Source organism: Melospiza georgiana, chromosome 2 (assembly GCF_028018845.1).
Source record: "Melospiza georgiana isolate bMelGeo1 chromosome 2, bMelGeo1.pri, whole genome shotgun sequence".
NCBI lineage: Eukaryota > Metazoa > Chordata > Aves > Passeriformes > Passerellidae > Melospiza > Melospiza georgiana.
In genome coordinates, this window is record NC_080431.1 from 93,127,285 (window position 1) to 93,704,000 (window position 576,716).

A 576,716-nucleotide genomic window follows, 5' to 3' on the forward strand; every position below is an offset into this window, starting at 1 on the left:
CTATGCTTTATCCTTCTTACACATTTCACTTAATAGAAAAACAGTCAGCCCAGACAAAGTCCAGCCTTATAAACACAAGGACACACAAGGGTTCAGTTGTGTAAACATAAGCAATCCAAGCTTGATACTGCTCCCAGCTAAGTGACTTGAGGGGTGAGAAACCAAACGAACAGAGGATCCAACTCAGAATGCAGAGCAGTAGCTGGTGCCCAGTCCTGTGCCTAGTGCTCTCATCATGCAAAACAAAATGCAGTTACATGGGATGCCATTAAATGAGACATCCTTTTGACCTGCTTTTTGTGAACGAGAATACATAAGCTTTATACTTGAAAAAAAAGAATGGTGGTGTCATCTAGGTAGCTTGTTGACCTTTATGCATGATCTGTTTATGACATGTCTGTACTTTCCCATCCTCCCTTGACTTTCCTTCTTCTATCACTGTGAAAAGCTTTTGTTCATTTATTTATTTGCTTTCATCCATTTGTGGTATATATTGTTTTTCAGAAGTACACTGAAAAATAAAAGCTAAGAAAAAATTGTATCTACAACCCTCTTATGCAAAAGGTAGACTTCTTCAAGGATTTGCTTCCATACAGCCTTTTAGTTTTGTCTGAAAGTCTCTTTCCCATTTATTCATGCCAGTAACCTATGAAGAAAAATTCATGACCTGATTTCTGTTTTTAAAACCACGCATATTCTGGTCTAATGCTGAAGATTAAATAGAGTGGGGACAGATCTAAATTTTTGCTGTAATCTGTTGACCTACATCATGACAAATCACCTTGCAGATATTGGACTATGAGCTGATATACATGTGTGCATGTGGAGTGTGGCAAGAATTTGCAAAGTTTTAATGAAGTTAATGGATGGATTTACTACAAGTTTTGCACCTTTAATTCCACAGGGCAATTTTTTTTCTAATGTTTTATGTATTTTTCTGTATGAAGTGTTTCTTATTTCTGGATGCAAGCTCAAGGTCATCAAATCCCCAGAGGTAGCAACGGAGCAAAAAGCAAACACAAAGCCCTTTGTCATTCTTAAAACCACTTCTTTCTAGGTAGAGGAAACACAAGTTTAATTGTTCACACTCAACCTATTTTAGGACGACGGGAATTATCTGTGTGCTGCTTCTGCCTGTATATTGTGGAAAGATATCCAAGTACCAGGAACAGATTTCTGGGAAGCTGCAGATTCAACTTTGCTGTATCCTGATAGAAAAAAGCCACCTTTCTGATACAGGGGCTTGAGATAATGTCTTCATTTCCAATCTGGATTTTCCCAGCTCTTCTGTATTGCATCCACATAAAACTAAACTCTGGGGCATTCTTGAGGCAGGATGGTATCCTCTAAGAAAAGTGGTATGGCAGGTTCAAATCTGCAGCCTGTAAGCCCCTTTATTTTACCAGTTATGAAACCTGCTCCTCTGGGATGTTTTGTACCCCTTCACTCGTGCCAAAAGAAAAGGGGTTAATACTCTTTCCTTCAAACTTAGCATTGACTCAGTTGAAAGACTAATCTCTGAACAGAAATTGTGCTCGCAGCCTCTATCGCAAGGGGAAAACTTCAAATGAATAAAAACATATGAAATGAGAGGTTTTGAGAAAATCTATAACCAGAGGAACATCTCTAATAACCTGTTTTGGCTCCTAAGGAATCTCTGGAGAGCTGGTTTAGACCAAGACCTTTGGAAATACAAGGAAACTATTTCCCACAGGAAAAAGTAATGAAGAGAAATAGAGTTGCTATTCCATTCTTTAGCTTGCAGAATAAAAAGTTTCAGATAAACAGACTTTTTCACATCCCCAAGGAAAGAAGAAGTCACAGATGCAGGCATGATGAGGTTTGTACTTGTAAAAGCAAAAAATTTCAACTTGGTAACATTCTGAGCAACAGGCTTATGCAGTCATATGCTGGAGCACATTAACATGCAGAAAGCATTGAAGAAAATATAAGCCTGTTTCCTCTGCTGACATATATACAAGTGTAAAAGGGTGCCATGCACAATCTTCACAAGATACATGCCCTCAGAGCTTAGCCAAGAACACAGATCAAGCATAGCCTCAGAATAATAAATGGTGGCAAAAGGTGAATATAATTTTATTCCTTACAAATGAAAACCAGTGATTTACAGTGTTATGCTTTGGATATGGAGCTAAGACATCTCCTATCAATCATTCAGACTAAAACTGTCACTTTGGAGTGGCTGGAGACAGACAGACCTGCTGGAAACATTGGCAAAGTTTCCTACATGAGAAGTTAGAAATTCAGGAGCACGAAAAGCCCTGAGTCTATACAACAGAATGACTGGTTATGAAGCCACCAGACAAACATTTGGCACCCAGAGGTCAAAATTTTTGTCCAGTGTAGTAGAGGAGCTACACTGATTAGGTCCTCAGCTGCCCAATAAAGTCCATTTTTTAATAATATAAAAAACCGCGTGGTATCTTTTTATGTTTATTTACTGTCCAACATGATTTTACAAAATTTTAAACAGTGTAGAAACAATATGGGCCAAAATGACTTACTAAGCTAGATTCAAGTTTATAAGTTCATAAATATGTTCCAAAAACTACATCAAATGAACCTAAATCGCAACATTTTAATAGTTGAATTTTAACGTAGTTTGAAAAATTTGCTGATTGCTTCACTTCCTACTTTTAATCCCTTAACTAGGTGCTGGTGATAAGCACTATGTGATGCAAACAGAGGTGTAGAGCTGTGAAAAGCTGAGCTTTATTTAACCAAATACAAGGCCAATATTATATACTTGAAGTGCATAGAAGAGTTACAGCGAGTAAAGCTAGTCTGATGAGATGCTGAGCTGAGCTTGGAAAGCAAATTGCACTGAGGGATGCTCTTACTGAATGAAAAATTCAAGGTATTCCAAGGCAGCTTACCCCTCACTGAAGGAGAGATAAATAATAATTTTTTTAACAAAAATCCTACAAGCTTAGATTCCTCTAAAGCTGCTCCACTTCAAGACAGCTTTCAGGAGAGGAAAAACCAGGACTTGGAAACCATTTAAGTCACCTTCCTGCCAGGGGCTCACAACTCCATCAGCTTCCATGCTAGCCAAGGATGAGGCTTACTTGGGAGTATACAATGTGCACTTGTATACTTGGGAGTATACAAGATGCACTACCCACACCTTCCCTTCTGCCTCATAAGATGCAATAGGCTAGCCATAAATAGATATGCTTTATCCAAATGTGTGCACAGCTTTGAAGTGTAAACTACATTTCATTTTGGGGGTGGGGGTAGGAGAAGCATCAAATATGTTAGCTTGCCAACTGTAAATTAAAACAAAAGAAAAAAAACCATCCGTTGCCCCTCATGCACTTTCCCCAGAACTGTGAGATTTAGTACACCAAGACTTTAACATCTCAGTTAGAAAAATGAGAGAGATACAGCAGAACATATGGCGTGAAGAAGGTTTTAAACGGCAGAATTTGAAAATGGTTTGCAAGATGCTCCATAAATATTCCAACCCCAAACACAAGCTGTTTTGCAGCAGACTCTTGATGGAAGTTTATGCACACAATAAAGCGCTACTTTTCTTAGCTCACAAATGGCCTGCTCTGGTGACATTGAATGGTGTGATGCAGAGTTAACCAGCCTGAGGAGAAGCTCAGAATCAGGCAGGTTTGGCCAGGCAGTGTCATTGTTATTGTTCCTACTGGAAATAGGGGTCAATATTCAGTGGAGAATATTCAGTGACAACAAGGCCTCTCATTGCATCTATCCGCCCTAAGGATAAGCTCCCAGGAAGAACAAAATCAATGCATTTTACAGCCTATATTTCTCCAGCATTCAGAGATGTACTGCTGGCCATAAAATTCTGGACCTATTTCAGCAGAAGCCACAACACATATTTTCAAATTAAGTCAATGAGAGACATGAAAATCAACCTCCAAGACTTCTACTTAGGGTAGCAAATTATTTGCGTGTAGCTACATTTAAGTTGACATCAGTGAACTGGAGTTTCCTACTAGGTATTTTAATAATATATTCACAAACACTTAACAACAACAAGAAGGAGACAGGAATATACATAAAATCTAGGACTATTCAAGCTCTTAGTGCTGAATGCCACTAAGAAAGTTTGCTGATGTATGAAGTACTTCAGAATACTAGCACGAAAGGAAACTTAGAGTCCTTTGGGGCACACTGTAAATTTTCTTGTGAGTTACCACAAATGCACCTACTGTTAACAAATGAGATTTTCAATAAATTTTCATCTATTGATCCAAACCAAATCCACTTTCTTTGAACGAATTGAAAATGCAAGTGTGTGGCTGAAAGCTTCACAAACTGAAATCTCAAAACCATATTTTTCAGTCAGGCCAGGATTGTGATTCAAGAGAACATTTTCTCACTGACTTCCCTCATTTGGATCTGCTTTTGGGTGGTACTCAACACACAGCTCATAAAATTCAACACAGTAGGTTACATACTGTTTTATTGTGAATGTTTTGTTTCACCTGCAAGGCATCTCTTAAATGCTAGTCTGTGAGGGACTCATTTGCTTTCATCTGTACAAGCCTCCAGCTGGTAGCCCTGCAGTAAAGCCACAACCTTCCTATTTCGTGATTCTTACTTCAAATCTGTTTGTGCATTGGAGAGATGCTGGCAGGAAAAAACAGTTGGAGAAAGGTGCCTTGACAAGGACTCAGAAAACCAAGGCTGTGATGTGCCTCTGAACTTCTTCTCCTTAAGGCCCTGTAAAGCATGGATGCTTCTTCCTAGGAAAAAATAATACAGTACACTGGGATAATCTCTTTTAAGCTGCTGATATAACTTAGGTCTAAAATATATAACATAGACTCTTACTTCTTTTAAAAGAGACGACGCCAATGCCTTTACAGATGGCCATCCTGCCTAGAGGCAATGGGCCATATTGACTGTTATTCACTTGCAATATTGTAAAGGTGGTTGGAAGCCCTAGAGAAAATAATCCATTTGTGGGGGCTGGGAGGAAAATGAATTAATGTAGATGGCAGAACAGGTAAAATGGGGGAAGAGGGGAAGTGGAGAGCAATTGTGGACAAAGATGCAGTCAAAATTTACTTTCATAAAACCAAATGCTTATGCATAAATACTCATATTGCAGAGTGCTGTCTCTGCCAACAAACATAATTCCTTACAGGAAGTGTGGGTGCTGCAGGATAAATACAGAGCCCACCAGGTCCTCCTTGCATAATCAGAATCACCCATCTTCCAGAGGGTTCAACTGGTAGGTTGCATCAGGGTTGTGGACCAATGTGAAGGTGGACAGCCATGGAGACACACTGTCCTGGGTTTCAGACTCAATCCTTCTCTGTACTAGCATCCCAAAAATCTTTCCACAAGCCACCTGAGGCCTATCTAGAGATCAGGTGGAAACTTTACATCTCCCATTCCTATTTAAAGACTGTTTAAGGACTTGCTACACTAGGGTTAGATAACTCCTATTCACTTTTAACCTTAATGCAATTACACGTGATTTATACGTCCTTCTTCTCCCTGCCTCATGTAGTTCTGTATTTACTTAGGGTAATCAATCTCCTCTCATCCTTCATTAGATTAGCCAAGTCAATACTTATAGATTTCCATTACCCATATTATTCAGGTAGCTTCCACTTGGTCAAGGTTTATTTAATCTTACCCGGCCATGCAGAGCACTGCACACAATATTTTAGATGATGCCTCAGCTGAGTCTCACAGAATTTAATAAATTTTTCCTCTCTGTTCACAGTAGTTTGAAATTGCCCCTGCTTTCACCCTTTTTTCTGCTCTCTCATGCTTGTGGTACATAGTCATCCTGTGATCAAGCAGGCTTGTTTCTCCCTCATCATGCTGGTTTGAACTCAGCTGATGGCAACCCTGTTGACAGCTGAGGGTTTTGCTCTGAATCTAAATGTGTCTAGCCTTACACACTATCCTGGACTGACTATTCATCTTCATTCTATTTCTTTTCTTGTCCTCAAGGTCGTCCAACTCTCAGAGTATAACACTCCGGTCCTACACTTCATTGACGGCCCCTCCTTGGGCTGTGTCATCACTACAGTCTATTTGCTCCTTCCTCATTTTGTGACAGGTTTATTGGTGAAAATACTAAGTAGCATTGGTTTAGAAACCTATCTTTAAAAAACACTACTAATAGCATCCTTCCAGCTTAAATGTTTCCTTAATAAACTGTGTAATCTCTGCACTAGAGCAGATACTTTAGCAGTGTACATTTCTTAAAAAAATCCACATCTTCCTCACTGGAATATTTAATTTCATGTTCTGTAATCTGTCAAATTCTCTCCTATGGGTTAAGTAATACTCTCTGAATTTCCTTTGCCTAAAATTCAGGCACATTACTGTAAAAAAAAAAACCAACAAAACATAAACATATGTTATTAGTCTGTGTTTGTCCTTTAATGTATTTGGGTTGCATTTGATACTGTTTTCCTTTATGTGTATGTACTCTATTATTCTTTCCTTCAAAATGAGTACAAAGCCAATATATACAAATGCACTTAGGTCTGCATCTTTTTAGATTGCTTTTTCCATTTATGTCAATCCCTAATACTGGCAATACTTTTGCTGTTCTCTCTTTATAGAAGCCCACTATGACTTTGTTCCACAGTAGAAGATCCTTGTGCTGGATATCCGTTTTTCCTATGCCAGTGCCTTCTAAGGTGAAAAGTCCTTGTAATCTGGAGTGAACTAAGACCACAAAATTAGGTTTTCATGTCTTAGTTGTGGACATTTCCATATCTTTCTTTCCATTAGCCATCTTCTCTATCATTCATTCTCTTTCCCCAAAATTCAACTTCAAAGGAAATGAAGAAAAATATTTAACATGGGAAGTTATATCCTCTTTAATTCTATCCCCATCCTCATTTCACAGTGCTTCCATTTATTTTCTTGTTCTTTTTATTTTCATGGTTGAAAAAACTTTCACAATTTGCCTAAATTTCCTGTCTCAGCTTGACTTTTGGCAGTTATCATTTTACCCCTGCTCTTTCTGACCTCTCAAATGCAGCTTTAGCACTAGTTCTGACATATGTTCTCACTATGCTCTTACATATGGGTGATTTCTCTCTTCATCTAAATTCCTTACTCAATAAACACTAAAACTGATTGAATTCTAAAACTGCAGAGAAGTCATGAATATTTTCATAAATAAACCCACCACATACTATTTATGAAATTGTGGTATTTGATAGTGAGAAACATATGCTGATCAATAAATAAGAATGGCAGTCTTTCTTAAAAGATCAAGAAGTAAAAATATTTTGAATGAGAAATTATATAAACCTTTTTCTTCCCTGAAAATTAAAACTCTATTTTCCAAAGTATGGTTACAATACCTTAAAGTAAAAAAAAAACCAAAAAACCAAAATCCAACAAAAACCCCCAACACACAGCTGCATGTAATAAAGACTTTCAATCAGGCATTGCACGGTCAGTTTTAAAAAGCAAAGCTTCCAAATTTGAAGTCAGGAAATGGAGCATATCTGAACTGCTTACAAAATACATAGTTGAATTAAACCCTTAAATGATAAAATGAGTGAGGAAAGAGTATAAATAAATTTTTAAAAATATATTAGTGAGCATGCTGAGTAGATTAGGCAAAGGATTAACATGGTAACCTATGACATTTTCTATTATGTTTTCTTCAGAAAGTGGTACAGTGCCTGGTCTATGAAGATCTACTTTTTCTCATTGTCACCATCTATGCTTCAAAAATAGCCAGGGGAATGAGCCATGACCAACCTTATACTTTTTTTCCTCTGCATGGCAACTGTACCTTCAGGTTGCTTTCCATTAAGAGTGGCAGTCATTCCTGTGTGAGGCAGGGGCTGGTGGTGTGCAGTCACTGATGGATTGGAACCAGGGCTACAAATCACAGAATCTTTGCCCCAGACCTGCACCTTGGCTGCTCACTGAGCAACGTGATCCAACAGTTACAGGGAAGCTGGAAAATAGATGTTGGCAAGGGGTTGTGCTTATCATGAAACATGGTAAGAGTGAGTGGTGCAACAACAGCTTAGGGGATTAATTTGAAACAGAAGCTGCTCCCTTCAATGAGGGAATGATTAAGCATTAAACAAACAGTTGCCTTAGTAACTAATGTATTTCCCTTTCACTTTGAACATAACCATCTCTGAACTCAGTTTTTCATCACCTTTTTTGTTTGCTTAACCGGTCCTCTTCAAGTGTCAGACAGCCAAATAGCTTGCAGTGAAATATAAGTCTATTTCCTTTTTATGAACTGCCCTAAAATGCAAAAAGTATTCTAGGATCTTCTCCTCAGTTTACCAGGCTTTGAGTACTAAAGAGCGATATTTCATATCTAAGCTGACAAGTCTATTTCTGATAGAAACAGGAATACTGGATGCCATGTATTCATCAGACCGATATGTCTCCAGCAGTCTTTCTGAATATCACTTCTTAAGAAATGCGCCATCCAGGATGAATAAACTGTAGTGTTTCTCTTGATGTTTACCTGTTCCTATGTAGAAGGTCAAACATACTGCCAATGAGAACCAAACAACTTTAAAAAGAAGGAAGAAGGGACTCACTGTACATGTTTAAAGTCTGTATCATCTATATGACTTCTATAGCAGAGTTTGATGCACAGTTGAGGAAAATAAAGGGATTAATCTGTCTCTTAAATCTTGGCATAAATTTTAGATGGAGCTAGAACAATGATATTTACTCAGAGTCAGAAAGGATTCTTGTATATCCAGTTTAGATATAACCAGAGAGAATAAACTTGCAAGTATCTCCAGAGTTAGTTCAGCCTCTTCTGGAGACGGCATAATAAAGCAAAAATCTATAAAGTAACCATTACATAAATAATGTATCTATTTACTTATAAGTTCCAGGAGGAAATAATATCCATACTTCTCCAAAACTGCTCCATCTTCTGTAGGATGGATAGAATTTAGGTGTAGTTTATATGGTTTTCTCAGGTCCTGGAAAAACAAAAAATGTGGATATCATTGTTCTGAGTATCCCAAAATCCCAACACACATTTTTTGCCTTGACTTTCATGAAGCAAGCTAAGAGCAGCTAAGTATTGAGCTTCTCCCCACACGGGGTGCTGTCACTAGTGATGATCATGGGACTCCTTCAGGTTCAGCCACATGAGAAATCCAGAACAGGCAAAACGCTTCCTGGTATCCAGCCTGTGGTCCTTGCTCCCATTTCCCATAGAAATGAGTCTGTCTTTTTCTGAATGAGATTTAAGCCTGAATTTGCCTGGAATTATGTACTGAGCAATCCCATGAGATCTGTCTATTCTGTCCCAATTACAAACTTATGAATTTATACAGAAAGCAGGTGCACATTTTCTGGGATGTATTAGGCTTTTCTGCAGCCTTGGAACATGCACCATCCCTAATAGAGAGATATAGTGTGAAATCTCAAAACAAACCCTACTATTTCCGTGATTTTAACTGCTATTATTGTAGTCAGTGAAATATGCCCAGTGACATGGAGCAAAAAGATAGAAAGCTGAAAGAAAAAACTCACAATTTGAGAAAAGAAACTTTCCCCATGCCTGGATACAAGGGATAGTTGATGCCTTGGGTTGGAGGAGAAGGAGGCTGGGTCAGGTGTCTGAGTGAGAAGTAGGGCACTGAAGTTACAGTCCAATGATCTTTTCCATGTGGAAAATCTAGTGCTGTTAAATTGATGTTCTATGGACAGAAATTGATTCATTAGATTTTTCTGATGTTTCAGTAAGACTATACTCATCAATCTTTCAAACCATTTATAACCCCAGAGATATACAGTCAAATTTATCATGTTCTGGCATTGGAGACGCTTGTGTACAAGCTGCAACCTTTAAGAGGGGAAATTACCATTAAGAAATTGCTCCATCTAAAACTGCCAATATTTTTACTATAACCAGTGGTGATGGAAAAGCAGATCAAGCAGATCTGTGTCAGATTCTGTAGAAGGAGCATGAGAGATATTAAAAATTAGTCTGCATCTGATTTTCTTACCGTTTTTTCCCTCACTGTAATCTCAATGTGTTTGATACACTTTAATGTTAGACACTTATTTGGGAAAAAGAATACAAACAGGAAATAAATCACTGATTACACTCTGACATGAGGGTAAAATGACACACAACACTACACAGTCACGGTGGAGAGGTTAAGACTCAATTATTTAAGCAGAGAGCTTGTAAAAAGACACTACTACTGAAAAATGCCTTTTTATTTCTTACATGAATTGAGATTAATTATAATGCCCAGCTGACAGAATATTAGAATGAGTTGAAAAAAAAGATCAGATTCATTTCTTATGTGTTGAAGCTATTAGCTTAAAATAGTCTGTAATTGATTTTGGTCTGATGGTGAAAGCAGGGCTGCCATTTTTTAAAATGGATTGTGTAAATTTGGCCAGACAGTATTAAGATGAGACCAGACTCTGAGAGGGTCAATCAGGTCAATCAAGGTAAGTTTCTCTGCTAGACAGTTACTCAGCCATTTTGGACAGATTCATGCATGGAATTCCATCCCTCAATTACCTAAAATCTATTACAGTTAAAACTGTGATCATGAGAAACAAAATCAGAACAGTTGCAGCTTGACATAAAATCAGTACTGGAAAAGAAGACTGCTCCAGTACTAGTAAATGGGCTTGGTGGCTTTCAACTAATGTGTCTTGCAAAGAAGGGTATGAAGCAGTTCCACACACCATGAAAATTAATTTTTCTTACGTGGCTGGTGGGCAAAGTTTCATATTATGAATCAGTGGCATTTTACCCATCTGTTTGTACTTAATGAGAACGTGACATCTTGGATTTCATGTGAGCTCGCTGAAATTAAGGGAGTATAGCTTTAACTAAACCCACAGGATCAGGATTTATTAACAAGAAGAGGTTTTGAGGGGATTTTTCATGAAAGATTTTGCTATTTTGTTACCTCACTGCTTCCAGGACAGGAATGAAGATGAAGTATTTCAAAATTCTCAAAGGAAAACGTTCAATGACTAAAATATTTAGAGTCAATTGACTTCTATATTATTGTACTGTAGTATGATACAGAAATAAAATACAAATTAATTTTTGGAGAAAATCTAAACAGAGATTCTGTTATGAGAAGACTGCATTACAGTGATGTGTACCCAACTCAACAAATGTATTCATTTTCATTAGAAGTTGCATTTTTGATGGAATTTTGTCCCAGTGGCTTTTTTTTGAGCCAACTTTTGTTATATCATATTTACAGAGAGACAACAAATGAAGATTGAATATTTTTTTAAGTGTTGAAATGCCAGTGATTTTGACAGATATGCAAGCACTGGAAGAGATATTTGGAACAGCTATTAATATATGATTAACAAATAACTAGAATTAACAGCTGAGCTAATATGAATGCATATTCAGATGCATTTATTTTTACACATTCATGGGATGTATTTGTGCAAGAGACAGAATAACAGCAAGTTAAAGGGTATTGGTAGGAACAGACTGTGAGCGAAGTAAGAGGCACTGCAGAGTAACCCTCCCCATCACGAGGAGGAGGTTAAGAAGAAACAACTTTTATTCCCTGTCACTCATAATGATTAAAGCTCTTTTCTCTAAAGCAGGCAATGCTGGCTGCCCTCACACAGACTCCTGGAATGAGAACAGCTGCTGTGAATAAGACAGGGTAAGGTTTTTAGACCCTCAGGGAGGCATGTGCTAGGAAGCAGCAGTATTATACAGGGTGTATAAATATAAATGAAAAAGCTCTGGTAGGGTGGAGTGCTGCCAAGCAGGAGCAAGAAAGAGATTACTGGCAATGGGGTGGGGCAGGAACCCAGGCTATCAATAGAAATGGGGATGAGATATTAGAGGCCTGGAGAACTGGCTGGAGTTTCTCCAGACCTAACCCAGCATGTTTCACTGTCCTTACATCTTCTGTACTTGCTGGGGCAGTAAACATGCCAGATGGAAAGGCAGAAAGGACTGAAGGCAAACACAGATATTGATTTAAAGGAGGTTTTATAGCCATTTTCTTGGAAAGCAGCTGTTCAGCTACCTTCCTGTGTCATTTGAGAAAGCTTGCAGAGTCAGTCCCTATGACAGCAAACTGTGCTTCTGCTTTGGTTTGTGTTGAAAAAAACACCAGCTCTGCCTGCAATGTTTAGGAGTCCAACAGTTGTGTACTTCTGCAGCTCTTTAAAAGGATGGGTCGTTCCAGTGTGCTGTTATTGGTTATTTTTATTCATCAAATATAAGTACAGCTCTGAGGGAGCACCTGTATTTTGCATACAAAATAATGTGAAGTGTAATCTACTAATATAACCACCACAACTCTCCTATTCATACAATTTCTGCTTTGAACAGTCTAAGGAGATAAAGAAAAGTAAGGCTTCACAAGACTCATCATTTAACCAATGCTCCATCTCTTTATTTCATCTTATCTCTTTCCTATTTAAAAATGAAGTTCACATGTTCTGTCTAAACACAAAAAAAAGGAGGTTAGAATTCCTAATTATCAGTAGCGATACACAATCTAAAATAAGACCTGTATCTCTGATATGCTGTGTAAGGTGAATGCAGGTAATTGAACAACAAAAGGGAAAGAGGGATAAAGAAGTCTAAGGAGAAAAAAGAACCAAAACCAGTAGTGGCAGCATAACTTTGTATTCAGTTACAAACCAGGATCATATAAGAAGCAATTATTTTCACTACACTCAAAATCCTCATGTTGAAGATTACTTCAGTACAGGCTACAGAGTATTTAATAAAGGAAGGCTTGAAAGCCCACAGGGTATAAAAGCTTTTGTATGATTTGAAGAGACATGACAAACACGCTCATCAGGATTATTTTCTCAAAACCCAAATTTTTTAAGCATATATGATGTGCCAAGTAAAAGCCTCTAATATCTTCCACCTTTCTTAGAAAATCTGGCTGATGTTCATGTCCTCTGTATATTCATTAATCCAGAGCTTTAGGATCGGAGGCAAAGGATATTGTGGCCATCTTCAAAGCTACAAGTCTGTGTAGTTGTAATGGATGGCAGCGTTAGAGCTCAGACCTGCTCAAACATGATAAGCAGAACAACCAAAATACTGAACACAGCAAACAATTGTGCCTCTATTGACTGAAGACTATTAACTGTTTTTATAATTTTGTAAATTAGGCTTCTTAAACATATAAATCTGGACAAAAATAAATTTTATTACCAGCAACTGTAGACATGACATCACGTATACCAATATTTAAATGCGAGCCCTTTGATTCTCAGGAAGGGTCTTTCTACAGCTTGATTTAAGCTTCAGATTGTAACTCTAACCCACCCACACAGCCTTGAGAGAGCAAACTGAAAGATACTATGCCAAGTAGAACAGAGCCACCCTGTTGAGGGGCAGTCATGAATTCTATCTCCTGGTATCAAAAACAAGGCAAAAGCTCAAGGTCAGACAAGATGGGCCAGGCTGGGGCACACCAGGAGAAACTCGGTGCCGTTCAGGACAGTTGGGTTTCCCTGTGCCATCAGCTGGCTCCTCAGATATGAATTCCTACTGTTTTCTTGAGAGCTTGGGCTTGCTCTACACAGGTGGCCAGAGAAAGTGCTCCAGCCCTTCATGGGCCTGGCAAGCATTAAAGAGGCTTGTAAATAACAGGTGTTTTGAGATATATCAGACTGCCCAATACACCTCTGTGCTGTCACCTGGGTCCAAACACACCTATGCCAGTCCTGAAAGTTATTGTTCCAACAGAAGAACCCATACTGGACATTGAACACAGGCATCCAATGCAGGGACAAACAACCTCCCCTCCTGTCATAAGTCTTTCTCTGGCAGCCTTTCCTGTTGTAGGGCAAAATTTGTTAGCAGCTGGCTTCTGTGGATGAGCACTACTGAGAAACTGATTGTTATGATGCTTTTTCATAACATTCAACATATCCAAGATATTTTAAAAATGGTGAGGATGCATTTTATTATGTTTCCAGCGTTTCTTCTGCTGCCATGACGGTCAGAAACTCTTGCACTTCCTAAAAGCAAGCAGAAGGAAATTTAGTATATTTGCAAGAGTACCTGCTCACATGATTCCCTCTCCTGTATTTTGCCTTTTACAAGTAGTATATTACTTCAGTACAAGAACAAGACAAAACCAAATCAGACATCATTTCAACATATGCCAGCAGTATGTTCAACTAAAGCAAAGAACATTACTGCTGTTTCAATAAGAAATTAATGAAGGCCCTCAGTTATTTTTGTGAAAACTAGGCACCAGAAAAACAATTGCCAGAGTTGTTTTCCTTCTTTAAAACAAATTAAATATACTATTTTCTCCTGAATATCCTGCCAGCTTCTTGGTCAGGAAAATAAAAATCCAGCCCCACAGAAATTAGGCAGCATTTCATATTGTGAGAGAAGAACAAGTGAATTAATCACTGAATGTGAACCAATGTGTATGTAATCACTTCTGGTGGTCCACTGGTCTGCCTGTACAGCTTTGGATGATGACCTTGCTACTTAGCCCATTCAGGTACTGCTCTCTCCTGTGCAAGCTAAAAGCCAGTCACTGCTGAGACAAAAACAGTCCTGTGGATTTTGAATTGAAACATACACACCAAAGAGTGCAAAACGAGTTCTTATACTGAGGCAGCCACTCCTTGCATGATCAGGTGAAAACCTAGGTGTGGTTCAACAACTTGTGTGTGCCTTTCCTGCCAGTAGCAGGAAACATTGCTAATGCAAAAGGAAAACATGGAAGATGTCAGGTTCTGGAAAATCCTCCATCTGCCTTTTCAAATGCTTCCAGCCTCTCTTTCATATTAAACATAATCCTGAGCTGTGTTTCAAAAGCATTGTTTAAACAAATTGTCTTAGGGAGTAGACATCCACTTTCCCAACCTCTGATTGATGCCCTGCAGAGAAAATAGTGCAGTGCTACTGCCAGTTCAGAAGAAGCAATGCCATAAAGGAAATAATGCACACTTTTAATCTCCCAAGCATCCTATTTTTCTGCAACTATTTCAAATTTTAATATAAACTGCCGAAAATGCCCTGCATGTGTGGCTTGCTTTCCTGTGATCTCACCAGGACCCTCTCATTATAATCACAGAAAAAGCAGTTTAACTACATTCAGTGAATTTCAGTTTCTCAGCCCCCACAGAGGAATCTATATTAATATGCAGCAGCAAAAATGACAAAGCACAGAATTCTATTTATCCAGGGGTGTTTGGCTGGAAGAAGGAGCTAAGTTTGCTAATGAACTCCTGAGCCTGGCTCTTTACAGGGTGCACACTACATGCTAGGCTCAATACATGACTAAAACTAAACTGAAAAATTCAGTCCATTTGCCCTCTGTACTGCAACCAGAGATGACTAACAATATCACTGAATGAAAAATGCAGTGCTGATGCAGTCACACCAAAAAACCTGTGCCCTGTGTTGAGCCCAGACTGGTGGGTACTCAGGAAAAAGGGAAAAGATCATTAAAGAGATGGCACAATTGTCTTAGAAAGACTGGGAAAGCTAAGTGGCACTTGGTTAGGCTAGCATGGAACAGGGGCAAGGTTATTGAAAGCCCTCACTTGAACTTTCCATTGTAAAAGGCCTTTGCTGGGAGGGTGTCTCAGGGCAGCAATGCTCCAGAGGCAGTTCCAGTCAGAGTATGTGTGGATCTTATTTCACAGACACCAGCAGATTTACCAGCAACAGTGTAAACTGATTTCTTCAGTAGTACTGTGAGAAAGAAAAAGTACCTAAGGAAAATGCTGAGGGTCTGAAATTTAATGACTTCTTTAAATTACTCAGGTCCAATTGATGAAATCTGAAAGAGCTCGCTCAAACATCCGAGACATTGTTTGGTGGTGTGACTGAAACACTTACAGAAAAATGAAATTCACTTTCATGGATCCTCCAATGCCAAATGTAAATAGTATTGGAGTTACCCAAAGTTTTTCATGCTTCTGAAGAGGCTGCTATTTGCTGTTTTGCACAGAAGAGGATAAGGCAGATGGCATCCAGTACAAGTGCTGTAGCCAAATACTGGAGTATTTAGGGAAAAAAGGGAACAATTTACAAGTAACTGACAGAAGTTCAACTCCAGCTACCTTGTGGTAACAAGCACAAAGGAGAAGAGATCAATTCTACATAAGGGAAGTCAAGAGGCTAATTTATAACAGTAATTAGGTCTGAGAACAAGTGGAATACACCTGAACTCCAAACAAGGAGCAGCCCTACTCAAGATACCTTCAGGTAAGGTTTCACTGGCTGCTGAACTGTGAACGGAGCAAGAGGTGCCAAGTTCATGTTCTAGTCAGTCTCTAGAAGACTCAGCCTGGCTTTGACCACATCATTAAAGAAAAAAAAACAAACCAAAACCATGGGTTCAGCTGGACATCCATCTGAGCATCACCTTGTTTCTGAGCTGTAGCAATAGGGTTGGCCAATACCAGAATTTAATAATTGCCTTTTTCTTTCAGCATCTAGTCACAAGCATAAATGTCTAAAACAATTCAGGAACAAAATTTCTCTTAACAAGGCAGTATTTATCCCTTCAGTACCATCATTAAATACAAAGTACATAGCATGCAGGGCTCAAAGTAGTCATAGTTGCCAAAATAGAAAAAAGCTCATGGGAAGGGGCTTTACCCTGGGTTTTACACAATCCTTATCTGTCAGGCCACATCATCTGATGCTAGTGGTATGTCTGCTACATTCATCAATATATATATACCATTCTGTAAGGGCCAGCTGTCAACATGGGGAAGATAAAATGGGACAGCAGGATGCATAACACCCTGAGGCAGAATTTGAGGCAGGGCTTGTGGCACTGTGCAAGAGAGTGGCTACTACCCTCCCTTCAAAATCTGAGAAAAAATGACTTTTCAAAGGTTATATGGTGGCAAGACAGCACTTGTGTTTAAGGACTGTCTCTCTGATCACATTTGGATTTTTTTCCCCCTCCTTCTATCTCTACACTTTTACAAGTTCTCTCACCTGATTGTTCTTCCAAGTGCAATAAATGAGGCTTCCTTGTGTGCCTTTTTTTTGTGCCACTCAGCTCTGACTAGAAGATGTAATTTCCCCTCCTTTTGCCAACTTCATGTCCCTCTTTCTCAGCTATGGTGCCTTTATACACAATGTCCTATTTGTAAGTTTTCATTGTCAACATCTCACCAGAAGACAAAGAAATTTCTCACTTAATTTCTATTTTGACAGTTCTTTCCCATCTTTCACTACAAGATCTTCACCTTTATCACTGTTGCAATTCCTGTTTGTTTGCCACTGGAAAGATTCCTGCATTCAATCAGTTAATATTGACTGACATCTGCAGAGCAGATAATCTTTATTTTTGAAGTGTGTATATATTATGCATAACTCATTCCACATAATTATACAGAGTGCTCTCATTTCTGGAAATGATTGCTCTTTGTGTTCTGTGTGGAAGTAATGATACATTACAACAGGTTTCACTGACTGCACAAACAACACACTATACAATGTACTGATAAACTTACAAGAAATCCTTCTCAAGTGATTTCTCATTTAAGTTACTGGGAAACAAGTTATGCAGACAGGAGAGGCTGTTTCAGCACACTGCCCCCTGATGCTGCTCCATTAAGAATGGAGGATTTTGCACCGTCTAGATCTCTCATGTCCTTTTTCCTGTATTTCTTAGCCTGCCCCTTCCAGTTGCCTGTCCAGCTTTGACCATTCAGCCACCATACTCTTATCTCATATACCATTTTCCATGTTCCTATATAAGGGAACAACCTCTAAAATGTAATCCATAAGAATAATCCCTAGTTTTTCTCTGGTAAAAAAGTCTCCAGGAAGAATTACGTTAGAAATTAGCCAGCTGGTGAGCTACTGTTTTCCTTTGATGTTTTTAAAAAATAAATCGCAGAATTAAAATGAGCTGTGGGTTATGTCCTCCACAGGCAGGCTGCCTGCCAGAGGAAGGTTCAGCAGAAAGGTGTTGGGGCATCTTTGTTTTGTGGGCTCAGGGGCAGACTGGGAGCTGTGCACACCCACACCCGGCTGGGCACAGACACAGCAGGAGCCATGTGGCTGTAGATGTGCTCATGCCATGCTGGCATGTCCCCAGGCCTTCTCATGCCACTGGAGCAGCTCACAGCTCCAAGCTTCTGGCTGGTTGCACGCCTGGCTCTCAGCTTGGCCACCCTCTGCCAACAGCCTTGCCTTTCTCTTCCAGAGGAAAGTTCTGGGATGCCTCAATTCCCCAACAGTAATGCTCCTGTCCAGAGGGGACGATGTTGACAATTTGAAATTGTGACAGCTCCATTCTCTCTCACTGCTGAAATTGTTTTGATCCTGCATCTATTTGGGGCTCTTACTGGCAGCACACTTACCCTGCCAGACATTTTGCAGTGTCCAAACAAGCATGAAGTCCAGAAGCATTACTAAGCAAATTCTACAAAACATGGAAATCCTTCCTTTCACCCCATGCCAGGAGCTTTCTTCTGGCTGACCCCAGCTTTGCACCAGATAACCCAAAGATTAGTTCACAGAGACATCCAAATGATTTTTATTATCAATCTCTAGTCTGCTTTGGGACTACAACTGCTGTAAATCCTCAAACCTAACTCAGCCGTAAGAATATATTGTCACCCATTGCTTCTATTCTCTTGCAGCCTTGACCTGCAAATATGATGATATTATCTTTTCCTCTAATGCCACTGCCATCCCTAAAGTGCTCATGACTCCTCACTCTTTATGCATGCAGCCCAGGCATATTTACAAACAAATCAAATACAAAGGTACTTTGTTTTGAAAGCTGTATTCTGCAAACTGTAGTTTTTCAAGTGAGCACACCATAGAGTTCAGCCTCTGTCAGAATCAAGACCCATAATGCCTCAGCACAAAACACAACATCACTGCTCTTGCAGCTTGATGCAACACCTTAATCAGCCAAGAAATCATGTGGTAAAGTTTGAAAAAGTCTTTGCTGAAGACAACTCAGTTGACATCCATGTCTTAATGAAACAAATTCACCAAACTGCAGTTAAATACATCCTCAATCTTTCTGCTCTCCTCAGCAATTCCACAATTTATTACCTATGACAATTCACCTTAACCTACCCTTAACTACATGACCCCAAGGTCATATAGTTTCATGTTTCATATACATTTTTACTTGAGCAAGGCTTGGCCTCTCATCTCTCAATCAGTTTCTCTAGATCCGACCAACATAAAAATAAAGGAAATGCATAACAGAGAACCCTCACACAGCATTCTGCAGAGAAGGCACGAAAGTGTCAAAAGAAAGACCAATACATTTGCCTAGAACACCATTTAGGGAATGACATATTGATGTATTTCGATAGCAATGAATATCACACTCCATATAACTTCATCCTTACTATTCCCAGGAAATGAACAGATTTTCTGCAGTATTTGTAGTGGTATAAAATAAACCATTTTTCATGCAGTAATCAAAGATCTGATAGGAGAAGGAATGTGAAGACAAATATCTCCAAGAACTGACTTGTACCTGAAACCACTAGTAGAAACTATGAGAGTTACTCGATAAGCTTCTTGGTCAACAAGACTTATCTTTCAAAGTATCTTCTAAGCATTGCTTTCTTCATTCTTACTCGGCACAGATACCACAGATCCCTAATAAGCAGCAGAAACAAATCAGAAATCTTTCAGGTTTTTTTTTCTTTTGTTTAGAAAGGTCCCACCCCAGCCAGCTGTGTCCTCTTCCACAGAACAGCTCCTTTGCTCCCATTTCTCTCCAGACACCTCCATGGACTCAAGCCAAAGCACAGATCCTCCTCTACCTTCTCCTCCCCCAGCACAGAGAAAGCTAATTGACATTTTCAGCCTTGTTTCTCTTTCTGCTCCACTGCCTTACCAGAATGCATTGGCTATTAGCCCATTTCCTGTTAGCCACAGCTTTATCTAGTGAACCTGCTGTGTTTGAATGCTTCAGGCATCCATTTACTGTGAGACCTCGGGACATCCCTTCAGTCCAGACTCCGACTGCTACACACTGCCTCCGAGTTAGTAGCAGCTGAAATGTGCCGTTTGTAGCTCTAAACTACATCACCATGAAGTGCACTGCTAAATTGTAGCCCTAAATGAATATGGTGTCCAGTCACAGGTTTTGGGGCTAAATATCAGAGATTATGTTATTTGATGACCTCCTGCAAAGTCATGCATCTCTGCTAGATGCTATCAGAGAATGTGTTCACTCCAAGCAAGAAGGACTGGAAACTCATCACTTTTTACATGGGAATCTCCACTCGTTCAGTGACAGGAGGGTTGGTTGGTCCAGACGTTATGGTTCTGGCTGGCAGGGTGTTAGGAATCACCCTAAGAAGCCCTGGGTAAGTCAGTGGTGTGAACATGTCTGATATCCCTGAGTCTAAATGGGGTAAGATGCCTTCCTCATAGCTGGGACATGAATTGGAGCTGGGTTCATTCTCTTCAATTTACTAATCAAAAAGTGCAAGAAATAGCAGCTTAGCTGTGGTCTATAAATATCCTGATATTTACACTGTGTGCTCAGAATTTTTTGTATTAAAAAATTCACACGCACCTAGTACCAGAGGGGAGGAATTTGTGTTCTGTGTTTACACAATGCTTAACACACCCGCCAAAACCTAAATGCAAATAAATTAAATGGATGAATGAAAATTAATACTCTAGAGAAAGATAAAAAACTTAGTTTTATGCCACAGGAGACCACTGAAGACCTTTCCCTAATGACCTCCTTCCCAGAGATGATAATTCTGTTAATTTTTTTTTATAAAAAGAGAAAGAAACAGAGATAGAAGTCAAATCTAAATATAGCAGAACTCTTTGCAAGTCACACATATTTGGCTATTTCCTCCAATAAAAAGCATCTCAAGTTTCTCTTTAAATGGGTCAGGAATGTGTTGGCAGCACCTGAAAGTTTCAGCAACTATGAAGGCTTTAAAATCTGTAGTTAATCCTTAAAGAGAACTCATGCAAACTTAATTCGTACTCTTGAATCGTTGTGTCTAAATTATTACTTAGTATTAAATATTTGAAGTGAAAGATTTTCAAGGACTGTTGCAACTTTGGAGGAGTATTAGGCTGAATTCACTTGAAACCTTGCTGGGAACAAATAATCTGCTTTCTGATTATGAACAAAGTATTCTTTTTTTTTCTGTCAGCAGTTTTGTATTTTGCTGTTATCTCCAGTTAGGCACACACAATTACCCACACATGGAACAACACTGAAATTAAGGAAAGGAAGTTAACTCAAGTATGTCTGACAAACCCAAACACAATAGCTCAGTGTACAAAAAAGTATAAAATTAAGCTATCTTTCCAAGTCTGAATAAGTGTAATTTAATGAAATTTACAGGAAGCCAAGAAAACAGTGTTTTCCAACAGTCAACGTAAAACCATAAAAAAGCCAGTTTCAGATCAACACAACATTCCTTTTGGGCTCTACCAAAAATCTATTTTTCATATGAACATTATCAAAGGCTGAACAAGTAAGGGCACATACATTTATTACTAAATCAAAGAAGAAACAACCTTCCAGGATTTATTTTATTAAATGCAGGAGAATGTGCTGAAAAGATTCTAACCAATATCCCTACTTTTCCTAAATTTTCCATTTATTTAAGGATACAGTATTAAAAAAAAAATCTATGTAGTGTTTTACACTTGTCAAACATGAAGTTCTTCATTTTATGCAATAAAATATTTATTCTAGAAGCCCTTTCAGCGAGATGTTAAACACAGTTGCTGTTCTCATTCTGGTAAACTTGAATTTCAGAAATAATTGAAATCTGAAATGAGTCCTTGAAATAAAAGGTATTTGTATAAATAAAAGGATGCAATTACTGAGATAAGTAGAAATGCAAGAAATTTATGTACATAATGAATCTCCTGAAGGAAACATGATTTTCTTCTTCTTTCTCTCCCCAGCTCCACAGCACTGAAATACACAGTTCTTTCTTGCAAGTGACTCTCTCTAGTTCAAGTTTTAAGAGAATTTAAAGGTCTAAGGAGAAAGCTAAAAATTGTAAAGTTATTTCCCAAGCTGTTCCACCATAGCTAGCAGTTTGTCAGGCAGTCACTCACAGGTGCTCCTGACTAGAATCATGTAGACCACTCTACCTTAGTATAATGGGGTTGAAATCAATAGACCCACAAATTACCTAGAAAACAGGTAAAAATAACTTGCCTAGAGGCACCTGGCCAGGAAGAACTCTTGAAGGGGTAGTATGAGCTTTCCCTGAAGTGCTGCACTGAAGTCCATGAAGGGGCACACCATCTTTTGTAAAGGGATTTAAGTAACACTGCTAACACTGCCCAAAAGGTTTAGTTTTTCTCTGAGGCCTAGGGATTAAAACAAGTTAAGGCATGATTTCAAGTTCACAGCTTGTTTGCTATCTCCTGTGCCTTTTCTGTATCAGCTCATTTCCACTCAAGTAGCACGTCAGAACATCCCTCTTATTTTGACAAAATACTCGGGCAGGTACAGGAGGGGCTGTTGCTGTCAGGGCAAATTGCTAAGCAGCTCATCTCATCAGTGGCACTGAACTTGCCTACAAGGCAATGCTGCTCCTTGTCCATGGCGTTATTGTAGGTGCCTCAGGTACTGCTGGTTATCATTTTCCCTTGACATTCCTTGCCTCATCATCAGATAAAGGATCCTCCTTCTTTGACGAAGCCTTTTGTCAATTCTGCTTTCTCAGGTTGACTCCACCTTCCTTCACTTGTGCTACAACTGACTGTGAGTTGCACTCAGGCAGTTCCTCATGCTTGGTGCAGAAGGTCAGCCCTTGGCACGTGGTCTGCTTAAGAAATTGGCAGTGCAGAGATACAGATAGCTGGCACTGCTTTTCTGCACAGTAGCTGAATTTCACTTGGGTAGAAGCCATTCTCTTCCTTTGCAAAAAGCCTGTTTGAGGGCTTTAAATGAATATTTCCAGTTTGTATGCCCAGAGGTTGTAATAACTATGCTCTTCGTTATTATGGAAAATGAGCTTTCTCTGTTGGAGAACCATGCTCTTTACTAAGGTCAGAACCCACCTGGATGGCAAAACGTACATAAAAAGGACGTCATAAGCATTCATGAGAGAGCAGCAATAGCAATGCAGAAGCTGCTCTTTTATCCTAGGTGGTAATGTGTTATTTCAGAAGGCATTAGTACCTCACAATAACTCTACTTTTATTGTGTATAATGATTAATGGTAATTGCTTTTGTACTTCAGTATTTTTCAGAGACCACTTTGGCTTCCAATGAATACATTAGTACCTCATTGCTGTAAACACCCTCCTCACAACTTGGCCTATAACACAGAATTAGATTACAAAGCAGTCAAGATGGATATTTTTTTCTGTGTTTTGATTTTTCTGGGAGATAAGTTTTTTGCTCTGATGTGAAGGAGAAAATTGTTCAAGAGCTTCCACTTTAATCTAACCATGAGTGGCATTCTAACTCTTCCTAATGCGTCTACAATTCTAATTCTCTCTTAGATTGGCTTAGTGTTAGGACCGTGATCAAAGAATACATTTTCTTCTGCATTCCTAGACTTTCCAATAATGTAAAATGCCAGTTTGTGGGATGGAAAAATAAGAAAGATACCTTTTCTGGTTTTCACAGGAACCATTTTATCCCTAGATACTACATCATCTCACTGTCCTCAAATATCCTTTATGGGATGACCCACATTAAAAAATCTTGCTTTTAGAAACTTCAGTTGGAGGGGCTTATAACTCTCACTCTTACTCTCCCTTTCGCTTCCTCAATTCTCCTTTATTTTTAAATACTCTTTTGCCCCCACTGTAAACTTAGTTTAAGGATAGGGAATTACAGCAAAAGATTGCCTAGGGAGATTTTGGGGTCTCCCTCATTACGGTTCTTTAAAAAGAGATTAGACAGTATCTGTCAGAAATAATTTATGTACTGCTTATCCTGCCTTAAGGCAGAAGGACACGTTATGACTGTCAACAGGATTTCTGTACCTACACCTAAGGATTTGTGAAAAGAGCAATCTCATATTTCTTTAGGTAAAAGAATTATGTTTTTAGTCTCTAAGTCATTGCAGCAGTTCACATTACTGTGCTACAGATAGCACTAAAATCTTGGATAAAACAGTAAAGCAATTGTTTTTAAGAATTAACTTTGATAGCAACAACTGCATAAATTTGAAATGCTCCTATGATCAAAGGAGATGTTCAAAGTTAATGAACTATCCTAGTCTTATTTAAGACCACCTCAGACCTTATTTAATGTTCTACTAAAGGACTAAAATGGGATTATATGGGTCTCAAGGTCTTCCTTTGATGATGTGGTTTCCTTCTGTGTTAGCAGCCCACCAAGCCTCCTTCAAAATACTGCCATGGGACTGATGGCATATAACTGCTGTGGTGATCATGTGCAAAGTAAGAATTTCATATGCAACACACTGGAGAACAATTACTGCTCTATAATGTCAGCTTGATGCTATAGCATAGACACAATTTGTGTCAAATTAAATTCTAATCTTTCCATAGCAACTATATTATCAGAACCAGTTCTTGCTATTAAAAAATATTGACTCCATGGTCCTTGATAAACAAAACCAGTCTTAAATTCAGGAGTGAAAAGCTGAGTTTCCATCTTCAAATTCCCTACTTGCTTCAAATCAAGACATTAACTGAGGGATGTGACCCAGTGAAGCTGTTGGCTCATTACACAAGAAATTTTTTATTGCTGCTGCTTTACCAAGAACAAGTCACACTGTAAAACTTGATGCAAGGCAAGTAAATAGACCTTGGTTTAGATAGCAAAATTCCTTACCTGAAATTTCTACTGAAGGCAGCAATAGACTCAGGCATTCGTGCTACACACACATGCACTTTTATAGAAGGGATCTCCAGTTTGGGCCTCTAAGAACTACGTAGAGGGTTGGAGTTTTCCACAACCCTGTGGAAAGCTTCTCTGTAACTCTCTCCAGATGGAAAAACATCCCCATACAGCAAAGAAACAAGACCCTAACAATGGCATTTCAATCATAGTGCCTAAAGTTATTAAGAGACTGAGATCTTGAAATTCTCAATGTTATGCGAGGCTGCTAGTAATAATTTATGCATTTACTTACTATTTGTCTGATAATAGTAATTTGCTGAAGCAGAGACTCAGAATTAGGCACAAGTGATTTGCAATAATGATATCTTCAAAGCTTGTGTCTGGACTTTCAGTGGAGACTGAAGATTGAAATCAGAGATTTGTGCTGCTTTCTCCAGTTTGCACCTAAATGATAGCAAATTTGTTCTGTACTAACCCATGTTTCTTAATCTTCAACTTTTACGTATTTCTTCTCTCTTGTCATTACTTTTCATGTAAATAAATTCAGGAGGTCTCCCTTTGATTCTGTCTCAGGAGGCAAAGAGCAACACACTGACATTTTTTGTGAAAAAGAATTCTTCTTGTCATGAACTCAAGGCAGTTGCAGAGTTAAATTTAGGACCATATTAATGAATATTCCCCAGTATTTCCAGTCATCCATGCATTTTCAATACCCACTTGCATTTTATTTTTTCAGATCCAAAGCTAGATAGAGTATATGGAATCCAATGTATCATGTTTGAAAGGTTGAAGGGCAGCTGGGATTTATTCCACAACAGCTAATTGGGATCTCTGCTTTTGGATTTCACCTGCATCATTCTGCCAATATAATTCTTTATGTCATACTGGTAAAGTCATCAGAATGTCAGGACAGAATAATTTGCTTCCCCAAGATTAAAGCAGTGAACACATCAATTTAATCCAGAATTTTGGGAGACAGTCTATTAATCATCAACAAGGAAAAAGAGTTATGCACTAATAAGAGTTTTCTAATTACTAAGCAAAAGATGGCGGGGGGGGAATGACTATTCCAGTTTGGCAGGTTTGCAAATAACTCCTGGTAAGAGCAAACAAAATGTTTCTGCTGCTCCTATTATTACTTCACTTCAACACATCAACCTTGCATTGTCAACAGGAATAATTCAGCTGAGCCTTAGAAATGGGACTCTGAATCCAAACAGCTACCAGGAAACCCTCTCCCTGTGCTTTATGAGAGTAACCACATTGCTCTGGTGCTTTATCAGGGAAATATATGTGGTATCAGAGCCTTGAACTTTGAATCAAACAGGGTTTTAGTGCTGTCTACCCTGGAGCTGATGGCACCTTGCATTAGCATAGCTGGTTGGGAAATGCAAGTCGCCAGGTCTGGTGGCTCACAGGAATTCCTCTGACTGTTCCTCACGGCTGTTTTGTAGCAATAACAAATGGCCTACAATACAGGAATGCTCAGTATTGTAACAGGGTTGATCTGTGTAGTAGTGACTTCCAAAATTCTCAGAATTTTGGAAGTTCCAATAAGACTATTTTTTATCAATCTATACTGCTAAGATTACACTTCCTTTCGTTATTAATATTGCTCACAGAAATCCTTCCCTCCCTCAGCCTCACTCCACTCTTTCACCCCACTGACAGATCTGCACCAGCAGAGTAAAAACCTCTCTCTCTGCACAATAACATGCTAATGCCTGACAGATCCTCTTTCTGCTCACTCAAAGCATAGTCTTCACAACAGCCTGAGTAGCCTTTGATGAGAAAAAAAATGACTGGCCTTCGATTGTTTTCTGAGCCATTGTGTATTCCAAATTATTTATTGACAGACATTTTTGTACCTGAGGATCCCATATTACTTAGCTTATTCAACCATAAATTACAGTGAATTTTTTTTCCCCTTGAAGGGCTTCCTTGATGTAGCAGAAGAGAGGACTTCTAGAACTAGGAGCCAGCCTAGTGCTCATGAAAGTTACAAATCAATGGAGGTGGTGTGAAACAGCCTGGCACTGTACAAAAGCACCAGCTTGCTCTGCTGCTGCATCTCAATTATGCTGCGTGACACACCTGCTGTCCTAGCCCTGCTTTTCCCTTGAGGCAAGCCTGCTAATGTGCTAATTTATATGGTGTGTAACAGGGGTTTTGGAACAGAGGCCTAAGAGACTCCTTTTCACCTGGTGCCTTATTAAGGATTTGAGCCCACTTTGCTAGAGATGAAAAGCCAGTGGGTATAAGGCATTTGTGTAATTTAGTTCTCAATAGGCAGTCAGTTAGTGAATAATGGTCTTGCAATGACTTTGTTCAGGTCATTTCCTTTAACAGATGTTCCTTTGTGAAGCTGCTATCCCATAACAGTTTTTGTGTGTTTTGTTTGTGTATTAACTATACACATTGAGGAGCTATTTATTCCTTTGTCATTAAACAAAATCAAATTAATTACATGTTAATAATAAGAAAGCAACAAGTACATATTTTGCATTTCTACAATATTTCTGTGGATTTCATTTTCTCCTACTTTCAGAAGTAAACTGTCTGCAGAAGAGAGAGCTCTTACTGTTTTGTTAATGATAAGAGAGACAAAGAAAGGTTTGGCTGCAATTCTGAAAACTCCTAAACCTCTCCACAATCACAGACTCACAGAACAGCTGAAGCTGGCAGGCACCTAAAGAGATTGTCTAGTCTAACTCTCCTGCTGAAAAAAGGGTAAGGTGGAAAATGTCATTCAGGACCATTTCCAGGTGAGTTTTGACTATCTCCAAGATTGGAGACTCCACAAACTCTCTGGAGAATTTGTTCCAGTGTACAATACCAATGTAAAAGCCTTTTTCTAATGTTTAAATGAAATTCCTTGTATTTAAATTTGTGGCCATTGCTTTTTTACCCTTTGACTGAGCACCACTGAGAAGAGTTTAGCTCCGATTTCATTTTTCCCCCCCTCCCAACAGGCATTCAAGCACATTGATTAAAATAAACATAAGGTTAAATAATCTCAACTTTTACAGGTTTTCCTCACATAAAAGGTACAAACATCACCTCCTTCAACCTGCTTGTGACACTCTTCCTCATGCAGGCACTCCTGGCTCACATTCACCTTGGTGCTCCATGTATTTTTCTGAAAAGCTTCTTTAACACATCTCCAGCACACACACACGTGATTGTTACACTGACGTGGGGTATTACTCCCAAGGTGCAAAACTGAACATCCTTTGCTTTAACTCAATGAGGTTCTTCTCTTCCCATTTCCCTAGCTTGTTGGGGTCCATCTGATTGGGAGACAATTATCTCATGTACCAACACCTCCTCCTGGCTTTGTATTGTCAGCAGACTTGCTGAGATTACACTCTGCCCCATTATTGGGGTGGTCAATGAAGTCATTGAGAAGCACTGGTCCCTGGGGCACAACACTAGTGATTGGTCTCTGGCTGTACTTCAAGCCACTGATCACAACCCTTTGAACCTCATTCTTCAACTAGATTTAGGAAGGATGGTCAGACATCACTCCTCACTTCATATGTCTGAGAACTCCAAAGGCCTCTGTTCTTTTTATGTTTGGAAATGGTTTCCAGGACTATTTGCTATCTTATTATAAACTTTCAGGGCAGAGATGAGGCTGGATCCTCATTCTTGTAATTCATGAAGACTCAAGGGATATCTGCATTCTTCAACCTTCAGGAATCTCAACAAATTGCCATAACCTTTCAAAGACTTTTGAAAGAGTAAGTGTGGCCTCACAATGACATTGGACCAAACTCTCAACACTCACAGGCACATTCTCTCAGCTCCTATCGGCTTATGTATGTCCAAATTGTTTAAATGTTCCCTATCCTGATCCTCCTTTAGCAGGTAGTAGTCTTCCTTGCTCCAGACTTCCTTAATGATTTCAACAACTTGGGATTCCTGAAGACAAGATAAACAAAATATTTAGCACCTCAGTCTTTTAATATTCTTTGTCAAAAGGCCCTTACCCATTTAACACTGGGTTCTCTCCAGTTTTTATTTCACTGCTGATCTGATCTACTGGTAGAAGTCTTTCTTGTTGCCCTTCCTGTCCTTCATCAGATTCAATTCTGGGTGGACTTTAACATTCCTTATCCAAGTCCTGCATATTTGGACACTGTCTCTGTATTGTTGTCAAGGCCTCTTGTACCTGCTTATACTTTATACACTCTGGAATGCTGCATACCATCATATCTTAAGGAATGTTGACAAGAACTAAAGGTATTTAGACAACTTCATTGGGCAATTTCCTTAGCCACTTGGTATGGGATTCACTCCATCCAGTTTTAATGACCAGAAAGACACATCCAGTCTTAAGTAATCATCCCCTGATTAAACTTCAAGTGATGAATAATCTCCTGGATGTGACCATCTCTCTCAACTGAGTATAGAAGCCCTGACTATTTATATAAAGTTTAGACTATGTGTCTAATTTTCAGATTACTAAAACAAATTCCATGCCTCAAACTCTACCATCCCTTACTGAGCAGTCAGTAAAACAATAAGTAGATGCATGTTTATATTTAAGTGTGTGTGCACTAACATGTACAAGAGCTGGAAAACCAAATTCCAAGGTCCTTCTTTCTATAAACTTTGGAAAAGTAAGACTGCAACGACAGTATACTGCTGCGCTAGAGATGGAGCCATATACGGAGTTCTTCTGTTTCTTCTTAAACAGAAAAACATGACATTTCATAAAACTGCAACCTTCCACTGTTCAGGAGTAATTTTTGCTTAGTAGTGGTGAAGAATACAGAATATTGAAGCCAGTGAAAACAACAATGCCAGACAGGCTTGCTGTCAATGCATTATATGGACTTAGATTTTTCAAACTTCTTGGAAGTAAGGTTGCTATATCTGCAGCATTCACCTGGCTTAACATTTAATATTCTTGCAACATAAAAAAGCTGAGTGGTGTGTCTCTAGTTTTGTTTGCCCTTCATTTGCAACCTACTTTCCTAGGTCAAGAAAATCTCTGATAGAAATGCAGCTACACAGTTACACGAGAATGTTGCAGGCAAAGCTGGTTTAACTCTGGGAACAGGTGTAAGAGTCTTTAGCAAACACGATTGGAATAGGCAGAATTTGCTGACAGCTCCATGGCTTTCAGAAGCTGTGCCACAGTGACTTCAGAAGGTCGTGTGCTGAATCAGATGCAGAGCTCACACTATCATATCGGGGTTTCAGCATCCACACCCCTCTGCTTCATCTCTGGCGCAGACAAATACTTCTTTGCTTGTATCAGAAGGTCAGGGAACCACTTTTCACAGGGCTTCAGAAATAACATTTAAATATTTTCGGATTAGTTATGTAAAAATCGGCAAGAGACTGGGAAAAAGCCCCATCACTGGACATTGCACTGGACTGGAAGAGCTCAACATTTTGAATCCAATATTATACTGTTGAAGATTTGCTTTAACAGCTCCTCCAGGGATAAGACATTTTTTATTGTTAAAAGAAATTGTCATATTTCTTTCTTTGATATAAAATTTGAATAACATGTAGTTGAAACAAAAATTTTATCAGTAGTGATTAAGTTATAATGAAACCACAGTGAATAAAACATTTAAGTTATTCAGAATTCAAATGTGTCTGTCAGGATGTGAGAGGTAAGATGCTTTCAAAATCCCAAGGCTTAGCATGAGTACAAGTGATCTGCATAGAAAATGAAGTATTTTCATTAGCTATTGATTTTTGTTCTCTAAGGGCCATTAATGCTGTACATTTCGACAGTACAAGATGGTGCCTATAGTTTAAACAACCCAAGAACTTTCCTGAATAATCTCAATTTATCCAATTTGCTCTCTCTCGGTTTGAACCCTGGGTATAACAACAGGCTTCAAAGCCCGCTGTTAAGTGCTAACATAAAGCCTTGAAGCTTGAGATTGTCTCTTCCAGATATTTTACATGTGTGAGCTTGACAAAGATCTTAATGGAACTGGGATTTTGCATTTGCCACATTCTCCTGTCTGGGAAGGCAGATAACACAGAAGTACAGCTTGAGCACCAGGCAGGGGCACAGCCGATTTCAGAGGAAATTGTAATAAATGATGGCTGTGGCTTATCATTCCCCACAGGCTGTTGTGCTTAGCTGCTGCTCTTCAGGTCTCAAGGTCTGTGAAAGCATGACGCTGCTGTGGTGACAGCCCATCACCTTGGTGCCTGTCATCATGGTGTGGGTGTTGGGCAGCAGCAGAACCTCACACGGAACCTGCTGTGGTGATGCCTCTCCTGAGCTGAACCCAGGGCCCAGAGCAGCAGCTGCAGCCCAGTGCTGCTCTCAGCCTCCATTGGGCAGGCCAGGGCTGAGCAGGGGCTGGCAGCTGCCCCAGGACAGAGCTGTGAGGTCAGCACAGGGACCAGGCCTGCCACAAGGCCGTGCCACCCTCACTTCAGGCCCTAGGGAAGAGTGGTCAATAAGGAATGCTGGGATCAGCTTAGGCTCTAAAGTGAAGTGACCAGAGCGGCAGCTGCAGCCCAGTGCTGCTCTCAGCCTCCATCGGGCAGGCCTGGGCCGAGCAGAGGCTGGCAGCTGCCCCGGGACAGAGCTGTGAGGTCAGCCCAGGCACCAGCCCTGCCACAAGGCCGTGCCACCCTCACTTCAGGCCCTGGGGAACACTAAGGAATGCTGGGATCCAGCTTAGGCTCTAAAGTGAAGTGACCATCCTCCCCAGCCTTCTGTGCCATGAGAGGAGGGAGGCAGGCTCCTGTGGGAGAGCTGGGGCAGGAGCATCACTGAGTGCCCAAGGAGAAGTCTTTCCTCCTCACCCACATCACAGTGCTCACACAGACTGGGTTGCTGGCAGAGCACCTTGGCATGGTGAGCACAATTAAGCTCACACCCCATTCAAGACCTTGGGCAGGTCTGCAGAGCAATTCATTCACCCAGTCAAGTTTCAGAAAAGCATTTGGAAACTTCTGTTGTCATATGTTTTAGCAAGACAAGAAAAAAGAGTTGAATTTTCAGGGATTTTGCATAAAAGGACACAGAACTGAGGCACTGAAAGTGATACTTAGACAAAATGCCAAGCAGGCATGTAACCCTGAGAGCTGCTTTTCTTCATCTCTAACTGGGTGTTAATGCTCAAATCCACATTTGTGTTTTACAGACACTCTTTCATGCAATTGCTCTTTTTACATAGGACCACAGAATGAAAGGTGGAGCACTCCAGTACCCCCACATTTCTGTACACTGCACATCTCCAACAGCTTTCAAACCAGCAGTAGTTTTGGATCTGATCTGGGGGTTTTGCTGCTCCCAAGGGAGGTAGCAGGGCTTGACCTACAATTGGGAATTTATGCCCACAATTTGGCCTTTGAAAATTAGAGACTGCAAAGTTGAGCTCCTCCCATCTCGTTTTATAAACTCTCTCTTTTCAATTCCCACTCAGTGAGCTCACCACTTTCTCAAAACTAAGATGTGATAAATATCCGGTAGCACAAAAGTTGAATTTTTAAATATCAGGCAGTCCAGATACTTGGAAACAAATCCTATATATAATATTGACTAAAATACATTAATTCTGATGCTAGGTAACACCTTTTAGTGATCCCAGAGCATCTACCCATCACTATGCCTATGCTTACAGCAGATCAGGGAGGCCATTTAATAGGTCAGGCAGATCATGTGTTCTGAAATATGTTCTCTGGAATACAACAGTAAAAATTATGTAGGCACACAAGTTTATACCCAAAAAGGGAAGGACATCAAAGATGGCAGCTAAAAGCAGCAAGATAAAACTGTCACTCATGTACACACTACCTACTATTTTACACTGTCCTGCTCACTACTTGTAATTTCTGCCCTTTTTATTTCACACCGTGAAAATTATGGCTCCTTACACTAGATTTCTAATGAATTAAAGTGGGATTCAGATTATAAGCAGTATCTAATACACATTGTTGCTGATGTTGACCTCCACAGTCCTGGCACTCTCTTAATGCACTACCCCTAGTGTAACTGAAATCTGCTCTAAATTAAGCTGGCTGGGGAAGTTGGGGAAAAAAGTAATTCCCTACAGTAGACAAAACCAAAACATTGCTGCTGGCCAAACCACCCACATACCGTTTTTTCAAAGAAACTGTTTGCCCTGATGTCTTCTCCAAGAGACCAAGAAACAATTTACTTAAATTTCCTAACTGTGTTTCCTTTGGGAGCATCACGGTACCTTATGTTGTACATAAGCACCTTCTGCACTAGGATATAATTCAGCCCTTGCATTCTCCCCACTTCTCTCATCCATGCTGCAGGGCAATCGTGGTGCTGGGACCCAGCTTTGGCAGGTGGCATTGCACCTCTGAGCTCTGCAAGCTGAGGTCACAGAATTCACAGTCACTAGGTTGGAAGAGACATTAAAGATCATCGAGTCCAAGCCAGCCCTAACAACTGAACTAGACCATGGCACTGAGTGCCACATTCAGTCTTTTCACAAACACATCCAGGGATGGTGACTCCACCACCTCCCTGGGTGGTGTAAGGTCCCTTTCTTACACTTGCCCACAGTTACATTTCCATCAGTGCTGACATGTACATCTGCAAATGAAGAAAGGGAAAACTTTTCATTCTTGAGTTTTGCTGCATATCTGCCTTAAAGTGATCTAAAGGAGTGGACATCATATCCTTTATAAGAATTAAAATAAAGTTACATTCTTCTACTTGTTGCTTTTGTCTTTGCTTTTTTCTTTTTTCCCCCTGTTTGATAATCCAGGAGTATCAGTATTTATCTTCTTTATGCTTCCACAGTTCCCCTTAGATTGTCAGTTCCTCCATCATTGCATTAAAGGTCAGGATGGAAATCATTTTCTCTAAGGTATTTCTTCTTCGAGAGGTTAATTAAAAAGAATGATGGGCCAGATACTCCACTGCCTTCTGTTTTGCACAGTCATTTGCAGACATGCATCCATTCACAACTCAGACAGGGATTCACAGCTCCTCAGACATCCTCCAGTGTGGGCCATCAGGCTGTATAAATATATGGGGCAGGACAGAGGAGACAACTACTGAGGCAATGCTTAAGCACTTAAAGATCACCTGTAGTTGCCTGACTGACACAACGGCATTGGCAGGCAGCCTGATCACTGAAACAGCTCAGAGGAGGAGGGCATATGAGCTCGGCAGGGGATTTCAGCTTTTGGGATTCTTAGCTCCTGTAAATTCATTTCACTGAGGAAAGGGACCGTGACTTTAAAATGTTCCGCCACAAAGACACAACCTACTTCATCTAAATCTGCCCCTCAGATTACTAGGTAGAGCAAGAAAACACTACCAGCTCAGAATCCCTGCCTCATTTGATATCAGTACTAGCATATTATGAAAGTTTAAATGGCCATACAGTTGATTGGCAATGGAGAATCAAAATAAAATCAATTTTACCACTCATATTAATTTGGTTTCACTTGCATGCTTTCTCTGTCATCCTTCCACTTCTCCAGTCGTCCAAAAATTTTCAGGTGAAACAAGACCTGAATTTTAAATGCAAGGTTCATGTAGGATAAAAACCAAAACAAAGCGAAATAGCAAATCACTGTTTTAAAGGAGGAACATAAAGGAAGCATGGGCCTGGGCTGGACAACATTTTCCACAAAGTGTCTTTGTTAGAAAAGCTGTTTTTCACCTAACTTAAATATTTCCCCAGTCAAGAGCCTTAAAGGCAAAATATTTTTCTTTAAAAATGTTTTCTGATATATCAGCCATATTGTAGTTGTTAGTTCATATCCTCATTTTTCTGAATTACCTGTACGCTCTAATTCTCATAATTACTAATGTGAAAATCACCCTGGAAGCTGTAGACTGGCCAGGCAATCTAGTTTAGAGAAGGCAAAGAAAGAAGAAATACCCAGGAATTCAGCACCCAAGGTGTTCTGACACCTTTTTCAAATAGCGATGAAGAAAAACCAGTCAAACCACAAAGGTCTAGGACATGAATGTTCCCTTTCTCCTGTGGGATTCTGTTCTCCCATTGCCTCAGAAGCACTCTGTGTTCCTCAGCAGTGCTCTGTAGAAAGCTCTTTAGAAATCCTACTGATTTAGCAGGAGCTGCAACCAGTAATGGCACATTTTTCCATCTTCATGGATGAGCAATGGGCAGCAGTGGAAGTGGGGATGTGATTCCATTCTCAGTGTTGTTCTCACTGGCTCATCACTTTACACCTGCCAGAAATCTCAGGGAATTTCTCAAAGGGGAAATGCAAGGATTGGTTATTTTTATAAACTGCTTTATGACCACCATTACCTAGATGCTACAGAAACTGCACATAAAAGAGCTCAACCTTGAATGAGAGGTGAGGTAAAAGGATAAAATAAGAGTGCTACAAGAGGAAAAGCTATTAATAGAATGAATCTGATAATCACACCTGTCACCACACACTTATTCATATTCTTAATTTCTCTGGGTGAGATTCTGTATCTCTTACTTCTGTGGGACAGCAAACACAGCTACACTGGGAAGCATAACTTCCTGAGAGAGCTGCAGCTCTCTGTGAGGGTATCAAGAGCCAGGCCCCCAACAAGAGGATTGCTTGTCATGATGAAAGTGTACCTTTTTTTCTGTGAGAGCAAGATGCATTCTAGAGTAGAGTAGAAGCCAAATCCTGAGTAAATATAACCAGAGTTCAGCAAAATATGGTGCCAAGAGCACTCTCCAGAACAGGATCAAAGAAAATATGAAAAATAAAATGCAATCACTAATACCACCTCACTCTTTATTATTTAAAAACTTTCAGCACCTGCAAGAAAAGAGATGAAATGGCAACGTTGCCACACTTACTGTTCCCAAGGAATTACAGAACCATGGTTTCCGGGTAAAAATTGCTTTTTGTGAAGTCTGATATATTTTAAAACACTTTGTAACAATTCATTGCATAATTCAAATGGCTCCTACACTACAAACAGCTAACATATTTATGCTGGCAGGACTGTCAGTGCATTTTTGTTGTAAGAAGCTTGGAGGTCTGCTACAAATAATCTCCAAAGAGTAACTCTAATTAGCGGCTAAAGTTGGCATATTTCCTGCTATCTGAAATTAGATCAGAGAGTTAGGCTGAGATAAAAAGCCCTATTAACTCCCTAGGCTTCCAGTTTCTGTTTATTGGTGGAAATTAATGTTTTGAACTTTATCAACCATTATCTAAAGAAGTCTGGAGTCAGTGGTAACAGAGTGATTCAGGAGAGACTTTACTGCCAGCTTCTATTCAAGTACCATAGGCACTCTACATAAATATCCACATGAAAACTTTATTTAATGGTTACATGAAGCTGAACAATAGTCAGGAAAGATGGTCGAGTGGCCAGCATGCCAGGCTGGCAATTATAAGGAGTGGGAGACATTCCTTGCTCCAAGGTACTATTTAATCATTTCTGCATGACCTAGAAAAATTCTCTTTGGGGGAGGGTGAAAGTAAGGTTGACTATAGTTAAGCAAATCTTTGTTTTCCTACATCTTGTGGATGCTTTTTGGTGTTCAGTGACTGGAGTTAGCCTTTGAAGAGATGCATTTGTCATCTGTGAAGCAGGAATAGCACTGCCCCACCTCATGGGGACATTAGACAGATGGATACTTTGCTTACCAGAGACCTCAGCCCGCCCTGGACAGGCACATCAGAAGCAAACACCATAACTCTCTCCACATGGCTCTGCAGCTTCCCTGGGGCCTTTGGTGCTGAGACAGGGCTTTGCAATTCACTTTGCCTTCCACGCAACTTCAGCAACTCTAACGCTTGCCACGGCTACATGTTCCTCTCCTCCTGCACAGCTTGGAAAATATTAAAATGTATAAGCTCCTTTTAAACACTGGGACAGGGAAGGGACAGGTAAAAAGACAGCAGAAAGGATGGCACAAGGAATCATCCTCTTGGAAGTATATTTGAACCTCAGTTCTTAGAACTTCTAAACAAGAAAGATATTTTTCAAGTTGTATTTTGCTCTGCCAAACACATGGGAAAGGAAACAATTTTTACATCCTGAGGCTAAGCACCAAAAGCCAATGTAATTCTAGAGTTAATATGTAGACAAAGGAGGAAATATTATTAGGTCAGGCTACTTTTGTTCAGACAGAGCAATAGAGAATTTAGGCTATCTCTTATTTCTGGTAATCAGCCTGAGCAGAGAAATCAATGTCTTAAGCTCTTAGCAGCTACAGAAACAAATACTAAAGTTAAGCTTATGTTTCAAAAGAAAGCTGTGGTTTAAAGCAATCCATTATCCTACCCAGTATGTGGAAATTTTCTGCAAAATCCAAAAAAATTTTACAATTTAAAATCTGCAGTGAAACAGAATCTTCACAGACAGATTTATGAGGGTACCTTCACCCCCTCCTCCAAACCACAAATTGTACCACCCAAACCCTTGCATTTACAAGTTGAGATTACCCTTCTCCATCTTTGCTTTCTAGTACGAGTGGTTTTTTACACTCTTTGAAGTGTAAAAAGAGGATATTTTCCTCCTAAGAGAACAGACAGGATTTGTCTAAAAACATTTTAAGGGAAACAGGAAGAATCTACCTCCTTAGGGCTGTGCTCACAGCAAAACCAACATAAGTGAACTGCTGTCTCAGGAATGGATCCTATCCAAAGAGCCCTTTGCTTAAAGCCTGACAATGGTTAAAAGCCAAGTTGGGGGCAGCCAAGAAGCCAGGGGTCAAAATTCAGCTGAGTGCAATTTATTCTCCTGGCCACCCAAGCACCATACTGGAGGGAGGGCAGCAAAACCCAGTTGAATACAACCAGAGTTGCAGTATTCCCCCAAAGGTTCATTCCCAGGAAATTTAAGCAATTTCAGAAAATTTCTCTTAGTCCCTTCCAGCAAACAGCAGTGTATCACAGCAGGGGAAGCAGCAGGTGCATCTCTGAAGTCTTGTGATTGAATAGAGATATGTGCAGGGTGAACAAGGCAACAGGGCCGAGTTCCAAGGCAGAAGTCTGCAGAAGCAGGCTCACTTCTTTCACCATAACATTATGAAACTAAAGCAGACCTACTCTATACTGCCAGCAGAGCAATGAGTGAATCAAATGAGCCTCCAGCAACTAACTGCCATAGGAATTTTACTTGCAGAGTGCAGTACTTTGGAGAAAAGAGTTTATACAGTTGCTATGAATTTCTCGTGTCTCTGTGGATGCTATCTGTACCCTGTATTTTTGGGGAACTAAATAATCCATTGGGTAAGAAGACCTAGACACTGGCAGGGTTGCCCAGAAATGTGAGATCAAGCAATCAAGAATTCCTTCCCTGGTCTGTTGAGGGAAGCAATGGGCCTTCAGCCAACAGAATGTGTTTGTCTTTGGACATGCTCTGCAAAAATGCACTAAAGGTGAGGGCTTAAATATCTAGGTTGAAATAGTGTCAGTTAAAGCAATATTCTCCACTCCACCAAACAGTGATGGGAACTGTTTAACAAAGGAGAATTCTTCAGCAAAAAGGAGTAATTTCTTGCTAGAGGGCAACATGGAGAGGCTCAGTCTCCCCTGAAAATTTAAACTAAACCTGGGGACAAAACCAGAGTCATTGGGTGCTTAATATAGATTTGTAATATTTTGCATTTTAACCCTGTGATTGTTTATTTTGCTAAACCTCTTCCTTTAGTATACAGTTCTGTTGTCCCCAAAGTGTGTAATGAGGTGAGACCCACCAGCAAACTGGGGACAGTTTGGGAGACCCAAGAAACGACCTCAAGTTGAACAGAAGGCCTGCAAGTTTCAGTGCCATGGGGATGTGTGATAAGGAGACCTAGAACTATTAAAAAGATGTGTCTTTATGTAGAAACAGGAAATTAATGCCTACAGAATAATGTACTTTGAACTAATCACAACAGCCTGGAGAAGATTAAAGAAAAACAATGAAACCTGTCTTTAACACAGATGATATATGCTTTTACTAGAGGGCATGTTACTATTTTGAACTAGTTTTCCAGCTGCAGTTAATAAGTTCTGGGTTCAGCTCCATTTGTGAGAATACAAAGCAGCTCTTTATGATATCCCCACCCTAGAAATTGCCTCACTTTGGTCTGTTCCCCACGACAGCAGTAGCCCCAAGAGAATCTTCAGCTTACTGGACAATAACAATTTTTGTTATTGACCTCTAAGATTTAGTAGAGTGATATAGAGGAGATGTGACATCTCTGAGACGTTACCTCAGTATTTCCAGAACCAGGGTAAATGAATCAGGCCAGCCTGTACTCTCTGTGCTGGGAAGGCTGCTCCACAATGCTCCAAGATCTTTTCCTTTGCTGAGCATTTCCTGGTGTCCTTGACAAAAAACATGTCTACAGCTCCAGCACAGTGGAAAAGTTCCCAACAGCTTGTGGGCACTGCATGCTCCATGTCCTGCCCATATTGCCCAGCCTGTGCAGGTGGAGCCTCCAGAGGAGCTCATGCACACTTGGGCACCTCCTCTCTTGGGTGTGCTCCAGTCCTTCTTGCACTCAACTGTGCCAGTGAAGGGAGTCCTGAGACCTCAGAGCTGCCCTAAAAATCAGTATAGCCACAGCAGGCATGCCAATTTCTAAACTTTCCATGATGAGTTTGCTGGATTCTCTAACATGAAATGCACAATAGCCACCAATTCCAAACCAAAGTGAGTGAGTGGCAGAGCCCCTTTGGCAAACAGGTGTAGCTTCTTCTCCGTTTACACACGCCGCCTTTCCATTAGTATATTCAGCTAAATAACATGTTTATTCTGTTTTATAAATGGTTAGCTCTTCCCTAGCTCTAGAGAGGATAGCTGTGTGTAGTGCTGTTGTTTTTTAAATGTATACATTGTTATTTACTTATGATGCGAGCATTAGGAAATACACCTTGTGTGTGCAGGAGAAGAGACTGAATCTCATGGTGGTTTTAAAGGAATGTTGTTCCCTGCCTCTGGCAGCTGCACCAAGTATTCCTGAACCTGGCTCTTCCTTGAAGCTTATCTGAAAAGAGATAGCACAGGTCTGGATCTAAAATTGTCTTGAAACATGCAGAACAAAATTTTAGAGCACAGTGAAAGCACGAATTAAGAAATTTTGTTGAAAATGCAACAAAACAGTTCAACAGATTTCAAGTCCAGTATATACCTCTGCATGCTGCCATCTTAAATCCCATTGTAGTATTTGAATTGGGTGTGAATGTTGCTTCCAGCATGCAAGCTGTTATCTATGCCTCTCTGAGTCTCCTGTTACTGAAGAGGGAGCACAGTGCATGCATGAACCTAGTTTGCCATCCTTCACCCATCACTACAGTAATTACACAACTCTCTTACAGTGCTGTCCTGGCACTTTATTCTGTGCAATATAAAGAAAGAAGCTAAGTCCAAGTTATTATAGACTGCATTGAATAAAGATTCAGAGTACCTGAGACAAATTGAAGGAATAATGTGTAAGGATTACAGAATATTGAAGTTATTCTCTAAGGCTCTCAAGACTTTGGACTCAAGGGAAAGAAGAGATAGGGGAGCCTTTTTATGGAGGGTGATAATGAGAAATCACACATTAAGTTATGGAAAGCTGTCCATTTTTTCTGTACAAAGATGTGGTGGCCAGGTTCTGGAGAGTACTAAGGAGTCACTAGAGACCAAAGAATAGCAGAGCTAGAGATGTGATATTGCCAGCACCAGTGTTTATGCAAAAAGCTTCATAGTCATGGATTGATGCAAGAGACACAATTGGATGATTTTTTTAAATTTAATTTTTTAAAATGTAGAGAGTATTGCTCTTCATAAAAGCATTTTTCTCCATATTTCATTGCAGTGCTACAGATGAATAGAAGTGAGGTACATCATCTCCTGCTGGATCTGTTTTTTTGCAAAAGACTTTTAAGAATCAATTCTCTGCCTGTAACACAGGTAAAATTAAATTTCTCAGTTATTTATTTAAATAATGTAAACATCTGAAGAAAGGCATTGCCAAAAGTGGTTTCCATTTCTGTGCACTAAATATTTTGACTATTCTTAAGCTTAGCAGCAAATCCAAGGTCAAGATCAGCACTCGCAAATTCCACAGAGCAACACAAGCAGAAATTATGAACCATACCTTGTTGAAACTGCTGGAGGTCAGGTCTGAATGAGGCATTTGCATTTGGCAAGAGATGTTTGTCACTGACTTTGTAAAGGTTTGTTTCAGCAGAATTTTCCATGCTGTTTTCATGATGGGATAGCCCCATTAACATAATCATTCAGTATCACTTTATCTGATCCATTCTTTACTATGGTCTTTATATCCCTGTATGATCCAAATGTTTATATGTAGCCAATCTCATTGACTTCTACATTTCATGAGATTCTGCATAAAACTATGTCTCATATTGACATGGCCTTGAACAAATAAAGTGCAAGGAAAAAATGGATATTTTCTCTATGGTTTAATACCACCCAGATGAGTGCAGCAGGTGGATTTATGGCTACCCCCAGACACACACATCATAAGAAAGCACAGCAGTAAACTTTCCAGTGTTAATGTAAAGCTTGTGGAATGTGCTTAACAGACTGGTTTGGCCAGATGTTGAAACAACTTCATCGGCTTCTTTGCCTCAGTGCTAATGCACTTCTGATAAAAACCAGCACAAACGTAGAGTATGACTTACCCAAGTTCGCCTAAGGTATGCTCTCCAGTTGACTTAACTCCTCCTTGAAAGGTAAATGGTGTACATTAATCTCACTCCAAAATTGCAACACAGGATTCTAAGTTTGGTGCTGTAATGGCTGTCAGAGGACATCAGGTCACTGCAGAGTCAGTGAAGACTAGAAGTGGTTTGTCTGTACATTTGAGAGAAAACAAAGTGGGCAAAGAGAATGCTAATAAATTTCTGTGGGTGCCTAAGAACCCTAACTCAGCTATAACCATTGTCTCTGGTTCAAGGATCCACTGTTGCAATCAATTATCTTTTCGTTTTGTAGTGCAAATGTTAGGAGAGTAAATATTAAGAGCTGTTAGGGACTCTGTCCAACTGTATGGATGCTTCTATGGGGAAAAATCCAACTTTTGTCGGATAGTCTACTTTTGTTTCTGCTCAATGGCACAAATGTCATATGAGACAAATGGAAAAAGGTCCAAGGACTGGACTGAATCTTTCTGACTGCCAAAGTACTTGCAACACACTGCAACATCTGTACTTTTCCTGGATCAAACCTCACCAATATTACAGAATCTGCTTCTGGAACTGGCTGAAAAGCACAGCTGATGTAGCCAGACCAGAACTCCAGATCACACTCCCAGATCGGCATGTTGGCTCAGCTTTTTGAAAGCAGTGCAGGAAACTGGTGATTATTTTTGTCATTAAAGGAAATGCAGATGGTATATAACTGGAACACTGCTACCAAGTTCCAGCCTATGGCGCTTCTAACCTGGCAGCCAGGAACCACCATATCCCCACAGCACTCAAAAGTAAATAGTTGTTTATATTATCACAAGTCACATTCTGTCCCTTAAAAATTTCTGTTCAAGGACTCTACAACTAATACAGCTAGGAAAATGCTAACTTTAGTGTAGTAAGTAAACAGAGGTCTGATTCAGCTCTCCTCAATACTGGATGCAGAACAGGATTTTGCCATCAGAAAGATGAAAGAATACAACAAACACTGCACTGGCCTCCACTGGGAAAAATTGGAGGGTAAGGAACCGGCCTGACCAGAGAGCCTGGCTGAGCATCTTGGAATATCTTGCTGGCTGTTTCTTATGTAGAGGAGAATTAAAAAGTTTTTACCCCAGTGGATTGACACTGGCCAGGAGCCAAGCAATCACACAGCCTCTAACTCACCCCACCGTGTTCATTGGGATGGGGGACAAAATAGGAAGAACAAAAGCCAGTAAATTCATAGGTCAAGTTCAAGACAGTAAAATAGCTGAAGCAAAGAAGAAATTAAGCAGCAATAACTCACCAATTCCCACAAGCAAAGTGATGGCCCAGCCAGTCCCTGAGCAATGGCCACCTGGGAAGAGAAAGCTCTCACCTCCTTCTTGCTCTACCCCAGCTTTTATTGCTGAACATGTTGTTATATGGTCAAGGTTATCCCTCTGGTCAATTCAGGTTGCTGTCCTGCTGTGTCCTGCTTCCCAACCATCAGCCTACTGCTTGGTGGAGCAGGAGAATGCAAGCTGTGAAACTGTGCAAACATTGATTAGCCATAGCCAAAACACTAGTGGGTTATCAACATTGTTTTAGCCACAAATTCTAAATGCAGAACTATAGAGCCTGATATGAAGAAAGTTATCTCCTGCCCAGCCAGACCCAATGCATCAACTTAGGCAAAACCAATTCCCCAGGACTCCTCTTAACTTTTACCTTGAATTAAAAAAAAGGAAGAAAATCAATGTCCTCCTTGGTAACACAGTGACTAAAGTTGTTTTCCAAATAAATGGGCAATTTGGGAATGATATTACCTCACAATTCATCAGATTGGCATGCCATATCAAAGTGCTAATCCATCATTTCCTGATTGCATTAAGATATGCAGGAATTTGGGATCAAGCAGGAGTATGTTGTATACAATAATTGAGGATGTTTGGAACTGTACCCTCAACAAAATATCACTCACTCTAACTGGGATACAATTGAGGACTATTGATTTATTCCTAACCAATATACTTTTTATACATGGCTGTGTAAGATACATTATCTAGAGTACAGGATGTCTGGTTTGGCATCCAGGCCTCTGGACTATGTCTTTTTTGGGACAAAGCAGTGTTACTTGCTGCATGATACAGTGCTGTATTATCATAGCTACTCCTACATTAAATTGCACAGCATTATATAATGAAAATTGGCCTTCAGGCTTTACACAAGTTGTCACTTATTAATCAAATAATTTGAAATGCCAGTGTAAAACCTGCTAAAATCAAGTAGTTATGGTTGTGGGATTAAAGCTCTTGATACCAGGAATCCAGGACATCCAAAGGGAAAGAAGGGTGCTGCATAAAATAATGGTGACTATAGTCAAGGGTATGTGTGGGAGAGATAATTAAATAATGGGGGTCCTGTTTCATCAGGTGGGATAATTAAAAACAAAGTCAAGGAATTCGGGTTCTGTAGATTGCTCAATGGTGCAAGATCACAGCCATAGGTAGAAGATATAAAAATACAAAATTTCCACCAGAGGAGATACAATTTCTGATTGATACATATCTTAAAGTCATCAGAGTACCAAGAAGCTGAAAACAGACCTTAAAACTGGACTTCACAGCAAACCACTTCTACAACAAGCTTTTTGATAAGAAAGTCCTTTTTTTTGTTTTTGACCACGAAAACATTTCTTTTCTAGTGCAGCCAACTCAGGGCAAAACAAAGGCATTACAGCTGTCCCAAGAGAAAATATTGAGGTCCTCCTACATTGCCTGGTGAGAACTCAGGTACTCATTTTTTCTAATTTCAGATCTGTTACAGTTTTACAGGGTAATCCTGTCAATATCATTGCAGAGCAAACTGAAGTGACAGACCCCTTCCCAGATCATCGTGGGGAATTTTGGAATCTGCAAATAATTTGGAACATACAAAAGCAATGGCATTCATCCCCAGCATGAATGATCTGCTTCATGGTGGCAATTTTTGCCCTTCTCCTGAGGGCAAAAAGGAAGGAGGGTATCAACACAGCTACTCTTGACACAACATTTTATAATGGAGTCCATTGCTCTTCTTGATTCTGGAGTAAGATTCACTGAAGAACCTGGGTACTGAGGTATGCCCAGAATCATCTGGAGAACATTTAAATCTTCTCTGTGCATGGCACATAAGAGAAGGGCTGGTGCCACAGATCCTGGGTGGATCCAGGGAACACAATCTTTTACACTGGGAAAACTACAGGACCAGTTGTTTTTCTTAAAGTGGTGGTGACACTGATTAGAGAAGGAGAAGGCTGGTTCAGTGCACAGTCTGTGGGCTTGCAAGCCTGTTCTTTCCACTTATCCCTGTCCCAGGAAGGCAGACTCCAAGGAGGAAATAGAGAATGCCTGGAAGAAAAAGAGAAAAACTTTCACTCCCCTTGTATACAGTATTAAAAACATTGTGAAGTATTAATTCTGCTAGTCTTAAACTCAACAAGTATTATAAAGATTAAGAAAAGCATTTTTGGTTGAAAGAAAGCAACAATGCATTCTTCAGTTCTTTATTCAAAGTCAATGTTGAAGGCAAAACCTGGAAATGTAAGCAGGGCATCTCACCAGCTCAATTGAATAAAAGATCAGTAGAGGAAAAACTGTGTAAAGTAATTCTCCACCAGAACTCAATCTGCATTCAAACTCAATTTATAGATGAATGAATGATGGAAACCAGCTTAGGGCAGGCAGGCTCCAATCACCATCATTATTACTAGATGAGAAAATATGACCACAGCATTTAAAATACTCACTAAAAATAACACCTTGGGCCCAATTCTTCCTTTACAATAATTTTGTGTTTATGCAATTTCGGTTTGTGAAAGATGCATTGAATTCCATGACCACCTAACGAAAACAGTATCTTATTTGAAGGACATGCTCGAATTTTAAGATCCAGGAGTTCCAATGCTGACCCAGCACAAGACAACTGATTTGCTCTTGAAAACATATTTAAACAAAGGGAAGTATCCTTTGTCTACTCTCTATCCTGTTATTAGATTTTAAAAGGCTATGCCTAGTCTCTAGCAAAATCATAATCATGTACATGCATTTTTTAATTATAATTAATCTGTTATTTTGGATCTAAGAGGATCCAGAAACACATATGGGGCTGTCTCAAGCTGGAGAGGTTAAAACATAATATAGAACGCAGATGACAGATGCAAAATATTTAATGCAAGGGAAGTTTTGGTGATAGAAAAGTCAGGTCTGCCACAACTTGTAACAGACATGGCAGAACAGAATGGGTTCCAAATTTGAGGCAGCATTTATCAGGGAAAACTGAACTTCTGGTCCCTGGGATTGGAACATGGGACAAGCCAGCTATTGAAATGGCCAGAATAATCTAGCACTGTTCTCATTAAATACTGATCAAAGCATTTTTTTTTTCCCTTGTATATCTAGAACATGTACCACATAGTTCTTAACAAAAATTCCACACGTGGAGTTTGCTATATTGCAGCATCTGACTTAACTGGCACCTGCCTGAATATTCAGAGCACGTTTGCCTTTGCATATCAATGGTAGAACTGATGTAATGAAACAGTGCAACTTACAGATGCAGGCATACTGAAAAACTCATTTGTATAGACATACTTCTCCCCCAGACTGCACAACATATTCAGTGTTTATGATGAGCATTGCTCAGACAGCATTCCTGAGTGGCCCCAGTCACTCTCATCGTGTGCTCGGAGCTGCCACAGAGCCATCTGCTTCCTGACCGAATGCTTCCCAGGCCACAGGCAGCTCCCCATGCTCTGATTCAAACGTAGAAATATTCACACCAGCATTCACAGATGGAAATATGTTGGCAGGAGTACTATAACACTTCCCTTCCTCAGAACTAAAGCTTTTTAGGAAATAAATCTGTTGTGGTAAGAGAAAAGGGGTCAGGCATTCTGTAAAGCAATTTATGTGAGTGTATACTTGAAAACCTTCCCTTTATAAAAATGATACTCACCCACCTTTAATCACAGTCATTCCACTTAAAAGAGGGGAAAAATTGTCACAGTAAAATCTTCTTTTCACATACCTCTCTGTCACATTTGTCACTCCCAGGGCTTTTCCACCTAATAACTCTCAAACCGTGCCATCCTCAAACACATCATAAAACCTAAACAAACAGATTTAATCTATTGAAATTTTAAAAGGCTGTAATATCATAACAGGCCTGTACAGATCTAATACCATAGTGATGTTAAAAGCTGAGTTCATGCAAGGCCCCCAAGCCTGTTTATTTGTAACAGTTCTCCATTGCATTTCACAACCCTTTGGTTCTTCCTTTATTTGTGTGTCAAATGCCTTTGATGAAAGAGGTAATTAAATATTTCCAAAGCTACTTGTGGTTAGTATTATGGTTTTACTAAAGTCAATAATGCAATAACAAAGCTCAACTGTCGGACTACCCCCCACCTGAATTTTCTCTCTCTTTTTCCTTTTAATTGAAAAATAAAGCAGGGAGAGGACCTAGTTTCAGCTTTGCCCTTGAAAATCAGGTGCACAGTGTGCTTTGAATTCAGTTTGCACTCACAGCACACATGCACACAGCTGTCATCCCACTTCCATAGCAAAAGCAGACTAAGCTCAGAACAGCAAGTGCCCCTGACCTTGAGAATTATCAGTACTGATACAACACTGAGTGTGCAGACACATGCAGGAAGTTAAATCATTAGAGTCTGCTCCTCACAGTTATTGTTGTACCTTCTGGAAGACCCAATGAACACTATTTTTAAAACTGTATAGGTTCAGGGTCAAAATGTACTTGCACAAAACTCTTAACTAATGGCTCTACTCTCTTGCAGGTACTTAATACTTTGGTGGGTTTCTTTTACTGAGAAAAGACTTGGAAAGGACAGGAGAAGACTTGGAAATTATATAATTTATGATCTCTGCATAAAACCATAATCAGATATACAATGCAGAGTATGGCGGTTAATATATACACTAAAACAAATTTAAGTTATAGCTCCCAGGCAGGTCTGTACTCAGTAATAAGTTCCTTAGAAAAGGAGCTAATAGCTGGTGTAGAGAAATTCAAGGAAGCCTTTTTCAAATTTTCATGCTTCCCTTTCAGAAACATTTCTATATGCTTGGGGCCAAAGAATATTTTAAAAATTAAATCTTAACAAGTAAAAGCACTCTTGCCTTCGAGAAGACAGTGAAGGGAAAGGAAGATACACATTCCTATGAAGCACAGGGGTGTGTCCAGCCAAAGTTCAGGACAGGTCTTGGTTCCCTCTAAACTTCAGCTTCTCCTGGCTTCTTTGTGTTTATTACTAGCCCCACATCTAGCTGTTAATAAGGCAGAGAATATCCTTGAAATAAATGAGCTACAGGACTGTAGCTTTTCCAGTTTTCTCACAGAATTGTAAATTAAATGTTTCTCTTTAGGCTGCACATCCTGAGAGGATAAGGGAATGATAAGGCAAAGTTTTCCATTTCCATTAGAAATCACTTCTTTTTATCATCTGTGGTTTCAGAGAAAATGGTCTCACAAATGTATTTCAAAAGCACCCTATTGATTGAGAAACTGGGGAGGAAGGAAATCCAAAGTGTTTTATTGTGTATAACCCCACAGTATGGGGCTGGTAGCAGGGAGGGGAAGAGAAGCATCTCACAGTGTGACAAGGGATGGAACTGGCAGTGTGACCTGACTTTGAAGATTGCCTGCAAACAACAACCTTCATTTCATGTGCTGCTATTTCAGATGCAAAGGATGATAGTTCAGGTGACAACACTGCTTATGATGCCACTCAGGCAGAAAAGAGAGGACTGCTCACATGAGCTAGATTTACAAGAGGCATGGTTTGTATCATTCAAACTACCTGTACATCATTCATGGTGGTTCAGGCTACCAAAGGGGAACTCGAAAAGCTAAAATTTAAAACACCAAACCTTTTGTGCTATGCAGCAGGGTTAAAGCAATGTGTAATTCCTTCTATTTGGAGAGAGAACTCGACTTTGATAAGTCTTGGAAACCAATAAAGCAGAAATGTTCCAAATAGATGTTACAGAAAAATGCTCAAAGACAGTGCAGAAAAGAGACAAAGAAGGGGCAGATGGCTGTGATGGGCAATTCAGTCCCTCTGTATACAGAGGTGTTATTTGCTAGCAATAGCTTTATTAATGGCACTATCAATCTCTCATTCAACATAACAGAGTATTTTTTGCCACAATTTCCCACTCTCTCTGCTGAGATGTATCAGGGGAAGCTGTATCAGTGACTGGCATGCTAAATTGGGCTGTCACACTGACATGCTTGGCACAGGATGAAATGTCTGTGCTAGAAGCTGCAGAAGCTGCAAGTGGAGCTGTGTTCACATCACCAACAGATAAAGCACGCTAGAGCTGAGAGCAAGGCACCAAATCAAGCTGAACCTGCTCTGCTGGGCTTGCTCACTGGTCAGGGCCAGCAGAGGTGTAAGAAAGCACTGGTAGCATTATGAAGAGGCATGGTGTGTGGGAGGGAAAGGACCAGGGCAGACCGGAAGGCAGCAGGAGCCATTTCAGACAGCAGGAGTGGGACACTGGCTTGGAGACAGCAAGCATGAACAGAGCAGAAAGTTGAGGCAGTCACAACTGTGGATGTTGCTCTGAGGGTTTGGGAAGCTGCTGTCAGTTCATTTATCCCATCAGCTGCTATTGCTGTGAGAGCCACACCAAGGGTGGCCACTATGGAGAGTTTGGGCAGGAGTTTGCTGGTATGGACACAGCCCACAGCTCTGTCATATCTCTCTATAATGAAGCATTTCATGGATGCCAAGACAGTTCAAAGAGCACATACTCTGAAACCAGGGTTCCTAGCTGTGTTTCCCAGCAAACTGTCCCATGAACAAGACTCACTCACAATTAGTTATGGTGGCAGCCAGCATTGCATTGCACCTGGTGAGATACGTGCAGTAACTGAATGTGACATGCCACCATAACAACAGATCCAACCAGGGCATTACAGAAGAAAAAGTGCTCCAATATAAGGGGCTTAAAGAGGCACTAAAGAATTTATGGAGGATGAAATGTAACTTCAGGGAAGGTAATGAAATTATCAGCCACACCAAGAGCAAACACAGAGTCAAATGGCAGGATCATACAATCCATTCGTCTTCTTCATTGAAGCTGAACTGATGTGATTTGATCAAATTAGTACTGCCAGACAAAAAAAAAAAAAAAAAAAAAAAAATTTAACAAATTATTGGTAATTGAAATTAGTAAATAGAAGCTGGTTAAAGTTTTTAATCAGAACTTCTTTTTATATTTTTTTGTATAGATATACATTTTTAAAATATGTTTAGCTTCCTTTAAATGTTTTCAAATTTTTACACACACATAATCAAAAAATTTAGAGAGGAAAAAAAAGTGCTCTTTCCTTCACAAACCCTCAGCTGTGTTCTCAGTAAAAGGCCGAAAATGGTTTCTGGATTAAATACAACATCTCTGCCCTTCCTTCCTCACCATCCCATACTGCCTTACTTCAAGTTACCCTGCTACTTGAAGGACTAAGAGTCTGATTTGTTGATGGTTGACTTGACTTTAAGGAGAGCTGAAAGCACTCAGCTCTCTGTGGAAATGAGTCAATGCCTCACAGTGTAAGTGGAGTGGAGCCATGCCTTTATTTCAGCTTGCTACCTGCAGGGAGGAGGATGCATGGGCAGCAGCACTGGGCAACTGCTGTTCATTTTCTGCATGAGGAGCAGTAGCATTACAGAGTCTCTGGCTTGAACTGGACAACAGAGTAGTTTTTTCTGATGTAAGATTGGCCTGGTAGGACTCAGCCACCAACCAAATGAATCCCCTGCCAGGCTCCTTGGCTCAGTGCTGGCAAATGCACCCCGTGCTTTTGGCACACGTAAATGTTCCCCTGCAACTCAGCAGAATCAGGTTCTGTTCCTCCCCTACAGAAGGCTTCCTTGGAGTCCCTGAGACAGTCACGTAAGGACAGAGTTTTAAATGTACTTAAATTTTTACAATTGTAATGCTTTTCTATATGATACCGACTGCGCTTGGACGGATCAAAGCACTAAGATAGAGCTTACAGCAGCAATGCAAGGAAGGGCAAAATGTGTGACCAGACAAATGCATACAAGTTATGAGGAGTTCAAATAATACACAACACAGACATAGAAAGTACAGCAGGTTCTGATCTCTAATTCAGGCCCGTGCTATAGAGCAACGACAGTATTTTCATTTAAAAAAAAAAAAAAATCTCTTCAGTATGTAAATATCTTTACCTACTTCCTATAGGTTTGCACCTTCTGTTTGGGATTCCTTCTCCTCCACTGCAATAACCTGAGCCTCACACATAATACCTGCCAGGAAAGAAATGCCATATGCTGTGGGTTATCTGTAAATACAGGAATGCATATTGGCAGAGCAGTGTGTTTGTGCTAAATGATTAGTAAGCTTATGCAATTGCCAAATTTTCCTCCCATTTCCCATACTCCAGGAAGCATTTGGATGGATTTTCTCTTGCTGATGCCAGTTTATAAGGACTTAATTATCTTTAAGACAATTTCAAATTTGCCTCAAATGGGGAGAGGTGGCTCTAAACCACAACCCTCTGGGCCTAAATCATCTAACAAGGGGCACTAGATATTACCCATTGGTATGTCTGATATACAAATGCACTGCATTACATTTTGAGAGCTATGCAGACCAGAAAAGAGGAAAGGAAAGCCACCATCACATTCCAAACCATAGTCCATGGAAGTGCTAGCTTTTGGCTGTCAAAATGTCTCAAGAAAATTTTCCTCTTCAACATGAAATGTCACAGCACAATCAGTATACATACAAGAATAGAACAGTGTGTTTATATAGAAACCCGAGATATTATTGGAGACAAACTGAGCCTCCCTTTTTAGTCTCAGTGTCACAGGTGCTTCTAAACAACTTAATTAATTTAGGGGGGAGATATGTACATTGGGACTGCACAGACTCTCCTCTCTCACATAATATGGAGTGAACAGCAATAACGTGGGAGAAGAGGGGCAGAAGAGCACAAAGAAAAACTGTTTCGTCCTTCCATTCAGTATCTTCTGGAAGTTACTGAGAGCCTGAACCCAGCCTTGGCCCTGTCAGCAAATGGAAGGCATCAAGGGAGATTATATACAAAAAGGAGAATTACTGGGTAGTGCAGCAGTAGCAGGTACTCAGAAAGCATATGGAGTACAAGGATGTTCTTCTCTCATTAAGCAAATCACATGTTTGAAAGAAGTCTAAGGAGGACACTATCAATTTTGAGTTGGCACAGGCAATCTCTCTCAAAAGGAGGATTGCTTCAGCTCTCACAGAAGCACAGAACTTGGCATTAAATGAATGCTTCCATTCTCCTCCTGACTCGGAGCAGGGATGTGCTCTCTTGGAGGCCAAATCCCTGAAGCTTCCTCAGTGCTCACCTGGATCCTTGAGCTTATACAGGCCTCCTGGACAGTAACACCATCCATTTAATTCAGCTGTAGCATGTAAGGCTCCCACTGGGGGCAGGGCCACTCAGTGCATTGCAGGAAGCGTCAGGAGCTTCCCCAGCCCAGCTTCCATTCCAGGCTGACAATAAAAATCCAACTGCTCAGGCACAGCTGCAGCAGCAGGGTCCCTTTCACTGAGCTTGCCTCTGCTATGCCAAGCCCTGCTGAGCCTGTGGAAATCAGGTTTACAATAGCAACAGCAGCCATTAGCTTCTTCTTTTGTGACTCCCAGCATTATTATGCTGTTTGCGAACTTCAGCTCCAATGACCAGACTATAGGCTGGGAGAGATGAGACTTAGCAGAAAAGCACATGCACACACTGACACACAAAGTGTGACAAACCCCAGTGGCAAGGTTGTGCTAATAGCTTGTTATTTAGTGACATAAAATCACTGCTAAAATAATACAGGCAGCCTAAACCTCTAGCAGCCTTTTGACAGAGATGACAGACACACTTTAAAAAAAAGCCTCTTTCACAACATTCCACAGGGCAGCTAAACACACATGGGAAACAAAACTAACTAAGAAAACAAGTACCTTTCTGCCATAAAAAATAGGCCTCTTTTGCTCGTGTATGATGCACAGGGAGGGGGTAAAGCACTCTTCTCACAGAAGAAAAAGGACTGAAGTGGGCTTTGGAAAAGTTTTGCTTTAAATTGGAATTCTAAAAGCGGCTTTTGGAAGAAGTTGTTCTTTATACTCTGCCCTATGCCTCAAAGGAGAGCCTACTACTTTCAGCCCAAGTCTTTACCAAGACATAGGAAGCACAGCAGCAAAAATGAAACTGAATACATGTATCTCAAAATCTTGTTCCACATTTGAAAACTGAGCAGACCATGCCCATGTAATGTTAACTGGCATGATTGCACTTTTATTGTTTTCTAGTGTGGACACAGGTTTAGTGCTCCAAAGGCATGTAGCAGACCTTTGTGCATATGGAAATAGAGCCTGTGTGGAGGATGCAAATCCTGCTGAGGCTGTTAATGTCCAGACTGGCTTATTATTTTAGGCACCTAATTGTGTTTATGTGGCCCTAACTGCATGCAGAGCTGGTGCAGATGTGGGAACAGTTTGGTAATGTCCATATGAAAAGGCACCTCAGAACACATGGAGCACAGTGCAGACATTCTGTGCTGCTCTGTGTGGAGCCAGCTCAGGCTCAGAGCTGGTCCTGGCTGACTCCATGCAGTCTCCATACAGTGCTCTCCAGCATGCACAGGGTGGATTACCACATGTGCAGCCCCATCTCTGCATCACTACCCTTTACAAGGACAAAAGCTGCCTCCAGGCATTAGTGCCTGTAACCCTTACAGATGGCAGCACACTGAGTAGCACAGAGACACCAGAGCTGATTTGCATGAGTCCCCCTTCATTCAGAAACAAAAGTACCGAAGATTCCATGATCTGGGATGTTTTTGCTCCCCATTGCTGCGTACGATGACAGCCATGCAGGAGACACGAAGATGCCATTAATCCATACACATCCATGCTAACAGCACAGCTGCTGAAGAGACACAAGCAATGCTGTCAGAGGAGCTGAGTTAATTTACATCTTCCCAGGTTCATTATCCGAGGGAATACACTAGAGAGGGGTGGCAGGGATGATTGCAGTCACAACCAATCTGTTCCTACGGAGCCAAAGTACAATTTCTGATTTGGCAGGGCCAATAACCAACTGACCCCCTAACACCCCTGTTTAAAAGAGTTTGGCTTTGTAAGCAAGGGAGAGAGACAGACCAGCATAAACCACACTTCACTTTATGGCTGCTAATTGTCTTGGATGACTATTTATTTATATAAATGATTTACTTGTGTATCCCACCAGGAAGACACCTGAGCCCCACATCATCTGCTAATGCTGGCCTTAATGATCCACATCCAGCACATGGGTACCACCATTCCCATCCTGCTCCCCCAGCCCTCCAGCAAGGCTCTCACCCATCTGTGCAGGGGAGATTAAACGATCAAGGACTAACAATGGCAACCTATCAGTCTGAAAACAGTTCTTGTGGGATCTGACAGGCTTCCTCAGGGCAAGCACTGCAGGTGAGGCCTCACTGGAGAGACCTGCAGTCCTTGGCTGCTAATGCAGGTGGCTGAATTTATTTGTAGTTAAACTCTTGGTCTAGTCAACTTAGACTCTTGCAATTGTTTGAATAATAGACTCATGAATGATAGACTCATTCTCAAACATAACCCTAGACATTTTACTTTTCAAGGATTGAAAGACTTCAGTAGGCAACAAACCTATTTTGATTCATGAAGCTAAGGGGATGTTTTACTGAGGCTTTAGAGCTCATTCCTGTAAACTTAACCACAATCATGTGTCCTTTTAAAGGGATGAGCCTAAGCCTCAGTAAAAACCTCAACTTTGAAAGCTTTAAAAAATTCCAAATTAGGCTGAAATCTAACCTTGTAAAGATGCGTATTTAGACCAGGTACTTTTTAATGCACCACAAGGAACAGATGTTTTTGACTGATGTGTTTCTATCTTCTCTTAGTACCAGGACAGGCACCATGAGCTCTGAATACAAAAGTAGAGATTTTATTTCATCGGGAATATGACAGCTGCTTCATACACATTGCCTAACATATAATTTTAAAGAAAAACTATGAAAATTGAAATACTTAATGTTTGTCAAAATGTAGTTTGACTCCATCTGAAAAGCATATGTTTGTTGCCACTGCATGTCCCAGAAATTCTGTATCACACAGCCCAGTACTCCAGGAATGGCATTTTAATTTTCATAACACATTACCATCTACTAGTGAGAAATTTGTGCTACACCATACATTATTATCTCAGACTCTAAATACTACATCATTCTCTAAGGGCCTGTTTCTTCAGCTGTGCCTGCTGACACCCTTTCCTCACACATTTTGTTCCATTAAGGCCTGTGGGTTTAATTTTACGGATAAAAGTTTGCAAGATGAACCTAGATTACTACAGTGATGACTACTCACACATGGAGAGCTCAGAGTATTTACAAAATAGTCCAAGCTGAACATAATGGCAGTCAAATGTTTGTCACTGCTGGAACAGAGGAGTGCACTGCAATTGCGAATTCTCCCTTTTCTACAGCTAAACAATTTTGCACTCCAGGACAGAGAGTGAAGAAATATTTACCAGCACAACATGCATGCAGCCTGTGTATACAGCAGAGCAGCAAACACACCACATGCAAAGATACTAAATGTCAACATTTCAGCCTTAAGCAGGTGCTTGTCTTCAAAACCAAATATATTGGTAACCTTTCTGCCAGATGTATTTGGCAGAAAGCTCTGTGTTCAAATATAGGCTCCTCTGGAGCCTCAAGAGTGGCTCCTCTAAATATTAACTAACATCAGGAATGTAGAAAAATGTAAACAGCTTCCTTAGCCACTTTAGGCAGCCCTTTGGAAATAGTAAGTGTGGATGTAAAGGAAAAAAATGTGAAGGCAGAGGAAAGAAAGTACTACCTGATGGTAGAAAACTAAAAAACCCCAGTATCTTCATTTTTATGTGTTAATATCAATGAACAGTAAATACCTGCTTTTCAAGTATTCCTGACTGTATTCCCTACCTTTGTTTTCCTCATAAGTCTTTGGTTGCTTCACAAATGTAAACACCTTTTTATTTGCTAGTGCTGCCCCTTCTCTGTATCCCAGATTTGCCTACCACCTCACAGTTTGTTGGCAAACACTAGCAACAATCATTCAAGTCAGGTCTATGCCCACCTTCTCAGAAAAGCTCTTGTCCTGAATTTCTGGAATATTTTATTACATCATGACATTTTTGCCACATGCCCTATCAGTCAGAAGATAGGAATCAGTTCTGTCTGTAGTAGCTGAGAGGATGTGTCCTCCTTTGAATTCTTTCATCTCTTCCTACCTTGCTACTCTCACGAATGCTGCCTTCACACAGTCCTTCAGTAAACTTTTTAAAATATGCTTCTGTACCTCTCATGATCCTTAACAGCAGTAGAGCCAGGTTTTAATTCTCCTGATCAAAAAACTTCTTGTAGCACAGATAAAGAAGAAAGATTAATCAGATTCATATCAAACATCAGCTCTATTGTGGTCAACAGGGAGGTTCATTAGCATTCACAATCCTGGTGTACAAGTCACACCACAGTTAATAATCAGTGCTACATGTGGCTTGCCCTTGACGCCTTACAAGAGAAAATTGAGATAACCTGATGCAACATCTTCACTCACAATGCTCTCTGTGCATTACCTCTAATATCACACAACAAAATTACTATTAGTCACAGCTTATTCACCCATATGTCTGAAATGTCTGGGAGGTGCCATTTCAGCTAAAAATCACTCATAAGCTCTTTTCCCTATGCTTCACCAACAGGTGGGGGAAGAAAACTCCTTATTGGTGGGGTCCAGAACACAGGCATACATGTGGGCATGACTGGAAAATCCAGTACCAGTTTAGCAGAAAGAATGTGAAATAGCAATGCAGCCTTCTCCTTAGAATGTGTATCAATAAACACTGCTTCAGATGCTCCATGGGGGTATCTGACTTCACTGTGTGTGAGACAAGGCATCAATACTCAATTTACAGCAAGGAGGTAGAAGCTCAGAAAATTTTCTGGTGGAGCAAGAAATCCTCTACTTCCCCACTATGTGACCTACTGGTGCTGCCAGTACCTGCAGAAGAAAATTTAAGAAATATATTAGAGAAGCAGATCCTTAACCTAGACACACATTCACAGAGTGAAGAGCTCAGATTTCAGTGCTTAAACTGACTGTCCTGAAGACATCACCAAGTCAGAAATCCCTCTAGACTTGGAATAAAATGGGGCCTTTTCAGCTAGTGACAGACAGGGTTGTACAGCTGTGTGTGCTAGGTATGTGCTTCTGTCCTGAACCCTCTGTACAGTTTAGAACAAGAAGAAGACCTCTTTCAATACTGATATTTGTATCAGCTCATTCTAGAAGTTAAAAAAGTCCTGAGGGCCTTGGGCAGCTGAAGTAATAATACATTATACTGAGCATTAATATTCCAGGAAAATAAAAAAGATTCAGAAATGTGGTTACCTTTTTGTTTCCAGTTTTCAACAAAGAACAATAGGCTATTTCTCACTTGGCAGTCATGAGTTATAACTCCTTAGTCATGGAGGAAAACCCAGTCCATCAATTTTTTTGATGATTCAGGCAGACCTCCATATATTTTTTTCACTTAAACATTTTGACAGATGATCAGATTAATTTCATTTTATATCTTCTTCCTCCCCATCAAGGCTCTAAAACCAATGTTAAGGCAAAAAAGCATGACACTTCACAAATCCTGCTTTTTACTGTTTGGTAAATAACTCCTATATGACTGCTTTTGCTTTTCTAGAGAGTCCTCATCTTTCACAGCTTTTGCATCCAACAAGGAGCTGTAGTTCTGTAGTTCACCTAACCATTTTTCTGTATGCTGCAGTCTCTGGTATTTTGTCATCCCTCCAATACATAAAATATGCTAGTCTCCACTTTTTCCTACAAGTGCCTAGGGACCCAGCACATGTGTTTAGTTTGTGGTTTTAATAAAAATTATTTCCCCAGAATAAGGGATATTCAGAAGATGCTACAGATGAGGGAACTAAAAATATAAAGTCAAAATAATGGGAATGCATTTCACCAGGATTTTAAAATGCACACGGAAAAAAAAAAAAAGCTGTAGCTCAGCAGAGCTTCCATTGCCACTCACTGGTGTGGAACTTCTGGAGGCTGCAGAGCACTATGCTCTAGGACACGAGGAAAGAGAAGGTTGGTGTGCCAAGCTCAGGTGACCAGCAACTACCCAGGGTGTCAGGAAACCAGATCTTCTCTTTTCAGCCTGCCATGAACTTTCTTTCCAGCCCCACAGCCACTCAACTTGTTTGTTACAGCACACACTTTTTTTTGCAAAGCAAGTAAAGCAGTACCTTTTTGAAATGCTTTGGGTAGGAAATGTTAGATATGTCTTGTCTATAGGCCATACAACTAATCTGACATCCCTATCAGGTTGTACCCTTTGGAGTGCAAAGTCACTGGTCTACATAAACACTGCAGACCTACACCTGCATTGGGCAGCTCTTATTGGTGACGCGCAGGAAGGGGTGGTTTTGCTCTGCAAATATAGCAGCAATCAGATCTATACACACAGTTTGAGAAAAGGTCAGGGCTCAAACTTCCTTTAGGAGTTTCTACTGTTTCCAGAGGTTCTCATAAATTACTCATAAATTTGTCTTGATTTGTTGGGGGAAAGCAGAAGGCTCATGTTTTTTGGTGAATTCAGAGAGCAAATGTATTTTTAATTCCAGAAGAGAGAACACAGTCATCTGTCCCATTAACTATTCCCCCCTGAATTCACTTAATGTCAAGATTTTTTCACTCCCCAAATCCACTCTTTTCATTTTTATCTGTTCTTCCCTCAAGCACAACCCTCCACAAGAGCAGCATAATGGACTCCTGGTTAGTGTGGTAGATGCAATCTCATTTTTGCCCACGATGGTACTAATGAAACTCACCAGAGTGATTAATTTATCTTCTTCTTGATATATTTGCTCATGTCAACTCCAGGAAAGATTCTGTCACTCAGGTTAAGGTTAACACTAGAGTATCAACTCTTCAAAGCTTTAACTACATCAGATATGATATAGACATGACATGGGCATGATTTTCATCTGTCTGACTCAAGGAAAGTGAAAATCAGGCGTGGGAGGTTGATTTTCTTCCCCTGTGCTTGTGTCTCTGTTCAGTCTTTCTCACATACTTTCAGATAATCTGGGGTTATGCTGTGACAACTGAGAATGCATGTGTTTCTCAGATCCTCTTTAAATTGCCAATGAGAAAGTTTTTTGTCCCAGCACACCCCTTGATCTCAGAATGAAGAAACATTAGAACGGTTGAAGTGTGAAGAGTGACATAAATGATTTACAATGTTTTGCAGGCATACCCAATGCAAGAGCTACCAATCTCTTTAAAAGTGAATAAACTTCCCACTTTAAAGTGGCAGGATTTGTACAACTAAGAGAAAAAATATTAACAACAATATTAAAAATATATACCTCTGCTTTCCCCAGGCATAAACATCCTCTATCTTCTTATCTGTGTTTCAAACCTTTGGCTTCAGCTCGTTAAGACTCCCAACATTGAAATAGTTGGAGGTGATGTATAGAGGAGAGAGGAGGAACAGCAGAGGCAGAATTCTCAAACACCTTCTGGGCCTGATTTAAAGTAGGTGGCAATCATGGGGGCATCAGCTAGGAAAAGCTGCTACTTCAGCTGCTGCAGACACAAGGGTCAGGAAGATGAAGAGGCAAGCTTCAAGACAAGGCACATGGGAGATGGAACACTTCTTGAGTGCAAGACAGAGATCATGGAAAAACACCCTCACAAATAAAGCTATACTTTTCCACAAATCCCATCTCTGTCTCCCCCTCAGCAGCTCTTATCTCCTGTCTCACACAAATCAAGCTGGGCTCTGGAGACCGCAGATATTTGGTCACCCTTCAGACAGCAACACTAAAAAACGTGTCTTCTCTTACCCAGTATTTCCAATTTGTTTTTACCTGCTGCTGGAAACCACTCCTTCAAAGTTACAAAGTGTGTGTCACAAGCACACACTGTTCTGCTGGAAGACCTGCTTCACAGGAACTTCTCCTAATCTGCCTCAGAAAAAACCAGCAAGTTAGCTTAAAATGTTAACTGGGTGGTTCACCAAACTTAGCTAATGTTCTCTGACTGTTTGGTTTAGGGAGTGCTCACACTAATCACTGGGCTAGAGGCAGTAATTTCACATTTTGTGGGTAATGATGAGAAGCCTGAGGCAAATACCCAGATAGTTGGGATGGGACTGAAAGGAAGTATGTTTTTATTTTTGTCTTCATGTAGAGATAAGGTTTAACATCTTTGAGATATATTTAACAGGCCATGGTCAGCTACTCAACAGATTCTAATGTAAAAACGTCAAACCACATCTGAGATTAACACAAAAATGCTGTCTAAAAATCATTGACTAAAATGTATTTGTTACATTTGTTAATTATAGTTAACACACCACTTTCTTTATTTTAACAGAGGCCAAGAGTGTCTTCTTCACTACATCCCAGGGTCCCACACAGCCTCCCCAGCTGAATCTTGCATCACCATCTGCCATCATTCCTCACACTACTTTGGCTAAACATATAATGCATTAATCACATTAAAGGTACAGCTTAACTCAGTCTTATCGTGGTACCTTCACTCTCACAAAGTTTGTCCCTTTCTGGGAGATGACAGTAGAGACAAAATTTTGGAATGGATTGTTAGAAATCCAGAGTTAGAAGGAAAACAAAGATCTCAAATTCAGAACGACACTAGAAGAACCTTGAAAACCACATTTTATAGACACATTTCATCAACCATGAAGGAATAAGACATAATTCTCTTTGCCAAAGATAGCGCATTGCAGAACAAAAAGAGAAGACTATAAAGATCCTCTCTTGGATCACTTCGACACTGTCCTCACCACTACAAGCAGTGAAAAATACAGATGTATCTGCAATTACTGAAAAATTCAACAAGAACAAACTTAGTAAAACTAGAATTTTAACCACAGTAACACATATTGAAACTGTCTCCCCCATCACCTCTGTTGATAAAAGTGGTCAAACTTTATGTATGTCTCAAAAGAAGTCAGTAGCACCTCACCATCTTCTGGGTCACCAGCACCATGCCCAGCATGGTGTAAAATAGCTATTCTTTCTATATTAAGACAGAACTAGAGTTGGTTTACTGGCTGGTGAAGGCTGCTAAGACTTCTGATTATGCTGCCCTAGAGAGCACAGGAGGTTTTGCGGGAAGTAGAGACTGATTCTATTTCAGTTTCCTGCATAACAAGACACCACAGCTGCACTGTCATTATGCAGGGTAGGGTCCCAGCTCTAAATAATGCTTTGAGTTAAATCATGGGGCTTTTCTTGGGTTTTTTTTGTTTGTTTTTTTTTCATCTGTATGATCTTGTATAGGCAATTTCAAGGAAAGAAAGACCTGATTTAAAAATGTTTTTTCTATTTTGGAAATTGTGAGGTCAAAGCATTTCTTCAAACATGCAAAAGAGGGATTATTCTTCCCCCCCCTCAGGAACAGTGGCCACTGAAACATGTATTATAAAAATCAAAATATCGACAGTACTGAGAACTGGAACAGAATTTTCAGGTTTGAGTCTCAACTAAGCTCTCAACTGAAAACCAAAATAATTGTAGATAAAATAGAAAATTAAAACTTTTAAGAAAAATGTTTAACTAGAAATAAGGTTGGTTTTGTTTGTTTGCTGAGAAAATAACTTTTGAATGAAGAGACAGGTTTGGGCGGCCCTCACTCATGTCAGTAGTAAGCTGAGGGCATTCCTCATTTGACTCTACCACCTCTCTCTGCAGCATCTGGAGCTTTGCCCATGCAGGACATGGTGTTGACTGGCTGTGGGTTTTTATTTGTTTTTATTTAAGGGTTTGGTTTTTTTTCAATGTGGTACTTAAAAATGCAATTAGACATATTGGATGAAAATCCAATATGTGTCCAGGATTTTGGTGAGGTTTTTTCTGTCTAACAGAAATCTTAGCTGAAGTCTCCTTGTCAGTTAATTATTTCCAGGTAACTGTTTCAAATCTGAGCTATCCCAAATGTCACACCAGAGCTGTCAGTTCTCATTAGAATATTATTAATAAAGAACCAAATGGCAAAAATAGAAGGTGAGATCAGCACAAGTCACCGCTTCAAATGACTCAGGGAACACTTGACCTTGAGACTAATTCCCTCTGTGTGTCACACGGATATGTAATTTCTTCCCTCCCGAGCACAGATAAGTGCGTGGTTTGTTCTGGCGTGGGGAATTGGTGCTGCCGTGTGCCAGGGGCTCCTGGAGCCGCGTCCTGCTGGGCAGAGCAGCTCAGGGACAGCAGCAGCTATGGCTCCATGGCCTCTTGATGGGTGCCTCCCCATAGCTCTGCTACTCACCTTGCCTTGGTCCAGACACGCTCTCGGCATGCCCGGGCTCAGGCTACGCCCGCAGGTGTGTGCGGATCCTGGGAGCCTGAGCAGCGATAACACCTGGAGGTGCTCGCAGGGCAGGAACCTGACTGGGGCAGGGCAGCCAGTCCACACCATGGCCTGCGTCCACACCATGCTGCAGAGAGGGGTCGTGGAGTCGAATGAGGAATGCCCTCAGCTTACACGAGTGAGGGCTGCCCCAAACCTGCCTCTTCATTCAGAAGTTATTTTCTCAATCCTTTGTTAAGATACGACAACTTTAAAACTATTTTTAAAAATAAATAAATAAAGTACACAGATGGTGAGACCTCAGCAAACCAGGGATCAGGTTCAAGTAACGCTAGTATGCACTGGTGCTTTCAGTGGGAAATTCACAACTAATCACTTTGCCCAGCCTGAACAATTGTAGGCAAAGACTGGCTATTTAAATTACCTTATTGATTATTTCCCTAACCTGTCATTCTGAAATCTCAAAATGAAACACAACAAATTGGAGGAAAAATTGAAGTTTGTTCTTTGCAAACATAATTGTATGAAAAATGACTCCCTGAATATCACAGCTCTAACAAGCACAGCTAGATGCGCATTTGTGTGGCTATTCACAAGTTTTCATTAACCTGCAATCTTCTGCACATGTGTATTGTACAAAAATACTAAGTACAATGAAAAGCTAGTACCGTGGGTTTATGAAACTTCTAGAAGAGCATACAAGCAGACTTGATATGCAGCTCAAGTAATGCAGTCCCTGACCCAGGAAAGCACTCCAACACATGCTTTATGTTAAGTCTGTGAATATTGGTACTGAAAGCAAATGAGACCACTTGGTGTTGGAAGTGTTTTGCTGGATTAAAGCCTAAAGGAAGAGGGGAACTGCACAAAAGACTTTTTATGACAAATAAGAGGGAGAACTCTCAGCAGTACTGTCGGAAACAAAAAATGACTGGACACCTTCTCCACTGGTTACTAGGATATCTAACTTCCATTTACCCATGCCACATAAACTGCTAATTCCAAGGAGTAAAAAAAAAAAAGGAAAAAAGAATGAAAGAAAAAAAAAAAAGACATAAAACCCAAAACAGTTAAGGGGAAAATTGGGAAGCTATTTTCCTTTAAGTCATGATAAATACTCTGTAACTTCAAGACAAAAACTTATTTTTGCAATGTATCAGTACAATCTTAGATTATAATTATAGATGCCTGGAAAACTATGTTTGTAAAGGAAATACCCTCACCAGTTATAGAAAGCATTATAACAGGGAAGGGCTTATCAAATAAAAGGGATTAAGACATGATTTTTCTAAAGCAAATTATCTTGTATATTACCTTCATACTATATTGGCATCTTGGGAAAAATGAAAATTTGTCCAAAGTCACACAGTGGTAGGTTCATGCAAAAACCATGAGTGAGGGGTAAATCGCTAGAATACTGAGCAGCTAAACCAGGGAGAGGAGGTCACAGGGCTGTAGCAAAAGAGCGTGATATTAGTGCACCTCAGAGCAGCAAAATGGTTCTGGTGCCCTGAAATGCAATATCCTATCTCTTTTCTTCAAAGATAAGTAGATCTGCACTGTCCCTCCCACCCCGAGACAGAGGTAGATGTCAGCAGTCAAGGAAAACAACATATCAACATGGCTATTCAAAAATGAAGAGGGAAGTGTGAAAAAAGATCACTCTTCATGTACTTGGCTTCACTCTTACTCTGCCATTTCGATCACCATGAGTGAATTGACAGCATGACTACAACATTGATATACCCCAGGAAATGATTCTGCAAACAGTGGCCTTGTGTCAACAGTTTTTAGATTTTCTGTGCTGAATCACAAAGGCTTGGTGTGCATACATGGTGTGGAAAGTAGCAAAGATATTTTGACCAATTTGATGGTTAACCCCAGTAAAAGTTGCTCATCCTAAATAGAATCTTGCTAGAAACACTCATGCCTTGTTCTGTCAAAGTGTTCATTCACTGGACTACTAAATGTTTGCAGGTTTTGTGTAACTTTGCATAGATACATTCAATATTTTATTTCCCTGCTCTGATCCCCTGAAATATAGTTGTGTCTTGTCATTTCACTCCAAGGTAAAAGCCCCAGGCTGCTGTCAGAGTACCTCAGAGATGTAAGTCTTTGACCTGGATGGAAGCAGTAGACAGTGTAGTGGCAGCCCACCTTAATAGCATGTCATCTGGGAAAAAAAATTCAGCCTTATCAAGAATAAAGAAAACTTCTATTTGAATTTGGAAAAGTGAAAACTGCATTTTCTTAAGCTAGTTTGGGAGGTTTCTCTCCTCACCTCATTTCCAGAGCCTAGCAGCAAGATTACTTTCATTGAGAGGATTTATTCAATTCTGCATCAGAGTGTATTATGGTTTCCAGTTGGTCATTTTCAGAATATAAAGGAACTTTGGCAGCGAGTGGTTTCCAGTAGCTTGGATGTGTGTTTGTACAACCTGTACACTTCTGACGTATCTTTCACCAGCTGAGGGGAGTATCCTGTGCCCAGCAATACCCACCCCTCGTGAGAAACCCAACCACAGAACATCTTAACACACGCACTTGGGACTCTCTTAGCCTCAGATACTAGTCTCAGAATAATCACACTGAAAATTATAACTTTATGAGTGTCAAAGATTACTTCCCTTGAGGCTTCTCAGTTCCTTCCTCTCAGACTATTTTCCTTCCTTCATGCTCATGTCTTTCTCACCTACCTCTCCCCTTCCTCTTTTTTCAACTCTCCTGGCTAATTTATTTTTTCACATTTTTCTGTTCTTCTCTTCCATTTTACATAATCCTTCAGTAAAGAAGGATTATCAATCCCTGCCATTTGTGTATATGTCCCCAATATGTCTGAGATTTGATTAAGGGATGTCTCTCTTAAAATTTATACTGGCACATAAAAAGAGCAAAGAGGTTACAGACTTACAAGAAATTATTAAATCTTATTTGAAGATCCTTCTCACAGACTCATCATCACTTTTTTAACAGTTAGGACACCAATTAATCAAAACATCTTAATTCCTATGATTTTGGGGAAAAAACCAAAATATCTTAATGCAATTATTCTTGGGAGCAAAAGTGATCAATTTGAGCAAGGGTGGATAAACATAATGGGTTGGGCTTTGTTTTTTGTGTATAATTTAGTACATAAAATTGGTTCTCTAATCTCAGAACCGTTCTCTTACTGTCCATCTTTTCCATGTGTTGTGTGAACAACTGTATTTTGAGAACTTTTTCACATCAGTTTTGCTTGAAGAAAGAAATCAGACATACTTTACTGCTTAGCTATCCTGTTGAGTCCAAACAAACAGTCCTATTAGGTGACATCACCCTTACTAACCTTTAAGTAATTCCACCTACACAATACTCCTTCAGCAGCACTTGCACACAGTGAAATGGAACATTAAAAAAAACAAAATCAGAAAATGTTGCCAGTTGGATTGAGTCATCTGTACTTGTGAACATCTCATGAACTGTAATGCAACTCTAAGCTGAAATGAAGCATGCTAACCTGCACAAGTGTAAAATGGCACAAGCACTTAAATCTCTTTGTATAGATATGTGCTTGCCCTCCCAAAACCACTTACATGACTGCAGTCACATTATGACTACATCATACAAAAACTGAACAAGTAATGAAACAGCAGTGGTCCACTTACACAGAAAAATTGTAAGAGAAGGCAGATAAGGTCACATTTTTGCAAAGTGAGTTACCTAGACACCAAGCCACAGATGCAATATTAAAACTAAGATAAGTATGCCACATTGGTTCCTCACATCACAGCTGCTGGATGTTGGCATCTCCATCTCTGCTGCCTGGAAGCTGTCTGCTGGTTAGTGTCAAACTACTCATGTGTGCAAGAAGAGGTGTGTATGCTCACCAAAAAATGAGATGGAAAGTTTATCTTTCTTTTGCCATTGACTTAGTGGAAGATGTCTGTGGAAGACTCTTAAGATGCCTCTCCCACTGCTGCAGCCACTACCTTTTGGGCAAACTCTTCTTTTATAGAACTTAATGAACATATTCTTAGCTAATGAATTGTAAATGAGACTTCACTATTCCTTCAGCTTTGAAATACAGTACAAACATGAAAGGATATGTTCTAACATAAGAATACAAACATTTATATTCCTGCTCTTATGTTGGCTTCTTGCACAAGAAAAAAATCAAACAGCAAAATCCCCAAATGTGGTAACTTTACTTACTTTAAATAAATAACTTACTTTAAATAAATTAAAATACAGGCAGTTTTCTCAAATTCTGTAGTGGGCTGGATTTTTTCACACAAGATGATATGTGCTAACTTTAGAATCCTAGAACACTATTAAAGAAAAACAACACATAGATGAGAAATCAGTGGTTTCTTCATTGGAGAAATGTCAGAGTGTTGAAAATGTAGCTCTCTCAATTGGACCGGGGAGGGGGGAAGCAGGAGGAGGAGAGAAAAGTGTTTTCAGGAGGTTTTTTTAATCTTTTTTCTCTTCTGTGTTTTGTTTTGCGCACAGAAGATTTTAATGTTTTCATGACAGCTCTCAGAGCCCAATGTCTTTTGTCATTGACAGCCTGACAGGACACCATAAAGATGTTCTTTCTACACCACTGGCTGGTGAAGAAGAGCACATCAATGATAGAAATTCACAATTACAATTTCACTATTGGGCTATCTTGAGCTTTTCCCAACTCTCCAATCTTCACTGACCTAGCAACCTGTCAGTTTGCAGGACATTTATACAGCTCGTATTTCTGGAATATCTGGTGGCCCAGATATACAGAGACAGTTAAACTTCAAAGATGGACATAGGGTCCTTGTGGGTTGGATTTTTTTGCAATGTTATGAATATCTAAAGAAGTTTATATTTGCACCTTTAGGAAATTCAGTGTGTTCCTATTCCTAAATATTTTATTGATTAGCTACTTGAATACATAGCTACTGATCTTAAGTTACTCTTAATCAGACTAACCTCAACTTAAACACATCCTTCACATACCACACTCTTCCTGTCAATGACTTTGTAAGTATTTAGCCAGTATTTGTTAAGACTTGTATTTGAAGTTGGTACAAGTTTCTGCAGTTTCTGAAGCCATTCTGAGCATGGATTGCTGTTTCTCAAAATGCCTCTGAATGTATGTTTACACTGCAAGTCAAGCCAAGTTTGAAGTGGTTTTCCAGGTCAAACTTGTTCACTCTGTTGTTTATACATACACCAGGGTACAGACTGAGGACAAGCAGTCTCAGGAACTCCTTGAGGTGGAGCCTGAAAACTGACAGCGGGGTCATACAGGATGACCTTTTTGTTCCTGGTGATGTGGGTAAATCATCCCAGGACCAAGCAGGCTCATCCTATTCCATCCCAAGCTCTTCCCAAGCACAGTCTTAACATTCTGTGTCCAAGCTACAGCCAGTCAGCAGAGCTGAAATAAGAGCCAGCAATGCAGAATTGCTGCCACAGAAGTCACCACAATTAACCTCCTCTAAGTATGCTCTTATTCTCCCAACTCATTTAAAACTAAACAACTTAAAGGGAACAATAAATCAAGGCAAAAGTCCTTCAACCTTCTCATCAGAGTTTTAAAGTTATAAGAACAAAATTCAGACAGAAGAGATCATATTTAGGAGGAGTTCCACATAGAAAATTACCTTGCTAAAACTAAATCCACAGTATGTGCTCCTTTTAGACAAGCTGCCTTAACTCTTCTGCACACATACACACTGAGCAGAGAGCAGAACTTTCCCCTTCCCCTGTTTTAATACAAGCCCCTTAAATTTGGTTTTTAAATGTCCTTTGCATCAGTCCTCCTTGTTAGCTGCTGGTAAAAAATATAAAACACAAGGATAGAGTGAGTGTTCAGTGTTCTCCAGGAATCCCTGTTTCCACTTACTCTTGTCAGACATGAATGTGCAGCAGCAGTATGGGACATTCCAGCTACTGCCAGCTGTGTGAGCTGTACCAAGCAGCTCAGGGAAGAGGGAAGAGCTCATGGAGACAAACAAGGATGGGTATATTAACCCCCTCACACACCCTAGCATGAAATTCAATAAACAGAGCTCGAGGCACAGTGCTGTAAACACCACATCTTTAAAAGCAAAGGGAAAAATCCAAGAACATTTTTTGGAGAACAAGGAAAATCAGGCATGTGCCCGCTCTGTGGGGGTAGCCAGATGCCTGATGGTAATTACTGCAGACTCTTTCATCTAAATACACTGCAGGAAAGGAAAAGATTAAAACGATTTTACTTCATCTCTATTATTTCAAAAACATATGTGCAAGGGGCATGGGATGAAGTGCAAAATATAAATAATGAAGTCCCCACTCAGACTGTTCACAAGACATTAAAAATCCCACAAAATAAAACAAACCAACCGAACAAAACACCCCAGACTCTTCTCACCTGCCCCTTTGATGAATATGTTTGGCACTATTTTCCAGCCAGGATCCTTGACAATTCCTACAAAATTATTTAGGAATTTAAGTCTTCAAATTGAGCACTGCACGGTAGGTGCCACCTCACCCCATCCCCCTGAAAAAAGACAAAGACAAACAGAAAGACAGGGCAAAGAAAGAAACTGTCCTAATCTGATTTTAGCCTCCTCTCTCTCATCTATCACATTTTTTTTCATCTCACAGGTTTCCTTTTATAAATTCTCTCCTTATTACAGTGCTGCAGATCAGAGCTGTCTACCACAGCTTGATTTTAAACACCATAATCCCAGCAAGGTTAAGCATGTTTTAGGAAGACTCTCATTTTAGGCAGGATGGGTTAATTATGAGGATGTTTACAGTGTTATTTATTCATTTTAAGAACATCCAGTACACAGAGTTTTCTCCTGGAGGGAGAAAGTCTGCAAGAGAAAATCCAGATAATGCAGCACTTTTTGGCTGTTGAGAAAGGCTTAAGGCCACGTGCAGCTCTATTACTTCCATACAGATACTGTTTTCAATTGGAACAAACACACAAACATCCACAGAATTTAACTCTTCACTCTTCTGTTGACAGATTCTCTCCAGACTTGTGTGACTGATGTTAGCCAGACAGAGTCCTAGAGGTAATGCTCCTGCTGCTAAAGTTTTATGTTTTAACTTTTAAACAACTGTGTTAACAGAATCCACAAAATACAGATACAGATACAGAAACACGTGCTTTCTGAAAAGCATCAAAAAAATGCTGATCTGTTAGCATGAATCATTCCAACAGCAGGGTTTCCCAAAAAGTGTTTTAGGAATGGGGGGAAAAGAAAGTACACCTCTCCTAATCTCATTGGTTTTTAAACAGGAAAATGAGGTAAGCAGCACCAGATATTATAAGCGTACAAAAGACAAAAATATGTCTCATTCCTTGTTTGTTGGGCACATAATCTCCTTATCACAACTTGACATGAACAGCAACAATTTTGTATTAGACTTCTGTACAGCTGTTCACGTGGTTTGTAAATTACCTGTAGCTTTGCAGCAGACTGAAATTCAGAAAGGCTGAAAAGAGTAAGTATGGACATTGCTAGACTGGCAATATCCCTAGGTACTAGAACAAAGGCAAAAGGTACTAGAAGGTATGGTAATTGTCAATAGTTACACACAAAATCACAGTGTTGTATGACCTGCATAGATTGAAAACAACTGTTGGACAAGACTAAATAGAGAGCGGGTACCCATCATGTTCTTTGGATTGATATTACTCTTACCTCTTTTCCTATGACTTAGATATTCTGAATATTCGATTACCTCGGAAAGATGAATTGGCTGCATATACTCAAAAGAATTTAAAAAATCAGAAAGAAAATTTTTAAAACTTGCAAATTCTATCATAGGAGCTGCTCACTGGAGAGAAGTCCATGTGGCACAAACCTAGCCCTGGAATTTAAGACTGGTTCATTCACTGACCGATGGATTCAGATGTATGAAAACCTGCCAACTTTGTCTGTTCATTGAAATGAGATGGAAAGTAAATACAGCTGGAAATCATTATGCTTTTGGATTTTATTTTTAACTTCTTTTTGTTTGCTGAGTGTGTTTGGCATAAATATTACCATTTAGAAATGGAACAAGTCTTAATAAACATTCTAATATATCCTTCTACAGTTTCCTAATTGACCCCTGTGGAGCATTCACTGGCACACTAGAATGTCTGTGTTTCATGGAGTTTCCACCATTTTCTTTGAAAATCATCCTATATCTAATACCTAAAATATACAACCTGGAACAGGCTGGGTCACAACCTGTCTGCCCTTCTTATTTAGCCTGTTTTCTTTTTCCATCCTGCTCCTCCCAGGAGAGGAGACTGAGATTCTAGAAATTCCCGTTATGAAAAAGGTCGGGACTTGCTGATCACCTAAATCTTTCTCCTCATAATGCTGGCTGCTATTCAGCCAAAATGCTTCCTACCTCCGGATTTGTCTCATATCACATGCCCACTCTGATTCCTCTCATTTGTCTTCATCTGGCACTTGAGCCAGCTGCTTCTTAGCCAAGTTAGGTGCATTACACATTTTCAACTTTCTTTGTAGGCAATCATGTCAGCCCTCTAATCATCTGTGTTGCTGTGTGCTGAATTTCCTCTGATGTACCTGTATCTGAGCATCAGGAGCTTCCAGGAACAGTATCTGAAACTGCATCGTAATCTTGTGCAGGTTTTGAATGGCACTTGGGCAAAGTATGGAACAGGGAAAGATGCAATTTAAATTTCAAGCAGCAAGTTACCCCAGCAGCTGCATTCAAGGTGCTCACAATTCCATGCCACAACGTGTGCATCTGAACCCAAAATACCCTCTGAGAGAGGACCTGGGGATGGAATTGATCAATGCAAGAGAGCACCTTAGGCTCAGGGAATAACAGGGGGTAAGAGGTCTTGTTAAAGATCAATGAAGGAATATCTGTAAGCTCTGACACACACAAACAGATCTCAGCTATTGCAGTACCATCAGCCTTTGATCTGGGCTTCTAAAGGAACCTGAACTTAATCCAGATATGAGGGTCTCCACCATCTTCACCCTGTAATAGACTCAATGCAGCAGGTAGGCTGCCTTCTCTCCTCTAAGTGATGCTTCCAGTAAGTCTTAGGCAGAAGGTGATGGGGGTATGTCTCCAATTTCAGCAAGGCAGCGTGTACACAATATGGCTCATGCTTTAAAGTCCACAGTTCAGAAAGAAAAGACTGAATTTACTCCCATCAAACCCTATTTTCAGCCTCTTCTTTAGATTTCATTAGAAGACAAATACTTTGTTTGGTTAACAACAGTGAAATTATGTCATTGAATTACTGAGAATAAAAGACCATCTTAGCTGGTGTATGATGAAGAGCACATACATGCACTGAGATTATTTTCTCTGCCCCAAGACTAAAAAAAAATTTTTTTAAACCAGATTAATTTGAACACAAAAGCAAAGGAATCTTGTATTTTGGAGCATGCATATGCTGGCCTCGGGAAATTCTCATCTCAAATAATGTCACTGCAACTCAGACATGACAATAAAACAAGAATTGGTATATAAATCTTGTTGGTTTATGATAATAGCAGCTTTCTTGCCAAAAGGTGACTCTTAATTTTCTCTACCATTCTGCTTGTGAATGTGCTCAATTCTCCAAACAAGAAAACTAAACCAACATGGGTGTCAGAGTGTTTCCTGAGAGGAACCACACCCCACATCCTTGGTGATTTTCAGCTGGCTTATGCTAGTGTAAATATGGGATAAGAGTGCCACACCAGGTCTCACAGCCAGATCCCCAGTGAATATAAACTAAGACTTCAACCAACTGCTGTGACTGAGAATAGACCTCAGTCAGCAAATAACTTTTTATTATGCTTTACAGAGCTCTGCCACAGAGCCCCACTAAGCCCTGGTGAATATGGGACTTTATTTTCCCTACCTGTGGAAAAAGCCACTCAGCATGAAACACAGTAAGCATATGAACAGATGTCAACCATTCAGTGCTTATTATTCAATGGCATGACAAGGAAGACCAGGTTTATACAGCTCTGGCTGGAATTGCTAGATAAGCCAGACTGAAACTAATCTGACAGTACCATTACTAACATCATGTTGTGTTAATTGGTTGCATGAGCACATGAATTTCACAGTCAACACCAATTCTGGTCTATTTTGAGTTATCTTTATCCCAGATCTAATTTGTTCCAAAATATTCTGATATTAGACCATTTTTTCATAGCACTGTAATGCCATTTATTGCATTTTTCTTGCAAAAAAGAAAAAGAATATGACCTTCACACAGGAGCTGCTAAACTGTCACAGTAGTTCTGGGACACTGCCCAATGGAAACATTTCCTATCAGTGGAAAAATAGCAGAGCAAAGCTGACACACCTCACCAGCTCTTTCAGAGAACTGTGACGTCTCCAGCACACACATCCACAAGACCTTTAACACAGACTTCCTGATGTGAGCTCTGTCAGCCTCTTACCTTGTCCTTTGTCCCTCCACAACAAGACTGGCTGTCCTGACTGTCCTCTGTATGCTCCACACTTCTTTAAGGCAAAATGATATCCCTAGGTTTCATACCCCTCGGAGGGAGGTGAGGGTATTGCAGATATTGGAGGCAGACAAGGCACCTCTTCCAGTCTCTGCTCCACAGGGGCTTCCAAGGAGAAGATAACTGCCAAGGACTCCAACACTTTCTCCACTGATAGCTTTTTCCTGCCTGGTTGCCCCTGAATAGAGGAGATAAGCTTCCCTAGGACCCATGGCAGTTGTGTTAAGGGACCTGGGCTCCACAGCTCTGTGAAACCCCCAGGGACATCTTAGGGAATGTAGAAGGGGAAATCTCCTTTGCCATTCAGTGGGTAAGCAGGCACAAATCCCTAGGGCTGTGATTTATATAGACACACCTCCCAACCTGTGGGAAACCACAGATTGTCCTTCACCACTTGGCTGATTCCTTGTGTCCTCCCTTCTCTTTCCACATTAGCTGACAACAAGCTTTGATCAATAACTTGGGGTGCCTCAGATGATACAGGAGAGCTTTGTGATTTATTGCTCTCCATTGCTCTCTGTTTCCCCAGCACTATTTTGATTTCTACTCTTCTAGGTACTTACCTTTCACCCATTTTTCTCCCTATTTACAGGACAGCCAGATTAGAGCAAATTACCAGCTTTTCACAGATTGTATTATTTGGGTCACATAAATACTGGAAGAATTACTTTAATGGCAGAAAATATGGTTTATGTTGTCTTTCTATGAGTGTTTTAGAGTTTTCTAGAGATTTTACTGTTTTTAAGGGGGCGAGATAGGGGTAGACAACAAGCAATTTCAGATTAGTGGTGATTTTTACACTGAAAATCTGTTTTATATGGTTCAGTAGGACCTGTCTGACATCTAATGAGTAGACTTGGAGAAGTGGAAGGACCGTCTGAGGAACTACAGCATCCTTCTGTGGCCTCTGAGGGCAGGCCAGATCCAGAGACTTAATATCTGATGTGGATGGTCTGTGTTCAAGGATCACACACCTGGAAACTCTCTTCTGCCCTGTCAACCACAGGCAGGCACACAATTAATTTATGAGTTGTCACTCCTGCTTCCAAGATAGAGGGTACCTCTATTTTCCTTCACTTCTTCCTGCTGCTGAACAATATCTAAGACTCTCTGTCTTTTACCCGAGGCCCATGTTAGCAGCTTTCTGCCAAAGTTCTCCTCTCCTTTTCTACTGAGTGTCAGTTCAACACTGCTCTGGAGCCTCTTCAGTCTTCAAAAAAAGGCTCAATATTTTTGTTTGCCAAAGGCTTTGTGAGTCATAGAGAACATGACTCCTGTGGTATAAACAAAGTTCAAGACTGAGGTTACTCAGTCTATAAGAGGAAAGCTCTCGGGCAGTGGAAACAATAGTATGCCCAGATGCCAGACCTCCCTCAGCAGACACTGTCCCAAAACCCCTGCATGCAAAACAGGTCACATTTCAGCCTCCTGGTCTGAAGACAGCATGGTTCAATTTAGAGGCAATATTTATGGCTATACAGCTCTTCTCTCAGAACGAAGAAGTTAGCTAAGAAGTTAATCAAGAGTGAAATTTTTTGCTTTACCACACATTGCTATAGGTTCAAGGCATGTCAGGGTTGCATGAGTTGTTCTTGGGAGGCAGTGGAAGTCCAGGGAAATATCAATAGGAATATCAAGGGAGGCATTTATTTTGTTACACAAACACATGTGATAAGATCACTCCAGCTGTTTACTGTCAGGATCACTTGCAGCATGGGGCCCTGGCTGCAGCAATCATGAGACATGGTTGTTCCTTACAGAAATTTCAAGACAAAAAAGTGCAGTAGTATATTTTGCTACCAGAAATACCAAAATACAGTTTTTTCTTCCCATTTTCCCAGTCTGGTTTCCTGAACATCAACAGGAAAATATTAGCTGAAGCACTAAGTACTAAGTAGGACATTGGGTTGGTTATGATGCATTGTACATATTTTAGTGAAAATAGTTTTCTATGGACACATTAATTTTGCAACCAAGAGATTATGCTTACTTAGGCATAAACCAAAATTAAAGAAAAGAGATCAGCTCTTTTCCAGTAAGCTTTAAACTGGTTTCCTCTATGATATAATTTTAACATCTTCCTGGATTAAATGCCAATGAGACTTGCAGAGAAAGCTTTAAAGGCAAAGGAGCAAAAAGTCACTGCTGAATATTCTACATTTAAAAGCATGTATTTTAGCAACGTGTATTAAAAAGAAGAATAATGAGAACTTTTCAGAGGGGCGAGATCCCACAAGTGCCAAAGACCCCCACAACCCTATTGCAAAATACCCCATGAGCAAAGTGGATCAAGGCTAAATGGCTTTATTCTGAACTTCCCTTGTATTTGCATGGACGTGGCTGTAGCAGCAACATGGCAATTCCACCTACATAAAGCCCCTTCTGGAAATTGTAGAAGCTGTGATAATTGTGGTCTCCAGGCCTGTTTGTGGATCTGCCAGGGCAGATGGGACCTGAAAGGCACAAGTTAAATCTTATTTTGGATTACCTTTGTGATCAAAAATTAAGGATCCTTGTGGCATCTCCTGTGGACACAACGTACCTGTTTCCTTCTGGACAGTTTGTGATGGGGCAAAGCTCTGCCTTTGCCTTTTGTTCTGTTGCTGCTATGGAATGGATCTGCAAGCTGGGAAGATTGTTTGGGTTTGTGGTGCTGGTAGTGTTTTTCCCTCCTGTAATTTAAGGGGAAAGCCAGACAACATGCAAGTTTTCTCTAAATTGGAACCATGGGCTTAGCACATTACAGGCTCTGTTCTCTTCCCCTCCAATATGCCACTCTGCTCCTCTCCCTACTCCCACAAACATATCTGTGTTTTTTTTAATTATTTAGTAAATAGCATTGATTAGATTAAGATAGTGTCTCTCACAATAATTTTTTTAACTGCTGTTATGGTCCTTTAATGTAAGAAAAAAGTTCCTTTTTATACTCTTCTTGTCGTGCTAAGCAACAAGCCAAGTGCTGAAAGTGATTTGAAGACAACTAATCAGTCCCAAGCTCGCCTCAACTTCTTTTTTTTCTAATTTTTGTCTGACCTGTTTTTAAAAACTTCTGACAGAGACTTCATAACCTTTGCAGCTGATCTATTCTAGGAAGTCACTTCTAATAAGAAGTTGTTTTTCTCAACAATGCAATTGAATATTTTTTTCTCTCAATGCAATTGAAGCCCATTTTTTTCCTGCTCTACCTAGGCTAGACTGCATGAAAAAAATATTCCTTTTCTCTTTACAGCAGCATATATGTAAATTGACTTTGCCCCCATCCTTTCTGACACCGCACTTCACTGTCTAGACTGAGTCACTCCACTCTTTCAAACCCTTTGCATGCATCATTTCTCCAAGAGAACAAGATGTTAGTAAGTATCAGTTGTTGGCCATCCGACAGTTGGAAATGTTTTAGTTAAACACCTCTCTAGCTAGCAAGTATAATTGCCATCAACAAAATTAGCAAATGACTGGAACAAGCAGCAAGACTTTCCCACATGGGAATATAAAGCCTCTATTGACATGGTTGAATTGGTTACTCTATGTCTTTGTTCAGTAAAGACAGCTTCAGAACCCACTCTTATCTACTGATTTTTTGCACTTATCAGTAATTCTGTTTTCAAAACAAAATCAAGACAAAGATACAGCTTTTAGACTTGCTGAGCCTGTTAGATTTGGCATCTTTGTATCCCAGGGTCTGTAACTAAGCTGTGTTCCTGCTTGACTTGGATTACATATCAGATAGCAGTAGCTCTACAGTATGAAAAATCCACAAGTTTTTAGAGCCCTACAGCACAAGCACAGCAATACCAGATCAATCTCTAGCTTAGAAGTAGTCCTGGATTCTTCAGAAAACAGTAAGTTTGATCTTGGCAGCATCCATGTACTGTGATCTCCAGTTGGCAAGAGACTCAATCCCATCTGGACAAATGCTGATCTGGCTTTCTCTCTTCTTATCAAAACTCCAGCACAGTGACCTGGCATGAAGCCACAGTCCTTGAGAAACTCCAGCTACGAGGAGAATCCCCTGGGCCTCTCCAGCAAGGCAGCCACCAGGAATGCATTAAAACTTCAACACACTGCCATGGGGAAATAAGCCAGGTTCAAAGATTCCTTCACTGTCTTCAGAGTGGTTCACAGCCTGGAGTGGCACTGACAACTGCCTTGGCAGTTTCAGATGAAAGATAGAGGAGAACAATAGGTAAGGATAACTGGACATCATTGTGTATTTGTGCATACAGGCACACTGTGCCTTCAATAGGCTATAGTCACCCTGAGGAGAAAAAACCCACCACTCTTCCCAGCTTATATCAGTCAGCAACATTGAGAGTGAATAATTTCCTCTGCATGTGTTTCCACCAGCCTCCTAGCAAGTGCATTTCTGATCTCCTCTGCTCCAGGATGTCTCCATTTATAATTGCAATATTTTAGAGTAGTAGTGGGATAATCGTGCACCCTCACCTTCCCATGGCAATCATGAGAAACACCTTTTCACTCCTTGTCTCCAGCAGAGTCATATCAGGTGACAGCTGTATGCTTTCTCCTTTTGGAAACTAACATCCCATAATATTTTGATGCACAAATCACACAAGTTGAGTGTCTAGCTAGGAAGTTTCAAAATAGCATGGTTTTTAACAAGGTGCAGACAGATTCTGGTTGTGTCTGTTTTAAGGGCTATCTTATACTTCTGAAAAAAGGACACAGGCAAGTAAGAAAAAACATTTATTTCACTTACTTTCCTTCTGCAGGGAGCTCCCACTTTGCTACTGAAATCCTTCAGAGGCGAGTGCTTATGACAAAATAACCTGCCCAATGAAGCAATCTGGGTGAAGAATACTAGAAAATAATCTAAAAGAAAATAAATAAAAGATATGTTCTGGCTCATCTTAATTTTTGGACAACAGCCTCAATAAAACTGCAATCTCACAATGAAGCACATTCCAAAGTGTTCTGCTAAGACTGAGTATGCCTCAAAAGATACTAATGTCTCTTGGAAAATATTCTGGTTTAGAGAAATTACAGTTCTACTATATTTTTCTTGAGTTTCTCTTCTTTTTCTTCTCTTCCATGAAAAATTCCAAGGTTTGTCTTGAATGAAATCATCTGCTCCTGTGGTTTAAAGAATAACTGAAATTAAAATGCTTGGATTATGAAAAAGCTGTCAGTCCTGTAGCTGGGATTTGCTCTTAAAAGCACTGTCTGGGCTCTTTAACAGTCAGCAAGATCCAGAAGTGGAAGAGATTCATGGTCAATGAAGTGATTTTCAGCGTGGTAAAAACACTTCTACTTCCCATCATATGGAATTTGGGGTGGACAGTGTCTGCATGAGAAGAAAAAACCCAGCATAACCAAACAGTTTATACATCTACCATTCCATCTTCTAAAGGTCCACTGGGAACAGGAAAAGAAATGCTCCTAGCACCTCCTCTTCCTCCCTGGCAAGTCTTTTGTGGATCACAGTGCTATTGGCAAATTTTGGTGAGACAGCTCCACGTTTTACCCTTTGGGGTCATTATTCCCTCACAATGGTAAATCAGCCTCTGACTCTGTGCTCTCTCTGGAGGCCCATGTGGGAAAAAGCTTGCCTTCTCCTGTGACAGAAGGCTACAGAAGAAAGAGGGGTTTGTTTGTTAAAGGGTTGCTTTTGCAATTTGTCTTTTTCATGAAAAGAAACAAAATTAGAGTTTGGCAATCAATTAGAACACTCTGTCAGCATGCAAAGCACTTCACAACAGACCAAGACTCCTATTCCTAGGATTACCAGCATGGCTAGGGTAATGGAAAAATGTGGTTATGGAGGTGAGATTAGTACAAGTAAATATCTGATGCACAGGAATATTTTTAATATATATATTTTAAGGTCTTTTGTATTAATAAAACTTATTGAAATGCTTATAAATTATGCTTCATATTATTTTAAATGTCCCTTTTCTTTATGGGTTTAAGAGCTTAAAAAGAATCAAAACAGGGCACAACAGATGATCATGTTTCTGCCTTCACAGGAACATGCTGTCTTAGAACTGTAAGACCTCAGAGATCCCACTTACTTGTATTCTAAATGAAATCAGCTTGCAATGAGCCTTGTTTCTCCACATCACAGCTATTAGAATTTGTAACCAGATGGACAAAACTTGCTTAATAAATTCTTTATTACAAATCCTCTGGGCAAGTTTTCTCAGGGTGAGCCTGCACTTCAGTGGCTGCAGTAACACAGTGTTGCTGACTTTACAGTAATTAGCTCAGAATCTTACCACAGTAGCCGTGGCAGACTGAGCCAAGGGTCTAAAACCCAGGTTCAATTAACCCATGCAGTGTTCCATGCTACTGCATTGAACAAGTAGTGTGGCAACAGAAAGCTATTGTGAGTAGGTCTGTGGTGATTCCAAACCTAGCAGGATAGTCTGGAACATATTCTGGACTAGACTTCATTGTTCCCAAAGACAGTCCTTAAAGAAGACTGGAGAGCACACCATTTATAATTTAATTACACATCCATGGAGGTCATGCAAACTCTTTTAGTTACCATCAATGAGAAATCTCAGTTAATAATTTATTGGGGGGGGGGGGAATTCAGACTTTTCTCCATACATAAAGACCTTTCTTGATCTTTTTTAGAGAGTGGAACTACCAAATGTGACCCAAATATCTCTCCACATGTCTCCTCTGACAGCTTTCAAGTGCTGGCAAGGAAATGTAAGCTCATCTTCTTGCTCCCTGGGACAATGTTATATTGTCACAGCAGGAAGCAGATGGGATCTCTAGTGAATATTTTAGGGGTCAGTGCATAGAAATGCAGCTCCTGAGCAAACTCTTTAGCATAACAACATGTGGCATTCAGGCCAGAGTCTGCTGTTTGCAAGGGTGGAACCTAACTGTAAAGTTAAACTAGGCTTTGATTGTTTCTGTAGGTCCTTAAAATGACATGCTTTGGCAGCTAACACTTAACCTGGGAAAGTTCTGAAGGAAAGGGTCTCTCACCTTGTTTGTCTTGCTCTCTCCAGGCAAGCCCTTACCTAGTTGTGGTTCTATATGAAAGTGATTTCCAAGGTTGTGGGGCTCTGCAGAATTACCTGAAAAAATTCACAATGAAAAAATGGTTCAGGCAAACACTAATTGAAACATTCAGAAACAGATTAAGGCATGAGGAACCAATTGCCTGAATCCTGAGCTTTTGCAGCCTCTAGTAAATATCCCAGTTAAAAAGACCTTGGACAAAGACACTTTATGCATAGCCAAAGGACCATGCCAGCCATCAAGCAAACCCTTAAGGCACAGCCATTATCTGTTTCGATTATCATTCTTTTAATCGAGAAAAAGAAATCTATAAAGTTACAATAATCAAATGAAGAACGTACTAAAGTTTATGAAGAGGGACAGAAGTCTATACTTGCATACATCATTGATTTCTGTGCACCCCTGAAAGGTTGAGGCATCTACTACAGCTTATAACCACACCCTAAGGGTCAAACCCTTACCCCACACTCTTTCTCCTCTGTATTACTGCTGTGTCCTATCACAAGGGAAGGGTTTTCCTGCCACAAAAGCAGTATAAAAGTACTCCTCAAGCAATATAAAAGTAATAAGGTTCCTACCTAAGAACAGCTGCAGTGGCTGTGGTAGGAGATGGAGAAGAGTTTGAATATGGAATATTTGAGAACAGAGTACAGGGCTGATGTTTCATCTGATGTGAGATAAGCAGAGCTTCTTGAATGCTCTAAAATATGCCAAGAACTGATGCAATTTCTATGCTGTCCCAGGAAGAGGAGAACAAAAAGATTATTCCTCCTCTGAAGCACATTGTCTCCTGCACTGTGATTCATAAACTCCGGGATTTGGCTTCAAGTCTTAAGCTGCACCAGGGGAAGTTTAGGCTAGATATTAGAAAAAATTCTTTACAGAAACAGTGATTGGGCCTTGGAATGAGCTGCCCAGGGTGGAGGTGGAGTGGTGGAGTCACCATCCCTGGTGATGTTTAAGACTGGACGTGGCACTCAATGTTAATGTCATGCTTTAGTTGATGAGGTGGTGTTTGGTCATAGGTTGGGCTTGACTATCTCCAAAGTCTTTTCTGACCTAATTGATCCTGTGATTCTTTGGGGTCTGTGTGGGACATTCTAGACTGACATGCAGGTTTGTCCTGAGGTATCTGACTGCTAAAATTGGGAAATAATCCATTCAACAGATAGTGTCTCTTAAGATGGATTGGTGATTTGCAGCCATAGGGATCCCAAAGCTTTTGTGAGATACAAAGCCTTGAACAGTGATTCCTGTGGTGATGCTTTCTTCAAGGGCCAAAGTCTCGAAAGCTCAATTGATCCTTAAAATAGAAATTATAATACCATAAAATGAAGAACCTTTTGCCATAACTGAGCCAATTCAAATGAAATGACAGTATCTTTAAACATTTCTTTTAGACTTTAAACTTTTTGTATCGTAGGGCCAAAAAAATCTCTTTGTGAGAAAATGAGAAAATGCTTTTGTCTGTGATGCCTCTGATGGTTGCATTCAAAGCCTCTAAAGATCAATAGCAAAGATGATTAAGGAGATGGCTGCTGTGTTTGATTTTTTTTTTCTGAGGAAAGGGAAATCTTGCAGACTGGAATGGGCATTTCTGCCACTATTTAACAAAGAAATCTTGCCAAAGTTGACTTCAGCATGCCTCAAGCACAGATGACAGTTGTACCTTATGGCTGAGGACAGAATTCAACCCCGCAAAAATAACTATTCTAAGAACAATATGCAGCCCTCCCCCAGGTTTTTCTCCTCCTTCTTTTCTGGTAGATTCTTCAAAATACAGTGCTTTAAAAAACCACTGAGGTGGTCTTGTTGGGTAAAAGTCTAGTCAGCCTTCTTACAGCTTGTCAGGCTCTTCATAGAGGATGAACAGAGGAGACTATGGGGGAGAGAATTGCTGAGAATGAGGATTTTCCCCAAATTTCAAAGTAACTTGGGTAGGTAGTGGTGTTGTCCAACTGCATTTTCTTCTAGAATTTCATCATGGGAAAAATCAAAACACCAATATACAGTATATCAATATATAAACATCAAGTTGTTGCAAAGTGTGACAAATCTAGAAGGGATGAATTTTACATTAGTTGAACGCACCTGCAATCAGAAAACTGAGACAGCACCAGCAGCTGGTGATGGAAATGTATGTCCTTGAAATAAAAACAGCAAAACAGCAGGTCAGATATCCCCACTGTGCCCTTGGAAAGGTGAGCATGGGTTGAAGGACAGCTTTCCAGATCCCTGAAGCCTTAGCTGACACCTAGAAGCTCTTCAAATCATACAGGCACACACTCATCCCCAGTTAACCTGGGAAATTCACCCTCTCATTTGATTTAATGATCTATCAGATTTCTCAATATAATTTTTTCCCTTCTGATTTTTGTTGCATCTGCTTTCTCTGGGTGAACAAACCTTGTTGAGCCTGCTATCCCACAGAACAGGCTGTAACAAAGCTCCCCAAGAGTCTCACCTCTCATTTAAGGCTGCTCCCACTGTGTTCATGGAGCCATCACACAATCTATAAGGGCCGCCGCAGAGACAAAGCCGTACATGAGTCACAAAAGAGGGCAGAAAGTAAAACAGGAAATCACCAAAGGAGCAGAGAACTGAGCAGCAGAAAGCCATAGAGTACTACATGATTTACATGATGGAGTAAGAAAGATGCAGCTCCTGTACCCATTTCTCAATCCCCACCATTACTTCTACAGCAGCAGCAGCACAGTCTGATCCAAACCATGACTCTCTGGTCCCCATGAAGATAGCCAGCACACTCTCAGGAAATGTGGCCCCAAGGAAATCCTATGGGGAAAAAAACCCAAAAGGCTCTCTGATAAGGGCTGGCTAGAAAATAAGATTGAATTATGGACAAGGCCATAATGAATATTCATTGTAACTAAGTGGGATTACATGCAAGGAAATGCCTGATTCTAACATTAATCTTTCATCTTACCCCAGATTGCTGTGGATTTTGACAAACTGCCTAGTAAAAACGGATTAGATAATTTCTCTTTTTATTACAGGAATTCCCTATGCTTCTTGAACTGTATATCCACAGAGATCTACATTTTTACGCTTTCAAACTTCCCAGAAAATAACCCACTTCACCTAATTTATATGCAATTTCTGTCTCACCAATATGCCACCCAGCACTCTCATCTCACTGCAGAGCATACTCTTGATGATCCTTTTCCAAAAGCAAGCAGGAGCAGCAATTTTTGGCACATGAGCTTTTACTCAGACCCATCTGTACCACTCTACCTACCAACTGGATGGTGACAAAAGGTAAACATTGGAAAGAAATGAGATAGCTGGCAAAAAAGCCATAGGCAATAGCTGAGAAAGATCTTTTTCATTTGCATGCATCTGACCTCACTGCTGTTCACAACTGATTTACATCAACTGCCATGGTCAACACTTAATTCACAGCAAAAGCCGCTGGTAGTTTCACTTCATTAATATTGACATCTGAACTCTGTAGCTACAGTGGATTACTACTAATAATTATTTATGACCAGCAACTTGCACAGAGCATGCTGCCCAGTGCTGGGAGTCAGATGATGAATCTCCAGCACCAATTCCCAGGCTGTCCACCCCTGTAGCCATGCAATGGCTGCATTACCTCACCCCTCTCACACCACCAGCGACACTTGTCCTACCATCAGTGCAGTGTGTTTTCACATGTAGAACTCACACTTCCTTCATGCTTCTGGGTAGGGTAGGAAGCTATAGCATATTAGTAATATTCCTTCTTTGATGAAAAATAGCAGGGGAGGTGAAAAAAGCTAGATGGTAACAGTGAAGGTCAAGGCAGTAAATATGCAGGTGTGAAATATTTTATTAGTCTAGGTTTCTGGTTCAGAAAGACATGTAGAAGTCCAGCTCAGATGTCTAACTAGCAGAATTCCACTTTTCCTCTGTATTTATGGGTCTACTGAAGTTTTATGTAGGGTACAAGGTCCTTAACCTTCCCCTCCAGCAGCGAGCAGTGTTGAAACTAAATTCATACACATACTGATGTGTTAGGCTAAATTAAGAGCACAACACTCAATTCCTTTCAGGGTCAAGTCAATGTGCACCATGAAGCACCTCCAATCTACCAGTGCACAAGAACCCCATGAGCAATCCAGCCCTGTGTGACTAATAAAGTAATGGAGTGGCAGCGCAGGCGGGTGTGGGGTTGGTACCAAATCAGATCTCACAGTTTCCAGGTATTTTTACTCAGGTCAGACCAGACTGGCAGTGTCCCACACAACCCTCCACAGCTCACAGGTGGAAAAAGTGAACCAGCTCCCTTCATACCCACAGCACAAACTGGCTCTCCTCTGCCAGTGACTGCTGCTGCACTTTGCCAGACTACACTTGTGCCACTGACTTGGTAATTTCTAAATGACTGCAGTTAAGTGCATGGAATTACTGCCTAGTCTTATCACCTTCTTGCTTTATTTTAGCTTGATTTCTCCCCCAAAACTGGGTAACCCAGAGATGCTGACAGGAATGGCCTAGTAAAACAGAAAGGAAAAAAAAATCAGAGCCTCTGGAACTAATGTGATGCCTAGGAGAACGAAATCCCCAGGACACTTTACAGTTCCACAGGTTATTATTTTTCTCGTTCTATTCTTACACTTTCTTCCAGATGGAGAAAATCCTCAACCACAGGGTCGCAAAACAATAAGCTTCCACTTGGTTTTAACATACTTTCTTACATAAACTTTAGGCAATTATAGGATTATTTCCCTGTAACAGCACACATTTTCTTCCTTCAGTGCTACATACATTGAATAGAGCTTAACCATTTTCTGTGGAAAAGTATCCTTTCCTAGGAGAGAAGTGCAGCACATCTTGATTATTTCAGTTTTCACATGACCCTACAAAAGCTGAGGAAGTTGGTATCATTGCACCTGGCTTCTAAAGCTTCAAGACAGAGTAATCCCTTTATTTGAAAGTGCTTGATTTTTAGAAGATTACAGAGGCTTGCAGTGCCACCATCACTACTTTGTGATACATACACAAACTCAAAAGAAAGAAAACTTCACCCTGTTCATGATTTTGCAATTTTAAAATAGTTTTTAGTGCAGACTTAGGAATTGTTGCTTCTGCCATCAAAATTTTCAAAATGCAACTAAAAGAAAGAAAAATAATTTTAAAATGCGTGTCAATGTTTTTGGTCTCTTACTCTATTCATAAGAATTCCTCACTGTTACAACTCTGTTAAGAAAATCTAAAGGAAGACAATGATGTATTTGTACAGAAACATTCTTTGAATTCTACTGAGAAATAAAATCCTGGTAAGAGTGATATTATTAGCAAAGCAAATGTTTAATTTATAAGAATAAAAGAGAAATTTTAAAAAATTTACTAGTCATCCTATACTTGAGTCCATGGCTGCATTTAGCAATATGTACACTTATGCACATTACTTTCCCCCTTAGCATATATTTTTGAGCTATGGAAACAGCCTTCGGTGGCATGAGAAAACACACAAACATAGAGAAAAAAACAATCATGTTAGTCTTTAGTCTAGAAAGTTTGCTAGAACTCCATCATTAAATTCATTAAATACAAGATATAAATTATTTAGATAGAATTAGACATGTTTCTTGATAGAGTGCTCAGGAAGGAATCTCCTTAGAGTCATAATGTTTGATAGTGGTTGGAATTAGAAACTGAAATTCTAGCCTAGCAGAAATTAGAGCTTTCTGAATTTTATTTTTCTTCTGAATGTGAAAGAAAAACCTCATTTTTTCTAAATTTAACCTAACTTGATCCCCTTTGGGCTTTTCCAAAAGTTTTGCTTTGATTAAATTTAGAAGTTTTTCCTGTATGTTTTTCTTACTGTATAATACAATGCAAAATAGATTGCAAAGAAAAGAAAAATGCGGAAGCAAAAAAGGCACAGACTTACTGACATTTGCTTTACAATTTCTTGACATCCAATTGCACTGAAAATGGCACATGTTTCAGTTAAATAGCATGTTCCAACGGGAAAATGTCTTTTCAGCTAATTTTTCCAGAGCCTCAGCTCCTTTCATGAACACATTTTGGATGACAAGGAAAGTAATTTACTGGAAGTTTAAAAAAGTGGAGGCTGAATTCTGTCTCCTTGCCTCTCTGCTTTTTCACAGGAGGAGAGCTGCTTCAAAATCACTGAGTTTTTAAAAGCCAGAATTAACTCTCACTCCACCATACCTCAAGCAATGAAATCTGGTTTCCTATCACTCTTTGTCCTGTGATTGGATTCTCTCATGTGTAAGGAGGTGAAAACTGACTGATGAGTTTCCTATTGTTTACCTGTCTGTAGCATGTACAGAGAGAAAAACTCTCTGGCATCCCATGGAAAACAGGAAACAATGCAGGCTTTCCCTCAGTGGAAATAGTAATTGAGTCTCTTCCCTGAATTTAGTCTTCTATTTCCCTAAAATATTTGGGAAATGTGAATGTTTTGGACCTCTAGTGCTCTGTCATATTTGGCTGAAAGTGCTCTGACATTATGAGGCATGCACACAGAGTTGTTTGGTGTGTGGTGTAAAAGCATCACCTCTTTAGAGCACAAAATGAAAATTGTAATAGCTGCCTGTATGTGACATTGTTGAAAGATCCTTGCACTCTTTTGCAGCCATATTCAGACAAGGAACTGTCTATGTTGAGACAATTAGCAATCTGATGAGCAATTTACATATGAAAAGTGCTACATAAATCCCAACATCCTTATCGTTAAGAGCAGAGTAATAATTACAACTAAGATTGCCTGCATAGTTTCATTCCCAATTTGGAGGAATTATTTTTTTTTCCCCCAACACCCTGAAGTCTACCTAGTCTGATCCTACCCTCTTTCCTCTGGTGAAGTCCACTTTTGTGAGATTGATTTAATGTATTTTTCCCCTACTGTCTGCTTGGTTCTGATCTTGTGAAAGGCTCAATTAAAAGAATTCAGCTGCTGTTGGAAGAGTTTGCTGTGGTGAGTGCAGCAGAGAGCTGCACACATTGGGGTTTAAGAAGAGCTTTCACTGACAAAAAATGAGAACAGAAAATACATAGAACAGAACAGAACAAAAATATACCTGCAGCCTGCCCTTCCAAAATAATATCTTCTAGCCTTTTTTCAAAGGGCAGAGTATTCTTCCCTATACAAAGGTAATTTGCATTGCAAGCATAACAGGAAATGAAATAACCTCAAAATACAAATCAGGACTATATCGAGTATGCAAATCAACATCTTTATGAGGTGCAATAATGAGGAACAAGCAAATTAGTGTCATTTCAAACTACCTTTTAATTCTTTCTCCATTCTCTTAGCATCAACAGATAAACAGAGTTAAAGATCTTCCTAATTGCCACATACAGCACCACAGTCAGTATATACATGTGACTTTCATGACTGAAAAATAGCAAATAGTCACTACATACACCATTTAAAACACAGAGTCTACCTGATTCTGACTTCACTCCAGTGTAAACTGGAATTTAACCTAGCCATGTACAGGTAATTTTCCTCACAGAGATGTAAAGCAGGTGAAAACAACATGCTCACCAAACCCACACCACTAGTAAATGGAACTCACAATTTAAAAATGAAGTTATCAAAACTCAGTAATTTTTATAAATCAAACAGAGTGGTCATGAACCATCTTTTAATTCTTTAATCAGGCACTTGAGCCTTTTGCATTATGACACAAAATTCAGGCTACAGGTTCATTCGATTTCTGCCATGTGCATGAGGTACCATGCACCAACAGCTGGTTATCATCTGATCACATGGAGTTTCTAGTTGTAGCAAAGTCAAGTCTACGCCAGCTTCTGCCCAGGTAGGGCCAGACTGCTCCAGCTTTCTTTCAGTTTGTTGTTGAGAATCAGATTTTTTCCATGGAGTAGATGACAAGGTCTTACCCTGTGCCCACCAAGTTGTGTGTCCCAGTGCTTAGCTAATGCCACTGCCAGCTGTCGGTATGAAGGGTGTTCCTGTTGGGAAAACACAGGAAAAGCTGCTATGTTGCTGCTCACCTATGCTCTTTGAAACTTTCCCCAGAAACAGTGGATGTTAGAGATGAAGGTTTGCAAGCTGCTTGAGAATTAAATTCCTCTCTAAATTCAGAGTTTAGAGTCAGTTCTTGAACCAGACTCACTCCCTATGAACAATTTCGAGCTCATGTTACTGCAAAAGTGTTTGCATTTTTTTGTGATCACTCTTTTAACAGGAACATCCCCTTAGTACACATTCAAAAAACACGTTACTACCTCTCAGACTCTCCCTTGCTGGTTTTGTCCATCCTTAGGAAGCCAGCTCAGAGTTCTGGCATTGCTTAGCACACAGACAAAGTGCTACCAGAAAGGACAACAGTGTCACATTTAGGGCACTTCAGTATAATGGGTCGTGTAAGAGGGGCACTGGGCATCCCTCAGGCAGACAGCCTGTCAGATCTATTCTTGGTTCTTGAGAAGTTCCTGGATGGTGGCTGAGATTCAGCTGCAAAATCATGCTGAGGCATTAAGGCTGGCCAATAGAGCAGCTTTCCATCAGCACGGAAATAAAATCATACTTTGTAAAGCCCCATCTACGAAGTTCAGTGCAAGTGTAGAGGTTAGCAAAATAAATATAGTGTTTTGAGAGTTGCAAATTGGCTAAAAAGCACACAATGTGTTTAGGAAGGGTGGTGTTTGATACTCAGTTTTAAAGCCAGTTTTAGACATCTTGAGGAAACCTTGTACTCGTTCTTAGAATTTAGGTAGAGGTAGATTGAGAAGGACTGACAACTGTATTTCTCTTTTTATGGAAAGGCTGCATAGAGCTGCTATTCCATCCTTTCACCTACTCTATGGTAATATGCAGGAAAAGAAAAAAAAAAAGAAAAGGCAAGGCAAAAGGCAAAAGGCAAAAGGCAAGGGCAACGGCAAGGCAAGGGAAGGGAAGGGAAGGCAAGGGAAGGGAAGGCAAGGCAAGGGAAGGCAAGGCAAGGGAAGGCAAGGCAAGGGAAGGCAAGGGAAGGCAAGGCAAGGGAAGGCAAGGCAAGGGAAGGCAAGGGAAGGGAAGGGAAGGGAAGGGAAGGGAAGGGAAGGGAAGGGAAGGGAAGGGAAGGGAAGGGAAGGGAAGGGAAGGGAAGGGAAGGGAAGGGAAGGGAAGGGAAGGGAAGGGAAGGGAAGGGAAGGGAAGGGAAGGGAAGGGAAGGGAAGGGAAGGGAAGGGAAGGGAAGGGAAGGGAAGGGAAGGGAAGGGAAGGGAAGGGAAGGGAAGGGAAGGCAAGGCAAGGGAAGGCAAGGCAAGGGAAGGCAAGGCAAGGGAAGGGAAGGGAAGGGAAGGGAAGGGAAGGGAAGGGAAGGGAAGGGAAGGGAAGGGAAGGGAAGGGAAGGGAAGGGAAGGGAAGGGAAGGGAAGGGAAGGGAAGGGAAGGCAAGGCAAGGCAAGGCAAGGCAAGGCAAGGCAAGGCAAGGCAAGGCAAGGCAAGGCAAGGCAAGGCAAGGCAAGGCAAGGCAAGGCAAGGAAAAAGGAAAAAGGAAAAAGGAAAAAGGAAAAAGGAAAAAGGAAAAAAGAAATGAAGCCTACTCAGCCCTGATCCTGCAAGCATCTGACCACATGCAGAATGTGTCACCTGGCTTTCCCAAAGCAAAACATGCCACTTCTGTTAAGTACTGACACAAAGGCCACGGTCCTTGTGTGCTTTGCAAACCTGTAACACATCGATAGAAAGCATTGCTCAAGTCAACTACTCTCAAGAAAAAGGTATAAAAATTCAGTAGCATCATGCAGTGTGAGATGTCTGCATGTGGGTATTTCAGATTTACAGCACATTATTTGGCCATAGGCCCAATAGAATGAGCCAGTTATCCCCTTGCCTAAAAAGCCATACTTTCCCTATCATGGGAAAATTAAAGGAAGAGAGAATTTTGAGACAATGGTAAACTTTAATTATGAGTCTCCGAGGTTATAATTATTACTATTCTACTGCTCGTTTTAAATTATTTTGAGTAAACCTGTTAATTTTAATCTTTTCCATATCAGAACTTTTCAATCCAGGTTATAATGTGAAGTAATATATGTCAACCTGAATATCTAACACCAAGGATAGATAAAGCAACACTGGCACTGCTAATTTTAAGTGTCTTAAGTGGTTTACAAGGTTTAATATAGAGAAGACTGTGAAAGTACTAGGTTTAAACACCCAAGGGACCTCGGGGAAGAACCAAGAACTGTGACCTTTTGGATGTCTGACTTTGCAGACACAATTATTTGAGCGGTTTTCTTTCTCTTTCATGCCTTTGGGTTTTGTGTGTTTGGGGTTTTGGGGGTTTTTTGTCTGCTTCTGTCTCAAATTTGAATTAAGACAAGCTTCCCAAACACTACTGCTTGGAGTTTGTGGCAGACACTCCCAAGAACTCCTCTGATATCTCAGCAATAGTTTCACATTTAGTTTGAAAACTTGTCAACTGCAGCTATTAAAGACTCCTTCATAGACATGATGACCATCAGTAACCTTATATTCTACTGCTTGGTGTCAGTGCTTTTCTCAGACCTGACAGGAAGTATTGTTCAGCAGTTCTGGGCAAGTCAGTTTTGCTTCTCTCTTATTATGCTTTTTCCCGATGCATCTAAGCTCTGGCCCAAGGCTAGCTGCCTGACACCCCCACAGATTTTTATTGCCTCCTTTCACAGTTCACATGTTTTTAAGAACTTCTTATTTTATCTCCTTAATTAGAAAACACATCTGAAAACATCATAGTTAACCCAGAAAAGCTAAAGAAAAGAGAGCAGTGAAGTTATGGATTAACTATTGAAATCAATTGGTTTCTTGACCTGTTTTCCCAGGTGCCTCCAACCTCCTTTTAATTAACAGGATGTTCTTTCTGAGCAGTGCCTGCACTGAAAACCCCTCAGCCACCTGGGAAGTGCAGCCAGCCACTACAACAGCTGCAGGTAAAGCTCCTAAGGCTGGCCTCTGCACTCCACAAACAAAATGCCAACCAGGAACCTTGTCACACATCTCCTCTTACTCAGGCCAAACACTTGAAAGTCAGGGTTGCACAAATGCTCTGGCTGCTTCCAGAGATGACACCTCTAATGGACTAATCTTGATATATGCTTGTCAAGGCAAGAATGAAGCTCCTAGCAAGTTTGGGGGATATAAATACACAAACACAGGCCATTGGGAACAAATCTCATAGGTATCAACTCAGAAACTTTAGCTTTTTCTACCTGAAAGAGGAAATTAAAATGCCAATAAGGATATGAGACAACGTGGAATAGAGCAACTCTCAATACATTTATTTCTCACTGATAAATTGGATAGTCTTCATGTAATTGTCATTTTGGTGCATTTTATTGAAAAGTGGGTTCCACAGAGTGCTAAGGAACTATGCCTATTGCTTTTCTGTACCTGAGCTTCTCTGAAACCCACTAGCTTGAGCACAATTTTAAGTGCTTTACTACCCAGAACAAGAATGTTTAGCACTCCTTTCTTTTATAGATGCACATTTAAACTTGTCTGCTATTTATGGATCATCTCTCTCAGCTTGGCAATGACTGACAAGAAAGTGATAAAATGAGGAAATGTAACTTGACATTTATTCAGTGTAAATACTTTTCAAAGGTACAGCCTCACTGTTTTCTTTCTTTGTGTAAATAATTTGAACTACTGTAAGCAATGATAGTGGATGACTGGAGACAGAATCCCTCAAAGTCCAGTAGACTGAAAGATACCACAAGTAATGAAGAATTTTCTTTTCAATTGCCTCCATCTATTTTCATGCTGGTTCTGTTCATGCTGGCCTAATGGCAGCTTACTAAAAAGCAATGAGGTATATACAACATTTGTGCAAGAAATACAGCTTCCACACAGGCTAAAATACTGGTACTGCTGTATACCTACACATTAAACCAAGCCAAATTTTTGTGCAGATTGGCCTCTGATCTATGGAGGTTTGTGAGGTTTAAATTTTAATGATACATGCTCACACGTAAGATCTGAAGAACAAGAGATTTTAAATTTCTAGCAGAGTGGGTTGCAGTGCAACAAGAGCTGCCTTTCACAAAGTATGGCTCTCCATAGAAATGTTTGGATTCATGAGGCAAGGCTTGTGTCTTAATAGTTCCAGATAGAGCTGAGGGTTTTCCCCAAAATGCTGGATATTGAGGAAGATCAGACCATACTCAAAGAACCTTGATTTCTGTTCTATTTTGAATTTTTGTAAAATGCTGTATCCCTTTTGCTGAACTCCTGTAGGTGGTAGTGTTGGTATAATACCTTATGAAAAATTATTGAGGCCTCTTGGGACACTGCCCAACCCTCCAGAAGACTCCATTCCAAGCCATGCTGACTTAGTGCCAGGTTATACTTCCTCTAAGGATCGTACTCCTTGTTCTTAAGATATATAAACAAATAATTAAATTAGTTTAAAATCCATATTTTGCAGATATTACAGTGACATACAGTGACACCTGTAGTGTCAGATTGAGTACAGAGGAAAATACAGACTCTAAAACTAGGAGAGTCCCCACTAAACTGTTTTTCTTGAAGTTTAGCTTACATTTCTTAAAATAATGAACAAATAATGTTGCTTCTTTTTCTACCCCAATCCTCTACCTTTGGCTGAACAAGCAAAACCCCACAAGAAGCAGTTTCACCTAGATTTGCCACAGTTTTTTGATATAAATTTTAAAAAATCCCAAAACTTTAACTTACAAAAATTTTTTTTGAAGCACAGAAAAACAAAAGTTGGGGCTTTACTCAAAAGCAGATACAATGCATCTTGATGGAAAAGATAATTTACAAATTGATAGTTTTGTTCTTTGCTCATACAACTCCAGATACTAGATGTTGAATCAAACACACAGACAAAGCCTTCCTGTAGAAATGCAAAGTTTCTATTTTTTATTCTGCCATAAAACTCCTTGGTAATAATTGTACATATGTCAAATATAAATAAGCTTCCAGTCTGGGTCATGGAAACAATAAAAGAGGTTCTTCCAGAGGGTAGGTAACAACTGGTGATTCAAACAACTGCCCTCCAGATGGAAAAGGGCTTTAAAATTCCTTATCCACTTACCAAGAGAGGGCTAACAAGAAACCATCTCTGGTAATAAACCAGCCTCAAAAAGCCCTCTTGAAACTTTGACAGGGTTGGTCAGAGACACAGAGACACATGTGAACAAACGAAACCGTGGCTGAGGAAGTGCTTGGCAGGCAGCAGTCCAGCAGACTGTGCATCAGCACCTCAGCTGACAGGCGGCTTTGCTGCGAGGATTTCAGCTCAGCTCAGGTCCCTCTCCTGCTCTTGTCATGCCCACTTACTCTCCAGGGCAGCAGCACTAAAACAAATGCCACTTCAGGCCCGCTCAGGATTTGTCTATCTTCAGTGAGCCCCTCAAGGGCTGCAGACCACTCTTCCTTTACCTGAATGATAGTGGCTGCTCGCTCTTCTTACCAGTGCAAGCAATAGTGGCTCCTGCATCTTGACAATGACTTGTTTCTGCTAAATTTTATTTGCATTTAGCAGGAAAGTAGATTTCAGTTGCCCCCCTCCCCCATCCACCTTCATCTCCCCCCCTTCCCCATCGTTTTGGGCAAATTCTCTTAAATGTCAAACACAGTAAAGATAAGGCAGTTCCACTGAGTGGCAGAATTAATCAAATGTCTTAGTTTCACAAGATTAGGCTGGCAAGTCTCTGTTAAAAAGCCCACACAGTAAATTTAGAGCTTCTCTTTCCTTCTACCAATGAAATCATCTGTTTGACAACATGGTATCTCTGCCAGAATAATCCAAGAATGAAGAACTGCCCTCAGATAGATCTCCTCCCGATCCGAAGATACACAGTACAAAAATGAAGACAAAGATGAATGACTACAGGAAGGTAAAAAATATTATTATATAAATCATTATTTTGAGAAGTATTAAGCAACTGCTAGACTCCCAAAATTGTGCATCAAACAGAAAAAGACTGCAGAGTCCATCCCTTGTAGCTCATCTATGGTTTTGACAAATCTAGTCCTTGCATGTTACTTGACAGAGTGAAGTACAAAGACTACAAATCTGGAAGCAAAGTGAGCTTAAGTGTTAGAATTAGGCACATATCTCTGCTTGCCTGCCTCTCCAAATTGAGTTCAGTATTGAGGTTTTTTGCAACTTTGCATACATTTTCAGAAGCAAGGCTAGCACTCCTCCGGCTTTGAAGTGACACATTCCTCCTTTTAATATAAGGTTATGGCATATGAAACTTTACCCTTTTTAACCAATAGTTCAGACCTGATTGGTGGTGATTCAAAATTATCTTTTCTGACAGAGGGTTTCACAGAGAGTGTAAAATAACTTGGTCTAGTGCTCAGAGACCTGACACGGACATCACAAATGGTTCTCGCTGGCTGAGCCATCTGAGCCATGGGGTCCTCACTACCCTCCTGCATTACTGGCAGAGCTTCCCCACCACAAGCAGAAAAGAGCATTAAGAGAAATGTTATTCTGTGCCTACCTTGAAGGTTATTGATATAGAAAACCCTAACTTCAAATCTACAAGACGGAGTCTCCTGAGGTGAATTGCTGTTAAGTAAATACTGCCAAGCCTCTGCTGGAAAAGTGAGACTTGGATGACCATTCCTTGAGATACTTGTAATGAATTCCTTTCACCCTGGATTGATGTACTGCCAAGGAAAGGTTATAAAACACATGGTTGTCGCTATTAGTACTGAACTCCTGTGCTTCCAAGTCTTTATGGGAAGATTTAGACTACCCATTATGAAAAAAACCAACCCATTCAGCAATACCTCTTTCATAACCTTAGTCTTCTAAGGAAACAAATTAAGTTATAGTTCAAATATAAGCCAAACAAATCACTTGAAATCTGAATTAAAGAATATCATGCTTCTATCACCAAAGCTGTTAGACATTTGCCATTATCCTTCTGTCACACTGAGTTTGTCCCTGTCTTAAAAAGTGTAAGACGGTGTGAAATAAAAGGAATGGCAGAATAGCAGGAAAATGATATCCACAGATATAGTCATGCATTCCCAGTTGTAATTTGTTCTGGCCTCCTTCATTCCCCTCTTGCTATTTTTCCAGGAACTTGAAGATGAGTGTTTACTATGCATGGAAACACTGAGCTTCTGTTATTTGCAGGAATGCTCACAGACTGTGTGCAGAAAGAAGTTATGCCCCTTCAAGGAAGGCAATATGCTAAAAATCTCAAAAAATATACATCCAGGTAAGGAAGAGGCTCAGACTAATGTTAGGCAAAATACTAGTAGAGTTTGTTAGGTTAAACTACAGAGTAGATGACTACGAGATTTATTGAACAAACAATCCATCCTTTTTGATTTTCATGTACAATAAACAAATTTTACAAATTGAGTGCACACCTATTAGTAGGATCACTTACTCAGAATTAAACTGGGGAGGGAATGCAAGTTAAAAACAACAAAACACAGCATAAGCAGAGCCACCTAGGTAGAAAATGTTTCCAGCAGGCAATTTTCATAACCAATTCTCAGTTGCTAAACAAGTGGCGCATACTTCATGCATATTCATGCAGCCACCAATGTGTTGCATGACAAATATAATCAAGTCTAGGAAAGAGAGAATGCAAGAGTTGAAAGGATTAAGGGAACTAGTAAAGGAAAGCAAATCACTTTTTTCTCTGGTCTACTGGTTTGAAACCAATCTGTATTAGTAGGCATGAAGTTGTAAACTTCCAGCATCTGACTGTGAACTGGTCCAGAGGAAATCAGCTGGCAGACTTCTTCCTGTCCTAATAAATGCCAAGGCCTGTGAATGCCTGCACAGAACTGACTCCTGAGCTCATAGAAGCCATGGATGCAATAATTAGAATCAGCACAGCAAAATATGAGCATCCACAACTATTGTCTATTTTACTCAAGGATGTAATGAGCTCCTTTCTGCAGAGTTTACTTGTCTGGTCGAACCATAATTTTCTTGTTATTACAGAATTGCTGTCATATTTTCAATGTTAATGTCTAGCCACTTTCTTATTAGGGATCCAAAATAATATTAATCTCTCTATTTCAGAAACATTAAGGCTAAAATCCTGAACTAGAAAAAGATGTTATCCTCTTCCACATGTCAGAATGAAAAAATGTTATAAGGTCTAACTTCAGAAATTCTTACAACTTTTCCAACAAAAAGAATGTTTAAATTTTGCACTAAAATATTGAATTTTTACTCTCATGCAAGTAAAGTATTAACTGGATACATTCTTCATAAACTTTGTGAACATATTTGAGGGGCTTGGATCCAGTTTCGAAATAGCTATAAATTACTATAACTTGGCACCAATCTTTCATAAAGACAGATGATATATACAATTTTTTTTTCTGCAATAATCATTAAAAAAATATTTTATTTTAAAAGCAACCACAATCCAAAGGTTGTAGTTTCAATGTTAAAGACACTTCCCAAGCTGGGTCTGAGTTTGACTTTGTGTGCAGTGAGTCAGGGAAGCTCTACGTGAGCACAAGTTATGGCCCAGTTTTGATGTCCTTCGACCACTAAAGAGCAGATTACACTAAATGCTACCAGTTCTCATCATTTCAGCCTTGACTAATAATTTCTCAGAGGAAGTAAACCACAGCTTCACTATAACTCAGTATTTCATGACACTTTGGAACAAATTTCCAAGACCTGCTTTCAATGAGAAAAGATGAGGATTTAGAATTAGCAACAGCCACTTACAAAACCAAGTTTCCCAGCTTCCTGATACAATAAAAGAACAGGAACGATAAATTGCACTTACATTTTAGCTAGTCCTTACTGCAAAAGCCTTCTTGGCATGTTGAGAGGAAAAACAGAAAAACCTCACTCTTCCAGCACCAGCTGAATTGAATTCATTGAGCTCAACACAAAGTTATTTTTCCTTGCTCTGTCTGCTGGCAGCATCCTCCTTTCTGTGAAGGAAAAGACCCAAACAAATCAGTGGTGTATCTACAGACTATAGGCTTGTAAACTTGCCAAAAAGCTGAAATAGAAAGTCTTGATAATTGGGAAAGCAATTCAGCCCCAAAGCATTTGGATTAAGTTCCACAAAATATTACTTGGTAGCAAGACTCACCTGGCTGAAGAGCAGTGGTTCATGTAGCAGAGGCACAGTTATTCCATGGTGGTCTTGAGTTTTGTGATTTTGAGTTTTTTCATGGAAATTGTTAGTCTATTTTGAGATTCACTCTGCTTCAGATGCCTGAGTCCCAGTGAGGTTTAGGGCTGCCAGAAAGATCAAAGTCATTCTGACCTCCAAATCCTGCTGCTGCTAAGCACAGGTGGCAGCACCAACAGCTTCCTGTCCTCCCACCTTTTTTTCCTGGAGAGGGAATGCAGACACATGCTGCAAACCAAAGAGTTGATTGCAGAATGATTTTGTCTACAACAGCAATATTTGACCAGCTCATGGAGACCAAGTCAGTACAGGCCCCTTCTGTGGAGCTCTCAGAATCAATTTAAAGTGTTGCACAGTTGATGATAGCTGAAGCTGAGACGCCAGCATCTTTGTGATTAAAAGTAGTATTGCAAGTACTCTCATGCACCAGTAGTCTCTAAACTAATTCTAATTTAGCCACATCAGTAGCATTTTCATATTGGAAGTGGCTGGTGATATTTGCAGACTTATTTCCAAGGTAACAGCTGAATTCAACAGCTATTAAGCCTTCCTAAAAACTTTTCATGGCATAGGTGTGCAGGACTCAGAGGTTAGAATTAGGAAGAAGCTTCCATCTGTCTTTAATCCTCCCAGTGTGGTCGCTCTTTGGAGAATTAAATCTTTACACACGAATACACAGAACAACCCCTCGGTGCTACCTTACTCGTATTGCTATGTCTCTGCTCAGAGAGGGCTGTAAGAGGAGCATATATTGTATCAAGATACAAATACATTAAAATGATTGCTCCATAACCCAACATCACAGGAAATAGTCTATCTAATTGTATAGATTAAAGTGCTTTGAGATGAGCCACCAGGGGCTGTGAGCCTAAAGAGAATCTGTGTGCCAAGCCATTTGAGTTTGTGTTTTGTTTGATTTTTCCATCCTTTTACCTTTAATATACTTACCTTTAGCTCCTTGAGTCTGTGTGGTGCAGGAAGTGTCTGAAGCAGGGTGAAACCTCACCAGCTGAGTAAGACTGAAAGCCTCTGTGTAGAAAGGGAAGATGAGCTGTAAAGGCATCAAATTTGTGCCTAGATTTGAACATTCTAATCAGAAGATGGCGGGCTTGGTGGGGACCACTGAAAAGCCTGACTGTCACACTGCCATCATAGTGAGTGAGGAGACATTTTTCTATTAACTGAGGTGCCGGAGATCTTGAAAATAGTCTCAGCATTTGAAATATATGGGACAATGCTGACATAGGCTGAGTTTAGTACTGTATTAAAATTTATTTTAGCACATCTTCCAAAGAATGCAGTAAGGGCAGTTGGAGGATTGGCAACCTCTGCCAGTACAGCTCTGTTGGAAGAGCTGAGGAACTTCCTGAGTACTTTTGTCTAAAACAAACAAGAGGCTTTCCAGGAAGTTCTGAGTAATCATCTGACCTTGTGCGCAACTTAACAGATACAGAGAGGAAAAACTACCCTGAGATGGAGAGACAAGGATTTAAGTAAACAAAAAAATGCACCAGCCTGCTTGAGGGAAATAAGACAGAGCAGATTGGAACGTGCTGCAGGAATTTTAGCAGAGAGCGACCAATCCAGTGAGGCTTGTGAGAGAGCCGCAAAGAGTGAAATGTCATAAAGACAGCCTGCTGACTCTGCACAGGGGATTTCCTCTGGAGCCCTCCTTCATCTCCAGAGTTTAAGGTTCTCTCTGTCTTTGTGCAGGCCTCTTACTGCTTTCCCCAGCTAAACAGCTTCTGTCTTTAGAGATGATGGGGCATAAATATTCTCTACATGAGACCACAAGTGCCCTCATAATACAGAAAAATGAAGAGCCCCTGCAACCTTCATGCTTTATTCAGGGATCCCATCCACAGAAATCAAGTCAACTACTGATAGCAGTACTACTCTGTGGGCAGCTTTTCTACTTGAGCCAAATTAATCAAAACAATGGTAGGGCTTTTCCAGTTAGGCAATCCTGCTTTTTAGGCTGTGATTCTCCTGCACTAGGAAGCTTCAAACAGACTGAAAATTAAGAACAAGTCAAGAGAAAAAAGGAGATGAGAAGTTGCATAGAAAACAAACTTTTTCATGCCTGTGAACAGATGCTGTGGGAATCTTAACACTGAATACCTCTCCAATTCAATTACAAGTACAATGTCAATTTTTGTTTGTTTTATGTATGTGCATGAACATAAATACATTCCAACAAGTGTCTATTCATGTGCTACAGTTCTTAATACTTTAAATGTTTTTGCAGTTGTGCAAATATGTCTATACACCAGAGGAAATAGAATTAACTCCTTGGAAATTTAAGGGGGGCGGCACACAAACACACACAGAGTTGTTGCTCTATCATTACATAAATCACAATAGCAACTTTGTAGGTTAGCAATAGTTTTATGGCCATAGATAGCACAGCATCCAGTCTTTTCTGAAGCCATCTCTACCACTGTCCCTAAACCATCAATATTTCATTGTAGACATCATGGTTGAAGCCTTCTCTTATGCAATATACATACCACAGCTCACTGGGTTATTCTGCAAAAGATTTTTCATGTTTTAAGCTAAATTTGCCTTGTGTGCAAAACATCTGAGCACACACCCTGTCTCTGAGATAACCTTCCTTAACCTTTCATATAGCACAGCAGTATTTTAGTGGCTCCTCATATCCAACACAATCCACTGAAGGATAAGGACAAGAGATGAAAGAAAGAGTGGATTACAAAGAGGAATTTAAATAGTAGTGTCCTGGCCTTGTTAGAAGTATTTGTGTTGGTGCAGATGTCTAAAAACACTTTTTTTTACTTTTAAGTGGTAAACACCATCACTGTTTTCTTTTCCAGTCTGTACAATTTTTGAGATAAACTCAAGTATATTCCGAAGTATACATTGTCCCTGGTTCTAACTGCCCATGAACACAGTTTTTGGGTGGACTATGGGGCCTGTTTACTTTTAGACTTTTAAAACTAAGATTGAAAACACATGGATGGATGATTTTCCCAGCCACCTCTTTTTCTGCAGAAGAAAAAATAAACAACGAAGGTTGATGATTTCTTGATTTCTTTAGAGCAAACACCAAAACACTTGAGACAAAAGAAGTTTTATTTCAGACTCCTCACGAGGACCAAGCTTATAATCTGCAAAACATTCAGTCTTGATGTGCTGAGGAGGAGGAAGGGACAGCTGTGTGTCAGCATCAATCTTCTCTGTGAAAACACAAACCTAATTCTGTGCCCTTTGATTTGGATGGTGATAAACAGCAGAATGACTCAAGACACCACTTTTTTCCACAACAGCTTAAAAAAAAATAGCAGCAGAAAATAGTTTCAACTTGTAAGAAAACTAACACCTCAGCAGACACAAGCATTTGCTAAATGTAACACTGGTCTTTCTGTTCCTTCAGTTTCCACTGATGTGTTTCCAGTTGTATTTGGGTTTCTGCTCACACAAATATCCTCCTTTTACACAAGTCAGATTCTAGTCACATGCATTATCCTGGGGAGGATAAACTTCATGGTAAGCTTGATTTTAATCTTATGAATTCTGGTGTAAGAGAACAATCAAGTGCAGTGATGTAGCTCCACTGCAAAAGAAGAGAAAGATGTCCGGTCAGACTCTGGCTCCTAAGTCCTCTGGCTATAACTAGAATTTTTCTAATTTGAAAAATTAACAGCTAGCCAGGTACTCAAGACTATACCAAAGTTACAAGCAAAGGAAAAAGATTTTTAAGTTTTTTTTTTACAGAATCTAAACAAATATAGTAAGTTTTTATTATTAATACATTTCTGTACAATGCATTCACCATTGATAGGTCAAGCTGGAGAAATTCCATTGAAACAGACTGAAAAACAATGATAAGATAATTATTCTTCTCCTTTTTAACTCTGGAGTTGGAATACCAACACGTGTGACATCGCAGTAGGAGCAGATTATGATCCCACAGCAAATACCTTCACCCACCAGAAGCAAACACCTCCCTCGATGCACACAGGAAACAGGAGCTCATGGCATTGACCCAGCATTAGGGGGACTTAAAGCCACACTTGGTGTCAGGGCAGAGCAAGAACTACAGTTCACAATGTGGCCCTGTGAGCCCCCAGCTTCCACTGCATCCCTACACGGCAATGGACATGAGCCAGGGCTACTGTCCTGGTCTGAGCACCACTGATACATGCACACCTTTCCTCAGAAAAGTCTGCTGCATCATTGTTCTAGAGAATGGAGGCTGGACCAATCTCTGAAGAACAAATGCATCAAAGCTATTGAGAGTGCAAAAACCTTGAATTTCATCTGGGAATTTCATCATTCAAGGATCGTGAAGCATTCCTGTACACTAATCATACACTGCAATAGCTGTGCAAAGTACAAGGCATGGCTATGTTCATTGTACAGGATGAAACCAGACCCACAGAAGATAAAGGCAACATTCTCAAAAATGGCTACTAATTTTGGAAATCATGGGGATTTGGAGTACTCTAACTGAAAATCTCTTCCTAAGTAACGTACAATCTGCTTTGATACCTTTTGTTCCAACAGCATTTTTAAAAGTTCACAGCACTTCCAAGAAAAAATAAAAAGATTTTCCAGATGTTGAGACCTTCAAAACTTTGAAGTGTTAACCTTGTGACTGCACTAAGAACATGTGCTGAGCCACTGACAGAGTGGGAAATGAAATTTCTGGATACTCACTGCTTAGGAAACTAAATAGTTGTGCTTTCCCCTCTTGCCCCCTTCGGGAGGCATATGGATTTTATCTGCCATCTAAGCTACCAACCCTATAACCCAGCAGCTGACCTCCAGCCACCAGGCAAACTTTGAGGCTGCATTAGAAATTGGGTGCATAGTTTTGTCACTCTGATTTAGTGTGGTAGTATAGAATATAGATAACAGACACTACATTGTTTTTCTTCTCAAAAGGTAGTCTCTCAAATATACTTTCAAAAAGTCTGTGCATAAGCAGTGCATGTCTGCAACATAGGCCATGCCCAAAGTCTGCCTTGGCCTTTTCACTCCTATTGCTTTAGACATCTATTTCTATATGAGCAGGCTATGAATAGGGAAGAAATGCACAGGCTGGTAAACAATCCCTCGTAGCCCAAGGAAATATCTGCTGTTAAGTAAAATGCTGCTACAGACTGCACAAGACAAAGCTATTAATTCCTAAAAAATGAGCTTGCAGGTCTTACATTTAATGGACACTTTTACCAGAGCATGAACTGCAAACACAACCCATAGCAATAACTGTTCACAGGCCATTAGGAAAGAATGGCCAAAGTTCATTTTTTTCAGCATATGTTCGGATTTCTTTTAACTATGCTCACTGTTAGGGCCAAATTTATTAGGACAATGTGAGAATTTTGTACAATGAGTAAGTTCCCCACAGATTAAACCTTCACATAAATGAGTTCAACACTGATGAAAATGAACCTTGACAACTTTTATGTATCCTCTGAAAAAATGGCCTAAGACAAAGCTGTATGAAGAAAAATAAGACACCTGATAAGCCAAGTACAAGCAATGACTTTGCCTTGGCACAATCTGAGTACACACTGGAAAAGCAAGAGCATGCAAACTAATGCTACCTAAGGGATCACTCCATCACATGCTGGCCATTTACACAGGGACAGCTCCTGAAAAATGGCTACCATTTTATATTTACCCTGAAAATCAGAATAGAACACAGCTGCACACGAAGACTTTCAATGAAAAACAGCTTGTAAAGAGCCTACCTCTCTAATTATTTGAAAAGCAAAAAAGCACAGCTTCTGTCTTTTGCCTCTTCTTCATTTCCATTGAGCCTCGGGCCTCAATGGTTCAAAGGCACAGAGTGGTTTCTCCAGGGGCAGTAAATGCCACTCTCCTAGGGCAAAGCTTTTAGCTAGTGATGAGGGAGGTTTACCTAGTGGAAATCCCATGTGCAGAACTACTTTCATCACCGGTGGTTCTGCTGGAGGTGAATGCTTATTGGAGAAGCATCTGGCCAACTGGCATAAGCAGCAGATGGAAAATTCCTTTATAGGGATGGGAGGAAAGACAATTAGGTGAAAGTTGTAGCAGACAGCCCTGTCTCTGCTATAATGGTCCTGGGTGTAACATATGGCATGGGAAGGGATTTGCCTTCTCCAGAACACCCTGCAGGCTATTGGGAATACAAGGAGCAGAGCTGAGAGCCCTGGTTGCTCTCTTCATCTACACAGATGCCCACCTCTGCAGTCAGAGCTCACACACAGCTCACCTGCCATGCCAGGCCCATGATTTGTGTTAAGCAGCCTTTGTCACTAATGTCACCAAGCTGTCAATTCTGAAAGAGATGAACATTTCCCACCAGTGGCTCATAACTGTCTTCACTGTGAGTTTCCCTGGGTGACCCCTCATCCAAAACAGATGAATTTAAATTCAGTTTAACAGCTGACAAAAATCACAGCCTGCAGTGGTAAGGCTGCAATGACACTAATTGAATAGCAGGATAACATGGTACGATCACATCCTCACATTTCTTGTTTTTCCTGTGCTGCAAAACTAAAATCTCACCCTACACTTCAAATATGAAACATTGCTCCCACTGTCCTGCATGTCCTTCTTATTTCCACAAAGCTGGAGACAAAATCTCACTAAAATATCAGAATTTGCTAATTAATTGAAATCTGTTAGCATTTTCTATCTTCTCTGTGTAAACATCAACAACTATACATAGTTGCAGAAAATGAAGATACTCCTACCTCCTACTGATCATTTAGATCACAAGCTCTTTCAGAGATAGCACAGCTTTTGTACAAAGTGCAGCACTCAGCTCAACAGGGCTCAAATCCAGACATAGACCTCCTGCAAGTGTAAATGAGACTTCATGTAGAATTAAACAAAAGCTGTAAAGAGGAACAGGAGCAGGCAACATTTCATCTTCCTAATAAGCAATATCCTAGCATAAAAGTGCTGCAGTATAACCAAATATATCCTGTTCCATTAAGACAGGCACTTAAAAACCACCAATTGTCAAAGATTTCCAGACAACTGAGTTTCCATAATTCTGAGGTTCATTTTACAGATTTTTTTTTCCATGATCCTGACCGTTTTGCTGTTGGCTTACAATCCACCATCTGCTTCTCAAGTGGTAAATTGAATTTCAAAAGCAAAACAAATCAAGAGATGGTAGATTTTGGAGTCTGCACCTGTACTGGATCACTGACCAAACTATTTTCTCTTCCTATAGCACTACACCTTTAGGACATGCTTCATCTCATTAAAAGCATAAAGTCAACTCTTTAACTAAAACATGCTTGAGGAAGGCAGTTGAAGGGTGAGAAAGATTCAAACATTCTAGGTTCTGTCATTTTGAATCTCATACAATGCAGAAGAAGAAGCTGAGATACATCATATATATATTTTCCACTCTCAGTACTGTGAATAAAGTCATTGTAGGTCATTGCACACAAAACTGCACAACTCAATTTTGCTGTTTTAAGTATGGAGTTGCAAAGAAGTGTTAAATCAGTTCTAAGAGTAGGGCATTTACAAGTTCTATCAATTTTGAATGAAATTTCTTACTTAGCATCAGATCAGGTCATTTTACTAAGCATGTTTTGACTCCCTTTCCCAAAACTAGATGTGCAGTGTAAATCTGACAGATCATCTCAAAACGTCAGAAGCATTTAGAGTTATCATCAACATTGAAATAATGGATCATATCCAGAAACTTAAGCAGCAGTTTTAGTGATGTGTGCAGCAATCTTCATTTCCCATTACTGGAAGCAGAGATGCAATGACGTTAAGCCCCTCAGTGAAGGTCACCCAGCACATTTTCTGCATCCCCTCCTACTCATCTTTTTGATCACTCCGAAGCACAGATAAACAACAGTCTAGGTCATGGTGCTTGGCCCACTTGAAAACTTGCCTACTACAGTGCTCACTTCAGCTGAGGCATCTGGGACCTGAGCCCTTGGTGAGAAGCAAACTCTCCAAACAGGAAGCCCCAGGGAGGGGGAGCGAAGCAACCCAGGCTCCGGTCCAAACTTCTCAGCCTGGTGCTCACTGATTCATTTAACATCCTGTCACTGCCAGCACCCTTCAAAACCCACAGAAGGGCCTTCTGTGGGCCCTTCCTCTGTCACACACAGGCATTGGTACTTTGGGTCACCACATAACGCCTTCAAACTGCAGCACAGAGTGCCAGCTACTAATAACTCGGCACAAACAAATGGAATTGTTTCAGCTAGGTGGAAAAGACAATAATCTATACCAACATGGGTGGCATAAGCCCATTTCCCTGACACAGCTCCCACCTGGAACTCTTAGCAATAGCTAAGTTAGTCTTTTTTCACAGTTGTGTGCTTTTCACTTTGAATTTCTGTGACAACAATATTTTAAATTCCCAGCCAGGTAGACTATAATGGAGTGATAACTTGCTGAAATAATTTATTTTTGCTCTCTTAGCTAGCTATAGTATTATCAACTTTCATTGCTTCCTTGGTGATGCTCAGATTGTTAGATAAGGCAGCACCAATCCTTTTTATATGTGGTTTTCTACCCAGAATGGGCCATACTTGATTGTTATCTAGCCAAGCATGCTTGGAAATTGTAATATCAGTTGTCCAAAGTGGCAAAGTGAAAGTAGAGGAGTACACAAACTGGTCATTTAGATCAAGGAATACAGAGATGACAATCCAACTGGCTTTGATTTGTTTTTCTGACTTGAAAAATTTATAACAAGGGTTAGATGCTCTGCAAAGGATACAGTTATTGTCAACATCTGAAGATCTGACTCAGCAGAATTAACTTAATAAAGCAGGTTTAAAGCCAATACATCACAGGTGCCATTGGTTCACAGAAACAGAGTCATGCAATGACCCTGCTATTATCTGTACACTGAGAACTATTAACATGAAAGAGTGACAGAAGAACATAGTAGGAATAATGTAGCCATCTGCTGGGTTTTGTCAATACTAAAATTATTTTCTGGCTATTTGCTTGTCCTCCTTACATGCAAAAACCATGGAAATATGAACATTTTGGCTTTTGAATTCTGTGTGTGTGTTTTTGAAACTGAAAAACTAAATTCTCAGGGTATTATGCCTCTAGATCCTTGTAAAGACAGTATTTTTTTTACAGGCTAAGTATTGGACTGATGCTGAGAAAATACAGATGTGAACATTAAGCACTTCTTCCTGTCATAACTGCCCAACGAATGAGTTTTGCTACAGAGGAGAGAGATGAAACCTTCAAAAATACAACTCAAAAGAGGCTACTTCAAGATATATTCCAAAGGCCTTTAGTGCAATTAGAACCATACACAAGCCACTTTCATCACCATGTTCTCCTTTCCAAGGAAAGCCATCAGGAAGTCCTTGCATTCATTAGGAATCCCCTAGCACTTCACAGTATTTGTTTGTTAACCTCTCATCATGTTCCAGGAAGAGATTATCATTATGCATGGTCTGGTTATGGTCATTCTAAATCTGGCAAATGAATAAAAAATGATACAGGGTAGCTGGCTGACTGCTACCGTTGAGGACCTTTTTGCTTTGGTCAAAAGGTACAAAATAGATGAACCAGTGAAAGAGGGAAGGGGAAGAATATTTCTGATAAATTCAGCCACTGAATCTGAAATTAAGGAAGCTCAGCTTCACATCTGTCCTCATTTCTATGCACAAATGCCTTTCTGATGCAAACAAGTTCTCTGTCTCTCCCAGCTCACCCAAACTCTTCTCACTATAGTACGGTCTTTGATGGACACAGGCTTATTTGGTCCCTGGATTTTCTAATCCAATAGGATCTTCTTCATACCTGCTGTGCTGCCCTACACCTGTACTTGCCTTCTGCAAATTTATAATTCCCAAGATACTTCTTTCTACTTAAACACACTCAAAACATTTTTAAGAATGTTTCCTTTTATTTTGGTAAGGATGAGGGCTTTTTGTTTGTTTGCTTGTTTTGATTTTGATTATTTTTAAAACCTAAAGCTGAAATAAAGAAGGGGCCATCACTCCAGGCCAGCCCAACCAGGAACATTTGGTGCTCTGGAATCCCAGGGTATCCCATAGGTGAGACATGAGGCACTGACTCATGAGCCCTGCTCTGAGCTGTGCTGCTTTCCAGCTTCCATCAGGCAGAGCTCCACTGGGGGGCTTCAGCCTCCTCGGTTTTGTCATCCATAGCCCCTGTTTAAAGTGAACACCTTCACGCCCACAGGCTGAGACCCCTAGGCTTGAGGAAAATTGCCAGCACTCCTGGAAGGCAAGTTTTACTGCCTGACACTTCAGCAGACAGCTTTGAAGGGCAAACCTCTACAAATTGCTGTAAGAGAATCCTCAGCTCTTCTGTGTCCCTGTGATTTATCGGTCAGCAGAGGAAGCCTGAGAGACACACTGTCTTCTGAGGGGTCTCCCTTTTCCTTACTGATGATCCTGTCTTTGCAGTGTGTCTGCAGCAAGTTTGTGTGTGGAAATTGTGCAGACATGACATAAATCACTTCAGATTTTCTGGCAATTATGTGACCCCAAGGCAACATATTCAGTAAATTAAAAATAAATTACGTGATGGCCTGATGTGACTTCAGCAGACCTCATATCAAACCCAGCCTGAGGGAGGAATGTGCCTTCTGGCCTTTTCATAACAACTGTCCTGCAACAATGAGTCAATTATCTGCAGATACTCTGTGTTTAGAAGACATAAAGCAAGACCAGCTGATTTAGAAAACTTTAAAACAGACTTGAAAATGCACCTCTAGGGCCTCACTTACGTCAGAGTGCAGTACCCAAGTCTGGGTGACACCACTGCTTTACAGCAGCTCTGAGGGGACACAAAGGATGGTACGGTAAAATCTCTCAGGAGTTTGGGGATGGCCATATTACCTATGTGAGATCCCACAGATGAAGACTGACAGTCCAGAACACTTCCAGTCACACTCTCAAATGTGAATGCTCAGTTCATCTCCATATCTGGTTTCTCAAACTAAGTGAGAGCTTCTTAAAAAGTAGAGGACAGCTGTAGAACAGATGTGATGACTGAGTTCTGGAACTGAGATTTGCATGCAAAGTCTGCCCATAGCACTATTCCTCTTCTCATGCTTGCATCTGGGCAGAAAAAAAAATCCACAAATCTGCATCATACACCTACTCATCTTTAGTATGCATATATAAACATACAGCTGTATTTTGATTTCACAGAAAATCCAGAAAACAAAGGATTATAAATTCATATGCTTACTTTTTTTTTTTTTTTTTTTTTTTTTTTTTTTTCTCAAGATAGCTGAAAGAGCCCCAGAATAATATGGCTGCATCTTCTAATAACTTTTGGCTGGTGGGGTAGTTTATACAAAGCTGAAAATAAATACGGTTCAGCTTCCTCTGAATATAGATAGATGTCAGCTCCAATTCTTGTTTATTTATGAAACCTCTCTTAAAAATTATTATGGAGACTTTTTCAAATGTGCTACTTCTCTCTATTTCTAGGCTTTTAGAGAGGTAGCTAACTTTAAAGGAATTAGAGTCAAAATACATGCTTTATTTTCTAAGTGTCTAGCTGATGCACACATGAAAGAGTAATTTTATTTTCTTGATGACAGGTATAACATATCTTCATACACATGGCAAACTCAACACTATTACTTTAAAGTATATCTCACTTTAACTCTGAAAAAGCTCTATTATTTCTCCCCATTATCTCTATACACAAGTTGCCACCATAAGTGTCAATTAGTAACTTATACTGTTTCCCTCTTTTCTTTTGTTTTTTGAAATGTCAATCATTTTTTATCTCATTAAACCTTAGAGAACAGTGGGTTTGAAGCCTTTCCTGGGTCATACTCTGGGAGCATACTCTTCTAGCTGAACTAGAACTCTCCTTTTAGCCCAAGCTCCATGTAATTTGAAATTTCTTTTCAGAAAATGGAGACCAAAAATGAGCAGACAAAACTTGATAAGGTCCCTTCAGTACAGTGAAAAGTGGAAAAAATAACCTCTTTCCCCTGGAAGAACTTGCTTTTAATCTCTACCCTACAATACAGTCAGTATTCAATATTATTGAACTGAAAATTCATTCAGTTTAAACAGTAGTTGTCCCCTTTCTTTTCTTTCAGGCTAGTCCACAGAGAAGTCTCTGATTCACTTGCATTTTATATTTGCACCCTTCATCACAGCACCTAATTTAATTTTGTCCTGTGTTCTCTATATCCGGGGTCTTCAACCTCTCTAGTCCTATCACAGGGCTTTCTTTAAAGGCCATCATCTCCCACTAAACCCACTGACACAAACCAAGCAAATATTCTCATCTTCTCCTGTGCCCTGTGGTGAAACTCAGCCCTGTTCTGGGAAGCAGTAGGTATTGAATCCCTCAAAGAAACATTATGACACAGTAGAGAAGATTATGAGAAGCAGTACTTTGGAATGAGGTGGCTTTAGAAGATGGCTTTTTAGAAGATGGCTTGCAGTCAGCGAGAGTCGTGCTCACACCAGGTTAAGTCACTAGGTTTGGCCACCACCTCATGATGAGGATATTATTGCAATTGGTAACAGCTTAAGATGTAAATTCCCTGCAAAAAATATGGAGAAAACTGCCAAATTGTTTCACCTCACATTTGGAGAATCCCTCTCGCTTTTGCCCAGTGTTTTAAGTGCAGTGGTATTAGGAGTACCTAAAAATAGGCCTTGCACAAGTTCTGCCCAGGAAGATCACAAAAGTTTCCTGTAAGAGGACATGGAAAATTCCTACCCACAGGACACATGCAAAAAACTTATATTAGCAATCAAGTCTATGAATCAATTCAATTCAAATGCTTCTGAGTGGAGGAATCCTTCAAGCCCACATGTATAAAGCTTTGAAGTAAAACCTACAAATAAAAGTTACAGCAACCAAACAGCTAACAGCTCTATGGTGTCTCCAATAAGCATGAACTCATATTATTTTTTTTTTCCAGATGGTGTAGTTCTTAGTCTTTGCTAGGAGCAAAAAGCAATTTTCCACCAGCTGGCCAAGGCGGGAGAAAAATCAAGATGGGTAAATTTGACTTTCTACACAAGTGGGCTCAAATCAATTCTTACCTTCCCTATCAACAGTTTTCACAAGTCTTTGAAGGAGGTGAGGGAATGGAGGCCATGAAACCAGTAAGAGGGAGGAAATGGTTTCACAACTTGCAAACTTTACAGAGAACTTAAACTACTAAGCAAGTTCTCATTTTCATGTTGACAAATTTAGCTTACAGTTAGTAAATTTACATTTTAAAAAAAAGGCTATACTTGTTGAAGGGATGAGAGGAGTGTTTTGCTGCCTTAGATGTTTAAAGTTTCTTAGAACAAGCAGGCATTAAATTCATCAGAACAATACCCAGCCCTGGTCTTCCTCTCAAGAATGGGTTAGTGAAACACCAATACTTCACAGCGACTTCAGCTTTCTCCTGGATGCAACAATGCCTGACACTACATTGTACCAGAAGGCAGTTCTGCAGTGAACATTTTTAAGTGAAACTGGTTTTGATCAACACTCTTTTTTTTTGTTTCAAAATCCCTTCCTCACAAGCCATGACCCTTTATTTTCTTCCTGGCTACATGCCTCAGCATCTACCTGTCTCTCATTCCTTCTCTCCAACTTCCCTTAAAAAAGAAAATATTTTTTCCCTCTGTATTACTATGTCAATGTCTTGGTATTGGAATTAGAATCTGTTATTTTAAGTGCTGGGCAAAGAAACATTTGCCCAGACTTGCTCAGGAGAGCCATGTCCACAGAAAGTTAGTACAGCTTGAGAGTTCCACCAGAAACTGGACTTCAGGCTGTCAAACCTCCTGCTCAGACCCCTCTCCAATTCAGCAAAAGGATACAAGCATCCCATCTGAAAACCCTCTCCCTGAAAGCTCAGAAACATGGATGGCAGTGAGGCAGAATTAAGCATAGCAGAGCAATGGAAGAAAACAGTGAAATGTCTGGAGAAGTGGAAAATTCTCAGCCACACCAAAGTCCCTCTGAAATCTGGGCAAGCTGCGAAGACATAAGGAGCTGGTTAGTTTGCCTGCTCTTTCTACAAGTTAGCGAACTTAAAGGACAAGGCTAATTTAGATCAGTAGAGTAAGTGTCCTGATGGGGTCTGATGCCTTCAGGAAGCTGCCTGTGCAGGGTGTTGTTCCACCTGAAGAGACAGGGAGGAAAGGTTAAGAGTGAACCAGCTGGCCGTGACCCCTCCCTCAGCCACACAGCAACAGGAATTTTCCATCTCTAAGAAAACCAGTTCTCCGCCTCAAACCTTTCTCTCCAAGTGGACCAAAGTGGAGGAAAACTCCACCTGCAAGAGAAAGAAAGAAAAAGAGGAAGAGGGGAGGAAGGGAGGAGAAAAGGGAGTCTGGGACAGCAAAACTGCTCTGCTTCTGTGGTTCTGCAGAACTGGCAGAATGTAACACTGATGTGTGTGCACCCTACCACAGCTGAACCAGAGCCACACACCTCTACAGCAGCCTTGGTGCTGATGGATTATTGTCACTTGGCACTGGTGTCATTATTGTCAGATTGGTGTCTCCCTTGTGCCAATTAAGATCATTGTGATATTAATTTATGCAAATATGAACCCAGCTTATCTGTACTTATAGCTCTGTACTAGCATGTCTCGTGTCTTTATGAACAGGGGCTGTGCAGGGCAGAGATTAACTTAACAGACCCCAGCACAGTAAATCCCTTACCCCTGGCCGTTATCACCACTAAATATCAGAAAAATAGATTATACTTTCTTTCCTGCACAGACTTCCTACCTACTGCCTGAGGCAAAAGAGAGGCTGATCTTTCTGTTCAGTTGTAATAGGAGACCTCAGCAATTTTCATTTTAAGAGCCTGCAGCTTGAAGAAATCTCTTTCAGGCAACCTTGATCCCACTAAATTCAGAGGACTATCAGAGGACTCTCTTCTCATGCAAAGGACAGGGAAGTCAGCTGTAAATTGCAATATTAAGGAGGCAGCAGATCTATTCTCAAGCAAACTACTGCTTGTTCTCAGAGCAATCAGCCTCTGAGAATGTTTTTTTTTCTATCTGGACTGATCTAAGAGCAGATGCTTTCTTCAGGAAAAATAAAAAATCCACAGCAACAATATGCACACTGCAAGACTAACAGCTCTTTCCACTCCCTGAGATTTCTTTCAAGGATACTCCAATTAATTGAGATTAAAATCAGCTTGACTCTTCATAATGCAAGAAGTCAAACAGAACACACCCTCCAGTTTAAAGTTGTGTACAAGTATATTGCTCATTGCACCAGACCCCTTCTAGACAAGGCACAGCCCATCCTTGTGGCACACAAAATGTATGGGGGCTCTTTACACAGCGCTCAACAAGAAGCCTTACAGAAAGTAGAAAGAGGAATTCCCTGTATTCAGATGTAATCAGTCATCTCCCTGTAAGACTTTTTCAATATTGCCAAAACTCAAACACTCAAGTTATACCACTGGAGTTCTAAATCATGACTTTCACAGTCTTGTTTTCCTTTTAGCTTTTGGATGCTGGAGAATGGGAGAAACTTTTGTCTCTGCTTCACCTGTGGACTGGAATATCAATTTCTCAAAAGTGGAACAGATTGTCAGATTACGAAAACAGTTTTGAGACCTAAGGCTTCATTCAAACCAGCACAAAAATCCAAAGATCTGACAATATTGCTGCTTCACATGCCTAATGGTGCTTGACAATAGCTGTGTTAGTATTCCGCAGACTCACTGGTATCTTCCACAAAGACACATTCATGAAGCTTGCAAAGGTCTACTCTTCTATGCCCAAGACAGATTTTTGGGTGGGTTTTTATTTGCTTTTAAGCTATTTCAGAAGCAGAAGAGATAAATAAATAAAAAACTGTGGATGTCTCAAGTGTTGCTGCTGCAAGAATTGAAGTCAGCGCATCACATTTCACCCTCTAAATCCTCTGGTTGAGGAGAGAACAGAGCTTAGCATTTTTCTAAATTCCCTCTCCCTTTCTGTTTCATATATTAGATGAAGCCTATTTCTTCATGTATATCCCCTTAGCGTGTCACTGACATACATTTTGGTCTTAGCTGAGCTGGGGGGAGCACTGGTCAGTAGAAGTTCCTACATGCATTCATTTGACTGGAAGGGCTTCCATTCCAGCCCAGTTTCTCCTGGACCAGGCTGTTGGGTGCTGTAGCACACTCAGGCTGGTTTTCAGCCCTGGCTTGCCTACAGCCTGCCACAGGACATTGGGCAGCCTCTCTTTTCTGGAGTGAGCTATTCGGAGATTTACCAGGCCCAAGACCCCATTGCACAACCAACATAGGATGGAGAAACTGGGTTTCACCTCAGAAATGACAGGACTATAATTTAACAACTGTATATTGTTGTTGATCACTTAATTTTTTTGGTGTGATCATAAAATTCTGAATACGTAAATACTTGTTATAGTAAAGGTTAATCAGAGATATATCAATAATTGGAACTGTTTGAAAATAGGTTGTCTGCATCCCTACTTCCAATAGTAATATAAGAATTAAAAGGAGGAGAAAATTTAGAGACTTTCTGCAGCTGTTTGTCCTTAGCTTTAACTCACAGTTCTCCATATAACTTAACAGATAACTTATACAGATAACTTATACAGATTCCTTGAAGTGACTTATAAATACCATTGCAAAAACTACAGTTCTATAGTACTACAGTTCTAATTCCCATAAAACTTCCCAAATTTCCACATCCTAAAAGTTAAGTTACATCCATTACCTGGGCCTCTACCTATAATTTTGTCCATCTTTAAATTCTTCACGGCAAGAATTCCCCATTACTTCGGTCATTTACAGAAGGATAAACACTAGGGAAGCAGCTATTTATTCTCTTGGCAAAGCCACAGATGAGTTTAAGGGTTTCACCAGAGACAGTGTGATACACTCCAAGGTGAAATCAAGAAAATCAAGACTCCTGGGTTCAGTTCTCTGCTCTGGTATTGACTGGCTAAGATGGAGCATGCCATAGCTCATCTATGTGTTATGACATGCCCCATCTCTAAGACTATTCCATTTATTCATACTCATTTTTTTACAGTGCTTCCAAAGCTGTAGAGGTAAAAAATACTCAAGAAACCACAGGGCGAAAAAAAATCAGGGTCCTTCTATCATTTTAGTGAAAGTAATGGTCAAAACTCCTTTGAATCCTGAGAAAAATATTTTCTTATTTTTGGCTTAAATTTACTTCTGCTATCTTCATGACAATAAAGGTAAGCATTCAGCATACGCCTCACCTTTTTGGCTGATCCAGACCTTTGTAAAGATTGCCCAGTAAAAAGTACAGACAAATGTATATATAAAATTAGGGGTTTTGGGTTTTTTTTTCTGTGTTAGAAAGATAACTTTATGTGGAGAGCATTTTTTTTTTCTCCTTAAACAGTTTTTCCACTTATTTCCCAAAATTACAGCATATCTTTCTGGTGAACTTTTTTGTTTGTTATGCAAGTGCACACAGTGTGTAAGAAGGTCTCAGCTCAGCCTGGGTAACCAAGGAAGGAAAGAAACATGAAGGAAAGCAATAACTTGCCTTCAGTAACTATCAACTCTCCCCACTGGTCCTCTTCCTTGTCACAAATCAAAAATTACTGCTTCTTTCAAGATATTAAAATCCAGGATCTGCAATTATTTGACTGAATTCAACATGGATATAAGACCACTTTGCTTCCCCTGGAAAAGAATTTTTGATTCTATTTACTTTGAACTGGAAAAATCTTAAAAGAGCACATCATGATTAATCACATGCACTGTCTAGAAATCCTTTGAGCAGTTTTGCTGTTATTCACTAAGTAAGACTTGGGATCCAGTCCAGTTGCTTTGTGGCTCTCTGAGTTACTTAGCAATTGCTCCTCAGATGCTGCCTCACTGCCATGCTGAGGAGAAGATGAAGCTGCCCTGGAAGGCACATGGCATTATCAGCAGGCTGTGTCCTCAAGGGGAGTTTGTGACACATCCCTGCTCGCTCACACCTGCAGCACAGAGCAACAGCTGGCAGAGCTGATCTCTGTACATTACTGACAGGTCTGACACTGGCAGAGATGATCTCTGTACATTACAAACAGCTGGCAGAGCTGATCTCTGTACATTACTGACAGGTCTGACACAGCCCCATTTCAGCCCCACACCAGGGCAGGTGTGGGCCCAAACCCATGGAAGTCACTGTCCGCAAGGAATAGCGGACTGAGCTTAAATAACAACAGTATATTTTGGAAGACAAGGGAAAAACCAAAGCAAGCCAATCCAAACAACAAGCCCAAAACAAAAGCCCCTACCAAAATCAAACTCAACACACAGACAAAGAAAAATGCTCTTGATTTTACTTACAGCCTCGGTCCCGACATTCCTAGTGATAGAGGCGTTCACCTAATTTACAAGCAAGATCAGACGTCGAACTGATGAAATAAACTGCGGTCTGTCGCAGACATCTTTTCATTAAAATCCTTTCATTAGGATTTTTCTTGATGAAGCTGAGAAGTTTCAGCAACAAAGTGTAAACAATGGTTATCTGCTGCTGTGGAATGCAACAGGTGGATCTGTGATTGGTCTCCTGTGGATGTTTGGATTTACTGACCACTCACGGCGGAGCTGGGTCTTGCTCTCTGCCGAGAGACAGATCTTTGTTATCATTCTTATTATTCTATTCTTAGCTTAGCTAGCCTTCTGAGAACTTTTCTTTCTATTCTTTTTAGTATAGTTCTAATGTAGTATATATATCATAAAATAATAAATCAAGCCTTCTGATCTCGTCTCTTGCTTCACCTGCAAGCCCCTGTGACCACGGTCACAGTGGTCCAGCTTTATGAGCCTCAGTTGTGGACTGAGACATGGCCATGCTTCCATGGCCTTTGCTTATACAAAACACCAAACTTGTGGGTGCTGTGCCACCAAGAACAGTCTGTGCATGAGGCAATGTAAACTGCTGGGGTAATGAGATTTTCTCCCTCCACCACCATTTTAACAGCTTCACCATGCCATCCTCAAGGGGAGAGAAGGAATTCTTGCTCTCTCTTTCACCTCTTTTATTTATTTCTTGTGATATCCTCTATTACAAGAGGTTCTTTATCTTTGTGGCAGTAAAATGAAGCATTGCCTGTATGGCTGAAAGCTTTAATCTGCCAATACCTTTGTGAATTACAGAAAATGATAGTATTCTGCTTTTAATGTTGTTGAAAGCAGAACATGCCATAAAGGTGGAACAAGGTAATCACAAACTGCACAAGCCAGGGAAAATTTTCAACTCTTTGGAGACCAAAATGGGTAACCTTACAAAATGGATCAAGCAAATGGAGAATCTGATGATAGGTTCTCTTTTTCACATGAAAAAGAGTAAAAGCCTGCAAACATTTTGTTGCTATAGGAAAATATTGAACATATTGTCATTTTGCTTGTAGAGTGAAAAAGCTAAAGATTTGGATTTCTGAAACTAGCCAAAGAATTCAATCAATCCATCTAGGGTTCATAAACAATAGTAAGAAAATATCTCTCTTAAAGTAGGGAGCTGAGACTTGCTGGTTTCTGAGACAAATGACAGAGTGGCAACCCTGATTCAATCACAGATTCATCCATTCAAATTCTAAAACGTGTAAAAACTGCAATATTTTCCAGCAGCTATAAGGTGAGCTGTCAGTTGACAGTCATCAAGCAACCAACAATATTCAGATACATCACAGGTCTGTATTATTCTTCACTCTATGCTAAGGCATCATTAACATGATCTGGTACTTATGCAAACAGAAAAACAACATGTAAGACGAGGAGTTAAAAAGGGTGAGCTCTTATTTTCTACTATATTTTATCTTAGAATTCTTTCTTTGTCTTTCTGGCCATCTGGACACAAGTAAGAAAACTGAGCAGAAATACAAACATTAATGACAGAAGAAATGTTGGTGATGCCAGTTAGTCTAAGCCCATTTAAAAGTTCCTCTAGCTCTTTACAAGCTGTTAAAATGCTATATTATTGCCACCAGGAGTGAGTCAAAGCAGTAAAGTGCTCCACCAGTACTCAGTACATACATCATTCACTAGAAACATAACGCAAAAAGAAGCCACTCTGTCATAGAAAAGAATACTGCATTAGGAAACCTACTTAAAAAGCATGAATCCTTTCCACTAGTATCTGCCAATCTGTCTAAGATGTATAGATCTGAAGCAATTCAGTACATTTATCCAGGACCAAATCTCAGGAACAAAAGCTTTTCCAAAAAGCACATATGGTTATCTGTGATGGAAGTAGGCCACTGCACCAGACAGCCTTCTCCTGACACCTTTCAAAATGAACTATTGTGACTCTGTTGACAAGGAATCTCTGTACTTGTACAGAATAGTATGCTTATTTCTATTTTGCTTTGGAAAAGAAAATTCTCTCTAATTTTGGTTTCATTCCAAATTCAAAGCCTCTCTTGAAACAACCCTTCAGACATTTCTGACAGCAAGCACTATAGAACAGCATTTGCACACTGCAGTTTCATTTTTCCTGTGCCTGCTGTCTTTATGCTACTGAGTGCCTGCAGTCCTTTTCTTCTCTGACTACTGAAGGCTTAAAACCACGTGTTCAAATGACTTGCTGAAATAAGGCCAGAGAGAATGAGTAATTATGATTCTCTTCTTCCCTCCCATTTTGCCACTGTACTATTAACATGTAATTAGGAGTCTAATTTTTAGTTAGGTGTTTAAAAAACCCTGAAGCAAAGGGTTTTAAATTATTAATGAGCCATTTTTAAAAAGGCAAACTGAAATAAGTGTACCCTCCTCTTCATATATTTAATGACCATAATGGTTTAACACATTATTCTTCAATTACTAAGGACAGGCTTGCAGAGAAAGGCAGTATTTTCTCTAATTAGAGGTACTAAATTTCCCTTATAGCCATGGTGGTCCACAGCTATGAAAACTGCCTTCACTAAGTGCCAGTCTTAAACTGCACACAGGAGGACATTTTTCAAATGAAGGAATGTATCCTCATGCCTCTACTTGTGCTTTTCCACTGTATGTGCCAGAGTTGCTTCTTCTTAGAAAGATCTTCATATCAAATACTTATTTGTTAAGGCACTTATTAAATATAAATGTGATAGAAAAACAGGTCAATTTTAAAAAAATGCATGCAATCATAAGAGGCTGTTGTTTGTTTGATATCCTGTAACGATTTTGGCAGCTAAATCATCTTTAGAGTCTAGTGGCAACGAGGAATTTCATCATCAAGAGGAGGCCTGCAAAGTCAACTGAGTCTGGCTTAGCAGGACTTGGGGCCCACTGAAGACAATGATCCATGAAGTGCAAAATACTTGAGCCTGTGAGCACAGCTGTTGTGGGCTGCGTGACTTCACATGCTCAGAAGGTTTGCTCTTTGTTTCAAGCACCCCACAATTCTCTCAATCCATCCAAACCTATGCAAGGCTTCTTGCAAAGTCCTACCAGCTTGGATGAGGTTAATAGAACCTCTCTTCTTCTTAAGGACACCACTTGCAGATAGAAAGCAGATAAAAATTCTCATTAATAGGGGATGCAGAACTTCTAATAAAATGCAGAATTAGCACCCTTTTGTGTGTTTTGAGTGTGAGACTGGAACGTGGCTGAATCCACACACAGAGCTCGTTCTGCACCCTGATGCCATACTCAAAAATAAAGACAAAACAAAATCTTTGCTTTTTCAGCCTCTCTTCAGATTTGTGCTTAAGACAACACCCAGGGTACCAAATGTGTAAGTGTGCCAAAATATCAGCTTTCAGTTAAGCAGCGAGGTAAACTTTGAAGCCTGCCTTTGGCTGAACTGATGGAACAGTGTCAGCATGTATGAGGAAGGGTATGCTACTGATTACGGAGAAGCCAGAGCAGTGTGGACTACTCTGGAAACGCAGAAAACGGAAAAATGAATAAAGTACCATGTACACACCTAGAGTGGTTGGAAAAAACCAGCCTAAGTCCAGGTATTATTGACAGTCACATGGCACCAAGCCCAGCTTAACAGACAAAATTTTCAGTGCTCCTTTCAGGCCCTAACCAGTGACCGCTTATGGCACAGTAGTGGGTGAACTTACTGTATCAGATGTCCTCTATCTGTAAGAATATGGTCTGCCTCCTTTTACAGCATCTGCACAACTTCTGGTGACCAATAACATGGCCCTTGCATGGGTTCTGCAAGGCAACTATTTTCATACCTCTGAGGCCCTGACAACACATTCCCTTGAGTTTCTCTACACACAGCAATTAAAAAATAGCATCTATTTTTAGCCATAACAACTACTGGAACTTACTGAAGAAAACACATTAGCATTAAACCCCTGCTAAGGTACAAGGAAGATCCCTCTGTTTATCAGCTGTTCCAAGTTCAGACCACAAATAAGCTATCCAAGAAGGGTCAGGAAGATTTTTATCATGCTCAGCCAATGGAACCAGGTGCATAAATCAATGTAATTTTTTTACCCTCTGGATTGCAGCATGTATAACTGCAGATATTAGAGGACTTTCTGATTTCATTGTCACTCTTGCATCTAGCAGCATGTTTCTTCAAGCCTGCCCTTCACTTACATTTCCCTATGACCAAAAGGGCCTTGCAATCACTCTTACAGCTGGTTGTGTTCTTAGAAGAAATAAAAACCCAAGTCAACTTCTTCAGTCAAGCAAACTCAAGAACTAATTGTTAAGGTAATACACTATGCCACAAAATTTATGAGGAAACCACACATTAGAGCTCCCAAAGCAATATAAAAAGTAATTTTAAAAGGTTTATTAGCCAATATGTATAGTTCATTATGGGAACTGATTCTGAAACCATCTTTGGCATACCCGCCACAAGATTCCACAGGGGCCTATCCTAAGTACAGGACTACTTGATGCTTTCCTTAATAAACTGGCTGATGAAAAGACAGTAAGATTATTAATTTTGCAGGTACATCAAGCTGGGAGTGATTGCCAGTGTGCTGGAGGATACAAATGGAATTCAAAATTATCCTGGAAAAAAAAGCGAAAGAGAAGTCTGAAAAAAAAGGAGAATGAAATTCAACTGAAAAAATGCAGGTTAGCATGCTGAGGCAAAGAAAAACAACTAGACAAATGCTCAGTGAGAATAAATGGGGTAAAAAGGCACTGGTCTAAGTTTCTGAGCAAAAGGATCTCCAGCTCCAGATGGCTCAGAACACCTAGCACCCTCCCCCATAAATCCCTAAATTGGCAGAAGCAAACTAAACCTCAAGTAATGCAAGGTAGATCAGCAGTCATTCCTACCTGCTCAATTACACTTGAAAACACTAGGCTGTCAACAAGATCAGGCAAGGGAAACGCCTCAAGTTACAGTCTTTGGTTGTGAAAGATTCCGAGGTTAAAATACAGTTGTTCTCATTTTCCTTAGAAACATATTGGAAAGCCTGCCATTTTTAAAAACATTCACCTAGAGACCAAGACTTCAAAGAGCACTTAATAGCTAATCCCCACAGGTCTCCCACAGAGAAAATTCTAAGTTATGTAGCAGGAATAAAGAAACAATGGCCAGCATAGACAAATTCTCTTCTGGATCTTAATATACGAAGAGAGTTATGCATGTGATAAAAAGATGAGGTGTCACTCAAGGACAGTGGGTTTCCATTTTTATTTTCTTCCTACTATGTTTAAATTATATTAAAACCACGATGATTTTAGCTTTTTGCCTTTTTGTATTAAAAAAGAGTACCATAAGTAAAGCAACCTGGCTTGCATACTGATTTATTCTGCATGGTGACACAATTCCAGAAAAGAACTGGGATTCCTAGTAAACAGGAATTAAGGATGGAGTGATGATCTATTCCTCTCATTGCGTGGGTGTTTGAGATCAGCACCAGATGTCATTTCTCTTCCCTACTCCCATACCTCAGCACCACATAACACACAAAGGAGTAACTTAACCCCTCCCTCTCTCCCTCCCTGCTCCCAAAAAAGCAGCTCATCCCACATGCACCTCCTAAATCTTGTTCTTGGAAAAATGAGCTGGGAAAATATTAAGCATTAACCATGAGACATTTTAATTCTCTCTCTCCTTTTATTTACAGTTGCCAGCGATTTACAAGGAGACTCTATGGCACACACCTCCAGCAGAGCACTATCTGGCTCATGTAATGAGGAATGGATAAGATGTCCCCACCTCAGGCCCAGACCCACCCTCCTCCCCCATTACTGATGTACTGCTATCCTGCTCTCTTTACTTTCAATTCATTCTAATGTAAAATACCCTCAGTAACACTATTTTCCCCCTTAATCAAACGACAGGAAATAAAGTCACTAATTTTTCAGAAGTCTGGAAAATCACACTTTTCATCTTCTCACAAAGAATTATTTTTCCTGAAATCAATGCCAAGTAATTCCTGGGCACATAAGAACAGAAGCTTATTGGGATTCAAATGTGAAAGTAATATGATGTTTAATAATTTAGTTAGAGAACACTGTCATTTCTGTAAATTTTTCCTGAAGTCCTTGATTATCAACATTTATGTTGATGCAATTAAGGATAAACATTCTTGAGGGTTTTGCTGACAGAAATATGAGCTGTTTAAGCAAATTACTTCCCAAAAGCACAGATTTCAGTGGTGGGTTTTTATCCTACAGTTGTTTTATTTTGGCACCAGTAAACCACTCACCATTTTCTGCCAGCTTCACTGATCCAGAATGTCTGCTCTCAGGTTTTGGCACAGCAAAAAAATGTGTAACACTATTCACTGGAAATCACAAAACTGTGTTGTCAGCTTTGAAAGGTTACTATTGTATTAACAGTTGAAGGAATTGCACTATTTTAGGATGTTGCTTTGGCCTCAGTTGAACAAAATTTTCATTCCAAGCAACAGCTGCTTCTTCATTTCCTTAAATGAAGAGCACATCTTTCTGAATATATTCAGCAAAATCTTAAAAGTGAGCAAAGACATAAATCTTTTCAAGGCCACATCGTCCATACAATATTGATCCAAGCTCAGGTTCCTGGCTAAAGGACAGGAAGTCTAACCTATATATATATAATGTACACCTGGGGGCACAAAAAGTGGGAGGCTCATTACAGTGGTTACTAAAGTTCATCATTCTTCTACAAACCATGAGTCATGCTTGAAGCTGAATTTTATTACAGACAGTAGTCTAGTCAAATAGTAAAAGGTATGATGCAAGCCAGCTATTTGACTTCTACCAATTCTAATCTTACAAAGTAGAGGGGGAAAACCTGATTTCTCCAAAGCACTGGTACTTAATGACATAACAGGCATCACTAGAAATTCTTTAAGTAATGTCCCAGGCCTGTGCTCCCTTTCAATTTCCTAGCACAATTTTAACAAAGGATGCAGCAGACACAACATTTGGACACAAGTAGATTTTCTGGGAAATGGACACTCTCCTTATTCTGCTGATTGACACATGCAAATAAAACATTAGTTGGACTTTCAGTGCTCCAAAAATGTTAACATTTGCCTCTAATCAGATGTATTCTGGTAGTTTACTCCAGTCAAGAAATGTGCATCTACAGTAAATTCGTAGCAATGTGGCGCTTAGTCACACAAACGTGGAAGTGAGGTCACTAAAAGACCTAAACGCTTTCCCAATGTTAGGCTGACAAGTCAACCATCCTTTTTATATTTTATAACAAGCAACCAAAACAAAAACTCAGCCTTTTTTATAGAAAAAGGAGTGCATCTACAAATATAACCTAGAATACTTTAAGAAACCGTCTTGTTCAAGCACTTCCCTAGTTTGTCATCTCACAGACTCAGCATCTCAGTTCTTCAGACTGTGTTATAAAGAAAGCCAGGGGGTTGTAATTAAAATGAAACTAAGGATGGATTTAAGAGCTGAACTCTAGGAAATAATGCTGTTGCAATTTATAACATTATTTTACTGAGTAGTCATCCTTGGAGAACAACAGGAAAAAATACATTAATATATATTCAATGGTGTCATCTCATGCTTTGGCATCCAACCTTGAGCACCTCATTTTTAAGTTGTCTGAGTTATGCATGCGAACATTGTGCTGAGCACACTGGGGGGTTGGCAGTCTCCCACAGAGGGCTGGTGTAAGCACCTGAAGCTAAAACCTCCCAGTAACCTCTTCCAGAACACTACACCAAAACCTGCATTAAAGCTCTAAAGCAACTTCAGCTCCTTTTGAGTTACAGTTCACAATTTTGTACATCACAACCCTTCAAAGGGCAAGCATTGCCTTAATATGTTACATATTTTTTGTTTCACAGCAGAGTTTAACTACTGTAGTCAATGAATTTTCTAAGAAAGTTCTTTATATTTCTCTGAATATTTAAATTTGTGACTTCCATTGCAGCTCAACACAGTGGAGTATAAGAATTCAGTATTTCGACACTGTTTGGAGTTCAGTTTTGTCAGAAATCAATTTGGAATTGCATACACTGTAGTCCAATAGCTGTGTTATTTAAACTCCATTGGTCATGATGCTCTTTTAGCAATATGCAATTCCTAGGTGGCCACTGCAGAGCCTGGGGCTTGGATCCCAGTAACTGTGATGCAGTTTAACAATGCAATGCATCCTGCTGCTAATGTGCTCAGCTTGATGTTCAAAATACAAGCAAATGTGTGGAGGAAAAATGGGCAAAAAACCACTTAGGTAAAATAGAGAAACAAGGCAGGGTTCTGTGTTTGGCCTTAGATAGGAGCCAAACCTTGGAGCTTCAACTGCAATTTTGTTGCTCATTTCTGTCCCAGTATTCATGGTTTACTTTCATGGATCTCTTTACCTTCTGATTCAATTGCAGAAAGGAAACGAGGTCTTCAAATGAGAGGACACATATGGAATTATATCCTGGTTACCTCTCTGCCAGCTTTGTTTCTTTCCAGTGGTTCCATGCTCTTTACCAAAGCCAGGATATTTGTTACCACAGAGCTGCAATATCTACCTTAATATTCCAAGAGATCACAACTAAGACTTTTACTGAAGTACTTTACTTTAAGGAGAGGGCCTAAACACAAAGATCTAGTCATCAGAAAACGAGTTAATAGCGTAGGGACTGTGTCTCTACGACAGAGGAGGCAAGCTCTGGTAAAATGAGTGTGACACACTGTACAAACAACATTATGCTCACTTGTTAGTCACATTTGTAAGATTCCTTGTGTTAGTAGGAAATTTTGTGGCTTGCCAACAGTAGATATTTCCAAAAGGTCTCTCCTCCCAAGTCCTAGATGCACACAGAAACACACACTCAGAACTGAGTAATTCGTCCAGTGATGTTTTTCATTAATTTCATCTTTAAAAAGGCTCATGACAAATGGTACTGGAGCAGAATGTAAGAGTTACAGCTGTGAGGAACATTCTGATAAATTCATACACTATATTCACAACGTGACAATGGGCAGTAAACAAAAGTTTTTAAGGAAAGGGAAGGAAGACAAGACAGTCACATACTGAGTGCATATTTATTTTTTGAAATGTTAAAAATAAAAAGTGAGAAATTGACAGAAGTGCTCAGGCAATTACATAGTACCATTAAAGTGGTTGTGTGTGTAAAGGGTGGATGAGAAGGCAACATCAGTTAAATTAACAAAGAACTGGTGTAAATGCTGGGAGGCTCTAGTCATCAATGTTTTATGCTAGCTGAGAATCCAAAATGTCCTTTAAGATTCAGAATCCAAAAAAAAAATACTACAGGTACTTAGGGGTAACTATATAGGCACCAGAGCTGTAACTCAATGTGTGAATCCAAAGCATTTTGCCTACTCAAACACTTGTGAAACAGCTGGAGGTAAAACTTGTAGACAGTCATTGCTCTTGTCCTATAAGAAATTCTGAGGGGTTTTTGATGGATTAGAGCAGAAACTTGAAAGAGAAAAGGTGGAAATACAGAATATGTCTGGAAACACACAAATAAAAATATTCTAGCATTTCAAAATTGACTAAACTGTTTTTTTAAAATCAAACAGAAAATATATTATTTCAGTTAACTGGACACAAACCCCCTTCACCAAATCTACTGCACGAGGTCTGAAATTATAGTTTGATGATATTTGCCCATTCCTTCTGCCTGAGTGAGTAGATAGGGCTTCTGCATATACATGAAGGGACAGATGAGGGCAAGGCTGAGGTAGAAACCAAGTGTCATGCCTACTGCAGTTCAGAGAGAAAGCCCAAACCAAGCTTATCAGGACTTTCAAGATAACATAACTCTTTCTATGTGCTAATGCTGGAGACCAGTTTGGTACCAAACTCCACTTTTCTGTGATTTGTGAAACCACATGTTCAGATTTCAGTCAGACCAAAATATTTCCCTCCATCTTTCACAGCACAGAGTGAGTTTCTTAAATGCAGGATTTGAGAAAATTATTGCTAAATATTTTCTCCAACTTCAAATTTTCAGTGTGCAAAAACCCTCAGAAATTTTCCAGCCAGCTATAAATTGAAGTTACAGTATCTAATCCCAAAATAACTTAAAAATATGGTAGCTTCAATGAAGCACAATTCATAAAAACCTAATGTTTTGTCATTCCAAATTGTCCTTTTATTCTCAAAGTAACAGTTGTAAGCATATTAAAGTTTAAATTATAATTAATGTTCCAAGAAATATAGTCACTTGTGTAGCTCATCTAAACTTTATCAGATCTTTTACAATGAGTTAATGTGCTGTTAGTGAATCTCTTCAACGTAAATTTGATCATAAAAATGATGGTTTTTACAAGATCTGAAGCTACTCTAGCTTATTCTAATTAACATAAGATCTGCTTAAAGTTTCTGCCACAGAAAACCCTTTACAGTTTATTGTGGTTCATGTTGTTTGAAATGCAGTGACTGAAGACTAGAAAAGGAGAACATGAACAAAGTTTTAATCACAAATCATTGAATGTCCATTTATCACAGAACTGAGATATTTGTGTGCCTTGGCCTAGCCACTGCATTGCTGTGGACTTCCAGAATTCTTCTCTATCTACATGCATTTATCTTATCCATTGAAACTCTACAGATCAAGGATATGACCAATAGTCATGATGTGATTGTATGGCAGCCCCGGCAAGGTTGTGCATTCCTGACTCTTTCCATTTGGATTTACTCCATGACAATCTTGCTTGCTCTTTCCTCACCTTCATTGCGCTTTAAATTCCCAAGAAACTGTGTACTAACAGGAGTATCTCTTCAAACAGTCAAGAATTTAACCATTGACTGAAGGGGTCATAGCTCCAATTTCCTCTCTCATGGCCTGCTGCATCCCATGTACAGTATATTGAGATCTGTCCCTAACTTTAAAGTTAAAGTGATCTGGGTTATTCATATCCTTGAACTGTTCCTTTTCCTCATTGACAGTTTCCTTGCAAAGTGATGGACAGGCTAAGTCAGGGCCTCAATGCACTGCTGCAATGCTCCATATCCAGGGATCCAATGCTGATCCAAACTCTCACTCACCCTGCTCTTTCTGACAGTATTCCCCCACAAACTATTAAGCTTGAGTTTTGATTCCTGCGTATGTTTGTCGTGACTGTAATCACAACTCATTAAAGTGAGATGTTTGTTGAGACTGTGTGAAGATTAAACCATAAAACAGCAAACAAAGCCAGATGACCAATAGTAAGCATTTCAATAAGGATCTGAATTCCCACTATGAATAGCTCAATCAGGCACTGTTTGTGTAAAGTACTGCTTGTAGGCTTCCAAATTACTAATATTTTTGAAGCTATCCCAAAAATGGACTCAGATCTGCTGTATCATTTTCAGTTAAAAGCTTCTCTTTTTTTTAAATATAAAGTTCAAAATTTTTGCTCTTTATTCAAGAATTCCACTGATGAAAATCATATGTTGTGATGTACCAACTTCAGTAAAAAATTTGTGAAGGTCCTCAATGGAGGAATAGTATGAAGAAGGAAAAAAAAGATTAAATACTACAAACACATTTTAGATATAATCCAACACTGATTAAAAACTGCAGAAAGATCAACCTTATGGGCACCTTTTCCTTTTGATCTCAGATAGAACAAATTTATTCCATTTAATTATGCAACTGAAAGCTTACTATCTCAAAGTACTTGGTTTATAGCCCAAATTCCCAAGCAACAGATTTGTGAAGTATTATCAAGCCTTGGCTACAGTTTCTATCCATTCATTAGTTTGTTTGCTGTGGTAATTTGTATGCAGCTACTAAGAAAAAGCAATAGATGCTCTTGAAGTGGCATTCAGACACAAACAGAGGTCAGAAATAATTGGTAAATATGAAGGCTGGGCAGAAAGCATCACTAGGAGAGAAAGTGTGAAATGATAGAAAACCACCCATTTACAACATTCATCAAAGCAGTACCCTAAAAAGTACAAAGAAAGTAATTCATCTTGGTAAGAACATGAAGTGAGAAGAATGCAAAGTAAATATCAATAAGCTAAACTGTGATTACAAAATTTGGACCTTGCAAAATAGCCTGTTTGAGAAATAATGTATATCAGAGCATGACTTCTGCTGAAATCTAGAATAAAGATTTACAAATCAGTCACATAAATCAGTCAGTTTTTATTAATAAAATAGATATTTACATCCAACATATAAAGTATTGTGTTTCAAACCATCTGTATGACAGTAATGCTACTTATAAATCAGGCACATGAACAATCCATTATTTTCTACACTTATAAATCAGTCTTACTTGCAAAGCACTTGCCTGACTGGAAAATCACTTTCTTGATTCATAGATCAGGTGCCACCAGACAAATATATTACTGAAATGAATCATATATCTTCTGACCACTGGGCCCATTTCATAAATCAAAAACTCTGTATATATCAAGTGTTCATAAATGCTCAATTATGAACAATTTAGCAACCCAATACCAACACAAAATTTCATAACACACACATCAGCACACACACACACACTCTCAAAACTTTAAAGCCATAGAGACAAAATTTTCTTGGTTGGGTCTTTTTTTAAAGCTAAAACTTCACTGCATTCCCTGTTCTAATTGCCACTGTGTAATCCATCAGGATTTCATTTATTTAAAACTAGAAATCAATTTAAGGTTTTGAGGTTTGCGAAGTAGGGGGAGGCAGAGAAAGGAGGGAGATACTAAGAAAAGTTCTTGTTTCTGCTTTTTTATACATCACACAAAACTGGAAGTAAAAATCTCTGCTACCTCATTCTAAAGACACTTGTGGATTTTCTTTGCCAATGTCCCTCACCTTTCTCTGAACTTTTGTATGAAATATATTTACATATTTTTTAAATTGTCATTTCGAATGTGTTACATCATTTAAAGAACTTATTTAGCAACCACTGCATTACAAAACATTTAATTTCATACAAATTAAATATAAGGGGCATCAATTTCTCTCAGGTTAAGAGAGGATGTGGTATTACAAACTTTACTTCTGTGAGATTCTCAGCAGAAAGGTGAAAAGCAGTTCTTAAATTGAAAGGAGTCTCATTTAAATTGCATCCATTTAGTAGAATGCAGCTGCTATTGAGTCCAAGTAATTTCTAACTAGTTCATAAATACTGGCTGGGATGATGATTACAGAAATATTTACAATAAGACAGGATGATAAAACCAAGCAAATGCTTTTATCATGTATTATGGAAATAAGTATGGAAATAAGTAAAAGTGTCATTTGTAGATGTCTATTTGAAGTTTATCATAGCAATTCCACAGAGAATTCCACCAGAAAATATATATATATAAATCAAAACATTGTGCTTTAAAAACACAAATAAAATTTATAATTAGAAAGAAACTGATCTTATGAATCTAGAAGAAACAGCAAAACATTTTAGCTTGAGGTAAATGGTATGCTTTGGATCCTGTGAAATTATTTTTTTCCAACCCAACTTGGCCATTAAACTGGATAACTTATTACTCATACCAGCTATTTATCACACTGATCCCCTTCAGAAGGAAGGCATGGATGTTGTTATGGTTATTGAAATAGGTAAATAAGGTCTCCTATGTGATAGAGGTAAAGCTAAGAATCAGGTTTTGCCTTTTCAGCATTTAGTGCTGCAATGAATGTATTGGAGACTGTAAAATGGAGATGTTCCTATAGGGGCCACCTCTGCAGGAGCATGAAACAACAACTGCTGCCTGTGTTGTGCAGTCTGTAGGGACTGGAAGGCAGGCACAGAATGGAGCACTAAGTTCACAGACAGTGGGAGAATGGGTAGGTAACAGGAAACATGAGAAATATAGCTGAGAAATAAGGATTCACAAAAGAACCTCCCTTTAAAAACAACCAGCGTGTTTACCTATATACAGAGTTTCTCAGATTTAAGGAAAACATCTGTGTACCATGGAACAGAAGAATTATTCCACAGCAGGCTGTAGTAAAATAAACTTAACCAGGTACCAGCTGGCAGTAATAATAGTTAGTAATTAACTAGTGCATTTCTCTGAAGTGCTCAAGAGTAAGAGCTGAGGTTCTGCATGCAGTTTCTGCTGTTATTACAATGGCTTGGGAAGAAGCCTTTTCCAGGCTAATAGTTAAGGTAAGGACTAGTGCAAGCTTTTGACCATATTATAGACAAAATTGTATTTTACTTCTCAGAGGTAAGCAAAACCACGGCCCCACTCTGCATTTGGCTCTGCCAGCTGGAAGTGAGAGGGGTCATAACCAGTGGATAAAAAGCAGCCATATATTCCCTCAGATTTTTTTCTTGACCAACATCATTACCTCATTTCAGTAGTCATTGAGAGGGTACAGGGTGGAGACACAGCAAGGACAGAGCCACAGAAAATATCTAGTATCTGTCTATGCTGGTGTAAAAAAATAGGCCTGGCTAACCTTACAAGCAGTGGGTTGGAAGATTTTTATTTTAAAAAACTCTGGCTGACAAATTTGAGGGAAATGCTCATTAGTATGTGAATAGTTAAATGACTAAATTTTGCTTTTTCCTACAACACCTATTTACTTATAATCCAATGTAAGCAATATTCTCTTGACAATTTTGCATAAGTTTGTAAAGCTTACATAAAAGTACATATTAAATTATTAATAGTTTTGGAAGAATACATAATAAACATTAAATGGTGGGCCACTGTGGGTTCAGATTTAGCTAGAATATTTTATTACAATATATTTGGCATTATATAATAAACTTTTATCTAATAAAGGTGCATATTCAGGAAAGATTAGGAGAATGTGATGCTTGCCACTGGTTCTTGATAGATATTTAATTCTACATGACAGTTTTGGAGGGCAATGCATTCTAGTCCAAAATCAAACATCTCTGTGTTTCATAACACTTTCAACTTGCTGTAGACAGGATGCAAGTTTTTACCAAATGTATAACTGGAGCTACATTCGCTTACAGAGGTGCTGCAGCTCTAATTCATTAATTCACAGCCCTCTGCAGTACCTTGAATACAAAAGACAATTCAAAGAAAAAAACTTGACCCAGTTAAGTACATCACAGGAATTCTAAGTCTGAACAAATGACCTTTTTCCTCCTGGCAGGTGTATTTCCATTGCATCTTGTAAGCTAGTCTAGTCCTATCCAGGCACAAATCCAATTTCCTTCTATCTTCAGCACTTTGAAGTTTTTGTTCACACTCTGCTGACAAGAGGGGTCAGGATTTTGAGACCTTAGGAAGATTGATCTATAATGATTTTCTGTACAGATATTTGAATAGTGCAAAGTACTGAAGATGGTCTATGACCCTCCCAAAGTCCTCTTGGGAAGCAAGAATTTACTGAATCTCCAGACCTCCACACAAAGCAGCTCTCACTGTTGCTGTCCAACAGGCAGGAAGCAGCAGCCCAGCACAGGTTGCCTGAGAAGCTGCCCATGAATTCAACATTTGCAGTGTAGTCTGTCAGCAGGAGACCTGCACCTAAAGGCCACAGGTCAACAGACCTCAGGTGTGAAAAGCACGACCGTCCATTGCCATGGTGTTTCCTGCAAGTGCCGTTCAAAACTGGTCCATGGTATGTCTGTAAGCCAAAATGTACTCAACACCTACCACCAATCAGAATGTTATTTAGAGTGGTAAGTGCAGAAAGCTCAAGAGGAACATTCACTTTAAAAAAAAAAATTCTTTTCCCCTTAGAGCCATCATACAGCTACTGCCTTTCGTAAACTCCCCTGCCCCAACAAATTAATGAAACACAGTGGTTCACCAGAGGACTGCATAGTTTGCCTGCACAGGAATGATTTTCACATTTATGAAAAAGTCTACAAATATTGACAGATGAAAAGTCTGAAACAAAAGTGATATTTTACTATTATTAGTCTGAAATTTGATTGTACATGCCAGTTATTGTAGCAAGAACCACCCTAAATGATAGTTCTTCTCCAAGTAAGGAGAACAAATGTTAAAAATGTGAAGGTCTTGAAAGGTTGGAAATTTGCTCAGGGAAGTATGGAGAAAAAAAAGTAAAGCAGAGGGAATACATAATGTGAAAATTCAGACTGGGATATTTCAGTATGGGTTGTCTATAAAAAGACATTTCAATCTGGGCTACCCAGGGATGGGGTGGAGTCACCATCCCTGGAGGTGTTTAAGGAAAATCTGGATGTGGTACTCAGTGCCATGATGTAGCTAACAAGGTGGTGTTTGGTCATGGGCTGGACTTGAGGCTCTCAAAGGTCTTTTCCAGCCTATGATTCTGTGATGTCCAGTTGCAGAGTAAGTAAGATGGGTTTCAGATGGTTCAAGTGCTCGGCTGAACACATTTTGTATTAAAAAACCCAAAATGTACTTAAGTGTATTTATCAAATTGTTCACTAGAATGACACCATAAAACAGAAAAAATAATTAGAAATTGCATCTGATTTCCCAGAGAATAACGGTGAGACATTAGCAATATGAGTATGATTCCAGAGTTTTCCTTAAAAGTGAAAGATGGCAATGGCAGCAACCACTGTCAACTTTCTGTATCAGTGCTGTGATAGAGCCAATTAGGCCCCCTGTTCTTAGAATGCAGCTTCTAAAGACCCACCATTGTGTCGATGATGATTTAGGACCAGAGGAGCATGAAATGCATCAGATTTCACAAACATCTAATTCCCTTGGTCAGAACAAGATGCTAACAAGGCAAGGAACAGATTCTATGCAAATGTTTGTGCAGAAATTCAGCATTGTATGCACAGAAAATAAGACAGCAATGAGAGTTAATTCCTCCAGAGCTCATTTCATTGTATGTAACAAGTTTCCAGCTAGGAAGAGATCACTCTGTTTTCAACCAACAAAAGATAATAGTGATTTTATATGAACAGCAAAATTCAATGAGAGGCCTTGTTTCAGGATTCAGCCATACTGTACCATCAGTGTGGCTATGCTATTCTCCAGCAGTAGAGGGACAAACCAGATTCCTATAAATATACCCTATGTTAATGCTTCCACAAAGGTAAAATTAGACAGTGAAAAGCACAGGTTAGTCCTGGAACATGTAAATTCCAGAGGGATTTAAAGAGAAAATGATACAAATTTGCTAAGCAGGTATACTTTAAAAAGATTGTGAAATATCTGAAAAAAGCTGCAAATTTTAACTTGTACTGGTCTTCCCTCTTGTGTTTTGGGTCAGAAAAAAAGACCACTTATTCTCCAAAACCAGCAGTTCCCTAAGAGAAAACACTACAGATATCTACCCCTAAAAAGACACAAGCAATCAACTCTAAGAACATTAACAATATTAATCTGTAATGCATCAGCCCACCACTGTGAAGGGTGGTTTTTCTGACCAAGATACCATAGGACCTGGAATGATTAAAGCTTGATTTTTTTCCAACAAATTAATAAAGAGATTTGCTGTTGTATTCAAGAGAAGAAGCAAAGCTTTAGACAAATGACAGAAAGATAATCATACCACCTGTGGCTTTTGGGAGCCTCATATATACTTGTTTGGCTATTGGGAGCATCATATACACTTGTTTCTTTTGATCTGTTTCTTTTCCAACTTAACTGTGTCCAAATCCACTTTATCTTCCTTTGTCCACATCCTTTGTTTCCTAAAGCGATTGTGCAATTCCACTTTTCCTTGAGACTGTAAATTTTCCTCCCTAAACTTGTATCAGTTAAAGCAAATTAAGGCCTTTAAGCTAAAGAAGGTTCAAACCAATGAGGAACAGTTAAAGCACTGTCTGATACTTTTGAATTTTAAAATCAATGCCAGATGACCAAGCATATTGAATTCTTCACACAAGTCTTAAGAGGCTGTATAAAATTTTTAAAAGCCTAAATTAATGGTCTGATAAACCTCATTTGTTGATGCAAGAAAGATTGGAGTTTCAGGGTGATTTACTGAACATGTGGGTTTTTAAAGAACATAAAACATTGTGCAGAATGATTCAGCAATTTCAGTAAGAATCATTCACAGCCAGTGTTGGAAACCTTGTCAAACAATCTGTGCTTCTTTCTTATGATTTAGAAGTGGTAGATGTTTCTTGGAACTAATAATGGGAGATGTATTTTCACCTCTTATTCATTAGCTCAAACTTCTCTTAGATCGTTAATAAGAGGGGGAAAAAATAATCTGAAGTATCTTTTGATGAGCTAGAGTGCTTTAAAATTATTAGCCCATTAATTTTCACAATAAACCTAAGAGATTCGGTAACCATTATCATCCTTTGCAGATTGTAAGTAGAGAAAAGAGAAGTGGAAGGACTTATCGAAGGTCACACACTAACTGAGCAAGACAATGAGAGACTTCTCTGACCACATCTTCAACAGACCAAAGATCCAACAGCCAATTTTAGGTATTAATCCAATTGCTCTCTAATTCATCAGAAATATTGACATTAAACCAAATCCAAAGTGCTCATTCTCAACTGCAGGGTGAGAAAAAGGCTCAGGTCTATCTATTCCAACTACCCAAATGGTACATTTGGTGTCACCAAATAAAGAAATACTTGAGGCCCTATAGCATTAAATGATGTGAACTGTCACAGCTATGAAGTCATGAAGAGGCAGTCTGAATCTGAGCTTTCTTAATCTGCATTTTACTTTAAAAAACAAAATTCAAAAGCTCAAAGGTTTAGACAATATATGAGAAATTCTATTATATTCTATTAAAAATATGACTGAGAATATGGGGGAACTGGAGAGTAAGTTCATTAGGGAAAGCATACCTAATGTTAATAGAATTTTGGACTGAATTTTCTGTCAAACATTGTTATTGCAAAAATAGTGTGGGAATTTTGCTAACCACAACTGGTCAGAGGGATTCTGGTTCACACTTCATACAAAGACAATTTGTCATCATCAGGAATTTCTTTAACAGTCAGGAAGAAAAAATCCAAAAAGCCAATAAAACTTTTAGAAAGGCAGGATCTTCTAATTAACTGACACAATTGGTGACATTCCATGGAAAAATGGTACTTCCCGTAAGTTCTCAGTCATTTTCTTGTTTGTGGAAATTTAACCTAGGCTACAGAAGAGTCTCCTCAATGGTTTTATTCTGAAATTATTCAAATTTCAAATACTCCCAGAATTTTGTATCTCTGCTTCAGATAAGAGAAAATAATTTCCAAATCAAACAAAAATCCCCACAAATTTTAAAAATTATATATTCTTTGGAAAGGTATTCTAGAAAACCTATTTCACAATTTTCCTTGGAAAGCAATTTTTGCAAACTTACTTCAAAATTGCTATCATCACTGAGAACTCTAGTGAATCTTGCTGAACATCTCCCTCAAGTTCAACTTATCAAAATACACCACAAGTGTTTTCAAACATGGAGACTAGGCTTTAATAGAACAATACACTCAAAACATGAAATAGATATATGTAAAAAAATCTCAATGTAGACATAATCTAACCAGATATGCCTGTCTTCTGGTAGGAAGAATCCCTTGTTTTCAGGAGTGCTCCCTTTCAAGCCATCAGTTCATTGGGGGTTTTGTGCTGTAAAGTCCTCTTGGGGACTCTGAAATATATTTTTCCCCATCTCTGAGGCCTGGTTTTCACTCCCCTTGATTTTATTCCACCAGCCTCCCTGCTCCTGACACCTGCTCTGATCTGGGCACCTACACCTTTGCACAGTACAGGAACATCTTTCCTTCCTTGGCTTTTTCCTCTTGCCTGAAAGGGGCATTTCTGTGCCAAGGAGGCTTACTGAACTCCAGGGAAGGAGACATCTCCCTTCCTCACAGCCCTTGGTAACTGAGTAATCTGCAAATGTGTTCTTGTGTGATCTTAAAAATACTTTCTTTTCTCCTACCACTATAATTTGAAGCAAAACAGTACTAGCATTTATGCACTCATGCTTTGTCCATGGGTTTTTGAGAGCGTTATGGAAAAGTGGATATGTGTCATTACCAGACTATTGCCACGTTATGAATCAAGCTTAAATATAACAGGAGCCTGGCTGCCAAACCACATTTGGTTTATCCAGGGTATTTGGATAAAACTGAGCTCAAATGATCAGCAGTCAAGAGAAGATGGAATTACAGACATTGTTTATAAATGGACTTTTGGATAGCTGGGAATTTCCTATATGAAACCATGCATTAGTCACTCAGTGTTACTAAATATCTACATTGACTCTTATGTAGCAGTTCTCTAAAACGGGATGTGGAAAGAATAGGTGCTCCCCTCAGACTTGAAGACGTGTTTTGTCGTTCCAGCTGATCAGACTTGCCAGAACAAAAAAATAACAAGAATCAAACAAATCAATAGCCAGATGAGCTGGTAACAAGCAAAACTAACTTTGCATTAATATTAAAGTTTGATGAAATTTCCTAGAGCCAAAGCACTGGGGACAGTGGTGGAGACAAGAACTTTTCCCATGACATGAGATGTCCACATTCATTTCCTCTTTTTACCTTACACCTATAGAAGGTTTCAAATTAGGACAATGTACAGGAAGGGAATGTAAGAAGAGATCGTATTTGTGAGAGGTGGAAAATGCAAAGCTGAAAGTCTGCAGCAGAAGAATCCAAATATGAGTGCCTTAAATTTATTAGTGCATACTCTCACCTATCTAAAGCCTATTCCAAAACACAGATATTACCATTATTATTTCCAGATGTTTAAAAATAAAAGAAAAGCCCAGTAAGCCCTGTCTGGATACACAGAAGAGCCCCACATTAAAAGGAACCAGACAATAAAAGAGTCACATTTTGATTCTTCTCTTTGCAGTCAATGTTTTCATGGAGTCATACAGAAGAGGTTTGGCTACAACACCACTTCTTTTCCCCATCTCAGCCCCCGTAGATGCAGAAATATCTCTGTCCACATATGGCTGTTTATCTAAAACCTAGCAATACAGGCTAGCTGCCCAAGTAACCATTTCCTATCTCCCATACGGGAAACTCTGCACACAACAAAGAGTCCCAAAGACTAGACCCCAAACAAGCATCACCAGTTTGACCATGTAGACTGAAATGTTAGCATGTCAGTGGATATCAGAATGTCATTTCCATTTCAAACTGTTCTACATTTATGACATGCACATTGAAAAAAAAATCAACATTTTAAAAGTTAGCCTGCTGTGCTATACATTGTTTTAACCTTTTTTTTAAACTTCTCTTACTATCTTGAATGAGCACATAATAAGAATTTCTATCTTGTAGCTACAAGCTAGATGAGAAGAAAAATCCCTGAAGTAGGTAGGATGGCTCTGATGGGGTGGGATTTCTTATCCCTTGGCCTCAAAGAATGTGCAGTGCTGCCAACTCTGTAAACTATTCAGTCCACTCATTGGGACTCAGCAATTGAAAGAAAAATCAGGACACCTGTTCATTATTAAAAGTAAAGAAAACACATTGCTTGGTTGTATTTATAATTTTATCCTCAAATGCTACAATTTAGCATAATTTTCATGAGACCTCAATGGGATTCTGGTTCCTACAGTGGTCATATTTCAATTTATTTGACTTTGACAAAAAAAAAAAAAAAAAAAAAAAAAAAAAAAAAAAAAGCAGAGTAAACTCGGTTAAGTTTGAAAGTTTGATAAGATGAAGTCTAACTGGACACAGGACATCTCCAAGGATGCAGACTCCACACACTGCTGGGAACTAAGCCAGTGGAAAGCCATTCTGTCAAAAAACAAGCTGGGTTATTTCTGCTGGGCTCAAATGGAATTGCCTGTATTACAACTCACACCCTCTTGGCCTTCCACAGGACGCCACTGTGAAGAATCTGTCTCCACCTTCTTTGCTCCCTCCAAGAGCTATTATTAATGCACAATGATAAGATATAAACAAAGTTAAATAATCCCAAATTTTGCATCTTCTCCTTAAATGACTGATGCCCTTGTCCCTTAATCAGCATTGGGGACCTTCAGGAGACTCACTGCTGTATGCCCATGTCTCCCTTTTACTGGGGAGCACAGAAATAGACACAGCACTCCAATGGTGGTCTCACAAGGGCTGGCTAGAGGAAAAGCATCACCTCCTTCAACACTGCTTGTGACACTGCTCCTAATGCAACCCACAATGCTGTTTGCCTTGCTCAGCCTGTCAAGATTTCTCTGAAAAGAAACACAATTATCTTGTCTATCAACAATTCCTCCCAGTTTTGTATGATCTGTGACTTCCTGAGTGTACACTCTGCCCCATCAAGATATTAAACAGTATTGACCTTTAGGGTACACCACCAGTGACTGACCTCCAGCTGGAACTTTATGCCTTTGACCACAAGTCTCTGAGCCTTACAATTCAAGCAGGTTTTATCTCCCTATTCACTCACTTATCTGGTTCATCCTTCATCAGTTTGCGTATGAGGATGTTTTGTAAGACAGTGTTGAAAGCATTACTGAAGTGAAGATAAGCATCCACTGATCATCTGCTTGCGTCACACCCTCACCAACCACAACCACTCATTTCATGCAGAAGGCTATAACACAATTCAGGGAAAATCTTCCCTTCATAAATCCATGTTGACTAATCCAATCCTCTACTTATTCTTGCTGTGTTTCCAGAATTATTCACTCCATACCATCCCAGGTAAAGTAGACTGGCCTTTAGCTTCCCAGCTGTTCCTTCATTCTCTTCTTGAAGACAGGTGCATCTTGTACTCATTTCCAGTCCTCAGGAACCTTCTCCTACCAGCACAGCCTTCCAAGATGAAAAGTGGCTGTACAATTATATCAGCCAATTTCCTCAGCATACAGGGCTGTATCCCAACCAGACACCTGGATTTGTGCCTGACAAGGGTCCTTTAAAATTCCTTAACCTGATTCTCATCCCCTAAGCTAAGTCTTCTAGACTTTCCAACTGTTCTCAAGGGCCTTTGTGCAGACAGGTCTTACTAGCAGAGATCAGAGCAAAGAAGGCATTGAGCATGTCAGTCTTTCCCATGCCATTTGTCATCAAGCCTCCTTCCCCATTCAGTGCTGAGCCCATGTTTTTCTTGGTCTCTCCTGTGCTGCTCATAGACCTGTAGGAAGCTCTTTTTATTTTTAAGTCCCTTACTAGATAGAATGCTCCATTGGTTCTGGCATTCCTAACCCTGTCCCTGTATATTTGGTTATACTCCTCCTGGGTCACTTGACCTTTTGAATCCTATGTATGCTTTTTTCTTATATCTAATTTAATCAGAATATCATTGTTCATGCACACAAGTCTCCTACCACCTTTGCTTCAATTTCCTGCATGTTTGGTTGAACTACTCTTGGACTTGGAGGACGCAACCCTTAAGAGGAAAACAAAAACAAACCACCCAAGCAGCTCTCTTGGACTGTACCCCATAGCATCCTTCCAGGAGACTCCTAAAGGAGACAAAATCTGTTCTTCTAAAGTCCAGGGATTGCATCCTACTATATGCCTTGTTCTATTTTCTCAGGAGCCTAAAATCCTGTGTTCAGTGTGGCCAAGGTTGCCCCTACCTTCATAGTTTTTGAAAGTTCTTCCTCACTTGTGTCAGGCCAAGCAAAGAGCGACCCTTTGTCTCAGCAGCTGCAGCAGGAAGTTACCAAGGATCCGCTCCAGAAACCTTCTCTGCTTGTGCCTTTCTTCATTCACCTCTCAGCAGATGAGGCTGGTTAAAGTTCCCATGAAGATCAAGGCCTGGAACATGAGGCTTATTTCAGTGGTTACTTCCTACTTTTAGACTGCTTGTCCAGATAAAAAATGCAAACATTTTCATTGACAGGCAAACAGGGTATTATTCAGTATTGAAAGGTTTTTTTCTTTACATCTTCGGCACCTTTTATCTGTGGTTCACACAACACTCTCCATGCCTTAAGGCATGCCTAAGTAAACAGACATTTCCAAGTATTTCTACTCAGGCTTCAGACAGAGCACAGAGTGTAATGTTTTACCTCCAAGTATTGCACAAAACATGGAGGTGGGCATGGTGGGCACTTAGTGGGAAGCAATTATTAAAATAGCCCAGCTGAGGAATTACCTTTCAAAGAGCACACTACTCAAAAAAAGTATGTGACTTTCAGATGTGAAAAATGAACTAGGTGTCAGGCATATCAAATGTCTCTTCCATTTCACTTGCCACTCTCACTTTCATTTTCTAAGCAGCAGAGACTGTAGCAGTGAGGGTGGGGAAAATAACTGAATAAAGAATATACCAGATCTCTCATAAGGAATCTTTAACTTGAGTTATGGGCACAGACATGCTCATAGGTTGTTTGGAAAGTTTATTCTAGTCAGCCTTCATGAGCACCCGAAGACACCAATTGCTTTGGAGCAGATGGAAGACTGGCTGTCACACTCTCCTGCCAGATGAATAGATGTGAGTGCATCACTAGAGCTAAGGCTTCCCCTGCCTTAGCAGTATTTCACTCCTGAAGCAGTTGGGTGACTGTCATTTAATAATTTTGTCTAAAAAGATATGACAGGACAAGGAAGTGTGAAGATCATGAGGGACAAGACTGACCCATTGTCCACAAAACACAGCAAGTCCTCCTTCCTCCACCCACCCTCTCTTAGTCCCCTTAGCCTTCCAAGGCTTTAGTATTAGAAACAAGTACCTATAACAGAGGTTGTATCAACACCTCCCCAAACTTCTGTACTAATTTCTTTCTATCACTTGTCTCTACTTCACCCTGCTCTAAGCCACGAAGCATTCACTTTCTGTCTCTACTTTGGTCCTTTTTTGCCAGGGCAACTGCAGGACAATCATCACCTTTGAGTACCTTGAAGCCTTCTTGTTCAGACAGTTTTCTGTGGGCAGGACCCTTCATTCAAGGCCTCTTCAGAACCAAACACAGTAAGATGGGATATCAAGCCTTGCACAGCACAAAAGTCTGAATATAATCTGAAAATCATTATTTCAATCAAGAGATTAAAATTGAGTTTCATTCACTTTGTTGTCTCAGAGAAAAAGCTTTTCACACTTCTGCTGCCTGCTTTCTATCTTTGATCTGAATAATGTAGGTGGGTTGCACCCTTTGTTGCACTTCTTAAGCTCTCAGGTTCTCCTCTGTGTCCCAGTAATGGACAGTGAAGATTTCAGAAGTATTATCTAATTGCACACATGCACTGCCATGAGGAACTTCACTGGTGCATGAAGCAGGTAAGTGAAGATTACTCTTGCCAAACAGTGCCAATATCAAAAGTGTTACAGCAAAGAGAACTTTTTTTAAATTTCCAAAGTTATAACTCTGAAAAAGGAAAGAAACAAAGGGAGCAGAATGTTCCCCCAAACCACTCCCCACCACTTACAAATCTGCTGTACCAAAAACTGATTATTAAGCCCCTGGGCTGTTATATGGTTTATATATTCTCTCTTACTGCTGAGAGCAAAGATCTGCTCTAAAATAAAAATGTACTTTCTTCTCCAAAGTTATGTTTGCTCTAAGGTACGAGGGAGGCACCCATAGTTTTATTCTAGCACTCTTCAGCATTCATATCTTGTGCTAGCTCATCTGTCATACCCTGTGTCACATATGTACACAGGGACAGCAATAAATAATAGCAAGAATTTTAATGCCCTGATGCCTAAAGTTTGGCTATTACATGCATTTAGGGTACCTGACTTGGGGACTAACTTTGGCGATTCTATTTCTTATAGTCTCAGTATCTTGTAATTGTCAGAATCTTGGCAGAAGAGGCTATGGATAGGACCAAGAGAACTGGTGAGAGGCCACATATCAGGAATCAAACACAAATTTGTGTCATTCTAGTATACTTACAAGTTCAAACTCATAAATTACAGAGGGGGAAAATAAATAAACAAACAAATTAAAGATTTACCAAGACATAGAGAAATCCAGAGCTATTTACTGCCCCAGTATGGTTGGATTGGATTTAAATCCATAGCTAGATCTACCAATTGGACAACTGCCTTTAAGCCAAGAGAAGTGGTGCCATGTCTTTGTGTGGTGCATTAGGTTAAAACAGAATGACCTTTTGAGCAGTTAGGAGCTGATTTCAAAACCTACAGTTATTTGGCAGTGGTGGCTCATTGCATTATTTTTATGTTTTTGTTAGATGATGCAGTTGCATCCTTAAGTAGATGCAAATGCAGCAGGGCAGGCATGTTGTATGCACAGGCATATGACTTAGGCCTGCAGTTCCAAAGGAGTTCTTACTTTTGTGTAGCTGAGCAAAGCATGTGTTGAGTACCACCTCCCTTGGATGGTGATTTTTCTCCAAAATCTTCAATAAGCATATTTGTCCTCCTTCTTCCCCCCAGGCTTTCTCCCTCTGTTTCTTCTGCTGTTACAAGAAGAAAAGAAAGAAAATTTCATTTTCTTTCCTCTCTCATCCTGTCATAAGCCTTGTTAAGAACTCTGCCAGGGCTCTTAAAGCACCATGCAAATGAGACAGCAGGGTGAGAAACAGGAGCAAGTCCTCGGAAATCTTTGGACATATCCATTATTTCTCTCCTCAACATACAGAAAGGTGATAAGAATGGTCTGGTATTGCAACCCTTGGTCAACTGTGTCAGTGACACCATTCCACCAACACAGTGCTGCACCAGGACCTTCCCCATTCCAGTTTTCATTGTCAAAACTGCTGATGCCCAAATTTAAGCTGCACATGAGCAATACCCATAGAGCCAGTAGTGCCACTGTTCTGCCCAGAGCCAGCTTGGTGCACATCCTCATTTTCCTGATTTCTTGAATAATACAGTGCTGATGGAAAAAGAAAATAAAATTTCTCTCTTGATATTCAAAATGTCAAAGTCTAGCGGGCACATTTCTCTTCCATCAAATTTTTCCGTACATAAATTTCTCTTCCATCAAATTTTCCCGTACGTTCCAATGAGAGTCCAGAAAACAACAAAAAATTTACTTTCATTACCTCCACTTAGGAGGGCAACCCTCTGTTAATATGGAGAACAGCAATGGCAGGCACAAACAGCTACTATGTGAGAGAACCAGCACTATTTTTGCTTATGATTAAATTCATGACTGCCATAACTCCATGTGGCCTAAGACTTCCAAGTGTTGCTTTTGCGGGGATTATACTCTTTGGTTTTTTGCTTTTTTTTTTTTTTTAATATGCGGCTGTTTTATTAGTTTGGGCTTTTTTTCTTTTTGCAGGAGGGTATGACTGCCAGTTTGTCTTACAAGAAGGATTTCAGAAGGTAGGGATCCTGAAGCTAACGATGCAAGTGTTTGTTGTTTTGGGTTTTTTTTTCCCATTCTGTCTCCTCTGCATAAACCAGGACTACCCACATACTTCCCACCCACTTTTAAAGAAAGGGACATAGTCTGGCAGCTTGGAAACACTTCCCACACTAATGTGCAACCAGAAAAAGAGCAGCTCCAATAGGAGACAAGGTGTCAAAAGCCAGAAAATGCAACTGAAATAATTATACGTGTCTTTGGAAAAAAAATTTAAAAACCAAAACACTTAGCAAATATATTGATGTAGACAAGGCTTATCACACTTCATTTTTTTTGCTTCATGTATACCTTCCTGCTCAACCTGCTTCAGTTTGTTCCCCTGTTCCTCCTTGAGGCTTTCATGTCACCGCCTCCCTAGACTTGTTGCCTAAAGCTGAATCACCACAGAGATTCAGCAGCAACCAAACTCAAAGCCCTGTAATGAGCTACTTGCAGCTGTTCCTAAATCCCCCATATTTGCTGCTCCTTGCTGCCCACTCCCCCACCCCCCTGCTTTGCCTTAGTAAAAACAATTTCAGATTCTGTAAGGTATTAAATGCTTGACTGCAGTATGTTGAGTTAGAAGAATCAAAGACAGCAATAGCCAGTGGCTCTACAAAGAAATAAAACTGTCAAGTCAAGCGAGGAAATACAGACTTATCAAAATGATTTCTGAATCTTTTTGAAAAGATTCTTTTTCCATCTTCCACTCATGCTGCCTCAGGCACCTCACTGGAGTCTAAAGATGGAACAGAAATCTCGACCCACTTTGGCTGTCAAAAACATACACAATAATCCTCCTTACCACCTAAAGTCCTTTCCTTTAAAAATTGCAGACAGCTGAGAAAAGATACAAATTAAAAAAAAATGTGGGGGGTTGTGTTAGTTTTTGCTTATTGTTTTATTAAATATCTACTTTATGGCACTATGGAAATCAGGAGTAATTTACTCTTTTATCCATATATATAGCTCAGCATTAATGCCAATAATAAAGAGATGGTCATTAAATTTTATCCAGTAGAGAGAAGTTAAGGGGGTTTTGAAATCAATAGGGCCAAATTCTGCTCTCTGATACACCATTGAAAATACATTATACATTACTCCATCTATAGATACACCTAATTTCCATTTGTACAAAGGATGAAATTTGACCATATATCTTTAAGAATCTCTGAAATATTAGAAAGCCAAAATAAAAAAAATTAAAATATAGTTTGCTTCATGAAAAAATGCACAGTTGGTAGTGTTGTGAAAATGACCTTAAAAATGATACATTTAATGCTATGCTTTTAATTTTGAGCAGTTAGAACATTATTATAGAATAGTATGGTGCCTTTGTTCCACTCCTACCTGTATAAGCTATTTATTACATGGCCTCAGGCAAGATGCTCACAATATCCAATTTACTCTGAAAGCAGTACAGAACCTTCCCATTTGCTTTAGTAGAGCTAGTTTGGGCTTTTTCCCTCTTTTAGCTTCAGTTTATGGATCAATAAAATAGGTATTTACTGATTTCATGCATGTTCGAACTGCAAAATAAAGGCCTAGGTAAAATTACCACTGATCATTACAGCTACATGGAGTATTTTACAGTGTTCTGAAAATGATAAAGGAGAGTGCTGTTTGTACAGCACAGTGTTACTAACTCTCTCTAATTTCAGTTTGTGATTGCACATGTGTTCATAAAAGCAGTACAGATGCCTACGGGTCCTGTAGATTTATTACAGGTAATAGAAGCCAGTGGTCTCCTCTTACATATCTCAGGTAGAAAGAAGGGGTCATGAAAAAGATGTGTATTGTTCTATCCCATCAGTGTTATTATCTTAAAAGGGTATCTGTTTTGAAAATTTATTCTTTAAAAAGATGAAAGTTTTTTCCAAGTGTAAAGACGTGGACAGTGCTAAGTATCTTCACCTAGTGTCTCTTGTTGGTGCACAGAGACTCCAGGAAAGACCTTGAAAACAGATCCTCTAGCTCTCTTGGTTTCACCAAGGCTGTCAGAAATGGGCAAAATGGAAAAGGGCTGCAGGCAATTAAGGATGACCCAAAAATACCTGAAAAGCACATGGGCATTCATTCAAACAAAAAGGATTATTTGTGCCACTGGCAGTTGTTTGGGGGCATTTCTCAGGAGTTTATCAGCTCAGTAATGGCTGTTTCAAACTTTACATCACCATCAGACATACCCAAGAAATGGATGGCTAAAGTGCCATTGCTCTCACCAATGATTTGTTGTGGGATTGATGCCACAGAGCAAAGTGCCAGTACCTCCTTACAGGTACATCTCTGATTCACTGACCCTGTACACTGCCTATACTCTTCCTCATGATAATTTTTTGGGGAGGTGTCTTTTAACACCAAAGATAAGCATACAATAAAGAAATCCTTTTCTTTTGGTGGCAGCTGGCAGAGAGAGGAGAAGAAAGCAGTGACTAACCTTCCCTGCAGCAGGTAAATCTACACTGCAATTGGCAGGCAGCTTTAGAGAGGGTGTTCTCCTGCAGTGCAAAGTCCTAATAATGCACTTGATTTCCTACAGGTGCTACCACAACATGACTCATAAGAGCAAGCAGGATAAAAGTTCAAAAGATACTAAATGAATTTTTAATTGAAGGAATAAGTATCAGGGCACACTGGATTTTCTAACCTTTATTGGAAGTAACACAGTATTCAGCAAAAATTCACCTAACTAAATATTTTTGTATACTTATAAAGTAGAAGAAATTAGAGGTTCTCTGGAGAAAAGGTTGAAAGTATGAATGCAAAAAATTAAAGACATAGTAAAAACACATAGATTTTTCCCAATCTGGACATAGATTGGACTCTTTATTTCTTAATCTAGATTTTGTGAATTTGTGAAGTTATAATTACAGCAGAGTTTAAAGCTGTGATCTATCCTTTATAGTTATTGCAGTGGAGCTTTTGTTGTTGTTTATTAAAATAAGTTAAATTTTGTGTAAGCGTACCATTTGTGATGTGCCATTTTTAAGTAACTGTTCCTTTCACAGGATATAAATCAAAATCCCCTAAATTACTAGAAGTTACAGTTTCAAGAAGATGACTTTAAAGAAATAGTTTCAGTTTTTAATGTATCAGCCAGTCAGCTGCATTTAGAAACAGTTTCACTTCAACAGCATACACTGACCAAGAAAAAGTGGCTAATATGGATGGAGATGTATTTGCTTGTACAAGTCATTTCAAACCTGAATGACTAAGGTTAAAATTCGGCATAGCCAGGTTTTCCTTGAAGTCTAGGAAGCCTAGGAGTTTTACCACTGACTTTCCTAGTGGCAAGTTAAGAGGAATTCCAAGTGATCTTTGCAAGCCCACTCTGCATTCAGAACACTACGCTATTCCTACTCAGACATTAATCTGTCCAAAGTTCGAGGTGCTTTGATTTCTATCATTGTTCATCCTTACATTTCATGAGGCTGACTACAGAAGGAAACAGTGGGAAGACCTCTGTAAAGGAAATAAACCAGTCATTTAATGAATAATCGTGCCATGAAATGTTCCCATCAGAATACATTTCCCTACAGCACAGATGAGACTGGAGAGAAAAAATGGGCACCTTAAACATTCATTAGTAGAACCAGCTGCTCTTTTGTCAAAGCCAGCAGAAACAATGGTAGTGTGAATAACAGCCCTCCCACTCCTTCTGCAACACGAATACACACACATATATATGTGAACATCCAAAAATAATGTCCCCTTGAGTTTTATGCCAAACCCACAGACATGTATCTAGTGCTAGGTAACAGTTCAGTTTTAAAGAGGATGAGGGAATTTCCTATGGGAGAATAATCTCCAGATAGTCATTCACAAAATCAGTCATTAGCTCTAGAGAAAGTTCACCTTCCAGGTTTAAAATTAATGTGGCAATGAGAAACCAAAAGACAATGATTGGAAATGACATCTAATTAGTCTAGAAATTATGGTTCCACCTGGTATTTCACCATCAGATCTGCACACTCTGAGCCCTCTTGTCAATATATAGTTCATGACTGAGCCTGAAAGTACGTGCTCAGCACCAAAGACAAAATGCAGTGAACAGGTCTGGGAGTGGGAAAGTACCATGTCAGTACAGGAGCAAGTATGCAACTGTATTTTTGACATCCATTATTATAATCTAATGGGAAAGCTATGCTGCTAAGTTCTGTATTCAGGTGTGGGTTTTTTGGTGGTTTTTTTTTTTTTTTTTTTTTTTTTTTTTTTGGGATTTATTTCCTTCTCTTAATTAAAAAAAAAAAAAGGCTTACTAGAGAGACATCTCATTGATTGGTATTTAAAACACTGAAAACATGTTTTTTGATCAAAAATTTAACTCTGCAGACTACAATCACTACCAGTGGCAAAAGCAAAGACTACTTAACCTGAATTTTAACAAGTTGGAACAAAATAATATGGATCTACTACTCAACCAGAGTAGCATTTCTTGACAGAACAGCAATGGTAGGAAGCAGAAGCTACTGAAGGTTTTTAAGGGATAGTTGATGTACCTATCACAGTCTTAAGAAGCTGGTTCTATTCAGCTGCCTCAGGCACAGCCCTTGTAAGTGTCCAGGCACAGATTCCAAATTCTCTTCCTGCCACTAGCTGTAATTATACCAATGCATCACCTCACTATGTCTATTTAATGGTTTGGAACGTGGTATCCTGGGCCTAATGCACCTATTTGCTCTAAGTACAGAATAGCATATCCCAGTACCTGCTACTGGTCTGCAACTCTGCTTGAATTTACAATTGTCAGTTCTCCCAGGCTTAACAAAAAGTGTTTTAAAGGATGCACATCCAAAATTATTCCCTCTCCTTAGGACCTAACATCTGCTTCTGCTGTGATCAATCACAGCAAAACCAACTAATCAAAATAGGTTGCAGCTGATGTCCAGCATATCAAGCAGCTACTTATCATAAGATATGCATTACCAGTGGGGAGGATGATTATTCCCACATTATAGATATGGAAACGAGACTCCATGCTCACCACTTTATGTAGATGACAACATCCACACAGTTCCAGAATCTTCCCTTGTTATCCCAGTGCATGAACTTGTATTGCTGTAGCAGCATTAGCCTTGGGCAACCAAGACAAGCTTCTGAGTAGAGTTTTCTTTGTGCACACGTTGCTAGCAAGTAATTTATAAAGCATTTATTTGTAGTGATACAACCAGGTCATTTTATTTTTCTGCAAAATGGCACCTTTCTTCCAAGACTCCTGCCTCTCCTTCTGCCTGACATGACTCTTAGGGTAAGGCAAGAACTGAAAATCTTTGCTAAGGCCACACACCCACAGCTGCACAGAAACTTGTTACTGAAGTTTATCCCAGAGAAAGGAAAATTAAACAAATTACAAGAAAAAATTCATTTTTACTTTCAAGGATTTCCATGTACACATTGATTTCTAAGGACTACTTTAAAAATTAACCACAAATTCTTTATGCATCAGCACTCCTTGAGATCAAGTACTCTACAAAATAAAGGAATTTTAAAAAGAAGCACTTCAATGTCTTGAATACACTCTGACACAATAGATCAAGCTAAACATAAAAGACATAGATTATTACCCTTTAAATTATGTTAATCAAAAAATACTCCCTCTAACTAATGCTCTTTGTTACAGTCTGATAAAACCACAATCCTTTTCCTCATTCATTCAAATGGAAGAAGGAATTTGTCACTGGAACCCTTGGAAATCAGTCATTTTTAGGCTACTGAAGTTACAATCCTTCCCCTAATTTTTTAATGACAGCTTTTTTTTTTAAATGGCGACTTTTTTTTAATGTTATACAAACTGAAAGCAATGTAAATAAAGGCTGGATCCTCTATAAGAACTAAGCAGCTATGTGAAAGTCACCTACTGCTCCAGAAGCATTGCCACTCACAGCTCACAACACAGTTGGTGAGGCCCTTGCTTGCATTTAAGTTATTTAAGCATGCTGTATCCCCATAACCCCAAATCTTTGAAAACAGCTTATATAGAGACAATGAAACCAGTTTGTCTGCTAATGAAATAACTGTTGTGGTCCAAGAAGTTCATGTTTATGTATAAACATACAATTATCTGATACTTTGAAAAGGATAAATTCGAGCATGCTCACTATTCCACATTCTATTAATTTTTTTTTAATGGTAAAAGCATCAACAACAGTGATCATGACTTTTTTCTTTCCAAAACAAAATAATTCTTGTTCAAATTTTAAAAAAAGCTTTTGAAAATATCAAGATTTATCACTTCCAATCAGCATGTTCCAAAATTAGCAAGATGCAAGGAATTGGATAGAGCAATACTTTAATCCTAGATGCTTTAGGAATGAAGGTGTTTCAAAATAAAATTCTTCTAAATTACTCATCTCATATATTTTTCAAGGTCTCACATATTTTTCAAGGTCTAACTTCAACCAGTCACTTTTGGTTTTGACTATATGTTCTAAACTTCCTTTACCATGTCAAAGAAGAATCATTTATAATTGATAAAACCAAAAAGAAAATGTGATAATCCTCCTTGGTGTTGTTAAAAAAAAAATCAGTGCTTCATAGGTCTGAAATATTAGATATATAATGAGAGAAAGGCAAAGCAAAATTATATGTAAGAATTTTCACCCTACAGGGAGAGTAGTTCAATGACACAATAAAGTCCCTTAACCACTTAGTTCAGAAAAACAATTGCAAAGAACACAACAAAATGTCAGCATTTTGTAAACTTGAGTTTGCTCTACACTTTCCCCCACTCACTTTAGTATGGGGAAAGAATAAACCACCCTGAGTCCATTTCACCATGGAAGGAAACCCAGAATACAACCACCTTAAGCCTCAAATTCCAGTGGAGTTAACAATCCCTACGCTTTCACATTTCCTAGGACCCTTCCAGGTGTCAAAGCTCAGACAGCTCAGCCCCAGTGGATTCCACTGAACAAGGGTGGGGCTGGGATGCCTTGTGGAATAGGCTCCTCCACTTGGCTTCAGTGCAACCAAGCTTGACCAATCAACTCTTGCCACCAAAATAAATTACCCTGAAAAGAGTCTTAGTGGTTAAAGTTGACATAAATAAATAGCTACAAAAAGGAAGCCAGAAGTCATATCTCTGCTAGTCATTCTCATAATGAAAATTTGCCTTGAGCCTAAACTCAGACTCTGGTAAATAAGAGCCCTTAAAAGCAAAATTATACGCATGGATTTTTCTTTGTCTAGTAATAACAGAAAAAGAAAACACCAATAAGAATTATTTTTTCTGACATTTCATTTAGATTTGCTTTTCTGAGATCAATGCTCTGGGACTAGGAATACTCTTGGCATTCATATACAGCAGAACTAGAGATCTACTTAGAGAAAAATAAAAGAAACAGCAAGGAACAACATGAAGTTAGTAGGAAAAATATTTCACTAAAGTTAGAAACAAGAAAAAAATTTTGCAAGATCAAATAGCCAGTCTGTAGAAATAGGATACTGATCTATTTATATAAATTTCTAAAGCTGAGCTTGGTAGATTCAGCTGAGGAAAACAGGAGCAGGTGGCAGATTACTGCAAACATGGTACATTCTAGGCCAATTGTGAAAAAAAAAATTAAAAACTGACTCTCACCTAAACATAGTGCCCTGTTTAGGTGTTTTACAGTTCTTCTGATGTGGGGAGTATATCACAAAATATACTAAAATTCACTTAGACGCTGAAGTGCATAAAAGACAGTAGTTTGAATATGCCTTCATTAGAATAACATCAGCAAGAGGTGGAACTGCAGGGTGATCTAAAGCACCTCTAAAACAAAATGTGCTTGCCTGCACCCTAATCAAACTTTTGTTTGGATTTTCTCCCAAGAGAATGATCAATATTTGCATGAGTTTGACAAGCACCCATACCACTTCTGGACTATTTCAATATAAGAAACAGTAAGAATTTATAGCTAGGAGGAGGGACTTAAAGAAATTCTTTTGGTCTGCTCTCTCTGAAAGTCTTCCTTTCTACCTTCCCACTAGAACCCACACAATAACTTCCTTGTTGCTCTATTACATTATCTGAAACAGCTCAGAGAGTGATTAGTTTGCCTGTGTATCTCACCTAGAATGTACCTTCCAGAGCAGAGCAAAAAAGGAATAAGACTGCAGTCAGACTCTCTGCCTTCTGCAGTGGCCCCAGATGGAAGTCATCATTCAAGCTACAGTGATGGCCTCTGTTGTTTTGTGGCCTCTGGGCAACTCTCAGTGCTAGAAAAGCTCTGGTGCCTGTAACAAGCTGGCAGAGTATGTACAAAAATGGGCTGTGATATGGGACATAGTGTCTGGTTTGGAAAGGAGAGGTCAGGTCCTCAGCTTACACATCAATTGTACAGGCTGCATTCACTGGTGTTGGATTTTGGATGGTTTTACAAATTTTTAAACAAGATGTAGGACATGGGAAAATGCAGTATCAGTATTACCCAAGAAATCAAACCAAGAGGGGTGGTTTATATGATACAAAAACTCTATATATGTAATTTTATTTTGTTTCAGAGAAGAACATCAAGGAAGTTAAAAATGGCACAAAGGTCTAAAGCTGAACCAAATTTGTAACTCTTTTGCATAATAATGAACAAAGGCATCTGCAGTTTCATTTTTCTCAGTGACGCAGCAACTACTTAGAGAAAAAATATAAGTTTTAACTTTCTTGGCTTTTGCCTTTAATGCAGCTAGCCTAAAAATGAACAGCTCTGCAAACAAAAAGCAGGTAGCTTTGATTTTGTCAAGGGAGAGAATTTTTTTTTTTTGTGAGCCTTACATAAATCACGGACATACTAGCTCTGGTTTGGTTCATTTAATACTTCTCACTGTGAAGTATTCTACTTTACATTTCTAAATGTATGAATTCAAATATTTTCTAATTCCTTTCTGAAATCAGCTTACATTTTTTGTTACTATTTTATGTACTGACCACCAATGCTGCATTTCCCAATACACAGCTCTTGGCCCTACATCAGCATTCCAAATCAAGCTTCTCTACTTTATGCTACCCTAAATCTTTTTTTTAAACTGGTGTTTAAAGGTGATGTTGAGCATCTCAGTGGTATCTGTGCATTACTTTCCAAATTAGATGATCAAAAAGAGATGACATGGTACCAGAGACCTTTCAAAATCTGACTCCATGACCTCCAGCCACAGTATTTATTTAGGTTGCATATCAATTATACATATATAAACTTTTAAACTTCCAGGTGCTGAACCACCCATTATTCAGGCCAAGAGCCTGTATCAAAGTTATGGTTTTTATTTGCTTATGTGCTTGCATTTTTGATTTGTCAGGCCATGTGAATTTTGGCTGGCTTGGGAGCACCCCACTCTTAGACTGCAGCTGAAATCCTTGTATTTCATCTGGATTTAGAAGCTGAGGTGGTCAGTATCCAAGTACAGATACAGTTTAAAATTTTCTGCCCCTACTCATTTTCATTTTCCTGAAATTATCTGCTCTTTTGCCATCTCTTCAGATACATCTCTGTCATGTTTCTTCATTGGTAAACCATGAAGATAAATCAAAGACCCTTTCCTCAAATCCATGAGTCTCCTACATTTGATTTGAGTGAAAAGTACAGACCCTATTAACTTGAGGTAAGCAGTTTTCCTTTGTATAGTATAATTTCATTTCCCTTTTAAAGCTCTACAAGGAAGTAATCAAAAAGGTACCTGAGGTATGGGATACTTTGAGCCTGGAGCATACTATAGGTACGAAGTCATAATTTAGAACAAATATAATAACATAATGGGAAATCAGAATCAGTAAGATTGGAAAAGATCTTCAAGATCATCAAGTCCAATCTTTGACTGAACACCACCTTGTCAACAAAACCATGGCACTAAGTGTCATGTCTGGTTGTTTCTCAAACACTTCCAGGAATGGTCATTCCCCCCTGTCCTGCACAACTCTTTCCAATGCCTTTCAGGAAAGAAATTCTCCCTCGTGTCTAAACTGAACCTCCCTTGGTGCACTTTTAGTACATTTCCAGTTGTCCTGTCACTAGTTGCCTGGGAGAAGAGGCCAACCCTCACCTGGCAACAACATTCCAGGAAGTTGTAGAGAGTGTTAAGGTCCCCTGTGAGCCTCCTTTTCTCCAGGCTAAACACCCCCAGCTCCCTCAGGACTTGTGCTCCTGACCCTTCATCAGCTCCATTGCCCAAAATCTTTAAACTACTTTAAAAAGCTTTAACTTGCAAGAAAGTTAGTTGGTGTAAACTCGTGTTGCATCACTGAATCAGTGACAGTGACATGGACTGGCGCCATTTCAGGGCATCAGTCACGGTTTTTGTTGGCACTGTCTCCGGCTCCACAAGCGTGAAAGAGAGAAGCGCATCTTTCTGCTTTGTTTGTGGTTTAGGGCAGTGAATGTTGCTGAAAAGAATTTTTTCCTTTTGGCTGTTACTCCTGGATGGCACTACTCCAGCACAAGGCAAAATAGCTTTGTGTGCCTTTGTGGGTGTGGAGGAGTTGTGCTAACACAAGCGACACACAGGGCAGCCCTAGGTACAGGCTTTTTTGCTGCATTCACAGCAAGGAGTAGGAAGAGAGCTTTTGTAACACAATAATTTATCTTATGAGTTTCCTTAAAAAATATTTTTATGTTTTTGTCTTTCAAATGATCAAATCTTTCTTGTCTGTTAGGCCTCCACAGATACACAAGCACAAACACCCACCTTGAATTCAGCAGCTGCAAGTTCTGCCCATCTCAAAAAAGAGCTTTCTGAAAATCTGGCAGACCTGGAAGAGAAGGCATGTTATGTTAATGAGAAATTGCATCTAGCTGGCTTTTGTTATTACCACGCTTGTTTTGTTGAGAATATTAGTGTCTATTTTTATCCTAATCTCAAGGACAGCTTTGGCATATGCAGGCATTTCTCTATAAGTAACACAGGGCTCAGGAAGACATTGCTCATAACATTTTGCATCTTTCACCCCAGTTACAGTAAAATAGAAGGTTTCATCCCAGTTACAGTAAAGTAACTGTGAAACCTCAGTCCAGTCCTACTAAGGACAACTTGAACTCTTTCACTAGTTCTAGTTTGAAGAATTTGGTTGCAAACTAACAGTAACTTCAGCTTTTGAGACTATAAAAACAGTATGGATGCACCCTCACCTTAGTGCACTTGTTTACTGAGGGGATGGAGGGGGGGAGTCAATGGAAAAGAGAAGGAAAAAAACAAAAATAAAAGCAAGTTCCTGGTTCTTCCTGCACCAGAATTTGCAGATTATTAGTGCCTTACTTCCTTAGTTCATTCACTTACCTCTTTATCTAAGGACATCTATGTCCCTGTTTATTTTGCCTCCTCTGTCGGCATGGAAAAGTTCCCTTGTCTCTAATAAAAATAGCCCTAAATCACAGCAGGGAAAAGCCAGAGCTTAAGCTCTTTCCCGTAATTTCCCACTACAGGTCCTTTTATTCTTTATGAGTCATAATCACTTATTACTTCAGTTGCCCTCCAGCTCCTGGAAGTCATGTAAAAAACTTCCCAAAGTTACACTTAGGTCATTTGCTGATATCATAGAGACTTTAACAACCATTTCAAGCAGCCATTTGCTTGATCCAATGTGCATATCAACATAAAAAGGACTGCCGGTGGATTTACAAAAAATAAGTTTAAATTAAAAAGTTGTGTGTTCTATTTGGACATTTCAGCAAATAAGTAACATTTAGTAGCAACCAGACTGCAAAAGAAAGGCAAGACAAAATGGCCCATGACATTAGCATGGCTTTCATTTTATTTATATTATCAAGGGGACAATTGAGGACCCACATTCTGCAACAATTTAAATGCTTGGCACTACTCACCTCATTTTGTGACAATAAAATGGGATTCTCATACTATTTATGGGGAACACAGTCACACTCAAAACACAACAGCCTGTGGTACAGCACTGAATGCTGAAATTCTTATGATCAGGTAGCACTGAATTCAGCTGAGAAGGGAGAAGAACGAGCATCCTTGGATAATTGTGTATCACATCTGGCTATACAAGGATCCCTCCCCTGGGCTCCTTCAAGAAAGGAAAGTCAGGTTTTAGCCTGAAGCAACTGTTTATAGAGACAGGCTGGGAACAAGTTCTTTTTAACCCAGAGTCCATTTAAACTCTAAATGGACTTTTCTTTAAAGCTAAAGAAATCTTTGGTTGTTCTGCTGAATTACATTCCATGAGGAAAAAAACATTGTTCATATCAAAATAGAAAGGATGTAAAACATGAGTAAATAAAAACCTACAAACTTTATTATATCTCCTTTTTATGGAGAAAGGGAGTGAGAGATACAAGGGCAAGATAACTTCCAAAAATTCATTGAATTGCTACAGAACTACTTTATATAGGGTATTCCTGTCACAGCAAACTGTTTGGAGCCACCACAAACCAGACATGCAGAGTTATGAAGCACACAAGTTGACATTTAGCATGCTTCTGCAGGCTTCTAGTGTGGTGAGCCAGCCATGCTGAGAGCAGAGTTTGAGACTCAGGATGTGATGAGCCTCACAAAATTTCTGCCCTGTAAGGCACCTTGTTCAGGAAATGTGGGCTATGTATCCACCTGACTCTCAACCTCTCTGCTGGGTTCAATTTCTTTGTTTCAGATCAGACATTCCTAGGCAGCACCAGGCAACTCAGCTACCACAGAGTTTTGGTTGAAGCTGCCATTTTTAATAATCAGTTTCAAGAACGAACTGGCTTCCCAGACCACAGGTGACTACATTGGGCAGTAAAAAAACATGTAATAAAATCAGGAGAGAAAATGCTGCTCCTTGTACAAATAGGCAAGAATCTACTTTGTCTTTTCCCAAGTCACACACAGAGGATTCTGTACTCTGAGAAGATGTTGTATGACTCCTAAGTAAGACAGAATGCTTCATAGGTTGCTATTTCCTTCCTCTTACCCCACAAATTAGCCACTTACTACTGAAAGTGCAGTAGTGTCCTTTGTAGTGGACAGAATGATGTGGTCCTTAGTAGTTTTTAAATGGGGAATACCAAAACCACGGAGTCACTCTCTGACAAAAGATGATTCAGGGGGATTTTTTAAAATCTTTTAAATCTATTTTTAAAAATCCTTTGAGTTTAGGGCAAAAAAGACATATTAAAAGGGTTGAGAGAGAAAAAGGATTTCAGAACCTATCCAGAATGAAATATAGTTGCAGGGATGTTGCTCAAAACCTGCTGTACTAAAGAATGGCATGGCATTTCAGTAAAAGAAATCTTTAATATATTCTTTTAATTACCTTGATGGAATGGATTCTGACAGAAAAGTTTAATTTTCAAGGGGTTTTTTTTATCAATACTGCTTGATATAAATTTTAAAAACAAAGTCAAACTTGAAAAACTTGAATTAGAATTGAATATAAAATGTATCTATGCAAGTTTTGTAAATAACTACTGATAAATAAGTGGCAATATAAGTCACTAGGTTCTTTCACTAATTAAAACCTAACACAGCTTAGAAATGAGCCTTTGAAACTCCATCATGGCTTGAATGTTTTGTTTTATAGAGGCGATGATAAAATATTCTTTCTGTTTGATTTGTTTTCTATTCTGTTACAGATGCAGCTTGATCAATAAATTTTCAGATTAGGAGCAGCCTAACATCTCTAGATACACAGAAGTGCAATGAAAAACATATAAAGTTGTTAAACTTGAATGTTCCAGGAGATACGAATAACAGTCCCTATTAGCAAAAACTTGTTGCTCAACAAGAAAGAACTAATTTCCTTATAGGGTTCTGCAAGTAACTACTTTTTCAAGGAGGTAAAGCTTTTCAAAGTGCCAAATGACATACTTGCTCCCAAGGCTAGGAACTCTGCCTGGAACAAAGCAAAAATCCAGGCTCAGAGTACTAATAGCATTATTGCTTCCTGTTCCTGTAAATGTCACAGAGGAACCAAAGCACACTCATTGACCAAAAAAAGGGAATAGAAATATACACCACATGGAAATTAACCACACTACTGGACAATTCCAAACCCTTAAGAGTTTCAGAAATTACTCAGTTGTCTATACAAATGGAAGTTTTATTTTTTTATGCTCAGAATGAGTCATTAAGAGCTGGAATACATACAAGGATACTTCCGACAGACTAATATAGATAATAATGACAGAGCTCAAGAAGGGAACAGGATTACTGAAAAACCTCAATTTCTCCTTTCTTTACCTATCATTCCCCAGGAACTCTTGAATTCATAAACATTGGTAAAATGGGTTATACTGCATTTCTTATTAAATAAATGAAATATTTGCATAGTACCATAAGCATAAATATGGTACTATCTGTTCACGATCTATTTAAGTCCAAAATTTAAGAACCTGCATTTAAATAAAAGTGAAATAATTAGGTCTAAAGTGTATAAAAATATGCTTATATGTATACCAATATTTAAATGTCTCCCAGTCCTCAGCAGCTTACACTCAAAGTGACTGCACATAGATAGGTACTTGGTGACTTGTTTATGCTGTAGCTTCATTCACAAGCACTAGAGACTTGTACAGTGTCACCACATATTTAAGAGGATTAATCTATTTTTGACTTGTTTGTTACAATTCAAAAAACGAATTTAATGAGCCCAACTCCCACCCTTACTTGGGAGAAATAGGCACCTAACTCCACTGTCAAAATTAAGTATGACATTACCTCCCAGGACTGCCACCAACAATTATATTCTAATAAAATTAGCTTTTAGCGCATCAATACTTGCATACAAAGCATTCCTACCCACAGCCACTACTTCCAATCTGAAAGAAAAAGTTGCTGTATGTAAAATTGGTGGTCAGTGTTCAATTTCAAGTGAGCAGTGGCTGCTATGACAATGCAGTCAGAATATTTTGCATAACCTTAGAAAATAGTCCAAGGATTGTGTCAATACTGACACCAACTTCTCCACATGCCTCAGTAAGTGGTCTCCAAAGGGAGAAGTATAGCTTCTGGAACACTCTCAAGAAAATGCAACTGCAGCTGTTATATCTGCTCTGTGAATAACCAGAGGTTGAATTTCAGCAACTAGGTCTGTCAGCAGCATTAAAATTAAACTGCAGCAAAACAAAAAGAAGCCCTTTGTTAGCAGCTTCACGAAGAGTGCTAAGGACTGCTCACAGATTCTAAATTGTCCTGATATTTTTCTTGCTAACATACAAAGGACATGCACCAATGCCTTAAATTCCCATTCTCTTTTTGTGAGTATATAGAAATATGAGTTTGTTCCTGCTGTCATTTTGATGCCAACTGCAGAGTTAAAAAAACAAAGGGAGGGAAGAGAGGAAAGGAAGGTTTGCGGTTAATTCCATCCTTGTATACAAACTTGTACTTCTCTTCCTGCTTAAATATGGAAGTTCTTTTATACACAGAATACTTCCTTACAACACTCCCAAAGAAGAGACAAAGAGACATTTTTATAATAGAAAAGGATCCATTATGGTTTCCAGGCCCTATTATCTTTAAGATGACACTGGGGAGGCATGTCCTTGAAAGAAGGAAAGACTTTAACATTGGAAATTACTTTCCATGTTGCAGTTTTAGGTTTGGTGGTATGGGATACCAAGTTTTTTTCTCGCTCCTGTCATGCAGACACTCATATGCCTTGTTTTCCTGGATGACCAGGAGAGATTGGCAACACTCAATTCACAGTAAATCACATTGACATATTAATCTTTAACAAGAACAATCTAGCAAAATGCTAGGGCTATGCTTACCACATGTTCCTAATTTTCTTGTTTCCTCTAGATGTCAATCCTGCAAACACATCAGTGATTTCCTGTGTCAAAGTTGCCTAGTCTAAGCTTATGTACCTAGTTGGACTATATAACATAAAATTGTTTTATAAGTTTTAGCTTATAACATCCATCCATGACTTTCTATAAACAACCTAACAGAAAGGATGCAATAGGGGCTTCTAACTCCTACTTGGACAGGGATCATGAGGCCCTCTTAAAGCTTACCAAAGGCATCTTTCAAAATAAGTCAAGAGCCTCATGAAGCCACATTGCCAGACTGATGAATTTTTTTAGAACATGAGTATACACTGACTATAATCTTTACGAGCAATACTGACCAACATATGTGGTCAAAGAAACCGTAAGATTTCCACTGTCAGATATTTTAAGGTTTTCAGTTTCCAAATAACCACATGTATATTATTTATAAATGTTTTAAGATATGAGCTACACTTATTTTCAGTAGATTACTGTTACCAATTTCTATCATTCAATATCATAACTCACATTTGCAGAGAACAGATTTCGAAAAGCAATTAAGAGCTTTTAAATATGTTAAATATTTGCTTGCAAAACTGTAAATACCTATCCTGAAAATTATGAATCCATGATGAAATAGCTTGCGGCAGGTAGCAGTTTGACCCAAGTACTTGGTGGCTCAATTCATGGAGAAAACCAGGCACATTTCAAAAGCACATAAATAAATTACAGAAATCAAAATACAAAGAGAGGAACATGCTTGGGCATTGAAAGCATGCTTTGAATCTCTAGAAGAGTAAAAATATGTTCCTATGCAGTTGCTACCATTTCCTGCTTCTGAAAAGAATCCTCTATTCATTAGGGTCTATGTAATGTGGACTGCAGATCCTGGAAGGCTTATTTGAAAGTAGACTGGCCAGAAGGCAGTCCAAAACCTTTATCTGAGATGCTTACCAAACCTAAAATTTATAGTGCTAAATGTCCAAAAAGGAGAAAAGAGAGAAGGGGTTATTAATCCCACTCCTGCTGCTGGTTGATGCAGATTCTCACTCAGTGTAACAGGGGGTAAGAACTCAGGTGTAAAGACAGTCATTAACAATACAAACAGCAATAGCATAGAAGACAAACTTGTACAAATAGGTCACTAAAGGAAAATAAGGTCCTAAATTAATATGTTTATGAATACCCAAGTAAAACGTATGCTTTAATACAATATACCTCCTTTTAACTGAACCATGTTCATGGGTTATGCTGCACTTAGCACATCTCTTGCAAACTCATTACTCACTTGACAGAAAAAGTTCTTTAGAAGTGTATAGGTGAGAATGATTTGATACTTGGGGGTTGGGGGTTGACCCAGGCCGGATGCCATGAAAGCTGCTCACTCACCTCCTCTGCAGCTGGGCAGAGGAGGGAAAATTTAACAAAGGGTCCACGGGTTGAGATAAGGACCAAGAGACATCACTCATTAAATACCATCATACATCACTCAAAAAATACAAAACAGGCTCAGCTTAGAGATGTAAAGTGAATTTGTTACTCACAAAATCAAAGCAGGATAATAAGAAGTAAAACAAGCCCTTAAAAATGCCTTCCCTCCACCCCTCCCTCCTTCCCAGCTCTACCTCCTGCCCCAGCAGAAGACAGGGAATGGGGTTTATGGTCAGTTCATCACCTGAAGCTTCTCCTGCTGCTCAGAGAGAGGAGTTGTTCCTCTGCTGGTTCAGGGGATCCCTCCCATGGGAGACAGTTCTCCATGAACTTCTCTGATGTGGCTCAATCTCACAAGCAATAGCCCTCCCAAAACTGCTGCAACCAGAGTCCTTCCCATGGGCAACATTCCTCCCAAAACTGCTGTGGGGTGGGTCACTCTTCCATGGGGTGCAGTTCCTCAAGGACAGGCTGCTCCAGCCTGGGAGCCAGGGCTTCTCTCTCCAGGGGTCACAGGGTCACCCCCCCAGGTTCACCCCCACAGGGTCATAGCCTCCTCCAGGCATCCACACAGCCTGGCCTGAGGCTCCTCCAGGGGCTGTGGGTGGATCTCTGCATCCCTGTGGATCCCCAGGGTCTGCAGGGACACAGCTGCTTCACTGTGTCCTGCAGGGGAATCTCGGCTCTAGCACCTGGATTGCTCCTGCCCCTCCTCCTTCACTGACATTGCTGTCTGCACAGTTCTTTGTCTCACATACTCTCATCTGCTCTTCTCTGACTGGAATTAAAACTGCACCCCAAACTTTGCTTTGATTTCTTCTTAAATCTGTTCTCACAGAGGCATTGCCATCATCTCTAACTGGCCCAGCCTTGGTCAGCAGCATGTCCATCTTCAGAGCCATCAAGGATTGGCTCTACCAGTCATGGTGGAAGCTTCCGGAACCTTCTCACAGAAGCCACCTCTGTGGCCATCCCTGGTACCAAAAACCAAGCCATGCAAACCCAAAAGAGTGCAAATGAATTTCGTGTCAATTGCCCTCAGTATTTCCACCTACACTTGGAGATTCTGTATGCTAGCCTTCAAATTAAATCCAAGATGAAAATAAACCCCCAAACAAAATACAAAAAAACACAAGATAAAAATAATATAATGACCATTCTGTTTCTTCCTCCAAGTCCAGTTCTATTTCACACTTTTTGAGTCATTGTCCTAGCAGATTTTCATGCCTTATACAAAAAAGAAGAAAAAAAAAGAACAAGAAAAAACAAAACAAACCAAAGCACTTTGAACTGTAGGTAAGACTAGGTGCTTAAGAAAAGATTTTCTGCAAATGCCAGTAGTCTCTCAGAAATGCCCATTTTGATGTAACTGGAGACAGCCAGCATCATCCAAAGTAAATTCACAAAAAATGCACACACATGCACAAAATAAATACAAAAGTGAGTCTCACATCCTAAAAGAGGAAATTAGACAAATATCTGGTAGAGGATTTAAACAGAGCAAAGATTAAAATTCTGCCCCATGATGGAAATACAGCAAACTACACATAACAGAGGCTACTGACCAATGCATTTTTCTTACTGCAGTGCACAAATACTACACTGAAAGCCTCTTAACATTAGGAAAATGCTGATCTTTTGTTAGTAATCAGATTAAGAGGCTTTTTTGAAAGCTTTCATTAAATGTCATACAGCTGTGACTTGTATCCACTGACAGAGCACTTCACAAGTAGACCTTGTGTTGTATTACAGAAGCTACTTTTGCTCCAGAATCCCTAAATATTCTGGTCCTTCTGCCTTAAAAACTTGGTAGCTTTGCTCTGTTTCTCTTGAGCACCTCCAGAGTGGGTCATTGGTGAGTGGGCTGTAATTACTTGCTGCAAAATTTCTTGCATGCTGATGATGATGCCAAGTAAGCAAAGACTCTATCAACTGCTCAGGAAGGCATGTTTTTGGAGGGGAGGAGACCTGAATAGGGACCTAATCCAGGCAGACTGTCTCTCCACCTAAGCAGAACACCCCAAAGGACTGTTTGCTGAGCAATGCAAAGATTTTCAACACACTACTTGGAGTTAAAAAACCAAAGTTGCAGCTTCTTTTGCTACATGCTTGCAGAGATGCTCCAACTGGTTAGAAAGATAAAGAGTGGTTCTAAATAGTTCTATAGAATTCACAATTCTATGTAGTAAATTCACAAAATTAAACAGGACATTTTTGTGTGCAAAAGTTAATGTGCAATGAAATGCCCACATGGTGTTAAAGCCCTGGTATGTGGGGTAAAGTGGAAATAATGATTCTGCTTATCAAATTACAAATACACCATTTAATATGAAAAATATGCCACAGATGCACTCTCTTAATCTGTATTTTCAACAACAGCAAAACTCAGAGCTGAAACAGGATCAGAGGTGTTTCAGATCTGCTGGGGCCAAGCTGTTAGACTGTAATTTTTAGATTTTGGGTCAAATGATAAAATCAATGAGTTTTTGTTTTTATAAGCTTTCTGCTCTCTTCATCGGACTCAAAATCAGATCCATAAGATACTCCTCTTTTAGTCTGGTTTCACCTCAAATTTAACTGTCTGTGTATAGCTTGGACTCCAAACCATGTTGAATTCTAAGGAATCAAAACTTGCCTAAAATTTTCTGATTCTGTCCCACTATTCTCATAAAGCAAAAGGTGCTTAGCATTTTAACAGTTATTTCTTGTTCCAGTATTCCCCAGACTGATGCAGGTTGTGCTTAATAATAGGACAGCAAAAGACAACTTCTGCACAAGGTTTGCTAGTTACGTTACATATGCTGTATTTTATTACAGAATATTTTAAATGAAAATTTAAATCTGTAAGAAGTTTCTGGGGCTGTACTTTTGAACATTTAGTCTGACTGTCCTTGCTCAAGCAGAACAGTCTTTCATATTTTCTTTTTGTGAGCAGAGCAATTGCAGGACTGGAATAAAAACTGGCAAAGGAGAATGATTAGTGGTGGATGCTCCTGCTGCTGTTGCTTAGGGGTTGTCCCCGTCACATCTGAATAAGCCCTCTAAAACTTGATGGTTGCCTTTTGCAGCAAAGGAAGTGATCGAATTAACCACAGACCATTTGTTTCTCTTGCTGTTAACTCATTTCATTTCTTACTGATGTCTAAATATATTGTAGGGTGGACTTTTTTTTTTTTTTCACTTATTAGAGGTTATTGTCTGCATGTCTAATTAGGTATTCTACCATTATAATAATCAATGCAAAGATGTAATTTTTCTTCTGCAATTATCTCTCATGTCAGTTATGCAACCTGAAATATCTCTGCAAAATAGGAAATTCAGCACTTGTTTTGGATCCTTCAGAGGATCTAAGACAGACAACCAAAAAAGAAAAGAATCAAAATCATTGGCTCATTTGAAAATAATAAGCTGAGTGTCAGTTCTTTTAAGAGGACATTAAAAATCAAGAGCAAATTATGTTCTGAAAAGTAAAACTGCAATGCAACAACAGAGGCCCCATGAAGAACACAACTGTCTGTGAAACCAGAGGAAAGAAACCTAATTTAAATAAACCACATTACTATCCTTTAGCAAAGCAGCTTGTGTAAGAATCTCCACTGCATTTAATAAACATCATGACCTTTGATTTTCTTCAGTCCAGTTCCTGTTTATGTAGCTTATGACTTGGTTACTTATCAGTTCGGAGAAAAAGAGGGTCTTTTTATAATTTGTCTAACCAAGTGTTGTCCTCAAGCACAGAGGAACAGAGTAATTTTCTGACTGGTTGCCCTTTTTTCAGAGTAGATGGGTTGGAAGAAGACAGTAAGAGACAGCTTAGTTTCACTTCTGCTGCCTGCTGACATCAAGAGAGACAGTGCAGAGGTTGAGAACAGCAGTAAAGGTTACAGGTGAAGTAAGAGGCAAATCACCAGGCTGCAGGAAGGAAGCTACAGGAATTCTGACTCACAGGTGTGTCTGACTCAGTGTTTCTTGTGACAGCAGCTGAGAGAGGTGGTTAAACTATGCATTTCCCTTTGTTTGGGCTATGATTTCAGAACACAACCAGTTGTGGACATCAGCATTATGATGTCTCTCTTCCAGCTGCAGCAGGACAACTTGCAAGCACCAGAACTGCATTTTAAACCCTTAAAAAACCTCTCTCTTGGAAAAAAACCCAAAAAACCTCTCTCCTCCAAGCCTGAGAGTTATAATTCAAAATTTAGTGAAAGGAATACTTGATGTTAATAGTATTTGTGAACAACCCATGGTTATACTTTCCAGTTGTATAAAGACCCATCCTATTTTCACTGATTTTGCATTCCAAATGGCTTCCTGACTATTACTTCACACCTAACATTGCTCTTAAATACTAAATTTCATTCACAAGACCGTGTGCTTCTTTCACAGAGATAATTACCACATGCATTGCAGTGTCATTCCCTCTGAAGTGAACCATCAATACACTTGGGAACTTGTTGAACTGAGTCATTTCCACTTTTGCTATGCACTACATATAGCACAACCTTATTTTCTGGCTGTAGCTGAAAGCAGATTTTTACATGTTACTGTGTGGGATTCTTGTAATCTTTCCTAAAGGACAGGATGGCAAGAACTACAACCTTCATCTTAGAAGCTGCAAACTAACAATAGGGCTCTCCTAGAACAATGAAAGCCAAATGATTACAAACATTATACTCCATTTCCTACACACAAGACAGAGTTAAATTGTTCACATTACAAAAGAAATGCTCTGTGTTTCAAACCATAGGATCCTTCTTTTTTTTGTTTCCATGGACCTCCACTTAGCTCAAAACTGAACCAGAGCTATTACACATATAAATATTCAAAACCCTTTATGGCTTCATCTAAAACCTAACATGAGAGAAGAAAAATGTTGGGCCATTCATTACAAAGGACTTTTTTCATCAAAGGGGCATGAGTCCACCTTGAACAACAAATCCACCTTTAACTGACAGACAGGTAGACAAGAACACTTTCAAATATTTAGTGACAATCAAGCATAATAACTTTGTCCTCCCCCTTTTCCTCTGTATGTTAATGTACCAGACAGTATAAGTATTCTCATGCTCTCTCAAAGCAGGGAACTGCCTCTTAAATGTTACTGGAGGAAAAGCCTTTTTTTCAAATTAGGAATTGTTTGCTGCATATTTATTTTGTTTTTTTAGGAGAGCCATGCGAACACACAGGAAATACATCTGCACCAAATGAAAATATCCTCTCCTGGACCTGGGCTTGATGCCAAAACAAAGCACCAGAACTTGGACTGAGAATCTGAAACCAAAGCAGAAGCAGAGATGCCCACTAACACTGGTATTGCACGTCCTGTAACGAACAGCACTCCACTCTTAAATGTAATGCTACTTGCATACTGAAGAATGAGAATTAATCAAAATTTTGCCCTGCTATATGTCAGGCAGTCCAACCAGAAAAGACTTCAGTCTCATGAACAATCTGATTACATACAGTAGGACATTAAACAGAGACACCATAAAAGTGATACAGAAACTACTGTGGAAAAGAATTCTCTGGATAAAGAAGTAGCAAACACTCATGAGCTGAGCTTTACCCACAAGTATTAGTGATTTATTACAAAATAGCTGCACTGAGACATTTAAACCACTTCCCCAACCCCCTCCCCTCCACTTCGAGCTGTCTGTTACTAGCTGGAAAGAGACTCTCCCTTCTACTTCCCTGCTTGGCATTTAGCACCATTCTCCACCCACACAGCCTACTCAACATGGCACCCACACTGGAAATTTTGCGCCTTTCAACTCCTGTTTTCCATCTGTATCAAATTCCACAACATTACAGCTGCAATTCCAGAAGTCAGCTAAATTTATTGTCTTCATGCCTGCTCTGCTGCTCAAGCTCATTCTCCTCTTTTTTCTTTTGCCCTCCTATTAAGCAAGCTGGGCAGTTTAAACACCAGCATACCCCATGGAGGTTAAAAGTTAAACAACATCCAAAATGCAACATTTGAAGGAAAAAATAAACAGAGCAAAAACAACTGAAAAAGTGAATGCTGGCTAGTTCCTGCATTGAACTTCTACTGAAGTTCAGATTTCATGAAGCAGGTGTCCCAAAGCTTTTAAGGAAGTTTACAGCTCTGAAACATACACTGCAGAATTTCGTCTAATATGGAAATGTGCTTTATCCTTTTTCTGTAGGTGTCATTAAAAACAAAAAAGATAATTGAAATCAGAGATAGCAGTTTAGTTTGGTATGTAAACAGCAAGAAAAAGCAGCTCTCTCAGGACCACCTTTTGTTCTATTCCTGCACCAACTAGCAGACACTGTGCTGCTAAACTACAAAACCGAGCACCTCTCTGAATCCCCACCATCTGCCTGTATATATAATGTAGTTCAGGGAACACAGAGCTCAGCACTTCTGTGCTATGACACGGGAGGCTAGACAGGAAGACAACAGACAAAGTAGAAGTAATATCCTCCCCAGAACACTTCTTGAGAAAACCACAGCTGGAACCAGGTAGGGACCATTAAAACTCTGTTTTTTGTGGGGTAATTATTTTTGTCACCCTTCAAAAAGAAGGATAAACAGAAGCCCAATACGGTGCATAACTCCCTTTTCTATCTTATTTGTCCTTCCAAGCTTTCCAGTTACCAATAGGCAAGGTTAAAGGAAGAGAGCTCATGGCTCTGTGTGGGCAGTAGGAGCTAAGATTACAAGTGAACCACTGTATTTGCTTTTCTGTGATACACACAATGTCACTATCGCACTGTAAGCAAAGGCCTCTGGGGAGCTGAGAAGAAAAGGTCATAGAAGAAAAAAACAACAGTGGCAGAAACAAAGGGCAGACCTTACTTCTATGCCTTTTTCAATTCTTCAAAGTGGATTTAGATTTTTTTTTTTTTAGTTCTCCTCCAAATAGTTTAATTCTTATTGCTTTGTCTATCATCCATTATTTTGAAAAAGTTTTCTTTGATGGGCAATTATTTCCCTCTTGTCCCTTGCATAGTCATGTAAAATAGGTTTTACTAAAATAATGAATAAGAGAAACTAAGAATGCCAGTGAGAATTTGACAGACTCAAGCTCTTAGTTAACTGTGGGGTTTACAAGAAAAAAAAAAGTTTCTTCTCATATAGGAAAATGAGATGCACTTTAAACAAGATATTTTCTGATCAATTTAAAAATTAGGCATGATCACATGACTATCTGAAGTCATTGTGGAGAAGACTGGGCAAATACAGGAATACACCACCCTCAGGATAGAATCCTCCTAACTTTAAAAAAGTAAAACTCTGCGTAATGATGATTTCCATCCTTACATGATTTGTATATTTGTGAAAAAAGGTTTACTCACCATTTGATGAGCAAAGGTCTCGATTTCAAACATTGATTAACATCAATGGTTTGAAGTCTGTAAGAGGGTTTTAAAAATTTCATTTTAATGATGAATACAGTCGAGTTGTCATGCCAGTGTAATGTAGAGCAAGGACACACGATCAATGAGGTTTTATAGATATATGGCTTTCATTTAAGGGTTTATGACACTAATAGTCACTGTTGGTCTAGACTTGCTCCCACTTAGTTTTATTTTCCTCCCCCACTCACCCTTTTGTAATAGCTATGACTGCCATGACTATTTAAAAAGATTTTTTTTTCTGTTACATCAGAGGTACATGGAAAAAATGAAACTGACTCATTTGTCTGGATGGGTAAACTTCATGCCAAAAAGAGAAAAAACTCAGAGAAATTTGACCAGGTTTTTTTTAGACATTCCCCAGCGTCCACTTTAAAAAGAAAATCCATTGAGAACTATAACCAAATTGCATTTAAACAAGCTCATCTATGGAAAAAACTGTGAAACCAAAGATATCCTCTTTAACAGGACAAAGTTCTGCCTGTAAGATGAAGATGTGAGAAGTTGCCTAAGTTTGCTTTTCTGGTCTTCACACACACACACACATATATATACACACAGACAGAGAGCCCCCAAACAATTTCCCACAAAGTCATGTACATTTTGCAAGTATCCATTCTTACATTCATGCTGCTAACCACTCTTGAAAAATTACCCTCATTTTAGCAATACACTTGGACAAAGATGAAGCTTAAGCCTACATAACTACATTAAATATGAGAGAATGAATATGGCACTAAACAGAGAAAGTGATTAAGCACAACTGAAGATATAAATCCACAAAACCAAGGAAACTCAACAATTCAGAAGACGATCTGGAGAGCCACATTTTACATTTTGTTTTAAACCAAGACAGTCCCACTGATGTCACTTTACTCTAAATTTCTCCTGAAAAAGGCTCAATATACTTTAAAAATAAGGCTACCATTTAAAAAAAGGCACTGAGAACATGTAAAATTAAATATCTCAGACTCATGGTGTTTAAATGCTTCATGCAATACAGTGACATGTTAGTCAAAATTAGTGCCAATGGGGTTTTCCTGTTGACTCTACAAGCTTGTTATTCTGAAAAATATCATCAGCTGAGTGAAAACCAAATCTACCTAATGTCCCTCTACAAGCCTGTAGTAACATCACCTAAAAGAACACTACTGCATTTTCCTACTGTTCACAAGTGAGATCCAAACAAGGTTCACATAAGTGTGTTTGTGGATACACCACTTCATAGAAGAGCTGTGGCTGCAGCTAATTGATTAGATTCTAAATCATTGCCAAAATTATGACTAATTCTTATCCTACTTTTTATTCATAAGCAGCTTATAGAGAGCATTTTAATATTTTAAATTTTGGCTAGCAGGCCCAATTAAAAAAAAAACCAACCAAGTCTCATGACATTTTTGTGTTCTACTCAGCGAAAGAAGGAATTACAGTCAACTATTCACAAAGAATATCAAAGATTTTGAGCTCAAACTCCCTTCCCAGGCACTCCTTCCAGTAGTCACTCAAGTTTCACTATTTCAGCCAAGGAGCATTCTTTCAAAGGAAGCTGCAACTTCTGCAATGCCAAGCAGAGCAGCCACTCAAATTAAAAATGCAGAAAGCTTGAGTGAGCATCAAGGTATAGTATGTTGAACAGAAGCTGAACTGACAGATAAGCTATGCAAGTAATTGAGAATAGATCAAGTGCTACTTGCACAGGCAGTGAAAAACACACGTTTCTCTCTCACAAAAATAAATATCTTTTTAAAGTAACACCTTAGTAAATACCATTTAGTTTTAGCTGTGGTACCTACCAGGAAGGTTTCAGAAACTCTGGAAAGTGTGATAAACAAATGCATTTCATTTAAACATCAAGTCTGAACTCTCAACTCTTCCAAAATCATGAACATATGAGAGGCCTTTATATAAAATCCCAGGGTGATGTTTGCATAATGTCAGTGAAACCAAGGCATTTAACTACAGCCACAAGCCTGTATTTTTAAACAGATTTCAATCTCAACTTATTGCTTACAGCATATTTTCTCTGATTGCTTTCTGATTATTTTACCTCATCTTTGTTTCCTTTCCTGCTCCTTCAGAGGTCATTGATAGAACTGCACATGAAGATAACAGCCTTCTGCTAGTTCTGCCCTTACACAGTAACACAAGAGGACCTGCAACTGAACACATTTTCCATTTATATAATCACTACATTCTTGGAAGATATTTAAAAGGTTTTATTTACTGCCCAAATTATCTTATTTCTGAGTAGGTTACCTGCTGTATTTCTGCTTTTTGGCTCCACCAACTACACTATTCACAGGCTTTGTGGCTCAGTAATTAGGTTAAATAGAGTTAAAAAATTCAATTGGCATGATTTAGCCAAGTGGAAAGAAAAAAAATATAGAAGCACAATGAGTAAAAGGAAGTAAGCCCATGAGAAAATATTTTCAGCTTTGACCAAAGGGAAAAAAAAAAGGAGAGAGATGCACATTATGATTTTTTCCTTTTAAAAGTGTTCCACATTTTTAAAATATTTGAACTGGCATGCACTCTGCCACACACACCACAGTACTTACCATGTTCTGCTTTTCAAAAGTGCAGATCTGCCTGTTTCTATAAAACTCACAACCACCTATCATTTCATTGCCTGTAAGTTAAAGTAGATATTCCACACAGGCAGGAGATATTGCACTAGTACAGGAACAGACACTCCACAGAACTGTAGACTTTATTAAGTCATGGGGCTGTGCAAGATTATGAAATTGGGTTGAAAAGCCTTGCAAGTGAGGTCTCTTTGAGCTTGAGTGGCAGAATGTACTTTTATTCAGGGTCTGCAAAGTGAATTACTCCTGCCATTACACTGCTCTAGCTGACACAGAGTTATGAAGAAGAAAGGCAGTACAGTAAGAATTCCCACACATCCCTAGAAGTTTCATTGAGATTGTACAAAAAGGGGACAAAATTACTTCTGTTTGTCACCAAAAGGAAAAAGCTCTCTGAATACATCAGGTTGTCTGCTTTAAAGCACTCACCTCCCTCAGAAGATGACTTTTAAGATGAATGAAAAGATGAGTCTTTTGGATGTGCTGAGCCAAGCTTCTACCAATCTTTCTAGCATATGGGCTTTTTTCCCTGGAAGTTGTACACTCTCTTCAGCCATGTTAGACAGTGCAGCCAGACAGCAAAGTGGCAATTATGTCATATCCTCACAAACAGTGTGGGGACAGTCTTGCTGAGACCCTGACAGAAGAAGTCCAAAGCCAATTTATATAGCATCAAAGAACTGAGGAGTCAATGAATCCATATTATTCTCCTTCAATCTGACAATATTTAAGTATGCTACACATGAAAAATAAACAGCCCAAGGCATATACCTATGGAAAAAGTGAAGTATTTGGTTCAAACCAACTTCAGAAAACCAGGCACAAGCAGTGGGAAGTATTCAAGGGTTTTAGAATTAGCAGGCAACTCTGCACCTCGGTGCACCTTCAAAAAGAGAAACCTTCACATTCATTAAATTTTTCATTATCAAATATCTACTTTTATGAGACCAGCCTGCCCTTTCAAGGATTCATAAATAGACACTTAATCAGATCACTATTTTCCTCTCAAAATTCTGGGTGCATTGCCTATAGGGAAAAAGAAAACTCATGCAAAAAATTTCCAAGACACAGGGTTTTCCTACCTCCTCCAAACTTTCTTTTCAAGTTTTGGACAAAACTACCAAATATTAAAAATTCAGTTTCTGATATTCCTTTCTACTAGGACTGAGTAAAACACTACTCACTGTCCACACTGCTGACATGTAGGAATATTAACAATACTTGTGAAAAATAGCATTCAGACTCTCTTTTCATAAAGAGAAAGACACCAAAAAAGGCAAACATGAAAACCAGGGACAATATAGGTAATACTATTGCCGTTTAGTCATACCTACATAGAAAAACTGAAGAGAAATTTTCATTTAATATGGCAGACTGAGCACCAACAATGTACTGTACCTGGTGCCAAAATTATGCAGCTGTTGAGAGATACAAGGCTTTAATCATAAATACTTCATTCCTTTAAAAGTGAGCACTGTGACATGGTCTGGTTAATTCACAGAAAAGCATGATAAAACCTATGAGCTGTGTGGATTACTGGTGGGTATGTAGAAAAATTGTGTTGGAGTGTTCATCACCAGTTCTGATGAAGTAAGAGTTTGAGAAGAACTGAACTACATAAGAAGACATTTTTTGTTATCCCCTATAGTACTACACTATTTCAAGAAAAGCTATAAAATACCAGACCCTTTTAAAAAGCCAAGAATAATAGAAAGGAGAAAGGAAAATACTGGCACAACAGACTTGTGAGCCAGTATACCTGGTTTTGCATTTACCAGTAAGTGAATGGTAACTGAACAAAATAAAAACACAGGGAAATAAATCTGCAGAGCGAAAACCCAAAACCCAGACTGAAATATAATCACATTCCTAGTAATTAAAACTACTTTTGTGCAGCTTGGTACAAGGGTCACAATGTTCTGCTGGACAACTCCCGACTGTCTAAACAATGGGGGCATCCATGTAGAACTGGATACATTGAAAACTTGACAGGAAAATTAAAGAAATTCAACCAAATAGGTTAATTCAAGCTTCACTTCATTATTAGTTTTACTTTGACCTTTTCATATTTCTTTGGACACAACATGCCTTAATCTGAAACTTAATGGAAACAAATGTTATACTCTGCCACACAACAGAATTAATAGAATAATGCAAAAGCACATTTTTATGTAGTGTTCACTGTTGTTCACAATATGACTTCTTGATGCAATAAAATGAATATTCTCAAAAGGAAAAAATCTCTTATTGTTCTCCCCAGAAGTCTGATTCACTGGTTTTCCTCTTCCTCTGAGGGGAAAAAAAAAAAGTCTTGTGACGAAGTAGAAAAATAGTCACCAATTGCATTATAAAGAGTGAGAAATTGATGCAAAAATCTTATCAGCTCACTCTGAGAATAACCAAATGCTCTGAAGTATGCAGCAAATTATCAGAAGTACCAAATGCAGTTTATGTTACAAAACAGCCCATGCAAAAGGTCAAAAATTACTCAGTTCTATTAAAACAGTGACTTGCCTTACAAAATGCGTGATTTACTTTTCAGCATGGAAAAAATTATTTTAAATTAAGGTAAGCAAGAAGAGGGGAAAAAAACCCCAACTTGTTTATTCTGCTAAAGACAAAAAGTTCCTGCCATTGCTCACAAACAAAATATCAGCAGAACTTGAGGCACACAGGAAACACAAGATACACTACAAATTCACAGGCAAGGAGTCAAACAGATTATAGTTCAAAAAGTTGTCTTGCTTTAGAAGGATGAACAAAAATACTGGAAGTGACAATGTAGAAGAAGAAATTTAAGCAAATAAGTCATCACGCTTAAGCTATGATTTGCTTACTGCATAACTCCCATTTTTAAGATGCTATCTTACTCAACTGAAAACATGGTTTTCTGAAGGAAAAGCCTCTATGACAGTGTCTCACCTGAATATTTCAATTAAAACCACTAGCAATATAGTTCAAATCTCCGCTAACTGAGCTTATTTTGACTTGCAGAAGCACAGAATAGACACAGAATAGACACAGGCTTGTTTCCTGTCAAAGTGCTACTCCTACTCCAGAGAAAGATGGCAATGAAAAGTCCCTGGGAGTATTTTACAACCTCTTACCACAAGCTGAAAATCTTAAAAATTTTGGCAAAAAAAGGAGCTATTTGAATGGAAAACCTCCTAATTATCAAGTCAAGCAAGAAAACCCAGTTGTACTTTGGCAAGACATCAAAAAGGATGTTAAAGACTGTTTTATCAGACCAAGATTGGGAAGAACTGAGATCATGGCACTCAGAAAGAACAGGGGGATAATTAAAAAAAAAAAAAAGAAAAAATAGATTTAGGCATTGTTTTTTATGCTATTGCACAGATGGAGCAAATTCAAGAAGTAGTACTAAAATGACAGGACTTAGTTAAAGCCTTTGCACCTGCTCTGGCAGATGGATGCAATTAATAACAGAAAAGAAACAGAAGAACACTCCCTGAGGGGTAGGTTGTTTTAAAATTAAGCTGACACACTTTTTTTACTACAATATATTAAGGCGGAGATGTGTTTTGAAGTGGGCTGTCTAGTTTACAGCAAACGAACTCATTAGTGAGGTGTGCAAACAAACACAGGCCTGGCCCCACAATTAGTTTTCATACTCATTCCGCAAACAGAGAATACATTTTTAATTACTCACAGTCAGGCAAATGGATGGGCTGTATTTTGCAAGGGAAACAATATCATACTTAAGTAGATTTGCTCCTAGGGTAAAGGAAAGATTTGAAAACGTGAGCACAAGAGCCTCAGTCAGTTAAATTCTTGCCCTTTAAAGACTTCACTCTCGAGAAGACAGTTGAAAACAAGTTCATTATTTGCAGCCCAACCAAAATGAACAAAGATGAAACATCTCCTGTTACATTGTGCATATGCATGTGTGTATATTTAAATGCATTCAAACTCCAACAATATCTGTCTAGCTACTGCAGCCACAATGATCTAGGCACACCATGAAGTGTAGCAGTTACTACGATACTGCTGAGTAGTTTTGGCCCATGTCAGCTGCTGCTTTCCCAAACAAATCCCAGGGAGGTTCAGGGTTAGCACAGGTGAGGGATCACTCCTTGGATGTGGGGGTGTGAGGGGGTGGTGAGGGGGTGTAATTTCAGGAAGGATGGTGGTGACCACCCCTGTGCCAGCCTGCCTGGCCTCAGGGCCCAAGAACAGCGCCTGGCCCATTTTATTTACAGGTACAGACAGAGCTAAATTTAGCTGCTCTTGCCACATCAAGGATAAAAAGAGGATTTAATTACTCAGCAGGGGGAACTAATACTGCAACACTATTATTATCAGTTGTACTGCAACAGCCTGCTGGAGTAATGACGGAACTTTACAGCGTACAGAACTTGGAAAGGCAGCCTTTTTTTTTTTCTTTCTTGCAGTAGTTCAACAACAAAGTGGATTAAACTATTACACTATTCACATTTCATGTGTGAAAAGAACATGTTTTCACTTCTAGAAAGCAGTAACAATTTTTTTTAAAAAGCAAGTTTGAGTACTTGATAACTATGAAAACCATAAGTAAATAGAAAAATAATAAGTAAATTGAAAAATAATGGTAGCCAAATAACTAGATTATAATCTGACAACAAACTGCCACTCTCGTCACTAATTTTCTCCAAGTATTTACCCACTAAGGCAGGAAAAGCATCTATTATTATTATACCAACTTGTATTATCAGTAAGAGAATATTGAGGGTCACAGGTGATTGGTTTTGCTTTCTGTCTCTCGGTTTGCTACAATAAATCCCAGATAAGTACATTGCAATCTATTTTAAAAATTATCCATGATGCTGGTTTACAGTTTATAAATCCTTTTTTGGATTTGTTTTAGATCTAAATATCCTAGCATTCTTGAGGGCACTGCAAAATAATAACATGGAACCATTTTGCATTTACTGCACTTTAATATTCTTATGAACTGTTACAGGTGATTGTGCAGAATACAGGAGAGAAGGGTAGCATTAGATATTGTATGTATCTAGAATGGGCTAGCCAAAATGTGTTTAAGCAAATAGTCTTGGAACTTATCTGTTGTTACAATAATTATCTTTTCTCTTTTTTTGGTTGTTTTGTGTGTTTGGGTTGTGGTGTGGGGGTTTCTTGTTTGCTGGTTTTGTTTGTTTGATGTTTTTAAAGAACAGATAAAGGTAAGACACCAAGATACCAGTATGTTCCAGTGGCCCTTGAAGCTTCAGTTTCCCTGCATAGAGCGAGCAGCTGCATTTTGCTGGGGCACTGCACATCCTGGGAAGAGGATGACCTTGTCAGAGCCTAGCCATTAAACCACTGCCTGACCCTGCACCACAGGACACTACACCCCCATGAACAGCTGCCTTTTCATCACATCGTACATATTCAGTGTAAACACCAAGAGATAAATCTGAAAGTTTAAGGATGCTGGGATAGCCAGAATATTGTGTTACAATTAGCAAGAAGTCACTTCACATTCAGTTTTTTAAATGGAGGGCTTAAGCTTTACAAGCATTGCTACCATATCCCTTAACTCAGCATATCATATACTATATGAACCTTATTGATGTTGCTATAAATATAACCTCCATCTGTCCTCTTCATTGTTTTTATGTTTCAGTATATTTGGGTACAAAACCACTTGTACCACAGCAACAAACACACAAATGACAAAAGCTCCCAAACCACATGCATTGACTGACTGCAGAAAATCAGTAATATTTTAATAGCTGATGAACAAAGAAAACCAAACCATCTCTCTTGCTGCCAATGCCTGTCAATTGCTCTTTGATTGAATGGGATTCATTCAAGAGCACCAACATAAAGTTTCATTCATAAGGCAGTCTACTCACTCCAGAAGAATGAGAGACACCAAGAACATAAAGAAATAACCAAAAAAAACCTCCACAAAAACAAAAACCCAACAAAACCCAAAACAGTTAACAGATAAGAAAATACAATGGACAAATGCAAATGTTAGCTTAATCTTTTATATCTGTTTTCTCCCTACCAACCAGCTGGGTTTTTCAAGAAGTCACATGATTTTGCTTTCCAGTAAAATGCTTGGACCTAAAATTCCTACTTTACAAAGTAGGACTTAAGAAAGTTCAATTCAAGGCTTCTTTTACACTATCTTGATTCCTTCATCATATCCTGGCTCCCAATCACCTTTACTCCACAATTTTCACTACAAAATTTTACTGAATCCTGGATGACATTCTAATGTCATCATCATTACATAACTCATTAGTACCTTGATTAGGCTGAGGATCAGTCTCATGTAATATACAAATCTCAAAATCTGAAACCTCAGACTCACTGTGTTTTATTCTGTTTTCATAGAGAGATTAAATCACAGATCCAAACTGCAACATTCTTCAGTATAATAACAAGTAGAATCAACATTCAGTTGGAGAGCTTGTAAATAAAAGAGATCTGTGGAGTCATTTTAACTGTATATACAAAAGTTTTGGACCTTAGACACCAAACTTACACACGTACCTTATATGTAACCCAAACAGAAAGATGCTCTTTCCTGGAGATTTAAAGTACCTGACCAAGGTTTCTGCATTGAAACACCCTGTGGTCTCTCAGTGGATCTATACATAGCAGGTTAGCTTCCTATTTTAGCCTATCAGAGAGCCTGAAGCTGGGGAGTAGGAATACCTGGACATTAACACAGTGCTGCTGGCCTGTATTAAAATATTCCAGGAGCCCAGTGCCTTCAGCCACCACCCTTAATCCTTACAGACCCCAAGGACCCAGCAGGCAAGCTCAGTCTTTATGTATAACTGCTAACAAGACGTGCCCTGAACTTCAAACACAGCAGGCTGTTTGCTTCACTCCTCCCAGCCTCACCTCTCAGCTGTCTTCTGTCAAACAGCCTTGTCACTCTGTGTGCTTGAAGCCACACCAGCAGTGCTGTGTCTTCTCGTCCCTCCACAGCACAGCCCACAGAATCCTGACCCATCTTTAACAGCCTTGAAGCTGCAGCCATAGGTATCCCTTCCACCTGCTCTCCCAGCTGGCTTGCTTCCAAAGTACTCACATGACCCTCTGAGGACTGCAATTCCCAGAACATCTGTACTTACTGCACAGCACAGGCAATGAGACAGCACTGCTTGAGAGCCACTCACTCTCCCCATGGAGCTGGCTACTCCCTCACCAGCACAGCAGGGCTGCAGAGGGAGGCAGGGAACCCGGCTGCTCGCTCCTGCTGGCCCTGCACTCGGATGAACTGCAAGGTGCCATGACTCAGCCCCAGACGGCTACCAGGAGCTCACAGATCACAGCTCTTGGCAGAGTGTGGGATATGAAGGGAATGACATAACAACAATGAAAACAAAGCAATCGAGACCAGGAACCAGAGACTTTACAAGTCCTGAAAAAGCATCAGCTCCTCTGCCTTTTTCACAACCAAATGAGAGATAGCGACAGAGTAGTAGGCACTCACTGTCAACTTAATCTCACGAAAGCTGAGCTCCAAAGAAAAATGGGACAGGGACATCAGCCAGAGAGGTTTAAAACCAACACAGGGAAGAGGCTACAATAATTTACAGAGACTACAATAAAATGAGAAGCTTCCAACCCATTTAAGGCAAGTAACTGCCAATTCATATTTAAAAGCTATAGAGGAACAACCTTTGAGGAAGACATTATTGACAGGATTTTATTGTTTTATGTGTTCAAAAGAATAACATGACACATTTTAAATCAACAGGAAGATACCTGTGCTAAAAGTACCTATAAATTAAAATATGAATAAAAGCAACACTGAAATACTCTACGAGTTTTTCTGTTTTTCCTGACTCCTACTTTAATAAAAAAGTCAAATCCACAAAAAAGTAGGGAAAGAACCAAAAAAAGAGCAAACCATTAAAAAAGAAAATCTTTGGAAAGAAAACTACTAGAATTTGCAGATATTTTGAAAACCAAAACTTAAAAATATCCTTAGAATACAATTTACTAAGTGTTACATTTTTGTTTCCTTTTACTTCAGCTCATTAGAAGATTAGCCCTTGCAAAGTATAATTACTCCCTGGACTATCTTCAAAAGGATCTGAAGTCAAGTGTCTATCACCCAATGCAGGTAAGCCTCACTCTTTGCAGCATTCTATCAGTTGACTTTTATTTACCATATCCCCAGGGTAAGTGCTCTTACCAAAATAATGGCATCTAAAAGGGCTTTTTAAACCAGAAAGTGCTTACATTTTCCCCTCACCACCTTTTGGTTGGAACTCTCCAGCCCATTCCCAGGCATGGAAATCTCAGCACTTGCTTAACAGCAAAACTCCCTCAGTCTCAAAAAAAAAAAAAAAAAAAAAAAAAAAAAAAAAAGAGCAACAAAACAAGAAAAGAAACCAGACAGAGGAAAAAAAGTTCTTGTCTCTGCGGCCACAAAAAAACCCCAGTGAACTCCCAAAAGCGCGAAGGGGAAGAGCCAAAGGGCGGCAGGCACTACCAGACTACCAGTTGTCAGCACGCCCTGAACGCTCAGCACGCCGGGGTCTCACGGCCTCACCGGGGAGGGACACGCTGCCCCTGGAGATCCCACAGCCAGGGACAATATCTGCGTCCCCACGAAGGCAATCCCTACCCGGCCGCCACCACCCCAGAGGCCTCAGGCTGCCCCTCAGCCGGCGGGACCCGGTGGCACCAGAGCCCCCCCTCGCTCAGCCCGACCCCGGCCAGCTGCGATACCGCTCCCTCCCCTGCCGGCCGCGGCTTCCCGCCCCCTCCCCATCCCGAGCCCGCTCCCGGCCGCTGCCCCGCCCCGTGCCTGCACCAACGTCCATTTGCTAGATGACGCGTCAATCAAGCAGATCTGCCCTTGCGATTGGCTGTTGTGCGGCAGCGTTCCCGCCCCCGGGCAGAGGGCCGCGCTGGCGGCGCGGCGCGCAGGCGCGCACGCAGTGTTGTCCCGGGGGTGGGCATGTTCCGAGGAGAGGAGCGGCCGCCAGCGCGCCGCGGGGAGGGGGCGGGCGCGGCTGAAGGAGCGGGGCCGCCGCCGCCGGGGAGCCAGCCTCACTTCCTAGGAGTGCGGGGAGACCACAGCCTGCCGGGGGCTGCGAGCGGTGCCGCAGACAGACCTGTGCGTGTGCATCTCTCTCTCTCTTTCTCTCTCTCTGTCTCTTTTGCATGTGCCTGTAGGACTCTCCCCACACGCGCGCACATTCCCACCCACCCGCCGGGCAGGCTGGGCTGGGGTACGGGAGGGCGATGCGGGCGGCAGGGCAGGAGTTCTTCGCGCTTCCCCCTGAGGCAGCGCTCCCTCGCCCGCCGCCAGCAGCAGCCGCACGGGGCAGAGTCCTGCGGGGCGGCCGGCGCGGAGCGGGACGGGCGCGGGCGGCGGGGCGGGATGGGATGCGCTCCGCCTGCCTCCCGCGGCACTGAAGCCGTCGCGGCCGGAGGGAGGAGAGCCTGCTCCGGGGAGACGCTTCTCCTGCGCTCGGCTCCGCCGCGGGGGCCGGGGAACCTCCTCCCTGCCGCCGCCCGCTCCCGGCTCTCCCGGCGGCCGCTCTCGCCCTTGGCACCCGGTCCCTGCGTGTGCCGGGAGCCGGGTCCGTGTGCCGCCGCTGCCCCGCCTGCCCTGCGGTGCCTGCCTGCTGCCCGCGCTGCCTCCTCTGCTCCCTCCTCCCGCTCCTGCCCCCGCTCCGCCGCGGCCTCTTTTGTTGTGCCGTGCCGGGCATGTGCCCGCGGCCGGGGCGCAGGGACGGGCAGGGTGTGTTCCCCCCTACCGATGTCGGTGTTGACAATAAATCCGAGATCGCTTCTGCCAGTGTAAACCCGGGCCAGGTGGGTTTACGCTGTTTGTCATGAAAAGTTAAGCTTGTTCCTAAACATGCCCTGATCTTGCCCTTTCCTGCCCGTGAAGAAGGAAGTGTTGCCTCGCAGGCTGCGGCGGGCTCTGTGACAAGATGTTTTCGGAGCACCTTGTGAGCCTGTGTTTCTCTGTCCTTGCGGCCAGCTTGGCTCCCAGATGGCCAATTCCCTCAACGGCCGGAACCCGCGCAAGGGACGGATCCTGGGCTTCATCGATGCCATTCAGGATGCTGTGGGCCCCCCCAAGCAGGCAGCTGCTGACCGCAGGACTGTGGAGAAGACCTGGAAACTTATGGACAAAGTGGTGGGTGTCTCTGCGCGTCCGTGTATGCACACAGTGAAGAATGGGGCTATTTAAATAGGTCCACAGGGGCAAACAGCTTCTTCCTGGAGCTCTGAGTGCTGTGCTGCATGTGCCTCGGGGAGTAAGGAGACTTATGTTTTAGGTTATTTAAGCATCATTTGTCTTTTTTTTTTTTTTTTTTTTTTTTTTTTTCCCAGTGGCCTCTGGCTATGTTTTTTTAAATCTTGGTTTGTGGAAGGAAAACAAATGTGTGTGTTTGCCTTAGGCTATTGTTATTTTCAGATCCTTTAAAATGACTCAAAGTTGAAGAGCTGTCCTAACCAAAAGCTGCTTAACTTGGACTTGTAATCACATATTCTGTGTGTTTCATGTTGTGTCACACTGTTAGTCTGCAAACAAGACCTCTGAAATATTAAGCTTCAGTTAAGCTAATTGTCCTGTGAGATATGTTGGTGATGGCAACATAGATGTGTTTGTGCTTTTAGGAATGTGCGTGGGGACTGGGGGATGTCACTCTTGTCAGTTTAGTAAACAGATTAGTATGGCATGCCTAACTTTTTAAGTATGTGTTCTGCATTTTAATGACTTATAAGTACATCTACTATTAATTTTGAAACTAGAAATACACTGTACTGAAACTCATTTTTCAGGAAGTGGGGGGATAGACTTTAGCTCTTATGTTTCCCCTCACTAGCCTGATACATTTTGTTTAGTATTCTTTAAAATGACAGCTTGTATCATAATAGATTATCTAGGAGAGTGCCTTACCAGTGGTAGGAAGAGTTGATTGTAACATGGCTGGCTGTTCAGGAGAGGCAGGCACTCTGCTTTGCACACTGTGTGATACTTTAAAAGCTTCTTCTTGGAACTGCTGAGCAGCGAGGATTGCTACCTGTTGGCCTTGGGTCTGTATGGTGATACAGTTACCACTTTTAACTCTGATTCTCTGTGATTTAGTGCAGCTCTTTGCTTTCCCTGTAGCTCTTGTGAAATAAGATGTTCAACATTTATTGACGTTTTTAATTAGTTATACTGACTGGGTGGAGACTGATGTAGTATGCCTTTACAAGTGTTTAAGTATTTTTTGAAGTCCTTATAGGCTCTTTATTGATGCTACAAGACTAGTATCTGTATTTCCACGGTGTTTGCTGGCAGCAATTATAAACCGAAACCCCAGGTTTAATTAAAATGGTTATTATCACAAAGACTTTGTTGCAATTTTCCTGTCAATGGTCAGGATGCTGTTAACAGTGAGTTCTCTTGTGTTAAGGACTGTGAGTATAAATACTCGAAAGTAGGTATTCTTCAGTAGGAGGAAGTTTTCAGCTTGGGAGCAAGGAATATGGTTTGTTGTTCAAACCACGTGGGAAATGCAGAGCTCTGATTTCCCTGTGTCAGGCCATTTACAGATCTTTACAGATTTAGTAAGGTTATACCCTAATTTGTTTGTAAAATCACAGTTACCAGAAAGTCTTTATTCCGCTGCTTGGATTTCTGGATTGCTTTCACTCATCCAATACATGATAACTGTATTTGTCACAGCCCATCAGAGTAGCCAGGAAGGCCTCTTTGGTAGAAGACACTGGAAGGGCTGGGCACTGTGCTTCCTTTTTCATTTTACTGTATAAGTGTCCTCAATTTGGATCTTTAATGTATCCTCTTTAAGCTGCTCTCAGTTAATCAAATTTTATTTCCAAATTGTATTAAAGTATACCAGACGGGATGATGTCATAGTGTGAGAATGCTCAAGCTTGTTGGTTGTGATTTTAGCATTTGGTACTTGTACTGAAAGGATGTGTTTGAGCAAATTTAATATGCTGGCAAACAGATTTAAATCTCATAGCCTTGTGTGGCAGCAGGCACAGGAAGGTCATTTTTTCCTCCATCTAGATCAAACCCAGGGATTAAAATCAGAAATAGAAACCTGCTCGGTCAACTGTTGTTTTAAATCCAATTTCTGGAGTGTGTCCTGTGACTGATTTCTGTGGTGGGTGACTGATCAAATTAATACCTAGCAAAGGCAGAAGTTCTGCCAAGTCAGTAGGGTGCTATCCATAGTAACGTTGTGGCTTGGAGGCCTATTTTACTTGTTGTAATAACAGTTATTATGCTTGTTTATTCTTTGACTATAGTAGCTGTGATAATCATCTTATTGCTGTAGTAAGGTAGCTGAAGTTTTCCCCCAGTTTGATGATGTTAAGAAAATGAATAGTGGAAACAAAGCAAAGCTTTTATCTTGACCAAACACTGAAAAAAGAGCAGCCTTAAAAACTAGTGGCAGAGCTCAATAATTTCTGGTTTGCATTTTTTTCTTTTTTAAAGTTGATGCATTCTACCTTTCCTTCATTTCTTTCTGTAATTTTGTCCTCTGGCAGATGAGGTTTTCTGTATTAATTACTTGTTTTCAACAATAAGGGATTAACCAAACATTCCTACCCTATGAGAACTGTGCTATGAGAGTAGTTTTGTAGTGTATGCAAAAATTCTGGCTACCTAGACACCATGCAAACTTCTTTGTGTAGAATTGGTTATGTGTCCTGCTTTCAAATTGTTCAGATTTCACGATAATGTCAACTTTCCATGGGCTGATGCTTTAGGTTGGAATAGGCAGAATATTGCAGTTCTGTTTGGGTGCTCTTTAAACTTTTATTATCAGTGTGAAGATAATAATGGATTTTGAAAACGAGTTCTTTAGCAGGACAGAATGTTTGAATAATGCTCCTGCTTAGAGCCTTGTTTGTAAAAGTTACTATAAGCAACATTCTTGCAGGGAATAAAAAAACATAATCTGCATGTCGATAGTCAGTGAATGTAAATTATTATCTGTCCATATATCTTTCCTTTTTATACTTCGTACAGCGGGATCTATAGTTTTTGTCATTTATTGGTGTGTCTTTTGTAAATTTATAATGTTACCTGCATTATTAAAGGGAAAACAATATTAAGCATCAATGTCAAGCTTCTCTACTGCTTTTCTCATGGGTAAGAAATAGCTTTATCACTGAGAACCAAGAATACTTCAACTTCTGTGCAGAGCTAAAGATAATATTTCTTTTATGGTTTAGAAGGCTAGCCTTGCTTTTCAATGCTTACATTGTATACGAAAGTTGACCATATATCTCTGGACTTTCAGGAAGCAAATTACTGTTTTTAAACCACCATGAATGTTTTATCTTGTAAATAAATAAAAAATGAATATTGTTAACAAATAACTCAAGATTTCCTTTAAACTGTGCATAAATTACATGAGCTTTTGTTTTTCTGAGTTTGTAAACCTGATGGCTTTTAAAACCTAGACCCTAGCCATGTATTAGTATTAGAGAATAATGGTATGTTGAGACAGCTTTGGGAGAGAATTACTACTATGTAAGCACTGGAGTAGTTAGGACTGTTTACTGCTTGGTCTATTTAGAGTAGTCAGTACTATTTTTTTTCACACTTCATTCCTGTGGGATTAAAGCTGGTAAAATCATGATAAATTCTGAACAGGATTTTTTTTAAAAATGGGTGTATTTCATCAACTTTTAATCACTTTTCATTCCTCCTATGCATGGGGCCTGAAAATAATTAAATTTTCTACTATGAAGATTAACAATATTGACTAAACTATTTGAGTGCACTGTCACGGCCCACCAGTTGCTTGACTCTGACTGTATAAATGCAGATGGCATTGATTTGCTATTTAGTAATTATTTACGAGCAAACTAGAGTGCTTCTCCAAAGCTTATACTATTGACCTAGTGAGTAAAAGCTGTGTTACCTCTGCAGCTTAGTATTGTGGTTTTCTTTAAATTAACATCTGTCAGCATCTGAGTATACAGAGCATGGTAGTTGAAGCTGAGTGCATTGGTTATCCTTTGCAAAACTTCATGTAATTGATTCTATGGTCAAAGTTGGTAGGAAATCTTATGTCCTCTGTCTGCTGCTTAAGGGAAAGGAATACAAAATTAAACAGAGAAACAGAAGCTTCTCTCTTTCTAATTGGAAGGAAGTAAAATTACCCTCCAAAGTCAACTCTCCTTGTGTGTCTGTGGCATCAGCATTCTTATTGTTTATTCTTCCACTGTGGAAACATATGGCTCAGTTGCAATGTGGTAGCTGTTGAACAAGCACTTACCGTATTCTCAGGAAAAAGATTGGTGTTTAGGTCACCTCTACTTGTATTCTGATGAGGGCTTTTCTTCCTATGGAAAATGAAATGCATTGCAGTTAAGGTAACTTCAGGCAGGAAAAAAATCTGTGTCAAAGAAGCATAATGTTCAAACTTGCAGCATTTTCCTTATTAGCCCCTCCTGATTAAGTTTTTCAGAATTCCTTGTTGTTGCATTGGATGTAGTAGGTTGCTGAAGAGTTGTTATGGTTTCTTAACTGCAGAGCTACCTTTATGCTGTCTGTGGTGTGTCAAGGCGTTTTCTAATTCTTTGACTGCTTTGTGCAGCATGGCAGAAGAGCTTGTTCAGTTGGCCAGTTTGGAAGTGTAGTTTTGGAAGTGTGTGAGCATTGATGCTCCAGTTGTTCTGAGCCATTCAGTGCAGCTGAAAACAGCGTTAAGCGGATGTCCTAGTCATTAGATACTCACTCTGTTTTAGCTGAGTTACTTTCCTTGTATTGTCTTTGACTAGCCTTAGGTGTTTAAACACATTGTGTCAAGGCCGCTGTCCTTTGCTTAAACACGGGTGCTTTTGTCAAATGAGTCAGGGGCTGTCAACTTTGCTTTAAATAGATTCTGATCAGATAGAACATAGTTTTTAGCAAGAAATTAATTGTCTGTGTACAATCGGCCTCCATTACACTCATCTCCGATGATGCTATGGAAAAATGCCTTATAAAGTAAGATAAATATCTTCAAAAGTTTTGAGTAGTGGCATTTATTTTGGTTAGGGGTGGGCAAGAAGGGGAGAGAGGATTAATGTTTTTCTGCAAAGGAACTAGAAGTAAATTGTCTGGAAGTTCCAGAGTTAACTGTTTCAAAATCAGTTTCTGGTAGATTAAGGTAATGCCTCAGTTTTCACAGAGTTGCAATCTTATTGTTTCTGTGATTCTGGATTAAGTACTTGGATTTTCCCTGAGTGTGAGCTACTGAAAGGAGCTTAATTTTGTCTCAGTTTGCCTCAATAAGAGAGATATTTTTTACTAACTTGCTTACTGCCTTTCATTTTTTACCACTGAGTGCTTGCTAAATATATACATGCTTACTTCCAGTCATAACAATACAAAAATCACACAGTGATATGATTCATGTCCGCTCCTCATGTGTTGGTGAGAGTTGCCTCGTAGAGTGCAATATAGATTTCTTTATTTTAGGGATGTTGGGGTTTTTTTTGTGTTTGTTTGTTTTGAGTTCTGTTTTCTTTTGAAGAAAGCTCTTGGCAAATCTTTTGCGTCAGCAGGTGTCTTTTCTTACTGCTTACTTTTAATTGTGAACTGCTGTGGTATGTGTCAGGACATCCTGACTGGAAACCATATGGTTTACCAACCATCTCCTTACAGACTTACTTCCTTTGAAGCCTTGTGTACTCTGTAAAGTGAAGGAAACCTTATACTACTTCAGTGGATCTCTGATTTGAACATGCTATTAGTATTTTTTTCAATTATAATGCATAAAGCTAATGAAGGTGTTGAAGAATTTTTGTGTGGTTTTCTTAAAAGCTTGTTCTAAAATGGAAGGTTCTGGTAATGTGCTGTATTTATCTCTCCAAATTCAGCATAAAGTGTAGCCTTGTAAACTATCTTCTATGTAATGATGTGAGACTGAAGAAAACTTTCAAGAAGTTCTGGAAGAAAATATAGTTCTTCCTTATAAATGGATATTATTTCTGTATAGCTGAATGGGCAGATTGTTGAAAATACAGCAACCAGCATAAGCAAATTGCTTTTTCTTGTTTTAATATTTTAATGGTATTTCTAATATATATGAAATCACTTATATTCTGCTTGTTGGCACATCTGATCAAAAAGATAGGCTTCAGAAAGGTAATTAATTCTTTGTTCATGAGATTTAAGTTAGGGTAAATAAGTAATTCAGAATGATTGCAGCCTTCTCTGCTTGTGGTCTGCTCTCATTGCTGACTTTTTTCTCTGAGTAAACATTTTGATCTTTCAGATGTTTTTTCCCTTATGCTTGTTACTTCAGAGAGTTGTGAGGCTTGATCAGTGACAGATTTGTGTCACCTGTAGTTGGTCTTGTGAAGAATGTCATTCTAGTTTCACGTTTTCACTAAACCAGAAATCACAGTGAACTCAAAGTTCAGAGGAAAAAAAGCATCTGGTTTTCATAAAGATTTTCACTTCTGTATTTGGGATTCCAGTTCTTCTTACTCTTCTACTAAAAGAAATTCCTGTATGTCTCTGCATGGATGATTTTCAGGTCAAGCTACACATGTAAGATTCTTTGCCTGTGTTACTGACATCTCCTTAGAGAATTCTACCTGTCAGCCTAACTTCAGTGCTTTTCTGATCTTGTAAGAATGCTATCATAGCCAACCTTTATTCTTTGAAAATACTGCTTTAGACATCTCCTAACCCACACCTGGGGCCCTGTTGTCCCTTTTTAAAATCCTGATGACCTTATCTATATCACATAAAATAGAAACAAGTTATTTTCATTTTCAAAGCTCTTGCAGTTGTGGATTGCAGTTTCAGACTTCATTACTGGTCAAGAGATGATCAAATATGCTTTAGTTTTTTTTCTGTTTATTTCCAGCACATTCTCAACTTTAAGGAGTTCCTTTGTAAGCCATTAAATTATTTGAGAGCTTGCTGTGGAACTTTGCAGTTTATGTCTAGAAATACCAAACTGCTGGTGTTCAGTCTCTGAACCATTCTTCAGCATGTTGAACAGCTCATGTATTCATATTTGCCTGCTTCCTTTTTTTTTCCCTACTGAGATGTAAATTTCTCTGGGATAAGGATGTTCTACAACATGTCAGAAGGCTTCCTGCTGTATTACTTGGTCTAAAAGTTGAAAGAATAATAGAAATTACTAAAATAACAATCAGTGAAATGAGGGGAGCTATTGCAAATGTTATGTTTTAAATACTGTTTCAAATGATGCTGAACTTTTAAAAAACTTCTAAGTGCTTGACTTTTGTCCACTCTATCTCCACTTTTCTATGACCACCTGTTACCTCAGTGTAATTGCCTGGTTGTGTTCTTGCACTGTATGTTTTAGACCCAAACTATTACCTGTTTGCTTTGCTGTTTGGGGTGCATGAAGGTCTGTTAGTGGCAGCAATCTTAATGCAGTGAATTTCTTAATGGTGTAGATCTAGAAATTACAGGAGAGCAATAGTGATAGGGCTCTGAGTAGAGAGGTTGAGTGTTACAGGATACAGGTTTGTTCCCCTCTCTCCCAGAAAAGCTCAAGGATGCATTTTTTCAAGTTGATAGATTAGTAGGAATAGGAATCTCCTTTCAGCAGTATTAAGATGTTTTTATAGCCTCATTAGTTACCTCAAAAGAATGTCAAAGTCACTAATATATAATGTGGCAATCTCCAAATGGTCCCTATAAAACTTTTATACCACATGATCTTAATTTCTTCATAAGTATTTGCATATGTGCAGCTGCACACACATCTAGATTGTGTCCCTATGCAATGCTTTAGCTGAGCTTGAGTAGCTCAGTGCATCAGCAGTCAAAAACTACCTGTTAATTTTACTCTCTTTTTCTTCTAGAGCAGAGCATTACAGAACAAACTATCAGAAAATGTAGATAGCTCAGAAACAATTCTAATCTTGCTATGTTAAGGATGTGTAGGAAACAAACAGTACCTTTCTCTTCCAGTAACATTTCCAGTGGGAACTAGATTCAAATAAAGATATTCTATTAGCCTAAACTTATTCTTTGTGTAATATATATTCAATTAATATTTGTGCCATTTGGGATCACAATGATTCCAAGTCCATTGAGATGTTTTCTTCTATTTGCTTTAAATGGCAAAGTTTTAGTAGTGAAGGCACTACAGGGATAGTTTTGCTGAGGCACTGCCAGAAGATTCCCTCCTGCCCAGTAGAGCAGCCAGCTCCAAGATGGATCTGCTGATGGCCATTGGCAACAGTGGTGCTTCTGGGCTTAATGTCTTAAATAAGGGGGAGAAAAGCTTCTGTGCAGAAGCAAATTGCAGCCAGGGAAGAGGGGAGTGAGAATGTGTGAGAGAAACACCTCTGCAGCCTCACAGCTCAGTGAAGGACGGGGAGGTGTTCTGGGTGCTGGAGCAGGGATTCCCCCCCAGCCCATGGTGGCGGCCATGCAGATCCACAGTGGAGCCGACATTCCATGTAAGCCATGGAGCACCCCGTGTCAGAGCAGGCTGATGTGGGCTGTGATACCCTCAGGAACCTGTGCTAGAACAGGCTCCTGGCAGGACCTGTGCTCCCGTGGAGAGAAGAGCCCACGTTGGAGCGGGTTTCCTGGCAGAACTTGGGTCCCTGCAGAGCACCCATGCTGGGGCAGTCTGTTCCTGGAGGACTAGACCCTATGGAGGGGATATGTTGTAGAGGAGTTTGTGAAGAACTGGATATGTTGTAGAGGAGTTGGTTTAGATCTGTGGTCTGTGAGGAGGACTCACGCTGGGGAAGTTCAAAGATGACTGTCTCCTGTGGGAGGGACCCCTGTCCGGAGCAAGGCAAAAGTGTGAGGAGTTCTCTCAAGGAGAGAGGAGTGGCAGAGACAGGGAGTGATGAACTGACCACAGCTCCCATTCACTGTACTACTGTGGGGGAGAAGGTAGAGTGGAACATAAAATTAGGAGGGAAGGAAGGAGTGGTGGGTGGAATGTGTTTTTAAGGTTTGGTTTTATTAATTAAATGAATTAAGTTCCCCAAGTGGAGGCTAAGTATCTTAATATAAAGTACCTGTGACAGTGTTTGGTGAATGATCTCTCCCTCTCCTTGTCTTGACGTACAAGTCTTTCGTTATGGGTAGGGGAATGAGAAAGAAGCTTTGGTGGGCACCTCCTCACCCAGCCTAAGGCAAAGCACTGAACTTCTATTCCAGCCAGGAGCTGGAAAACAATGACTTTATAATATTTTTGTTTCCTGGTTTACAATATCTGGTTTTGAGTGACCCAAAGTCTGTCTGTTGTAGGTAATAATTTTTGAAGCACTATCACAGTTCAGACCATTTTCTTATGTGCAGAGCTTTCAAAATTAAATTTCCCTAGGGTCTCAGAGACTGTATTGCTGGATAAAGAGAGCCAGTAGATGACAAAGTAATTTATGTCAGTTCTTAGTAGATACTTAAACACCTGTAGCTAGGTTAACCTGCAAAAAACAGATATGTATGAAAGTACTGCTCTTGGCATTTTTGCGTGCTGTGTTTTGATATGCTCCTTAGCATATATTAGACAGAAAAAATCATACTTTCAGGGCAAACTCACAAAACATGTAGGTAAGCTTGTTTGCTTTTTATAGATGTGACAAGATTGAGTAAAATTTTGCCTCTTTTGACATTAGAGACTATGTTGGAATTTCACAGAATATAAATGAAGTAGGATTTAATTCTTTGGGACTGGAGGCTAGAGAAGTATGTTGTACCTGATAAATTGGAAAATATCAGATCAGTTTTTGTCTCAATGGTTTTCTTGTTTTTTACATCCTCTTTTTTTTGCTTATAGGTAAGATTGTGCCAAAACCCAAAGCTTCAACTCAAAAACAGCCCACCTTACATACTTGACATTCTACCTGATACTTACCAACATTTGCGACTTATACTGAGCAAATACGATGACAACCAGAAACTTGCACAACTCAGTGAGAATGAGTATTTTAAAATCTACATTGACAGCCTTATGAAAAAATCCAAACGGGCCATAAGACTCTTTAAAGAAGGAAAGGAAAGAATGTATGAAGAGCAGTCACAGGACAGGTAAGCTAAATACTTAAATGTGAAGTAGATCATCTGGTCTGTCTGCATTCTTAGCACTGTTGTCTGCAGTCATTGTGTTTTGACATTTTTAATTATTCAAAGAGCAGAAATATTTATTGCTTGGATTCATTGACCCTGCAGTTCAATCAGTAATTTGCTGGATTTGTTTCACTGTATGCTCTAATCTGTCGCTTTGTGACCTTTAAAACCAAGTGCATTTCCTTCATAAAACATTCATTTCATTGTAATTACTTATTCACAGGGCTTACAGTATGTAGTTTATCCTGTGGTAGAGAGAGTGACTGTTCACTTGGATTGAGCATGACCTCCCTCCCTACCCTACATCCTTAAACTTTGGGAGCCATGATGGATATTGACTTAGAGTTTTCACAAGTGATGGAATGAAGCAAAACAATATTCACACTTTTCAAATATTATGTGATTTTATGGTGAGGTAATGATAATGTTAGTTTCATGCCATGAAACCTTTTTGGAAATCTAATGGATTTGTAATGGTTCAGTTTTAATAAAAGGAATTAATGTCCACTTTATCTGCACTCTTGTTGGTAACTGAGGAAGTTTTTAATATTTGATTTGATTGCCTAGTATTTTAAAAAATAATATCTCAGGAAATTCTGTGCAAGATCTGCAATCTTGTTTTGAGAAGAGGGGGATACAAGTTGTTGTGGCCATTAGTCTTTACCTTGTGTGGTATTACTGTAAATCTGTGCAAATGAGGGAGACATTGCTCTTTCTGAAGTCTCCTCTTTTTAAAGGAGATAGTGAGGAATGAGATTACAAGTGAATGGAGGATTGAATTCCTGCTCTTCTGTCTGTCTGCATTTGAGCTCTGAGGCAGGCATGGTGGCAGTGTAGTTTTACAGCTGGTGAAATTGTTGGTAGAAGTAGTGAAATGTCTACATTCTTGTAAATGTCACTGCTGTTATGTTTGAATTGTACATATGTTCCTTCCAGATCTTTGGCAGTGATTATAGCTACTCAGTCTGCCGTGATAGTCTTTTGGGCTTGGGAGGGTGTCTGAAATTTGCTTGACACCTAAGAACTTTTTCTTAACATCAAAACTGTCCAGGTGTGAATATACTTAGGCAAAAATGCTCCAAGAGGAGCAAAATACATTGTTTAAGGTATTTTAGTGATCAGTAAAGACTTTGATGAATGAATGGTTTTTGTGTTTGAATTTGTAATTGTGTAAACCCATGTTTTCACTGCAGATGTGTTCTTACCAGAGCTCTTGAGAGAGTTATCACTGAGCCTATTGCTGCCTATTTTACGTATCCCATTTGGTGTATGAAGAATGACAGAAGTCATTGCGTGTCAAAGGAAATATGAACTTGTTATGACAAGGGAAATTTGACAGAAGTAGTTTGATTATATAAGCAGGTTTTATTTTGACTTACCTGTGTTGTATGAAGCCTTAATCTAGTTACAGGATTGCTTAAAGTTAGCAAAAATTAAAGCAAATTTCAGTGTCACTTTTTCAAACTACTTGCTATGAGCTCTGCACAGTCATTCAGGCAGTATTTTAGTAACTCTTGTTGCTAGAGTTGCTTCTTTCCAGTTAGCCATTACATTTTCTTGTTATGGTAACAGCGGTGATAGAAGGACATTTTTTGGGAAGCACAAAGTGCTTCTTTTGAAGAAGGTGTAGTTAGCATATTTACTGTCTGTTTGGGTCATTCTTGTGAGATGGTTGGAGAGGTGGGATTCTAAAACAAATCATACTAATGAAGTGCACTGAATCATAATTATTTCAGGCTTTTAAAATCAATATTTCAGAAGGTGGCAGCTATCTTATTTTGCCAAAGTGATGGAGTTCAGAGCTTGAAAATAGGAGCATAATAGAAATGTTTTTCTTGTGTTCAAATTGTTGGCTGTGTTTCCTGAACAAATTGCATTTTGACTTAAAAGAAAAAAATTGTAAGCATCACTTCATTAGATCATGACCCATGTCATTCCAAGTAAAAGTCTATTTCTTTATGATTTCAGTGTATCATCTTTCATGCACTGGTGATGCTTTATCTGTATGTGTGTCCTAGTTTTAAGTTGAATTAAGGTGTACTTGCTTGCTGAGCCATATGACGCAGTATCTTCAATATACTTGATCCTGCTAATTCTTGGTAACTTAGCAAAAGAAGTTTTTATTATGTTTTCTTTGCTTCCAAATATGCTTGCACTGATCTTATTTGTTAGCATTATAGTGTAATTGTAGCAGTGATCATTTAAAGATTGTGTTTTTGAAGATTATTCCAAAATGACTGTCAATTTGTAGTCGAATTATTGGGAAATAGTTTTAAGAAAAGGTAAGGCAAATGTTGGCACCTGGACAGTTTCTGTGGTTTTCATTCTTACTCTATTTAAGTTTCTGGATAAAAGGGCATCATGACAAAGAGAAAAGCTTCATTCTTCATAAATCTGATTGGTATCATTTTAGCCTATTAGCATTATTGACTAATCTTCATTTCTACAGTGATGGTACATTTAGGAACCAGTGCCAATATGCATGTGATTTTGTTTGTGTGATGACACAAAAATTACTCTATTGCAAATAATTTATCATAGATTTTAGTTTTCAAAGATCCTTTGGATGAAACAAGTTAGAGAAGCAGCACTAATGCACTGTAAGCTTTTCTGTCAGCCATTTGTACATAATCTGACTGCCGCAGTATCTTGTTTCCATATCAAACACATGTGATGGCCATTTAAGAGTAGTTGGTGCTGCCATTCTGTACTCTATTGCATGAGTCTCGCTAAGGGAAAATAGGGTTTGCAAGTTTGTTTCCTGTGCTTAACTGCTTCATTTTCTGAGTGTGGTGTCTTCTACAAAATTATGTCCTTTCAGTCTTCTTGCTTAATGAACTAAGAGATAATGTCCAGTAAGTTCTGTAAACAGTACTAGATATAGATCATGCAGAAGTCTTTCTGTGAATGAAGTAAGTTTACTTTTTGTCACAGATTTTACTTTTTAAAAGGTTATTAACGCAAGATTATTAGAATTACTGGTTCAGGCTCGTCTACTCTTAAAAGAGTTTCTCTGTCTTTGAAGGTTTTGGGGTTGTCTTTTCTTCTTTTCATTGCTTTTCTTTTTGCCCTTTGTTTATTGGGAAGTAAACTAAAGCTGGAAAGCATCATTTCAGTGAAGTCCAAACTTCCTTCCTTTTTGCTGTATTCCAGAATTAGGCATTCAGAAAAAATAAAAACTCTGAATGGAAGTTTTCGAGACAAATGTGTTATCCAGGTGTAGAAATCAAGCACAGAAGTTATAATAATAAGACTATAGGAGGAATAAAGTGGCAGTGGGGAGATTACATTTGGATTCATTCAAGGTGCTGGACATAGTCCTCACTTCTTACTAATGGAGACAAGTGGAAGGTTTCCTGTGATTTCCTGTAAATCATAAGCTTAGAAGAATGTCTTGAAATGGAACTTATTTTCTGACTTTTAATATTGCTCGCCTTCTGCTATAGGCCCTTTATAAGAGGAGAGGCAGAAAAGTATAAAACCAGGGTGTATACTTGTTTTTAATAATCTCCTAAAATGCTCCTTGGTTCAGCCAGAGTTGGTTGGCTGTTTGTTTTAAAGTGGTATTCCAGAGGTGGAACATAGATATTTCTAAAGTAGCAGATGGTACAGGTGAAGATGTCAAGAGAAGACCTGTGGTGATTTTGTGGTCAGTGGAAGAAGATGTGTGTGAAGGAAATGTCAAAGTCCTTCAAGATGATCACAAAACCACTTGTTTCTGTCTAGAAAGTCTTGATTCAAATTTCGTGTTTCTATATTGTACAGCTTGTTGAAATGTTGGTGCAGAATTCTTATAGTCTCTCAAGTCTTCTAAGGAGGTCTTGTACCTGCAATTCAAATGATAGATAAGTTCTCCTTTGTTACTGTTCATGGCTGTTACTGGGTTTATAGAGTATTCCATTCCTCTTCCTTAAGTCCGCGTTGACTGCTGTGGTCAGTTATGGTTCTTGGATCAAGTCCTTGAACTGGTGCATTAAAGTACACAATGTTCTTTCTGCTGCAGAAATTTCTCACCTATTTTTCCTTATTTTGATGGTACAGACTTGATAAGAGGTTAAAATAGTATCAGGATGGGTGTCAGGTGTGCCAGCTGTAATGCAGTAGCCCTTTGTGTACTTCTGTCCTGTGCTGTGAGGTAACTTACTCTGCTTCCTTGAATTACCTCCACTTATATCACAACCTGGCTGTTTTATTTATAGGAATTTAGGAAGTTTATAACTTAGCTAGCTTCACAACTTGTTTGTGCTTCACAACTTGTTTGTGTCTCCAGGCAGAGCGGGTTTTGTTGATTGTGGGAAGGATCAGGAAGAGTAAAGTTTTAGTTCAGGATGATTTTGTTTGGAGAAGTTAAGATTGTTTTGGCTGATGTTTTTTTGTTTGACAAATAGAATGTACAGATTCAGAAAAGGATGCTGTTAGTGGCCCTTTCCATAGAGACAGTTTTGGCTTTTGGTGGACATCACATAGATAGCTTCATAATTGTTGAATAAAAGTTATGGGCTCCTTGGTATCTTGTGATTTGTTCTGTTTTCCAAGCATATTATGTAGTTTTTGGTCTCCAGTAAATTCCTCTAAGCTATACATACCATCAGTCTGTTGCTTAACATGATATATAAACCCCTAAACTTAAAGTGTCTCAATACATTTTAGAGGTGCAATATATTGACTGTTCTCCTCTAGTCTTGCTGAAGCTGAGAGAAAGGAATTTAGTATTTGGTTTTTTCCGTCTTGTGTTTATTTGTATTTTTAGATCATTCCTTCATTAGATTTTTAGTGGAAGAAATTGCCTTACTGTGCTTGAAAGTCTTCTGGAGTGTTGGCCCGTTGCTTCTGTGTGTCCCTAGAAAAAGGAGGGCACTTTTTCTTTCAATGTATAATGTATGATAAGGTAATTGGGAATGGAACCTGGCTACAATAAATAGCCTCTAACAAAGAGGCTTCTTCTGAGGAAAAGTGAGTGCCTGACTGATTAGATGGGGTTGCATAGGAGCAGGAAATGCAATGAATTTTTTATTTTTAAGCTTTTATGTTATGGTGAGAATTTCGACCCTCTTCTCCCCTCCTGTTCCTTAGATATGGTGCAAAACCAGATGTAAACCAATCAGCTTTAATAAACTCTTAGGTGTACCTGATCCACATGAGTAGTTGAGCTTCAGTGCAGATTTGGTGGAGCACAAGCTGTTTGCTATTTTTGGTTACAGTTTAAATTAAAAAAGGAATGTTACACAAATACACATTTCAGACAAAGAGACTCTTGTTGCAGAGGGCAGGTGAGAACGCGTGGAGGTTACAAATGGTAGAGCAGTATTATGACAGCTTGTTCTCAGCATAAATGCAAACAGGCTGTGTGACTGCAGTTGTTGTAAGGCCGTATTTGAATTTTAGATTTTTTTTTTATCATCTTTAGTGCTTGGGGGCGGGTATTGTCAAATGAGAACAAAGGAAGTATTAGTACCAGAGTTACTTAGAGGCAACTATTTATTCAGATTGCAGAGTAAGACAAGGATTTCTAAAACCACAAAGGATCCTAATGAAAAAATAATGGCTTGTAAATTCTTATAATTGATTTAGTTCCTTGATTCATATCTAGTTGTGTAGAGGAGAGATATGTGCACTGTCTTTTACTTTTTACTCTTATAAAGTCAAACAGCATTTTGTATGTTAGTGAAAGGTCTCTTTCAAACATTTTACAGGTAATGTGGTGTTGGTAGTCATGTCTGAGTAGTTCAGCTGATTGTAAGGGGATATAGACATAGTCTGATATTTTCCTTGTTGTCTTTTTTATTATTATTTATGCCTTATGAAAGTGTGCATGATGCTGTTGCCAAATTTTAAGGTGCCATACCATTTATACCCATTTTGGGCAGGTGTGAAAGCTCTCAAAAAGCATAGTTGGGGGAATCAGTTCTGTAGGCTTTCCATATATTAGTTTCCTCTATGATAAAGCTAATGATAGTTCTGCTGCTAGGATAATGCAAAATGACTGACATAGTTTTCTGCATAATTTCAATTTCTCTTCAGAGCATAATATGGGATGGCACAATGAACTGGGGGAAGTAGGTGGTTTTCTGAACATACAATTCTTTTGGTCAGAGATGTCTGGAAATACTCCATTGCAGTGAGGATACCAGTCCCCACTGCTGGTCTGCAGCAGCTCTGTGTCTCACATCCCTGCTCCATACTTGCCTGCAGGGTCTATATAGGGAGAGCTCTGCTTGTGGGGGCAGAGCATGGTCACCAGCTATAAATAGAGCTGTGTCCTTAGGTACCATACAGCCCAAGGTAGCAACTTTGGGAGCTTTCTGAGCAGCAGGCAGTGCTGACTCCTGAATTTAGCAAGTCTCCTGTAATGGACCTGAATGCATCTTTCATCAATCACTTTTCTATGTGCATTTGATTTTTAGAAAATGTGGTCTCTGCTTCTCTATCTCCAGAAGTATTCTATATTCAGTGATAAGGTATTTGTTTTGGGATGCCTTCAACACTAGCCTGCATGATGGAAGCTGCTTGCCATGCAAGCAGGAACACAAGGAAGATTATAGGAGAAAGGATCCATTTTTATGAATTGTATGCCTAAACTTATAAGCACATATAATTTTATTTTTAGGCTATTAAAAGAAATGGTTTCCTTCTCTTAATTTTCTGTGGCATTGTTTTCCATCAAAAACTAGAAACATGAAAGAATAAAAGTCTGCTTTTATTCTATAAAAGATGAAGAAAAGTTTGGGAATAATCACTTTCAAGTGCTACATTTGCTGTTTAGTCAATAGAAGCTCTTTGAAAGTTAAATAAAGCCAGTTTGTAAAAACAAACGTGCTGTAGTGGTAATCCTTTGTCCAAGGAATGCTTGATCAAAAAAACAGCCTAGAAGACATGCTTGTTATGTATCAAACCTATAGTAGAGACAGTTTCATTAACCTGTAAAGAGTAAGAAATAACCTTCATCTGAAAAAGTGGCAGTATATGTTTTGATTAACACAGTTGAAGTTTTAGTTCAAAACAAAATGACAGAGTGGGATAGTGATGGAAAAGCTGATGGGTGGAACTGCTGTATTCCATTCATTAAAATCTGGCATGCTAGGGGATATTTTGATAATGTTACGGAATTTAAAAAATACTTTGTGATCATTTGACTTCAATTTTTTTTCTTCCTATTCTGTTCTTTGCTTCAATGTTAATAAAGTTAATTTACTTGAATCATACTAAAAATAAAAGAGTTAATATAATTATTTAGCAAGTCTTTTTATCAGTGGCTGCACATTTGCAAGCTAACTTTGTCTTTACAGATGGTGCAATAATGCTGTGCATGCTCTAGAATGAGACAAACCTTTAATATGGTTAATTTGCATTGCAGGAACAAGGATTTATTGTTAAAAATGTAGGTTTGCTGTTGTATGCACAAAACAGTTTTGTTGCTTGCAAGATGAATATGTTGATATGTTTCATTCTTTTATACTGAGCAATTCCAAATAATTTTAAAGCATATTCTCTTGAGTTTAGGAATATAATTTGCTTGATTTGAAAGAAAATGTGATATTTACACAAAAAAAAGACTGCAATGAATAAAACTGTTAAAAAAAACCCAAATAAGCAGGATGGGTAATCATGCAAAGGATGAAGAGTAAACTCTGAAAAGAAGAACATCTTAAGCCACAGTGCAGATGGAAAAAGAAGTCAGTAAGTGAATTTACGTGAGGGATAAAACTTCCTGAGCAAGCAACCAGGTGGCTTGTCATCAGGTTCTAGTTAATAATGTAGATGACTAAAAACATTTTTAATCTTTCTGCTTGAGTGCAACCAAGGTATTAATTATTGAAATGTCTTTATATTTGTCTCTAGCATATGATGAAACAATGAATACTTTCACCATCATTTGCTCAGACTTCATGTGGGAATTAAGGAGCAGTGTTGTCTCATAATGGAAAATTTTCCCTGTAATCTCTTTCATTATGTAATGTTTAACATTGTGTGAGGTGAAATACATATTGAACATTGTATTAATTTTATTGTATTTATATCTTGCAAATATCTTGGCAGATCAGAAAATTGGTGAGGAAGTAATTGTTTCTTTATTTCAGTATATTTGGTCATCATAGTTATTACTTTACTTCTTCTGGTGTATCCAATGTAGAGGTAGATTTAACTGTATTTCTTCCTACTATGAAATAAGACAATAAACTCTATGAAATAAGACAATAAACTAAAGGGGAAACATAGAAGTAGCAGATGCCTAAGAAACACATTTCTGGGGTATACAATGAAAGATTATAGTACGTGCTAGCATATGGATTGAGCTAAATTTAATTTCTGTATGAATGAGGTTGTTATGATGTCTCTGTAAGAGGACTTTCATTTATGATTCTTGAATGGTCAAACAGTGGAGATGAAATTTTAGGATAGTATCTGATGCATTGTATAGATCAGGACTCCACTGGGGCCCTGGACAGCCCTTCTGATGAGCCAGTCTTTGGCTGATTTTTGGCAAGCTCTGACTCTACACTGGGAGAAAAAAATTTGGGGAAAAATAATTAAATTTAATTTTTGTCTTCTACTTGATACCACTTGTGGGAGAGTTCACAAAACATATCCTTGCTTTCCTGTAAGATAAAACGATGAAACTATATGGCTTTGAAATTTGAAGCAGCAATAAAAAAGGAAATTATTCCTATAATCTGTAGCAAAAATGTGTCAAGATTACCTTATTTATTCCACAAGTCTTACACAAAGTTATCACTAACAGTAATTTGAGCCTTACTTTGTTTTGTCTGTAGTACCGAACAAATGTGTCTTTAGAAATAAAATCCACAACCATATCTCATTTTAAATATTAGCTCCAGTTTTGCATCTACCTTGCCCAATGCAAATATCTCCTGGTGGGCAAGAATACTGAATAATAAGGTGTGGAAGTCTTATCAGCTCCTGATTAGCTGCTCTCTCTGTCTCCTGAGCTCCAATACACTGTATTGTACTGTGTCTGTTTATCTTGATATGACCGACAGTGGAGAATATCAAGACTCTTGAGAAAGTACTTGACATATTGCAGGATTGGATCAGACATGATGGCAGAAAGAGAAGGATCCATGGGCTTGTTTATGAGTGAGTAAAATAAGGGTCTCTTGAAAATGCTGAATAATTATATCTGGGGCCCAGATAGAACAATTTACTGGAAGCTGCAATGAGATAAGAAAATGAGCAGGAGCAGTAACCATGTTAATAACAAAAGCTTACAAAAGGGAGACTGTGGAGCTGATCCATCCCAACTGGCCATGCCCTCCATCCCTGCTACTGTAAAAATGAACCCTGTCCAGAACCAGGACACACATTCAAAGAAGTGAAACCTACATAGTTAGTGGAGAATCTATGATTGTTCCCTAGCTTGTGTAGAGGATTATTCTGTGACAAATTCTAGTCTTGGTTACAGTAAAAACAAAGAAACATTTTAATCATCTTAGTTGTTTTGTGTGTGTGTTAGGCCTCAGTAATGTTCTGAAGGCTTTTTCTAAACTCTTTTTTTCTGAAAAAACCCAAACACCTTCATTGGCTCTACATCAGAAGTCTTATTACTTTTAAAGAGGTGATAAATTCATTTGTTAGTTATCCCGCTTAAAATAGTATATTTTGGGTAATACAGTATTGTTTAAGAAATGACTGCATGAGAAAAAATTTGCCTCCTGTTACAAGTTTAAGGGCATTAATGTAAGACAGACAAATGTATTAGCATCTGTTTTTGAATTGTTCCAATGGAAAATGGTCCTTAGCCAACAGAATATTTTGTGAACTCATTTTGGAGTTGATTCTGAGTCATGAATGTCTGTCATGGGAAGTATGAAATACAGGATCAGTAATAAAACGTTTTGTACCCAAGAACATTTATAAGAACAATGCTCAGTTTTTTTTTTTAAAGCAGTCATTGATTGGTGAGACCTGACAGGTGCATATCCTAGAGTAGGCCTTTAGTTCTAACTGCTCTCCAGTGGGAGAATGTGAAAAGACAAAGAGAAACACATTCAGATGTTTTTCATGTCAGCATTTTGAACAGTTTATGGGGCTATAGAGAGTAAGTCATTGTGTAACTTGTAAAAAATTAAATTATCATGTTACCAGATTAGTTGAAGGTTTAGTATTAAAATCCCTGAGTACCATTCTTATTTTTGGAGAACACTTAGTTTTGACAGAAGAAAAATGATTTCTTTAAAGTCAAAGTTAAAAGTTTCAGCAAATATAGTGTGTAAGCCTTCCATCAGCACACTTAGGGTAGAGCTGTGTAAGTTGTATTTAATACTCTATAAATGTTAGGCATGTTAAAAGAAGATATAATTCAACAAATAGAGCCTGAAAATATTTCGGTTTGTTCAAATATACAGCCTGTTGTGAAAATGGTGAAGTGGAGAACCTGTGTTCCAACTGTTGTTTGTCATTAAAAATGATGACAGTCTCTGTTAAGAACATCTGCTTGCCTAATGTGCCAGCAATAAAGGAGATGTCTATGTTATGTTAACTTAGCTTGTTCTTGTCTCTTCATTTCTAAGTATTTGCTTTTAAAATACTGGAAAAAAACCATAATCTTTTTGAAATGAAATATTGTTCTAGCCCTCAGTTCTGAAACCCTATAATAGGAAAAGCACATTTTCAGTTGCTAGATCAACTCAATAATGCTGAGTTGGTCATAATGAATAGTCTGTCTCTGTATTTTTTGTTCTGAATTAGAACAGCTATGCTTTATTTCTAGTTAGGTTATTTTTTACTGGTTGCCTGAGTCATAGTAGGTCACTTAGATGTAAGTATTATGCCATTTAATTTACAGTACAGCAGTTCCAGGTTTTTCTAGAATTAAGAGTAGCATTTACAGTTACATGCTTTTTGGTTATAGCAGCAGATTAATGGTGGGAGATAGGAGTGCTGATAAAGACTTGTGTCTGTTCTAGCTTCATAAGAATTTTTAATCCACTTCATAAGTGCATCTCACTGACAGCTCATTCCCAGTGGCTAATGCTCCAGTGGTTTTACAGCTTAATGATACATATTCTGTGCTGAAATTGGGAAGATACAGAAAATGTGGCGCAAATTTTTTTTGTCTTGCTTAGAAACTCATATGTCAGCAGGCTGAAATCTTCTCCTCCAGTATTTTATTTTAAATGGGCTTCTTTAATATGGCAGACTGGAAGATTGTATTGTACTATTTTGTTCAGATCTCTGCACATCCTTTTTACTCTTTAATTCGTGGCTGTGACAAATACACAAAGATTAAAAGCAAAAAAAAAAAAAAAAAAAGCCACACAAACCCAAAAGTATGTAGCATCCTGTTCATGTGTTTCCTGTTACTGTTAATCCCTATAATTAATGCCCTATGAGGAATGGGGCTCTAATCACTTACAGAGCACAGCCGTGCAAGAAGACAGTGCTGGTCTGGGGGGTGCTCAGCAGGATGGAGCAGGGTGACTCAGTCAGTGCCCAGCTGGCCTCCAGTCTGTGCTTATGTGGCTTCATTAACTACACCCAAGTATGACTGACAGGCTTGGAATGGTTGTCTGAAAGGAATCCTGCCTCATGAAGTGCCACTGAGGAAGACTTGCTTTCTCTCATTTTTCCACTTCCATTGGGAGGAAGAAAGAAGAATGGGGTGCGAAGCTGTTCTGTGAGGATCATGGATCTTGGCAGTCACTTAGGAATAATCTTTAATGCCAGGAAGAGAAGTGTTTGAGTACCACATACCAGTTTTTTAGTGGCTCAAGAGGAATATGAATACAAAATGCTTTTCTGAAAGTGCAAAAGGTTTTTTCAGGGTTTTCATTTGTTTGTGCTGTGTGAATTTAGTGTTATTGATGCTAAACTGCCATGAACAACCTAAAAGATAAACATCGTTTTTTAAATCCTCCAATATATCTTTAAATGGATTTGGAGGAAAGATTTTTGTATGTTTGTTCTAAAAATCTGTTCTTTGTTTAATGATTTCTGAGAATGCAGTTGCTGTTGGAGTGAATTACTGAAAGGACTTTTGACATACCTTCTCAAAGCTTATAAGCCCAGTGCACCCAGTCTACTGGAAAAGGTATTATTAGTGAAATAAACTAGCTTCTGTTTACTCAGAGTAAACAAAGCAACAAAAAAGAGCAAAACCCATCTCTTAGATTCTGTTTTAACATGGTAAAAGTGTCTAGGGGCTAAATACTTCAAACATAATGGAATAGAAGAGTCTTATCTGTTACACCAGTTTGAAGCACCTGTTTGGAAAAAGAGCCATGTAAATGTGCTGTTGCTTTGTTTATTTGTGCTTTGTTTTCAAGTGATGTAGTGTGCAGAAAGTCTTTCCAGGGCAGTCTTTTCCTTGTGCAGTTATTTGTTCACACTTGTTTTAAGCCTTTTAAAGAGTTCTGTTTGCCATGTACTTGATGTATCTAAATAAGCTAGGAGGGGGCAATGACAAGTAAACCTTAGAGTAAAGTCAATTGACAGCTGTGAAGATGTTTAAGTTGTGGATATTCATGGATATGCAATTTAAGATACCTGTCATATCCTTCTATATCCTTGTGGAACATCAGTTCTGTGCATGCTACCCATTTGCTGTATTAACAGAAGGAAGAGTATTTGTCACTGGAAAATTGGTGTATGGGTTAGAGTTGCCAAGAAAAGGAAAAAAGAAGTCTCAAAGAATGTTTCCTGTTCTTTTTTACTTTTATGTATACTTGTGTCTCTCTCTTATAGCTTTGCTGTGTGGTAGCCTTTCTTGTTTTTGTTTCCAAAAGCTTAGCTAAGAATTTGAAGTGAAAGCAAATGGAAAGGTAGTGCTTATTTTAGTACAGCTCCCATATATTCTATTCCTGGATTTTCAATTTGCTTTGTGTAACAGCAGATGGTCCATCTATTGTTTCATTGTTCTTTGGGGAGTCTGACCCTCCATAGTGGGTGTGTGCTTTAGTGGGAAAAGAACAAGTGAAGTAGGGTTTTTTGTGATGGATATAACTCACTTTATTAAACTGTTGATGACCTCGGCAATACTAGCTCTTAAGATTTATTTTTATTTGAATGCTTGCTATTGTGTGTAAATTCTGTCATCAAGGTGGTTTTTTCGTTGTTGAAGTGTCAAGGGCAGTTTTGATTCAAAAGGATTGTTCGCTGCTGTAAGTGCTGTTTTGTGAAATGGCATAATTTTACCATATGCCTTGGGTTTTGTTTGAGATACTATGAATAAGCAGTGTGAGTGCTTTCAAAGAGGCATTCCTGCTGTCCCACATCAACCATGTGGGCTTTCAGCTAAGCTTCCCAGGAAGTCAGCAACATATGTGTACACAATGTGTGTATTATATTGGCGCCCACTCACAGTGTTAAAGATGTGTCAGCATTTCCAGAATAGTTCCCTATTTTGAGAGCCTTGTTTTAGCCTGCATGTGGAAGTTGTCTGTGATGGAACTTTACACAAAGTCTCAGCCATTGTAGTTTTCAAGTGTGACTTTTTGCCAGGTGAATATAAGCTGAATTAAATTACTGTATGCAAATTGAATGGAATACATTTAGAGGTCTAGTGTCATGATAGAGTCTTAACTCTGAAGAAGTATCTTATCATTAAGTGTCCTGAAGCTATAGTGGATGCCACTGTTTTTGAGGAATTGTAAGGGATTTGTGGTAAAAAAAGATGGCCTTGGGTTTGGGCTGTGACTGTTGTCTAAGCTGAACAGCAGTTATGTTTTTCTAGTAGTTGTGTTTTGCTCCCGTTTCACTGAATTTCTTTCAGCTGATTGAGGTTCTATCACTGTAATAGTCTATAATCAATTGGTGTCTCCCTTATTTGTCAAATGAGACTGTTTTTAATATAGTGAGAAATGGTGTAAGTCTGTAGCATGTTTAAACTGTGACAGTATTTAAACTGTGTTCCCCCAAGTTTTTCTTGCTGGAAGGCTTTGCCTAATTAAGAAACCATCTTGTTTCATACCCTCAGCAGGGCAAGCCATGGGACAGGACATGCTGATTCTATAGCATGTGGGTGGCTGTGTAGGAGCAGAGTTCACACTGGATGTTGAAACAGGCAAACTTCAAACGTTTCAGTTTGTGTGCAGGAACAATAACTTGCTCCTATAGTTTCAAAAGCTACACGCTGTAAAAAAATGTTATGTTATAGCTTGGGATTTACTTATGTGTGATTGTATTTGCTGGACAGAAGTTCTATTTTAAATGAATGTGTTTTCAGCCCTCTTTAGCTGAATGCCATCTACAACCCTCCATATAAATGTCAAATGGTTTCATCTGAGCAACAAGACAAGGGTTCAACAAGACAAGCCTGCAGTTTGAAGATAAGCAAAGCAATGTTCTTCCACATTTTGAAATCGGAGTTGAGAACCAACACCACTCCTCTGTGCATCCCCGATAGGAAAGATTGGTGGGTAGGACATTGCTGTAAAAACACTGCTCTTGTGCAGCTCCACACATCCAGTGGTCCCACATTTCTGCAGTGGTAGATTATTCTAATTATTGTTTCATATGGAATGAATCCTGTTTGTGACTTACTTGAACCTCCTGAGAGGAGATAGATATGCAATACATCAGGTAATATGCATAGTGACAGCAAGTATGCAAATTGCTGACCTTAATTTTTTGTGCCTCCCTTAGAAAACACCAGTTAATATTGATAAAGGAATATTGTATTGACAGAAACCTGAGACTTTCTGTTCTGAAACCCTGTCTGTGTACTCCCACCAACTAACCATAACCCCTCCCCAAACTTTGAAGCATCTTCTGGAACCTGAAACTTTGACTGCAAAGGTCAGTGAGCCCGGATGTTGCAAGAGCTGATCCTCTCTGTAAGCTGGAGAGGTCAAACCCTGAAGCAAAGACTAGTGTAACCTTTTGAACCTTTTTGGGAGTGGGTGGAGTTTGCAGGGAGATAGTTACCCAGGTGATGACCTGGTCTTCGATGTAATCAGGTAACCAGCAGGGCTCATAGCACATTTATGTGTCGGGTATGCAATCCAACTGCCCTTCTGTTAGATGAATCACTGTAGTCTGAGTTCTTTTTAACGTTAGTCCAAGAAAACTGTGTGTCTAGAATGAAGTCTACAGGCCACTAAATCTTGATCGTGTCAAGATCTAATTTAGAGTGCAATAGATGTTCATAGATGGCCAGCCACTACTGTGTCCTGCAGTAAATAGCTTTGCAGGATGATGGCTGTAATTTGTGATTAGAAGGTCTCTGTCCTATTTTCTCCATCTGCAAATTGTGATTGTTTACTTAATTTATTCATGCTTGTAAGTGCTTCTGTCATTTTAGCATCATACTGCACTGATGTTGGATTATTTGCATGTTTCCTCTGAATGATCCACATCAGAGATAGAAGGAACTTACACAAGCCTCAGACAAAATCAAAATTTCTTTATGCATTTACTTTTTAAGATAGCATCTAATAATACTTGAAACAGTGATGGGAACATATGCAAGTCTGAGTGTTTGATGATATTCTGGAAGTTTGAGAGTAATTTAAGTTTCATAGAGATTTGATTCTGCTTAATAAAATGTACTTGATAACATTCTAGTTTTATGTATCCTTTTGGAGTTTTTCATAAAGACCATACACTTTCTGGGTTTAATATTACAAAATTAATTTTCATTTGTAACAGCATGCTCTTTTCAAGAGTAAATAGATGGATGATAAAATACACACCAATCATGATAACAGAAAAAGGTGTTTGAATTGCCTTGGATTAGTCATATTTCTTATTTTGCAACTTCTGTGGAAGTCCTACATACCCTGGAGCTCCCATTGTAATCGTTCTGCCTCATTTTCATAATTAGCATTCCCTCCCCACTGCAGTGTTGCTAAAATGTCCCCAGGGTTCCTCCTTCCACAAGGCTTGATTCCCTAGTGGCTTTAGGATGAATGTATGGCCCCCTGGGGAGAAAAAAATAATATAGTCAGCAGATACAGCTGTCCATGATTGCAGTGTTATAACACAGTTTTACACTGACAGCTGAGTTTTTATATACTCTTTACCTTATAATGGAAAGAACTAAGTAGTAATAATGCTGTCCCATCAAGGACTACTCAAACAATCACATGCACTTAAATAGATCCTCTTTCATCTTTGAATAATTAGAGAACATTTCTATTTTGCCAGTCCAGCAAATGTTCACCAGACCTTCACAAAAAGCTTACTTTATTCTTTTTGATGTTGTTAATATTTGAATGGCAGTTTTATTTGTACAGTATTTTAACTCTTCAAAGTGGTCTTAGAAAGGCTAGTTAGATTTTTATGTTCAGAGAGATTTATTTTTAAAAAACCATACTTTAACTTTTTAACTTAGATACTTGATTACACTGAGAGTTTTGCTTTGCTTCACAATTCAGTGTACCCTGTCTAGTATAATTTGTTTGAAGAAATCTGCACATGAACCATTAGAGGATAAGTACTTGATACTGCCTGAACTTGTGCTTTCTAAGTTAAATAGTGGAAACCTTTCCTCACTGTTCTGTTTCCATCAAAATATTAATAAGATTTTAGCTGCAAATTAATTTGAAATTTGTTTTGCAAATTGGGGGGCAAAGCAATGCAACAGAGATGAGTGTTAAAAGAAGACTAATTTACTTCCTCTCATTAAGTAAGTGGACTGAATTTGGTGCAGCCACAGTTGGGATATATTACACTGGGCTTTGTGTTGCCCTTGTAACAGTCTTAAAAGGTGTTAGGTATAGGGTTGGAAGATAAAAGCTTGCAGAGGAAGAGTGAAGAAGAGGCAAGATACATGAAGTCCTGACTGACCCATGCTTGAACTCGATATCTTTGTGGCCTGTGACTTTCTGGCAAATCAGTAAGCATGACATGAATAACACTATTCTGTTTTTTGTTATAGCATTTAGTAGCACATGATTGGTTTAGTTTGTGTAAAAGCAAATGGCCCTTCAGATTTTTCTCTTTGAATCTCTTTTTATGGATAGAGGTGTAGGCATTTAGAGTACTTAGTCAAATTTATTAAGAGTTCATGAGAAAAACACTCAAAATGCACATGTCTTAATTTCCCTTGGCTATATATGACCTCAGTGTTTTGTTCCTGAAAAATCAACATTTAGTCAATATCTCTCTCCAAGGAGTGCTTCAAGTGTGTAATTTAATTTGATTCCATTTGGTTTATGGTACCTACTTAATCTGGAATTTGTGGCTAAATTGAAGACTATACTTAGTTTATGTACCTCTTTTAAGTCAAAGCTAGTTGGAGGGTTCAAGTGTTCTTTGCAGTGAAGAATGAAGCAAGATTTATTAGACAGCTGAATGTCTATTCAAATCTGATTTACCCACCAGTAAGTTCTAATTTGTTGTGTGTTCATTTCAACTTAAAGTGATCTAATTAAAGTGCTTTGGTTTCGTTTTCTCTGTCCCTTACTGTAAGTTTTAAAGGAAATGCTGAACAATGGCTGCTGTCCAGAAATCTGAATTGTGAGACCCAAAACTGCTGATTCTTCTACTCCTGCCACCACTTCTTCCAAAACCCGTTTGTTGTTAGTGTTATGTGCTTTTGGATGTCAGTACATCTTCTGATTTACAGGATAAAATGTGCTCATTTTCAGGGCAAAGGCTGCCTCAGTAATATATCTGAAGAATTCAATGCATCACAATTTGTCAACACAGTTTTGTTTCTGTGAAAGGTGGTATAATCCCAATGTATTTGAGTTAGTGAAGTTATCCTCTATGTGTAACACAGACGTAGGGATCAAATTAATGATGAAAGAAGTTGAGTTTTTGATTTTGTCATATGGAAGTGTTTTCAATTGGAGTGTGCGGAGAAGTAACCCCAGCTGACTCAAAATAAAACAAAGAGTTGCATTCTATGGTTTTTATTATGTTACTTATCTCACTGTTGGAGATGCAACTGCTCTAAATTTTAATATCTGACTTACCAAAATAGTTTTATAATACTAAGTTTTTTTTGTCAAAGAAACCCCTCCTGTTTAATTTCTGCATCATTATTTTAATAAATTTCTATGATAAGACAGTTTATATCAAAGTTAATATATGTTTTCATTCTGTCTAAAACTTGACAAAAGATGAATGCACTTTAAGACATTTTTTTAAAGCATTATTTTAAAATGATTCTTGCATTGTGTTTCTGAAAGTTGATTCAGAATCATATCTAGTAATGTTCTAATGTGTAAATAAAGACTTGGAAGCATTTGATTCCCACCCTCACATGCCAGTAGTTTATATATTTTACACAAAGACCAACCTATTAGTGTTATGTGTGAAATAGGTACAAGTGGGATTTTGGCCATATTCCTGAATTTTATATGGTATTTAGTTCTTAATACAAAAGTGCTTTTAGATTTTTTCTTCAACTAGAAATTGTGGAAATTGAGATACAGAGAGGTGTGAAACCAATTTTCCCAGGATTATGTAGCTTGTTCAGAGCAGTGCCAGGAGGAGTGTCTCCAGCTCTTCAGGCTCTTCCTTTGATTTCTGTATTATATCATGCTAAAGATTTTTCTGCTTCCATATTTTTATTAAAAAGGGGAGGATACTTAAGATGATATTTGCCTTTGTTAAACCCCTTTCTGATCTAGGGATTTGCTGTAAGACCAGGACGATCTTTCCTGGAAAAACGAGCACATTTGATATAGGGTTACTAGGACAAATTTGCTTTTTATGCAGATAGCTACCAAGCTGGATTAAAGACTCTTTAGACATTGCCTGGCATCAATCATATGCACAGTGGATATAATGAATAATAGCAGAACCACATTTCATAACTAAATTTCCATGAAATGTTAGATTTTTCTGATTTTGTTTATTGAGCAAAGCTGGAGTAAGTGAACTTAATCAGTTATAACCGATTCTTTTTAACTGCTTGAAAATGGGAGAGTGGACTTAGTTTCTGCTACAGTAACAGGAGCATTTTTGAGTTAGTTAAATGTAGTACAGGTAAGATGCAATGCAATGATTTGCAACAGCATGTGAAAAAGGTGCCGAGTTGAGCAGTAGGCATCAATGACTCACTCATGACTAAACCTACATTCATATTACCACTCTTGTATCGAAGTATTCAGAAGTCTGTGATGAGAAAGTGGAGGTTTTACAGCTAAATCGAATGGGTTTTATTTCCAAAGGTCGCTGAATTTTGTCTTCAGCTATAGTGAATGAAGAAATGCTGTTCTCAAAATGATCTTGCCCTTAGAACAGAAGTGGTTCTCCTGGAGCTGGCTGTTGTTGCTGTGCCTGCCTGAGTGTAGGGAATGCTGCAGCGTCTCATGTCCATTTTCAGTACAGAAATGCTCTCAATCTGGAACTCTTGAACAGAGATAGTCCTCCAGGACACAGTTGACAACACACAGAAACTAGTTTTAGACTTCAGTTCACACAGCTTGGGAGTTGGGTCTTGTGGGAATCTTATCTCGTACTCCTTTTTGAGTTGATATTTATTTAGTTAGCTTTCTATAATGGAAATTCAGTCTTTTTCTGAAAAAGTGATGTTAGCATTGAACAGTCAACTCCTCAGTTTTATTTCTTGTTAGACTTGGATTTCCAAGTGGGCATGCTGATCTTAGGATTTGCATAACTGAAGTTGGAAGGGACCTCTGGAGATCATATGGTTCAAGAGATGGCCTTGCTCTGTTCAAGCAAGGCCACCTGAAGCCAGTTGTTCAGAGACAGGAGGAGAGAAATAATTAATTTTTTTCACAAGTGTGTGGAAAGGTCTGTGTCCTTTATTTTGGTTCTTGCAGAGAGCAGCAGTCATAGCTATGTATAAATAATTGTCCTAAAATATAATCTGTTTTAATATTGTAGCAGCTGACATTAGATAGATTTTTTTCTTTTTTTCTTTTTTCTTGTAATAGACTCTGGTTTCAGTTTAATACTTACTGAGTATGTATCACATAGACTCATGTGAGTGAAGTTAACAGGATGTTGTCTGTTGATAACAGAGATTTCCAGTCCCTTTCTTCCCTGCCACCTTTTTTTTTCTTTCCTTCTTTGGAGGAGGAAAGCTGTGGGGAGCTTTGGGATAAGGATACATCTGATGTTGCCTTTGCTGAGCATCCACTGCATGTGTTTAATAGATACCAGCTGGATGACAGCAGAACTGCAAACAGACTGGGTAAAGCTCATAGGGACACACAGACAAATTTGGTTGTAAATGACTGGAGGAGACCCCCCTGCACACTTTAGTTTGGGTAAGGTGACATATGAGAATGGAGCAATGTTGGCACAGAGGAATAATGTAGTGTGAGAGAAGGTCCACTGAAAAAGGTGCTCCCTGGTGATGAGGAAGTGGCTAAGGCATCTCGAGTTCTATTCAGTCTTTAGGCTACAAACATTGTTGAGCTAACACAATTCCATTTTGGAGGGAAGAAAGCAGCTAGCATGATGCAAGGGTAATTGATTTTGTCTGCTAATTTATGCATATGTTTTATAAAGAAGGACATGTACAGTTGAGCTGCAAGGAAGCAGATTGTAGATGGAGGACCAAAGCCTTACCAAAATGATGTAAATAGGTAAAAACTCAATAGAATTGTTTGTTTTTCAGCCATGCAGTAAGCATAGACTATTGTACCTGTTAAAGCTAAAAGCAGCATGTGACTTTCAAAAAAAAGAGCACAGAGCAAGATCTTTGAGACAGAGCCACATGGCTTTCTCACCCGTAAGCTGAATAGGGAAGAGCCATGGAAGCAACCTGTGGTCTAGGTATGTTCGAGAGAGCACTGTTAGTAGAAAAGGTAGAGTTACAGAATGTCTGGAGAAATCCTATGGCATTTCATGGAATGGGGTGTCTGAGGATGGGAGACTAGTGCCTGGAAGTCCTTCATTGTAAGTGGCCCGTTCATGCTGAAGGTAAATGTGGCCCTTCTAAAGCTGTACCTCAAAACTCATCAACTGTACAGATTTTTAAGCTGCAGCGTTTAGTTATGCTTAGAAAAGCAGAATATTAATTTGCTAGGCTATAAATATAACACAGCGAGGGACTGACATTTTAAGGCTCAGGATGTATTTTGTGTGTAAGACATGCTTATTTCCTTGAAGAGCTATTAATGAACTCAGGTCTCCAATTCACATGTACTTCTACTGATTGGAAATAACTCCAAAGATATTCTTGATCAGTCCCTTGTTTTGGCTCCCAAGGGTTTAGTTTATCATATTATGTTCTGAAGGGAAGTTTATAATACAAACAAGTCATCAAGGAAAGGTAACTAAAGACTACCTGAGCTGCTCCTTTATGCCTGCTGACATAAGAAGAGGTTTCAGTCCACTAGATTACAAACAGTGAGATTGTAGCCTCAGAAACACAATTTACATGCACGAGTTTGTTAGCAAAATGTGTATTCCTCAGTAAAACACAGAAAGCTGCCTATAAATTTTGACAGGCACAGAGATTTAAATTTCAGAGATGCTTCTCTTCCACTCTGCATATTATGTCTCATTTTTTATGGCAAGTATTGTAACTCCTTGGGATTTTAGTCCTCTGCTGAATAATTTCTTTGTATTTGATACAAGGTGTTCATAATTTCTGGCCAACATTGGGAAATACTGCTATTTGTGCTTAGGCCACATAATTGCCAGATGTGTTTATAGTTAAGTTCTCTACATGAACATTATTATCATGCCCTGCCCTGTGTGTTTAGTTGTCTTTCAAATTTACCATATTTAGAATTTGAAAGCAAAGGCATAAACTTGTCTTCAGACAAGTAATATGTGTGTAGAGGAAACTAAGTTTTTTATGAAGAAGAATGTATAATTTTAAATAAGGTTCCTCTTTATATATTTTGGGTTTGAGTCTTGTAAAAATGAATATAATGCTTCCAGACCACCTTAAAAATTACTTGTAGGCACCATGTGTGAAGTTTTTCTAGAACTATATAAGAATAAAATATTAGATTGCCTTCTGTTAAAAAAAGTGTGCAGAACATTAGCTTTTGAAGATAGTTAAAATTTCAAATGTAAATGTTCTGTTTATTTTTTTCCATAAAATATTTCAGTCACCTTGTATAACTTTTGCCAATGAAAAGCTCTATTATTTTGAATAATCATTACTCCCGATCAGATGCTGCTGTTGATTTAAATTTTATATTCTAAAGTTTAAAAATATTTATATCTATGTTCCTTCTTGTCATAGTGTTATATTTTGTGTTTTTACTGTAAATGTTATGTCTGTGGCATTCAAAGTAAGCTGTTCTGTAGGGTGAAATAATTTTAAATGCCTTATGATGAAACATAACTCTTCTAGCAATAGTGTGCAGTTCTAGCTTTGTGCTTTTTAAACTTGGAGACTTCAATATATGAAACTTTAATATATTGAAACTTTTCATGACTCCTTTAATACAGGTATTTCTTTTTTGAAATTTCTGTGGTTCAGTCAATATAGGATTTTATTGACACTGTAGCACCCAGGAACACTTCTTTAAGAATTCAGTGGGTCCTTCACTGAATTTGCTTGCTGTCAGAGCCATACCACTATGATTGCTGGTAAAGCAGGCTTCTGAAAGGGCTTTCCATGTGGGTACAGTAAGCTGTGGTAGGTATATATAAAGAATGGAGATGGGGTACTTTGAACTAGTGTCATGAGTTATTCATTTAGCACATCAGTCTTAGTATATTGTTAAGACAATGGAGACAAGATATTAACAACTCTCTGATCTAAAGAGAATGTTAAAAGAGTGTTACATTACAACATAGCATAAAGTTATTTCAGCCTAAATTTTAGTTAATCACACATAGAGCAAAACATATTGACAAGAATTTTATTTAATTATATAAAACACGTAATAGTAGTTAATACAATAGTTCATTTATGAAAGACAAAACATAGAGACTTATTCATTCTAACTTTTAAAAAATATACATTAAATAACCTTGTTGCAATCCATTAAGTCAGTTTACAGAAGTCTATTGTGCTATTTCTCATGTCTGCTGTACTGCTTTGCAAATACAGCGAAAAGTTTTCTATGTTCACAAATCTACTCTCAAAAACCTGTCCTTTTTAACCATTTTCTCAAAACCCTCTAACTTTATAAATCCCAACACAGTAAGCAGAGCAGTCTTGTAAGCAGGCTGTGAGGGAATCCATGCCTTAAAACATAAGGTAAATTAAACCAGTGAGGATTGATCTATGTGTGTCAGTGCCATCCCCACCGTGGGGCAAGAGGCTGTGGAAGCTGGGGCGCAGCCTCTGCTCCAGCAACCCCAGCTGCAGGAAAACTGTACCTCCCTCAGGAGATTTCCATGTCGTCCTGACACTGTCTACAGCATCTTCTCCATAACTGCTTACCTTAATTCACATTTTTTGCATTTTCACTGTTTATTACACTTTGGCTTTTACAGTCTGCCATTCATGTTCTGGGCTGTGAAAGGCACATAGTCAGTGTATAGAATCCTAACAGTTGTGCCCTTCAGTGCAGAGTGAAGGCCAGCTTTCATGGAACTGGGAAGTCTGCTCTGTGGACGCCAAAGTTGTGCCAAGCAGCAGCACAGAGCACGTCAGTTCAACAACATCTACTGCCAGAGAGCTCAAAGAATGACTGTCCTCCTGCTTTTGCTGAAAATAGTAGGCAGGTTTATACCTCACTGTAACAGCTGTTCATCTCTATGTATAGTGCCAGTAAAAAGAAATATTTGTCATGGTCTGCTTCCTCCCTGTGAGATGTTTGGATGAATTCTGCTAGCACAGCAGTCTGAACTACATTTCAAATACTGTTGATTAAATCTTGCCTTGACAGGGGCAGCCCCTTATTGAGCTGTTACTGGCTATGTGCTGAGCAGGAGCCTCTCCATAGTTCCAAACTTCCTGTCCCCTGCAGGACAAAAGTCAATGGACTGCAGTGCACAGGAAGGTATTCAGGGGCTGTTGCATTATAGAAGTCTTAGATACGGAGGAATTTTGTAGGTTTCAAACTGTTTAAGAGAGATATTTAAACTTAAATTAGTGAAACTTTGTAAGACTTGTGGTTTCTTTTACCCGTAGCAAATGTAGGATGAAACTTTGTAAGCTGTAGAAGTTTAACCTTTTCCTCCCTGTTTCACTTCTAGACCAGCTCTCTTGTGTCTGTTAAGCTGATTAGCTTTTCTTTGTGTCTATAAGGAAATGTTATTGGAACTCTGTGACTGTATCCTGAGTACAATTCTGTTAGGATATTTGCTGTGTCCTTGCTTGACTAACATATTGTTTTGAGCATCAGGCATGCAAATAACCAGCTGAGTCTTTATAAACACAGTTAGTTGCTTCCACAAGGGATGCTTCTATTTTGCTTCAAAGTTAAGGATATGCTTTGCTAAATCTGGTGTTTAAAGCAAGTAACATTTTCTGAAAATTGAGATACCAATCATATGACATGCAGTGATGGAGATTGAGCAATTAATTTGAGAGTACTCAGGCATGAGTTTCTTTATAATAGTAAATGACAATCAAAGTGAAATGAGGCTATTTGATATAATTAATTTTCCATATATAAATATTGTTTGAAGCTTCCTACATGGTCTTACTTTGCTCTGGTATTCTTCTATACTGTTACCCTGTTCTCAGATTTTTAATATAAATGAAAATGTACATTTTGAAACTTCCAGGTCTTTCACAGACTGACCTGGGATCAGGATAAACTAAAATACCAATAGATATTTGCACCTTATTAAATTAAATGAGGCATAATCTTCTTCGTATTGCATCAGCTTTGTTCTTAGATTACTGTCACAGGGTAATACTACTGATCATGCATTTAGTCCTGGAATTATTGAGTCATGTGATTCCTTACATAATTATTTATGTTGAATTGAATCCGTGAAATAAAAAAAGGATTGCAGAATGGTTGAGGTTGTAAGGGATCTCTGGAGCTCATCTGTTCAACACCCTGCTCAAGAAGGGCCACTTAGAGCCAGTTGCCCACAACCTTGTTCAGATGGCTTTTGTCTGTCTCCAGGGATGGAGACCCTACCACCTCCCTGGGCAACCTGTGGCAGTGCTTGCTTCCCCTCACAGGAGAAAAGTGTTTGCTGATGTACCGAGAGAACCTCCTGTGTTTCAGTCTGTATCGATTGCTTTGAGCTCATAGCTCTCCTCCTTGCATCCTTCATTTAGGTATTTTTACACATTGATGGGATTTCACCTGAGCCCTGTCTTTTCCACTCTAAATAATCTTGGCTGTCTCATGTGAAATACTCCAGTCCCTCAATCTTCCTGGCCCCTTGCTGAACTTCTTGCAGTAGCTCTGTCTCTTGTAGTGGAGAGCCCAGGTCTGGATGCAGAGAGAGGATCCCTGGATGGTAGCACGCCTAATGCAAGCCAGCATGGCATTGGCCCTCTTGGCTGCAAGGGCACATTCCTGGCTTGTGTTCAACTTGGTGTCCAGGAGGACATCACATCCTTTTCTGAAAGCTTCCTTCCAGCTGCACGCACTGAGTGCTGCGTGGGGTGGTGTCTCCTTGGGTGCAGGGCCTGGCATTTCTCCTGCTGAGCTGCTTGAGGTTCCTGAGAGCCCATGTTCCAGGTCCTCTGCGTGGAAGCACAACCCTCTGGTGTATCAGCCACTTCTGCCAGTTTTTGTCTTGTCTGCAGTCTTGTGTCCTTATTTGAAAGCCTTTAGATCTTTCTGTTCTGTTTTGTACAGAGCCTGACAAACAAAGGCCTCAGTTTTGACTGGGGCCTCTCTGTGCTAAATTAACAGAAATAATCGTGTTTTCATAAGACAGAAGCAATGATAAGCACACAAATTGATATTCAGTGCAATCTTCTTCTAATGATTGTGCTAGTGACAGGAACAGGCCAGCAGAAGAAACTCTTTTTGCTGAAACAGGAGAATGAAGTAAAACTTGTGCTGATATAGAAACAGAAGTTGAGTTGCAAGATAGTCTGAGATATTTACCAAAGTATTTCCAGTTTATTCAGGGAAACTTTTAGCCACTAGGCTAAAAGTATTTTTTTTTTGTGTTTGGGTTCTTTGGGAGCACTTTTTTTTGCTATTCTGTCCCTGCTGAGTTATTTTATGGTGGGTGAAATTTTTTTAAAGCATTTGATTTTGATTTAGCTTTCTGGATTATGTTGTTGTCTAATAAATCTTTTAAGAAACATTTGTGTTTGTAATAGAAAACTACAGCTACTTGCAGTTTCTGTAAATATTTCTGGCTAGTCAAACAGAAACATCAGTCAATTAAGCTGAGAATTGTTTTTAAATAATCAGGAAGGAATTTTTCACCCAGAGGGTGGCTGGGGAACAGGCTCCCTGGGGAATTTCACAGCACCAGCCTGACAGAGTTCAGGAAGCATTTGGATAATGCTCTCAGGCACAGGGTGTGACTCTTGGAGTGTCCTGCACAGGACTAGGAGTTGGCCTTTATTACTCTGATGGGTCCCTCCCAACTCAGTATTTCCTATGATTCTGCAGTGGTAAACCAGAATTGTACTGTTACGTGAGAAATATGAGTTACATCCATGACGTGAAGCACATGCACTAAATGGGAGAGCCAAGTTGGGTCTCTTAAGTACAGTGGTCATTAGGCTTTCTTCAATATTATACTAATATTTCAAATTCCTAATATTGTGGAAAAAGGAGAAAAATTACATTATTTTGGTCTCTATAGGAAGGACACAATTTCAGGATCAGTATTAATATAACCTCATGACTGAGCTTTACATAAAGAGGTGGACCTGAGCTCCACATACTGAAGTAACATTCAAGGCAATGGCAGTATTTTTTTTCTGTTTTAGTGCAATATTTTATGTTTTTTATTATTATTGTATAACCAATAATGTATTTGCAATACTTCTCTATTCTATTTATGTTCTGATTCCACAAATACAGTCCAGTAAAGTTTGGACTGTATTTGTTATTGCTCTTTGCTTTGATAGACTCTGTGCTAGAATAATGAGAACTTTGAAAAATATTAAAACCACTGAAGATATGATACCAAGTATTTAAACTTTTAAGAAAAGCAAGAGTAACTACTTTAGTTGTCCTTATGAATTTGGTACAAAAGATTGGAAATGTGTTCCACTTTTTCAGAAGACAAGATTTTTATTCTGATGATCTGCATGATAAAATTCCTCAGGACCACTTTTCTATTCATGCATTTGGATATGGTTTTCATTTATATCATATTCAGGATTATATGTCAATGCACACTATTTCCATAACCTCAACATTTCAATGAATTCAGAATAATTTGGTGTTTTTAATTTTACTTATACGTTGTGTAATCTGAAACTTCTTTCTGCCTACTTGCTTTATTCATGACTGAATATTAAATTCTTAATTTCTACTATGGCACTGGTAAAACTGATCACAGTAGTGTCCGAGTGCTTTGCAGTAATAATTTTTATTCAGGATATTTGCTGGAGGATAGCTCTTAGTGGGAAAATTGAAAGAGTAATGGTGAAGTTAAGCAGCCATTAATTTTGTTAGTCTGATTGAAATATCTCTCAGGGTTTCCACATCTATGTCAGATCAGTCAGGAGTTTGATAATCACAAAGAGCTTCATGAATACTGGGTGAGTTTCAGAGTTTCAATTTTTGTGTCCTGAAAGAGCAGGAATCTGGTCAGTTCTGCCCTGCTATGCTGTTGCACAGCTGAGCCACGCTGAGCCACTTCAGAAGTGGCTCAAAAATTGTGTCCTTTGTTGAGCCCTGCTTTAATTTAGGGTGACTTTTTGGTTTCTGATGTAAGCATGTTAGAAAGGGAAAAATGGCCTGAACTTAGACAAAGCTTCTACAAAATTCTTGTTTAACTCAAGTAGAGCGCTGTTGTAACCTAAATAGAGCTGGGGAGGTTCTTCTGGGAGCATCTTTAATGTTCATCTTGCATTTGAAATAGTGAAATTGTTTATAGACCTCTGAGTTGGAGTCCAAAGAACATCTTTGTCTCATTAATTGCTTAGCCAAATGGCAGAAAAACATGTGTCTTTAATTTGGAGATCCCTCAGGAGTACTAGGTAAGGAAGTAGGAGAAACAGAAGGTGCTCCAACTGCTAGGAGGTGCATTTTTTTTACTACAGTCATCTGGAATCCTATAGTATATTCTGAAATGCAGTTGTTGTGATGCCTGAGTGCAAGACTGTATCGTGAATGGGGTGATGCAATGCTGGTTTTATAAAAGCTGTCTCTGCTGGAGCCCACTTTCCGTATTGCAGCTCACAAACAACTTTGCTGCTACTGGCTGTTGAGGAGAGTCCTCTTTCATTTCTCTCCCCTTTCAGACAGTGCCTTGAAATTCAGTTTTCCAACAGATTTTTTTCCAGCAGTGATTTTTTGCTTCAGGAAGGGAAACTCAAGCTGCCTGCACAGTTGAACTTTGTGGGGCTTTCAATACTGCTCTCTGTGTTTATATAGTCATGGACAACTGGGACATATTATTTCTACTGGTATTACTGGGAGCTTTATCATGAAGTACTCTTTTTAACACAAAAAGGGAAGATAAACCTGCAAAATTAATCTAAAATAGTGTGCCTAATTATGGGCAAAAAAATATTTTCTGTTATTACTGAAAAAGGTACATGCAGAGAGCAAAAGCTTTCAGTGTTTCAGAGAAGTGCATCTTCTCACATATGTCATGACCATTCACTAAAATCTTATTTGCTATCCTCTAAAGAAATGCATTTATAGTATGTTTGTGTAGGAGGATCTTTTTTTGTATGCTGTGGGTTTTTAATTTTCTAGGTAATGCTGTCGTCAGTGTACATCTTCTCTATGTGCTCGCTGGCCACAATGCAAAGGATTTTAAGCTTTTGAAGGAGCAAGTAAAAGCCTAATAATTTGTGAAACATATTAGAATGAGGAGGAAAAGATCTCTCATTTGGATTAATATAAAAATTAATCTGCTAGACAGAATAGCATAAAAAGACAGATTGTCATGAATAAAAAATAAAAAAACCTACCTTCCATCTTTTTACCAGATTAATTCTGAAATAGGCTGCATTAATTATACCAATCATCATCATCATAAACAAAAAGATTAACCTATTTGTTAGACAGCTTTTGCCTTCTCAGTTTTCTGTCTTGCAAAAATTCTGAACTAGTTTATTATAAAAACGAATGAAATTTTGAATTACTGATAAGTGTTTTTTTAATCACAGTTAAAATCCCATGATATTTAATCATTTCTTAAAAATGAATTGCAGCCAAAATTGAGATGAAGCTGACATCTTTCTGTGTCTAGAGATGTAATTTGGAATGAAAACTAAGCCCCATCTCAAGGTATGAAAATGTCAAACACTGTATTAGAAGCAGGCAAAATAAAATTCCAGACCTTGTATTTGTTCCTTAGAGAAAATGCTTGCTACTGGTGCCATAAATAATGGACTGTATAATTTTAGGGAAAATAAGTATTCAGAAAAAAACCACTTCATTTTCTTTGCATGCAGCAAATAAATTAATTAATGGAGGAATCGGTGGGTGATGTTTCTGAGGGACTCCCAGGAAAAGATGGGTAAAGCAGCACTGTGAACTTCTGAGATAATTAATCAGGAAAAAAAAAATGGCAGGAGGGGAGTGGCAAGGTATTTGTGGGAAATAAAATTAAAGGAACTACGTGAACTACCCAAAAAATGTCATAATGATCTTAACATATCGTGAAATAACCTAACAGTTACAAAAATGGTTTTGGATTTGTCAGTGTTTCCACGTCATGGCAAAAGCTGCTGCTGTGACATTTCTGTGGCCAACTTGCAGTACTTGTTATCATTTGAGAGACTCAGTTCAGATCCAAGGAGCATCCAGGCTATGTTCTATGTAGTGCAAAGTTCCAAATGCTTGTGGCAGTGGAGATGTACAGTAGCAAAAGAAATAAAAGGATTACTGATAGAAACCACTGTCAGAAAAGGGTGAACGTGCTGAAAATTGTTCCTTTACTTGATATTACCTTATTACTCTGTTAAATGTTTGTCAGGATTTTCTTGAATGTTTGCATATTAATCAAATAATCAACCTGTAGTAGTTTTCGATGCAAACAAATACATGATTATTTTATACTTTTGATGTTGGTAGTTTTCACGTACTTACTGCTAAGCACTGAAGTAAGAGGTTTTCATTGTTTCCCTGTTCACAGATTGTTATTTTTGGATCTGTTGCCAGTAGCCTTTTACTGTCTCATCTTATTTGTAAAAGTACTATGATGTGAAGAAAGTTACTAAAACAAAGTGTTACAGTAAATGCATAATAAAACATTTTAAGAGTGATCGTACTATTGTATTTCTTTTCTTATCTTCCATGCTTAAAAGGTGGCAAATATTAGTTCTTAAAAATTGTGTCAAACAAATGGTGAGTTTTCTGACCCTCAGAATATTGCATCAGGAAATGTGATAGTACAATTGAAAATCCAATTTTGAATTTAGTCTTGTCTTCCTATACTCTCATGCTTCTGTTTATCATTTGCAAGAAAAAAAATCAAACAGAAACTTTACAAAGTATTTTTAGGAATCCCCTTGTCCTGAGAAGCTTCCTTATTAACTGAAACAATAATTCATTCATTTTAGCCAAATTTTGGCTACCTAGTTAAAAAACAAACAAAAACCCCAAACCTCTAAGGTCTCACACGCATAGGAAGTTTTCTAATGCTAATAAAAAGTTTAGTGCTCTAGGTAAAAATTAATTATCTGTTTGTGGTGTAATTTTAGTGTTTGGGCTGTGTTTTTTTTATGAAACAGTTTATTTGCCAGCACCAAAATATGCCAAAACAGATGCACACAAGGAACAAGTTGTGCCAAGATACCATTTCTGAAAAGCAGTGATAGTAGAAATCAATTAAGCATTTTCAGTAGCGTGTTTAAACCAGCCATGACTGTGTTGACTTTTCTTCTGCCTTTCCTTTCCTCCTGTAGTCATAAAAATACCTGAACCATGAGCTGATGTTATGTCTCAGCAAAACGAGTAAAGTTCCAGTGTTTGATGCTATTTGGCAGGTTTTTGCTACAGTAGTTTAAATCTGTTTTTAAGCAGTTGTAATAGTCCTTTGGTAGCTTTGCTTTTAGAGTTTTTAGAGTTTAAAAGTGAGTAATCTAACTTGGATTAATTGTTTAACAAAGTTAATAAGATGAGTATGCTGTGGCATTATATGCTCTGTACAGTCTTTCTTTATAAATTTTCCATTTAATTTGGCTAAAATGAAAGCAAATATCTTCAACGTGAAATATTTTGCATAGGAAAAAATATGTAAAAATTTCAAAGTATTTTGAACCACTTAATTTTCCTTGGAAGAAAACTGTACTTATAGAGATGGACATAGCTAGAATTTAAGCTTGTAATATTGATAAATTTTCATTGAGAAAAGTAGTAGTACTGCTTTGTAGTATTGTTTGTAAACATGTACTTTATGAATAGAAACCAAAGAAAAACATGCTTGAAGTTTGTTTAGGCAAAAATTGCTGGGGCTCATTTAGATGTTGTGGGTAAGAGCTGTAAGCTCTCTATGTGAATCAACAGTGGACTAATTCAGAAGGTCATCTTTGACACTTTGTTAATATGTATTCTGCTCAAAGGAAATGCTGTAATTTACAGTTTAATCATGACTAATATAGTGCAACTTCTGTGGAAGACTTTTCATAGGCATTCTAGTACTTAGTACTTCAAATATGGCTAAATATTCTCTCCACTTTTCTTTTTTTCTTTTTTTTTGATTTCTTTTTTTTTTGGTTCAAATGAATGGTCATCTTCAGGGCACTGAAGGGCTCTTTTGAAAAATGTGTATGTTTTGTCCATGATTATATTTGCTCACTTGGTGAACAGTGCACTCTTTCTGATTACGTGCTGTCTACTGTTTCACAATAGAGCTAAATGATCAGTGTTTTGAAAGCAAAACTAAGTGGTGCTCATTCATGTGTTAAGAGAGACTTTGCTGTTGTGTGGTTGAAGTTGTTGACATTTCTGACAGTGTAGTCTGACTTCTTGGTCATTGCGCTGGAATGAAAAAATAAACTTTGGGTGAAACAATTTGAGAAAAAATTGTAACTAGTTAATAAAACAGAGGCACTGAGAGAAAGAAGAGAGACTGAGAGAAATTTTAAATTTTATCCTTTCGATGGCAGAGATGCTGGAAAGGAATAAATAATAAAATAATTGGAAAATGTTACTTAAGAAAAAAGTCAATGCATTGGCACATATAGAGAATGTCTCCTTACAAAAGTGTTTGAAGAAAAAAGTTTTAATTAAACTGATCTGCTGTTTTTTGGTTTTTGTTTTTTTTTTGTTTCATGAGTGTGTAACTTCTCTCTGTGCCCTTCCTGGTGTGTGTTATCTCCTCATCTGTTTGCCCAGCCTACTCTGCCAGATTGTGTAATCCTTCCACATGCCAGTTCACAAACCCTCATTCCTGAGACATCTATAAAATAATTCCATCATTAACTCCTTCTTGGTTGCAGAATACAGTCCTTAATTTATCATATACAAATATTTTCCCTGCTTTTGTCTTTCCCCTTACTCGGTGACTGTGAAGCTGCACAGCAGGGTAGCAAAAAAAGCCCATGAAATTTATGTGGTTTTTTAATTAATTGCCTCTTATTCTGCTAGTTTGCACTTCAGCCAAGTGGAAGGATAATTATGCTTTTGAAGGGGACCTCTATGGTGGTTTGATTGAACTTTTTTTTACATAAAGCCTGTGGTCATTATCATCAAATGAGAAAAAATCTGGCAGTGTATTTGCAGATGCAGTAACTAACCTGCCTTGCTTAGGAGAGTCTGGGCACGGATACACACCTGTGTAATGGTTATTTTTTTTACTAAGGCCACTGTAGGATGCAGAAAAGTGCAGCATGAGTATCTTATGGTCTTTCATACCTATCTTTCAATTTTATGGTGGTACACACTGGGGAGGACACTGGGCCTTATTTTTGGGGTATCTGTAGAGAAACTGGGTGCATAGAGCAGCTTGAGAGCTGTTTTTGTAGTGGTCCTGATTTGAAAAGGTGGGTTTCCTTGCCTCTGAATTTTCTTACTGCTTTCTGTCTGAACTCCAGCCAAGCCACAAAACCATGCTTGGGCTCTCTGCCCATTCCAGGCTTTACCTTAATAATGTTAAATTTAAAGAAAATTTTGTACATGCCAAACAGATTGTGCTTTATAAGTAGAGTGGGAAAATGAAAATATATGAAACATGTTTGAAATACTTGAAATCAGAAATTAAAATTTTATCTAAAATGACAGGTGAAGATATTAAGACTGGGCTCAGCTGTTATTAAGAACTTTAAGCTGTTTAAGGAAATAGGGGGAGAAGGATCTAAGTTATGTGAATCATATACTGTGCTAGTCCCAGATCAAGAGTAGTTACTTCATTTGCTGCAGGGTCTTTGGCAAATAGGTGAGCGTTTATTTTTCCCATGGCAGAAATAGTTCAGATGAAGTTAGAGATTAGGAGGTGGCAAAAAAGCTTTTGCAGACTATCAGAACTTCACCTGTTCTTACAGTGCTGTTTCAAATAGCAGCGGTGTGGTCTGGCTCAAACAGCGGGGCAGGTGCCTTTTTCTTTCTCAGCCAGTGATTTTTAATGTGTAGAGAAAGGGCCTGGAACCCTGGTTTTCAGCCTCCATCCAGTTTCACCTTAGCCTCTTGGGCCACCTTTGGTACACTTGCTTTGACCTCCTGTTGGTCCATCTCCTGTTTGTAGAACTAGGATCCTTGGCAGGGCAGGGCAACACTTCTTCATTCTATAGAGGGTACTGACAGAAACAACTGGCTTCTCATCCTAAGAATTTTCATTTGCTGAGTATTAATATGTTATAAGTAACAGTATAACACAGCATGCATCATGCTAATTGATTTTTATCTAGAGAATGTGGTTTCCATTGGCTTAATTTGCTGTATGTAATTCACAATAGTGACTTATTTTTAAAGCAGTTAAATGTGATGCGTCTTTTTGGGCTGGATGGAACTTAAAAGGCCTTCATGGGCTTGCTTGTACAGATCATATTCAGTAATAGTTTGCTACTGTGTTTTTATTAATGAATTAGGACCTACAAAATATATATTTCTCTAAGTGTTTAATCTCTTGTTGGAAACTGAAAATGTATTCAGAATTATTTATCAGCTTCAGAGGTGAAATGTCTGCTTAGTAAAATAAACATGAATAAGCTGCTTTCTGTAGCATGTGGTGTGGGATAACCTTTTCCTGCTTTTGCAAAATGATTCTGCTCTTGATGATGATAGTTTCATTCCTGTTCATGGATGAGGAAATCAGAAAGAGATTTGTAAACTAATGCATAAGATAAGTGAAGGGAGTGTTGAATCTTTTGGTTTTGCTGTGCTGTTGTTTTTGGGGTTTTTTTTCCAGACAGGAAGGGAAGAGAATGGGAAATTATATTTGGGTGGGGAATATGTCTTTTCTGTTCCAGTGGTGAGATAAAGCTTCCAAGCAGTTTTCCATTTGCTGTGTGTTTGTATTATCAGAATTTCATATTGATTGATGTTCTTACTCACTTTGTCTCCACTTTCTGCTCTCTATAAAAGGTAAAAACAATAATTAAACCCCTCATGATTCCTATTTTGCTGCTTAGTGAAGCTGAACTCTGGAGCTTTTCTGTTTACTGTATTTACTCTGTTTACCCTGATTACTCTGGTAATTTGTGTAAGACATGTGCTAACCATTTCCTTACCCAGAGTGTAACTGATCCACCTTAAGATGCACAGGAATATGTGTGTGGCACTAGAGGAACAACAGTCTTGATTTGTGAAATTTGAAAAGGTAGATAGTATTCTTTGCTTCAATGTTAATCATTCAGAGAAGGGGAAAAAAAGGTAAAATTACAGTTTTCATCTATATTTGATTGAATTATAGTCAAATATTATAGTGTTAGGGCAAGGGTCAGTGGGAAGTCAGGAAAGTAACCAATTTTTTTTCCATTGGAATATAAGCAAAAAGACTTGCTAACTCTCCAAAAACATTTAAAATGCTACTTTTGGCATCAAAGTATCTACATAGGTCTATATATCATATGGCTTTAGGCTGGTCAATTAACAAGCAAGCCTTTTTTCTCCATTACTTCAACTCATATATCCAAAGTTGCTCCTGCTTTCTATTTTCACTTCCCACCTTGACTTGGCAGTGTTTCACATGTGCTGGATGCAAAGTAAGAAATGCTAGACGTATGATTCTCTTAGCGACTGGAGAATGTATTCATTTTTCTCCCTCCAAAAGAGAGAAAAAAAGACAACAACCTCTGTAAGGCAAAAGCAACTCAATGATTTTAAATAGAGAGGAAAAACCATCCCAAATATAGAATTTTACAGGAAAATCATATATGAGAAAGTAAAATGCTTTTAAACTGAACGCACAAACCGGTACAGACCAGTGTGGCTCTAACTAAGCATGTGTCCAAATTTCCATTAGATACCTCTGTTTTGAGGGATTTTGCAACTTGCTACTTAAATTACAGGGGAAAATAATTAGCTCATAATTTTTTGCTGAAAAACATGTAAAAATGAAAAACTAATTTGGTGTTCTTAGTATTATGCTGGAAAATACAAGACCCAATAGCAGGCACCCAAACCAACCTCTGCTCCTCAACACAAAAAAAACCCCTCAAACCAAACAACCTAAAATGCAGACCTTTATTCCCAGTAAGATCTGTGATTGGGCTGGGACAGGGACAAAACCCCTTTTATATCAGCTGAGGAGCTCAATTGCAAAACTGCACTCTGATGTATAATGGCATTAAATGATTTCCTGTGTGGCATGAGCAAAAAAAAAAAAAAAAAAAAAATGCAGCCAGATGTAAATAATGTTTTGAAACTTTAATGCCACCTGATAAACTATGTGTGAAAGAATTATCAAATAGAGTTTTGATGCATTTTTTTCTGGTGGCTTTGTGAAGTTTCTTCATGCAGAAAAGAGTCTGGCAGTTATGTGCTTACTTTGCACAGAGGATGTGTTGCATCTTACCCACTTGAATTCTGACTCTATTAAATTGGGTAGAAATTGGAGTGACTAATTATCAGTATGGAAACTGATTTAGAAACAGGAAAATTTGGAACAGGTTTTTCACAAGAAAAAGAAATTCAACACCAGTCTTACATTTAGAAAGGTCTGTGGTTTTTCCCCTGCTAGAGGACAGATTTTTCCCTATAAGTTTCATTTGAGTGAAAGTCTAATATTTGTAATAGGAGAGTTCAGCTCAACAAAGTAGACACAAAAATTCCACACTTTAAAATAGGAAAAAAATCTTCAAGTGGTCTCAACAAGTATCAGTTCTTCATAAGGTTACTTTCATCTTACAGGTAATCTTAGAGTATGTAGCATTGTTCTTTAATTCTTTAGCATTTGGGTTATGTTTTGTTTTAAACATACTATGGTCAACTTTAAACAAAATATGCAGCTTCTTATCTATATGGAAAAGGGGAAATTCTTTCATACAAACTCTCATGGTTTTATATTTGACTACTTTCATGTAAAAAGAGGGGGAGTGCTGAAAGTTCTGGTGGACTTCATGACGTTTTATGTTTCTCCCTTTTAAGGGCCTGTCTCTTTTTAAAGCAAAATTTAATGCCATATAAACTCTAGAATATCTCAACCTTTATCAAAATCTGATGTTTGCTTCCTGGATTTGATATTCTCATGCATAACATCTTTAGATACTTTGCTTTAGATAAAATCTATAGATGTAATTGTATTTATAGTTCTGTATATTTGTGTCATAGTTATGTTCTGAGATAAAAAAGTGTTTCCAGCAGCTGCTGAAATGGCTTGTGCTTTTGAGAGTGAATATTCAGGTTTTTGCACTGTAAAATTTCTGGTACATTTTCATTAGCAAACGTGTATGCTGTATTGTTTCTTGCCTTCTATTTAAAAACTCAGTCTGTTCTTCCTTTGCTCTTTTTTTCTTGAGTACATATGCTGGTATTCACAACTGACATATTTTCTTCAACAGAAATGAACATTACAGAAGTTTGAGTTGAATTACTATGAACTTTTCCCTGCAGGTTAACTCTGGTATTTTTAGGCTTCCTTTTTAATTGATCAGGCACTTTTGCAGTTGCTGAGTTTCACTGTTGTCTGTGAGCCTTAAGAATGTTCCTTAGGAGTTGGATCCCTGGTGACCTATTTACCCTGGATTTCCACTCTAACACTGATGGCCATTTTTGTGTTCATTAATAAAATGGGTCCATGCTCATGGTGTAGTATGACATGTGTGTCTAGAAAGACATGCCTTCCTCTAAAGACAGGGAGAGCTGATCCCTGGGCCTGCTGGGAATGGTTGTCCCACGGGAGCTGTTGCCCAAATTCCATCTGAGCTGTGTGGCACAAGGCTGGTGGGGCTGGGACCATCATGGCAAGGACCTGCCTGCAGCTAGGAGTGCTCCTGCCCTGACCCTGTTTTATTTCCTATCACAAGGAAATACACACTAGCCAGGGTAGTCGGGGTTTTTGAACTCTTGTTAAAAATGTATCTTTGCCTTCACTTTCTTTTACAAGAGGGAAAGCAAACATTGCCTATGCATCTGCTGTAGAATATAGCAAAGACTGTTCAAAATGTTCATTTTAACACCCTAGGTAAAACAAATTCTTACAGTCTTGCAGCATGTTGTCGATTAGAGAGTCATGAACCCCTTAATTAAGTTATTTACATAATAATGGTCTTTTGTGAAAGAAGCAGCAAAGACTGTGTGGACTTGAGGGCTTAACTGGAGTGGGTTGTTCTCCCTGTGTGAGGAGCACTGCCCAAGCTGGGACACTGCTTGAGGCAAGCAGTAGCAGCAATAGATCTGCTGCCTGATCCTGCCTTTTCTTTGAGTTGTTTTGGCTGCACAGAGCATGAGAATAATTTGTGGTTAGTGCAAGGGAAAGCTTTTCATTCCTGAGGTGACAAAATGTGTTATCTCAGGCAAGGTATGTAAATGTATTGTTGGTGTCTGATTGTAATGTGTCGTGCACCTAAGAAGTCTTAATTGCAACTGAGAGCACGAAAGGAAGTGTGGGACTGGGGCAACACTCAAAATGTGTCTGGAGTCTGAGCATCTCAACCAACAAATGTCCACTTCAGTTTGCTTGCAGTGTTGGAGAGGAAGTGGCCTGCTGATGTTGTATCATAGATACACAGAATGCTTTATGTTGCAAAAGACCTCTAAGGTCATCCAGTTCAATGTTTAACCCAGCACCACCTTTTAAGCTAACTGCCAATTTTATATATATTTGTGTATTTATTTATTTATTTATTTTTCACACGTGCATGTATCTCAATGCCCTGTGGTACCAAAAGGCATATAGGACAGAACTAGTTTATTAGTTACATACATAGCTGATTCTTACCTCACTCCTACTTGTAGCTGAAAAATACTTTTCAAGTCAGCTGAATAAATGTTAAAAATAATGCAGGTAATCTAAAGAAAATACCAAGGGGCAAAGGTGAATGTGGTAGACTAGGCAGATAATATAAAGTTAGGAATAGAAGAGAATGTTATTTTTGTTATGTAATGTGCTAATGTGACATTTACCACACAGAAACAGCACTCTGTTTTTATGACATGGGTTTCAGGTAAATCCCACCATATATTGCATATATTCTTGGTATTATGGTTTGTATGAATTTTGTAATAAAAGGATCACCTTGTCCACTGTAATGAAGGAGAACTAATATAATTTTTGTTCTGATCTAATATCATGTCTTTTGTTCTCTGCTGAAGAGATGTTTTGCCAAGCTGCACTGCATCCAGAGGGTAAATTATGATGTGCAAGGGGCAGTGAGTGCCCCAAGGATATTCCAGAACAAACACACTTATTCTGAAGGGCTTTCAGGAAGCCAAATCTCTCCCCCTCTTCATAAGCTGAAACTTTTTCAGACATGGAAAAAAAAAATCCCAGGAAACCTGTATGAGTAGTGAAGTTTGGATGAGGAATTCTTAAACTGAGGACAGATTTTTGGTCTTGGTTTTCAGCTTTCCTGTCATTACCTTTAGAGGGACCTTGTTACTCTTTCAGTGTATAATAGAAGCTAATCATTATAAAAGTCAGTAGTTAAGAATTAATAATTAGGAAAAGGATTTATTACTTGTTGTCAGAAGACAGATAATAAATGGTGGAGTAATACTTCTTGTAACCTCTCTCTTTTTAATCCTTGTTATGCACTGGGCAAGATTTCAGTTGATAGTGCTGCCTGCTGCAGGCTGTAGTCCTCTATGAAAAAAGGGTTTCTGGCTTTTGTTTGAATCTACATTGATGGCTTTGCTGCTGAGATAGATGGTGGGGGATGAGCTAATGAGCTGATGGAGAGTGTGAGATATTTGTTTCACATAAAACTCTGGCAGAGGCAGGGTTTCTGCAACAAAGTTCTTTGTCAAACAAAAACAGCATTACCCTTGCCTGAGGTTGCCTCATAGTTCAGCACATTAAAATTAGAGATCTCTGTTTGGATTAGGAATTTATAATACAGTAACTAATGCAGATTAACTCAGGGATACAAGACACACTCTCAATACTGGAGATGATTTGTCCTTTAACACTTAACCTGATGGATTTGGAGGTCTTGTGGCTGCTATTAAAATAGTTGCACTTTAAGTTCTGGATCTGGGAGTAAGTCCTTGTAGTCTGAGAAATTCTGAGTGATTGCCTTTGGACTAATGCTTCAGTGACACATATTTGTGTTTGTAAGTCCTATAACAGCAACTCATATGGTGATTTATCCTTGGCGTCTTTCCATTATCTCCTAAATTTGCAGGTTGAAAGGGTCTCAACTTTATGGTGTCACAGAATGCTGTCAGCTGTAAGTCAAGTTTTATAAAAGCTTCTTTCTAGTGTTTACCTGACAAATATTTGATCCAAAGCTTTTTCAAATCTTTAATTTTTAGACAAAAAAATATAAGTCTGGATTTGTTTTGACAGAGAAAGTTGCTGATCAAGCAGAGGGAAATTTCTGGTTTATCCTAAGTGGATATATTTGCACTTCTGTAGGTTTTTGTAATAGTGTACATCTAAGTAGTAAAAAGTCAAAGACTATTAAAATTTTTGAAACAAAGCATAAATGCATATGGTTTTACTATTTTTTTAAAGCAAGGGAAGTGTTCTATGACAATCCTATTACGTGGGGAAAAGGCATAATTTTAGATCAAAGGCACTTAGTGCTGTTTCTTCCTCTTTTTTTTTTTCTTTTCTTCTTTTTTTTTCTTTTTTCCCAGATGTTGTTGTAGTTGTTGTAGCTTCTCAGCGGGCTTTCCTTTCAGGACTTTTCAAAAATAAGCACTCAGAAAGCTAGGTAGAATTTAGGCCATCTATTCTGAATATAGCACCTGAGTTATAGTGGGATGAACACTGTTTTCAGCCAAGACTTGTTTACAGCAGGATCCACTGAGTTCTGTGGATTGACTGTGAAATTACTTCAGTACAGCTTGGAAGCTCAGGTTTCCCATGTACCAGTGGGGTGGATGTTTTTATTGAATGCTTCCAGGCTCTCCTGCTCTGGCTCCCTCTCTCCACCCCCAGCTTTGATGATAAAAATAATGTTGTGTTTAAATACCCATTGTTGAGGAGCTGACTGTGAGTTGTATGAGGATGAAATGGTGGTATAGGATCATGGCATTGAATGTGTTGGCCCTGAGCCACAGGTAAGCAGCACCTAGTACTTGCAGCTGTACAGAGTTGGAGTTGATGTTTTACACTTGCTGGTGGTTAATTTGCACAGGCACAAGTGTGGAAAGCTAAAACAGCACATGACAGGCTCAAATCCCCAGCCTGCAGCAAAATGTGTGTGACCTCCCACACCTGCCCAGAGGGTCATGCCTGTTTCAGAGATTCTCTGCAGTGTTAATGTTCTCCATTTTGACGGATTAAACTTTGTAGTTGAGGGCTCAGCTTTGGTCTGCAGGAAAAACAGTCCCCCCTCTTGAACACATTCCTATCACTTCATTGTCATTAAAATTCACCATTAAGTGAGCTGAGAGTTTAGGTAAGAAATTATTTATTTAGCATTGCCCATTCTTCCAAAAGAAGCTGTGTTGTCCCTTTAAGGCATTTTCCTTAAACATACTGTTAAAAACATTTAAGGGAAGCTAAAGTAGACTCTTCAGAATTAAGTAATTTAAAAACATTTTCTTATTTCCACAGTTGTGATTCTTTGAGTAATGTTACAAATTGAAGCTGCTGCCTAGCACAGTCTGAATCCAAAATTATCTATATTGTTCCTAATACATACTAAGGGCTTGCTTTTGGAAAGAAATAGCTTTCATATTCTCCTAAGAGAGTTATGTACAACTAGTGTGGGATGTTGATGAACTGCTCAGTGTTAGTACATTGTTGCTGTTATTACTAGACTCTTTGCAGGCAGACTGTAGAAAAAGCAAGAAATGGAGAAATCAAATTGAGAGTTATTCTTCACATACTTGTGCATGTTGACTGAAATAATTCTTTCAGATATACTGAGGTCTTAGCTATTGAAATTGAAACTTGCTATGCCTTCTTAATCATGAATCTTCTGTTACTAGCAACGGAGCCTGCTGTGAATCATATGTGCAATTAAGGTGACTAAACCTGGAGGAAAATGTGAACTATAAAGTTCTGAAGGAAGAATTAGAGACATACATTTTGCACTTTTCATTTCTACCTTTTCATCCTTTTCTCATTTTCAGCTTTCAAAGGGTTTTATTTTATGCTCCTTTAATCCCCACTTTTTAAAAATATATATTTTTAATGTCCTCCTCATTTTCTCCTTCTGAGGTTTTTCTCTCAATACCTCCTCTAGATCTCTTGACCTTTTAATTAACATCACTTACGGCAAAAGTAAAGTTTCTTCTGGCTAGCTTATCTTTTAATATTCTGGATTTAAGCAATGAGTCACTATGACATACTAGCCAGGCCTTTTAATCCTCAAACTCTCAGGAGAAGTCTTTGGGAATTTTTGTGTTAGAATATTAACATAGGGTAAGGTTCTTTCTCTTTCTAAATGTTTACCGGTGGGCTTTAGACTGGTATGAGCACATGAATACAACACACTGGATATTTCATATTTTGCCTCAGTCTTTTCCATGGATGCACATTCTGTAAGAGAATGCTTCATGGCAGATACTACTTTATCTTCTGTAGTAAAGGGGGGTCTCTCCCTGTGGGGTTTTGGAATGTGGCTTGGTGGGTGGGAAACAAGAAGCTCCAGGATAGCTATTCGGCCTTTGCCTTCTCTGTTTCCCCTTTCCTGTCTGTCTCTCACAGTCTTCCCATTCTCTTCTCTGGGAGCCAGATGAAAAATTTACTTTTAGCCATTAGGGAATAGGAGGAGTGAAGGAGTACTGTGGGACTTCTGGTGGAAACTGGTGTACAGGACGTTGCTTTTTCTGGGAAGCTGTCCAGGGACAGGGCAGGCTGTGTGGGGACTTGGGGCACAAAATCTTCCAAGGACTGCACAAGCTTCTCCAGCATTACATCTCTTGTAGTTAGGTGTAATTCTTCTTTTTTTGGTAATGATCCTTTTCAGTCACTAGAGGACAGAGGCGTTGTAGTTGTTTGACTATAAGAGCCAACAATAGCTATTGATCACAAGTATTTCTTATAGTAACTCAGATATGGCTTATTACAGCAATAGTATTTCTCATTCTCTTCATGTCACATGTCTTTTATGTGGGATGAAAACTGCTAATATGGGTGGAAGGTCTTCCAACACCAAGTATGTCACACCGAGTGAAGCTCTTTGTCGAGGATATTTCAAACTGTGCCAAACATCAGCAGGCTACCTGCTGTGGTACCTGGTGCTCTGAGCTTCCCAGAGATGGAAGGAATGCAGATTTATTTTTCCATTTCTGTTTCCCTTCAGATCTAAACAGTTGTCTCTCATTATTCATAGTATCATAGGGTGATTAAATACATGGTGTACTTTGGTAGTTAATGCTCCTTTCCTATCCCAGAATGGCTGATCTGAAAAAACTGAAGTGAGAATGTGTTTTTGACTGTGAATATTTTAGTCCAATGGCTCTTAAGAGTATATTTATGTATTTAATTTAGCTGCAGCATTCAAGTAATTAGAGAAATTGAAGTGTTGGGAATGTAAACAACACTAAAGATAGTATAATTTCACACACTCTTAATATAAGTATTTTCACGTGGTGAGGATATTTAGTGCAGTGATTTTAAGGATGACTCATGCAAAAAAAAAGGGTGATTAGAAATTTGCAGCTGGATGTCTTAATATCCAGAGATTTTTGTTTGTTTCAATTTCCGTCTCCTGTTCTTACTTGCTTTGGTAGCAAGAGCTGAAATGCTTCGGTGTTTGAGGGAAGACCAGTATTGTCTTTAGGTTTACATTCCAGTCTTTGAGGGAAGACCGGTATTGTCTTTTGGTTTACACTCCTGTTTCAAAGCAATTTGTTTTCAGAGACTGATGGATTGTTCCAGGAATCCATAATTGCATAAAGTGTTTACTTTTGCAAGTAGCAAAGTGAACTGCCTTGCTAGGCAAAACTGCACAAGTGTTGTCTCAGGGGAATAAATTCTTAAGGTGTAACTCCTGGAACTTTCATGCCTTCAAAACTATTTTTACCAGAAGGAATTTTAGTGTATTTTGTGTTTAGTTGTGATTCTATTCATGTGTATTGTTTCAATGGTCTGCATGTGATAAAATGTAGCAGTAAGTGAAACATAACAGATTTTCACATTGGTGCTCAGAATTTGGAAGTTTCCACTGCAGCTGTGGTGTAGTAACCTTTTCTCTTTGGACACTTGCCCTCTATGAGCCTCTTCATCTAATTTTAGGAATGCTGTCTTACTTGGCTTTCACTGTTGAAACTGATTATCTTGGAAGACATCTGTGATTCAATTTCACCACCAGCCCCCTTAACACTGCTCAGGTCTCCAGTGTTGGCAAGTACCCTTGCAGGTTCTTGTTGCAGCTATCCTTGTAAAGCACAGAACAGGGCTCTGCTCCTGACCAAGCCTGGTGCTTCTCTCAGTCTTTGCCTCAAGCAGTGCTGCTCCACCCCCTGCCCTTTCTGCTGCCAGACAATGCCAGGCCACCCTCCTGGTGAAGCACGTAGCCACGCTCATGCTACAGGCTGTGATTTGGGCAACTTCAACTCTCTAATCTCAGTTATGGGGGTGAAAAAGGATGATTGTCAACAGTAGAATGCTTCCATTCACCAAGGCATCCAAAATTAATTTATGAGTGATCAGGTATTAGAAGTTCTGTGCAATCAAATTGTATGAGTGAAATGAGTGAACTTAAGAGCTTTGGGGGTAACCTATGAACCATATGCTTTAGTTCTTGAGTACTGTGTCTTACTTTTAAGACAGAGGCTGATCTAATCATTATAGTTATTCTTGTTTTCAGTGGTGAGCATAAGGAGATACCTAAGGAAGAATAAATGGGGCAAATAAGTATAATTGAGTGTGTTTCCCTAGTACTCTCTCAGCCTTTGGCCGTTTTTAGCCAAGGGATTTCCTGAGCCTGTTGTGCATTGTTACTCCAGTAACCTTCAGTGAAGCAGCTCTTCCTGGTGTTTTCCCAGCTTCCCCTCAAACCTATTTAAACTTGCCTCCTCAGTATCCTTAGGCAACAACTTCTGTGCATTGGGGATTTTTTGAGCTTGCTTCCTGTCACCTTCACTAAATGTTCTAGTTACTGTCAGTCCTCATCCATCTTCCTTATGTCATTTGCAATTTGTAGATCTCTTATCTGAGTTCCTCTGTGGTTACTCATCCAGTGTGAGGAGTCCCACCACACTTCATTCCGCCTCAGTTTGTATCCATTTCTTACCTTTGGTAACCTCACTTGGCTTTCAGTGTATCTCTTTTATCTCTGTTTCTTATATGTCTGATTTGATAGCAGGAGACTGTGTTTCTACATGGTGGCATAATTATGTTTTCTGGTTTTTTTCCTCTCTTATTTTGCTAATAATTCATTATATTTGATGTGGGTTTTTATTGCTGATGAACACTGAGGAGATATTTATATGGAATTACTTATCATAATGGAGAATTTTGCTTCTGATTGACAATGGACAGGTCAGAGCCTGGCATTTTCTACATCAGGTCAAGATTTTTTGTTCAAATACATTATGCCTTCACATATATTGAACTACATCTGCTGTTTTTGTTGAGCAGTCACTTTGCAGCTATTTGCAGTTATCTCTCAGCCTTATAGCCTTTGAATAGCTTCATGTAAAATAAATAATAAGCAGATCAGGGTATAAATTTCTTCATGGTTATTGTACTTTAGACCAAAAAAAGGAAAGTAATTTTTTGCAAATAGCATCTCAGTCTTTTTCATTCAGTTCTCTTCCTTTGCTTTTCATGGGAGATAAGGAGTGAAGAGGCAAAATGGTTTATTTTGATTTGTATGGACAGCTTCTGTTTGGAGATTTGACATCAGTACGTCCTGAAGGCAAGGATTCTGCCTCTGTTTACTTGAAAAACACACCTGTCTGTCTAGCTATATCCTTGTGGGTTTTAGGGCCTGCTTTTACTGTCCAAATTACTGATGAAAATATTTCAGCCAGCTTTATTTTTTTTTTCCAGTTGGTGTGAAATCACACATCTTATTAAATCTGTTAGACTTTGACCAAGGTCTGTGCTGCATTCTGTTGATGCCAGATGATTCCTAACTGTCCTGTTGGGTACCCACTGACCTGATCCTCAAGGGCCACGAGTGTGTACAGCATCATTTCAAGTGGCATTTTGGAACCAAGGATTTGATAGTTCTCTCTCTGCTATTCTGTTAGGAACAGATAAAGTACCTAACACAATGTGGCAGCAATGTATCTGGATTTAAATGCTTTAGATGTGCTCCTCATATGCAGGAGGGCAGGTGACTGAGTGCCTCAGGGAGTATGTGAAAGGGAATAGGTTGTTTACTGGTGTGGGTAGTTTTCTTCTCTCAATGCAAGTCACTTTACAGTCTCTCAGCCAGTAAATAAAACCCCAGTGGTTATTCTGAGACCCACATACAGTTTCAGTACTTCATGTATCTTATTTTGTATATTTTTGTGCCATATGCATTTGTGTGACACTGCTTAGCTATGGGACACAGACTTCTGTTATCTGAATGCTGCAAACTAGCAGCATCTCAGCTCTAAGTAATGTTTAAATTATTTTCAGTGAATGATTTCAGGTGGATTTGATTAGAGTACATCTAATGGAAATTTTTATTATGTGTTTGATTCAATAACTTGAATTGAATAACTTGAGACATGATTTGAAGACTGATTATTATATTTTGATGGGTTATGTAGCTTTCACTTGAATTTCCATTTTGAATAAATATCATGTTTTCATGTGGTCTAAAATACTCTTAGAATGCTTTAGTGACAACACTTAGAATGCTGTAATGAGAGTGTCTGCCTACGTGGAATCTGATTTCAGGGCTTAGGGTCAAAATTCCTATATATTTGAAGGTCTGTAAAAAATATATTTGTTAAAGTGTAGAGTTTCTCTACTCATTTAATGATGACACTTTTGACACGAAGCCACATGGAATGAAGAGGGTTAGTTTTTGTAAAACAATTCCACTTTTGATGAGAGGCTTCTGTCACTGTCACAGAGCAAATAAATAGAAGTGATGATGCACAAGAGGCTCAAAAAGTAAAATCCAAGGACTTTCTCTGAAGTTGAATTCTATGGCAAAATGTGCAGCTCAGTATTTTCTCTTGATCAAGTCTCAGAAGCAGCTCAACCAGGAAAATTCCTTTTTGGCCAGGCTCTTTGGAATGCTGGGACAGCTTGTGGTCTTGCACTCAGTGGAAACCAGCAGGTACTCCTCTGCAGGTTACAGCACTTTTAAAAATACAGCAGTTTTTATACTTCTATGCACTCCTAATGCAAGATAGTGGATGTTATTTCAAAACTTCTCTTTAGATCCCTTATCTGCATTAGAAGATCTGATCAGTAAAAATACTGCTGCACTTCTTACGACACATACAAACAAAAATAAAATCATAACTGAAAAGGTAAGGTCTCAAAAGAATTGCCAGGAATGATTCTGTGTGTGGCCATGCTTGATCCCCTTTGGGTTTGTACATTTTCACTGTCTCTAAATCAGTGTGAGATTTTTTTATTCCATGGCTCTGTTGCCTAGCTAGGCCTGAATGCAGAGAGATGTTCACTTAGATAGCAACTGCACAATTATTTGTTTAAGGAGATTATTAAACACCAGGTGCATTTGTTCCTGGTGTTTAATACATCTCCTTATAGTTTAATTTTTTTCATGATGTTCAAACTTTTCTGTAGAAGTGTTAGCTTTTTCTCGTGGGCTTTCCCATGCTGCTCTGCATTATCATACCTTGTAAATAAATCTCTCTCAGTACAATGTTGCCATCTATTTCTTTCCATTTCCTTTCTCTATCTTCTGTCTTTGCTCTTGAATCAAACATCTCATCTTTCTTTCTGATTTAATTGTGGGCTTTGCTAAGAGAAATGAGAATAATATTTTTATTCTATCTTCTTTTGTGTTAAAAGCCCCCTGTGTAAGAATTAGATCTGTGTCTCACAGCTGCAGGCTAGCTCAAACTTAGGTTTTGTCCTGCATATGTTTAGTCAAGTACCATGAGCTCAGAATTCAGTGCTGAGAATTTTGAATTTTGGGCCCTCTTGCATAAATGAGATTTCCCTCAGTTCCACCATTTAGCCAAACTTGTGTCAGTCTCACCAAGAGTACTGGGAGGCACAAAGGATCCAAAGGCCATTTCCTGTTAAATATCAAAAATGGATTTAGGTACTTGAGAATTGTATAAGTGGGGAAAATGCATATGGATATTAGTTTGCCAAAAGTCCTTAAAGTCAGAAAGAAGTATTTAGCAGCCCTGCTTTGAAATGTGGCTAAATTGTGTTGCAGATTTCCACAGTCACTTAGTGTGATGAGCAGTAAGCCTGAAAAATTTTGGATTCGCTCTCTAACAGTCATAAATATTTGTCTTCTCAAAAAGCCATACTGTTGCAAAATTCAGTTGGTTTTGAATTTAAAGTACTTTTTGCCTGTTGCTAAGAATGCTCATGAATCTCTTTTTAGTTTATTTTACTTAGAAAACATCATAGCAGCATGTTTTAAGGGGAGATCATAGTCTGAATAAAAAGCCCTGGAAGGAGAAGCCTGATTCCATGTTCTGGACTATTTCTGTGTAGGAAATGAGCACACTGCAGACCCGTGAAGTGAAGCATCATCGGTTGTTTGCTGCTCAGATGGGAGGCAGACCTGCACAGGAAGAGGATTGCTCGGGGTGCTGCATGGCACACGTGCTTTGTTGGTATTAGCACCTCAGAACCAAGAACCCACTGAGTTTCCTGAGTTTTTGCATGACAGCAGCCTAGATGAAGCATGACACAGAACTAAACCACTTTCCTTTGCTCGTGCTCAATTACTGTCAGGGGATAAGCATTTAGCACATTGGTACCTCCTTGTGCCAGCCCTGGCCTTTGGCTGCTGTGTTGGCTGTGGCAGGATTTGTGCCAAATTCAGCCCCTTATCCCTTCTGGAGTCACTTGAGTTGGTCCATGCAGCAGGGTCCCTTTTTGCACACAGCTGTGCTTGGCCTGGCACAGATGTGCTCTATCCATGGCACAAATAATCTTCAAGCCAAGTGATCCTTACAAGAATTATGAGGAAGATGGTTGTATGGGGAAGTATTAACAGCTTTTGGTAGTATCAGTTCTACTTCCAGTACATGGAATAATAGAAGTGACCTCGCTTTCTCTTGCAATTCAAGGTGCTTACTGGCCTAATTGGGTACCAAAAAATTATACCAACCACACCTCTGTCTTTAAGGCTGCTTATTTTAGCCAAGTGTTGTTTTGAATATCCCTTCCACTTAAAGGCTTTGGAAGATGGTGAAAGGATGCTAATTCAGTCTTCTAGGTTTCACATTAATTAATTCATGTTTTTAACAAGTTTTCTGTCTTTCTGCATTCAATTAATTAATTCAGCTTTTTAAAGACTTAGTATACTGTTGTTCCTGGGGAATTCTGTGATAACCTCAGTTTCATTTATACATACAGATATTAGACTTAACTCAGTGTTCAGTTAAATAATATTGGACCATTATACACAAAGATGTCCATGGGAGGAGGTTGGAGAAAGCAAAGAGTGCTTGAACAACATGTTGTAACTGAGGAGTGGAGCCATAGTGCAAAAGCAATGGGCTGTTAAAAAGTAGCAAATAAAACTAAACAGCCAGTGTCCAGCTGGGTTTTTAAATCTGTGTACATGTTCGATTGGGGATGTTAAATCATGTATTTTGTACAGATGATCTAGTAGGTCCATTGAAAGTCTTAGTAGTAAAATCAATAAGTCTGTTAGCTCTTAGTTTATGTTGCCACTTAAAATGTTATAGGATTGACTATCCTTCACAAAGTATTTGTACTTGTAAATATTCAGATCAGTTTTATGCAAGTTGCTTTCAGAGTAGCATTCTCTAGAGGGATGAGGGATTTTTTTTTGTAACCTCTGTCCTTCTGCATAACTAATTAAAGAAAATAATTATGGGCAAAATTATTAAATCTTTAGCTTGTCAACATACCTCTTTATTTTTGATGACTCACAATTTGCTTTATGCAGATTGTGTTTCCTTTGTTGCTTCTTATTCCTGCCAGCACTCCTGAGGTTTTCATTTCATGGTTTTATTTGTTACCTCATATACCAGAGAGCTAGTGAGGAAAGAAATTAAAATGGTTTAGGAGTACCTTGAGACATTTATCTGTGTGGATAAATGCCCCTTGGACAGAACTGGAAGTAATGAAAATTTCAAAACTTGGACTGTAAAGCCTAAAGCCCAGCTAACAAGAGCTGTTCATAGTTGCTGCTGTATGGAGCATTTGTTCAGCAAAAATCAAACAAAATCCTTGGATAGAACTTTGCTGAAGTGTTGGTGGCACAGTGGCGTGCCAGTTCACAAATGAAAGAGCGGTGAGTAGACAGACTCATCAATGTTTATGGAGTGTTACAGATTGGCAAAAACCCTGGCCTTCTTCCTTCCTCTGTGTTTATATTTCACTTTCTTTACTAAGATGCTGTATATTAAGTTAACTCTTGTTTTTTGTATAAATTGGGCAATAAATACCTGCTAAAAAAGCAATGACAGCTGATGAGCAGTTTCACAAGATGAAATGAAATTTTGAATTCTTCAAGCATTGCCTTCTTCCATTTTAATATCTTTTTTAAAACATGAGAGCAAAAGGATCCAGGCTGCTGGTGAAAGTTGGTGTATCAATGTAAAATGATTTCTGAGCTAAGGAAAAGATGGAGGAAAATTCAAAGTGACATTGGAATCAGCTTTTTGTTTTCCAAATCATCCTTGCCCAATCTTTACCCCAAGTCTGTCATTTCTTCCTTTTGGTATCCGTTGTGAATAGCACAGACTTGTACCATATTCCTTCTATCTGTGACAAAGAAGCTGATGAAGAGCCATTCAAGGAAGGATGCTGCTTTCCTACCCATAATAAACCCAGCTCCTCCATGGCTCAAAGAAATGTAGTAGTTGCCTCCAGTTAGTTTCTTACAATTTTATACTACCTTTTTGGTGGTTTTTTTTTTTTTTTTGGGGGGTTTTTTTTTTTTTTTTGCTTAATATATGATTAATTTAGTTATTGGTTGAATTTTGCCATGTTTAAGGCAGGTTTTTAGGTTTTGTTTGTAGAGCAGCTTACAGATAAGGAATACTACATCACATCAAAATTTAGTTATATGTGTTCCTTCCATGAGTCAGTGGCACAAGTAGGAAATAGAGCTCATGATTATTCTTAATCCCAGGGACATTTCATCCCAAGAATAGGCTCATAAACTTTGGTCCCTGAACAATACCCTGTCCTTATATAGCTTTTAAAAATAATCATTGCACAGAAGCAGAGTTGATCTGATTGCCAAATATGATGGTAGGCATTTTTTATCCCTGCAAGCTTGTTGACAGGAACCTTTGGTTTCCTTTGCTTCCTCTAAAGTGTTAAGGAATACTCCATTGTTCAGATTATCTGACTGCATTCTGCACCTGTAGATTTCTAAAAAAGAAGTGTTGGGGTTTTTGTTTTGTTGGTTTTTTTCCTTGTGGAAATGTTACTGGTTTTGAGGGGGATTTTTTTTTTTTTTTTTTTTTTGTTGTTGTTGTGGAGTCGCTTTGGTTTTTTGGTGTTTTTTTTTTTTTTTTTTTTTTTTTTTATTGGTAGGTTGTTTTACTAATTCTTTTTCCTATGTTTCCTGTCTCTGAGAAGGGAAGTTCTATAAGAGGAAGGGAGATGAATGAGTCAGGGTTGTACTGGATTATCAAGAGTGAACCATTGTCAGCATGTATAATTTTTAGTCTTTTCCCCATGTCTTCTGGAGATCTTAAAAAATTCACATATTTCTTCAGATTTTATCTTCTGCATTTTGTCCTGGACTTAGTGCATTCCTATTTGAGTCACTTATCAGTAGCTAATGGCAGAAGTATCATCTGTCAGGGGGTTTTATGAGCAGCTATGACTGTCCTTATAGTGGCAATATAAAAATGGGAAAGAATTTGTAAAGAGCTTTTTTTACACAATGGAAATCTGAGTCACAAAACATAAATTCTGAACTCTGTGAAAGTGGAGTAACAGAGCTCAGAACATGGGTCTTCATTTCCCTCCTTTGTACCCGAATCACAAGACTCTATTCTGTTCCTTTGGATCAGTAACATGTATTTTGTAGAATCCTTATGTTTTACCACAATCAAGCATATGGATCAGAGATCTGTTTTGAATAGAACTAATTAAGTGAAATGAGCTCTGTACATATGCTTTGGATTTTGAGGCTTTAATATTTGGGGGGGATGGATTTTTAGAAGTCAAAGTAAACAATTCACCTTATGAAATTCATATTTCAAACTTTCTTACATCTTAGTTCCTATGCAGTTATGATTTGCAGTTTTGCCAGCTAAGAGAGCTGTCTTTGTATGATTATTCTATAAAATGATTATGGAGGAATTATCTGTTATTTAGGAGTAGTTTGGTGAACTTTTTTGAAAGTTCTATCTGGGAAATATTCTTAGCTGCCAAATAGATTTTATTCTAACGCTACAGACTGTTTTTCCTTTCCAAGTATTGAGTTGTATATTATGAGTTGGAAAGTTGGTGTATTGCTTATTACAGCAGCTGATGGTTTAACAAAGTGTATCAATGTGAATGCAGAAAGATGAAACACTTACTAGATGCAATGAAGAAGGAAATCCAGCAATAACCTAATTTTTGGAATGACATAAATAACTGCAGAGATATTCATTCATACTTCTTTTCCAGACTAGAGGGGTTTTTTTCAGAAATATTTGTAGCTGTAAAATGGTTGTTTTTATTCATGGGCATAGTAATACATGGGCATGAAAGCAGAAATTATATATACATGTGGTATGTAGGTAGAGATAAACATTTTCAAGCTTTTGCAGGAGTAACAACTATTTATTGTTAAAATGACTTTGTCTTGGTTATTGTCTGTGACATCCAATAATTCTGAAGGACCAGGGCACAGATTGATGCTTTGCTTTGTGTATTTATGCACAGGCTGGATCTGCTGTGCGTTTTTGTTCAGAGCTCTCCAAGTTCAGAGCTCTCTGAGCATTTTGTTCTGTTCATCCATGTCCTGCAGTAAATGCAGGGCTCAGGTGTTCCTTCCACCTCATAATCAAAGCCAGTGGCAGAAAGGAAGTGACACTGCCTAATTCCCTGTCCAGTCCTGTTTGCTGGACTCTGCTGCCTTCCAGCAAGTGAAATGAACTTCATGCAGTGATTACAAAGTTGACACAGCCCAAACCTATCTATGCTATTGCATGTTGATCATGCTTTACTTCATTTTTCAGTAGATCCAGGAGGGCAGGACTGCTTTCAGACCTCCTACTACTCAGCTGCTGCTGTTTGGCTTTAGCTGGGATATTGTAGTATCTCCAGTATCAAGCCTTGTTTTCACATTGCATATGACTGATATTTAAATAGTCCTTCAATTTTCAAATCAAATCTTTGCAGTATTCTCTAGCCTGACCTCACTCCTGGCAGTTGAAGAGAAAATTGATTCAGAATATAGTAATTTGCTGAGAAGTGAAGAAACCCAAAATTCTTGTCTTCAGGCTTTGATCTCTATTTAGAAATCTTGCTGATGAGGTATAATTTCAAAAGACAGATTCATTTTGAAATTTAAAAAATACATCTTTCTCATTAACCAAAAGATGCTTACTGATTCAGTACATCTTTGCAAGTTTATGTGAAATGAAAATTCAGTATTTAATCTTTGTATCTTAGGTGTTCTGGGGTCGATTCAGACCGTGTTGTGTCTTCAGTAAATCTGTCATGGGCAAAGATGGTTGGCAACAAACCATAGACTATGACTGACAAAATGGTTCTTCAGGAATCAAGTTCTACAGGGGATTTGACTTGTATGGCATTAATTTGACTCAGTGAAAGGAAGGTAGCAAAAATCTAAGCTTGAATTATAGGAAAAACATCAGCTAGGAGGTGCTGACTATGTTGCAAGTAATAGGGATGAGACCTACACTGTGTGTTACATAAAATGCTGTTGATGTTACATCATTTAGTGTTAAAATATTGTTATATTTTACCACAGTAGCTATTATATACTGGCAAATGATCATCTTAGTTCACTTTTGTATAAAGCAGTGTTGTTTGATTTTAATTTCAGGAATTAAGGTTTTTCTCATCAGCATGAAATCCCTTTTCTGCAGAGATAAAACATCTGTGCTCTGTTCCACAGCTGAGGAAAGAAGTTCCACCTCTAACCCCAGGTTGCCAGTGAAAGTATATTATAATTTTAAACCCTTAAAGCTGGCTGCTGAGGCATTAAAACCACTATTTATGTATAATTTGGATAGTGTTATTTTGAGCTGTAACTCCATTGTGATCCCTTAGGATATCTCTCCTGCTGGACTACAGTGAGTCGAAGGGTCTCTGGAGCATATCTCTATCTGCTCAGCTCTTCTGCTCCACCAGGCTGCCAGTGCAATTGTCCCCTTGCCCCTGCATCAGTCTTTGCTGTGACCTGGAGAAGAAAACCTTTATTACTTTATTATGCAAGAGATGTAGACTGGATTCTTTACAATCTCATGGTGGCAACGAGACCTAAAATAGGTGCTCAGATCAAATGGTTCTTTGGCTTCCATTAGAATTATCCACTAAATTGCCAAACTTTGATGGTTTTAGTTGTTGTTTTTTCAAATGAATACCTTGTCTTGAATAAACTTATGAATGGAAAGTAAGATGGAAAAACTTATGAATGGAGAGTAAAATGGAAAATTTTTGACACTGGTCCATCCTTCATATGGGAGAAGGAAGGGAACCATCCTAAGCTGAAAAATGCTTACACATTTTCCACACTGCCAGGTCTGATGAAGTGCAGTACGTGCTTCCTGAGGTGTCCTGGGAACGCCCTCCCCAAGGCAGGAAAAGTACATTGCTGAAATGGGTAGATATCTCCAGGCAAATGAAATGCTCAGAGAGGGGAGTCATTGCCCACCCCAGTGCCATCATCTCTGCATCATAATAGTTGAAAACCCTTTCAGAAGTCAGTGAGCTTTGTAACTTTGCCTCAAGAAGGGACTGAGATCTGGTACCGCATAAGCATATCTGAGCAAAAATGGTGCAATATGTACTTTGCGGTTCTAAAGAAAAAATATGTAAGTGAAAAAATGAGGCATGATTTATCATGGCTTTTTGATACCAAAGAAGGACTTGAGATAATTATCTCATAGAGTAAGAATCAAAATTAAAGAGAAAAAAACAGATGTCCTGCAAATAAATTACCAGGAGTTTGTCATCTCTTGCAGTTTGTACATGCTGTGATATATGTTCAAGCACAGACAAGCTTCTAGTTGGTTTCAAGTTTCACCTTTGCCATCAGATAAAAAGAAGCTGTCTCAGATGTTAAAATATTTTTTTCTTGTTTATTCAAATGCAAACAAAAATAGGGTTTTTTTTTCTTTCCTTATAATTTTTTCCTTATGATTACTTTTCTCCTTTCCTTACGGTTTTGTATACCGGAACAGAAGTGTCCTGATGCTCGTAGTGACTGGTGCTGCTCTAAGAGGGAAGGAAGAGGCTTTGTGATTTAGATGGAGCCATTTGGGAGCGTGTCTCTCCTGTGCATTTGCTGCCACATCCCAGCAGCTGCTGGCCATGTCCTGGCCATGTCCTGTGCAGCTGTGCCCAGCAGGCAGTGCCTCTGCAGGGACAGACAAGGAAATGCCCCAGATGGCACCTCCGTGTGGCTTCATCCCTTAACTCACTGCAGGGCTCAAGCCTCAGGGACCCAGCGAGCTCACCAGGTGAATTTGTACCTGAAAAGAGCCCCTGCAGCACAGCACAGCACAGCACATTAATGTGGGACGCTGGTTGTGCCAGGCAAGGCAGAGCTCTGCTCGAACTCGCACCGAGTCGTATTCCCGTCTGTCCCAAGTACAGAAAGCTTCTTGTTTAATCTTGGGTCTAGGGCAGACTGAGGAAGCCACATGAAAAAAGCTGTTGCTTGCCCTTCTGCATCAGGCTTGAGTTCTGAAGAGTAAAATAATAAAGAATACATGGGTGTGATTAAAATACAAAGGAAATAGAAAGGGGAGGATAGCAAGGAACTATTGCGCATCGTTATTACAGACATCTGATTTTGCTGAAGGAATTAGAGGACTCTGAATGACTTACCCCTAAGCCATTCTTTATCTTGAGGAAGGGAGAGTGTATTCATCAGGGATTGCTTTGTTTGTTTTAAATTACTCATGTTTTCACAAGAACTTTATCATCATTTTCTTGGTAGTAAAACCTATAGAATATCTGCAACACAGCTTCCACAGAAATTTCTATTATAAAGTTCACAAATGAAGTTGAAACAATTACCACCTCAGTGCTAAATTGAGTGTTCTTTTTGGAAGACCCCAGGAAATATGTTCAACTAAAATAAATGTCTATCTTAATATTTCCATCTGTCAAGGAACTTAAGCATAAGTTTGAATTTATTTAAAATACTGTCTTTAAACAGACTGTAAATTACATGATTGATAAGTATTTTAAGCATGTGTGGTTTTCATTAAATTGCTCGAGTCATTTTTAAATAATACCTGAGATGGTTGAAGCTGAACTGGCCTGACATAGAAAGGACACTTTTAACACATTAAAATACTCCAGTAGAATTCACAAGAATACAAATCCTTCATTACAAACTGCTCAGTCTCCTCTATTATGTATATGATCTTGGGAAATGGCCCTTTTTTTCTTTCCCATTAAGGAATCTCCAGACAGAAACTCTCATAAAGTTTCCTTCTTCTTTCTTTTCTCCTCTCCTCACCATTTCCCACAGATTTTTCTGTACAAAAGGATTTTTTGCATTTAAGAATTTTTTTGTTCTTTGCACTATACTAGATGGGATTTCTGTGCCAAAAGCCAAGTAATTTTTGATTACCTGATACAAGCCTGGAAAATGTATGGAAATGAGACAATAGCAAAAAAGCTTGCTTTTTTTTTTGTTTGTTTGTTTACAACAAGTTAGATTTTTGTTTATAATATGCTAGTGAAAGTAAGTTTTAACTAGAGAGCATTTGAAAGGAGAACAAGAAGTAGATACACTAAGAGAACGCTGAAAAAAAATCATAGGAAAAAGGAGCAAATCTAGTTCTATGGTGTGTTTATATTTCTAGAGACCTGGAATGAAGCAGGTTTGTTGTCACATACAAAACTATAATTTTAGATTTTTGAGTGTGGAGTAGGTTTTTGGTTTTCTTTGTTGGTTGGGGCTCTTTTAAAATGTATAAGCTGTCTAATTAGTATAAATTCTTGCTTCTGCAATGGGTAAATGAAATAGAAACACACAAACATAATGCACAAGAAGTGTATCTGAATATGCAGTTGAGAACTCAAATGTGTTCTGTTTGCAAAAAGTAGTTTATATTCATGGAGACTTATGATAAATATGTCCTCAGAAGTCCATGGAAACACAAACCACTGATTTGTATTTCTTTGTGATTTCAGTTGAAAGCTCAGTGTTTTTCTTGTGTCACAGAGTGATTGTTATACAAATACATGGGATATGTGAAATACTGAAAGATTGATTAAATTTATTAAATTCAAAGGATTTGATGTGATTTTTATCCCTATTATATCTGCAGGAGAAACCTTACAAAGCTGTCTCTCATCTTCAGCCACATGTTAGCAGAAATCAAGGCTATTTTTCCAAATGGACAATTCCAGGGTGATAACTTCCGCATCACCAAAGCCGACGCTGCAGATTTCTGGAGGAAATTCTTTGGAGATAAGTAAGTGACTTTTGTAAACTCCTCAATTCTTTCTAAACATAAGCATTAAATGAATGAACTTTTCACAAATCCAAATAAGGATTGGTGGGTGTTCTGAAGATAATTTCTTATCTAGGTCTTTAAATTGGCTGAAATTGCTGAGTTTATTGTTAGTGGTTTTTTTTTCCCAATGCTGTAATTTGCTCAAAGGTAGTTTTGTTAAGGGTGCTTAAGTTCAGTCTTACTGCAAGAAGTTTATTTGTTCCATTATAGGGTGAAGATAGTATATTGCTTTCATGAAGTATATGGCAAATAATATCCTTTCATATTAAATATATATATATATTCTACAAACGAAATTTAAATCTGAATTAGGAACTTGGTCTTAGTTTCATGGACAGTATGTTTCTTTACCTTTGTAACTACGACAGTATGTGGTGGAATGAAGTGTGTGAAATGTAGATATGTGATTTAATCCATACAGGAAATGCAGTAGTGAAAATTTACAAGTAGGCATATGTGGGATTTTTGGTTTGTTTCTGGGAAAAAAAAAAACATTTAGAATACACATATAAGCTAATAGAATATGTGCAGCTTGTTCACTTTCTCATGTGTAATGTTTATAAGTGTAACAGTGCCATAAGAGGCATGCCAGAGGCAATAGGTTGGTGCATTTTTCATTATAACAGAGCAGTCATTATGGTATCAGCTCTGGTATCTTGCACAATGTAGGCAGAATAACTTCTGCAACAATCTGTTGAATCTTCTGAGCATAAACAGCTCTTTAAAGTAAGTAATTTTTTATTTAGAATACCAGCATAGTAGGTTGGCACTTTTGCAAATCAATTCTGTTCAGTGTGAATTTGCAAGTTTCACTTCCATGTTTATTTTTTGTTAGTCTAAACACACTCACTGTCAGCTTTCCTCTTTCTGGGTTCATGGTGATGTTTTCTGGTGATTTCTTTCCCATGTAAGTTATGTCAGAGTGTGATGAAGTTGCTGTATCAGTCCTCTGTTTTGTTAGAGAAAAGGAATTTAACCATGTTCCGTGTTACCCATTTTAATGTGAATATAATTTTCAAAATAACTTCCAAAGTTCAGCTAAAGTTTTCTGAAGGATTAACTTAAGTGACATGAAGAGCTCTCTATCAGACAAGGCTTTTCAAAAACATGTCAGTCAAGAAAAGAAAAACAGGATCTCTGATAAAATGACTAATGATCATGTTTGTTCAGTACTGCTATTTTTTCTTCCTCTTTTTCCCCCCTTTGCTTAGGAACTCTCAGAATTTAAATTTCCTTGTGGTACTTCTCTTTTCCTGTTGGGCTCTGTCCTTGAGTGACTTTTAGCAGATGTCTTGATTGCAAATTGCATTTCTGTCATTGGGATTTACTCTGCAAGCTGCTGTTTCTTTCTATCATTTCATCTGAGCCAGTTCCCTCAGCTCCCCCATTCTCTTTGGGATTCCCCACTGACTTCTGCTGTCTGTGTGGGAGTTTCAAGAGATTTCCTTCAAGTTTCCTTCCAATGGTCCAGTCCTGCCAATTTTCCACTGGGAGATGACACAACAGGTAGATGTTTGAGGTGTCAGACAGTGGGATACTGGGACATATTAGTAAGTTTTTATGAGAACAAGGCTGGTAAGGATAATCTTTCAACTGCATGGCTTCATCTGAGCAACTCAGCTCTGCCCTTGTCTTTTTCTTGCACATACTTAATGTCTTCTCACTTATCTCCTGGACCTCTTATTTCTAAAACCTTTCATGGCCCCAGAGCTCTTGCCATGCCTTTTCTAGGTTTTGGTTTTTTTCTGCTTATTTGAATTCCTGTATAGAATGCAACTTTAAATATGAACCTTCAGTACAAACCCTCTGACCATCTCTGCTCTCCCCTGTGTGCATTGATAGGGTGTTTTTTTTTGTTTGTTTGTTTTTGGGTTTTTTTTGTTTGGTTGTTTTTTTAGGGAGGGTGACTGGATGCATGGGTTGTGTTGGCTTTTTACTTAAAACATCAATTCATCCAAAATTTCTAAGAATCAGGACAGTTTGGTGACATGCAGATGAACATATGTATCTTTGGTTTTGTAGTGTAGCCTGAAGTTTTTTTTGAGTTATTTCTGGTCAGATGCTTTACTTTCAGACCAAGTAAATAAGCACAGTTACTGGTGTTCCCAGCTCCTCTCCAATAAAGTGAAGCTGGTTTTAATGCTTGTCTTCTAAGCAAGGAGCAGTAGATCTGTGCTTGGCAGCCTTGCCATTACCTCAGGTTTAGCTAACTGGGCTTAAGTAACTATAAAACATGTAACAGCATATATGTCAAACAGACAGATAAGAAAATAGTTTATTTGGCATTATGCTTAATCTCTGTTAAACAGAATGCCTGAAGCTTTACATTAATTATTATCTAATCCTTTTAGAAATATATGCCAGATATATCTGCAAGCCACATCCTTTACAATGGACCTGTTGTGACACTTTAGTTTGCAAATATGCTGGTATCACTTCCCTAAAAGCAAAGCCTGCATAAAGGTTTTGAAAATGACTCTGAATACCTTTCTCTAACCTAAAGGTAGGCCCCTGGGACTTTCTGACCCCCAAGTCTACTTAGGCAGTGCAGGGAGGAACTTGATTGTGTGTTCCCTGGCCAAAGCTCTGTTTACAGGGCAAGCCTGGACCCCTCACTTGTTTCTGAACCCTTTCTTTGGGTTACTGACTAATGCTGCTCAAGATCAGAGCACAAATAAAAAGTTGTGCTGGGTCTTGGCTTCTGATGGTAAACTGTAGTACAAAAAATATTTCTATTGCAGTTTGATCTCATTGGAAGGAGGGAATTTGAAGTATTAGATTAATTAATTATTTTTTCAACATAGTATTATCATAAAAACCTTCTTGTTTCTAAACATAGTGAATTGAATGCTTTTTTTATCAAAACAGCTTTTTACACTCATTTCTTTCTGAATTTTTTTTAATTTTTAATTTTACCAATAGTAATTTATATTTTTAAGTTGACTGTTTGGCTTTCAGTTTTTGTAATGTGACCTACACTTCTGTAAAAGTACAAAAAGGAACATGTTGCACTTTGCTGAAGAATGAAATACAATATGTACAGTTTTCATGAGTTCAGTTTGTACTTTCCTTTAAAAAAAAAAAAAAGAAAAAAAAAGGACGATTGTTGTTTTTTTCTGCTCTTTTCCAGTGAATGGGGAACTTTTAATTTTGTTGGTTACGTTTGTCTGTCAGCACTTGCTGCAAAATTGTGCAGCTGCAACTAAGTTTATTTATCCTGTTACTAGTAAGTGTCATAGTCTGCTGTCCTTCTTTTTGTGTTTAGAGCTAGTCAAGTGTAAATTTGTGTGGCTTCAAACTCATGAGCAAAATAAATGGCTGGGCTCTTTGGATCATACATCTAGCTGCTCTTTGGATTTCTGTTGAAAACACTGTGTGTAGAACTGAGTGTACAGTGTGTACACTGTGTGTACATTGAAGCAATTTGAATGGATCCCTCAGAGCAAAGTGCTGAGATAACCACATATTCTTGGCCTTTGAGTACCTTCTCAGCTTTCACTTTTATGGTACACCCCTAAAAAACTTCTAGACAATGTCAGCAGTTGGAGAAGCTCATCTGGGAGAGAATGCTTTGTGAGAGCAGCAGATACATCAATAATGGAAATCATCAGCCCTCACACAGGCAGAAAGTGTAAAAGGAGCACACAGGCAGAGCCTTTACAATTGCGAGGTTTTTCCAGTATTGCACATTTCAGAGAAAACCAGGAGACCTTGGAAGCTTTAGGATGTTTGGAAGGAATCTGGACACACAGTGCGGGGTTTAGGAGTGTATAGGGAGGATTGATAAATCAAGGTGGGAGATAATGAGATTTTGATTGTCTGGGTGGAAGGAGAACGTAATGAAGAAGGAAAAAGTGGAGGTATTGATTTCTCTGCAAGGATGAAGTAAAACAAGGATGTATCCAAAGGATGTATCCAAATTAGGGGGTAGGTGAGGGGGTCAGCAGTATTGAATAGAAGGCCCAGGATTCTTTTGGTGTTTGGATTTTGTGAAGGAAGCTGACTGAAAAAAGATATGAGGGAGATGGGGAATAGACTGTTTGGATTTGCTTTCTGAAAACAAAAATCAGGAATGAGAGAGAACATTCCAAAGGCTGAATACCTGGAATAGGTTTTCTCTGGCATTTTCACAGGCTATGTGGAAAAAGAGAGCCTCTCAAAGCATAAGAAGGAGCTGACTGAAAGAGAACTAAGAAATAAATTGGCACAAGCTTTATCTATAGCAGAAAGAACTTGATAATGTCAAAAGCAGGAAAGTGGTGAAGTTGAGAAGATGTGATTTTTTTTTGAATTTGTAGTGATTGCTGGAGTACAATGATTGGAGCAAGTGGTTTCAGTGGAGTGAATCTTCACCCCTGGTTCACCATTATAGTTGTGCTGAAGCAAGTGCTAGTTACATGTATGGCTAAGCAGTAATGTTCAGTGCAACTGTGAAATTGTAAGGCATGTAATCAGTAGTTATATTTGTTTACAGATACTTCAGTAACCCCCCCAGTGGGTTGTAAGTATGCATGTAAAACAAAATCTGATAGCATCTTCATTACCAACATTTTATTACTACATAATGCTTGATGAGAATTTCTCTTGATTTCTCACTCGTTTTAATAGCACCTTACATCTTCTACAGTTGTTTGTTGGTTTTTTTCTGGGTCGAAATATGCAAAATACCACAGGGAGCAAGCCTGAGCTGAGGAGAGTAGGCAAGATGACCTAACAGATCTTTCAGCTTCTGAATTTGAAAACTACAGAAGTCATGCAGGGCTTGATAGCTATTAAAATTTGTTACACAAATTTGTGATTTGTGGCTGTCTTCATGTTGCAGAATGAATCAGCAACAAAATGTCAATACTCTCAGATTTTAATTTTTTCCATAGTTCTGCCATTTATTTAACTTTTAAGCTTTTTATTATTTATTGTGGAACTTTTAAATGTTAAAGCATTTTTGGTATCGTTTTCAGGTAAATTGATTTCCCTGCTGAGGAAACAGAAATTCTTTCACTGTTGGAATCAAAGACATAACTACTTTAATGTTCCTGTACTTTTTTCCAGATGAAGACTGACATGTTTTGTATTTATTTTTTTTTTAATTTATGAAAAAATGTGGCTATTGATTTCTCTATAGCAGTTAAATAGTGCATTTCAAATTGATATTCTAAACTTTGAGTAGCTGTGGTTCTGCTGTGGTCAGTGCTTTTTGGCTCAGGATTGAGCAGACGCAGCCTCAGTGGTTTGGGTTCACAGAAGAAGCAGTAAAACAGGCAGACCACAATGCACAACTTATCTGACAGTTAAATGTTTTCAAGATGAAGAGACCTCAGATAAGCTAAGTTTTCACACCTTGTTAACCCCCTTAATTTATTACTTGATTTTTTGTTCTTGCTGCTGATAGTGCCCAAGAGCCCCATTACTGCCTAAACAGTGTAAAAATACAGACTGAAGAATTGGTCCTGGCCCAAAGAGCTTCAAATCTGAGTATCAACTGAAGTGTAAAGGGAAGCCAAAGACAGAGATGAAAGCAGAAGAGGCAGTGATACAAATGCCATCACCTTCATCACTATCAAGATAGGTGTTCTAGCAACAGGAACTTTTAAAGAGGAGGAGAGGAACAGAAACGGAGCTTTTGGAGTGTCCTTCCTTCCACGGCTGAGCAGTAGCACAGCCTCATTGATAAACTTGTTTAAACTTGAGCTAGAAACAAAAGGCACTCTTCTCTGGGTGCTCTGGAGACAGGAATCTTTCTAGACCTCTTTCTTACAAATGCCAAGATGAAAAAGTTTAAATAAGACAACAGGTAATGTTATAAAGAAGTGTAAGTCAGTAGAAAGTTGCAAGACAGGATTAGAAAATGGAAAAGAGCAGTCTTCACAGCTGTCCTGGGTAACTAAGAATAAGGTAAAATGTCATGTAGACAAGATAAAAGAAAGTTCTGATCCTTGGCACACGAGATTGTGAGACAGAACACATTCTCCATGGATAGGCAGAAGAGGCAACATTTTAATTATCAAAGAACGTGCAAAAGCATGAGTCTGCTTTGGGTTTGTGGTTAGAAATCAGAATTGAAAATACAGAGAAGTGTATCCCTTTGGGGACACTTGGGGAATACAGAGTTCCTGTATGTCTAAAGGAACTTGCTGTCTCTCTAGCAATGTCCAGTTGCACAGCTTTGGAAGTGGCTATTTTTAGGTGGTATATTTTCTCCATTTCATAAGGCTGATTTTCTCTCTTTTACCTTCTCTGTTCTCATTAGATCCATCTGTATTTGTTAAGAATGATGTCACTATTTAGCAATTGTACTGGCGTGATATGGCAGAATTCCTTTTTACCCTTAGGACTCAACTTCTCAAGCCTTCTGTGTGTCAGTTATTTGCTTTGCAGTTCAGAAGCAGTGGAAACATGGCCTCTCACTTAAAACTGAAGCAGCAGTTTTAAGAAAATGCTCTTTTCAGTGGTGATAAGTCAAAATCCACATTGCTCACTGCAGACTTACAAAGAATGTTGTTTCTATCTGGGTCAGTATTTGCTTGAATATTTTTGAGATTGCTCTGGAAACAGTAATGGCCTTTTCATGGTGCATTTTTTGGCAGCATTTGAGAGAGTTGCTTGCAGACAAAAATGTTCACTGTAAGTGTAAGTTATACAGGTACGTGTTTACCTCCCTAGACATTCTTGTGGTCTGCTCTGGTTCAAATGGAAGCAGTGTCACTTGACATTCCAGGATAGCTGTATCTTTGCAGTTTACACAAGTGCTGTACTCTTCATGCTTGGGAAAGATATGCTTCATCTCCAGGTTTATTTTAAGGTCTTTTCTTTTTAAAAATGTTGTTAACATTTGGGGAGTTTAAGAAAATCATGATCAGGGCAGGAGTGAAGAGAGGACCTAAATTCCTCTGCTAAATTGCTTGAAAATCACATGCTAGACACTAATCATTTTCCTTTAAGCATATGGAAGTTGTGTGGGTGGTGTTTAAAACACTGTATTTGAGATTATAGAGTCATACTTTGCTTTGATGTGTGCCAACAATAGTAAATAGATACCATCCTATATAACAGTGTTTTTAAATCTTATGTTTCAGTTAGAACACTTTAGAATTCATTGTTTTTTCAAATATATTTGCTAGATGTACTATTGCAGAAGAAAGAGAGAGAAATAGTGTCATTTAGAGAGGCATGTGGAGAAATGGCTTTTGGTAGTGTTTTTGAAAGGAGAAATGGCTTATTTTATGGTTTTTGACAGGACTCTTTAAGAAAACAATCCCAGGGTAAATACCAAGATCCAGATAGTTTAGTTGGTTTAAGAGATGCACAGAAAGCCTCTTAAGGAAATATTTTTCAGGATCATTTGTTATATTTTCTTTTCTTTCCTTGAATTGGCATGGGCTTGCTTCTACTCTAATGATGAGGAAAGGTAGTACAAGGACATGTTATGTATAAATCGTTTCCTAAAAGATTGGCAGGTAGAGATTTGGATTTCCTTGGAAAAGGTCCTTCTATGTTCTTTTACTGCTCTACATCATGTACACTGTGGCTTTCTTCATAATTTTGTTTCCTTCTAAAATTATCTCTCTGAAGATTTTTGAACTGATAGAGGGTTGCAATAAATTAACATGGAGCACAGTAACAGTGTGTACGTGTAATTTAGTCTGATTTTTCTTTTCCTCAAATTGTGTTATAAAAAGAGAAATGGTTACCAAAGCTCTGGGTATATCTGTTTGTAATGTATGCATATGCAGTAGTGCTGTAAAATTTGGGCATCAAACCTTTGAGGGAAGTACAGTCACTGTTTAGTACCATCCTCTCCTGCGAGAGACTCCCCAGAACATTGTCTCAGCTGGAGTCAGTCCTGGGCACTTCTTCTACAAGGGACAGCTGATGTAACTACAATTAAATACCTGAAATACTGAGACCTGCACTTCCTCAGCCTAATTCTGTACACAACTAATGTTAGCAGGATGTCAAATCACATCTTTCTGATGGGCTGAGGCAGAGCTGACTGACTCATCTCCTAGACAAGTGTCCACAGGTTCAGCCTAATATCATGAGGCATGTGGAGAATATCTGCCAGCCCCGAGCACAAGGCATCATTAGGACACGATGCAACAAATATTACAAAGATCCCTGAAAATATTTATAGGAGATTCCTTCTGTGGTTCAGGAGCTGAATGTGGCAGGCAGTGGTTTTCATTGCAAACAGGATTTTATTTTTTTCTTTCTATAAGGACAGGTATTTTATACATGTAAACATATGTATATATTTAAATAACAATCTAAACATGCTATTAATTAGCACAGTCCCAATCTCAACCTTGATCCTGTTCTCTTTCCCCTTTCACTGCCTCTGCCACCAACCAAAAAAACCCCAAATTAAAATAACTCTTTAGACTCAGTCATGAACAGGTGCCTTCAAAGGCTGTATATCCCCTAAAACACAAGAAAGCAAGAGCAGTGAAATATTAATTCAGACAGAAACTCAACTTGCCAGCCATCTCTGAAAGCTCCTTTCATGCCTGTGACCCCTCCCAGATCTGTGCCAGAGGATGTGTTTCTCAGGGTGCCTGAAAGGTCACCGGGTTTCAGTGATGCAGGAGGGGAGGACAGCAACACCTGCATTTAGTGGGTGTGTGCTGTCTGCAAGGTCTCAAAGAGCTCAGCATGTGTGTGGGTGAACTGGAGAGAGACACTGGGGGAGAAATAATCCCTGGTGCTGTTTCAAAGTATTTAGGAATGATAACTCTATAAAATAGCTGCTGAGAAAAAGGAGTTAACAGGTTTCAACAACCAATTCACACCTTTATTTAAAGAAAGCAGAATATAAAAGACCTATCCCACAAAACTGCAGAGAAAAAAAGACTTGCTGAATTTAGTGTGTTTTAAATTTGGGCCACCACTATTCCAAGCACTTGTTCTTGGAGAAATCCCAAAAAATAACTTTAGATGTTATTTCATTAGCTAATCACTCATTTTCCAGCATCTGGTTTCTGTCTTAGCCAAAGTACTAGCCAACAGAGCCCTAGAAAGATACTCTCCTGAAGCCTCTTGTTTTCTGTATTGCTGGTGGAGTTTTGGGGGTGCAAGGTGTTGGTGAATAGATAGCCAAAGATCCTACTTATTAATTGCATCTAGGAAACTGTCTTATGCAAGGCATGAAAAACCAGTTGTTAAGGTGAGTATGGCTGTGATCATATCTGATAAATGCTCTCTTGTTTTTTTGTTTTAGGGTTATTGTCTTAACCTTTAAAAAAACTCAAAGCAATAAAATTAATACCTCCCTGCAAAGAAAACCCTTACAAATTACAATCAAACAAAAAGCTCACAAAACCCACAGCCAACCCTGAAACTTTTCTAACCCCATTTCAGTGTGATCCCAGTGCTGTAACCATATAAAGAGAATCAGAAAACATTTTGGAGCCATGGGTTACAGAAGTTAAATAAGCAGTAGGTGCTTGATCTAAGACAACTTTATCACCACAAAAGCACTGACTTTTCTATTTTTTTTTTGTCTGAATTTAATGCAATGTTTTATTCTCCCTTTACCCTAATGAAAATTTGATCAGCCTTCTTTCATAAATGGCATCTGATGTGGTATCTCTCTTCAGCTCTTTGTGGTTTCCTGTTTTTCATATACAGATGAAAGTATCTGCTGAGATCTATTAAACTTCTCATTTTGTAATTTATGACTTTCTCAATACAAGCCTGCATGTAACAAATGGATTTCTTTGCACTTAGAAATGCAGTGAATATCTTATGCAATAGAAATACAGGACTGTATCTTTAGTTATACTTAAAATTACTGCTTGTTTTAATTTAGGATAACTGCATAGCATTTGTTACACAGGACAAACATAATGCAGTTGATTTCCCCCCATCATACTAAATAATTTATATTTCTGCATGAGAAAATACTTAGAAAAACTAAGGCAGTTTGAACTAATAAAAATTACAGGAAATATTACTGAGTTTGTGAGGCCTGTGTCTTTTGTTGATTTAGCAGTTATTAACAAAATATTACTGTGAATGTGTGAGATCTTGTCCTGAATAATTATGCATTGATTATATTTTGGTTAATGAAAATTATCATATAATCTGATCTTAATGTGTGGCAGAACATTTTTAAGAGTTGTTAAGGCTTGGCAAAATTTTGATTTGACCCTAATGACACAAGAAGAATTGCTGTTATTGAGAGTGATAAGATAGAGCACATTAAAGTGATCAACCTCATGCCAGTTTCCAAATACAAGTACTTGGCTGGTAAAATAACTAACCTGCATTATCTTCAACTGTGCAAATAGAAACTGAATCTGACAGAACATGGCTTTCTTTGTTAGGAAGGATAATTCTAATTTCCTGTCTATTAAAGTTAATGTAACTGTCATGGTTAATGACAGGGCTTGGACCACTCTTAGTGGTATCTGCTTGATTGCCGTCATGTTACTTGACCACTGCTCAAGAGCTTTAGCTATAGCAAAAATCACATAATTGTAGGTATTAAATTGATGCTTATCATTCTGGTAAGGGAGGCTGTGAAGAAAGGATTTCTTTTACAACCATAGAATAGGTCCTTTACATTATCTCTGAAAGGATATGAGATTGTTTGCAACACCTGCTTGGTAGGGTATTTTGGTTTCTGCACCGTTCTTTTTGTGGTACTCCTAAAGAAGCTTGAATATTTATCATTTGAAATAAATGACATTCAGCTGTGTTTAAAGGAAGGTAAGCCATTCGTGTATTTGCTTAGGCTGCTTTCAGAAAACTTAATTTGTAGGCGGTTTTTTCTTCCGTAGAGAAACCAAATTAATGTTACAGTTCGCTCCTTTAAAAGTTCAGTTTTGATGACTAAATTAGGTATCAAGTCTTAAATATGTTATTTCATTGAATTTATTCTTTCTACCTATTTAACAGAACTATAGTGCCATGGAAGGTGTTCAGGCAGTGCCTTCATGAAGTTCATCAGATTAGCTCTGGCTTGGAAGCAATGGCTCTTAAATCTACTATTGACTTGACCTGCAATGACTACATTTCAATTTTTGAATTTGATATCTTCACTAGATTATTTCAGGTAAGATTTGAAAATTATAGATAATTGTGTGAATTTCAGAAGCTTAGTGCCCTGAGGCAAGGAAGCAGATTTAAAAAAAAAAAAAACTGAAAGAACTAAACCAGTGCGGTTTACAAATAAATTGTGCATTTCTTCTAGTCCTTCAGAGGTGTTAGAGGCAGCAACACACACATCTGAAAAACTGAAAGCATCTAGCAACACCTACTTCATTTCTGCATACATCTAGTGTTATTACAATAGCTGTTTGCTACTTACTTATTTTTCACTATTTTTAAATATATTCCTAGAAATGTAGACCTCCTGATAATCAGAGTTTTAGTTGTTTTTTGTTTTGCATTTGTACCTACATATATATTCTACATATATGTTTATATATATATATATATATGTTTATATATACATATATATTCTACATATAATATATATTCTGCATATATGTTTCTGCAAACTCATAAGGACAGTTACATATTACTTTCTTTTAGCCTAAATGTAGGCCTAACTGGTTTTTTTTAATGAACAATATTTTTACTATTAATGCTTATTTACAACAAGGAACTATATCTGGGAATAGCATTAATTGTATTACTATTTATCTGAAATAAGCCTTTTATGTATGATATGTGTCTATTTTAACCTCATATCTCTTCTACAGAATATACTTCAGGTATTTTAGTTAATATAGAAGACTGTAGTACTTTGCATGCATATTAGGTGTGCTGTTTCTGAAATTTATCACTTTGCATATTTCTTTTGTATATAGAAACCATTGAGATATACAGACATTTATTTGATAATTTATTTTCTTTACCGTGAACAATGGTAAACTAGTACAGAACCACAAGTTGCACTATGGAAGGTTTAGATTGGGTATTAGGAAAAGTGTCTTCACTGAAAGGATTATCAAGCATTTGGGGACATGATTTAGTGGGGGACTTGGCAGTGCTGGGTTAACAGTTGGACTCGATGATCTTTAAGGTCTTTTTCCAACCTACAAGCATATATGATTATTCTTTAGCCAGATGGAGATATGTTCAAAATATCAACTTTGCATCAAACCCTGGGTTGATGTTTGTTCTGTTTTCCACATTGCCCTGTGCTAATTGTTGCTTAGATGTCCTAGTTTTGCTGTTATGGGAAAGGGTGCCATTATGAAGTTAATAGTAAAATCTGGCAGGAGGGGATTAATGATTTTAGTATATATAGTTTTGATTTTCATTATCTCTTCTCCATTCTGAGTCAAAACATTTTCACAGTTGCAAATATTAATGGTGCCAGTAATCTCTTTTTAACTGAACCACAAATATTGGTCACTTATTTTCTTTGTGAGGCCACTGCTGGTTTGATTCATTTCTGTGCCTTGTGCTAGAAGAAGGGGATCAGCAGTATTGATACATGTAAAGAGAGATGACTGGTAAGGGTTAACTTTTAATTCAGCAAAGAAGCAGAGAGATATGTCTTGCCAAAGAGATTAGGTGCAAAAGCTGTGTAACTCTTGAACTGAACTTGCACTGAACTTGGTCTGAGAACTCCCAGGAGGTTACATTTTACTTCTCTAGTTTTTAAACAGCTTCTGTAACTATGTGTGCATACACCCACTGAGAGAAAATCCCAATTAAGTAATCAAAATACTGTTTTGCCAACTGTGGGTTATGTTACAGAAAAGCTGCATTTGTAATGGTGTTTATTCACAGAAGAAAGCACGACTCAGCTATATGGAGATCCTGTGAAAGTGAAGTTGCTCCCCCTGCCTCTCCATTGTATGTATGCACAGCTTTAAGTGCTGTGTTCCCTGACCAGAGAGAAGCTTAGCACAGCAGAACAACTCCTGCTCTAAGGAACTTCATTCTGTTACTATAACATGTCCTTTGGTGTGAAAATACTTCCACTGAAGAGAAAGGGAGCAGATCTTGTCCCATTTAGCACTTCTGCTCTGGTACGACTCTGCTCATAAGGCAAGCTATGGAGTCTTGCCTTTGAATGGTTTGGGTTGGAAGAGACCCTTAAAGATTATCCCATTCCAACCCCCCTGCCATGGGTAAGGATGCACTTCCACTAGACCAGGTTGCTCAGAGCTTCTCTAGCTGAAATGTTCTGGATCAGCTTCCCTGGGCAACCTGTTGCAGTGCCTTCATTACACTTAGACTGAAGAATTTCTTCCCAATATCCAGTCTAAACCTATAGGCTTTCAGTTCAAAACCATTCCCCCTTGTCCTATCACTCCAAGCCTTGTAAAGTCCCTCTCCAGCTCTCCTGTAGACCCCTTTAGGTACTGGGATGCTGCTCCAGGTTTCCCCAGAGCCTTCTCTTCTCCAGGCTTACTAGTCCCAACTCTCTCAGCCTGTCTTTATAGGTAAGGTGCTCCATCCACCTGATCATCCTGCAGTCCCTCCTCTGGACTTGCTCCAGCAGGTCCATGTCCTTCCTGAGCTGAGGGCGAAGAGCTGGATGAAGTTGTTTGAGGATGGGGGGGGTCTCATGAGAGTTGAGGAGATGGAGAATCCCTTCCCTTGCCCTGCTGGCCACACTGCTTTGGGTGCAGCCCAGGATGGCCCTGGCTTTCTGAGCTGGGAGTGCACCTTGCTGGCTTGTGCCCAGCCTCTCATCCAGCAGCTCACCCAAGTCCCGCTCATCAGGGCTGCTCTCAATCCATTCCAATCCCTGTGCAGGACCTTGCACTTGGCCTTGTTGAATTTGTTAAAGGATCTGGCAGGATGCAATGTTGAATCTAGGACTGGAATTATTTTTTTTACCTCCTTGCTTTTGGAGAAATTTAAACACTTAAGGTTTCTTATGGCCTCTGTGCTGTAACCTGTCTTCTATTCCATGTGTACAACTTGATGAGGTAGTAATTTTGAAATAAACAGATATTCATCTGTGTTTAGGTAGTGGCACGGGTTTGCCTGGGAAATGTAACACTCTCAAGCAGAACTGTTAGGATAATCTGCTCAAGCATGTCACACTCATTTCATGAGAGCATTTCATCTCTGCCTGATTAGCCCTTAGAAGTTCTTTTAAAGGAAATTTGCAGGGCACATAATAACACAAGCCTCTTGTCTTGTGTCATTTAACTTCACCTGCCTTGATCTTCTGAGAAATAGATTTAAAATCTGCAAACCATTCAGAGTCAGTTTATTGACTTCCCAAATGCTGGCAATGGACATTTATATATCTGTATTAATCCACTACTTTAAAAAATCATTTTTCATTTACAGTAATGGACTATTCCATATTCTTTGAAGTGATAGCATATTAGGCATGTTTCACTGAGTTTTCTGAAGCTTTTGCATTCAGAAATAGCAAATATTTAGCAAATATTCAGGTGAAGTTTTTGTTTTGTTTTCTGGCTTTAATGCCATTATGGTGACTGAAGAAATCAAGAAGTAGAGAATAAAAAAGGAATGACAGCTCAAATTAGCAGCTTTATTATGATTAATTTTTTAGCTTTATTTAGATTCATTTTACTTATCATTAACTATCAAAGTGCTTCAAGATGTTTCAGGCTTAATTGTGTTTTTATTAAACCATCATGGAGTCATACTTTCCAGGTTCTAAATCAAGATGATGTTTAATATTTTATGTATCTATGAATAGAAGGCCTCTTAAATTCAGGGTCTTCAAAATCTCTATCCAAAAAGTTGTGCTTGGTGTTCTTGGAATAATTCTTTTGAAGGAGCACTTGTAGCAAAGTTGGATATATAGGACAGTCCTTTGTACCATTTAGACCCAAAGCAATAGTGTGTATTTTTCAGCTGAAGCTAAAACACTTCAGGTGTTTCTGACTCACAGACTTGAGTTTTATTAGAAATACAGAACTACCTGGCTTAGTCCCTTTACTTATTTGTCTTCTCTTTGTAGCCATGGGGCTCAATCTTAAGGAATTGGAACTTCTTAGCTGTGACACATCCTGGATATATGGCATTCCTGACGTATGATGAAGTGAAAGCAAGGCTGCAGAAATACAGCACTAAACCTGGGAGGTGAGAGGTTTCACTGCGTATTGCTTTCCAAATAAACTTGCTGTCTCAGACCCTACATAATTATGCTGGGTTCATCCTTCTATTTTGCATATTTTTGCATTTTATTTAACACCCACAGACGCACTGAAGAAGCGAAGCAAAAAAATATCGTATTAGCACACTGAAGTTTAAATATGTAAAAATAAACATAAATAAATTGAAAATAAATTGATTTTTCTTTCTTCTTCTGAATCAGGTAAAACCAGCAATGCATTCTTGAAAAGCATATTTCAAAATATAATTTGATTTTCAAAATTGACATTGAATTTTTGCTTAATAGTAAAGCAAAAATCATCTTAACATCTTTCATGGTAACATTCAAGCTATAAATTTAATCTGTGCTTTTGTGTTCCTTTTGTGTTTCATATCTTTCTTTTTCCTTTGCCTGTATCATTCTATATCATAAACTCTTCACCTAGAAAAGCAATCAGTCAGATTAAAGATCATGACATGTAGAGTTTTTAAATATTTTTGATGTGGTGCTGTGCATAGTAAATTAGTTAAACTGAGCTTTTACCACTATGTCACTGTTGTCCTGGGGTTTTTTTCTTCACTTGGGAGAAAAATAAAATCAATAATGGATTTAATCCTATATTACTTATCATTTATTTTGCAAGTTTTATCTTACAATTATGAAGCCTTTCCCTAATTCTCCTTGTTGAAGCTTCTGCAGAAGCACATAGGTAAAGTGCATTGCTTTGAAACTCGTTAATGAAGTCTACCAACAATTATACCCACATTCTGTACTTGGTTTCTTTCAATTTTCAGCAAATAGTATACTGTATCTTAAGTTACCCTAGTAGTCAAGTCCATGCATACAAAAATCCTGTGATTCTAAGAGAAAACTGCTGATTTTTAGCTTGATACTCATGGACACTACTACATAAGTCCAATAGGTTGGTTTTGAAAGCATTTGATACATTTAGTATTTTCTCTGTTATTGATCCTGATGCTGTGATAGAAAAATTAGCCCATGTAGCTTTTATGTTCCTTGTAAATAGACAGTTTTAAGGTTGCTTTCTATTGCATATCATACTGCATACTTTCTGAGTTGCTTAGGTGAAATGCTGGAATGGGAAAGAGGGGTGATGAAGTGAAATTTCTTCTTTAATCTGACTAAAACATCCTGCAGATTACAAGATTCTGTTCAGATTAATAGTTAGTACTTCAGTGTTATGTGGGCCCTACTGAAGGTTGTAAGAGCTCTGACAAACTTCAGAGAGGCTTAGATTTCTCATATTAGTTTGGAATGAAATAAAATATTGATGTGTAATTAAGAAAAGCTGCTCTATAGTACAGAATTGAGTTTGTGGTCTTTCACTGTGAGATGCTTTTCTCAGGGAGGTTTTTGCATGTGAAATGGTGTCTGACATTAAAGGGAGTAGAATTTTTAGTATGAAGCTCTATACATGCCCAATCCTGTTGCTTGTAATCTTCCTTATTTTCTGATTGTGCTCTCTGTCTACATTATGTATACTCTCAGCTATCACCTGTAACACAGAGAAATATTCAAATCTAAGTCCAATTGTGTAGTTAATATTTGATTTTTCTGAAACAGAAGTGGTATTTCTTTTGTTCACCTCCACAGGCTCACAAGAAATTACCATTTTCTAGTAGAGTAGGTTTTATCATTCATCTTTCCTGTTTCTGTTGCACTTAAAGAGGCTTTACATTTTTCCATCCACTTGTTCAGGTGATGGGCCTGCACATGCACAAAAGGTGTCTGTTGTAGCTGTGGAGACTGGATCATATCATATAGTCCTCTTGAAGAGGTTTATGGACATGTCTGAGTGAAACTGCTCAGGGTGAATGTGCAGCGTTCACTCTGAGAACGAAAAGAGAAGCAGATTAAAAGGAGGGGGTAGGCAGCTACTCCTATTTTATTTCTGCCCATGAGAAGCTGGCAGTGTAGAAGAGACAAGTTTATTTAAAATTCTACAAAGAACATGGCAGAATTGGGAATCTTACCTAAAGGTTCAGGGACCTAATTCAGTGTCTGAACCAGAGGCCATAATTGCTCTCTTCACTTCTTTTGCTGAACTCTGAATCACACTGACTTTTCATTCATCCTGTTTTTATCAAGCTACATTTTCAGACTGAGTTGCACTCGCCTAGGCCAGTGGGCCATTGGCTATGTGACTGGAGATGGGAACATCCTGCAGACCATACCTCACAATAAGCCTCTGTTTCAAGCTTTGATCGATGGCAGCCGGGAAGGATTGTAAGTACCAATTCTTACAGCTACCATGGCTGTGAAATCCTCATCTGCTTGTTCCCTATATTCTTATATGGGTAGTTAAAGATGTTTAAAACAGAGAAACTGCATATGGTGCTTAGCATTCTTTCAGAGTTTAAGGACCATTTATTTAATTCATTTAAAAAATGCTTGTTTCTAGTTAATTCCATTAACCAGGGTTACTGAAAGTTAACCAAAGTCATATCTCGTAGCAAATAAATTCCTTGAGAAATTAAAATGAGACAGCTGTTGCATTGATCCCTCCTTCCCCCCACAGCCCCCCAAGAGTCCCAAATGCACTTAAGCTTATTGAACAGTTACTACTTCCAGTTACTCATGTGTCCAAATGTGGACAATTATTTGAAAGCTATGTAATTGCTTTTTTATATATTGTGCAGCCAGAACATTTCCCACATTCTAATAGTTTACTGAAAAGATTTATAATTATTAGAGAATGTAAGTTTATAGGGAGAAGTAGTACATTTTTGCTAGGTTGGCTGAAGTAACAGAAAAATATTTGGTGTCAGAATCTTTTCACTGGAATACATGTTTTGGTATAGCCAATATAAATATATATAATGTGAAAGAAAAAGGAAAGGCAATTGATCAATCCCCAAAAGAAAAAAAAAGATTGATAAATCTTTTGCAGGCTCGTAATTTTTCTCAGTCCTACACAGTCTAGTATTTTTTTTCAGGTGTGATGATTTCATACCTGTAATAAAAACACACTTATATTGGTAGTGTTTCTCTCTGACAAAAACTAAGCAAACAAAAGCTGGAGCTGAGAATATTTTATGCTGAGTGATATTTTTGTACCTTATAACTTTTTCATAATGTGACTTAAAAATATATGACCTTTTCTGAGTTATAGGTAAAATAAACCTGAATACAGAACATCTTAGGGTTGCTGTAATATCATTTAACCTGTTGTTAATTTCCCACACAATTGAAATGTTCCCAGTCGTTCTTGCCTAATGTCCAGTGTGCATCAGAAGTTCTCAGTGTAGATTCTTGTCATAATATACAGAGATATGTACATATATATTATTGTAAAATATATAATATTATATATATATCAAAATACAGATACACACAATGTGTTACCTTCTTTTCTGCAGCTTTACTTGAAAGAGTCTAAAGAGTCCTGAGCATGATGCTCCCAGTGGGAAACCACTAGGAAGGATGAGTTCACTGTGAAACATGGATCTGAAATAATACTCTTTTGGGCTACCTCTAGAAGGTTATCTGCTAATCAAAGCTCAGATGCATGCTAGTGGTAGCTATCCAAGTGATGTCAAAATCTTTCCTCTGCTTTTATAAATATGCTTGAGCATGTGTCAAAATGAATATGTAGCAGTTCAGTTGCACTCAAAAGATAAAATAGATGGCTATGGAAAGATGATTTATTTTTGTTAATGCCTACTGTAACTTATTCTGCCCCCTTGAAGTTTTGTAAGTATGATTTAGCTAATAAAGCTAAAGAAATGTGCATATTTATAACAATCTTCTTGTGATGCAGCTATCTGTTCCCTGATGGACGAAGTTATAATCCTGATTTGACAGGATTATGTGAGCCCACACCACATGATCACATAAAAGTCACACAGGTATGTTGGCAGAGTTTTGAGTTACTTTGTAATCTTCACTTCCCTTAGTATCTCATCTAGCAGTAATAATAAGCTTTTATTAAAATCTGAGTAATAAGTTCATCAGAGAGAAAATATGCTGTTGATAGAAGGGCTTAGGGGAGGAACAGGATAAGAATCCTTTAAACTGTAGAGTGGATGGTGATGCAGATGGCATGTCATGGAATGTTTTGTTTATTGTGAGCCTTTTCCAAGTGAGAAGTGTTTCAAATAGCTACTAAAGGTTTTTCTGATATTTATGTAACAGATTTAAGTAGCTTGTTTTCTTCTTGCTAATAACAAAGGGGAATACAGAAACAAAATGAGGATCAAATAATAGTTTTGAAGCCTGAATAGGAATGATATAGTTGGTTAGCAAGTCCAGGAGGAAAAGTTCATACATCACAAAAATACCAGTTCCAGGGTATCCAGTTATCTCCTTTCTTCTTTGTCTATGGTGCAAATTGAAAGAGAGATCAGGGAAAACAGCGTAAGTAAGTAAATGCCTCAACAGAGTCACTTTGCAAAGAATTGCACAGAAAATTAGAATATGTAGTTGTGTTTATAGTCTTGTTAAGCGATGATGTGATTAATTCTGCAGATATTTGATAGTCAAGTAGTAGGAAGTAACACCCCAAGACAAATACTTGATTAAAAATGGTGCTGAAATTAACACTAGAAGGTTAAGGAATGCTGCGTAGAACATTTTTCCTGATGAAAACATCTGGAAGACTCGGGGATATGTTCAAAGAAAGCCTTGATACAAGCGCTGCTGTTCCAGATGGTCTTCTGTTTCTTCAAATCAAACTGGATGACCTGCTGAATCTTCTGTACTTCTGGGTGCTCTATGTGCATTCCACTCCAGAAGTATTTTAGAAAATAAGTATTCTTTACTATTATATACGATTCTTTGCTATTCTTTACTGATAATATCAGAAATAGCATTACAAATATGTCTGTTTTGTAAGTAAGAGAATTCCTAAAAACAATTGCCTGGAGACAACCTGAATACTTCCACTTCTCTGACATCCATCTTTTCCCTCCTAGTCTTAAGATAATAATGAAAGAGTAATGGAGATTTACCAGGTATTTGTGGAGTGCAGAGTAATGCTTCAGCCCATATCTTCGGTTTTTCTCCAAGAAATAAGAAGCAGCACATAGTCAATGACTACCTTGTTCTTCACAAGCCAATCATATTTTATTTTGAATCCACTGAATGAATCAAGTTATTTCTGCACATGTATTTATGAGGACATTATTAGCTAATTCTGATGGTAATTCAAAAGAGTCTGAATTATGTGAGTCTGCCTTAAATAATATATAACTGAAGAGGTTTAAAGTTGTCAGTATACCTCCCTGAATGATGAAGAGATGGTATGAAAGTGGCTGCAGGGCTAGATTGCTGCAGATGGATTCCTTGCTAGAGCTCCACCATAAGCATCTTTAGTACACTGACTACAGCTGCAGATACAAGCTCTCTCTTATGTTTTGTCTTTTTCTTAGCCTCATGTCCCCTCACTTCACTTAGCAGTAGCTGCTTATTTTCCCATGATCTGGATTGTACTTACTTTAGGCTTTCAAAATTTGGTTTTTCAAGGTTAAAAAAGCTTATTTCAATCCAAATGCATTTAACTGTCAGTTACCCAACAATAACTATTTCTAGAACACTGTCCTGGACTTGAGTTTTGTCTATTATTTATTCCTTCTAATGGTGGTGTTCTACCTTCCTGTCAGTCTTGTAAGGATGTGAAGTACTGAATAATCTGTGCGTGACTGTTGCCAAGTTATCCTGCAGAGTTTTCTTGCCATACTTCCTTTACAAGGATTGTGTACTTTAACATACTGCTATACAACATCTTTCCTATAGGTAAAAAAGCCCTCTTGCTTGTCCATTTTCAATCCAATAATCTTCTTACCCCTAAATTCATACCTAGAAATTAAAATCCCAGTTTTTTTCCCTTTCTTCACCTAATGTTTCACTTAATATGTTCATTTCCTTCCTTTCATCTGCAACCAAAGAAAAGTAGGATTTGTGCCTTGCATATCAGCCACATATAACAAGTCTGTACAAAATCTAATAGGCACAGATATTTTTAACACATTTTGGTATGTATTGTAGTATATCACAGTTTGGAAGAAGCAAAAATGTAAGCTGTTTCAGTAACCTTAGTGTGGCTTTTAGACAGATCAGTAGCAAGAGCTTCCTTGATTAATGAGTAAAGCAGATTGGAAAACAGGGCATTTGGAGAAGTATATTCTTTGTGAACAAATCATTGGAAAGAAATAATTGTTTGACTTTCTTTTATTACAGGAGCAGTATGAATTGTACTGTGAAATGGGTTCCACTTTTCAGCTGTGTAAAATCTGTGCAGAGAATGACAAGGACGTGAAGATAGAGCCTTGTGGACACCTTATGTGCACTTCTTGTCTTACAGCCTGGCAGGTACTGTCACAGTTTAGCTGGTGGGGAGGGAATGGATTTCTGTTACCTTTGTGTTTACAATGTGGTATATGTTTACTTTTCCATGTACAAGGATGTATATATTTAAAATGATAAACGTCCTCATTTTTCAAACCAGAACTCTGTGAAAAATAAAGCTCCAGGAGTCTTTGCAGTCTGGACTCATAGTCTTGCCAAGGCCATTTGCTGACTGCTGCTGAGTGGAAGCTATTTCCTGAGTCCAGCACCTACTCAGACAGTAGAAGCTGGGTATTTGGTGCCAATTCAGTCTGGGAATGGATAACTGACTAGACAGCATTTTATAAGGAGAAGGGATGTCTTTGGTGAGAGAAGGATCCCTCAGTAGTGGAGGTCATGAATTGACCTGTGGAAAATTAAGCTTTTAGGATGCCTGTGTTTCACATTAGTAGCATACAAAGCACTGAAACACCTAGATGGCTTTAGATGGTTGTTGGACTAAGAGATTGAATGGAGGGGAAACTCCCTTCTCTCAAAGTCATTTATAGAACATCCAAAAAAACTCTGAGATTTCCTGGTGACCCAGGTTGATATGTTTTGTCCATCTTGTTCATGGATCCACCAGTCTGTGGGAAAAGGGAGAATGGGCACCCTTAGTTCAGGGCAGTTGACCTAAAAAACAATGTCTAAAGCTGAGGTCATTCCTCTTTACAGTGTGCATCATCCCTGCCCTTCTTTCGTATCTATATTTTATGGGGACAAGTAAGGTTCATCCACTTCTCAGAGAGGACTTTGTTCCACGCTTAATAATCAGTCTTTGCTTACAAATGTAGTGAGAAGAGTAAAAAGAATCCTTGAGTCTAGTCCATTTTGGACCTGTTTTTAAATTAGTTCATCCTCCATCAATGTGTTTTCACTCTTACATTTGTGGCATGTCTTCAAGTACTATAATTTTCCTTTTCTAATTAGGACATTTTCTACCTAATTAAGAAAGCCTCAGTGGCAAACCAACACAATATATCAGAAGTATAATTTGAGTTTTTCTTCCATTAGCAATAAAGGTTTCTTGAAAATGAAGTACTCTCAGTTTCCAATTTTGTGTTCTTGGTGAAATTTGAGTTTGATGTTCCAAACACAAATCTTTCAAATTGGCCATAGGTCAGAAATTCATAGGAAATTCCATTAGAGGCATAACCACAAAAGGATATTTATTTCACTACTAAGCAGCTGCTGAGCTGGAGCAATATTTCTCATTTCAGGAGTACCCTTTCTCTATTCTTTCAGGTTTCATTCTGAATGACAGACTTAGAGGTCTGGCCACATAAATCATTGACTTAAAAAACTCTGAAAAATTCCGAGGTGTGTAGTTTTGTTGGTTTTGTTTGCTTGTTCATTTGTTTTTTGGCTGAGCTGACAGGGCTAAGCAGAAGGACTGTAGTTGTTGTGTTTCTAATTGTTGGGTGGTGTGGTGGGAGCATGTTGCAGTCTTAGGGCAGTGATGTGCTCTGATTCTGGAGATTTGAGAAGCTGAGGTTCCCAGTACTTGGCTATGGAACAGGAATTTGGGAAGACAATGGCAAGGCATTTTAGGCCCAGAAGACTGACATGTTTGAATGCACCAGGTTTCATCAGAACATAGCTACCAGCTGTAATTGGTCAGGTACATTTCAGACTTCATTACAAATTTAACTTTTGTATAATTAGTGAGGCAATGAAGAGGTATTACACGGTAACAGCATCAGCTGTTGTGAGCTTCTGGTGGGTTGTTTAATTGGCAGCATCATGGCTCGTTAAGCATCCCTCAAGAGATGTAATACAGATGTTTTCACTGAGCAGAAAAAAACTGAGTAAGCAGCATCTGATCTGCATAGAATACTAAGGATGATTGACCTGTTCACCTTTATGGGGCTCAGTCTCTCAAATAAGACTTGGTTTACTTGTTTCCTTTTTGCATTACACAACAGAAGTAAAATGTCATTTTATACCACAGAAATCTATTGTCTGAAAAGTGTATGTTTTCTAAAAGCATATGGGCATATAGACTGTATTGTAAGGTTAATAATAAGGTTCTAAATAACCTTTCTGAGGGCATGGGCAGGTGTGTGTATTAATATAGACATCTCATATATACAGTCATACTGCTGAATACAAGTCTGATAATGTGTTTGGTTACTAAGGCTTTTCCAAAGAAAGGATGGAAACTGCTAGTGCAGAACACAGGTACAAGGAAGCCTTGAAAACTAAAAGCTCTGTGCCTCATTGATAAGGTTTTTTTTTTTTTTTAGAAAATGAAGCTCTAAGGAGTTGTGTAGAGTGAGGGAGGACATCTGTTCACTTGCCTGTGACTACTTCAGTAGGACTATATAATTTGAAGATGTTTTTTGAGGTACTGAAGTTGACTAGTTAGTGTACTTATGGTGCTGAAAGTAGAGTAGATGTGTCTTTCCATACAAAATCAAAATCCAGTGCTAATCCTGCAAGTGATGTCAGGAGACAATAATTTACACTTATCTGACCTTGTGATATAGCTCATCCAAAAACTGTAAAATCATTTGTCAGTTTAGTAAGACTGCCAAGTGTCAAGATAAAAATAATGCTAGAAAAAAGTTAATGTTGTTTTTGCATCTGAGAAATCAAAAGCCAGTGCTTGCTTGGTTATATTTCAGTATAAGTAGGTTTTTTAGAATTAAATTTTGGTGTTCATATCTCTTTAGCTGTCTGTCTACCTGACTGCAAATACAACACCATGTGATTTCTGATTTCTCTTTGAATTATCTTGAACTTTCAAAGATTCATGGTTCTTCTGGGTGTGGTTTTGTTTGTGGTTTTATTTGTTTGGTGGTGGGTTTGTTTTTTTGTTTTTTTTTTTTATAATTCAAATCTATGTTTTGCTTCTTGATGGAAATATTTCTATAAGTCCTTGAAAGATTTCTCTGATTTTTGCTCATTAATAATCTGGATCTCAAGGCTTTTTGTTTATTTTTTATGAGAAAAAATACAGTTCTGAAATAAGTAAAAGGAATTGAATATGGCTGCTTGAAAATTATTGAACACATACCGCTTTAAAATTAAAATTCAGGTAGTTCTTTTTTCTGATAATATGTGAAAATAATTGCATGTTTTATATAATTTATTGAAAATGTAGTTAAGTTCTGATTTTTTTATCTAAATGTGAAGAAAACTGTTTGTAGCTTTAGATGCTCTGAATACTGGCAATGCTGCAGCTGTGATGGACTGAATATGTTTTTTCCAAGAAGAGCTGCATGCCATAAAGCTTGCCTGCATTTCCTAACATTAAATGAAAAAGAAATACTTTATGGTTAATATAAAAGGTATATAATAAAATGCATTATCTCTGTCTACACACCTCACCTTCTTTCTCTTGAAGAAATAGCAAAATGTATGCCTGAAAGAAAACATGTTACTTCCTGACCTGTAAGATTAAGACTGATTTAGTGCTTTGTGGAGATAATAGTTACATTTTGATTAGTCATTTTTAAGTGAAGCTTAGTCTATTGAAGAGAGAAAGCTTTAAATGTGCAGTCATTTTAAGATTTACTGTAGTTAAATATTTGTTAATCTTTTTCCTGTTTACTCCTTCTTTACAAGCTTTTAGAGACTGCTTGAGGATGTTTCTGTGTAAAAGGTAGAAGTTCTACTTTTAAAATTATTGCTAGTTTTGTTTCTTTTTTTTTTTTAATTTATCTACGTTTTTGTCTTACTGTAGGAATCAGATGGCCAAGGCTGCCCTTTCTGCCGCTGTGAAATCAAAGGGACTGAGCCAATCATTGTGGATCCTTTTGATCCCAGGGATGAGAATTCCAGGTGCTGCAGTATTATGGATAGCTTCAGTATGCCCATGTTGGACTTGGATGATGATGATGATAGAGAAGAGTCTCTAATGATGAATCGTTTGGCTTCGGTCCGAAAGGTAACTTCTCAAACTCTGCACAGCAGCTAAACCCAGACATTTGTAAACAAATGCCTGTAACTTTAAACAGGGACAGGTTGCACTTCATGCTCTAGCTCACAGCATCTCACTGAACAGTTGTTGGGTTTGAAAAAACAAAATGTGTCAATACAAATGCATTAAAAAAAAATTCCAGATTCTCACCTGATGTGAACTAAGATAACTTCGTTTATAATGGGCAAAGCGTGAGTTTGCACCAGCTGAAACTCTCATCCAAACTATGCTGTATGGACAATTCCCTGAGCTTTTATTTGTAAAGAACAAAAAATTTCCTATATGCATTTGTTTTCTGCACATGTGTGTACACATGCATAGAATGTTTTAGGATTAAAGTTGAATTTCTAAACAATTTTCAGTATTACTACTTTATAAAAGTGAACTCGACAGCTAATTCATACTGCACACAAGTAGCTTTTATTAAGTTTCATGTGAGTTGTCTATGATTTTTTTTTCTGTAATTTTTAGTATTAAGTACTCTTTACTGGGAAGAGTATTTTTGAGATTATCCATAGTGACTGTGTGTTTTGGAAGGTTTTTTGTGCTGAAAGGGCTCTGTGTTAAATTCTGAGATCTTTTTTGCAGGAGATTTTATTACAGATAAATAAGCACTATCATTGACAGAAGTTTATTTTATGGTGATAGTTTTTACTACTCTATTTTAGCCTGGAATAGATATTGTCAGAGGCTATGTGACACTGATTTTGACAGAGCATTTACTAGATTTTTCCTTATACTAAGGTCATCTAGATTGAATTGTTGTCTTGGAAATAATTTTGTAACATCTTACTTTTCCATTTCCTTATCATTGTATTTGTTTTAAAAATAAGTGTTCTTTACCCTTATATCTGAGAATATCTGCCAGTTAATATACATGCTTCTGATATCCTTCCTAACCTCTTAAGGCTTATGAATCATTCTTGTGTTGTGTATGTAATACAACATGCTCTACCCTTGGGAACAGTTTATCCTTCCTGCCTGGACTTAAATTGCAGTCTGTAGCATGACCTCTGTGAGATAGCCTTGAATTGATGGGCTTTTATAACGCTATCACTTCCATGATAAGGCAAAAACGCATTCTGCCTTTATCAAAAGAAGGAACAATAGGTTTACTATAAGATGTCTTCTTTTAGGTATCCATCAAGTGCTTGAGTGCTTTTGGGTCTTTTTTTTTTTTTCATTGATTTCATTGTTCAATGAAAGAAATCTTCACTCTGCCACCCTCTTGAAGTTTATTTGAAATTGTTGAATTATTGTGTCATTTGGTGATTTTTAGCTGCTGTTTTCTTAAAATTGTTACCATTGATTTTGCAGTGATGGTCTTAATCATACCACCTGTGTGTAATATGGCATTGTTTATATATACTTTTTGTTAGCAATGTCTTCATCAGACTTGCCTATTTCTTTAACTATTATTTATTTTTCCTGCTAATCAGTGTATCTTTGGAACCTGCTTAAAGAAATTATATTTTTCTCAGTGACATTATGTAGAACTTTACTCTTTGTGAAATTTGCTTTTGTTTGTCCTTAGCGCTGTTCATATGAACAGGGTGCTGCATAACGATGGTGTTGTAGTAACAAATAGTAACAAAGTTTTTTTAAATTATGGAATTTAGGTGGCAAAGATAATAATTTAGCTCTTGCAGCCAACCTGCTGGCACTGCTGTAGCTTTGTAGTCTCAGTGAACAAATATTTCAATTCTTAGTTCATTGCATGGACTGTGGTAAGATTTCTCAACATAAATCTGTTAATCCTTGAAAATCAAATGGGCTATATTTGTGTCAAATCACCTGGCTGACCATTCTAAGAAAATTCTGGCTAGTAGTGAGCTGGGCTGTGAAACTCATTAGAAGAGAAGAGTTTCAGAGACATGGAGCTCTGATGAAAGTGACTGTAGGGCTTCACAATGCATTGTGGAAATACTCAGATAACAGAAAAATACCATTTCTGCAGTTTATCACTCCTACCCCTGAACTGTACTCCGAAACTCCTAAGAGGTGTCTGAAGTCTCTGAAAGATCTCAGATTTGAAACGGCTTTTGGAAAAAAAATAATCATGAAGCTTCTTAAAGGAATTCCTTAAAGGAATTAGTAAGTGGATACACATTAGGAAAAATGAATAGTTCTGGTTCGGTGTTGTGTGAGAGTCAGCAGTAGCAGCAGATCAACTCCAACAGAGGCTTTGGAGAAATCTGCTGCAGTTAGGCTGTTTATCTGCCTCATCAATCAGCTTATTTTTTTATTTCCAAATTGTCTTCAGATATTTCTTAATGAAAGAAAGAGGAGGAGTGGTGCCAAAAGCCTCTGTTAATTGTTTCCTCACCGAGAAATTTCAGCCCCGTGGTATCAGATTAGCTAATGCAGTTATTGCCCAAAATGTTCCTCTTCTCATCTTTTGTTCTAGCAAAGCACAACATTATGAAATGCACATTAATAAAAATGGAGATTACAGGCTCAGGTAAATATTGAATTTTTTTTTTTTTTTTTAATTTTTAAAGAGGGCATTTGAGTGTCTAGTAGAGCTTGTTAGTTATTCTATAATGTTTAATGTTTAATTGTCCTAATAAATGAAGAGTTCTCTGTCATTTTTATTAGAACAAAGCATAATTTGACTTCTTTTAAAAACAAAGAAAGAAAATAAGGAAAATGGATAATGCAGGAGTTCTTGCTAAGAGCAAATAATTTTGAATTCATAAGTGTTTAAGCTAATTTTTTGATCCAAATAATATCCCATGAAAACACAGACGAGGGCTCTACCAGTATAGGAGACTGCGAGGTTTTGAGTACCTTAAAGTGAATTAACATTGTTTATAAACAGTTCCATCTAAAAGGAGATGAAGTTACCCCATCTGGGATGTTACTGTCTTCTCTGAAATTAATTTCCTAGATATCTGAATGTGCAAAAGCCTGACTGTTTGACTGATCCACACTGCACTTTAAAATAATGATAGCAAATTGTCAAGGCTGAAAGACAGTTTGCCATGACTAGGCTTCTTCCAGTAGGTAAGTTAGGTCAAATTTGGTAAATCACGGCAAAAGACCTTGGCTCTCAATAAATGGGAAGAGGCTGTTTTCATTCATTTCCATATTATTAAGTCTACTTTTTTCTGGTAATGGAAAAAGGCATGTATTACATAGTAATTATGTTATTAATTTCATTGTATAAAATATAAAAATATGTAAAATAAGACTTGAAATACATATCCATATATTCCTTCAGCAGTAGCTGGACTGATATATACATATCGCTTCCTATGTAATGGTACACCTGTTTGGTGGAATGTGTTAAGATCACGTCACTCAACAGGAGGGACTTACTTAAATGATTACTTACTAGTGTTTGCAGAGTATAAATGCTGGGAGGCAGTGTGCCTCCCCTAATTATGGATTCCCTTGGCAGTGTGCTGCTGACTCTGAGACCTCACTGCCTCTCCCTCCTTCACATGCATTTTCCTGGGCCAAGAAAGATAAAGGGAATAAATCTCTTGATTTAAAAACATGTTTACCGTCATCAGTGTTAAGTGATGTAAATTTATATCCTCATTTAAGGTTTTAAGCTAAGATAATACAGTTCTTCCTAGGTCACAGCTTATCTTAACAAGAAATAACAAATATGTGAGTTACTCTCACCTGATTAAAAATAAAGAAACTTCAGAGAACTACTTCTGGTGTAGATCTGCTGGGGTCCTCTTAGATGTCTCATGCAGTTTGAGTTTGCTCCAAGGACATTAACAGGCAGGGTAGTATTCCTCAATGAATCAATCATTGGGATTTATGTTGAGAATGCTTTTCATATGCACCTATCTGGCATAAAGGTATTTGAAAACTCTTGATTGAATAGCTTGGCTGTTAATATCTCCATCAGAAAAAAAATTGACTGGAAATTGTAATCAGTGTTGGAAGCAGGATTTTTCTTGAATTCACAACTGCTAGGGGCAAACTGATACCAGTGTATGCCAGTAACAAATACGTCTGATGGAAAAACACAAGTGTGGTCCCTTCTGCAGTACAACTGCAAAGTAAGTCACAGCTGCTTTTCCCTTGGCAGCAGTCACGCCAACCAGATGAAGTCCATGTTGTTACAAAGGAGTCTGTGTTCTTCTCCTTAATTACATCTTTATTGCACAGGTCTCTGTGTGGTGCAGCAGAGCCCCTTTGTACACTGAAGGTCTGTCTTCTGTCACTGCCAGTTCATTTGAGCTAGTTTGTGTCTTAATCACTTGCTTGTTTTAGCTTTTTGTCACTGCTCTCTCTCATTGCCCATTTTTTCCCAGGATATAGAAAACATACAAAAACCTCCAATAGGTGACAAACGGGAATTTTAGGAGAGCAGAGTGCCAAAAAGGGTAGATATTAGTGTGTCTGTTAATGCCTTGGTATCCACATGAGATGCAGCCATCTTGTTGGCCTAGCTGTCACTCATCAAATGATGCAGCTGGACAGGTTGGATGGGGGTGGACTGAAAAATATGGCATTTTCTTATTGGGAATATGATGGAAATCTGATACTGAATGCCAAGGAAAACCTGTTTGCTGCTGTGGAATATTTGGTTTTGTTTTATTTTTAGTATCGGTGGATCCAACAAAGAATTATTTGTCCCAGCAAAGCTTTTGCTCTTACTTCAGCACCAAGTGGTGATACATATTAAGCTTCCCTGTAGGGGGAGAAAAGCTACTTTTGCTTGCTGCTATTTAACTTTTTTTTTTAATTGTGCCTGATAAGTTACTCTTTAACTTGTTGGCCATAATCAATTCCCTTTTTGAAATCTGTGGGGGTCACAGTATGTTCTGTTGGCATTGTGGCTGTACTATAGCGTAGTAGTCCAGGGGACCGAAAAATTACTTTGCTATTTTGAAATAAGACATAACAAGGCATGGATATAAACCTAAATTCAAGTCCTCTCACACACTTTGAAAATTTTCCATTTCATTTTGTTAGTTGTGGTTTACTGTCTGTGGAATGTCATAGAGGTAGCCAAATACTAAGCTAATATATGGAACTAGAAGTTTATCACATGCTTCATTGGGTTTAAAAGCATATCAGGGTTTAAGTAACTTGAACTTTTAAATGAATGGGTTTTAAATGTGAATATTCTATGATTTTTGTCTCTGCAAAAGCTAGACTGTTGTTGCAGCAGGAGAAAAGAAGTCTGACATGGATGGAACCAGTGAGCACGCTGAGGGAAGAGGGCATCATTTAGCCAAATTATTTTTTTAGAGCAGAACTGTGTAAGAGATGCCAGATAGAAACAGGGGTGTTCTTAAAATGATATCACAACAGCGCTGTTCACTTAGCTGGAATTTGTACAATTCCAGGCAGTCTCCCATTTGAGACTCTCAGGTTGCTCTCTCAGGAAATTGTGTTAATTAGTTTGATGATGCGACAATTAGAACATCCTAAATTCCGTACAAATGTTTCCTGTCCAATAATTGGTTTTTAGTATTTCCTATATTTCTTACTCTTCGTTTCCTACTCCTATCACATATATGATTGCTCTTCTGGAACAATTCCTGCTGGCTGAAATGCATTGTTGTGCAATACCATTAAATGCTGAGACTTAACTATATCACTCTCATTTATTTCAAATAATTGAATCTTTTTGGAGGTGTGACCTGCTTATTTGGTTCTATTTCAGATAATTTGGGAAGCAAATTCATTTTGTGTCTGCTGAAGTCAATCCTTTGAGTATACTGTATTGCATAGTTCTTGGCTTTCAGGAATGCTTTATGGAGTTGTAACTAAACTTTGAAAACTAATGCTGTTAAATGATACAGTGTTTATTATGCTGTTTAACTGATAGATGCCTTCTGATAAGGAAAATGAATTGACATTCAGTTTATAGTAATTCTATAATTACAGTTGCTCAGGCATGCTTACAAGATACATATCTTGCTTAGTTATTCAGCATTCCTTAATGTTGAGAGGCTAAATGCTTTGGTAATTTATGTGCTTATCTTTGTGGTCTTCTCGTCAAGGACAGGGTCATTCACCAGTTAAAGGAAACAAAGAAAGTTTAAAGACTATTCAAAGCATTTAATATGAATATTGAGCCCTCTTCATTGAAGGGAGAAACTGAGAAACTTCTGGTAGCCATGAAAACCACAAACTTTAAACTGCTCTGTCTCTTGAATTTGAATGTTTATTGTGACATTGAGCTTGCACATGTCAATGAAGTGGGGAAGACTCTAAAGAACAACCAAAAAAATCATCCTGATGATGGAGTTGCACATCACCCTTGTAGCTTTCAACATCTTCTCACTCCTCTCCTGCTTTTTTGTGCACTGTTGACAATAATACTGTGGTGGCTTCTATTTTTGAAGGAAATGTGGTAGCAATCCCTGTTGTATAGAACAGGATATTAAACTAAGCTGTAGTACAGAGCATTGATAAGGATCCATGCTCTAGATCCTTCTCCTCACTCTGCTTTTGAATTTATGAAGTGTCCGGTTTCTTAACATAATGATTGTGTGTAAAGAAAGGTAGTGTTGCTTATTTGTTTTCTTGTTAAAGAACTTTCTAGTCTCCTCCCAGTTATCACTGTGAGATGTTCAGCATTCATGAGAAAAAGCTTATGAAGAGAGGGGGAAGTTTATCCAAGGGGTTTAGGCCAAAGATGGGTGGTTTGTTTGCCTCTGTAGGCAAGCTGTGATTTGAGAACAGTGGGATGCCTCAGTGTACTAGGGGCCCAAAGCTGATCACTGGTGGGAATGTCCTCCTGCTACTTGTGTCTACTCCTGGGGAAAGCACAGAACAGCACAGACATTTAGTGAGTTCATGGAAATAACTTGAACAAACACCTGAGCTCTGTTTGTTAGAACTGAGCCAGATGAGGGGTAGGGACGAGTTGCAAAATTGGGTGGAGTCCTATTTGGATGAATTTGAAAGGACAGGTCAGGGAAAAAAGTAATCATAATTTGTCCCTGGAGAGGGAAGTTAAATGTTTGTGTTGTTACTTCAGTATTTGCTTAAGTGATTAAATTGTTCTAAAATTATTTTTATAATCCCTTCATATTTTTTTTGTTGATTTTGCTTCTTTCCCTGATATCTTGCTGGTGACTTTGATTGGTAAATTTTCAGAAGACCTACATTCTGTTTTGTATGGAAGGATGATTTGAAATGGGCAGTAGGTAGTAGCAGGCAATATCATGGATGTCCAGCTTTTCAGAGTAATTTGTAGAAATTTAGATTGAGTACTCTCTATTAATAAAAAAGTCAGCAAGGGTAGCAGTGCTATGATAGAATTTATGATTTTTTTCCCTTACATTTGGCAGTTATTGTTAGGTTTTTATATAAATTACTGGAATATATATCCTTTTATTTTCACCACAAGTTAACATGGGTCTTAATTTTGAGATAGAATGACTTGTAGACTTCTTTTTCAGTAACTATAAGATGAGCTCTACTGTCCAGATGTCCATTATGAAAAATAACTATTATAATTGACTCTTAGTAAGTATCTGAGAAGTATCAAATGTTTTAGTTGGGGAATGGAAGTTGTACACTTGATCATCAGGTAAAAGATAATTTTATTTTTTCTCTCCTGAAGTGCAATGACAGGCAGAATTCACCAGTGACTTCCCCAGGATCTTCCCCTCTTGCACAAAGAAGAAAACCACTTCCAGACCCCCTGCAAATCCCTCATCTTAGTCTTCCTCCTGTCCCTCCCCGTCTGGATCTGATTCAGAAGGGAGTAGCACGGTCACCGTGTGCCAGCCCAACCGGGTCACCCAAGGTAATTATTACTGAACCTTTATTTCTGGATATAAGAATGCTTATATTTTGCATTTGCTTTTTTCCAAGGTGAGCTTCTTGTTTGTTTTGTAAAGTGGACTGTTTCAAACCTTTCCATGGATATTGCTTTTTTCAGGATTTTGCTCTGCCCAAAAGAACTTTAATTCCTTCTAGTTTAAAGAAACTTTAGATTAGATCCATATTAATGAAGTCTTGTTTTTCCATAATACCTTATGTAGTTAAATATTTCTGGCTGCATGTATTGGTCAAAAATGACTTCAATTTGTCTGATGATTATATTGTACTTGGTTATGGTCAGAATTTGAAAGATGTTACAGTAATGGATCAGTTCTGTAACAAACTCTGATTAATGAAAATAAATAGAAGCTAAACTTTCCTGAAAATAGATTTAAAGGTCATTATCTCATTAAAATTATATGTTTTCCTTTCATGATGATTTATGTTCAATTTCCACAGTGTCCTTACAAGAAAAATATGTGCAGATGCACTGCTTTCAAAACCTTAAATGGCATATAATAGGACTCAAATTTCAAGGGACATAATAATGGCTCTATAGCCAATAAGCCTGTATGCCGTGTTTTGTAAAACTAGTGATACTAAAGATTCAATGATTTTTTGAGTGGATAAGCATGAACAAGAACAAATACTGTTTGCTACTCTCTGTAACAAGTTGATTGTTTTATTATAATTGCTGTATAGAGAGAGTGAATTAGATTAAAATTTTTCATTTTTATATGATTAATTCAAATTCAAGTTCAGGACATGACTTGAAACACATGTACTCATAATAATCCAGTTTGAAGTAGCTTGCTTCTTTTGTCAGGTTTTTACTTTAAGGTTGAAAATATCTTTTTAAGATTTTAGTGGCTTGCAGTTTAGAAGAAAAGATGGAAGTTTGAATACTTTCTTTAATCTTCTTTCTTAACTTCTTATATTATGCAAAGGAGTTATAACATATTGAGGATATACACCAAACATATCCCACATCCATTAAAAACTAGCTCTATAATAGGGGTTTTTTGCAGGGTTCTTGGTTTATAAAAGAAATTAAACCGGGAAGAGCATTGATGCTGCTTTGAAATTTGAAAAAGCATTGAAAATGCTTTTTTTACATGAAACTTTTCCTAGAAAAAAAATTGTGGGGTACAAGGGAAACAGGATGGGGGCAACAAAGAATAATCTCATACATTAAAAGATTTTATATTTAAGAGAAAAAAGATCATTTAGTCCTGCCAAAACTACTCCTTCAGGAAAAAAACCCCCACAACTTTTCTATTTTGTTCAAGTTAAATACTAGAATTTATAACTATAAGGTATAACAAAAAATCTAGATCAGGGTAATTTTTTCCTGTGTTAACAATGAAAATAACTATTTTACTTGACTAGCAAGTGAGTTAAACAGTTCTTTATTTAGTTTACTTCCTTTTAATATACATAAGCCTGTAGGTAGAATAACTTTATTTTCAATTCAAGTCACGTGTTGAGGTGCTGCTTGAAGAATAGTGCTGGGCTAGCCAATGAAATGATAGCAAATGCTGTTCTTACTAAAAAGTTCAGTGACCTCCATTTCTTTAAGTGGTAATAATATGCAGGCTTACCAAAGTCCAAGAAAATTATACATTCCCAGGAAAATAATCTTTCCTGGATTTCTTATGGTAGCTGTAGATAAAACCTTTGTAAAGACTTGGCCCAACTATTACTTTGTAAATTGCCATTTGTAATTCAGTCATAATGAAAATGTTTTGGTTTTGTCAGATTTGTGCTCAGATTTGTGCAGCTATGAGGTTTTTTTCCTGATAACCTGAGTTTCAGCTTTTCAGTATTAGCATACATAATTTTAGACCACATTTAACCATTTATGATATAATTCAACTCTTAGAAACCAAGTATTCTGACAAATGTTGCTTGGAGATAAGCTAATTGCAAGTAAAACTACAAACTAATTGGGCTGCTTCCTGAAAAACTGAACTGCAATTCAAACAGATTTGGCACTCTAACACAGCGCATGTAAAGACTGGAGTCATCCCTAGGTATATAATTTAAAATGAAACAATTCTTTCTTCTTCCCCTTGCTCTCTAATCATTGCTTTTTGTGCTCATTTGCTGTCAGCGAATTACTCCTCTGGGATTTTATTTTGTTTGGGGTTTTGGGTTTCTCTTCCACATCAGGAAGCCTGTTTTTACCAAACACTCCACAAAATTCAATTCAGTAGATGAATAAGTGATTCACATGATCAAAGCAAAGGACACTGGAAAAAACTATGGGTCAAATAAGTCTGCCTGAGTTAGCTGTCATTTCTGCTTTCCATACTCCTTGCTTGGGTTACTCATGCAACATCAGAAATGGGGGCATGCTCTCTGAAGGGCCCGGCTGGCTGCAGAATGCCGGCAAGGCCTGCATTTAACCTCCTGGCAAGTACTGCTATGGGGCCAAGAAAATAGCTCAGAAATGATGAATCTGCACTTGGTCACTGAAATAAACACCAGCAGGAGACCTTTCTCCTTTTTAATGACTTTACTAAAAGTGATCAGCTCGGGTGAGGAGAACCCCGTGGGTCCACGCTCACTCCACCGCTGCTCCCAGGAGTGACTCTGAGGAGGAGGAAGAGTGCGGCTGTGTCCACTGCTCTGTGGGCAGAGCTGGGGTTCCATTCACCGGGAGCATCAGGAGATTCTCTGCTTTCTGCTTCAACATTCGAGGTCCTCTGTCTAGCTGACATCTTTGGGTTAGGGTGAGGGTTAAAAAGGGCCTTAGTGGACATTAGGTTCTGTTCCTCATGTCTAGACATCACTTTGATTCATCAGTTTTGTGTTGACTCGTTGTTTTAAGGGTTTTTGGCTAGGTTTGGTGAGGGGTTTCTCCCATTGCATGCTGGATTTGATGTCATTTGCATGCTAACTCGATGGCGACACCCGGCAAAGGGGGAATTCTTAACTGTGAAAAACGCCAATCACTTGTTTTTAAAATTTTTAAAAGTTTAATAGTAATAAAATGGTTAAAAAGAATAGTAACACTATTAGAGTAATAACAATTTGGACAAATTGAATTAGGACAATATGAGACAATAAAAGCAAAGAGTTACAGACGTCCGGGTACATTTTTCTGGGCAGCATGAGCCCAGAAAAGGACTCCTGCTAACAAAGGATTAACCCTTAAGAACAACAGCCTGTTGCATATTCATACACTTCATACATGATGCATAAATTCCATTCAAACACAGGATTTTGTCTGGTCATTGTCAACTTCTTCCTTCTAATTCTAACAGTGCCTTCAAGGCGGGAAGAAGTTAGTTTCTTCTGATAAGAAGGCAATAAATTCGTTTCCCTGAAAGATTTAGGTGTCCTGTGGCTGCTATCTGGTGCGACTGCCTCATTCCTTTCTTTAAAAAAACCCTACTAACATAGTTCTTATTTTAACAAATTTTATAACCTAAAACTATATTTAACACAGCACTTAAAAGAATTAATACAGCATTTCTTTCTAACACAACACATATAACATTCATTTTAATATTTGCAAAAAGCCAATCATATAATACACGAATTTTTCACATTAACCATTCGCGACAGGTAGTGTCCGGGTTTAGAGCAAATTTGGGGAAAAATCCCCCAAAGGAGCTCCGGTGGGAAAAGCAGATCCAATCGTCCCCTCCCCCCAACTGGTCCGGGAGGGAAAAATATACTTCCTTGGAGAAAGCTGGAAAAAAAATGTTTAATTAACAATAAAACCAACACAATATCAAACAATGAGACCCCTTGCTACTCTAAAAGAGATGACAAACTGAGAAAACCCTGGGCTGAAGCTCAGCTCACTCAGTCTCTGATCAGTCCCTCCGGTGCTGGAATTGTCGCAGGCCAGGCCTGGCCCGGTGGGCCGCAGCTGCAGGTGCTGGTGCTCTCCTGGGTGTTCAGTCCAGAGCAGTTTCAAGAGGTCCGAAGGGAAAAAAAAAAAACAGTCCAGGGAACTTCTCTGCCTCAGCTAGCTAAAACTAACTAAGAGCAAAGGAGAGCTCTGTCCTGTTGTCTGTTCATCCACAGACAACACAGTCAGGAGCAGGAATGTGGAGGAGTGAGCGCAGTGTCTGAAAACAAACTGCACGCTTCTTGTCTCCCCCACTTCACTCTGTGGAACACTCTTAAAGGTACAAAACTTATTATTCAACATAAACAGAATGAGACGATTGGGGATAAAAGCATAATATAGTCAACCCAGGACATTAGTTAACGAAAACCACAGGTGATTACAATAACAAACAGTTAGAACTCCACTCTGGCAGCAACTGGCCCAACCTGTGAACTCTGCAACCTTTTAAAAAAATGGCCAGCTGTTCTACTCATGACAGTCACGAGCAACATTCATGCCTCCGCATAACTTAAATTTTTTTTGTAACTTCTGTGTCTTTCAGTCTTCTCCCTGCATGGTGAGGAAGCAGGACAAGCCTTTGCCAGCGCCGCCACCTCCGCTGCGAGACCCTCCTCCGCCGCCGCCGGAGCGGCCGCCGCCGCTGCTGCCGGAGAGCCGAGCCGCCAGGCACCTGCACCCGGCCGAGGGCCTGCCCGCCCGGGAGCAGCCCGTGCCCCTCGAGGCCTGGTGCCCCAGGGACGTGTTCGGGAGCGGCCCGCTGGCGGGCTGCCGCGGCGGGGGCGACGCCTCCCCCAAGGCGGGCCTGACCGCCACTGCGAACGTGAACGGGAGGCACGGCCGCGTCAGCGCGGAGCCGGGATTCATCCGGAAGCACAGGCGGCACGAGCTGCCCGCAGAAAGCGCCAAGGTATTTCCAGGGAATCCTAAATTCGCACCCTGCCGCAGCATTGGCTTGCACTGCCTAGCACACTGTTTATATTGGCCAGTGCTGGTTTGTGGTTTCTGAATCTTTTCTGCTGATGCTTAAGAATAAGCTGCTCATAAATTACTTGTTAAGTGCTGTAATTTATAAAGCAACAGTATATGAGGGTCTGAGATACAATTTTCACATAAAACCGTCAAAAATATCTTTGAGAGAATATTCTAGATGTGCTATATTCTTCTAACAAATAATCATTAAAACAATGTATCCATGTATGCTGTAATAATACAGCATCTCAAGTCCACTTTGGAACTGTCATGTGCCCGAACTGTGTGTGCATTTTCTGATGGAATAGTAGGTGATCCACTTATCTCTGTTGTAGAAGAGGTGAATTCTGGCATTTTGCAGCTTCAGGCACTTGCAAAGCCATTTACAGCTGGTCAGACTTAGCTTTGAAAAGAGATCAAATGGTGATGTCCTAAGAAAAAATTCCTAGTTCCGCTCTAATCATTTTTATCAAAGCAGCTCAGTAATTTATTCATAGAGATTATTAACTCAAAGCTCCTCTCTTTGTTTTTTTGAAGACTACACAGCTTGTGCAAGACTACATAGCTCTTGCTTAGACTGATGGATTTGTGGTTAAGCCATGGTAGTTAGAAATCTTTTTTTTCATCTGTTTGCTTTTTCCAAGACCACAAGCTATTTAACCTTTCTATCTCCAGTTAATTTTTTTTTTTTTTGGTATGTGCATGTATATGGCAAGTATATTCCCATATATATATATAGATGGAGGTTTTGGTTATTTTGAAAGTATGTTTCTGAAATTGAGTTACTATAGATAAGAGGTGTTGACATATGTGATGAAAGGTACTTAAGTCATCTATGATGTTATTTATAATTAAATTATTGTTATATAATGCTTTTCTCAGCATTGAGACGAAGCACCAAAATTTTACTTAGAACTAGGCTGTTGTTTAAATGCTGCAGATTTTCTGTTGATTTTAAAAGGATACTGGATTTTTATCTTCAACTGTACCTTCATGTAGCATTCTTGTTGTGGTCTAGCACAATACTGAAGCTGATGGAATGAGTACTTCTCAAATTAGAATACCAAGTCAGTGTGGAAGTGTAGTCTGGAGGAGATACATACATAGATCTTTAACCAAGTACTGCTTGAACTGTCATCTTCAGGTTGTAGATCTGAACCATTCAATTAGAGGAAGCGACCCTGAATTACCATCTCAGGCTATATTTACATTCATGAGGGAAACATGGAATGAATTTTCTTCCCTGATTCATATATCAATTATAATATAAACGTTTTGCTATTGAGAAGCCAAGAATTAGAAAGACAATCCTGTGGGTAGAGGATGGATTCTGGCAGGCTCTGTATCACTCTTTTAATAATTAATATGTTCAGCATGATGTACCCGTTGCTTTGCCATTACACTTCATCTCTCTCACTTTGCAATCTTGAAATCTTAATTTTCCCCCAAGCAGTTCAGCTGTAACCGAGTGTCTGTCTAGTTACTGTCATGTGAAACTTCTTTTGGTGAGGTTTTAAACTAACATGTTCTACAGCTCCAAAATGGGGTGAAAGAGGCCTCAGAGTCACTTCAGAGACAGCTCTGTGGTGTGAACTCTTGGGAAAGCCTTTACCCACAGGCTTCTCAAGGTCTCTTGTATAATACCTAGTTGATGAATATCCATGGTGATAGGAGGAGATACTCATTGTAATATTTGTGTGACTTTTAGGTTTTTTCCAATGGTCATCTGATAAATGAAGAATATGATGTCCCTCCACGGCTTTCACCCCCTCTTCCAGCTGGCTCTGTCATCCCTAGTATAAAGTAAGTTATATATATAAGATATATAAAAGAAAAGTGCTAGCTAATGTTAGGTAATAGCACTGACTCTCTGGTGCTAAAAGAAAAAATGGGGAAAAGAAAGAAATTAACTTATGTAACTTCATTGCTTTCCATGAATTTTAATGTGCCTTGACAAAAGAAGCATAAATGGTATTGATTAAGTGGGAGCAGTCCTAATGTTAATTTGCCACAGCATGTTTGTATAGGGAGAGAGGGTAAATTGTGGCAGATCTTGCTCTCAGGAATTTGGCAGTGAGAGCAGATACTGTCTGGCTTGGCTTCTATTACTACAGGAGAAGTGTGGTCAGAGCTATTTGTCACAGGAGATGACAGATTCTAGGGAGAGTGCTAGGGCTAAAAAATGTGTTCTGTCACTGTTCTGCCCCTAATCTAGTCAGACTTTCTGGGCTTTCAGTACATGGAGCTTTATCCAAGGTTCACACTATCATCTCTTATTTGTTGTGGCTAAAAAACAACCAACCAAACCCAAACCATTTTATATAATTTTAAATATGATCAACGTTTCTGAGTTCCAGAACATAGGAAGATTTGTCATTCCAAGCGCAGACTACTGTTAGTCTTCCAGTAAAATGACTTTTTATTTTTAAATAAAGATGTTGCTGTCATAGCAAGTATCTTCAAACTCTGAATGACACAGGATTTTGTACAGAACTAGATATATTTTAAGTTGAAAGCTTGGAAGTCCTGTAATGTGGTCTGTCCTTATTTTGTGTTTTCGTAAGGAAATTGGATCATATCACAATAATGCTATTCTACTTCTTTCCAATGTTCTGCTTGTGATTCTTGCTGTTAAATAATATAATTGGACAGTCAGTTCATATTAGTCCTGAGAACTTTCTCATTCCATTTTTGTGTTCAGTTAGCTTTAATAGAGAAGACAAATACATTTCAGCATTTTATTAATATGCTGGGTTTTTTCTCACCGAGCCCTACAATAAAGGTGCAGTGGAGCATTGACTTTTTTATTTAGAAGCCTATTTTCAGGTGGAGCAGTTGCTGAGGTGAAGCTCTCCATGCCTGTTTTCAGTTCAGAAGAAAATTTTAGCCTGTTATCCAGACATACCTGTAATTAAATGTTGGGATGTAACCTGATTGAGGTAGGGTCTCAGAGGAGTACCAGTTGGATGACTCATGTAATCTGTTCCATTCTTAGTCTGTTTATTTCATAACAATGAAATTCTGAAGAGGGAAATGCTCTAATTTCTGTGTGTCATGGCATGGAAAAACATCCTACTTCATGGGAATCCCATTTTTTCACTCAGATACTTGCAGATGTAACTTAGAACCGAAGAACAGTGTATACACAGAACACTAGAAAGTCCACACAATATTATAACAGTATGCACAGGCACAAAATCCCTGTCAGGCCAATCCAAAGCTAGAATGTGTGACTTCTGCTTGGTCAAAAGAAATTCTTTTATTAACCAAAGATTTCTGAATAGAAAACTGATGAATTCCAGGAAGAAGGAAAAGCCTTCATTTGTGAAAACTAAACTCTATTGATTTTTGAGGAAAAAGTTAACTTTCGTTTCTGTTTTGTACTTACACCTTTTAAAAATTGCATGGGCAATTTTAGATTTTGATTTTTAAAGCATAAAATTATCAATACATAACATTAGGAGTAAGAAGTTCAAATTATCTAATTACTAAAATACCACATGGAATGACTGTTAAAAATGATCATTGTATGTTCTTTCTTTAAACATGAATATGTCTATTTTCAATTTATTTAAAATTAAGTTTTTGTCACCACTAGGAAATATGCTGGTAATCTTTAATATTGGGTGACAATATGTAGGTGGAAAAACTGGGGAGGAAGGGGAAAAACTCTTTAAAAACAGCAATTTCCACCAACCACAATTGCTTTCAAAAAATGTAACTCAAATAATATCTAGCATGATTTATTTGGAAATGTCAGAGAGAATATTTTTATAGTCTATTTTTCCTCCTGTTGAAGTGACTGCACTCAGCACTCGTAAATGTTGAACTGTACTTGATTCAAAATACTCTGCTTTTCACAACTGTGCTACTCCAATTAATCTGAGCAAGTTGCTCATTTTTTTCATGCTCTCCAATCTGTGCAGTGTGTTGGACTGAGAGCTGGTTTGTTTCATATAGCTCCAAGGCATTCTGTTCTTTCTACTTGTTATAATCCGTCTGTAATTTCAAACATTTGACTGAAGGATACATTGATAATGTATGAAATGTCTTATTCTAAATAACAAGGAGTCAAAATTACTCTTATTGGAAATTTCACAATTCTATAATATGCCTACTTAAATAGTTTAATCAGCTTTTACTGAATATAATGTTACAAATACGACCTTTTTTTTCTTAAAAAGCTACATTAATAGAAAAGCGCTGGAGGTTTTTGTTGGGGTTTTTTATTTTTCCTGGAAACAGTACTGATTTTTTTTTTTTACTAAAGTAGTTGTTATAAACTCAGTAATGAAATATTGGACTCTTGCTAACTGAACATCTGATTTTTATTTTCCACTCAGCCCCTATGTTTTTGACTAAACATGTGAAAATAGTTATTTTTAATTGGACTTGTGTAATTATGTCAGACTGTTTCAGCAGTTTTGATCAAGTTGCTGTTTTATTCCTGAAATGACATCTATAACTCTTATATCAAAGATACAGAGTGATTCTTCCCCAAAACTTCAAAATTTTCAAGTAGTGTTTGTTGCATTCCAGTGAGTAGCTCCCATTTTGCTACATCAGTAGCAGACTCTTTGTCTCCAAAGCACCATAAACCACAGTGATATTTTGCATGAGGAAGCATCCGTTCCTGAGTATGTAATGATGCATCCAATTCCAAGCCCCTTTTGTCTGTGAATATATTAGGAATATTTAGTTGCCTTGAGGTAGTTGAGGGAGAAGTAGCACCAAAAGTTGTTTCTCCTCTTGCTGTCTGTCCCATCTTGCTAACGAAACTGTGAAGGTGAAGTCATAGTCCCCCACCTTTTGTCCTGAATTAACTTTTATTCAGTGCTTTTGGTAAGTGCAAACAGGCTGAGTCTTGCAAGTGCCTATTTAATACTCTAATTCTTTGCAGTTCTCTGCTATGTTGTGCTTGCTTCAAGTAGCTGTTTAACTCTTAGAAGAGCAGCTGCCCTTTGCTCTATGCATTCTCAGTGGCAAAAAGTCAGTACCCTTGCAAGTATGCTTCTCATGGTGCTCTTGTTGCCTTATATGTAGTAGATATATTAAGGATGTTTGGGCTAAAGCAAAGTATTTTCAGTATTATCTGAGGTCAAGTACCAAACAGCTGAAGATAAACCATTATTTCTCTAATCTCCTTAGGTGCCCTGGTCCTTCAGCAAATTCTCTGTCTGATAAATCAAGGGAACACCCAGATGATGATGATGAATACAAAATTCCTTCTTCACATCCTGTAATACTGAGCTCACAACCACCTCATGGTCATAATATAAAACCTCTTGCTCGGTAAGGTGATTTAGCAGTCTTGAAAAAATTTTATTTACAAAACCTCTGCTTTTCCCAAAATTAACTGGATTCTGTAATGATGGTTAAGCTTGCCTGCCTCCTAAGCTGGGATTACCCATGCTTCTGTTTCATTTGGCCACTGCCACAGATACAAACCTATGAAATTCACATCATTGAATCTCTCTTGTGTCAGAACTGGGTATTTTTTGCCTTTGGATACCATTTCTGCAGTTGGGATCCTTTTTTTTTCCCCTTACATTGAGGTTTTCAGAACTGACCAGGAGATACAAGCCCTAAAACTCTTTCCAATTTAATTTTAAGGAGAATTGTGTGACTGAAATTTCCAGTCAGCTTTGAAATTCTTAGCCTTTCACATTTTATATAATGCAATTTAAAAGCAAAGCAGTACTGAAAAGTATGTGAACTGGCAGCTGTATGTACATTTTTCCCCAATGTATAGTGTGTCTTTTTAGCTTTTTGAGCCCATTTGGCAGTATATTTTCTTTATGCTTCTCAGAAATAGAACCTTTTTAAATACAGGTGAAATATGTCTCCTTAGCTTTAAATATATTCTGAAACAATCCCTCCAAACTTTCACTGTTCAGAATTACTAATGGATTATGACAAGGAGACTTGGAGCAAGGGACGTGGCAACTGAAGGCTGTGCCATTCCTGCTGAACTTTGCTCCTTAAAACGATATGAATGGCTGGAATTAAAACAATAACTCTGGAGTCACTGGGGGGGAAAAGGGCAAATGTTTTATTGGTCTTGTAGGTCACAAGTATGATATTAAAATCAAGCATTGGTCTAAAAAATTTAGACCTTCCTGTGATTAAAAAATTTTGTGATGTATTGCGATTTTTTTTCCCCCCTCTCTGTCAGAATGTGATGTTGAGGACCCACTATCAATAAAGCTCAACCCAGAATCAGCCAATAATGATTGTTATATCTTTTAAGTAATAATTTAAAGCAGCTGGAAAAAAGCTTGATCATTCATAATGTGATCATTCTTTGCATGCAGGTTAAAAATTCTCTCTTAAAAATCCTGATCCAGGCTTCATTGCATAGACATGAATATTGTGCAGTTGCCAAAGCTTATTGAACTTCAGAACTTAGTCTCTTTATGAGACTTAAAACAAAAAAAAAAAAAACCAAACCCAATTATAAATAAAACTGTATTGACTGAGCAAAAAAAATGGAAAGCAAAAAGAAAAAAATTCTAAGCAAGAAGAAAAAAAATTCCATTTATTCCTATGCCATTTTAATAGGATCGTGTTGTGCTTTTGTGTGGGAATGATGCAAATAGATTCAAACTGAAAGGTTCTTGAGAAAATAAGAAACTGGAGAAATAGAATCTTATGATTTTTATGTTACAGAAAAAAATATTTGAGGCCTTCAGTTGGCTGGTACAGTATTTTACAAGACCCTTGGAATTATTAATTGAGGCTATAGATAGAAAGATCATTTCCCAATTTTCTCCAGTTTTACTGTGTGTATTGTGGGTTTTTTTACATGAATTCACGACTTGCCACAGATAAAATGCCTTGGTTTGCAATTCAAGTTGCTCCATGATTAAACCACCAACTCCTCTTATTATACATTCTGATAAAAAAAAAAAATTACCTCCAACCATTCTCCTAGGCATTAAAAAAATAGTCTGGTGTTCCGCATGCTTAAAATGTCTTCTTTTAGCTAATGTCACTGCTTAGATGTGAAAGCTGAGCTAAAGTTTTCAAGCAGGAATCTGTTTCCTGGCTGATGTGTTCTTTTAATGCATTTCATTAAGTAACATGGGAGGGATGTTTTGTTTCAGTGAAACTTAACTTCTCTTTATTGTCCATCAAAACTGTTATCAACTTTTTTTTTAATGTTATAAAATTTTTATACATTCCATTTTTTTCCCCTTGTGTCACTTTCTCTTATCTCTTCCCAAAGTGTTTGTCCCTAACTTTTTGGATAGTATTCGGAGTTTTCAGTAAACTAAAGAGCTTAAAAATTTTGTCAGAATGTTTTGTAGGTTAGAATTATGTAACTGCTCCATCCTACTCTCAAATTTGTGTTACCTTTTGTCTCTTTTACCTGTAGATATGACATTGCTAAAAATATCTCAAGAATAATACAAAAAACGATTCACAGTCTTACTCTCAGGCAGATCATTGAATTGTCTGCTTTGTTACTGCTGAACATCAGTTCAGGAACAAGAAATAAAAGGAAAGAATTTCAGCATTACTAATTAGACTAATTTTAGAAGAATGTTACATTATTACATTTGCTGTCTTTTTTTTAATAAAGTTTTTTTTCTAAAGGGGGAAAGGACAGAAAGCTTGCTTGTTAGTACTCATTTGATGTCCTTTTTTCTGGTGTTTACTGTTAATGTAAACAGGCATTTCAGCATTGTTTGTAAACTGATTACTTGGCTGGGCTCATCATGGACTGATTACTTCTGAAGTGCTGCCATGTTAAGTTACCTTGCTGCCTGTGGCTAGTGACATTATTGAAAATGCATAATTCATTAAAAATCGAGTAGAAGATATTCTTAATTACTTAGTGTATATTGTGAGGAGTCAGAGGAAGTGTTGCATCCACTGCATTTGAAAGATTGAACCAATCTAATGTCAAAGAAGGAAACAACACTTCCTCTACCACTTCTCTGGGGAAATTAATTTATAGCAAAAGATCTCTTACCATTAGGGGCTTTAGTTTGTTTTTAAATCTTACAATTATTCTTATATTTATTTCATTACTCCTAGTTGTAACTCTTGGGACCACAAATGCAATTCACTTCCCCTTTCCTGTTTATAAGGAATCTTGTAAAAAATTCCAGACCCTTATTAATTCTTCCTTTCCATTTGGCCAAGCTGATAGGTTTATTAATACTGTTGGTAGAAACCCAAAATCTGAACTTTTTGCTGCATATAACTCTAGCAGATTTCCCAGTGTTTAATGATAATAGTGCATGGTGGAATAGGATCTTTATCTTTAAGCTGGAGTTACTTAGCATGGTAGCCTTTTTCCAAGCAAAATCTCTGGTTCTTTCTTATTATGCAAAGCCCACAGTTACAGGAGTGATTTCCTGGCTCTTTTGTATTTGTAAACAATATTTAAGATTATGATAAGGTTTCTTCAGTGTTTTTCCCTGCCATGTTTGAACAAAGTCTTCTTACAAAAATAATCTCCAATATTTTCAGCAAGATTGTAGTCAGTCTTTAATGTTTGGTTGGATAATTTTCATATTAATTTGATACTGTTGCTAAGTTTTGAGGGCAGAATATGCATCCATTTAAAAAAAAAATCAGTAAACTGTGGTGGAAGTATCAGCAAGGCTCAATTTTTGATAGAGAAATGAATACGTTCCTGCAAAACTGCTTTGGCTAGTTCAGTTTTGGGGGTTTTTACTGGGGTTTTTTAATGTTTGGCAAAGTCGAGTCAAAATTTATTATTAATGTGTATTGTGGTGTTCTGTTTGGATTTTTTTGTGTTTCTTGTGTTTTGTTTAATGGTTTTTCTGGTGTGCTTTGGTGTGGATAATTACATTATAAAATCCACATTTCCCTTTTCTCATAATTCTGCTAGGGAAAATTCAGCATCTGTGAAGGTGAGCTAATATTGAGCCTGTGATGTAACTGTGTGAATAAAGTAATGACCTGAGCTCTGAAGTGAGGACTGTGTTTAATGTTAGTTCTTCCCCTAGCTTGTATTGCAGCCTGTGTTATTTTAAGCCATGTCACTACATCACCGAGAAATTAGTATAATCCTTCAAAGCAGTTTTAATGAGGGATAACCAGTATCTGCTCTCCACATCTAAAAATGTAAAATTTAAAAAAGATGCATCTTGTTGTCACTGATTCATTTCCATATGGTGAACTGCCAGGTACTGCTCATTCAGGGAATTAATTAATGCTTGGCTGAATGGTTGATTGCTTCCTGCTTAATGTCTGTCTTCAGGGTGTGTGAGAACGGCCAATGCGCGAATGGAACCCACGGTGCTACTTCCGAGATAAAGAAATCGAAACATCCAGAGTCAGGTACGCTTTTTATTTTTTCCTTGTTTGCTGACAAGATTGACTCTGTGCTGCCCTAGGGGTGCAGCAGGAAAACACTGACTTCTTGTGGTTGTGTCATTCAGGAGATGTCTATGATGCACCTACTGTTCCGGTACCTTTGCCTCCTGCACGGCCTCCTGCCAGAGACAACCCCAAACACAGCTCTTTGCTCAACAGGACACCCTCCGATTATGATCTTCTGGTGCCCCCTTTAGGTTGCAGACTTTTTGCTGATTACATGTAATGGTTAACACTGCCCAGATGAACTAAATGACATGTTTACTAAAAAGCAGCCATTGTTGAGTAGGTTAGGAGTACCAAATAGGCTATGAGCTAAGTATTACAGCTGTCAGTCAATATTTTGTGTCATTTGGAGTCTGTTTGTAAGGCCTCACTTGAGACAGACAAAAAGGTATACTACATCTGTATTCCAGTTATACAGAAAAGTAAAAACCATTTTCCCTAAATTAAATTTTAATCGTCTCTTACTAAGTTTGAGCATTGCAATTTAATGCAGTGGTGGAGCATTTTTTTCTACTGTAGCCTAAATAATTGCATTTATTTTATCAAATACAAAGAAGAATGCCAAAAATATGGTATTTGAGTAAAAAAACTAAACCACTAAATTAAATTAATAGGTTAATTTCTGGGATTTTTTTCCCCCATCAGGGGACAGTTCAAAACTCACTGCTGTCTACAGGCACCAAAAGCTCTCTTTTCCAACCCTGATTTCTGTTCTCTTCTCCTACACAAAAATCAGTGATCTCTGCATATATATTGGTGCTATGCTTGGGGACCACCCACACTATCATTGACAAACTCAGCTGCATGGTTATGTCTCTATGTGTCAGCATCCAAATTTCTGGTTCCATAAAACCTTTTGAACATTTTATGCTCTCTCTGGTCCCTGAAGTGTTCCTGAGATGCAGGAGAAATGAAGGCAAAATAACACATAAAAATCACGGTGCTTGATAACTCCTTCTTGCAGCACCTTTGTATAAGAGGTGCATTCTTTTGCCAAGCTCTGGAAAATTCTGTTTATATCTGGAGTCAGAGCTTCTGAACAGCAGATAGAGATAATACACAGCATAAATGTAGCAGACTGAGTGCAGTCAGCTTTGGTGTTTGTATATAAATACACTTGCTCAGCCACTGAAATACAGCTGTTATTCTACCGTGATACTCTGTGAAGCCTTCATTGTAGTACACTCTTGGCAATTGAGCCACTAAAAGCAATCTCTCCTTCCATCCCAGCAAAGAAACTGAGCACTGCAAAAGGTCATTCAGAGCATGTTTTAGAAGAGGACTGTGGCTATTAACAGTCAGGTTTACAATTTCATTACTGGAGTCACTGAACTGCTTAGAATCATAGGAGTAAAGACCTCAGCAGCCAGAGAAAAATAAAGTTTAATCTTTATTCTTTATTCTACAGTTATTAATGAAGTTTTGCTCATCTAATAATTCATTTCTAAACTGCAGGTGAAGATGCATTTGACAGCTCACCCCCCTCACTCCCACCACCACCACCACCTGCTCGGCACAGCATGATTGAGCACACAAAACCTGCAGGCTCAGGGAGCCGACCCTCATCAGGACATGAACTGTTCCTTCATTCTGGTAGGAATACAGAGGAAACAGCATGTTTCGTTTTATTTGCCTTTACTTCAGAAGTTTATCTGTTCAGTGTTAAAGTTGTCACCAGGCCTCAGAGGTCATTATACAAAATATAAAAAAAAAAATCAAAATTTTAAATGGTGAAGGTGAAGCTACTCAGAAAATAGAAAGACTTCACTTTTCATTATCACAAAGTCATAAAATGAGGTCAGTATGTCTATATCAGGCTAGAAATTTTGTAAATTGTAGTTTTCTGTTGTAATCTCTAATATTAGTCTGTATATTTTTGTCAACTCCATTGTTTTAAATAGTAAAACATAATTCATAAGGGATGTTTTCAAGTTGAAACTTTGAAAGAAGCTATAAAATAAGAGAAAAGAGTATTCTGCTTTGTTAGAACTGTTGTAAAAGTTTGCTGCTAAACTGTGTTGTGAATACAGTTGCTAAGTCATAGGATTCATAACCTTTTTGCTAAGTCAGGTTTTCAGCTATCTTTCCTTGTAAATGACTGTGATACATTCAGCCTGGTATTTTGCTTATAAAAGGTATGAAAACTGTTTACAGTTTATGATTTTTGTCTTTGAGTTGAAAAGAGTCCTATTTTTAGGTTAATGAAGTTGAATAGATTTGCTGATTATGATACACATTACAGCAGGATTTTTGTGGGTTATAGTACATGTCTGTGAAGGGATTTTTAATTTTTTTTTTCTCTGTGGAAGCTTTCAAAGGATGTTGGTGTCTTTAAGTTTACCTTTTGTGTGAATATTTTCAGGGATGATCTGCTTTGTGGTGGGGTTAGGTGTTGTCTTCCCCCTCTCTGTTTTTCTTAGAAGCTCTGTGAAGAGGGATAAAATGAAATGTTTTGGTGATGGTTTCACAGGAAGGCCAGAATGTGAATGACAAGCAGTCATGTGCAGCTGAATGATGGCCTGACAGGTTCTCTGGTGTTTGGCTGACCTGTGTGAGTGGAAAGGGAGCTACTTTAGGTTGAAGTGCAGTGACCTTTTATGGAATGTTTTCATTATGTATGTTTTCCTGTCAGTTAAGGCCTGACATTGAGTAATTTGCCAAAGCTTTGTGTATTTTGTAATGCAAATTCAACTCAGTGTGTTACTTTCTCATCTAAGTTGCTGAATGCATCCAGGTGAAAAGATTTAGCATGCTACAGAATTTAAAGGTTGATGTTCATAAGTGCAGTGTGGTTTTATCTTGTACACTTCAAAAGAAAAACTACTTCAGCAGTCTAGTCAGAGTGGGTGCCGCAATTGTATCATCTGATGCAGAAACACACACTGCACCATTCAATTCTGATGGGAATGGAGAGGAAAAATAGGAGCCCTCACACACAGATGCACACAGGCTCCATCTGCCTGTGCCCAGTGTCCAGAAACATGCAGAGTTTTGCATGTTTAAGTGTAACCTCCAGATAATCTAAGAACGTCACTGATAATGTTAAAAAAATTTAATAGCTTTAAAATAAATATCTGGAATATGTATCTAAAGCCATATATTGCTATTCATATTTGCATAAGGAGTACAATCGTGCAGCAGCAGTTCTCATTAATCTTAGCAATGTATTGCATCTAGTTAGGCATGCATGGTTGTGTGAATTGGTCTTTTTTTATTCATATGGTATTTCTAAAGCCATATTACTCACTTTGCATCTTGTCACATAATCTGTTGTAGAAGATTTATGAAGAGTTTTTGATGATTGGTTTCCATACAAGTCTTGAGGGTGATTTCTCAGCTATCCATCAGAGCCTGTCAGATTAGAATAATAACCTCATCATCAACACCAGTGAAAAGTTGTTCTCACATACAAAACAAACACTCTGCAAGCACTGAGTCCAGAGCAGAAGCCAGATCCAGGATGGATCTGCACTTGCTCAGCAGCACCTTTGGTATCCAAAGAAGAAAGAAAATAAGTGGACAATAAATCAAAATTCTTACTTACTTAATTTTTCAAATTCTGTCCCTGTAATATTTACCCACAGTTGGGACTGTATGAATAGGAAATCAGCCCTGCAGTCTTTATGAACTGCAAAGCATAGAAGTATAATGAAGCTCTAAGCAAACTGAATAGCTGGGATGTTTCTAATTGTGCTGCTTCAGGCACTGCAACGTCTTCTATGCTTTGCCAGGCACAATCCCAGCACCATCAGGGTTGGGTGGTTGAAAAGTGCCTCATGGATGTGAGAAGAGACCACAGTCAGTGCAGGACAGACCACCTTTGAGCTGTGCTCCTGTGTTTGTCACTTCAAATCATATTTACATGTGTACTGTGAACGCTGAATTTGGAGTTTTATGTGCATGTGCTGTCAGAGGACACCTCTGGATTCATGGTTTCTCTGCATGATGGGAGGCTACTCTAATCCTACCTTCTATGCTTGAGCCCTCCCTCAGATAGTAATTCTGATTATTCTAAGACACTTTTTTAATTCTTTTATCACAGATCCCCATTTTGACTCAATAACTGGTCATGTTCCTTTGCCACCTGCTCGGAGAGCACCTGGTGAAAATGTCAAAACAAATAGGACATCTCAAGACTATGATCAACTTCCTCCATCTTCAGGTAAGGCAGAAAACTGTTCTTGTAGAAAATTACAATTCTGTGAAGAATATAACTTTCATCCATAAAGTCCAATGAGTTTTTTGTCATTCTGCACAACAAATTGCAATGGCAATGTTGCTTTACAAAAGAATGAAATCATCAAAGGGTAACAGACTTAAGTTCTGCAATAGAGGTAGAAGTGGCTACTTGTTGTGTGTAGGTGTATATAGCTCCATTTTGCTAGCTGCCAAACTGAATGCTTATGTCAGTTATAGTGTTCCTTATTTTTTGAGAAAGGCAGAGATTTTCCTGACACCTTTCAAGCTCATAGGAGATCAGAAGTACTGAAAGGAGCACAAGCACCTGATTTCCCTCTTTGTTTCATTTCTCCTAAACAAAAAAATGTAGCTTAACTCTCTAAAGTATTATTATTTTCTGTCTCTTTTGCTAATACGTTTGTCTGAATTTCTAAGAAGCTTTTAAGATGTTTCTTAATAAAACCAAGAATCAAAAGCACTTAAAATTCAGTCTTCCTTTTCAATGGAACAGGTACAGTAGAAACGATTCCTCTGCCAAAAAAATTTTGGTTAGGGTATTCAGGCAACAAAAATAGTAAATTTAAAGGAAATCTACTAAGTGGACAAAAATAATAACATGATTACCTATATTTCAAAGTACCTTCACCAGTTTTTAGACAAATTTTCTTTTCTTTAGATGTGCATGGTACATGGGGAATGGGGCAGATTGGTCCAACTGCATTCTTTTCCTGTATGAAGAAACTACACAAAGCAAAAGCCAAGGGATTTTTTGTACCATTAATCATTCTCCTGATAGATAAAATTTTGTGTAGAGACTTTTTATGCATGAAGAAAAGGACTTTTCTCTAATCTTTCAGTTGTAATAATCACCATTGTTCAAATGAAGCATTCCCAAGTGGAAAAATGATAGATATATTTTAGTATCAATTGCATTCTCCTTCTCAGAAATACAGATTTTCATACTGCTGAAGTATAGGGGGAAAAAAAGAATATGTTCCAACTTAAATAATAGGGGATTTCTTTTGCTCTCCTCAGGCTTACTTATTTTTTTAATGAACAGCAATAATTGTGAATTAGTGTGATGCCTTTGGTAAATACTATTTCTTTTGGGAGGGTGTCTTTACAAGTATAGCTGTTTCTCTTTTCGTTTCCAGTTATTGGAAGAAAAGAGTTTATAATGCTTTATAAGTGTCATTGTGAGGGATTTATTTGTCTTTAAACACTCTGTCAGTTTATTCAGGGTGTTTTGATTTATCATGTAATGCAAATTATGATGATGATGCAACTACTTTTAAAGCTGTGGAGTTTTTCTGCAATTCTTGCACTTCTGTGGTAGAACCATTTTTAATTTTCCTAAATTACTGTGAGATACTTGCTAGTTAAGAACTTGGAGCTTTCTGGTGCTGCTTAATACTTTTTGATCTGTTTCTCACAGCTATCTTCTAAAACACTCAGATGTCAGCTTTTGCTATAAATACCATTCTAAATCAGCATGATATGCAGCAAGATATTCCATTTAATTTCAATTAGATGAAAACTATGTGATAGATCATGTCATTCTCTTAATTGGAAAGTTGTTTTTACAGTGTCAGTAATTCCAAAGGACAGAACTGATGAGCTGCAGGATGAACAGGTTCACCTTCATCTATGATTTAAAAAGACAATGTAGAGAGTGTAACTGTATTCAGAACTTTGGTTTTGCATTTATTCTGAACTAATCAGCTCACTGAAGAAATTATTCATTTCAGTGCTTTTGTAAGGTAATTCTCTGAACTAGCTGAAAAAGAAATGGAGTTCACTCTAAAATCTAATTATCATTTAGCTACTGGGTTCCTAGAGTAGCATGGGCAGTGCTTTAACTTCCCTGCTTCACTTTCACTGTTTTTAAGGTTGCTTTAGTGATGTTTAACTGAGTCCTTAAAGTCTACCGAGTAATTTATTCTAATTCAGATACCCAGTATTGAGCACTTCAGAAATAGTACCCAGCCATGCAACCCACTCCCCCAAAGGCACGGTTTCTCCAACTCCTTATATACAACTGTTTAAAATTAGTACAAAAAGAGCAAGAAAAGGAAATAGGACTTGGGGGTGCTGTGGATGAGAGGCTGGACATGAGCTGGCAACATGTGCTCAGAGCCCAAAAAGCCAAAAGGATTGCATCCTGCTGTCCTGCATCCAAAGCAGTATGGCCAGCAAGGCCAAGGAGGGAGTTTGGCACCTCTGCTGTCATGAGACCCACCTGGAGAAACGCATCCAGCATAAGAAAGACATGGACCTGCTGGAGTGAGTCTGGAGAAGAGCACCAAGGTGAAAAGAGGGATGAAGCACCTTTCCTGTGAGGAAAGCCTGAGACTTTGAATTCTTCAGTCTGGAGAAGGGAAGGCTTTGGGGTGACCTAATACTGGCATTCCAGTACATGAGGGAGTGTAGAACAAAGCAGGAGAGAGACTTTTTACAAGGTCAGGCAGTGAGAGGACAAGGGAGAACTGGAGGAGATTGGATGAGGTTTCAGGAAGAAGTCCTTTACACTGAGGTTGGTGAGGCCCTGGTTGTCCACAGCAGCTGTGGATGCCTCATCCCTCCAAGTGTTCAAGGCCTGATTGGATGTAGCTCTGAGCAGTCTGGTCTAGTGGAAGGTGTCCCTGCCCATGGCAGAGGGTGCAGCATTAAATTATCTTTAAGGTTCTTTCCAACCCAGCCTATTCTATTATTCTATTATATTGCTAATAATTAGAGTATTTTACCTAAACACAGCAAATAATAAGAGGGAAAGGAAGAAGAAAATTAAGCCTCTAATTGATGACTGCTTTATTTTGCTGAACTTAGCTATTCTGTAAGATACAGATTCAAATGATTGGTTAATATATTTGCCTGCTGCGTATTCATTCCTCAGTTGGCCTTATGAAGATGCTTGCTTGCAAATTTGGATTCCTTTTACAAGAATATTATTCCAGGGTTTATTTCAGTTAACACTAGAGGAAATAATGTAGTCCACAGTATTGCAAAGTAGAAAGATCATGCCTAACAGCTTGATGGAGCAGCATATGCAGTGGGTCCTTCCCTCACCTTCTCCCTGTTCTCTGAGTTCCTTAGAGCACGTGTCCCCTGGGTGTGCCTTGTTCCTGTACCCCACTTAGGTGAGGTGTAGCTGCTTGCCACTGTTCCACAGAGGGCCTTCACAAGAAGCCTGGGTCACCTGCTTCTCTGATGCTCCTCAGGCTGTTGGTGAAAGACTGAGCAATCCAGGAGAATCAGTGAGGGAGGAAAAGAAGGGCATTTCCCAGCAGAGAGGAACAGGCAGTTGGCATTGTTACAAAAGCCTTCACCCACTGTGCTACAGAGCTCTCACCACTTTCCCGTGCTTTTTAAATAATTATTAAATGAGCCTGTGTCTGCTTTTGTACTAACGCCTTACCTAAGGGTTCAGTCTAGTGCTGAATTACAGAACTGGGAGCAGTGGAAGAAGCTGCTCGTGGTAGAAACTGTTAATTGAATTGCACAGTTAGAAAATCTATTGGAATTCTTAGTTAGACGTCTGTGGTGGCTGAAACATCAGAGGATGGGAGGTAGGGAAGGAAAGTTCTGCTTAATACCTCTATCTCAGTGTCCAGATGGACATGCAGCTTAGGCTTAGTATCTTTAAGCTCAGGATCCAATATGATACCCAGCTTTAGCTGAAATTTTATATGGATGTGAAGATATTGAAAGAGATGTCAGCATTAAAAAAAATAATAATGGGAATTGAGAGCGCTGAAGATCTCAGAGTATCTGTGCTATAGAGAGATGTTGCTGTAGTGAGAATAAAATGCCTGTGCTTCAAATCTGCTGACAGAATTAAAAATGACCTTTCTAAATGATGTGACTGCTTTATAAAGTTTGTTAGAAAGCCTCAGTGAAGTGAAGATTTTAAACACGAAATAACTTCAGTTTTAAGCCTTTATTAAGTCAAGCAAAAATATCCTCATGTAACACAGGCATAGGGAAGGATCTGATTTATGCATAAGGAATTTCTTCTGTACTTCAAGCCCAGGGGAAAATGCAAAGTTTGTAAATTTAATTTTGTTTCATACTGTATAGAAATGAAGTCCATAATGGAATGTACATATTAAAACAGCTTGAAGGTTTGTGAAAGAAAAATTATTGGTTTTAAATAATGTGCCATTATTCTAAAGATAAAGAATATTATTCTTTTGCAGTCTTGAGTTTACTAAAATAAGTGAAGTGAGAAATTTGAACTTGTTTCTGATTGAGTTTTTAGTGATTAACCGCATTTCCTGAGCTACAGTTAATTTCTCAGACAAGTGTTTCATGGGTCTTCCACACCTTCCTAGCAGGTTTGGATCTGCTTCAGAATGTTTATAATTTACATAATTCTTTTTATCTTCAGAGAGAAAAAAATCAAAACAAATGTGAAGTAGCCCTTAGTAGCTGTAGCTCGCAGCCCCTTACTGTAAATGTTAAATCAAATTTCTTTCATCCGTTTGTTTATGGAATATCACCATCTTTCTAAAGGTAATATTAACTCTCTGAGTTAAGAAGTGGAATTAAATTTTATAGCAGCATGCATCCAAATTGATGAAAAAACTAATTTGAAAGGAAAATACACCTGCATTAAACATGCTCTTGTGTGAACTGCTTTCATTTATCTGAAGTCTCTAATGGACTTGGTTGAATTATAGTTCTCTCTGTCCAGTGTTATGATAAGGTTACAACAAGAATACTGGATATATAACATTTCTTCTATGCCTAAAGAACAGTCTCTGAAGTACTTAACACTGGAAAATGCCACTGCTCTCAGTGTAAGTAAACAGGAAGTATCACAGCCAGAAATTCCTCTAATTTATCTATCAAAGTCACTGTTGATAGGACTTGTTAAAACCACTATTGAAGGATTAAAGACTTTTTAATTTTTTAGATGCTTTGCTCTTGAAAGTGTTTTCTGCGCTGTGCCTGCTTGTATTTAAGCTTCTTATTGTGGAATCAGTGAGGATAAAGGCGTTTCAGTAAAGTGCCAAGTTTACTTGAGCACAGAACTCTCGACTCTGAGAAGATTAGCAAGTTTGAATATTAGCTTTTTTTAACCAGCACATGATGATTCTTAGTCGCCAGCATTAACTGTGAAGGTAACCTTTCCATAGAAGATAAGAAACCGGGAGATATTCCCATAGGGGGACTGGAGAGGAAGGAAGGAGCATGTTCTGTTCTCATCATGGGAGTAGTAGGGCTGGAGGTCTTTTGGAGAAACCACGTATTTATGTACTTATGTTTAGCTGCTGTGCATGACATGAGTAGCAATTGAATGAACAGAATTTAGAAAGTGGACCAATAAGGATTTTTCTCCTTCAGCTGTATTTCTCTGAATTCGTCTTCTACACAACTTAGGGTCCTCAATAAAATTGTAATCCAATTTGTGTTTGGGTTTTGCTCATTTGTTTGTTTTTGTAGGGTTTTTTTTCTTGGGCTTTTTATTTGTTTGTGGATTTTTTGTTAGTTCGTTTTGTTGTTTTGTTTTTTAGCTCAGATATTCTCAAATTGTGGGTTGAGAGTCTGAAAGCCTTTAAGAGTTTGACTGGCTGTTTTCACTGTTTCTCCTGTTCCATCTTACTTTATTTTTGTTCCAGCTTTCAATAATCTTAATTGTAAATTGCATGTTCCTATATTATTATTAAAATGGTATATTGCTACGTTATTTCCATTTGGGACATTCTTGAGGACATCAGCTTCTGTCAAAATTTTAAAATGAGCTATATTGGTAAACTAAAATATTTCTTCATGTTACTTTAGAATTTTACTCTTAAAACAGCTTCATGGGGTTTGACCAGCCCCAGTTATAACACAGTCTTAGGCCAATTTATAATGATCTTTATCTCTTTTATTTGAAACAGATGGTTCACAAGCACCAGCCAGGCCCCCTAAACCACTTCCTCGGAGAACTGCACCAGAAACACATCACAGGAAAGCATACAGCTCTGACAGTTCCACGGAAAATGTGGATGCAAAAATTGCAAAACTTATGGGAGAGGGCTATTCCTTTGAAGAAGTCAAGAGGGCACTTGAAATTGCCCAGAATAATGTTGATGTGGCCCGCAGTATTTTAAGAGAGTTTGTCTGTTTTCCTCCACCAGTCTCCCCGCGTCTCAATCTATAGCAGCATCGAGATTTTCTTGGAGTATATGAATTCTGCAGATACACACGTGGATTGGGGAATGAGAGGAAGAACAGAATGGAATATTTTTATTCATCCTTAGCAGAAGGGTGTTTGTTTCCAGCCGTTTATCAAAGGCTCCTGGCTGCTCTGATCAAGACTTATAAATATGCTGAGGCTTATGTATTTTTGCTAGCCATACTTTTTTAAATCAGGGTTGAACTTACAAAATAATTTAAAAAAAAGTTTACTTCCCTAGAACTTTTAATCTGTGAAATGCTTTTTCTTGTTTACAAGTTGGCAAGTTACAGTTTTCTAGTTTGTGCCTGTACTATGTCCTGTTCATATTCCCTTGTACTTGTGGTCAGTTCTGCTGTAGCATTCCCAACAGTTTCCATGCTGACCACTCCATCAACTAAATCATCACTTTCCAGGAGTTCTGTTTTTCTTTTGGTCTTTTTTTTTTTCTTTAACAAGATGCTTTAATTGTTTTTTGCATTTCAGCTCATCAAATGCAAAAAGTATGTGGCCTTCACTACTGATTTTTTTTTTCTTCTGAGATTCCTTTGCTTTTGAGAGAGGAGATATCTGAATGTAAAATACATTATTCTGTGAACTGCCTTTTTAAAGGTATTTTGACAGTAATGTTGGGCAGCTTTCTGTTTAACAAGAATTCCATGACCTGAAGTCTCGAGGTCTTTTATATACAGTTTCCACAAAAAAATCCCAACCAACAAATAAAACACTTCATGCAGCAGTGATACTGAGTTCTCACGTGTAAAATCCCTTTCAAAATTGAGTATTTGATTGCAGATGTTTAAAAAAATCCAAATGCACATGATAATACTGTGTTTTGATTACACACTTATGGCACCAATTCTTCATGGCAAGACTAAAAGGAATCTTTTTCAATTATATTAAAGGTATTCAGATGAATTCCAGTTCTAGATTCAGTAAAGTAGAATGTGGTTAATGTTTTGTTTGAGTGATTATCCTGTGGTTCATTGTGGCTTGGATCAGTTTGTATTAACTTGGAAACTTTAAATCTTTGATGCACTGTTAATTCCTAATGCTACTGTAGCAATATTTTTTGCAAAGTTTTTTAATAACCTCCCTCCCCTGTACACTTCAGAATCCTCAAGGATGTGTTGAACACCCAAATTCATTCAGTCACTTTCCAGCTGCTTAGTTGGAAATATATTTTTGCTTTACTTGATTAGTGATACTCCAAACTTTGACATTTTATTTTTGAGCCCAAATTGATGCAAGCCAATTTTTAAGTCTTCCTGATTTTAAAAAAAGTGAGAGAAGACAATTCTATTCTGAGTATGTTCAAGTTGAGTCCAGATATTTCCAGGAAAATTCTTAAGATTGCTGCTTTCTTGGTTTTTTTTTAGGAAACTTTGAAATTTTTCTTCTAATACTATTGAACAAATAAAAAAAAATGTGGTAATTAGAATGTTTTTCTCATTTTGATATGTGATGAGTATATGAAAATTTTCAGTGTGCCAGGCTGGGTGTGAGGTATATATTCATTATTCCCTTTCAGCTGTAGGTGTTCTCTTTCACTCTGAGCAAGTGCTAGAATTTGTATCACTTACAGGATCAGGTCTCATCAGCCAGTGCATTTGTTGTAAAGGTGTTTTGAAGACAGCACATGGCTGAACTGCAGGATTTGAAGTAACTGAGAACACCCGTTGGAAATTACTCTGCTATCTCAAAATCCCATTGTTTCCTGAAAAAAATTGTTCTTAAAACTAATTTATTTGTTTTGTAGCATCACAGAGCATAATATGGATATTGTTAATCTGTGTCAGTGATAAAAGAGTGATCAGGAGAATACAGGGTATAGGGAAGAGCTGCTGCAGCATTTGGATATGAGCAAATGCTTCTGAGTTTGTACATCTTCCTGTAATTGTTCATTCCTCAAGTACAGCTTAGGAAAAGTTTTGGTGTAAGTTATATTCTGTGCTTTTGGCTCAAGTTAATCTCTTTCCTCTGTTTTGGGAGAAAGTTTTGTATGGTATGGAACCCTCTTGTTCATTTGGTTTGTTTGCAGCATCACTGTAGCATTTTAGCTAGCTGTAAATTGAAAATGATTCAGGCTATTAAATTATACACTCTGGTTGTACTGGAATTACTGAAATGAGGTTCTAGCATAACTGCCAGCATAGCAATGATGAAAAAAAGAGCATTTTACAAGGACGAACAAACAATCTGCAGATTGAGTTTTGAAATTTTGAATTGTAATGAAGAGCTCATTTTCTCCTTTTTATGCAGCAGCTTAGTATAAATTACATCCTTATATTTCAATTAGAGGCTGGAACTGCTGCCTGATAGATTAAGGTTTTTTAAGTTTTCCTTCTTTCTGGTTGTGACCACCAGTGACACTTTTTCTTTATTATATGTTAAAAAACCAAACTTGATTAGCAATATTTTGAGTGGTTACTTGAAAAGATTTCCATTAATCTTTAAATGAGTGTGCTAATAACACTTCTAAATAGTGGAACGTGCAGACTGTTTCAGACCTGTTCTGGTTAAAGTCAAACAGCAAAGTTGCTTTGCTAGAGTGTTGATGTTTACTCTGCAGGAATTAATAGGCTTAAAATAAATTAATCTGGCTGCAGTCTAGTTCTCTAAAGACATAGTTCTCTAAACATATTTTTAACCTTTGGAAGACTTAAGGGTTTGAGCCTGGCAGTGTGTTATGCACTTACATAACTTCAAGGAAGACTGATTTGAATGAGAGTGCGTGGGTGAACAAAGTTGGTTAAACTCAGAAACATTTGAAGTCTTTAGACCATCCTTGTGTTGTCTGTTGGCCTCACCTTTTCTCTCCTTTTGGCTAAGTTACTGCATTTTAAACAAATTGGCTGAATCAGAAGTTGGGCAGAGCAAGTGAACATCAGCAGCACAGATCTTTTCCAAAGGCTGTGTGTAGGAAAAATTTAAATTGTGGTAAAGGAAGCTAATATAATTAGCCATGTTAATGGCTTGTCTGGAACCCTAAAATGGCCACTGGTAAAATTTGTTAATGTCCAGTATCTCAAGAGTGCATCTGGCACAGGTTTTTTATAATGTGAATTTAGGAAATTTTGTACCAGGATCATTTCTTCTGTTGTATTTCTCCTGTTTTCAGCTTGAAGCTTTACTTTGCACTGACAACTCTGACCTGAAATTTGTGTCTTAAATATTGACAAATTTTGAAGCAAATGAACACTGTATTCAGAGCACATTCAGGTGCTACCTGATGACCTGGAATATAGCGCTTTTAGGAGTGACTTCTTGAAAAAGGACTTCAGCAGCTTCCATTTTGAAGGATTTTCTTTCAAATAACTATTTTATCTGAAAATGCCTTTTATAAACTTGTCTAATGTGGCAAATTTAGTGACGTGTTCAATTAATTTATATTTTATTCAACATTCTTTTTAAATTTTGGTTATTATGTATGCTCAAGTTCTTTATCTGTTCATGTAAGGTATTTTATAAAATTAATGTTAAGAGAATGTTGGGCTGGTCCATGATTTTTCAAGACTCTGTCTCTGTTATTGAATATTACCACTTTTCATATGACGCTTTAGCAACATAGCCTGTCCTGTGTAGGGGCCTTAAAAAACATTGTTTTGTAAACCACAAAAATGAAGCCTTGCTCTAAAATAAGGTGAATCATTGCTTTGAGACATGTACATTTCATCCCCATACATTACCTCATTTCTAAATTTCAGTAGTAAAAGTTAATAAATTGGCAGTAATTTTGGAATGTGCATATAATAGTTGTATAGCAGAAAGATGCTGACTAATTAAATATTTAGAATCCAAAGTGGTGAAGACATAGTCCGACTGTATATTAATTTGCAGGATTTTTTTTTTCCTGAAGAAAATTTAATACCTTGTGCATTTACATTCTCAAGCATTGTACTCTTAATGTCAAAAATATTTTAGCTATGTAAAACAATTTTTTTTTCTATTACTGTATCCCAACATTCTGGAAAAAGTTTAGAAAATCAAACCCCTCTACTATGCATGACAATGCAACTGTTGCTATTTAAGCCTCAACACTGTTCCCTGCACTTGGATTAGACCTTCAGTGCTGAGATTTTCATGGTACTTCCTTCAGTGTGTTAAATCCTTCTCCACTATGTATGTCACTAGTCACATTGCTAATTACAGAATTTACCTGTTTGGAATACTTGTCTTTAATACTGCAGGTGCCTATTTCTGTCATTTTTACTCTTATGTGAAAGTTAGATGTTATTTTATTGTGTTACTATCAAATGTTAGCAGCTGGGTGCTCTAAGAATGTTTCAGGAATTTTTGTTTGATAGACCCAGCCATTATTCTGTTGAGATATCTGCCTCCATTTATCAGTTTCAGTAAGTTTTCATCAGGAAATTGGTAAGTTTAGATTTTAAAACACTGTGTGTTATTGTGACATATAAACATTCCATTTGGCCTTGGATGATCTCATGTCTAGCAGTGGAAATTCTTACTCAGAATGAATGCTGATTCCCAAATCTTACTCTTAAATCAAAAAATAAATCTTAAATTTGTGAAACTTAATTGCATAAACATCCTCAACATTGTAAGGAACTTAGACAATTCAAAATAACGTGAACTGTGACAGGATTCTTGCTTCGTAGACCTGCCAGAAGTAAAAGCATAAACCCAATAAATAGTGATCTCAAACCCATTGAATAGTGATCTTCTCACTATGAAGCTGCTTGCATCTGTCTGGATCTGTGCAGGAGTCAGCCACTCCAACTACAACAGTACTGCTTGGAAAACAGCATCTTTTATTGCAGTAAGTGCCCCAGCAGGCAGCAGGATGGGAGATGAGCAGGTAACAAGGCAGAAGGAGGTAATTTTGTAATAACAATCCAAGCCCCTCTCTGCTGTTGCCATGTAAATTTAGCTAGTGTGAATTGCCTGGAGATCTAGTGCACAGAAAGGAGTGTTTGTTTATGAGTTTTCCAGTTCTCAGTTACTGTGTTTCTCCAGGGGAGTGTCCTTCTCTGAGGACAGTGTGTCTTATTTAGAAGGCACAGTGTTTAGGAGCAGGATGCCAGGGTTTCAGCAGCAGACTGAAGTGTGAAATAGCATTCTGCTCACACAGTGTTTGCATGCTAGCAAAACAACCAAAAGCTTTTTAAGGATTCCAGTGGAAACAGCTCTGTTTTCAAGCTCATCATCTTGGCTTTTGAAGGATGTGTGTTTGTACACTGAGATGTGTGTGCTGGTCTGGTGGAGCATGGAGGAGAGAGAACGCCAGGTGATGCCAGCCTGGGGAGTTGAGACCATGTGCTAATCATGTTACAAAATACCTGCTCTTTTGGGTAGCTGAATCTGCACAGTAGTCAAGCTACTACAGTCACCCATGTTCTACAAGGCAAGGTTTTTGTCCCTGTGTGGCTGGGGAGGTGCATACATTTACTCCAAAATAGGGAGCTTGGCTTCTGTGCATCTGTGTAGTGATCAGGGCACTCACTGAAAGTAATATCTGCACCCTAGTTCTCATTATATCACAATGCAGAAAGTGCCCTTGGAGAACCCTTTTTAATTTGCTAATGGAGTGTCTTTGAATTTCAAATTCTTTATAAACATTAGTGAATTTACATCATTAGCCTTTCAGAAATACCTGAAGGGAGTGGCTGGTAGTTTTTTTAAGCTATTAATTTGCTTGAATGTGTGACTCAAGTGTTTCCTCATGTTTACATTTTTGTTACCGATTTATTGTGGTCCATATGAAATTCTTGAGCCTTAATTTAAAAGCTTTTATTCTGTTTTCACTATGGCTGTTGTCAGTAGTACCTTTATTACCTAGGCTCATGCACTAAAATTCAAATTATCCAGCTCTCCTACATCCCAGTTTGAGCCATGTTCAGCCTAACCTTTGTCCTTCAGTGGATGTGTTACTGTGCATCCTCAACTGCTCCCCCTAAGACTGTTTTTATCTTCTTCTCCCACCCCAAATTTCTTCAGTGACATCAATCACCAGCACATCCTTCCTCTCCACAATGACAGACACTACAGTTTCCTATCTCAGCTTGCAACCACATCAGTATTTTTTTCTGAGGTCCCTCATAAAGTGTTTTGCTGGCCTTGTCTGTCTCAGTGATTATACAGATCTGAATACACTGTATCCGAATGGCCCATGAGCATGGTCATCCAAAATGGATTGAGAATTCTCTGAGAAAGCCTGTTTTCTTTATTATCACTGGGTTGATTGTTTTTTTTTTTTCCTGTTCCCATCTTGACCTGGAAGACCACTCTTGTGTTTCATGATTTACTTGTCAGGGATGAAGATGAAACCCACTTCTTACTTCAGCAGATCCCAGTTTTGCTTCTGAGATGTGAAAAGAAATTAGCAGATGACATCTGCTAGTAGCAGTCCTTCTATTTGAGATTAATTGTGTCTAAATATATGGGAGTTAAGCAGTTTATCCAATGAATTTGGTTTGCATCTTGAAAACTCACAAAAACATTTGCTTACTTTTAGTACTAATTGAGGAGCAGGTAGAAGGGATGAATTTTATAAGATGTGTCAGTGAAATTGGAAACTTACTTGCAGATAAAGGTAATTGATTACCATGAGCAGTTGGGATAAAAGATTGACCTTTGAAATCAAAGAAATATTATACAGCTTGAAAGTTCTCACACAGAGAAGGTAAAAGCACTATATCTGAATTATTCCACCAATGGCCTCCAAAGAACTTCCTCATTTATCAAGTAACCTTGCCCATGAGTTGCCTGTGTTGATGACAATTTTGTAGCTTTTTAGGTGAACCAGAGGTAGAAGGTTTGTGGGTTTACATCCTGCTGCCTGGGGGAGAATACACATTATAGTTTTCCCAAATTCTAACAATTGGGTCTCAAAGAAGTGTAGATTGTCTACCTGGATGATGTCCTCCAGAGACAGGACAGCTGGATGGTGAGGGAAGGGTTGAGAATGTTCAGCCTGGCTGAGCAAGGAGGTGCTAGAACTGTGATTATCCTGGGGGAGCCGGAATGTTGTATAATAGAAGCAGGAGGCAAGGGAATCAGATGAGAAAAGATCTGACATTTGGTGCAAACTGAAGTGTTTCAGAGTGGAGGGGGGAATTTTGAGTTGTAGTGTACAAGGGTGTGCTTTAGTGGGGGAAATCTTACTTGCCACTCTTGGGGCAGAGCACAGTTACATGAAAAGGGCCTGATGTTCCTGCATGTATCATTCCAGAGTGATCTGTGCCATAGTTAATGCCCTTATTTTAGTGTTTGTTCTGACACCACTACTCCTCACAAACCACAGCACTCCCACCTTTGCAGTGGTCTCTGGCACAGCTTTGAAATTCTTTGTGGCAATCTGCTCAGCCAGTTCTCATAAAAACATTTTTACCTGTGATTTGAAGTGAGGTTTCCAGGCCCTTCAAGGCTTTTGCATTTTGAGGTTGAGCTTAAGCAGGAAAACTATTAGCAATAAACAAACCTTGCTTGGAGTTACACAGAATTGTCTTCATGCATTGGCATCCTTTCCTTTGATGTGTTGGTGTTGCTGAGTAAACAGTCTCCAAGATTACTCCAAGATTACAGAGCCTTGATTGTATCTGTGCTCTGTTTTTAGGGTACTGGCTGACCAGGGCATTGCTGCAGGCTGTGAACCTGCCTTCAGACTGGCTCTAGGTTGCCTTTTTATCCACATTCCATAACAATTTGTGAAGGCCTGGGACAAAATTAAAACTGACTGTGGCTTCATGGCAAGATATTGTGGGTATGCTTTACACTTTCTGTAGCTGTGTAACTTGCTGTATTCCTGTATGGTGTCACGAGCATAATGCTGTAAAACTCCACCTATCCTGAGCCCCTTGCCATTGCAAGCCTGTTCAGTGGCTGCTGTACTCTGCCTCATGAAGTATACTCATTCCTCTGGTGGGGTGCCCAGGACAAAGGCTCATTCCTTGCTGGTGATGAGCACAGCAGTGTGGAATAACAGCTCCTATGCAGACTCCTGTTGATGTACCAACTACCTTAGCAGTGTGGATTGATTTTCCTTGGTTGGTTGAGCTGAAATTTATTTTTCAGTGATCTGCCCCATGGGACCTTGTATTATTGATACTTTATCATTGTTGTATTTGGGTTTTCTCTGTTACAGCAGTATCATGCCTCTTGGGGCTTCCTGGTCTCCCTTTCAAGACAGTAGCAAAGTCTGTCAGGAGAGCTGTGTGAGATGTATGGAGTGAGTCTAGTTGCCTGACTTGTTAGTAGCATGTTTGTGGGAGAAAAGGAATTTCAGGAGAAGCATTTTTTTAATCCATTTATTTATTTAGAGCATAGGTTTTATGGTGGAGAAGTTTTTATTTTCAGTTTCTGGAAGCTATTGCATGTGCCTTTATCAGCAGAAAGGTGCTAGCACTCAGCAGTGTCTTTGAGGGAGCTGCATGTCCTCCAACTATTTTCTTTTGTTTATTTGTTTCTTGGTTAATAAACAAGTAGGAAAACTGCTGCTCCCTATACTTTCTGAAATGATGCCAACTTACTGGTGCTTGTTCAGCACTGTTTGAACAAGAGCTTGTTGCTAATCTTTAGTTGGCACATCAGTGGCAATAGGATAAAAAGGTTTCTCGGAGGAAATGGGAAGGAGTGATGTGACAAAGGTATCTGCAAAGGAAGAAAAGAAAATTAAGAAAATCCCCTTATGGGGAAAAAAATCTCAGGAAAAAAAGCCAGAAGGAGGACAGAAGAGGGTTCATTCAATGAAAAACTTTCTACATAACTAAATAGGAAGTGTAAATACCGTCATCAGCTAAAACACAAATGGTGGCAGGTACTACATCTTAATAATTCCATTTAATGCTGCTTTAAATTAACAAGTCTCAGAAAGAAAAGAAAAAGCCTTTCTTTTGTTCTTTATGTTCTAATGAAAACATGTTTAGTTGATGTCTAAGTTTAGAAAGATTCACAAAATTGGGTGGTCTGAAATTGATAGTGAGAAAGTTTGCCAAGTCTTACAGATGAATGATTAAGCAAAGAAAACTTTGTCATTTTGCAGTTTTGTATCCGAGCCAAATTTGTTAATCTGTTAAATATGGAAAGTGTTGAGACCTTACAGGTTACTTTGAAATGGAAGATTGTGGGGGCTTTTTTCTCAGAATAGAAATCTGTGTTTCACTTTTCAGTGCAGTTGTGGAAATAAATTTCCAGCTACAGAGCAGTCATGCTCTGACTATGTTTTATGCTCATGACTGGCAATAAACCATAAAGCCAACAAGCATGCTGAAAATTGTTATTGCCCAAATATAATGAAATTATCTGGGGGGCAATTGTGATACCTCAGTTTCAGGTGGTCCAGTTTCAAAAGCAACTTCCTTGTCATCCAACATATTTTAAGATTTCTCGGTGCACTTAAAACTACCTGTGCACCCAAGATCCATAATTGCTTTTTAAACCTATTTATCCAGAGAAACTCTGGCCTTGGTAGGTGTTCCAGTATGTAGAAGGCAGAAGGGAGAGGGAATGGAGGGAGGTGCCCTCTTTCTGCTTCTATGTCTCTGTAATTTATCTCTCTAAACTGCAGAGGCTTAGTGAGATCTCTTTGCAAAGGTTATTTTATGTAGTACTAGTAAAATTTGTGCGAGTTCTGTCACTCTAGAAACACAGTTTATGTGTATTTCACTCTGTTTAAATGCAGAAACTCATCTAGAGACTGCAGACATTTGTGAGCCAGGCCAGTAGGGCAGTTTAGGGGAGTACAAAGGAGAGCACTGCTTCTGCATTTCTGTAAGAAACTTGGGAACAAATTGGACAATACTTCATTTGCATGTCTACTGAATAACATGTAGAGGGAGAGACACTCCCAGAGAACCAGCCTATAATGAGCTAGGAAATGCTTGCCTGATCTCTGGGCTGCATGTCAGCTACTTTGAAGCTGCAGCGGCAGTGGGCTTTCTTGGGCTGGAGAATGAGAGGGGAAAGTTCTTAAGGCTTTGGCACTTTTTGCATTCTACATTTACATCAATGAATTGAGCCTTATTCAAACCAGGGGATCAGTTTTACAAAGCATATCCTGACAAGAGGAAATGTTGCTAGGACTGGCCTTAGAGTTTAGAGAGGAGCTGAGACTGAACCTAAAAATACCAGATAAAGACAATGGCAGGATATTTGGTTGTCTGGGTTTGAGGGGGAGGGAGCTGACAATTATTTTCAAATATTTTAAGATAAGATTTAATTCCTTTTAAATTCTGTTGACTAAAATCCATGGTTTCTGTTCCCTTCCCCATTGTGAAGGGGAGACTGTGTTTATTTATGAAAGCCCTATCAGGTTAATTCAGGGGGAAGAAGGGGGCAAGAGGTTCCACAAGAATAGTTTTAAAAATGCTTTGAAAGCTATTTTAGGAATGGTGATGCCAGAACTCGCATACATAGAGAGAGGCATCCTTTGGATGTAAAGCAATATCCTGTGGCAAGCAGTAAGAAATGAAAATGCTGTATGTCTCTAAGAAACAATCTCAGTAATTTTGCTGATGTTTTGTTTATGCTGTAAGAGCATATTGTTTCTCGAGAAGCATAGTTGTAGCTTAATTGTATGATAATTGGAATTTAAATACACATCATAAGTGTAGCTCATTTCTTTGTGCTCTTGAAAGCTGATACAATGCTGGAGATGGCAAACTGGAAGCTGCAAAACACCTACTCCTTCTCATTACTAGAGAGTAAGAAATTTCCCCTTTCTACAGCTGGATTGTGAACATTGGCAGACAGGCCAGTCTGATGGAACAAAGCAGTGCAGGCTCAGTTTTGTTGTTTTCCCAAGCTCCATTATGTGGTGATTTTTTGTCATTTTACAAATACAAGAACTTGATCGGTTCAGTTTAAAGGGAGAGTCAAACCATCGTGGGTTCAGCAGGAGATGTAATGAAAATTTCAGGGAGTAGGTGAAAATAATGGCATTTGTAATTTGCAATTTTTTTTTTTGCCATTGTGTTCTTCTGCCAAGGGACAGAACTTCTCATCATGTGAGTGTCTGCAATTTGTTTCTTTTCTCCCTTAACTATTCTTTCTCTTTTTCTTGAATAAGCTCTCTTCTGTTTATCCAGACTTTCTGTGTGTGATGCAAGTAGGTCTGTTGAGATTGGGCAAGGTAATATTTGAAACTGAAGGAGAGATTAGATTAGATTAGATTAGATTAGATTAGATTAGATTAGATTAGATTAGATTGAAGGAAGAGGTTTTTTACAGTGAGGGTGGTGAGGCACTGGAACAGGTTGCTGTGAGAGGTGGTGAATGCCCCAACCCTGGAAACATTGAGGGCCAGGATGGATGGGGCTCTGAACATCCTACTCTGGTGGAAGGTGTCCCTGCTTATTGCAGGAGGGGTTGGACTAGGTGGCCTTTAAAGGCCCCTTCCAACCCATTCTATGATTCTGTGATTAAGATGTAAGAGCAGATCCAAAATCTATATTATAGTTAAGGAGCCCTGTTCAAGCAGTTTGGACTCCAGCTCTTGGTGTACATTTCTGTTTCTTAGGCTTCTATCAAAATGCTGAAGTCAGTAAAGGTTGAATTCTATGTGACTCACTTCTATTGATTTAAAAATTAAATCAATAGAAATGTAATACATATGCCAAAAGCCTTCACGATTTGAAATGAAAGGCAATTAAAAGATGATGATCTGGGCTGAAGTCATTAGAAGAGATTTATGTTCTAATTAATCTACATTTCTTGTTTCTATTAAGCTTCTTCCTGATATAATAAAACCAATTTTGTTATTCTGCTCTGACCTTTCCTCAACCAAATTCCCACTGCCTCAAAGTCAGGAGTCTAACTGCTGAGAGTTTTGTTCTTCCTGTCCACCTCAGAACACACAGAGCTCCATGAAGAAGAAACTATCGGGATGTTGACATTAAATGCAGTGATTTTGGCATGACTTTTTTTTCATATTTGGGAGATAAGAAAAAACATGGAAATTAAAGACATATTGCTGTCATTCTTGCTATTTATCTGATCCTGGACTAAAATGTTGTTAGAGTGAATTAGATGCTGGAAAAGTGGAAAACACAGAATAGAAAAACAAGTCTTCTAGCAATAATTTTGTCCCTAATGTGAAGCAAAAACATAATATACATGGATATATATAAATGTATAAATTTCCTATTGAAATGTAAAATAGGAATAAGACAACGGAAAATTGAAGAAATAACCATATAGGGAAGTACAAGCAAACAACTATCTTGACAGGTACCATTTCTTTTATACTGGCAATTGTGAAAGGTAGCATAGGAACTTTAACCAAAAAAATTATGCATAGTGTTGAGGTATCCTTGTAGATATCGGTAAAATGCAATTAGATTTAATTTGCAAACACCTGGAATATAGCAGTGGGGGAAGCCTGCATACCTTTTTAAACCTAATTAGAACATCCATTTTCTCTTCCCATCTCATTTTCAATAAAAGCACATGCCCATTTTTGAATTATGCTCTTACAGCTCTCTAATAGTGTTTGGCTGTTAGTCTCACCTCAACTTATTCAGTCTCAGGCATTATATTTTCTCTTGGTTCATCTCATAAACTTCCCTCATCCATTCTATTTGCTTATTGTGATATGATTCCTCTATTATTAAGATTTTCCTCAGAAATTTTGAAATCCTGTTTTCCCACCCTTGCTGGCTGTTGCAGCCTAAGTACCGCAGCTGCCAGGAGCCTGTGCCCATCTCTTCAAGATGCTGACATGTCACACTGTGAACTCTCTCCTCCTTCACAATTTTTGTTGCCCAGGGACATTCAGTGACAGAAACACTCTGCTTCTTTCTTGCCCCTTCTCTCTTCCACAGTGAGCAAATGTCTCATTAGCAGCTGTTCATTAGCTGTTCCCCGGCTGTTTGTGCCAGCCTGAAGTACCTGGCCAGCTCTGTAAGTGGCTTTAAGTGCAGTCAGCCCTTGTCTGCACAAAGCTGTGTTGAGACCATTAAGCTTTTAACTGTGTCAGTGGTTTGTGTTTTTTCTTGGCTGGAATCGTACTTGTCTGTGTGTTTCCATAGTTCTTTTGCCTTTGCAGCATGATCCTGAATGGTAACTCCTAATCCATAGGCAGAAGGGGCTGGGAACACAAACCCTGTGAGGAGTGACTGAGGGAGCTGGGGGTGTTTAGCCTGGAGAAAAGGAGACTCAGGGGTGCCCTTATCACTCTCCACAACTTCCAGAAATGTGGCTATAGCCAGGTGGGGGTTGGTCTCAATGTCCTGTCAGCAATGGACAGATCCAGAGGACCCAGTCTCAAGCTACATCAAGGGAAATACAGCTTTGATATCAGGAGAAAGGTTTTTACGGGAAGAGTGATAAAGTACTAGAATGGTCTGCCCAGGGAGGAGGTGGAGTCACCATCCCTGGATGTGACGTGTTTAAAAAGAGTGGATGTGACACTCGGTTTAGTTGAGGTCTTAGGGCATGGATTGGACTCAATCTTTAAGGTCTTTTCCAATCTTGTGATTCTGTGGGTGCTCTGGGGCTGTGAGCATGGGGGATCTCTTAAGGTAAACTCTTGCTGGGGGGGAAGGCAGGCAGCGGGGCAGTGGTACAGCTGCTGAGGGATTGGGTTCTACAGTGCATCAGGCCCTTGCTGCTCTGTGCTGCCTCAGATGATGGCTGCTGTTTGAGACAGTGCTGATGTGATTGCTGCTGTCAGCCCAACGTGCCCTGGTTCCCTGTAAAACTTTTTTGTCTTTTTTCTTTTTTTTTTTTTTTTCTTTTTTGTGAAAATGCTGATATTAGCATGTCCTGTGGGTTGTATAAAGTGTGCTAGCCAGGAAAGCTGTGGTGGTAGCTGTCTTCCTGAGGTGAGTCAGAAGATGCTAATGAAAGAAACTTATCTACATTTCTCTGCAATCTCTGTTAACAACATATACCTTCACTTTCAAACAGGAGCCCACTGAATTGGGCATGTAATAACCATTTCAAATGTGTAAGAGCTTGCAGATTGCAGCAGTGAAGAGAAATGATGTTAAAGAGAACTGGATTAATTTTATAGACTGGGAAAATAATGGGTTTTCTGACATTTTTTCCCCTACAATTTTTTATCCACTTTTTAGCAAATCTTAAGTTTTATAATGAAATGGGGAATTTTTGTGTGCTTTGAAATGATCCGGTTTCTGCCATGAGGCAGCTGGTTTGTAACTCCACAGGGGAGTATTTAAGCAGCTCAAGGCTGTTTGAAAACATTGTTTAATGATGTGCCACCTCTTTCATGGGATATCTGCAGTATTTTAGGGTTTTTTTAACATTTTTGTTTATTATTTGTCTGTAGGGGGTGTCTTGACTCTGCCCTGGAAACGAAGAATTTGCTGTAAATGTGCTTTGATTGAAGCTCTGCAGCTGCTGTGGTTTCTCTGGTGCAGAAAGTGCTGTGTGCACCCCGGGGGCTGTCAGTCCTGACAACACACTGCTCATGTATCTGCACATTCATTTGCTGGCATCTTTTTTTGAGAGTGTGAGGATCAAGCAAAAACTTGGATACTTTCCTCCTCCTTCTGTCTAATTACCTGTGCCAATCATGTGCTGAAGGAAGACTGGAAGTTACATCACTACCAATCCATGACCATGAGATCAAAACCAAATGGGAGACCAGTGACCAAGTAAGATGGAAAGGAGGTAGAATTGCAGTAGCAGTGAAGACAGAGAATAAAATTATGGTAAATAATTGGGATAGATTGATAGCAATTTAGATGTTTGAAAGAATTTAATGACAGGAAAGAAAGACTATTGCAGCAAGACTGATTTTGGGATTTTTGCTTCACTTTTCATCAGGTGAAAAACGAGCTGGAGGGATCTTTCCAGGATGGAGATCAGACAGAAGATAAACAGGTAGAAGGCAGAGGAAGGGGGAGAGTAGGAAGAATGTTCCTGCTTGTGGTTGGGTTTGGTAGTAAAAGAAGAAACAAGAGGAGTCCAGGAGATACTTGACAGGGGATCCACAGCTCTTCTGAAAATGGTTTTGGTGATGAAGTATGGACTGTTTAGTGCACTTAACCTACCCAGAGGCATGCTTCTTCCAGACTTTTACTGCCTGCCTTAGTTGCTGACTCAATACTGACAAAGTGTCTACAATGCTTGCCTGCAAACATGTGGCTCTTGCTTCAGCACTGCCTTCATTCCATTTTTTCAGCTTTCTCTATGTGAGGACTTTCTCATCAGAGTTTAGAATTAGTTCAGTATATGGATATGATTTCTCCACTTCATAGCTGTTTGACCAAAGCCTTAGTGAAAGCCAGTGCCCCGTAAAACAAGGGGCTTGGCTGCACTGTCTGCTGAAGGAGCTTGCTGGTAAGCTGAGTTCATCAGATCTGCACAGCTCTGTGTGTACTCAGCCCTGCCCAGGGCTTTTCTGAAACTCCCTCCTCCCTGCACATCCAGTCCATCCCTCTGTGCACAGGAGAACACGAAGGACAGACAGACCCTCCCGATGTGAGGAAGATGTGATGTCAGGGCGGTAAAGCCTGAAGCAGTACATGTGTATGCATGTACTTGTGCAGCAAACACAGGAGAAATGGAGTTTCTGCAGGGCTGCTTGCACGCCCAAGGCAGCCCCTCCATGCCTCTGCCATGTCTGCAGCCCAGGGGAGGGAAGGGACCTGTGGGGACGGGGCAGCACAGGCACAGGAGGGGGAGCTGCTGTGGAGCAGCACTGCAGGGTGGGTGTTATCTGTGGGTTTGTGGCTCATACTCACATCACCCGTGTTCCAGTGCTGTTCAGTAGGACCCTGGAGGGCTGGAAACAACGCCAAACAATGCTCTACAAGGTTTTAGTCTGAGACATTGCAGGCTTGGCTTCCAGAGTTGCCAGCCTCTCCTGTCTCCTCTTTTCTTGAGCCTGAGTTGCTGCATCACAGGCTCATTTATAAATGGGTGTCACATTACAGGAGAAGGTTTGATTCATCATAAATGGCAGCCCTGTGTCTCAGCAGATATTTTCTGAGTGTAGTGAGCCTAAATCAAGGCAGTGTGGATTAAACTGTCCCTCTGATTTCCTAGCTCACTTTCAGATGATGTTTGTCAATCTAAAGCCCTTTCACAGCTTGGAAAATACTGTCTTTTATTAAAAGTCCTTTGAAATCCTTATCCGTTATCTTGGCATCTTGTAGCAGGTACAATTATGTCCCAAAGTTTGGTTGACCAAGCCTTGTTCACTGGATGACAGCTTCCAATCCTCTTCAGTAAATAATGGTTCCATTTCTATAAGGTTTATTTTCTTGTCCTCTATTTGATATCTCAGGCCAGGGAACAGTGTATATCTGAGTTTAAATGAAGCAGACAGCTAACTTTGATTTGCTTCTGTTCCTTCTCATCAGACAAACTGGCTTGCATTAATCATATTAATAAAAATGGCATTAAAATTATCAAGTTTTAAAAAGACACATGACCCACCAAGTTACAAGTATGCATATTAATTACAGCTTGTCTAAATTTTAGCAAAAGCTCAAAGGAATCACAGTTTTCTCTGCATGTTGGCTTTAATTTGGAAAGCTCCCCATAATGCAATATGTATCCTATCCTGGTACAGTTCTCTAATCACAGTATGCTTTAATTTTGATGGATGACCCCCAAATGCTCTAAATCCACTAAGATTTGCAGTAATTAGAATTTTTAAAAATACTTTGTTTCCTGAACTATCCATGGTGACATCCATTTATTGTCACATGGCTTTCTCATGTCATTACTCATTCTCCTTGAAAAAAAAAAATGAAAAAACAAATCAAGTAATTTGTATTGAGGGCTTAGTTTTGCTACTACACGGTGGAGGGAGCATGTTTTCATTTATCTCTTTTTAGTCACTGCTCCCTGTTTGAGTGATTGTGCTGTGAAGAGGTGCACATTTTTCTGAAATGTTGAAAGCCCTTCCCCTCCCACCTCAGTCTCCATTGTCCCAACAGGAGAGCCAGAAAGTCACTTCATCCATTCTGAGAGCTTGCCAATGGAAACTCAAGCATAAGGTAGAATTCACCAGGCTTTTTTTCCCCTCTGTTTCATGCTTCCTCTCCATTTTATTTTTATTGTAATGTTTCACCTTACAATGTTTGTGATATAATATACAATACTTGCATACACAAACCGAGTGTATATTTTCAGTGTAGAATATTTTTTTATTTAGTGGTTGTACAAAACAAGACGAAGTGTTGGGATGTTAATCTCCTGTCATCTCCCCCAGACTCCAGGCAAGGTTTTTCTCTCCTCCTGAGTCATGATTCCTTGTCTGACCTTTGCAGAGCAGCATATCCTTTCTCAGTCGTGTTTCTCAGCCTTGCTGATGGTTTGGTGCTGTTTGCTCAGCTGCTTGTGCTGTCCTGTGCTGTTTTCTCTTCCACCAGCCTCTATTTCTAGTCAGAATTTGCATGTTTATTCTGTTTTTTGTTTTCTTAGCTCTCTCTCCTCTCATTTCCTGCTTTGGAGGTTTCAGACTATTCCTTTATTTTCCAAAGTGCATTTCCCCCTCCTTTCGCTCTTTGTCACCTGCATTCCTTGGCTCGCTGGTGTGTCTGACGGGGCGTCCCCTCCCTTCTTCCCATCAGAGCCTCTCTGAGCGAGGTTTCCTCCTTGTCAGGATGAAACAGCCAGGGCAGTGCCCAAGGGGAGGATGCTCCCGTGTCCTGGCAGAGCAGTGCCCAAGGGGAGGATGCTCCCATCTCCTGGCAGAGCAGTGCCGGAGGGGAGGATGCTCCCGTGTCCTGACAGAGCAGTGCCAAAGGGAGGATGCTCCCATCTCCTGGCAGCCAGGGCAGTGCCCAAGGGGAGGATGCTCCCATGTCCTGACAGAGCAGTGCCAAAGGGAGGATGCTCCCGTGTCCTGGCAGCCAGGGCAGTGCCAAAGGGTGGGATGCTCCCATCTCCCAGAAACCAGAGCAGTGCCCAAGGGGAGGATGCTCCCATGCTGCTGTGCAACACCAGCCCCTCAGTTCCCCTCTGTGAGCAGGAGAAGCACATCTGGCACTGGAACAGCTGCCAGATGCAGGGGAAGCAGCAACAGCCTTGTCCCATGGCAGAGGGTGCAGGACAGGAGGAGCAGGCTGTGATCCAGCACATGCCTGCCAGGCACAGGGTGAGGGAAGCCTGTAGTTCCATCAGACCCTGGGACTGATGTGGGAGATGCTCAAAGTGCCATCTATGGAGGTCCCCTTGCCTTTCCACAAGCATGGTGTTTGCTGGGCCTTTCCCTCATCCATGGCTGGTTTTACCCTTTCTTTCAGAGGTGACAAAACCCCAGCCCAGCAAATCAAGACAGCAGGTACCACCACTTGCCAGTGTCTGGATTTAGGCAGGGAGCCCAGGAGGGTCCTGGCTTGACTAACTAGGGGAGAAAAATGTTTCCTTTCTGGGGCAGCTAATAATCAGGTCATATTAACAAGTAAAATTTGATTAGGCTTCTGATTAGGAAAAAGTAAGCCAGGAGTTTGAAGCTTGTTGTGTCAACAGAACAGATTAGCTTGGGTCTGACATTCTGCTTTCAATAAAGAACTGTTAATAGAATAATAGTTAGTGTCTGACTTCCTCATGAGGCTCTGACCAGGATACAGGGCTTTGAGCAGTTGCTAAGTATCACAGGATATGCACTGGGACTTCATAAACAGCCAGGCAGAAGGCTAGCAAATCATGCAGTTACAATAAACAACGATAAGGGAGCAGGGAAATCTCTGACTTTAATGAATAAGGTGAAACTTGCATGTTGGGAAAATACCAGTCTGTTGCTGTCATTTGCCTGAGTGACCAGTTGGAAAGGCAAACGTCCTGTTGAGGGGCCCTGAACTCACTGTTGTACAAGGCTTTATTTACAGAATACCCCTGTTCAAAAAGTTCTGAACAATTCTGAAGGGGACAATTGACCCTTTTTGCAGGAAAGCATTGGGATCATGTCACCCACCCTTTGGGAGTGGGCTCATGGTGTGCCAACATGGATGGTGTGACCTGGAATGGTAATGGCTTTTGGGTTCTTACTGAGAACAGATTTTAGAGGGAGAAAATAAATAATGCTTGTAAATTTTTTCTTGTGCTGGCTACTTTCAGCCAGCTCTGAGAAATGGCCAGCAGATCTTCCCATACTAAAGCATTGCTGTTTTGTCATACAAACTGGTGTCACAGAAAATCAGGGAACTGACTGTTAAAACCATATTGCAAATGCTTAACATTTAGAAATATAAATAATGCTTAGCCTACTTTCCTGATCAGGATAGGATCCAGTGACAGTGTGATTAATCATGGGCTGTTCAGCATCAGTAGGGGGAAATGAAACCTATTAATGCTGCCGTGTTCTCCAGGCACCGAGGCTGTGCTGGGAGGAAATGATCTCTGACGTGAGGGAAGACAGACTCCTAATTCCACACACAAAATTCCACCTGCTGTCAAGAATGATTAGGGATCAGAACGGTATCTGAGGGTGTCTGTGGTGATTGCTTGATCTTTGTGGCTAATGAAGTTAACTGTCCACAGTTGGCCCCCATTAAAGTTCTGTGGGGTGTTTTACACTGTGCCTAAAATGCTCCCCTGCCCCAGATGTGTAGGGGCAGGACAGCTGCTCCCTTGGAGGACGGTTGTTCTCTCTGCCTCAGACACCAGCAGTGTGAGGGGGTCCACATTGCTCTCAGCCCAGAGCAGCAAGCTTTGCTTCAGCTTGTTACTTCAGACACTGGGGGCACTTTTTGGATGCTGCCATCATTACCACCAGCATTAACAATGCTCTTCAACTTTATTTGTGGGGCAAGGGGATGGGAACAAAGCAATGTTTCTTCTATATCTTTGAACTTCAGTGCAGTGGATTTCAATAAAGATATGTGTTCTATGTTATAGCCAGGCTACCTTTGTCTGCTACACAAATGATTCATTTCAGCATAACTTCTATGGATTTTTTCCTTCCTCAGATCACTTTGAATTAACCTATGGGGAGGGGGAGCAGACGTCCTGCTGGAATGCCATTTCTTGGATTCTAATGTGTCTGCAGGAAAGCTGTAGATTGTCTGAAGGACACACTAAGGGCAATGCACTGTGATCCATCAGCTCAGAGAGAGCAGGATGGTGATGATGGGAACAGAAACACAGTGACAAGTTGCTGTCACATGCACACTGCTCATGCAGATGACAGGGCAGTGCTTGTACTTAACTGGATCCAGGTAGTGGTATCAAGGCTCCCATATGGAGTGATTTGTCTTGGAAGGCAGGTGAGCTAAAAATAACCAGGCAGCTGCAGGGGAGTTTGTCTTGCCAGGTCCCCCTCAGTTAGGGATCTGTATTAGTAAAGCTGAGATTGCTTCATTACTGTCGTTGAACCCACTGAATTTGGGAACAAATGCAGCAGCACCGGGACCAGTGGAGAAGCAGTAATCACAAATGTTAATTTGGGAGGGGAATGGCTAAAGGAAAGGAGGTGCAAGGGGAACAAAAAAGGTTCAGAAGTGGAGAAATTGAAAGTAAGATAAAAATCAAATAGAAAAACAGAGAAGGGCAGATTTTCCAGCAGTAAGAGTACGAGATTTTACAGAAGTTAGTGTAGCTGTCCTACCAGGCCACCTAAGGCCACCAGGATGCCAGAGGGAACCCTTGGGACAGCTCACTCTCCTGCCAGCCAGGCCCCCTTTGGAAAGGACTGGTGTAGGGAGGCAGAGCCAAGAGGGATAACTTGCACCTTAGTGTTCAATGCTGTGGGGAGGGAAGGTGATGTTGATCTCAGTAGTAGTTATGTGTAATTAATAGGATTTAGCATTGATAAATGGTAGCTTTGTAGCTTTAATTGCAAGCAAAATAATGTAAATTGTAAACAGTTGTCTGTTTATTAGTTAATTAAACTGTTTTATTATTTATTAGTAATAGGTTGATTAATCAGTAAGAATTACAGTCCCTATCAGTTCTGTCTCCAGCCTGCAATGTAAAGGAGCAAAGCCAGACCCTGAGGTAACAATCCAGCATGTGATTCTTCTGAAATGGACCTTGCATGACTGCATCTCTGTGGAACCCAAAGTGGTAAGAAAGTGTTGTAAACATGTTAAACACCAGTCTGGTTACTCTTCCACTTAGACTGTCTTCCACAGTAATCTACAATCCTCGAGGTGATGTATTTAATGTAAAAGTTCTTTCATTCCCATTTTTAGCTCATTAGTTCCTACATGGTCACAATTGTCCTGATCTCTCAAATGCCCATGTAAATATTTTGGTTTAGCTACTTTCAGCATATGGTTCCTCTTTTGAAACAGGGGGGTTGGCAAATTTTTGTTCGGAACTCTATAATAATCTTTTCAAAGCTCTCTGGATATTTAGTAGCTGCCATTGCAGACAGGATGGTTTGGGGTTTATTTTCTGAGTAGCCTTTTATTCCTTCTTCGTGTGAAACATTATTTAGTTTCCTTTGGGTAGAATTCTCATTCCTGTTTTAATTTCATTTGATGGTTTTCTAATGATTTTGGATCAGCTTTAATGCCTTATGAATAATTTCATTATTTGTTCTATCTCGGTTTCCTGACAGCTCCTCTCTCACTACCTCTGTCCTGATGTGCAAGTTTCTGAATTAGCCAGAATTCAGAGTTTTCCCCATGTAGATGAGCATCAGTAGTACACAGTTGGGGTGCTATTTGTGATACCTTCACACCAAAATTCTTTTCAGGATGGTGGAAGCAGAAGCTGTTTTACCCCTTAGAAATTCTGTCACCTTTGCTGTTTACCACAGCCCCAATCACTATTTCTTTGGCCATGTCTCTGCCCTGCGCCCAGCCAGCAGCAAATGGCCATGCCTCATATTTCAAGTGGATTTATTAGGAATGCTGAGCAATGCACCTTATGCTGGACTACTTATTACACATTTGTTTTGTGTCAAGATCTGTTTGGATGAAAGAAGTGCATTGAAACACCATTTGAGAGGGTTATTGGTTAATAATACCTTGAAATGCAGTTGAATGTTTTTCCTCATGTAAATTTATGCAAATGTTTTTGCACTGAAGGCAGAATTATTATAATAAAGGCAGTAGTATGTATATTGAGGAAGCTGAGCTATTTGGGTTTAGTTACCCTGTCTCTCAGAGTTGAAGACACTCATCCTGTCCAGTCTAATTATTTCCACAGAAGTTTTTTTGTTTTTCGTTCCTCTCAGTTCCTCTCTGAGCTGAATTGTACTGATTGAAGAAGTGCAGATGTTTAAGAAGTTCTCTTGGTACCTGCTGCTATGTTGAAGCCAGATTAGTGCTTCAGCCAGCCCTGCTCCAGCAGCTACTGCTGTTCAGCCATTTGACCTTCCTTAGAACTCAGTGAGCAAATGCAATCTGCTTAATGCCAGCTCTGTGCACACCTTCTGCAATGGCTGCAGTTCCCTTCAGCATTTCCATCCTGCTGCAACTGGAATTAGATGGATTTGTTAATTGTTGAATTTACCTCTGCCCAGTACTGCAGGCTGTTCCCTCTCTGGAGCTACATGGAGAGTTTTGGTGGCTTCTTCTGTTAGAGCTAAAGATGACCACCAAGGGTAGCAGCTTCATAAAGGATTGCTCTGACTGCTGTGAGCCCCAGATCCCCTCTTGTTGATAGCTATTAGCACCTTTTAGCGCATGTTAGTGCAGAGAAACATGCACATAATGAGGAGAGAGCAGATGTTTGAGTAAGTGCTCTAGGGACAGCACTTGAGAAAGAATTAGGATGGAGCAGTGCTCCTGTCCAAGGGCTGTGTCCTTGGAGGATGCTGCTGACCACAGCAACATTCCTACCTCAGATTCTTTTTTGCCCTTTTTATTTTTGAAGATTTGCACTTGGAAAAGTATTTAGCTTTCATTTAAGGTAACTTTTAGTGAGTTATGCTTCTGTTTGCTGGCAGTTTCACTCTTCCCTTTTCTCCCACACCCCTTTTTGAAGGACCAAACAATTGACTTTTCAGTCAGAGGCAGAGTGAGAGGACTTGGTCCACAAATATGACATTCTTAAAAGTTTCTGACTACTGATGACTTTTGTTGCCAAACTTGTATTTCTTATCCCTGCCCTGAATAAGTGTAAAAATTTCAGTGAAAAACTCTGCTTTTCAACTGCTGTTCCTGATGTGGTTTGGATTGGGAAAATCTGGGACGCATTGCTGTGCAGAAGAGAAACAGCAAACCTGGACTGTACTGCACAGTGGATTATTTCAAGTACAGTGAGTGGGGGAAGAAAGACATTGCACCTAGAATAGATACAACGCTTGACAAAAAAAGCCTGAGTGTTCCACACACTGCTAATCTTGCTAGCTTTAGTTTTTATCAGAAAGTCTGTCTTAGCTGATTTCCATATCCTGTTTCTTTCTGTTTAGTAAGTGCACTCACTTTGGCCAGTTGTGTTTGTTGTGTGTGTTTACTTCCTTAAATTCATGGAAATGAGTGTTATCTGTCTTTATTTGGAGTAACAAAACCAGATAAAGCTTTTATATCAACATGAACAAAACCAAATTAGTGCAGATATTTTGTCTATTATGAGGGCTTTATTTGAGACTTTAATTCATTTCATTTCCTGAATTTAGATTCAATTATATGTTCTTCCTTTTAAATGTATTCTGCTGTCCAGGCTAGAATAGCTCTTCTTGTGACAGATGCAGATATTAATGAAAACTCTTGATCTGGTGTGTAGACATTATTGAACCCTTACAACACAACCTGAATTTGTAGTTGCCTTTTAGTCCTGGAGAAATCAAAGTGACATCAGAGATGTGCCCATTCAGTCACTTAACTCCTCTGGTGAGAATCTCAAGGGGCAGGGGGGAGAATGGGTTAGGATGATGTGAGTTTAATCTGAGAGAAGCATTGTTCTGGGTTTTCAGTTGGTCTCTTTTAACAGAAGCTTTATTATATAGCTTATTATGTAATTATTGCTCTCTTACTATATTCTATATCAGTCTATAATTATTCTATTATATTGTAGAATATATCTGAGTGAAATTGAACATGGTATTGTAATTGAACATTGTATTGAAAGAGGGATTCCTTTTTACCAGAAAAACTAAATGGGTAGAAGTCACTATATTTAATTTGTTACTTTTTAGAGCAATAGGATGTTCCTTCCTTCCCTCCACTCTGTCAAGTCAAGGGCTGATTCTCATTAAATAAATCCTTGCATCATAACTACATGGACTGAATATAGGACAAAAGATCACATTCTTAAACTGAGGACTTGTGCTGGCATTCCAGTACCTAATGATATTTATTTAGCATTATTTTTAATGCTATGACTGACAAGAAAAAGGTTAGATGAGAAAAAAGGGCACAGTGGTGTGCCTGGATATATGTTATGGTATTACATTTGAGCCTTTGGAGTGTGGGTTAGATTTTTGTGCAATTTTCCCAAAGCAGGGAAACTCCAGGGGACTCCAGAACTATGTATGCAACCACATAGAAGCCCAAGCAGAGGAAGCTTGGTATGTTTCTACCTTTTTTCCTGTTTCACAGTCTATTTCATGTCTCTAGCTGTGTTAAATTGCTGATATTTACTGGGTGTGCTGCAAATGGAGAACTGATGGTGAGGGCAGCAGAGAATCCATCCGTACTGGGGATGTGGCAATGAGCACAGGGAACAGACTCTGACAGAGGCCTTGGCTCTGACACCTGCTGGAGCATGAGAAGAGGCAAAACATCTGGGGGGAAACAGGGGGAGGGTGAGTGATGACAGAGGCACATTACTGTTTTCTCACTAAGAAACAAAATTTCCTAACAATTTGTCAGGCTCCACCTTTTCAAGCTGAAATCCATTACTACATCAAAGTGAATGCCTTGCTACTAACAGAAGAAATGTCTCTATTTAGAATGTAAATGAGGAAAATGCATGAATTAGAGGACATTTTAAGACTTGTGAGTGGCTGGGTGGATGGAGTTAGTCTTATTTTAGAAATTGGCCTTGACATAATTTGATAATAAGTAATAGGCTTAGTTTCTGATTCTCTAATAGCTTGAAATGCAGCAAATCTTTGCTGAATGTGTGAGCTGCATTACACAGGAATGCAAGGCAAGGGTGTATGTGGGGGGTTGGCTGCTTAGTTTGTTTGCAGCCTGGCTGCCTCCCTTCCCTTCCTACAATGCCCTCCCTCCCTGGCAGACCACCGGGAGAGAGGGCTGAGGTGAGCCTTGCTCTGCACTCAGTTATGCCAGCTTGAGGATGTTATCCCTTTCCAGAAGGTCTTGGGAGCCCTTCAGGGGTTAGGAGCACATAACTGGAAGTTTTGCACCTGCTGTGCTCCCCTGGCTCCTCCTGCCTGGAGGAGAAACCTGCCTGAAAATGCTGTGCTGGGCGATTCTTGGAAACAGACACCCAAACGCAGATGCATTCTTGTCGAAAGGAAACCCAGGAAACATTTGCACAGATGTGGTTGACACAGGAGGTCATGATCTCATTTCATATGTCACTGCTTAATCTTAGCTGAGATAATTACAGACATATGGCTGTCTAAATATGAAGTCAACAGGAAGGTATCCAGCCACATGTGGTACTACAAGTAAATCAGATTTCACTGCAACAGCCAGCATCTGAGGCTATTAGGTGCATATCGGATATTCCCTGGCAAAATTTATCACTAAAAGAAGGACAACAAATTTAGATTTATTCCTTCTTTGCATGTCTTTGTGGCCTGGTATCAGTATAGATAAAACTCACATTAGTATCTTGTAATCTTCAAATAATAACCAATATAGAATTTAGAGTTACTTATTTGTGAATTTTTTCCAAAGCATGACAGGATGAAAGCCCTCTGTCCAGAAAAAGGTGTAACATGGGTTGATGCTGGCAAATCCTGGAAAACACCCAGACAATGAGGTGTGGATGGTTGTTCCCCTGGCCAGCAGCTGTAGGTGCAGTAAAGCCCTCCAGCAGAGGGTGGTCTGCAGTACTCAGAACCAGTACAAAATATCCCTGATGCTTTTCTTTTTATAGTGCTGACCCCAATTACTTTTTTTTCCTTTCTTTCCAGAAGGCCTCGCCTTCTGGCCATACCATTATCACGTTTCTGTAGCTCATCTTCACTGCAGCACAGCTATAGCTTTGATATTGTTGCTTCAGAGGACTCACAGAGTTGTTTGGGAAGCCCATGGGTGTTTTTGCAGGATACTGCCTTTGCAGTGAAACCCGCTGGTTTGTTCCAAGCTCAGTGGCAGTTTCCTGCACAGCCATGAACAGACACCACTAATTACATTATTATCTGACTGTAAAGCAAGAGGATGGGCTCTCCTCTACTGCCTCCTGTCATGCTTTTAAACTATTTGTGAGCAGGGATTTTATTTTTCTTCCTGTGTGTAGTAAACTGAGGTTGAACTCTCGTGGTGTCCTTGCTCAGATTTGAACAGGTCCCCCCAAATTCACTGCTAGGGTAATTATTTGTCCAGGTCCCAAGCAGAGACCTGCACGACGAGCTTTGGCAAGGCTCTGTGCACCAGCTTTTGCTGAGAAAGTGCTCGTGGTGCCCAGGCGCTGTGGGCCAGGAGGAGCCCCACAAACCCACAGCCATCACCCCATGGCCTTTGCTGGGAGCCAGGCCCCACAGGGGTGCATGTGCAGGGCCACAGGCAGCAGCTCGAGCGCTGGGCGCGCGCCTTCCCTCTTGTACACTGAGATTTCACACAAGCCAGTGAAGACATACTTCAGTTTTATTGTTGTTTAGGCATGGATAGAAACATTAATTCTTTTGCACTCTTGGTTCTTGAAACTTGCCTATAGTGAACTCGGAGCAGTGAAAAACCCAGCTCCTCGGACTGACGATTTAAAGTGCATAGGAGATCAAGCAGAATCCCAAAAGGCGAGGAGTTGTTTGTATTCCTTTTTCTGTAGCTGTGAAAGTTGAAGGACTTTGTTTTCTTCTCGTTTGCCCTATATTCCCCTGACAGTGGTATGAAAATTTTCAGCCCTTCCCTATGCTTTCCCTTTGAAGTTTTCCCTATCTTTGGAAGATTCCTCTCCGTATTTAAGCATTATTTGTAGTGTTATAAACAAAGAGAGGCAGTAGATGCAGACTCCTTCACAGGACTCTGGTACAATGTTTCCCGTTCAGAGTCATGCCCACTGAATTTGTTTTTACTTTTACAAAACAAGTGTATCACTTGGCAGTGTTCTTGCACCAAAAGAAAAAGATATATTTATATATAAAGTAACTTTTTTGTGTGTTCACGTTTTATTTTCGAAAAACAGGTGTTTAAAAATTTTAGAATTTTTTTAACAAAATTCTAAAAAGAAAAAAATCACAATATTTACAGAGATAACAGAATGGCTTAGCCATGCAAAACAAATTACTTTGGTTTTTCCCCCATTTTACTTTGGTTTAAATATTGACCAAGATTATAATTTTTTTCTTTTTGCCAAATAAAACAGTAACAAATTAAAGTTTAGAGGCATATAACAGGATTTCCCTCTAATATTTTATACAGCATAGAGTTTATAGGACATCTTATGTATTTAATCCATGCCAATGCACTACAGGAAGCTTTTATTAAGACATCAGTCACTACTGCCCAGACATTTAACATTTTACAAATTTACAAGTAACAGTGTTTTCTGCCCCCTAAATAATGCAAAAGTGGCAAAATACATTTCCTAACGTCCATCTTTTTCTTTTATTTATTTATTTATTTATTTTTGCCTACCGGTCTATAAAAACTTACTTTTTCCCTGGATATTTGTAAATGGAAACCTGATGTTCTGCTTACTTCCACTGTTCCTCTCCATCAAAGCTGGTTGTTACCTTCTTCCAGAAACTAACTTTCCAGATAAGATGAAACTTATCTCCCTTAAGTACAACTTTCTATTGGCCATTCACCCTAAAACCTTTTCTTATCAAGTACCATTCTAAAAATTCCCTCAAGCAAAAAACATGTTTATAAAGTTACAAACTTGAATGTAACTAAAGATACATAGACATTTCATTGTTACAATTATATGTACTGTTTGATAAATTATGTACCAGTTAAAAACACTAAAATTATCTCAAGGTGCATTCAATATCTGTAGCATAGTTAACAAAAACACACAAAAAATATATATATATATATATTCTATTTTTGTGGGAAAAAATGCAGCTTTGATATGACCACTTTTTAAAAAAAGTTTCCAATTCTGACTGGTATCTCTCTGAAAAGAAGAAAAGGTACAGTACTTTAAGGCAGCGAATAACATAAAGGAATCAAAATTAATCCAGAATTCCAGTTCCTTATCCTAATGCTAACATGAAAGACGACTGATAACCATCAATAAAATGCATGTCTTGCTCTAGAAGAAAAGGATTTTTCAGCCACCAGCTGTATGTAGGCTAGGAATTTTTCATAGTGTTCCTTACTCAATACCCAGACTTCTTCAGGGAAACTCTTTATTCCCCTTCTAGCTTGTTTAGCTTTGCATGGTTTTTTAAATGTTCACTTTCATTAACAATTTAGTTTATTCTTGTCACAGCTGTCACCCTTCTGCTTTACCATGATTTCAAAGAATGAAAAAGGAGTTTGACATTTTCTTTAAGACAATCTTACACTCTAGGTACTTGCTACAAAGCAGAGGCTTCACTGATTACAACCAGAATCAGACATGTACCTGCTCAAAGGGTGTCATAAAAACAATTGAAATAAAACCATTACACTATACATCAGATTAACAGCAACTCCCAGAACAAAGCCTTACAGTGTATAAAAATAGCTACGTAAAAAATTTACATAAAGGCAAACAAAAAGAAATCTTCAGTGCAGACATTTACAAAAAAATATTTCAAACAGAACACAACATGGTGACCTATTATCATGGCTGTTGCCAAAATTAGTTTGTGGGGTTTTTTTAGCTTGAGATAATTGTGTCTAAAATCCTTTGAAAACCTGGTAGTATGATCTGCTTAATACTTGAACCATGAATAGCTGTCACTTCTTTGTATATGTTTAAATACAATCCACGTTCATGCTTCAATTGGTCTATATGTATTCTCTGAAAATATGAAAAGATAAAGCCAGTTAAACATTTTAAAATATGTTAACCATCATAACTACTCAGTATCTATGCTGTAAATAAACAGCTACATGAAAAGTACTTTCTTCTGCAGCTCAGTAAGGTAAACACTTTCTTTCATGACAAGAATCACTGTTGCAGTATTGTTCCCAGTAAATCCAGTAAGTTTATCTGGTAAGCAATGGATTTATGTTCATTTCAGTTATGCAGATCTATTGATCTGAAGGAATACAGAGTGGAAGATTAGACCAAAGGTACAGCGTGTTTATGCTGCAACTTTTTCAAAATCCAAACTGACTTGTTTTCCATCTTTAAATCCTTCCTAGGACATCATTTTGGTATTCCCAATTCTCTTTTCCAAACTAGTAAAACAGTGATATTGCTGGTAAAGTGCCTACAACAATGCTGCATCTCCTTATATACTGTGTAACTCCTCTATATAATCCATTACATTCTAAATGCTTCACACAAAACTTGTGGTTTGTATTAGAAAATTTCAGACAATACTGACATATTGAAATTATTGACAGTTGCATTCATTTAAAGAAGAAACCTTGTTATATAAATATGAAATATCATAATTTCACATAATTCCATATGCCTTAAACCCCTGCTACCCCAAGAAGGTAACCAGTGCTATTTACTAAGATCACTGAAAATCAGGGCTGTCTACAGCTTTCCTGTGAAGGAGCTTACAATGCAAGCACCCCTGAATATGTAATACTCTCATTTTTACAACTATTTGATGACTAACTAAACAAACCTCTATGGTTAGCTGGTTTCCAGACTTTTGTGTTAATTTTAAATGACCTAAACTGGCCAGAAAAATGGTCTGACCCCCTCCCTTGGGTACCAGGAGGAGAGGTGATGAGTGGTGTATGTATGTGTGAGCACAGGGTGGTGCTCTTGGTGCTCTGCAGTGCTCCTGTAATTCCCCACAGAGCCTGGGCATCTGCCAGACCATTTGTAAACAGTTTACTCCATACAGATCCCAGCGGGGGAAACTTTCAAACCTGTTCCTAATGTAAAGAGACACACAGTGTCTCCTTCCAGGATAAAACTGATCATAGTACAGGTGTGTGAAATCTAGACTAAGAGAATTGTTTTGTTCTAAGGGAAGGAAGTTGCATGACTTTACATTAATGATGGAAAAAGTGACCAAGGACTTGGAAACTGTTGCTTTCACTAAGGGAAGAAGTTCCTGTAAATATTTCAAGTCATAACTTGAAATCTTCTGAACTCTGTCTAAACATACTCTTCATATAAACACACACATACACATGAACAGTGGTACAGTATAAAATCTGCATTTTCCTTTCCTCAAGCACATGCAATAGGCTAAAGCCAAGTAGCAAGTTCCATCTGAATGTCAGACTTCTTTTTATATTTGTATATGAATCTCTGAATTCTTAACTGGCCAAAAGTTTGAGTCTGTCTGTCCTAAAACTACACCACAAAATGACCCCACTCTGGAAGGTGAGCACCAGACCAAGCTAGAGCTTTGATGACCGGAAAGGAATGGTGAACAAAGAGATTTTAATGCTGTAATATGAAACACTTACCTGGAATGATGACTGACACATTTTCTTTAAGTTTCAGATTTATGATTGTTTTCCTCTAGTTTTTTGTTTTCTTCTATATTTCCAAGATCTTTGTCTACATGTTTTGACGCTGTCCTACAATGTAAAGGAAGGTCATTTTTTGCATGTCTACAGCATTTTTTTCCATACTCATATAAATGACACTGCCTCCTCCCCTCACAGTGAACAGAAAATTTTGACAGTTCTGAGCAGAGCAACAGGTTTGCATATGTCTGTAAATAGACCAGTGACACCAGATCTCCCACTGCTGTACCACAGGAAATATTGCAGCAGGGCTCTGTGTGTTGAGATACATCTTGAGGAATTCAGAATTATTCTGAGCTAGCAGACGTTTAGTAAGGTTAAACCAGTTGTGGAGATTCATGTTTCTTGACAAAGTAACTGTGCAGCTTGTTTCAATAAACATGAGTCTGCTTTAAGGCATACTAAAGCGTTACAAGTGTGGCTAAAATATCTTGATCAACACAGCAATCTTTTGTGTATTTGTCGTAAATGACTTCAGAGCCCATGCCAAACGGAAGCTCTTCAAATGTGAAGAAATTCATGAAAATTCTGGCACCACTGAAAAGAAAAATCTCACTCTGGCTTGTAGGTCTGTGTTAGCTATGACTGACAAGCTTTGGGTAAAGATGAGATTGTGTAAATGTTTGAGGGAGGGGAAAAAAAGAGGTATGCCTCATTTAAAATAGCAGGTCTTAATGCAAGTAGTGGTGATGAATTAATGAGTTAAGTGCTTAGTTTAGCTTAGCACAATAAAACCACTATGCAATTCATTTAATCTGTGAGAAGCCTCACTGTCTGCCAAGGTGAAAGATTCCTGCAGTGCTGTGATAACATTTTGAAGGCCCCAATTTTTAAAATGTAAATGGGCAAGTACATTTGAGTGGGACAAAGTAAATCCCTTGTGTCAAAGCAGATTATCGCGTCCGCATTTTCTCGGCAGATAATTTGCTTCCCCTACAGAAACTACGGTCTGCTGTGACAGACTGGTGCACATGCTCACCCTTGCTGCAGGGCACAGACCCGAGTGACGCTGACTGGCAGAGCACCATGCAGACACAGGCTGGGAGCGGGACGTGGCACGCTGACACCATGCAGGAGCGCACGGGATCGCTGCTGGAGGGGCACCCGAGCACATCCTCCATCTGAGCAAAGGCTGCACCCACCCCTGCCCTGGGTAAGGACCCTGAGCAGCTGCCGGGGCAGGGAAGCTTCCTTCCTGTCTCTGAAGGGAAGGGAAGCTTCCTTCTTGTCTCTGAAGGGCTCCTGGGGCACTGCACATGCACCCAACCCCTCCCCATCTCCGGGAGCAATGCTGAAATGCTGCTCTCCTGATCAGGGAGGATGGGATTCTGCATCCCAAATCCCACAGGCTGCACTGAAAGGGACCTCTCTGAAATCTTTTCCTGAGGAGCCACAAGTTTTAATATTTTAAAGCTGCATTATCTTTTGCTGTTCGTTTAGGGTGCCTCTGTTATACCTGTGTGACTGACAGGAAGGTATCATGCTGACAACCCATTTACTGCAAAGATCTGAGCTCTTCTTCATTACAGGCAAATTTAATTTTAAAAGTGCTGAGATAGTATTACAAAGTTACTTGTTCTACAGTGGTAAATTTCTATTGCACAGTAACACTATTTTTCCTGGTATTCAAAACCTGAAACACATGACATGAATTAAAGGGAAGGACATGAAATGCAATGAAGAAAATTCAATGCTTTGGTAGGGACTGACCTTCTGTGGGCTTAACAACCTTTCACAAATCTCTTTAATCCTAACAAAAAAGAAACAACCCTTCAAAAAATCCCTTGAAAATTAAAAAAGTTTATAATTTAAAACATGTTTGGTTTAGGTTGAGCACATAATTTGGCTTGTCATGTGGCTAATGAGTCTTTTCCATAAATAGGTCTCACAAAATTGGAGACAATAGGGGAAGAGATGAAAAACTGAAAGAATCTGGACTCAGGCAATTACCTGAGCTGAAGTGAGTTGGATGTGAGAAAGCAGTACTGTGCACATCTGTCCTCATATAACTGCTAATGTCTGCTCATGGAGCCTGGACAGACTACTGGCATGGCTCACTGGGATCCTTTTTTTTGGCCTCTTATCCTCAGTTTTACAGTGCCCAAATCAGACTGAATCTCATATGACCTGACACTTAACAGCAGAGAGAACTGTCTCATCTTTGATTAGCTTAAAAGTATTCAATGACTAACATCAGGAGATCCTGCAACGAGATCAGGTTTTGATTTTTAAAGTAATCTATTTTAATTTTATAAGCCGTCAAGTCAAATGTCACCTTTATTTCCCTAAAGCCACCCTGGGCAAAAATGGGAGACTTCAAGGGCAACACTAACTTTGAAAGAGGCAGGTGCTCCAGAACTCTTTTGGAGGATGTTACAAACCACTTGCTCGAAATGAGAGCAGCAGTTTTTCATGTCTGACAATCAGATGGATTTTGATTCTCAATGCCTGAGACTGAAATGCAGCCATTTATTTATGATGGTTCAGTGATCCTGCTGACCTGTTTTTTTTGTTTCCCAAATGCCATTATCGAGGCAGAATCACCACCTCAGCACAAAGAATGCTGCAGCCTTTTTTAGTGCTATCTAAACAGTGCCACTGAGAGAGGCAGGAGTTATTTTGCTGGGAGGTGGGGTCCCCAGGCAGGGCTCTGCCAACAGCAGAGGAGCAGCAGCACCAGTCCCAGGGCTCGACAGACGTGCTTGGGTTTGTAACAGAAGTGTCTCAAAACATGGGTTCCATCGCTTCCTGAGGTGACCTCAGGCACAGGACAAGTGGTCCTTGTCCAGCTTAACATTCAACAGCAGTTGTTCCTTTTAATGGACTTTTTCTGTGCATTAACTCCTGCCAGCTTGCTCCATCTGCAACTCAAGATCGACCTCCTCATAATATTTGAGTAGCTGGGCAATGGAGTCTGAACATATAGAAATATTCCCAAGGGTTTGCCCAAAAGGGAAGACAGCTCACTTTACCCAGACCTGGAGCACTCTCACACTGTCATTATCTACAGCTCCACAAAAAAAGCCCACACCTTTGATAGTGCTGTTCTGAAGAGTGAGAAGTTAGTTGTATAAATATGAGTTTACTCACTCTTCTTTTTTTTTTTTTTCCCTTTAAACTAATTTGTAAATCATGGATCATTCTGAGCTCTTACTAAAATTATGACTTGTAGTTAATATTTATCTATGCTTGCTCTTCAGGAAAATAATTATCCTCAGGGAATCCTAATCAAAATCTCCCTGCAAGTAATACCAAAGTGAGATTTTTAGCATTCTTTGGAGTGTGTGTGCTGTGAGGCCACTATTTTCATGGCTCTTGTTCAGATACTTTCATAGCATTATTTGTAATATGAAGACCATTTTCCATGATAACTATTTTGCCTGTTGCAGTGTAAATACAGACTACATATAGGTGACTCAAAATTGCTGTATGGTTTTAATTTCTGATCTCTTTTAATCTCACAAGTCTAGGCCTTGCCCTCAACACTATTTTAGGAAGAAAGTGTGCAGTGCTGTTTGTCCCTGTTACCCAACCTTGTGATAATGACAGGTAAGATGATACACATCTGTGTAGTTCTGGGTGCTGAACCAAGGGCCATGAATTTCTTTAAAGCTACACTCAACTGCACTGTTGCACATGATTTTCTAGGAGCAAATGGTTTTACACACCCCAATCTGGACTGGCTGCAACCTCCTTACTTACTCCAATCTTGCCTTCCACTTCCTCCAATTATTTTTAAACATCCATCAGTAGGAAAAACCACAGAGATATTAGAAAAATATTCCAGCCATCAAGAAATGGGTGACCATTTTTAATTTGTGTCACTTTTATATTAGATTTGTATTATGAGCTGACACTTTCAGAGATGATTGGTAACTATGTCTTTTCTCTGAAAGGGAACTGAGTGAAAACTAGTACAAATGCTGAGTCTTGTTGAAAACATACTGAGTTTCTTACATCTTTGGCCCATCACATCTGACTCATATGCTTGTTTGCTATAAAATATCAGAAAAGCAGAACTTTTAAGGTTCAAGTGTTCACTTTCAGAGATGCCAGCAACCTTTGTCATTACTGTGACCTAAGAAACATTCTAAGAGCTTGATGTGCTCTGAGTGTGAACAACTTTAAGACTGCTGCTGTGATTCAGCTGGCCCAGCAGAAATGATGTCCATTGGATGTTGAACCACTTTAACCCTGATCTAGCCTTATGTGACTTGAGATTTGGGCACTTCCCAACCACAGGGATAAAAATGGGGCCAAGGTCCAACTACAAGCCAACTTCCATGACTAGAGAGCAGGGCACAGGTTGCTGAGTGCACTATTTCCTTTCTGAATCTTTCATTTCTGCCGTACTCTCAGCTGTTTCTGGCAAGGTGAAAATTTCATTTACCTAACGTGGGTGTCCTGCAATCTCTCAACTGACACTTGACACCAAAATATTACAAATATTCTAAAGTGCTGAGTTATATTCTATTCAGTACAGATTATTTTACAACATCCTTTTTGGAAGAAGGAGAAATCTGCTGAGAACAACTGTTTGGCCTTCTGCTCAGATGAAGGAGAAACAAGGCATGCTGGGGTAGGTAGCCTCAACTCTTTATTCAAGAGGAGGTTGGATGCAAGATGTGGAATACAGATGAGTCTCTGATTTATGGGATAATATTCACACTGAAAAGAATATGTGGCAATAATCAGCTTTTCCATCAAGTGAAGCTGGGGCAGTGAGTAACTGTACAAGTGATTTATTGTGAATATACTCCAAGGCTACAAGTATAATTCCTACTTAGTGTGGATGACAAGACAAGAGAAGATTATACAAACCACAACACCAATAACAGAAAAAAAGTAATGTTTTTCTTGCCTCGGCAGACTTGGAAAGTTCTGTGCTGCTGCCTTCTCAGACTTTCCTTTGGCGTCACTTTGGGGATAGAGATTAGGTGAGTTACTGGTCAAGGGTGGGTTCAAAAAAATACCTGCTACCTGCTGGCCTGGATGGAGGGGGGAATTGTGTCCAGAGGTGTAAGTTGCTTTTTGCAAGGTCTACTTTGATTGCTAGGCTATGATTCATAATGAAAACTTTGTCAGAATAGGTACTGACATTCTGCTTGCTCCTGCAAATATGGTGTGCAGAAAGCAGGGAGGATAGCAACAGATCAATTTAAAAATATACAGAGAACAGGAGATTGTCAATGATGATACATCAATTAAGGGGGTTGCAAGCCAGCAACCATGTGTCAAATAAAGAGACTATTGTTTAACTATAAAGGCATTTTTGTTTCCAGTGAACCTGTCTAATCAATTCTAGGTCTAATTTTTCCTCTAAGCTTTAGGAAGAGAAGCTGAGCATGAGGAAAAGAATTGGTGTCCATTTAGATTAGGCCATATCCTATCTTTGAAGCAGAAAAAATTGTTGTAATTCATAAATTCATCTCATGCTATATTCTACGACTCCTGTCAGCTCTCCCCACACTACTCAATGGTGCAAGAAGAGATATTTTACCTTCTCTGCCCTCAAACCACCTCATCCAAAGAAACCCAAAGCAACATACCACAATTTCATGACTCCACATTCACACATTCGAAAAGGAATGACAAAGTTATCTTAGACATTATTGGAACAGTAGCAAAGTGTGGGAGGAAGAGCACTATGTTGTTATTTTTAATATTTCACAAAAAAACCCGTAAGCTTTGGGAAAAAAACCAAAAAACCCCTCTATAGTATCTGAGTGCGGTTCTGTGCATGGGTAATTTATAACAATTCTATATTTGGAAAACTTCAAAAACCTGATCAGTTATGGTTGAGCCAAAGTCTTTATGTATTATCCAAAAAAAAAAGAGCATTTCTTAGCAGATGGAGAATTCCTTCTTGTACTTTCACATCAGTGAAAACACATTTGTTCACAGTAAAATCCCACTGGTATATTTTAGATTTCATCTGATTCAATTTTAATGGAAGATCATACTAAAGCCAAGTGAACTTTAAGGCTGCTTTTACACCTGCACTGATTGGAGCAGGTTATGCACAGCCACTTCACCTCCCCTGCCCAGAAGCAGCTGTGAGAGCTGTCAGAAAGCAAGGCTGCTCCTGACTGCCCCAGCTCTCCCTGGAGATAAAGGTAAGGGGGCAAGACCAGATGGGGCACACAGCAACAGCCAGCCTCAAAAGGATGGAGCAACACGGTCACTTCTTGACACCTTCCCATCTATTTTCAGAAGTCAGCCTCTGTGACAAGGAAGAAAGTTGAAAATGGAAAATGCTGTTCTATGCCTATGATGTGTAAAACCCGGACTGGGATGAGAGCTCCTAGATTTTTTCAGCAACAGAAGCTCTATTTTTACAAATTTTATTTAAGAAACGTCAAAGAAAAATTTAGGGATCTCTCTTCTCCCTGAGATGGTTGAGTCTTATTCTGCATGTTATTCCATTTTTAAAGGAAACAAGGTAGCCAATTTCTAAATGAAGGCTGTTTCTGGCCCCAGTACAGCCAGACAGACTTCCACACATCAAGTTCCACAATTAAGTACTATATCTAAATGCAAGAGCCAGCACAGACTTGGCTGTCAGGAAACAGGACCTCACTACTACTATGATCTATGAAATCTCAGAACCCCACCTCCAGGAGATGAGTCCCATTAAGCATTAGGACAAGCCAACCAGAGGTACCAAGTTTCCTTTTGCTATCAAGTGCACCTTCTGTAATAGCTTTACCCCACTCCAGAAAACTGGAATGCTCTAGAGGAAGGAAAACAAGTAAACACACATCTCTTCTTATCACAGTTCTTTTCCCAGCTTAGTATAAAGTTTTCAAAAACTTCTTACTTTGATTTCTTCACATAGAGCCAGTAGACAACACCTGCAATCAGAGCAACCAGCAGAAGACCGACCACAATTCCCACTATTAGCTTTGCCTGGTCATTAACCTTTTCACTATTGTCATCTGAAACAAAGAAGAAAAATTAATGAGATGACCTATGAAAAAGTAAAGCATTGCAACATTTCTAAAGAATTTTCACTAGAAACAGAAAAAGGGATTAGAAAGTTAAAAAAAGGAATAAAAAAAAAGAGAGAGGAAACCATACATACCACTTCTGTCCTCTGGCTCATCATATTCTGGAATACTTACTGAAATGAAAAATGTTAAAATTGAATTAAAGACAACACAGACCTAAAAATCACCTTCAATTACCTATCTACAGCAATGACAGAGACTGGAACAGTGTTTTCCAAACAAGATATTTAATCCCATCTTTAAATAGAAGCCTTTCCTTTGTAATTATACTATATACATTAGAAGAATCCTACTCTAAACCTGTAATATTCAAGTCAGAAATATTTCTGACCGAGAATTTCTATCCTACCTTTCCATAGCTTCTCACTACCTTTCATCATTATATATTATTGAAGCCCAGTATGGCTGATTTCTCTTGGGACTCAAGTCATACCAATAAACTGTAATTTATAGACTAAGAGATACTGTTAATTTTGTAATAAATAAATATCTCTGTCTTGTAAATGAAGTATTACTTTGCAGTATTCTGCACTATTATGCTGTACTATTATTTTGTAATATTGTTTACCTTTGTAGCTAGCCGAGAAAGTCATGAAGACTAAGTGACTTATTGTAGAAAGCTATCAATAAATTTTATGTACTACTGATCCACAGCGGATTTACAATTGCTTGACTTAAGACAAAAAGGTTAAATATCTTAGTGTTAACATTACTATGCAGTCCTACTCTTCATTTGAGTGTGATGTATGGGTACTTTACGAGAAACTGTAACTTTAAGGAAATTATCTTTAGAGGACACTCACTAGCAGAGACGTTCATGGAGGTCACAGTCCTTTCTAGCTCATTTTCTGCAATGCAAGTTAAAGTTACATTTTCCTCAGGAGCAATTACAATTTTACTGGAAAATTTCCCATTAACATATTTTGTCTCCTCTGTCTGAAAAGGTGAAAAATGAAGATTAGTATCATTTAAAACCACAAAGAACAATACATGCATCACTTGTATTACACAGTGAAAATGGTCAGAGGGAAATAACTTTCAACTTATATTTCAGTTTTCCAAACAATAGCAAGAGAAATACTACATTGTTTTATGAAATGATAATGTGAATATTTGAAAGAAAAAGTTAGCCAAAATATCCAGTTATAGATAGTGTGTGCTGTAAGACCAATGATAAAAAATTTTTTTTTTCTGAAAAATTAACAACATTCTGTATTTGCTTTTAATTCAAGTATTTAAAAAAATATTCCAAGTAAAAAAATTCTTAAAATTTCAAACTTCTAAGGTATAATTTTTTCCATCTTGCTGTTTCTCATTTATGCCACTCTAAGGGGAAGAATTTTTCCAAGTTTTCCAGTTTCCAGTTTTCCAAGCTATTTCCCCATTAAGCATTACTTTGCCAATCCACGTGTGTCTAGTAGCACCTATAGTATCTGTACTGTAATATCAATGTGTTGCTCCTTAAATTTGCTGCACATCATTCTTGGATTAATGCAACATCTAGAGAAAATGATTTGCAATCATTTATATAGCTTCAAGACTGTTCCTGTCCTATATCTACAAGTAAATGGACCAATTTTGTCAGCCACACATAATTTCTGTGGGCTCAAAGCAAAACCTAATGAAATGTAATGGAATCTACAGGAGCCCTGTACATTCTCCTTCCAGCCACTGACTGTAGAGAGGTCTCATTTATTTTTCCTGCTAAGGCAAAATCTGGCAATGCTTTTCATGGGATTTGGTAATCCATAAAAAAATACTTCAGTTTGCATATTTTCCAGGTATTTTCCCTGCTATATATGAGTTCTTCTTATTTATTCCTCAGGATGAATGCATAATTGTTCTGTTTCCACTGAGAAACAACAGGTATAACCATACAAAAACAACTCTAAATATTAGGATAAAAGCTGGAAAGCACATAAGGAACTATAATGAATGTAACTTCTGATTCACACATGCCAAATTTCATTACATTTCACTCAGTTAATGCCTACATGAAGTACCCATTTGCTTTCTAATGTAAGTTCTACAATTCCATCATTATTTGTAAATTCTTTATGCAATGGCAAAATCAGCACATTACCCAGATAAAACGACTAAGTACCTTCATTTAAAAGATGCATATTTCATTTGTAACCTTTTCTTTTTGCTTCCAGCTTCAGCTTTTAGCCAGCCTTTGCTATCACCTGTTCTACTCAAAAAGGCTTTATCATAAAAAAATCGTCCATGTAAGTACATGTAGCTACAGCTACCACTTAACCTTCTCCTAAATAAACAAAAAAGACTTTTCTTCAATCTCACTACCTCAAAAATGTTCCTTGATTTTAATTTTCACTTCCTACACAGTACTTTTTGGTGAATAAAGTAATAAGAAAGATACTTGCTTTATTTAGGATGCTTCCGCTGCCCGTAACTGTCCACTGCACTGCTGGCTTGGGGAAACCTTCCACATGGCAGATAATTGTCTTAGACATTTTATTGGTGTTGGTTTTCTTGGTCATTTTGATTTGAGGTTTTCCTACAAGAACAGTATTGCAGTTAAAGATTTTATTTGAAAATAACAATTAGTAATTGCAACTATCTGCTTGCTCACCTTCCACAATAAGTTTAAGTGTCTGTCTTTTCCTCAGCCCTTCGACCTCCTGTAGAGCAGTTTCACAGACATAGTTTCCAGCATCTTGATACTGAAGACTTGAAAATGATGGACTTGTTTGCATTCTGGTATTGTCCTGATAAATTCAGGAGTTAGAAATGACAGAGATGGACTAACAATAAATTAATCCCTTAATGACTACTATCAACAGAAATTTTCACATGCTTTGGAAAATTAGAGCCTCACTTTTTTAAGCTGTTTCCCCATTAATAAGTACATTTGAATATAGAACATGAAAAGTGGAAACCGATGGAGATTTATAGAAGCCATCTCCTTTCTTCTTGAACAATTTTGCTTTTAAATCAAGAGCAGAGATGCGATCAGTTATTAGCTCTGAGCTTTTCTAGTAGTTTGGCCAAGACCATGAGTGATAAAACATTTGAGACACAAGTAACTCTCCTCTAGGCCAGGCTTATGAGATCAATATATGCTCATAAACAACCATTAAGCATCATTACTATAAGTTTCAAGCACTACAGGTTTTGTATAAAGCCAACTCTTCAATAGCTACATTTTTCACCATTTAACCTTTCAACCCTTGCCCTTTTGTTATGTTTATCAGAACCAAGATCAAACGAACCTCCAAAAAAATGCACCAAAATTCTTCCAAATGGGCTTTTCTTCTTAGAAGAACCTTATTCTCAAAGGGCCTTGTATGAACCATTTCACAGAAGTTGTATTTGTGCTACAATATGACTTAATTCTCCCCTTTTGGAAGCTGAGCTGATAATTACAGTAACTGATTTTCAGTCATCAATGTGAGTAGATCCCATTTTAACCACATGCGTAAGACCCATTTTAACAATATTCTTTAAAAAGCCCAATGAACAACTTCCTTCCTTCCTTCCTTCCTTCCAAAACACTGAAGTAGCAGCAGTAACATAAAGAGGTGAACACCCAGATGGAGTGTGAAATAGATGAATTACTGACCTTTATCCAAAACACAGTTGCATTTCTGCTAGAAGAAATTGTGCATGACACAGGCAGGGCCTCTCCAATCTGTTTTGTGACTTCTCCACTAGGAGTGAGCTGCAAATCCAGATCTGGGATAGAAAGAACATTTGTAAAAAGTTAATCTCAGAAAGCCTGGCCCATTTCAGAGGCTTATCAAGAAAAGAAAATGTGACTAATTGCACTCATTAAATTCAAGATTTCATTTCTTCAATAAAATTCAAGTCAACTTTACAAGGAAGGGAGATGAGAGAATTATTCTAAAAACAGGCATTGCAGAACATTCATATTTTTGCTGTAATTATAGGCTAAAAGGAAAAGAAAAACCTCACTAATCACTAGACAAATGGATACATTTTTTTCACCTTGTTCTGCTGAAAGAATGGCAGAGTAGGCAGAAGAAGCTGAAGAAGTACTTCACATAACAGTATGTGCATCTCAGAAAGGGATGCACAGAATGCTGTGAGAGTAGCTTACTATGGGCCAGAAATGCATTTTCAGGGGAGGACTAGTGCAGGTGGGGACAGGTTATCCTACATAGTAATTGTGGAGAGAGCAGCAAGGGTCAAGGGGTGCCTTTCTTTGGTGTGATAAAACTAGAGGATTTTCACCCTCAGAATCTGAAGGGGATGAAGAAGGTCAAAGAGGGTGTATGAGACATGATACTGAAGGGGTGAGAAGTCTAAATTACAGGGTTGGGGAACTGCACATGAAGCCCTTTATTTGTTTTCATTTGTGACTTAAAATGCCACTTTTGTGTACCTCGAAAAAGAGTCCAAGCTCTGCCTGACATATTTAAGCTCAAGAGAAATTGTAGTCAGAGACAGCTGTGTTTGACACAAGGCAGGGTGAGAGCCAGTGACAGAAACATCAGGGAACACTGCTCTGGATTTTTCTTAGTTTAAGGATTTGGTGGGCTGGTCGTTTTTTAAAAAAAATTAATCCTACAGTGAAAGAAAAGCAGAGTTTGCCCATCTTTATTTTGCTTCTCCTCTGACAGTGCCTTGCTTGTGAGCCAAGCTGCCTGAGTGAATGACTATCACAGATGTGTGCACACACACAAACACATGCAGTCAAAAGCACACATGACTTCATCTCAAATACAGTACTTGCTGGAAAGGGGCTGCAAAGCCTCCTTTTGGCTTTTAATCAGAGCTTAAAAAAAAGCTTGAGACAAAAATAACAGTGGAGGAAAGTGAGTTTTCCTTAACAAAACAGTGAACTTCACTACTGGCGTCAGTCAGTGGTTGCCCTGGGAACACCATTGTAATTAAAGGTGGAACTTGAGGGAACAACTAGGGCTCAGCCTGTACTGCTGGTCTGCAGCATTATTATCTGTGTTACAAGCCCAATGACTTTTCTGAGAGGTCACAAAAAATGCACTTTCATCTGTGAATGAGTCAAAAATCTTGATGAGATAAAATGGCATCTTGTTTCTGTATTCCTATGGGGATTTCCTATCCTCCCTCCTGAAACCAGTAAATGGAGCCCAACTATTCTCCTGTGGCTTCCAGAAGAAAAAAAAAAAAGAAATAACAAGACTCCTCCAGTGAGCAGTACATAGATTTCAATAGTGTATGGGATATGTTTCTTCTAAAACACATTCCATCAGGGCAGAGGGGTAGTTGAAGACAAGGCTATTATTTTTTTCCCCTCAAGAATTTCTTTCTACACATACTTAAAACTTTTTGTTCTTTGAAGCAAGATAGCACCTGAAACCTAAGAGATCACCAAAGGCCATTCAGAAGGCATTCCTCTCATATTTGCCAAAGGAAGCAAAAATTCATGGAAGTTTTTGCCTTCATCTCAGGCAAGACTGACACTGGGCCCAGAGCAATCCTTCAGCCCAGTTTTCCTCCAGGGTAGACTGACTGTGCCCTGCTGGCCCCTTTGTGTGGTGCAGCTGGGACTACAATCCTTCCCACACCAGTCTTGGTTGCTACAGCAGTTCAGGAAAATGTAGAGGGTATGAGATGAGCTACATAACTCAGAGCAGTATTTGTATGACTTATAAGGCAAGACAGAATTAAGCTGCTGTTTAACATAGGATCCCCTCTAGAAGCTCTATGTGAACAACTTGATTTAGCTTAATTTTCTGCCAGTTTAGCTGTAAGGTCCACAAAGTAATGTGATGTAGTTACCTTAACCTCTCTACTTAATAAATAATCTCACTTTGGTACAGAAGTATGAGGAGAAAACATTTTCTTGCATATAGAAGACTATCAAAACCAAATTATTGTCTCCATTGACAGAAAAACTTTTCCGAGAGAATTTTCTGTACATCTCACATTTGGCTTTGAAATGTTCTTCAGAAACAAGCTCCTCATCAGGCACCATTTTCAATATATGCTAGCTCTTAATGTGGTCTCATTTGAAGTCTTGCATTGATTTCAGTGCTGCCTTTGCATACCAAGTAGGGCAGGGAAGAGACAAACAGTGCATTCTGCACGTATCATCACATCATGTGAGGGAGGTATGGAATTAATGTGGGCAAGACTGGAGCACACATTTCCGTTTGGAAGCTGTGGCACATCTAGGACAGACTCCCAGCATTTAAAGGAAGCCTCTGATGGAATACTGGGCTGCATTTGGGAAAGCTGTACAGGCACCTCTTTGTTGTCTGAACTCCATAAATAAACTAGCAGACAACTGGAAACTTCTAGTATGTGAGAATAGATTTTTCCATGCAGCATTCAAAAGGTGATTTCCCCTGTATTTTCAGTAGCTTTACTGAAAGACAAGACAAGGCTATAAAAATACCTACAGAGAAATACAAACGCTATACTCCTGAGACCTTAAATTTACTGGATGGTTTGCAGAACACATTTTAGCAGAAAGGAAAGCATCACAAAGAGGAAGTTCCACAGACCTACTTACTCCACACTAGGTTTTATGTGCAGAAACAATTACAGAATCATAGAATGCTTGGGCTGGAAGGGATCTAAAAGATCCTCTGCTCCCAACCCCTCTGCCATGGCCAGGAACACCAACACTAGACCAAGGTGCTCAAATCCCCACAGCAACAGATAACGAAAGGGCACTGTGGGTCGGAAGAGTTGCTTCTTTATGGCTGAGGGAAGATACATCTGTCCTCTGCTGCTGGGTGCTTTCCTTGCCTCACTCAGGGTGTTCTTCCACACCTCTGTGAGTGGCTGTAAACAGCTCCTGCCCTGGTCCCCTGCCTGCCAGTTTTGCTCATCTGACCCTGGGCAAACTCACTGAAGGAACAGATCTGGCAGAGAATTTACAACCTCTGTGAAAAACCACAAATCCACAACATCCATCCTGCTCTGCTGCTGCCTCTGTAGAGGGACAAATCATGCCAACCATGAGCACTCAGCTCTGCTGGACTTTAAATTGGGACCTGGCTGCACAGATCCTGCTCTGAAAGGCAAGAGCTCAGGTTGTACAGTCTGTCTTTTATGTTCCATGGATAAGGCAGGGAATCTTTCATCCCCCCTCAATTTCCTTCATGAATAATTTCCCTAAGCATTACAGGTAACTCTGATGCTTTAATGTCAATTTTCAGCATTCTGTAAGTCTCATAATTCACAGTCAACTTGGAAAAATGGAGCTTGGTATTCTCTACAAAAAATATTTGAGGATTATGGCATAATAATGTTTTTTGATACCAGCAAGAAGCTTTCCCTACCTGGTCACCAAAAGAAATCAGTGACATTATAATGCTTATTAAAATTCATTTGGGAAAAGACACTACAGTTGAAATTTAACAAATTACTATAAATAGTTTCTCTAATTTAAATTAATTTAAAATTAATTTAAATATAATAATTAATTATCTTAAGTTTATTTTAATTAATATTATTATATTGCCTGCATTTTGTTGTGCTTGTGATTGGGTTTTTTTAAAAGAAAATAAAAAAATCTAAAATGCTGAGATTGGATGTGAAGAAATGAAAAGCCCTGACTCCTAACCAATGTTTTTTTAGTGTGCCACCACAGAGAGGAATATTCATCCATATAAAAGGTGAGCAATAGAACAAAAGAGGGAGAAAAAGTAGGATTTGATAAGCATTAGTAAGTAGTATCTGAAGGACAAACTGCAGAAATGCTTTAGACCAGCATCAGAGAAGACAATGAAGTACCTTAAGGATGGCGCATGGTCTGGACATTCAGGAATTACAGAACTATTCCAGGCCACTGCACCTCTTTTAAAAAAAAAGCTTTATTGCAGAGAGAGGTGTTTTGGAAAAAAACAAAATGAACCCTAAGTAAAATGAAGGAGTAGGGTACTGGAGTGCAGCTCTGAGTTCTGAGTAGCTGCATTAGCTGCCAGCACTGGGAAGATTCATGTCTAGAAATTACATGTTTCTCTGGCATAGCAAAGCTCTTTGAATGTGCAGACAAAATAGAAGATACAGGAAAATTGGCTTGTTAAAAATAAGTTGGAGCTGAGAAAGCCATTTTTAGAGTAATTATTTATGAAAGCAAAAGTAGACATATAATAGACTCGGAGAAAAATCAAAGGGTCGGTTATACCAGAGCAAAGGAACCTTTGCTATCCAGCAGTGAAGAGGCAGCAGCACAGAGCCCTTTTCAGGTTTTACATGCCCAACTCTTGGCAAACAGAACAGGTGGGCAGGGTAACAATGGATGATCTTATTAAAGGCAAAATATTAATGAAATATAATAGCGTAATTAATCATGTGTAGTGTAATTAATCAATAATCACCAATATATTATGCACGTACCTTTTCCAAGACAAAACAAAATTCAAAACCAAGTATAGAAACATGAAGTTTGTTTTAATGTAAAATATAACTACAGTGGAAGCCTTTAAACTTCATTACCCTTCAGATCCCTCTGAACCTGTCAACTACTGATGATACTGTGAAGACAACAGACAATCAATGTTTTTAGGGGAAAACTTCTACCCCTGGTGTGAGCCCTATTTAACAGCCTGTGATAGTATAGCAGAGTTTGAAAGAGTTCTTGCTCTTGACTTCTGCATAAACAGATCAAAAAGCAACTATTGCTTCAATGGTTCAATCAGTTCAATGGCTGTTTTGGAAGTGTTGCTGATAGGGTGACTAAACAGCATCCAGCTAAAGAAAAATTACTGAGCTCTGTAGCTCTCACGATGCTGGAAAAAGTAAAAAACCCCAACCTTTCCAATGTGAACATAACAACTTCCTAAGTTTCTTTTCTAGACTCCTTACACATTAACCTCATTGAGGGAATGGGAAGTTTACCATGAAGAACGACCTTCAGTGATATTCTTGTGGATTAGCTTCCATGTTTGTCTACATTCTAAGGCACAGCTCGAAGAAAGTAATTTGCCCTAGATATGTTCACACGAGCAAAAGATAAAATAACAAAATTCTCACCGTATGTGACAGTGTAATAGAACCAAACACTATCCAAAATTATGGGAAGTGAAACTATCCAGTCAATGAATTGAGAAAGTCAAGATTTTCAAACAGAAATACATTAGAATAAATAGAAATGTCTGGACACCCCTTCAAACCAACACTTCACCTGTAGGTAACTGCACTAAGCTGCATACACAAAGCAGAGAAACCATCCCAGGAGGTCCAAGATCAGTTTGAATCCTGCCTAGGAGTGAAAAATGCAATTACTTACAGTGCACAGTGATGGTGGTCGAGTCCATCATGCTTTTGTCAGTCAGAGAGCACTTGTATTCTCCTGTTGCATTTCGTCTCACATCTGTCATTATATAAGTATCTGAGCTTCTTATACCTTCTGTTTCTCCCTGCGAGTGGAAAACAAGACATTTACTGTACATGGGCCTGCTAAACCCACTGATTTTTGTTGAGGATTTTTTTTAATTATAAGGATGGTGAAATACTCCAAAGCACATATAGACACAGCATCATTCAACTGTAATTACCTATTAGTTAAAGTAACATTTACTTCCTGCATGATAACATTATTTTAAAAAACATTTTTAAAAATGAAGAGCTTACTCTTTTAATTGAACGACTAACTCATTTTAAGAGGATGTTACAATACAAAATTTAAAAGTTTAGCCAAAAAAAACCAGTCTACTAACAGTAATTGCAGAAATCAGAACACAAAACAAATTATGTTTCTAAGTCTGGTTCTGATATACGCAGTTTAGGACAAATCACGAAGTGAATTGTACTGCTTTGCATGTTTTTGAACAGCACAAGCACACTGGTGTTTTGAATTAGCCAGCAAATGCTGCTTTATGGCTGTCCAGTTCCCCAGTTTCCCCCTGATTACTGACTTAGATCAGCTTTGAAACAAGCATAGAATGATACCCTAATTCCTATCTCTGAATCCAGAAAGAGATTTATAATACCTGTGAGCCTTTCAAAGAGATCACCCACTGCAACTCTCCTTGAGAGGAAAGAGCAGTATCAGGCAGCAGGGAGCCCACAGATAAGACAAACTCGGGTGTTTAGCTCACTCACTGTGATAGCAGAGCAAGGAGAGATACCAGACACTTTTTCACTGGCATTTAGTGACTTTCTAGGATGACTCACTGAATCTAAATGGCTGTTCTGAGATAAGGACTTCAGCTCCTAACTCCCCTTGCTCTCTCCAACAATTCAAACATGCCAGGAGTCCAGAGTAGTGACGATTGTGTTCAGAGGGTGACATGCTGGGTTTGAAATATCTGAAAGGACACCACTTCTTTTGGCTTCTCGCAGGAGCAGCTCTGCTCAGAGCTGCAGCAGGAACAAATAAGGCATATAAAACAGGAGTGGGAAGCAGGACATGGGAACAAGGACCAGGAGTCTTAGAATATAAAGCCACATCTGTCTGTGGATTTCACCAGCACTAAGAAGATTAATGGTAACAAAGCCTTTATTTTTCTCAGTCTCTGTCTTAAGCAATTTACAGATTTGTTGTTCTGTGCTGTCACACGCATTATTTTTTGTGTTGTTATGCCACCAAACAATTAACTGAAGAAAAGAAATTGCACAAAGAGTAATTTGTGAAAGTCCAAAAAATAGCTGAATTAATTTGATGTACTTTCACTGCTGGATCTGTGTTATGACAACAGATGAGATGGTTTTCTTCAAGATCAAAACAAATACCTGATGATGAGAAGTAAAACCTTGTAATTTTTAGTAGGTCTAAACTCCTGAAAAATGTGAGTGGGCTGGGGGGAAGGAGATTTTTTTCAAAAATATTTTGGCAACTGAGGTGAGGTGTTCTCAGAGTGTGATATAATGGCCAATGTCTATCTTCAGTGTTTGTCATCAAATTCCTTTCTTCATTTGTTGCAAAGCCACATAGACACTGACATGTAGCAATGTCTGCAGGAAGGAAGGATACAGAATATTTCACTAGACAGCGACAGCAAGGCAGGACTTACTGGAATGTAAAACAGGAACTCCTGTGGAGGAGGGTTGCCATTTCCTGAGCACTTCAGGGTGATGTTATCGCCCTCTTTAATGGTACTGCTTTGTGGCAGCACTTGAATAGTCACCTTCTCTGTTGGGTCTGTGAAAATAATGTACATATTTAATAGCTTCAGCGTAATCATACAGCAGCACTATGCATATGATATTCATTGCCCAAGAAAATGCAATTTTATCATCCTGCAGCTGAAAATATTTGCATGTGTAGATCTTTTTATAAAAGAACTTGAAGCTAATCACACTTTCTATATTCTTGCCAATTAAGTGCAAAGAACTCATATGACAAAATTAATTTTTATTCTCCAAAATACCTGTAACTGAAACAGCAATGATTACAACTATGTCGTGTGCTTTAAAGGAAAAGAAATCCTGATTAGTATGAACCATTTCATGGTGTGATTTCATTATGAGGGATTAACTTGTCCTCTGTGAAATTCCCTATTTGGGGGACCGCAGCAATCAGAAAAACAACTGAAGCTCTCAACGCTGTGTATTAGTACTAGATAATAGCCTTCTGGCATTAAAAAGAAATAAATATGAACTAAGCAACTATGTTCAGCCTATTCTATATGCTGATCACTACAGGCTTTCAGAAAGATAAATCTGGTGAACATAATAGGGCCCTTAGCATAGTCAACAGAACACTAAATGTAACATACTTCTGTCATGTTCACTGAAGTTGAACTATAACTTACATTTTACTTTCATAATTTTTTTAAAGCAGAGTTTTCTTTAGCAGATGCTATTATTTCTAAGCAGAGGCCTAAACATAATTTGTAGAAAACAAAGTAAAATGAATGAAATTAAAATAATATGGGCAGATAACTCTCACTATTTTAATGTCAAAGGATAAATAAAATTCCATCAAAGATGCCAGTCGTGCATTAAGATACAGCACAGCACACCTTATTAGACACTAAAAAAGCCTCCCCAGCAGAGAAAGCCCTGGCTGACAGGTGATTTAGTGCGTTTAGTGAAGCGTGTGCTGTACAGCCCTCCCACCCTGCAGGCACTCCTCACGTCTGTCTCCTGCAGTGGGGCTCCTCAGCACCAGGAGCTGCCTTCCACTGCAGCCCTGTGTTGCAGTGTGTTGCATTTTCCGGTTTTAGACTTCCCAGGCCCTTCCCAGGTGTGGCAATACCTCTCTCTCCCTTCCCCCTCGCCCCCTGCTGGGCTGTCAATCAGTTTTAACATTCTACACATCCAGTGTGGTTGGTTACATTCAAAGGATGCCCTTCAGGCCTGGGGTCATTGGCCTGTCTATGTGTCCCTTGTCCCCTGAGACCCTGCCCCTCCCACCTGCTTGGTGCTCACCTGTCCCTTTCCCTCCCCCTGTCCCTGGGCTTAAATTCAGCCAGAACCATGTGCTCAGCATTCTGTTGGAGCTGTTACCAAGATTCAGACCTCTGTGACCATGGAATAAAACTCTGGATATTAACCCTCTGGCAGAATCCATCTCCTTTTCCTCTTCACCTTTGCCTGAAGCCCTTCCACCTGAGGTAAACTGAGTTTCTACAAGCCTGGATTTGTTTCAGTGCCCAGCTGCAACATATCCAGCCACCCAAAGGTGTCTCTGAGGTGAAATACCACAGTTGCTGCCTTTGGCCCAGCAGCAAGGGTCAGAGGAGCCCAGGCACAATCTACCTGGTAATATTGGGATCTTATTCCAATATTTTGGTGCCCAACGTGGGGCTGCGCCCTGAGAGCCCTAACACAGCCCAGCCCCTCGCCCTCCCCAGGGCAGTTCAGGGCTGGATTCCAACCTGCCACAGCCTCCCTCCTTCAGAGCCTGCCTCCCTCCCCATGGAAGCACCACACGTGACCAAACAAGCTTCCACCTCAGCACCTCCAGAGCTGAAGCACAACTTTGCCTGCTTGGAAAAGGGAAGTCCAGCATCCCTGCTGGTATGGAATACAAGAGATGTAATGAGATAGCTGGCCAGGAATGCCATGCATGTCCCTCTTGGTAGCTGCTGGGCCAAAAAACTCAGTGTCAGGGGCTGCTGCAACATGCTTTTCCTTCTGTCAAGTTTATGTTAAGGTAAAGAATGTCATATCATAAAGATATGACATTAAGGTAAAGAATGTCACATCATAAAGAATATTTAGATATATCCTGGAATTGCTTAGGCTTTGTCTTGAGACTGAAATGGGAGGAATTAATAAAGAGAAAGACTTTAATTTAGAACATTTTTTTCTCACAGAGATAAACAGAACTGGATTAAAAATGGACACACTTAAACAAAAATTATATTCTTTCAAACCACCAGGCTTTTCTCTAGAAATATCCTATCCTTCTATTTACAGTAATCAACTAAGAGCAAATTTTAATTTAATTTGCTAAACTAAAAAAAAACACCCTAATATACAGAAGTAAAGCCCACTTTAACTATTGTCTCAGATGAAGAAGCCATTCTTCTGAGGGCAGCCTGAGAACAGGAAGATGGTGCCCAGTGCCATGCAGAGTGGTGCTTGGTGAATAATGTACTCCCCTGCTTTCACTAAGAAACAGGAGCAGCCTGGTGAAGGCACCTCTTGCCTCTCAGAGGCACACATGCCTGACTTGGCCCATCTTACTTGGTGCTTTTGCAATATGAGATTCTGCTTTCTACAACAGCAAAATTGCAGGAGGCAGCACGAAAAGGCAGCCATTTAGTAAATGAATGCTGCTATCCCAAGGCTGCCCCAGCCACTGTGCCATTTCAAGGAAAACACCAGTGCTGGAAGCAGCCTGAGTGTGAAGTGTCCTTAACTCTAATCTGTTATGTAAAGCAGTTTATCCATAACAAAACAGACACCTAACAGCAGGCCATGACTGGGAAGCCTGCCTGACAAACATTATCTTTTTACACTGATTAATGCTGAGCAGAACCCTACATAACTGGAGCCTAGATGATTAAATATCTGAGATAATATCTAAGTGTCCAGCTCCAAGACTCCTCTCCCAGCACTCCTTGCTTTCAGAAGCTTCTTTGCTTGCAGCTGCAAAAGCAGGCATGTAACTGCTGCTAGCTGAGCTAAATTATCCTAATCCAAGCAACATCCAACACAGCAAGAGCTAATTCACTCTTCTTCTCATACTAGGTTACAGTGGCTGGCTCCTTTCAGGATATGAACTATTAAACACTTGAGCACTAAAGACTGCACTAACTCAATGCAAAAGATAAAGTAAAAAACCAAAACAAACCAAAACATAAAACATTTCTTAGATCCTGACAGAATAGACAAATCTTTAAAAAAAATCTTCTGAAGGCATAATTTTAATCATGCTCTCCCCATTTCTTTAGGAGAAATGAATAAGTTTCAAGGAATGAGCAGCAGGTCTTTATGATTTGGTTCTGTTGCTTTAGGGATGCAAAATATCAGTTTTGACAGTCAATCTAAAATAAAAAAGCTGAAAGACTTCCATCTCTTAAGAGCTGAGTCTTCCATTTCTTAAATCTGCATTATATTTGACTCATTATAAATCTGGATTATATTTGACTCATTAAAAAAATCACAGTTATTGAGGAACTAATTAGCAACACTGAACTAAATTAAAAAAGCAAAACCAAATCAGATGGGTCATTATAATAAAATAACAGCAGTCATGAAATGCATCTCTTGAAGCTTGGACATCTATTAATGAAGAATTTCATAAATTAATTAATTTGGAGATGCATTTATGCAGAGTAAAGAACTGAAGTTACAGCAGATGAGAATACTCAGAAAGAAAATTCTGTAACTCAACACTCCAAAGCCAAAGTTCATACCTGAGGCCTCTCCAGTACTGGAGAATGTGCCTGCCTTCCAGTATTTGCTAATTAGCAACACACTGCTGGAATTAATTAAATTCTGTTTTACTAGACCAGAACTAGAAGAGCTAGTTTATCAAATATTAAATCTTTATACAGAGGGCACACTACACGTGGCCAGTGACCATCCCAGAGCCACACAGGCTTTTTTTCCCTTCATATTGGCTAATTCTTACTTGCAAGTGCATGTAGTACACACACCACAGAAATCTGGAACAGCCCTACCCTCAACAGGTGAAGTGCATGAGAGCAGAGGGGAAATGAGGACAGCACAGCATCTCTTGGCAAGTAATAGCAACAAATGCTTTCTGGTCCTTCCGTTTCTTTCCTGGGAACATCTGCCACGCACAGCAGGAGTTAGTTACTCATGGTCATGGGGCTCCACAAATGACAGAAAAAACCTTAGTGAAATTAATTTGGTACCCCGTTTTATAAAGCAAAACAAACAAACAAAAAAAACCAACAACAACAAAAAAAAACCAAAAAAAAAAAAAAAACCAAAAAAAAAAAATTTCTCTAGCTTCAAATTGATGGGATAGCTGAAATGCCTATGGTATTCCCATGGGTAACAGCTGTCCCAGAGGTTTCCCAGAGGTTTTCTTCTCCTTTAGTTGTGCTGGTTGTCACTCTGGAGAAAGAGCTGGTAAAAAGACAACTCTGACTTCAGATGAAAGCAAAGACCAGCTGCTCCAAGGTTTGGTTTTATTTGATCAAGGTCAAAAGATCCCCTACTCTGCAGCTCAACAAACTTTACCTGTAGAGGAAAAGCAGCTATTGCCTAGGCAGAACACACATGGCACTTCCAGCCCATGGCTTTTGTTTTCAAGGCAGTGCTGCACCCACACTACTGGGATAAATTGAGTGCCTTATTGTCTTTGTTTGCAGCTGGATTACACAGCTGTTATACAGCACATTGCTAGGACATAGATGCTGGACTGTACACTTAGACCCTGTCATTCCCGAAACAGGGACTCATCTTTTACAAGATAAGGTACCAGAAGTGTGCAGAGAGGTAATACTCAACTGTACATACTGTCTGTCTCCTGTTCCTCTACATCCTGCTGTGACCTGCTGCCTTCTACAGTCCTTCAGAAGTGCCATTTTACACGACTTTGAAATGTCTCTTCCCCTGGTCTCTAAGTGCTGCCACCTCCTCTGATCTTTCCTTGCCAACAGCCTGTTTTGTTTATTCAAAGGAACATTATGATTTCCATGTCCGTCAGTAACACAGTAAGGAAGCTGCTTTAGGATTCAGTCCAGTTAGAAGCAATTATTTGCACAAATTCTTTACTTAGAAGTCTACCAATATTCAAATTATACATTTTAAATGTAAAACACTGCATCTTACAGCTGTAGAGAAGCATTTTGTGAAAGGTAGACAGCCAGCATTAACTGCTTGGTGCTGACTCCAAAAAGATGAAAAATATTTGAGTTTACTAAAAACTGTATTGTGTACTTACTGCATATGTCAGGGGGCACAGAATCACTTTTATCAACCACTATAACTTCTCTTATCATTCTCAAAAGCCTATTTCACTGTAGCTTTTTATAGCTATCACTTTTCTCTTGTCAATGAAATCTTGATATTCATTATTCCATTGCTAGGAAAAATGAAATCTCAGGCAAATCTGAAGATAATAAAAATTACCTTGGCCATGTACTCAGACCTTCTTGATGCAAATCAGTTTTGAATAAACCATTTCAATAGCCAAGCACTCTCTAATTTTGTAAATTGTTTCTGATTTTGCTTTCCCCTGCCCTGGAGGTAGACTTTGTACAGCAAAAGATCCTTTTTGATAACTTACAGTGAACATCGAAGACAACTGGTTCAGACTGTATTGTTTTCTGGCCAGAAGGTCCATAGTAAGTCACAATGCAAGAGAACTTGGCATTTACATCTTCCTTTGTTGGCATGTACTGAAGAGACGATGTCATGGTGAAGAGCCCGGTTGTTCTGTCCACCATCTTTTGCAAATTTATGACTACAACTGAAAAGGAAATAATGTTTCAGTGTCACACACAGAATTTGAAACCTTTTTCCTGTATGTTGTTGCTTGTTCTGCATTTGAGAACAGGCTGCAAACATACATGCTACCCAAGAGATTGTACACCTTTCCTCTAGTACTGCCACTGAAGTGTGCCAGGAACATTTTAACAACATACTCCTAACCTACCCAATATTTTAAACCAAATCCAAACAAAAAACTAGTTGCAAAATGGTGGGGTCTTTAATACAAATCAGTCTAATTTGTAAGACAGAAAGAAAGCCTCAAAAATGATGGCAAAAAAATTAGGATGAAATTTATTTTTTAATTATTCTCTAATTTATAAGGAAGGAAAAATATTGTAGCCCTATTGGTCTGTCAAAGTTGAAAAGAAGGGAAAAAATAGTTATCCTTACATATCCTGCAAAATAATTAGTTGTATAATATGATGGTCTGTGTGGTCCAATACACAATATTGGACAGGTATGAAAATGAGACAGTTAATACCTTTTAAGAAGCTGGAAATTAGATACAGGTTTCTATTAGTTACATAGGCTCAAAAATAGCTTGGGGATATCATTAATATAGTAAATTCTCCTCCCCATGATGTGTATTTAAAACTGGAACTAAAAGAGAAAGATTACGTGGTGTAGCTTGGCTACTCTGAAAGGCCTGAACATCTCCCTCCAGCTGTATCTTTCCATACGAGCAGCTTTTCTCAAAGCAAGAACACATTAGAATAAGGCAGAGCCACCCTTATAAACACTGCATGCAAACACCCCTGTGTGGGTGCAGGGGCACTGCCATTCCCAGAACATACCACCATCCACGGGCTGCAGAGCTCTCCCGTTCCTGTACCACGTCACGTTGCCCTCGGGATAGCTGTCCCTGGAAACGCACTCCCCGAGCTGCAAAACACACAGCAACCAGCCACCTGCTTTCTCACTAGGCTTGGACATAATTCTGGTTTCACTTACACCCTTTTGGGTCTAAACTTCTAGGAAGTTCAAATGCTTATCCTTAACTGCTTTTCTTAAATATGGCACATCGAATCAGTGAGGTACGATTTGGAGGAGGGCAGTGGGTCTAAGATCAGGGTGGCCCTTGATTGCAGATCAGGCAGGAATAAATAGAGTAGTGGCAAGGAACTGCTCTGTGCTCAGCTACAGACTCACAGACAGGTGGTTCATTCACGCCTCTGAGCCATCACCTCTGTCTGGGCTCTAAAGGGACTGCAGGCAGCTGTTGGGAACATAACTGTGAGGGAGAATGCTGCTCTTACCATTTGTAGCTTCTCTGTTTCTAAGACTTTTGCTTGATGTAAGATTTCTGGTTGAGAGGGTTGTTCTAAAACATAAATAGGATAAAAGTACTGGTGAAGGGAGCACATACAGCTGTTTGAAAATCAAAAAAATACTAAAAATATGTGGACTTTTGAAATGAAACAGAATAATCTAGCCTGATACAATCTTAGCTATATTTCCCCATTAAAAGAAGAAAGGGTGAGGTACTTCTACTTCAATATTAGCAAAAAGAACAAGAGCAAACTCTCACTTTAAACGTTTCACACCTTCCAGAATGAATTCCATGTACTCTGACAATACATCTTTTAGCCAGACAGACTAGTTCACCACCCAGGAGGAGAGAACCTGATCTGATTTATTGATTTATAAGACACACATGCTGGAGAAGGAGCCAGTAGTACAGACACTGTAGTAACAAAAATTACTGTAGCTGAGCTGTCAACGTTATAAAGGAACAAATGCAACCTAATAATTCTTCTAATGTTTATTTTTCCTAAGTGGGATTATTACATTTAAGAAATTCAGATGATAGAGAAAAGTGCAATTATTTTAACAGATTCTGTGTTAGTTATGACTCTCTTAAAAAAATAAACTTTTTTCCAGTGCCAGTTGGTCTTCTTACTTACTTTTATTATGGTAGATGGATCTCTTAGCTTGCCAAAGTGGGGGATCTATCAGTGTTTCCATCATAAAAGACTACTTTCTAGGGACTATATAACTTGTCTGTTAAAACAGTTTGGCCTGAAGCCCGGAATGCAAATTTTTATCTCCAAAAGAGGCAGTTTTCCCCACAATTTTAAAAGAAGAGGGGGGAAGAGTGAAGAGAAAAAAATAAATCAATGTCTATACAGTCAAGGAAAGGCTCTACACCCTATCTGTACTGCTTAAACAAGCATACTTTTACAGACTGAAACATTCTTAACCATGCCAGCTTAGAGTACCCTTTCCCCAAATCAAGCTTCCTATCAAATACTGCATGTCTGTTGGTAATCCCAGCCCTAAGTGAACTTCACCACTGTCTTGCCAAAGTCTCTGCACACACTGCTGAAGCACTGAAGTGCAGATGCCCTGCTCCTCTTGTCACACAGGTAGCAAGCCTGTGTGTTTTCCCAATGATCCATTTTGTTTATGTGCGTGTTTACGTGCAAATGCACAAATACTCTTCACTTGAATGACCATCCCAGGATGGAACAAAATCAGATCAAAAGGGAAATGAAAGTGAATAAAAGAAGCTATTCATCTGACATCTTTCAAATAACTTTGCTTGTGGCAAAAAACAAAACCAAACAAAAGACACAGTCAAAGCTATACACTAAGACCGTCATACTTTCTTCAAAGGACTAATAAAGATTTTTATTTTTAGGAGATATACGCATGTTTATTTCTCTTTTGCTAGCTTTAAAGGAAAAAGGTGGACTTTTTCCACATATGAACCTATCAAGGAAAAATTATTTTCACATCAATTCAAGCAAACATGGTTTTCCAAAACCATTAACAGGCCTTCTGGGTCAGATTTTTCGGTCCCATAAACAGGGGTAGTTGCCTGCCTGTCCCAGTCACCAGCTGATCAAGCCAGGACACCTTCCCCCACCTCAGCCTTGCTTCCTTTTGTCTCTCATCTCCCCCCGGCCGGGTCGGAGAAGACCCTGGTTTTGGTGTGTTGGACACCCCTGCCCTGCAGTGATCCTGTGAGGGGAAGGGAGGCAGCTCTGCAGCTGCTGAGTGGGGCTCTCCCCATTCTGAGTGCCCTGTGACAGAGCAGGTGTTCCAGCCGAGAGGCTGCCACCACCTGCTCCCTGCGAGCAGCCTCCGAGAGGAAACGCCGCTGCCAGATCCCTGCACGTGCACCAAGGTAATTCACTGTAGAACACTCGCCTGGCATTCACCAGCTCAGCGTCTGCAGCGAGGAAAAAAATTTAAACTTGGCAGCAAACCTCACTTGGGTGGGTTTGCAACTTCAGCACACTGCTTATCTCTCAGCTTAAGAGCTTGCCAGAGTACTCTGCAACTCTATATAGGCCTTATAATAGAGGGAAAAAAGAGTTCACTGCCTGCAAAAGCCAAGCGCCAGTGCAGCAGGACAGCAGCTCCCGTCTGCTGGGCTGCCCTGCTTTGGAAACTGGCTGTTTAATTCCACAAAAAAGTTGCTGACAGGATCCATCTGGAAAGCTGGTAGTGCTTGTTTGAATAGTCAGTGAGAGAGGCTGGCAGGTGGTACCTGCACACTGAGCCATTTCAGCTCCTCCGTCCTGAGATAATCAGCTGGCACAGCTGAGGACAGAACAAGCTCCAGCAAAACCCAGACTCAGTCGTGGCTTCTGGGATGCAGCTGAGTTTCAGGTGCATGAGATTCTGGTTTATGAGGGTCACATTGCAGCAGCCTAGCTCTGTACCTGTGGCTCCATGAGTTAGAAACTCCTCTCATTAAATAAATGAAGCTTGCCAGCTACACTTAATTCTTCTGCAATTAAAGTGAGCAAGAGAGCAACTAAAAATGAGAACTTAAAAACCAGACTCAAGAAAATTAAATGCAAAGGAAAGTTAAGAGAACCGTAAGTAAAGTTGTGAATGCAAAGTGAAAAAACACCAAGGTAATTTTTCTTGCAGCGCTAAGTTGGCCATATTACATGCGTGGCATCCTCCCTTCTTATCTTCCTTAGTAAATAGAAGCTTCCTCTATTAGAATTAATGCACAGAATAAACCAGACAAGCTGTGCTCCATGGCTGAGTTAGCATTGTGTTAATGCTTAGTAGAGTACACAGTAATTCAAGCAGTTAGTGTTTCATTTTACCATATACCACTGCCTCATCTACATATTTACTACTGTGCAATAAGTAAACATGATAATTCTTTATCATTTCCTTTGGAGCACTGTGTTTACTATGTGTGCTCTGAGCACACTCCTCCCTGTTGTCATTAATTCAATTGTTCTTGCAGTCAAATTGAAAGTGAAACAAGGGAATTACTATTGGCTCCAAATCTTGCTTTAAACTCATTTATGTGACTGACAGCATAGATATCATTGAGGACACCCTGGCACCTTCTACCCGAGAGAAGCAAAAGGCTGCCCTTCCAAAACATGAGTTTGTGTTCTTCAAGCACAGTGTGATCTCTTTGAAACTGCCCATATCCACAGTCAGCATGTTCCCACAACAGACTTACTCTGACTGTATAAATCTGTGCCTGAAGGGCAACAAAGGCCAAAAGCCATATAAAAACATGAAGCTAAGGAAGATAAGACACTGCAGTCACAGCCCTGTGTCTCTAAAAAGCCACAATGGATACCCCCCTAGGCTGACTGAGGGTTTGAGGGATTACACTCCTGCTCTGAATCAGCACCAGGAAGGGACCAGGCTTGTGTGAGCTCTGAGCTGGGCTGTGCCTCACAGGGCTGGGGTTTGCACTGCAGACCAGCCTTGCCATCGAGCTGTGGTGAGAGCAAACACTCATGGACCTTGCTGTGCTCTAGAAAAGAATGACAGACTGGTACTTCCCCTTCCTACCATCCAGCAGGGGACAAAACTAGCATTTGGGGCTGGTGCATCACTTTACAGCCTCTTGCTCTCTCCCTCACAGTGTGTGCTGTTGCACAGTAGCTGCTCAGAGCCACTTCAAACCTCCCCCCTGAAATAATCCCACAGACCGCACACGGTTAATGTTTCCCTCCTGCAGAAAAATTTGCTCTGAGAACAAATGGAAAATAATCAATGCTAATTTTACATTTTTCATTTCCAAGGCCAAATGACATCACATAAGTGAGTCATTATCAAAGCCTAAAATTCTCTTTGAGCCAGCACTTATCATGAATAAACTGCAAGTGCAGGCAGTCCTGTTACATAAATGCCACCAGTAGATTACATTTTTGAAAGCTGCAGAAATTTGCTAGTCTTAGTAATTTACTGAGCCAAACTTACTTTCTTGGCTTTAATCCTGCCTTAAACAAAAGTTTCTGTAATTTATGATTCAGATGCTGATGAATGTTAATGGTAGTAACAACTAGATTTACTTACTGAAAACTTTGACTATCGTCGGCTCTTCGGAAACATCATCTTCTGTAACTAGCATACATACAAATCTCTTTTCATCACTGATTCTTGCATTCTTGATGGATAATGTATAGTTTTCTGAGAGACTCAACCTGTCCTTGTAGTCTGGTACATCATCATACTGTACATTTTTTTTTGTTGATGATCTGAAGGCAATAAATACTGGAGATCCATTTGGCATTTCCTATAATAAAAAGAAAAACACCTATATTTTGCATAAACACTCATTTAAAAGTTCCTGAAAGTTTGCAATTGGTACAAACCTGTAATTAAAAAAAAACCTGCAAACTATCAGATGGCATTTTTTTCCTGATTAATTTCTGCTCTAAACAGAAGAAATTCAGTGTAATAAGAGCTAGTTTAAGACTGTCACAGTACACATTGAGAATATAATCAGTAGAAGTTATTTCAATCCTTTGGCTCAATCTCAGCATAGCAAAGGGCTTTTTCTGATAAAAGCTGGTGTTTTTGGCAGCACTTGCCAAAAACTTGTCTGTATTAAAAACTATTTGAAATAGAAGCATGTGTGAGCTAGTCTCAACAGCTCCAATTTCCTTTTTTTCATTATTGTTTCACATATTCCCACTGTTTATTTGGGACACTTAGACTTCATTTCAAATGCAGGATTTAGTCAGGCATAACTTTCTATTTTATTCTAAATTAGTTCTTAGCTTTTTTTTCCCCTTTGTCTTTAAAGGACCCAAGAGCTTGTAAATGGGAATATACATACAATCAAATATTGCTAATTGCAAAGTATTGTTTTCTAGACATCCTTCTTATGCAGCTGCCATCCCAAGAAGGAATACAAATTTGATAGCCTTGCACAAATTCCTCATATTAAAAAAATAGAATTATTATGAGGGACAAAGTTAGAGGTGCAGTTTTGCAGGATTTGATTCCTTCCTCCTTACACAAACACACGCACAGAGCAGGGACAGACAGTGTCTGCCTTTATTTAAAGAGAGGTGAAGCACTGATTCTATCTTTATGTTCAGCATTGTGCTGGGTGCTGGAGAAGGTTTTAATTCTCTTTTATCCCTTATACCTTGCAGCACTGCTGTTAGTAGTGTTCCCAGCACAACACCTCAGCTGGACTGCAGAGTCCACAAAGCCCAAAAAAATGATGATGCTGTAACAAGATGAGTGGAGTCAGAGCTGGGCAGGGAGCAGGAGGCACCAGCTGCATGTGAAGTTTAAATTCCCTTATAGTCTTTCTCCCTCTCCTACTTTTAACTCTTGGATTTGTCTAATGTTTGTCACACAGAAAACACTGTCTTGACTCGATAGTCCTGACAAGAAGTTGGCTGTCAAGTGCAAGGAGCTCCTAACTCCTGCAGCCCACCCAGCTGCAAGCACACACAGGCAGACATTGAAGTCAGCAGCAACATCCATGGTGCAACTCCCCCCAGTGCCTCCAGGTTCCCACCAAAACCCAAATTGCTCCTCACAAGGCAGTACAGGAGAAAACAGAGTTCTTCCTTCTTCCAGTGAAATAATCACCTGATGAAAAAACCTAATCCAGCCCTCTCTGTTGCCATGCTGTGAGCTGCCCTGGGAGAAAAGGTACCATTTCCCTTGGTTGTGTGGGTTGTCAGCAATTCATACAACAGCAACTTAGACAGGTTTCTTTGTATGTTAGGTTTCATGTCCCTTTCCATTCAGAAGAAGGTGCAATATCTCCACTTGCTGCTTGGTACTTGTCCAACACAGACAATCCAAATGGAATGGAAAGAGATAATGCATTTTGTTTTTTTCAAAATATCCTTGCATCTTCAGAGAGATGGACTTGTGTCTTCCCCAGAAAAGTCAGCAGACTGAAAAAGATATTGCAAAATGTAGGCACTCCATCTTCTGAATGCTCATGTGAAACAGCTTTAGTGTCGCTTTTTGAGGAAACGCTCTCCCCAAACTTTTGACATCATTTCCTGAAAAGTGTTTCCAGGAAAAGAATTATTGAGTAGATGTGGGCTACAAAAGCTGCAAACTTGAAGATAAAAAGGAAGGAGCTAGGGGAGAATAGGACACTCCCCAACACTGGCAGATCATTCTCCTGTAAAAAAATAGGCTGGTGGATGCCATTTGCAAAAAGAGAGAGAGCTAGACAATTTTAAATCCACTAGAAATTATTTATTATTGCAGGTACAGTTGATTTGAGAAGAGGAAATTTAGATGAACTTCACAGAGGCAGGAAAACCATTCATCTCAATGAATGGGGTTTGAAAGGCAAAAGGGGTTTGGTATCCCAGCATTTTTATCCAGATATGCTTCCAGGTTTCCTTTACTTCGATTTACTGATCCTCCTTGTGACCTGGGATAGTGATCATAGACAGGAGAAGCTCATCCTGTGGTGCTCCTACTGCAGGCTGACCAGCACACACCTAGAGAGCACACATCCTTTTGCCCTGTTCCCTGCCAGAAATGGCAGAGTGAAACCAGCAGCAGCGCTCCCAAGGTCAGCTCTGCTCTCTTCTCTGCTGTGCATTGAGCACAACAAAGCCTGAAACAGATCCCAGTGACTGTCAGATCAACCACAGACGGGGACAGTGCTTTTTCCCAGGGATGGAGCACTCTCTGCTCCAGGCAGCCGACTTCCAAAGTGTTCAAATGTACAGCGATGGCTCTGTCAAGTGAGCGAGACACCGCAGCATAACATGCCAGATCCCTAATACAGGTTGGCAGAGAACTCCTGAATAATTATTTCTCTTGAACAATGAGATTAATTCCTCAAACCTCTAATCTACACTTGGCAGAAATTATACAGCTTGGAATCTTGCAGTCTTACAAACACAGGAATAAATGGCTTCATATATGAGGCAGAAATTCTATTGTTTGGAATCTTAAAATCTCTCTCACACACATACAAAAAATACACATCATCTTATAACAGCTCTAAAAAATATAAAGATAAGATATACTTACATATTTCCATTTTCCAAACATAAGACCATCTGGTACTTCTAGAGGACAAGGCATAGTAATAGTGTCTCCATATATTGCATTTACTGTGTACAATCCCAGAGCTAGAGGAGAAACAGAGGAGAGGAAACAATTTTAAGTGTTTTCTTGAATTCCCATTGCTAGCTAATATTTGGTTTATGCCTATTGTAACAGCAGCTCCTTTGCAAATGGTTATTTTCCAGCATTTAGGATTTATCCTCAAACCTATAACAAAACAGAATTCCTGTCACTAAATTTGTTAAGTGAATGTTATGGCCTTTTTGGACTCATGCTTCCTGCCAGAGTCAATGGGAGCCAAGTGGATTTCCAAACAGGACTGCACATGCTCAATCAGATGAATATCTACACTACAATCAGGATTGTCTCAAACTTAAAATGTACAAAGGGAAAATCCTTAAACCTTTATTTTCTTCATTTGAAAAAATAGCCTGGAGAGGTTGCATTGCAACACAATATTGTGAGGAAGCCAGCAAAGAAATTATACTCTGAGTGCTGCATAACATTTAAAACATAGGAAATGATGACAGAAATGGGAATGATGATATTAAAATATGTTCACTAAAACCTGGAGGGGGGAAGAAAAAACAAGCAAAAAAACCCCAAGAAAAACTAGTCTGCACATTTAGATTTTGGAAAAATGAAGTGAAATGCTTCAATGAATTATTTAAGAACAGCTCTTTTGGAAACCTCAGCACAATGTTATTGTGCTAATGCATATAAATTTACAGAATAAAACCGACCCACTTATTTTCATTGTCTGAAACATGTGAATTGAACAAAAACAACAGACCCTAAAGTGATGAAGTGATGAAATGCAAAGAAGCTTAAAGGGGAAGAGGGTACAACTTGGTGCATTTGCTACAATGCAACTTTGCTCCTCCTTTGCTTAGCTGCCTCTTGTTTGCTGCTCCTTGTCCTGGAGACAGGTTTTGTTTGTAGTGCTTGCCCAGAGAGTGTGCTGGCTGTCTGCTCTCAGCCACACATCTGCAACTTCTGTCAGATTCTTTGCCCAGAGATTCAGGATCTCCCCCTTTGCTGTCTCTCCATTGGCAACTATAGCTTAAAGGCTTGCTGCCAAAGGAGCTGTATTTAAGAGAGTGAAGTAAGATGCTGGTGATGTAGTCAGGTGTTTCTGAGGAAAATCATCCATTCTTCTAGAAACATTAATTTTTGGGAGATTCAGCCCTTCCTTTCCATAGCTAGGAAAAGAAACATGCGCCTCCAAAGACCTGAGCCACAGACCCCTCTGCTTTCCCCAAGTCCTATGGCTGCTGCCTGGAGGACCTGACAATTCTATAGAGTGCATAGATGCACACAATAGGGAGGTTTTTCCAAGGGATTGTTTTTTGTTTTACAGAAAATCATGCCTTTTCAAAGAGGCAAACACTGAATTCTTTGCCTGCAATTTAAACTAGAAAGACCCCAGAGCATTTTTCTTGCGTGCGGACTTCAGAGCTCACTGTTAACATCAGCTTGTATTTATCACGTGTATCAGAGTGACAAATGAGGCCGTGGGGCTTGTGCTGTATGATATTGAACAAAGAAACAGTATTGCAAAATCTTTCCTTAGAGAAGCTACAGTCTGGATGGCACCACATCACTAAGGCAGAAAAGCAGGCTGCAGCTTAATGGACTAAAGGAACACAGGAGATAAGAGCCACCACTAACACACCTATCTTAAACTTTCCTTCACTCGCCTCCCTTTCAACTAAAGCACTGGTAATCTTTCTGGTATCTTACTTAATTAGTCACAAACATGCTTTAGATACATTTATTCACACAGTAAGGACTGGATGCTCTAATTTTCTATGTGGTTCATGGAGACCAGCTGCTTTCTAAATGACAATAGCAGTCATTCCACTAGGTGGCGCTGAGTAAGAGCAATCTTTAAAAAAAAAATTAAAAATATCAGATAACTTCAATTTCATGGAAACAGAAGCAATGCTTTACAATATCAAGCAATAAATGGAAGTAAAATTCAAAGCTGGAATAAATTGTTCCCTTGGTCCTTCTTGCACTCATCTTCATTCTAATCACCAGGAGGGAGGCAATCCTAATTTTCATTTCTTTGCTAGAGCTAGAAAAAGCTGTCCTTTTTGTCCTTTTTTGGTTCTCTCCCATGGGAGCAAAATTACAACAGACGTGCAAATATATATTCAATTAGTAAACTGGTTAGTACCTGTTCAAATTCCAGCTAAGTGTCATTTAGTAATTGAAATCTGTAATAACATTTGGCATCACATGGATAACCAACAACTGCTCCTCTGATATGAGATACTCTTTGGTATTAGGGGAAATACTCCCTGTCCTTAGAGGAAAACAAAATGACCCCCTGGGATCTGAAATGCTGCTCTCTTATAGACACCCATCTAGCCCCTGCAGAATTGCTAAGGTAGCAAGTACACGCTACTAAAGTCTCAACAAATAGCCTCATGAGGGTGAATGAAAATTTTTCTGGAGAAACACTACAGCATTCAGAGTAGGTAATTGGTGATTGGCCTGATAAAGGGAAAGACTGACTTCCGATTTTAGCGCCCTTTCAGCTGAAAGGCATTTCATAAATTCTGCCTATACTAAAATCACACATTTTTCTATGAAATTGTTAACACCGAACCAGAAATACAGAGGTTCTGCTTTGAATACAAACGGTCCTTGCAAGAATGAAAAAAGTCCTCGTGCAAAATATTCTCATCCCACGTCAGTAGCAACAGATCTAGCACATTGAAGGAGTGGAAATTAATTGAATAACTGCAAATTTTCACCACGGTAACTGCAGTAATCTCCACAAAATGACCCTACCAACCTACACACTTAAGAAAAAAAATCAAACACTTCAACAGAATTGGAAATTCCTCTCTCTGATGCTATTAGACATATTTGTAAAATGGTGGGATGAAGAAGAGAAGAAAATGATTGCTTAATGATGTAACACTGTTTACCACCAACCTTCATATTGTCAGGCATCTTTACATAATTTCCAGCTCACTCTAAGAAAAAGAAAATGAAAGCAGGATCTACAAATACGTAACAAATTGCTGCATGCCCTAACATGGTGCAGGGTCAATGTCAGGGCCCTCATTTCTCATTAACTCTGCGGGAGGGCGCAGAGGCGGCCGCGGGGAATTGCGCTACGTCCCCGGACACCGCGTCCTGCCTCGCTCTATTCCTGGTGCACCTGTCTGTGGCTAATTAGGAGCTCAGCCAGCCTCCCTACGTGATTTTCAGATGTTGCCTTCTAAAACTGAGCTAATGCTGCGAATAACACCACTAATTCAGAGGCAAGATCTTGTCTCACGTACACCGAGAGCAGCTCTACCTGCTAGGTCTGAACTACACCTTTATCACTTCCCTTCCATTTCTTTACATACATAAGAGGCTTGAGAAGGCTGAGAGTTACTTCATTTCCCTCTCTTTGATCCAGTGCTGAAGAAACTCTGAGCCAGATGAGACCTTTCCACAGAGGTTAGAACATGGGAAGAAAGCAGCAGCTTCATGAGGTATGATGGCTCAGAGACAGATCCCAGCAGGACACTGGTAAATTGAGATGCTTTTAATTGGAGTACTTTCCATGTCCCTGTGTCAGTGCTAACTGCATCCTTCTTTGCCCTGCTCTCTGCCTGTGTTTCACAAGGCAAGAACCAAACAGTACCCACATCTTCAAGGGACAAAACAAAAACCGTGAACAGAAGCTTAAATGGAGAGAAGGTGCTGTTGTTATTTTAGATCCTCACCAAAAGTATGAGGCAGTTCATACTTTAGAGCAATTATTACTTTTACATCAAGAGGATCATATAGGAGGAATGCATAGAAGGTGAGTTAAAAGAAAAAAGAGATTAGGAAGCTGATGTTGCTCCAGGGAAATAACAAAAGCAGCCATGTTTTCTACCTCTACGTTCTGTTCACAATACTAAAACAACTTCTTGCCACAAACACATCTCCTAAGTGCTTAGGAGTAGTATTTCTGGGACAAATTTAAAAAGAACAAGAGCTGTTCAAACACCCTCTAGATGCAAGCCCCACATGAGACTACGAGCCTGTATCTGAAAGCTTACAAGCACAGGCACTGCCCAGGACTCTGCACTGCCATGCACAGCACGGCTACAGAGCAGGGGGAGTCTGGGGAGCTGAACCTCCCTCAGCACCTTGCCATTCACTGATTTTAATGATCTTTTACATCTAATGATCGTTTTACATCTACAAAGATGTCCTCTATGTTCCTTTGCACTTAATTTTTTACTGCTGATGCTTCTGCCCTGGCAGGTTCAGCAGTGCTGCTTTTTATTACACTTTCTGGACCCAAGGAGCAAAGTCTCATTACTGGAGAACAGCAGGACACGTTGGCTGCTCTGGTTCTTTGCAGCAATCAGCAGCATGAAGCAGGGAGGTCAATCAGCAGCCTCTGCAACGGCAGTGTCCAAACTCAAGAGCTATTATGTCCATTTAGCACCTACCTCAGAAACTGTAGTTAACTGCTTTGGAAACTCTACATTAGGATTAACACTCCAAATCTTTTCTCCAGGTAGCCCAGACTAGCTGGTACTAAATATAATCTGGGAGGTTATGAAGCTTTGCTTCATTAAATAAATATTTTATTAAGTTGCTATTTTTCTTTCTGCCCTCCACTTCCAAAAGGTATTTCAGCTATATAGGCACACACATAGATCCTACTGGGCACTCACTTAGCTACCAGCATAAATGGCTGGTACTGACCTAATTTATTTATTTTAGGGAACATCAGTGTTTCACAAAACCATTACATGTTCTTAAGATTGGGATGGCACCTTTTAGAATCACAGAGCCACTTAGGTTGGAAAAGACTCTTTAGATCATTGAGTCCAACTGTAAACCTAATGCTGCCAGGCCCACGACTCAGCTATGTCCCTAGGCCTTTTAAAGACCTCCAGGGATGATGACTCAACCACTTTCCTGGGCAGCCTGGTGCAGGGCATGACAGTCCTCTTGGTAAAGACATTTTTCCTAACAGCCAATCTAAATGTCCCCTGCTGCAACCAAAGGCCATTTCTCGACTCCCATCTCACTGCAATCTACATTTAGGTAGCTGTAGAGAGTGATAAGCCTCCTAGTTTCCAGACTAAACAGCTCAGCTCCCTCAACCACTCATCACAGGGCTCATTCTTTATATCCTTCACCAGCTTAATCACTCCTCATTGAACATGCTTTTATTGAAAGTAATTTTTTTTTGTTTTTAAAGACAAAGCAGTATACAAATGACAGCTGGGTGTTGGTACAATACAAAAATGTATTAGAAAAAAACTCTCCTGCTTCGGAGAAAAAAATAATTTAGGAGCGTTTACAAAATCACAAACTGATTGAGGTTGGAAGGGATGTCTGGAGGCAACTGGTCCAACTACCCTGCTCAAGGAGGGCAATCTACAGCCCTGACCTACAGCTGTCCAGGACCCCATCCAGATGGCTTTTGCACATCTCCAAGGAAGAAGACACCACAGCCTCCCTGGGCAGCCTGTGCTCAGTCACCCTCACAGGAAAAAAGGGTTATCTGATGTTCAGAGTAACAGCCTCTGCTTCAGATTGTGCCCACTGCATCTTGTCTTGTCACTCGGCATCACTGAGAAGATCCTGTCTATGTGTTCTTTGTACCCTCCCTGCAGTGTTTGTACACACTGGGGAGACTCCCCTGTGCCTTCCCCTCTCCAGGCTCAGCAGTCCCAGCTCTCTCAGCTTTATCCTACAGGGGAGGTGATCCAGTGGTCCTTCCTTGGACTCTCTCCAGAATGCCCATGTGTCCTAGGGTGACATTGTGATGCTTGTACCCCCATTCGTGTGTTCTGTTTATGCTGGATATTATGTTCTGTGCCTTTAAGACTGGCTTTGAAGAGTGAAGTTTTGTTTGGGTTTTCTCATCAGCCTGGCAGGACACAGAGACACGGCTGTAGCTAGTGCAGCTTTTGCTTTTTTGCTTTTGCTTTTTGCTTTGCTCTTTCTCTCTCTCTGGCTCTCGCTTCTGCTATGCTTCTGCTTGCTTTTGCTTCTGCTCGTTAGCTAGCATAGCTGAACAGTCCAAATTTCTTCCTGGACTGTTTCTCCTCTCCTTTTTTTCAACCATCCCGAACCTGCTCCCGTCTGGGACCTGGGAACACCGAGAGTTTGCACCTTGTGGCTGCAGCAGCTGCCCCAGCGCTGGAGGGACTGAGAACAGAGTGACCACCCCTGAGAGAGACTTTCTGAATTTGTCATCTTTTTCAGAGTGGTGTCATCCGGTATTGTTCATTTTGTGTGCTGGGGGTGCTGTGCCTGTCAAATAAACAGGTTCTTTCCACTTCTCTCCAAGGAATTCTTCCCGAACCAGTTGTGGGAAGGGGCCGTGTGGGTTTGCTTTCTGGGGGCAAAGGGGCCCTCCTTTGGAATTTCTCTACCAAATTTGCCCTAAACCAGGACACCATGTCTCTCATACTACAGGGCTCAGAGAGGGACATACTGCTCCAGGTGTGGCCTCACTAGCTCTGAGCAGAGGGAAGGATCACCTCCCACAGCCTGCTGGCAGTACCTCCCTAATGCAGCTCAGAATCTCACAAGCCATCTTTGTGCAATGGTACATCACTGGCTCCCATTCAGCTCTGTGTCTTCCACAGGATCTTCTCTCCAGAGCTGCTTTCCAGGCTGCATGGACTCCTCAGGTAGGGCTCAGCTTTTAACTACTCCTTCTCCCTCTCTTTTCATTGCCTGGCAAAGTCACTTTTCCAGTAAGTCGTGGTAGACTTTCAAGACTTTCACAATAGCGGAAGAAAATCATGTGTAGCAAACATGTCATGCGCCTTTTATTTCACCACCTGTGCCTGATAAAATCAGTTGAAAAACACAACAAAACCTATTTTTTTTTTTTTTTTTTTTGCTGAGCCTCAACAGCTGGGGAGGCAAACAGCACCCAGCTGCCATTTTCTCAACAACCTCATCCTTGTGATCCAGCCTGCTCTGCTGAGAACAAGCCTCTCCACATGAGCTACAACGGGCAGTCCTATGCACAGCTCACACAGTGCTCATTAATTTTCTAACATAGCACAGAAAACACAAGATACACTCTAGGATATCAAAATACTGTTAAAGCAAGCAAAAAAAAAAAAAAAAGCAGCTCATGTTATCAAAACTCAAACGTAAAACATCCCTCATTTCAGCTAGTTGGGTACAATAATTTGTATGCTGGGCATGAAAATAGGGAAGCAGGGAAAACACTTCCAAGAAAATTCAAACAGTGATTATCTTCACCGTACAAATATGATTAAAAATAAAGGTGCATGTGTTTGCTAATATGTTATCTGATACAGGTTATAGAAACAATGTATTGTGTCTTATCTCAACCTATTCAAATAGAGAAATAAACACACACAAGAGCAACTAGCTCATCAAAAGGACCATTAGTTACAAAGAATCATCAAAAGTATCCAAGGGGGAAACTAATTGTACATAAACATATACATCAGTATTTAATGCACCAAACACTTTTAAAGCAACATAACAGAACTTGCTGAAGGGTTTCTTATACTTTATCACAGTATTCCTTTAATTAGTTTTAACCCTGAATAATATTAGAGGCCAGGCAATTTTAACACCAAAGGAAAAAAATCCTTTTTCAACTTATAAGCACTGATGGAACAGACAGCAATTACCCTTCAGAATAAAGACTGCTAACTTGAGCTCTTTGAAGTTGTGAAGTTAACTTGCACGATGGGGACTGGTTTTGGCCTGTTTAGGGTTTTTTGTTTTTTTTTTTTTGGGGGGGGGGACTGGGGAAGGGGAAGAGGGAAGGAAAGGGAGAAGATCCAGCTGAAAACCTGGTTGTGACTCTGGAAGATGTTGAGCTGCTTTTGACAAGTTTGTCCGATAAACACTTCCTTAACTCCAGTGACACAAGCAGCCAAACCCACACATAGAGGAGCACTTGTGTACTTAACACTGATTTTGGCAAGTACTTCAGCAGGCTGGAGAAATGGGGCTTGGCACCCAACAACATTAAGGCACTGGACAGTCCACACCATGAAACAGGCAGGCTATTTAAAGCTAAAGAGATACTGAAAGCATCACAGAGCAGGCATTAGATGCCAACAGAATTCAGCTATCATTACCCTACACAAGCATTAAGTGTGCTTAAAACACAGTTTTTCTGCATGAATGAGGAAAAAAATCCTGAAGGAAACATGTCAGCTCTTCAGACATCGTCTTTCTTATGAATACTAACAATTATGCCTTTCTAATATGATATAAAACATGCGTTTTCCTTATCAGTACAAAGAAATACACCATAATTAGAAACTAGCTGAGATAACTTGTCCCATCTGACCAAGGCTACATGGGCTCTACCACCTAAATCAATGAAGAAATCCTCAGCCCACTTTTTCAAGAGGACTGAGGTTATTGCATGCTTCTCACTGGTTCCTTATAGTTCAGCCAGTCTGGAATGGCAGGGATGGACAGGTTTCCTACACATGCATATAATTTGGCTTTCTGCGTAACCTTAAGAGTGAGCTCTAGGCTGAGCCTCCATGAGTTTAGGTCCAAAATCTCATGGCGCACTTGAACCACAATTTTAAAAGTCCTACATGGTGACCATACAGAGCTCTGAGTACTGTGTGCCTATTCACAAACCAAACTACTCAACTATTTTTTATTTTATTGAGAGATACTTCTGTTCCCCAACCTCAAAATATCCAGCTGTTTCAGTATTTTGGTCACTTTTTTTCCCATTTCCCAAACCAGAAAACAGCTTTCCATCTCTGTGCTCCTTCTCTGTATGATTTTCATGCACCCTGATTTGAAACTACATTAGCAGAAGCTTTTGGGAAGATTGAGGGAAATTTCCCTGCAACACAGAGGTTTTAGAAAGTTATGTCCTTCCAAGAGCAGATGGTTGTGTGGTGGATACTACAGTGCATAGTTTACAGGGATTATCATCACTGCAGGCTTTACCCTAGTGAGGTTCACACTGAGCATTTCCCTGAACATCTTCTGCCATCATCATTGCTAAAGCACTATGCTGGAGAACATACAGAAGAAAAGCTTTTCATTTTGAATGTACCCAAACACCTAGATTGCATCTAAATAATGATGAATAATAATCTTTTGTCAGCTTAGTAACTTCAAATATTACATATAAAGCAATAACCATGACATTTTCCAGATCATAATCACTAAAAGTTTCTAGAATTTTTGATAGGTATGCAAAAGAAATTTGCACATAGTTATACTCCTTTAAAACGTGAATGGCCATCATAAAATGCATTATCATTGTCATTTAAAGTAAAACAGATACTGCTTTCAAGTCAGCACAGCTTTCAAATGACATAAAAGAGCTGTTCCTAGCATTACCCTCTGCAAAGCTGGAGACTAAATGAGCAGTTCAGAGCTCAGTAACTGATGCAAAATGCTACAGCAAAATGAACTACTTGTGTCAGCACATCAACCTCCCCACCGTGCCACCTCAGCCTCGCTCCAATGCCCAGCTCCATGAAGACAAAGGAAACTGCTAAGTCCAACAGCTCTGAAATGGGACCAGAAAAGCTCCACTTTTTAATCCTCTCCCTTTTAAATCAGGAAGGCTCCGAAATCTGCTAAAGAACTGCAAGGAAAAACCCATGAAAGCCACCAATGCCTTTGTAGGATGTGGGCTTTGTTACAGCAAGATTTTCCTTCCAAAGAAGAAGACCTAAGCTTCTTTTCCCAAACCACCACTCCAAAACATCACCTGTGATTTCAGTGGCCTTCCAATCACACTATTTTATGGAAGCCCTAGCTTTTGGCTCAGAATTATCTAATGCTGTTTCTGGATTCAGTGCTAATCCCAAATCAGTCATATTTGCGGATTTAAATTTTCAAGTCCTTTGAGTAAATCTCACAGATTTAAAAAAAGTTACAAATATAGTAATGTTGCTGTAAATAGAAAAAAAAAAAAAAAAAAGCAGTGTAATTCCAAGCAAATACTTACAAATTAGACTTAAGGAACACACAACTACCAACTAAGAAATGCTTGAATTAGCATAACACTAAAAAAGACGACATTTCCACAAGATCCAGGTGGAGCCATGTCAGAAGACATACCCAAAATTGGCAAATTGGGGTCAGCATCAGAAAACCTAGCTATGACTTTTACGAGCACCATACAGTAGGAAAAAAGTTCCTTCCCACAGCCAATGCTGCAACTGAAAGACCACAGTTAATGATTTACTTTTGTGCAATTTTTAACAAAACATTGCTTAGGATAGTTCTAATAATTCAGAGGAAGAGATAAAATCACTAATGTGTCTTCTTACAAATACTTCTGCTCAAGATGTAGCCATGACTAAAGGAACTATGACTTTTTTTTTTTTTAACACACTAAACATTTGAGAATAGTTTATTAAAATAGTTACCGACATATGGTGTGATTTTTTACGAGTGGTCAGGCACATCTGCCAGGGAAGTGACTTACAGCTTTCTAAAGTCTGATGATACAAGCTATCTGCCAAGAGATGAGAAGCAAATGTGACTCAGAGAACAGTTTCTGAGTCAATACTGCGAAGAATTTTTACTTTAAAGGGTATACCTAATTAGGCAAAATGGGATCAACAAAGCCTTTGTGGCTTGGTGAAACTTCTCAGTGTTTCTGAGGTTAGCCCCTGGCTGCTCCCGAAGCACACTTCTGATGTGCCTCTCACTTGCACTTCTAAAGCACTTCTCCGTTTGTTAAGACTACTCAAATTGGTTTTTATTTTCTCATTATGCTAGTCAGCAATGCTGATGTGTATCCAATAACTTGAAGGGACTTAAAAGTTTCTACTAAGTACAATAAAACCTGCAGCTCAAAAACAATTGCCTAAAAATCACCATTATATCCTTCCATGAATCTCTTTTTCCCTATTTAAAAAGTCAATAGACAGCATACTAAAAAAAAGATCTCATGCCTCTTGTTTCTTCATGATTTAATATTGACAGTATAGAGTATACTGAACTTCTTGCTAGTGAAGCTTAGTAGCAACTTATATTTTAAAAAATATGAACTTTCCAAAACAGGTATGTATTTCATATACTTATTTAAGCTTGAAGAAGTCTCAGGAGCAAAATCAAAGCAAATAATATTGCAAACTATGAGGGAAGAAAAATATCACTGACCACTCTAGTTAAAAGTAAATAAATGCAGTGGACAAAAAATTAGTAATTAGGGGAAAAAGAAGGCAAGTAACACAAAAAATTAGAAAAGGGATATAGTTAAATTAATGCCACCAGAGTCCTCCTATGCAAAGAAAACTCAACAGTAAACAACTTTCTTCCTCTTCTAAGCACATTCTTCCTGTGAGTTGTGTCCTTTCTGCCCAGAGTCAGAAGGAACAAGCACCTTCCACCCTCTAAGGTCTTTCCAAGCTGAAAATTAGTGCCTGCCAGGTTCCAGCAATGTAATTTTTTTAAAATCATGGTTGTTGCCCCTCTACTTCAAATCATGATCTGCTCAATCAAGGAATCCTAAAACAGAGGAAGAGGCCAGATCTCTCCTATTGACTGTTGCAGGTGTGTAAATGTACCCCTCTCCATCATCTGCACTCTGGGTGCACCTGGGCCTCTCTCCACTCATGCAAAACCTCCCTAAGGTGGCCCCAGCCTCTGCCACAATAGGCTCACTATCTGCTGTGTATTCAGCTCTGCAAAAACAGCGTTCCCAGCAAGCAGAGAAGACCCTATGGGGAGAAGCCATCATTTCATGTTTCTCTTTATCAGTGCTCTGAAACATTTGCAAAAGATTTAGTTGTATTCCTATATACTCCAATAAGTAAGAAGTAAAATATTTGGTGAATGTAAGTTTGATAGGGGACTCATAGAAGGGCACAAGGCACTGACACTCTGCCAAAATGGGCATTCAAAATTGCACATCCCATACTGTGTATCACAGAAAAGTGTTTTTCCTCCCTGCTCTTCATCAAGGCTGTAGGGTCACAGCTAATTAACTAACTATGTCCTGCCACACTTGCCTTACTGCAGTCACACTTTTACCAGACCTGCTGCTCGCTGGCAGTATTCATTTCCCAAAGAAATCAGCTAGATTTCATGACAGAGAAAATAACAACCTGCGACCCAAATGCATATAAAGTGTACAGAATAATTTTTTCAGTGAATGAGCATCATTTATTTGTGGTGAAAACCATACACTAATCACCTCAAAACAAAAAACCCAAACAAACAAAGGCCAAAGCCTTACAGAAGATACAACTTCAGAGGGCACAGATGAAGGACAGGTTTATCCTTCCCTGACACTAAGTGGTTGAGAAAAGCTGTACATGCTTTCAAGAGAACTTGCTGGACAGACACCCTGCAGCTGACAACAGGCTTTTGGCTGCTCTTTTTTCCAGCTGCTTTCCCTGCTGATAAGGGAGAGGACAGAGCAGAGCAGATGAGATGAATGTAGCCTTGCCAAATCACCCACAGGTCTTTGTTACCTGGAAACGAGAGCTATCATTTCACTGATAGCACAACAACGGAGGTGTGGAAGGGGAAAAGCTCATTGAAAGTAAAATGCTATAAATCCTTATGGTTTATGCTAAACTAAGTGACTGAGAGCTCCTCAGTGTGGCTCTCTTTAGATTTAATGGGCTCCTCACAGACAGTTTTTTAAATTTCATGGAAGCCTGTAGCCAGCCTTGGTACTGGCAGCCGCCTCCTGCCTTAGGAGGAAGAGCTGAAGCAGATGTGCACTTGCACCAGCGGGAGAAATCAACACCACCTCAATTTCTGAAAGTTTGTCCTTGCCTGCCTTTCTTAACCAGTACACTGAAAACTCACAGGTGTGCCAAGAGCAAAAATTGCAAGCAATATATAAAACCAAATATATAAACGCAAAGTTTATACAGACTCTTATTCAATGGAGAAATGCAGACACATGGATATGGAGGTATCTGAGGCTGGTGTGACTCCAGTGCCCATCATGTCCACCTGTGGATATTCCTGACATGTGTGAGGGTAGGAAATGCTGCCAAGTATCATGTTCTGCTTCCACCTCATATGAATTCACATTTCTATGTGCATATACAAACTAGCATCTGATGTGCTATCACTTTTCTGCTTTGCATGAATTGAGTATTTTTCTTACTAAACCCCCCCCCCCCCAAACCATTGCTTAATATAATTCTGCATATAGAAAACAATGCTGGAGAGGAGCGCAAAACAGCAGCTCAAATCTGGTGGATGCAGTCACAGCTTACAGTGAATTTCCAATATAATATAACATTGGAAGATATAGGTACTGTCCAGTTATTGAACAACTTGATGTAAGTCTCAGCTGCCCTCTGGAGAAAACCGTGAAAGGTTAGAATATGCAAAGCATGATTCCTATTAATGCTTTAAATTAATATAGGAGCTACTTCCTAGAATTTTAATGCCTAGTTATTGCCTTCTGCAAATACAGTGTTGCTGAAAAGCAGCAGGATGCATTGCAAAGCCTGTATGTTGACCCAAAAAGGGAGTTACTTTCAGTATGTGAAAATAGAAGCCACAAAGAAGTTTAATCTTTCAAATATTTATGCACATATTTATCTTCAAGAACAAGTAGTGCCACAGTATGAGGATGAAGGCACAAGACATCAGCACAGCTACTAGAAATCTGTTATGTTGACTTGGCTTCCCCCATTACTATAATAAATCTTGTGGCAGCATCCTGAGAGTCCAGGACCCCATTTGTAAGATAATACAGAGACACAATCAAATGATTTCCCAGGAATCCAGCCCAGACCAATCTTAGGTAGACCACTTTAGGACGCCCTTGGAGTTACTACTACTTCCAGAGCATAACCCTGGCTCAACAGAACGCCCCAACTCCAGGTTTGTGCCTATGCCACCAATAAAACCTGCTATGTGGTTTGCAGGAAGAGAAAAACTTTGACTGCCTGAGCAATACACTATGCTGGCTTTAGGGAATGTGTTTTCTGCACACAACTCACGTCAGCACAGTTCAGGACACGGAACAGCAGTATCAGAAATGATAGCAACTGCACAGGCTCTGGTGCTTGTAATTTCAGATTTTGATCTGAATGGCCAAGTACACAATTCCTGCAGAGTAGCCCACCTCAGATGCACGGCTTTCAGTGCAGAGTGGCTGCATTTATGCTGTCACTGAAACTCTCTGTAAACACCAATCTTGGTGTGCAAGTCACTGCCTCCCTCTATACACCTGTCAGAAACTCTGCAGAGAAGGCAGCCGTATTTTAGTCAGCATGACAGCTGCTACAGTGCATCATGCTCCTGTACACTGCCTTAATGCCCAACTGCACTTTTAGTACATTTGAACATCTCTGACCTACACGCGTGGGCCATAATTACCAATTTCCCTGTCCAGGTACTGCTGCTGCCGCCCATATCACCACTAGGCCCTGAGCAGGAACACAGAGGATGGGTGTCCTGAGTTATTTTGATTTGTGGCAGGAGCTTTTACCTGTACAGTGCCAGTTATCCATTTTTTGACACTAATTATGTGCTCAGAGAATGACCATTTTGCAGCCATTGTGGACAAGGTGCTTGTTATGTTGGCCATATGTGGGCAAAGCACCCAAGCTACTGCAACCCTTGGCTGAAACAGATCCTGTCCTGAAGAGCAGAGCCTTCATGTGCACCTGCAGTGCTGTGAAGTGAGAGGTACCTCACTTCTCTCCTGAGAGCACTGCTGTGTTTCCTGCAGAGGAACAGCATTCACATGGGGTCTGTGGGTATTGCTTCAGCTCTGGCTCAGTTGAAAGCATCCCTGGGTCAGTCAGTTGCAAGCTGTCCTGCTGTGCTGTGCTGTGGAGATAAAGCCATCCTGCCTGAGGGGACTCCTAGAGCACCCACTACCTAGAGAGAGCCCTCCCAAATCACCACTCTGTACCAAGGGGAATAAAGCCATGATGGGTACCTGGCAGAAAACATTCCTGAAAGGCAAAAACAATCTTACAGCTACTCCAAGCCATCTCTGACCATCTGGAGGGGTGGTAGGATGGCTCAGAGGGTCAAAAATCTGACCCCCAAAGGAAAAAACTTTGTCTTCTGTGAGGATGCAGAACATCTTTAATCATCTCCAGCTTCTCTAAAAACATGCACTAATTAGCATAAATATTTTAAAAAAATGCTCCTATACACAATAATTCTAAAGACAACCTGAAAACTAATTAATAGTTCTGGAGTCCTTTTTTTATCCCCCTCTTTCTGGAGCACCATCTGGTGCCCTTCCTAAAATACCAAGGCTAGAGAATTATTTATGTGAGCTTTGACCACGTCTGAACAGCTCACAGAATGATGTATGTTTTTAATGCCCTGATACTGACAACAAGCCTTTTTTCTCTAAATTAATGGGAAACAAGTGTTGCCCAGTGAAGATAAAAGTGACTTTGTGAAGTTTTTTTTCTTTAGAAGTTGCCTTTTGTAATAGATGAAGGTCTTTGCAGAAATGTCAGTGTCAGCTTGTCTGACCAAGGGGAGGGATGCCATGGCACATGTGCTATGGGTTGTGTGTGCATGGTGGGAATTGATGGGATATCAGGTTGGTCTTGATTAGGTCACAAAAAACAAGCACAAACAACCTATGCCAACCCAGCCCCACCACATACAGAAACAAAACCCTAGATCAACCCAAGTCACCCTCCAGCAAAAGAGTGTCTGCCTTTAGCTTCTCACGGGTACAAATCAGCTTTTTAGGCTGATCAGTTTAACTTTTTTAATGTTTTTCTTTTTCATAAATGCATTTGATATGCAAATTCACACTGAAAAACAGATGTTCACAGCCTAAACCAAGCCACAGAACCACAGAACAGTTTGGGATGGAAGGGACATTCAAGATCTTCTAGTTCCAACCCCCATGCCATAGTAGCGTCACCATCCTCCAGACCAGACTGCTCAAAGCCCTGGTTTTGAACACTTCCAGGGATGGGCAAAGAGGAGTGAAAGGCTGGGTTTGGAGACCCAGTACAGCTGTTGGGAGTACCAGACCCCATGGAGCAGGGCTGCAGTGCAGTCTCTGCTCTCCAGCTGGTTCCCAGCCATTCCCCCTTCTGGAAAGCAGTGTGGGGACCTTTGAGCAGGAACACACAGGGCTGAGAACCTGCACCTTTGGAAACAGGGCTCAGGTACTTGAAAGTACCTGTTAAAAACAGTCAACAAGAAAAGCTAAACTCTCCATTTACATATCCCTGTACTCACTAGCAAATCTCAAAGCACTTTCTCCTGGACATAACTGCTTTTCCCCTTGTTTTAGAACAGCACAGAAAATGTCCCCAGACATGCGGTGTGGAGAGCTGCCAGCTGTGGCAGAGCTGGGATGGGGAGAAGCAGTGACAAACCGTTGGCACAAAGCAGCTTTAAACTGGGTGACAGACCACCAGGCTGCAGAGTTGTAAGTGTTTCATTTTAAATCCTCAGCATTATCCTTAAGTACTGTTTAATAAGCATCATGCCTCTGCTTTGAGGGTGAAATACCAGAAAGTCCCTGGGAGAAGCTTCACACCTGAACTCGCCTTCTGTGCACCACCAGCTGCTGCAAGAATTATTTTTCCTCTCTAGATAGTCCATATAAACACCTGAAACTGGTTGCTACAGTATTGAAATTAGTCCAACATAAGATTAATATCCATCATAGACATTAAAAAAACCAAGAAAACAAACCTTCAATATATTAAGTGCTCTAAAATCAAAACAAGGCACTTTAAATCAAGGTGAATGCATCTGAGTAGGTTTTCATTATCTAGATTTATCTTAGGTACACGTCATTTCTGTCTCATTAAATTGCAATATAAATTGTATGCATAAAAATATTAAACATTTTTTTCTTCTCAAAATGACTAAAATGTGATAAAAGCCCACACAATACTTTCCCTTGCCTTGATGTTTGCAAGAGAGTACCATATGGCTTGTCTGAATCTCTCAACAAGAGTTTTCCTGAATTCAAAACTAATTTGATTTGGCAGCTCCTTCTTTAGAAAAATGTAAATTCCCTTAACATGTTTTAAATTATATTCTAGTTAATAAAGCATTATTTTCTTATTTGAAGTACAAGCAAGATTTTACAGATTTTTCATTTTCACCATAAAGGTAAATTCTTCAACTTTCAGAACTGGCAGTAGTATTTTTTTCCAAACAACCTTCTCTGCACATCAACAATAAAGTAATATTTCACAGCTGCCTCCATCCTCCCCTGTATCTCAACATATTAGGGCATGCCAAAGATCCAGAGTATATGGTAATCTTTTCCTTAAACAACTGAGTAGGCTAAGAAAGAAAATCAAAGGAAAAGAGCTTTATTGAAACCCATTTTCTTCTATAGGGGAAGGTGCAGCACAAAGTTCTCATGACTGGCAAAGGGCAGGCAGCATTTGACTGGAGGAATATTCTGAGCTGGTGTGCTACAAAGTTGGTGTCTTCATCCTTCCTATGACTTGTCTTCCAGAACAACCAAAGTAATTAAATCAGCAACTAAGGGTTTTTCTGAACAGTTCTGCTTACAGGCCATGTGGTATAATAGTCTGGTTTTGTCCTGGATTTCACACCAGGATGAAATCACTTTATTTTTCAGGATAGATGCAACAGCTACAAATAGAAATTGCTATTTAGTTACACTTCAGAGTGCAAAGTAGTTTATCATAGGTTGCTTCTGTGGGCCTAAAGAACCCTGGACTACAGGTTTTAGAAGGATAAAATTTTGTGTGGCTGTGTTACAGGCTTTTTTCACAGCAAAGGAAAATGAAGCTTGAGTGACTGCTGCTCACAGGTACCCCCACAACAAAACAATGAGTTAAGAAGCTGACAATTTCCACTCTGAGTTTCACAGGAATGTAATAAGTACTTCACATCAAAAGTATCAGGAAGACAGGGAAGAGGGGAAAATAAATTAATAAATAAATGAAAGATTGTGGTCAGGTGAGAAAAAGACTGCAAAATGAGCTTAAATTGACAGGTTGCCAGAGCATCCATCCTGTGCAGAAGTTTGCACAGAGAAGACAAATTTCCACAGGACCTTCCACCAACTTTGTTTGTGGACACACTGATGGGCATGAAGCCATGGGAAAATAGCCATTATGAGACCTACTGCCCCTCATTTTCTTAATTACATCTCTACACCTTTATATTCAGTCCTTTCTGTGGCTGAGGTTGACCTTCACAGACAGGGCTCAGCAGAAGCAGGCACCTGGGAACATGAGTCCCAGAATAATGGCAGGAGGACACAAGCAAAAATCAACTCCTTCCCTGCTATGTGAACAAGTAATCAGCTGAAATGATCCTTAACAAGGTGAGCTGTAGTTGTAGACCTGCTTTTCTATCTCCAGCCATTAAGGGATAGAGGTATACTGCTCTAGGAGTAGTCTCACTTCATTAAAAGCATTATTTGAAAAGCAGGAAAACAAGAGGAAAAAAAAGTCTTCATCACCCAAAACCAAAATTCAGGCAATTCAGAGGATGCAGCAGATTTTCTGTATCAAAGCACAGTCCTAACTAATCTTACAGAAGCAATTCTAATTAGGCAGGAAATGAAGAACAGTTCATTTCAGACTGGCTGAAAGAACAGTAGATTGATTTAAATCAAATCACTGATTTTAATCACGGATTTAAATCAACCAAGCAGGACACCTTGATTTAGCTCATCAACTTTAATCTTGTACTTTTTACTTTTTTCCTAATGAAAGCTCATTCATTTTGTTAAGATAATGTGGGGAATTGTGAAAAGAACACACTTAGTGTTAAAATGGCTTAAAATCTTTATTCTCACTCAACATTAATGACTTGTGACTTCAAAGCTTGAACTGACTATTTTTTTAACAGTTAAAAAGCATAGCTTTTAAAATTCATTCACATTTTAAGGCTCATGAAACACACTGTAAATTATTTTAGAGATTGCAATAAATCTAGATCTTGGTAAATGAAAAGATTTTTGCTTAGGTATCTTCTAAAACTGTCTGGGTAAAGCAACTCCAATTTGAGACACCACAGACTTTAATCCATTTCTGTGAAAGAACATTAGAGCCCAATAGAAGATAACACATTATGTAATTTAGGTACACCTATTAAAAATATAAAACCTGACATTGTGCAACATTATCTTAAAAAAATTAAAAGCTGTCAAGATACTTTTGCAACTGTGTTAATACAAAAAATATGAGGAAAATGGTGCTGAGATCACAACGATGAACTGCTCAGAGTACTTTGAATATGAGATAGAAATCCCGATTAAATGCTACGCTAGGAAAAGAAAAAAAAAGCTTCATAATTTATGAGGGAAAAAATTTTGAAGGTAGTATCAGCAAAAAAAGAAGAGGACATGTAGGGACAATCCTTGTGCTGGAAATGAGCTGGAGGTGACAGAAGAGCAGAGCAGATTTCATGTGTAGGTATGTGTAATACAATGTGGCAGCAGAATAGAGAACAGCAAAGTGCATTAATAAGAATGAAGAGAGACATTAAAATGAACTAAGGGATGTTTCAGGAGAGTGGACTGGGAGACACATTATTACTAGCACACCTAAATGTTACCAGTGTCCAGCAATGGTGTTTCATTCAATATGGTTTCCTTTTTTTCCCTTTAGAGCCTTGACAGAGAGAAAAGTATTAAGAAAACACACATTTGGTACCAGTGCACACCAAGACATACCTCTCCATATAAAACTCAGCAAACCAAACACAGAATTACAACAACTAATAAATACAAGACAAAAGCACAGAGAGCTTGCAGCCGAGCAGTATCTCATTTTAATTGTCGATACAATTCTGACTGTTTTTGTTAGGGAAAGCTACAGATGAAAAATATCAACTCCTAATCTTTATGAGCTACTATTTAAATCTCCACCAGGGTGCTGGGGCTCTGCTAAAAATGAGCAATGAAAAAATGGTGATGCTTTATTCATTAGTCCTGCCCCCAGCAGGCACTCAAAGCTGAGGACTCAGAGCTGCCTATTTCCCTGTCAATGTCTTAAGCACCTTTCCTTTCTCTCCTTAGCTCTGCAAAGCTCTGAAAGAAAGATGGGGATGGAGCCCACCTCGAACCATTCTGAGCCAAAGCAGACCTAAACATAACTTACAATCCCTTCCAAAAAAGATTAAGTATGTTTGATTTGCTTGTATTCTACCTCAGAAATCTCTGAGGATAATTTTTCCACTCTTACTGACAATGTTCCTGAGTAAGAAAAGATTTACATTTGAATTTGAAGTGTTAAGGTACTTTTCCTTACAAGCCATGGGAACCTGCAGCACAAAGTGTCAATCTGCTAGCCGAGGCAGATGCAGTGATTCTGCTTTTAGTTTTCTTTGGCACAGCAAATAAAAGAACTTTTTAAACACCACTTGAGAGCACACAAGTGATAAGAACAGTCAATCCAGAAGGAACATTCAGAAGAAAAATAGACAAAACCAAGCTACCGTGGGCAAATGATGAAGACTTAAGAAAAACTCCAGACTGCTGGCACTTGGCATACATGTCAGATAAATTAAAGTACGGCTTAAACAGCAATGCGGAATTTCCTCTGCTTTATGATTAGGAGCTTCAGCTACTTAGTTGTGTTCATTTGCCTTGGAGGTAATATTTCAAGCTGGCCCAAGCTACATAACCTGTCCACTCTTGGCAATTGAAGTTACCTACCTGCAGCTCCAAGAAGTTAAAAGCAGAACACAGCTGCGGGTGGATTTGCTGGGTACCACAGTCTTGGAGAGCTGACCACTACAAGCACAGGCAACAGAGCAGGCCACACCACCTTAAACAGTTACACCCTTCACATAACAGCACCTAACTGTGCCAAAAGAAACACTCTGCAAAAGCAAGGACATGATGCCAGTTAAGAGTGAAAGGGCTGGCACCAGGAAATAAAACCAACTGCATTAACTAACAACAGAGCCAGCATATTAGTCTCTAAGCATCAATTGCATGCTGTCTTCTCTCCCTTCTATCCCCTCCATCCCAGCAGGATTACCTAGTGCAGTTTACACCATGGGCCAGACGTGCTTTTGAAAGGTGTATTTGTTAATGTCACCTCATCCTCCAGTGTTATAAACCAAGTTTATGCAATTTGGTGTGGATTGCTCAACCTTGGCCTCTCTTTCCAGAAGACGGGAGGGAGAGAGGGGGCAGAAAAGCCCTCTCAATGTCAGCACAACTTTCTCCTCTCAAGTTTTCACACCTGCACCTTTTAAATTTACAGATTTTAAGTGAAAGCAATACTCAATGCCCTCAAAATTCTGTAAAACAAAACCCCATACTTTCTATGCTTAGAGAGCTTCCATAAATCACACTATTAGAGCTGGACGATGAAACTTGTTCAAATGCTATTTCAGGGCACTGAAGATGCCTCATGAGGTACTTTATCATCTATCTCATCTTAAACATAAATTTATCACTCAAAAAGAAAAAATAGTACCCAAATATACACCTACACTGCTTATAACCTTCAGCCTGTACCAGCCCCTCTAACCAGAGGAAAGCTGCACTGTCTAACAGACAATGAATACATCTCTGAACTCATATATATATATATTTCAAAAATTACTAAGCTTGTTAAATTTATATATTAAAGAGAAAAAAAATAAAACTTTTTGGTAATCAGTAGACCCCCCCCAAAGACAGAGAGCATCTATTTAGTAAAATAATAGCTATCCCAGCTGGTTTTGGCCCACCTAGCTGGGCACACCTATGCCAGCTGCTGCAGTCAGATGCAAATCAAGGACAGACTTTTCCCTGTTTTCCATCACAGCCAGAATTGCTATGCTTAGTCACTTATCATAACAGAAACACATGCTTAGGAATAATTACTAAAAAACTCCTTACTCTGTACTTTTCACCAGATTTCACTGTGCAGATTAATCAAAGCATAAAACCTAATGATAGGTTAAACCTCGGACTTAGCTGTTTTCAGAAGGACACTGGCTATGTGCTGACACACCTGCTTTCTTGCCTCTTCTGTATTTCTCCTATTCATCTATCAAAGAAACAATCCTATTCTTGTCTTGTGGAAACAGCCACTGGAGAGAAGTGAATCATATTTTAACAAGAAGCCTTTTGGCTCTGTTCTATTCAAAGGAGCCATACATTCAAGATATACTGAGGCAGTTTTCTTTTCTACCTAACTTCACATTGTCATTTTTGTGAAGAATACATTTAAGCAGGCGTCTTCAGCCCTGTGGCTTTTTGAGCCTAGGTAAATTGTTGGGTTTTTTAAACACTTTATGCATTTGTATTTTGCATTAAGAAAAAAAAACAGTCTTTAAAATAATTATTTCCTTAGAATTACAGTCCATCACCTTCACTTGTGGTTTGTCTTCCACTGAACACAGAATGCAGCATTTCTTATTTTCATTGTTTACACAGGACATGCCATCTTAAACAGAGTTTACATTCTTCTGTGATAGCAGTTGCTTTTCAACAAGTGTATAAAATTATTTCCATTAACAACCTGTTTTTCTGGTTTAAAAAAAAATCAAATGAAATAAGTAGTAAAAATGTGAAATTTTGTTAAAACACTGATTATTCCTAGTTAAAAAAAAACAAAAAACAAAAAACAACAAACAAACCCAAAAGAAAGTTCAACTAGAGATTATTAGCATTACAGTGGGTATTTCAGGCCAAACATTAACATTTTGATAGCTAAATAAAAATATTTCTGATTATAAGATTTACACTTGGAGGTTAAAAATAAGTGCATGTACAATCTTTTTGAGAAATTGATGTTCTAGCTATCAATTTTTTGAGAGATAATTTTAAAGTCTATATCTGATATGAGCTGGAGCTAACACATCTGGTTTTAAAGGTACATTGCAAATAATAAGTTCAACATTTTACAGATATATATGATATATTCCTAGATTTTGAATAATTTAAATACATCAAACAGATACTTTCTTCCATGGTTACAAAATTTTAGATGATCACTTTCCTGTTAAAAAAATACAAACAAACAAACAAACAACCCCCCCCCCCAAACAACAAAATAACCCCCCAAATCTTCAAACTTTAAATTTTGGCACATTTCAGTGTATTCTTGCTTTTGGTACTGTTGAAAAACCACACTTGTGACCAGGTTATGACTTTTTCTCTCCCTGCCACAAGTCTAAAGCAAGAAAAGGGATCCAGTTCAGCTCTTCTAATGCAATCAGTCTGGCAAGTGGAAATTCAAATTTACTAAGAATTTTACACAGTTCTGCAGAACCCTATACATAGCAAAGCGGAAGCCTACAGAGATGTTAAATCTGTCATCTATTAGGATTTCATTTCTGCATTATTCTTCCACCTCCATATTCCTGTATGATACCAACGAAGGACAAATAAAATAATTTGAAATATTCAAGTTAGCAGATTAAGATAGGATTTATCAAAATATTAAGAAACTGTAATATGCACTCAACTAAAAAAGAAATTAGACAAGAGATTTTACATTTCTGGTTTCTGGAAAGAGAAAGTGAGTTACATGTAGGGTATGTATATACTACACACACCAGCTTATGTCTGTGTTCATTCACATTATCAATATGGACAGACTGCCCAAAATCTTCTTCTCAATCTCACACTCATATATTACTTATATTACTGACACATTAAGCAAAAAAAAAAAAAGCCACCAAGCCAAGTCAGTGAACTCATTACAGTTTCTGGAGATTTCAGCCTTCAAGTTCCCTTTAAGTGCATGAAGAGAAGATAAAACACAATAGCTGTGGCTTGGGTTCTGATTTCAGCTGCTGCTGCATAGATCACTGAAATTTAAAAGTTATTCCAGGTTTATACTAGAGCAAATAAGAACTGGCTCTACATTTTTAATGTCATAATGTATATTTTTTAAATCACAGTGGAAAATTTTGTTCTGGCCACCAGAAAAAAAAACACTGAAAGCTGATTATCTCAAATCTCCATGTCCTTGCTTCCCTCCCTGCTCAAGCTAGTCAACCAGCACAGCATTATCTTTCATGCTGCATCTAAATTTATTCTCTTAAATACACCAGTCAGCTTTCATGTAAAGCAGGGTGCAAGACTTTATGCAAACCAAATACCTTAATTTGAATGATTTACTGCTAGGAAAATTATATGTTCTATATCTAGAGTAACAAGCAAAGTATCAATAGAAAGACACAACCAACCTATGAGCATTAGAGAAAGAAAGGTCTTTTGGCTAAAGCTCTGAATAAAGAACAAGGACACATGTACTCTTGTTCTGCCACCAAAAAATTAAACTTTGTGCATCAGACAAATTGCTTTCAAACCTTTAACCAGCTCTACAGTATTTTGTGATATTACATTGTGTAAAAAAAAAAAGATTTTGTGAGTATAGTTAAATGATCCAACACCTGACTACTGATACGCAGTTCAGGTTTTCATGAAATATGTAGTTTTAAACTCTGCTAGGTTAAATGCTGAGAGTACATAACAAATGATGACAAGCTGTTCTGATTTAAAGGCAAACACTTGCATTTCAATAATGCAAAACAATTACTGTATTTTCTATATCATTAGAGTTGCAGTACCCAAGGCACCATAAAGGCTAAATAAGGAGGCAATTCTCAGCAATAACTGCCTTGCTGTGTCTGTCTCCTTTCTTGATTTAAGCACATTCATACTTCACCCAGGTGCCCAAGTAGGCAGATGGAAGTTGGACAGCTGCTCTCTTACCTGATGCTTTCCTCTGATGTATTAAGGGCACACAGATAGTTTGTTAATGAATGTTGGCTTTACCTACAGATCATGAAGCAGGCTGAACTTGTCCTGTAACATCCTTGAAGATCAAAATGATCTCTGGAACAGGCTGGGTTTCAAACTTACATAGTAAACAACCTGCTAATGCCCACATCCTTTGGGAACAACAGAAACCTTGACAAAAACACCACAATTTTGCCCAAAAGTTTCTCCTGCCTTCAGTCTTACCCAAGCAACTCATAGGACCCACTCTGTTGAGTCCCTTTCAGGCTAATGAATTCTTTTTCTCACAACAAACTCAGAGAGATCTAATTGATTTTGCTGACTTTTGCCCAAACAGGCCCACACAATCAGGTTTAAGGCAGAACAGCTCAGGGAGCCCACTGAGGCACACTGAGTTTTACCTAACACTTTGTTACTGGATTGCAGCACAGGGGCTCCCTTGGCTGACCTGCATTTCCACTCTAGGGATAGTACTACAGGAGTAGCTGCCTCTGAAGAAACCACAGAACCTGCTACTTAATCCAGCTTCCACAGGCATTACAAAATAACCCCTCTCAATGCACAGTTAGTATAAAAACACACCAATTTCCACAGAAAAATCTGAAATTAGTCTGATAGCGACACCTTTGTGAGCCTTCTGTGGAGTTTTATGACACACCAGCCTTATATATTTGGGGAATAAGTAAACTGAATAAACACAATAATAATTTTTCAAATGATTCTTTAAGACATTCTATATGTATTGTAAGTAGAAATACAAATTTATAAAGTGCTTCTGAGATTCTAACCTCCAGGTTTAATTGCATGAATAAAAAAAATTGTTATCATTTGGCACCCAACTGTGAAAACAAAACCACCATTTTCTGTTTTGGAAAAACAAAACAGATTTTGCTTTCAGCTTGTTTTTCATGAAATGCAATGTGGGAAGAAGCAGCTTTAGACTGCTGCTTTTAAGTGTCACTTGGAGGCACGGCTACTTAGAAAATTAAACCCATAATACATTGTATTACAAATGCAACTCCAGGTCTCTTGGGCATTAACCTCATGTTCTAAACACAATTTAATTTGGCTCTGCTGCCTGTCAGAAAATTGAGAAGAGAAAGCAAGACTTTTCCAGCACAGCACAGGAATCAGTCCTTCTAAGAACTTGCTATTCCACTATACTCAAAATCACTGTGTGCAAATACCAGAATTACTCCTTTTCACTTTCTATTTTCTGTTCAAAAATTATGTGACAGCAAAAAGCAGTCAGTGCAGAAAGTATTAAAACACACATCTAATCTACTTGATTTTAGAGATGTCAGCATATTTTTATCTGGTATTACAGATTTGCAATCTTCCATAGCGTTCAGATACCACAGTTTCTCTCTGCATTTCAAATGTTGGCATTGTTAGAGCTTCTATTACCATGGTATGAAGCAACCTGAAGACTCAGCCTGCACTGTACCAGGTGCTGCACGTCTCTGGAGGCAGACTGCCACAAACCCTTGCACAACAAGCAAGGCAGAAGCACAAAATGAAAGGCAAAACATTTATTCTTCCACTTTTCCTCCACACTTCCCTGCCCTCAAAGAAGGCACAGGAATGGGATCCGGTGAGCAGACACTGATGCACTTTGGAGGTGAGAAGCTGGACCGTGGAGCTGGGAATGCCACTGCAGAATAGGTCACACCTGCTGCTCACCAGCAGCCTCAGCTGCACACAGAAACCTGGAAACCTCTCTCTTTGAGATGATTTTCTCAAATCCCAGCCTGAAACTGCAGAAAGGGACAGACTCATCTCTAACAAAAGGCCAGAGACTGAAATCAACTTCTTCAGTAAGATTAACCCAGGAATTCAATTGTAAATATGCCATTGCTGTGGTACCTTGGTTGGCCTGTTTTAAATGGTGAAAAGACAGGAGATGAGAGGGGCTAAGAGGAAAGCACAGCTGGCTTCCTAGGGACAGCACATTTCACAGATTCAAGAGATCTTAAAACCTGTCAAGTCCTGGGCTCACAGCCACAAGCTCTGTGAGCACAATAAAGGCCAGCTCTGGAGGAGTCCAGACAAAACAGACACTAAGAGAAACAGCTATTTCATGCTTTTCCAGGTCTGGCCTACAAAAATGACATTTCCCTGTAAGTTCCCCTGTTAGCAATTCCCCATGGATGCTGCTACCAAGGGCTGATGGAAAATAAAGCATAAGGAAGGAAGCAGAGTCTGCATCCACTGGTGCAGGATGATCAGCCATAAGAGATGCACTCTTTGCTCCACAGGCCTCAACACTCACCACTCACCATATAAACTCATGCTTTTCATCTGAAAAGTGTACAGCTCATAAAGCTGCTCCTGGACAGTAACTTTCTTGTTTTTTATAGGGAGGAAGAAATAAAAGTAGCAGAAACTACAGAAAAATAAGCCTTGATAAGCAACAGATATTTTACTTCAGTTAAAAATTATTATAGAACATTTATAAATCAGGGTCCTTCTCAAAAAAATTAATCAGAGATATATTTCTGTATGAGCAAGACAGCACAGACACTGGCATGGATTTAGAGAGTCAGGATTGCTTTTTGGGTGATCAAGGTGACATATAATGGAGAAATCTGATTTCCTGAATTGCCCCTTAGTTACACCCTGAGAAGATATCCAGCTTGGCATCCCAAGGCTAAGCACAATCAATTGCATTACTTCTTCAGATTATTATGTCTCTACACAGCATGAGATCCCCCCAAAATTCTATTATTATAAGTGAAATTCTGCAATCTCATACAAATCTATAAAATACTCTATTCATCATATCCAAACTACAATTATGTATTTGGACATTAAAAAAACCCAACAAATCAAACACCTAATATCCCAAATCTACCCCAATTCAGCAAATTCAGAGCTGTAAGCTGTCAAAGAAACAATTTTTTTCTTATTATTTGAAGACATCTCCGAATATATCCTAAAAGGAAAGCGATCAAATTCTATACCTTTAGAAATGTAATTTTTTGAATCAAAGGAACAAGGGTTTGTAATAAGGTATCTAAAATTTAAGGTGGCATCAGGAAAATCCCCAACTACAACAGAATCAGCAACACAAGTTGTTGATAGCTGCAATCCCCACACTTCCCTCCCTCTTCTCTTTCCTGCCAAGTTGCAGAGAAGTGTAGAGCACCAAGTGTTCCCTCTTTGTGTATATAAAATAAAAGTTCAGGATGTAACTCAGCCCACATTTCCCCAGCTAGAAACTAACCTGACTTGGACTCGTCTCCATCTGGAAGAAACACGTGACAGGACATTATGGGGGGAAAAACTGCACAGGGACTCATCACAGAGCCAACCCAGGGCCTTTTTCACTAACAACAGTTCTTCCCACATAATCTCATGGCACTCTAAATACTGAGTGCTATAAAGGCACTGTCTAAATATGTTTTGGCTTTTTTTGCTGTTAAACACATGTCAAATCTTCCATGTCATATTTAAAAGGACCAGTAAACAGTTTTTTCAAAGGAAGAAGGTAATAAATGACTTATTTACTCTGCTTAGTGGGATACCCTGTCACCTCTCCAGGACTTCCATTAATGCTCCCAGTCCTCTTCTGGTTTTCCACTCATTACCTGCAGGCCTAAAATGCAAACAGCACTGTGCTCTAAAACACTCACTCTTGCCAAGTACAGGAGCATAACTCCCACTTTTTCTGGTGTTCATCACTTATAGCTCTGTCTTATATGGGGTTTTTAGGGGAGGTGGGAACACAGACCAGCATGAGCAGAAAGTCACCAAAGATCCATCTTTAGGAATGGCCAGCTCTGGGTCGGTGTGCACCCACCCTCTGAACACCCTGCAGAATCACAGGCTCATAACAAAGTCTGGGTTGAAGGGGGTTTGGGAATCATCCAGTGCAGCCTTCTGTTTAATGGAGAGTCCAGATCTGGTTATGCATGTTATATCCTGTCAAGCCAATTCTTAACTATTAACAGTGAAATACTATGTTTTTATCTAATCCTCTTCAAATCATGTAACAAGGGTAAGAAGAACACTCAAATACCAGACAGGTGTTGACTTTAATGAACGGCTTTCATTTTGACTGATTTTTACATATTAAGTTTTCCCTTCAAGGAATGATCACTTCTAATACAATTTCAAGACAGAAAGCAAATGCAAGATTAAAAGTGGCTCGCAAATCACCAATATCCTCTAGCTCTAATACCCAAATCACCCAAAACCCTCTAGAGTTTTTTAATAACATGGAGATAACAAACAGTAAAAATGCAGTTCCAGAGACTTTATCAAAGCATCCTAGAGACCTTCTACTCCAGTTGCCATCTGGTGTAAAACCCAAGCCACAATATTGTTTTCCAGCTGGAGACAGAAAGAAGCTGGTGAGCTGTTTTGTAATTATTGTGTGACAGTACTGGAACACCTTGTTTGTGTTGGACTTGGGTCTGTCTAAACCTTGTTGATATCAATCAGCTTCAGTGAGTGCTGGATCAGATCCACACCTGAGAATTTAAGCAATTTAATTAAGGCTTTGTCAATCTCAAAGTTTGTTCAAGAAGCATCTTGCCATTAACAGAAGTGGACAGGTTGTTCTTTTAAACTTGTAAGGCTCTCCCTTGAGGACCACAGAAAACATTTTAAGTCCTTGATCTACAGCTAAGGTTAATCTGTTTTAAGAATGCCCTAATGAGCTAAGATGTGCTGGATATTGATGAAAAAGAAAGCAGAAGAGAGCCTTGATTAACTGAAGGGCAAATTAAGTTTTCAGCTGAATCCTGGGACACTGAAAAAAGAACAGGTGGAAGAAGGAGGAAAATTTGTCTCCTGAAGAATAAGGAAAGATCTGAAACTCTAACTCTCTGTGCTGGACAGATAACTACAGGAGAGACATTTGGACAAAGAAGAATTACAATCAATCAAAACTGGAAGGCTCAAAGGGTGGTTCCATTAAGAAACTCAATATCAGATTAAGACCTCAGGGAAGAAAGATCCTCTGAATGTGAGTTTTAATAAAAGGAGCATTTTAAGAAAAAAAGAAGAGAAAGAAATGTGACTTCGAGTTGTGAAAGCAGGCTCCCTGCCTGCCCTGAACTCTGCACCTGATTGCTAAAATAGGTGCTATTTGCCCTTTCAGTAGCCATCTCTGTGGATTTCATCAAAGATTTTTCATGGAAAACCAGGATCACCACCTATTTGTTCGGAAGAATTACACCAGTATTGTTAGATATGCCTGAACCACCAGTCTCCAAAAGATGTCAGCAGCTGCTGAGAGGACACTTCATCTCTCGAGGCTGTGATTAACTATCCTGCATCTCATGCTGGGAACCAAAAGTAACAGACTCTGCAGCCAAAATACAAAATCAAGAACTTAACAGCTGATTATCAAAGAAATCATTCTCTAGAACATATGCAGACAGCTACATGTGGATGGGGAAATGTTAAGAAGTAACATTTCTTGTAACATAAATTGCAACAAATCAAAGGAAACACATCACCAAAAGAATTAGGGGAAAAAATTTGCTGATTTACTATGTAAGTAATGTCACTCTAGATGGTTCTGAAATTTGCTGTTCTTGTTAAAGTTCCTCTCATAAAGTATCACTGAAAGAAGCATAACATTGAGAAAAAAAACAGCACAAAAGGTGACGAAGCAGAAACAATTGAATAACAAGAGGTTAGAAAAAAATTAAACTGATTAATTTTTAACTGAATTGAAACACTGGCAAAATTAACATGGCCCATCAAAATTGTTTTACATGACATAAAAAAATTCAAAGAACATTGAAAAAATTAAGAATCCTAATTTCTTCTGACTCTATTAAATCACAAAATGCTTTGTAGATCTTAAGCTTCCTAATCTGTAAAAAGACTTTTGGTACTATAAGCCTTTAAAAAATTCTTTGTTTTCTTAGAAAATTATCCAGACCAGTATCTATTGTATATCTCTTCAAACAGTGGTTTAGTAAGTAGGGCTTTATGAATGTTGTTGCCCATAGCCTTAGTAATGTCAAAATCCTCTTTGTTTTTTAGCATACAAATTTATTTTGATTCATGAACAGTCCTTGAGCTGAGTAAAAATTTGCTTCTACCAGTACCTGAACCATACAGAAAACCTACCAAAAAATGCAGCTGAATACACTACCACTAACATTCCTGGCTTATCTATTCATGCTGTAAAATTTTCATTTCAGCTCCTCAGTAACTCCCACTCTCCTTTTAAAAGTAAGTATTATCAGGGCTAAGTTTGCTTTTCAAAAGTTTGACTAATTTTATTGTATGCTGATGTAAAGCTTAGCAAGCATTTGTTACAAAAACAAAGTCCTAAAGTCATAAACTCAGGATATTTATCTCACTGTATTTTTGTCACCCCCAACAGAACCATCTACAGCCATTCTCTGGCTCAAAGAAAAATTAATAAAGCAGTAAACTCTGGTAAAATTGATTTCACCTAACTGTAATTACATTCAGTGTGGGTTTTTATGCTACTTCAGCATCACCTTTATGCTCAGAGGAGGGAAAATGGCATTTCTAGGGAACTAACAAAGAATAGTCTTGCTCACAGTGAAACATGCCCTCCTGACCATGAGCAGATGCTGTTTAGACAGCTGACTCAGATGTACACCTGCCCAAGTGGTCAGATAAACTCCTGTGATTACTGTACTCAAAATATTTGGGAAAAAAATTCCAAACAGCCAACAGTATTTTTAAGGAAGTTATTACCAGAAGCTGACAGTCAGATATTCTGAGCATAAGCCTGCAACTGTTCCAGCTCTGCCTTGGAGAGAAACATTTACAAAGCCAAAGCTACCAGCAGTCCTCCCCAGAGAGCAGGGATATCCAGTAAAATCCATGCTGGCCCCTGCTGCAGGTCTACATGGGCAGATATCCCCCCTTAGGTGGGACTTAAGTCACTTAAGTGACTCTGGATACCTCAGGAAGTCCCAACACACAAAATAACTATATAGCATAATAGAGCCTCAAGGACTGTTCAGATATCTATCAAGATTTTTTTCCATATGGTTGTAAAAAAAAAAAAAAGCATCCTCATTTCTATCACACTGGTACAAATACTCATGATTTTGCAGTGACTGGTTTGCAAGATGAAATGCTGAATAAGCAGTTTCAGTATTTTACAATTTTTGCAGTCAAAAAGTAAAGGTTTTCTACTAAAAATGCTGACATTAACTTGCTCTAAGCGTTACCAATATTTTTTAAGTTAGAGAACCAGAGAAAAAAACAATATTTGCAAAATCATGTAATAGATCAGTGCTGAGAGCATTACTTTTCACAGATACCATAAGTGATGGATTTCTTTCCCCAAAGATTGGAAGATGTTTTCCAGACACTGCATACAGAGAAAACACTGCACAGGCATTTAATCTAGTCTCTAGTTATTCAAACATTCAAAACGTTTAGAGGATGTAACCATGACACCAATGTATGAAACTTTATTTCATAGAGACATTGATATTGAGCAAAGTACATATAAAGATTCCCTAGATATCTCAATTAAAAACCTACAGAATTTTTAAATGATATCACCATTACCATAAATCACCAAGATTAAAAAAGCATGCAATGGTTTATGTTACTTCTTCAAGTTAATTTAATAGCTTCAACTAATAACTAGGATTTGAAGTTTTCTTGTTAGCAACTGGCAAACTGATTGTTTAGCTAGTTTTTTTGATCCATAAAATAAATAAATAAATGTATATGAGAAAAAAAGCTGATAATAGTTTTAAGACTGCAACAATTGAAATTGTGAGCTGATTCTTCAAGTCTGTTCCTCTGAGAAAGATAGGTCTTTTTTTGTTAATCCTTTCTTCTACTTTGTACTCTCCAACACAAGAAAAAAAGAGAGGTAGAAAGATACAATAAATTCACAGGATGGACACAGAGCTTCTGTTTCAAGGGAAGAATCCAAAATTTTTCTCATTTACTTTCAGACAAAATTTATCTAGGAATATTTTGTTGAGACTAGCCACAACATAGATAAATATGTATCTATTTATTTCTAGCTACCATCCCAAGCAGCACAGCAATCATTCCCATGTTCTCCCTTAAACATTATAAGCTACTATTCCTTATCTTTCACAGAGCTGTTGGCTCTTTATGATTTCATCATGATCTTCTCTTGATGATCTAAACTCACTTTCTGATACCCATAATTTTTAAAGCTTCCTGGCATTTCTTCAAGCAAGTCTTTGGTCAGAATCACTTAGGATGAGCTTATTTCCCACAGTAATGAAGAGCTGAGGGAATTTTCTTTGAGACACAGCCAAGAAACTTGTAGTTTCAAAGTTTAAACGCGCCATCGTTGACTGTAATATGTCCTTTGCTGCAGACTGGGCTACCACACCTGAGCATGTTTGTTTTGCCAGTGAATCAGTATTACTTGAATCCTGTGCACTTGGGGGAGAGATGATGGGGGAAAGGACCTGCAATTTTGACTATCCAGCCATTCTGCCTCCTCAGGATATCAGTATTAGATATTTGGATGGATACCTATCTGCTCCACTGAACAGGGAAATTAGCTGGTATCTACTGATCTGGAGGACATGTACAGGGATTTCATTTTCTCATGTGTCTGCACAGAATGACTGACTGCTGTCACTGTTATTGATAAATACAGACTTTATTAACCACTGTGTGGGCCTTCATAGGGAAGGATAAATGCTGCCATTCTTTTTCTTTGTGAGATCACAAAACTAACAGGTAGAAATTATTGTTATCCTCTACAACCATGGATAACTTATGTGGTACCCTGTGTTGCTAATTCTAATGGTAAAGAATAATATTGACATGAAAATGGATTTAACACATCCTGACCTATGTCTGCATTTTCTTCCTACAGCAAAAGAAATAACAATTGAGTAGGATTCTTTATAGTATAATCTGTACTACCATGCAAGAATCAAGGTTGGAAAAGGGCAGAGTTGGTGCAGATTATATCAACATCCTGTATTAAAGTTCTCTGGACACGTACTACCTCCAGAGTTTTATTTCATTCTTCCCTAAATCTTTGCAGTCATTTTGTGAGAATTGTGTGCAAGCCAAGAGCAAACAAATCCTTGTTACAAGCCATGTTTTACATCCCCTCTGCAGTCAGGATAAAAGCTGTCTTTGTAAGGTACATGACAACAGACTGTAAAGGTTTAGCGGTGTGACTTTACCCTGGATTGCTTCCATTGCCATATTCAGACTTTAAATTCAGGAGATGAGGTGCAGCAATAAGAGCAGTGTCTCCCAGAAGGGTTAGATGCACAAAGGAGGGCTGGCTTTTTCTTCTATGCTTTTGGGCAAATCTCTTGAGTACAGAACAGAAGATAATCACAAAGGCTGACAGACTGGGATACAGTGGGTTTGAATAAGCTTTTATTTTTTGTTGTATAGATAATTGTTTTAAGTCAATTCTTCATGGCCATCAAAATTAAACATTTTATTTAAAACTCAATGTAACATGCTTTTGAACGTAAAATGAGAGCCAACACACCAGGGGCTACCTCTGCCACTCCCTGCCCTTCAATTCCAGAACCATGGGAAATGCTAAAGGAAATCAGAGGAGGGAAGAGACAGTACTCTACAGAGATTTGGAACACAGCTGTCTTCTCATGTCATAAGAACTCTGGACTAAAAATCATTTAACTTTATGGAGCAACTTAAAAAAATGATTTGGGGGCACTTTTAAGTGTACTGGTTGCTCCCTCAGAGATTGCAAAAAAACCAAATTAAGAGTACATACTCACTGGCTCACCAACAACAAGGGAATACTTTTCTCATGCAGGACAATCTGAAGGATTAATGCCCCAAGAGCAGCTGTCAGAAAGCCCTGAAGGTCTCCTGCTGGTGAACTTCAAAAGCATAACTAATCCTGCCTGATTCTGGTAGGAAGTGTTCACCCTCCCAGCTCTGCTGGGGAGGAGATAAAGGAAAAGCAACAGGTCACAGAAGCATCAAGCACTTCAGAGGGAGTCCTGTGTTTCCTGTCTCGTTTTCCAGCCCTTAATAGCATACTGATTTACCTGCTACATCTTCTCTTCAGAGGATCCCAGGCCACACTTCTTCATCGTAAAGTTTCCAAGATTAGAGTGGGAAAGGCAAGAAAAAAACCAAACAGCTCATCTGGCCACCTGCCCTCTTCCTCCTGCACTCTGCCCTCCCCAAGCAACAAACCAGACACTCTGAACAAAATGAAAGCCACTCAGTTTTCTGTGGATGTCTCTGTTCCGCCCACCAAAAGCACATACACACATTCAAAGCAGAGGACAAGGCCAGAGGTTTCACCTGATCTAGAAACTGGCTCTGGAGAGATTCATCTTAATTAATTACATCCTGCTTTATAAATCCAGCAGGCAACGTAACACATGTGCTACGCTGGATTCAACAACGCTGGAGAAAAAGAAGTAGCTGACAAAGGGGAAAAAATTGCCTTTTCAACCTTTTGCCATTTGAAATTAATTGCAAAACATGTAGCAGTGTACTGTAAAAAGCTGAAGTCAATATAAAAATTTGCAAAATAAGGATCCTCATGTATTTGATATATACTTAATATGATTTTATTTTGAAATAACAACATATTTTTTTAAATTAACCAGTTTACAGGCATTTTTGCTATGTACACATAGACTACCTAGAAAAGCAGTATTACTATTTCTGTTTTTCAAAATAAAAAGCTGAACAAAATAAAAAGAGAAAGATCAACTGTTTAGATTTGAGCTTAGAGAGCCTGGAGCTCATATCCAGCAGAGTAATGAACTTGGCAACCAAACATGGAACTGGAAAGTCATATCAGCCCTCATTTCAAGGTGGGCTATGCGCAGGGTCTCCAGCCTGACAGATATCTCGGGTCACTGACATCAGTGGGATGAGCAAGCAGGAAGGGAGGTGCAGCTGAAGGACCTTGTGAGTGCCAGGTTCTGCACCAAGAGGAGACAGCAGCTCTTGGCAACCCAGGCATCCCCAGCTCTTCCCATTTCCAAAGCAGCTGGAAGAGGAATGCAAATGGTGACTCTAAGTAATCAGCAAAAAGGAAGTGCTAAGGAAGTTACTTCACAGACTTACATTGTTAAGGTGAATGGGACCTGACCACTCTGCATTAGTTTCAGCAGTTATCAGGTTCTTTAACTTCACACTCTGTTTCAAACAGAGTAACTCAGTCATTGCTTTCTAAAGGGGCCTAATTAGTCAGCCCAGAGTATGTGAAACTTCATTTCAGAATGGAAAAATGACATCCCAGAATACTTAGTTAACCTAAGTTAACTAATCACATACTGCCTAGATCAAAGGCCAGGAACTTGAGAACACAGCTTACATATTCATGATAAACTACAGCTCTCTGAAAGCAAGGCTGCTGGAAGACTCTGGACAATACATGCCCATGTGGCAATAAATCCATTTATGGTGCCAAATTAGCTTTCCAATTTACACTGCAGAGTTCTCAGGAAATCTTGCTCCAGTTGTTCAAAATCATCATGATCCAGCTTGAGCAGATGTTTAGCAATGAAGCAAGACACCTGGTACCTTATTTTGATGTTGAACTCAGATAAGAATGAGATTAAGCAACTGAAGCACAGAATTTCCTCAAATACCCCTGAACAATAAAGTAAAAAATAATGGCATATTTAGAGAATGTTGAGTACTATTGTCTTTAGTGATTATATTTCTAATTGTAATTGTCATCAACTTCTCAGGAAGATTGTAAATTAACAAAGGTTTCAGGAGTGGAAATTGAACAACCGAAAAACTACAGACTTGTAAATAAAATTTGTAAAGCTTTCTAGCAGACAGACTTTTAAACTATGCCCTCTAAATAATTGTTATCCCAAGACATAGTGTATGAACAGAAGTCTCTGGCCATGAACCCACAGGGCAAAAAAATCCAGCAAAGAAACCGGCACTTCAGCACACTTTTTCTCCTAGGAAGGCCAAAGCACAGAATACCTGCCAACATAGTTGCTTGTTTCAATAAAAATACTTAAATTATCTATTTTTCAGTGAAAGTCAAGGTTTTTAAAGATCCCTGCAGACTAAATTTATCAAAAAGACCTTCATGATTTTCCTTATATTGATGTTTTCATACAATGCTGTTGGAGCGAGATTCAAAGAACTCATTGCTGGCTAGGAGCAACATCACAACCACACATTCATATATAAAACAGAGGCCACACTGAGCAAAGATCAACAATTTGGAGCATTCACCTAACAAAACACAACTGTCTTACCAAAGTATACACAGTATGCACGAGTTGTTCACTTTGTCTGCTGTAAACGATTGAAGCGACCTGGCCTGAGTCACTCCTCTGAATAATGCACAATTGAGAAATGATTCTTAGCAAATGGAGTGGGGGAATGCTGAATGGGAAGTTTTAGTGCTCTGCATGTGTCATTCATACTAAACTGCCTTTTTATGAAAGTGGACTTGTCTGTACTTGAGAATTCAAGAGTCACATTACATGTCTGCACAGAGACCCTGGGAGGTTTGGTTACAAAAGCCAGACATGGTATTGTGTATTCCCTGATGACAAGGAGTCAGCAGAGCCTATTACATCACTTCAAAGTGGCCAAGCAGAGGCAGGAAACCCCCTGACGTTATCTGATAAATTGTTTTGTAAGTTAGTTTGGCACCAGCGTGTCTGGTATCTAATACTTACGATCCACAGCCTACCAAGGACATGATATTAGATTGCTGCTATTTTGTGTCAACAAGAAATGTATGCTGTGACAAAGGCCTTTGTAGTAAAGTATGGGAGGAGAGAAAAGTCAGAGGGGATCACTACATTTCCCAAATAAGTAAGGAAACCAATGAATTGTGCTAGGATTGACTATTGCTAACAAGCTACCATTAGGGAGAGAACCTCACAGTTCAGAGCAACTCCAAGCATATCACATTTCATTACTAATACTTAGTTTTTAAACACAATTCACTGTTGGACAAGCCCCCCATCCAGGGTATCAAAAGATCTTTTTTTCTCTTACAATACATTTCAAGCAATCTTCAGGCATATCCAGTATCAAGAGTATGACTGAAGAAGGGAAGCAAAGGAAAGACAATAATCCAGAGAGTGACCTATTTCACTGAATCATCACAGAGTAATTCAAGTTAAACAGGGTCCCAAGAGGTCTCTAGCCCAGCTCCTCTGCTCAAACCAGAGTCAGCCATAAGATTGCAGGAGACTCCTCAAGGCTTTATGTGGGCAGATCACAGAATAATAAAAGCCCCTCCTCTATTGTGGCTCCTCACAACAACTGCTCCAGTTCACCCACATCTGTCTTTTGTCTACAGGCCCAAAATCAGGAGCAGTATTCCTGATGTGGTCCAGGACTACCAGTTCAAGGGAGTAGCTGCTTCACTTGACCTGCTGTTCTTCTCCTGTTAGTGCAGCCCCAGACAGCATCTGCTGCCTGCTTCAAGGGCATGCTGCCAGCTTGGGGGCAGCTCATCTCTTGAGACCTCGGGGAGATCCCAGTGAAAACTCGGGGAAAGAAGGTTCTGCAGGCTTGAGCTGCCTGAGGAGTTCTTATCTGTGTGCACTGCCATTCAATCTGTCCTGCTCAGCAGCAGGCCAGCATTTTCCTTGTTTATTCTTTCACTGCCCATCCAGTGGCAGAAGATTGCCTTGTGGTCCTCAACATCCCTTTCCACTTTCAGCTCCAGGGGAGCTTTGGCTTTCCTAACACAATCACTGTGTGCCATGGCAACAATTCTGAATCTCTCCTTTGCAGCCTGCTGCTGCTCCCACCTCCCCAGTCCTGCCCACTTAAAATGAAGCTCAGTTCTGATCTAGCCACTTTTTTGCTGACTAAGAGGCAGAATGCTCAAGGGAGGGAAGGAAAATATCAGCATGAAGAACTTGCCAGGTAACTTGAAATTCTCTCACAATCCTGAGCTCCATCATTTCATGGTTGATTCAGTCACTGATTACACCACCATTTTCTATTTGTTCATGAGCTACAGATTAGGAAAATATTACCCCTAGCTGGCCAATTAGTGTAAGAGTTAATAAAAAAAAGTAATTCTAAGTCCAATCAATATCAATTTTAAGGTATTAAGTCTGATATAAATGTGGATTTTGTGAAAAAATACATTTAAACTGCCTCTAGACTTTGAAGTCTCTTAGTACTCAAATGATTTGGTTTGCCTACTTTGCTCAGTCATGAACTTGGGATAGTAAGAATTCAGATGTAGAGCTGCATTTGATACCAGTGGTCACTTATGGCAGTAATAAACCTTTCAATGTCTGGAGATTATTCTATTAGAAAGATAATGTAATATGAACTTCCAAGCTAAGAAATAGTTCTGTATTGAAGCTTATGGCAAAGCACAGGAAAATAAAGCTTGAGCTGAAAAATACTCTCATCAGTATTTTAGCTCTTTTTACTTAGTTTATCTAAAGCAACCAGATGCGTGCAATGAATAAAAATGTCTATTTTGCAGCATTTCAGCCAGTATTAGAAAAATATACACTTGAGGACACAAATATTGGCAGAAGGAATCCTCTGCCTGAATTTGGATAGATGGTAGTTTTGTGGGTCATGCTAAACTTCAAAGAACAAATATAAAAATTACTGAATTCTTCTTTTTAATAAACAGCACTTTTGAACGAGAAAGGCTAAAGGAGACAATTTCTTTCACAGTTAAAGCACTCTATAACTACTTCTACTATTAGCAAAAGGCTTCCCCCCACCCCCATGTCTAGACAGCAGTTTTTTATGTGACAGAGACCAAGCAGCCCAACCTAGCTGCCAGGCAGTAGAAGTAGCATCAGTCTTTTTTAGCAGTGTCATCCGTGATACTTTTTTTTGGATGAGGCTTCCATTTAACATATTCAGCTGTATCTGATGTAGATGACTGTCTGCTAGGACGAAGACAGATGACCCCTGTATATTATCCTGTAGGGGAGTTGCATTGATTTTGCAATACCACCTATTCACTGTTTCAGTTCACGGTCTGGCATTTTTGTCAGTACTGGCAGTTATTTCTCATTCTCCCTCTGTGAAGAATCCCCATCTATCATCCTGCTGGATGAAAGCCACGATAGGTTTTGCTCATCTACAATAAACACTGTCATATATGGAGCCTGGTGTCCTATCAAATCAGAGCTTATGTAAACATGGTGAGCTGTGTACGTGTCCATCCATCAGCTGAGCCCTAATTACTTTGGCCTGAAAATATCTTGGAGTTGATACACAGCCACCAGCCTCAAGGTTCTTCAGTACTTACAATTTTCTCATTTAACAGAGATAAGGACTATAAGGAAGCCCATACTTAATTTAATTTCTTCCCCTTCAGATAAATTAATTCTTCTGGCTGATTCTCCTTGGATGCAGGTCAGGGATAAGGATTCAGGAGTTTGAGAAGGCAGGAGGGAGGTATGAGATAGGCAATACAATGCAATACAATACAGAGACTTTCCTCTACCTGCAGATGAGCATGTGGACTTGGCAATACATGTTTACCACTATGTTCTAACCAACAAGGTCAAGATGAACAGCAGCAAGTCCTGAGCTGCATTTTCCGTGAGACACTGCCCTTGACAAATAGAATCAGAAAATTTTTGTAAGAGAAGTCTGTGGAAAGGATGTGATATTTATTTAGCATATCTCCAAGTTAATTCAACCTTCAAATCTATTTTCTCAAAGAATTCATTGACCCACACTCTTGCAATCCAGATTGTGCCCAAGTGGTCTGGCCAACATACTGATTCCAATGAAACATCCTGTATTGTCATTCTCATGTAAATGATTGAGGTAACACTTGTTATGGCACTGTCCTTTGCTCCCAAGTGTTGCTTACTTCAGCCTTCATAAATCTTGGGACAGGTTGCTGTTGGCTGTCCATTTCTCCTTGTTTGTTTAAAATATGTTTGCTTTTCCTTCATGAGATCACAGGAAGGAAAAACACATAGATGATACTCAGCAACCCTGTTGTCATCGTCCTGTTGCCAGCAGAAGACACTGTGTTCTGAGTATTCATCTCTGTTGAGGTCTCAGCAGCGGATGAGCCTTCTGGTCTGGACATAAACCATATGTTCTCCAATGTAACTACCAGGAATGGTGTCCTGGGAGCAGTAGTGTCTCAGACTACTCAAACTGTGTCTGCTGTTAGCAAGGCAGGCTTTTCTTACAGTCCTCATCCTGCTCTTTTTGGTGTTCCCACAAAAACACAAACATGCATAAACAGCTCTTCCACTGATACATCATTCATACAATCTTCATAAATGTAACTAAATTCAAAGTATTAAGACTGAAATGTACAATTTTCCTTTCAAGTTCACATAACTGTTACAAATAACCAAGACTTGCCACTGTTAAAATCAGTGCTTGTTACATTTATGTTATTTTGAGGGTCTGAATAATGTTGTAAGTGAGCCAAGGCTTAACTTTGACAAAGAGCTTCTTTGAAAAATCCCAGATCTCGAACCTGCTTTTTCATGCTCTCCTGAACACCTGTAGAAGAACTTCAAACTCTCCTTCCATCCCTGGAAGTGTTCAAATGATGATTCTTTGAGCAGCATGTCTCTTGGAAGGTTTCCCTGCCCACAGCACGGGATTGGAATGAGATCATCTTTAAGGTCCCTTCCAACCCAAACCATTTTGAGTCTGAGATACAATCCAATATCCAAAATGCATCAGTACCTGTGCTTATGTTATTATCTGCAGTGCCAAGATGAAACCCCTCCACGCTTACTTGATGGGCTGGTGTTTGGAAAAGGCAAAAAATCAGTCCTCCCACTGTCCTTCTGAATGAAACACACAACTACTAGCAGTACTCACTAGCTACACATAGCTGTATTGGTACACAAACATGTCATTATCAGTACACTTGAAAAGACTTATGATAATGCTTAAGGCACAAAAACTTCACAGCATTTACATGGTTTCCATGTTTCTAGCCCAGTGTTTACAATTGCCAATAGAACTTGTACCTAGACCCCAAAAAGCTGATTAGTCCAATTAAGCTAAAAAAAAAAAAAAAAAGCAAGCATATCTCAACCTTCACTTGACATTAACAAAAGTGTTTACATGGCACAGTTCCTGGCTTTCCAAGCCAGCAGAGCCTCTGCAACACAACTGATTAATTTAAGAGCTCTGAGAAGTTAACACTGAAGGTTACTGATTAATTGTATGTTAGAGCTGCCTAATCAAGTACCCAAGGCAATAAACAAATACAAAGATATATTATACACTGATTAACACAATTATTTATAGTTTTACTTTTAACTGGTTGCCTGCCACACAGCAATCTGAATAAACCTGAATAAACACTGGGGAGGTTGATCAGGATCACTTACTGTATTTTCCCAGCTGGCTATTAGGGCTGTTTTCCCTGGAAGTGAAACATATGATTATAAAACCTTCTTCATGCATGGTCATCACATGGGCAACCACACCACAATCATTTATCATGTATTTATGAGTGCTACTGGTTGCTATGTGTGTCTCCAAGGGCTGAAATTCATCATTGCAAACAGCTGCTAACCATCATTAAGAAAAAGTGAGCAAGCTACTCTAAATGCTACAGCCCTATTTGAGGACAAGATTTACACCTAGAGATGATCAACAGCTCTTTCTCTTATTCACATTCAGATCTAACAGCAAATTTCTCATTTCAGAGATCTTTTCCACTATGCATGAATTTCCAGTCCCAGACTGCAATACTTCTTCATCTCATAAGGCTGTTTTCATGGCCTCCTCTAAATCCATCATGTAACTCTTTTCTCCATGTCAAGAGATGAATACTAAAGTGTGTCCTCACTCCACAGTTCCTGTGTTATCTATATATATAACACAAAATAAAATATTTCCTTGCAAGCACTGGACAAGTTTATTCACCGTTAGGCAGGTTTTTTAAAGGAAAAGCTGCAGGAAGGGTACTGAAAGAAGGAAACTCTGCAATGACTCCTTTCCCCCCAAGTCAATGAAAACAACTTTGTCTCCTGCAGAAATGTCATCAGTTCTCCTCCCATATATGCCAATTCTGTCTGGTTCATCAAGAAGCCAATGATCAGACTCTGCCTCTTTTGTGTTCATTGTCCACCTCTCTCCTCTGAAGAAGAAGAAAAGCAAGAATAAAAATGAAAGAAAAATGACCCTCACAAAAGGCAACCATTACTGAGCAAGTAATTCCCTGATACTTCCCCCAGAACTCTCATTATGCCATACAAAGTTTTATTAGCCCCTTTAATGAGCAGAGCCCTTTGTTTGCCTGCTAATAATATAGTCAGCAGTCCAAGTACAAATGTTTATTCTTGTCCTGTACTACCCTTTTGCTATAAGCCCCTTATACCTATCCAGCATGACCACAATCAAATCTGCCATTAAATTACTTCCCAGCTATGAGGGATAGATCAAACTTTCCTTCTGTAAGTAAACAGCCCCAATTCCCATCTAGATTACACTGGTTTTAAAAACTTCCTAACACAAGACTGGTGTAAGACAAGAGGCTCAAGCCTATTGTGCCAGCTAATTCCATGTCCTCTAATTACACACATTTGACTGCTTGCAACAAGATCCACAGCCAATCATGAAATTCCCTTTTTCCATCAAGTTGGTGTGCATGAGATCTGACAGCTCTGGCACACTCATCTTCCTACATCCTCAGATAACTACTCTTTGAAGCTGTTCAGGGGAGATGAAAATATAATAGCCTCAGAAAGGGTTGATCAGCATGAAATAAAAGAGAAGGTCAAAAGCTGATTGATGCAACCACTAAAATTGTAATATTAAGGTTCAGTCAATTTACATTGTTAAAAGTCACAATTTTCATACTAGTACCATTTATTTTTTTCCATATTAAAATTACCATTAGAATTTCTCTTTAATCTTTTTTTGTTTTTTTGAAATCTGGTTGCAATTACAATCAATCAAGAACAAACCAACCCATTCCTTATCTCCTGAATTATGGATTCTGTGACATAAGTGTAAATTATACATTCAAAAATCTGTCTGTCCTTGTTTCCAAAAGTGGTTAATTACATAATATTTTAGAGTTGTCTTTTGGAAGGCTAATTTTCATAAGAATCTTTAAATGTACAACAGGTTTCTTTTTTTCCTTCTGAAACAATTTCTGCCCAGCAAAAAAGAACAGAGGAAAAGTCTTAAGAATATTGAGCTTCGTTCACATATTTACCAACCCTGTAAATATTAACTTCATGTATCAACATCATTTCTCTGACCAGGAACTCTTAAACCCACTGTTTAACCCAGGTAAACACAGATCTCTTCAGCACCCTGGGTTTCCAAATGTTAAATGACAGCATGTGTCCCCACATGAAGTTTTAGATCAAACTTGAACCTCAAGCCCCTGTTCTACATGTGCCACACATACAAGCAATATGCCAAAGCAGGCACTGGACCTTCAGTACCTGTTATCATTCACTGAATAAACCAACAGGCAGGCAACAGCTGCTTATGAAATCTGTTGAGTGAGTGGCCATCACTCTTAAAACAGAAACATATCAATCCTCAGCCATTCAAAAAATAGATCCCATTGTATGTTTGCTAAAAGTACAGATTCAGAGATTATATGGGGGCTTTTCCTTATTTTCTCTCATATACTGCTACTTAGTCTCTACTGTATTGCAAGTTTAACTGGTTTCCTTAATTTTGACTGAGAAAGGTAAGCTAATTCCATAGTAAGCAAACACACTTACTTCTTCCTTTAATCATGTAACAATTTTAATTCCAGTTCATTGTTAATTATCTTCCAGATTTCTGTGATCAATAAAATTCTCTACCAACTTCTTCCACCTTTTCCCTGACACTGTGTTGCAACACAATTTCCTCACATAGCTTTACACCTACTTTGTCCTAGAGTATTTCTAACACTAAAAGCAACTGGAGGCAAACATTCCAACTATTCACACAACCAAAGCTCTTTAGAAAACCTCTATCAGCATGCCCTGTAGCTGACATAAGTTCTCCTAGCATCCATGCCAAATCAATGACATCCCAAAACACTCGGGTAAGAGTACACAGCTTCAGCAAATTACACCCAGGTGCTGCTGAAGGGAACACCTGCAGTCAGGAGACTTAGTTAAGAGAAGAGCCCTTTCCTCTATCACTGCAACCCTGGAAAATGTGTCAGATAGGGCTCATTTCTATTTCAAATGTCCAGTGACACTCAGTTTCAAAGTACTTTTTAAGGGCTCGTTTCTTAGAGGTCATTGCACTTCCAGAAAAAAATACAGTGAAATAATTCAATGAGTACATTTTATACAGACAACTGCAAATATCCATATATTTTCACTATTTGGGGGTAAAGAATGACCCTGAGCTCTTGAACTGACTTGTTTATTCTGACCTTACACAAGTTCCCCCAGCAAACCTGCCTGGACAAACCCTTAACAAGAAACAAATTTGGTGCTCATTTAATAATGCATGGGAGAGAAATGTGCACTAAGTGTTAAGCTGCTCCACATTTAATATCTGAAAAGTTTATTATCCCTGTAGCACATAATCAGGGAAAAAAAAGTAGGTAAAATAATCCCCTGCTTAGAGGTTTGTATTAAGAAGATGGCAATGGTATTTAAGAATCAACACAAGGCACACTGCATAAGTAATCTCAACAATCTTAACAGCCCACACAGGCTCCTCACAATCCTCATTTAAGAAACAGCAATGAGGTTGTCACTCTTCTCCAACAAAGCCATACCTTCTTAACAGCCTCCAATGGTAAAGCCCAAATATTACATCTGAGAAACATTCATGATGACATTTACATGCATCAGAGGGAAGAATTTTGTGGAAGGCTGTTTTTGCTAAAGTATTTAGGTTTTGACATTTCCATGCTGAAATTTCAAAAGAGCATATCTGTGGGTGTTTTTGATAAATTATGTATCATAAGACAAGAGAGTTATTAAGGAAAAAGATACTGGTGAGCAAAAGATTTTTGTTTTTCATTAACCAAAAATGACCTGAAATGTAAAATTATTGAATTCAGTGTACTGTAACCTAGAACTAACCCCATAACCTTCCTCCTGCAACAAAAGATCTAATTATACACCTTGCTATGAAATTTAGTTAAAATACCCTTAGAACACAAAATTAACTTCAGAGTTATGCTTACTGTGTCACTGCTACATCACACCTGTGCAAGTGCTAAGTGCTCTAATTACAGGTTTATAGGATGTGTGACTCAGAGAGTAACCACCTGAACTCCATGTAGGTGATCAGGACAATTACTCTTGTGCAAAAGCATTAACACAACGCTAAAACCACACAGAATTTAAGTGCACCATTTCAGTTGTCTTCTGTCCAAGCAGTGGGGCTACTGTCAGGGAAAACAGAAAATCATCAACCTTCTTCAGCTTTTTTGCTCTCCTCCCATTCTTCTAATGCTAGACCCTCACTACAAGCTAGAAAGCGTTTGCAGTTTGTAAAATAACTTGTAAACAAACAAAGAGTGCAGAAAAATCCAAACAACATGGCATCTGGAACTGAAATCATGACAAAAATCCTCCTGCTGTCAATGTAATTGATTTCATTTTCAATTTTAAACCAAGTGTTAGTGAGTGAGAAACTTCTGTTGATTAAGGAAACTTTTGCAAGCCTCCGAAGTGCCTTAGATAAGAAGCATGTTTGTGAACAAACTGTTGCTTGCACCTCTAGAAATTTCAACTTTGTCTTTTTTCCTTTTCCTTCTTTATGTTCACAGGACTGTATACTGATGGGTTTGTACAAGCCAAAAAATACCTAACAAAAAACCCGAATGTCGCCACTGCAAGCAGATAAACTCATGTCTTTGCATTCAAATGCCTGCCCCAGTGAGCAAAGCAGCACGGGCCAGAGGCTCCCCATTGCCACCGACCCTTGGGCAGCTTCACACGTGCTCCAGCAAAGCACAGGCCCAGTCCAGGCACAGCTCCACCAGCCAGGCACAGCTCCCAGCAGCATGTTTGGCTGGTGGATGTACACTCCATGCTCTACCCCCTGCCCTTTTCCTTGGCTGTATGGATGTGGACATAGAAGGGGGGCAGGGAGACCACAGAAAACAGCAATAACCCTAATGGGGATCAGGTGGGAAAAGCAGGAACACAGTAGGAAACACCACATCCCTAGCAATAGGAGGTAAATAAATAAGATGAGGAAATGCTGCATAAAAGAGTTCAAATATATAGTCTTTGAGACTAAAAATCATTAAAAGCCTTCCCCCCTTCTCCATGTCTTCACATTAATGCTTTAATCCCATTTGCAGAAAAAAACTAAGATGATGATCTTACAGATTTTTACTCATAAAAGTATGATCCATCTGGGTCTTTGAGTTTTATGAGAACAAGAAATAGCTCCAGCTCTGGTTGGTTCAGACTTGGGATGGGAAGAATTAATAAAGAAAAAAACTGGGAATTGTAGACATATTGAACTAATTTTTTTTTTTTTTAATAAACCATAAACTAAACCTGCACAATTTCTTTGCAATTTAAATTGCTGCTTTGTCAGTGCAGCAGTGAACATCTTAGCAGGACCACTTTATCCTTTGTGTATTCCCATAAATTTGACTTATCAAACTTCTAGACTTGGCATAAATTCATGTGGAGCAGATTTACAGGCTTAAGAGACTTTTTCTCCCCAATTTTTAGATACTTGATAACAACTGTACTACACTTTTTAGTACATGACATTTTTATGGGGTTTTTGCATCATAATTAAAAAAGGGGAAAAAAAAGGAAATGCAAAATCTTCTCTGGGCTGAGACTGAAAACTCCTAAGTATCAAAAGAGCTAAGCAACCCAAAATTTAATCTGTAACCCCACATGTTTAGAATTATATAAAATTGCAGCTCATATATTCTTGCCTTTACCTGTTTAATGCTTCCAGTTTAATGTTATCTTGCTTGAGTGCTTCTCTTGGTACCTCTCCTAATTACTGCACACTTTTTAACAAGGGAATCACAAAAACAGATTCACAGCCTTATCAAACAGAAGGAATTCTCAGGCCTACTTTAATTTGAATAATGTGGGGTAAGTCTTTCTTAACAAACCACACACTTTTATATACTTGTGATTAGCCAACTGCAATCACACAAAATTATAGTGACTAAATACAAACATGTGAAAATTCCAAACTAGCAAAGTTCTCTCCTAGTGCTTGGAGTAGCCCATTATGCAATAATTCTCATTTCTGATATTACATAGAAAAGAACTCAGACTCTGTTCAAAGCAGTAATATGAATATATATTTAAAGTTTTACCACGCTAACTTGCATGAACTCAAATCATTAAGAAGCTGACAGGAATTTCCTGAGCAAGTTCTGCATCACAAAACATACTGCTAACTAGGAATTTTAGTTTTGCTTCAATCTTAAGATTATATTAAACAAATGGCTTAGCCATTTAAAGTTCTATGCCAGGCTTCTTGTGAAGTCAAGTAAAGTTGAATGGCATTTCACTATGGTTACCATGAAAAAGAAAAGATCTATTGTTAGAAACACACAACCAATTCAAAGAGATGGTTACTCACAGCCATTTGTAGCTACAGCAAAAATTCAGAGCTTCTTTTCAGTAAGTCAGACCCTGGTTAAATGGTGGTTTTGCTTCTGGTTTTGTTTTTGTGGGGGGTTCTCAACATGTGGCAGGATCCTAAATTTATTTACAGCTCACTAAATTAATCTGGAAACTGCTTAGGATAGAAAAGTTAGAGGGGAAAAAGAGTGGCATTTTATTGAGTTGGAAGCCCAGTAACCGTATTTGAGAGTTTGCTTCCCTTTTCTGTGTTACAAGTGCATCCCCCACTAGGCATATTTTACTCCAGCCCTCCTGATTTGAGCCAATAGAGGACAGAAAAGCTGCCAGGTTTTTTGTGCCAGAAAAGCTGCTTCAAAGTAAGAGAAAGTGTTTATCTCCTGGTCTCTACCACAAAATTTGCCAGATTCTAGACACACTCATGTTCAGAGATAAAAAAGAAAAATCCCTGTTATTTACTGCTACCCTGCCCTTCGGAAGGGCTAATGAGTTCTGCAGTCACCATCAGCCACACAGCTGCACATGCTGCAAGGCAGGCAACAATGATGACTACTAAATGAAGACTGATGACATTCTGAGGGGAACATTTCCAAGAAAAATTTCCCTAATCAAATTAAGCATTGTGCACATAGATGAGATTGTATTTTTAATCACTCGTAACTATTTGCATTCTGAACCCCACATTGCTGCACAGCCTTAGAGAAGTGGAACAACTTGTAGTTACTTGGATACACTGGAAGAATAGGGACAAAGCATGTCAGGTCACAAATGTTCTTCAGGGTTGTCAGAACCACTATTTGCATTACCTCTCTCTACTTTTTTGAAAGAAAAACCAACAAAACAAAAATCAAACAAAAAGGCCCAATAAAAACACAAAATATCAAAGAAATACAATAGAATTTCTGTGGCTTTCAGCACATTCTGTCCACAAAAGCCAGCAGGCTCTTTTAATATTTTAAGTCTCAATTTCACTTGTTTATCTTGTGTATGTATGTGCTAATAAAAATACTGGAAATAATGGCAAAAGTAACTAGAATCAGACTGATGTTTCACTGGTGTGTACTTAAAAAAACAAATCAACCCCTTAGGTTCTTTACTGAAATAAGAAGTTTAGGTGACAACTCAGCATTCCTTTTCTTTGTCCAGGGTTGTGAGTTCATGCTTAGGTGAATCCCCCTGCAAGAGCACAGAAAGATGTGACATCCCCAGACTGAAAACACTCAAGGAACTGCAGAGATACACAAGTATCTCCTTGTCAGCCAGATGTTATGTGAATTCTTTCATGCCTTGATAACTTTAAAGTCATTCACCAGACAGAACTGGCCACTGCAGGCCCTGTCCAGTCTGATATAGACACCAAGGGATCACACCACAAGTGTGCCGGAAGGCTGCCAGTGGATGTCTGTAATCTTCTCCTCCCCCATGATTTTTCACTGACTGATTTTTAAGGTTTGAAGTGCTTTCATTCATAGCACACAGTATACTTGGCATATCCACACACCACTAGCCATTTCCTCTATTAAAATATATATATATATGTATATTCTTCTTTTGTAATAAAAGAGGAGAAACTGTCTACTGAGAAAAAGAAATACATTTCACTGTTTTGGCCATTGGTCAGAAAAGATCCATTCTGATTTTACCATGCTAAGATGGTATTAGAGAATTCAAAATGCATTTATAACCTAAGCATACACCATTTTTAGCAAGCTATAAAACTTAACCTTTGTAGAATATGAATAGTGCTTCACAATAGCTTTTAAAAGGGCTATTAAAACTTCACACTTCTGATAAAAAACAGCCTAATGCTCTTGATCCTGACATCGCCTTTATACAATGTATTTCTTCTGCTACTCAACTGTGTGAAAAAAATCCAACCTATATTCTAAAGATTACCTCTTTGGACCTTCAAAAAGCAATCTAAAAAATTTCTGAATCTGAAGTCTGCAAAAAGATTTTAGTGGAGTTTCTGATTTTGTGAAAAGGTTTTTTTTGCAACTTTCAGGTGGCAGAGAAAGAAATATCCTCTCATTACTTCAAGGGTTTGTAACAGCATCCAAAAATTAGCTTTTGCATAACCACTGAGAAGAGAACAGAAGAAATTAACAGGCATTTCTTCTGCTACAACTGTGGGCTAGACTTCCAAAAGCTCTTTGTTTATAAAGCAAAGCCAAAAAAAATTCACTGACACTGAACCAATAGATCAGAAAACCACAGCAATCTGTTAATCTACCACTGCATACAATGAAATGTTCATTTTTTAGGTCAAACCACATTTCTTTATGGGAACATAAGGGTCCTTGGACTCACCTAGGGGCAATAAAGCCTCCACAATTTATCATCGGTGTAGTGAGTAAGTGATCACCCTTTTCTCTTCACAGAGAAAAGTAACTTTAAAAAAATAATTAAAAAAAAAAAAAAAAAAAAAAAGACAAAGGGCTCATGTCCCAGCAGAAATCTCATGCCATATTCATGCAAACATGTTGCACACCACAGCCATAATCCACATTTCAGCAACAAGAACAGGATGTGTGCTGGCACAAACAGAAGGTTTAAAAGAGGAGCTATGGCTGGGCAGTAACTGCTTCATGCTTTAATAATTCTTCACACAGAAGCCAGTTCTAGGAGTAAAGACTCTCCCTACAAAATTTACTAAATGAAAGAAAAGGTAAAACACACACATTAAAAAAAACCAACAACAACAAAACAAACCAAAGAGAACAACCACCATCAAAAAAAACCACGAAAAACAAAACAAACCCTGAGCAAACCCAAAACAATACTCACTAATTTTTTTTCAGGCTCATTATAAATACCACCAACCAGAATATAGGTACAGGCATGCACTTTTTATTGAGTCCAGCTTCTTTGGCTGACTGCAGCAGTGTCAGCACATCACAGCAGCAAGCCCAGCTGTGAGACCAGAAAATCACAGAGAGCCATGACCCCCTCAGTCCTTCTTGTTGACAATGCTTCTTCAATATGAAAATTATTTCTTCTGGGGGCTGAGATACTTCCTAGGATTTGACACATGCAAGCTCCACTTCCCCTGCAGTGAACACTTCTGAATATACATGGAATGGGTGCACAGACCTTCCTCCCTACCCTGCAAGCTGGGTACTGGCAAAGGGGATTTAGAGACATCTCCAACTCCACAAAAAACCAGATCACTGCAAACAGCAACCACACTAATTCTGAGCTGAGCATCTTTATCTGCTTTGTGAAGTCACTTATTGTGTATTTGCTCACATTTTATGTCTCATTTGTAGTATATTAACTTTAATTTTCATGGAAGAGTCTGTTTTTTTTGAGTTTCTGGGTTAGACAGCTGAAGTCCCAAAGTCCTCATCCTCAACACATATATTCCTTTTAGCAGGCTAATCTCTAAGCCATCAGTGTTACATGTGGTCTCTTCCACTTTGACCACTGTATCTCTGTCCTTTCCTTCCATGTTTCTCCCACACAAGGTGGGAGTAGGAAAAAGGCAGTAAGACAGCTCTTTATACTTGTAACAGTCTCTGCCCACACAACCATATCAACACAATTAATAATCTCAGTATTCAAGAAAGACTTCTCAAAAAATTCTTGCAATCATATGAAACACAAACGATGTCCAGTTTTAGCCCTTCATGATTTAAACTCCATTTCAGAGATTATTTTAATCCCTGTGATCAGAGGGCTGGAGCAGCTCTCCTACCAAGACAGGCTGAGAGAGCTGGGCCTGTTCAGCTGGGAGGAGAGAAGGCTCTGGGGAGACCTTACAGCACAAGAGAGCTGAGAGGGACCTTTCACAAGGACATGCAGTGATGGGACAAGGGGGAACGGCTTCAAACTGAAGGGGGGAGAGTTGTGTTCTTTACTGGGATGGTGGTGAGGCCTGGCACAGGTTTCCTGGAGAAGCTGTGGGTGCCCCATCCCTGGAAGTGACCAGCCAGGCTGGATGGGGCTCTGAGCAACCTGGTCTAGTGGAAGATGTGCTGCCCATGGAGGACTTCGAACCAGATCACCTTTAAGGTCCTTTCCAACTCAAACAATTCTATGATTTTAGGATCTTAACATAGTTTTGGAAGTTTGGCACATTAACACTACACTTGCTTTACAGCCATATGTGATTTCACTATATATCCTGCCTTTCCATTATCCCTTGAATATTTACTGCAGTGTAAGAAAATATATTGTAGCTAAACTTATCAGCCAGCTCCAAAAACTGAAAAGTCATACAGCTGATATTATAGCCTAATGTCTGAACGTAAAATAGAGAGATTTAGGTTTTTTTTTTTTTTAATAGCCTAATCTGATCCTTTCTTAAACTGAGGGAAAAACAAAAAACATCCACCCTGCTGTATAATTTTTACTCATGAAGAATGATATTTACCACTCCCCAGGAAAGTTTATATATAAATTTTAAAAATATTTTTACATTTTTTCTGATTTATCTTTGTATTTGTCTTTATTATGTAAAAAACAGAAAACCATAGCAAGCCATCAAAACCCACTAAATTGAATAAACGAGCTACAATAAACCAGCCCTGCACTTCAAGACCACACATCCTCTGCTTTAAGAGAAATACGAAATGCACAGGGTGTCACTGTCTGCCATTGCAGGAAACTACCTTTCATAAGCAAGGAGGATGAGATTTCAGCAGGACCAATCATCTCTGCTTTGTATTTTATCATCTTGCCACCAATTTCCTTCTGCTGGGGAGAAATGAATACAAAAGCCAGACCTTCTACTTATCTTTTTTATCTCCCACATTGCTATAGCTTGTGAAAAAACAAGTTTTGATTGCTAACTCCAAAGTCAAACATTAAACTCCAGAGGAGGAAGCCTCACAGTCACCTTGTTACAGCATTGCTTGGGCTTAGCTTAGTTATTTGGGTTGTTTATTTCTTGAGGGTTTGTATTTTGGGTTTTTTGTTGTAAATCCAAAAGAAATAGCTTCCTCTGTAATTTATTATGTCACTGAAACAGCCAGAGTCAGCTAACGATTAGTAGAAATAATATATGATAACAAACATTTTGCCTAAGTTACAGGCAGGCAAACCTGAAGCTAGCATGAGTCTCATTAAAATGCCATTTTTGGAAGCTAAGTCCAGCTGTGCGTCATTCCAAAGGATTATGCATATTCCTTATTAAAATCTATTAGTGGACAGGATATTTCTTTTCCCTCCTTCATTTTCATTTCACCACTGCATTTACACTGTGTAGGCAGTGGCAAGAGATGATGCATGTTAAGAAACAGAAAACCATTCATTCTGATTTCCTAATTACAAGGGAGTAGACCCTGGCTGTTTTGAACTATCTCTTTGTTTTGGTTCACATGTGCATTAAATGAGCAACCTTTCCTGCAGCTAAGTGAGAAATAGCAGGGCATTGCTTTCCTGGCACTCTGAAAAATGACTGCTTGCTTTCAGTAATGCCAAGGAAAAAGCAACTGGTAAATTTACAGAATGTCAGAGCAAAACCATTCAGGATCATTCTACTCAAAAAATGCTGGTTGGGAATCTATATTCTTCCAGTGTCTTTTTCTGTCTTTCACTGTCTCAAATACTCCCCCTCCTTGAAAGATAAGCAGATATTGCAATACTTGTATCCTTACAATTATGGGGGAAAAAACCCCAAAGAAAAACCCGCAACAACAACAAAAAAGAGAGCAGGCAGCCTCTCGGGTCCTGAGCATCCTCCAGTCCAGCCTCCTTCCTGCCAGTCACGCAGCCACCCTCTCTCTCATTATTACTTCACTGCTCCGCTCCCTTAGAGTCCAGTTACTCACCAGCAAAGGCAACAATTTATTTTTCAAGTGTGTGGTGGGGAAAGTTGGATGTGTGAGAAAAGAAGTGCAGGTCTTTTCCCAAAACAGTTACTGACACACTAGAAATACCACTTTTGGTTTCTTCACTCAATTCAGAAGTTTGCAAGGAATCAAACTTTTCTGATTACTTAGATCCTGTCTACCTGTCCTACAAAAATGCTGTGATCTATGCCTGAAATCAGGAGATCTGACATTGATAAGAGAATATAGGAAACCACATCATACTGACTTTTCATGAGGTATTTTTCACCATTCTCACATACCTCTCCTTTTCATCTACCACTTTTGTCTCCCACTACATTACTTTTTCTACTGAGTTTACACTCCATAAAACAGTTATTTTAATTCTCTTAATGTCACTGATAATTTATAACATAAAAAATTACTTATAATAATATAGTCAGAGCAATTAAATTATGGCCTACTTTTGACATACAATAAAAAGTGGTTACACATTTACCCTCAAAGTTCTTTTATGTTCTATGTCTCAAAAAAATATCCCCGAAATTTGTACCTCCATCTATGTGAATTCTTCAATTTTCAGTGAACAGGAGGTAACAGGGGAAAAAAGCCAAACAAAAAAACAATGAGGGGTGTGGGTCACCTTGGACTCTGCAACATCAAGGACAGCGAGATAAACCGTGTCCTAACTTGTCAGGTATTGATTCTAAGATCCAAGGCATCCTTGTTTGGATTGTTCCTTTCAATCAGCAGTAGATGATGGATATATTCTTGCATGCATGCAAACTAACAGAAAAAGAAAATTCTGATTATGAATAGAATACAAAGAGCATCATCTGAACTAGTTCAGTTCTGCACAGCTATTAGAAAAGTCATGTATAAACAGATATGACTAAGTTTTTAGAATGAAAGTCCAACACTTTCATGTGCCTTAACAAATATCCATCAAGTTTTCTATCCACATCCATCTTGCTTTATTCACTATATTTTGACAGTTCAGTAATTTTCTCTACTAATATAATGTTTTGTTCCAAAAACCCCACCATATCTGTACTTAGAATCTGATACCAGATGAATAAACTAACCTTCTAAAATTAAGAGGTGGAGAAAACACTGTGTCAATTATCACAGCTTTAGTCAAGACAATGACACATTACAGCTCATAACCAAGTCAACAGCTCTGCTCCCTCTGTCACTGTGTTCATTTGCAAAGCAAATTTTGACAAGGATGAACACTGGCAGGCTGAGCAGAGTGGAGAGATGCTATGGTGCTGCCATCAGAACAAAGGAGAACACTGCATGGATAGATCTGGGATTGCCTTAGGATTAGAATAAGAAAAAATGGGATGAAAGTTATAAAAATCCAAGATCTCCTGAACATCTCACGAGTGCTGCTCAAGTACACCAGCCAGGTATGACAGATAATGACACAGCAACTATGGTCTGACAGCTCAACAGAAACAAAACCCTAAATTATACCAGAGGACAAAGTATTAATGTCACTGTACAACAACCACAGTGAAACCTCAACTCAACAGCTCATTGCTGTTAAAAGTACTTTCAAGATGTGATTTAACTTGAACAAGTAAAAAGATTGTTTACTTGCAAGAAGAAAGAGCCTTTCACATGAGGGAAGACTAAGAGAGACTACTTTATTATCTAAACATACTGGAGAGAGAAGTGTTTGAGCTACAGTTCAAATACTGCCACATACATTATTACTGCATTCTGACAAGCTGAAGTTTTCTTCCCTTCTGAATGGAAGAAGCAATGACAGAAAACAATTTTTAAAGGGAGGCAGTCAATTCATAAGTAGAATTTATATTATCATCTGCAGCTATGTGGGCACAGACTCAGTGATGCAAGATGCCCTTTCCAGCCTTAAATGTGCACCTCTGTCTTAGTAACATCACTATAAATCTTCCCAAAGGAAATTCTAGTGTGGGCATAGATCACTTTCTTCACCCAAATGTCCCATGCCCTTTAGCCTAAAATTAGCAGTTAACACCTGAACTGGAAATGCAAGACTCCTCTGAGCCTACCTCAATTTTCCAGTCTGCTGAATTTTTAAACAAATTCCCCTATAATGAGCTTCTAGCTGCCTAACCCCTTATACATTTAATATAGATTTCCCAAGGAATTCCTCTGATCCTCTGCATCCTCCCTGCTCTCCTTGTGTTTTTACCATTTTCTTGCTTAAAATACTGATTTGTCCCTGCTGAAGTTACTGGGCCTTACAACACACTGTAGGCCCAGCACTTGAGGTAGAAGCCCTAGAAGGCTCCAGGAGCACCAGATGTGCCTGGTACCCTCACACTTCTCCATTCAGCACCAGGGATGCACCACCAGCCTGGGAATGTGCAGATGCATCTTTGGTCACTCTTCACACTCTGCCTTCTCCTCCCCCTCTCCTGTCCTTCATTCTTCATCCTCCAATACATTTCTTTCAGAAATGTTTCTGAAGTGATGTTTTAGGAGTGACACACCACAGCTTTTCCAGCATTTAATAAGCTGGTTTAATAGCAAGTACTTATTTGCCTGTGTCTCCCACCTGCAATTTCTTAGCACTAATGCTGATGTTGCCAAGCTCTAAGGTTCCTACACATAAAAGTGGCATTAAACGAACTTCTAAATTACAGATCTTCTCCTACATGTTCTAAATATATACAGAAATACTTCTTTTGCTCAGTTGGAGTAAATTTAAACTAACTGGATTCTGTAGATTTGGGCTTGTCAGTGCCTCAATTCTGTTTAAATCACATCTCTATCACATCTCTTACCAAATACTGCTGTTTTTCAAGACCACCAGCATATCAAAACTGTTACTCTTCAGTGCAAAGAGTACTGGACATCTCCAACACTCCTGAAACAAAGTCCTAATTAGTCTGGTAATTCTAGATTTTATTTTGGTACAGAAAAGAACTAACACACCCCAACAATATTTTTTAAATTCAAACATAATTTTTAATAAGAAACCTGGAACTTGGACTTGTAAATGTGTGTAGAGGCTACAGTAAGGAAGAATGTACCTGCATACCATCTTGTAATTGAGCATGCAATTCAAAGTTTCTACTTACTCATTCAAATGCAAATTAAAGTAGCTAAAGCACAAATGCCCAGTCTGAGACACAGATTCAATTATAACAAGTCAGTCACTGAATTCTTAATATAGATGCTTTCCTGTACTTATATTTACATTTTAATCTAGACAGAAGAAAGAACAATGACCCTGGTGAGGTATATGCAGATTAAACTTCATGGTTAGGTATATGACAAATTAAAACAAGGCAAATCAAATAGACTAATAGGAGCTCTGGGATTTGTTTTTAAGAGACAGATATGACAATTTTAATCACTTCTTGCGAAGACTTTTCCTCTGAGTGAAAGAACCACAGACATCAACCCAGAGATTTGATCTCAGACTGGTATTCCTGGCATGACCACAGGTAGATTAAAGGATAGAAGAGATTATTTATCTGAACCATGACACCGTATACTCGACTTAAAAGCACTTTTGCTTCTATAAACCTTTCACGTTTCAACTAATTAAGAGTTGAGGCTATTAGAATAATTACTCCTGCAGACACCCAAGTCAAAAGGCTTTGGGAGGCTTGTTCCACACACAGGACTGAGCAGCTTCCAGCAATTCCACACACAGACCCACCCTGGCAGGTAAACACCCCACCCAAGGGCTCCAACCACTCAGAAGTGCAACCCACATCTCCCAGTTTTTGTGGCAGATGCCCACAGCCCAAGACCAGGCAGTTCCTCCCCACAGGTTGTGTGGCTGGTTGTGGTGGGCTCACCTTCCCTGGGTACCAAGTCACTCCCCAGCCCAGCTGGAGAGAAAAAATACAACTGCAAGGTTAAAGGTTGAGGTGAGGGCAGGCAGAAATCACTCACCAGCTGCGTCCACAGGCAAAATGGACTTGATTTGAGGAAAATTAATCTAATGTATTGCAAGTCAAATCAAAGTAGGATAATAAGAAAAATAAGAACAAATCTTAAAACACTTTGCCCCTACCCTTCCCTTCTTTTCTGCCTTACCTTTACTCATGAATTCTCTACCTATCCCCTCAGTGGCACAGGGCATGGAAAATGGTCAGTTCATCCCATGCTGTTCCTGCTGCTCCTTCCTCCTTAGGGGAAGGACTCTGCACACTCTTCCCCTGCTCCATCCCACAGGAGACAGTTCTTCATGAACTTCTGTATGTGAGACTTTCACTCAGGTTCTTCACAAACACTTCCAGGGTAGGTCCCTTCCATGGGGTGCAGTCCTTCAGGAACAGACTGCTCCAGAGTGAATCCCCCACAGGGTAACAAGTCCAGCCAGCAAACCTGCTCCAGTGTGAGCTTCCCACAGGGTCCCAGCCTCCTTTGGGCTCTGCTCTGCTATGGGGATCTCCACAGACTGCAGATGGATCTCTGCTTCACCATGGACCTCCCTGGGCTGCAGAGGCACAGCTGTCACCACAGGCTGCAGGGGAACCTCAACCCCAGCGCCTGGAGCACCTCCTGCACCTCCTCTTCTGTGCCCTTGGTATCTGCAGAGCTTTTACTGTCACATATTCTCACTCCTCTCTCCTGCTGAATCTCCACTGTGCAGATTCTGCTCCCTCCTTAAATGCATTATTCCAGAGGTACTGCCACCATCACTGTGAGCTCCATGGCTGTGTGGGACATGGGGGAGGTTTCTGGCATCTTCTCACAGAAGTCACCCCTTCAGCTCCACCAATACCAAAAACTAGCCTTGAAAACCCAACACACTGGTTCAGAGAAAGCCAGCCTTCTGCAGGGAATACTTCTCATCCTCTCCAACCCACATCTCACAGATATGTGCCTCAGCACTACAGATCCAATCTGTTTGTAAACCCAGTGACTGACAGCAGAGCCAAGATTGTGTGCCTTGACAGAACAAGCCTTGCTAATGCAGTAGCTTAAGCAATCCATTTTTGCCCTCATAAAAACCTGTGAATCTTGTCCAGTGCCATGTGCTCCGAGGCCAATATGTTTTACACGATCCCCAAAAAGATGCTGTGATCTTGTGTTGGAAGCATACGGGTATCAGGTCACTTTGTTTCAGGAAAGCACCCAGATCAAAACCAAAATAGATACACCTCTTCCCATCACACACACACTCATCTTACTCCTGTTTACAGTGTTACTCAGACACTGAATTTAAAGGACTCTGGTGTCTCAGATGACCTTTGTGGTCTCGGCCTAATGTTACAGTTTGGCTGAATTTCAGGGTCAAAGGTTATACCTAAAACAGAAAAGCAGAGAGAGAGTTCATGACAGAATTGAAATGGATCACATCTGATGATCCACCATGAGCCTAAGTTTAGCTTTACATCATCTAAACATCTACCCACAGACCTGGGTAAAGGTTAAACAGGTAAGCACAGCCTTCCACTTAGCCCATCACCATCAACTCCAAACTGAATACAAATAAACTCAACTCCATACTAAATACAAGATTTAATAAACTGTACTCTGATGGAAGAATTTTATATGGTCCAGATTTCCTGTTGAACAGTTAGATATACTTTATCCTATAATTTTTTATTTATGTAAGTAGCAGTTTCAAGAATGTACTTTCTTTTCAGGTATCTTCTCCTGCTCTCCATAATTAATTTATTTGCATCAACATCCTCCTCCTTACTTCTGTCCTTTCATCACAAAACTTCCTGTAAAATAATTTGCAATTTTCCCACAGATCCATGATCTCCTGACTTTGGCATTAAAAAAGCAGCAGTAACAATTGCAGTGCTGTGACAGATGAAATTTGAAGAGGAGAGGAGAAAGAGATTTAGTTTGTTGCATTGTATCTTTTGCTCGGGTGCTTTCTGGAGAATTAAAGTGTGCATTAAGCTAAGCATAACACTTCTGAAAGCACACAATGACTCATAAAGGTCTCTTGTGCTTAGCTTTATATTTTTCCCCAACAATATTTAGTGCAACTTGCAAACATCAATAAAGAACATGACACCTAAGACTATCTAACACACCTACTTAAGGCACAATATTGGCACTTACAAACTATCCTAGTAAAACTTCTGAAGGGCAAAACTAAAACAGGAACTCAGAAGTGAAGTATAGCAATCAATCTTACACAAACACACCAAGCTTTCACAGTCACCAAGACATGTTCTTGCATGTATTAGAGCAGATAGGCTATTCTGCTTTCTGCTCTCAGCACTAAAAATCCTAGAGGGGAGATTTCATACCAGACTTGGAGAGAGCAAAAATGTACAATTTAAAGTAATTTTGTCTTTAAAATACACTAGGACAGAACTTCACAAGTTTAATGGTTTAATAAAGATGTTACATACACACACAATTGTTACTGGGCCACAGGGATCTCTGGCAGAACTGCCACCTTGTAACAGCACAGAATTAGTTTGTCAGCATTAGGAATAGTCAGGGTCTTCCCTGTTTATTTAGCACATTTAATAATAGTAAAAACAAAGAAATCTGGCTATTTGCAATGGTGAAACTTAACCAACCCGTATGTATGAGTTATTCCACCTTGAAAATTCACGCTGCTGAAAAAATTTAAATGCTTTCTAAGATGAGCAAAAGAAATTAAGGCAAAGCAAGCAAAACCTCAGCAGGATGGGTGATTTGATTTCAGTTGACAGAAGCTACACATCAGCTAGCTTCCACTAAGTACACCACTGCTACACTAAACAAGCCCTGCAATTTGACATCAAAGGAGTTTGGAAAGAATAGTACATTACTTGCTGAAATCACTGTTCTTCTTCACTTCCTGACATTTTACAGCAAACTGCCCAAGGGACATGAGAGACTTCAGCATTAGTCAAATAAAAATCTGAGGGAAAAAAATTTCTGTTCTACTCATATAGACAAGTTGATTGGAAGAGCTGCTAAAGTGACCTTCCATGTGATGAGGTGTAATCAGGATGCTCCACTTTCAAAGCATGTAAATGAATTAAAGCCAGAGAAGGTACTGGACAGCTGCCTTAGTGCTTCAACACCCAAAGGTGTTTTTGAAACCAGCTACAATGGGACATATAGTCCATCTTGGAAGTAATTCTCTTAAGAGGACAATTCAAGTGCACACAATTAGCTGGAAACTGCATCCTGAGAGTAGTCTGGTGTACCTCTTCATTACCCTGGCTGATGAGGCAAGGGAATATGAGAGCTGTACTGAAGTGGGAATAAAACAGCCAAGACTGTCAGGGACTGGGACAGGAGAAAAGGAAGAGAAGAAAATGAAAAATATAGTCAGTTTCCTCAAACTGGGGAAACGAGCAAAAAGTCTGAAGTGCAGATCTGCTGTAAAGACAAGAACTTTCAAAGCAGCAGCTTCAGAAAAAAGTCACTTGGCAGGAGGAAAAATGTTCAGGATGTTGAGAAACAAACAGCCCATGCTGGTGCAGAAACCACTGCTGTACATCACAGTATGCTCTCCTTCATCAAGTTTCAATTCAAAACAGTATCTAACTTTTATTTCCAATATTAAAATGCTGGCAGTAACATCAAATAATCAAGTGGTATCTTTATTTCCTTATTTTAAGGAAATCAGTCATGTTATATGAAAAACAGTGACCCATTCACACCGCTATCAATTCCTTCTGTAGGATGTTTCTACAGTGCAGTAACTGGACACAAAGCACAAAGAAAAAAGGCATGTGGAGAACTACATGTTAATCTGCAGGCACCAGTTTATGAAAGCCTCTGCTACAGTTTATTTTCCTTGCATTTGAACTCAAACAGCTTTTGAGGAATAAAGCAAAACATAGAACTGGAATGTAGTAACAGAGAATTTAAAAAACATTCAGTCAGCCCTGCCCAAGGGCCATATTAAAGTTTGAAAAAGAAAATAATTCTATGCTTTCTTAGTGAGACAAAAAAAATGAGATGGCAATGTTTGGATCATCATCTCTGTTGCATTGCTCTCTTCTACTCTGTGTTCTCAAAAAAAAAAAAAAAAAAGAAAAGAATTGCCAACTAAATGCTTTATGTCCTTGTTTTAAAATTAAAAAATACCACTTTAATAACTGAACAACATGAGGAATTTATAATGAAAAATGGGCTTTAATAATATTCACTACACACAGAATCAAAAGGGTTTATTGGTAATAAAAGCCTTAATTACAGACTCAATTATTGATAGACATAAATGAAGTACAGTTATATCATTTTTATAAGCTGTGCAAAATATAAAATAAAAACCAAAGAAACCATTCCTGGGTTTCATTATTTCATGTTAGTAAGAGGGTTGTGGGGTTCTGTTGGTGTTGTTTGGGGGGGAGGGTGTTTTGTTTTTGTTGTGTTTTTTAATTTACAAAAAAACCCTAATTGCACAACAGCTATCATTCCCTCTCCTTTTCCTTTACCTTTCACTTAGCTTTTCCATCTCCATCCAATTTCTCCATCCAATGCAGGAACAGAGTCCTTCTCAGGCTACATAAATTCTTTCATTCTGCCACTTTAGATGATGACAGGAATGAGTTCCACTGAGCATTCCTGGCCAGAAGCCAGCCAGGCACCCTGAAGCAGCACTGCCTCGGGTGCAGCAGCAGCATCTGACAGAGGGACAACCCCACCTGGCCAGGATGAGCTGGTGATGGCAACAAACCACAGTTTCACTCTAACACCCTCCTCTCATCTCTGCAAAGCACAGAGCTCACTCTTACATCCCCCTCCTGTCCATACAGGATTTGAGAAAGTGTCTTGCAGTTCTTCAACCCCTTTTGTATGGCACAGGTACCTCTGAGCTGATGTCCCACAAGGTAGCAACAAAACTATACAGAAAACTGCCTTGCTGACAATGCAACTGAGCAGCACCACCATAAATCTGCTCCTAGCACATCACCACAGCTACATCATCCTTCCACACCAGAGTGCTGTGCTCATTCCGGGATCCTTGCACAGCCCCAGGCACACTTCACTTCCCAGAAAACCACTGCCAAAAAACACCTGCCCTGCAATCAACCCCTGCTCATGAAAGAGCTGGTTAAACCATCTGTGTGATCTGGATCCCCCAATTTGTGCAGAATTTGGGGAAACTTGAGAAGACGCATGATCTTGGAGAACAGAAAAATAGCCCCACTAAACACAGATAAAGTCTTGACAGAGAATCGTGCCAATCAGGCCAGAGGAGGTTGCTATTCTTAGCATTGCTTCCAGTTAAATAAAGACTTCTGAGTTAAGTAAAGATATCAAGTGTACCTAAGAAATTCTTTCATTTTCACTGCTGCTGTAATTTGCAGCTGGCAGCTGAGTTTCTCAGTGAGATCCTGGGAAGAAGAAAATTCTACAAACTTAAAATGACTGGACATTGCCAGAGATTCAAATGTTATATATCACTTTTACAACCAGAGGTGCAGTCAGAACACTAAGTCAATTAACAAAAAGATAATACTGACACAGAAAATGCATTTAATGAGAGCCTGACTAATGCCTATTAAATGCTCTTTGAAAAAAGAGGATGCCTGTGATACATTATGATTCAGAAACTAACTGGTCTACATAAGCTAGCCTCGAACAAGAAATAACAAATTGTTGTGTTAAATAACTATAAAATTAACACAGATCAAGAATGTTTTTTCTTAAATTTCCTCATTTTCTTAAAATGAGGAAAAATTAAACTAGTAACACTTAGCAATATCAGGAGATTTTACCATGCTCGTGGAGAAATAAACAAAGAAAAGGTACAAGACACCTACTTTCATCAAAATTAATTTGATCTTGAGTAAAACAACCAAGAAGTACAAATAAATCAAATAATCTGGCTAGGGGAGCAACTTGATCTGACCATTTTTGATAACCGCAGTTTCAGATACTAAGAACTTTAAAAAAAAAAAAAAAGAAAAGAAAAAAACCTCCAAGGATTATATTGGACAAAAGATTTTTAAAAAAGATTTCAGTGAAGAGTATGCAGAGGTATGCAACTCTGAAAGGATATGCTGCCATCCAGCAAAAAAACAGAATCAAAGCCTGCATGAGCCTCCAGAAATACCATCATAGAAGAGTCAATAATCAAATACCAATTATAGAACATTTGAACAAAAATAATGGAGGTTCCTCAAAAAAAAGGAGATGAAAGGTTGCATATAAACAGCAAACACTGTTCTTAAAGACTGACAATTTTATGGCATAATGCACTAACAGCCTGTCACCAGCAACAAATAACTTCTGCACACAAAGAATTTCAGATCCTTGTTGAGAACATCGGAGGAAAATAAAATCACGAAAAAAAGGAAAGTTATCCTTTGTTACCCTCCCACTTATCTGTAAATTCTGAACAATGATGTGGCTTGAATTAACCACGCAGGGATGCAAGCATTCTTTAAACTCACAAAGCTGAAAGCAAAGCAACCTGTGCTTACAAGTGAAAAAAAAAAAAGGTGTTTGACTAATGAGAAAGCGCACACCATCACCTTTGTTGCGGGATGAATGTAAATGGAGCTTAGAAATTGAAGGCCTTGACCCTCATCTTTTGGAAGCCAGTTTAAAAGACTTCAGGAAAGAAACATTTCTCCCTCATCTCCCTAAAATTCAGCATGTAGAAACACATTGAGATAATGTGTAGGCATTCAATGAAAATTATTACAGCTCCTAACCTTTGCTAACAAGTTTCAGGGCTAGGTAATTGATTATAAAAATGAAACTGCATTTACTATTTGCTAACTTCTGATAAGCAGCAGCTATATAATTGATTCTCCCTTTCAGTATGCAACCAATTGCACTGGTATGAAAGCCTGTATGTGAAACGCTAGGATTTTATTTAACAGTTTGTCTCACTGCCTACTTTCCCTTCTATGAATAAAGGCTGAACTCAAATTGCCATTAAAAAAATTATGTGGACTGCTTCAGTGTATTTAGTGTTATTACTGGGTAAATGGCCTGAGACAAAATGAGATGCAAGGTTATCTTAAGTTACTACTTTTCTGGGAGGAAATCTAAGAGTCAGAAGCAATCATTAGTTATTGTTCCACAAGTCTCCCAAGAAGATCTGTCACAGAAATCTGGCAAATCCCACAACCCTGTGTTTCTGTATCTCCAAGGCATAGTTTGGTAGACAAATTCTGATTAATTAGCTGTATCAGAATAGTTCGCTAATATAAACATAGCTCTCATCAGCATGTGTATTCCTGGCAGCATAACAATTCTCCCTTCCTCCTCTCCCTTGCTTGGCTTTTGACAGTGCAGTTTGCTCACGTAAGCACATCTATGCTCACACCTGGGCTGGTGTAGAAGCACTGGGGAAACATGCATTATATTCTTTGAGCAAAGTCTGTTGGACAGCTAGCCCTGATACCTCTACCTAACACTTATCTGATGTATTTTGTCTCTAGATTGTCCCAAAACTCTTAAAGCTTGTGTTTAATGACCTACAGGGAGAAAAGAGCAGCATCCTTTACTCCTCTGCATAATCCCCTGCTGGCCTAGAGCACAAGGCTCTCCCCATGGTCACTCACACAAATAGGTCAAGGCAAAGGACTTTGAACCCTCATCACATTCACTTCTGACTGAATGGTTCCTAGACTGAGAAATTCTGCATAGAACTCCTAGGTGTTATTTGAGACACAGATGAGCCTGTGATTAAGAGTCACAGTGTCATGCTATTGTAGGCATAGTAAAAGAAAAACAAAAAAAAATATTTGTTTAAGCCCATTCTTTCTTTAGACTGAGCACAAGTTCAAGTAGAAAGCACCAAGCCTAGAGATCAATCATCCACTGATGTGCCTGACCACTGCAAAGGGAACGGAGCACATGCTGGTCTTCAATAACTCCCACACTATCTCAGTAAATTTTCTGTAGCTCTTGCTTCCTATCACAGTTGTATGCACCGAGAGGCAAGATTTTACAGGAACTTATTTATGTCTAGACAACTTTTTAAGTATTTAAGTCTCTTACAGCTAGTCACAGTGATCCTTCCTTCACTCACATTTTACAATTTTCCAGCACAAAGTAAATGGATGTCCAGGGTCTGGAACATCCTAAATGATCATTATTCACAACAATCTAATAAAATACGCTTCACTGAAACTTAATATTTTAAAAAATACAAGCTGAAATTAAAACTACTTGGGGAGTTTATTTTAAATAGCAATAACAATAAAGCACTACAATATCTTGTTGAAAAGTGGGACAAAACCAACACATGAATGGGACCATAACTGAATTAGTCTACACTGCAAAATAAACAAGTAATCATCACAGGATTTGATAGCCATGCATTTAAACATATCCTAATCCCAAAACTAATAAGAAGGCATAACTATAAAAATAGATCTCTCATGTTAAGTCTCATAAAAGTCACAAAATTGCAAATCTGCTCTAAAGGATTTTCTCACATTTTAATTAACTATCATAAAATATTGTGATGAGATAATCTCAGTTTATATAGAAGTATTTTCTCCACTTAAAATAACATTCAAGAAAGCTTAGTAAGCTGCCTATTCCCTGCTGACAGGCACAGAAAAAATTTATCCATTCTTATATATTCTATTTTATAGATGGGAAAACCATGTGTGTGCAATTTAAAAACGAAGGCTTTAAAAAGTCAGTCAAAGAGGTGAACTTACATCAGACTTGGGAAGACTGAACTAGACCAAACCCCTACCTGAATTATTTCTCTGCAAGTCACAATAGCTCAACATGCTCTGCAAGGAGCAGAAAGACACTGTGACTCACAGACAGTATCCAGCATCTTTACAGCCCATCACTTTGGGTTTACTGTATCCTCCCATGCCTCCTCTGCATGGGCCCTGATATTTCTATTCTAAAAATGAGGTCCTTAAGAATCTAATTAAATACTCAAATAATTTCAAAGCTGGGTGTTCAAACACATGCTGGATGACAGCCCAAAACTATTGTTTTAGCTTAATTTCTGTATTTGGTGACCAAGCAAAGCTGCTGTTATAGGATTACAGCACCTGTCAACTACCACAAGATGCTTCTCCCCACCTCAGTCCAGATACAGCATGAACAGGCTTAGACCAGAAAAGTGGCTAACTTGCAATTTCAGCAGCAGTGGGTGATACATCTGTATTTATTACAATATCCCTATTAAAGCACTGTAAGAACACGGGCTGCTTCCTTCCAGGAGTGAAAGTTTCTTGACCATCTTGAATGCCCCCAGTGTAAGGTGAGAGTCACTCCACAGAACATCTGATGGCCCAACAGGACAGACACAGACATTCAGGTCTGCCAGTGATTATGCTCAGCACATGACACCCTTTCTCTGGCACATTACCTCATCCACCAAGTCTCTTACAATGACTCGAAGAAAACATTCAGGGTTTTTTCCTCTGCTCAAAAACCCTGTCAAGTATAAAGATCTTTTCAGTTTATCCATCCTGACCCCTAGATGGAGAAGGGAACTGTGTAGAAAGGGTGAGCTAGTCCAGATGGTTGCCCTATGAGCACAGGCCACGTATGCCCAGTGCAGGAATGTGTCATCTTTGCCGTGTGGGAAGCAGAGGTGGCTTCCTGAGACAGGAAATAACGCTGAACCGTGTGGCTGACAGAAGAGGAACAACAGGGTGACGTGGCAGTAACAGGATCTTTACCAAGAGGAACATCCTGTTGAATTACTGTGACTGTCAAACCCAGGGAAGCATGAGGAGATACAGACAGGGGAGGCCAGGCACTGCCTATCTTGAAATTGGGTTCTCCCCTGCTCCTCTCCCTCAAAATACTCTGCTCAGGGGCTCTCCTCAACTCCACCACTTCCAGAATGCTTTCTGCTCTCCTGTCACAACTTGTTTTGCCCACAAGCCCAAACCCAGTTGCCCTTTCTGTGCAGAGGCCTTCCTCCCCACCCCTGCAAGGGGAAGAGGCAGCACACGCTGGCTGTGCCAGGGCCCTGTTTCCTTCCCCCTGACGTGTCCTGCCCGCTCTCCAACCCCAGGCTCCCCACCACCAACACCCTTCCCACTGTCTCTGCAGCAGCTGGGACTGTGCCAAGCCAAAACCAAAAGCTGGGCTCCCCTCAGACTCAGCCCACCGTGCTCCAAAATCCCACCCACACGACACACTAGCCCCACAGACACCAGCTACAGCTCCTCCTGTCCCCACGATGTCTGTCTCTTCTGTCCCAGCTTCCCAAATGACACTGTATCCTTCCTTCTGTTGCACACCTCTTTCCGTGATTTTGCCATAATATTTCTTTTCTTTAGGGATATACCTGGTTGAATGTGTTGGAAGTAAGTTCTTTGCCTTTAATTTGGCTCTGCCACTCTGCAGAGATGCTGATCTGTGCCTTTGGCCCACTACTGACAGCAAACTTCTCTCTCCAGTCATAAATATTTGCTTACAGAACAGTAGCAGGAAAGTGAACTTTTAAGTATGCACATTAATACATCCTGTCAAAGATCCAAAGTGCTGCTGTTGCAATCCTGGATACTCCAGCTTTAACTGTTCTCACCTCCAAAGCCTTCACTCTCCAAAGCCTACAAAACATAGAGGCATACTATGTCAATGACACAGTGAAGTTAAGCAAACAATACGCCAGCAAAAAAAGTATTTTCTATTTCTCAGCCTGAAATGTTCTCAAACAGCTTTTGATGTTCAAGTGGTATTTATAAATCCAAAACACCTCTATTATGTTCTTTTGCTTTCTTTAAACAAGAACTTCAGATCTTTTCTCTTGAATTTCAGCTGCCAAAAGAATAAAAATTGGTGGGTAAGAACTTAAGTAATCCTTGCATCTTTTTCCCTTTCCTATGATTTAGAGAAGTCAGGTTCAGACTCCCCTAAAATTAAAATGGCAGTAAAGAACAGCTTTAGCTTCCAACTCACTGTACAAAAGTTTAAACCTCCACTCATGTGTCATCAGTAGATGAGATCACACGTGGCAATATACAAATACAGCACCTAGAAGGTAGAGTTGAAGCCACACAAGGGTTCAATCCAAGGCTAAATCACAGATGCTCCTCAGCTGCAGCAGTAGCTGGTGGTACAGGCTGACACTGTCAGGCTCCCTCCAGAGTCACAAACCACTCAGCCTAGTCCCTCCCTGCAGCAGAGGAAAACAGTGTCCGACAGGAATTGCTGCTCCTGATGCAAACAGGGACCTCCCTGAGCTTTCTGACCTGGACCTGGGCTATTCCACACCTGATCACAAGACAATTTCTCTGTTCCAAGCCTTGCATGGCAGAGTTCAGCCACCCTGACACTGGGAGAGCTCTTCAACATGCAATTCACCTGCTATATCTGCAAATATAATTTGCACAAGATTAAGCATTCCAGACTCACCAACAGCTTGCTTGCAATAGAAATTACCAATGGTGTGCATCCATTGCAGAAGCAGACCCTACAAAATTATCCAGCCTTGCAGTAGCCACTAATGCATTATCAAAGAGCCAAGGCCGTGAACTGTCCGTTATGTTTGAAATACAGCACAAGCAAATGCCATAAGAAACATAAACAATTTTTTCACCTCCAAAGTACCAGAGATCACTCAAATCCTTTCAGATTAAATGCATGCTGTAGTACTTCCACCCTGACTTAACAATCCAAGAGTGCTGACATGTGCAAGGGGAAAGTGGTTCTCCTAAGCCACTGTCAGACCCAGTTCACAGCAGCTTCTACAACTATCACTGTTTGAAAAGCCTGGCATATGGTGCCACTTTTTTCAGAGAATACTCATCAATTTCCTCTTCCATTAAATTATATTTAAAAAACAAAACAAACAAAAAAAACCCAACACAACAAAACAACCAACCAAAAAAAAAAAAAAAAAACCCCATCCAAACCTGAATCCACATCCAGTTTTCATTGTTCCCTGACCACAGGGAATTAAAGAAACTCTGGTCTTTTTTTTTTTTTTTAACTTTCAAGTTGCTGTTGAGGAAGATAATGGAAAACTGCAGAGCTTAGCATTCTATTAGCAGATGGAAGATTTATGTCATAACCTCACACCTGGAATTAAGCCCTAATAAAACTTTTGGTTTGTAGTAGCTATCCCTCCCTAATGACAGAATAACAGCTCAGCTCTAAAGAAGGAAAAGAAAATGCAAAAAGCATAACTAGAAGTGACTTAAAAGCCAGCTAAAAAACCCCTTTCAAAAATCGTGAAAAGTTTTAACAAAAAAATAAAGGTTTTCATTGAAATAATCTCTTTTAAGTTTCTAATTTTAAATAACAAGTTCCCTCAAGTTTTACATAGAGTTTATCACACTGTCACAGAACTTGCAGTCTGTGAACCACCAACTTCCTTCTGTGGTTATGAAAAAAAAAAAAATCTGTACTGTACTGTTTTTTTATGTCCAAAAAACAGCATGAAGATTTCTGCCTCATGACATTTTTACACGAAAATATATACTGTACACTATGTCCAAAAGAAAAGCATGAATTCTCTATTGCAGGAAGAGAGCCTCCTCAAAAGGGGTCAAGGTCCCCACATGCTCAGCACTCTGCTCTCTCACACTTCGATGAAAAGCCTTCCAGAACAATTGCTGCTGCTTACAGATGATGACACACAGGAAGTCTAGAAATCAGTTGAAACAAGTAAAAGCAACCTATGGGTGTTACTTTTGTGAGTTAGAATCCACACCTAAAACAAGGCATCCTACCATACCAAGAGGGCTAAGTTTTTATACACACTCACCCAAATCTTCCAGTGTGAAGGTCATATGTGGCCTTCACGAGTAACCATAAAAAAAACTATAAGAATAAATCATTTTGAGAAACAGTTTGAACATATTACTTCTGTACAGAAAAATTAACAACCTCTTGGACTGAGCCATCAACACCAGTCTTCAAAACTACTCCCACATTTAAAAAAAAAATGGACTGAGCATTCCAGCTAGAAATTATTCACCTGCCTCTCCTCCTTTGGAGGCGCACATCGCTCCTCCCAACACCCACTTCTTTCTGGACAAAGCTGCTGGCAGCTCACACTCAGCCATTCAGCATTCACTACAGAAACACACTGTGTTATTCATTCCTCTATGCCCTGTGCCACTGATGCAATGGAAAGACAGCCAAAGATTGTGAGCATACTGGGTGTGCTGAAGCCCATCCTTCCTTATCACTGCTGTACTTGGAGATGGACATAATGATGAAGAAGTGACCCACAGAGGGCTTCATGCACCATTCAGAGCAGAAGAAAAGTGTTACTAAATTTAGCAGACATATCTCTGCAGTAGGTCAGAGAGTAAGCACGCCCCCAGCAAAAGGTGGGAATTTCCCATGTGTGAGAGGAATAGAGATCTTTCCCCTCTTACACAGCAGAAATGAAACAGCCACCACAGACCTAAAGGTGACAACCACTACAGGAAGCTCTGGCCAGCTGGCTCTTGAGCTGCATGCTGTCCAAGAGGCACTCCCAAGCTCCCCATGCTGAGCTGTGCTGCAGCAGCCCTCTAAGGCCCCCTGGGCAGGATGATGAAGCCAGCAGGCTCTGCAGAGCCTAACACTGCCAGCATGCCCCAACACCCAGCTACATTCCCACAAGACCTCAAAAAACCCCACAATTCTCATTTCCCTGCTCCTACCCCTTTGGCTCTCAGACAGACAAAAAGCATCTCTTTATCCCCTCTGATACACCAACAGTTTTACACATAGGCCAGAAAGTTTGCCTTCCTTCTGGCTGCAGATACCCAGGGCTTAAAGCTCTTTCAAGATAAGGAAAGAACTTTCTTACAGAGCAGGCAATACATTACGTTAGGATGCATAGAAAACGTCAAAATATGCTGTGAATCTACCAAGGAGTGGTTAATCTGCCTCTAAATCCACAGTAGTCACCTTTGCAACATATCACTTATTTCCCACTATCTCAAAATTTAAGACTATTCCCCCTGATGCCTCAAGAAGCTGTGCAGAAGTTTTGGATTTAACATGCCAAGGTACTCAAAGTGACATAAAATGACCCACAGACACAAGAGAGTCTGGACAAAAGGCCAGAAACCTGACCCTTACCAAGCCTGCAGGTGAGCTTCCAGAAAGCACACTCCAAGATTCATATAGACACTTTGGAATTTGCTGCAGTGGGGCACCTCACATTAACTGGGGTTAAATCTTTAAGGTAAAGGACCTCAACTTCAAAGCTGAGACAGAACATGTTGCATCATTCAACAGCAGCATGATGTGCAAGGTCAAGCAGAACTACATAACAGTCATCCCTCCAAAAGTCCTGTTACAGAAACCATGTCAAGAGCTAAACTACTGGAGCAAATAATTTTCTGAAAGTCTTAAATATTTAACAAAACAAAAAATATTGGGGAAGAAAAGTGCAAAATACAAATTCATGCAGTGCAAAGCAGCTGTCAGTATTTACTCATACATTGGTGGCTGTTTCAAACCACAGGACTCCATTATTAACTGTAATTACTAGAATTACTTTACTAACAGTAAAGCTCTGCATTACTAAGTTCTTGCAGAAAAACAACAGTAAGAAACATAATTCATTCAAACTGGAAGCTGCTGGGACACTCATAACACTGATTTCCTTATTGCTTCTGTGTGTAGGCTGGGTTCAAGGTCAGCAGCAAGTTGTGCAGCAGTTTGAAAACTGAAGAGTAATATTAAAAATTCTTGACAAAAATCTCAGCCATGAATTATATTTGGAAAAATTATCCCCTCGCTAACCTTTAAAGCTGTCAAGTGTAAGATGCAAATGTTTTCTGGATTGATATCACCAGTTGTCAGGGCACTACTTTGCTGTCAAGTGTCAGAAATTTCCACCTTCCCAGTTTTAGAAAGCAAATCGCATACTGGGGTGTCCCTGTGTGGATTTTAAAACAATACATGCCCTATCATCCTCTCCATATGCAAGCATGATGTGCTGTATCAAAAATGAAGAAATTAATTTAGCATTCTTCTCTCTTCGGAAGTTACATGGTTACACAGCAGTTTCCCAAATCCTGCCTGAATATTCCATTTGTCCTTTCCCTGTTCCATGTGTGGTTTTGTCAGTAAAGGCCACTGAGTTCATCTCTACTCTCCAGAACAACGAGAATAAACCAACAAACCTTTGACCATCCAGATTTTATCTGAATGAGTCACAGAATCCACTTTGCTTAACACATGCCGCTTTGTATGTTTCATGAAATAAAACTCCATGCCAAAACTGATAAATGCATAGATTAACACTCCAGCTATCTCATCAACTGAAAAATCATTCAGAAGCTGCAATTAAAAGAAACAGCATCTCACAAATAATTTTGAGATCTCATAGTTGCCTTCAATTGCCCATTTTTAAGTGTATTTCAACCCATGTATTCTCTGTAAGGTATCCAGTTACAGACGATTAAGCGAACACTTACCATTCCACCCCAGAGATAAACTGTGCCAACCCTCTAAAACAGGAGCCTTAGGAATTCTTCCTGGTCAGCATGAAAAAGTCACTCAGCTCAACAGTGAGTTCTCAAAAAAAAAAATTGTTACATTTTCTAAAAATAACAAGCAAACAAAAAAACCCAAACAAACCCAGAACCCACCCCATCAAACTGTCACATTAAAAAGCCAAACCAACAAAAGCGTGAAATAAGTCAGTTTTATATAAAATGCCACACTTAAATCAAGCTGTATACAAACTACACCTATTTGTTCTCCAATATTTATGGATATTTTCTTTAGTTAAATTGGAAAAAAATGGATTAAAAAATGCAACTTCTGCAGCATGCAAAATGATAAAGTGCATTTGTCTGGGATTCATCTGATTGAAGAATAATGCTGAGTTCATTACAAGCTTACTTGAAGGTGACTAAAGAGTATTTTTTTAAAAGTCCTGTTCTTTATTGAGACTTCATAATTAGTTTCAACACCATCTGATTAGAAATACTATTAAAAATGAAAGTATTCAAGAAAAATATAAAGTCCCAAGTTTACAGAGCAGTTATCAACTTTCTGTAAGTATGTATGCTTTTCTGTGTTAGAGACATGGAAGGCGTCAAAAGCACACACCTAAGCTGGCTTCTTTAACAATGACCACGTTTACAGAATGGCATACATATTTCCCTTAAAATAAAAAAAAATCCTGGAAGAACTTACTGAAAAAACCAGACTTTTTTTTAAAAAATGCCCTACCTAACATTTTACACCAAGTTCTAACTTTCTCTCCTCCCAGCACTAAGTCTGGTACAATCATTTCCTTATCCTGTTTGTAGCCTATTTCATGCCACACCACTCTTGGCCCATTTGATCCATGGAAGTACCCTCTATTTATTCTGATTCTTTTTGGGCTTCTCCATGATTCTCACCAGCTGCTTGCCTCGGCAAGAAAGTGTCACTTAAAAAAACCTGATTCTGTAGTGTATCCATCTGAAACATCAAAAGCCTTGTAGCAAAAGAGAACTATGTCTAATTAAGTCATCTTTTGGGGTTTGCCTAGTACGTGATTTAGATTTGGCCTTCCTTCCCCTTCATGCAACAGGAAGCCTATGATGAAAGCTAGATGCTTTCAGTAACAAAGCCTAGCACGACAAAACACTGTGAAGAAACAAAGACTTTTAATATAACTTTCTGGCTGAAGCCAGAGGTCTGAGAAAAGCTGAGACACGCTGCTTATAACAGTAAGGTAGCGGAGCTCCCTCTATTGAATTAGCTGCCAATATCTATTCAAAGCTTTAAAGATGCCAACTGCAGTCAGAATCAATGTTCTGAAAAAAACCTACAACCTGCCAGCCTGGGCAGCTGGGACCCATCATGTACACTGTATGCAAGAGACAGCTAAGGGAAGGGGACAGCCACCACACAGAGCCCATGACACATGCCAAAGTGTCACTGCCTGCCAGGGCTCCAGCCCTGGGGACTTCTGCTGTCCTTGGCTGCTGTTTGAGAGTCTTCCATCAGGTCCCAAACTGCTGTGCCCAATGGCCACGATTAACAATGCCAGGGTGTACTACAGATGGTGCTACCACAGCACAAAACACAACACACGAGCACAGGTCGAGCTTTTGAAGTTTTTCTTCACAACTGGGGTTAACTGTACACAGAGTACCCCCTAAACAAAATATATGGATATACAGACTGCTGAAACACTTATTAAATCACCAACTGCACTTTTTACTTCTTATCAAGGGAATGGCTTAGTATTTCCACTGCTGTTGAAAGCACTTTGAACGCTTTCTACCCAAACGTTACAGAACTGTTCTAACCCTGATAACCTCTAAAAATCATACCCTGCAGGTGCTCTTTCTCTCTACACTCCTTTATCACTTTCTCCCATTTTTTACCTCCCAAAAGAAGCACATTTATTATCAACAATAAAAATACTAGTTCAGAAGAAGCAGCACTGTTTTAACAAGCAAATATTTATTTGCCTTTCTGGAGACCTATATCCAAGATAAAAAAGGCAATTTGATCTTAAGCTAGGCAGAAACTCCTCAAAAGAGCCAACACTGTGGAGCAGTAGATTAACATCCACTGGTGTAGGAATGATTGTGATTCAAGCCATCCTCAATAAAACACACTGGCAAAGACAAAGGAAACAAAAGCAGAGAAGAAAAAAAAAGGAAGAAACTTGATCTGATCACTGCCAGCAGTGGATTGTCAGGATACAAGGTGCATTGCAATCTCCTCTCTAAATGATGAGACTAATTTTCTAGTGTATTAATGGCAGAAATGTACAGCCTCCTTTAATATTCATCCTGTTCCCATTAAAGAAAATATACCGAGATAAAGAACATGTAGGTCAAAACCTTGTCTTCTGGGAAGATAACACAGCATTTAATATTAAGGGGAGTTGTTAATATTCAGGTTTTCCTGGAAAAATCATGTTCTGCTTAAGTAATTTCTAATTATCACCCACAGCACTTACAGTTCCTTAAGAGTCTCTCATTTGAGCATCAGTGAATGGAAGCACAACTATTTTTCTCGAATACGGAGGAACTTGAGAGAAATCAGAATATTGCAACAGGTCCTCAATTCTCTTACAAATGCGGCCTTGCAGTTTACACACTTTTTAATAAAAAATGACTGTATTACCAGAGGAAAAAGCTGCACACCAGCCAACTAAGAGGAACTCTGAGTAGCACTGAAGAGAGTCTGAAGATTACAGGGTTTTAGACATGGTAAAAATCAATATATAAAGTCTAGCCTCCTATCAGAACTGGCAGAAATAACCAAGACCATACTACGACACCATACTATTAGAGATGTGGAGAAACAGTTTCAACAATCAGCATGGCAGTATTAAAAAGCCACAAAACTCCCATGTGTGAAACAGCAATGGAATAACCACTGGAGATCAGACCTAGAGCCAGCTTATTTGTGATCATCAGGTTATGGTCACAGAGTACACATCACAGGAAGGGAAGACTGAATATTGACAATCTAGTGTAAAGAGATCCAATTACAAATTAGAGCTCCTAGCAAATAAGCTCATTCAGTCTCCCCAGGGTTACTAGGCTCAAAGTGCACACAGAGAGGTGGGATCCTCTGTAATCAGTTTCCTACTAGCAACCGGCTCTTACTTCACCCAAGAAGTCCAAAACCACTTGGACTAAAAAATACTCTCCAGAAAGTCCTCTGGTAGGAACCTAAAGAAGCCCACGATGGTGTGTGACGTATGAACAGACAATATATTAAAGCCAATGCTGCTACAGAAATGCTTGTTTTCATATGGCTTAGAGGGATCTCATATGGAATCAGGTATACCATGGAAATCTGCAGTGAGCACTCTTACCTCTTAAGACTATAAACATCACTGCTTAAGTAAGATACTTGCAAGAAAATAGAGACCACAGTTTTAGCCTGATCATACAGATGTAATTTGCATTATGCAAAACACTTCTCCTATTTTATTTTCCCCTTTATGTATCATCTTGCATAAATATTTTAGAAGTTCTGTTCCTCAAAAATTTCTGCTGGAAGTAAGTCAACAAAAGAATTCTACTACAAAGAAGATAATATACAAACCCAGGCTAAATAATTTTAACAACACAGGTTACTTTCAGGAAGGAGAATGAATGGTATTGCAAGAAGGGGGATTACTCTTACACAGGCTGGAGAGTGAAAATAAAATATCCTGAAATTAAATATGACTTGTGACAGATATATTTATTTCATGAACATAACAATATATATTTTCTTCAATAAAAATCACCTGGCTGAAATTTCAAGGATTTACAGACGTGGATGATTTCTGTTGTTGCCCTCTGCCTTCTCAGTGCTACAAACCCAACAGTAGAAGGGAAAGCATAAGAAAAAGTAGTTTATGTTGGAAGACTTGCACATCAAAAAAACCCAAACCCCTAAATATATCAAATGCTTCCCAAAGCAATCAATCTAACAATTAAAACTCACTTGGGAATGAGTCTGGTTACCTGTATGTTAGGCCACAAATACATGGCACACTGAGGCATGTACACGTGGTGCAGATGTTTTCTGACTTCATTTTCAGAAAACCCATGTGAACTCCAGATCTTAATATAGAAATCCAGTTTCCCTTGCTCAAAGTCACACCAGATATACCAGGGAAAAAACGCAGTCAGAAGTGAGAACATAATGAGTGTCATGAATAAGATTACATGTTTCAGTCTCACTAGGCTTAGGCAATATTGGCAAAATGTAACAAGCCTAGTAATAACAGGAGAGACTAAGAGCTTCCTTGTTGTAATCCACCAGAAAGCAGGGGGAAGGGGAAAGGTCATAATTAGCTCCTGATTAAGAATTTACTTTCTTTTCACATACAGCCATTCCTCTAGAGATGTATGAGATTATAATCCATTTTCTCACTTGTTCTGACCTAGAGTCAGTCTCTTAGTGCCAAATGTGTACTTGGACCCCTTCTCTCTTTTTAAGATGGGTATCTTCCTAAGCAGTTTATTCTCTGAAGAAACAAAACCAAGTTTTCTCATATGCTTTTAATACCTCATCTATTGCTTTCCATATCCAAAGCTCAAATGGAACTCCCAAAAGCCGAGCACCATGATGGAGTAATACATCCATAATTTGTTAAAAAAACTAGCTATCGTCTAAAATAGATGAGATAGCAAGAGGAAAGAACAGTAAAAGGTATTTTTGCATGTAAGTATCTTTTATATTCCTCAGAATAAACAGAGAACTAGAGGCTCAAATCTACTACTGGGCTTTCCAGGCATTTCCAGTACTGCAGGGAAAGTTTGTAAGCTGAGGTGGGGCTGGTTTCTCCCCACACACATTTCCTTACAAGTCAGTCTGAGCTCCTCCTTGATGGGGCAAGGAAGGAATGAAGAGGAGAAAGAACAAGTTAAATGGTTTTGCTGACAGCCTATTAAGATCGTAGGTAGTCAAGTGACATTTTTTTATAGAGCTCCATCAACACAACCTTTGAGATAAAATATTTTATGGCTTCGCATTTTCTTCAAATGGAAAATGTAGACAGACACACAATCACCAAGATCGTTTTGTATTTACTCAGCTAAATCTCTCCACAGAGGCGAAGTCTTGCTTCTTAGAAGCTGAGGTGCTTATCCCTCTGATAATCCACATGCCTTCAAGATTTCCTAAAATGAACTATCTTTCCTCAAGACTTTCTCTGCATCACAGCAACCAGTATTCTTTGTAAGCTCTGCCACCGGGACTGGCATTTACTATGTCCAACAGTGATTATACCCTGTGTTTGCCAAAGCAAAAGCCAAGCAGCACAGCCTCACACACGGCTTACGGTTCAAATATTGCCGTTGATTCTGTCTGGAGCTTTTCTACTATTCTATTTGAAATTACTGATTCAGCAGGCTTGCTTTACTGTTGTAGCTAGTTTTCAGTTTTCCACTTGGAGCTTGTAAAGCACAAGTATAAATACACCTAGTGAAAAAGGTCTGCTCTTCTCTTTCATTTCGCCACAATCACACTGGCCGTAAATGGTTAACTGGAGAGCACGTAACAACCAGGCAGAAGCCAGGAATGGAAAACCATCAGCAGCTCCAACACTTCTGCAAACCCTCCGTTGTTGCAAAGGCACACAGAGGCAAAGCAATTTCTTAAAGCAATACAAAATTTTACCACAGGCTGACGCTCTTTCTACAAGAATAATGAGACGGTCCCCGCGCTGAATGCAGAACTCCTCACTTCACAGCTTTTCCCTCAGACTTCACTTTCACGCTCAATATTTACAAAACAAAGCCTACAAACACCTCATAGCCAAAATATTCCCAGAACAATTAGGATATTTAGCACTCTCTGCGCCTTCCTACTTCTCCAGCGTCTCTCTCAGGAGCGCTTTTACGGGCGGAGAGAGGAAGCGAAGTTACCCACGCGATCCCGATCCGCCGGAGCAGCCTCAGGCACGCAGCGCTGCCCCGGGGCTGCCCGAGCCGGGGGCACCGACAGCGGAGCTGCCCCGGCCGCGCCCGGCTGCCCGCGGGGCCGAGCGCCCGCCGAGTCCCCGGCTCCCGAAGGCAGCGGAAAGCGGCGGGAGGCCGCCGGTCCCGCCTTGTGCCCGCACGGCCACGGGCGGCACGGGAGGCGCGGAGGGCAGAAGCGGCTGAAGCGCCGAAGTTGCAGGCGGCTCGCTGCACAGACGCGCCGCTCAGCCTGCAAGTGAAAGCGGCACCGCACCGGGGCTCGGCCGCCGCTCCCGCGGGGGCAGCGCTGCCCGGCGGCCGCTGACAACGCCCTGGAGGGACCCCACCGCCGCTTCCCACGGGGAAAGATGAGACCAGCGCGTCTCGATCCCCCTCACCGCTGGGGCAGCTCCTGCCTTTCCCGCAGGAGAGACGGCATCCGCCGGCGCACCCTCGGAGGGTAGGAGAGGACCGCTCTCCTCCAGAAGCGCAGCGGGGTGCGGCGGGCACCAGCGGTCGGGAGCGGCCCCCGGCGAGCAGGGAACCCGCGGTAGGTGCTGGGGCGCTCCGGGAGCGGCGGGCGGGCACCGCCACCTGCGCCCCGGCCTCCCCTCCGCCAAGTTACGCGCGGCCGGGACGGCGCGGCCGCGGCCACCGCTTCCCGCGGGCGGGCGCTCACCTGGGGGCAGGCAGAGAGCGGCGAGCAGGAGGCAGAGCAGGGGCGGCAGCGGGCGGCGGCGGCAGGAGGCGCAGGCGGCGGCGGCGGGGGGCTCCATCATCCCGCCTGCCCGCGGCGGGACCGGGAGGCGGCGGCGGAGCGGGGCGGCGCGCCCGCGGGAGCTCTTCCCTCTCGCACCGGAGCGCGGCAGCGACTTCTCCCTCGTCGAGGCCGGGAAGAAGCAGCAGCAGCGGCGGCGGCTCTCTCCCGGCGGCGGGAGCAGCGGTAACTTCCCGGGCGCGGGCGGCGGGGCGGCTGCTCTCCCTCTCGGCGCGCAGCGAGAAACCACTCCGCACCGGAGCAGGTGGCGGCTCCCTTCTGGCAGCCGAGCGGCGCTCCAGGACTGAGCGCTGCGGCGGCAGAGGCGGAGCCGGGCGGCGGCGGCGGCGGGGCTGGCCCGGCCCCCGAGCCCCCGCCACGCCCGGAGCGCGGCGCTGTGCAGGCGGGGGGAGCCCCGCGGGCAGCCCCGCTGCCGCCGCCCCGGGACATGCGGGATGTGCGGGCCCCCTGCCCCGCGATGTGCGGGATGTGCGGGCCCCCTGCCCCGCGATGTGCGGGACGTGCGGGCCCCCTGCCCCACGATGTGCCGCTGCCTCCGGGGCGGCGCTGTGCAGGCGAGGGGCCGGGGCTGCAGCATGCGGGACAAGCCTATTCCCCCTTCCCCTATTCCTGCTTTGCTTCTGCTCCGTGCATAGGCTGTTCTCTGGTGCTGTAGGATGCGTGTTGGTTACGAGTATTGCAAATCCAAAGCGAAAATATAATTAAATAATAATGACAATGCTCGTTCTGTTGGGTGTATAGAAACGTGATTGTGCCTCCTCTGAGCCAAAATAAAAAAAAAGGGAAAAAAATTTAAAAAGCAAAGATAATAACAATCAGCTTAATCTGATTTAATGGATATAGCAGAGGATTGGCTAACAGGAGAGGAGATCATAGCACTCTGGTTGCATGAAGAAATGCACTGCAGGGTGAAGAGGGATCTTTCGTCACTTGTGGAAGTCGGCTGCCCTAAAGGTCAAAAAGATTCCTCATCAAAGTAATGTAATCCAGAAGCAGCGCTTTCATGCACAGTGCTCCATTCTCCTCCTGTTTCGGTCTGAGTAAGCAGCGCTGTTTCACTGAGAGGGAAATGAGCGCGCTGGAGCCGCACAGCAAGTTTCTCAGCTAACAGTTCTGCACGATCAACATGTAGCCCACGCAGTCATGTGAAGTAAACCTGATGTCCAAAAACTGAAATATGAGTAATGCACATAGTTTGGTCTTTTCAGAGGGACTTTCTATTCGTGAAATCCGAAGTGTCAAGTGCTCTATCTGACTTCACCATGTGATGATTTGAATTCTTGGACGGGAACTTCCCCAAAACTCCGGAAAATGAAAGACAAACTTAGCCAGTCTGTTGTGCTATTCTCAAAACAATTTTCTTGAAGTCTAACAATTAAAAATACTTAAACATTACAGTGATAAGTGTGTGTTTAGAAAAACACAGCCTGTGTATTTTTTGCGCATCATGCTTGTTTTTTGTAAAGAGGGGTAAGGAATATTTGGCTTTTAGAACTTTAAGTCTAAAGTGTTGTCTTCACTTTAAAAAGTCTTTCTGTTCTTCCACAACATAATAATATTATTATAATAATAATTATTATTAATAGTAATAATAATATTAATTATTACTATTGTTATTGTTATTATTATCATTATCTTTCGTATTGTGTACAGCATGCCATGCAATCAGTTTTAAAAATACTTTACTTTCTAGGCTTACTGCTTATCAGAGCTCTGTCATCCTTTTTTTTCTCAGCAGATTTCTCTTTATGGGCATATTACTAAGCAGATTAAAAAAAATATTACTTTTAAGATCAATAATCTTCTTGTTTTCCTGTTGAAGCAAATTAGTGTTTCCAATTCAGTTTTGTTGGTTTGTTGGGTTTTTTTTCCTTGCATGTTTAGAAGTTGTAGGGTAATCATTAGTAGGGAAATTTAATATTTCTCTTGCTGTCAAACCTAGAGACCTCCTCAAAATCTTGAGAGATTCTCAATAGAATTGCATTGAGATGACCATCTAACACAGCTCAAATTTTTATTCCGACTTTGGATTTTTTATAATTTCTAGAGCTTTTAATAGTATATGCTGATTTTGCAACAACTTGGGCTCCATTACAAATTAGGGCCTAATCCTCTCTCCTGCATTGATATGGGCAAGTGTTGTAGTGAGTAAAATTGTGGCTGGCAAAAAAAGGCAGAAAAGGCCAACTCTAGAAATGCTCTGAGTGTAAATAAATATAGGAAAAGGCTTATAGGCCAGAATTCACTCTGCATTTAGTACCTGTTTGCTTTTTTTTTTTCAACATGGCAATAGCGAGATCAGTTTGTATAAAGGCAAACACATGGTTTGCTGGTTTAGGGAATTAAATAATGCCCAAGTACCTTGTTTTCAAAGCAGATGATTAACTGCTGCCTCATTTGCATCAACATAATGAGTAGTATATGTTCTCTCTCACTGGGAGAAGGGATAAGGAAGTCTTTCTGAATATTATAAATAATTTCCAATGGCATGGTGCAGAAACTAAAAGGCAAGCTATAGAACTATATATTTCAGGCAGGCAAAACACACAGAGTAATTTTACAATTTGTGCTCAAGATAGTATTGTGAAAAATTATTTGAGGACTGTTTTGCTCTGAATGTGTTGCCTAAAGTCTGTAAGGAATATGAGAAATTTGAGAGATTACATTAAGGACATAATACTTTAATCAGAAGTATGATTTGTTTAGGGTTTCCCTCACTCCTTTGTCATTTATCTTCAAAGCTGTTTCTACCTTTCACATGAAAGGGGCTCTTTGAATTCTGAGTAAATAGAAAACATCTCAAGCTCAGATTGCTTAAGTGTTTTGATAACTTTACAGGATTTTAAATGTGATTAGAAATTGTTAAGATAATTATTAAAGATATCTTTATGTGCAATGTCATTTTAGCTATCCTCAGTTCTGAGACTTTATAATTAATTCTTTTAATGTCTTTTAGGTTGATAGAACATAGATTTTTTTTTTTCCTACGGATTATTTTCTTGGGCCATGCTCCTCTTCCTATTGAAGTTAATGGGAGCGTGAGTGAGGCACTGATCTGCTGAAAAAGCAGCAACTGCCTGGCTTTAAAGTCCAAAATAAATATTTATTTTGAAGAAGTTAAAACACTAGTACAAAAAATCTGTAGAAAATAACTATTTTTGAAAAGCAATAACAATAATAATGCATTGTTAAATGTTTAATCCTATCAAACCATAGATTTTCTATTTATGTGACAAAATGGATTGAAAGTGTAATCCATTAATAATGGTTGTGCATAATAACAAAGAGTTTTTGTTAAGCTGAAACATCATTTCCCTTTTACAACAGGTACATAAAACACTTTGGAAGCCAATTTCTAGCAAGAATAATAGAGAATAGTGTTTAATAGAGCACAATGCTCCTGATAATTTAATCTGTTGTTAATAGTGAGTGGATGACTGTTAATATTGTTTCAAGGAAACTTTGAGGGCTGGTTTGTCTCAGCACTCAAAATACTGTCTGCAAAGTGGAGATCTGTTGTTGAAACTGCCCTTGAGTTGTAAGACAAGCATTGAACACAATGTCCAGCCTTGCATTTCTGCAAATCTGATTCTGTTAGTCTAGCTGGGCACTGCTGGGGTAAAGGTGTCAATTCAGAAGAGACTTGCATGGGTTTAGATTATTGTAATTTCTGTTAAAACATGATTCAGCATTATCTAACACCAAGGGTTAAGCATATGTGTAATCCATGCTGCTGGTTACAACACAGGCACAGGAATTTTTGGTGACTCAGCTGGGACTTGGCTCATGTTTTATGACTCTTGAGAAATCCACAGGGTGCTTCCAGTCCCCTTAGGTGCCTTGAATACCTTTAAACACCAGGCTGTGCAAATCTGAGCCAAAGCCTGTTGAAGTCAAGCAGAGTCTTTCACTGATTTTGCTTGATTGCACTAGAAGCTGTGGTAGATGAAGACTCATGTCTGTCAGGAGTTGTTTTGCATTGCTTAGCGTTGGCACGTGAGGATAACTGGCAGTGAAGTCGATCAGCTGTACATGGTCAAGTACAACTCTAGGTTCTAAAGTATTTCAAACAGACATGCAGGACACACAGAAAATGGTCAGAAACCAGAGCTGGCACAAAAGTGAACTGGGACCAATAGTAGCAAAGAAGAAAGCCTATTTAATTGGGGTTTTTGCAGGTATCTCCAAACTTGTCTTTCACATAAGTAAACAAGACCCATATATTTGGAATAAATAAAAAGCCTTTGCAAATTACAGTATGAATATCTGGAATCAACATTTTCAATATTTCTTCACTGCAAAAATCATACTACTCATGAACATTAGCAAATGCCTGCCAGTGTTGTTATTACAGTAATCAGTATAGCAATTAAGCTCCTGAAACAAACTTATTTTCCTATTACCCATGTCCAGTGCACCTGTTTTTTACATAATTTAACCAGAGGACCAGCACTGTACAAACATTCATTAAAATAACATTACATTTGTATTATATACAAAATACCCAGAATGCTTTCAGCTGAGATTAAATCTCCATAAAATACAAGTGGAACATGAGAATAAGGAGTTTGTAGAATAGCTGGTCATCTTTAAAAGTTTGTGATCTACCTTAAAAACAAACATGAAGAAAATAAATTTTTCTATAAGACTATAAGCAGGTTTTGTGCACAAAATAGACAAGAGTCACATTAGATGATGATGATTGAGAAGTGCAAAAAGAGAAAAAGCAATCCAATCCTTTAGGCTGGAGCAGTATATATCAACTTTCCTGGCCACCTACTTGCCTTTTGTGAAGGCTCAATGACCTTTTTCTCTGCCTTTCTCATAAAGGTTTGAGGTAGGTAAAAGTAAGCAGTTTTCAGATTTCAGGTCTCTTTTTTTTTTTTTGATTACAAAAGACACTTATGAGGGCAAAGAATTATTTTTCTGTAGGTATCCAGTGGGATACACTATTCCAAAGAGTAGCACTGGTAATACATTGGAGAACTAAAATAGCTATAGTACAAAGAATGAGATTATTAGCATAACTAAAATGCTTAGACTGTTTCCCCTTTTCTCAATGTCCATGGAACCAAATTCTTTGACTTTTTGTGCTTGACAGTCCCTGAATGTAACAGGAAAATACCTTAATAATATAGGATCTGATGGGCCTCCTGTAGTAAGGAGCATCCTTGACAAGACACGTTGCATTCTGCCAGAAATATCCTGCAAGCAGTTCTGCAACACCTGGTTTGCAATGCTGGCGTGCTGTGAAGGAGCAGGAAAGAGCAGAGTGTCGTGGGATTTATTAGGATGTCACTGAGCTCCTCTGCCCTGTTGGATGAGCTCTTTACCCTTACCCACAGCTGGCCTGCCTGTGTGCACTTTCCTGTGTCTCAAGTGATGCAGAGCACAATTCTCAGAGGGGCTCAGCCAAATCCTGGCTTGGGAAGTTGCTTCTTGGGCTGAGGAGCCTTTCCACAGGGCTGTTCACAATGGAGTGGAGTGCAGTTGGTGTTGGTGCCAGCCTCACCTGGAAGCAGTTCTCCATCTGTTGTCTTGATGTCACTTGTGGCTGAGGCTTGGACTGGCTTGATTCTTGCAAGGTCAGCTCTGTGATAATCTGCCCCAGCTTCCAAATCTGGGCCTGTGTTACCCAGTTCTGCTCACAGTGCCAAAGCAAGTGCAGACAGCATCCTGGCAGAGCAACAGAGGGGAATGGAGGCCTGCTCTGGCCAGCAGCCTCCTTTTATCCCTGCTGCATGCTGCCACTCATTATTGCAACATTAAATCATGGCATTTTATGAGGTAGGCACTCAAATAGCTTTCACCTTTGTCCTGCCTTTCATTTGAGGGTTTCGGATTCTGTGAGAGCATTAAGTGCTTGGCAGCCTGTGACATTGGACAAGATACTGAACCCCAGAGACATGAACAGCTTTCCCAATCTGTTTAAAAAACTAATGGTGGTTAAAAGAAAGGATTCAGAGTTCCTGAGATTTCACCCTCAGCCTCCCAAACTGAAACTACTCTGTTTCTATTTCTGTTGGTTAGGGAAAGGTAATAAAAACAAATGTAAAGATCATAAGCAGGGCTGGTAGTCAATTCAGTGAAATGCTCCTGCTTGTACTAGTTAGTGTGCTCATGTTTAATTTTCAAACTTAGCCAAGGGGAGAAAAGTGGAACTAACTCATTCAGAGTATGTTGGGAATTTTCTCCTTTGCATTATGAAAACAGCAGAAAAAGTAAGGATGGAAAGAAATGAGGTATATTTTATAGAAAGTTTGAGTGCAGGATGTGGAAAAAACTTTGCTCTTTATCCACCTGGAGACCACTTGGTTTTAAGTCTGCTTGTGGCTGAAGAAAATCAGTGAAAATTGAGCAAACCTGTAGGTCTCTGTGGAAGATGGACAGGACAAAGACAGCTCAGAGCCTTTCATGCCTGCTCAGAACTTACTTGGACCAAAGGAAATTTGTTACCTCTTCTGCAGAAGCAATTTTCTTCCTTTTTGTCTTGAGTGAACCAAAGAACCTTGTTCAAGAGTTAAAGAATGATGAGTTAGTGTTGAGTAGAGCAGGTGCACCATATGCACCATACTACAGAGTTCAGGTCCTTCAAAGTACTGCTTCTTTGAGAGATACAAATAATAAAGGAGAAATGAGAAAATGAGAGATGGTGATAAAAAGAGAATTGGAAAGGAAGGATTGAATAGAGAGTTAGTACCAGGTTCACACTGGTTTTCAATACTAGGACACTGGATTCTGCACATCCCAAAGCTGGGCAGTTTCCTTGTGTGACAGGTATTGCCTCAGGCCCTAGTACTCAGTTTTCCTTTACACTCTTGATGGTAGTAGCAGACTTTCTCATGCTGCATGACTTTTAACATATGCAGCTTTCATTCATTAACTTGGAGGAGAGGGTCAGCAGGAAATCAATTATGCTTTTTTTTTTCTTTTTAATGTAGCCATATGCAGAACCATTAAAATGAATCCACTGTCTGTGTTCCAGCATTGCAATTTCTTCCTTGCAACGTTTATTGCAGTGTGTCTGCCCCCAGTTGTGCTACATCAGCACTTGTAGATTAGGAAGAGCAATTCCTAGGTAAATGAAAGGAATTGGTTTTTTCCAGTCTGCCAGTTACCCAAGGTAGGAATAGGCCTGCCTCAAGGGACAAAAAGGTCACCAGTTGATTGTGTGTTCCTCAGAACCTTGTGTTGTCAGATCCCTGGAAAAAATGTAGTTGATAATTTCTCATTTAACTGGATACCTGTGTCAAGGCTAGATTTGTAAATTCTGTTTTTAAATGCTTGAAGATGGAAAGGTTTTCGAGACCAGGCTCTTAAGATTGCAACACAACTTAGGTGAATAGTATTGGAATATCTCCCTTATATATGTAATGCTGGCTCTTCAGAAGGTGATACCTTTTCAAGGTGCACCTATGAAAAGGACACAGTGATTTAAACTGTTGAAAACAGAGAGTTTGATTAAATCAGCAGAAAATTGTCAACATGCTTGAAGATGTGATGTGGAGGGTTAGCCCATGGATTTAGAGAAATAGCCATGTATGAATTATGATTATGATATAACATATATGTTGCATTAGAGCAAAAAGGCTCTGAAGTGCTTGAACTCTCTTTAAGTAGCTTTGCTGTTCTGGAATAAGGAAGAGCTCCTGCTACAGGTAGTTTACAGATTAACTAGATAGGATGAGTGAAGTGTGTTTTGAAGGAAAAGAAAATTGTTTTTCTTGTACATCATCCTGGCTCAGTTGAATACATTACACTGTTGTACACATTTCTTTTTTATGTTAGAGGAAAAAAATGTAGAAAAAAACCAAAACAAACTTGAAAAAACTTTTGATTTGCAGAAATTATAGTAGGACATGTATTTTCATAAAAATGAACTTGTAATTACCTCCAATAAACTGTAGTGATGTCTTTGGGAAGGTGATTTATGGTGTTTTTTGTTGGCAGAGGATGTAACCACAGGTTGTTGGATTAGACGCCGGTGCTGAGTCACAGTTTAGAAGGTAATACCAATTACTGGTGCATCCCTGTGAGAGAGTCTCTCTCTAGCAGCTGCCCCATGTGTTTCCACTGGCTAAAATAATCAGTGCAATTATACAAGCAGTGCTGCAAGGGCCTTTTTTTTTTCATACAGAGTGCTGAGAATTTCTGATAAGGATGGATAACTAATATTTTGGCAATCTATTTAGTAGCAGTCTTCAACTCAAAGGCTGGAAGAGAATTGTTATCAGCTGTCTCAGGATCACACTCTGCAAGAGATGGATTTGCAAGCACATTGTAGATTTCAAGGTCAGATTCTCATTCTGTCAGGATGTCTGTAATGGTTCTTAGTTAGGAATGGCAGTCAAAAGGGTTCAAACTTCCCTGGCATCAATGTTCTGGAAGTTTGCAGTTAGTAACAAGAAGGAGAGTCTACCTGTTTTGCTTAGGGCAAACTTATCAAGACCTCTCTACTTTTCTGGCTTTCATTTGACCTAACTTTTTAAGTCTATGACATTTTTCAGAGGGCAATTTATTCCCTTGACTCTGCTACCCAGAGTTTTAATTTATTTGCAGACTTGCTGTTCACCCTACTCTCTCATTGTCAAACAGTCTCCCACGTCTCACAGACAAGATGTTTCTGCTTCATCCTATGTTTGGAAGGATAGTGTTTGTATTCCCAAACCACCATTACAAATGGTGGGTCCCTGATTTCCTGGGGATGGCTGATCCCATTTCCATGTGAATTAATTCCTTGTTTTGCTTTGCTTATATGCATGGTTTTTACTTTCCCTGTTAAACTGCTTTTATCTCACCCTAAAAGTTTTTTCACTCTTACCCTTCTGATTCTCTCACCCACGTTGTGGGGAATGAGCAAATGGCTGGCTGAGCTGCCTTTCAGGGTTAACCTAAAACAGGTCTTGTTCCTTACAGAGTTGTTTCTGACCCAATGCTTGAATTTATCTTCTGTTTTGTACTTTTTAAAATTCACCCTATGCTAAAGATGTTACACAATCACTACAAGTGAACAGGCTTTGTATTGCTTTATTAATAGATAATGACATACACAAAATAGTGGTCATGCCACTTTTTCACCTACAAAATTGAATATTCAATATGTAGTTCAAGATAAGAAGATTCATCTGTGTAAGGGTATTTGTTAAGTGTAAGATGTATACTGAAAAAACATTTGATCCTCAAACTAAACTTTTCCCCTGCTGTTCTCTTGTAAGACAGTTATAAAATCTATTTAAACAAACAAAAAAAAGGATGCATTAATCACAGTTCTCTGCACCTTGCTCACATTCACTCACCCATTCTTTAAGTATAAATCTTTCAGCCTTGTTGCTTTCTCACACAGATAAAAGGTCAAAACAAAAGAAAGAGGAGTTGAAAATGGGAAGAGAGTGTAGACATTTTGTAAGTCCTTTTCTGGGAGAGATGGGGAAGGAAATTAAAATTTGCTTCAATGAAACAGTGCAGCAGTGTATGAAACTTCAGTTTTCTGAGAGTGGAGGTGAGGTTTTAGAGAGGCATAAATGAAGATTACTGAAGTGAATGCTACTGTTAGGCAGACAGGTTTCCACTTTCTTTTGAACCACTGCAACTAATTTTGCATGCATTGTGAGCTTTTTTTTTTGCAAATCATATCTCTTTTGAAAGAGATGAAGCCCTTGAAAAGCAGAGCACTCTAAAAGGCAACTAGGAGGATTTGAACCTGTAACCGAGCTCCTACTAAATTAATGTTGCATTGTCAAATGCTACTTGATGACATGGAGGATGGCACAGCCATGTAATTCTTATATTGTATGAACCAAATTCTGAGGTCTTAAGAGGTTCTTAGAGATGGCATCTATCTCACTTATAGCTAAGTGGCTCTTAAATTTAAAAAAAGAAAAAGAAGAGAATAATAGTACTTAGAGGCTGCTTCTGTGAAGTGCTCGTCATGCATAGTTCCAACAGCACTTTAAGAAAGAATGTCACTATCATTATTTATATTGAGTTTGATTGGGAAACTGAGGCAGGGGATGGAGGGAATTGAATTTCTGAATCAACAAGTAGTCTGTAAAATACTCAAAAACAACTACAAAGTCTAGTAATGCCCTGTAATCTACAACATCTTGTTTTTTCCTCTGAATGTTGCTTGAGAATAAGCTATCCTTGAGAGAAACTCTTCAAGTGGGCCACTTCAGTTCTTTCAGAAATGTTGAGAAGTCTGAATTTGAGAATTTTTTTTAATCCAATGCCTCTTGGTATTGAATCCTTCATGTCCTTCCCAAAGTATATGTGAAGCCTTTGTGGAAGCCATGGATAATCTGGAAAATGGTATTATTAGGAGGCAGGCAGCATGTTGATTTAACTCCTTTGCATTCAAGTCATACACTGTGGTCTTTGTTATTTCAATAGCTGACAACCACAAGGACCAGAATGAAGAGCAGGGAGAAGGCTGAGCCAGACATGACAGAAGGAGAGCTAATATATTGGCACAGGGGCTTTGCAATGGGTGCATTAACCTCCAGTGGCAGCAGATTGCCCTCTCAAGGTATTTGTTCACAGACATTACTGAAGCTAAGTCCTGCTGAAACATGAAGTTTTAGATAATGTTGATTAAATGTGATTTGCATCTGTGTGCAATGAAATAAATTACGATGAGGTTTTTGGGGATTTTTTATGAAATCATCCTTGGGATCTTACATATGCAATACATAGGATGTGTTATTTAACTGTAAATAACCTGAAGCTAGACAAAGCTATGAGGAAACCATGGGGGGCAGAGGGACTTTTCTTGTACAGGTACTCAGGTGACTACTACAGTTAATGTAATAGGCATTATAATTACTTGTTTTGTGAACTTTTCATCATGAGGTCCTAAGTTCTGATCACAAGATGAGCAGTACCATCATTGTTATGGAACATTCATGGGAAAACATGGATGGAATTATGTGACTCAGTTGGGTTCAGTGTTGAGGCTGTTCATGGCTGTAGGAATTGGGTCTTGATTTTTCAGAAGGATGTCACATTCCCCATGCAGAGCAGCTGCTGTTACTGATGATTCCTACTGTTTGAACACATGGAACACAGCAGCAGTGGCTACACATGATTGTAGGTGTATGTATATAAGGGAATTAGTAGATCAGAAATAAGTTTGGAAATACCTTTGCCTTCTGAACAACAGTACATTAGATTCAGAACTAATCCACTCTTTAACAAGGTGGGAAAATTATTCAGTTGCAGCTGGTAGGAGGCTGAAGAGTAGTGAGAAAGAGTTGCAGACACATATTGTGTGCCCGCTAACTCACATTCTTGGTTTTGGTCCTTTTTATTCCTAAATGTACAACTATTTTCTTTTAGTATAGTAGGTTTGAGGAAAAAAAATTGTTAAGCATAATACTTTTCTTACTAAGCTAATCTTTGCATAATTTCTGTCCAGAGCTAATTTATTTTTGTTATTCAAATGTACTCCAATGTCGTGTTTGAGGGGTCTTAACACTCTTGTGCAACATATGCAAGCTGATCTTAATGAACAGGTCATTGTGGAGTTTATATGTCAGTATGAAATTGAGATTTTTACTTGTCATTTATTTATATTAAAACTTTCCTGTATTGTCAAGAGACACCAGTATTTTTGCATGAATTACTGCTGACCCGAAAAATTGTTTATGCACTTACTTGAGTCCATCCTGTTTGTCTTCAAAGTGAAAGAACAGTCTTGGCTGATTCAGGGCAATAGCTTTTTTGAAGAATGTGTAGTGTATCTTCATTGCCTTTTAGGCTAGATGCAGCTACCACAGGCTGCAAATGTCCTTCCTGAAATCCTGTAAGTATGGGTGAGTTGGGCTGCTCTGAGTTCCTGTTATTGTTTCTCTCAGAATCCCACTAGTACCAGCCACTGCTGTTGCAGACACACACAGCATACCAGAATTGTCTTCCTTCAGCCATGTTCCTCTTGCTGGCAAGATGCTGTTTCTAGCCGTTCAAGTGGAATTCACTTCCATTCCAGAGAGCTCCTTTATGCAGTGATGTCTGCAGGTCATGAGCAGCTTTCAACACAATTCTTTTGTTACGCAGGTTTCTCAGCGTTCTTCCCATACTTCCCAGAAAATGGCCATATTTTCCTGGGTTTTAACCAAGCAAATTTCCTCTTACACAAGATTATGGCTTAATTAGGATGCAAAGAATTTGATCCAGTATTCATTTTGTTAATGTTTTTAGTTTCATTTTCCTCCCAATTTTCCTATGCTCTTAACTTCTATTTGGATAAAAAATAGTTTGAGTGTAAACAAAGCAAAGGATTTAGATGAGTGTGTGCCCTAGTAACCAACTAAAAACTCCTATTTTCATTGAGATTGAAACTGTGTTTGAACTCTTCACTAATGCTAAATCCATGGTTATCCAACTGGTTCACAATACTGTGGGAGAGAATAAGGCAACTATTTTTTTTGAGACATTGCTTGTGATTGCTGGAAAAGAGAGGCATATTAGTAACAACATTCAGAAGATTTATGGCTTGTTTGCTGGTGCATAGGAGAGTAAGTGCAGATTACTGAGGGTTCTCAGTTATGAGGGCTATGAATTAAATTTGTTATCCATAATTTATTATTCTCCATGTGCTTCCAGTCTACATTCAGTTAGAGAGAAAACATTGGCAGAGTAGGGAGGAGTAACCTTGAAAGAGGAAGACTTGCTTCATATAATCACCATCTTCATCCTGTCCTTGAAAACAAATACAGAATCTTACAGTTATTTAAATGCTTGATTGCTATCTTGCTTTAAGAATTGGAGACCCATTCATTAAAACAGGAAAACTGCAGCAGCCCTCTTGCTCAACTCCTGTGCCTTAACCATAGGCTCCTGTGGAAGACTAGAAAAAGCAACAATGAGCCCTGGAAAGACTACCAGCAGTAGATGCAATTTCTTCTATTCTTGCAAGTATTTGTATACATTTTTCATAGCTGGTGCTCCTTGGATTTAGTGCACAGGTCAGACCTAGTTCACTTCAAGCGCTTTTCTGAAATTGGCTAAGAAGAAAAACCCCTAGTTTGATAGATATACTTTTGCTTCCTACATCTTGGTGATTTTTCACACTGATACACATGTATGTATTTAGACAGAGAGAAAATTGTACAGCATTTCTTAAAAGAGAAGAAAGAAAATGCCTGTAATTTCTTTAAAACTCAGTTCAGGTGAACTTTATTATTAGAGTACATTGTTTAATGGTCTATCTTTTAACCCTTATAGTAGCAGCACATCTGCTTCTCTTCAGCATGTCTTTCATTCCCCAAAATTTTAAACAAGTAGTAAGTTAATAATTTATGGAAATTGTTTTCTGTGCATCTTCTTTTTTTTCAGTGTTTTCAAATTAGCTTCTCTACTCCTGCCCATGTAATCCATGGTGCATGTTCTGCAGAAAATTAGTAACTTCAACCACATATAGATGTGTAGGGTGGCTGAATTTGTAGGTAATCATGATGTAATTAGGTAACAGAATTGTTATGTTAGAGTCTGCCTAGGCAGATTGAACCTTGCCATATTTAAAATTGTCATTAATGTTCATAAAAAGAGGATATAACATTTTATTACCTGGAAATAATCTGCATTTATTTCCTAGTTATTAATTCTTAAATTTATAGCACAAAAGTAACAGGAAGAGACCTGCCTGAATATTCTAGATTCTTCTGACACTTATCTGAGAATGGAATAAATCCCCACCAAAAGCAGCATCATTGTAAAATGAGAGGAAATCATTGGGTAGATCAAAACCATAAAACAAAAAGCTTAATTTTTATTGGAAGAATATTTCCAATGCTGCTATAGCAACTGTTGTAATAATTCGAACCTTGTGATGCAGAAAGGAAAGGGGTGGATTTCAGCTGTATTGAGGAACTCATTGAAAAGAGAACCTTAGACCCATTGCTAATGTATTGCCAAAGGACAGAGTTTATCTCCTGAACTCCAGACAAACAGAACCGAGACTCAGTTCTCATGGATGGTTGAAGACTCCTCTAGTGCAATTTACCTTGTGTATTTTTTTAGCACAGTGTAGCCACAGAAGTGTTGACATTGCTCCTTGATTTAGTTGAAATTTTGAAATTAAGTTTCGCACCACCACAGTAGTGAGATTTGTTTGGCAACTTGTTAACGCATTAAAAAGAAAATAGCTGGGTTTATTATAAAAATGTACTCCTGAGCATCACATATGAACCCTTTGTCCCTGTATTTGTTGCCTTCCTGGTTTTTTTTTCTTGCACTATCTTTCTTTAGCCAATAATATGAAAATATTTATGCATATACTCATTGTAGGTTTGAAAGTATTCCAGATGTGGCTGCTCAAATGCTTGCAGTAAGTTCCTGTGTTTGCTGAACCTTTAAGGACTCCAGTTGTGGTGACCATATAGTGGTTTGTTGGTTTTTTTTTTACAATGTTATTGCTGAATATCTGAAGCTATCTAGATATTTGGCTTCCCCCAAATCTAATAGCAATCAGCTTCCTTAAATACCTTAGAAAATCTGCACTTTCAATCATTTGGGGCAGAAACATTCTTTTCCCTATTTAACAAAGGAACTGTATGCCAACTTTTGGTTGAGTTTCAGCAGCAGTAAGAACACGACATGCACTCACTGCTGCTATTTTCATACCTGTACAAAACCTTTTTGCTTTTACATTATTACTGGAGGACTTGTTCCATCTGGAGAAGAGAACATCTGGGAAAACATAATAGCAACTTTATATGGAGAAGCAAGGAGGTGATCAAGATGCTGGAGCCAGGTTCCTAGTGGTGAGCCCTGAGGGAGGGCAAGAGGTAGAGGACAGAAGTCTAAACAAGAGAGGCTCAAACTGGATACAAGAAAAACTTTTTCCCCAAGAGGACAGTAAGGCAGTGGAACTGGTTGCTAAACAAGAATGTTCAGTCTTTGTCTCTGAAGGATTTCAAGACCTGGCTGGACTAAGTTGTGAGAAACATGGTCTGCTTTCAACAGAGATCCTTTGTTTGACTTCCTGAGGCCACTTACAACTGAACCTTGTTATAATTCTATGAGCATACTATTTTAATAACAGAAGTTTTTAAATACCAATACTGGAACAGGACAGATAAAAATGGCTACTGCCTTCAGATTGTGAATGAATTAGTCTAATCAAGCAGTTCTACCTTAACTACAGGACCAAACTCTTCCTTGATACTGTAAATAGGTTTCTTTATAGCTTCTGAAGCATTGTAGTGACACCACATCTAACGGCATGCAGGTGCTTGAATATATTTGCTGGAAAGACAGGTTGATTTTGTTTTTGCTGTCTAGCTGTTGAGATAAAGAGGTTGATAATGACTTCATAAACCATAAGAGAAGCAACTTTAGGATTGCTAAGGTTTTAACTCTTAATAGATTCTTCAGTTTATGACAACCAGGAAATTTTTTTTGAAAAGCAGAACTTAGTCAATGTCATTTTCAAATGAGAACCCAACGCCTAAGATGTATTGTACTACAACGTTTTTTTCCTCATGAGGTTTTCTCTAAATCACCTATCATGGTTAAAGACAGATGTAACTTTATTCCATACTCTAAAGCAGCATGTCTTTATATTATAAAAAAAATCTTGAAAAAAATCTGCTTCTATTTTTTAATTCAGAAAGGCCTCATCAAGATGTGCTTGTTTTTTGCCTTAGATAAAAATAAAGAAAGAGAGAGAGAGGGAGAGAAGCTACAGTTTTTTAATTCCTTTTTTTAGAGATTCTGATTTCAACAGCTGCAGAGAGTAATTATTATAAAGACTGTAGTCCCAATTGTTTTGAGTTGATGCTGTAGCCCTACCGTAGCAGATACTCAGCAGATGCAGACTGAAGCACACAACTTGAAACATATGGCAAGATAAAATCTGAAAGCTATGCTAGCTAGCTACCATAAAGATTTTGTGAGGGAAAAGAACTTTAAATCAACCTACACTTTTAAGGGAGGACAGCAAAAACGTTTTAGGACAGAAATGATGATACCTCTCTATCACTTCAGCATCTGTAGCTGAAATCTCTGGAAGAAGACATTACTATGTTTTATTCTAATTGAGAGAAGTTAACACTTTTTTCAAGACTTCCAAATAACACTTATAATCTCAAAGTTCAATTATTGCACATTCTGTTATTCCAAAATCTTCATTACTGTATTGGTATTCCAAAGAAGGTAGATTAAAATTTCAGATTACCAACAAGAAAACAGATTTTAACTCAAATAGATATTATTAGTGAGTAAATCACTGAGAAAATTTCTGACTTTTGGAAATTGTTTAGGTGATTTCCCCTTGAGGGATGATGTAAATAATTTCGCACCTGCTTTTTCCCTGATGGACAAGTTCAGTTTTAATTTCTCTGGTAGAATACATTACTGAAGAGAAATTGCCATTCATTTAGTGTTAAGCATTTCAGGATAGAAACAATTATATCTTAGAAGGCTCATAGAAGACTTATAAATGTGAATATTTCTAGCTATATCTATATCTATCTACATAAATATAGTAAAGAACATATATTTTATCATTAATGCTTATGACATCATAAATCTGAGATTATTCCTTTCACCTGTAGATATATATGTGCACCACACATGGACATTAAATATATGCACACAGAGTAAGAATTTGCTGTCTGTACTGGTCTGCCTGTCTTGGTTTTCCATTGTCAGCTGCTTTGTCCTCTGCCCTGCCAGCCATCATTATCACCCTGATTTTCCATCTTTCACCCTTCTACCACCCATCTTATGTAAAAAACTTCCCTGAGTTGCCTAGGCATATTGAGGCAGGTCTGATAAGCAGCAGCAGGCATCCTAGAACCACCTTAATACGTGGGTGACATTTTACTGTAAACAATGCATTTATGGCTTTTTCTCCCATATATTTTGATATAAGTATTTCTTGTTTTTATAAAATATTTACATAAATAACATCTTGACAAAACATACACTCCTGGATACAGTACAATAATTTTTCTTGTTTCAGTGCTGTTTGTTTATCACACTGGTGCTTCTAGAACTGTGTGGGTGTCTCATGTGTGGTTTGCAGCAACATCTTCCTTTTTGCATTTAAGCCTTTAATATGTTTCTGGTTAATGTTAATGGCACATGAGTGGGAAAGATTTCATAATACAATGTACTGTTCATATCTGTGTGTATTAAGTGCCTGAATGCATCTTCTCTTTACTACAACAGTTTTATTTTTATGAGAAAAAAAATAATTTTACTCTCCATTGACCTGTTATCTGTTGCACTTTTCAGAAACTTACCCTTAAGAGATAGCAGGGTATGGCTGTGTATATCTGAAACACACATTCACATCTTCAGAGATAAGAAACAGCATGCATCATGACCAGCAGATATTTCATATTGGCAAAGAATGATTTTATGTCAGATTGGAAGCTGCTAGATGCTGTGAATGACAATGACGGCTCCAGCTATCCCTGGGAAAAAAAGAAAGAAAAAAGGAAATGCATACGCACCATGTCAGAAACACTTACAGCATCCCGACTATGCCTGTAAATTCATGTGGAAGGTACCTCACTCCCACTGTTCAGCTGAAAGGGGTACCACAGAATAACTGTGGCAGAATAACATGTGGCAGTATGTGGAAGGTCTTTACTGAAAATGCTGTATTTCATTGCCGCTTCCTCAGCAGACCTCAGATAGACAAGGACTGTGATTGGACTGGGGCATTATGTAATCTTTGACTTAGGTGAAGTATCTGGCTTTTTTAGGAATATATAGTCCAGGATTTGGATGAATCCTTCTGATGTTCTACTAAAACTTTTTTTTTTTTTTAACCTGAGCAGGAAAAAAAGTGCTTCCAAAAATATAGGTAGGAGAAGAGATGAAGACTGCTCTGTGCTTGACTGTCCAGAGCTGTCAGTTTGAGTCAAATAAATGTATATGCATCATCATTAGTAATATTATTTTTGTAACTATAGCACATTAATTATAATAATCTTTAAGGTTACTAGTAGGTATAATACTCTGCTATTTTTTCCAAGACTTCCTATTTTTTAGAAATCTAAATACGGTACAATTTTATAGAAGGACTAAATCTTGTAAAACAGATGAAATAGCAGCAGGGGGAAAGAAAAATTGATTTTTTTCTTAATAGTTTGACCCAGATTACCTCATCCCCAGAATTTACAGAGTCTGCAGATATGACATCTGACTAAGAGCTCAGTTCAAACTATTGCAGAAGGCTGGAGCAAGCCTTTCATGAAACCACAGTCCTACGTGCTACACTTGCTGTGGTTGGGTGTTTACTCCATGGTGTTCCAGGGCAGAAAGCTGAATGCAGCACTTCCTATTTTTCACTGCTTGTAATTTGCATCTGCCTTTGAATTTGAGAAGAGGGTCCGTGTGTTTCTGAATTGTGCTTTTCTGTCTCTTTTTCTGCTCTCTTGCAATTCTACTTTTGATGTAGCTGCAAGAAGAAAGAAGGGCCTTTGGAATAAGGGTTGGTGCCCCATCCTGCACAATTAACATGTGCACATATTCAGCCCTGGTTCTTGTTCTGGGGAAGTGGGGCCGTGGAGTCCCCACCACTTCCGTGGATCTTTGACTAGGGAAGTAATGGTAACTGTGTTTGCCTTTGCTGGATTGAGAGCAATGTGCCACAGTCAGTGAATGTCTGTCAGTTAACATTTGCACACAGAAACTGTTCAGGAGCATTGTTCCCTTTCTGAAAGTCTTGCTTTCCTGGTATCTTGGAGGGAAAAAAAATTAAAATTAAATTAGAAGTCTTACTGGAGAGATAATTTTAAGCAATCTATGCATTTTACACATTTTTAAGTAAGCAAGATTTTTAAAATTTACATAAATAGGCAATATCTATGTTATTTGTATCCTTGTTTCCACTCATGGTGAGGACAACACAGCCTTGTAGCTCAGACCTCATTTTTAGAAAGAAGTTCTGTCATAGTCTCACCCAATCTAGTCATGTAATCAGCATGCTCTGCAATATTGCTAGTTTAGGGGCAGTGAAGTTTATAAATCAGCAAAACTTAGTAGTATAAAGCAATGTATTTTTAAAAGGAAAACACTTTATACGAATAATGATTAGGTGAGATGAAAATGATGTTACTCTTAACAAAACAATTTACTGAAACATTTTGAAAATGAAATTGCCAGGAGGCAATTTATTTTGCTTTGAAATAAGGCTCAAAATTGCCTTCTGCCATTGTGATGGCAGGATGAGGGAGGCATATATACAAAACCAGAAATATATACAGATAAATATATGTACATACACTTGCACCTCACCACGTATCCCTATGTATGCATACATTTGTGCATAGAGATAATGCTTTTCTTTATAACATTGATGTTCAGTTTTTAAATCTGATACTTGTTGTAATAACAACTCTGTCTTGCAATCTCATGGCAATTGCAAAAGCAAAGCAAGGCTCTTTTTGCAAAAAATAATAAAAAGGTTCTAAACCATTATATTAATACAGTCTGAGTAGTACTGAAGTCAGATTGACAGAGACTCTCCCAAGCTCTTATTCTACATATGGAGCATTTCATGCATCTGGAAAAAACAAACAAACCCTTTTGGTTTGCAAGTTGTACTGTAGGGCCTACTCCAGATTGTAGTCTAGAAATGTGATAAATTCATTTCTGAGGTGAGAAAGGCAAAGATGCAGAATGGAGAGTAGAGGACAGAGACCACAAAATTGTAAGCATTTTAGAGGAATACTCCTAAGAGTCAGGTTTTTCAGTCAAAAACTTAACCTCCTATACATTCACCATTGTGTGCTATTCCCTTTCTCATTTTGGCTACATGCACTTCCTATACAGTTAGTTATAAATACTGAAATCCTTTATTACCATTTTACCCAGGCTCCTACTTTGTGTCCATGGTTTTCTGACATGCTGAATTTGGCACAGACCTGTGACTTGTAAGAATTTCTGAGTATTTTCGAAAGAAACTAAAACACTTATGAAGGGCTCGTACATGCAAAATCACACAAAACGTTCCCTGAGTGTGCTAAGGATGGGTGAGGAGGCCCCTGACAGAGGAACCTGGGCAGTGGAATTGGTTGGGGATGGTAGGGACATTTGGCAGCCAACCTCTGTAGCTGTTGTTGAAACCATTATTCCTGCTTTTCCTCACAAAGCTGTGATTTAGGCGCTCTCTGAGCGTCTCTCAGTGCTAGCATTTTTGAGTCTGCTAAGTGTTTGTATTTGTGGTTCAAATGCTGCCCACTGAGTCTACAGCGTCTGTAATTCCTGTCAGCACTGGTGGCCCTGTTTTTGTGATGTGCCACTGCCACATTTCGTCCTTTGTCAGCAGCAGCTCAAAGGAGCAGTCGTCCCTATTTTCAGCAGTTAGTGCCATCAAAGATTAGAAGATTAGGTACAAAATCAGGACACCAAGAAAGGATCCCTCTGACACTAACTCCTCTGGGGTTCTCCTGCATAACACACACACTCATGCTGGTTGCTTGGATTTATCTACACTTTCTGCAGCTCAAGCACTCTTCTGGGCTAGAAGTTTCCAGAGCCACACTGTGGGGAAGTGGCTGCTTATGGCATTGTTCCCCTGAAATTAGGACATAAATTTTGGTTAGGATGCCCAGGCTGCTCCCTGACAAGTCTGCACAAAGCATCTGTGCCAGCTGAGGATTCTGCCTGCAGCATTTTAGTGATAGGAACAAATGTACCTCACCAAGAAATGACCCTTGGGACAACAGGAATCTGTCAGAACCTCCTAACACAGCTGTTTCTGATGCAGACATCACTTTTTGCCTCAGAAAGTGAAGTTCTTTATCAGTTCTTAGGCAGCCTACAAGAGCTTTACGAACTTACTGGAAAAATCAGAAAGTTCTTTGAAGACATGAGCAAAACTGATACTGCACTCAAGGCAATAATTGGGCTCTGTACCAGCTCTCTCTTTTATATTGTATTGGAACAGTGAAAGACCCTATATGCTAGACTTTGGAGATATTTCTTGATTTATTTTTCTCCTATTGTTTTATCAATACTTTTAGCATGGCTTTTTGTTGAAGTATGGAATATGTCCTCATCTTTCAATTCTTTCTATAGGTCTCTGATTTAAAGTAGAAATAATGCTGGGCTGAGAGACATTTTTAATAAATTCTATTGCTTAAAAAAAAAAAAAAAACTGGTTATCTGCTGCCAGCATAGAACAGATACTAAGAAGACGTGGAGTGAATTTGTAGTAAACCAGTAGAAGAAGTCTTTCTTATAGCATCCAATTAGAAGTCTTTGTTGTAACATAAGATTATGTTCACATTATAATTAAGATTACATATCATTAAAGGGATTTAATGTAAATATCTTTTGTTAGTGAGGAAATGGCTTCTCTGCATACTGTGAAGCATACAGAAATCTGAGCTGCTTTTAAACTCTCTCGACTGAGTAGATGCCTGTACTAGCACAGTTGGATTGCTTCTATACTAGTTCACATATCTGTGCAGTATATAAGATTATTCTATAATGCCCTTGAGTTATAGACTGCATACATGGACACTCTATACCAGATGTATTTCCTGTAGTGTAATAGTTTTCCCATCTGGTCTCAAAGATTATTGTGCAGATTTTCATTTTTTTTCCCCCAAATAATGACCAAAATTGTAGTGTGACTCAGGAAATTAATACCAGATGAGTTTCATCAAAATACTTGGGAGTTTTTGCCATTAGCATCAATAGATCTGGAATTCCATCCACTGTGCTTTTTAGTAAAGATACCCTTGGATAATCTGCAAGGGCAAGTATGGGTGTGTCCAGTGGGAATTGCTAAGGAAATCATGCTGCTCAGAAATGAAAGAACAAGTGAGCACACATCTTGCCTCCTTCTAGGAGGCTAGTGGAAAGATCTTTGGCCCCAAGTTACAAGCAGATCCTAAAAACCTGTGAAACCCCCTGGGAAGTCTTATCCTGGGCTAGTTACAGAGACTATCCTCATTATTAAATTGCCTCCCTTGAAGTAACTTTAAAGATGAATAGAACAAGTTTAATATTTTTCATGGATAGAATTATGTTGAATATCATATCACTGTCAGTGTTGAATGTTTTATTCAACACTGAAGTTACTCTAGGTGCATGTTTGAGTATCAGCCTTCATTCTAAATAAAAGCTTACATTTTGCATGGTTTTCATGTTTTTCTTTGCAAATATCACTTGATGACCTTTTTAAATGGCAAGGCCAAAGCACGGAACGCTTCTCTTGTAGGGAAGCCCTTGTAGCACTCTTAAGGCTTACAGAGCCCTTTTTAGTGGCCTTTCAGCAGCTCTGCACATTTTCTGGTGCTTAACTCACTTTTTGAAATCTGAAGAGATAACAATGAGGAACATAAAAGGAGAAAGAGAAACAGGCTGGAGAAATTCTTCAAAGCACAACTCTAAACAAAAGAAATATGGGACCCTTGTCCTGTCTGCTTCACATTCCTGTTGTAACGATTTCAGTTCCTTCTGGCTTCCTTATCTCAGAAAAGAGATAGCGTTGCTTGCTTACCGCACACAAGAGCTGCAGGAAGTAATTGATTTAGACATACAGGCTGCTTCTGAAAGCCTGGAACATTATTAATATGAACCACTGCCTGCCAAAGACATGACCATCTAACCACTGTACCCTCTGTGATTGAGCTTTATGGAATCACTGCAATTACTCCCGACCTGCAAGGATTAAGGAAGCCAGGCACAGCTTTCTATTCAGCAAATTCATTTTCTGCTTTATCCTCAGACTATATCCCTCTTCTTGGTTTTGCTCATCAGCATTCAGCTTCTAGCCAAGGAGCCTGTGGGATCTGCCTGGCTGGCCCAGGGTGAGACTTTAAGGGGCTTCCCAGGTTTTTAGTATCCATTAGTAACTAACTTGGGGCCAAGGACCCTTCCACTAGCGGTGTTGTCAGAGCAGGAATTCACACTGCTGTTTTTAATGTCTGTAGAGCAGTTGCATGTCCCTGGGGCTCTTGCAGACATTTATCCCTCTTAGGCTTCCTTCCACAAACCACTGTTGGAGCAGCACTTTGGAAATGGCAGCTGTGGCAGGCGCCGATTCACTGTGCTTTAGTCGTGACTGTTGCTTCCCGTTTGTAAGTAGCACTGAGGGGTTGTTTTTCCCTAATTGCTTCCAGCTCACTCCTGCACCACAAGAAAATATTTCTGTGCTTTGTTGATCCTCTGGATTGTGCAGATATTGTGCCATTGGCTTTTGTATCATATTTTCTGTGCCTTCGAGCAGTTTTAGTATTTTTCGCTCCTCTCTTTCCTTCTGCTTCAAAGCTCTGCTGTTATGCTTTGCTGGTCAAGTCACATTCCAGAAAGAGTTAGAGTAAGAAATAAGTTGCTGGCAAGGATGCTTTCTCTTATATAAAATAAGTATAGCAAGCCAGCATGTTGCTTTAGCTTTCAAATGTACATTTATTCTTAGCAGTAGTTAAAATAGTTTGAGATGGACTATTTCAAATATTTATGGGAATGAATAAAAATATTTTGGTGAGGAAAGCAGTTTAATCAATGTTCTGAATGAAAAACACATTTTATGGTTTTCCTTTGGGAATGTTTTTACTGTATTTTCTTTTAATATTAACATTCTGATTCTGCATTGTTTTGTGCCCACTTCTATATTATTGTGTGTGTGTATTTAATAAAGACTTGAATAAATTAAATTTGGTAAGCTTGTGCTACTGCTCCGTTAATGTGCTATTATTTTTTAAAATTTTTTTGGTTAGCAAGAAAAGCCCAAATTGTTATTCTTCAGTCTGAAGGTACAACAGGAGAAGAAACCATGGTGCCATTTCTCATGGACTAGAAGTGTACCAGCACATCCTGACACACAGCTCTTGGAGAGTATTTTAGATTTACCTCACTCCATTGAAGTCTCCATAAAATTCCTGCCCTTTTCTCCACTAACCAAGACTTTACATTCCACACCAGCACAATGTTCTGGGAAGATGACTTGGGGGCAGATGTAACTTGGCCATCTCTAAGAGTGCTCTAAGCACTCTAAGAGTGCTTCCATACTCTGGGATGTATCAGCTCTGTTTTTTTTTCCCCATAGTCCAAACAGAGAGGTGTTTTAGGGATTCAGTCACACTCTGTTGTAGTCCACCCTTTTATATTCTTAACTTAAATTCTCTATTTTCACCCAGTTAAGGCTGAAAAATGGACTTTGAAATGATGAAACACTGTCTAAGCTTTTCTGGGGAAAATATTTCCATCTTTTTTTTATTCTTGTATATATAATATTAAAACTCACACAAAAATCAGAATGAATAGGAAGCAGGAAACAATCTTCAAGCAAAATTCTTGCTTTTGTAATTCCCAGCATAGATTTTGCTATGTGAGAAAATATGAAATGTTGGGACGAACTTCAGTTCTGCTTTGTTCCCCCAAATGGCCATCTTAGGCTAGCTCCTTATATAAATCTGGATGAGTTTAATCAGAGCTGAATTTTGCAATGTGTTAACTGAAAAGGCACACTTCTATTCTGTCACTCTAAACATGAACTGCCTTAATTTAAATTTCCATGCATAAAAATCAATTATCTTCAATTTGTCTGCAATTCCGCATAACGATTCAATCCTTTTCAGAAGAATTTCTGGGATTTTATTCAAAATCAAATTATCTGGGTGGATTTTTAATAGGAAGGAAGGGATGGAAGTGTGAGTTTTTGACTCTCCACAGAGTTGTGGGAAGAACTCAGACATTTTGCAATCAAGATATTATGTTGAAATATTGCAGAGTATTACAGTATTTTGGCAACACCTTTATTAAAATGTGCAGTGGCTTTTACAGTCTGCTTAGATATTTGACTGGATTTCAATCTATCAATTCTCTTGGAGCTTTTAATAAAAGTTAGGAAAGTTACTTTACTCTTTTCTATATGATTAGGATTTTTTAATTAAAGATTTCTTCAAATTGCTTCTTTGACATTGTTAACACAGCTCTTGTTCTGTGAATCATACAGGTAAGTAAAAGGTAGCATTATTATAATTTTTGGTTACATTTTATTGCAAGTAAATGCTCGGTAGGTTTTTATTTCAATCCGTAGTGCTTAACAGTAACTTCTAGTTAAGCCTGAGGCAGTAAATTTTTTGGGGTGTCTGCTATATTGAAATATAGCATATAGACTATGAATTATTTTGAAAATGAAGATGCAAATTTTTTGGCATTTTGCCTAGGACTTCAGGATCTGATAATTGTTAGTAGTTGTAATTGTTTGCATATTTTGTCAAAAGAAATTAAATATAGCAGCTTTCACTTGGGAATATACAAATCCCTCAGGAGCTCTTAGCTCTACTCACATTATTTGCCGAAAGTTAAAATTACGTCTTTTTTAACAGAGGGACTGCAAGCAGCAGAACAAAATGTAGTGGTAGGTGCTGCTTCCACACATTTTTTTCCAGGTGTTTTTGTCCCTAAATATTCCTTCTCCCACCGCAGTTTTCAGTTCAGACAACAAAAGCGTTCGGCACCTGGCTTTGGTGGCCGTGGCTGCGCCCACTTGTGAAGGCAGCAGGAGCCACTTGAGGGCTGATTTCATTCCTCTGCAGTCAGAGTGACTCCAACTGGGGCTCTGCGGGCCAGGGGCCAGGCTCTGTGCCCACGGTGGTGGTGGAGGCTCAGCTGCCAGTGGTGCATGAGGGCTCTATGGGGCTCAGCCTGTCAAATGCAGGCATCTCTGCCTCCCCTCCTGCATCTGTGGGCTGAACCGAGGTCAGGTGTTCTTAAACTGATAAAGGAGCTCTTGAGAGATAAATTACTTGACCATCCGTATGATGAATGGCTGAGGAGAAATCAAGAAAAGCTGAGCTTCAGCTTGGCATCCAGTACAAACACAAATGTACATTTTGTGCCAGACATCTGTGTTTGTTCCAAGAAAAGCCCTAGGAAAGACGTTCTGGCCTTTTTCCACCTGGAAGTTATGAAAGAGGCATGAGAGCTCAGTTTGCTTTTTCCTTAGTGTGTACTGTGTTATGTCCTAGGATATTGGAAGCTCTTAAAATTGCAGCAGTGTATTTCCATTCAGACCCTGAGCTTTACTGATCACCAGGTGCACCGTGTGGTTTCCAAACCACTATGCTAAAGGATGTCCTGGCCAGGATTTCTTGACACACAGAGGGCATACCCTCATGGAAATACACTTCGGAACATTTACATATGCAATTACAGTGTTCTCAAGACATGTGCAATGCTCTCAGTATTTCCAATTAAAAACTCTCAATGAATTCTACAATTCCTTTAAAAGTCTACAGGCTTTTGATGTGTCCCATGTTTGATGTTCATAAGAATACAGATAAATGTTTCGTGCCCATCCCTTTGTCCTTTGTTCTTTTCTTAAAGATGATCACCCTCTTGTCCTTGTATAAAGAACTCTAGGTTCAATTCTTTGTTTGCTTGCTTGCTTGTTTTACATTTTAAAAAATCCAGATCTTGCCTATCCTGAAGGACATTTCAATTGAATGAGAACACAGTAAAACTCACATCACAGGTCATAGAATGTTCACTTTAAAGCATTCTTGAGTTTGTTTTTGCCAGACTCTTATAAAGAAGTAGAAGAAAAATTGCCTTTGATAAAACATTCCTTTCTTCAGTTATCTGTTGTAGGAATTCCCAGTTCACATCTCTTTATCATCCAAATGATTGTTCTACTAGAAAGGTTTCAAGCTCATCTTTTTACCTTTGTTAACTCCCATTTTATTTCTCATTGATATGAATGGAACCTTGAGACCTGGCTTGTGTTTTGGCAGTCTGAGATGATACAATGCCTCAGGATAAATCATGAAAATACTGGAAAAATTATTTATTTAACCATTTTAGAGCATATGTAACAGTTATTTAACCATTTTTAGAGCATCTGCAACAGTTTGCTTCATCTTGAACACAAAGAATGTAAAGTAAAAATGTGCTAACATAATCAGGTTGCTAGGAGAGCAGCAAGATTATAATGAAACAATAACTGCCCTCATGAAAAAGAAAGAATCCTGGTATATTGAAAAAGGTGTCAGGACAGACACAGGGGGAAACAAAGCAGGTGATATCCCTAGGTTTTGGTGACTTGGAGTTTTTTTGGTTTTGTGTTGGTTTGTTGTTGATGGTGATGTGTTGGTTGGTTGGTTGGTTGGTTGGTTGGTTGGTTGGTTGGTTTTGATGCGGCACCTCAGTAGTTTCTGCTTAGCTCCAGGAAAAATGATAATTTTGAATAGTGAGGATTCCCCAGATTCTGGCTGGGCTTTTGCAGCCCTCCAAAAGGAGTTCCAAATCAGGCTCTGGCTGAAGAGAACACAGCTTAGCAATAGAAACAAAGCTGTAGCTGAGTGAGCCTTATTTTCCAGTTTTAATGTGTCCTGTATAAAACTACCAGGCTATATCCCCAAACATTCTTAATAAAGTGAAAAGTGGATTTTTTTCAGAAATCATTACACCAGCCCAGATGCTGCTGAGTATATGTGTTTAGTTTGTCACATAAGAAATCAATAGCAATACTGCAGTCATGGGACTGCACAATGTATAAATGTCTGCATTTGTTTTCCAAAATGAAATATTAAAAATAGGAGATGGAGAATGAGATGAAACATGCCAGTGAGTAATGGGACTGCACTGGAGTTTCATAAAATTGTAACAAGTTTTGATGGATGTTTCAAGAGTTAATTTGAAGGGAAGTTAGATGTGCAGGTTCAAATGAGCTTGTAATATTGAAGAAAACTCATGCACTGTACTCAGTGTGGAATTACACATCTGCCACCAGGAAGCTGCTACAGAATGAGTCTTTGGTATGAAAGTGCTAACTTTGATTGGCAATTCTGAAAGCCAGTCCCAGATGGCCATAACCATGCTCATGGGTGTAGGTTGGCTTCTCTATGTCTCCCCTTTAAAGCAGTGCCCAAGACTTCAGCTGCCTCAGAGTAAGCGTGTAATACTTCTCTACTATATTCATTAACAAATGCAAAGCAGTGCAAAACAAGTGGATGCAGCTTCACTGTTTTGTTCAAATGAAACATAACATTTCTTAGGAAAAAAAAGTTTAAGATTAAAATTATTATTAGAAATAGTAATGTCAGAAGTATTACCTTTCCTGCATAGGGGCTATATATATTTTAGTAATAAGTTGAATTTTTGTCAAAAAGCAAAATTGTGTAATGGTTAGTAGGGGGTTACATGACAGTAGTTATTTCATTATTTATCTTGAATATTAACAATTTATAAGACTGTAATAAAGGTACTCAGCTTCATCCATTGAAGACTGCAAGTTAGGTTTGTGAAATTTTATCCTTAATGCCTATTAAATATGCAGAGTTAGAAGAACATAACAAGAGAAAACAAGCTTAGGATGATATTTCTGAGAATCTAATGACGACAAAAGAAGACTATTAATTAGGCAGTATTTAATGTTATCTTCCTTCCAATTCCTTAAAGGTACCTAAAGGGTTTTAATATACTTAATTTTTTTATACTTTTATACTTTACACTTAATTTTTTGTTAAAATGAATGCACATATGTATGTTGGAGACTAATTGGTCTTTCCATTATATTGTTAGAACAAAAATGTTGACTCCATTTTTTTTCAGTGTGGATAATAGGACCTAACTTCTCTGGAGAAATTTGGAGGGGGCAATTTGGAGGGTAATTTCATTCTTTCACAAAGGAATTTTTTAGCTCTACCTAAATTTTGCAGATGGTGACCACAGCATGCTGAAGTAAAGTGATACACTTCAAGAGTGACATTAAGGTGGGGAAAATAGGGCAAAAATCACCTGCCCATTGCCCTGCCCTTTAGACCAGAAAAGAGACATGATTGAGGGTCAGTCTTCTATCAAAAACACTGTGCACTGAAAAAATTGAGTTATTTGTCATGCTGAAAATCTCCAGAACTGTCTTTTGAACAAAGGCTAAAAATCTGCCATGTTATTAAGTCCCTTTTATAACAAGTAGCCAAAATTTAGTGGTTGCTTGTGCTCATTTTTATTTTATGAGATTGTGTAACAATGAGGAATTTAAAAATTGAACTTAATTAATATTTATTGCTGGCATTAGTATTAAAATTACCTCACAAGGGCATAGACCAGGGCAGGGGGAAGCCAGGAAGGCTAACAGTGCCCAGCATCAAAACTTAGTTGTGCTTGTGCCCAGGATCTTGCCATGACCTAGGGTACATCTGCTTGTCAGTAGGAAAATGGAGGAAAAACACCTCTGCCATTTCTGAAAGTACTGTGGCTAGGAAAATCAGACACACTTCATTTCCATCTCTATTAAGCTGTGTTGACAAACCAGACTATTAGCCATATTTGAAGAGGATTAGTAATTAACTAGGTAGCCTAATTATCAGAACTTCTTTTTCCTCCCAGAAGAAAACAATTATAAGTCTATTTCCACATATTATTTAAAATAAAAATACTTCACAATGACAGATTTTATTGCTTGGCCAATGGTTTGCAGATTAATCACAGAATACAATGCGCTGCTGTTTGAAGTTGCATTTGGTGGCTTTTAATAAAATCCCACTGTTTATGCATCAGATGGAGCATAATCTGTTTATTTCCTTTTTTCCTGTGCAAAGCGTCACTTTAATGCCAGTCTGCTGAGACTGGCAGAGACTGACAGACACAGTTGCATCATTAGAGCAAAGGTGCCAAAAGGGCTGTTTGGCTCTTTCAGAACTCCAGCTCTTCAATCCCTTTTATGCCAGCAGGCAATATTTATTAAATACTCGGAGAACCAATTCAGCCCATTTAAATAACATTGGCAGCATAAACTTGCATGTGATTAGCAGAGAGAGCTGCTGGTGTGGGAGCAGGATGGGGTGCAGGAGTCCTTGAGGCTGATTCCCAAACTGGCTGTGGGTGCATGGCACTTCTTCAGCCCCGCCTGCATGAATGGGCACAGGCAGATCAGAGCTCGTGTTCCTTTGTGTGCTGTGGATGAAAGCCAGCTCTGGTTCAGAACCTTTGGAGATTCCCTGCCTGGCTATGACGCTGAAGGGCAGAGCTGCTCACTTTACTGTGAGCTGCTCACTTTAGCTGTGGGGGCTCTGGGGTTCTCCTGCAAGTCTCTGCTCAGGTACTGGATAGCATCTTTCCTACCAGGGTGCAGAGATTATGTTCCTGTCTCTCCTGTGGTGAAGCTGATGGTGCTTTTTACCTCCTGGAGTTGTAGCTGCCTGCAGTGCTTTTGTATTGATGGGCAGATTCATGCTGGGAATATTTCTCAAGGGCTCGGAAGAGAAATGACCCTCTCTGTTGCTCCATGTCCTTTAAAACTTGCTTTTCACCTTTAAGGATGAACATGCAGCTTGGTGCTGCTCTTGAGGGCACCATTAATCAGGTCTGAGTGAATGCTCATCAGTTTAGTAGATTTATGTGTATTTATTGTCATTGTAACATTTCACGTGCAGTTACATCCATTACATGGAGTCTGTACAAACCTAGGCAGATGCAGATTCAAGGCTTGTCAAGTGTATTTTTTCTCTGCTGAGTCAGGGGCAGAATTTACACAGCCAAGTCAGAGAGTATGGGCCAGTTTTATAAATTCAGATATATTTAATATTGATAGTGTTTAGAATAACAGGTGAGGGCACAAACTGAGCTAAGAATCTGTTTCTGGTCAGCATTGTGCAACTACACAGCAAGAGGAGTTTTACAGTCTAAACAGGTATGTAGAGGTGAAGGTTTGTTTGGGAAAATGCTCAGAATTACAAAGTGATGTGTGCACGATAGCACAGCAGATTGGATACAGATCTTGGCTTGAACCTGTAACTCCTGCTTTCTGGGACTGTTCCCTTGTTCCTCTCCAGCTCTCCCTGCCAATATAGAGATATTATCCATACATGGACACACAAATGCCACAGCAGACTGTGGAGCCAGATCTTCAGCTCATTAAAACATCAATGCTTTTTCATTATGCCAATAGGACGATGCTGATTTACCATATATGAGAACTTGATACCATGTTTATGTTAAAGTTTTCTAGTGTTTTTAAGATTCAGAACTCAAGACTTCCAAAATTTCCTTCCTAATTTAGACATTAAATCTATATGTGGGCTGAGAAGTGTATGACCTGATTTTTGATGAGTGATTCCAGTGTAAGCAGAGGTTGTCTGAATCCTTCACTGCTGAAATCACTCACATCACTGCCTACATATGAATGTGGGTGCTTAACTTCAGGCACCTAATTTTAAAAATTTATCTCAAGTATGGCTTTTGGCTGCTGGAGATCTCAGTGTCTCATTGTCATTGTTCAGTTCAGCCACCTATCCTTCTGGGTCTTCTTTGTTATGGTGCGTATAACTCTTGCATTAGTTTGCTCTTGTGTAAACACATAACCTTTGCAAAATTCTGCTTAGTCTTTCCATGGGTTCAGAATAAGAATGGGTTAGTTTCTACTTGTGGAAACTGTTGCTAACTTAAAAGGTACGGGCAAATCATCTATAAGAGTAAATTGGCAAAAATGCCCTCATTGGATTAAACATAATGTCCTCAGGTTGGTTCTAATTAAGTGGGGTTTCTTCTAAAGTGGGGGTATTTCTGAGGTGCTTACTTTCACCTTGGGTGCTAACATCCTTTAATTCTCAGCACTGCTTTGAAACGACCTCACAAGGTTATATAAGAAGTTTTTACAAGGTGATCTGGAGACTGGAGAACATGTCAGGCTGGTATTTCACTTGCATCTAGATGTACTGTGTGACATATTAACGCTGCAGACACATCTGCTATTCCTGAGGGGCTGGGGAAACCTCAGTCTCAGGCAGAGGCAATATGTGGGGTTGACAGAGCAGACAAAGAATCACTGCACGTTACTGCAGCAGGTGAGAGATGGACGCTGGGGAATTGAGCAGGGCTTGGTACGATTCTGCTTGCTGTGCAAAGTAACATAAAGCATGTGGCAGTGTTTTGTGGCTTAGAAATGAGGCATAAATAGTGATTCACTAAATACATATTCTGAATATAAAGCAGGGACTCTTTATGGTTTAACTTCTGTCACTCTCCCAATAGCTTCAAATCTGGTTCACAGTGACTATACCTCCATAAGTACTTCCATAATTCTACTGAGCTTGATCAAATCCACAAGACCAAAAGGGTAATTAAAAATATGAAGAGTTCCTAGACAAGTCATAGTTTTATCTAGGAGTTCTGAAATGCTAAATCCACATAATCTGTAATATTCCATGGGGTTTTCCATTTGCTTAGTTTTAAAACTCCTAAACAGTTGTTACGTGCAGCTGACAGATATGGCAAGGTTTTGGATGCCCATCTTTTATTAGTGTAACCTGCATTATTTTTTTAATAAAGAACTTGCTTTTCCTTTTCAAAAATCTTTTCAGGGTTTTCAGTTCAGTTTGAAATGTAAGTTATCTGAGGTGTAGACTAATCTTTCTGTCTTCTGACTGTGTCATGGTTTCAGGTACCCTTAATAACCAATATAATTACAATCTTTACTCCCTTGTTCTCCTCTTGGTCTTATGTAAAACTCTTATCTCGTACCCTGTGATTGCAATTTGATTTGACTAGTTACTTAGTTTATGCTGATCATTTTCTTCCAACCGTGTTCTGTCTTCATTTTTATTTTGTTTCTAAGCTGCCTAGAGTTGAATTTAAAAAAAAAGAGCAGTTAAGAACAGCAAGGTAGTGCCTTATCACCTTATCACATACAGCAAACAGAGTTGTTCATTCCAGCAGTTTTGGTGGCCACTGATTTGGCATTTCTGTATTTGGAAACCATTTCTTGCTAACACATGAACTCTGGAGTGTCTGTAGGTATAGGCAAAACCAGCTGCCTGAAATAGCAGATTGCTCTGAGCAGTCCTGTGGTGATGACCTCCTGATACTTTGCCCGTACCAGAGCACTGCAAAATTAGGCCAGCTGCAGCTTTAAATGAACTGAAGATTGGTGGTTGATAGGCTGGGGCAGCACCTGTTGTTGGAGGTGAGCACAAGGCTTCTTCTCCCTGTTCCCTGGATACCAAAAAGATCACCAGAAGCAAATCTGCAGAGCTGTAATGCTGGGTCTCTGACCTAGTTCTGTCTTCATCTCTTTTCCTTCCAACAGCTTGGGAATTATGGCTTTGTCTTGACCCAGACACTCATTCTTTTGATGCTATTTTCCTTAAACTGCATAGAAGCCCCAAGTTATAGGAGAAAACTTTTTAAAGCTCCTCAAAACTCAAGAACATAAAAATTGCAGCTATTTTCAGTGTAATGAGGCTGTAAATCTTTTGGTCTTTTGAAATCTCCTCTCTCATATTTAAATTCAGCTGAACTACAGTAGCACAGCCTTGCAGCTTTGACAGTTTGCTTTTAAGGTTCACCCACCCCTGGAAATGTTCTTAGAGGAGCAGCCCAAACCATGACTGTGTCAGCAGGGCTTCATGGGAGGAAGCACCTTCTTTGGGTGCTGTCACATCTGCTGTGACTTACTGTACCAGAAACCCCTTCTATGCTGGTGTTCTCCAGGGGCATTATTCTTTCTTCAGAGCCTCAAAGGCTTCATTCTTACCAATGGTCCAGGGCCTGTCTTCTGTCTGCTAGTGCACATGACATAGCACATGAGGTAATTCTGCTGCCTCAACAAATGTGGCAACAGGCCTGCAGCTGTGCTGCTTCTTCATGGACCTTATCTGCACTTAATGATGGATTAGGTTTTATTTTTGATATGTGCTAACCTGGCTGTATTTGAATAAACAGAAGAAAGAACAAGAACATAGCAACGAAGAGATGTTGCTCTGTTTGTAGCATTTGTGGGGATATGGCCTGTATAATGTCATGGTGCATTAGCCATGAGACACTGGCAAAATATGGACGGTTTCTCAGTTATGCAAAGTATAAAAATTTTGGTAGAAAAGGAGTGAAAGCAAAGGTGGCTGGTTTACAGATCATCTGTCTGAAGGCAACAGGGTAACATTTAATTTCCAAAATTATATTGATACACTTTCCTGAAAAAAAGTCAAAGAATAGGTAATTTTCACATTTCATTTAAATTGTAGAAAGACCTTGTAAATTAATTTATTGGTAGCCAAGTAAAGTTTAATTACACTATGAAAAGAGAAGGTGGCATCTTTCTCAGTACAGCTCCTCTGTGGGTAACTTTCAGAAAGAGGTTCAGAACATCATTAAATTATAGACTCTAGAGACTGAATTGGCTCTGTGACCATTTATAATCCAATTAAGAGGAAATAAATAGACAAACACACAAACAAATCCCAAGACCCATCTGAATTGTCAACACAGACAAAAAATGCATTAAAGTTTAACTCCTAATTTTTTCTTTAATGAAAAGGCTGCACTAAAGTAAATGCCACAAAATTGCTGCTTTTAGCAAACTGTAGGTATTACCATATTTAGGATTTGTAACTTTTTTCTGAAGCCCCTGATAGTCCCCAATATATTTCCAATCAACTCCCTGTTATTGTCCTTCTGTTATTTTTTTTTTTTACAGAACACAAGCAAGAAAATGAAAAACATTGAAACATTTCATCATATGCAGTAGGATTTAAAGCTGCTTTGGAGAAATTGCACCTCATTATCTGGAAATACAGCTACCCAGACTGAAAACAGCCCAAGATGATAGAATGCAGCAACTTGTCTATTTAGAAACATAGGAAACTCATTTCCCTAGTGCTCTGTTCTCCATTGGTTCCTCTGAATACAGAATGAACTTAAAGATTTCTGCCTTATGTTCAAAAGCCTACTGAGGATTTGCCTTTTTTTTTCCTCTTAGCTGTAATAGGGACTCACTATATTAGGTAGCTTGCAAAGTCATGTGTGGACAGCCCAAACCGTGGCACCACTGAGGAAACAAAACAAGAGGACTAGATTGAGTGATAATTTTTGGGCAAATTCACAAAAGAGCTGGGAATGGAGCCAAATCTGTGACATTCGCACGAGTTTCATAGCAGCCAAATCACACTGGCTGCCAGAGATACTCAAGTAAGCACATCTTTCTCTACAAGCATCATTTTTTATAAGAATTTCTGTCACAATAGTGAAGTTTCTAATCTCAGGACGTGAAACAGGATACTCTTTTATGTCACCTGCAAAATTTTAGCAAGTAATTAGAATATCAGCCCAGGGAGATCTGTCAGACACGTTTGTTCCTTTGATTAAGTTTTCCAACAACATCACATCTTTCCAAATCTCAAAACCAAGAAGCAGACGAAAGAAGAAAAGATGCAGAGGAAATAATTATTTCCTTAAAGATCATCCAGCATCTGGACAGCACAGGGCTGAAGGTAATATGCATAACTAGGTTGCTAAAAGAGAACATTTAGTATTGTTAAATATTAGTTCTCGTTCCTACAATGTCCCATTTGGTCATCTTGAAACACTTTCTCATTCCATCTTCTCCATACTGAAACTTCAGCCTGCAAAGACTGCTGTGCATCTTTTGGTTTTACACTTGGTTTTTACATTTTCTGGATGCCTCCACATCTGCACCTGCATGCCCACATAGGCTGATGGCTGCTCAGAGGCCTCCTTCTGGACAAAGGCTCCCAGCTAAATGGGCTCAAACACACAAACTTATTTCACAACTGTTCTTCCAGAAGACCTGGGAGATCAGCCTCTTAGTTGCCATAGATTTGAACATCAAAGCTTTACTGACCAGGCACTGAGTATACTTCCCCTATGCTGGGGACTGCACACTCAAATCCTGAGATGCAGCCTTCACCATTGATGTAGGGCCTACCTCTATCTTAGTGAGCACAGAAAAGCATAAATATTTGTCTTCTGTAAATTCCATTAAGGAGGTAAAAGCTTACCTTAATTATGAATGAAGTGCAGCATCTGCACAACTAGGCAGAGTTACTTTTAAAGGAGTATACATTTAAATGTGTCTTTCTTTGAAATGTCAAGCTCATTGCTACTTATCTTTTTAATTAAGCAGCTACCTGTGTTGGCTATGTGTGTTGATGAGCTAGTACTTCAAAAGAACTGTGATGATAATCCATATTATGAATAAAAACCACATTTGACTGAGACAAAGCTTGAATCACATGAATATGTAACTGCATTGTAACAGATCTGCAAAGAGGTTTGGAGGATTGTAGACAGAAGATGAAGTAATTAATTAAGGAATTACATCCACAAGGTGAAAAGTCCCTAAAGATAAGTATGCTGAGAGCTATTTTAAGGAAAGGATCTCGGGTTTCTGCACCTGAATAATTTTATGCAAATCTTCAGTGGCAGTGTTTGTGTGTGTGTGTGGCTGTATTTTCCCTCTTACACAAGTGCTCTCAGTTCGAGTCTCAAACCCTTTGTAGCCTCATGCACATGAGTGGACCAGCAGTCAATGTGCCTAAAGGAGTCACAGGAGAGGACCTGCCAGGTGGGGAAGATCAGGATGAATGTTTGCTCAGGAAAATGTTTACTCATTTCTTTCCTGAGCTCTGCTTAAAGACCCCTGTAAGTCACTAAAGCACTACACATAGAAAATCTAACCCAAGGTCACAGAGAGTACCAGACTGTGTCTTTCTGGAGTTGTGAAATAACCAGTTACCATATTTTAATGTCAATTTGGCACAGGTTCCTCTCATTCTGTGTAATGCTTTCCATTCTTCAGCTGTGAGAAAAGGAGATTAAAAAATGTGGGTGTCCTCTCTTCCTGGATGGTATTTTGAAATATGCTGTTTGTACTTTAACATGATTAAATGCTTGGCTTAAGGTACCTGAAATATCTTGTAATCTGCACACACACAGAGATGGTAATCTCATGTAATACATATAGAAATGTTCTCATTCTTGTTTCTATCTATTTTTTAATGTCTTCCATTGTGTTACTAGGAAAGATCCAAATTTTTACTAACAACTTGTGTGCTTATTGTATTTATTTTTAAAATGTGTGGGTTTGTTTATTTATTTTGATTTTTTAGGTGAAAAAAAGATTTCTTTTATTTTGATGATCTGCCTATTATATTCAATGTGTCTTTCCACTCTTTTTTCACAGTAGATAACACCTTTTAGCCACCAATTAGAATAATCCAGCATCCTCCTCTATTTTAAATTACATTAATAGTGACTGTGGTTTGTTTTGGACAATAAGCATGTTGAAAAGATGATTTTTAGATAATTTTTTTGCCATTTGTAAAGCAAGCACGTAAAATAATAAAAAGAAAAAAATAAACAGGATCAATTTCCTGTTTTCCTTTCAGGAATTTCTGGTGAGCTGAAATATTTTATGTTTATTGTGTATTTCAGTGAGGGCTTCTGCTTATTTGGGAAACAGGTTTCTCCTGATTCTGAGGTGGAAGAAGTAAGATAAGAGGGGCAGTGTACCTTGCTTAAATGACAGAACAATTGTAACCAAGCATTGCAATATTAGAAAGCAGGGGAAAAAATATGCAATTCTTAAAATTAGATCTTTTGAAGACTGGGGACATTAGAATATTTGCCTGTCTTGAGCACGGCTTGTGTCAGATGTGTATGGAACGGTGTTGCTGTTGAAAGTTTTTTATGTTTGGAGGTTTGCATCACATCCAGATCTGAACTAGGAAGTATTGCTGAGTAATGTGTCCCAGACCATCAGGGAAACTGTGTGTATCCTCAGTGATCCTGTACCTGTGACCAAACCCAAGCTAAACGGTGCTATTAGCAGAAAATGACCGTTGATTATGATCCTTGTTTTCACACATTTTTAATGGAAGTTCCTGCCATCATCCAGGATACTTTTTTCACCTGGAATAATAAAACCCCAGGAGTGGGCTGTGAATGTGTCATCTCCCTGTATTGAAACCTGCCAAGTTCCCTGCAGATCTTCTCTCCAAGTGTACCTAATTCCTTGACTAAGCTCTGGCACTTTTACCACTCATAAGGGTAAAAAAATCCACTCTTCAATCTCATCAATGCAGCTTAGATAGCAAAAGGTAAATATTCAAATTGACAGCCACAGTCTGGAATTTTAAGCTGTGTTTTACAAAAAAAAAATGCATAGGTACAAAGCTACTCAAGCAGGTCTTCTTCAACAACCCAAGTAGCCACCACTGTAAAATAGGAGCATGAATTCCAGCAGACAAGTGGCTCAGGCATGTTTTGTACGCCTGAGTGCCCAACCTAACTGTGTCTGCTCTGAACACAAAACTGAGCTGTGCTACCTCCTAACACTAATTGTAAATGGAGCTATTACAGAGCCAGGGAAGTCATTATGAGGGCTCTTTGTCTAAGTCATCTGGCAGCCTGTAAAACATGGTGTTTATGAAGGTACTAGAAGGCTCTGAGAGCTATATATCATGCCTGTTGCTCTGGAAAGGCACCTGCTGACTTTTCATATGCCAGCTTGTAAATAGAAGTATGCAGACAACTTGGCTACAAAATCTCCCTTTTATGTTTAATGAAACCCATTTGAACTTTGGTCTGTGACCCTCAAAATAATAGTTAAAGAATTCTTTTGAGGGTGTACAGAAGAAAAATAAAATCTTTTCTCAATGCATAACTGGTCCGAGGACAGATTTTTTGGGAAATACTCTTGGAAAGGTCATTCTGTATTTATATGCAAACTACCTTTTGATGCTTTGACACCCAAAAACCCTGCTGAACAGAAACACTTGTGCAAGTGTACATCTAGTGAGAACAGGTGATGCAGAAAGCCAAGATCTGCATTCCCTGGCATGCCACCACTGGTGATTGCTCCAGCCCCCTGTAGAACATTCTTGCCTTGTGGCTCTGAGGTAAATCAGAGCATGGGCTACAGCCTGGCTGCTCTGTACCCCCGCCCTGCCTGTTCCTCTCTGGCACAAAGAAAGGTTGGCTTGATCTTTGCTCTCTGTAAGTGCGCTCAGTCTTCTCCCTGCTCTTCTGGGGTCATGGCAGCATTCAGATGCAAGAGAGCCAACACTTTCCATTCAGCAGAAGTTTCTTAGGAAATGTGGCAAGTGTCCTTGCCCCTGCATTTCATGCAGAGGTGCTTGAGGACACGCATAAATATCTGCAAGGAGTGTTTGTGGGATGCATAAAGTTCTGTCCCTGGCTTTCATGCTCACTCATCCTTAACCCCTCTAGAATTAAGAGAAATACATAATAAATGATTCGTTATGAGATTGTCTCTTGGGATTTTTTAAATCTTTTCAAAACATAGACTATGTCAATCATATGCAAAGTCTCAAATGGAATTATTTCTCATAATCAACCACTCTTAAGTTTGTATCTCATTTTTACTGTGTCATTTTAAAGAGATCTGATTATCTGTGCCTGTTTTTTGAATAGAAAGAAAGAAATAATGTATTTTTTAATCCATATTCAGGACTCAGATATATCAGCTGAACAGCCTCTGGAGTCTCAGGATTTCCAATAAACTTTCATCAACAGAAAATCAATCACCTCAGGGAAAGATACGTGCATCCCAGTGGCTGCATGCAAACACAGGAGTGGTAGTGTGTTAAATTAGATGCCTTATCAACTGGCACAGTAAGAATGGTGCTAATCTGCATAGTCCATTGCAACAATAGATGTGACACAGCAAAGTGCACTGTTAAGTTTAATAAATAATATTTTTGAATGTACAACATATTACCAGATCACCTGTGAGAAAAGTAAGTAAAAAGAAAAAAATATCAAACTTTAAAGTCTAATAATGGAAAAGACATACAGTAATTATCAAGGTTCATAGAATCTGAACTGAAAGTTTTAATTTAAATTCTAATACGTACGTGGGGACCTTATTGTTGAAAAATTAATGAAAAGTAGACAAAAAAGATTTTCTAAAACAACATGAGGGACAAGCATGCAGCCCGGAGTCTCTGCAGAATGAAAATTTTTCTTCTGAAAAACTCAGATATTCATTTGGCTTAATATATATTTCTGTTCAGCCTAAAACCTTTATCATGATTCAAAAGACTGATACTGATTTGGCAGGATTTTGAACCAAATGTGTTGAAAACTTTATTTCTATGTAAAACTTTAGTTATTCTGTGAATCTTTAAAGAGCACTGTTTACAGCTAGGTCCTACACCCATCAAGACCTTCATTCACAAAAAACACACAATGAAGACACTTGTAATTTTATGTCTTCCTGGTGCCAGAACCCATTAAATGGTACTTTTTTTTTACTAAGCCATATGAGTTAAGTTTCTCTTTGTGCCCACTCTCCCTGCAGTAAAGCAATGCTGAAACACTCCTGTTCGTGTTGTCAAAAAATAAAATAGGAAATTAAAATGAGCTTGGGAAAGGCCACCAAATCTGAAAAAGTACTCAGTTCAAAACATGTTCAAAGCATGTTTCCTTGGAAATTTATGTGTGCATGAAAACAAAGTGTCAGAATGACAATGCATGTGGGCCATTAAATTTCAGTGAAGTAATGGTGTTCTAGGTAGAATTATACCTCATTTTTCAGTAGTTCATTTAAGCCTTGGCACTTTAAATAATTAAATCACGAAATAAAGGAACTGAGGTAGGTATGATTTTTTACCAATATTTTAAAAATAATGATTTCTTTTATATTGCATGAGTATGTCAGTGAGCAATGAGCTAAGCACAGCTCAGCCCGCTCTCAGTGCAGACTCAGTTCATACATGCAATGAGAGCAGCACTGAGCTTTGAATCCTTTCAGCAGATGTGGCCTGGAGCCAAGATCCTGGGCAATGCAGGTGCAACTGGAGTATCTGATAATGATTTGGCCCCATGTATGCAAATTGCCAGAACCTGATATTGGCAAGAGGAGAGGAAAGGTCCCACCTGCATTTTGTGTGCCACAAGTGCAGCTCAGTCTCTCTTGACTCACAGTAGCAAGAGTAGCACCATTATAAACCCCGCCAAGATCTTTGTAAACCTTCATGCTCTGCTGCAGGGAGGGTGCAATGCACAGGCTGCTGCCCTTTCCCTTTGGATTAAGCACCTCTGATTCTATTCCAGCCAAGGCAGAATGCAAAAGAGCGGGAGGTGGGAGAGTGCAGCAAGGCCTTACATCCCAAAGTCTTGTATCTGGATCTGTGTTCTGAAGTCATGGAATGACCAGCTTCCATTTCCAGACACATAAGACTACTTCCAGAAGGCAAAAATTTTAGGGATTAGTTTCAGGGATTTTAGGATTCCTTTGAAAGGACAGTGTATAACCAGCTGCAGGTGTTAGATGATGGGTGGAGCATGCAGCATTAATGAAATGGAATGATATAAAAAAGACACTGTCTGTATAACTGCTGTTCACTAAAGGTCAGACTGTGTGGGGAAGCCTTTAATTTATAGATCATATAGAGGTGATTCACAAGAGTGAAGTGAGACAGGTCCTTACACATCCTTCTTCTCGAATGATAGAGAAGGGCATCCCAGAACCTGGTCACTTTTCCACTTTCTCCAGAAGCACTTGCAGGGTACAGAGAAAGAGAAACACTCATTTCAAAGAAAGTAATGTATTTCCCAGAGCCTGGTAAGCTCCACATCATTCCCTATAGAGACCATTCCCTCAGACACAGATGTTAACTTGCTGTGTTCTGGTTATGTTATTATTATTATTATTAATCTTGAAACTCTGGTCTCATCTCTGGTAGATGATTATGTTTTTGACCTGTGATTCACCTATTCACTTCTAGTTTTCTGTGTGATAAGGATGTTGAACAGTTGCCAAATTTCATACCAGAGGTGTCTGAACAGAAGTGGTAGACTAAATAATCTCTGCTAACCACATTTCTATAAAGGCTTTTAAAGCACATTAGGATCTTTTGGGATAAAAAGCAATTTTAAACTGCAGTTATGATTGTCATCCAGCACTTAGGTGTTATTGGAACAGAATGAAGAAAAAAGAAAAGCTATATAATGATTACTGACATGAATATGTGATGTGTTAACCTTTGCTAACTAGCACAGTTTCTTCCTCAAGTGTGAAGGTACAGAAATAATATCTGACTTTAGATTTAGAAGATTTCATTTTCATCCTCTAGAGGTACTAGCTTGTATTTCTTATTTACATTTATCGTTAATAAGGACCCAGAAGCACAGCGAGAAAGTAGTATCCCACAAGATATTCTGGAGTTTCAAAGAGTTTTTTTTCCTCAATTACAATGAAAATCTCGGTTAGACTAGAAATGCTAATCTATTTTATTTTGGAATGCTGAAAATTTTTATTTTAATAATGCTGAAGAAGAGTATTATATCAAATGTCTGAAGAATATTATATAAAGAATATGAAACCTTATAATTTAAAGGTATTAACAAAATTGATAAATTAAAAATAATTACTAAATACTTCCAACTTTTCAAAACACAAGGTTTTAATATGATAGAATCAAAGCAAAATGTGAAACAAGATTTAATTTTATAATTTTCTCTCAAGGTGAGTATGAGAACTGGCACTGTCTTACATTTCTGAATGTAAAACAGCTTTTGACCATGTATGAATTCTTAAGACAAAATCATAAAACGTCTTTGCTTGGTTCCCTCACTCCAAGTAACAGTAGATGACTGCCTGCAAAGCATTTCTGGTGGCAGGTGTTGATTGCAGTAGAGGAGACATCTCTCCATGAATTCCTGCAGGCTGTGGGCCAGGATCAGAAACTCTGCTTGGCTTAGATGCAGGTCTAAAGGGATGTAGTAACTAAGCGGTTTTTTATCCTTAGGTCTTCACTTATACAGAGTTACTGCTAAGCAAAGCTGGAGTGTGGAGCTACAGCTGGTGTTGTACACAACTCTGCCTAAGGAAGAAAAAGGAAATGTTTGTGTGGCTTTGTCTTGTCATGTGTTTGGAAAACACAAGTACCACACAGAGTGCTATTAGCAGAATGGGAGTGTGGAATAATGAGTAAGAGCACAGATACATTTTCTTGTCAGTAAATCCAGCCTTAAGTTGGGTACTCCAAACTACCACCTTGTATAGATATTTTTATGAGCAATGAGAGAGGTAGCTTACTTAGAAATGTGCTTCCTAAGCTGTTTGGCTCTCAAAGCTATTTTGAAAGCTTAATGTCTTTGAAGATAGGTTGAAGTGCTTCATTCATATTTGTGGCATTAATAAACTTCTCACAGAGTGTGATTGTGGAATGGCATGTGTACAAACCAATAATAACTTCCTGACTTGTGCAGCCCTCTCTTTAGCCCTAATTCCCTCAGCTCAGGGCTGACACAGGGCCACTGGCAATATTGTCTTGTGGTTAACATGCCATCCCTCTGCCAGTCTCAAGACAGACTAGCATCAAGCAGCTGCCAGCAGCAGCTGTGGACATTCAGCACCTATGAAAATTAGCTGCAGGGTATCTTAAGTCTGGTATTCCAAAAGTGGTGAATCATAAATTAAAAGCTGCAGTTGCAAACACAACTCTAGTTCTTGAATTTTTCATAAGAATTACTAGAATTAAAGGCTTACAGAGGATAAAAATAAGTGAGAAAAATCAGAAGACTTGCTGTACCCACTTGAAAAGGAGAATCTACATGAATGATACTCTAATTGTTTCAAGTAACATCTTAAAAGCAATGTTGATAATTTTGAAATAATAAAATTATTAGTAAATCATCTGTTGAAGTGAAGCCACACTGCAAGGCCAACAGTTAGAGTCGTACTACACTAAGCAGCAAAATGAACAAATGTGTTGCTTAAAACAATGAACAGTTGGTTGATAAACCTGCTGGGGACTTGGCAAGAAAAGCTGAACATCAGTAGAAGTTAAATTGGGATGAAAATACCTGAAAAAAAAAATACAGAAAACTAAGAGTTGAAATGCCTCATTTACCCTATTTCATTTTAGTTTCTTACCTGAGATCTTCCATGCTTATCACATTTTACAGCTAACATATGTCATTCCGCTGAATAACACAGTTTAAACAAAGAGTGAAACATAACCCCCTTTCTAAATTTATATTGGTTCTTAATTTGGTGTCAGATATCACAAATAGTATTGCTAGAATCATACTACATGTCACAAACTATGCCACACAAGTTGTAAAACAACATGTCCAGATCTAGGACACCCTCTTTCCTCTAATCAGGCTTGATAAATAGGAAGTCCTTCAGCTGCTGGAGTCAGTGAGATAATATCAAAATCAGTTCATGTCACAGAGCTGTCTGAAAGATCTCTGACTCTTCTGCTTAAGACTTCATGGATGGAGCCACATTTGTGGTTCACTTTGGGGCTTTGTGGGCTGGATTTGGGGTTAATCTACCCATTCTCCATGCCTAGCAAACTTTCAAATCATGAGCAAGTCTGAGAGTATTCAAAGTGGATTTCTTTTGGATGAAACTAAGCCAGGACACATGCTCCAGTCATGCTTCAGATGCAATGAGCTCAGTGCATGGGGCCAGACCAGAAGTAATTTGAAGCTCTCTAAAGTGCAGCTCATGCAGATACCAGTTCCTAAGCACCAGCTGTTCATGTCTAAAAATCTCCTCTTGCTGGCCTTGCCTCTCTGCTTGGTGAAGCAGACATGGTTTGTCTGGCCATCTGCATTGCTGCCTGGACGCTGCCCATGGGCCAGGCTGCCTACAATTTGTGTGCTCCGACTGCAGCATCAAAACCCTTCTGAGACTTGTTCGCTTCTAAGGGTTTTGCAGAGAATAAAATGAGTGTACAACAGCAGGCAAGGCAAGCTGGAGTCCAAAAAGGGTGTAGACTTGAGACTGAGAATCTTTGATCTGACTCCTTGTGGTCCTGCACTGAGTTCTTAGAACCCACATGTCCACTGGAGCTGCAGCAAGGGAGTAACAGTGATTATGGTACTGTTGGTACCAAATGGCTGGTACATATTCCAAAAGAGCTAAAAAACATAATATGGTGTTCAGCATGTGTGTTTTTTACAGGATGCACAATAACATAGACTTTGGGGTGGGACGACTTTTTGGAATGAAAAATTTCGGTTAAAATGGGCCTTCCAGAATAATCACCTTTTTCTGTCTTCCCAGAAAAAGAGTTTTCCATGGACTCATGAAGTTTTATTGTCCCAAAAAGGCTAGAGCACTCTATTTGCTTTTAACAAAAACTGTAATGTATTTGTCAAAGCTTACCGTTGCTAATAAATATCCATATGGCCTCTTAAAAAATCCATATGGTTTTCCTATATCAGAATCAGCATGTGTAACCCACAGAAAGCATCCATCCAGTCCTTAAAAATGCATCAAGTTCTCCAGAAAGAAACAAATAATATACAGATAATATAATTGGCTGTATCGTCCTAAGGAACGAGATATTGTTGAAAGCGAAGGAAGCCAAACCACCTTGTCATTGATCAGCATTGACTTCAATTTATTGATTAAATCAGCCACTTTATATAACAGTGTTAATTAACTTCATGCATATTGCAAAATCCAAGCTCACGATAGGTTAACAGAGAAAACTCTAACTCCTCCTTTTGTTTTACCATACCCACGATTGTTTATTGAAAACAGGACCAGCGTTCTCACTGTGATATGAAAGGTTCCCAAAACATCCATATCTGTTCTCAGAGTAGCTGTCTTTTCCCAGAGAGCCCAGGGACAGAGTGTTTTGCCTGTTATGGGATGACTGTCTGAGAACCTTATTGTTTATAAAGTGGTGCTTGAGAGAGCCTAATTGTTTATAGAATCAAGCCTGGGAATTGCTTTACACTACCTTTTACTTTTCCCTCAACTGTATGCCTTCATGGCCTTTTTCTTTAAGCCATGCTTGAACCAGACTCTCCACAAGATATTGGTGAGTTCTCCTCTCTGGGTTCTGTCTGAAGGCAGAGAAAGTTGCTTCCCTGATATAACTTCACACTCCATACTCTGGGGTTAGGAGTGTGCAAAGCCTCCACAGGTACCTGCCCAGTGGAGAGGATGATTGTGGCCACTGTGTGATGGATGACTCAGTGCAGCTGCTGAACTGCCTTGAGTATGCCCTACTCATTTTGTGATTCCTGCTAGCAAAGAGATTTTTCTAGACGTTTTTCTTATATGCTGTTATTGCATCTTTTTCAGATCTACTGTATCTGTGAGCCATTGCTGAGCAGTGAGGTTGTGTGGGCTTGATGAGAAAAATGCCTTTTAAAAATGGACTGTGGGGCTATTTGTGTTCTTACAGCCCATGCAGCAGCAGTGCATATTTAAAACACAGTGGTGGTCTCTTCCTGGCACCTGTGAATTCTGAGGAATGTGAATTACTGATCTGCTTTGGTAATTTTGTTTCTTTTAGAAAATTAATTCTTGGTTTGTTTGGGTTTTTTTCTTTTGTAAAATGGTTGCATTAACAGATTGTACTTCCTTCTTAGAAGCCAATTAATACTGATATTTTCATGTTTATTCTCATATCTCACTTGACTGTCAAAAAAAGTAGTATTTAGCAGTACACTTCATTTAGTGCAATGTATGACACTAGTACTATCTCAGAATAAATACATTATGCCTCTCATGCATGATATAAAATTTAGAAAGGAATCAACCACTAGAAATAAATGAATGAAAGGGGGGAAAAAAAGAAGAGAAGAAAGAAAAGCCATGGACACCCAGAAGCCAGATTGATGCAAATTTTTGTAAGTTTCATTGGAAAAAGAAAAGGGAAAAAAATCAGTTTTCATAAATAATACTCCTTCTGCTTGCATGTTGATATTGTTTAAAGGAGTGTTTATATGACTATTTGACTAGTTACTGGTGTCTTTCATTGCTTTGGAAAGGGAAGTTTGTACACACTCTGAAGAAGAAGAAGATAAAAACCAGCAGCCATAAGGAATATGAAGGCCTCTGCTAGAACTCCCTCAGTACAAGGAAAATGTAAGCAAATATATGAAAAAAATGTCCAGTGTTTGAAGACTTTTTCTCCATTTCCCATAGAATTAGGGAAGAGTGGGTTAGGAAAGATCTAAAAAGGTCAGACTGTGAAATTTGAAGGCAAAAACATTTGGTGGACCATTCAAAAGGAAGCTAAAACTAAGGAAATAGATTAAAAACAAAACTACTCACAAATTATTTGGAAAAAATGAAATGTTCCTCACAGTTGAGAGTGTTCTCTGTGCTTTGCACTTGTCCCCCATGACAGGATGCCCGAGAGCCCTGATCACTGCAAATCAGTCTTACACCAGTGCTTGCCCCTTCCTTCTTTTGCAGAGGGATGTAGATCTGTAAAGTAAGAAGCACCCATGTGGACAACATATTTCATTGTGTTTAATCGACTTAGTTATTTCCAAAACAGTACAGTGCAGTATTTTCTGATACAGGACATGCAGAAATTCCTTTCACTTTCAGCCAACATAAAATTAAATATTCATTTTTTGCTTTGTGACATCGTAACAGAAAATGACATGATACTAATATTATTCTACATTGAGTATGCACAAACAGGTAAAGCAAGCTGTAAATCCTCTTTAACCTAAAGAGGTCTTTTTCAAATTTCTTACGAGGAATTTCTACTCATAACATTTTTTTTTCAGAACACTGATGCAAAACCATCACGGGATACAAGTATATTTGATAGTGTTTTGTTTTGGAATGCACAATAAATGGGAATCTCAAAAGCAACCTGGGATGATCTCATTCAAATCTTACTGTCATTGCATGTCTGCAAGGACATGACACTTTGGAAAAAATCCACCTCAGAATCACTTAAGCTGCCACATGACAGTAAATCTAATTTTAAGGAGCACTGTAGAGAAACAAAACACCACAGCCACATGACATAAAGCCCTGAAGCTGTACAATGTCCCCCTGTCAGACCAAGTTGTTAAAAAATACTAAAGATGAACTTTTGTTTTAGCAGAGTTTAGGTCAGAAAGGCATAATTTGTTTGTTTATAGCTGGGATAAAGCTGAAATGCAGCTCAAGATGTAAGCCCCACGTTGCTGGGGCTGATGTTGGTGGTTCTGTATGGCAGTAGGAACGTCAGAGTTTTTGCATTTAGTGCTGTGGGAATATGGGCTCGTAGCTGGGTGGGCATGTGCTGTAAGGGCAATGGAGAGCTTTACCTTTCTGCAGCAAGAACAAAGAGAAGAAAAGCATCTTGTATCCAAAGCAGTGTAGCAGGTTCACCTATTATTTTTCCTATCAAAAAAAAAAAAAAAGGAGCTCTTGGGAGCTTTGTGGTAGCGTAACATGGGTGAAGGAGTGCCTTTTTCCTGATTTTATTTTGGGTCAAAACAGAAGAATCACACTGTGCTGTGTTACTGTGGATGCTCAGTGCATCTTTAGAATTTAATCTACTTTACTGACTACAAAAAGATCAGCTAATGCAGTAGAATCATGCCAACTATCAAACAATAATCTGAGCAGTCAGTGAGCTGGAGTATGATCTGCTCTGTTTGTCAAATTTGTGGAGTTAGGGCACTTTCTTGCTTTCCCTCTACCTAGATCCATTGTAATAAATTTGGATTGCGTGTCAATTATTGCAATTTATGACTACCCATCTCTCCATTCTGAATATGTATGTGATTTTAATTTAAGGCTTCCTTGCTGTACAATATTTATTATCAGTTCTCTATTTTAGCCAGCATTGAGATAACTGCTATTTTACACTCTTCTAATGTCTTCTCTTTTCAAGGTCATCAGTTTTGCGACATCGCTGAAAATGAAGTAGGACGTATGGTTCAGTTTAATCAAATTTCATGCTCTGTTGCCTCCTTCTTATGGCCTCTGTGCTAATTGATCAAGTTTTCAATTAAAGTCCTCCATCTTTGTTTTAATTCTTTGTTAAGGTTTTTATTTCATTATATGGTTTCATGAGATCTAACTTGCTACAAGTGCAAACTGTCTCTGCTTTTTCAAGTGTCTAGTTACAATAATTTAGCTATATAGTTATAATTTAGCTATATGGTTCATCTCATTTCCCCTTTCTTTTTATTAAAACCCTCAGTGGATTAGCTTCATCTGTTGGATTTAGACTTAGAATCCAAAAATTTGATTCATTTGTCAAGACAAGATTAGTTTACTTCATGAATTGTCATGGCTAAAAATCTCTCTGTATCCCAGCAGTTTCAGCCATTTTGCTTAGCCACAATTAAGCAAATTGCTGCTCCTAAAGAAATAGTGAAATGACTCTCGCTAATAAATGGGGCCATGTCAGGCATGGGCAGAAAATTCTGCCTTATAGAGAGGTTTTCCTAACAAGCAGTGATTCTGTTTTCATTCCTTTATTGTTTTTGTATGGATCAAGAAAATGTTAATATGGTAAATGTATATTGCTAAGCGAGGTTGTTTACTCATTCTCTAGTTCATAACACCATGTTTCATCCCCTGAGTAATACTATATCAAGAGTTTTTTGAAATCCACCAACATCTTCATTTTTAAAAATCAAATAATCTTTTGATTCAAATGTTTTTTAAAAGGCCAAGGAAAATGTGCTGGCAGAATCCATATAACTACAACTTTTCTTTTTTTTTTTAAGGGAGGCTTTGTTCAATTAAGGACAGTTCATTTCCACCTGTGGACTTCTAACTTCAGTTCTGATGCTTTCAACTCTGATGAAAATATAGACCAGATCATTCTCTGAATAAAACTGTGATAACTGTCAGCAATCATAAAAGGTTTATGGTTTACACTCTTTGTGGTATGAAAAAAATCTCACTTTATGATAATCTTCAAATAAAGTGTGAAAGCCTATAAAACATTTTACATGCTTCTCTTTAAGATGCAAAATCAGGTTCGCTTTCAATGTCAGCTATCTGAATGTTAAAACAGAGCTAATGTGTTGATGAGACTGACTGTAGCAGACCAATTCCACAGTCATCGTGCTCCTACATTTTTGTATGCTGTTTTAGTATAAAGTCCTGTTTAGTAACACTTCCTCTCACATTGTGTTGAAGAGATGTGTTGTGATTTAAGCCCAGCCAGCAACTGAGTACCATGCAACCACTCTTTCATTCACAGGGTCAGGAGAGAACTGTAAGAGCAAAAGTGAAAAAACCCATGGGTTGGGATAAAGACAGCTTCAGAGCAAAAGCTGTGCAGGAGCAAAGCAAAGCAAAGCAAGGGATTCATTCCCCACTTCCCCTGGGCAGGCAGGCAGGCTGCAGCCATTCCTAGGAAAGCTGGGCTCCATCCCGTGTAGCAGTGACTTGCAAGCAAACGCTCCGAATGTCCCCCTTTCTGCCTTCCCCCATGGTGATCATGGTGCCATATGGAGTGGAATATCCCTTGGGTCAGCTGGGATCAGCTGTCCTGGCTGTGTGCCTCTCGTGCAGCCCCAGCCCACTCTCTGGTCAGGCGGTACAAGCAGCAGAAGAGGCCTTCACTCTGTGCAAGCAGCAACAACAACATCTCTGCATTATCAACACTGTTTTCAGCACAAATCCAAAGCAGAGCCCCATAGCAGTTACTGTGGAGAAAATTAACCCTACCCCAGCCAAAACCAGCACAGCATGCTGCAAACTTCTGCACTTTGGAAATCTTCTTGTCCTTTCATGTTGACTATTCTGGCAGTCACCAGGAGAAAAGCTGATATGTTGGGAGGACTTGAGTCTTGGGAATCAGGTAGAATGAGGTAAGATCCTGCTTCTACTGCAGGGGTTGCCAAAACTTCTGCAGATTTCAACATAGTCAATATTCCATCCTTCCACCCAAGAGGAAATCATTCACAGATGTTGGTATGGCATCAAATTCTGTTTGGGATCCATTGGGTTTCTTTGGGCAAGTCCACTGACCACAATAAACAACAGAAGTATCTGTATCAGCAAAAATAATTCTATTTGTGGAGGGCCTCTTCAAACAATTGAGGGATTTTTTAAGGTGTGGTAAGATTCATCTAGCCTGTAGCTGGCTTTCAACAGTAGTCAAGTACTTAATGGTTGAAAAAAATCACAATAACAGGGCAAGTATACATCGATGCATCCCTGGCATATTCTCCCTGCTTCCAGCAATCCTTGGATATAAACATTGTTTTTGGATTTACCGTCCTTGGTGGAATAATTTTCATGAATTGACCCTGTTGCTGTTTGAACTGGTAAGAGTAAACATTATTAAGAATAATCTTGGTCAAGAAATTTCTCAGTTTAATTGTGCTGCTTATAAAAATGCCTTCTTTTGTTTGTTTCTTTTCAGCCTGTCATCTGATAATGTCATTTTTTCCCCTATTTCTTGAGCTGTGAAAAATCAAATAATTTCCTAATGATCTTCTCGATGTTATTGACATTTCTATTAATTTGTGTCACATCTACCCTTGGTTCTCTCTTTTCTCTGCAAAAGAGTCTTAATCTAGTTATTTCTACTTTGGACATTATTCTTGTCTATGTGACAAGAATATCAGGTATTATCTGAATGTTTTCTCACCCTTGTACAGCTTTTCTGACCAGAAAGTCAGAACTGCAGGCAATGTTGAGGTATGGGCACACCATGGGTTTATAAAAAGAAATAATTACATTTGCAGCTTGATTCTCTATTTGTTTCCTGGTATTTCCAAGTGTCCCCTTGTGTTTTTCTTGGGCCAACTGATGTTTTTATGGAATCAGCTGCTGCGATTGGGAGCTCTCAGTCTGGATGAAGGGCAGATAGTTCAGAGCCTGTCCTTGCACATATCAGGTTAAATTGTGTCTCCTGGTGCATCACTGCATATCTACTGACACTGCCTTTTGGCTTTCATGTTTTTCTACACTACGGTGCCATACTTCTGTGTGCTTTTACAGCATCCTTTCCTTTCCACTCTTCTGAATAATTGAGCATTAACAAATTTATCCTCTTGCTCTTCCCCCCTTTTCTTTTTTGAGTATTTTTGAAAATATTTATTAAAAGCCCTTTAAGAGGGAGCTTGTTGAAAGCTTTTTGAAAGTCCTTTCACTATATGGTGAATTCCTTTGAAAAGGCTTTGTACTCTCTATGAACAATTCCTACAAGTGGAATTACCTCAAATAGGCAAATGCTTTTGCATGAATGTCTCCACCCTTCACTTCTCCTCCTCAGAACAACAGGTCAATAATGCCTCTCTTTTGCAAGTTATTTTAGGGTTTTGGGGAGTAAAGATCATACACATGCTGGCCATTAGTATTTTCTAATCTAGCCATTTCAGTAATGACTTACATGGTGAATGCTTGAAGGGAGCCATAGGAAGAGCACAAGCTGTTCTTTAATTGCATCGGGCAGCCATAATAATTAATAATTGTAAGGCAAACGTTGTCTACATTTGAAATATGCAACTACTACAGTGAGACAAGATTATAATGTTTCTTTGCTTTGAAAATCCCTCAAAGCCATTATATTCTTTAATAAGCATATTCTGAAGTGTATTTTCTTATGCAAGTGGGCAATTCAAGAACTGCAGAGATGAATACACTGCATTATATATTTAAATCAAGATTAAAATAAATTCAAAGACAATTGAAATTATTATTAAACTTAATAAAGCAAATCCCTGTATCCTTCCCGTGGTTATTCAACACTGCTTAGCTCGCAAGAAGAAGAGTAAAATAGTCCATTCCCCTTACTAACAAATAAAGATGGCAGCAATAAACCTCTTTTATTGAATGTTTGATTATTTTAAGAAAACCTGCTTGTTTTTTAAATGTATGTTCTGTTCTCTCTCGACATGGTGAGCCACAACACATAATAAATTTTAAACCAATTTTGTCTGTGAATGCACACAATCGATTTAAATAGCACTTACTTGCATTGGATTGTTTCAAGAGGACGGTAGCTCAGCAAGTAGGAAACTTTGTGAGCCTCCACTTGGTATCTGCTGAATGCTAGGTCAAACCGAGCTGGGACTGGTCTGATTTTCTCATCCCAGCCTGAATAAAATAGAACATTCAGCTATTTCAGAAGCAGATTTGGAACAAGTCTGATGTGTGAGTCGTAACTTGGAGGGTGCTCCCCAGCACCCCTTCTGTACCAGGTGTAGTAGGGACAGCGTGTGTTGTTTTCAGCTCTACCTTATTTCTTCACCCAGTCACATGTGAGTTGGAAAGGGCTCTGTGAGAGCCATCCATAAACACAAACAAAGCTCTCGAGTTTTCTTTGGCAACCATTAGCATCAATATCACCTCTTCTGCAGACAGAGCTTAGACAAACTCTTATTTCTTTCATTGTTTCACCTTTAGCTCTGCTATCACTCTGCATTCTGTGTATTCTAGATCATGTAGGCACTGTTCTCTGATCATGATAAATCCAACATGCACAGATGAATTTACCTTTGGCTAGAAAACAATAATTTATTTATTCCTTCCCCTTTTCATTGTGCATGCTTCTCTTACCCCTGAGATTCCTACCTCCCTTGCAAAAGAATAACAGAGAGATAATGATTAACCTTTCAGTGCCCTTGTGATCTTTAAGGGTTTGATTAACCATGGCCAGAGTGCAGAGCCTGCAAGTCTCAGATGACACAGAATGCAGGGTCGTAACAGCAAGTACCAATCACACCTCTGAATGACTTTGGATGGCTTTGGATGTGGATAGGAAACCCCATTGCATTTAAGGTTAATACTCTCATTTAGCCTAATAAACACATTTGGTACTAGCTACTCCATGTTATCTATTTATGGTGACTCTTTTAAGCTAATTTGCCACTAGTAAGCCAGCAGAAGAAACCAGGCTCCTTCTTAACAGCTGAAGAATATACTTGTAATCTCTATTTCAATGGCTGCTGTGGGGAACAGCCACATAGCTATGTCTTCTTCAATCCAGCTGGCTTCTGCTAAGCTGATGGTGTCTGTATTAAAAAACAAAATTTACTATTCTTAAATTTAGGTTTTATTGAATTTGATCATTCTATTTTTAAAGCTGCACTTCAGTTAATGGTCCAAACAGATCAATATTTATAACCGGAGTTGTGCAAATGAAATACATTAATAAGTAAAATATATACACTTGTACTTTCACATAAAACTTAATTAATCTGATGTGATTTGTAGACTTTTTAATTGGAATTATCAGCTAAGGAAAATAAAGTCTTTTCCTCTCCTTGAAAGCAAGGAGAAATTCTGGTTATTTCCAAAGAATAGATACCAGATTCTGATTTAGTAGTGCTTTATCATAAGTTAATTAAGCTCAATTTCTTCAAGCAGTGTCTACAATTTAATGAAGTGGAAGACCAGCACCATACCTTTAGGAATTGGTGTCAGTAAAACTGGTCCTTCTGGTAAGGGTTGTCAAAGAGTCAGTTGAAGGTGTAGTAACTTCCTCTGAAAAGTGAGATACTGTGCTGTATGTGAGAAAATAAGCCTAACCACTCAAAAGACCGAATGTAACTCAGGTCTGGAGTTAGTTGGGTCAACCCTGGCTCTGCATTCTTTGCATAGTGCTCTTCCAAGATACGTGCAAACTAATCTAGAATAAAATTGCCCTTGATATGTTTGTATAGTCACCCTCTCCATTGAGATACGTCAAGGTCTTCTACAGACATGCTGAAAGTGTCAGTATACTTTGCAGTCTAAAATAAATCCATATTTGCCATATGCATTTATTTTTTTTCACATGTTTGTGGGGAGTTCTTACTCTTTCAGTTAGGCAGACAAGAATAAATTTCTGTCACCTTTCTATTCCTTCTTTATTTTGACTCCTGGGACAAATTTGTCTAATCTGTGGGCTGCTTCATTTAGGCCAGGGATACTGGATCCCAGATGCATCCCTTGCTGTTCCAGACAGTCAGACTTCTCTCTGGATCTTGGGAAAGAGAATTCAGGGACACACAGTGTCAGGTCATCAACCCTGGCATTATACAGTCAAAAAATCTCCTATCAAGTGTAAAGGGTGTTACACACACTTCTGAGGATGAGGATCTGTACCCATAAGTAGGATGAGAATAAAATATCTCTATTCTATACAACCAGAAATATGTAAGACCACAGCTCATTTGCTTTTGCATCTAGGAAAACAAAAATATCCTGTTTTTTTCTCCACTTGAGTTGTTAGGTCAAGAACTTGACAGTAGTAGCTGCCGTGTTGTCCCTGTCCTTGTATACTAGGTAGTCAAAATGGATATTCTAAATCACAAGTACAGGTCTGTTAATGGAGAGATTTAATTTCTTCTTAACTGTTTTAGGGGCTGGTTTGTCCATGTTAAGTTGGTTTCACACACACACACAAATTAAAATTCATTTTCAGCAATAGTTGTCAGCAAGAGAATCCCTCCCTTTTCACCTGCCCTCAAAATCTGTTATTAAAAACAGCTGAACTGCTAATGAAGATGAAACAAATCTCTGAGACCACTTTAGAGAATACGTTTGTCAAGTAGAATTTTAGACAAGCTGTTTCATGAAGGAGTATGCAGGGACTTGCTGCTGTAACAAAAAATCAAGAGTACCCATGTTTGCCTCCTGTCTGTAGACTACCAGTTCCCCAATGCAAAAAGGAATATGGACAGAACCCTTCCCTCCTTGTTTTCCTTTAGCAATAAAGCTCTGGCATCTTATTAACTAATTAAGTTTTAGATTTCCCAGAATGGAAAAAATCCATTCTGAAATTCACTCTCAAATTAATTTCTGAAAAAGCCATGTCTGTGATGCTGGTAGAAGGCTGGACACTGTAAGGCTTTTTGCAGTTTTGAATGGTGCAGCTGGCATTGTCAATTCAGTTTAGACAAATTTAAAATACCTGAGCTTCTCTGGGGGAAGTTGTTTTGTGGTTCAGTAAGCTTGGCAGGGGTGGCAGTCTTGTCCAGGCTGCCAAATTCCTTTTGCTTACTCATGGGGAAAGAGATGCCCATGTGTGAAATGTAGCACTTGATTTAAACTAAAACAGGGTAAGTGTAGATTAGATATTCAGAAGAAATTCTTTATTGTGAGGGTGGTGAGGCACTGGCAAAGGTTATCCAGAGAAGCCTGGGATGCCCTATCCCTGGGAATGTTCAAGGCCAGGTTGGCTGGCATTTTGAGCAACCTGCTCTAGTGAAACCTATCCCTGCAGGGGAGGTAGAACTAGATAATCTTTAAAGCCCCTTTCAGCCCAAATAATTCTATGATTTTTTTCCACCAATGGCTAGATAAGTAATAGTTACAGGCCAAACTTGGCAAAGAACTTCTCCCCTTGCCAAGGTTTGCTTCTAGGACCATCAGCCCTATGCATCCTTCTCTCTGCTTTGTCTCCATTTCTCAGTCAAACACAGAGACCAAAATGTCTGTTCTTGAAATCTTGCAGTGTTCAAGATTTCATTTCCAGCTCTTATATTCACTTCAGGAAAGCTTCACTCTGCTGTCTCCATTTTCAATTCCTTATTTCCATAGTACTTAAATCCAGAGAGAAACTGGTTGCACATGTGGATTTCATTGTGACTCTTAGGTGGCAAATGGAGAAGGAAGAAATGGCATCTGTGTGGTTGGTCCTTCATGACTGTAACTGCTTGTTCCTAGAAATGAGGAACAGGTGCAAGAAATCAAGAGGCATGCAAAGGCCAAAGTCTTCCTGTTCAGTGCAGATTTCTGTGGGAAGTTTGCAGAGACCTGCAATGAGCTGTTTTGTGCCTGGCTGTCTGTCTTCTGGGATTCTTCAGCTACCCAGCAACATGGGAATCTGACCTTGTGGCAAAATTTAGCTTCTGAAATTGAGCTTTTGTAGTTTTGCTTAAGTTTCCACCTTTTCTGTTTGCACAGTACCTGATCTTAATGCAACCCAGTGCTGTATTATCTTTCCCAGCCTACACTCTGACAGCTTTTAAAAGAGGCGTGAATTTTCTCTGTTATCTCTGTGGGATGTGTAATGCCCTACACCTAAAATTCAGCTTACTAGCTCCTGCTCATTTCAGCTAATGGAGAGAGCTAATAAGGTTCTTTTACTGTATGTTCCCAGAATATGTTACATAGCCTGAGTTAGAGTCTCTGCATAATTGTTTGATGCAGGTACTGGAAGAGTGGGAGTGAAAGAACAGGCTAGGAATTTCAGCTTATTTAATGAGCTGTTTTTACCTTTGCCTGACAAAGGAGGTAGAAGGAGAGCCTATATCACAACTCTTTCCTGAAGATCAAGCCACCTACCTTATTGTGGTGTGATTAGTCTGAAATGGACTAGTTTGAAATGGAACCAGCGTTTCCATTTCTCGCTTCCAAAAATTGTTTTACCTATTTTTTCATGTGATTTTGCATCACAATGGTGACAGAAAATAGATTGTACTCAAATCCTGAAGTTTACTCCATTTCAAAGTTAAATAGAGATAAGAGAGGGTGACTAATTAGAGACACTTTCTAAGAATGTTTGTTGAAGATGCCACAGATGTCAGTGTTGCACAGGATTGTCTCACGGAATTTAAGTCCGAAGATTCAGAAACACCACCCACATTTCCCATACTGTAAGAACCTGAAGGTTTGTGTTGCCATATGGTTGCGTTGCCACTGGTCTTCACTTGGACTCCTTCAGGTGTGCTAATAAGTAATATCATGAAACAATAAAAAAATGAAATCATGGTTACTGCTGCCCAGGAGTGCTGAGCATGTGTGTACTCTTATTGCTACAACCAAAACAAATCACAACCACCTTTATGACTCTAATCTAGTTATACTTGGTGTTAATACTGGGAAAAGCTCAGGACCCCACAGACTTTTTATCAATGAAGGAAGGCACACTTTTCCTATTTCATATCTCTTTTTTCTTCCTAAAGGTACCCAACCCAAGAATTGATTGGATTTTAGCTGACATAGGTTCCAATGTCACAAAATACATTGCAGTAGAGTTTTCTGAGATATGAAGATGTGTTCTTTCTTTTTCTTTTGAACAGTCATCCATTTTATACAAGGAATTCTCAGATATTCAGACTGAGAAAAAGAGTTGGAGTATAGTATCTACATCTACCAGGAATTTGTTACTTCAGTCAGTGTTAAGAGCTGAAAAATTAATTCTTCAGAGCTCACCTGATTCAGATCCAGCTGACTGGTAGCCTAAGTAAATAAAGTAATTTCACTTCAAGAGATCTTAGAAGATCTAATTTCATCACCAATGTAGGGATTTCTGAGGGCATGCAGAACTCATATTCTTTATACATCACCTCTGATCATAATTGCTTTCCAGGAGAATGAGATTTTGTATTTTACTGTGTTATTTATATCATGGTTTGGATGATTCAGAATGCAGAGCATGCCTTTGCTTTTGCCTTTTCTTGCTCAGAAATTCCCTTTATAATCAGCTGCTTACTCTCATTGACTGAAATGGAAGGAAAACACTCCTTGACACAGAAGGGAGTAATGGGAAAGGTCAGGTGAATGAACAGATCTCTGGAGCAGAAGCTGGGTTTGAGGAACAGGACAAAGCAAGATACAAAGCCAGGACAAGGTGAGCATCCCAAGTGGATCTGGCATTGGCCTGTAGGCTGATGCTGCCCTGCTTCAATTTCCAGACAAGGCTTGGTTATTTGGGCAAAGGAAAGAAATCCCACCAAATCCTGCTGCTGGTAGAAAGGCCTTTTGAGTCAAAGGTCTGAGAGATGATTCTCTCATCTTAAAGGGAAGGACTCAAACCAGGAGCAATGTGCTTTCTGTTCATTCCTATTGTTCTTTCCCGATCCTAAAAAGCAATTTAACATTTCCTACCCAGGCTGAGCATCCTCAGGGTAATGAGCTGACTGACTCAGCCATGTATCAACTCACAATGTGTATATCCTTGCTATACAACTCAACAGGCATTTGTTTTCTGTGTTGTAAAAGACCAAGGAAACATATCATTATTATTGCTATTAGTTTTATTGTCTTGTATTTTAGGCTTGTATAAGGGGACTGTGATTTTTTTTTTTTTTTTTTTTTTTTTTTTTGACGAAGGAACTGGCAAAGATTAAGTGATCTAATAATTTGTAATAATGAGTATTGCATTTGTGGGTACTGCAGGGTGTTATATTATGGCTTTTGGGACCATGCATGCATTTTATAGGGGAATAAATAAATAACCATTTGTGCCTTCAAAATGTAACAGTCTTCAGCAGGGAAGGACAGAGAAATGAAGGTTGATTCAGAAGGGAACTGCTGCTCCAATTTGCCATAATTTTAACAAGAAGAGATCTGTTGAGTGCTTACAGGAGAACAATGTGTAGTTAATACTTCAAGTTAAGTACTGGCTTGACTTTTTTTTCTCTTTGTTCTTGGATCCAATTATGAGCTATCTGCAGAAATAATGAGAAATTTTTTCAAGTTTTCCAAATTTCAGACCTTTTTTAAAGTGATAAGGAGCCCTACATTTTAATACATTATATCTTTCTTCACTTTTCAAATCTCTGTGAACTTCCCTATACAATTCACCTCTGAGCTTACATAGTAAAATCTGATTTATTACTACAAATTATGGCCCAGTGGATATTAATTTACACACTACAAATGATAATATATGCTAAGAGCAGTCCCATAGGGCATACTTGTACCATAAATGCAACTTAGATTCTCAAAGTCTGGACTTATAGCAATAAAATGGGTTAATTTGAAAGGCTTTATGGAATTTAGGAATTATTAATATCCCCTATTTTGGTGAAAACTAGGTTGAATTGTTCATAATGAAAATATTATTGTAACTTTTGTTGGATATGAGATCTTGCTATTTACTTTGGATGTTAAAAAAGATTGTAAGTATTCTACTTCCCTTTCTGAGAAGCAGTAATTCACAAGAATAGTCAGTGATACTGCTCACAAAGGGGAGCTGAATCCTCTTCTGGCCTTTAATAATGACAAGTCATATTGTGCCCCTGGCTGTAAAACAGATCTTCTCACTTCAGGAGGTATACTGCTGACCACTGGTGTGAAATTCAGCTTCCAGCTGGCATAGTTAGCTGTGTAAGAAGTGAGTGCAATTATAAAAATGTTCTAAAGGATTTTTTGTGGCTTTTCCTAGGCATGGAAGGCCCAACCTGTCGCACAGGGAATTTCTGGACTTCCAGGATGAGTGTCAGTCTAGATTCTTTGGTCCCATAATTGCTCCTAAGGCAGAAAATTATAGCTTAATCTATGAAAATTATATTATCATGTTTCCAGTTCACACTAACAGGACATTTGTCCCCCAGTGAAGTTAATAACACAGTTTGAGTAGAAAATAAGTAATCAGCTGCAGCAAGTTTTTTTCTCAGGAAAAACTAAATTATATTCAGGTGTGTAGAGAGCACATTGCGCTGGTGGGGGAACATCACTTATCACTTCCCAGTGTTGCAGCCACACTTCATCACCTGTGCTGCAGCCAGGGGAATCTGAGGGAGGAGGGGTTTATATTCTAACTACCCATGGAGTGTTTTGCAGGACAATGTCTAGCACTGCACCATCCCTCAACCATATCCTACCTTTCAGGGTAAAAACTTACAATTTTAGAATGGTTTGGGTTGGAAGGGATCATCCGGTTTCAAACCCCCCTGCCGTGGGGGTCCCACTAGACCAGGTTGCTCCAAGCCCTGCCTAGTCTGGACTTGAACACTTCCAGGGATGAGGCATCCACAGCTTCTCCAGGCAACCTGTGCCAGTGCCCCATCACGGTAAAAAATTTCTTCTGGGGACAGAAACTGACAGAAAACCAGCACTGCAGAGGAATAGGATCCTTTCATGTCAAAGTCAAGACTGGGGAGCATGAGGTCCTCTCAGAGTGTGCCTGTCCTGCATTTCAGACCTGCAGAAACTTGCCATAGCAGACATTGCATTAGTTGGCTGGGGATCCATGCACTGCTGTCTGAGGGGTTCCTTTAGCAGTGTGGGTGCAGTTTTTGGTACTTCCCCTGATGCTGGATTTCAAGTGTATGGAAGGTGTACTGGCAAAAGTTCGCATTAGCACTATGTCAAACCACTCCAGTTTTGAGAAAAACTATTAACAACTGAGCAGATACAAGGAGTGTCTGCCACTGGTGGCTTTGTGTGATTTATATTCAGTTGCTTAACTGGTGCCTCTTTGCAGCATTTATCGGTATTTTCAAGAGTACATTGGCATTTTGTGGTTAAAGATTAGTTCGCTGCATGGTTGCACTTGCACGTGTCCTTCCCTTTGAGAATTCCTTGTGGGATGTTAATTTTCCATTTCTAAAATGTTATGTCACATTTTAGGAGAGAAGTATTACACAGGAACTGGTGGATACAGCCTCCAGGTGATGCATTTATCATTTTAAAGCGTAGAGATCAAGGGCAATATTTGTTGAAAGTGCCAGATAAAAGCCATTGAACAAGAAAACAGCAGTGGCACTTCCAGGGGGGTAGACACACTTGAAATAAAAAGATTTTGTGGCATCTCATACAAAGAACTGAGGGTCCTGGCCATTAGCTAATGCCAGAGTCCGTGGCTCTTTCCAGTTGTGCAAAGCACAAGGGAGTCAATGGAAATGGATATCACAAAGCAAGAGAAAAATGACCAAACTTGACTCTTCTGTATACTCTGGCTCAGAGTAATTTCACTCACATCAGGGGAAATATTCCTGTCAGTATTATTAGTAGCAATATTTGACTCAAACTTTGGAAAGCAATGTAAGTCTTTGACATAGTAAACATCCAGTTTTCTGTTTGCCTTCTCCATGTTAATGTTTTAAAGTTTATACTGTAGTAAATAATACAATAGTACATTTTTATTAAATTGAGGAGACACTTTTACATTCAGTTATTAGCTATTTGGACATTGGTAAATGGGCTGTTCTCAGAGCTGCTGATCTTTGGACATCCTTTTTCTTTCCAAATTCACATTTCAAACCACATACCATTTCCCTTCTTTAAATCTTGCTTTTTCAGCCTTTTTCACCCCCTCATTTTCTGTCTTTTCTTGGATTTTTTTTGACTTGACAGGAGATTTTATTTGTATCTGCAGTTTTTCAGTGTGTTTGTTTTTGTTGGGCATGGTATGCATGGTTATTTTATTAGTGTTCAGAAGCAGCGTTTTTTATGATTCCTTATGGTTCTTTCTCTCTTCCTTCAGATCTGAATTAGTTGAAAGTAATATATAGGTAATTTTTTTTTTTGGTGGTTTATGTGATCAGTAGAGAGCTAGCACAGAGCCTTCCAGAAACTCTTGGCAGGACCCTGAGATGATCATCACAGACGAGTGGCTGATTGCAGAGCTGAATAAATCTGTGATTACATTACAATATAAGGGCCAGTTTCTGCAACCCCTTATTCATGCAGGCAATCCTAATGGAGGCAAAGTTAAGAAGGAGAAGAAAGCTGAAATCATCAAATTCCTTTCAAGCAGAAAAATCATCCTGTGGAGTGAAGGGGTTAATGCCTTGAAGGCTGCCTTTTCCCCCCATTTCCCATCAGCTGTATACAACCTGAAATGAAGAGAATAAATTTAATAGTTGCTAATGGCTTAAGCAAAAGCAACCTTTGTAAAATAGGCCCCAAAAACACTGAAGGTATTGCTGACTCATTCTGCAATCCAGAGAATGCTTCCTCCAGTAATTTATTTAACTTTGAAAGGCAGATGAAAAGTTCCTTAACCAGGAGTCACTGCTACAGATGGATATTTTAAGGCATATTGATCTGAAGCATTTATTTGAAAAAAAAAAAATTCTGATGTTATGTTTTAGATGCTATAGAAAGTATAACTGCAATTAACACATTTCTATCACTACCTCTAGCCCAGCTTAAAACTATGGAGGTGTGACATGATGAGTTCAAAAGGTGGAGGGATATATGTTTAAAATGTAGGCACAAGAAAATATATTGGATTGGGTAACATGCCTCCAACACTTCTTATTTCATTATTGAGAAAAGCATTTAAAAATCCACACTTAAACTGTGTTTTTTAATAAAGCCTATCCCTATGGAAAGCATTTCAGTTTATGCTTATCTTGAAGGCTCTGGTAAAGTTGCACTGATATGAATAGAAAAGGTGCATCTAAACCCATCAGAATGAAAGCAAATATGTGCTGATGCAAAGCCCACTGATACCTGAAGGGATGTATTTAGAGCATTTCCCAAAAAGAGATAATTCATTTGTTCATTCCACAGCTCTCTAATATATTCCTAAACAAGGGAAGGGCAGTATTCAGGTGAAAAATTATACCGGGGATGCAATATTTGCCCTACCTGACCTTAGGTTTCTCACAGGGATTGGAAAAAGTTTTTGAAGCCCCTTCTATCAGGAGAAGTATCTCTCATTTCCCCTCAACTTCTTGGTCCTGTATTATGGACAGTCTTGTTTCTGTCCAGGTTCTCTGCATTTCTGGAGACTGTCTGCAGGCAGCCCTCCAGGCTGCTACCACCAACCAGCCCCACATGTAGGATTAAGGGAGACATTTCAGGGTCGTCTTTGGGGCCCGTGACAGGTACTGAATTATCAGGACTGTGTTTACACACTACTTTGCAATTCCGTTCAAATAAGTTCTCCTCAAGTTTTAGACATTCCTGCAAAGCTACAGCAAAAGTGATGGAGGGAGGGTGTAGAAAGAGGAAGTTTTTTTAAAAATTTCTACTTTTTTTAATGGATATGATATGCATATACAAGTAAGGTTCCATTTCAGCTGTTAATGTTGTCTTTTTTACTTATCCAGCGCACAGCAGAGTTGCCCTCAGTGCATTGAAGAGTATTGCTCAGTATTTCCATTGCTCTTTCATTTGAGAAGCAGGTGAGAAACCATTCCCACCAGACATTGGTCCAAGAGTTCAAGACGGATGTGTGTATTCAGGGATTTGTGCAATACAGGTACCTAAGCCTTCATGTGTTCTCAGTACTGATCCTGTAAACTCCTACTGAAAACAATATAAAGCTTCCAGTCTGCTTTTTGAAGAGGCTTTAAAGCAGACTTTTGAACATGCACATACTGAAGCCATAAAACAATATGAAATGCAGGGGTTCAGGGCTATGGATAGATAAAGGGTTTTCTGACCAGAGTACAAGGAGTTAAACAGCTGTGGCACACTTACAGTAGTTTCATGCTGGAATGTTGCAAATCCTGTTGTTTGTCTCAAGGTCTTGCACAGGAGAAGTTATGAGATGCAGTCTGATTCAAAGCTATGCGAGTTAGCTGAGGTCTGGCAGCCTCAGGACTGTGTTTACACACTGCTTTGCACTTCTGTTCAAATAAGTTCTCCTGAAGTTTTAGGCATCCTGCAAAAGTGATGGTACATTTTTCATAGGCTTCATGGCTCTGTAGGAGAACCAGCTATGCAGCCTGTCTAGTGTGCAGGGAATTCTGTCATGAATTGGAAAGGAAGAATGGGGAAATATCACAGAAATAGTCTGTCCTTTGGGCTGCTGTAATTTTCTGTCACTGGCCAGTAACTGGGGGATGTTCAAGCAAAAATGACTTAGTGCTGTGCTCGATAAAATGTAGTAATCTTGACCAAGGAAATTTACTCAAAATTAATAAAAATGAAAAACTGTGGAATCAAGGCATTTGCAGATGAGTAGAGAGGCTTCATTTTCCTTCCCACAATTTACTGTCCATCATTTTTGGGGCTCAAATGACCATAAATGGATACATGGATAAATTACTATTACCACAGCACTTGGCTCTACTTTTCCTGTGAAATGATAGGAGGAAAATTAATACAGAAACAGCAACCAGGTGAAAGCCACTGTAACAACAGACATTCTTTGTGGTGTGCTGCATCCTTAGCTGATTTTTGCTAAATGTTTTCACTTGTGTATCACTCGTGTATCACTGAGAGGCATTCGTGTCTACTGCATGATTTTGCCAACTCCTGCAGCCTGAGGCACCACAAGGCACTCTGAACTCTGCCAGTAAAAGCAGATATATTCTCCGTGCAGGGGCATTGCACAAGACCCCTTCTATCTCCCAAAAGACAGCTACACTGAAAGCCCTCAAGACTTCTAGAGTTCCCGATGTTTCTTCTTGATTTCATCTTTACAGGGGAAAAAAAGGATGCACAGTTAAATACTGCGCTGGAAAGAGAGAGTTGTAAGGGGAAAATATGCCTCTAAATGTTTGGAAGGATAAAAATTGCCTCCTTTTTTTGTGAGCTCCATGCAGCAAATTCAGTCCAGAAATTAGTTATCCAAATTACCTCTTCCTTTTATCTAATGCAAAAACACTGTCACACTCTTAACTAATGTTTCATTTTCGTTTGTAAATGCAATATCGGATACTTAATTAGGCCAATAATTATTCACACATTAGTGCGAACTTTTTGAAGTATAATGGTAACTTGTTAAATGTGTAATTATTACTACTGATAATTAGTAACCTTTTTTTTATGTGCATCACTGGTCACAGAAAATATGTTTGCAGTAGTGGATGGTGAAATTCAGGGGAATTTACATCTCACAAAACCTTGGCCTTCCTCAGCTAGAATTTTCCATGTCTTGGATACTCAGTTATACTCTACATTTTGAATTTCCTGCTATCTTCATAACTTTCTGTTGTTTTTGAAACAGGAAAATTACATCCTTTGTGTCATTATTATAAAAAATATTATAAACTCTCCTTTGATGCAACTAGTTATGTGTGAAATCTTTGCTTTTCTTTTCCTTGGAAGTTCAAATAGTAGGCATTTGATTCCACAGCTTAAATTCTTTATGAGGAGGTATATATTTAGAGATCCAAGTTTGATGCATATTTTCCCTTTTGCTCCAGAAATTTGAATGACAAAATACTAAAGAAAACTCGAAGATTGAATATTAATTCCTGCTAAATACTTTAGAAGTACTTTCCTAGCCTGACCTATTCATTTTATTATAAGACTGTGTTGCACATAAATTTTTATGTGTGTGTGTCTATGTATATAGGAAGGTACCTATCTACATGTGCTCCCTATATATACAATTTATATGACCATTATGTGCAGAACCATATGTTTTAGAATACCATGGCTTCTCTATTATTCAGTCAGAAGTGAAACATTTCAGAAGCTGAGGTGCATCATGCAATCATAGCTGTGGTCTTTTGCCTATGGCAGTCCTTAACAGGGTAGTCATGCATTACTTCTCAAATAATACATCCACGTGCAGCTTTATATTTTTAAATGTGATGTATTTTGAACCTAAAAAATTCTCCAGGTTCTCCCCCAGGAGTTTATCTTACATGATTTGAAGTCAGTAAAAACATTCCTACTGATAACATGCAGAACTCCACTCCTTAAGCCTGTCTATCCTCTATGCAAAGGAAACTTCAATGTGGTACTTCAAACCCTGAACTGTCAAACTTTCCCTTCATTATTCCACAGGTATAGTAGCATTTTCCTGAGTTTTATTTTGAACCACTTATTCCTTTTTAAAATAAAAATTATTTATGAAAAACATTTAATGGGACTGCTGATCAGATCCTTTCTGATGATACAGAAGACTCCTATATTTACTCATCTTTACTCATAGAAAGGGGTCATAGTAAAAAAATTACTATCTGATTTGTAGAGGAAGCTAATGTTTTTATTTTATTGACATACATTTTCAAAGGACAATTTTGACTTTAGTTTTTAAAAAAGCACAGCTACAAGGCTGTTCTAAATAAAAATGTGTTTATTAGGTTGATTCACCTTAGTCCTTAGGAGAAGTCATAATTGAACCCTTTTAAATTCACAATTCTCTTTTCTGGGATTATCTTCAGAGATGTAATCTTATTCATATTGCATTTTCCTATTGTCTTCCATTTCACCTAAGGAGAACCTCTTGTATGCCAAAACCTGAGTATCCAGCTAGAGAGGTCCCAATATTTAAAGTTACTTAGATTTGAGAAATAGTATGGACCCTTAGAAAAACACCAGTTATAAATTTTGGATAAATCTTCAAATTTGGATTGCTTATTTGAATGAAATATAAAGGACCTTAGAGGTGTCATCTAAATACAGTGGTTCCCTAACCAAATTGCAAAGAAGATGAAAGGAAATAAAACCAAGAGAATGATGAAGAAGAGCAATGAAGAGCTAAATAGTTCCCTGTTGCATTAGAGTGGCAATAACTTTTGTTGCTTTGATTTGCAGCTTTGTAAATTGGGAATATCATGGCTGTTTGTGATGTTTACACAGCACTTAACAGATAATTAAAACTGTCTACATGCTAAGTATTTCAGCCATACATGGTATTTTAATGGCAATACCCAGATATGCATCTCAAAGCAGCATAAGATCACAATTTTTTTGTACTTCATCTGGGCAAAGAAAGGATGGCTTTTTTTCAGTTTTCCATAACCCATTCTCTTTGCTCTGCTTTGAAAGTATGAACTTGGAAGAGCTGTACCTGGAGCCATAATGGAATATTAAATACTGCATGTAACCACTGGCCTCTATTTTTTTTTTTTTTTTCCATAAGGGTGATATGCCAGCAAGCAGATAGTAGAACTTGTTTTTAACTCTTTCAGCCTTGCCTGTTCTTTGGCTGGCTTGCTCCTCTGGATGGCATTGTGCTGTAGGAGATTACTGCCTGTGCAAGCTTGGCTGGCAGCAGAGCACTCTATCACCACGCTGAGCCCTAGTTAATATATGCTGCCTCTTAGTAAACCTTGCTAATTTGAGTTCAGCACTGTGCTAACTTTAATTAAATGGCTTCTAATTCAGAGTGGTTCATACCTTGGCTCTTATCCCCATTCATGGGAAGAGTCAAATTTGTCTGCCCGTGGTGATATGACAAATCCCCGCAGTTATTACTGAATTCTTTACTGAGTTGGTTCAACTTGGCACTGTGACTATAGTGGCCTGGCTTACCAGATCAGTGAGAATGTTTATTTTCCATCAGATGTTTAGGAAGTCAGGGAAATGTACATTAAAATAGATCATCCTTTTTTCAGAAACATAAAAAAGAAATATTGTATCTGTTCCACTTTTTACCTCCAGAAGTTACCAATACAACAAGACAAACTTTCTGATTAAATAATATAAACATAGGAGAAGAGCAGCCAATAGCGTAATAAAGTTAATAAGAATATATTTTTATTTAGACTGGAAATAAGGTAATTTTCCTATTTTTTTTTCCTTTCAATTATTATCATTTCTGTTTTGAAATAATGATGAAAGCAATTGACATCTGCCAAAAGCAAATGATATGCCAGTTTACCATAAATTGCTTGTCAAGTCTAGGCAAGTGTAAAAATGCTAAATGTAACATTAATTGATCATTTTAAAATACTAGAAATTCTAAATTGCTCCATACGATAAAAAATTCTCATTTTTGCCATGTTTAGAATATCCTTTTCTAGGGCAACCACTTTACCACTGTTCAATGACCATGCAATAGAAATTAATTTCATATTCTTTCTCCATCATTGCAAATTATTTTAATTACTTCTGCAAAAGATTATTGGCACAATCATCAGAGGTTAGCAGATAATTTGGGAATGTTTATTTTGCCAATTTATCCGTTCCTGAAATATCAATATGAAATTATTTTATTTTTTGTTACAAATATCTATGAAAGAGTTGTAGTTTATGTGAGTGTTTTCTAGGAGAACCTGTGACCTCATGGTTCACGAGTTAATACATTTGTTCTGGCTATTAAATCTTAACTGAATATTAATGCAACATTTCAAATACTATAATCTGAAGGCTTTTGTAAAAACAATATTTTTGTATTCTACCATGGGACTGTAGTTATAAAATGAGAAAGCACGATGTGTTCAAAATATTGAAGTTCTTGACCTCCTGCTGAGCATTTGATATCGAAATATACTTAGTTATAGACTTTGAATTTGATGCCCCTTTTCATTCTGGGTTGAATTTGCACCTTTGCTACAGTAATTTCACTTTGCATCTCTGCACATAATTATTTTGAGACTGATTCAACAGGGGAACAATAAAGACAGACTTCTGCCTGAACATCAGACAGTATTATTTTAATGAAACTTGAAAGTTTGAGGGACTAAAGCAATAAACACTGCAAAATGCCCAAACCAGGACTTCAGACAGACATTTTTTTGGTTGTTTTTTACCCCAGCAGTATTTGGAGCTGTATTTCTGTAAAGTGAGGTATAATGTAAAAGACAGCAGAGGTTTGGCCTCTGTGATCACTCCTGCAGCAGAGCAAGGAATCCTGTATCAAGCATCCATCACCTGCAGCCTCCAAGCACTTGACTGCTGATAGGGACATCTGAATAAGGAAATGCAGCAAGGGTGTAAGAAAGACTTATATCTCCCTAATCCCAAACTCAGTATCAATTTCTCCTTATGCATTCATTCTGCTGAGGACTCTTAATTAACTCCCAAGGCAAATGGACTCAAGAAGGTGACTGGCTCTTTTCATTCTGCCCTGAATCATCACTGTCATAAGCAGCTACAATCTTTTGCTCGGTGAATGTGAGTATATTTTTATTGTTCATGTCACTGCTGAAGTGCCCTCAAAACATTTTTATATTGCATTGGGATAATGAGCATCTCAAGGAGACATTCATAAACTGAGCAGATCTTTAGTCCCTTGGAAAGTGTTGCAATATGAGCACTTTGAGGACATGCCATTTTTACAACACTCTGAAATTTGGGTGGTCTCCCAGAAGGCATTTCATTTTGGTGGCTTTCTCACAGAGCAGTTTGCACAGACTGTGCCCATGGGACAGTCAGACCCCAAGCATAGTCCAGCTGAGAGATTTGTTGGTGTCAGGCAAGTTCTTTCCATCAAGTCAAGAGCAGTGCATTTGTCATTCATGAAATTTTGGCCCCCTTGAAGCCAATAGGTGTCCTACTGTCATCTAGCAGCATGAAAGGTGTTTAAGCTCTGAATCTGCAATAAGATAAGTGGTTGTACCAGAAGGAAACCTGACAAATTTCACAGAAATTGGTAGTCATATGGGATTAGTCGGGTTTTTTTGGGAGGGAGGTTTTCCAACATACTTAGAAAGTTACTCCCATTTCAGCTGAATCTAGCTACTGAATTTCTTCTTTGTATAACAGCAGATCTCTCCCAATGTCCTTATAATGGTTCTTTTAATACAAGAACAAGAAAAGTGTACGCAGAGGTCCAGGTCCAGCTGCTTGGGCGCTGTCAATTCATCGACATCAAGATCTGCTGAAAATTCAAACCATGCACAGAGAGGTCTTCAAATTTGATGTATAATTAAATTTAAAAATTAATAAAAAGTCTGCCAGTTCAAATGCTCATGCTGCAAACTGACATCAGTAAACTGACATGCCAGCACTGATGTTGCCAGGCTTTCATCAGTCACCAACTTGATTATCTCATGCATTGCCCTACTGATGCCAGAAACATAAAATGAAATTCCAGAGAGTGAAGTTTTTCAGTGTAGTGAAACTAGAGCCTTTCCAATTCTCATCAGATCACTTTCTTAGGACACATCACCTTCTAAAATTTAACTTTGATTTTATGACTTGGCTCACTAAGGGGGCAGAGTGGCCAACGTGATGATGATGGATTTTTATACTAAGTCAGTATCACTTAAGCCTATTGTTAACTTTCTCCCATCAATTTGGACATTCAGGTTTCCTACAAATATTTCTCTGAAAAATATCTTCTTTAGATATTAACAGTTCCAATGATATTTTACAAAACATGTTTCCAATTTCTTTTTCCTTAGCTTCAGTAATGTTGTAATCAACTTTCTTTGGAAAAATACTAGGGGCTACATTAGTTTCAGGTGGACCCCAGTAACAGCAGCTGTGACATGTTGTGAAGGAGGGACTGGGTTGTTCCACTGCTGGCTTTCATTTGGCCCTCTGACTCATGAGGAGCTTTTGGCATAGGTGTTTTCAAATTGCAGTCCTCTTCTTTTCCTTTTTTGCCCAATGCAATTTCTGTACACTTGCCTATTGATTGGCTTCTCTTCAATAGTTTTCCTTCTGCATGAATATAAGGGTTTATATTCCTGTCGTATTTTCCCTGACTTTGCATTGCTGTCTTCACTGCCCTTCACTTTGTTGAACCCATTTACATCTCTGTAAGGAGTGAGAGTGAAATAGCACCCTTCAGTGCCCCATTTGCTCATCTCATTGCACAGGTGTAAAAGACAAGATATGAGATTGTCAGGAATTAGGTCTGGCTCAAGCTACTCAGGCATTGAGTTATGCTTGCAGTTTGAGGTTTAGAAAACATGGAAACCGTCAATTTTCATTTTATGCAGTTGTGCAATGGTATGGAATAGCATAAAATCTTACCTTGATCCACAGTCACTACTCACTTCTGTGCTATAGCAAACTCTGAGCAAACGTGAAATTAAATGCATGTTTGTAAGCCCTGAATTGGGCAGTATATGGTCTTTGAGACACCAGGTTTTGCTGCAAACAATCCATGCTACTCTGTAAAGCAATTCAGTCTTTTGGAGGCCCCCAGGTATAGGTTAGTACTGCTGGTATGAAAAAAGTCACCTCAGCTGGCCATTCTTCCCTCATTACAAGGACATTCATTTGCTCCCCTACCAATTTCTGAGCTGTGCAATTAACAACTTGATAGAAAAGTGGGAGCCCTGTTCACTGTGGTGGTTTAGAAACTGGGATCACCCAGCAACTGCCTGGAGAGCACCTGGGGTTTGTGTGGACATGGAGGTTTGGAACCTGAGAGAGAACAAAATGGACAGCTTGAGGAAGGCAATCACCACAACTCTTGGCTGGTAAATCAAGATCCTAACATGTGTATATATTTTGAGATCTTTCTTTATTTTGAATTCATGAGTTATTCTGTCCATTTATCCAAGATTTTATTCACAAATCCAGTGCATTTCAAAGTGTTGGTTTGATGCTGGTTTACGGATAAAGTTATTACACTGAATCACTTGAAAAATGTTGAGACCTTTGCACTCAGACTAAGCTTACACAGTGACCAGAATGACATGCAAATGTTTTGTCCTGGTGTGAAATTTATCTGCATTCTGTCCTTGGAGACACACTCAGACCTGGCTCCTGTGGGGTTCATGACGTTGCACAGTGGCTGTGGTTGGCAGGGGCCCCTGGAGCTCTCCTGGTTCCAACCTCCCTGCTCCAGCAGAGTGATCCAGAGGCTGCTGGCCAGGACTGTGCTTCCCGTCCAAGGAAAGAGACTACACCACTCCTCTGGGTGACCTGTGCCAGGCTCAGTCACCCTCACAGGAAAAAATATTCCCTAATGTTCAGAGAGAGCCCCACGTGTCTCCATTTGTGCCCATCTCCTCTTGTCCCGTCTCTGGGCACCACAGGGAAGATCCTGGCTCTGTCCTTTTTGCACCCTCCCTTCAGGTATTTGTAGACATTGATGAGATTCTCCTGAGCCTTCTTTTTTCAGGGCTAGACAGTCTCAGCTCTCTCAGCCTTTCCTCATAGCAAAGGTGCTCCAGTCCCTTAATCCTCTTTATGGCACTGCACTGGACTGTCTCCAGCAGCTCCTAATTCGCAGTCACCTACACATTTTTAGAGTAAAATTTAGCACTGTGGTTTTTTTGTTTATTTATTTGTTTTAATAATTCTGGCTATTTCAGGAACACTTAAAGTGGAAAAGTAATGAGAAAATAAGAATATCTAATTTACCTTCAATTTCTTTTTTCCTGCTAGATCTGCTTAAGAGGCTGTGGTCTTGTTCTAAGTCATTTAAGAAATGAACAAAGGAACAACTTATATGGGAGATTAATGAGTGTAAGGGACTTTGGTAATATGGTGGTAAGTACAATAGAAATGTTATAAATACCTAAAAAATCAGCACAGAGAAGTATGGGCAAAGCTCCAAATGGTTGTCACTGTTGTAAGATGGAAAATAAAACCCTTAATGGGCAAAACCTCTGTCTTTTATTGGTAAGAAGCACTAAAAGTAGCCATTCTTAGGAGCACTTGTGGTTGACTAGTGCTTGTTATGCTACAGGAGAGGAGTAGTAGTCCTGAGGAAGAGGTTTTTCTTTGTCATATCAGCAGTTTTAAGTAGAGCACACATACTTTATGCTTTCAGGCTTGGTTACATTAGAAGATGTACTGAGTACCATGCAGAGGGTTTTTTTTTTAAGTAAGAGGTGTGCTAGGAATGAATAGTGTGACTAGTGAAATTTTGCTTCTTTCATTTGTAAAAAAACACAGCCACTGGTCACATTTGCACGTTTCCAATCAAAATAGGTGCCAAGTCACCTTTTTTCCCAGAAGTCAAACAGGCCAGAGTGTATAATAGCAATTAAGTTTTGAGGGTGCATATGAGTAATTAATTAGTGCCATGGGAAAACATATGTTTTGGCTTCTTCCTGGACCCAATTACCACATGCCTGTGTTCTAAGGCAGAATGAGAAGCAGCCCCATGCTGAAATAGGAGTGTGTTGCAAAACAACAATGCAAAGAAGGAAGGAGGTATGTGCTGACCAAGCCAATGGGTACAGTGACAACAAAGGAAAAAAGTATCTAGGAAACTTCTGCACTGAAAAAAAGCTCAAGCTGCCTTCAAGAGACAGCTTCAGATCATAGGTGCATACCTTTTTAATTAATGTACAATGCTTAAACATATTCAGCCCATGGTGGAAACAATATATATATATATATATAGTTGGAGCAGAGATAAGTTTTATACTTCAATTTTTTCTTTGTTTGAGTTCATATTCCTGTATTTATAGTGTCAATTTAATTTACTCCATACTCATTCCTGCAATGTGCTTTACCTCGTTGCTTTTGCAGCCTCAAAACATCTCCTTCCTCCTGAGAAGGAATCTGAGGAAAACTGAGCAGATGTTTTATTCAGCATCAGTATTTTTATATGCAATGTGTTTTTGGCCAGGATGCTTTTAAGGAGTCAGTAAGGATGCAAGTCTAGGCTCACCAGCTGACCCAGGGGCTGGGCTTTACTCCCTTCTGCACTTCCCAAAGACAGCAGAGATTTCCCAATTCTTTCTCACTTTTAGAGGATGCAGGTGGTCCCTTTCTCAGTCTTTATTCTGCTGGTATTTCATTATCCTTGGAATATTGTCTCCTTGAAAGATGCTCCTTAAAAAAGAAGCAGAGTTGCAGAAGTCGGGTACAGTTATAGGTCTTGGTTACATCTGCCATGTAAATTATTTTTCAAGCAGGATTAAGAGAATGTCAGGTCATTGAGAATGTGGACAGAGTTCAGCTGAAATTTGGTAGCCAAATGCTGGCAGAAACTTTGTGCCATATTCATTGAATATTTGCACAAGCTGGGATTACATCAGTAACAATGGCACAAATTTGTAAATTAAATACAGGAATGCCTCCTAGCAAATGACAGAGCAAACTCTGTGATTTGCTTCAAACTTAGATATTATCTTACCCAGCTCCTGACATGAAAATGTGGCCAGTGCAAATATGTTTAAAAAAAATAAATCTCTTCAGAATTCTTTATGCTTCCATTTCCACTTGCATGAAGACATCTCACCAAAGACATTGCTGCTCTATGATAATTCTTTCAGACCTAACTGAACAGGATTTAAAAAAAGCTTTAGCATGGCTTTATGGCAAGAATATTCATGAATACAAATCTATAGTTTGCTCACATCTAGCATAATCCAGGTACACATTTTTCCTGTGCATTCATTCATGGAAAATGTAACAAAGATGAAAATCCCATATAGAACCATAGTTTTTATATTTGACCATCTGTGCTTCTTGCTGCCAAGAAAATGTCCTTTGCCTTTTTTCCTATCATTTTACTGACACTCTTGGCAGGTGGGGCTTTTATGACCATTTTATTATTTTACCTACTTTTAGTCCTTGTCTCCCCTCTTTAGGCTGTCTTAGATGGAAGTATTTAAAGAATATGCTCCCCTATTTCCTGCTGCTTTCTTGCAACAGAGCATTCTGTTCACTCATTTTGTTTCTCACCATGACAGATGCTGTCCCCTCTGGCTTTGCTGCTTCCACCTTGTGGCTTGTTACGATTGCTGCTTTAAAAGTGAGCACTCCTCATTCCTCCCCCACCTCCTGTGCATTGACTCTGGGAATCTGTTTATCCAGCAGGCAGCCTGCTGGAGCTGTGGATCTCCAGGGATCACCCCGCTGCATTCGCATCATCTTCGTGTTTGCTCATGGCAACTGTGCTGATTTCAGCCGGAACGCGGCTCTGCCCCGAGCTCCCTGCCAAAAAGGGTGGAAACTCAGTCACAGCTGGAAGAGCAAACACAAAGAGGGAAAGGAGGACTGGCCATCAGTGTGGAATTGACCCCTACTTCTGTTTCTGGGCTTGTTGAAGACCTTTCTGTGTTTTCATAAGCACAACCCACCTGGATAACCCAGAGGAAGCCCAGCTCAGGCAATGACCCATTCTTCCCAGAAAAGTCACTCAGTCTTTCTGGTGGAGACCTCTCTTCTCCAAAGGAGGGATCTCTGGACATGTCCCAGGCAGCATGTCACTGTCTAATTTCCACACTGCCCTGCCAAGGACAGGCAAGGATGCCTGATGGCTTTGAGGGCTGCCTTTGCTGGTACTCTGCCCCAGGTGTGGTTCTGGGCAGAGATGAGTCCAACCAGGCTGCACTGGATAGAGTCAGTGCTCACCTGGAATCTGGTCCTTAAGGTCAAGCTCTGAGACACCTCCACCCCTTGGCTTTTCATGTGCTAAGTGCTGCTAGTCATGTTCTTCAGCTTTCACTTTTACTTCCAAACTCTGTTGGCAGGGCACTGCCTCGTGCATTTTAAGATGAGCCTCAAGAAGTTATTAATAATACTACATGAAGGTGCTGGGCATAATCAGGAAAGGCCTTTGCTTTCTTTCAAAGAGCAAAAATTCAGTTTTGATCCAAACCCACAGTTGGTACTTACAAAATCATCATGAAAAATGTTGCCCAAGCTCTGATCCATATACATTCCTGTACTGTTTCTTGGTACATCTGTAATCAGAGGGATGTAACAAATGGGTAAACAATTTGTCACATCCTTAATAAACTGCACAAAAGAAAAATCAAGATCATGTTCCAAACCCATTTAACAAAAACTCATCAAATTATTTAGTGTAATTGTGGTCTCCTGGATTTTGATTTGTTGCCAGACTATATTATTTAATGCACTCAGAAATGAAGAATTGGTATTCCACTGGCACAATGTATCAGAGCAACATCAAAGAATTTATAGCTTGTGTACTGAGTTGCACATGAGTTTCAGGAAAATATTCTGTTTAAACACACTTAGTTGTGGGGTTTTTTTTATATTGAGCATTATCAGGGATAACAATATTTCATTGGAGGCAGATGACTATCCAGAAACATAATTAATCATGATTATTTATGCCATACCTAATTATCAGGAAATAGCCCCAGGGATACACTTCAGTTATATTTCAGAACCTTCAGAGTATAATTACTTTGCTTTGTATTAAATATTCTTTCCATACTCTTGAAGAAGTTTAGAATGTATTTATTAAAAATAAGCTCACAAGAATAGAAATAAATAATGTGCAAGCAAGTAATGAAAATATGTGCATTTGGGGAAGTTCTGAGTTATTATGAGGAAGTACAATAATTTAATTCTCTTCATAATTAGGTAAAAGAAATAGCTTTCTACTGTATTTTTTAATATGTGAGCACAGTAGCATAACAGCAAGGACTTTAAACCATAGACCTTTTAAAATTCTGTTAATGTGGTGCAAAGTGGATTAAAAGTTGAGGAAAAAGTACAATGCTACCTAAGGGTTTGAATGCGCAAAGACTTTTAATTTGTAAATTTTGAAACCTATTTTTCAGTGAAGACCTTTCATATACTAAGGAATTTTATAGCTTCTGGTGTTGCTACAAAAATATTTAGATGCATTTCTATCTTATTATTTATAACCCATTGTGTGTAATTAAAACATTTAACAGGAGTTGTAAAATTAGATAGGCAATGTACATGAGTGTGTATGTCTATAATTTACATTCCTGGTTGTTAACAATATTGAATACCTTTAAAATGAAGAAAGGATAAGATTCAATATAAGACCTCAAAACATGCACACACTTGTGGACCTAAGCTATAATTTTATTGAAGGACATACCACACAACAAAGTCATTCCTGTATAAATGAAAACCTGGACCTTTTTTTTTACAAAAAAAAAAAGGGTTTTTTCACTGTGTTTTTTTGGTTTTTATGAAAAAGTCAACAGCATATTTTCAGCACCGCTATAGCCAGAGGCTGTTTTTGGGAACATGGTTCTTGCGTAACAGATTTGCAGAACTATGCTGGAATGCATGTCATTATACAGTCTGGGTAAGTAGGCTGGGGGAAGAGGGTTAGTTTTGGTGGGGGTATTTTTTTTGGTTTTTTGGTTGTTGTTTTTTTTTTTTTTTTTTGTGGTGGTTTTTGGTTGTTTGTTTTTCTTTCGTGCTTGTGTCATGATTGGGAAATTATGTATGTCCAGGCAGTACATTTAGTAATTTTATTAGCTGGCAAAATATGAGCTCGGAGGAACTCATTCAGTACACCTTTTGGGTGATGCTCCTGACCTCAATTCAGGTTGGTCACGGTGATGTTGGTGGTTAAACCTGACTTGTATCAGCACCAAAAGCCTCAGCACAGCTCAGTGAACTGCCCTGGAAGCCTCCATGGAGTGAGTGCTGATCTCTGGGGCCTGGCAGGAGTGCTTTAGGGTCTCTGCAGTTTCACTCCTCAGCCTAATCTTACCCAGGTCCCACCACTTTGGGGTCAGGTTTCACTGAGGCTCCTGCTGAGGCTTGTCTGTGATTCAGTGAACCACAGGTGAGGTGCCTTGGCAGTCACATCACTGCTGTACTTAATGGCCATAGCCTGGTTTTAATGCCCATGTGGTTTGTGACACAGTTTTGAAACCTCTTCAGGGTTTGTCATTGCAAGAATCTAATTTCAGTGAATTTAGAGGATTATGCTCTTTGTTAAATTATTCAACCTGCTTAAATATTATGAAGAAAAATAAAAATGGGTATTGTTTTAAAATGCTAAGGAGGACTGCCTGATGTAAGAGTTGAAAGTCAGGAATCTCCTTTTAACATTGGGCAGACAAATACAGACATTTGCTAGAATTTAACATAGAGACAGCCCTCAGATAAAGTCCATTGTGGTTTAATGACAGCACAATGTTTATCTAAACCAGTGATGAAAAACAATGTGTACATTTGAACTGCCACCCTATTCCTCATGTGAATAATCTTATGGGAAACTGACTGTTACTTGGTGAAGTATTTCCTTAACAAATATCTGATTTTTTCCCATCTCCTATCCCAAATTTTTATTCTCTGTTTGTTTCCTAGCCTCAGATGGACTATTTGTTTTGTTGGGGTTTTTTTACCTATTATTTGAAACAGCATTAGCATAGAAGGCAAAGTGTTTTGGTAATTGAACATTCAGTTAATTAAACCAACTAACACTGAATGCCAGTGTTGTGAATTGACCACTTTCCCTTGGCATTTTCTCCCTGTAAATTTATCCACTTCCCTGAGATTTCTGAGCATTACTGTTGAAGTGTGTGCTGCTTCTTGATGCTGATGAGCAGAAGCAACCTTCCTTTAATAAGGCACTAAGGTGGAAACAGTGATCAAGTGACTTTTTAGAGAATATTAAATGTTTCATTTTAATTTATTCCTCCCAGTATACCAGCCTCCAAAGGCAAACCCTAAGAAAGATGCAGCAAAACTTATTTATCTGATGTTGATTCAGTTTACACTGAGGTGAGCCCAGGTATTTCCCTGAGCAAATTCCCTGAAGCCGTGAGTGGTTAAGGTGAGAAGCTATCCATCTCCAAAAGGCTTAGAGGAGCTCAGCTGCCAGCAGCATGTGGGAAATGAAAAGAGAAAAAAAAAATAAAGAAAGGAAGAGAATCTAGGAAAGAGAAACTGTTCTTCATAAAATCTTAACATGTTATTTTTTTCAGAAGGAGCCATCTTGTGTTTGTCTAAATACCTTCCCTACCATTACATGGCTGGTTTGATCCCGAGTTTCTGCATAAATTCCTGGGCTTGGCCAGACACCTCAGCTTTTGCCACATCTTCCTTCCCCAGTCTGAAAGATATTTCTTTCCTCAGCTGATTTGAAATGAGTGCCATAGCCTCCAGAAAGCCTCAGTTCAGTTCTGGCTAGAGAGGAATGGAGGGCAGGATAGCTGCGAGGGAGAGGAGTTTGCTAAGCTGGGAAAAGTGGGCACTGGAGATCTGAATTTTCTCAAGTTTTGATCTGGCATGTTGGGAAACAGGGGAGAGATCAGGGTTGCTTTTCCCAAGGACACAATAGAAGAAGGGGCATTATTGTTTTATGCATCATGCACATGAAACAATCCACAATAGAAGTTTCTTATGAGATAGACATAGAATGTTTTAGATAAATTTTTTCCTCAAAGAGAATTTCTCAATCTTGTTCTAGTGTTGCTGGTAAGAGCCTATGGCACATCCTCTGGTGTAAACAAATACACACTGCCTTCCACTGAAGATTTCAGGAGAAAACAGGTTCCCCCCCAGAAGCACTGTTTTCCTTTATTTGGAATTGTGAAAGCAGCTTCTGCATTATTAAAAGAAATTATTCCTTGACCATTTATTTTCCTCACTTTCCATTTATTATTTTACACCACCTCTATCTCCCAAGGGTTTTTTTACTGCAGGAGGAGAGATTTGGCTTATGGTGTCCATCATGTCTAATTGATCTCTGTGGTTGTAGACCCTGGAGTGTGACTTCACTGAGAAATACACTCCAAGCATAAGCTGGGAAAATAATCTCCTTTCTTTCAAGAAACTGCAAGCTCAGTAGGGAAAGAATGACAGAATTCTGGTAATTATTCTGCTGTTTGTGTACATATTGTTTCCTGGCGTTTTATTTCAAATTTTTTAAAGTGGAAGTCCATCTTTTAGCAGCCAATTTTCTCCTCCAGTCTTGCCAAGCCACAGCAGAATCGAAGAACTATTTTTAAATTACCATCTAATCAAATTGTTTGAAAACCTATTAAAACATTACATATAAAATTTGGAGATAATTTAAAATTCTTTCTGGAACTTATTTGCAATTGCTGAGGCTCAGAAACAATCCAAGGGAAAACTGCTTTTATATGGTACCAAGCTGCCTATTTCTTACAGTCATTTTAGCCACTGTAGGTAATCTCATATTTGAATATTCAGAGCACAGTAGAGACATCAGTATAGGTATTCACTGCACATCCATCCCAAAGGAAGGAAATAGGGAAGCTTATAGACATGAGCACCCTTGTACCGTTGTTCTGCCTTGTTTTTCTGCCTTGTCCTAAATTCAACCATGACCTTGGTTAATTTGCACTGTGCATGGCAGCAATGACCTTGACCTCCAGTCACCCCAGCTACCTCGGGTCATTTGGAGCAGGAAGAACCTAAAGGTCACGGAGCTGTGCCCTTAAAAAAAGGCTTAGGTTCCTCTGTATGAATCCTCATTTAGCATGTAGATGTCCTGTGATCCTGTAGGATTTCTGTGTAATTTTAAAGACTTTTCTGTAAGGTCTTAGTAATGGTGATAGGCTTTCGTACTTGACCCTGTTTCCAGTTGCTTGCCAGACACACTCCCAGTTATCTGGCCACTGCAGGCACCTCAGCTGTGAAGACAGAAGAAGTAATCCCTACGAATGGCAACTGAAAATTTCTGCAGGAAACTTGCCAATAACAGGGCCATGAATATGAAGGTAATTAAGGATGGCCTCTACATCCATGCTACATGTGAGAATATGAAGACACCCATCAGTACCATGACTTTTCTCACCTGATGGCTGGCTCAACTACTTTGCTGAGGTATGTAATTTTTTTTTTTTTTTTTTTTGTAACAGGAGAGGCTCATTTTATGACATCAAAAATATGTGAAGGTATTTTTTTCATTTCAATACTAAAAAAAACCTAGACATTTATATCTGACATTTTTAATAAACCTTTTCCTTTAAAAAAATCTTTTAAAATGTTAATTTCCATTAAATATTAATTTGGAAATATTTTTCTGGTTTTTTGTAGAAGGAATAGCAATCTTTTATAAAGTTCTCAAATTGTAATTTAAAAATCCTGGTTTGGGTAAAATGAAATATTGTATTAAGTGATTTTTTTTTTTTTATTTTTGGGCTGTTTGATTCACTACAAATTGTCATCAAACTGTCAAGAACAGCAGCAGCAAGAACATCAAAGACAAGAAGCAGCACAAGAAGTGTTATCTGCCAAAAGCTGTTTAGACAGGAAGGTGTCTTTATTTCTAATGTGTCTAGGCTAGATTTTCACTTTCTTTTTTCTTACCTTTTTTTCACTCATTAATAGTTGCATATTTTGCTAAAGAACTCTAAATGCTGGTTTTTCTTTTTATTAGTGTTAAATGCAGAACAAATCCAATCAATAATTCTGTCTGCTGTTAAATAGATCTAGACTCTGGGTGCTGTTAAGAATAGACAAAATGAGCATTACAGATTAGCAAGTATTTTGGTCACATTGCTTGTTAAGTTCAGCTAAAATACAACAGCATTTCGTATGCTTATATAGGACTTTTAAAAAAAGAAGAATATACATCATACCTGGCTTTTGCTTTTTGGCTTCTGTCTTTTTAATTTCATATCTTTGCAGGTGTTACACTCTTTGTTTTCACATAGCCACTGCAATCATCCATTTTCTGTATTTATTCAGCATTTGATTTCTGTATTTATTAGCATTTAGATACAGGGGGTACTCAGGCAGTCAGTGCAATAATTTTGAAGAGCCTCACCAAAACCTATTGAAGTCAAGAGAACATCCTACATTGGCCTCAGCAAACATGTTGTTTAGGAAGAAGCTGGAGATGCCAATTGAGCATTTTGATAAAGTCTTTCAAGTGTAAATTCAGTAGCTGCATGTCCCCTTCTCTTCATGTCGCTTCATTACATCTCACTGCAAAAGGTCCAAGCAATAGCAAGTGATACATTTCCTTTTATTAGGGAGCAGTGACAAGGAGCTGTGGCTTATGTTTGTTTTGGCCTGACTGTTACTCCCAAAGTCACTGAAATACAGCATGGAAATTAAAATATTGAAAAGAAAATACAATAACTGTGAGTTTCTGCTCTTATCTACTGAAAAGTGAAACATTTCCAGAGGCTGTGCTCCCTGTGGCTGGTGAGAAGCTCTGGTTAAACGTGAGTGAACATTAGAAATATCTTTGGTTTTTAAGCTGAATCTTTATATCTGAATAATTAGAAAATCTCCAGGGCAGGGAATTCTTCCAATCAAATATATGCATCAGAGAAAAATATTAATCCCACAAACAAGACATGAGATAGCTCATCAGTCTGTTTGTAACTCTAACACATCAGACTCTTTCGTAACTCTGTGATAGTCTTTTCCTGACCCATAAATGTCACTCAAGAGCACAAAGTATTTTCCACTTCCTAAATCACAGACACTTTACATCCCTATATCTGAAAGCTTTAATTTTATAATTCTATTACAGTCTGCATTAAAGACTTGAAAATTCAAAATCCACAGTGAAAAGGGGCATTTACTCAAAGTTTATTGTTAAGTTAGGCATAGCACTATTCTTTTTTATAAAACTGAAACACTGTGCAGGAGTTTGGACCCTTTTATTTTATCTTGTGTCACGCTACTATAGCATATGATGTTATGTAATTTATTCTGAAATATGAATTTATTTTGAAACCCAGCCTCAAAGCATTTATTTCTGGAAAAAAAAAAACAAACCCTCTAATTTTACTGTGTCAGGAAAAGATAATTTTTTTCCCCAAAGTCAAAGCTCTTCTCCAGAACAAGTTTGAGACCATCATGTGTTCCCTCCAGTTATTTTCTAGTAGGTTTAGTGTTTTGACTGCAAAAGTTTTGCACAGAAGTTGCCTCCATCCTGATCTGGATTTTAGATGCTGCCAGAGTGTAAGTAAGGAATAGTAATAAAGTAAAATAACTGTAATCAGAAAAAAGAAGAGAAACAAGGCAAGTATGCATTTGCTTTAGTGTAGGCAGCAGCATGCCTCCACACATTCAATTCCCCCGTGGCCAGGTTCCATTTAGCACTTAGGCTGCTTTCATACATATATAAGTTTTTCCTGAGCTACCAAATATTTCCTCTTCTCCTTAAGGATGACTTTTAGGTGTAAATGAACATGAAGATGTGAAAGGTGCGACTTTGAGGGTTGCTGAGCCTTTTGAAACATTTAAAAACTAGCTTAGATAAGTGGAGGTGAAAAAGCTACGACAGTAATGTGACACTGGGCAGCAGAGAAGGCTTTGAGGGCCTCCTCTCAAAAGGAAGAGTCAGCTAAAATTCCCTATTGAACTAGTGGAGAGAGAATGCTAACGAGGAAGAACAAACAAATCCTGCCTGGTTTGCCAATGTCCTGATTTATGTACTGCATCAGGACTGCCTTTTTGTTTCCCCTCATCTTTCCAGATCTATTGATGTAGATGAAGAAGATTTCTATAAAGGAAGTGAGCCACGGAATTAACCTTGTGTCCATGAATCAAGCAAAAAAAAAAACCCCCAAAACCAAAAAACCCAAAAACTAAACCAAAAAAACACCAAAACCCCCCAAAAACCAACCAAACAAAAACACCCCCCCCAAAAAAAAAAATCAGGAAAAAGATAAAAGAGAGAGACAGAATGCAAAAAAGACAAGTGAAACAACATATGAAGTCAATTGGTTGACTCAGGTCTTTATTAGCCAGAAACCATAGTGATCCTTTAGCTGTTGGTATTTGAAAAGAAACAAACTAGTTCTGTACAGATCAAAGCACCAAGGAGAGAAAAGCAGCAAGGAAAGCAAATTCTGGTATTACCCAGCCAGTTAAAATGTCTGCCTTATCAGAACATCCACCCAAAATTTGAAACTAGCAGCATTACAAAAGTGGAAATAGGATTATTTTCACATTTAAAATAGACATAGGTATTTCTGATTGCATGTGACTGTTCCTGCAGGCAGCTGGCAGGGAGAAGCCACCACCAAAAAATGTAGTGAGACATCAGCTTGGCCATGTGGTGCATCAGGCACAGCTGCCTCACGTGGTCCCACTATGTGCTCTGTCATTGTGCCAACTCCACAAGCACTTCTGAGCTGTAAATTGATTTAAAAACACTCATAATGACCTGCTTGCATCAGATCAATCAAAATTCATTACCGAGGTAATAAAGGTGCGTTAGAAACTGTCATGGATTTTCTTAATCACTCCCTTGGATTTCCAGGTCTTTGGTATTCAGGCACCTTTTCAGCAACTGAGCACTTCCTAGTAACTGTGTAAAGTAAATGAGTGGAAGTGGGTCCAGAAAAACCACAAAAATATAACACACCGAATATTCAACAGGCTGCTTCTAGGTTACAGAACAGCTGGTTGGAAACAGACTTGGTGGTGCTGTGGTACATAAGAGTGAATATTTAAATGGTGTAGAAAGCCATGCTGAAAAGGGCAGGTCCCTCTGAGAGCATGCTGGTGCCAGGGAGTGCTGGTCTGACCTCAGCACACGGTGCCTGCACATTTGGCATTGACTGATATTGACACAGTGATGCATTTCCTTGCATTTTTCCTGCACATGGTGATATTGCTGTTTTCAGCCCAAGTCAGTATAAAAAACTTCAGAACCAAATCTCCCCCACTTCCATGAGCTTTTCCCACTTCTTCCTTTGACTCCAGTCTGGTCACCTCTCCTTGTTAGTGGCAATTACCAGCAAGCTGCCCAGTTTCACTGAGGTCACAATGCTCACAGAATTAGGACATGCTATGTTTTTCTTTTGGCCTAACACTGAGCTTCCTTCACTAGGCAGAGCTGTTTCTAGATGTTAGGGTTAGTACAAGAAACCTGGAGGTGAGAAAAGGAGTCTAGAAATGCTGAGTGATTTTGGGGTGGCACTGAAAAATGTGGAGGAATATGGAAGAAGAAAAGGATAAGACGTAGGGAAGAGGATAGGAACAAACAGAGAAGTCTGTCTGTGTTTGAGGAGTGTGGAGCTACATGTTTTTCTGAGAAAAACAGGAAACATTATATGTGTTCAAAGGTCAGGGGTGCATGGTGAGAGCTGGGGAAGGTTTGAATGGCCTAGGGTGGGAGACTGAGAAAAGACAGCAGGGCAAAGCAGCAGAGGTAAATTCAACTCCTGGCTCTTTTATTGGCTCTTGGCATGAACCAAGACACATTGTTTAGTCTTCTCTTTATTTTCCCACTTCTGATGTCCTTATTTTGTGAAGTCTTTGGGCCAAGAAATATGCATCAAAGATTATGAGGCATTCAAAGGGCTTGGATGCAACAGCAGCACAGGTAAATCCTGCTTGTGCAGAGCTCCTGTGGCATCAGGTCAGTGCCTGTCCCTGAGGAGGAGACAGAGGCCCATGGCCCTGGCTAACAGATCTGGAGCTGGCAGCCCAGGCAGCAGATGCTAAGATGATCAGAACGGAAATCTTCAGTTCTGAAGACCTAACCTGGCTATGGAATTCTGGAATTAAAATAGGAGAGGATAAGGCATTTAATACCTTTTTCTATCTCTAGCCAGTAGGGAAAAGTACATGAGTCTGAGCATGAGTAAATTTGGTGGAAAGGGAGTTTGCAGCTGTGAGCAGATTCTGGGGCAAAGCAGTAATGCCTGGGAGAGAGTTTTACATGTTTAGTGAAGAAAAGGCTGCCAAGAAAGGAAAGTGTGTCTGAGAGGAGGCAGGGATCAGCCTTTCTAAGGCTATGAAAAGATATCTTGTGAGAATTTTGGTAATAAAGGAGATAGGGTAAGAAAGAGAGTGAAGTGTGGTAAAAAGAGAGTAAGCACAGGGAACCACAAAATGGGAACATGAGAGCAGAAAAAGAGTTCTCTAAAAGGGGAGAGAAGTGTTGAGAAACACTGGGGGAAAAAAAAAAAGAGGGAGAAAAAAGGAAAGATAGGAAAGATAGGAAAAGAAAAAAAAAAGAACAAATGGCAATTAATTCTACATTGGATAGAAAAAAAATGACCTTAAGGAGAAAATTAATTAGAAGGTATCTGCAAAGATAAAAGATGATGAGAAAAGAAAGAACAAAATAGAATGAAGTAGCAAAGAGAAAGAGGGAGACAAAGTACATGTAAACGAAGATTTTAATTAGCACAAAGGATAAAGATATCTACAGGAAAAAACCATATGTATGAAATATCAGACACTCATTTATGTAGGTCCCTTCAGGCTCAGATTTTTATGCCTCTTTTTCACTACTGACATTTTAAAGTTGAACACAATTCTCTCTTGGTCGTTCTGACCATTTTATTCCCCTTGTGACTATATCATTACTTCAGTACCACAGAATGATGTAATACACATCTTACACATTTGTATTTATGGTTTTGCTCATTTTTTATCACTGTTTTCTACTGACACTGATTTCCTCATTAAACCAGGTTTTTTTGTATCTATACTGACAGTGTGTTTCTGGATGACAACTTTTCTTTTATCTGGGGAATGTATTTTGGTAGAACTGTTGGTACCCTGTCACTGTGCATTTGCACTGCAACTCTCAGCATCACTTACCACACGCACCTCTCAAGGAATGACAAATCTTTCTAAGGAAACAGCAGTGGTGGAAACTTATTCAGACTACATTTGCCATGAGTTTCTTCATGGGCAATATGTTTTATGAATATTATTGCAGTTATTTTTCCACACAGATGACTCCTATGAATTAGCTTTTGTCAAACAGACACAGAGTCATAAGTTCCCATTTCTGTCCCTGACACTAGCACAATCTGTGAATTTGAACTCTTCATTAAAGAAATTGGATGATAAAATACATCTGTCTCAGAAAGATGTTTAGTTAATGGTGGTAAAATATAATGAAAATTTAAAAGGCCTGATAACTTTTTTTTTCCTTTTTTGAAAAGCTTGACATGCTGTTTTGTATTGTAGCTTCCTTTGATTCCCTGTTCTCGTTAGGAAAGCTGGTGTAATGAGGGAGGCAGAAGGGTGGATAATAACCCTGCCTTTAGCATCTGGATGGCAGTGTAGATTTGAACATAGTTTTAAAAGGGTACCACAAGTTTTCTTTGTGGTTGTTATGCTTTTTCAGGCTTTGAATGAATTTAGTATACACTATGAAAAATTTCTAAAGCAAACTTTGCATGGAAGGTGTATAATGAAGGGACCATTTATCCCATCTCATTAAATCAAATGGGAAACTTGGGATCACAATTCTGTGAATTTTATATGTTTTAATTTAAGGAATGACCCCAGAATGGGCAGGTGCACTTGCACAGACTTTGGTCTAGCTGGCACAGGAGGAAATACAGTGGAGATGTGGTAGTCCATACCTCAGCACTAAATGGGTCCTGGAAACTTTGTCCAGCTCATAGCAAAGCTCGTGTCACCTTGTCTTCTTGGGCCCTGCACATAATTTCACGTGGAGGAAAAGCTGTAACTAGCCATGAATAGAAGATAGGATTTCCAAATGGCCAGGGCATTCCCAGTTTTCTTTTTCCCCCCATGCTCAGAGGCAGTGAATGATGCTGTCCTGAAGTGCACATCATGCAGAGCAGGCTCTGCTTCTGCCTGGGCAGATTTTAACAAAAACAAGGCACCTTGGACTTCAGCTGTGATTAGTGCTGAGCATGCATGCTCATGCAATTCTGTGCTCTTTGCTTGGGGCAGAAGGTTCTACTCCCTTGGCAGAGTCACCCAAATCATGGAAATACCTCGGCTGTATTTCCATGATCTTCTGCCACCACCAGCAACCTTCTTATGTGATGTTGCTGGAGTGTTTTTTCATATAGGTAGAATATCTAAACCCTGCCCTTCAAACCAAGAGGAAGGAGACCCAGGACTGCAGTGAACTTGAAAAAAGCTTGCAAGGAATTTTCTGTTCTCAATAGGAGGACCATGGAGTGGACAGTAGATGTGAAGGAAAGTGAAAGCTCCAACCAGCCAGCTCATGGTTCAGGTTCTGAAGCATTGTCAGCCAAAAGAGAAGCCTGGGAATATAATCTTCTGTCAAAGATCTCCCACAGCAACAGGGTTTCAGGCCTCCTTGCCAAACCACAGTAGATGATTGTCATGTTTGGAAGGGGATAATTTCTTTTCCTACTTGTAGTCTTGTTTTGTGTGGGACTGGTGAGAGAGGCAAATATATTAGAGGGGGAAAATGAATGTTCAGTCCTGCAGGAGATGGATATTCTTTCTGTCTAGGGCTTAATTACTGACAGCAGTAAGTACTGTTAGATTTACAAAGAAATATGGACTTGCTTATCATCACCACAGGTAAGATGACACATGAAAGCTTCTTGAAGACTGAAGAAGTAATTCTGCATGTCACAGAGACAACATCCTTATACATATACATACAGACATAATACCTTCCATTAGGCTAAAGGAAAAAAAAAGTACTGTTTTCCCATTCCCACTCTTCTAACTGTGCAAAGGTAGCAGCAAGTAGAGTGAAAAATAAGTGTCGTTGGTTTTACATGTGCACAAACACATTTATTGTGTGTATGTGTATGTATACAAAGGGTTCTACTAAAATAAAGCCAGCCTGGCCAAACTGTTTATCATCCCTGGGAGATTTTGTATTAAGTCTTGTGTTCTTACTAGCTTCACAACGATCTCAGATAAGGAAACTGCACCTTTGTGAACAGAACAGAAGAAATCTATTGTTCTGATGTTTATCTATTTGCATATTTGGAAAGAAGTGTGACCTCATTCTCCATTCATTGCTCTGTTTATTTCTTCAGTTATCTCTGAATATATTTTCTTTGACCATCTCTCTGATGCAGATTACTTAATCTTAATGAGTGGAAACTCACTAGTTATTATTAAAACTGTTTAGGCAATGTAAGGTTTCATTTTCTTGTGTAGGCTTCTCATATTCTTAATTGTAGGGATCTTATTCCCTTAAGTATCTGTGTTTCCATTATTAACTCCTATTAATAAATTGTATTAATAATGTACCACCCAGTCTGAGCTGAAACACTGCAAAACAAACCAAGGCAGGGAGGAAACAGTCCTCATGTTTTGTTTTAAAAGAACCAGAAGTATTTAATTTAAAAGTAAAGAAAGCCAAAGACAATATTGTACCAGATTCTCCATTTTGCTGACACCTTACTCTTCTTGTCCTACCAAGAAGCACTAAACATGCTCTGAATAACAGCAGAGAGACCCTGCTTTGAGAGGCTGACACACTTGGGGCATGAATTGAGCGTTAAGGTCAGACTGCCCTTGTGCAGAGCAATGCCAAACCTGCAATCCTGACTGGGGGGTCTTCAGTTGAAAAAAATTGTAATTCTGCCCTGAATTTCTCAAAGTTCACCAGCACCAACTCATAGAGCTGCAAAACATGAACAGCAATTACATGGTAAGGGTCTGCATCAAAGTGTCACTGCTGTGCTGCTGTAGACAAGCACTGCTGCAGCAAAAGGCATCCCCGGGCTGGCATCCCCTCCCTGCAGCTGAGGGAAAAATTTACTGCATGGAGGAACCAAGCTGTGGATTCCTCATGCAGTGGGAGGAAAAGATGGGAGGGGAGAGGGGAAAGAAGCCTGGGAGCAGCTACAAACTCACTGCTGTCCTGGACATGGAAGCAGGCAGAGCTTGCACCATGGGCAAGGAAATAAGTGCTGGACCTTGTCCTGTGCACACTGGGGCAGGAAAGAGGCACTGAAGTGTCCAGGTGACAGGGTGGCAGAAGGAAAGCTGTGCATAAACCTTCATGAAGTGTGGACAACATATTTTGCTCCACTAGGACATAAATACTTCTGTCAATAATTGTTTCTAAAATTAATGTTCTGGATTTTTTTCCTGTATTAGTTTCATATATTAGTTTTCCAGTTCTAAATATGTAGGTGGACAATTTCAGCATGTTGCCTTTTTTGTTGGGTAAAATTTTTCCCCATGCTTCTTATGAGGGCTTGAGCCTGCATTTCAATTTTAAGCAGGATTTTCGCAACATTCCCTTTCAGCATTGCCCATGGTGATGCTGGGCAGAGAGAAGCAGGGACTGATCCCATACAGAATTACTGTGGGGCAGCTGAGAGAGCCCTTGTTGAGCTCAAAGCTCTGCTGACTCCTCTTGCCAGGGAAAGGCCTCCCTGCCACTTGTCAGGGAGCCTGGACATGTCCTGCAGGATGTGTTATCAGCACAGAGCCTCCGCTTCCACCGCTGGCAGAGCACAGCGAGCGCAGGGATGAGCAAACGCCAGAGCCTGTGCCTGGTGCAGAGCTGATCCTCTTGGCTCTCCTGCTAAATATTTCATTTGAACCAAGTTCAGGGCTCAGCCACACTGGCTCCAGAGCCCTGAACATGGCCTGCATGAATGAGATGACAAACAGCTCAGCTCAGATTGGCTCAGCTCATGCTTTCCAGATCAGCTCAGCTCATGCCTCCAAGAGAGCACTTGCTGCCCCAGCTCATTGGAGTGAGGAATATGCAAGGGACAGCTTGCTAGCTTTAGTGGTGTCCCTAATAAGGCATTTCCTTCTTTTGTGTCAGCTGTTGCTTCTCCCTTTAGGTCTTTTCTCCCTCCCCTACAGTGTTTCTAGTTTGCTTCCTCCTGAGGCTTTAATAAGAAATGAGGTTGAGGGAGGCAGAAGTAAAAACAATTGCACAGAAAGGATATCAGGTATCTGAATTCCTCTTGCGTAGAAAAGCACTTCTTAGCAAATACGGTCAAAAATGTTTGGTGAAAGTGGCTTTATGTTTGATAGTATCAGCTTGTTATAACTGGGACATTTTGCAGGAAATATTGATTATAATGATATTTCACTTTGAACAAAATGGAAAGTAATGAAGCCACCTTCTCGCTTTCTGTAAGGCATCATTTCTCTAATGTTTTGAAATGACAAGCTGAACAGACTGAAACCCCTTGGCTCCATTTTGGAGGGTTTTCTCTGCAAATTTTCCTTTTAAATGAAAAATTCTAACTGACAAATGTCAAAATAGAAAGTAACATTTTAATTAAAAACATTTGTAGGGAAGATTCTGAAAATAAACATTCTGTTCTGATCTAATATGGAAAGATTCAAAGTCCTGGACTGTCTCTGAGACAGAAATTCTGGCTCCTGCACAGCTCTGATAATATCCAGAGCTGAAGCAAAGCATTGATCCTGGATTCCTTGACCAGTAAAACTGCTTTTGTCTGTGTGTGTGTGTTTTCTGCAGATGGCTTCCATCCCTCTTTATTGTAGCAGTTCCTAATATCAGCCAAAAATATCTGCACAAAAGCCTCTGTTATGTCTCTGGGCTTGAATTCTGGCCAATGTTACATATATGGAGAATAGAAACCCAGTATCTTGAATGGCTATCTTTTGCATTGTACTGACAGAGCCCGAGCTGGATAAAATGCAGTGTGCAAACTGAAATTGAATGAGCCATAAAGTCTGAAATTATTCATTTGGGAACTATGTTCTGAGCGTCACCGCCACCTTAGAGATCAGGGAAAAATAAATAAAAGCATTTTCTCTTTTGTTATTAGTTTGTATCTTTGCTTACTGAACTGTGTGCTGAGAAGCCAGAAAGGTCCAGCAAGGGGCAGAGAACATAAAATTTCCATTATGCTGTTGCTCTGTGGCAGCATTTGGTATAGGTGAAGTGCCTTCTAAAAGCAACTTCTGCACAGGGCATGCAAAATATGAAGCAGCTTGCAAACTACATGGCTTTGTCTTTCATTATTGTAGAAATAAAACTTCCTTTCAGACATTGGCACAAAAACAGTAGTTCCAGATGCAGTTTTGTATTACAGACTAGCAACAACAAAGACATGTATTTCCTAGAAGTGCCCTTTTCCATTCCAATAAGCCTATTAAATTCTGTAGCTATATGTGTTCCTTATTTTAGAATTAATATATCTGAGAAGAGGATTGCTTGTCTGAGTCCTTTACAGTGCAAGGGAAGAAAAGGTGTCGGTTTATAGAGTAAGATGTCAATTGGAGTACTTGGGCTTTTCTAAGCTACATGCATTTTTAAAAAACGTCTATCTGGTAGTCACCAATTACTTGCCATTGCCCGTTGTTCATAGGGCAGGAGAATATACAGCTTGAGAAAACAAAGCTGAAACTATCTGCTCATTATTCTACAGATTTTTGCTGCCTTTCCTTACAATACCGAGGGGTTTCCCATGGCATTTATCTCAATAACCTCTGCTCAGCCATGCAGGACTGCTCCTGGCAGGTGGGCTGCTCTCAGCAACAGGGCAGCCTGGTCAGCACACAGCCTCCTCAAATGGTTGGGTGCCCCAGCAGCCGAGGATGTGCCTGTCCATCAGCGCTCCCCACACCTCCAAAGCTGTCCTTGCAGTGCTCCTTGCTGCAGCCCAGGCACTGGGATGGGGCTAAAGGGTTGACAGGCTCAGGCATTGCACTGGTGGGCTAGTGATGATTACAGATTGCAGCAAACCCTGTGGTATTTGGAGCATGTGCAAGCTCCAGCTGAGAGATTCTCATCCCTTTTGCTCAGCTGAGCCCAGGGGATCCTGGATCGTGTAAAGGACTGAAGAGTTTAAAGTATTTTCATATCTCTGGATTATGTTTGGAGAGAACGGTCTCATGCTGAAAGCTCCAAACCAGCATGGAGGAGAGCAGTTTGGGCCTGGCAGCAGGAGGGGATTTGGCCTTAGAAACACATGCACAGGCACCAAAGAGAGCCTTGCTCTCTGTCCAAATTGCAGTGCTGCCCTCGTGGGAGCCCACTTCCCCCCATCTGGGAGAGGCTGCAGGAAGGGATGGCACAAGACACCTTGTCAGACATAAGGTTTCCAGCACACTGTAGTGACAGGGAATTTTTCTCTGTCATGGGATCAGGCAGCAGCCCCTGTTCCACCCATCTTTATCATTAAGGAAACGATGGATGGCATATCTTGCCTGCTATTGTCTGGCTGGCAAATACACATCAGAAAGGGAATGAAAATCTTGACTGCTATAATTGTCTCCTATTAGCTTAAACATTTCTTCCTCTTTTCTGCACTTTGATCCAGACTAAAGATAAGGGAATGAGTAAAGGTGTTATCTGGGGTTGGTTCACTTCCTTGTTTTGTGTCCTGTTTGTTGTTTAAATTTCTATTTTTTAAATTGGAAATGAATATTTATACTATCCAGTATCAATTGTAGTTTCAATGAAAACAAAATCCTTCAATGCTTTTACCGTTGTTTTAATTTCTACCAGTCCCTAGGAAGCTCCCCTCAACAGGCTAAATGCTTAGATTTAAATGACATTTCCTTGTTCACAAAAGCAATGATTTCTTATGTGACTCGTGTCACTGGGAAAAGTGACATAATTCTTGGGAGGAATGGGATCTTGTAGGTTAGGTTATATTAGTCTTGGGTTATCACATGAATCTTATTATTCTGTGTAAGTTCCTCATCTTTTTTTTATGATTCCATCATATGCCGTTGAAGACTTTGATGTGCATTCAGAAGCAGATTGAACTGTGGCAGGCAGTTTCCCTCTCTAGCTTCTGCCTTGCCCTTTTCAGGGAAACGTCTGTCCCCGCAATATGCACTGTGGGGCTTCTCCTCAATTTGTGCAGTTAACTGCCAGGCTTCTAAAAGGAGATTTTAATCTGCTTTGATTCGTGGCAACATACAGCCCTGCACAATGTGATGGTCAAGAGGTGGCTCAAAAGCCACCCAGTCGCCTCAGCCACAAGGACAGCAGCTTTCAGGAGGTGACAGAGTGGGCAATGAGAGAGTAGAGACCCCTTCAGCAGCAGGACTTCAATCTGACAGTAAATGTGTGGAAGGATCCTTAAAACCTCCTGAGGAACAAAAGTTCCAGGACAACAAAATATTCATATACTTGCTCTCCCATCAATGCAATGCCTCTTTCCCCCATGTGCCTGCAGAAGTTCTTGGTCTGATGACAAGGATGGTGTGGAAAGCTTAAGCCATTTTCTTAGGATGACAGCCATCTTCAGCTCTTTCCAATAATATTCCAGTATAAAATCCAAAGGAGGAACAGCAGCATTGTCTATCATATGCAGCTTCTGTGAAATTGCGTGACAATAAAGCATAGGAAGGAAAACAAAATCTTGAAAGCTGATAATCCCTGCACGTTGTTGGTTACAGAAAAGCCAGGTTAATCCCAAAATATTGCTGCTGTTTCTGGTGCTGACATACCATCTGCTCTCCTTCATGCTAGACTTGACCGGGTATGAACTTTAAAGCCCTTCTTGTAGATTACACTTATTTGTGTCTTCAGAAATTCTACCTGCTTGTAAACACGCTTTTGCTGTTGGTTGTAGAAACCCATTTGCTTTAATGATGTGATAATTAGCAGCAGCAGACACTAGGGGTTGGTTTTGAATTCTTTCTGGAAGGCTTTTGGTGGAGCCTGTCATTAGCTCTCAGGTGCAGCAGTGTGCTCTCCTGCTGGCTTGGCAGTGTGTTTGCCTTGCTCCCAATGGGTAGACAGAACAAAGACCATTTTATTTTGGCAGCTATGAATAGGAATGGGTAAAAAGTCTCGCTGCAAACTGGCTAAAGTGCTTAGAGCAGAGGCCCCAAGAGCTGATGGGTGAATCCCCTGCAGTGGGCTGTCTTTTAACAGAAGTTGTACAAGGATAGTACAGTGCCATTTCAAACAAGAGCTAATATTAAGCCAAGCCAGACTGCAAGTAACCCAAAAATTACTCTGTTTCTATAGTAGGACACATTTTGAATGCAGCTGCCTGACCAAACTGAAATGGAAGCAAAAAAAAAAAAATTCTTTTGGCTTAAAGGAAGTTAAATTCCTTTCTGAGATCATTATTGCATCTTGCTTTAGAAAGTGTCCTATTTTTGAAATTTTCTATAGCAATAAAGCAATTTATTAATTTATAGCAGAACTCCTTCTAGCAACCCACAACCCAATTTTCCTTTCTCATTACAAGTGTTTATGACAAACACATCACCCAGGATTTTTCTGTGCATGCAGACATGAATACAGCTTCCCTAAGTAATGGGATTGCCTGTTTTATGCCAGATACACATTTAACACATACATTTGTAATGCAATTATTGATGTAAGGGATTAAATATGGAAACTACTAAACCCTAGAAGAAGCTAATTTTCAATCACTGATAGGCTAGAAGGATAAGCTAGGAGGAACTAGTGCAACAAATAGAAAATGTAAAGTGTGACAGTATTCCTTGATTTATCAAAATTATTGGAATAAGTCTGCATGCCAAAAATAGACCAGTTCAAGGCTGTATTAAATCACAATGTTTTAAATAAACATAAATGCAAGTGTGTGCAGAAATTATGTTAAAAGAATAGTTTTAAGATTGCAGTCACTTTACCAAAAAATCAGGAAGTATCAGAATTACAATGATTATCAGAGATAAATGTCCACTCCACTGCGTCTATGTATCATGGCATAGTTTTTAATGACACAGTTGCATATAGATTTTTTCCAAAGGACCATACCTCATTCATCATGCAGGATGGATGCTGCTCACTTAATCAGCAGTTATTCAGTCTCTTGTTTACTCCATATTACACAGATGAGAGGACTCAAGCCTTATTTGCTGCACACTATTCAAAACCTTCTCTAAAGACAGAATTTTCAGTTGCCTCCTGGGCTTTTCTATTGAGCTCATCCCTCATGTGGTATCTGAGCACTTTGCAATGAATGCATTTATTTATACAAGACCCTTGTGAGAATGAGAGATATTATTAGCCCTATTTTACAGATTCACAGACAAAATTCTCCTTTTTCAGTCTGAGGCACCTATGGCCAGATTTTTCCAGTGTTCTCAGCTTTATCTGTTTAAAGCAGAGTTCAGGTCCTATTGAGCTCAGCTGCAGCTGGAATACTCAGCATTTCAGGAAATCAGGCTCCAGAGTATGATGTCAGATACCCAGAATATAAAACACAGAGAATTTCTTTCTGCTTAGAGGAGCTTTGCTTTTTGCTGTTCCTGACTTCTTGTCCAATCCATTCCTTCCCTCTGACCCCTTTCCCTGACTGCTGCCCTGTCTCCTCTCAGGCACAATGAGGGGAACAAGGGTCAGGCATGGTCAGGAGATGACTGAGCCATGCAAAAGGCTGAACTCAGAAGGTAGACAGCAAAGAGGGGCTCGAAGGAAGGATTTAGAAACTTTTCTGGGCAGGGAAGCAGTGTTAGAAAAGCAGTGCTCAGATGGAGTTGATACATGTGAAGGACATCAAGGAAAACAACAGAAGTTTCTGTGCAACTCAGCAGTAAAAGGATGAACAAGAAAAACGTGGGCCCATTGCTGAATGTGCAGGTGATTTAGTGAAAGGAGATGGCTCTTAGGCTGGATATAAGAAAAAATGTTTCCCAGTAAGAATAGTCAGAGGGTGGAGCTGGTTGCTGAGAGAGGCTGAGCAGCCGACATCCTTGGAAGTTTTGAGGGAGGTTAAATGGATACAGCCCTGATAAGATTGATCTGACTTCTTGACTAACCCTGCTTTCAGCAGGACTTTGGACAAAGGAAATTCATGGTGTTTTTCCCACATAATTACCTGCAGTTTCATCACCACTATTTCACAAGCATGTTTTTCCCAAAAAACAAGTCATCTAAGATTTTACTGTGTTCTTTTTAAAATTTGAACTACGGTTTTTCAGAAACTTTACTGCAATAATCACACTTTAGTCCTGAGCTGGCTCATGTCCAGCAAGGCAGGCATTTGGCATTTACTTAAATTTTCCGTGCAGTTATGAAAAGAGAGCTTCTTTTCCTTTCTTGCAATGAGGTGAAATTTGGGAATTTTATTTGCAAGAAGAGGAAAATTACGTTCCTGACATGAAGACCGCAGTTCCTTTAAAATAGGAGGAAGAGGGTACTTTTCAAGTTGAGTTTGGGTGAAGGTGTCAAAAAACAAAAAACCCAAAACCAACTAACAAATCAACAACAACAAGAAATCCCACAAAAAAAAAAAAAAAACAACAAAACAAACAAAACAAACAAAAAACAAAAAAAAACCAAACACAAAACCAACAAAAACCCAAAAAAACCAAGTCACCACCAAAACCCCCCCAAAAATCCAAACCAAAAATCAACAGGGGAAAAATTGTTTTCCTCTAACCTCAGATAAGGAGTAATCATATTAACCACAAATAAAGAAAACCACTAAGCACCATCACCACCACCACTAGTGGAAGGAATACTTTCACTGAATAGTTGTAGCCTCACAAAGTTGTAAGGTATCTATGTTGGTACTGCCTAATGTTGAGAAGAGTCTTAAAATATATTGTGACCACCAAGCCACCTAGGACAAGGGGTTTTGTAGGAATCTTTCTGCACATTACTTTCCCATGATAAAGATACAGCAAGCAGCAAACACACTGCCAGAAAAGAGTGACAAATGGAAACCTGGCTCAGCTGTGGTTCTCTTGAGTGCACAGCCTGAAGCATCTCCTTGTTCTCACAGAAATATTTCTGCATATTCTCTTTTTGTGTGCTGTACTGTGGATCAAATGAAAATAAGAAAAGTCCTTAAGAATTTTTCCATCTATAAATGGATTTCAGAAATTTCAAAGTGCATTGCCAATAAAGATGTAGTTTAAAGTTTGAAAGTACAGAAGATTGCATAAGTGCAAAGTTGTGCCCTATCGAGTCCTTGCTCATTTGCTCTCAACCAATAGAATGGTTTTAAGCTTCTGTGAGGGCAGAGAAGATGTTATTTCTGTATGAGTGCAATTTACTTTAGTTATGTATACATAAACATACCACACACCCACACACACACAAACACATGTGACTAAGCACACTAAACTAAGAGAAGGCACATTTACCTGAGGAACACATTAGAGCAGACAGATTTCCATCACTAACTAAGCCAATTTCACCCTTCAGGAGATGCAGTGACATAAATATTGCTTCCTTAGTTGGTGCTGAAGTCCATTAGGCAGTCATTTCTCTTCCAAGAGGAGGTCCCTGCAGAACCAGTGTTGCTGCTGGGAAGCTGAAATCCTCCTGTAGTGACATGAACCTTTACATCTCCTTTCCACTCCTCTCCTAACATTACCATTTTTTAACATGAGCAGTGCTCTCAAAGTGGATGTACGTGTGAGTCCAATGAGATCGCTGGGATCTAGATGGGGCTGCAAAACCTCAGCTCCTCAGCAAACACCAAGGCAGTCAAGTCGTGGGCAATATAATCTTCACCAACACCCTCAGGTTTTAACATTTACAGCTCTGGTCACCATGAGCAGTGATGATGCCCTTTCTAGCCCACACGAAATAAGCTGGGACACCACCTTATCCCTTTCTGAGATGAGCTCAAAATTTCATGCTGGGCCATGCCCTGCAACACGACTGAAGTTCAGCCAGGAGATGAATGAATGAATGCCTAGATGTCACAGCAGGCTTAATCCCTGTAACTTTAATTTCCTTTACCTTTATAGACTAGCAAAAGGAAGATGTAACTTTTTAATTTTTTTTAAAGGAATGAATCCTGTGGCTGTAGGGGATGGCCTTCATTGAAGTAACTTTTTATTTACTTTCAAAAAAAGAAAGCTTTAGGTATATTGGAATCATTCAGTGAAAAAGCACAGAAAGAACAGGTCATCCTCTTATCTCTCATTTCCTCTGCTTCTTTTCTACCCCCTCATATGGCTTGAAGAAGACTTTTTGACATCTGGCCTTCAATTTGGGGCTGTTTTCGGCACTAATTTTTAGTTTCACTGGGAGCATTTGAACTCTTGAATAGCATTTCTCTTATCTTCACCACACCAAGTAGTTACTGCTACAAAAGGGGTGAGATAGAGAGAGTACTTCCCAGCTGAGGCAACTGCTGCTACTAACTTGCTTTTTGTACTGAACACTGAGTCATGCATGAGGGTCAAAACAAGATTTATTTTTCTGAGTTAGAAGAAATAAATAAAAATTGAGAACAAACAGACAGTTGTCGTTGACAGTCAGTTGGTACCTAGTGAATTATATTCTTCAGTTAGCAAGGATTCATATGTGCACTAAGAAACATTTTTCCTAAGTACAATTACTCTTGGAGACATCTGTGATGGTACTAATTCTATAATTATAACCTTTTCTATATCTTAAGTCTCTTCACTTTCTGCTTGATAATTTTGCATCTTCAGAGAAGGCCAAGGAAAAGATCTGTTTTTCACAAGAAGGAAGGATCAAGTGCATCGTGAGCATCTCACTGACATGTGGCTCCTAAAACCTGTGGCCTCATAGTCAGTTTACAATTCTGGGTGGGGCACATACAGCTTGTCAGACCTTGCTGGTGACTTGGTATGGACATTTTTCAGGGTTTTTGGTTGTCAAAGTGCATTCATTAAAAAGATGAAAGCATTTAATGAACAATTATTTGTTACAATGCTGCTTGCTGTTTGTGGATCCCTCTTGGCCCAAGGCAATCAAACGAGGGAGAGGGCTGGTGTGGGATATTGCTGTAAAGAGGAAGGTGCTGGAAAGTCATGTGGCTCTGTGCTCCTGGAGAGATGATGTTGGGGAAGAGAAAGGAAAATGGCCAGGCTAGAAAGGTTTCTTCAAATGGGAGGTAGATAGCTGAGGAAAGGTTTATAGGTGGAGGCTGTGCAGCAAAGGGAAGAAAGATTCACAGTAGTTTTCAGCAGTAATCTTGTTCTTCGTTTTTTAAACAAATGCCTTTGTTCATTCAGAAGAAAAGATGAATAAGGGGTACGATGGTAGTATAGAAAGCAGTGAATGCTAGAGGAAAGGTAAATCAGTTGTGGCTACTTACTGTAGTACAAACACACAAGATAATAGGTATTGGAAACATGTCTGTCAAAGCAAAGAAGCCACAGAGAAAGGCCAAGTACAAGTGAGAGGTACCTATTTTCTGAGTTCAGTATCCATAATAGGCATTCATGAACAGGCCTAGAATGTTATTTTTAAGGTCTGCAATACAGTTATTGCACATCCCATTGATGCCTGGGCAGAGGTGACTGGGATTTGTAAAGGGACAAAAGTGCACCAGCTCAAGGTGACAACTCAATTGTCTAGATCTGTTCAAACATGCTAAAAAGGCAAAGAGGATGTGAGTGACATCTTTGTAATGTGGTAATCCAAGGTCCCCGTACCAGCTCTTGCAGGTACAGAGAGGCCCTTGGGCCTTTGCTCTGTGGAAGTGTGTGGAAGTGTGTACTTCATGGGGGGCTGCTGTGGAAGCTGGAAGCCACCCTGTATAGTCAGCAATCCCACAGGTCCCCATGAAAGGCTGTTCTTGGGCAGAGAAGAAAAAAGGTCCTAACCATGCAACAGGGAGGGCAGAAAGATTGCTTGGGCTTGGGCTCTATCTCCACACTGCCTCATGCATCAATACAGCTTTTGTGGGATGCATCTGCAGCTTCCACAAAGCCCTTGTCGAGTCTGGCACAGCAGCTGACAAAGGGCAGAGGGATCTTGGGGAGTTACTGCTGCAGACCCTTGATCTGAAGGGAAGTGAGTGAGATGCTGCCCAGAGGGCCTAAAAGGGAGTAGAGGTTTATAGAGATGACATTTCACTTTATGGGAAGCAAAAGGAAGGACATGATGTAATCACTTCTGGATATTATCTTAAAGGCTCCTGGACTCTAGTGGAATGTAGAAAAACATAGACTGTCAAAAGTGAGGTGCTGGCATTTAAAGTATATCACTGCTGAATCTGGCTGGGGAGCAGATCAGCACAGGCACTTTTTTCTGAAAACCCTGATGCAAGCTTTAGCATGTTCCTGAAATGGACACTCAGAGAAATAAAGAGCTCAGAAATTATGCTGCTTGGGAGCTTTGATTGGAATAAATTACAATCAGGAACATTATCTTTCATAAAACAAGCTCTTTTTGGTTCAAACCCCTTCTGCTCCTTGTGAAGCATCAGAGAGCAGTAGAATTACTTTGGTGTAAAGTTATTTATTTCCAGACTTCTGGTAGGCTGCAGTGAATTATAGTTACTGAACCAGCTTTTATCTAAGGTTCCTGAAACTGAGCAATTAACTTTCTGACTTTTACACTAAAGCAATTCATGTAAACAGATTATGGGTATGAAGCAAAATGTTTAGCAAGTCATAAACTGTGAATCAGTTGTTGATTTGTCCTTTTTTTTGTTTCTTTTATTTTCTGAACAAAACATAAATTTTCTCTCTGTAGTGGAAATTTTTTCTAATGTATAGAAATGTGTGTATCTTTGGGGTGTAGAAGAATCCCCAGAAAGAGTCTCAACCCCTGGCAGTTTACCATAAGGGGTGAGAGGATGCCTCTAAGGAACAGGCATTTGGGGAATTGTTACAAACAAGATTCCATCGGTTATGATGGAATACAAATTTATAAGCAGGAAAATATTACCTTGCATTTACCACAAACAAGAAAATGTGGCTGTGCACTTAATATGAGGTAGGTCAGGCGATATAAATGGATCTCCTTTCTTATCCTTCCTACTTCAGTGAGTAGCCAAGCCAAGAGGATAAGTAATGTATCTCCTTTGCATGATGATACCTCCAATCCTTTGTCCTTGCTTTGCAGAGCTCAACAGTATTGCCACATAAAGTGTCATCAATGTCATAGAAGCTTGTCCCTTTTGAATAGATGGGACACCTTCAGAGTCCCTGAAGATACAGGCCTTGTTTAATGTAGACCTTGGCTCACAGCTGCCAGGGCTACCTCGATGGTAACTTCTAGAGAATAGTAATATGCCTATTGACTTCTCTAAGACTGGTCCTTGCACCCTCCCTGGAAGACATTGCACTATGAAGATTATGGAGCAGAACATGATAAAAAGGACTTCTCTGACTCCTTTGACTGCTTAATAATTAATTATATGACCTCTGTTTAGAAGAAAAGCCAAGCTAATTAATGCATACTTCAATAGATTGTATTGCCTATAATACAACTATGATGTATGATGTAAATTTAGGAAATATGAAGATGGAGTGTGGATAAAATGTTCCATTGTGCACCATCGCAAGGATTTTAAGAGCACTTCTTTGCAAATGTCTTCACTCATTCATTTTATGGCACTCTGCATCACTATGTAATCATGTATAATTGCTTGAAAAAACACTTAGACTTCTGGCCCCTTGGGGTGCAACTGAGTCATAGAGAGACTAAAAAAGGTCAGTGTTTGAGCAAGGTCTGAAATTTTCTGCAGTAGTACAGCATGTTCCCTGGAAGTGGAAGTGTTTCTGCAATACCTCCCGCAGGAGGGCTCATCCCAGCAGTCTACACCCTACGTACTTTTTGTCCAAATCACATAGCTTTAATCCAAACTTGAAACCTTTTCTGCCACCTATTGCTTTTGCATTATTTTTGTACTGTTATCTGAAAAAAAAAAGTGCTTCTGATCAATTAGAAATGTCTTCTGTCAAGTTTCTGAAAGCAATTTAAAAAAATCTTCACAATGTCAAAGGGAGTAAAGCAAATGTTCTTATTTCCATTTTCAATGTAGAGATGTGGAGGAAAAAGTGGAATTAGTTTTCTCTGGTTGCAGGGTTGCTACAGGGCTGAGGATGATCTGTTGTTGTTGAATCCTACTTTGGGTTGGACCAACAGCCATGCTCTTAAACTCTCTTGTGAGTTCATACATTGTCTCCATGGCAGGTTGGGCGTTTTTTTCCTTTAGGTACTCTTAGAAGCACAGAATTGACTTTCTGTGATGGTCAGCTGGAGCCTTTTGGCAATTAACTGAATGGTTAGTGTGGGAAGAGAAGATAGGGTCCTTTTTCTTTATGAACCTTTTCACAGGTGCAGACTATCTCATTAGTTAACTTTGTTATTTGACAGTTGTGAAAAGTGTCATGAGGTCTGAATGACTGCAATTACTACTCACCTTGTTCTCTGTGCCTTGACTCAAATGCCTTTAGGTAATTTGCAAAATCCCAAGATAAAGGCTGATATGCAAACACCATTCCTGAGATAAATGGCAACAAATGTTCTGTATGACAGGCTTTATTTGTGAGGCACTCAGATAACACAGTGATTGGTGTCTGGTGAGACAGATGGGGTTTTATTATTTTTCTCTGATCCTTTAAAGTTGGATATTCTATTTTGAAAACTGAATTGACACCTGGTCAGACTGCTCAAACTAGGGGCTTGAGAGAGAGGGTAACACCATTTCAGTGTTACAAAGGCGGGCAAAATGCACAAGAGTGGTGAGGGCTAAACTGCACTTGCCTTGAGGAGTGCCAAATTACATACAAAGCCCAGACCATATGAAATCTAGGCTCAGTATGTCCTGTCTGGGTGAGTGAGTGGTTAGAGGTGTCTGTCTCTTGGCTGCAGGTCCCACCAGCCAGCAGTGATCAGGGCTCTGTGTCAGCTTTTGGGCTTTTGCCTTCATCAGGAGCCCTGTGCCTGCAGCTCGGCTGTGCTGAAGTGCTGACCATGACCCTGAGACTGTGCACAGGAACCACCCTGGTACCTGCAGGCAGGGATGAGCAAATCAACACTCACACCATCCAGCCTGACATCTGGCCAAGTTCTGCATCTGCAGTCCCAAATCAGAGCATTCCATGCAAATATGAAAACTGTTTCAAGGTCAACTCTTAGTTGTTCACAATCATACCATTCAAGTCAGAGGAGTGGTGAGAATTAGCTGTGTCTCAGATGTAATTGCCTTTTTTCTTCATCCAGCTTTGGAAGACATTTCTCAAGCAGTGTTTGTGTTGTGAATTTGGAGTGATAGCCCAAAATGAGGAAGCCACCTCTTAAATTATTCCTGGTTAATGCTTGGTTTTCTCTCTAGACTAAGAGTAACCCCGTATTTATCCCACTTTCCTTTCTCTGTTCCCACAGAAGAGTCGTCTCTAACTTTGTAATTGCAAATCCAAATCTGAAATCTATGACAAGATCCTTTCCCCACCAGACAGTGGTTGGCCCTGTAGTGAAGTTCCATGTTGCATGATTTGAACAATAAAAAATTCTTTAATCCATGAGGTTTAATGGCCTGAAGATATGCATGGTAGGCCCATGGTGATGAAAATGTTGCAGCCATTATCTGTTTTGGTTTTGGTAAAACAGGCAGGGGTGTCAACCTAAATGTGTGTGGGAAAAAAATATGTTTTGCATGCTAAAATTAAAATGGGATACTAGGACTATGCTGTAAGTACCTTCCTTCCTTCCTTCCTTCCTTCCTTCCTTCCTTCCTTCCTTCCTTCCTTCCTTCCTTCCTTCCTTCCTTCCTTCCTTCCGCCACTTCCGCCACTTCCGCCACTTCCGCCACTTCCGCCACTTCCGCCACTTCCTTCCTTCCGCCACTTCCTTCCTTCCTTCCTTCCTTCCGCCACTTCCTTCCGCCACTTCCTTCCTTCCTTCCTTCCTTCCTTCCTTCCTTCCTTCCTTCCTTCCTTCCTTCCTTCCTTCCTTCCTTCCTTCCTTCCTTCCTTCCTTCCTTCCTTCCTTCCTTCCTTCCGCCACTTCCTTCCTTCCGCCACTTCCTTCCTTCCGCCACTTCCTTCCTTCCGCCACTTCCTTCCTTCCTTCCGCCACTTCCTTCCTTCCTTCCTTCCTTCCTTCCTTCCTTCCTTCCTTCCTTCCTTCCTTCCTTCCTTCCTTCCTTCCTTCCTTCCTTCCTTCCTTCCTTCCTTCCTTCCTTCCTTCCTTCCTTCCTTCCTTCCTTCCTTCCTTCCTTCCTTCCTTCCTTCCGCCACTTCCTTCCTTCCGCCACTTCCTTCCTTCCTTCCTTCCTTCCTTCCTTCCTTCCTTCCTTCCTTCCTTCCTTCCGCCACTTCCTTCCTTCCTTCCTTCCGCCACTTCCTTCCTTCCTTCCGCCACTTCCTTCCTTCCTTCCGCCACTTCCTTCCTTCCTTCCTTCCGCCACTTCCTTCCTTCCTTCCTTCCTTCCGCCACTTCCTTCCTTCCTTCCGCCACTTCCTTCCTTCCTTCCTTCCGCCACTTCCTTCCTTCCTTCCTTCCTTCCTTCCGCCACTTCCTTCCTTCCTTCCGCCACTTCCTTCCTTCCTTCCGCCACTTCCTTCCTTCCTTCCTTCCGCCACTTCCTTCCTTCCTTCCTTCCTTCCTTCCTTCCTTCCTTCCTTCCTTCCTTCCTTCCTTCCTTCCTTCCTTCCTTCCTTCCTTCCTTCCTTCCTTCCTTCCTTCCTTCCTTCCTTCCTTCCTTCCTTCCTTCCTTCCTTCCTTCCTTCCTTCCTTCCTTCCTTCCTTCCGCCACTTCCTTCCTTCCGCCACTTCCTTCCTTCCTTCCGCCACTTCCTTCCTTCCTTCCGCCACTTCCTTCCTTCCTTCCGCCACTTCCTTCCTTCCTTCCTTCCTTCCTTCCTTCCTTCCTTCCTTCCTTCCTTCCTTCCTTCCTTCCTTCCTTCCTTCCTTCCTTCCTTCCTTCCTTCCTTCCTTCCTTCCTTCCTTCCTTCCTTCCTTCCTTCCTTCCTTCCTTCCTTCCTTCCTTCCTTCCTTCCTTCCTTCCTTCCTTCCTTCCTTCCTTCCTTCCTTCCTTCCGCCACTTCCTTCCGCCACTTCCTTCCTTCCTTCCTTCCTTCCTTCCTTCCTTCCTTCCTTCCTTCCTTCCTTCCTTCCTTCCTTCCTTCCTTCCTTCCTTCCTTCCTTCCTTCCTTCCTTCCTTCCTTCCTTCCTTCCTTCCTTCCTTCCTTCCTTCCGCCACTTCCTTCCTTCCGCCACTTCCTTCCTTCCTTCCTTCCTTCCGCCACTTCCTTCCTTCCGCCACTTCCTTCCTTCCTTCCTTCCTTCCGCCACTTCCTTCCTTCCTTCCTTCCTTCCTTCCGCCACTTCCTTCCTTCCTTCCGCCACTTCCTTCCTTCCTTCCTTCCTTCCGCCACTTCCTTCCTTCCTTCCTTCCGCCACTTCCTTCCTTCCGCCACTTCCTTCCTTCCGCCACTTCCTTCCTTCCGCCACTTCCTTCCTTCCGCCACTTCCTTCCGCCACTTCCTTCCTTCCGCCACTTCCTTCCTTCCTTCCGCCACTTCCTTCCTTCCGCCACTTCCTTCCTTACGCCACTTCCTTCCTTCCGCCACTTCCTTACGCCACTTCCTTACGCCACTTCCTTCCTTCCTTCTCTCCCTCCCTCCCTCCCTCCCTCCTAAAAAAAGAAGAGTTGAACAGACATACTTTTTCAATCTCAGAGAGACAGCTCTTCCTCCTTTTTTTTTTTTTTTCTATTAGCCTACAATAATTAATTTCAGCAGAGTGACACGGTTTTAGAGGTCACACCAATGAATTTCAGACAGCTGAGACATGTCTAATTTAGCTGGCCTGTCTACATGGGCCTACTGCACATAGCCTTTTGGAAGCCGAGATGCCTTTGCAGGGGCACCTGAAATTTGAGTCACTCCCAGAGGAGTTGTCTTTCTGGGTTAGTATGTTGAGGCTTATGAACACAGTGCTGGTGAGCACCCTACTTTCACCTGAACAAGAGCTTGCTTCTATATCTTTCATGCCAGTTATTTTTTTCTTTTTTTCAGCCTCTTCTAACATTTTGATCAAATGAAAAAGCAAACTCTGATAGTTAAGCAATATTGATATACAATATTACATTTTACTGCATTTCTCTCTAGTTTTTCTGGCTAAAATTATTTTATAAAACCTGTGGGGGGTTTTTTGTTGCCTTGGAACTCTGTTTTCTAGCAAAGTCACCAGTCTGCTGTCAAAATATTCATGGTTAAAGCCAAGTATAGAATAAAGCAGATAGCTTCTGTTTTTCCCATCATCTTGTTGGACAAACACAAATTCCAGTTTCTCAGGCTTTTAACTTGGCATCTTTTACCAGAGGGGAATTCAGAGAGCATATGAATAAAATGCCAGATAAACAGAGGAGTATCTTTCCCCTTTTAGGATGCTGACCACACCTTGGTCAATCTCCTGGGAGGGAAGAGAGTTGAGTGTACAAATGACAAAGTGGCAAATGTGCAAACTCCCTCAAGGAGCACTTAAAAAGCTGCTTCATCACAGCAGTGTGACACAGACATGAACAGGGGATTGTTCTCTTACTTCAGATTCCAAGCAGCCATCAACTTTACTGCACATTTCTACCTATGTGAATTACAAATTAGTGACAAATACGTTTGAAAGCTAGTCATTACCTCAATCAGTCAATTATTCAAAAGATGTATCAGTGTGATTAGTTGCTCTCAGTTAATTGCAGGAACAATAAGTAGCTAATAAAGCAATGCCATCATTCATATAATATGGATTTTCATTGTTTTGGAGATACTAATTTGAAAAGTCCTTTGAATCTGTATATTGAGAAAACACCCAAAAATACTTTTAAAATAACTTTTTTAAGTCTACAGGCAGAGTTTTACTCTCTTGTAGTTCTTTCAGACAAACTTATGCTTCTGCCATCTTCTCAGCAGTGTTGAAAAATAATGAAATGATCTTCAAATGTAGTCTTAGTAGTGAATTGCATTAAGAAGGTTGAGTGAAGGATGATTAGACTACTTGCTGCTTTTAATCACTTCACTCCCATCCAAATCTAAACTGATGCCAAAAACTGGCAAAGAAAGATGGCTATGTCAAAGACATTGTATTTCATTCCTATAAAAACACAATTTGCTCTGAAATTACAGATGCAATTCTGTAGGATATCATAATTCTCCTACCTAAAATTAGCGCCTGAGGGAGAATGCGTGCTGAAGGCACTTTTTAAAACAAGATCGTCCCAGTTGGTTCTTTATATTTTGTATACCCTGTACTTTCTTCCCAGGACCTTCAGCCCAGCTTGGTAGATCTTTATAGCTCAGTCACATTCCCAAGCTTGAAAAACTCTGAGAAAAGATGCATGGGTCCAAAAAAGCCATCGTGACACCCCACAGGGTCAAGCTAAGGACAATAGTCCAGCATTGGATGATGGAGCCACTAGAGATGACCTTTTAGAAGACCTTCCCCTTCTCCCCAACTCTCCCAATATTTAAAAAACTGTATGATTATCTAAGGTTTTTTGTTTTAATATTTTAATTTTCATTTCACCTCTATCTTTACTCTGAAATTCTCTCTTGATTCCTGTTCCAGTTCTAGCTGCCCTGGGCAACAACTCCATTAATGTACCCTCCACTTATTTATTAAAAGGAAAAAAAAAATTGAAAAAGCCCAGTTCAATCTCAGTAGACTATGATCATCTTTAACTTAGCACAGTCTAGTGGTTAAAGCAATATAATAGAAGGCAGGAATATCTGCACCTGACAAAAATTTCCTCAGAAAATCATATAAGCTCTGTATCTCAGCTCCTTTATATGTAAGGTAAGATTTATACCTGACAAGGTGTTGTGAAACATCTATATATGGCATGCATTATTTTGCTCCTCTTTGTAACCTTATTATGGCTGCTGAATACTAATTTCATGACTTGGACTCATGGTTTTGGTGAATCCCCTTGCATGATTTTAGAACAAAATCACCCTTCATTATTGGTTTATCTTTCTCCATTGTACCAAATAAAACATTGGAGGAACACAGAAATTCTGCTGTATTGAACTAGTACCTAATCCATTAATGCTTTAATCATCAAAAACATAGTGGATATATAGTTTTCAGACTGATTTTAAAGAGGTCTTCTCCAAATAACGAGAGTAATACAAACCCTTGTACATTCAAACTGATGTTCTTCAATGCATAGTTCAAACCACAGCATTGCACTGGATTCTTTGTAAAAATTTGCAAAAGCCTTCAAGTTTCATCTGCATAAAACACTGCAGAAAAGTGAAAATTGTAGGGCTGATTTGAGCATTTTTGGTCATTTTGTCTGGATGGATGTGACTCTCTAGCAAAATTGCGCTGCCTCTGATTTCACATTACTGCTGTTGTTTTTGTTCCTTCTATTTTCTTTCTTTTTTTTTTTTTTTTTTAATATTTCATGAGGCAGGCATGGAAGGACACTGATGGGAGGTATTAGTCCAGGGAGGTGCTACTGCTGCTGCGAAGGTGAAATGTGTGTCACTGCTGAAGAGAGGGACTGACAGATGTGAGTGGAGACATCACCATCTCTGATACTGGGTACATGCAGGGCAGAAGAATACAGTGTTGTACATGATAAACTGTTGTAGGAACAACAACTACATCATTCCCCTTGTACAACAATGCAAGGGAAAAGGACGAAATTAATTCTTTTGGAAGCTGATGTACTCAGGATATGGACAAATTGGGGTAGTCAGAACCAAATTACACCCCTACTGCCATTTCCTTTATACAGCACTTCAGGAATCACCACACTAATGAGACTCAACATCTTCCTCCTGGCTGTACAAAAGTCCATTTCCAGGCCAAATTTATTATCTTCTCACACTTCTTCCTGCTGGCCCACTCCTGAGGCAGAAGTACATCACTGAGTAAACACTAAACTCAGTCAGTGCCGTTGCTGCAAATGCTCATATTTGTCATGACAGTGATTCACTGGGATTTGAAATGATGGCATATTCTGAGCTCCCTGAGCATTTCTCTTGTACAGGCCCTGTGGCCTGACTGAGGCCAGTCTTACTCACTAATCTTACTTCTCTTTGCCCAGAAGGCTGTACACCTGTATGACTAAATGAAATATTCATTTCTTTTCCTGCAAAAGCATACCTTCTTATGCTGGAAAACAGAAGCAATTCAAAGTGTGATTGGATCAATTTGTTTCAATTACTTTGTGTAATCTTGGATTTAATGTCATTTAGAGAAACTTAAAAGAAATTCTGAATTATTTTTCCTCTCTCTTCCTTCCTACGCTCAGTTTTGACACTGGAAAGAACTAATTTTGTATTTTTCACCAAACAATTGTGCAAAAATACTTAACCTATTTTAAACGCACTTACATTTATTTTATCAGGAGTTCCTCTTCTTCCAGATGCATTTATAAATACATACAAAACTCCATCCATTTAATGTGGACTAGACAAATACTCACAACATAAACTTCATGTGTAAAAGATTCCCTATAAATCAAATCCTTCTTGGATGTTAGAACAGCCACTCCAATGAGGAAAAAAGAGAATAATGATCATGTGTGACATAAGAACCTGAATAAACAAAAACTCTGGTGTAGCCATGATATTTTCTGAAAAATCCTCTCCTTAGGATTTTTCCTCCTGAGAAGCTGAGAGGCCTCAGGAACAAAATGTAAACAATAATGATCTGAGGCTGTGGAATGCAACAGGTGGATCTGTGATTGGTCTCATGTGGTTGTTTCTAATTAATGGCAAATCACAGTCAGCTGGCTCGGACTGTCTCAGTCAGTCACAAGCCTTTGTTATCATTCCTTTTCTATTCTTGGCTAGCCTTCTGATGAAATCCTTTCTTCTATTCTTTTGGTATAGTTTTAATGCAATATATATAATAAAAAAATAAATTAAACCTTCTGAAACATGGAGTCAACATTCTCGTCTCTTCCCTCATTCTGGGACCCCTGCGAACACCACCACACTCTGGCATGCTAAAAGACAGAAGAATGAGGAGAAAACAAGTCAAAGGCCCCTGTCTTGAAATCTCTCCTGCCTGGCAAATCACTCCTATACCATTATGTTATTGCAGCACCACGAGGAGACAGATGCTCCCTGAAGCAGTCAGCCTCCAAACAATTCAGTATATTTTAGGCCAAAGCAAATAACCTGGCTTCTGCTATAAAACTACCCAAACTCCAGAACATTTCATGGTGAGCACATCATCTGCTTCCTCTTCAAAGCACTATGAAACAGGCAGAAAAAGATGGAATTTCTACCCTTTTTTCAGACAAGAACTGTATAAAATGTGTGCAATTATTGAATCTTTTAGATTAAAAAGGACCTTTCAGATCATCAAGTACAATCATTAACCTGAAACTACCAAGCCCACCTGTAAACCGTGTCCCTAGCACCATTACTGCACATCTTTAAAATATTTACAGGCATGGTGACTCCGCCACTTCCCTGGGCAGCCTGTTCCAGTGCTTGGAAACCCTTCCTCCAAAGGATTTGTTCCTAATATCCAATCTAAATCTCCCCTGGTGCAACCTGTCTCTGCTTCCTCTTATGTTGTCACTTGTTATCTGGGAGAAAAAAGCAATCCTCCACCTGAATACAACCTCCTTTCTGGTACTTGTAGACAGCAACAAGGTCTTCCCTGTGCCTCCTTCAGGCTAAACAGGGAGCCACAGCTCCCTTAGCTGCTCCTCATCCAATTTGTGCTCCAGACCCTTCACCAGCTCCATTGCCCTTGTCCTGCTGGTCACATTATTTTTGATACAGGTCAGGGTGCCTTCTGTCCCTTTTGGCCACCTGAGCACACACTGGCTCACGTTCAGCTGCTGTTGACCACCATGCCCAGGTCCCTCTCCTGTAGCCCTTCCTGGAGTTGTTGTGACACAAACAGCACTTGGCCTTGTTGTACCTCATGCAATTGGCCTCAGCCCATGGATTCAGCCAGTCCAGATCCCTCTGCAGAGCCTTCCTGCCCTCTAGCACATCAACATTCCCACCTAGCTGGGTGTCATCTGCCAACTGACTGAGGGCACACTCAATCCCCTGGTCCAGATATTGATAAAGATATTAAACAAGACTGGCCCCAATACTGATCCCTGGGGGATGCTGCTTGCGGCCATCTGCCAGCTGAAGGCAGCACTCTCACGCCCCTATCTGAGCCCAGCCAGACAAATTTTTACCCAGAGAAGAGCACGCCCATCCAAGCCCCGAGCAGCCAGCTTCTCCCGGAGAATGGTGTGCAAGCTGGTGCCAAAGGCTTTGCTGGAGCTCAGGTACACAACATCCACAGCATTTCCCTTACCCATCAGGTGGGTCAGTGTGTCATAAAAGGAGATCAGATCAGTCAAGAAGCACCTGCCTTTCACACACCTGTGTTGGCTGGGCCTGATCCCCTGGCTGTCCCATACATGTATGTGGTGGCACTCAGGATGATCTGCTTCATGATCTTCCCCAGCACCGAGGTCATGTGGACAACCCTGTAGTTCCCCAGATCTTCCTTCCCGTCCTTCTTGTAGATGAATACTACATTTCCTAACTTCTGGTGAACTGGGACCTCCCCAGTTAGCCAGGACTGCTGGAGAATGGCAGAAAGTGGCTCTTCAGCCAGCACCGTCAGTACTCTTGGGTGAATGCTGCGTGGTCTCATAGACTTGTGCCTGCCTAAGTGGCATATTAAGTTGCTGACTGTTTCCTCTTGGATTAAGGAGTCTTAATTTTTCTCTCTTTCCCTCACTTCCAGCTTGCCAGGGCTGGGTGTCTGAAGAACAACTGGTAAGTTGTAATAGTAAGACTGAAGCAAAGAAGACATGAAGCACCCCAGCCTGTTCCTCAGCTTTTGTCCCTACGTTTCCCATGCAGCCAATAAAGGATGGTGATCATCCTTAGTTCTCCTTTTGTTGTTAATGTATTTATAGAAATTTTTAAAATTGTCTTCTACAGCACTAGTCAGATTAAGTTCTACTCTCTAATTTTCTCCCGGTATAATCTCATAACATCCTTGTAGTCCTCCTATGTTCCCTGCCCTTTCTTTTAAAGTACAGGGGTCCCTTCTTTAGAAGTGTATTTTTTTTCCTGAGTTCCAGACAAAACCTCCTGTTTAGCCAGCCTTCCCATTTGGGACTTGGGGCCAGCCTGCTCCTGTGCCTTTAAGATTTTCCCTCTTGAAGAGTGTCTTGCCTTCCTGGACTCCTTCCCCCTTCAGGACTGCTTCCCATGGGACTCTGCAAACTAGTTTTCTAAAGAGGCAAAAGGCTGACCTTCAGAAATCCAAGGCATTTGATAACTCCTCTCCTTACTTCTCCAGGAATCAAAATTGTGATTACTATGCCCAAGCTCCAGCCCTTCCCCATTCTCAGCAGGTCCAGTGGGATACCTTCCCTAGCTGGCTCCCTCACCAGCTGTGTCAGCTGCACATAGAGCATTTTGCCTGCCTCTTCATCCCGGTTAGGTGGTCTAGAACAGACTCCCAACTTGATTTCTGCCTTCTTGGCCTTCCCTCTGATTCCTGCACATAAACATTCAGCCCTATGGCCACCATGACAAAACACAGGGCTACCCCACCACCCCTCTTTCCTTGCCTATCACAAAATCACAGAATGGTTAAGGTTGGAGGGGGTCACTGAATGTCATCTAGTCCAACCTTCCTGCTCAAGCAGGGCTCCCAAGAGCACATTACTCAGAAATCTGTCCAGACAACTTTTGAGTATCTCCAGTGAGGGACACTCCCCAGCCTCTCTGGGCAACTTGTTCCAATGCACAGCCACCTGCACAGTGAAGCAGCTCATCCTCCTGTTCAGGTGGAACCTCTGCACAGTGAAGCAGCTCATCCTCCTGTTCAGGTGGAACCTCCTGTGCTTCACTTTCTGCCCTTTGCCTCTTGTCCCATTGCTTGGCACCACCGGGTCCACCTTCTTGACACCCTGCCTTCAGATACTTAGAGACATTGATGAGGTCCTGCCTCAGCCTTCTCCAGACTAAACAATTGTCCCTCCTGAAGAGTTTATAGCCATCCATTGCAGCACTCCAGGCTGGGCCTCAAAGAAAATTGTCATTTGATGGAGAGAGCAGAGCATGCTGTAAGCACTGTTGGAGTGCTCCTCCACATCATCGTGGTGAGCACTTGCACAGCAAAGGACAGAATGGGTCCCTCAGCTGAGGGACTGGCATAACTCTAAGTTTGGTAAAACAAATGTGTATTTTTCAAACACAGGACATTTCCTATGTTGAAGCTGGTCTAGAAGAATTTCAGCAAACTCTGTGAGTGCGAGACACTTTAGAGACCATTCAGTGGCATTCACATGTCTCTCCAAGCTATTTAATTTACTGCTGTCACGTAAATGCTTTAGCAATTCTGGAAATATTTCTTTATGCTGATATATTTTGGCAGCTGTAATAATTGATGTCTCTGGAATAAAAGGTATGTCTATAAATTGCTGTATATTTTTGTGTAGGTGGCTGCGCATGAATGCAACCACAGACATTTGATAATCATAAAAAAGTGTGAATGCTGAGTTCAGATCCAATGTGCCTATTGATTAAAATGCCAATAACAGCTATGTATTGTAAAAATTAGGGACAGATTGCAAGATTATACATGGAGCACACAAGGAGATTACTTGTTTAGATTATGTTATTATCTCTAGTGAAAGTAGTCCACATAATTGTTCTGTCAAGTAAGATTTTTACACTGCAAGTTAGAAAAGTGTGGGGGAACCTGTTAACCCCACTTGTCTGACCTGTTCCTGTCAGAACTATCTTTAGTTGGAGCTTCAGAATGAACAAACCACATAAAGCCTATACCCCCTTTCCAACATTGTTATCCCCCCTGCTGGTTTAATTTATGTGTTTAATTTTGGTTTGCTGGGTGCAATATGGCTAATTGCTTGAGAACTATGCAACCTTACAAGTGAAATTTTGCTTTTATAATTTGTAGCACATCAAGTGTAATAATATTCATTTAATTTCTGAAAAAGGTAATTATGCTAATAGAATTATTTGAATAAAAATTCACATAGTACACAGGATAATGTCCTCTACCTCTTAATTTATACTAATGTAGGTCTGCAAGGAATTTTTAATAAGGTACTTCAACCCAGGGCTAGGAAGGGCTAGACAGAAACAAAGGACTGACAGGTCTTAAATGGGACATAAAGGCAGCAGAGACAGAGGTCTTTGCAGCAAAATCTGTCAGAAATGATGGAGGTATTGAATTTGGATGAATTTGGATGCTGCAAGATGCAGTAAGCAGCCCCTGATCACGTGGTGGGATGTGGTCTTGCTATGTTTAGCTAACAAAGCTAAAGTAACGGAGGGAAAACAAGACACTGCAGGTCAGCAGTTGCATTACATGCAAGCAGGGCTGGCAAGGTGTAACCCTTGGTGCAGACAACCCAAAGTGTGTGACACCTGAGAGGGGACAGCGCTGTGCGAGACTGACCATGCAGAAGCTGCCACCCAAGAGGACGTGGCACCCAGCTTCTTCCACCACCCTGGAGAGGCAGCTGGGTGGGAAGCACAGTGGCAGGGGAGGAGCAGCACCTCCCTTAGTCCCAGGGAAGTACAATCTGGTTTTAGAGCCATCCACTAGGCAGCATTTAGGCATGATGACTTGGAAATGGCTCATAGGGCACCACACATACTGCTCTCTGATGCCCAGACATTTTCCATGCTGGACAAACTCTGTTTCAGCATTTGGGTGGTGTCGTCAGAAGCAGTGTTGACCAATAAAGAAGCTTTTAGGGCTGAGAAGGGCCATTCTGAGGCGGGGTTAGCCAGGGGTTGTGCTAAGGTATAGCCCAGAATAAGCCAACATCTCATCTGACCATCAGCCTGGGAGATGCGCATTCAGGCCATTCCGAGCCCCCAAGCCACAGCTGAAGCATCCTGAGAGATGCCTTAGAGCCTTTGCTCTTCAAGGATGGACATCAATTTAATTTTCCTGGAGTCATTAGGATTGTTGCTGCATTGGGTGACTGCTTGCAGTGGGGAAGTCATGCCTTCAGCTACATTCTCTTTGCATTCAGCCTTTAGGATCCCTATGCAAGTGAGGTGTTAATGCAGCATAGTTTGCTGTATTTTATTTAGGAGGAGATCAATTATCAGTGTGGCCAGATCTAAAAACATGTGATCTCCATCTCTTCCCAGAGTAAACTTGTGTCCCCTGGCTCTTGCACGTGTTGCTCAGTGAGAGGCTGGTGTCTGTCAACGTCAAACCACACTAAAATCTCCTGCAGCAATGCAGAGTTCTTGCTTTTAAAATTGTACTGCTGGGGGTTTCCAGTGTTGATTACTGCATTTGTAGCAATTTCCGAGACCTGGAATGAGGAAACTGTTGCAAATCCCCTGGGAATGGCTTAAACAGGGAAACATGATGTGTGAAAGTATCTAAAGGTGGTGACTTTCATACTAGGGTAACATAAAATACTGTGATTAATTCCCAGAGTGTCAGTTCGTGTTTTCTGCCTGAATTATTACAGGAGAGTTTTTTTACATGCCATTACTATATTTACAGGTGATAAAAGAGCAGGATTGGCAGCCTAAAAGCTTGAAGACACTGTTTATCCATGGAAGGGGTGTTGTTATGAGGGGCAAGTTTTGCACAACTCTGTATTTTTTCCTTTTACCAGTGCTCTTGTCTTCCTTCTCCTTCTATTCTAAGTTAATCATTCACAGAATTGGTGATTTCAAGGTCACAAACAAGGAGACACTTTTTGCAGCTTCTCGTTTTTGCTGGAAAAGAGGGGGTACTGAGGTCAAGCCTATTCATTTCACAAATGCTGGCTGACATTAATATCTGAATGCTTTCTTGATTTCCTCTGTTGGGTACGGGAAATAGCTTTAATATCTTGTATACCACAATGTGGTAGCTATTGCCTTTTAATGTTGATCCCTATAGACCATCAATCCCTAACTAGTGTGGCTACTTACAGAAACTGAGATGGTTTCACACTGATTTATAGGTAAAAGATTCCTTGTGCCATGACTAATTCTTCAAGTTGTACGGTTCCGCTTAATTTTTTAAATTTTTAAAATTCATTTGGCCATCAACCACCTCTGATTTTTAGGTAGAACTCTTCAGTGATTTGATTGTGGAGTACTTAAGAACATTACTAGATTATATGGCCACATGTTTTTATGGAGCTGAGTTACTTAATGATGTCAGAACATTTGTTTATGAGATTTTTTTTTGGCTTTGTTTTCCTTTGATAGCTTTAAATACAAAGTGCCTTATAACTGGGGAAGAACAAGTTTGTATGAAATAAAAATGGCTATGGATCTTCACTGAGAACACATAGTGAGGCTATTTTTACTTTCATTGCTGAGTTTTGCAGAATAAACAGATTACAATAAACAGAATACACAGAGATGATAGCATTATTATTATTATTTATACAGCACCATAAATGTGCATTCTGCTTAACATACAGATAAAAGATATCTCAGGAGATCACTTCAAGTTCAACTCCAGCATAAAGCACAACTTTCTCCTGAACATTTCCTTTTTTTCACAGTTGTTAAGAACAAGTGTTTCAGACTGGAGTACATTAAACTGAGGAACTGAAATCCTTGCCTAGCCTCAAAAAGAATGTGATTTGATCATATTGCTTAAGTGTATAGGCCTGTGCTAAAAAATCCTCCTGACTGCAGGGAAGGCCAGGGCTGACACAACATTCCCACTAAAGCTGCTGGAATCCAGCAGTGCTCTGAACTTGTGAAAATTAGGAAGATTGTTAATGTTTTTAAAGGTGATGCCTCACTGTAGGGCATAACACCTCACAAAAATTATTGCAATATGTCAAACTCTGTATTAAACACATTGCTCACAGTGCTCAACCAGAACCTTAATAATTTTTAAAAAAATATTCTCTTATTTTTTAAAGAGAATAAACACAGAAATGATTCAGGCCTAGAGAAGTTCTGTGAGAAAGGAAATGTTGGAGACTGAATAAATTTAGAAACCCCACTTGGAGCACTGATCTGGTGATAAGGTGTGTAAACTCATCTCCCAAGGCGTTGAGAGCATGTACATGCACTGTTGTTACCCATAGACATGAGCTGGGAGCCACAGGGGTGAAGGGAAAAGCTCACTCCAGAGGAACAAAATATTCCAAATGAACACTTTTAAAGGAAAATCAGTGAAAATACTAACCAAGTAGCACAACAAATTAATTGAAAATGGAGCATTGAAAATACTCATTAAAATAAATGTCTATATAGTATAGTATTTACAGATTTCAAAGGGAAGAAAGAATGGTTGTTGGAAAACTTTGTGATTTGCAAGGCAATAAGAGACACTGGCAGGTGCCATGCCGCTTGGGGATAAATCGTGGCCAAGCTTCAGAAGTCGGGAAGGAATATAAGTTTCAGTGTATCTGCAACTAGGATCTTTGGCAGCACGCAAAGTTTTGTGTAACAAAGGGACACCTCTCCAGAACAAGTTCTTTCTTACAGAACTTAATTGTTAATGTAAAACCCCATTAATAAAATTGTGGCAGGAAGATTTATCTAACATTAATGTCTTGACAAACAGGGTAGTGCTTCTAAATAGCCTTTTTTTTTGACACCTGTGGAAATTCACCCAATGAAAAAAAAAAACCAACTTCCATCCCTTTGAGCAAATAAATTGTGCTGCTGTTGGGGTGCTGAACATTTACTGCAGCAATAAGCAACGAGAAATAGTGTACCAGTAAGAATACCACCCTAATCATACAGCTTTTCTTCATGACACAAAGATAAACCAATCCAAAACCTTTCCCCTGAATACAGATATTCAGAGCAGGCTCCCAGAGCCATCTTCATCTGTTGTCCCTGTTTTCTCACACACAGATGTCACAGGAATGCTGAGGCTGGAATTTTGTAGCTCCCCTAAAGATGAGATAATGCTATTCTTTCTAATCATCACTGTCAATTAGAATTCCTGAAGTGCCAGCTAAGCAGTGGTGGAGAATAGACTTGGATACATTCTAAATCTGTACTGGAGAACCGGAGTACTACATTTTTCTCTGTGCAGGAGTTTGCTTTGAGCGTATGCACTGTCCATATCCTGAACTCTTCATAAACTGCAGGAGTAAACAGAGAGTGCTGCATTACAGTGTTCAAAGAATCCTTCAGATACTGTGTTTGTCTTTCAGCCATGAACAAAATTGATTTATGAAGTCTGTATTGAATACTTCAATTAAGAACAGTAAGAACATGTGGAAGCCTATTTTTTTAAGAAATGGAAGGAAAAAAGGCAAAGTCCTTGCTTCCAACCAAGTAAGACCTGACACAATTTCAGGTAAATGTGAGTGGTAAAAAGACGTTCTAGCACTGCACTATATCCTCAAGTTGCAAAAGTTAGTAGGCTGGAAATGTGCATTGTTCCAAGTCTGAATAGATGAAAGGGCCTTTGGTTCTCAAGGATTTGTCCATAACAATTCAGACCACGTTAAAGTTTGGGAATTTGTCCTTTTCTATTAGTTTGACCCAGGGGTTAGGAAACAGCTCTACTGGAAAAATTTCTAGACTCCTGTGAATTTAGTAGAACTTTTGTAGTCAGCCGTGTCTGGAGTGGGATTTTCTTGATCGTCTAAAGCAACTGGAAGCAAATAGCGTAGTCTGAAGAAAGTTCTGTAAAACCAAGAAGAAAATTTCTCTTCCAGATATTAGAAAACACAGAGGCCAATTCTGTTGAATTGAAGTCCATCTTTACAGTCCTTCCCAGTGTGATAATTGATTTCAAATAGCTTTTAAAAACAAGGGATGGCATCCAAAAGAAAGGCTCTCTGGTATATCTGGCTGGCATTTATTATTACAATCCAGTTTCTGAGGAAATGTTTTTGGACAGACTCCTTTTTTTACCTGAAAAAATAAGATTTGGAAGACTATAAAGTAATTTGAATGAGGGAAATAGAAATTTGTCTGGATATTTTGTTTTAAAAGTCTCAATCAACAAATAGCCCCTAAATCAACAAATAGCTCCTAAAGCTCTTAGAAAGCCTAATAAAAAATTTCTGTTCAAGAGCCAAAGGAAATTCTTGTCTGTGCAAAGGGGTTCAGCTAGTGTCTCAAGGTCTGTTCCAGGTGTTTTTAAATCTGCATGTTTTAAATCTGCTTTACCTTGATAATCCTTCCCAAGACTATCCAGGAAGAGGTCCGGGTGCTCTGAGAATTCAGAAATAAAAAGAACTCTCCAAAGTGATCTTAGTGCTAACTTCAACTGCCTCTGGCCCTCATCCAGCAAAGCACTTAAATCTGTTCTTCCCTTTGAAATTGGCTTGGCAATGTCAACAGGGCTTCTCACATATCTGCAGTTAAATACCAGCATAAATGATTATTTAGATCTAACCCCTCTCTATCAAGGCTTGAAGTACCCACAGTAGTCACTGTAAGAGAGGGCTCTGTTTCATATTTCTGTTGATCATGATAACATGTTACTTTTCTCTTTCTACTGACTTGTTTGACTTGCCACACACTGCTCTGGTTCATGCTCCAAAGCTTCTTTGGCCCAAATTCATCCCCCTCAGCCTAAATAGCCCCACTCAAGCCCTTCAATCACCTCCTTGGTACCCACACATATTTACTGCAATTGCCTGTGTTCATTGCTGGGGAGTGCTGACCTTCAGTAGAGCCAGAAATGCTTTTACTAATTAAAGAACAACTCACCTTCCCTAGCTTTGCCCTTCGATTCCTCCTAGAAATCCTTTTCTCCTTAACAGAAAAACGTCAGGATGATGGAATAAAGCACAGCCGTCTGGTGACCCTTGGTTGCGTAGAAATCTAATAGCTGTCTTGCAAGCTGGGAATCCACCTTGGCTTTCTTTTTTCCTTAGAACTTTGGAAAAGCTAATTGGAAAGCAATCACGGCCCAACACTTAATAGACTTCCACATTTCAATAGCAAACAATTTTTTTCTGTGTTCAAGAGGCATACCCTGGGCAATTTGCTCCCTTTCATAGAAGGTAGGCAGTTTGATCTTAGCTAGGGAAGAAGGGTTCAGCATATCACTTTTATTACCTTCTTTATATGAGAATAAATGTTTTATAAAAGTTCAGAAAATAATTTCTTATGTCAGGGAGAAAGAAACTTAGTTCTAGTACTCAAAATGCTTTAATTAGTTTTCCTTGAGTCTGTTTTCTCTGTTATCCCACTACAGCTGAATCCGTTTTATTATCTTGAAGAAATAATTTGCTCTTATTAAGACCAAGTACTGTGTTCAATAATTTAATATGTTACATTCATCTTTAACATTAAAAGGGCTGGGACAAAGTTCACTGAAATCAATGGACAGTATACTAGGGACACCAAATGGCTTTGGATCCTTTTAAGGGAGTTTTAGTCTGAAGAAGCATTTATATTGTGGTTATTATGTGCAGCATTTCTAGCTTGGATATTATTACAGGTGTAATTATGGTAGTCAAGGGCTCTGTGAGGCCAAATGGCAAGTATTTATGCAAGTCCTTTAGCAGGTGGAGCCTTTTTTAGTCTGAGTTCTTTGCTGCCATGGTTACACTACTACAAATACCTGCCCTTGTTACCTTAAATTTCGTTTACTTATGGTTACACAAGTTGAAGTCACTCCAGTATAGCCAAATTTACTCTCCCTAGAGGTTTCTTGTGTTATGGTGATTTCATCCCTTAAATCAGAGGTATATCTCTGTCTGGTTTTCCTTCATCACTGGCTGGATCACACTACTGCTTGTCAGCAGTCACCCGTAACAGACAGTCTTCTCTAGCAGTATTGTCATTTTCACTTACAATCTATTTTCTCCTTTCATTACTCAAAAAGGTCTCAATACTCCTCCTTTTCTGATAGGTAATTTTTGTTCCTAGCCACCTGTGTTTCCCTCATGGATCTGTTAATGGCAATAAATTAATCCCTAGATGCATTATGGCATGGTTGAGCACCATTGTATTGACAAGTGAGCCAGAAAAGCCCTTCTAGCTCAGTTCCTCAGAGACTGAGTATAAAAAGCTACCCTAGAACATTCTACACTGATATTAGGCAGTATAAAAATCGTGGTGTGTGCTGAAAATATGATTCTCCTCCAAATGATAGTGAAGCCTAATGATTATCAAATGTATTTTGGAAGTGTCCAGTATACTTGTCTGTCTGAGAATCACAAGCAACTATTTTAATTTCAGGAGAAAAATGAAAATGCCACAATAAGTGTCTTAAACATTTATTTAACAGGAGAGAAAGTCCCTTATCATGTTCATTGATATTCAAGAAGGCAAAATCTGATGTCTGTAAGTAATCTTATGTACTCAAGTACAGTCTGTTTTGTTTTGGTCTTGTATGTCCAGTTGAAATTCCTTTACCATAATCTACTGGGACATTATTGGCCAGATCCAAAGCTAGATCAGATCAAGATTAATGGTTGAACTCAATCTTAGAAGCTGTTTGTATCCTCAATGATCCTGTGGTTCTAAGAAGGGGCAACTTGAAAAGTTTCTCTTTTTTTTCTCTTTTGTCTTGTACACTATTTCAAAATGCAATGAAAATTCCTTAAGACAGGGAATTTTGTGTCCTAATTTTCCATTGCTTTAATTTTTATTTATTTATATTTTTTTTAAGCTTGTGAGAATTCAGGCTAGACATAAACAATTTTCTTTAAGTTTTTTCACAAGTATGAAATCCTTAAATTTTTAAGGAATGCTCTGAATCATGTGAGGGAAGCATAGAGTAATCTAGCTACAAGAACTGGTCTCTTGAACCCTGTAATTAATTTTAAAGTCATGCTACTGGAGCCCTTCCACCATCTGTGTTCTTGATGTGTGGACTTCACGAGAAGTATTGCTACAACCTCTAAATGGAAGGAAAAATGAGGGAACAAATTGAGCAGTTATTAAGAACAGAGCTATTTTCCTGATGAAACATGACTCGTGCTGACAGTGGAGTTTTAAAGTACGCTGCAGATTTAATAGTCATAAGTAATATTTCACTGGTGATAAGTGATGCTTGAGAAAGATAAATTTTGAAGGGAAAGAAATTCTGCCTGAGTTTGTTCAGACACTTGTGTGTCTTTTCTTTCTTGGATACCTTTACCACTACATCTATAAGGAACCAGTGCCTAGGCTTTGGGGGCAGCTGAGCTTAATTTCTAAGCCTAATGCATGTATGCCCAAATACACTGCAGTTTTGTTCCATTCTCCTTGTACCATTTTTTTTACTTCAGAACAAAAGGAATGTAAGAATATATTGATATGCCTACACAGATTAAGTGAATGACCGTGATACAACCAATTAATAATGTATATTCTCACTTGAAATGTTAAGGAAGGCAGCTCTTGATTTATAACACTCAAAATACCTGATGTGAAAGCGTGAGCTCAGGAGTCAGAGGAAGATTAGGCAGATTTCATGTCTTACTGCCTATTCTTCTTTGGGAGGCTCTGAAATATGATTCAAAAAAGATCTTATCATGAGTGTATGTAGGTGAAGATAGGACTTATTATGCATTAAATATAATCTACCACAAGCCCATCAGAAGGCTATTGCTGGGCCAAAGAAAAATGCTTCTTTAATGTAATCTTGATGGCATACGAATCTGTATCATAGTTCCTGCTATGTATGTAAAAACAAGTGTATTACTGTATAACTGTATTAAAGTAGCGTTTGAAAAACTTCTCAGCTTTTCCACAGGGTTTTAAAAGCTAATATCAGTGTTGATGAAATAAAAAAGAAAGATTTTGTTCTTACACTTTTTAAATGTGAAGTGCATGTTTGATATTCTTCATACAATACTGGTTTTTAATGAGGTAAAATCTGTTCAAAGTGTCTGTTTCTTGACTGATAGAAAAGCCACAGAAGAAATTAGTATTGTGAGAGAACATTATTTGCTTCTCTTGGCACTATTTTTTGGTCTTCATAGCTGAATCCTCTATTATTTTCATCCTTTCTCTATTGAAATCTTAGGGCAGGGAATACTTGTGGAGCAGGATATACCTCCAAGCACACACAGGTGTACTGAAAAGCCTTATGTGTGAGCTCCTGCAGTGATTCTTTAAATCCTTAAGCTAATCTATTGTCCATCTTCTCTATACCCATGTGCTGTTCTTCTTTTTCTCTGTTTTTAAGTTGGACAATTCTATTTTCCGCTTCACCGAAATGAGAGTCAAAAGCCTTTGATTTATACCCCCAGTTCTCTCATTTACAGATAGTACCATTACAGGGATTTTTCACTAGCCATTCTGCTTTCAGGTAAGGTTAGAATTGCTCTGGATCTTGACAGCTGTGCAGCAGCAATAGGCTCAGGAGAGCTGCAAGAATGAGTCATGTGTTCTCCAGTGGCAAGCTGGGAGGAATTTGTATTCTCAAGATGTAAGAGGTGGTTTTCTCCTCTTTTATTTCAAAACAAGACTTGTTCCTAGTTGTTCTAGCCAACTAGATTGATCAGCAAAGCCACTAGTTTTAGGTCAAGACAAAAAAAAATGTTTTGAAGTGCAAAAAAATGTGTCACCTCCTTTCCAATAGGAGGACAGCCACACTTCTATCAGTGTTTCTTGTAGGTTGCTCCTCTTCCCTTTATCTCCATGGCCTGCTGGAAGACCTTGCTGTTACCTGGGGTTCCCAGAAGAAAGTGCGTGCACCCCTTCACTCCCGTGCTCCTTGTCCATCCAACCTCTTTCGGTCTGTGGTCCCGGAGGTGTGGAGTGCAAGCTGTTCTTTAACAGCTGTACTTATGCTATAAATATAACTGCAAAAGTTTCTTATCCAAAGCCAAGAGCCCTTGGTGAGCGTGCCTTTACTAGCAGTGGGCAGCAGAGTGTTTGCAGAAAGGGACAAGCATCAGGTGATGTAAATGTGGAGAAAATCTCAGAGAGATGCCCAAATGCTACTGAAAGTTGGTAGGAACTAAGCACTTAACAGATCCTTTCTGCTCCAGCACACCTTGTCCTGAGATAGAGATGTATTACACATGCAGGACTCAGTCCTTCTGAGTGTGGTTTGTTCCTGTTAAATATGAAAGAAAGAAAGGAAAAAACTCAATGACACTGCTTTCTACTGAGTCTAATCAGATTCCTAGTTCATATTTTTTCCTAGCTAGACTCTTAAATATATTTAGAATATAAACTACAACAGAGAAAATCAAGGGGTTTAATTTCAATTCCCTGACAACCTCTGATTTAAATTCATTGTACTGATACATTTAAAAAAAATTAATTTTCGTGTATTTAAAAGGGTTAATAAATGTAGTAAAAGCATTTCTACTTTACAGATAATGATAGCATTTAACAGCTCCACAAGTGCCAATATTAATGCTATGCTGAGGTAGATGGCGATAAGAAAAGCAAAGTTTTTACTGCTTCTCTTAGATGTTTTTTACAACCAACACTCAGCCAAACTGGGAATAAGATGGCAATGCCACATTCCTTTATGTCCTGCTAGCTGCATGACACCTCTGTTTAATGCACCCACCTCCAGCACACTGAATATATCAGCCTCTTATAGACACAGCTGCCAGAACTAATGTCAGGAAGGAAAGTGGAAGACCAGGCATAGGCATATCTTTAGGCTGGCAGTCAGAGAAAAAACTCTTTCTGGAAATTTTTTTTGAGGACAATTTATTTTGTAGCATCTCTTTAGGGCAACAGGAAGGGTCAGAAGTTAAATGAGAGAGCAATTTGTTGACAACATGGGGAAAATGCTGCTAGTGGACTTTGAAGTGGGAAGTGTTTCTTAAAAGCAGACCAGATGGAAGTTGATCATTTTGATGCTTGCAGGACACCGAATAGACATATTGTCAATTACCTAAAAGACTGCACAATTTATCAAATATGAGTTGGACAAGAAGTGAAAGAGAAGTTGTCCATATAAGGGAGTTCAATGAACAAGTTAGCCCAGCTGAGTGAAAATCTCTAGCAAGAGATTTTACTTTAAAGCATATTTTTGATCTCAGATAAAAGATTACACTACGCAGTGGTGTTTTCTCTTGGTCTTGTTTTTAAGCTGGATTTCCCAACGAAATGTTGTTTAAACACTCAGCTTGTCTACTTCTTTTCTGTTATCATGCCTTGCCTTTTAAATCAACTGGTGATTTTTGACAAAGGGTCAGAGGTCTCAGATATGTTCTCTTCCTACTCAACTACTGCATACAGACAGTTTGATAGAGAGCTCCCTGCTAATGTGTTCTTGTTGCAGTAGGAGCACAAACCATATCAGGCACCAGTGAGTCTGTACTGGTACGGTGTGTCCTGAGAAACAAAGCCAGAGAAAGGCAGGACTCATTCTTTGTGCTGCTTATGAAGTTTTATTTTTTCCACAATCTACTAAATTCAGTAGCCAGTTTATGCAAAAAGACTATCATATTTATAAAAGGGCATACATTAACAAACGAATTCATCATCATCATCATCATCATCATCATCATCATCATCATCATCATCATCATCATCATCATTATTGTTATTGTTGTTGTTGTTGTTGTCATTTAAAATATTTGAAAACTTATTATGCTACAGACTTACATACACATCTAAGCATCCAAGGAAGAAATGGGCTGATTAATTTTCTATATAAGTCAAACGCAGCAGTTTATTTGCCTAAAATACTGAACTACATGAGGCCATTGTACATGATACTATACAGGAAGTAAATGATAGGTGAGCTTGTAATGTTGGCCATGAGCCATCAAAAAACGTGAGTCTATGCGGTTTTGACCAAAAAAATCAAGGTAAGTATCTCAGAAAAGCCTAACAGATAAGAAACAGAGAAAGGACTCCTTAAACATTAATGCATTTATACACAGAAGTAGGAATAAATACATATGAGGGGAAAAAGGGGGTGATTTTGTTGTGTCTGTGAGCCACACAATTAGAGATGCATAAGCCAGCAAGCTGGGATATTAGTGAAAGATATGAAATTTATCAATCTGACCTAGAGACAGTACAAACAAACTAGTTTAGACAGCATTAGCGTTCAGCAAACTGAGCTCTGTGTCTGTGTGTGTCTGTGAGTGACTGTGATACACTCAAGAAGAGCCAGATTGGTGTTAAACTGCAGACCAGTTGTTTATAGCTTAGGAAATTCTTAGCATAAGACCAACAAGAAGCCTGTGGGATTATCCATACAAGCACAATCCTTGGGGCATCACAAACATCTTTGCATAAAGCAAGACCGGCTGGCAGAAAGGAAGAATAATTTTCTCTAATATTTGAATTTATTAGCCATAAAGAAAGGCTGACAAGAAATGTGAGGCATGACCATGCACAACAGGAGGCAGAGGTCAAACAAATGCTGCAAATTCTGAATTCCACAGGAAACATCCCTCCAGAGGACAGCAGTTACAATCTTCAGGGACTGCACTGATTAAAATGAAAGAAGAAAATACAAAGACAGGAGCAGAGGCAGTAGCAGAGAAAGCCAACATATTCTGAGCAGGCTGCTATCAATCAAGTTAGTACATTTCCCCTTAATATCTGGAAATTCAGTTTTCCCTCAGCAGAACTGACTGTATATACTTTCCCAGTCTACTGCAATGGAAAGTTCAATCACCTCCAGAGAGCAAGGTGCAATCCTAAACAAATTATATAATTAAGAAATAATTTTCAGAGTGCTGGTCTAAATTGTTTGAGACACAGCCCTATTGAAATTTTTGTCTCTAAGCATCCTTAGTCTCTCAATGAGGTTTAAGGGATTATTTAAAAATATAGATATTAGAGACCATGTGAATATGGCAAATATTCCACAATGTCTGTCCTAAGGCTACAAACCACCAGGCTATTCTATCTAGCAGAAAATAATAAAAAAGCCATTAAACTCAGACCTCACTGAAGTCAAATGAAAGAGAGGAAAAACACAAACCCTCCAAGTGTTGATGTGTTCAATGATGTGTTTCAGTGAGTGAAATGACTGAATTTTGTACCCTCTACATTTGTATACTAAAACACATATCTAAAAAGAGCGGAAGCATAGGGAAAGAAGGAAAAAAGGAGAGACCTGAGGGACAAAAAAAGAATAGCTTTGTCTGAGGATCTCAGAAGACACAGTGACAAGATCCAGATACACAGAGCTGAAGGAGCTCTTCAAAGTCACCGTGAGAAAAACACTTTCTACTTAAGACTATGCTGCCCACACATCCACAGTGATTTTTCTCACACACAAAGCCCAGACCCTGCAAACTGAGTTGGATGTAGGGGGTGTGGGTGGGGGCAGGTACAGCAGGCTGACAGTCTGAGCACACCAGTGATGAGCAGGAGCTCACCCACCTGCCACTGGCAATATCCTCTGCCCAGGAGGCACTTCACATGAAAGCAAATGAGGTGTTAGCTGACTCAAGCAGTGCAGAGGTCACTGCTGATGAAAGACTAGTGAGCAGGAATTCAGAGGAGCAGCTTGACAGGAATGCAATGGCATGACAGGAGCCAAAGGAGTTGAGTATGCTGCCTGCATCCATTCCTGAAAAACAGAACAGAGGAAGGTGAAGAGGCTCAGCTGCTTTGCATATAACCTAAAGAGAGAGGACTCGGTGAAAGAGGACTGAAGATATCAAGGGAAGGTTTTCCAAAAGTGATGACAGTGGCAATGTGCTTTCTGCTGAGCCTTGTCCCACCATTTGCTGAGGGCATGCAGTCCTGGGGCTGTGCCCTGCAGCTGTGGGCCCACACAGCACCTCGTGTGCTGGCACAGGGAGCTCCAAGGGTTTGCAACCACAGCTCATCACGATATTGTGGGAAGGGAAACCGCTGCTGGAGCACACGGGCTCTCTTGAAAGCAGGGAAAGCTGGTGAGAAAGAAGGGTAAGAACAGACTTTGAAACAAGGCAAAGTTTAGTTTTGCTCCAAACTTTTTTGCCACTTTACTGACAGAAAACAGGATTTTCAGCTAGTTTATATATTCATGAAAAGAACTGATTTCTATAAAAAAGCTTCGTATTTTTAGGAGGGGATTAGGAGAAGATGAAATTTTTCATGCAACTGAAAAGACTACAAACACTTCTTGATTGCACTTAATGTTGTCTCAGTGTAAAGAGCTGCCAAAATTTTCCCTATCACCTCCATGATTGAGCACAGAAATGAATCGCAAGCCAATGAAATCTATTTTAAACAAAGCCTAGTAGTCAGCAGTGCCAAAACACATCTTTATCTTTAAAATAATAAATAACATTGACAAAATTTGCAAAAATAGGAATGATTTTGATGTCATGGCCCAGTTCAGGGAAAATATGTGTCAAAATACCTGAATGACCTTTTGAAAATATTTTGTGCAAAAAAAAAAAAACAAAGTTGAAATCATATCCTTATCCTTAGTTAGTGTCACTGTGTACAGATAAGAAACAAACCACTTGTTCCTAGGTCTGGAAAAGAATGCAGGCAATAAATATCAGACCCATTATTTCTCCTTTAACAAGCAGTGCAATATTTCAGCCAAGAAATCTCCAGCCACTCTCAATTGTTGCTAGCAGCCAAATCTAATCTAAAGACTGAGGACATGGAAGAAAGTGGGATACAATTTCTGTCTTATCCTGAAGTCTATACCAAGAATAGCCTTCACTTGATCCAGAAGAACAGTTTATGGCTCCAGGACTTGAATACCTTCCCTGTTGCTCACTTACTTGCTTTGCTTGCAGGAAATCAGGTTCCTGCTGCCAATTATGTTCATCATCATCACTCATCCACAGAGTCTTACTAATCTGAGAGACTTTTGTTAGTCTGAGTGTGTGTTGCTACCCTGAGCTGGTATTTAACTTCTTCCTTGCCAGGTCATGGTATGTGGTCAAAGAGCACACACATCTCTAGGGATTTGGAGGGGCAGGAAAATGATGGGTGAATGGGTCAGCTGGAGATGCTTCTTCCCTACCCCACCATGCTTTAGTCATGTCTGCCACAGCCAGATGTGTATGTCAAGGTCCTTTTTCTTGAGTAGCACCTTTAATTTTCCAAAGGGTATCTAAAAATATCTAAATAGAGGATTGGTATGAACATTCCAGTTCTGAAATGAAGAGGTCTGTTTTCTATTTTATTTCTCAGTTAGATACAAAGCAGTGGAGTGTAACTGCTGTTGCTGTGCCAAGTAGCTCTTACACTGCCCAGCACACACCCCTGTGCTAGAATGATGTTTGCTGAGGGGTCAGAAGTAGCAGGCTTCTACAGAAAGACACTGCATTATGTATGGTTGGAGGTCAGCTCTTGAATCTCAGAGTCTGGCTCCTTTGAACTCCACTGTTGGGATCTCTTTTACTTTTAGACTTCTCTTTCTGATGGAAATGTCCAACACCTTAAATCAAGGCTGTATTTCTTTCCTTGCTGAAAAAAACAAAGTGGGGTTATAGGGGAAGTATTGTCCTTCCTTGTTTTGAGTCACAGTGGAATAATGCCTCCAAGCAGTCTTTGCTTACTGTGCCTCCCAAATTATGCTGTCAGCAGGACAAGGGGTCCCCAGGAAATAAGACACAAATATTCTCAGGTGCATGAAATAATTCTTTCATCATGCTCAGCGTGACTTAGAGGTGCTCTTTGTAAAAGTCAAATATTGATTTCTATGTAGATGGATATCTGTGTGGATAGATATCTCTGTAGGCACCCAACTTTTGCCGACAAGCTTCATGAGGTATTTGCTGTCTGAAATGTGAAAACCGCTTGCAGTAACTTCCCCTTTCCTATTCAGATTTTCCTAAAGATTTTTAGTTGGTTGATAATTCTTTTTAAATTTTCCTGCCCTTGTGTTTAGATTTGCTAACCCCTCTCAGGCCTGGCTAAGCTGGCTTTTGTTGTACTGCCAATGAGCGTTAACATATGTAAGATTACTCAGATAAAAAAGTGTTTTCAGAAAAAGAGGCTCTTGCCATCTGATGGCTGTGACAATTTATAGAGACAATTTCCATGTTTTGCATGGGAGAAAATTCCTTAAAAGAATAGGCAAACACAAGAAACACAAGAAAAGGGCATTGTAGTGACTTAATGAGCAGAACTGGTCCTTGTTGAGTTAAACCAAAACTCTGTTAAGAATGAAGTTTGGCAGCTTCATTTTGGTATCTCTTCAGTTGTTGTTGGCATGTTGGCATTGCTTGCAAAGAGTGAAATTTAAGTGAAAATCCCTGTTTTGTCCTTTTCTGTTCAGAGAAGTCCAGCCTCCATGAAATGATATGAAAAAGACTCCAGCTCTGAGACTTCCTAAGCACAATAAATCTATTTAGCTGTCAGAATACAATGTTCAGAGTCCAGGCCCCAATTTCTGTCTCTGAAATTTCCAGTTACTGAATTAAAGTGACAAGGTCTGTCTGGGGGATGATGCTAATCATCACCTAAGCTCATTATCTAAGGATGGTGATGCAACACATGGTCCCTTTTCGTCCCCTCTATGTGGCCTTCTGAAATTTTGAGATTCGCTTTCTTTCATGTGCTTTGGATTTATTATATAGAAAGTTAGCTTCTTTGGGGAAAAAAGTCACACTTTTCTCCAGGTGTAGAAGGTGTATTTTAGTATGCCTATTTCCAGTGTGAAACCTGACAGTGGTGAACTGGGTAGCACCTTGATGGGTCTTGTGTTTTGCCACCCTCACTTTTTACTGTTACTATGATTTCATTTACATTGCACCCATTGGCCACAAGTCTATGGTCCAGCCTGTGGAACCCAGAGGAAAATAGCTCCTAAAAATCTAGTTTTAGGTTCTTCCCAGACTGTCCAGTGGTTCCTATTTGACTTTCTGTCCTCTGTGTTATTTTTGTGCACTTTTCATTTAGGGGTAAGTATTTGCTTCTGCTTTGCAGTGATTTGCAGCAGATACCTGGGTCTGTTCACTGATATTTGAATGAGAGAATCCTTTCTATCTAGAATTATTCCCATTGCTGAGTGCACTGGAATCTGCTCCCTGGGTACTTTGCTTTGGCCATATAACAGTTAGTCACTGTATTTTACTCTGGCTGCCTCATTTCTGGGAGCTTGCTTCAGACTCCATTGAGTTTATTGCCTACACTGTGTCAAACCACAGTTCATTATTGTTGTCATTTTATTAAAATAGTCTCTAAGTGCACCAGATTCTGAACACTTGACTGCAATATTCCACGGACATCTACTTTATTTTTATATTGGTCAAAGCCAACAGTAAAGCTGCCATTAACAGCCAAGCTAACGCCTTTGTGAAGTGCTTCCATGCTTTTCCAGTGCCTGGCAGTTACTTGTTGGCCCTTAAATGCTACATCTTGGCCCTTGGTACACATTGCTTTTGCATACCAGAGGTCAAACACACTTCTACTGCACAGGAAGCAGCATTAAACTAGCTGAAATCCAGTTCTATATTTAGAGCTTCATGCATTCTTTATAAGTTTTGTGTTATCTCTTCTGATCTGAAAAGGAAAGCGATGCATTTGGCCTTTG

At 39.1% G+C, this 576,716-nt stretch overlaps 2 protein-coding genes across 5 annotated transcripts; one reads left to right on the forward strand and one right to left on the reverse strand.

Moving 5' to 3' along the window:
* The first annotated feature begins 177,717 nt into the window (after nt 1–177,717).
* Nucleotides 177,718–304,218, forward strand: CBLB (Cbl proto-oncogene B). Of its 2 annotated transcripts, XM_058018519.1 has the most exons (19): nt 177,718–177,816; nt 178,693–178,851; nt 188,468–188,718; nt 245,685–245,831; nt 256,770–256,926; nt 260,782–260,903; nt 263,026–263,163; nt 264,698–264,785; nt 267,115–267,246; nt 270,950–271,153; nt 278,736–278,921; nt 283,348–283,713; nt 285,484–285,578; nt 288,924–289,067; nt 293,014–293,093; nt 293,195–293,326; nt 294,591–294,728; nt 297,178–297,297; nt 303,200–304,218. In XM_058018519.1, the coding sequence occupies exons 2-19, from the start codon at nt 178,705–178,707 to the stop codon at nt 303,460–303,462; spliced, it is 2,910 nt and encodes a 969-aa protein (XP_057874502.1). In that variant the 5' UTR covers nt 177,718–177,816; nt 178,693–178,704; the 3' UTR covers nt 303,463–304,218. The 2 variants fall into 2 exon arrangements, with proteins under 2 accessions (XP_057874502.1, XP_057874503.1); XM_058018520.1 differs by lacking the exon at nt 293,195–293,326 and having other exon boundaries at nt 177,742–177,816.
* A 25,818-nt stretch (nt 304,219–330,036) lies between these two features.
* Nucleotides 330,037–446,123, reverse strand: ALCAM (activated leukocyte cell adhesion molecule). Of its 3 annotated transcripts, none has more exons than XM_058018266.1 (17): nt 445,759–446,123; nt 366,029–366,129; nt 363,074–363,293; nt 359,041–359,105; nt 358,579–358,666; nt 357,579–357,761; nt 351,934–352,061; nt 350,208–350,337; nt 344,583–344,695; nt 343,593–343,728; nt 343,380–343,517; nt 341,803–341,931; nt 341,074–341,112; nt 340,810–340,927; nt 338,851–338,907; nt 333,927–334,040; nt 330,037–332,343 (listed from the first exon to the last, which is right to left on the reverse strand). In XM_058018266.1, the coding sequence occupies exons 1-16, from the start codon at nt 445,856–445,858 to the stop codon at nt 333,953–333,955; spliced, it is 1,833 nt and encodes a 610-aa protein (XP_057874249.1). In that variant the 5' UTR covers nt 445,859–446,123; the 3' UTR covers nt 330,037–332,343; nt 333,927–333,952. The 3 variants fall into 3 exon arrangements, with proteins under 3 accessions (XP_057874249.1, XP_057874248.1, XP_057874250.1); XM_058018265.1 differs by having other exon boundaries at nt 341,803–341,935; nt 343,384–343,517; nt 445,759–446,112; XM_058018267.1 differs by lacking the exon at nt 338,851–338,907 and having other exon boundaries at nt 341,803–341,935; nt 343,384–343,517; nt 445,759–446,111.
* Nucleotides 446,124–576,716: the final 130,593 nt, after the last annotated feature.

What these genes read in the sequence shown, in the direction of transcription:
- ALCAM (XM_058018266.1), bottom strand. Translation starts at nt 445,858, where the DNA reads ATGATGGAGCCCCCCGCCGCCGCCGCCTGCGCCTCCTGCCGCCGCCGC. An exon ending in ACTTAAACTTATTGTGGAAG is followed by an intron (nt 343,518 to 343,592) that starts GTGAGCAAGCAG and finishes CTGTTCTTGTAG; the next exon opens with GAAAACCTCAAATCAAAATG. An exon ending in CTCCATGAACGTCTCTGCTA is followed by an intron (nt 341,113 to 341,802) that starts GTGAGTGTCCTC and finishes TTTTCATTTCAG; the next exon opens with TAAGTATTCCAGAATATGAT.
- CBLB (XM_058018519.1), top strand. Translation starts at nt 178,705, where the DNA reads ATGGCCAATTCCCTCAACGGCCGGAACCCGCGCAAGGGACGGATCCTG. An exon ending in ATCGAAACATCCAGAGTCAG is followed by an intron (nt 293,094 to 293,194) that starts GTACGCTTTTTA and finishes TGTGTCATTCAG; the next exon opens with GAGATGTCTATGATGCACCT. An exon ending in TGAACTGTTCCTTCATTCTG is followed by an intron (nt 294,729 to 297,177) that starts GTAGGAATACAG and finishes CTTTTATCACAG; the next exon opens with ATCCCCATTTTGACTCAATA.